Source organism: Martes martes (genome assembly GCF_963455335.1).
Source record: "Martes martes genome assembly, chromosome: 6".
In the NCBI taxonomy this organism is placed as follows: domain Eukaryota; kingdom Metazoa; phylum Chordata; class Mammalia; order Carnivora; family Mustelidae; genus Martes; species Martes martes.
In genome coordinates, this window is record NC_137893.1 from 30,258,322 (window position 1) to 30,835,037 (window position 576,716).

General features: G+C 36.5%; 2 protein-coding genes and 2 pseudogenes across 4 annotated transcripts; 3 read left to right on the forward strand and 1 right to left on the reverse strand.

Moving 5' to 3' along the window:
• The first annotated feature begins 40,648 nt into the window (after positions 1-40,648).
• LOC308344291 (small ribosomal subunit protein eS4-like) lies at positions 40,649-48,501 on the forward strand (annotated as a pseudogene). Its single transcript has 2 exons — positions 40,649-40,665; positions 47,700-48,501. The product of its transcript is annotated as a small ribosomal subunit protein eS4-like (transcript).
• Positions 48,502-115,852: 67,351 nt separating this feature from the next.
• Positions 115,853-457,645, forward strand: ASCC3 (activating signal cointegrator 1 complex subunit 3). Its single transcript, XM_080806019.1, has 43 exons — positions 115,853-116,094; positions 122,920-123,027; positions 133,768-133,898; positions 135,940-136,090; positions 150,165-150,724; positions 176,971-177,091; positions 178,510-178,714; positions 179,434-179,575; positions 180,165-180,290; positions 208,460-208,660; positions 209,115-209,255; positions 250,172-250,336; positions 261,155-261,331; positions 263,914-263,985; positions 297,022-297,156; positions 315,730-315,921; positions 316,222-316,446; positions 322,069-322,188; positions 324,583-324,747; positions 326,465-326,551; positions 327,409-327,585; positions 331,037-331,262; positions 332,722-332,876; positions 335,427-335,525; positions 336,745-336,913; positions 346,563-346,783; positions 348,055-348,140; positions 350,251-350,417; positions 350,527-350,672; positions 350,799-350,919; positions 353,121-353,263; positions 366,106-366,243; positions 366,321-366,441; positions 367,601-367,733; positions 370,876-371,001; positions 384,234-384,345; positions 384,541-384,675; positions 430,250-430,474; positions 448,475-448,626; positions 450,709-450,856; positions 454,247-454,456; positions 456,591-456,766; positions 456,849-457,645. Exons 3-43 carry the CDS (start codon positions 133,809-133,811, stop codon positions 456,994-456,996), a joined length of 6,609 nt encoding a protein of 2,202 aa, XP_080662145.1. The 5' UTR covers positions 115,853-116,094; positions 122,920-123,027; positions 133,768-133,808; the 3' UTR covers positions 456,997-457,645.
• On the reverse strand, positions 204,239-204,844 carry LOC308345162 (sorcin-like; annotated as a pseudogene). The gene has a single exon. The product of its transcript is annotated as a sorcin-like (transcript).
• A 42,367-nt stretch (positions 457,646-500,012) lies between the features above and the next one.
• Positions 500,013-566,834, forward strand: SIM1 (SIM bHLH transcription factor 1; the record flags this gene model as incomplete). Its single annotated transcript, XM_080807106.1, has 11 exons — positions 500,013-500,394; positions 509,895-509,977; positions 513,376-513,465; positions 514,007-514,115; positions 514,271-514,356; positions 515,079-515,278; positions 515,490-515,596; positions 516,264-516,411; positions 539,804-539,972; positions 563,688-564,090; positions 566,104-566,834. The coding sequence occupies exons 1-11, from the start codon at positions 500,220-500,222 to the stop codon at positions 566,832-566,834; spliced, it is 2,301 nt and encodes a 766-aa protein (XP_080663232.1). The 5' UTR covers positions 500,013-500,219.
• Positions 566,835-576,716: the final 9,882 nt, after the last annotated feature.

The following is a 576,716-nucleotide window of genomic DNA, read 5'->3' on the forward strand; positions in this document are numbered from 1 at the left end:
TAACTTTAATGAGTAGGAACAGTATATTGCTTCTCCAGGGAAGGGAGAAGCAGATATTGGTGAAACTTAAGTTTATAATCTATCACACTTCAGAGAGAAAATAAGTGGCCAGAAATGGACAAGGACAAAACTGTGGAATGCGAGAATTCATATCTTTTTAATCCATTTTAATGAGCATCTACTATGTATCAGTGATAATACGTCTCTCATTATCCAGCAAGCCAGCCTGAGCTTGTTCATATGGTAGTGGCAGGGGACCAAGAGGACAAGTTGAAGCATTTAAGACCCCTTGAGGCCTATGCTTGAAATCGGCAGTTTTACCACATTATCTGAAGCAACGCATGAGACCTACCCAGTTTAAAGAGATGAAGACATAGACTCTTATCTCTTGATGTGAGGAGCGAATTCACACACTGCAAATGGCATAAATACAAAGAAGATGAATAACTGTGATCATTTTACAACCAATTTACTGTACATCAAAATGACAAGTGTTACCGAAAATTATCCATATTGAAAACTTTCATTGGAAATGGATGGTTGAGATTCACCCAAGATAATGGTGATTGTAAATTACAGTTTAAAAGGTTAATACTGGTCAAGTCTCAAAAATTCATGCTGTTTTCCGCTGGGGTGAGGTTTCTCCTCCCAGAGACTCCTCTGGTTGTCCCTTCTCCCACGATTCCTCTGAGTCTTAGTCCCATCCTTTGAAACAAAGTGGAAACAGCTTCCTCCCCACCTCCACTGCATCCTGGGCTTGTTGTAGGAGTGACAGCCTCCTACAACAGATATTCAGAATCACCTTTGGGCATCCTTCTTTCCTTGTCTTTAACAATAGCACAGTTCACAACCAAATAATTACAGTCCAGTCCTATAAGGTCCAAGAAGCTCAAATGTCTTCTGTTTTCTCTTTCTTTTGGTCTCAGCCAGCAATGTTTCCACTGACATAATCACATCTCTATTTCTGGCTTTTATTGTGATGGTTCACACCCATACCAATCTCCTTACTCAATGCTTGCTTGGTTTGTTACATCCTTAGTGTTGTCTTCTGAACAGCTTTCTCATTTTTTGTGTGTTGTTGTTGTTGTTGTTGTTGTTTTAATATGGACAGGTTGAGAATTTTCAAATTTTTAAGGATCTGGTTCCTTTTTTGCTTAATAATTTCATCTTCAGTTCATTTCCCTTCTCTTGCATTTTACAATAAGCAGTGAAGAGGAACCAAGCTCCTTCTTTATCATATTTCTTAGGAATTTCCTATGCTAAATATTCAATTTCATCACCTGTAAGTTCTACCTTCCACAAAATACTAAAAAAAAAAAAAAAAGAGAACAATTCAGCCAGGTTCTTTGCCACTTTGTGAAAGTATGCCTCTCTTCCAGTTTCCAGTGTCATATTCTTCATTTCCATTGAGATTTCATCAGAATGTCCCTTATGGTCCATATTTCTACTAATATTCTGCTCATAGTTACCTGGGTTTTCTCTCTAAGAAGATGGAAACTTTCTCTATAGCTCTCCTCTTTTCCCTCTGAGCTCTTACCAAAATCTCCTTTAAAAGTCTGTTTATGGTAATTCAGGCTTTTTCTAACATGCACCTCAACATTCTTTCAGTCTCTACTCATTACCCAGTCCCAAAGTTATTCCACATTTTAGGTATCTGTGATAGCAGCATTCCTAAATCTAAGTATAATTTCTGTTTTAGCCCATTCGGGCTGTTATAACAAAGTACCATAGAGTGGGTGGTTTATAAACAACAGAAATTTATTTCTTACAGTTCTGGACACTGTAAGTCTGAGACCAGGGTTCTGGTGAGAGTCCTCCTTGGGACTACAAACTGCCGACTTCTCATTATATCATCACTTGGCAAAAAGGAAGAAATTTCTGGGGTCTTTTATAAGAGCATGAATTTTATTCATAAGGTTTCTACCTTCATGACCTAATCATCCCCCCAAACCCCCTTCTCCTAATACCATCACACTGGGGATTAGAATTTCAACATATGAATTTCACCTATAACACCACTGAATTGTTTCCTCCCTTTATAGTAATAAAGAAATTTCTGTTATCTCATGAGACCCAGAAATGATCAGTATGGGAACTATGATCAAAATCCCATATGCCAGAGGATTTAAAGTGTGCTTTATTTTTTTTTTTAAATGCAGTATGAAAGCAGTTTGGCTATAGTCTTATTTAAATTTGCAGATTTGTGTGGAATTGCTCAAACTTCAAAATATACCAGAATATAGTCCAATATATTGTGATACAGAGGTACATAATTTCTGGAATATATCATGTGTAAGATTGCGGAAGATTTGACTGGGATCTGAATAAGCTAAAGACTAATTTCTGGTTGGAAAATTTGTCTTCCATTTAGTTTTCCTCCAATAACCGAAAGAAGTTGTCAGCTTGCAACAATCTGTTTGAGATAAATGGGCTAAAATAGAGGATTATCCCAAAGATCTGGAATTAGAAAGACAAAGAGTGATCTGAATGTTACTAGCATTAAGAGCCCAATAATTACTATGTAAGCAAAACATCATTTTAAACTCATCACTTGCTTGTTAAAATACTCTTAAGAATAGTATCGTACACTGGGGCACTTGGGTGGTACAGTCAGTTAAGTGTCCAACTTTTGGTTTCACTCAGGTCATGATCTCAGGGTTGTGAGATCAAATCCCATGTTGGTCTCTGCACCAAGCACTGAGCTTACTTAAGACTCTTTCTCCATCTCCCTCTGCCCCTCCCATGCCCTGCTCTCTCTTTCTCTCAAATAAATAAATCTTTTAAAAAATGAATAGTTTTCTGGGACACCTGGGTGTCAGTGGGTTAAGTCTCTGCCTTCGGCTCAGGTCATGATATCAGGGTCCTGGGATCGAGACCCACTTCGGGCTCTCTGCTCAGCAGGGAGCCTGCTTTCCACCCCACTCCCTGCCAGCCTCTCTGCCTACTTGTGATCTCTCATTCTCTGTCAAATAAATAAATAAGATCTTTAAAAAACAACAACAACAACAGAATAGTTTTCGGCACTACTCATGACTAAACCTACCAGCAAACTACAGGGACCTCCTTTCCCATTACCTCTCACCTATATAGGCACAGTTAGCCACTGATGCTAGACTGAAGAAGACATTTTGGTTTGAAAACTTGTAAGGTGCCATTTTGAGTATCACTTGCATTTAGAAACAGAACAAACTGAAATGAAATCAAATGTCTGAATTTGAAAAATTCACCTTCCATTTTTGATGAAAGAATTATGAGTCATTTGCAAAACAATTACCATGCTAGGCAATTTCAAAATGCATAAATTAATGTTTTACATTAAACTAACTTTATAAATATATATTCAAATATATTTTATATACCTAAAATATATCAAATATATTTTATATATTTTATATACCTATTTATATAAACTGACTTTATAAATATACACTTAAATATATTTTTCATACCTAAAGTCTTGGCAGTTGTTAGCCAAAGAGCTGGGGAAGAGATGTCCACATTAGTGATATCCTGTGATAATGTACGCAGTAAGATGCAAAAAGATACAGCTCCACTTTTCTACTGATTTACTACCACTCAGAAGGCTGACAGAACATTGCACCCAAGGCATCAATATTAATCATCCCACAGCTATTCTCAATTTACCTCTTGAGCTTCCCAAATGTTAATAACATATACTAGTCCAGAATGGCAACAAGTTTTAAGTTAAGATTTAAATATTTATTAGGAAAGCTATAGATGACATTAAAAGTTACAAATTAAAGCAAATAGATGGCCTTATATTTGAAAAAGGGCTTTGAACAACATTTCTGTTTTCAAATTTGTCATAAACTACATATAAGACTACAGGACTATAGTGTTTAAATTGAATTCTTGTATGTTTTGGATGCTGCTTATATGAATTTGTGTGAGCATTTCCAAAAGACAGGAAATTCTTTGACAGTTAGATATCACAAGAACAGGCTTTCCAAACGAGTGTAAGTTTATTATTGTACAGGCTAAGGAAAAAGAGCTTGGTTTGTGGGCTTAGACTTTTCCTATGTATAAGCAGTCAAGTGGAAAGTGGAAAGTTACTTTTTTTTTTTTTTTTTTGAAAATGAGATAATTTGCTCCTATCTCTACTTGTTTGTTGACTTAAATTTCCTTTAGGAATAGTGAGTAAGAGGTTAAAAAAATAATTTTAACATGAATTTCTTTGAATAAAGACTGTGAAAAAAAATTCAACACTGACCTCTGTCTCTCATCTATTGAGAGTTTACAAGGCTCTAAATTAATTTTAGATACAAAATTGATTCTCTTCCAAAGTGGCTTTAAAAAGCCTTAGGGGAAAATAAAACCTTGGGTGGTAGATAACTTACTTAATCTCTCTCTGAACTTTTTGTTTTCCCAGTCTATAAAATAAAAATAGTATCACCTTCCTCATAAGAGTTGCTGTAGGATTAAATAGGATAATTTAATTTTTAAAACCTGGATAAGTAATAGTCAACTTGTCTGGAATAAAAAGTATGGAGTTGGAAATCAGAGTAATTCCGAGGAAGAACGTATACAATGATGGTCTACATTCTTTCCTTGTTGACTAGCTGAATAATTGATGGGAAATAAATACTCCAAGCTCACTCTCTTCACTTCTGATGTCCTGCAAGTCTCCTATTGCCCAACCAGAAGCCAGTGGAAAAACTGTCCATGGAGGTGATTCATATTTGATCAGCCTTGTGCAGAAGAAAAGGATTAAGAATGAATTTGGAAGGGCAAATAGAAGATACCTGGCACACTACATTTTTCATTGATGTTTCTTGAATACCATGAAGGTTGGATATAACCCTTTACAACTTTTATAAAATTCTTTTTTTCTTCTACCATCAACTTCTCACATCACAACTCCTACACCACACTACCTTCTTCCAAAATTATCAGAACCAAACAAAAAATTGCTCTGGAAATCAGCCCTAGCCTTTCCTTCTTCCTATTCATGACAGCCAAGTAATGGCAGAAATCTCCCCAGAGGTGATGGGTAGAGAAGAAAATAAGTCAACAATTTTGATATCCTCTTTTCCTGTTAAGGGATAAAGGAAGGCTTAGAATATTCATATGATATTTTCCCCCAGTACAATTGCATAAGTCTTCTCACAGCTATTTTGCTTTTTGTCTGCCCACTGTTTTTCCCACTGCTGTTAGAGTGATTTTCTTAAATACAAACTTTATCTTATCATTTATTACAAAAAATTTCAATAATTTTTGCCATAAAATAAAACAAGAACAAAAACACACATACATACTCAATTTTCCACCCAGGTCCCCTTTATATGGTGATATTGCTGGTCTGTTATCAAAAAGTATAGTCTTAATTCCTCCTGCTCTTAGGAACCCTGTCACCTGCCATGAATAAGCCGAAATTGCCCTGCTGGGTAATGAGAGACCCTTGGCCTAACAATCTTTGTTTCTCCACCTAATTTAAGTCAGCCAATCACCAGAGGTGTGTAAGGCCATCCCTTCCAGACAACCACATACCATTGAGCAAATCTAGCCAAGTTCAGTGGGGCCTAGAACAGATCAATGTTACTAGCTAGTAAAACCTTTGGCTCATATTAATAAGTGGTTATTTGTCTAAGCCATGAAGTTTTGGGAGTCTCTGTTATGTAACAACTGATAACTGATTAGTCCCCATCATGCATAATATTAAAAACCTGAACTTCTTACATGACAGTAAGACCCTTCACAAAGCTTAGTATAAATGTCCAGCTTTATACTCTGATCTCTAAACCTATCTGTATTATAGTTTAGCCCTTAGAGTCTGATCAGTGTTCTGCAATCAAGGGTACACTTTCATATATCTGTGCTTTGCACATAAACTGGAAAACAGAAAAGAAAACTGGAAGTAACATGTACAGAATGCCTACAATTTCCCAAGATTTTTGCATGTACCTGCTCATTACACCTTATCAATAACCCTGTGAAGTTGTAGGTATCCCCATTTTATAGATTGGAACACTGTGACACAAAAAGGTGAGATTTCTCAAGGCTATACAACTAACAAATAATAAATCTGTAGGATTTCAAAGTCCATGATCTTCCTGTTGCAAAACTGGTTCTCAGTTTGGTAGCCAGATGGGGAATGAGCTAGAATAGAATTCATTTCAGAATTATCTGATGGTCAAAAGAAATGAAATCTTGCCATTTGCGACGACGTGGATGGAACTAGAAGGTATTATGCTTAGCAAAATAAGTCAATCGGAGAGACAACTATCATATGATCTCCCTGATATGAGGAAGTGGAGATGCAACGTGGGAGGTTTGAGGGGTAGGAAAAGAATAAATGAAACAAGATGGGCTTGAGAGGGAGACAAACCATAAGAGACTCTTAATGTCACAAAACAAACTGAGGGTGCCCGGGGGGAGGGGAGTAGGGAGAGGGTGGTGGGGTTATGGACATTGGGGAGGGTATGGCCTATGGTGAGTGCTGTGAAGTGTGTAAACCTGGCAATTCACAGACCTGTACCCCTGGGGCTAATAATACATTATATGTTTATAAATATCTATCTATCTATAGATAGATAGATAGATATAGGTTATTCTTACAGAAAGATTCCTCTAGAACTCTAAATGTGATCCAATGAGCTTTAACTTATTCATCAACTTTCAAACTTACCACACATAAAAAGAAATAAATAAAATAAATCTTAAAAAAAAAAAGAATTACCTGATGGTGCTTTCAAAAATGATTTGTCTACTCTATTTATCCTGTTGGACACAAGAATTTTAGCAGGGAGGGATGGAAAGAAGCTCCTCTAATTCAGCTCTCTCTTTCCACCACACTCCTCTTTTGGAAAACTACCATATTTGCTTTATCTATATTCTTATCTCAGCCTGGAAAAACCCTTTCTTCTTTTCCTTTTTGGATAAATCATACTCACCCTCCAAGGCCCAGCTAAAAATTTAATCTTCTTAATGAAAGTTAAATAGAAATACTGAAATGAATGCCCACTCCTCATAGCTTCAAAACCATTCTGTCAATATCTTTATCATAGCACATTGTAGTTACCTGTCTACCCTTCCTTTCTCCCTTATGGACTAATTGAGGACAAGAACCATGTTTTATTCATTTGCATCCCTGAAACTTAGCACTATATCTAGTGTATAGCAAATGCTCACGAAATATTTGTGGAATTATAGTGACTGGCTTTCCATGTCATTAACAAGAGATGGAGGAAATATGTTGCTTTTTCAAAATTTAAAGTAAGAGAAGTGATGTTGACAAGGAAAGAGATCTTCACTGAAACCCCAAATTCTGCTGCTATTCTTAAATAAGAAAAGTTATTTTTTCCAGAGTCCTTTTACTAGGTAATTTACAGTACAATTAATGCTAATAATTAAATCTTAAGCCCTCCAGAGAAGAAAAAACGACAATAGTGTCTGGCGTAATTGGGAAATGTAATCGTGAATTTACACAATAGACAAATAGAAGTATGGAAGAGATCCATCCTCTTAAACGTAGTAATTAGCAAAGCAGATATTCATCTTCTCATCCCAGATAAAACTTTGTACTTAAACTTTTACCTAGTTGATTTCTTAGCTGACAAAATGGTAATTACGGCTGCAGATTTTAAAAGAAATGTCAAGTTATTGAAGTAGCCTGGTCTAGAATTGTGAAAGTTATTGGTTTGTGTTAAGTCATTTTGTTGGATAATACCCTTTTCAGAGAAAAAGAATGAGAATGAAAAGAGTACATATTATAACTAAATGTTGGGAATCTTGCTAAATTTCCCCCAACCTACATCTAAACTTCCAAAGGAAAGGACCTCTCGAACTAGGCTTTCTAAGCAACTAGGATTCCCTAATGATTTAGTCCCATTCTGACATGGCGATATATATTTCAGATTTCAATGAAATAAACATGTGAGTTGGAAAGGAAATTGCCACTTTGACTAACCATAAAAATCTCCAAAATGTAACCTTCAATTGTCTAGGGTAATGATGGGATCTATAACTGAACTTTTTTTAAAGCAAAAATACAAAAACAACATCATCTTCAAACTTAGTTATTTTGTTAACACTAGTGAAAGCTGTATCATGAGAAATTTCATCCTAAATCATATATTTTTATGTCTCTGATAGCTCGTGGGGAAATATAATTAAAACATAATTTTGAAACATAATTGAAAACTTTGGACTGATTCTACATGTTTTCTTGTATTTTTCCCCACTAAAGATTTTGGTTTGAGTTCTATTTTCCTTGCTACTTTCACCTGCCTGAAGTCATAATCTTCCAATTGTAACATAAAAAACCTTTTCTGTAAAAACCAGCTGAGATACCTCAAACAGAGGACTACACTTTGAGATTCGAAAAAGCAGCAGGAAATGACTGTCAAAAGTTAAAAAAAAAAAAAAAAAATCTCCCAGCAAAGAACTAAGCAAGAGAAGTTCAGAGAACATAATGTAGAAACAGAAATGACCTTCCAGAGACTGTCTAATTTTCCCAGAGAGATTTCATAGATTCTGTTAGGCCCTTTCAGAAAATACAATCAGTCAGGATTCATCTTGGAAATAATGACAAAGCTTCAGAATGCAGAGAATTTAAGGCCCAGGAATTGCTTAAAACTAACAGTTCTAAAGAATCTTACTATCCCAAATAGAAATCTCTTGGAACTAATTTCTTAAAAATGATTGGCTAAATATTACTAAGTCAAACTGTGAGATAAATATTAAAGAAATAGACTACCAACAATAGAAATGTTATAATATTTCAGTAAGTTAATGTTCTGCCACTATTTATTAAAAGAATTTTTAATAATCATAGAATTGGCACACTAGGTTAAAAAAAAAATTGACCTCTATTGAAACATGAAATAATTTTGAAATAAAGAAGCATTTAAATTATGTTCTTTGGAAGACATAATTAAATTATAAAAAGAAAATCCTAAATTAACAACTATGTGACATCTATTGCTCAAAAAAAAAAAAATCACAAGCTATTGAGTGACCTAAAATTACTATAACACTAAAAACAAACCAAAAAAGCACATTAAAAAAAACCCCAAAACTAAATTATTATAGGGATTAAAAGAGATAGTATACATGAAAGTACTTTATAAATATAGTGCATTCAGCATGTGAAATAAATTTTAATAATCATTTTTGGGGGGTTGACATAAATGATCACACATAAAGATTTTGGAATATTTTACACAATCACCGGAATTTTACTCTTTCAATACAAATGTATTATTCTCTTCTTCTGATTTGCTCAGTGAACATTTTCTCTTTATGTTCAGTTCTACATCTCTTCTCTTGGCAATATTTTTTTTAATTTTTTATTTTTTTATAAACATATAATGTATTTTTATCCCCAGGGGTACAGGTCTGTGAATCGCCAGGTTTACACATTTCACAGCACTCATCTTGGTAATATTTTTAGGACATTATACGAGAGGAGGTAAGCATACTACTTGCTTCTGATCTAGCTTATCTAAAGGCTAATAATTAATTCTCAGTTTGGATGTCCCTGTAAACATCTGACGTGAGAACATGTATGGGGGTGAGTTTACTGTGGAAAGAAAGTAAGACTAAGAAGGACAAGCTAACAAAATAGTGAGTTGTTGAGGTTACTGCTGTAGGCATTAGAGGCTTGCTTCTACCAGGACTTCTGTGAAATACATGTAATTGTCTACCTGAAGAGCACTAGACTGGAACTTTTGCTTACTGATTCTAGCCTCCACTGGGTTAGTGGTTCCCCCAGAGTATTAAGACTTTTTTTTTTTTTTAAGATTTTTATTTATTTATTTGACAGGCAGAAATCACAAGTAGGTGGAGAGGCAGGCAGAGAGAGAGGAGGAAGCAGGCTCCCTGCTGAGCAGAGAGCCCGATGCGGGGCTCAATCCCAGGACCCTGGGATCATGACCTGAGCCGAAGGCAGAGGCTTTAACCCACTGAGCCACCCAGACGCCCCAGTACTAAGATTTTTATACTTCCAACCTGTGTTTACACAGAACCAAAGAAGGCCCTGGGGAATAAAAAGGATGGCCGCACCAGGGTTCTCTTGAGATAGGATGCTACCATTGTGAGCTATGTCTGGGCTCACACAGAACTATGTACAGCAGTTAAGGCTATGTTAGTTTTCTATTACTGTGTGTTAAATTACAACCAGCAGCTTAAGAAAATACCCATTCATTAGTCTACAGTTTCTGAAGGTCAGAAGTCCAGGCATAACCAGATTTTCTGCTTAGGGTTTCACTGAACTGAAATCAAGATTGGTTGGGACTGTGGTTCTCCTCGGGACCCTGGGCCCTATTCCAAGCTCACTGGTTATTAGCAGAATCCTCTTCTTTATGGTTGTAGGACCGAAGTTCCTGTTATCCTGCTAGCTGTCAGCTAGAGACTGCTGTTGGCTCCTAAAACCTGCCTGCATTTCCTTGCCATGCGAACCACCCTAGGTAATTCACAAGAGGGATACCTGCTTTCTTCCCAGCCAGTAGGAGTGTATATCTCTCTGTCACCAGGGGAGGAAACTCTAATTTTAAAAGGTTCATGTGATGTGCCAAATAATATCCTTATTTTAAGGTCAACCGATTAAGACTTTAACTGCAATGGCAAAATCCCTTCACAGTAGTATCTATATTAGAGATCGATTGAATAATTGGGAAAAGGTATATGCACCAGGGGCCAGGAACTTGGGAAGCATGTTAGCATTCTGCCTACCCCAGAGTGAAATCACAGATTGGTTGAAGGAATGTGATATGGGACACCAAAAGCATTTGCTGCAGCACTTTTAAAAAAGTGAGTTTGTTTTTTCCTAATATAAGTAAGCAAGAAGCTAGAATCTAGCAAGATGGGTCTGAATTAAGAAGTATCCATTAAGTTTGGTTTAGGGAATTAAGTGGTCATGTTTTTCTGGTACTTAAATAAAGAACCAAATAGAGCAGATCTCAACATGCATCACAACGCGGGCTTTCAATTATTTTCTATGATGTCTTCTACATGGGATGCATAAATAGGTGCGTCTGTTAAATAAGAACTATGCCATAAAATTGATTGCTCTGAGGAGCTGTGCAACTACTGAAAGAGGTAAAATGAGAGATTTTTAAAGATTTACTTCCCATTTATCCTGTATTGTAAGCATTATTTGAGTGAATTACAGCAGACTCAATTAATTTTTTTCATACATAATTGTTACATTTTATCTAGCCTATTAAATCTAACATTTAAATTAAAAAACCTAGTTACTATAAATTAAATATCTGCCAATTTTATGGCTATGAGCACATGCTAATCTTCATGCTGGAAGATGAGCCATGCAGATTGCAAGCATCCAAGCTATATTTAGAAGCACATTACTAGAGCTGGGTATTCAAATTTGAGCTCTGCTTGATCTTGTATGAAGTTCTTCTCCATTTTGTAAAAAGTACGTTCAACCGTGCTTCTAATTGTGTAATTTAACTACTGAAGAGCCTAGGTGGCATTACCTATTGCTATGCAGACAATGGTGTTGTGTTTGTGGTTACTGCCACACAAAAGCAGCACTCTGATTTTTCCGAACGCATTTCCAGTATTATATGGCATCCCTAGTAACCTGTCCTGTTGCTTCCTAAGCAGCTCTCTGAGGTAGTGATGAGCAAGAGAGAAGCAAATAGAAATATAAACCACAGGGGGCACCACCCTGACTCTCAGTGCACTCTGCTCATTCTACTCCCTGCCAGGCTTGAAAGAGGGACTATCACACAATCCTGTGAAGACTTACTATATGCCAAGTGCTATGGTGAAAACTTGATTTATATGCTTTATTCTCATTTAATCTTCATAAAAACTTTAGGAAATAGGCACTAGTGATACCCTTATTTTTTAGATAAGGTTACAGAGGAGCTTATGTGGCTTGCATATAGCTAATAAGATTGCATAGCTAATAATAAGCTAATAAGGATTCAAGCCTAGGCAGCCTAATTCCACAGCCAGTGTTCTGAACCTTTATGTTATAACATCACAGAGGTGGTGAATAAATTTTCTAAAATTAGATATTCTACAATTGAGAGGAAAAACAGGTTTTGACAATGACACCCCCTACCTTTTTAAAGTCTAATCATTGGAAGAAACACCATGTTTCAAAAAGCATTATGAATACATTTTTAAAATTCACTTTCTTTAATGTTTTAAAAATTACAGCATGTGACCTTAAATTTTCTAAAATTGCTACTCAAGGTCTCAAAAAACTAGTAAATTTTCCCTCAGATCCTTAAAACCAAGTTGACTGGAGGATTCAGATTCATGAAGTACTATAAAATGCTGCACATAAATATGCCACCAAATATAACTTGATATGAAGCATTTGAAGATCCCAAGGCTTCTTTTCCCCTTATACAATATACCATTCATTGAGCCACACACAGAACTACTATCAAATGTTAATTTCCCAAAAGAAACATAACAGAATTATTTTCTATTTTAAAATTTTAAGATTTAAAAAATGTGACTACCAGAGCAACTGTCTCACAATTAGAAATTATTTTCTATTCGTTTTTTTCTTAAATGTCAGTCACTTTTGAAAAATAAGGCAAAAAAAAAATCTCATATTCCATATACTCCTACCTGATGAACACTCAGACCTCTCGGTTCTATTTTCTCAAAATCACCAGCCAGTTCTCACTGCCTTCACTCAGGCAGGATGCATGATGGATTTTAAGAGTAATCATTTACAAAGGCAAAAGACATAAAACTACTAACATGCACTTACTATTATTTCTCAGAGAAATTATCCTCTTGAAGGTTGATGCTTATTTAAAGGAACAAAGTGTCTTCAAAAATGAAAAGACTACCAAATGGTGATTCATAGCTCAAATGCCTTGGTTCCATGCTCTAAAAGCAGAATGTTAAGCAAAGTCTTTAAATTGCCCATGTGGATTTTACAGACTAAATGAGGCTAAGAACTGAACCACGGAAATACAGCATGGATAAATTTCACCAAACTGCTTCCAAATTTAGCGTCACAAATTTCCAATCCACATCTTACAGAATTTTGTATAATATTAGAGAACCAAAATGTAAGCTTATGCAGCTCGTCTTTTAAAGAGTCCCGATATTTCTGAGATAAAAAATAATGTTCTACGGGTGAAGAAGATCACCCATATTCCATGTTGATATTAATACATAATCATAATGTAAGAATAAAACTAAGGGTTTTTTTCTAGTTTGCTGAGTAAAACATTTACATATTCAAAATAAGAATTATAGAATCAGTGAAAGAAATACAATATTTTAAGATACTTGCAATTAAATGCTTAGCATAAGTGATCCACACTAACAGAAAACCTTATTATGCACATAATTTGTGAAGTCCCTATTATAGATTCTACAAAGAGACAATGAGTACAAGATACGATCTTTTAAGAGTATAATCTACTAAAAAACAATTAATATAATAGTGCCATGAAAGTTATATATAAGAAAATTATCTCATTAAATGAAGCATAAAAGTTATTTTGTTTTAATTTTTACAGTATTTTTTCTTTAGAGCAGCAATTAATTCCAAAGTACAAACTGCAAAATATTATACTCAGCTATTATAATGATATGACAAATAAGCATATCAAATTTTAAATCATAGAGAGATGCCTAATATATCATAATTTGTTGCATTTTGAGAAAGAGCAAAAGTCTTTTTCTGTGAAAGACAATTGAGGGGTGATTTTCCCATTCAGTTTAATATTTATATATTGGGTATAATTCTAATACCTTTGTTATTTAACGCCATGTTAAGTTTTTTTAAATCATTTTGCTGGAGATACCTGAATCATGAAGGAGTCATACTTCTGATTCAAGCTCCCATCCAGAAACCAAGGAAACAAGCCCAGTAAATCAGTCCAAATCAGAATGTAGAATGAAAAAATTTAAAAAGATAATAAAGTTATATATTACATATATATGTAGACAGAGAGAGACAGAGAGACAGAGAGATGGGGGGGACAGAAATACACATATGTTTAAAGTTGATAAAAAGCAAACACAACAGACATTACATGTCCTTTGCTAGGCAGACAACCCAGGAAGGTGGGAGGGGTAGTGCTTGTGACCCTGGGCTTAGATGACAGGCCTGTGTTCAAAAAAGTGTTTACCAGACCCATGAACCTAACCTCTTTTCCATAAATGGAAGTAATACCGTAACTCACTGGTTTGTTGTGAATTAACATGTATCAATCAGTGAATGGGAGAAAATACACTTTTGAAACCATAATTAAAATAGCAGCACTATTATTTAATCATTACCACAGCCAAACAAATTACTATCCTTATTTTTGAGATAAAGATATTGAGGCTCAGAGAAGCTAAATAACTTGCTCATAGATGCCTACACAGAACATGACAAAGCTAACATTTGAAACAAGAGCTGTCTGATTTTTTACTTACACCACACCGCTAACTGTATTCTACAATTCTCAAAATCCCCCAAGGAAGTTTTTTTATTTTTTTATTGTTCTCACTGTCATTTATAGTATCTGCATTAATTTGCTAGGACTATTGTGGCAAAGTACTAAAACCTGGGTGTCTGAGAATAACAGATACTTACTGTCTCTCAGTTCTGGAGGCTAAGAGCCCAAGGTCAAGGTGTTGGCAGTGTTGGCTCCTTCTGAAGGCTATGAGATAGGTTCTGTTCTATTCTCTTCTTCTAGCTTCTGGTGGTTTTACTGTCAATCTTTGGTGTTCCTTGGCTTCTGTTTCATCACCTTGATCTCCGTCTTCATCTTCATGTGATGTTCTTCCTGTGTGTGTCTGTGTCCAAGTTTGTCTTCTTTGTAAGAACACTAATTATATTGGATTAGGGGTGCACTCCACTCCAGTATGAACTCGTCTTAACTAATTATATCTGCAAGGACCCTATTTCCAAATAAGGCCACATTCTAGGGTTTGGAGCTGGGTTGGGGTTAGGGGGTAGAACTTCAACATATAAATTTTGGAGAGAAATAATTCAACCCATAACAGTTCCCAAAGAGAAAATGAATCTTCCCATGTAGGCAGGTGTGGTCTTGTAACATTGTCCTTCACTAATATGATTTGACCACACAGTAGTTGGTGTGTTGATGAGGTCATTTTGCCACTATGCTGTCAGCTGGCTTGGGCTACTCACTGCGTTCTAATTGTATAGTCAATTGTAACACCCAAGCTAGCTAGCTTACTGACCCGATGTTTTCTCCAAGCCAGCACCTTTTGATCATTCAAATCTCCCACCATCCCTTATAAGTACCTATAGATTCTCCTGGAAAGCTAGGAAGATCTCAGACCGGTGACTGCAGCTCTCCAGCTGCACATGCAGCTCTAGCAATCACCCACTTCTCAGTGTGACGTCTATACCCTATTTCAGAGTTCAATGACTTCTCCATTAGAATTACCTAAAAATTCTTTCTTGAGTGACAAATTCTTCTTATCTTAGGGTTTTTGTCTCCAAAGATTATGCACTCACTTTTCTACTCTCAAGGACTACCTGTCATTACCAAGGTGACATATTCCTGCTTCAGGATGTTTGTGTTTATGCTGCTTTTCACCATATCATCACTGATTGACTCTTGAGCTAGTTAGTCAGTTAACCTATCCTCATCAAAGCCATCCCAAAAGATGATAGTGCATTTTTCCTGCAAATGGCCAAATCTATCTTTTCAGGTACCACCAAACTAACTCAATTTGTTCTTAGTTTCTAAGATCCTTTACAATATAGAAACTATGGGCATGTGTTACTTATGTGTTAAACTTCTCTTGCTATTAAGGGGGCACAATATCTAGACCTGAAATGTTTGTTTTTTTTTTCAGATATGGGAAATTTAAAAATCCAATATTATAGCATTTATAAATATATATATGTATAAAATAACATAATAATAATATGATACAATATAATATATATAAAACACCTGGAGTTCCATGGGTTCTCTCAATGAATAATTCCAGTTAATATAGATTCTCATGGAGAAGCAGGATAAAAGTTTAAGTGTTCAAGGTATAAGGTTTGGCAAGACCTAGTTCAAGTCTTATTTCTGCCACCACCCAGTTCTGGGACCTTGAGCAAATTAATCAACCTCAATAACTTCATGCGTAAAATGAGAAATAAAAATAGCCCCCATACATAAGCTTGTATTTGTGTAAAGCAGTGTTTCCAGAACGTGCTTAGTGATAAAAATCATCTGGAACACATTAAAAACACAAATTCCAAGACCTTCTCCTCCAAGGAATAGAATTCAGAAGATTTGGGTACAGGGCTCCAAAATCAATATTTTCAGGAAGTACCCCAAAATTATCAGTATCATCAGGCAAGTTTAGGAAATATTACTGTTTTGCACAGTTCATATCCTACTCAGTAAATGTTAGTGTTATTTCCATTTGTCAAAATTCATTCCTGAGAGACCCACAGGAAAGAAACTGGCTCCTCCATGTTGAATATGGAGGCCATGTCTCACATTTCCCATCCTGATTCTATAGCCTGTGTAAGCCCAATTCACTCTTTAGATTTTCTGTAAAAACAAAAGAAAATAAAAACCATGCACTCTCTTCATTCTTATAGGTGGAGTCTGTCTTCCTCCTCAGTAAACTAAAAATGAAATTCAACAGCCCCTTTATGTATTTCCAAAAAAGCTATATCAAATTGTTAATGAGAATAGAACACCTAACTAAAGAGCAGGGATCATGAGAAGGAATCGCATTGTACCTCAAAGATCCTTACTAGACATTCCATATATATTTTCTCACCTCAGAGAGAGAAATTCAGTCTTCTGTTCTAAAATTTTCCTCAATTCTCAGGGTCTTGGGTCTCACTTTTTAACACTAAAGCCTAATAAGATATTTTTTCCTAACAAATTTCTCTCTTCTATAAGTCAGGATTCTTTTTGTTGAAAGTTACTAAAGCCAACAAATTAACTTAAATCACAAAGAGGGACTCACTGGCTCGTATAACTGGGAAGTTGGGGATAGATCAAGACTCTCACTGACTGACCTGCTTCTCTCTGGATATTGGCTCTTCTCTCAGACCTATCTGTGTTGTAGGAAGTATGGCAACTGGCAGCCATAAGTAATATTATTAGAACTCACAATTCAATGGAACAAGACTATGTTACTGTCACTTACTATGTTATTGTCATTCTTTAGAAGGAGGATGGATCCTTATCCAAAATTTGGATCAGATGTCAAACTTATGACACAACACACATATACCATGAGAGTATGAAAAAGTCTTATTACTTACATATAAGGTTTTCTGGGGAGACCAGGGCAGACCTGCCAACCTAGTCAAAAAATAGCTTGGGGAGCCTGGATGGCTCTGTCAATTAAGCTGTCTGCCTTCAGGTCAGGTCATGATCCAGGGGTCCCGGGATTGAGCCCCATGTCGGGCTCCCTGCTTGGTAAGGAGCCTGCTTCTTCCTCTTCCTTTGCTGCTCCTTCTGCTTGTGATCTCCCTCTCTCTCTGCCAAATAAATAAATAAAATCTTTAAAAAAAAATTTTTTTTTTTTAATGGCTTGAGAGAGCAGAGAGAGGAGACTGGCTTGAGGCTCTTATTGTGATTAGAAGGTGGGGTCAGAATGAGATTTCCTGTGCCTAGGCAGGAGCTTATGTGGTGTGAATCTCCCACAAGCACCAAAGGAGAAGCACTGGGTTTCTTAGATTGCCCAGGTGTGATGCAGGAGGGAGAAGGGAGAAGTGAGGCCTAAACACTTTTCAGCAGTCAAACACCAAAAGATGAAGCCAGATTCTATTTTAATATCGTGATTTGGGTTACATGTTCGCATGTCAGAATCATCATTGCCTCTAGAAGAATACAATACTATGACAGATGTTGTGTTCATATCCATACCCACAGGGACAAGATCCTGGAATTTGTGCCCCACCAGATCAAATGAAATGGTGGGGAGAAAATAGTGGATCTTCAAGGAAAAAGATGTAATTGCTAGAAGTTGAGGGAGCACACTGAGCAGAAAAATAAATAAATAAACAAACAAACAAACAAATAACATTCATACCATACCTCAATAAAAAGATTATAGAGCTACACAGTAAGATTAAAAAAAAAAAAAGTTTGTACTTTGTCATGTGTGGTTGATAGCACAAGTAATCAGCAGAGGTGTATAATACAACAAGCCCTGGGATTCAAAATAAAGTAGGAAAGAATGTAAGCCCTTTCTCTAGCTCTGGGGACTTGGTAAAAGTAAGGAAAACAAAGGGGAAAAAAAGAAGAAAATAAAGACTTTTAAAGAGTGCCTTACTTAAGTGCTAAATAGCATACTAACTGGTTTACCTGAGTTATCCTATTTAAACTCCCATAAGCATCTTATGGTTTCAGTACAGTAATAACTTCCATTTTATACATATGAAACTGAAGATTAGACAAGTTAAATAACTTCCCTAAATGCTGCCTCTAGAAAGTTATGGATCCTGAATTCAACTCAAGTGCAAAGCCTACATGATTGATCACCATGGCTTAACTTCTATAAACCTAAGTTTATTGCAATGCAAAACCAAGATAATACCTACTGTATAGATTTCTTGTGAAGAGTACATTATACAGACAGCATTCCATCAGCATCTAACACACGGTAAATACTCCACAGCCATGCATAATTTTCATCTCCTCCATATATATATATGATGGTAGTTGAGGTTGAGAGAAACAATATTTGCTAAGGTTGAAGTAAACTGCATACTTAGTTGAATGTCAGATAATGAAGTGTTCATATTTGGCCAAAAACAATTATCACCATGATAGGTTACATTTCTTTGATATAATAATACATGTAAAACATTGTTATAAAATTTTAGATAACGCTTACAAATTTATTATTAAAAATTTTAGCAGCCAAAAATTAAAACTTTGACATTTTTTATAAAATAGCAATCCCTATCAGCTTCCTGATTGCTCCAGAGGTCATTGTGCTGTATATTTTTGATAACTTGAGAGAGGACAAACTTACTTTGTAAGTTGCTCATTTTTTCTCTAAATCTTTCTTCCTTCCTTCATGCTTTTCTACTTTGTCTGATTTTAAAATGATTAGTCAATACTTTGTAGGCTATGTTATGCTGCAGTAAAAAATTAGCTCTGAAATCTCTGCTTCTCAACCAATCTTCCCAACTTCAACTCTAATTTTATTTTCATTATGTTATATAAAGCGTATTCCATCTCCTTTTCATTTATTCCAGCTTTAACCTAGTTCTCAAAGAGCTCATTTTCAGGCCCAAACATTTCTCAAAGTCTTTTCAAATTAAGATAATTCTCTTCCTGAGATGAATTTTTGTGGTAACTGTTAAGGAGATGTAATTTTTCTATCTCTTTAAAAATAAAAATGGTAAAGAACAACAATACCACCATTATTTCACATGTAGCAGTTGAATCAGATAAAGTCAAGATTGCCTTTAAAAGGCCCCTACTTAAGACCAACATTTAATTCATAATTTATTAAGTCCAACAGAGCCAGATCTTCTTCTGGCACTGAAGAATATCACTCTTTGTGACTGAGCCTCATAAAATATTGAACTTGTGTTTAAGAATTTACATGTGAAAAACTTATACCTTTAATCACTAGAATTACATTCAATAAGACAAGAAACTCACACCATAAAAGGTGTAAGAAATTAGGGTTAGTTGTGGTAAGAGTAGAATCAATGTGTTTTAGAATAAACACGAAAGAGACAATATCATATTGGCATTTAAGGGAAATTATTCTTGTTTCAGTGTAGAAAATAACTGAGAAAAAAGAGACCAGCATGAAGACTACTGTAGGACTTCCAAAAGAAAAATAATGGTAGTGAAAACTCAGGTAGTTTCAGTGTGTTGGAAAGAAGGAACTGACTCAAATGTTAGTTATGTAGGTTAGGAGGTAGACATAATAGAAGTTGATATTTGATTGGATGCAGAAGTTGAAGGAAAAGTCAAGAATAAAGACTAGGTATTAAGATGATTTATGTATGATACTAGCAACATGAAAACACTGAAACAACTCCTTTTCATCAAATAGGATACTGTCTTCCCATTAAAGCAGCATAAGATAACTGCTCTTTCAATATCATATTAATCTTTTAGTCAACTAAATTCCCAGGTCTTCTTTTTATATATAAACTTCTGCCAAGGTAATGTTTCCCAATCTTATATTTTGTATACATTTTTCTAACCCACTGTTCCAACTTGGAGCAATTCTCAGTTTTGATGCTTTCATTTGAAAATGTGTGAACTATAATTAAATATGAGAAACATGATTAAATCAGTGGATAAATTAAAAATTGTGCACTCAGTTCTTTCTTCTCTTTTACTATCTGTAAGATATGTCTAGCTGTCATGTGCAAGGTGGAACAGAAATTTTTATGTGATTCCATGGGATAGAAATAATGCTATATAGTTATGACCTTCAGGAAGATAAATTTTAGCTCTATATAAGGAAAGTCTTTCAAGAACTTGTAGTTGTACAATAGTGGAATGAGATAGTAAATGTTCTGTCTCTGATGATGTTTAAGAGGATTCAAGCATTACTAGAATTTGGCCAGATGAGCCCCCTAATAGAAATAATGATGATGATGATGTCAAAAAATACTATACTGAAGATAAAATATATGCTATCATGCATATATTTATATGCATGATGCAAAAAACAAGAAGCCTTTATTTACTATTTATACCCAACTAAAGTTGCCACCCCCTTCTCAACCATCATCACATAATAATTCATAGCAAGTATTGCTATATAAAACTACCTTTCATTTGTTTATTATTTAGTGTCTATATTTATTTTCTAGAATAGGAATTCTATGAAACAATGACCTATATCTCTTGTTCACCTTTGTATTCCAGAGTCTAGGTCAATGCCTGGTACATAACATGAAAAATAGTATTTTGAACTGAGGATAGTTTTGCAGAAAAAGTGAGCAGAGGGCATAAAACTCACTCAGCCATCTTATGAACTGTTTACACAAAGAAAAACTTGATTTTATTTCTTACATATTACACACATTGGAAGGAGAGAGTGGAAGATATTTATATAGATGATTTCAGTCAGAGAAAGAGAGAGCTGAGCACCTATTTGGGTGTGAAGATAACAGTAAGGGAGCTCAGAATTCAATTAACTTGAATCATTGCTGTTGTCATTACTGATATCACACCTCGTGATAGTAATAACTTATGGTGGCAGATTTGGGGACTTCTCTGGTAGTTTATGGTTTGTGTGTGCATCTTTCAGAAGGACCTTTTGTTATTTGTTTCACACAAGTACATTTCATTCCTGATCTGTTATTGCTAGGACTTCTGCCCCTATTGCTCTTATTGATTTTTTTCAAATTAAGATATAAAGTTACCATGACAGACAGCAATGCCTTATATTTGGAGACTAGATGATGCTAAATAATGAGATGTCCTAGTTTCCGACTCATGAACCATGAATTTTGGAGCAAAATATGAGGTCACTAAGCAAAACAAATTAGTGGCATGCCAATGACCACTAAGCAAATATATGAAAGCTCACTGAAACAATAAGTCTACAGGAAATGTTAAAATGTAGTCATAAAATTCTAATAAACTTAGTGTTCTCTTATTGGTATATTTTCAGAGATTATAAAGTATTTTGCTAGCTTTCTTTGCTGAACTTGAGTTCTTATTGATGATACATTATTGTGTCATACAGAATTGAGTTTGAGTCTTGTCTCTTTCATTTACTTATATGACCTTGGTCAAGTTTTTGAACTTTATAATTGTTTGTAGTTGTAAAAGAGGGACTAATAAATTGTTACACTGATGAGTTAAATTAGTAAAGGGCTTACTATAGGACTGAATTAAATGATATTAGCAATCACTTTGAGGATAATATATCTGAAATAGTATTCAATGTTTTTTCTTTCCAACAATCTAATGGAATCCTTACATAGGAAGGTAAATGGCAGCATCAATGTTACCTGTCTCTTCCTGTCAAACAAAAAGAAGAAATAGAGAACTTTTTTTGCTACTGGAAAGAGGTTTATTAGATAATCATTCACATATATTTACCTGCCTCTTCCTCATCTCAGTGGATGGAGTATACATCACTATCTCACGTACATTAGATTTGGCCATGTTACTTGCTTTGCCCTCATAGTACATGGAAAGTACTTGGCCACTGGGAGGCTAACATATGACATAAACACAAGCTTGAATGTGATCATGTCATTGAGCTTGACCTTTTGTACCCCCTAGACCCATGAGGGTAAGAAACAGGAGAAGTTGGTTAGGATCCAAACATCAACTTGGAACTAAGCCAAACAAGACTGCCTGGGTTCATCATTCCCCAACTCCCAACTTCAGATGTATGAATAAAGATATATGATGGTTGTTTTAAGCCACTTAATTTTGGAGTGACTTGTTACACAGCATTACTGTGGCAATAGATGACTGATAAAAAGAAGCAGAAAATGAAATTATAAGAAAAGCAAACAATAAGAGGCAAGGTCTTGGCCATCTTTTTCTTTGGGAGAGAAACCTTGGAAATGAGAAGAGGCAAGTAAAAATATCAGCCCATTGGCCAGAATCAGTCACACAGCTATCAACACCGACCATCCATTGGTACTCTGCCCTTGATGTGTCCTTAAACTTGGTATATAAGGACCATTTTGACTTGAGTACTCCACTGTTCATCTCCCCAACCTCTGCCCCTCTTAAAGCTGTGTGGGGTGTGTTCACTTGATACAGTGGATTCCAAATTCTGAGAAACTCTTCCTGATACCATTTACATCCCTAATTTTCTCTGGGATAATTTATACTTTTGTTTTATAACCCAAGATACTTGCCATCTCCTTCAGAAACTCTTCTGTTATTCCCCAAACCTGGGTTACTCTCCTCTTCTACACTCTTAGACTACCTATACTTAACTCTGTACTTGTCACTACATTACTTATTTCTCTTCCAGGCTCTCCATTACAATGCTGTGGGAATTCACAGTGCCTGAATAGACAACATCTGATTTGTATGTGCCTCCCTGGATGAGACTAACTGAAAACTGAAGGAGAGTGTCTGGAACACAAGAAACTTCCTTTGAAGTTTCTCAGCTGAAAATGGCTAGATTTCTATTGCAGCTCAAGGTTTTCATCTAGGGAGTCAATGTTTAAGTTTTGAAGAAAAACAGGTACCTGTGGTGGTCACGTACTTCACGGACTCCTTGCCTCCTTGCCCTTTTTACACACTGTCCCATATATTATTATCCTGACCATTAAAGTTACATTTTCCCCTTGCTTTGTGTTTGTGCCTAATATATTGCTAAGACCCCAATAAAAGTGGAGACAAAACTTGGCACAGGGCCTTTCACTGCTAGAGGGGCTGGTCCCCAGGCCTCTCCATTCTCCTACTAAGGTGTTTAGAGTGATCTTTTCCTTTACTGTCTCGGGGTTTGCCGGCCAAACCCGACACTCTGCAATTTTATAGAGGGTGTAACTGTGTCCTCTTAAATACTATAAACTGAAATATGTTCTAAAAAACATAAGAGATAGTTAAATATTTGTTGAAAGAAAAATGGGGAGAAAAAGATAAACTAGAAGAAAGATACTGGCTTTTTAAGTGTAGTTGACTAAGAATATAGTAACTTTCATTAAAAAATGGAATCATGAGAACAAGCAGGTTTGATACAAGAAGAAAACTATAATATTTTTGAGCACCTGTAATATGCCAAGTACTGAGCTAGAAGTATAATAGATATTCAGTTAAGGTTTGGACATAATGAATTTGAGATACTATTGGTATGAATACATGTCCAAAAGATAGTTTAGACTGAAGTCCAGTTGTCATGGATGAAAACTCAGATTTGGGTCATCCATATGGGTGATGAATGTTGCATCGTGTGTATCTCCGCATTCTAAACTCTGCATGACAATACTTAATAAAAATGGCGAAGTCAACAGCCAGCAAGCATTGGATAATAGTGAAGAAAAAGCACATCAGACATCCTGAAGATATAGCTGGGAAATATAAAGGGTATATTCTGTGGCAAATGGGAGTTAATGAAAAAGCATGGGGCTCAGGTTAATTCCATTAGGTTTTTTTGGTGTTCAGCTTGATTTTGCTGTCCTAACTATGCACCACATCAATTTTACGTTCCCCACAATTCCATTCTGTATTAAAGGTATCACTATTTCTGAAAACAGTTCAATATCTTTATGATGAAGAGAGAAAGAACCATGAGGATTGAGAGAGACAAGGGAGGAGTGAAAGTGGAGAAGGAAGCAGGCAGGAGAAGAAATTTGGCATGAATCTTAAGGGGAAAATAATATTTCAAAACAGGAGAAAAATAGCCAAAGGGCTAGAGAAGAAACAGTTATGCAGATGTGCAGTATAGTCAGGGAGTATTTCTAGTGATTATTTCCAAATTCATTAAATAAAGGAAGGAGTTTGAGGAAGAGCAAGGAAGAGGAAAAGCCAATAGGAATAAATGTAAATTAGTTATTACTTGCTTAATGATGAAACAAATACTTTTCAATTTACAATTAGCCACTGGGATTTCTCTGAAAAGAAAATTGTTTTATTTACTAGTTGAAATGCTGCTTCCCTGATTTTATTTTTCACATCACTCATCTTCGATGCAATGACTAGTTAAGTATTAACACAAACCTGGGAAATGTAACATATTTGCTGGATCTGCCTGACTGCAGAAGAATCACATGTGACTGGAACAGTTCAGTTTATAGTCTTTCAGTTTGTGATGACAGTCCTTTGAAATCAGTGCTTGAAACCTCTCTGTTTCATGCCATTTGTACAACATATAGTGTGTAATCACCCACAGGCCAGAAATTTTTTGTCCATGTCAACTGAACTTTGTCCTATAAATGCTGCTGTCATGCAGTTGTCCTGTAGGTCTCTTTGCTTTTCATTTCATTCATCCAGAATTTGCAATATATTGACTCATTCCAGGATGAAGTTCATTTTTTTCCTAAAAGTTAATAACTCTCTTGAGTTTACACTTCTAGAAAGTATGTAACCAAATTATCTTTGAAGTACATTCTGCAGAATAGTCAGAGTTTTTGTTTTTCTGTTTGTTTGTTTTTTTTTTAACTCAGGAATAAGCAAACTCAAACAGCTCCATTTTTTAATTTTTTTTATTTATTTTACTTCTTTTCAGTGTTCCAGAATTCATTGTTTATGCACCACACCCAGTGCTCCATGCATTATGTGCCCTCCATAATACCCACCACCAGGTTCATCCAACCCCCCACCCTTCTCCCCTCCAAAACCCTCAGTTTGTTTCTCAGAGTCCACAGTCTCTCATGGTTCATCTCCCCCTCCAATTTCCCCCAACTCACTTCTCTTCATCTCCCAATGTCCTCCATGTTATTCCTTATGCTCCACATACAAGTGAAACCATATGAAACTTGACTCTCTCTGCTTGACTTATTTCACTCAGCATAATCTCTTCCAGTCCTGTCCATGTTCATACAAAAGCTGGGTGTTCATCCTTTCTGATGAAGACATAATACTCCATAGTATATATGGACCAAATCCTCTTTATCCATTCGTCTGTTGAGGGGTATCTTGGTTCTTTCCACAGTTTGGCAATTGTGGCCATTGCTGCTATGAACATTGGGGTACAGATGGCCCTTCTGTTCACTACATCTGTATCTTTGGGGTAAATACCCAGTGGTGCAATTGCAGGATCATAGGGAAGCTCTATTTTTAATTTCTTTAGGAATATCCCCACTGTTTTCCAAAATGACTGCACCAACTTGCATTCCCACCAACAGTGTAAGAAGGTTCCCCTTTCTCTACATCCTCTTCAACACTTGTTTACTGTCCTGTTGATTTTGGCCATTCTCACTGGTATAAGGTGGGTATCTCAATGTGGTTTTGATTTGAAACTCCTTGATGGCTAATGATGACGAACATTTTTCATGTGTCTATTAGCCAATTGTATGTCTTCTTCGGAGGAGTGTCTGTTCATGTCTTCTGCCCATTTTTTGATGTGACTATCTGTTTTGTGTGTGTTGAGTTTGAGGAGTTCTGTATAGATCTTGGATATCAGCCCTTTGTCTGTAGTATCATTTGAGAATGAGTATCTTCTCCCATTCCATGGGTTGCCTCTTTGTTTTGTTGACTGTTTCCTTTGCTGTGCAGAAGCTTTTGATCTTGATGAAGTCCCAAAAGTTCATTTTCTCTTTTGTTTCCTCTGCTTTGGAGACATATCTTGAAAGAAGTTGTTGTGGCTGATGTCGAAGAGGTTATTGCCTATGTTCTCCTCTAGGATTTTGATAGATTCCTGCTCACATTGAGGTCTTTTATCGATTTCAAGTTTATCTTTGTGTACGGTGTAAGAGAATGGTCGAGTTTCATTCTTCTACACATAGCTGTCCAATTTTCCCAGCATCATTTTTTGAAGAAACTCTCTTTTTTCCACTGTATATTTTTTCCTGCTTTGTTGAAAATTATTTGACCATAGAGTTGAGGGTCCATATCTGGGCTCTCTTCCCTGTTTCACTGGTCTATGTGTCTGTTTTTGTGCCAGTACCATGCTGTCTTGGTAATCACAGCTTTGTAGTAAAGCTTGAAATCAGGCAACGTGATGCTCCCAGCTTTGTTTTTCTTTTTCAACATTTCCTTAGCAATTCATGGTCTCTTCTGATTCCATACAAATTTTAGGATTGTTTGTTCCAGCTTTTTGAAAAATGCCGGTGGAATTTTGATTGGGATGGCTTTGAGAGTATACATTGTTCTAGGCAGTATAGACATTTTAACAATGTTTATTCTTCGAATCCATGAGCCTGGAATGGCCTTCCATCTTTTTGTGTTTTCTTCAGTTTCTTTCATAAATGTTCTGTAGTTCCTCAAGTATAGATCCTTTACTTCCTTGGTTAGGTGTATTCCCAGGAATCTTACAGTTCTTGGTGCTATACTAAATGGAATCGATTCTCTAATCCAAACAAGGTTTTCAGGCAGAAGAATAAATGGATGGAAGCAATGGAAATGACAAAAAGAATGAAAACTAATGGGAAGGATAAATGTGTAGGTAAATCTAAATAAAAAATGGCAGAATTAAACAAAAATGATGGCTTGAGGTTATATATATAAACATATAAATATGTATAAACATATGTGTATGTGTGTGTATGTATGTATATGTAAACATAGGGCAAAAATAGTACAAAAATCTAGGGGACTTAAATAAAATGTTCTAAGTTTCTTGCATTATCCAGGAAATGAAAAAATAATAAGTTTATACTACACATTACAATTCAAGAATGCATGTTGTAAAATATATGGTAATTCTAAAGAAAAACAAAAGAGCACATAATTAGGAAGTGGCAAGGAAATACCGAATTGAAATTCTTAATTGAAATTTTGCTTCAATTACATACAGAACTTGCCCAATCACCATAAACAATTAGAAACTGGACAAATTACATGAAACAACAATTTTAAGACATTAGAATAATAGCAACAATATATTATGATCCCTGAGAAAAAGAAAATAAATGAGGTAAGACTTACTAGTCCTAGCATTCCATATGGAGTCGATTTAAGACTACAACACAGAAAGATTTAACCAAACAGCATATGGATGTCTCACTGAATTTGGAACTACAAATCAGAGTTTGAAGTGACTGACATGGCTGACAGTAGGGGACAAACTACTAGAGAAAAGGAAGATATGCAGAAAAAGAGATCCAGAAATCTGAATAGGGATCTCTTGAATTGGTTGCTAAATAACAACCTTTATACAGATAGGGTAAGACTGGCCAAGAACAAGCAAAAAGCTATTAAGAACAAGCTGAGCAATTCCAAAGCTTGGGCAGGCTGGGAGACACACTAGTTCCAACCAGTCAGTGTAAAGAAGCTCTTTTGATTATCCAGAGCATTCAGTAAGATCCCAGAAGGGTCATACCTTAGCAGCAGAACTAAACTGGCCTTAGAATAAAGACTACTCTCAATCTACTTTCTTTTAAAAAGATGAAAAGAAATAAAGGGGAAGAAAAGTGGGAGGAACTTGAAAGGACCAAGACAATATACAAAAGTCAGCACAAGAAAAGACACAAATCTCACTCAGAAAGCTGTGCCAACACCAAGGCTCCCTGCTGAACATGCACTCTGGGTCCTTCTTCTAGGACAAGGTGAAAGCAATATTACTGGTAGGAAAATAAACATTGCTTAGAGCACTACTATCAAATTGAAATTTAATTCACACCACATATGTAATTTTAAACTAAGTGGCTACATAAAAAAAAAAAACATAAAATTAATTTTAATAATATATTTTATTTGACTTAGTATTTCTAAAATATTATCATCTCAGCATGTACCCAATGGAAAATAAATTATTATTGAGGTATTTTACTTTTTTTCATGAAAACTCTATAAAATACAGCATATATTTAGACTTTCAGCAACCTCAATTCAGACTAACTTCCTTTCAAATGCTCTACAGCCATAGTAGTTAATGGCTACTGTTTTGAACAGCACAGACCTAAAGCTGAGAAGTCTGGAATTGTTCACTGTATATAGGAGTTGTTTAGTAAAGCTCATTCCTGGGGACCTTGAGGTCATAGGAAGTTGTAGCCCCTCCATCTGGGGATACAAAATCATGATTCTCTTGGGAAAGTAGCCATAGGAACTGAGTTTGGATGCAGCTTCTTGTGATCTTTCAGGGTTATATCTGGGCAATACTGTTTGTATACCATAAAATAATATTGTTAATATACAAAATATTTAATGTGTCTGTCCTCTTTCATTAAAATAATGTAGCTCTTCCATGAACTTCATTAGACCATGAGATAAACAGGAATAACCCACTGCAAGAATGTTCAGTCTTTCAGAGTCACTGACTACCAGATGTCACCAATGGGAATCACATGCAAACCGATGAAGATCATTTCCATAATGGATCATTTTTAAAAGGCATACTTTTCAGTGGGAAAAATTCACCTATTTTACTACTGTCTATAGTCTGTATGCTATAGACAGTAGTAAAATAGGTGAATTTTTCCCACTGAAAAGTATGCCTTTTAAAAATGATCCATTATAGTCAGTATGCTATAGACAGTAGTAAAATAGTGGTTTAAGGAGGAGTCAAGATGGTGGAGGAGTGGCATACTGAGATGACATCAGGTCGCAGGAGTACAGCTAGATAGTTATCAAACCATTCTGAACACCTACAAACTCAACAGGAGATTGAAGAGAAGAAGAGCAGCAATTCTAGAAACTTTCAAATCAACCACTTTTTGAAAGGTAGGACATGTGGAGAAGGGAATCCAAAGAGATAGAAAGACAGACTGCAGGGGGAGGGGCCGGCTCCTCACAAGCAGTGGAGCAGTGGAGCACTGAATCAGAACTTTTAGAAGTCTGCTCCACTGAGGGACGTCGCTCCAGAGGCTAAGTGGGGGTAGAGCCTTCATGGGGACAGTGTGGTCTCATGTCCTGTGGGGTCACAGAAGGATCGGGGGTGTCTGAGTGTAGCAGAGCTTGCAGGTATCAGAGCAGGGAAGCCAACTACAGAGACAGAGCCGAGGAGTGAGCTCTCAGCTTGGGGTTACCTTAAACTATAATCTGCAGCACCGTCAGGCCACTGCTCTTTGAGCAGGGACCCCAGGTGGCAGACCCAGGGAGACCCACCTTCTTCCACCAAAGACCAGAGCAGCAGGAATCTGCTGGGGTTGGAGACTCCAAACAGGGCAGTGCGCCAGAGACAGAAACACTCAGTCACAGGCCGGGTAAGCTCCGAGTGCTGCCAGAGACCAGGGAGATGGGAGTGATTAAAAGCTTTTCTCCAAGGGTGCACTGAGGAGTGGGGCCCCGAACTCTCGTCTCCTCTGGGCTGGAGATTGGGAGGCCACCATTTTCATTCCTGTCCTCCAGAGCTCTACAGAAAGCGTTCAGGGAACAAAAGTTCCCGAGAGCGAATCAGAGCAGATTACTTAGTCCCCCCACTGGCAAAGACATTTGAGAATCACTACAACAGGCCCCTCCCCAAGAAGAACAGCAAGACCATCCAGCCAAAACCAAGCTCACTGATCAAGGAGAACAGAAGAATTCCAGAGGAGGGGAAAGCAAAGCATGGAATTCATGGCTTTCTCCCCATGATTCTTTACTCTTGCAAAGTTAATTAAATTCTTTTAATTTTATTTTTTTCTTATTCTAATTTTTTTAACTTTTCCTCTTTCTTCTTTCAACGTTCTTTAACTAGTTTATCTTCACAATACCTTTCTTTAAAAAAAAAACAAAACTTTTTGAACCTTCATTATTATAGTCATATTTTATCCTTCATTGTATCTAACTTATTTTTTGTATATGTATAGGATTTTTTTATTCTAAAAAATATTGGGATATCATTTCTTCTAATAGATCAAAATATATCCTAAATCTAGCACAGGGCTTTGTTCTAGTCTCCAGCCTGAGCAAATTCTATCCACCTTCTTTTCCTAACCAACTTATCAATTATGTTTTTAGAATTTTTTAAAAAAAATTTTCATCTTAACAGTCATATTCCATATCTTTATCATGTTTACCCATATATATACACATATATATGTACATATATGTGTATATATATACATATATGTATATAAAGTTTTTCTTTCTTTAAAATTTTGGGAGGTAGTTTCTTCTAAGAGACCAAAATACACCCAGAATCAAGTGGGTGGCTCTGTTCTATTCACCAGTCTAATATATATATATATATATATATATATATATTTTTTTTTTTTTTAAATTTTAAAAAATTGTTTTTTGTTTCTTTTCCCCTCCTTTCTTCTTCCCCTGATTTGGGATCTCTTCTGATTTGGTTAGCATACATTTTTCTGGGGTCTTTGCCACCCTTTTAGTATTTTATTTACTTGGTCATATGTTCTTATCTGGATAAAATGACAAGGTGGAAAAACTCACCACAAAAAAAACAAAAACAAAAACAAAACAAACAAAGAAACAACAACAACAACAACAAAACAAGAGATAGTACCGAAGGCTAGGGACTTAATCAATATAGACATTGGTAATAGGTCAGATCTAGAGTTCAGAATGACGATTCTCAAGGTTCTAGCTGGGCACGAAAAGGCATGGAAGATATTAGAGAAACCCTATCTGGAGAAATAAAAGCCCTTTCTGGAGAAATAAAAGAACTAAACTCTAACCCAGCTGAAATAAAAAAAGCTATTGATGAGGTGCAATCAAAAATGGAGGCTCTTACTGCTAGGATAAATGAGGAAGAGAATTAGTAATATAGAAGAACAAATGATGGAGAATAAAGAAGTTGAGCAAAAGAGAGACAAAAAACTACTGGACCATGAGGAGAGAATTTGAGAGATAACTGATACCATAAGATGAAACAATATTAGAATAATTGGGATTCCAGAAGAAGAAGAAAGAGAGAGGAAGACAGAAGGTATATTGGAGCAAATTATTATAGAGAATTAACCTAATATGGCAAAGGGAACAAGCTTCAAAATCCAGGAGGCACAGAGAACCCCCCTCAAAATAAATAACAATAGGTCTACACCCCATCATCTAATAGTAAAACTTACAGTCTTATGACAAAGAGAAAATCCTGAAAGCAGCTTGGGACAAGAAGTCTGTAACATACAATGGTAAAAATATTATATTGGCAGCAGAGTTATCCACAGAAACCTGGCAGGCCAGAAAGAACTGGCATGATACATTCAGAGCACTAAATGAAAAAACATGCAGCCAAGAATCCTATATCCAGCTAGGTTATCATTGAAAATAGAAGGAGAGATGAAGAGCTTCCAGGACAAACAAACACTAAAAGAATTTGTAAACACCAAACCAGCCCTACAGGAAATATTGAAAGGGGTCCTCTAAGCAAAGAGAGAGCCTAAAAGTAGTAGACCAGAAAGGAGCAGAGACAATATACAGCAATAGTCACCTTGCAGGCAATACAATGGCACTAAATTCCTATCTTTAAATAGTTACCCTGAATGTAAATGGGCTAAATGCCCCAATCAAAAGACATAGGGTATCAGAATGGATAAAAAACAAAACCTATCAATATGCTGTCTACAAGAAACTCATTTTAGACCCGAAGACACCTCCAGATTTAAAGTGAGGGAGTGGAAAACAATGTACCATGCTAATGGACATCAGAAGAAAGCTGGGGTGGCAATCCTTATATCAGATCAATTAGATTTTAAGCCAAAGACTATAATAAGAGATGAGGAAGGACACTATATCCTACTCAAAGGGTCTGTCCAACAAGAAGATCTAACAATTTTAAATATCTATGCCCCTAACATTGGGAGCAGCCAACTATATAAACCAATTAATAACAAAATCAAAGAAACACATCGACAATAATACAATAATAGTAGGGGACTTTAACACCCCCTCACTGAAATGGACAGATCTTCCAAACAAAACATCAACAAGGAAATAAAGGCCTTAAACGACACACTGGAGCAGATGGACATCACAGATATATTCAGAACATTCCATCCCAAAGCAACAGAATACACATTCTTCTCTAGTGCACATGGAACATTCTCCAGAATAGATCACATCCTGGGTCACAAATCAGGTCTCAACTGGTACCAAAGGATTGGGATCATTCCCTGCGTATTTTCAGACCACAAAGCTTTGAAACTAGACCTCAACCACAAGAGGAAAGTTAGAAAGAACTCAAATACATGGAGGCTAAAGAGCATCCTACTAAAGAATGAATGGGTCAATCAGGAAATTAAAGAATTTTAAAAATTAATGGAAACAAATGAAAATGAAAACACAACTGTTCAAAATCTTTGGGACACAGCAAAGGTGTTCCTGAGAGGAAAGTATATAGCAGTACAAGACTTCCTCAAGAATCAAGAAAGGTCTCAAGTATGCAACCTAACCCTACACTTAAAGGAGCTGGAGAAAGAACAATAAAGAAAGCCTCAATGTGGGAGAAGAGAAATAATAAAGATAAGAGCAGAAATCAATGGAATAGAAACCAAAAGAACTGTAGAACAGATCAATGAAACTAGGAGCTTGTTCTTGGAAAGAATTAATAAGATTAATAAACCCCTGGCCAGACTTATCAAAAAGAAAAGAGAAAGGACCCAAATAAATAAAATCATGAATGAAAGAGGAGAGATCAAAACCAACACCAAAGAAATACAAACAATTATGATAACATATTATGGGCAACTATACGCCAGCAAATTTGACAATCTGGAACAAATGGATGCATTCCTAGAGACGTATAAATGACCAAAACTGAACCAGGAAGAAATAGAAAACTTGAACAGACCTATAACCAGTAAGGAGATTGAAGCAGTCATCAAAAATCTCCCAACAAACAAAAGTCCAGGACCAGATGGCTTCCCAGGGGAATTCTACCAAACATTTAAAGAAGAATTAATTCCTATTCTCCTGAAACTGTTCCAAAAAATAGAAATGGAAGGAAAACTTCCAAACTCATTCTATGAGGCCAGCATCACCTTGATCCCAAAACCAGACAAGGATCCCACCAAAAAAGAGAATTACAGACCAATATCCTTGATGAACACAGATGCAAAAATTCTCACCAAAATACTAGCCAATAGGACCCAACAGTACATTAAAAGGATTATTGACCACGACCAAGTGGGATTTATTCCAGGGCTACATGGTTAGTTCAACATCTGCAAATCAATCAATGTCATACAATACATTAATAAAAGAATGAACAAGAACCATATGATATTTTCAATAGATGCTGAAAAAGCATTTGACAAGTACAGCATCCTTTCTTGATCAGAACTCTTCAAAGTGTTGGGATAGAGGGTACATACCTCAATATCATCAAAGCCATCTATGAAAAACCCACAGCGAATATCATTCTCAATGGAGAAAAACTGAGAGCTTTTCCACTAAGGTCAGGAACACGGCAGGGACATCCATTGTCACCACTGCTATTCAACATAGTACTAGAAGTCCTAGCCTCAGCATCAGACAACAAAAAGAAATTAAAGGCATCCAAATCAGCAAAGAAGAAGTCAAACTCTTACTCTTTGCAGATGATATGATACTTTATGTGGAAAAGCCAAAGGACTCCACTCCAAATCTGCTAGAACTTGTACAGGAATTCAGTAAAGTGTCAGGATATAAAATCAATGCACAAAAGTCAGTTGCACTTCTATACACCAACAACAAGACAGAAGAAAAAGAAATTAAGGAGTAAATCCCATTTAAAATTGCACCCAAAAACCATAAGACACCTAGGAATAAACCTAACCAAAGAGGCAAGTTATCTGTACTCAGAAAACTATAAAGCACTCAGGAAAGAAATGGAGGAAGACACAAAGAAATGGAAAAATGTTCCATGCTCATGGATTGGAAGAACAAATATTGTGAAAATGTCTATGCTACCTAAAGCAATCTACACATTTAATGCAATCCCTATCAAAACACCATCAATTTTTTTTCAAAGAAATGGAACCAATAATCCTAAAATTTATATGGAACCAGAAGAGACTTTGAATAGCCAGAGGAATGCTCAAAAAGAAAGCCAACGTTGGTGGCATCACAATTCCAGACTTCAAGCTCTATTGCAAAGCTGTCATCATCAAGACAGTATGGTACTGGCACAAAAACAGACACATAGATCAATGGAACAGAATGGAGAGCCCAGAAATAGACCCTCAACTCTATGGTCAACCAATCTTCGACAAAGCAGGAAAGAATGTCCAATGGAAAAAAGACAGTCTCTTCAACAAATGGTGTTGGGGAAATTGGACAGCCACATGCAGAAAAATGAAACTGGACCACTTTCTTACACCACACATAAAAATAGATGGATGAAATGGATGAAAGACCTCAATGTGAGAAAGGAATCCATCAAAATCCTTGAGGAGAACACAGGCAGCAACCTCTTCGACCTCAACGGCAGCAACTTCTTCCTAAGAACTTGCAAAGGCAAGGGAAGCAAGGGCAAAAATGAACTATTGGGACTTCACCAAGATCCAAAGCTTTTGCACAGCAAAGGAAACAGTTAACAAAACCAAAAGACAACTGACAGAATGCCAGAAGATATTTGCAAATGACATATCAGATAAAGCGCTAGTATCCAAAATCTATAAAGAGCTTATCAAACTCAATACCCAAAGAACAAATAATCCAGTCAAGAAATGGACAGAGGACATGAACAGACATTTCTGCAAAAAAGACATCGGGATGGCCAACAGACACATGAAAAAGTACTCCACATCACTCAGCATCAGGGAAATACAAATGAAAACCACAATGAGATACCACCTCACACCAGTCAGAATGGCTAAAATTAGCAAGTCAGGGAATAACAGATGCTGGCGAGGATGTGGAGAAAGGGGAACCCTCCTACGCTGTTGGTGGGAATGCAAGCTGGTGCAACCACTCTGGAAAACAGCATGGATGTTCCTCAAAAAGTTGAAAATAGAGCTACCCTACAACCCAGCAATTGCACTACTGGGTATTTACCCTAAAGATACAAATGTAGTTATCTGAAGGGGCACGTGCACCCAAACGTTTATAGCAGCAATGTCCACAATAGCCAAACTATGGAAAGAACCAAGATGTCCATCAACTGATGAATGGATAAAGAAGATGTGGTATATATATATATGGATATGGATTTATGGAAGTGGATAAAGAAGATGTGGTGTATACACACACACACACATGCGCACACACACACACACACACAATGGAATACTATGCAGCCATCAAAAGAAATAAAATATTGCCATTTGCAACGACATGGATGGAAGTAGAGGGTATTATGCTTAGCAAAATAAGTCAGTCAGAGAAATACAATTACCATATGATCTCCCTGATATGAGGAAGCTGAGAGGCCACATGGGGGAGGGGGGGTCTTGGGGTGTAGGAAAAGAATAAATGTAAAAAAATGGGATCAGGAGAGAGACAAAACATAAGAGACTCTTAATCTTACAAAACAAACTGAGGGTTGCCAGAGGGAGAGGGGAAAGGGTGGTTGGGTTATGGACACTGGGGAGGGTATGTGCTATGGTGAGTGCTGTGAAGTGTGTAAGCCTGATGATTCACAGACCTGTACCCCTGGGGCAAAAAATACATTATACGTTAATTAAAAATAAATAAATAGAAAAAAGAAAAAAAATGGTTTAAGAACTATAAATAGAAAATGAAAGGGAGTAAGTAACTCTTGGGTATAAAACTGCTTGTTGTAGAAATTCATAGACCTTAGTCACAAAAGGGAGACAGATCTCCTTTGGGTCTCTACTAGCAATTGGCCACATTTCAGCTAAAAGCCACAGAGACAGAAATACTCAGAAGTCTTGTGTGGTCTAGTGAGTACAAGGTGGATATTGTCTGGCTCCGTGATTATAGAGGTCCTGAAGACTATGGTTAAGTCTTACCAGTATATGTGCTTTAATGAGTCTCTGAATTTCTCCTTTCAGTTTGATATTCAGAACTTCATTAGCAATTTCCAGATTCTTTGGAATGCTTCTTTAATCTATCTTAGGAGTATATAAGAAAAATAAAACAGCATTTCTTTAAAATGAGCATCTAAAACTTCCTCAGTAACTCTCACAGCATTCTTCCCTATAGCCAGGATCTCCAATGGAAGGTTTTGGCAAATGCTCCTTTCTAAATGGCTTTCCTGTTGGGAAGTTTATGCCGCTGAGAGCCTAAGCCCACCCTCCAGCTATACCCCCAAATATGACTATGTAACTTTGAGCTAGAGGACTTGATATCTGCACACTTTTGATTTCTATGCAACAGCATCAGAATCTACCTAATGAGGGAATTTCTGCAAAATTATTAACAACAAAGACAACAATAATACTGGTTTCCAGTATCTAGTGAATGCTTATTACAAATAGGCATTGATCTAAATATGTCACATTTTTCCCAATTCCATATGCATAACCACCTTTAAAGGAGGTACTCTAATAACTTTTCCTTGAGGGAATATTAGAGGCAAATATAAATTATTCAAACTCACCACACTAGTAATGGTGGAACTGGGGTTTGGGCCTAGACAGTCTGTTTTTTAGATCTTAGGCCACTTCTTGCTACATATACTATACTTAGTAACACTCACTTGTGAAGATGCTAAATCCTAGTAGACCCTTGAACAATGTCAGGGTTAGGGGCTCTGGCCCCTGTGCCGTGAAAATTGTTTGTATAATTTTTGACTTCCCTAAAACTTAACTACTAGTAGCCTATTGTTGACCAGAAGACTTGACAATAACATAAAGTCAATTAATACACATTTTGTATGTTGTATGTATTATACACTGTGTTCTTACAATAAAGTAAGCTACAGAAAAGAAAATGTTATTATGAAAATGAAAAGGAAGAGAAAATTCAATTATAGTACTACATTGTAAAAACTCTGTGTATAGGCAGTGTTCTCAGTGGTCCCAGGAATCTGCCTCTTGCTTCAACGGTGTTCAAACAGAACAGACTCAAGAATACCCCTTCTTCCAGCCTCCTACCACCCTCCAACCTCTTTCCCAGTTGCAAGTTTTGGAACCATCTTCTCAGCCATCCTCTACCTCAGAACCAGCTAACACCATTTTTTGACCTTAGACCCTTATTGCCAATCAACTGTGAGCTCTCAGAATTATTCCACTGAGGTGAAGACCACCATCAACCAATGATCAGCATGCATCTATGGGCCTCCTACACCTACCTCTCTCTGCGGTTCTATTTCCACAGTGACAGTATGGCTCTGGAGGGCATGGGCCACTTCCCGAGTCAGCTGAAGAGAAGTACAGGGCACCAAGCAAAATCAAAGCAGTAACAGCACCGTTCTTCAGGACATGCAGACACCATCCAAAGATGAGTGGGTAAAACTCCAGAAGCCATGGAATCTACCATGGTCCTGGAGATGACCTCAACTCAGCCTTTTAGGAGCTACACTCCCTGGGTTCTGCTGGCACAGACTCCATCTCTGTGACTTCCTGGAGACCCATTTCGTAGATGAAGACATGAAACTCATCAAGAAGATTGCAACCACTTGATTAATCTCTACCAGGTAGCTGGCTCCCAGGCCGAGCTGGGTATCTCTTCAAAATGCTCACCCTTAAGTACTACTAGGCATCTCCAGAGCCCAGCAAGCCTGTCTGGCATCACCCTGATGCCAAGGCTTCTGCCTAATCCTCGCCCTGCAGCCATTAGGCAGCTTTTTAACCACCTGGAGCCCTCTACCTAGCCCTGGCCAAATGGAAATAAAGCTTTCTGCAGGGGAAAAAAAAAAAAAATCCACATACAAGTAGATTTGCACAGTTCAAATCTGTGTTATATAAGGTTCAAATGTATTTCAAAATGAATCCAGATTTCTCCAGTAACCCTCTCTGTACCCCATTCTGGATCTAAAACAAAGTTAAGTATCCTTCTTTTCTCCCAAAGCATTACCCATTCACTTGTAGTGAATTACCCATACACTTGTAGTATTTAAATTGTCTATTTACTCCTCAGTGTCTCCCACTAGATTTAAATTTCTTTTAAGGCAATGGTTTTAAACTGAAAGTGATTTTTGCCTGCCAGGACACATTTGGTAATATCTGGAGACCCTCTGAGTTCTCACAGCTGGCAAAAGGGTGCTACCACTATGTAGTAAGTAAGGGCCTATGATGCAACTAAACATTTTACACTGCACAGGACAGTTTCCTATTAGAAAGAAATATCTAGCCCAAAATTTCAGCACTGTTGAGGTTAAGAAACCCTTCTTTAAGGCAAGACCAACCACAATCTTTATATTCAGCACCCATGGCAATATCTGGTACATAGTAAGTGTTTAATAGATGCTTATTGAACAGACTCAAAAGATATTGTAGGTTAGAAAATTATGCTCCATTTTCTATTAATTTGAAAATTGCTTCCCTAATCTTCCCAGGTTGAATTTGCTCCTCCATCATCTATGAGCTATATTCCCTTAAGTCATCCACCAGACTGCAGAAAACCTCTCTGCATTAATATGTTTTTTAGATGGTGACCTCTACCAGGCTTAAATATCTTTGCATCTCAGTCAGTTTTTAAAGATTTTAAAAGCGTACATAGAGAAATAACATAATTGGGTGACTTGTTAGGAATGCATAGTTCTTCTTAGCTCCAAATCCTATAAGTCATGTAGCCACAGGGGGACCTATAAGCAGCAAAGTGTAAAATCAGCGGGGGGGTGGGGGGACTGGTCCTGATATACACCACTATTTTTTATTGTCTAGTTTTCTATTAAGTTAGCCTGTAATATTCCATTGTATATAAAATATTATAGCTATTTCTACTCAAGTTTCTCCTAAACTTAGGTTTTCCCATTAAGGTTGTGATTTTATTTTCATCCGTCTTTCACAATTCTAAAGAAGCTTGTTGCCAAAACTGGTGTCAGGACACTCTACTGTAAGGACTTTCTTGCTTTTCTTGCAGAGGTATAAGCAAACAGTCTCCTGTGAACTTGCTTCAGAAAGAGCTGTGATTTTTTTCTCATTGAAAACAGATGAAATAGCATCAAGGGCCATAATTGGTTGCTCACATTCAAGAGCAAGAAAGTGAAAGTCTTCCTCATAAAAGGCATTTAAAAATGTCTGTTAAGTTTTATTAGGTTATTAACAACATAGCTTCTTTTCATTAATATTTTGGTTTTATAGCAGTCTAATACTCTACTACTGATAGAATAATGGTAATCCTCATGTCCCCCCAATTTTTTTTTAAATAAGCAATCTTTTATTTGTGCCTTCATGTCTTTTATCAGTAATGAAGATTTTCATTCTTTTCTATTTTTCTGTGATTCTAGTTAGGTGTTTATTAACTTCTTTCTTTTTTTTAATTTTGTTTTTATCTTAATAAACATATAATGTATTTTTATCCCCAGGGGTCTGTGAATCGCTAGGTTTACACATTTCACAGCACTCATCATAGCACATACCCTCCCCAATGTCCATATATGTCCCCCAAATTTTTGATGAATTGTAACCTGTTGTACTCTTTTCTTAGGTTAGTATCTCAGCCTTTCTTAGACTGCTCAATCCTTCTTTCTAGTTTAAGATTTAAGTAAGATGTTACCCTCACATTTTTTAAGCACTAGATTAATGATCATTTGTCATTAGATCATTCTTTACATAGAAGAAAACATCATTACAACTTCCACTTTTAATGTGGAAAAAGGGGAACCCTCCTACATTGTTGGTGGGAATGCAAGCTGGTTCAGCCACTCTGGAAAACAGCATGGAGATTCTTCAAAAAGTTGAAAAGAGAGTTACCCTATGACCCACCAATTGCACTACGGAGTATTTACCTTAAAGATACAAATGTAGTGATCCAAAGGGGCACGTGCACCTGAATGTTTATAGCAGCAATGTCTACAATAGCCAAACTATGGAAAGATGGAAAGAGCCTAGATGTCCATCAACAGATGAATAGATAAAGAAGATGTGTTTTATACACACACACACACACACACACACACACACACACACACACACGGGAATACTATGCAGCCATCAAAAAATACAAAGTCTTGCCATTTGCAATGATGTGGATGGAACTCGAGGGATTATGCCAAGTGAAATAAGTCAATCAGAGAAAGACAAATATCATATGATCTCACTGATATGAGGAATTTGAGAAACAAGGCAGAGGATCATAGGAGAAGGGAGGGAAAAATGAAACAAGACAAAACCAGAGAGGGAGACAAACCATAAGAGACTCTTAATCTCAGGAAACAAACGGAGGGTTGCTGGAGGGGAGGAGAGTGGCAGGGATGGGGTGATAGGGCGATGGACATTAGGGAAGGGTATGTGCTATGGTGAGCACTGTGAATTGTATAAGACTGATGATTCACAGACCTGTACCTCTGAAACAAATAACACATTATATGTTAATTTTAAAAATGAGCTTAAAAAAAAAAACAACTTCCACCTTTAGCTATGATAGAATAGCTACTAGCAGTTCAAAATTCACACCAAAAACAACTAGAAAAGATAGATATTTTTATTTATTTGACAGAGAGAGAGAGAGAGACAGTGAGAGAGAGAATACAAGCAGGGTAAGCAGGAGAGGGAGAAGCAGGCTTCCTGTGGAGCAGAGAGCCTGATGTGGGCTCCATCCCAGGACGCTGGGATCATGACCTGAGCCAAAGGCAGACGCTTAACCACGAGCCACCCAGGCGGCCCCAGAAAAGATAGATGTTTTTGAAAAATCATTTTAGAGATGTTAGAAAGCTTCAAAGCAGTCAGGATTTGAAAGCCCAAGCACTCAAAGAAACAAAACAGTTATTGGAATGAGCTTGACATCCAATGTTCCAGTTTTCCCCTTTGAGACATTTGCTAAATCTTTAGGATTTGGTCAGTATAGACAAGAGGCTGGTCAGTAAAAGAAGGAGAAATTAGCAGATGAATGGAGCACTCAGTGGTTTCAAATTGCTGGAGAAATAGTTTGAATTCCAACCTGACAGAGGCAGCCAGGAGTTGAGAGACCAAGAACCTGTACTGAAGAAAGGAAATTTTTTAATAAGTGGGTTATATCACATTTGCATGAGGAAAAAAGAAAAAAAATCTTGACTTTTATATCACATCACACACACACAAAAATCCTTTCCAGGTATATTTTAAGTTTTAGAGTAAAGTTCATAAGTGAAAACATCTACAAGATATCAAGGGAAATTATATTAAGGTTGACAAAAAATTTTTTAATAGGATCTCAAAAGCACTAACCATAAAAGAAAAGATTGATCAACTGGGTTACATTAAAATTGAGAATTTTTTCCCAGAGGACATCTTTAAGAGAATTTAAAAAGTAAGCCATTGAGTGAGAGAAAGAAAGCATTTTCAATTCTTATATCCAGCAAAGGACTTGTATCTAGAACATATAAAGAGCTCCTACAAATCAATAATAAAAAAAATAGGCAACCCAATTTACAAAATGAATAAAAGAGGGGCACCTGGGTGGCTCAGTGAATTAAGCCTCTGCCTTCAGCTCTGGTCATGATCTCAGGGTCCTAGGATCAAGCCCCATATCCAGTTTTCTGCTCAGAGGGAAGCCTGCTTGCCCTTCTCTCTCTGCCTGTCTCTCTGCCTGCTTGTGATCTCTCTCTGTGTCAAATAAATAAATAAAATCTTTTAAAAAAGAAAAAGAATAAAATACTTTTACAGGCACTTGATAAAAGATGATATCAAATGGATAGTAAACATGAATATGTGCTAAAAATCATTACTCATCATGGAAATGCAAAGTAAAACTATAATGAAATAATACAATAATGGCTAAAATTAAAGAAGGATAATACCAAGTGTTCATGAGATTTTAGAAAACTCAAACTCCTATAAGGTATTGTGAAAATGGGAATTGGTACAACCATTCGGCAATACTGCTTAGGTTAAATACATGCATAACTTATGATTAAGCTCTTCTATTCCTATGTACCTACACTGCAGAGATACAAAAATATGCTCATCAGAAATACATGCTCATCAAAAGACATTTATAAGAATGTACATTGTAACACTATTTGTAATACCCCCAAACTGTAAACAATACAAATGTCTTTTAACAGTAGAATGGATTAACAAACCATAATACATTTTTATACCAAGAAATATTAACTAGCAATGAGAATGAAGTATTATTACCCAAAACAATATTGATAATCTCAAAGAAGGAAAGCAAACAAAAAGGAATACAGACTATACAACTTCATTTATTTAAAGTTCAAAAACACAGAATTAACTGGTGGCAAAGAAGTCAAGATAGTAGGCAACATCTCCTGCCTTTGGGAAGGGATGTTAAGAAGTAGAAAAGGCATGAAGGAGGATTCTGAGCTTCTGATAATAACCCATTTCTTGATCTGAGTAGTGCCAATGTAACCACTAGTGAAAAAAAATTCTCTGGGCTATATTCTTAGGATTTGGCATAATGTTATATTTTACATATGTATATTTTAGCATAAAGTTTATGCTTTAAAAATTCCATTACAAATCACATGACAAAACACTGTTCATGTCTTGGGAAAAGCCCAGAGAAGTTATATTTAGTAGTCAGATTGCAAAAAGAAGTGTTGATCTCAACATATTATTTGTTTTGATTAAGGTATCCTTTTCTTCTTCTTACCACATATTTTTACCACTTGACATTACATTATATAATAAATTGTTTATTGTTTGTCCTCCCTAACTCGCAAGTTAACTACGTGAAGGCAAAGAGTCTGTCTATTTTATTCACTATTTATTCATACTTAGCATCTAAAATTATACATTCTAAAAATCCTTCTCAATATTTACTGGAGGAAGGAAGGAAGCAAGCAAGCAAGCAAGCAAGCAAGCTAGTTATGGGCATTAGTGGTCATTGATCCTTTCATTCAAATTTTATTTGAACTTCACATACACTGAACCGCATAGAAAGTCCTCAATAATTCCAGATCTTAAGCAACCTGCATGAGGTGGGCAATAAATAATTAAAAATGTTAAAATTCTAGAAGATGACCCCTTTACTCTGCTTAATAGCTACAATGAAGACACATAGGGAGAAAACCAGAAAGCATTATAAGGGATTTTTTTTAATTTGAGGGAATTCCTTGCCAGCCAGATTCCTCTCTACAAAATATTTAGTTTCTCAAAGGGAGAAAATAGTTCTCCCCTATCATTCAGAGAAGAAGAGGGACGAAAATATGGCTCAATGGCTATAGTATAATGACAGGACGAATGTCCAGAGTAATGTGACCATATGCTGATTGGTGTACACCCCTAACTGAACCACAGAGCAATGGTAAAGTACTGTTGCATTATGAGCCCAACCTTATGGGCCTGGTGGCCCCAGAGCATGTGAGCTCTGAGCCCAGATGAGCAGCACAGATGGAAAGCCAGAGAACTCAGGGAAAATCTGTGCAGCCTGCCTGGCATGGGGTGAGACTGTAAATGTGGCCCTGAAAAAGTGGGCAGAGAGAAGAAGCAGCAGTGGCCATTACAGGGCCTTACAGGGAAAGAGAGAGTCAATTAAAACAAAGAATAAAGGAGAGAGAAACTGGAGCAGAAAGAAAAAGCTAACAATTAGAGCATTTTCAGGAGAAAGGGAAAATTAACATGTGTCCATCTGTATCCAGGGAAACAAAGCCGAGTTACATAACTGAGCACTAAGTAAAGATTGAATCACTTTACACAGAAAGATATAGGAAGAGGAAAGAAGAGGATGAGTGATAAAGGCAGTAGATCAAATGCTCAGGTACCTTTCCTCATTCAGAGGGCAAAGCTAAATGCACGTTTGTGGTGCACTCTAACATCACTGATGTTCAATTTAGCTACTTAGTAAATTAAGTTATTATTTCATTTTAAAGCTAATTTTAAAAAAAATTAGTAAGTCTTCAAAAAGAATCCTAAAAGACCATTAGTTTAATACATATTTTTTTTAATTTCCAAATTCCAGAGGACCAATGCCCAGTAAGCCTGTACAGAACAGAGGCATGTAGAGAGGAAATGGGAATGTTATGTGACAAATTCCCTAAGTAAGGGTGATTAGAGGGATGCCCATGGTCAAGATCATATTTGAAAAAGCAGAGTGAAACCTGGTACACAAATCTTCTTCTTTTGTACCCTTATTCTATTCAGTTAGGGTTTGGTCTTTCTTCATAAATATGGCTAAAACTAGTACTGAAATTTTCAGTGGGTCAATAGACACTGCTAAGAATTCAAAATTAAAACTAATATTAGAACCTGTTAGAAGCTTCTTTTTTAAAAATGCAGGCTCACGTAAAACATACCCTAGGTAGGTTATTAAAGCTCTAAGCTGAAATAAGTTTTTTTCCATAGAAGTTAAAATGTTAATGAAATGTCATTACCAGGGGCAAGGGGAAGGAAAGGATTAAACAAACTACTGTTGTGTAACTCCGACTTAAGGGACAATATCCATGATGAACCTATTATCTCTGTTTCCAGGCAAGATATTTACTGAATCTACTTTTTAAACCAGCCAAAATTGCAAAATGCAATTCACTCTTTAAATAATTGGAAATCAGTATTGTGAATGGATTTTGATTGCTAGAAAAAAAATGTTAGCTTTTTCTTATTAGCAAGGCACAGCCGAAAATGAAGATGGAAGACAAAATATGGACTTATTAATGGACCCTGGAAAAATAAATGAGGTTTTCTTAATTTCTTAGTGACTGTGGAGAGAGTATTTATGTCAAAATGAAGAAGACAGTTCTGTCACAGCTCTGAAAAGTAAGTAGGAAGGATATAGAAATGAGTACTGAATTAGGTCTTTTCTTTCCTCCCTAGCAACTTTTTAAAGACTTTAAAAATTTAAAAAAAAAAAAAAACGAAAAACAAAAAACACTAAATACTAAATCACTTATTCAGGATTTATTTTTCTTATATTTGTTGAAGTCTTAAATATCTAAGAAATATGTTGATTCTAGAGGTCAACAGTCTTTTAAGGTATGTAATTTGGTATAAAAAGTTGGGTCTTGGGGTGCCTGGGTGACTCAGTGGGTTAAAGCCTCTGCCTTCGGCTCAGGTCATGATCCCAAGGTCTTGGGATCGAGCCCCGCACCAGGCTCTCTGCTCGGCGGGGAGCCTGCTTCCCCACTTCTCTCTGCCTGCCTCTCTGCCTACTTGTGATCTCTGTCTGTCAAATAAATAAATAAAATCTTAAAAAAAAAAAAGTTGAAAATTAACAAGTCAAGAAATGACAGATGCTGGCGAGGATGCGGAGAAAGGGGAACCCTCCTACACTGCTGGTGGGAATGCAAGCTGGTGCAACCACTCTGGAAAACAGTGTGGAGGTTCCTCAAAAAACTGAAAATAGAGCTACCCTACGACCCAGCAATTGCACTCCTGGGTATATATCCTAAAGATACAAACGTGGTGCTCCAAAGGGGCACGTGCACCCGAATGTTTATAGCAGCAATGTCCACAATAGCCAAACTGTGGAAAGAGCCTAGATGTCCATCAACAGATGAATGGATAAAGAAGATGTGGTATATATACACAATGGAATACTATGCAGCCATCAAAAGACATGAAATCTTGCCATTTGCGACGACGTGGATGGAACTAGAGGGTATCATGCTTAGCGAAATAAGTCAATTGGAGAAAGACAACTATCATATGATCTCTTTGATATGAGGAAGTGGAGATGCAAGGCGGGGGGGGGTTAGGGGGAGGTAGGAAAAGAAAAAATGAAAAGATGGGATTGGGAGGGAGACAAACCATAAAAGACTCAATCTCAAGAAACAGACTGAGGGTTGCGGGGGGGAGGGGGGACGGGAGAGGGTGGTGGGGAAATGGACATTGGGGAGGGTATGGGCTATGATGAGTGCTGTGAAATGTGTAAACCTGACGATTCACAGACCTGTACCCCTGGGGATAAAAATACATTATATGTTTATTAAAATAAAAAAATTAAGAAAAAAAAGTTGAGTTTTAAATCTGGAAATGGAAAAAAAGGCTCTGCTCCAGAATGAACCTATAACTGGTTGGAGTTGTTTGCTTAACTTCTGAGTGTTCATTTACTTATTTGTAAAGGAGAGAAAATATTGAAAGTCATTCTTCCTGTTCCTAGCATCTCATTTCTTGGCTGGACATTTGCTAACTTGTAGATGCTCATATGTCCACTACAGGGCTGCCACTTGAGTAAAGAATGATGAGACAGTGTATCAGGCTTTTCTAGAGAAACAGAACCAATAAGAGATAGATCGATCTATCTATCTATCTATCTATCTATTTATCTATTCGCCCATCTAGAGATTTACTATGAGGAATCAGCTCACACAATTATGGAGGCTAAGTCCCATTATCTGCCATCTGCAAGATGGCACCCAGGAAATTGGGTGGTATAAATTCTGGTCTAAGGACAGAAAAAGATGAGATGTCCCAGCTCAATCAGTGAAGCAGGTAAAAAGGGATAAACATCTCCTTCCTCAGCCCTTTTTTCTAATCAGGCCCTCAACAGTTTGGATGATGCCCTCCCACATTGTGTAGGGAAATCTACAAAGTTTACAACTCAGATACTACTGTCATCAGGAAAAACTCCCACAGATACACACGGAAACAATGGTTAATCTGGGAACCTGTGGCTCACTCAAGTTGACACATAAAATTAACCATCACAGGCTGACATTAAAAGAACTTGGCAATAGTCCTTTAAGAGACGAGGACATACTTAAACAGAGACTAATGCTTACTTCCTGCCTGGAGAACTATGAATACAAAAGTCTGGCTAGAGCACCATAATATCAAGGAAAGAAGAGAAGGTGCAGTGGGCAGCTTCCTGTAAACCAAGTGGATACACAAAGCTCACCAGAATTAAGCTATATTTAAGTTATCCTCTTCCAAGTGGTACCTTGTGTCAAAATGCTATGAAGTATTGCCAAAGGCAAGAGCTTGAGAGTTAAGGAAATGCTTCACAAAAGGTCAGCAAGGGAATTCATTTCAGCTTCAAGGAATGATACTTAGTCCATTTGGGCTTCTGTAACAAAAATACCATAGACTGAGTTGCTTATAAACAACAAGCATTTATTTCTTACATTTCTGGAGGCTAGAAGTCCAAGATCAAGGTGCCAGAAGATTCACCATCTCATATAAGCCCACTTTCTTCTAAGGGCAGGCAGGACTGCCATCATTCTCCAAGTCTAGTGCCAAAACTAAAGCTAAAGGGCCATATGGAAAGGTCCACTGAGAAGCAACACTAGAAGTCCATGGATTGAGAAGCAGGGGTAAATTATAATAGCATATTCTTATTGTCTTGAATTTATTTCCTTTTCAGAGTGTTAGCTAAACCCCATTCCAGTAATTGATCCTATCTAATAAAACTACCTATATGGTCTCTTTTCCTTCCTAGCGCAGCCACGGCTCATGGTCCCAAGAAACATCTGAAGCGTGTAGCAGCTCCAAAGCATTGGAATCTGGATAAACTGACTGGTGTGTTCACTCCTCGCCCATCTACTGGTCCCCATAAGCTGAGAGAGTGTCTTCCTCTCATCATTTTCCTAAGGAACAGACTTAAGTATGCCCTAACAGGAGATGAAGTAAAGAAGATCTGGATGCAGCGTTTTATTAAGATTGATGGCAAGGTCCGAACTGATATAACATACCCTGCTGGTTTTATGGATGTCATCAGCATTGACAAGACCGGAGAGAATTTCCGTCTGATCTATGATACCAAGGGCCACTTTGCTGTTCATCAGATTACACTCAAGGAGGCCAAGTACAAGTTGTGCAAAGTGAGAAAGATCTTTGTGGGGACAAAAGGAATCCCCCATCTGGTGACTCACGATGCTCGCACCATCCGCTATCCTGATCCCCTCATCAAGGTCAATGACACCATTCAGATTGATTTGGAAACTGGAAAGATTACTGATTTCATCAAGTTTGACACTGGTAATCTGTGTATGGTGACTGGGGGTGCTAACCTGGGAAGAATTGGTGTGATCACCAACAGAGAGAGACACCCTGGTTCGTTTGATGTGGTTCACGTGAAAGATGCCAATGGCAACAGCTTTTTGCCACCCGACTCTCCAACACTTTTGTTATGGCAAAGGCAACAAACCATGGATTTTTCTCTTTCCCGTGGAAAGGGTATCCGCTTCACCATTGCTGAAGAGAGAGACAGGAGACTGGCGGCCAAACAGAGCAGCAGGTAGAATGGTCCCTAGGTGACGTGATTGGAAGTCTTTATACCTAATTAAAGGTCATATAGCACGGGGAAAAAAAAAAAAAAAACCAACCTATATGGTGTCAATTTGTTTTGGCATTTTTCAGTGTTCCTACTCACCTAGAATTGGATAAAATATTTTCAAGTGTATCATTTTGTAAAGCTCTCCAGAGTGAAAAATGAGGTTAGTATAAGGTCATAATTTTGAAGATGAAAGTATTAGTCTTACACTTTTGTTCAAAATTTCTATAATGATCTGAGGGGGGAAAAAAACCCCTTGTCATTACAAAATGTGATCAATGAAAAATGTCATCCAAACTTTAAAACTAAATTGATTAGATTGGTTAATTGATAATCTCAATTTTGTTCTCACATGGCTTCTGTTAAATTTTCAAGCCCATCTCTAAAGAAGATCTGTCTGGTACTTACTAGTCAATTTCCCTGTCAGTACACTCTTGTTTTAGGAAATGTGGGCCCCAGAGTCCCTACTGAGTGGGCAGGAAACTATGTGCCCGTGGGTCTAGTTCACTGGATGAGGGCAATTACCTGACCTAAATTGGACCAGTTGTTATTTCTGTCAAAAATAATCCAAGGACTCAAAAACACTTGTCAAACTCTGTTGGAAGTTTGACCCAATACAGTTGCAATACCAAGGTGGGGATAACTATGTTAGGTTTATAAGCAAATGGGGCAGAGGAAGTCTATCTGAAAAAATAGAATTATGAAGCAGACACACACAGAGGTTATCTTAGCAGAGAGATCTCACAGCCTACAAGACAGAGGGGAAAGAGACTGCCTTGATTTCTGTTTTCTCTATTCTGCTTCCAAACCAAGTGACTGACAGCTAATTTATTCCTTTTGATTCTAAAAAGATGTTCTTGCATACTTATAAGTTAGACATTTTAATTATACCAACAAGTGGTATCTAAGAGCAATCATTTTGCAATAAAGAATAGATTTTACCATCTCTAATTCTGTAATTCTATGATGACATTTTGTATACAATCCATATTTAGAAATGAAGTTAAACCAAACCCTCATAAGGATCCTATCATATAGGTACCATTGTAATCACCACTTTATAAATGATAAAATTGAGTAACAAGAACTAACTTGTCCAATGTCATTCAACTAGTGTTTAAGGTCATTCAATTAGGATTCAAACATAGACTTTGCGGCTCCAGGTTTCACACTCCTAAGAAGTATATAATTTACAGCATATTAATTGTTTTTCTATGATCCAAATAATAATATTTTAGAGAAGGCTTGTGGTAACTCATAATCTATCTAGAAATTGCATTAGGCAGAATAAATTTTAAAAAATATAGCCATTAGAACAAGCCTAAGAAAACTATAAGTATTTGGAATTATGAGTTTTATATGCAGATTAAAGTCATAAAACCTTTAACCTTCCTTTACAGAATGCCTCATTGACCAACATTCCTCAGAAGAATTACAAAGAAGACTGATATATGATAAAATCATTATGAAAATTAGATTTATTTTAATTTTCCAGTGAATAAGCAAACATGAACTACTGAGTAATAAGACCAAATATTTATTAAGCACTCAAGAGAGTTTGAGTATAGTTCGTGCATGGCTGAGAATCTCTTTCTCTTAAAATAATTTCTGTATATAGACTTCCTTCCTCTATAACACATATTTACTTAACATGAAACATCTGAAGCTAAGGCTATTGTGTGATTGAACTGATGTTTTAAAGTTTGGGGATTTTTTTGTTCTTGTTTTTATTTTTAGTAAATCAGTACCATCTTAAGATAAAACCAAATATAAATTCTAAAAGTAAGTTTGAAAATGTTAATGACCAAAACATAACAACAATAAGCAATGCTGTGTTTTGGATCATTAAGAATTAGACAGTAATAACCTGCTGTGTTTTCTGAGTCCAAATCTATGAGGCCAGGAAAAATAAAGGGCAAGTTCCTGCCATGAAGAGCATACAATCCAGTCTGGAACATACAAGGGGCCAACATGAAACATGTCAAGTGCACATTGACAAATGAGAATATGTTTTCCCCAACCCATTAAAAAGAGAGAGAGAGAGAAAGAGAGAAATCTGGTCAACTTTAAACAAAGGAAGCAATCCAGCCATACATTATGTGGTACAAAAATAAAAGTCTAGCAGGGAAAGGAGAGTGGTGATGTGCAGCAGGAAGGTAAGTCTTACCTTATCCTTACAAGATGAGAGTATTTCAATAAGCAGAAAAAGGGAGGAGTCCACATTTAGTTCCAGAGAAGCAGCATTAACATAAGCTTGGAGACAAGCAGCATTATATTGTGATTATCTTTCCAACATCCATTCTTGCAACCATGTGGTTTATAAGATAATGGCCCTAGCTCCCCGCAATGAACTGGGTCTCTGGCAATTAGGGTAAATTCATCCTTCTTTCCATAGTCACTGGTCCAAACTTTCCAGGTGTAAGCCAATCAGTAAATGGTATCCACTGGTTTCCATGGTTCAAGGGAGGACTCTTAATTTTGTTGTGGGAAGGGATGCTTTCTCTCACATTGGTTATAATGAAGTTTGTGTTTCTGGTTATCATGGGTATTCTTGAGTATTAAAACACGAAAAGTATGATTCTTCATAATGATGAGAAACAGATGCTTTCTACTAAAGAAATATTGTCATCATGTAATACCACTGATTTGTTATTCTAGTCACATCTTAAAATGGGACATATATAAAGAAGAGTTTGTTTTGATAACATATCAACAATGAAAAAAGTACAGAAAGGATTTGTAAAACATTTCGACTGTCTATAACATTGTCCAATCTACTTGACTTCAGTGATGACCACTTTATTAATAGTGAAACATATTTTTTAAGTCTATCTCACAGAGATATTTTGAGAGCCAGTGTTTATGAAAGGAGTATGTTGTGATGCACAAGTTTTAAGAAGAATATAAGCATAATTGCAGTAAAGGTGGGATCGGGAGGGACACAAACCATAAGAGACTCTTAATCTCACAAAACAAACTGAGGGTTGCTGGAGGGTGGGGTAGGTAGGGATAGGGGTAGGGTTATGGACATTGGGGAGGGTATGGGCTATGGTGAGTGCTGTGAAATGTGTAAGCCTGATGATTCACAGACCTGTATCCCTGGGGCAAATAATACATTATATGTTAATAAAAATAATTTTAAAAAAATGAAAATCACTGCTAAGACAGTCAATGGGCAAATTTATATTTCTTTTCAATAAATAAGTTTTTAAGTGTTCTGGTTCCCAATACACCCAGAATACTAGTATAAAGCTTCTTTAATCAAAAGAAGTTTCTCTGAATCATTTTCTTTTCCTGCATAGTTGAAATATTTGGAATAGCATAACAAGGACAAAGTAAAAATAAAAGACTAACTTTATGTAACTCTTAGTTGCAATAAGGAAAAGTACAATGCAACTAATTTGAAATTTGAAGAAATTCAAATTTCTTTGAAGTCAGTTAAAATATTATTTCAAACAGCTAAATTTCTTATTTTTCTTCTTGATATCTAATGTTCTTTCATTTCTTGCAGTTAGTGATTTTTAATTAGAATTTGGGTCACTTAACTGTCCTCTTTCTTCCCCATCCTGGTTTCCTAATCTCTAGTTTCATCATTTCACTTCCAGTCAGCACAATATATAAATACACAAAATCAATACTCAATTTGATAGATATAGGAATAATTTTAATGAACTTTATATCAATCAAACCTTAAACCTTATTCCAAATGTGACCCGTATTTAAATGTCTTATACTACTTAGTGTCTAAAGTTCTTTGCATTTCACTCTCAATACCTCTCTCTCTTCACACTGTAAATGATAGCTTGTCTACTTTTTTTCTTATTTTTGATTGGGAAATGTATGCCACTGAGTAAGCAGTAGCAATAGATTTTTTTTTACCTCCATTACATCTTTCAAAATGTTTTTAATGTATGGAAGTGCCTTCATACCTACTGAAAAGAATACTAATTAACCCTTATAGACTAACAATTCTGGTTTATTAGACTTTCATAATATGCTCAGTTTTTGAACAGATTTTAAAAGACAAAATTTTATAAGTCAATAATGGTTTTTTAATCTGTAAAAAATAGTTCTTTGAACTCCTAAAATAATCGCTTTTACAAAAACATGAAATCTAAAACTTTGAGAAACAGAAATTCCATTTCTTTCAAAAGGTATTTGTATAATTTTTGCTGAAATCCTCAAAATATTACCCAATAGTTTGTTAATAAAGCTTTATGTGGACTCACTGCGTTGAGAGAGAGTGCCTCCTTGATCGAGTCTTAGCAGTGTCTTAGAAGAATAATGTCAGAAATTAGATATTTATAAGACTTTGAAGTTTGAGCTCAAGTGATTAAAGGTGGGTCTGTCTAACCAGGGAACTGACCAGGATTCAATAAAAATTTGTAATTATAATAGTTTAAGATTGATAGACATAACAAAGCAAGTGTCTTTAAGCAAATCTTGGAAAGTAAATTCCTGTTTGATAAGTAATCAGTATACCCAAGTGAGCAGATTTTTGTCTGCAATAAATTGATCTATAGGAAATACCTACAGGGAATGTAATCAGTGAAGTTATTTATTGGTTTATGGCATTATTTCTCCAAGGCAAAATTTTCTTAAAACAAGCAACTAAGACAGGTTGACATAGTTGATCTAAAATCTTATTGAAATCCTGTTGAAACAGATGGTATACTACTCCATCTTCCCTTTTGGTCACTCTTCAGCCTGATATAGAGTATCAGAGAGATGGTTATAATAAGGGGAAATGATTAAATAGATGTTTGTAGAGTCATCATTACATATCAGAGTTCTGTTGGTGGTCATTTCAACCTTTATATACACCAGGTTTTCTTTTGTTCTTGTTGTTGGACTATCATTTGATATAACAATGCCTATGAAAGGCATTTAAAATTCTAGCGGTTACATATTTGAACATTATAACTCAGTCAAATACTAAGAATACTATGATCAGATTATATTGTCCACATCTAAGCCAAAAACCAAAGGTGGTCTAATTAACTCAAGAGAACAGACTGCATCCACAGTAGAGCCTATAGACTAGATATGGGCATATTATCTAAATTATCTAATCTCATAATTTCCTTTATTTTTTATTATTATTCCTTTATTATTTTATTTTTTCCTGGACCCCCTTAGTAATAATAAAATTTTCAGAAATATCTATCTATCTAAATATATATTATAAATATATATATATTTACTGTAAATATATATTTTTATATATGTAATAGCTCTGAAGTTTGGTTATGTCTAGGTCTTTTTACTTTGTGAACAGAAGGAGCTCTATGGATTTCTGACATTACCTCTCTTTTTAATCTCTGAACCATGGCATGTTAAGATTTCTATGCATCTAGTGAAGAGTGATATAAAGAGGCTAAGGACAGAAGAAAAAATATCCATACTTTCCTTTGAATTCACATCTCTGTAGAGATCTGGTTTTTCCTCCTCCTTGAAACACGCTACATAATAATCTCTTTCTCTGAGTGTAAAATAGTAGACCTGAAGGTAGACTGAGTGATATCAGAGACTACTGAGTACTCTGAAACAGGCATCAATTTACTAAGATAAAAGTACCTGTCCAATTTACTGGCAGTAGTCAGTAGGCTTTTGTGTTAGAAATTTGATATTTATGGTAGGGGGAATCTCCTGACAAGTTCTCGGACAAAATACCCTATGTGGATGACTAGTCTTATTGTATAAAATTTTGTATTTTTCAGGGGTATTTAAGTACTAGGTGGGAGAATATATAGTAAAGATGCCATGAAATAGATGAAATGTTATATCTTATAGGGGATTCCAAAAATTTCCTACATGGTAAACCTTGTTTATAAGGTGTGTAACATAAGATGCATATTCAATAAATTCCACAGGTTTATTTTCTGGGTCTTATGCCTGTGAAAGTTCAGCTATATAGAGGTGTTCTTCTATGAGTGATGTCTGGGTGTTACAGAAACTTTCCTTCCTGTCCTCTAAGTATGACATAAACAGTGATTTTGTTTTTGGTTATCTGTCTGATGTGCCATCTTCCACACACAACAAAAATAAACAAACAGCAACAATAAAACCAAACCACACATTAATAATAAAGGCAAATGACTGATGAAACCAAATGCTTGATCGTAAAGGACTAGAACTAAAAAGAGTTAGTTGACACTCAGAAAAATGGTTGCAAGCCCAGCAATTTGTTCAATTTTATGTTTTACCCAAATCCAAATCCTGAACAAATTGCATCCAGGTGTTCGGCTTATTCTTAGAATTGAATAAGAATACAGAAAAGTGGAGTGCTTGGGTGGCACAGCTGACTGAGTGGCCAACTCTTAGTTTCAACTCAGGGTGGTGAGGTGGAGCCCCACATGGGGCTCCACTCTCAGGGCGGAGTTTGCTTAAGACTTTCTGCCCCTCCTCCTGCCCTCTCTCTCCCTCCCTCCCTCACTTAGTCAATTAATCAATCTTTAAAAGAAGGAAAAGAAGAAGAGGAAGAAGGAGGAGGAGGAGGAGGAAGAGGAGGAGGAGGAGAAGAAGAAGAACACAGAAAGCACACAGTTTAAAGAATGGCAATTTGTTTCTAAGCTCAAGGCTTTGAAAAATTTTCTAACAGTCCCAACAAAATGAGTACCTTTACCACTGGAGATACGGAAACATTAAATCAAGAAATGTGTTTGCTATTGTCAAAACCATAGCTGCCCAGAAAGGAAATGCTTTGATCTACTCTAAGAATAAGCTAACAATGACCAGAATGACATATTCAAAACCCATATGATGAAGGATGTTAGTAGATTTATTGTGGTAACCATTTTAAAATATATAAATATTGAATAATTATGCTGTATATCTGAAACTAATGTAGTGTTACATTTCGATTATATCTCAATTAAAAAAATAAAGAAGGAGGTAATTATATGACCTCCTTTAAAAATGTTCACAGGGACTTTGAGCCTTGGGCTCTTGTCCATGCCCCTTCTACAGAGACATGTGACAAACATGTATCCTTAGTAATCTTAGTAAAAATATCCTCACCAATGTTTATTGACTGTGGTGGTCAATTTGTCTTTATTGTGGTAAGTAGTTTGAAGAGAAATTTTTGGCAAGATTCTAGTTAAGATCCTCTAGTGTCACCAAGTATCCATTCTGAAGTATCAGAGATAATCTTCATGCAATTTACAGCTGTGATTTCTCCAGTTACTCTTCAGATTCTGGAGCCAATCACTGGCATGCTATAAACCTTCCTTCAGCCTCTCGGAAGAGTTAGCTTCTAGTACTATCCTAAGGGCTAGGGCCTTAGTAAGGCCTACCTGCTATATTCATTATCTAGGCATTTCCTTTGGCTTTTATGCTATCTGTTTTTGCATGTCTTCAACATTTACGATAGCCATCCATTTAGGAAGTACAGGAGAATTTAGGAGTCATTTAATCTGTTAACCAGTTTAACTAGGTTAATGGCTGGGGTCAAAAACCTTCATTGTTACCAGTTCACACTCATTAGGATGGCAATTATCAAAAATATGAAAAATAACAAATGTTAGTGAGGATGTGAACAAGTTAGAACAGTAGTGCTTTACACAGTGGTGCTTTTCTGGTAGGAATGTAAAATGATGCAGCCACTGTAGAAAATAGATTTATGTTATATTAATATGTTTACATTTATTATATGATGCTACATGATATAAGCCAGACAGAAAAGGAAAAATATCATATGATTCCACTTACATAAGGTACCTAAAAATTCATAGAGACAGAAACTAGAATAGAGGTTACTAGGGCTAGGGGGAGACAACAGTGAGGAGTTATTGTTTCATGAGAACATAGTTTCTATATGGGATAATAAAAAAGTTCTGGAAATAGGTCATGGTGATGGTTGCACAACACTGGGCATGCACTTAATGCCAATGACTGGTACATTTAAAAATGGTTAAAGTGGTAAATTTTTTGATATATGTATAGAATTTTTGTGTCTCCCACCAAATTTAAATACTGAAATCTTAATCTCTAATGTGATGGTATTATGAGGTGGGGCCTTTAGAAACAGATTAATTCTCTTATAAAAGAGACACCATAGAGTTCCTTACTTGTTCGGCCTGTGAAAACAAAATGAGAGGATGGAAGTCTATAAACCAAGAAGCAGGTCCTCACTAGACACTGAACCCTCTGGCACCTTTACCTGGGACTTCCAGACTCTAGAACTGTGAGAAATAATGTTGTTTAAGCCACCCAGCCTATGGTATTTTTTATACCTTCCCAAATGGACTAAGATATGTGTGTGCGCGTGTGTGTGTGTGCATGTGTGTATTGTAACCATAATTTTTTAAAAAAATCTGTTTTTCTAAAGCATTTCAAAATCATGGATTACTCCAATGGACTACCAGGTATGAGTATACATATATTAACTATTTTCTCTTGTCAATTTGTAAGCTCTGGCAAGTACACAGAATTCTACTATTTGGGCTAAACTTACTTCTGATAACAGGTTATATTCTTTTTTTTTTTTTTTTAAGATTTATTTATTTATTTGAGAGAGAGCGTGCACACCAACAGGAAGAGGGACTGAGGGAGAGGGGCAAGCAGATTCCTCACTGAGTGTGGAGCCTGATGCAGGGCTCTATCCCATGACTCTGAGATCATGACCTGAGCTGAAGACAGACACTTAACTGACTGAGCCACCCAGGCACCCCATGATAACAGGTTATATTCTAAGAGTTAATTGAAATCTGTTATGGCATGCCTTGCCTAAATTTTCCAGTTTCAGAATTAAGAGACAGCCAATCAATAAATGATATTAAATCAAGATTTTCTAGGGATGTTCGTAATAAGTCTGTTCAAGGCATAGTCAGTGTTTGGTACAGGACATTCCTGTACCAATAGGTAGAAAAATTTATAATTAGGAAGACATAGAACATGGGGATTTTGAAGTGTTTGAGTCAGAAAATTGCTGTTAATATTTAGATTCTCAGGAAAGAGTTTCAGCTACCAAGCACTAAGTAAGTCATATAGAGATGTAATGATTTTTTTTTTTTAAGTTGGGAACCCACTGATTGCAGTAACTGGTAAAAACCAGAACACTCTTAGTTATCTCTTAATAATCTGTCTAGGAAAGTTCTGAGTGGCTTGTAATCTATCAAAAGTAAAAATTTATTCCCTTTAAGGTAAATTGTGTTCTCCAGAATAGAGAGCCTGAAAATAAACCCATAGTTACATGGTCAATTAATCTTTGACAAAGGAGGCAAGAATATACAATGGGAAAAGACAGTCTCTTCAACAAATGGTACTGAAAACTGAACAGCTATGTGAAAAAGAATGAAACTGGGCCACTTTCTTACACCATATGCAAAAATAAATTCAAAATGTATTAGGGACCTAAATGTGAGACCTGAAACCCTACAACCCTAGAAGAGAGCACAGGCAGTGACTTCTCTGACATTGGCATAGAAATATTTTTCTAGATATTTGCCTGAGGTAAGGAAAACAAAAGCAAAAATAAACTATTTGGTCTACATCAAAATAAAAAGCTTCTGTGCAGCAAAGGAAACAACCAACAAAACTAAAAGACAACCAGCTGAGTGGGAAAAGATATTTGCAAATGACATATCCAGTAAGAGGTTATTATTAGAAATATATAAAGATCTGTAGAATACAACACCAAAAACAAAAACCAAAAAACAAACAAAAAAACCCCCAAATAATCCAATTTAAAAATGGGCAGAAGGCATGAACAAACACTTCTTCAAAGACATACAGATGGCCAATAGACACATGAAGAGATACTCAACGTCACTCATGATCAGAGAAATACAAATCAATACTGCAATGAAATATCACACCATACCTGTCAGAATGGCTAAATTCAAAAACACAAGAAGCAACAAGTACTGGTAAGGATGTGGAGAAAAAGAACCTTCATGTACTGTTGGTGGGAAAGCAAACTTGAAAACCAGTGTGGAAAATAGTATGGAGGTTCCTCAAAAAATTAAAAATGGAACTACCATATGATCCAGTAATTCCACTACTGGGTATTTATACAAAGAATAAGAAAACACTAATTTGAAAAGGTCTATGTACCCCTATGTTTACTGCAGCATTCTTTACAATAGCTAAATTATGGAGGCTGCCCAAGTGTCCATCCATAGATGCATGGATAAAGAAGATGTGGATACATACTGGAATATTGCTCAGCCATAAAAAAGGAAATCTTGCCACTTGCAACAATATGGTTGGATCCAGAGATATATAATGCTAAATGAAATAAGTCAGTCAGAGAAAGAAAAATATCAGATGATTTCACTCATATGCAGAATTTAAGAAACAAAACAAATGAACGAATCAAAAAATTAAAAAAAGAGACCCTTAACTCTGGAGAACAACCTGATTGTTACCAGAAGGGAGGTGAGTGGGGGGATGGGTAAAATCAGTGAGATTAAGAGTACACTTAATAAAACAAGCGTGGAGTAATATATAGAATTATTGAACCACTATATTGTATACCTAAAACTAATATAACACTCGATGTTGACTACACTGGAATTAAATACAAAATAGAATATTAACCATAAAAGAAGAATGAAATCTTGCCATTTGCAATGACATGGAGGGAGCTAGAGTATTATGCTAAGTGAAATTAGTCAGTCAGAGAAAGACAAATACCATATGATTTTACTCATATGTGGAATTTAAGAAACAAATTAGCAAAGGGAAAAAAAGAGAAAGGCAAACAAAGAAATAAACTATTAACAATAGAGCACAAACTGATGGTTACCAGAGGGGAGGTGGATGGAGGGTTGTGTTACATAGGTGATGGGGATTAAGGAGTACACTTGTGATGAGCACCAGGTGTGGTACAGAAGTGTTGAATCACTATACTGTACATGTAAACTAATATTACACTGTATGTTAACTAAGTGGAACTTATACAAAAACTTTTAAAAGTGAAAAATACTAAGATTAAATTAAATTGTAAAATACAAATTATGTTCTAGATAATGCACTCTGCTCTGGAAAAAAAATTGTATTTTTTTCTTGGGAAATGATAGAACTTTTTAAAACTAAAAGAGTGAGTAAAAATAGGAGTCAATGTTCAAGTTTACCTAATCTTGAGAACACAGCAAAAATCACCTACACATTGTATAAGAAAAATTCAGAATCCTGAAAGTTCTAGTTAAAAACCTGTGGGAAATAAGACAGTGCCTCAGTAAATCTCCGAGGCAGAACTGCCCAATAAATTGTTGAACTTCCCCGGGGTTGAGGGGTGGAGTGCTACCAGGTATTGACAATGTTGATCTAAAGGAGCACCGAAGAAAGCAGAATATGTGATTATAATATTAGTATTGAAGATAAAGTGGTATGGAGATTTGGTACCTAAGGGAAGCAGAGTATTAATATAACTTGTTTATTTGTGCTTAAGGTCCTAAACAAATCTATATCCTCACTCACTATATCCTGGTTTTTTGACTAGGAGAATTGGTGTCACAGGAACCAGTATAAGGTATGATTAATCTTCTTTGTCTGTTTGGTTTTTGATTATTATATTGACTTGAGGTATTTCTTAGCTCCTGGTTTTAGATGATATTATGAAAGTTTAAGATCAACCTGAACCTCAATGAGTTTATTACCCGAAATTCTGCCAATATCAGTAGAATTTTTGTCCACAAAGAACCTGGTGATCTTCTACCTGGGCTTGATTTAGACAAAAAAATACTGGAGAAGTAAAGTTCAGTTTAGCTAGGAAGCTGTATTCTGATTATCAATAAGGACTTTCTAAGATATTGAAGAAAAATACCATTGGGAGAGCTTTTAATTCATCAATTCCGTGGCTTTTCTAAATCCTTCTGGTTTCCTGTGTAATTCAGAGTCCTCTTAAGCAAACCGTATGGTCTTTCCCATCTTTCTTTTTCACCCAATTTTTGTACATAGAATTCCTCTTAAGATATGAACCAACCGATATTGATCCTGGAGCCTGGGTTTTCTGTTCTAAGAACTATCTTAAATTCCTCTGTAAATGTCTGTTTATCTTATCTAAGCTTCTAAAAGTCTTTGGCAATAGCTTTCAGCTTAGACCAGTCTTGATATGACTTGTGGCTTAAAATCAACCATAAAAAGCTTATCTTTTTAAAAAGGGACTTTAACTTTAGAAGACAGCTGAATTTCATAGGTTTCTGGATACCCAGAAGAAACAAAAGAGGAGTAGAGGCAGAAACCAATGAGAGGCAAAAAATAAACAAAAGGAATTAATAAAATAAAAGCCATTAGGCTCAAGTTGTGATTGGGAATATATTAAAAAAAAAAAAAGATAGGTATAAGTTTTTCACATTTTTTTGTCTAAGCAAAGAAATCTTTTTGGAGGGGCACCTGGGTGGCTCAGTGGGTTAAAACCTCTGCCTTTGGCTCAGGTCATGATCCCAGTGTCCTGGGATCTAGCCCCGCATCAGGCTCTCTGCTCAGCGGGGAGCCTGCTTCCCCTCTCTCTCTGCCTACTTGTGATCTCTGTCTATCAAATGAATAAATAAAATCTTAAAAATAAATTTAAAAATAAAAATAATTAATTAATTTTTAAAAAGCAAGTTGGAGTTGGAATTTCTTTTAGAAGCTTCTTCATAACGATAAAATCAATACAAAAGTTGGATATCTGGGATTTTGTTCCCCTTCCATTACAGCATGCTTCTCAAATTAACAATTTCATGTCAAATTTCCTCAAGGTGGCACTATAATCTAAATTATCCTTGGTGAAATTATGAAGGATAGTCACTTGAATTAAAGTGAAAAGACATGTTAGAGACAGAAGAGCTGACCAAGATGGTACACGGGCTTGGTTTTAGAATGAGATAAACCTATGAAAGTCTAACAACAATCCATCTAAATAAAGCATGTAATGCACCTTGTGTCTGACTGGCTTGCATCTGCCACATCTCACAGCCTCTCCATCAGAGTCAGTCAAGTACACAGACCTGAAAATCTGTGACACAGATAAAAGTTCTAGAGAGGAGGTATCTTCCATAATCATGTTCTCATGGGAAAAATAAGTCAAGATTTGCCTTAGTCTTGTAAGATTCTCACTGATAAGTAACATAAGATAATATTTGTTTAAATGAAACTAGCCTGAGTAAAAATTTCCATAGTCCTTAGCCCCTGGGGGAGTGAAATAGGCTTATTGGAGCCTATGCCCTTTCTCTTTCTTCTTACGTCTCTCTCTCTCTCTGTGTATGTCTCTCTCTTTCTGTGTGTATGTGTCTGTCTCTGTCCCTCTCTGTCTCTGTCTCTCTCTCTCACACAAAGACAAAGACAAATAGTAGAGATGTTAGCAACAAAACAGATTTTCAGTAAGGATAAAAGCTTTCAAATCTTATCAGATAATAAAGACATCCATTAAAAAATTCTATTTCCTGGAAGAGAATATAAACTTGGCATTTCTTACAATATGGGGGGCGGGGGGACAAGATTTACCCTTTCCCCACCACAGCAGAGACCACTGAGCTCCAGGGACAGAAGCGCTGTTTCTGGATTTGAGGGCCTTAGCCACAGTGGTAAGACGGGGTCTCAGTTAAATCTCAGTAAAACTGCCAAGATCTATCTTAACCAATATGATAGAATCTAGCCACAGATGGATATTTAATTTTAAGTTTAAAGTAACTGATACTAAAAAGAATTAAAAATTAGTTCCTTAGTCATGCTTAGCTACATTTTAAGTGCACATGTGGTTAGTGACTACTATATTGGGTATTTCTAACATTCTTTGAAACTCTACAGGAAATCACTTTTCCAGATTGTTGAATTTAACAAAATATCACCAAATGACTTGATAATTAAGGAAAAATAAGTTCATTTGAATTCACTATAATAGGGTGAACATCGCCTTTGCAGAATCTTAGCAGTGTGTCAGAAAAGTGACTCAAATCAAGTGGTTTAGAGCAAGGTTTTTGAGGCAGGAAACTGGTTAGGATTGAGCAAAGTTTGTGATATAATAGTTCCAATTTGGTTAAATACAGAAAATGAGGGTCCTCAAATGAATCTTGATAAGTAAATTCTTATTTAATAAGCAAATGGTTGCCCCAGGCAAGCAGACTATCGTCTCTGATGAAACTGATCTATAGGAATATAATACTGAAATTATTTCTGCTTTATAGTATTATCTTTACCAGGCAAGGTAAGCTAAAGCAAGGTTGATTAAGTCATGTTCACACAGTTCTCATGGTGTTTAAACACAAACTAACAAAGATACCATTTTTAACAATATATCAAAATAGGACTTTTTTCTTTCAATAAAATAAAAATAAAATTTTTTTAAATATTAAAAATGTATTCCAAAATATTGTTTGCATTTAATATGTAAAGTTTAATTCATAAAAGCATCAGAAAAAGAAGAAATCTGAAATAAACTTTAAAATAACTACAATAAGGTTATTTAAGTCTTCTATAAGAGGAGGCAATCTGAACTTTCTTTAGACTAATTCTGATGGGTCGCAATTAAGAAAGATTTATATAAAGGGAAATTATGTTTAAGGAAATTCCAACTAACTCAATTTTCCATCACTTAGGAAAACTAAAGGAAGATTTCTTTAAACTAGCATTTCTTTAATAATATTATTATCAGGTTTATCTCTAACTAGGATGCAGTCTGCAGGCAAAAGTCAGATTTTTAAAGAATTTTAAAATAGCATCCCCTAAGATCAAGTCTCCACAGGACAACAAATTAATCCCAATAAAATATGAGGAAAATTTTTTTAAATAATAATGAAATTACCCTACTGAGAAAATTTTCCATTAAAAATAAATAAATCAAGGTAAGAGAAGAAAGCAGAACAAGTAGGGAGTCAGTTTTTCCCCTGGGATAGATGTCCTAGAAGTACAGGAAGATTATCATCTGTTCTCAAGGAGAATTTTTTTGTCATTTGATTTATTGAAGGATTGTAGAATGAAGAAGCAAAAATGAAGAGAAAATTTTAAGTGCGACACCTAGAGGACAAGATCTGATTGAGTACCATACAATATAGTGAGGATACAGAACAGAAAATAAGAGAAGTAATTACAGATATCATATACTATTAAAAAGAAATATTTTGTTTTACAATATGATGTCTTTGGAATTAGTTTATATTTAATGTGAGGGGAAGAGGAATTGTCTTTGGCTGGAGATATAACTGTATTTAGAGGAAGGACTGTTTAAAAAAAAAAAAAGTGGGTTGTTATTAAATGGAAATAAAAACCAGATAAGCATTTAAGCCATGTCCCAGCTATGGAGGATGTGGCCAATGCAGTTACATGAGAATGAAGTTCTGCGAACCAATATACACAGCCTAAGGTTTGTAAATAAATACCCTAACTTGGTTTGTGTCATGCTCTTCTTTGCAATACCCAGAGACCCAGACCGATAGTTTTAGAGTGGGTCTCACTGATATTAGCAACTACTAAATAAGAGTAGAACAGGTTGAATTCTGCAGGAAAACTATTCAAATCAGTAAATGATAGGAATCATTCAATCCTATTGACTGGATAGAAGCAATATATTATTGAAGTGATGTTATGGAATATCTAGATAGTAAAACAAGTGATAACTGAAGGGATCTACATAGAAGAAATTAACAAAGAAAATAAGTACAAATGTGATTCATGAATGAGATAGTATAGTCCAACTTGAGAATTATAAGAATCAAAGATAGAATCAAAGTTACCTAGAAATTGTTTAAAGATGTGTTTATTTATTTTAGAGAGAGAGAGACTGTGGGGGGTGGGGGAAGAGGAGAGGGAGAAAGAATTTCAAACGACTGTTCTGAGCACAGAGCCCAATGCAGGGCTTGACTTCATGACCCTGAGATCACAACTGAGCCAAACCCAAAAGTTGGACGCTTAATTGACTGCACTGCCCAGATATCCCTAGAAAGGTTTTTTAAGTGCCTGAAACCTGAAAGGATTTATAATGCCTTTAAGTAAAAATGAAAAAGCAAGTAGCCATTTTAAGATATAGCCTAGTGAAAGGCTTAAGTATCCAAGAAGAATTCTCTATGCTTCAGAAGCTTCTCCAAAAGAAAAACAGTACCATAACCTGAGTCAAATTTAGGATATTGTCAGATTGCTCAATTATAATAAACCAAATCATAAACTATGTAGTTGTATTTTCAGAATTATCAAACCAGTGTTCTTATCCTGACCATTTTTGTGAATGTATTTGTATGAAAAGATATATATCATGTATTGCATTTGTGCATTTTCTACCCAAAGGGCCCATAGCTTTCATCAGATAAAATCACATACCATTGCCCTTTTCTTATACTTTTTGATGAATACGCATTACGTTCTTTGTGAAAATATCAAAGTGCCATCTTTCCCTGGCCCATAAATGTGCATGTAACTCAACCTAAACCAACCAGTTTTCTTCTCTCCCATCTCTCCTCCCTTCACCTTTCTCTCTCCCCCACTTCACTCTCCTCCCTCTCTCTCCCTTTTAAAATTAAGTCAAGTGATACAAAGCCATCAAATACATTAATGAAGATCTTCAAAAGATGCCAAGAAAATGAAAAGAAAAGCTACAAAATGGGAAAACACTTGCAAATCACATATTTTTTTAAAGATTTTTTTTATTTATTTGATGGAGAGAGACAGAGAGAGAGGGGGAACACAAGCAGGGGAAGCAGGAGAGGGAGAAGGAGGCTTTCCGCCAAGCAGGGAGCCCGATGTGGGCCTCAATCCCAGGACCGTGGGATCATGACCTGAGCCGAAGGCAGCTGCTTAATGACTGAGCCACCCAGGTGCCCGCAAATCACATATTTGATAAAGGATTTGTATTCAGAATATATAAAGAATTCTCAAAATTTAATAATAAAAAAGCAACTGATTTTTCCCAATGAGCAAACATAAAAATACAGCCAAAGAAGTAAAGAATACAATTACAATAAAATAATGTTTTCATCTATCAAGATGACATATTACATGTTCCATATCAAGAACATGTGAGGACAAGCACTCATACTTTTGTAGTAAGTAAACTGGTAAAACTTTTTTGGAAGGATACTTTGATGTTATTTATTCTAGAGCTTAAATACGTTCATATTTTTGACCCATATACTCCCTTTTGTATAGATAAACCAAAGAAACCATTATAAATATAGTCAAAGACATGTATTTGAAAATATTCTTTATAGCTTTTTTTAAGATGGAGGAGAATGGAAATAAACTTAAGACACAACAATAGGGAAAAAATCGTATAAAATATAGTACAGGGATACGATGAATTTGGCAGCCACAAAGAATATTAAGTATATTAAGATAAGAAACATAAGAAAATACTTAAGTTTTCATGTTAAATAAAAATATATATATACACAAATTTTACATATATACATCACACATTTTATATTTATACACACACTATATATATATATTCTCACACACATACACATTAAATATATGTTTAAGTGTGTTACTAACTCTACCTCGGCATAGGAAACCATCAGAACTGAAATGTAGAAAATGTTACCTCTTGTTATTTACAAAACATGGGATTCTGGACAATGTTTTTAGATTATGGATTTTTGTCTTCTTCATACTTTATTCTGTAATGTTTTCTACAATAAATATGTATTTCCTTTATATGGAAATATATGTTTGTTCCATTTATTTTGGGTAGTAGAGCCATCATCCAAGTTGGTGGCCTTCTATCACTGATTCATCACAGGGGAAAACAAAGTTGAAATATAGATCCTGCTTTGTAGTAATCTTTTCAAAACACAGATAAAGAATACTAAACCCCATCAGCATGTTCTTTCAGAAAACTAAATGAAGTGACTCAATTTCTAAAGTTTTACATGAATACATTTTTAAGGTTGAGTTTGGGAGTTGAGGGCAGACAGGCAGAGTGAATCAAATAATCTTTTCTTTGGCGCTGGAGGATGGATGAAAAATATGTAAGGCTCAGTGATGGGTTGACTAATAGATTTTTACCAGAAAAAAAAAAAACAGACCTTATTTTGTTCAATCTTCTCCTTGTATAAATGGAGGATCTAAGAACTTACGATCTCCATGTTTTTAAAAAATCTTAATTTCAGCTCATTACTATTTTCTATCCCTGGATTCAAAATACCTACAACTACTCAGAATTTCATTAAGACTTGGGACACAAGATAGCTTTCCTATTTGTTGTGATAAAAACATAAATAGGGATCAGTGTAACCTGCAGAATAAATGATGGTCACAAATGTGGCCCAAAATACACTGGAATGAACTTCTGCTGGTTTCATTCCTAGAAACCAGCTCCCTTCCAAAATGTGCTTCAGTGAGTTCTGATAATTTTCCACGTGCTACCTCCCATGTGCTCTTGTGTCCTGTCAGCAGTTTCTTCCTCAGACCAGCACTGCTACTTTGATGCTGAGGACCCTCCTAAGGTTATCTTACCATTGATCACAACTGTCCTCACCCAGTGGTGGCCTCTACTACTACCGTTTGACTTCAGAGAAAAACTTTGCTCATTCATCATCTACTTCATTATAAACATTGGTCAGGTACTTCCTGTTAATCCTTCCCAGCACACCATCAACCCCATAGTTACATGGGAAATTGACATTTGTAACATGTCTTTATTTAACGGTCAGGGATAACATAAAGACAATATAAGGGAACCTACAACTACCATAACCATCATTTCAGTGAATCTGACATTAGTAGGATCAAGGGGCTTTCACCACAGAAGAGGCGGGGAAGGAGCTGTTAGGACACAACTCTATTCCCCCTGCAGCATCTATATACTCTTATGAGAAGATAAGCCATGCTTTTTCCAAATGTCCAGAGTCTTACTCTTTTTTGGATGTCCATTTCCTTCTCAATAATTAATCTAAGTCTTAACAATTCCTTAATCTGAGGGGCGCCTGGGTGGCTCAGTGGGTTAAAGCCTCTGCCTCCGGCTCAGGTCATGATCCCAGGGTCCTGGGATCGAGCCCTGCATTGGGCTCTCTGCTCAACAGGGAGCCTGCTTCCTCTTCTCTCTCTGCCTGCCTCTCTGCCTACTTGTGATATCTGTCTGCCAAATAAATAAATTTAAAAAAAAAAAAGTAAAAAAAAAAAAAAAAAAAAACAATTCCTTAATCTGAGATAGGAATACTTTTCCCATGACTAGCTTTTACTACCTTGGCTCACTTTGAGAGTCACCATTTCTGCACTGTTAGAATACTTACCTTTGTAACACTGGAGTATAGGTATTATATTACAAGTTCTTACCTTACATTGATTTCATTTATCTAAATTCTCTCACCACAGCTCGATGGCTAAAATCCCAAAGACAGGAACCAGTATTTCTTTATAATACTTTGCACAATACTGGACACAGAGTAGGCTTTTGATACTCAAAGATTTGAGTGAATTTGACTTATTTGACTAGGATAATTTGATATTTGAGATATGAAGGCAATGGTCTTCTTCAAATGTTTATTACCTCTTTTTGGTGATGTAATGTAAATGCCTTAGCCTTAAATACAAGAGTGAACATAAATCATTCTCAACACTATCAGGAAATAAGAAGGAATGGAATCTAGGATTAGAGAAGAAATAACTAAGTATCCACATGATTAGTTACTTGACATTTGCAATTCTGTGTTTTTTTTCCTTTATGTATTTTGCTTAAGCTTTTAATGACAAAATAGTCTTTGAAAAATTCATTTCATTTTAATATCAGTTCAAGAAAATGCATGGATCAGTAGTATCCTAAGCACATTCACCAGCTGACTAGAGACTATGTTAAAAAACAACAAATCTAACATTCATTCACCGGGACAAGGACAAATAAAATAGAAAAACTGTTCACCTCCAGACTCAGGCAATTAGTTTTAAGTATGTCTAGATGCGTGCTGCCACAAGAAATAAATGCACTGAATAGTAACTATGCGAAAGGATAAATTACAAAAGACACCAAGGTATAAGTAAATATCCTAACAGAAGGCACTTGAAAATCAACCCTCACTACTATTATTGGAGGGTTCAAAATATAAAGATCTATTAAATTTTATTTTTAAACTTTCATACCTGTCCCCATGGTAACAGTCCAGGACAATTTAGATGGAAAATTTAAATTAAGACTTACAGGTTGGGCAGAAAGAACAAATGTCCATAAAATCCTAACCTAATTGAACAGATGAATTCTAGCATTCTTTTTTTTTTCCTTTCCTTTTTTTTTTTTTTTTTTTAATAGTAATAAGCCTTCTGTTACGATCAGGAGACAGAGTAATCTGAAGATAATCAGATAATATTCTGTTTAAGAATGTAAATACAAAAACACAAAACATATTCTGAAGACAATGTTTATCTTTCCCCTGGAGAGCAGAAACTTCTTTATAAATAAAAAGTCTTGGGGCACCTGGGTGGCTCAGTGGGTTAAGGTTAAAGCCTCTGCCTTCAGCTCAGGTCATGATCCCAGGGTCCTGGGATCGAGCCCCGCATTGGGCTCTCTGCTCAGCTGGGAGCCTGCTCCCCGCCCCACCCCTGCCCTCTGCCTGCCTCTCTGCCTACTTGTGATCTCTGTCTCTCAAATAAATAAAATCTTTAAAAAAAATTTTTAAAAAGTCTATTTTATTCTTATCATAAAAGTAATAGATGTACACAAAAACAAAAAGTTTAAAAATATAGAAGGGCTTAAAATAAAAAACAATTTTTCTTCCTGCTTTCCACTCCCAGGTCCACTCCTCACAGACAACAATTATTTTGCACCATTTCTGACTTTACTTTTTCTAGAGGTTACCTTTGTTATAACAAAGATTATCTGGATTCTAGATTATCTTCTGGAGGTCAACAATATAAGCATATAACAATGGGCTTGTGCCTTTACACCTCTGTTTCTTTTTTTTTTTTTTAAAGATTTTATTTATTTATTTGACAGACAGATCACAAGTAGGCATAGAGGCAGGCAGAGAGAGAAGGGAGGAAGCAGGCTCCTTGCTGAGCAGAGAGCCCAATGCGGGGCTCGATCCCAGGACCCTGAGATCATGATCTGAGCTGAAGGCAGTGGCTTAACCGACTGAGCCACCCAGGTGCCCCTCCACCTCTGTTTCTTTTATCAACTGTTCTCTCTTCCAGAAAAGATGAGCTCACTCCCTCTACACATTCCCTTCCCCATCATTTTTATTACATTACTTAACTCCTAACCACCATATATGAAAAAAAACTAGTACTTCTTTCTGTACCTCATTATATTTCCCTTCCTCCTTCCCCTTCCCAAGCTCGGTCAGATGTACCATTATTTTACTGTCAAGTTTTATTGAATTTGCATTTTGTTCTCTAACAGTTATTAGTTCTTTCATTCTTTGTCTATATGTTGATTCTGAAAACTGAAAACAGAAAGCATGTACATTATCATTCATTACAGAATCATTTTGTATGATTGGATTTAGAAAAAGAGAAACATAATCTATATAATTGAGCCTTATGAATAAAATATTCCAAGAATATGGATCAAATGAATTCTCAATGCTTACTTGGCTGCTTCTCAAAGCCTTTGGCTAGAAGGAAACATTTATAGAAATAATGAAGATATATTTTCTAGAATCTTTTTCAAAAAAGGTAAAATATTTCAGGTTGAAAAGACCCATAATGTACTAAAAAGAAGAAAAAAAGTAAAAATCTACCCTGAGACATATTGGGGTAACACTATTCAATATCATAGATGAAGAGAGCATTTTTAAAAGTTTAAAAAGAGGAAGAACAGATAATATACGAAGTAATAAGAATTAAGCTGACTTCAGATTTTTCAGTAGCGACAACGGATGCAAGAAGATGGTGAAGAAATGTCTCTAAAGTGTTAAAGAGCAAGAAGTTAGAATCTAGAATTTTCCATGTAGCTATTAAAATGTGTTTGAAGGCATGATAAAATATTCGCAGATATACAAGACCTCCAAAGCTTTACTGCAATAGAATTTTCCTTCAATTTTCAATTCTTACCACAAAGGCTGACCACAAGGTAGGCACTCTATAAATACACAGTAAAAAAAAAGGAAGGAAGAATGGAAGTGAGAAAGGAAGAAAGCAAGCCTAATGTAAACCCAGTAATCAGTTTCATGAAAACACAGAAACACTTCCATATACGTTTGAATTGTATTTTCTACATAAAGACCTACATTAAAAACAACTTTGAACACTTAAATAAAAGAAGAGGCAAATTAAAAAAAAAAAGTGGCAAGAGAAATAGAGAGTAAAGGTGATAAAATATTTTGGTAAAGCTTATTGTTGCCTTTTTAAAATCGCTGAAACTATTTATTCATCCTTAAAAAAAACTACTACGCTATAACAAAAATGAACCTTAAAGACATTAGCTAAGTGAAAAAAGTCATAGAAAGACAAATCTGCATGGCTCCACTTTTGAGGTATCTAGAGTAGTTAAACTCTTAGAAAGGAGAATGGTAGTTGAAGGGGTCGAGGGAGGCCTGGGGGAAGGAAAAAAGGGAGTTGTTTAATGGGACTGAAGTTCCAGTTACTTCTGAAAGATAAAAATGATTAAAAAAAAAAGATAAAAAAATGTTCTAGAGATCTCCTGTAAAACACTGTGTATATAGTTAACACTACTACACTCTATACATAAAAATGGTTAAGAAATAAAGTTTGTGTTATATATTTTTTTCCCACACTGAAAATTTAGCTGAAACCAGAGCTTTTATATCCGCAAGTAACTAGCAAGACAGACTAGCTGCCTTTCAAGTTCTCCTTAGGAAACACATGGTGACTATTAATGTCTTGTTGTTGTTTTTCAAAATAACTAGCGTTTTTTCTCCTATCTTTTTCTGAGTATCATTTCCTTTTTCCTTACTATTCTGACTTGTGTGACCCTGAGCTGAAACTCAGCTCATGACACTCCCTTTCTCAGTGTTATGGAGTGAACTGTGTCCCTTCCAGGTTCATATATTGAAGCCCGAACTCCCAGCGCCTCAGAATGTGATTATATCTGGAAATAGGGTCTTTAAAAAATAATTAAGTTAAAGTAAGATCATAGTGTTGGGATCCAAATCCAATGTGACTGGTGTTCTCATAGGAGGGATGTGCATACACAGAGAAAAGGCCACATGAGAACACAACAAAAAGGTGGCCATCCTCAAGCCAAGGAGAGAGGCCTCAGGAAAAACCAAACCTGTGGACAACTTGATCTTGGACTGCTAGCCTCCAGAAGACTAAGAATATATTACTTTTTGCTTAAGCCACACAGCCTATGGTATTTGGTTATGACAGCCCTAGCAAAATAATATGCTCAGAAATCTTATTATGAACAAAGCCACTAAACACCAAGGTAGTTGGTGTGATAGAGCAACTAATATTATGGGTATTCGTGGGGTGGGCAGACAGACAATATATACATATAAAATTCAGTGTCAAGAAGCAGTCAGTCCTATGAGGAAAACTACATGAGTAAGAGTATAAAGTAATGGAGGATGAGGAGTTATTTTAAGGTAGTTTGGAAAGTAAGTATTGAGAAATATGTTCATTATGTGATTTTCTACAAAGTGTCAAAAGAAAAACATTCTCTTTAATACCAGCAAAAATTTTATGTGCCTATGAGCAATTGGTTCATTTTTGCCATGTTCAAACCATGACATTTATAACTATTCACATTACCCACATATCATTTGTGATTTGCACTTGTCAACCAGAGAGAAAAGACAAGTTACCAACAAAGGAAAGAAAATTGGGCAGACAGCTGACAGTCTTAACAACAACAATGGAAGACAGAAAAAAGAGGGAAAATACTTTTTAAATGATGAGAGAAAACACAATTACAAGATCGTTTAAAATAGTATTTTAAACTTAATCCCTCTAGTCCTAAAAGCAAGTGTGTCCCTATTATGGAGACAGATGTATTAGGTTACTAACATTGAACGTTTGAATTAGGATAATAGCTAATAAAAATACCATCTCTGCTACCCCCGTAATATATAAATAATCTCTAATCCTCAAAATAATCCTAATAGGAGGCATTATTATCTTTATAAAACAGAACCAATGACTCAGAAAGGTAAATTATGTAAAATCATACAATTAATTAAAAGCAGAGTTAAGACCCAGATCTACTATTACATTTCAAAGCCATTATTGTATGTATACCACTGGGCTTTCCTAATTCTTGACCTAAATTTGTGTTCATCAAGCAAACTTTGTATTATAACTACAAAGAATAATTACAAAGAATAATTACAATTATTCTTATATAAATTTTCTCTTTAGGGAACAAAATTGCACACTGATTTTTCATAGAGTTCATGTAAGAAATATATTTGGAATATTAGAGAGTTTATGTAAATTTTATTTACACAAATCTTTAGAATGTATCTATGATCAGAAAATTAAATGTATTCATAGTTACAGAAGCATGAATCTTATAAAACCTATTTTGTCTAATTATATGACTAAAGTACCATCTTCAATATGTAAAGTACTAACTTATCATCAGAAGAACATAAAACTGGGATTTTTTTTTTCAATAGAGATGAAATGTTAGTACCACTCTACCTTGTTTTCTTACTTTTCTTACTCACCCACACTTCTGTGGCTGTGTTTAACTAGGCCATGGAACATTCTGACCCACAAAAAAATCAAATGCATGTCCTTGGCCTCATTAGAACAGTTTCACTAATCATCATTATCCAAATTTACATTTTAAAAATTCCAATAGCAATTATTGTCTTTAGAATTCTTTTGGTGATTAATCATGTACTGCTTTGTGACAAACCTATTGTTCTCTTGAACTGTTAACTATTTTGTTATTTATCTTTATGCTACAATCCTTCTTTCATATTATCACAAAATTATCTCCCCAAAGCGCAGATACTATGATGATGCTATTGTCCTGCTCAAAAAGTATGAAAGGCACATTCTCACGATTCCCTCTGGCTTCAAGGCTTCCTGCTTCCTCTGAATTGGTTCATTTTAGAGATCATGACACTGTTCCACCTGCACATTCTGTTCTTCCCAACAGGGGCCCTGTGGTAGACAAAGTAACAGGCTCCCAAAGATGTCCACATACTAATTTCCAGAACCTGTGAATATGTAACCTTGCTCTGCAGTTGTAAATAAAGATCTTGAGAGATTAACGTGGATTTTGTAGGTGAGCCCAATGTGGTCATACGAGTCCTTACAATGGAAGAAGGGAAGCAGGAGAGTCTGTCTGAGAAGACTTAAAGACAGAAGCAGAGAACAGAGAGAGAGATTTGAAGATGTGATGCCATTAGTTGGAAATAAAGCCTCTAGAACCTAAAAAAAAGACAAGGAACAAATTACCCCTAGGGCCTTCAGCCCCGCTGACATCTTCATATAACTCTGTAGGACCCATTTATGGATTTCAGAGCTCCAGAATTGTAAGATAATAAATGTGTGTTGTTTCAAGCCACTAGTGGTAGTTTGTCATAGCAGCAATAGGAAACCAATACAAACCCATTTTTGGAAATCAGTCTCTCAACTTGTAAAACAGGATTCTCAGAGCTTTGTTGAGGATTTGGGGACATAGAGCAGGGAGTTTTCATTTCAGAATAATGAACATTAGAGATATCTCTGCTTTTAAAAATGTTTACCTACAATTTTTTCTCTTTCTCTCTGTTATGCTCTTTCTCCTTCCCTCAAATTCTTGTTTATGATAAATAGAAGTTAAACTTTTTCCATTGTTTGTTTGGCTTCTAATAATCCATCCTCTTAGGATCTCATTTCCAAGTCTGGTGATTCTATCAAACCATTTCCTCAATAAAATCAAAAAAACTCTGATACCAGCTGTTAACAGTTTTTTATATCCAACTGTATAAGGAATAATCTGAATCCAACATGTAAATTTTAGTCACAAATGTGGTTATATATAGATTATCTCTTTTAGATTCTCCTTCTGCTGAAGATGCCTGAGATTGTCTTTGAATTTCCTCTCAGGAAGAGGTTAATAGATCCAAACTTGTCAGGGCATTGTTTTTATTTGCTTTCCTTTAGTGGTAATAATTTACATAAAATTATATGCAACATCACCAAATACTCTCTGTGGTTGATAGCATTTATTTTCAAAATGTTTGCCTACATTTTTTTCTTTGCTTTCTTTGTTTTTCTCATAGCCTGAAACTGAGGTCTCTGAAATAAAATTATGACCATAATGTAAGTTTTCAGAGGAGGAGCCATACCAGATTCAAGGGATTATATTGGATTATATCAACCAAAAGTTCTGGGAATACAGACTGCTAGAAAGCCAGCAACAAAGTAGGTGGTGAAAAATCAAACACAAATCTTGACAAAGGAGTACCAGGAACACTATAGGATATTATTAAGCCAATTTCTTGTCCTTATTTCCTAACCCATTAGAAAGTTAAAAGCAAAGTCATGGAATGCAGTCAATATGGGTCAGGTTTAAGCTGCCTAGAGTTTTTCTTTTCTTTTGTACTTAGAAGAAAATTATGTAATTGGTTTGACAGGAAGAAACCAAAACTGTTAACTGTTCTATAAAGGAATTTATTTCATAAATGTCATTCTCCAGCTCAAGGTAAGAAAACTATGGCACATAAGCCAAAGTCTGCATTTGATTTTGTATTACTTGAGTGGAAACCTCCTATATCTAGAAAGCAAGGTTTTCTGGTATTTGATGCTAGCATACACCATTCAAAATGGAGTTGTGTTCTTGACTTTAAAAGACTGGAATAGGATGCCTGGGTGGCTTGGTGGGTTGAGCCTCTGCCTTTGGCTCAAGTCATGATCTCAGGGTCCTGGGATTGAGTCCAGCTTTGGGCTATCTGCTTGGCGGGAGAGCCTGCTTCCTCTTCTCTCTCTCTGCCTGCCTCTGCTTACTTGTGATAGGCAGTAGGCAGGGAGCCTACTTCCTCCTCTCTCTCTCTCTGTCAAATAAATAAATAAATAAATAAATCTTTAAAAAAAATAAAAGACTGGAGTAATTGAACCATGATTAATATTGACTAATTAGGTCATCAAAATTTCAAAGGGCAAAGATAATATTTGATCATTTAAAATCCCATAGCTCAAGTAAATAGACTGTGACACAAATATACATATATATTTATTTCTGATTCACTTCTACCACAGAAGGCTTAAATTATTCACAAAGGGGATTAGTCTTTTATTAGAGTCCTTACCCGAAAAACCAGCATATCTGAACTCTCCACCAAATCCTCAAATCTAAATTCAATGGGCACAATATAGAAACATGATTATTATTAAAAGAAAAGGAGAAAAAAAAAAAAAGAAAGAAAAGGAGAGGTGGCCGGTGGCTTAGTGGTTTAAGCATCTGCCTTCTGCTCAGGTCATGATCTCAGGGTCCTGGGACGGAGCCCCTCATCAGGTTCCCTGCTCAGCAGAAGTCTGCTTCTCCCTCTGCTGCCTCCCCCGACTTGTGCGCTCTCTCTTTTTTTCCGTCTCTTGTTTTGTCAAATAAATAAAATCTTAAAAAAAAAATAACCAGAAGAAAAGGAAAGCCAATAACACAGATAATATCCAGTAGAGATAGCACAGTAAACCAAATGCTCCCAAATGCCACATTTCATTTTGTGTATGAAAGTATGTTACATGGTATGTCCCAGCCTCAGTAACATGGCCCTCCACTGGCACTCTCTACTGAAGTCATTATTCTTGCAACTGTTAACAACCTTTTGTTGCTATAAGCTGCTCTCCAAAGGTTTTGTTTTGTTTTGTTTTGTTTTGTTTCTGAATTGTCTTCTTCTCTAATGTCCCCTATGTTTTCCTCTGCTGGAGAAGCAGATATCACCAAATATAATTCCAAGTGTATTACTGAAGAGTTTATACTATAATACATTCAACAGTTTATTTATCCATTCCCTTTTTTGATAGGCATTTGATCAGTTTCCAGGTTTTAGTTACTGCAAATAATATTGTTACCAACAGTTGCATACAGGTCTTTGTGTGGAGAGCTACTTAATTTCTTTTGGTAAATACCTACAGATGAAATGGTTGGATCGTATGAAAGGTTAGTTCAACTTCATGAGAATTGTCAAGCTCTTGCCAAAAGTGGTTGTACCATTTCATATTCCCATCGACAGTGTATGAGAGTTCCATTTTCCAAATATGTTCTCCCAAATCAATCATTTTAATTTTAGCCATTCTAATAGGTATGTAGTGTTTTAATTTACATTTCTCTAATTACTAATGATGTTGAACATTTTCATGTGCATATTTGCCATTTTTAAATCTTTTTAATTGTTCAAATGTTTTTGCTTATTTTTGTAGGTGGTTTTCATACTATTAAGTTTTGAAAGTTCTTTTGTATTTTGTCTACAGATTATTTATCCAACATATCTTATTTGCAAATATTTTCCACTAGCAAATATAGCTAGTCTTTTATTCTCCAAGTAATGCCTCTTGCAAGGAAAATAGGTTAATTTTGATGAAGTTCAGTTTGCCAATTTATTAATAGATGGTGCTTTTTGTGTCATATCAAGAAAGTTCATGTAACCCAAAGTTTTCTCCTATGCTTTTCCGCATCTATTGAAAAATCCTATGATTTTTCTTGTTTAGTTTTTTAAAGTGGTGAATTACACTGATTGATTTTCAAATGTTAAATCAATTTTCTGTTTCTGGAATAAACACCACTTTCTCATGATGCATTATCTTTTTCACATATTTTTATTGTCTTCACAAAAACTTTTGTTTAAAGGTTTTCATCTACATTTATGAGGAATAGTTATCTGTAGTTTTCTTTTTTTGATAATGTCTTGCTATCAAAGAAAATTTTGCCTCATAAAATGAATTGGGAAGAGCCCCTCCTATTTAGTTTTTTGGAAGAGTTTGCAGAGCATTGGGTCTCTATTTTTTCCTTAAATGTTTGGAGGGATTTCAGTGAAGGCATCTGAGACTGAAGTTTTCATTGTAGGATGGTTGTTAACTATAAGTTCCACTTTTTAGGATAAAAGTCTATTTATTTATTTCTTCCTTATTGAATTTGGTGGTTTGTGTCTCTGAAGGAATCTGTTCATTTCAGCTGTTTCCTAATTTATTGGCATAATGTTGTTTTTAATTGTTAAAAACTGTCAAAGGCCAGATAGTTTATCCTACTTGCAAGCTAACAAGTTTGCCCACCCCAGTATTGATAAAGATGTAGATATAGTTGTGAATATAGATACAGATATAGATATCTAGACAGAAGAAAGAAAATTTTTTTAGGATGAAAGATACCTTTTATTACTTACAGCAAAACAGCTAGAGAGTGTTTTAGCACCAGTTCCCCCACCTGTGTCTGTGTAGCAAAATGAATGAAAGCCAGACGTTACTGCACACGTGGCAGGGATGCAGTACAGGACACATCAAGTCTCAAAATTGTGAAACCTGGAGCTTAGACAGGTGCTGCTGGTACGTATGACCATTCTCCTCTCTGGAGAGAAAAAGGGAATTATATTCTGAAATGTAGACAAATCCCCTCCAAAGAAAAGAGGGAAGCTCTTTATTATCTTAGAATATAAGCAGGGGTGCCTGGATGGCTCAGGAGGTTAAGCCTCTGCCTTCTGCTCCAGTCATGATCTCTAGGTCCTGGGATGGAGCCTCATGTTAGGCTCCCAGCTCAGCTGGAAGTCTGCTTCTCCCTCTCCCTCTGCCTTTCCCCCTGCTTGTGCTCTCTCTGTCTCTGTCTCTCTCTCAAATAAATAAATAAAATCTTAAAAAGAAAAAATAAAGAATATTAGCAAATGTTTCCAGAGGAGACAAGTCTCTATATCTCTGGCTTCCAAGGTCTCTGCAACTCAAACATGCCCCCTGGTTTAAAGATCTGAACCATGCAGACACATGAAAATAATTATAGAGAAATGTATGTATCAAATATTTCACATTCAAATCCTGTCTTCAGGGGGAGGCCATCCCTAAATCCATTCAGTTATTATATCAAGAGCTGATCTCATGAGACCACTGTTACCTAAAGGATGCCCAGACCTCCTCTTCTAATTTGATTAGAGGAATCTGATTCATAGATACATAATCATCCCATCTTGTGGCTCTGCAATCCAGAAGGGGTTGTCACCATCTTTATGTTATAGAATGGGGTTCCATATCTAGTTTCCAGTCAGAATAAGGAAAAGAGAATCTAGGGAAGGTCTAACTTCTTTCTCAAAGGCCTGTTGTAGTCAGCCTCTGAAATAACCCCTAGTGAATTCCATTTTCTAGTTTCCATGTCCTATTGTAGTACTCTCCCACGTTGAATAGAGCTGACCTGTGTAAGTGATATGATATTGTGGCAATGACGATATATGACTTTTAAGGCCAGGTCACAGAGTATATCTCAGCTTCCGTCTTGCTCTCTTGCATCATTTGCTATGGGGAAAGCAAGCTACCAAGTTATAGGGACACTCAAGAGGTTTTTTGGGGAGTTCCATGTGGTGAGGAGCTGAGGAATTCTGCCAAAAGGCCATGTAAATGAATCATCTTGGAAGTAGAAACTCCAGTTCTAGCCAACAATTCAGATGCCTACAGCTCCCACTGCAATCCTGACCCACACTTGCACAAAAGAACTGAGGTCAAGACAGAGGATTAAATTTTACTAGTATGATACCAGCATGGTTGGTACACAAATGGATGTGGAAGGAGCAGTTCACAGAACATGAATGTATGTGTGGGGGGAGGTACTAGGTGGACAATTCCACAGAAAACACTATATTTCTCAATGAGTATCAATTGAATGAATGAATAATTAAATTAGATTTCTCTACAAAAGGATATTTAAAATATAAAACTGTTAATGGGCATGAGATAGATGTACATGTCATGACATGGAAAGAGGTTCATCAAGATCAAAATCTTCTGCACAGCAGAGGAAACAGTCAACAAAACAGAGGCAACCCACAGAATGGGAGAAGATATTCACAAATGACACTACAGACAAAGGGTTAATATCCAAGATCTATAAAGAACTTCTCAAATTCAACCCCCAAAAAACAAATAATAAGGTCAAAAAATGGGCAGAAGGCATGAACAGACACTTCTCAAAAGAAGACACACAAATGGCTAACAGACACATGAAAAAATGTTCATCATCATTCATCATCGAAATTCAAATCAAAACTACAATGAGATACCACCTCACATCAATTAGAATGGCAAAAATTGACAAGGCAAGAAACAACAAATGTTGGAGGAGTTGTGGAGAAAGGGAAACCCTCTTACACTGTTGGTGGGAATGCAAGTTGGTGCAGCCACTTTGGAAAACAGTGTAGAGATTACTTAAGAAATTAAAAATAGAGCTTCCCTATGACCCTGTAATAGCACTACTGGGTATTTATCCCAAAGATACAGATGCAGTATCTGTATCTGTATACAGAAGGGCCACCTATACCCCAATGTTCATAGCAGCAATGGCCACAGTTCCCAAACTGTGGAAAGAACCAAGATGCCCTTCAACGGACGAATGGATAAAGAAGATGGGGTCCATATATACAATGGAGTATTATTATGCCTCCCTCAGAAAGGATGAATACCCAACTTTTATATCAACATGGATGGGACTGGAAGAGATTATGTTGAGTGAAATAAGTCAAGCAGAGAGAGACAAGTATCATATCGTTTCACTTACTTGTGGAGCATAAGGAATAACACGGAGGACATTGGGAGGTGGAGAGAAGTGAGTTGGGGGAAATCGGAGGGGGAGACAAACCATGAGAGACTGTGGACTTTGAGAAACAAACTGAGGGTTTTAGAGGGGAGAAAGGTGGGGGGTTGGGTGAGCCTGGTTGTGGGTATTAAGGAGGGCACATATTGCATGGAGCACTGGGTGTGGTGTCTAAACAATGAATTTTGGAAAACTGAAAAGAAATAAAATAAAATAAAATGGGAAAAAGAAGAAAGTGATAAAAGCAGATTACAGAATAGTCTGTATAAAATGGCTCAACTTAGGGAAGCCCGGGTGGCTCAGTTGGTTAAGCCTCTGCCTTTGGCTCAGGTCACGATCCCAGGGTCCTGAGATTGAGTCCTGCATCAGGCTCCTTGCTCAGGGGAAAGCCTGTTTCTCCCTCTGCCTCTGCCTGCCACTCTGCCTACTTGTGCTCTCTCTCTCTGACAAACAAATAAGTAAATAAAATCTTTTTTTAAAAAATGAAATGGCTCAACTTATAAAAGAAATAAATGAATATGAATAAATGTATATGAATGAAAAAGTTTTTTAAAAGATGTACCTCAAACTCTTAGCAATAATTTCCTCTGAAGACATTCACATTCTCGTTATACATTTTGTTATTTGAAATTTCTTTTACTATCTACTTTATATACACTGCATTATTTAAATTATTTATAGTACATATCTACTACTTTTACAGAGATATGTAATACAAGGCAAAAAGCAATACAAATAAATATATTCTTGGAAAAAAAAATCTCTCTCTAAAATGCTTCACAAATCTGTCTTTCTCTTCCTGGCATACTAGTACTTCCTTAGTACAGTCCTCTGTCATTTACTACCTAGACCAGGATTCAGCAAACTACTCTTATTTTATACCTGTGGGTATATGGTCTCTTCACAACTTCTCAATTCTGCTGTTGTAGTCTGAAAGCAACTAATGATAATACATAAACTATGGGTGTGGCTGTGTTGCAATAAAACTTTATTTACTAAAACAAGTAGTGGGCCAGCCCATGGGCCATACTTTGCTGAACGTTCACTTAGACTACTGAACTAAATTCTCTAACTCTGATCCCTTTCACCATGCTCTCCCATTTCATGCACTGTTTCTATGTATGTTACACAATTTCTTCACATCCTATGTTTTTGTTTAGTTCTCATTTTCCTGGAAAAGTCTTAAATTTCTGGTGACCTCAGATCATTTTTTAAGACCAAGAATAGTCTTCATGATGCCCCCAAAATAAAACTGACTGCTTTGCTCCAGTGCTCACAGATTTTGTACGTAGCTTGATTGGCACCCTGTATTGTGATTTCCATCTGTGCCTCCCAGTCAGACACAGCATACCACGAGGGCAGAGCCTCTGCTTTTGAATTCCTGGAACTTAACAGAAGACAGAGCAGAGAATAGGGACTCAGAGTGTTGGCTGAGTGAATAAAGAGAGAGGGACAGGTGTCTCTTCTACCTCTTAGGCTTTCAAATTAGGTGCAGATAACTGCTCCTTCTAGCAGTACTTTTTCTCTTCACAATCCAAACAATCAATACCTGGCAACTTGGATCTTTCTTTCTTCCTTCTTTCTCATATTTCTGCATGATTAAAAGCCCAGAGAAAGCAAGACCATATAACTAATATCAACTTTATGATTCCAACTTGTTATCTGATCGAAAACAACACTATGCATTTATAAGTAACATCACGCAGGGGATGGTCCGTCTTTGCCCTGTTGTCCTAGTTATAAGGACTTTTCCCCAACCCGCATTCACTAGATGGTGAACTACTTGATTATGAGGAGTATGTTTTTGAAAGGCTAAGAAATATTTAGTGCATATATGAGTGACTCCCTAAGGTACAGCCAGCAAGTTTGGAATGTGTCCCAGGTATGCTTGGGACTTATTCACAGAGCTTGTACACAGGAAAAGTCTTACCTTAGAGACAATAAAACTATCAAAAAGCCCATTTTATTATTCAACTTAACCTCTCTCAGCCCTTTAGATGGCTATCATCACCAATTTGCTGATGAGGAAACTGAGGCTCAGAATTGTTAAGTATCTGACCCAGTGTCATAGTGAACAAGGGGATGGAGCTGCATCTCAAACTCAGCCCTTCAGATTTTAAATCCCGTATTCTTTCTTCATACATGGCTTATCCTCATCTTCCCTTGATTCTCCACATTTATACAAAACTCTTTGCATATAATTTAAAATGAGTAATCCAGTGCTAGAGCTTTTGCAGCTGACTTTCCGCTAAATAATAGTCAATTACACAAACCACTGTTAAAAGGGGTTCAAAATGTTTGTCTGTTGAACATTTTTTAAAGGTTTAAAACTGACAAGACAGTTTTAAGCACCACTATATACCAAACTTTGTTGAGTAGTCCCCGGGTTTTGACTGGCAGTGAGATGGACTAGTCTGAGATGACCCACATCTGAAGACTGAGTAAACATCCATCCATAGGCAGGACAGGTTGGGGGACTGGACCTGAGCTGCCCAGCATGGTCAGAGAAATTTAATGTCATTACAATGATGGGAAAATTCAACAATAGATGGAATCTCCAGTAGATACACAGAACACAAAACAAAAGAACTAGAGATCTACTTGTCATTCAAAAGAACCTGAAGCTGAAAATAGAAGCCATTCATAGGGGTAGAACTGAATCAAGAAAAAAGTACAGGACAAGCTCTGCTCCATAAGAGCTTACATACCCTTCTTAGAAACAAGGCTGGGACTCAGGCACAGGGGGATTAGACAACACAGCAGGGGCAAGAACTCAGGTGTGTAATTAAAATGACAGCTGCTGACTTGATTAGGGGTCCTCCCATTCCCCCTTTCCAAAGGCAGAAATGTTCCAAGCAGTCATACAGGTTGAACTCTAGAGGTGATGCATTGAGAGCTCTAATAGTGAAGAGACAGGAAAAAGGAGACTGTGTCCAGTGTGCCTGTCTCCTTGATATGTCTCTCTAGTTCCCCTACTTGCTTGCCTTTTTTTTTTTCTCCTTGCTCCTCACTGTTCAAAGGGTTTATGTGGCCAAATTATGCTTTGGAGTATTTTCATTAATTCTTAAATGTTTATTCTTCTTATTCTGAATATTTAAAATAATTGAGTAGCTTATATTTTAATAATGTTTAGTCAGTAGCCCTCTGTAGAATTTCTAACACTGCTTTAACCAACTTTTTACTCACTGGACTAGTTGCAATTAATCCAAACTACACAAACTGGATTCAGGCTTTTAAAAAATCTCTACACTACCAAAAAAATTAAGATTATATATGCTTTCTAAATATTCACAAATGATAAAATGGTTAATTATTTTGCATTCATTTGATGACATATTATGCACTAATTAAAATATTTAAAAATCACTTTAAACATTTTTTAAATCTTTTAAAAAATTAAAATCTGAACCCATGGCTAAAACCAGGTAAAATTTTTGTGATTTTAAATGTTAAGAGAACATGGAAAAACAACAACAACAAAACCATGGTTCATAGAGAGACAGAAAGACAGACAAATGGTGAATTATATTTTATTTTTTGGTATTATGTTACTTGGCATTGAATCATATTTCTTAAAATGAGATATATGTCTGTCACCTATACTGTTTTTTAATGTTCAGTTAGCCACTGTATAGTACATGATTAGTTTTTGATGTAGTGTTCAATGATTCATTAGTGAAGTATAACACCCTCTGCTCCTTCCCCTATACTTCTTGAGACAAGTGCACAAGCTCGCATAATATAGTCTGTTTCACAGAATTATTGCCCTAAAAATGTTCAGCTGTTCCACTATGATACTTTTAAAATAAATCATTTTGAAGAATCTAGTGCCTTTGAGAAATGAAGCTGTAACTCATGTATCTAAAAGAAAACAAAACAAAACAAAAAAATATTTCCATGATAGACATGAAAGGAAGGTATCACTCAACATAGATTAGAATGCAGTGAGTTCAGTGAAATCTCTGTCTATGACCTCCTAATCAGCTCTGGTCCCCAACTCTATCCTTCTTCATCCTCCCACAAGAACTAGTTTAATTTGGAATTCAGAATTTGTCTCTAAGCTTCGGTATTCCTGCCAAGAACACCAAAAGACTAACTTTTTGCCCTTCTGCTTTCTGACATGTCATTTTTGACTTCTAATTCGAATACACTTAAATCCTCTACAAAATTAAATTGATTAGGCATTCAGTTACCTCTTATTCCTTAAAAGTAGTTTTCTTTTCTATGACTTTGTAGTAGCAGGCTGATAAAGGCCTGCTTACATGTGTAACTTTATTAAATTAATATACATTCAATGGAACTATTCAGATGTGATTATTTTACTATTCAAAATATGTAATTTGTTTCCTTTGAGGAATCATTTATTCTTCCAACAAATAACTTCAATAAAACACCAAAGCGTAAGATTGAATATATGGATAGACTTTTCATCATGAGAAAATACAAATGCATATTAAAAAATACAGACTTTTCCCATAAGAATTTCTTAAGCATCAGTTCTAAAAAGATGAAGTAAAAGGTATTTTTATAATAGTATTAAAATTTGTGGCAGCTTAAACTGAAATAAGATTCTGATTTGAAAATGTTTACTTTTTATTGTTGATAACTTCAGATTCATTGGATTCATTGCCACTATATTGTTTTGGCTGCTAGCTATGACCCAGTTTTCATTTGTTTTTAGGCTTTATTTATTTATTTTTTAATCCTATGACAAAAAACAAAATACTGAATGTTTTAAATAGCATCAAAGATTTTTATATTGACTATACTAAAAAAAATTAGTATTAGTGAATATAAATTTGGAGTGCTGACCCTGAGGCAGAAGCATGCTTGGCAAATTCAAGGAGACAGGGTAATTGAAGAAAAGAGATTAAGGGATGGGGTGCATAGAGAAGGTAAGGCCAAAAAGTTAGCCAAAGGGCAAGACATAGGGCTACCGAGGTCTTTAGATTTTATTATGCATGCAATAGGAAGTCACTGGTGGGTTATATGCAGGATGGTGACATGATTTTATTTATGTTTTCAAAGGCTTACATTGGCTGCTGTAAGACTACAGGATGTACAAGACTAGAATCAGGGTAATGAGAATGGTAGCTTGGGGTAAGTTGTTTTGTACTGGGTGGTAAGATGTGGTTTGATTCTGGATCTAGAAATCTACTGAGTATACCCTTTACCAAGTTCACTTATTGTTAATATGATTTATCATTTCTTCATTTCTTCATTCTATCATTCTCCTTTCTCTCTCCCCTCTCTCGACTTGTTCAAATCTGAATTATTTGAGGGTGAGTTATATTCATCATACATCACAGCCCCTTACTTCTAAATTCTTCAGTGTGTATTTCCTAAGAACAAGGATCATCCCTTACATAATCACAGTGCAATTATAAACTTCAGTAAATGTAATATTGATACAATATCTAATTTTATCTAATTCACTATTTGTATTCCAATCTTGTCAGTTGACCCAGTAATGTACTTAATAGCATTTGTTCCCCTTCAGTACAAGATCTGGTATTGCATTTAATTGTCATGTCTATTTAGATTCCTTTAATATGAAGCATTTTCATAAACTATCTTTTCTTTTATGCATGTATTTTAACATAGAGATAACTGACAGGACTGAACATTAATACAGATAGATTTGATGTGGACTCTGGGGAAGGTGAGGATGACTCCCAAGATTTCTGGCTTCAGAAACTAAATGGATCTCATTTACTGTGGTAACTAATCCTGCAGAGATGGGAGGCAGGTGGGAATTGAAACCTCTAGAGAGGATCTTCTTGTAAAAGTGACTTCTGGTACTCATCCATATTTCCTCCTCTGGACACACTGGAGAATTACACTTCCCCACCACCTGACAGCCATGTGAAACTATGCGAGCAGTTCTGGCTAACAGGTTGTAAGCTGAGATGATAGTATCAGGTCCCAGGAGAAGCATTCTCTTAGCCTGTTTCAAGAAGGCTGTAGGATGGTGGAGACTCCATCAGTGAGCAATGCAGACTGATGGAGAATAGTCATCCTAGAGAGTTGTTCATTCCCATAGCAGAATTTCCATGACCAAATAAACATTTGTTATGTAAATTCACTGAAATTTTGGGATTTATTAATACCTAGCCTATCTCGACATTGTCACCATTAGACATTCAAGCGAAATGGTAAGTAGATATTTAGATATAAAATTCTGGAATTGGGGTCAGGTCAGTTCTGTGAATGTTTGGGAATCACCAACATTTAAATGATAAGAGGAATGAGATTCCCTCATCTAGTGAGTATAGGTATAGGTAATTGATTGATAGGTGATTGACTTATATATACCAGTTTCTACTCATATACCCATACATACATAATGACCTCCTCCTCAATCAGCTGCTATACACAATCAGTCCAAGAAAAGGCATCTAACCTAAGACAGCCACTCAAAGTCTTTCCACAGGATTTTTCAAACTGGAACTAAAATAGTCAGTCTGTCTTATGTGGTGGGAATCTATGAGGGTCAAGAATTGTCAGAAGTCATACCACAAACTATGTGAATGAAACTTGCAACAAAAGGAGAAAACAATGCGGAAGTAGAGAAAAAAAGAGATGAGAGTTTTGACAACTTTCAATTCCCTGGTTCTCACTGATCTTCAGGCCCTTTCTTTCATGTCTTTCAGATGATTTTTGTCATTTAAGAATACCACTAATTACAAGAGCCAATAATTACCATATTGTCCTAATCTAGTTTGAATTAGATTTCCATAACTCTTACCCCAAAGAATGCCGGATAGTAAATGATTATTACCAAATTAACAAAATATTATACATTTTTAACTTAAAAAAAAAAACTAATCAGGGTGGGGCACATGGCTGCCTCAGTTGGTAGAGCACATGACTCTTGATCTTGGGGTTGTGAATTCAAGCCCTATGTTGAAACAACAACAAAAATAATTCATGGCTTCTCCCATTTTTAGAAGCCATCATTTACTTCCTGTCCTTTCCTCCACTTAGGATCCTAATGATCTATTGGTGCATACCAAACCACTGCAACACAGTAGCTTAAAATGGCAATCAGTTATTTCACTCATCAATCTGCAGTATGGGGAAGGTTCACTTCTGTTGCACATGCTGTCAGCTGGAGACCTGATCAAGAAGGCCCACCCATATGGGTGATAAGTTGGTGCTGGCTGTCAGCTGATCAATCAAGCCTGCGTTGTCTCTCCATATGTGTCTCTCAGTATGACCACAGCATCTTCACAAATGAGACTGGATCCCAAGGGAAAGCATATCAAGAGAGATAGGCAAGCAGAAGTTACATCATCTTTTATAACCTAGCCTCAGAAGTCACACAGTATCACTTCTGCCACACTGTACTAGTCATACTAGTCACAACAATCATAAAGTCTTACCCAAATCCAGTGGAGAAGTACAAAGATGCCACCTTCTAATGTGGGAGTGGCTAGATTCAAGAATAATATGAAGGAAGGGAGAATTATTACAGCTATTGCTGGAAAATTTAATCCACCATAGATGCTTAATGGTTTATAAAAACTAAGGCTACTGAAAAAAACAAACAAACAAAGGCTGCTGTATGTACACTACAAGGATATGTGTTTTAGTTTCATATGAAAAATATTCATTCATTTACTCACTTATCTATTAATTCATTTGTAAAATAAAAACTGAGAGAAAGATTCTAGGTGCTTTGCTAGATTCTGGAACAGGGCCAATAGTCAACCAATGTATACTTAGTATTTTCTACTATTTATTTGCAGCCATTATTCATTCTTATTGGGTATGTGTCCATTCAGATGTCTTGGTGTCCCAGTTGTCAGCTATTTTGAATATCATCCCTTTGCATGGGGAATAGCAAGGAAGACAGAAATCTTTCAGAAGACAGACTACGGGAGATTATGGTCTGGTGTACTGCTACAAACACTGCTAATCTTATGCTGGACTCCTTAGAACTAGAAAATGAGACAGAGATTCTTGTGAAAGTGATTTATTTAGGAAGTGCTCTCAGAAAGGGAGGGAGGAAATCAGGACAGGGCAGCAAATGGAAGCTAAGCATGTGGTCTTGATTGGAGACTCACATTAGCCTGGTCCCAAAAGGAGCTCTGGAATACGACTTATAGCACACAGGGTTTCCTACCTGAGGCAAAGAGGCTAAATTTCAGTACACAAGTGGCCAATGGACATGACTGGTGTGTTGGGGGGGGGGGGTGCATGGGGAGGGCGGAAATAGGTGTAACTCAGGTGTGGCAATTCCACTTAAGAGGAAGCAATTTGCCAAAGATGCAATTATGAGCCTTTAGCATCCAAAATCAATAGCAGCTGGGGATGAATATGCCTATCTAAGAAGGAAGTTCTTTTTTATATATAGTTTCAAGTTATTATTTAAATTCCATTTAGTTTACATACAGTGTAGTATTAGTTTCAAGTGTAGAATTTAGTGATTCACACTTATATACAATACCCAGTGCTCATAAGAAGTGCCCTCCTTGATACCCATCACCCATTTAACCCATCCCCCCATCCGACTCTCTTCTAGAAACCCTCAGTTTGTTCTCTATAGTTACGAATGTCTTCGTTTCCCTCTCTTTTTTCCCCCTATGTTCATCTGTTTCTTAGTTCCACATATGAGTGAAATCTTAGGGTATTTGTCTTTCTCTGACTTATTTCGCTTACTATAATACTCTCTAGTTATATTCACATCATTGCAAACAGCAAGATGTCATTCTGTTTGATGGTAAGTAATATTCTATATCTATATCTAGATCTAGATATATAGATATGCCACCCTTTCTTTATCCATAATCAGTCCACAGACATCTGGGCTCTTTCCATAGTTTGGCTGTTGTTGATAATGTTGCTATAAACATCAGGATACATGTGCCCCTTTGAATCAATATATTTGTGTATCCTTTGGTAACTACCTTGCAGTACAATTGCTGGGTCATAGAGTAGTTATATTTTTAACTTTTTGAAGAACCTCCATACTGTTCTCCAGAGTGGCTACACCCATTTGCATTCTCACCAACAGTGTAAGGGTTCCTCTTTTTCTGCATCCTCACCAACATTTGTTGTTTCCTAAGTTATTCATTTTAGTCATTCTGACCAGTGTGAGGTGGTCTCTTATCATGGTTTTGTTTTGTATTTCCTTGATGATGAGTGATATTGAGAATCTTTCCATGTATCTGTTAGCCATCTGTACATCTTCTTTGGAGAAATGTCTGTTCATGTCTTCTGCCCATTTCTTAACTGGGTTATTTATCTTTTCAGTGTTTAGTTTGATAAGTTCTTTATATATTTTGGATACTAACTCTTTATCAGATATGTCACTTGCAAATATCTTCTCCCATTCCATAGATTGCCTTTTAGTTTTGTTGATTGTTTCCTTCACCGTGCAGAAGTTTTTTGTCTTGATGAAGTCCCAATAGTTCATTTTTGCTTTTATTTCCCTTGCTTCCAACGACGTGTCTAGTAAAAAGTTGCTGCGGTGAGGTCAAAGAGGTTGCTGCCTGTGTTCTTCTCTAGGATTTTGATGGCTTCCTGTCTCACATTTAAGACTTTCATCCATTTTGAATCTTTTTTTGTATATAGTGTAAGAAAGTGGTCCAGTTTCATTCTTCTGCTTGTTGCTCCAGTTTTCCCAATACCATTTGCTTAAGAATCTGTCTTTTTTCTATTGGATAATCTTTCCTGCTTTGTCAAAGATTAGTTGACCATACAGTTGGGGGTTCATTTCAGGGTGTGTATTCTGTTCCACTAATCTATGTGTCTGTTTCTGTGCCAGTACCATCTTTGGTAATAGAATCAAGGTAATATTGGCCTCATAGAACAAATGTGGTGATTTTCCTTCCATTTCTATTTTTTGGAACAGTTTGAGGAGAATAAGTATTAACTCTTCCTTCAATAGCTGGTATAATTCCCCTGGGAGGCCATCTGACCCTGGACTTCTGTTTAAGATTTTTGATTACTGATTCAGTATCTTTGCTAATTATCAGTCTGTGCAAAGTTTTTTACTTCTTCCTGTAGTTCTTCCAGTAGTTTTGTAGTTTACTTCTTCCAGTAGTTTTGGTAGTTTGTATGTTTCTAGGAATTTGCCCATTTCTTCCAGATTGCCCAGGTTGTTGGCATATAATTTTTCATAATATTCTAATTGTTTTTATTTCTATGCTGTTGACTGTGATCTCTCCTCTTTCATTTGTGACTTTGTTTATTTGGGGCATTTCTCTTTTCTTTTTGATAAGTCTGGCTAAGGGTTTAGCAATTTTATTAATTCAAAGAACTGGGTCTTTGTTTCATTGATCTGTTCTACTGGGTTTTTTGGTATCTATATCATTGATTTCTGCTCTAATATTTATTATTTCCTTTCTGCTGCTGGCTTAAGGCTTTATTTGTTGTTCCTTTTCTAGCTTCTTTAGGTGTAAGTTTAGGTTTCTCATCTGATATTTTTCTTGCTTCTTGAGGTAGGCCTATATTGCTATATACTCCTCTCTTATGACCGCTTTTGCTGCATCCTAAAGGTTTTGAACTGTCATGTTTTCATTTTATTTGTTTCTCTGTATTTTTTAAATTTCTTCTTTAACTTTTTGGTTGACCCATTCATTGTTTAGTAGGATGTTCTTTAACCTCCATATATTTGTGGTCTTTCCAGATTTTTTTCACATGGTTAACTTCAAGTTTCATAGCACTGTAATCTGAAAATATTCATGGTACGATCTCAGTCTTTTTGTACTGGATGAGACCTGATTTGTGACTTAGTACACAATCTATACTGTAGAATGTCCCATGTGTACTCAAAACAATAAAATAATTGTTTATTATTATATAGTGCCTTTTTTCATCTCATTAGTCTTTGTTTAAAATCTAGTTTGCCTGAAATAAGTATGGCTTCTTTGGCTTTCTTTTGATACCTGATTGCATGACAAATATTTCTCCATCCCCTCACTTTCAATCTGCAGTGTCTTTAGGTCTAAAATGAGTCTCCTGTAGGCAGCATATAGATGCGTTTTGATTTTTTATCCATTCTGAATAACCTAAGTCTTTTAATTGGAGCATTTAGTCCATTTATATTCAGCATGATTATTGATATAAATTTAGTAACATTTTTTATTTGTTTTGTTGCTGTTTCTGAAGATTTTCTCTCTTCCTTTCTAGTATTTGTCACTTTGGTCTTTCTTTTCCACTCAGAGTTCTCTTTAATATTTCTTGCAGGGCTGGTTTAGTAGTCACAAACTCCTTTTGTTTTTGTTTGTCTGAGAAACTCTTTATCTCTCTTTCTATTCTGAATGATAGCCTTGCTGGATAGAGTATTGGCTACAGATTTTTCCCATTCAGTATATTGAATATATATGCCACTTTCTTCTGGCATGCCAAGTTTCTGTGGAGAAGTCTGCTGCTAACCTTTTTTGTATTCCCTTGTCAATTAGAGACTTCTGTCTTGCTGCTTTTAGGATTTTTTTTAATCTCCATATTTTACAAATTTAACTATGATAAGTCTTGGTATTGGCCTGCTTTTTTTAATTTTGATGGGAATTCTCTGTGCTTCCTGGATTTGGAAGTCTGTTTCCTTCCCCAGATTAGGGAAATTTTCACCTATAATTTCCTGAAGAAAACCCTCTGCCCCCGTTTTCTCTTTTTTTCTGGGACTCCTAGGATTCAAATGTTATTACATTTCATTGGAGTCACTGAGTTCCCTAAGTCTACTTTTGTGATCCAAGATTTTCCTTTCCCTCTTCTGTTCAGTTTATTTTCCATAATTCTATTTTCTATTTCACTTATTCATTCCTCTTATTCTTCCATCCTTGTGGTCATTACATTCAGCTGGTTTTGAATCTCAGTTATTGCATTCTTCATCTTGGCCTACTTAGTTTTAAGTTCCTTTTTCTCTACAGTAAGGGTCTCCTTACTGGGCTTTTATCAAGCCCAGCTAGTATCCTTGTGATTATTGCTTTGAATTCTGGATCAGGCATATTACTTACATCTGTTTTGATTAGATGCCTGGCTGTAAACTTCACTTGTTCTTTCTTTTGGGATGAATTCTTCCATCTTGTCTTTTGTCTAGGTCTGTCTTATTCTGTATATTAGGAAAGCCTGTTATATTTCCTGCTCCTAAGAATAATGGTTTTATGAAGAAGAGGTCATAGAATGTCCAGGGCCTGGCATTTCAGGAAGTTGTCTCTGGTGTGTGCTGTGTGCACTCTGCTGCTGTTATGGCTGCAGAGTTTCTCTTTGCTAGCAGTGGGTAGTGTTTGGTGTAAGCAGGCTAAGCAGCCAGTTGATATTGTCCTATTTACTGAAGTTGGTTCTTGCTGAGGAGTGGGGCAGGAAAATGGTGCCAACCCCATTTCTCTCCAGAAAGGAGAGTTCCTGCTTGCTGCTGTCAGGGAAGCCTCTGGAAGAGTGAATAATTTTCCCTTGAGCATTGTAGGTGTTTTTCAGGCTGCTGTTTTCACAGTGTCTGTGTCTGAGTTGGTTGCCTGCCTGGACCAGCACAGTGCATTTGGGGCTCTATCTTAAGCAGCTAGCTGAGTTTTCAAACTCCAAATTTCAGGGATCTGCTGTTGGGGGGGAACTGCACCGATCTTCTGGGGGGAGGGTTTTGCCACACTGGAACTGATGCAGGTTTGACACAGAAGGGCAGCTGCACCACAGCACAGGAGTGTGGGGTTTGGAGCAAAGCACCCTAAAGAGCCAGTGTCCAGGTCAGCCACCCTCAGCAGGTGTTTCTGCACCTCTGCTGAAAGGCAGGAGAGGGAAATGGCACCTCCCCCCTCTGCCCAGCTCCTTTGATCTCAGTGAGGTAATGCCACCTCTCTCAGATGTGCTCCAAGAAGGGGGAAATGTCTCTCCCAGTGTGTCTCAGGAGATCCTCAGATCACACCATCTGTCCCCAGTTTACCTGTCTGCCTTCTCCACAGGAGCACTACAGTACCTTCAGGGCTCTATACCACCCACAGAGTGGACCTCTAAAACTTGTCTTTTGAGCTCCACTGGTTGTAAAAAGTCACAGAAATTGGCCCCTCTCATTTTCCCAGTCGATGCTTTTGGGAAAGTGTTCTTCCCTGTTCAATCCCCTGTGCACTCCTCCCCCATCTCTCTCATCTCTCTCTGTGACGAGGACTCCTTCCCCTCTGCAGCAGCTACAATCTGTTTCTCCCCAAAACCATGTCTCCACACCACCTACCTCCCCACAATGTGGCCCCCTTTCTCCCTCTGTGCAGTTTATTCTGTCAATCCTCAGACTGATTTCCTAAGAAAGAAGTTCTGACTGGGGCACCAATATATTCAAAACATTATCTCCTTCTGAATGTTTTACTAGAAGTTATGTACCTCAACCTGATATCTAGGCATAAACTGAGAAGTGAATTTGACCAGCACCTAACTAGATACAGAGTAATGGCAAGTCTTACACATTGCCTGTTGACTACAACTCTCTTTGTTTGAAGATGAGGGTAGAAAAAATCAACATAGTGTTTATGAAGGGGGATTTCAGGAAAGAAAAAGAACGTTAAATTGAACAAAAAATGGATCACTGAAAAATTTTTATTACACACCAAAAAACTGGGTGATTTTAATAGTTTTATTGAGATAGAATTTATACATCATAAAATTCATTTATTGAAATAATTGAAATGTTTTATATTTACAGAGATGTACATCACATCTAATTTTAAAACATTTAAATCATTATTAAAAGAAATCACATGCCCATATACAGTTATTTTCCATCCCTACCCCCATCCCCAGAATTAGGCAAGCATGTTGTATCATGTATCCGTGCTTTTCTTTTTTTATTGCTTCTTATTGCTGAAGAGTATTGTACTGTATTTTATTTATCCAGTTGATGTGCACTTGTGTTGCTTCTGTTTCTTAGCTATTGTGAATAATGCTAATATAAACATTTATGTACAAGTCTTTATGTGGACATTTTCACTTTTCATTTCTCTTAGGTAGATTCCAAAAAGTCAAACTGTTGGGTCCTATGTTAAATCAAAGCCCAACTCTCTGAGGAACTGCCAAACTGTTTTACCAAGCAGCTGTGCCATTTTACATTCCCACCAACAGTGTATGAGGGGTCCAATTTCTTCACATCTTCCAACACTTGTTATTATCTGACTTTTTCACTATGTCCATTCTAGTGCATGAGAATCTCACTGTCATTTTGATTTGCATTTCCCTGAGAGCTAATGTTTTTGTTGTTTTATATGTTTATTGGTCATTTGTGCATCTTCTTTGCAGAAATGTCTATTCAGATCTTTTGCCTATTTTTAATTGGATTATCTACCTTTTTGAGTTTTTATTATTGAGATTCTTTAACTATTCTGGATATGTCTATTATTGGATATACAACTTGCATGTATATTCTGCCATTGTTTTTTTTTTAAATTATTATTTTCTTGGGGATAGCTTTTGAAACACAAAAGGTTTTACTTTTAAGCCTAATGTATCATTTTTTTTCTTTTATCACTTGTATTTTGTTATCACATCTAAGAAATCATGAAGATATTCCCCTAAAATTTCTTTTGAAAGTTTTATAGTATTAGCTGTTACATTTATGTCTGTAATCTATTTTTAATTATTTTTTATTGTATTTTTTTTTTAAGAGAAAGAGAGAGAGAGAGCGAGTGCACACAAGTTGGGGGAGGGATCAAGGGAGAGGGAGAGGGAGAAAGAGAATCTTAAGCAAGCTTCACACCTAACAGGGTGCCTAATACCAGCTTGATCTCATCTCACAACCCTGAGATCATGCATGACCTAAGCCAAAATTAAAAGTTGGAAGCTTACTGACTAAGCCACCGAAGACCTCCTAAATTATTTCTTGTGTATGGTGTGGGGTAGGAGTTCAATGTCATCTTTCTGCATGTGGATATTCAACTGTTCTAGTACCATTTGTTGAAAGGGGACTCTTTCCCACTGAATTTTCTTGGGACTTTGATCAAGAAAGCTGAGTGATTTTTTTTTTTTTTTTTTAAAGAAAGCTGAGTGATTTTAGAAAAGCATTTAGCATCCTGTTTGTCAAGTCCCTGACCTATATCAAAGAGCAGATTATTAGGAAAAAACAGGGTGACATTAAAACAACAAAAACAGAGAATGAGATAAAGTGTGTAAAATAAGGAATGAAAGCAAGAAAATAAATAATATAACAGAAATAGTAACATACACAGTGGAATGCAGAGAAACTGTTGGATGGCTAACCTCTTTCAGTGTGTGTGTGTGTGTGTGTGTGTGTGTGTATATATACATATATATATATGTATATATATATATGGAAAAACTGTAAGGTAGACTTTGATAGATATGGAAGACAGGACTAAAAACATAATATAAGAATTTTAGGTGTTTTTCAGTAAGAAATCAGAATAATTAGAAGAAAGATTAAAGATATAGTTGAAGAAAGAATCCCTAAGTAAAGAAAATATGTTAGTATACAGATAAGAAATGCTTAGATCTTTCCTAGGAAAAAATCCAAAAAGAAGTTTGCAGATAGACTTCTTATGGAATGAAATGTATTAAAGAAAATTTCCTATATAAACATCATATAAAAATGTTTTCCATGAAAAAGGCAATTAGACTTAAAGATGATCAAGACTGATCCTTCCAAAATATGCCGCTTTGGCATAAAGATTATTTTGAGTCAAAAGTAATCAAGACCCACTGGATTTAGGAAAAACTCTTTATCTTCCCCACAACTGCCTAAAAGAATTTAGATAAAGGACCTGCTCCAGGAACTATGGTAAGAACCAGGTATGCTAGACAGGAAGGAACCTAGATCAAAGCCTGTTTGATCTTTGTTCCATTTTTCCTGAAGCCCAGAAAACATTTGTTTACCAAACATTTACTCTATTTTTTTCTTTTTCCTGAGGATTGCATTCCTTTTCTTTGAAGACGTGGATCCCTAGCGCTTTCTCCTTAGTTCAGAATGATATACATACCTTATTTTGGCTGACTATCTTCGGAATTTCCTATCTATGTGAGGGTCTCAGTACATAAATTTAATTTTCTCCTGTTAATCTGCCTCATGTCAATTTGATTCCCATTTCAACGAGAAGGACCTTAAAGGGGACAGGGATTTTTGCTCCCCAAAAAACTGCTTCAGTTTTCTTTACTAAAGAACAAATGTCAGTAGAGAGCAGAAAATTTAAAGTTTCAAGTAAACAACAAATTTTTTTTTTTTTAAACTGAAGACCTTAAAACCTGGGCAAGTTGTCTTTCATTTGAAAGCAACTGAAAAAATATCCTGGAAATGCAAAAGTTCAGAAAATACATAATCTATTCATCCTATTTGAGAAAATTTACTTAAAGATTAAACTCCAGCAGCAAAATAATGAATCAAAATAAAGATCTCAAAATGGTGTATCACTGTCTGAGAAGGTGTGATGGATCTTCCTACACTCATTTAGAGAAATATAAACTCCAGAGAAATATAAATTCCATTCAGGCAAATTAGGTTCTGCTAGAGGAAGGAGGTAGAGGTTGGAGAGCTTGAACCCACGATGCTTCATTCAGCTCTGTTTCTTCAGGTCCTTTTCCAATGAAATGTGTTGTTTCTTGATATATTCTGTAAGTTAGAAGGTCTCAGGTGGTAAATTTATTGCTGATTTTTCTCCTGTGGGGGTGGTAATTACTGAGAACTGTTCTTTCTTTACCCAGAACAAGTGACCAGAGTTTTTTCTGCAGACCTATCCCCTAGAGGGTAATTTGCTAATGGGGAAAGATTCAGGAGAATAGGCTGAGTTCCCTTTGGATAAATCTTTTGGAGTCAGGGCTATATAATAGTGTAAGTAGCACGTGGGTCTAAGCTCCGAGGTTGACTGAAGTTTCACTTAGATTTAATACCATGTGAGCACAATGCACTGCTAGGTTTCTAAGTAGTCTAATGATCTCTAAGATTTCTGTTCTGATTCCTTCTAAATCTTACAGCAAAATCTTCACTTGGAAGTTCACTCCCATGTCAGATTCTGAAAGCAGTCTTCACTGAAGACTGTTAGGAGAAGCCCTAAATCAATTTAATGCAACACACTTATTTTTACACTTATTCTAAGTTAGGGACTGTGCAAGTCACTGATGACAAGATAAATAACCACAAAGATAAAGAAACCACAGGCATCTTTCCTGAAGTGGTTGTAGTCTAGCGCAGAGGTCTCTTAAATGCTAATATGCATAAGAATTGCCAGGGAGGCTGTTAAAAATGTAGGACCTGGCCTCAGTCCCAGAGGTTCTGTTTCATTGATTCTTTTAGGTGATCTCCAGTGAGTGATCTCTCTTTGGAAACATTTGTCTAGGGGCCAAGCATTGATGGCTATTTCAATATAACATCAAAGTGCTGCATTTGAATAATGGTAAATCATAGACTTTGGCACTAGAAGATACAGATTTGAATCCAGCACTACTATTCACTACTTGTGTGGCACTGGATAAGTTATTTAATCATTTTGTTTCTACAAAATCATACCTCCTATGGTTGTTATGATGTTTAAAATAAATGAGGTAATTTAAATCTAAAGAAATAAACTAATGCTTACTGCTTACTAATTTTCTTTTACTGTGAAGGTACTGCCACAAATGCCTCATTATAATATAGGACTTGGGAATCAGGATAAGCAAAGGGAGAAATGGAGAGAAGATCTAGAGCCTGTATAGATGCAGAAAGAGATGAACAGAGATATCTGCTGAAGAAGCTTGCTTGAAGTTTGCTCTATTACATGTAAGATAAGTTACTCACTAACATTCTTAACATTTAAGTACTAACCACTGTTTTTGAAGTTGGACTTGTGTTTGCAGAAAATGCCAGAAAAAGGGCTGAGTCTGTTCTGAAAGTGTGCTGGGTGCAAGAAAAGATGCTACTCAGAGGATATAGTCATACTTTTATTACATGAGTAAATGGCTACTGGCACGTAATAAACCTCCAATAAATAGTGGCTGTTATCAGTGCCCTGCTCTTCCTTGCTCCATCCTTACCCCTGATGTCTTCTACCCACTATATTCTTAAGTAGTACTCCACCTAAGTTTTCAAGAAACCCTCTTACACTCTTACTCTTTTCCCAGAACACTCTCCCTTTGCAACTCCGGACAGTAAACCTTAAGAACACCACCTCCTTCATCAGCTTCTCTTACAGGGATCCATTCATTCAACTGGTCATTCATTTAACAAGTACTCAGTGAGCAAATACCCTGTGCTGGGCACTGTGCCAGGTACAAGAAAAGGACAATGGAAAAAAACACATGGTCCCTGCCTTCATGGAGCTTGTAATCTAGGGGAGGGGCAAACACAAACAAATATACAAGGAAGTATCTAATTACAAAACAGTAAGTGCAAAAAAGTTGTTCAGTGTTCTATGTGTATACAAGTACCTATTCCAGTATGGACAATAAGAAAGGCTCCCTGAAGAAAAAAATCTTGATTATATTTGTTGAGCACCTATTATGTCACAGATAGCAGTATCCCTGCTATATATGACATAATATATAAGTACACATGTTAAATAAGACATGAAAGAGAATTAAGATATGTAGTACAGTATGATATCTGATATGTAAAAGATAAGCACAAGGGTATTTGAATAAGTGCTAGGAATCACAGAAAATGTCCTAAAAGAATAATAATAAATAAAATAAATGGTAGCTATTATTCTTATGATGCCGTGTGCTCTAAAAAGAGGCACGTGGTGGGTTAAGTGGTGACCCTCCCCACCAAAGAGCCATGTCCACATCCTAATCCCCAGAACCTGTAAACATTGCCTTATATGACATGAGTGCATATCACCTTATATACAAAAGCTGTGATTAAGATTTCAAGAGGTAGAGTTTTTCCTGGATTATCTGGGTAGGCCCTAAATGAAAATACATACATTCTTATAAATATAAAGCAGAGAGTTTTAAGACTTAAAGGGAGGGGGCAATGTAATCACAGATGAGAGCTATAAACCGAGGGACTCCTGGTGCCAGAAGTGGAAGAGGCAAGCAAGAGATTCTTCCTTAAAGCCACTGGTGGGAGCACAGCTTTGCTGACACCTTGACTTTGGGCACTGGCCTCCAGAACTGTGAGAGAGTACATTTATTTATGTATTCATTTTTCAGTCAGGATAATTTCTATTAGCAGCTACAGGAAACTAATATAAAACTAAGCCAATTTGTGGATGTAGGGAATTGCTTTCTGAGCTAAAGGAAATTTTGAGGGGAGGAAATCTCAGTTACTATTACCATATGTAAAATATCAAAAAACATAAACAATATGAAAAAAAAAAAAACAGTAAAAAGATACCAGACATGAAACAGCATGATTTTCTTTTGGAACCCTAAACTGTAGCTGTGGGGAGAGGTAAGAGATGAAATCAGAGTATAGCTAAGTTCAGTAACGTCTTTAAATGGCACAACTAAGGAGCTAAAACATCTCTAGGCCCTTGGTACTCAAGGAGTAGTCCTTAAAGCAGCAGCTGGAGTTGTAACATTATCATAGAGGTTTTTAGAAATGCAGAACTGGGGCCACATTCCAAACCAAATGCTAATAGAATCTGAATTTTAGTAAGATTTCCGGGTCATTTGAAGGCACCCTAACATTTAAGAAGCTAGCCTCTAGGGCAATGCTATTGGGAGATTTTCAAAGATTTAAAGCAAATAACTGACAAGGTAACTTTTGCATTTTAGGTTAAGCACCTGATGGTATTATGAAGAACACATTTAACTGGGATAAAACCCAAGGCAGAGACAAGTGACTGCAACAATACTGGTAAGAGATTACGAAGTTTTGAATGAAGATGGTGGTAACAGAGATGGAAAAAAGAAGACAATTTTAAGAAATATTTAGATCCTAGTCTGACATGTAGTAAATCTATTCACACCTAGGTTCTATGATGTGTCCCCCTTCTCTGTGCTTCTATTTCTAACAGGATCTTAGAATGGGATTATTCCTGTCATAGTTTCTGTTGAAGCACCAAACAGATGACAGGATGCTCAACTGAGGTGAGCCATTCTCCCTTCTACACACAGGTTGACAAAAGAAATGCATTCTAGATATTTTACATGATTCATTGAGGCTTCAACCAGATCAAGAATATTAAAAAAAAAAAAAAAAAGCATCAGAGAAAGTAAAGGAATAGCTTCTTTAGAGAGCTGTCACTCTGTCGTGAGCACTGCCCGCCCCCCAAAAAAATCCACAGGCCCCAAATGGAGCTATGTATGTTAAGGCTCCACACCAACCGCAGTTTCAATCCCCCCAGGAATGTAAACTTGAACCAGTCAACACGGAATTTCCTTGACAGCACTAGGAAATCTACTGATAGACCCCTCCATGCCCCTTTGGAGGGCAACTTTGCCTAAAACAATGCATTCCTTGCCAATAATTTTCTTTTCTCACTCCCTCTCTGCCTTTAAAAACCTTCCTTTTCTACACTTGGAGGGAGCTCTTTTCTGTTTGCCAGATGGGATGCTCCTTAATCCACGAGTCATTAAAAAAAAAAAAAATCTGATCTCTTAAGTTACTCAGTTGAATGTTTAACAGTACCAATCCTCTGAGGGGAAGAGGCATAGGTGTGTAGGACCTTCTAACTTCAAGCCTAGCGAGGAGTACTGCCAGGGGACTATGGGAGAGCTTTGAAATGTAGCTGGAAATGCAAAGAACTAGTGTTGTACTGCTGCCCCCAAATCTTAAGTGGACTGTGGACTGAGGTGTGACTGATTCTACTACCTCCATCCCAGAAAATGTAGAGGCTGAGGATGACTGGCTGCTTGGCACAGGAGAGTGCTTTTGGTTTAGGACCAGCCTTTATTCTAAAACTTACCAGGGCAAGGAAAGTAAGCCAAGGGAAAAAGAGCTGGCATGGTTCGTCTTGGGTTCTGTCCAAAAAAGCCATCTGGAAGAGTAAAGAGTTCCTCTCAAAAAGAAACTGTAGATGCACTTCAGGCTTTTCAGGACCTGAACCAGGAAAGATGCATCAGCTAATGAACTGCCAGAGTTGGAAAGGTCTAGTTGGGAACCTTCAAGGAGTTCTCAAAGGTGTCTACAAAGAGAAAATATTTGTTTTAATCATTTAGCAGGACCTGCGAGAGGTCTCTGCCTTTAGACACAGAAAGGAAACAACTAGGATTTTCAGTGAAGTAAGAAATGTCCTATATCTCTGACTTGTTGTCATCCTCCCACCTCCTAAGGGCTGGATGTGGCCTTGGAAATGATAGCAATATGATGTTGCGCAATAGAAGCAGGGAGAAGGCCCACTCCACTTCTTGAGTTCAGCTCTAATTAGGCTTAAGCTATTGCAAGAAAGAAGAATTAATACTAAATCCAATTATGAATTTTCATTATTACACAATAACAAATAGTATTTATTTAAGTATTAAATACTTAAGTTACTGAATTGTAATAGTGTCTTTAATTTAAAATGACAATGGAAAGTTATATTATTTAAAACTCAACGAATAACAACAATAAAGCCACAGATCCCACCAAAGTTTTCATCCAGGAATAGGTACTCTACCTCAATAAAATTTAAAGGAACAGTGAGAGAAAAAAAACATTTCATTTTAGCTCTGTCAAAAGCTATGCTTGTTCAATATTAAAATTTTAGTAAATATTGCTCTAACTTAAAATACTGTTCTTTAAGCTTGTAATTCCTGGCAAATTGAGTTGGTTCATTTAGGTTAAAAGACGGCTAAACAGAAAAAGAATTCTGGGATTGATGTCAGCTGTGGGCAGTAGTAACTACGGTTCGTGTCTGTGGGAGGTGGTCTTAACATACAAGCTTGCTATTGCTAGGATACAGTCGTCTACTTCTAGCGTCTCAAGCTATAAGAAGATATTATACTATTTCTGCTTTTATAAAAGGAAACACTATAATTAGTGCTACACACACAATGAAAAAATTTTGCTTAATCTTGTTTTGCTTATATATGTATTTATAATTTCTTGCTGTGTCTTTGTGAAAGCTTAAAAGGAAAAATTCTCCCACAGAGCACATATGTCAGCATTTATTTTTTAAAAATTCACTTTAGCAGTTGTTAAGTAACTAGATCTGTTCAGAGTTGTGTAAATCTGAGACTTTGTGTTCGGGGCAGGACAATTTTTCTCTTTGTTTATTCGTTGAACCCAGATTTAAAAATTTTAAATGTGGAATTAAAAAAAAAACAAGAAAAGGGACACCTGGGTGGCTCAGTGGGTTAAGCAGCTGCCTTCAGCTCAGGTCATGATCCCAGCGTCCTGGGATCGAGTCCCACATCGGGCTCCTTGCTTGGCAGGGAGCCTGCTTCTCTCTCTGCCTCTGCCTGTGCTCGCTCACTCTCTCTCTCTAACAAATAAATAAATAAAATCTTTAAAAAAAAAAATTTAAAAAAATTTTAAATGTGGTATTAATGAAATCAACATCAACATATTTAAGGAAGAAATTATTTGTAAGCAATCTTGAATATGTATCTTAAGTACTAATATACAAAAATTAATTATCTGTCCCTATATTTCTTTCTTCTTCATAATAGCAAAATAAGCACCAACTGACCAAGAGCTGTAACCAAAATAAGTCCCTTCTTCTCGTTTAGAAAACATGATAACCCTAGACAATAACCCATTTAATAAAGAAGAGAACAAGGTAAGCCTTGACTAGTTTGTCATCAGTTCCCTTAAGTCCTCTTTTATGAAATTCCACATCTTGTCAAAAGATGGCGCTCCTGTAACCAGCAAAGAAACTGAAAAGTCCTGGAGAAGATAAAAACACTTCTTCAGATACTGAGAAAATGTCCATTACTACTAGAAAGAGCCTTTGATAGCAAGAAATTTCAGCTTTAGAGGGTGTGCTGAATCTCGGTTAGACATTCCCTTCCAGACAGATTGTCAACCTCCTAAATCTCAATTTCCTTTCCTGTGAAATCTACATAACAAAAGTGAGAATAATAAACACTTTTAGAGTTCCAGGAAGAAATGCCTGGCAAATAGCAGGTACTTGAGCAGTGACAGATAGCTATCATTTGTTAAAAAAAAGCCAACACAGTGTTTGTCTTGTTTGCTACTGAGTCTGCTGACTCAAGGTAGGTGCTCAGTATGTGTATCAATTGAATGTGTTGACCTGACAAGAAAAACAACTGGTTATTTGACCAGCAAAATGTGTTCATTCAACAATAGCAGAGAATTTGCAATTTGGACATGCAAGCTATGCCAAGCTACAGGCAGGTCCACAGGTCAAATGAGAGAAACATTATAAAGAAAAGGAAGAGTTTGGGGGTTGAGGGACTGCTGTGAATGAAAATCCACTGAAGGAAAGTAAGAGTCCAGCAGAGTGATGATTTCTCATTGTCTGAGCTGTGATATTTTCTTACTGACTGGGCTTGTTGTTGGGCCTAGAGAAATTCTTTCTTCTTCCAGCTGCAGTAGTAAGGTAGGCTTCTTCCCATCGGGAATGCAAGATAGTTCTCTTCTTGACAAGAAATAGCAGGGCATGAAAGCTCCCCCTTCTAGCCTCCTGACTCCATTTTAAATGAGGTTTCCTCTACTCAGTTTCACAAATGAATGGATGAATGAACCTTCACATCAATGCATAGAGTTAGCTAAATATAGCTCTCAGTCTGAGTGTCTTGAGCCTATGAAATCCAAATCTTATGCCTGACTTGAACCTTGCCCTTCCTAACCAATGGCTATAATAACTGCCTGTCTGACCTGTGATTTGACTGACTTTAAACTTCCTGGTCTTGCTTAAGCTCCTAGGGTGGAATTTCCATCTCTAGTCTATTTTGTCACTTAAGTCCTATATCTCTACTATATCTTAAAAAGAACAACAAAAAATCATAACTCATGTCTAAACTAGGAAGAGCTAAACCTATCAAAATGCAGTTAAAATTATTTTAACGGAAACTTGATATTAATAAATGGGACCTTAACATTTAAATCTTATAATTTCATTTTAAACTATAATGGTATTACTTCCTTAGTGATGACTCCTCAACACATATATGTCAAGAAAGAATGTTTAAAATATAGGGGCAATTTTTAACAACCTCAGTGTTCCTTACGGAGGTCTTCGGTAGTTTATATTCTTTCTAGGGTGGTCTTGCAAACTTACATAATCCCCAAGCCTCAAAATCATTGCACTGTTACTATACAGCTTCGTTTTTCCTTCATTATCATTTCTGGCATCACAGTCTACTGAAAAACTTTCAATTTTATTTTCTAGCTGTTGTTGAACTTAACATAGAATGCATTACAAGCCCGTAAGCCTGGTAGAATCTTCCTATTTATATATACCGGACAATTAGAGGAAAAAGATAAAGTTAGTAATCCTACTCTAATCTTAATTTTCTTTGTTGAGATCCTTCATAATCATTCAGAATGTTTTAAAATATAAACTTAAAAATTGGTAGTTGAGAAATAATTTTTTTTTCAAAACAATTTAATTTCAGGGGTTGTAAACAACAAATCCTCCAATGAGAAAAGTGGAGATTTAGGGGGTGTATAGTAATGAATTAGAGCCAAAGAGAAGGCCTGGCCTTTGCCTTTACCCTTTTAAGAAGGGGTTATCTGAGGGCCTTGGGTCATAATGAGTAGCCTAACAATTTGATTTAGGTTGGGGACTGGCAACACCCATATCATCTTAGGTTGCATATTAGCCAGTAAAAAAAGACTAACAATAAGATTTTGGGTGGGGCTTTTGGGTCACACAATATCAGCGAACATGGAAACTGAGACCTACATTTGGACACCAAGCTCAGGTGAGCCTCCCTGATTGGTGGTATTCCATGCATATTGTCACATGTTGATGCTAGAACATTAATGTGTCCTGACTTCATGGCTAGAAGACAACTGATTCTCTGCATTTGAAAGTCTCCTTGACTCTGTTTTATGTGTGCTTTCCTTTAATCTTTATTATCTTTTCCTTTTAATAAGCTATAACCATAGTATAATAGCTTTTAGTGGTTTTGTGGGTCTTTCTGAAAATTACTGAAACTGAATTTGGGAGAATCACTCCATCTCCCCCCTCTCCCTCCTGCAAACTTGCAGTTGGTATCACAAGTGAGGGTGGTTTTGTGTGGGGACTGTGCCTCTAACTTTGTAATTGGCCTAAACTTCTCATAGGGCATTTTCAGGTTTGTTAGAATAACAAGGCTATAGCAAGTTAACTTGACCATCACTTTGGAAGTACCAAGCTGTACTACCATGGTTCAGGACGAAGGCTATCCTGACCTTACCCACTTTTAAAGTGAATACAATCTCTCTTTGAAATTTAAAAGTCAGTAACACCTCTAATACATATTATAATAAACACCTTCTACATACTTTTATGGGATTTTCCCATAAGAAAAGACTTTTAAAACAGAGGGTGGAGAATATCTCTTTGAAGTATCAATACAATACATAAATTAAGGCCAGGGTGGCAACAACATGAAAAAAGTACTGAATGACATACTATATGATTTCATGTGTGTGAATTTCAAAACAAGGAATAGTAATCTATGTTGACAGAAGTCAGAATAGTGGCTACTTTGGGGTTGCTGGGGTGGGATGGGGGGCTTAAATGCTGACTGAGAGGGTTAAAAGGGAGAATTAAGACATCCTGGAAATATTCTATATCTTTGTTTGGATAGCAGTCACATGAGGTAGCATATAGCACTGTACACTTAAGATATGTAAACTTTAATATACCTCAATTTTGAAAAAAAGCTGTACCTTAATTAAAAATTAAAGTTCTCCATCACATAATAAAGGAAACACTGAGTATTAAAGGAAAAGTACATTTAATTGACAAACATTTGGTATCCACTATGTATCAAGCTAGTACTTAAGGATACAACATAGAGCAAAAAACAGAAAACCTGTTTATAAACTATCAAGTCAGTATTTTCAAGCTCCCACTAGCAACAGTCTGGACTTCTAAAATTCAACATGCCCCTATTCTCTAGAATCAATCTTACAAATATACCATTCATGATTCTGCATATGAAAGGTTTTATAAATAAATTCTACCTATTCTTATATGCCCAGCTCCATACTTGCTTTTTTTGCAAAGGTGTTTAATCTCCTGCAGCCAATGATGCCCCATCTTTGCTTTGCATTCCTTTTGTACTCATAAAGTATCACACAACTCAGCACTTAATAGTTCTTTAAGAGTCTTGTGTTAAATTTGTCTCCTTTTCAAACTTTAAGTTCCTCTAAATTCCCTGAGAATAGAGATTATATCATACTTTCCTTTGGCAAGTTCACAATGCTTAGCAAAGTGTGGGTTATGTGATATATGCTTAATTACTTGTGGGTAGAATGAATGGAAACTCCATTCTGATCATATTAAAAATCCTTAAGAATAGTCTAAACTTCAGCAAATTTTAATTCTTAAAATAATTAATATCATCATTATATATTGCCATTTTTTACTTGCTCAATTTTTATGTGCATAAAAGAGATAAAAGTTAGTCTTGATATTCTATTCTGTTTCCCGTGGCTCAGTCCTGATAAGTGAAGGGAGGCTATCCTTATCTGTTTAATACCAATACGTTTGCTTTAATTGAGAAGGAAAAGGATTGTGGGAGAAACATTTGTCTCCAAATATGTCTTTATCTCTCATGGCAACAGAACTCCTGAATTTTAACTGCAATATATAACACAGTTGCCTAAAATAAAAACTACTTCTCCCAGCTGCCCTTGAAATTAAGTGTGGCCATGTGACTAAGTGAGGGTGTACTTTCAGCTCATGTTCCCAAAATAGGTCCCTCTGTTCCTCCTCTTCTTTAGACTGTTACATGGAATATAGTCTTGGTTGCAAGTCATCTCATATTATTAGATGAGAACACTACACTAGAAATTGTAGAATAACAAGAAGATACCTGGATCTCTGGATGACTAAATCCTGAATACAACTACACTGTTCCAAGACTGCTCTTGGGGGAGGGTGACTGAAAAGACATCACTGCTGGTTGACCTGTGAGCTGACCCCAGGCAATCAAAGGCACCTCTGCCTACCCCTTATCTTTGGAATGTGAGTTCCACTTGCCTTCCTGCTCCCAGAAGCTACCCCAAGGACATAGCCTTGAGATAATGATGTGGTGCTGAAACTATTTAGACAGTATAAGATAGTATAGGTACTTGAACCTGGCTAAGGCCTCTATATAAACTTTTAGGATTCGACAGGTGCATCTAGAGATCCGCTTGTCTTGTTGTACCCTAAAACAAGCTTGCATAAGTAAGTTTTCTTTGGTTATTAAATCTGCCACTTACCAACCTAGAGTGGGCTTCTTTCTTTGGTCTCTCCCTGTCCTCCAAATACAGGGACCAGTTTTAGATTATACCTGGGACACTCCCAAGGAACTTGCAAACCAATTACTCACCTATCACGTTTCAAGAGAGAAAACTCTATTGCCACTGTTGCTCTGGGTCTCATATACAGTCTAAATGATTCCTTAACTTCTCTGTTGGAAGAAATCACAGAATAGCAACAGTTGGCAAGGAAAGTTTCTTCCATTCCCACACAGTGCTTTAAGTAGTAAATATGTTAGCGCCTCAAACTTCGGGTGGGTGATTTGCTTGCATATGAAAAGCAAACCTAGGGGTGCATGGGTGGCTCAGTTGGTTGAGCGTCTACATTTGGCTCAGAGTCCCAGGGTCCTGGGATCGAGTCCTACATTGCATTCCCTGCTCAATCGGGAATCTGCTTCTCCCTCTGTGCTCTCCTGCTCTCCCTCTCTCTCCCAAACAAATAAATAAATCTTAGAAAGAAAGAAAGGGAGGGAGGGAGAGAGGTAGAAAGAAAGGCAAACCTAGCTCCTGATATGAAAAGGCTAGCTAAAAATTAATCATTTTGAAGCTAACTACCCCTAATCTTCTTTCCCCCCAATCCCATTTATATAAACAAACCTATATTCATATGCATACTCACAATTGTCACTGATTCTCACCTGGCATTTGGGCAACTAAGTAGATCTCAAGTTAAGTTAGTCAATGAGAACTCTCTGACTTGGAGTTTTCATTTCTTAAGTTTAAATTGACTGAGTAGTGTTGCTTTTTAAAACCTAACCTATGGCTGCATGTTTGAATTTTTTTTTCTGTATTTTACAGTAAATTATGAAAGTTCAATATATCTTACTATCTTACAGGAAATAGTTAAGAATATTCATACACTGAACAAGCCATAATTTCAAGGCTGCTAAAAGAAGCATACCACTCATACTGTATATTCAACTTTGAAATTTTTATAGCTAGACATTCTTCCTTCAATACCTTAAACTTTTCCTGTATTTTCAAGCATCCTCTACTTCTTTCATCTTGTCTCATGGGAAAAAGTCCCTCTCCCAAGGTTAGGAACAACTTCACATATGGTCTTGACTATATCCTTGTCTGTCTTCACTTCACCTCACTGTTAATCTTTACTCAACTCAACTCTTATAGGTTTTTTCCTTCTATAAGTATCTTGGACGTCTGCTTGTTTTTCTATCTTAAAAACACACACAGACAAAAGTCTTTCTCTGGACCCTAATATTTCCTCCACTGCTCTGCTTTTTTCATGCATTTGTTAGACAAAAATGATTCTCATCCCTGTCTCCATTATCTCATTTATTCTCTTAATTTGCCATCTGATTTCCATCCCTGTCAAGTTACTAAAACTGTTTCCAATCCATCAATTATATAAATCTCCGAAGACATTAATTCAGTCTCGATTCTCCTTGACTCTGAGCAGGAATTAACCTTGATGACTTTTTCAAAAAATGATTTTAAATGTCTTTGCTAATCTCTTTCCTCTTTGGCTACTCTTTCTCTTTTGCTAGCTCCCTTCCTCCTCTCAGACCTAAGGGTAGTCGTCTGAACTGTTTTGACCCTTTTACTAATGATATTTTTTTCTGAATTTCCTTTACTACCCCTTTACATATTTTATCCCTGTAGTATTTGATTTACTACAGCTTTCACTTTAAAAAAAATTCCCTATTTTACCATTTATCCTATTGGATTTCCCATTTACTTCCATAAAAACCTGTTCCTTGAACTCTTCCTTCTATCATCTACACCGCTTTCTCTCTAGACATGCTGCACAGCCCCTTTTGGGAATGTCTGTTTGCCTCTAAGATTGGCATACCTTTTCCAGAATTACATGTTTTCCTCTTAGTTTTCAGCCTGATTTTTCTGGACTATTTCCCAGAGTTTCTGGCCTTATTTTGCTGGAGTAAAGATCACATGGGAAGAAAATCTCCTGCAGTTCCACATTTGATGGTCTAAAATCTTTATTTTGCTCTAACAGTTAATTGCTAATTTGAATAAATACAGACATCTAGAGTGAATGATATCTACCATTAAGACTTTGAAAATATTCTGTCATTATCTTCTAGGATCCAATGCTGTTAGGTCTAATTTTTTTTTTTTTTTTTTTTTTTTTTTTTTTTCTTTGAAGAGGAGAGAGGGGGTTGGGGAGGCAGAGGGAAAGGGAGAAACTCAAGCAGGCTCCATATCCACAGAGGAGCCCATTGAGGGGCTTGATCACGTGACCCTAAGATCAGGACCCCAGTCAGAATCAAGAGTTGGACGCTTAACTAACTGAGCCGCCCAGGTGCCCCAATAGGTTTGATTTTAATTCTTTTGTTGATAACATGTCCTTTATGTTTATAAACTTTAGGGATTTATTATATTATTATTACTGACTAGTATTCCTAGTTTTTATTCTTTTTTAAAAGAATTTATTTATTTGAGAGAGAGAGAGAATGAGAGAGAGCAAGCAAGCATAAGAAGGGGGAGGGTCAGAGGAAGAAGCAGACTCCCTGTGGAGCAGGGAGTCTGATGGGGGACTCCAAGATTATGACCTGAACCAAAGGCAGTTGCTTAACCAACTGAGCCACCCAGGTGCTCCCCTAGTTTTTATTCCTGGTATTACATGATAATATCTCCAAGTGTGAATCTTTTTTTCTTCTATGTTCTGATACCCTATTTTTTTCTACTCAATCTGAAAACTTATTTCTCTCCACATTCTAAAAAAACCTCTTATAATTAAAATTTTTTTCTCACTTTTTTTTTTCTAAATCTCTTTCTTTTCTAATAGTTGAATGTTAGTCCATTGGATTGGCTCTCCATGACTCTTCATCTTTTCTCATATTTTCTGTTTGTGTCTTTGTATGCTATGTTCTAGATTTCTTTGATTTTTATCTCTAGTACTTCCTTGAATTTCTCATTTAAGTAATCATGTTTTCAGTGTCTCTGAACTATATCATTCTATGGTTGCTCCTTTTTCGGAGTACCTTGTTTATAGTTTATAGGTAAAATATATTCTGAATACTTAAATTTATAAATTGGAGTGTTTTTAAAAAATGTTCCCTTTTATTTTGTGAAATATATATGTTTCCTTTGGAGTTTGTTTTTCTGTTTTCCTTTCTCTCTTTTTCATAATGGTGATTTCCTGATTTGCCTGTTTATTCTTTATTGTACGTTTCTACACACATACACATACAATTTAACACAAATATTTATCTAAATATATATTATATATGTTACATAAGATTTACTTATATTTGCTACTTATGTAATAAATATACATATAAAATGCATATAAATATTCAACAAAATATATAAAATATATAATATGTTTAAAGGATTTAAGTACATTAAATTAAAAAATTAAAAAATTAAATATACATGTATATATAAACTGGTAATTGATTTGTTTGTTTGTTTTTAAGGTTTTATTTATACAGGGGTGCCTGGGTGGCTCTCTCAAGTGAGAGAGCCCATAAGCAGGGGGAGAGTGAGAAGCAGGGAAAGAGGAAGAAGCTGGGAGCCCAATGAGGATCTTGCTCCCAGGACCCTGGGGTCATGACCTGATCTGAAGGCAGACACTTAACCAACTGAGCCACCCAGGTGCCCTTCCTTTGCTTTTAGTAAGCAGGATGTCTTCCAGTTTTCTCTCCTATGTAGTAATTGTGAACAAGTGCCTGGGTTTGATAGGGTAGGACCAAGAATGCTAAATATCAGGTTTTACTTTAGGATGAGAAGGCAAGTAACTAGCTCTCTGGATGCTGGCCCTGAGTACCAGAATGAGAATGGTATTACTCTGTGTTGTCAACATAAAAGCTTTCATTTCCTCTCTACTATTTACACAATTCATTTCAAGACTTTTGGGGTCTTTTTTGTTTCTTTGGTGGCAGGTGTCTTTGTCAGCTCTCAGTATGTACAATGAAGGAGGAAATGTGTGTGGTGCCTGAGTCAAGTGTACCATATTTAGAATGTCAACCCCATTTTCAGCCCTTATTCTTACTTCTGCTCTCTGCCATGCCTCAACCAACTCTTCGGTAGCTTCTCCACTGTATTTTTTGGCAGTGATTTTAGGTGTTATTCCTAGTCAAATCTCTACCATTAGCCTTGTTTCCCAGGAAACTGTTAAAGTTTCATTTACTTTTCTTTTCACTGATCATTCTCCTCTCCACATAAGTACATGCACCAAACACACACTATCTTCACTTTTTTATTTATTTCTCAGTTTTCCTACTTCTAAATTTTTATTTCAGCACTGTATAGGAAAGAACATTAGGCAAATTATATGCCAAGTCTACCATCTTGAACTGTAAGCCAAGAACAATTCTCTATAGACCTTATAAGCATATATTTGCCATTTGGATAAAACTTATTGGTCACATGACCACCTCTACAAAATTCTTATTCAAAAGGAAATAGAATTACTTCCAGGGTAACAGGAAGAGCTCACATTTCTTTAGTTGTTTGATGACCTAACAAATTCATTTTATTAAGGGAGAGGAGAAAAATGGTGACTGCGTAGACAACCAACAGTGTCTGCCATCGTAATTTTTTTTCTGTATCATCATCATTTATTAAAAAGACTAGGGAAAATCATTTTAGAATTGAGTTTTTTATTAATCAGCATCCCCCAGAGGTTAAGTGTCAGTTCCAGGAAAAGAAATGCACTGGGGTCCAGCAGAGATTTAATTTTAAGACCCAATGTTAATTTTAAGTTGGGGTATGCAAAAAGGAGGGGGAACAATGGACTGAGAATAGGTAAAACCAAAAATATCCAGAAGCCAAGGCTGTGGGACACTGGTGAGTTGAACAGACCTAGTGGACACACATACTGAGATACTAAGGGACTCATGGGTTAGACATGAGTCTGGAGTATATCAATCCATTCTGACAACTCATGAGGTGATAAGGGTGAGAGTGAAAGGCTAACATGCTAAGAATGATAGAACATGGAGATGAAAAGAACCAAAAAACATGGATGACTTTGTTGAGCCAATGAAAATATGCTGGAAATACCTTCAACTTGAGATTTTCTGTTTTTGAGGCAATTTTAAGAAAATTAAGGCACTATTAGTCAAATGATCTAGTTACATACACACACATATATAATTTTACACATATGGGTACACGTTGTGTATGTATTATTTTCCAAACTATTTACCCAATTGTACTCCTTGATAAATTTCCATATCAAACAATACAGATTCATGTCATACTTTTTAATGCCTATAAAGTATTCCACTTTAGAGATGTTCTGTACAACAACCCCCTTTCTATTCGAGATACTTCCCAAGACTGCCCCAGTGGATGCCTGAAACCAATGCTAGTACCAAACCCTATATATACTATGTTTTTTCCTACACATACATACTTATGTTAAAGTTCAGTTTATAAATTAGGTGCAGTAAGAGATTAACAACAATGACCAATAATAGAATAACTACAATAATATAATGTAATAAAAGTTATGTGAATGTGGTCTTTTTCTCTTTCTAAATATCTTATTGTAGTGTACTTACCCTTCTTTTGATGTGAGAGGATAAAATGCCTAGTGATGAGATGAAGTGAAGTGAATGACACAGGCATTGTGACATAGCATTAGGCCACTATTATCCCTTTGATGATATATTAGAAGGATCATCTGCTTCCTGATTGTGGTTGACCTCAGGTAACTGAAACAACAGAAAGGGAAACCTTGGACCAGAGCAAAACTACCATAATCAATTTAAATCTATCCCCCACTGTTAGTGGAATAATACATTTTTAAAAAATATTTTATTCATTTATTTGACAGAGAGAGATCACAAGTAGGCAGAGAGGCAGGCATGGGGAGTGGAGGGTGGGGGGAGGAGGAGGCTCCCCACTTAGCAGAGAGCCTGATGCGGGGCTTGATCCCTAGACCCCAAGATCATGACCCCAGCTGAAGGCAGAGGCTTAACCCACTGAGCCACCAAGATGCCCCTGGAATAATACATTTTTAAGTATGAGTTTTAGTTGGTTGCCCAACCACCCATTAATTTCAACCCACCCTACTCAATGTATTTTTTTAAAAGACTGTATTTATTTGTCAGAGAGAGAGTGTGCACAAGCAGGGGGTAGCAGCACACAGAGGCACAAGCAGGCTCCCCACTGAGCAAGGAGCCTGATGCGGGACTCAATCCCAGGACCCTGGTATCATGACCTGAACTGAAGATCATCAGTTCCCTTAATTGACTGAGTCACCTAGGCATCCCCACCCTACTCAATATTGACAAGAGATTCATACAATCCCATTTTCTTTTCTTTTTTTTTAAGTTTATTTATTTGAGAGAGCGAGAGAGAGAGAGCATGAGAGGGGAGAAGCTCAGAGGGAGAAGCAGACTCCCCGAGGAGCTGGCAGCCTGATTTGGGACTTGATCATGATCCTGGGACTCCGGGATTATGAGCCAAAGACAGTCACTTAAAGAACTGAGCCACCCAGGCGCCCACAATCCCATTTTGTAACTGCCAGATCCTAATTGCCTACAGTATTAAATTCCTTAAATTAAAAACTGAGTCTTCCTACAGCTTAGTTTCTGATTTTAACTTTATTGTCACTACCTTCCAATAAGCACCTTCTATTATAAACCAACAGGTTACTCATTAACATAGAGTGCATCTGTAATCTTGTTTCCTTGTCTTTGCTCATGACACACTTTCTAGACAGTCTTTTATCCCTTCATTAGGAATCCTGTCATCAGGCTCTCTCCACTGACATTTTGGAAAACCCTCCAGGGATTACAAAGAGGACAAAGATAGTTCTTAGAGCTCAGTGAAGTGTATTTCCCTCTAGGTCAGAACTGCTTAATAGAAATAAGATGCAAGCCACCTATGTAATTTAAAACTTTCTAGTAGCCACATTTAAAAAAATAAAAATAAACAGGTAAAATTACTTTTAATATACTGACCCTATATCAAATGTTAATATTTCAATAAGTACTCAATATAAGAAGATATTTTACTTTTTTTGTACTATATTTCAAAATCTGGTGTATATTTTGCACTTGCTGCATGTTTCCATTTTCCGCTACATTTCAAGGGTAAAGAGCTGCATTTGGTTTGTTCTAGGGCAGTTCTAGGCAGGGTCCATTTTCAATCTCCTCCTTCTCCCTTAACTCTTGGGAACTGTGATAAGAAAAGAACAATCTGCCATGTGAATTTCTAGCACTTATTGTTAGTACCTCTCAGTATCATGTGGCTTCCTCGGCTTCCTCGCATTCCTTACCTTTTGATGCATTTGTCTTGTCTCATAAGTTAACCTCTAAATTCTTTTAAGTCTGGGACCATGGGCTGATCCAATCTGAAAGCTGGGAACGACTTTAAAAAACCATGAGCTAATTCTTTTCATATATGGCTCCCTTGCACCTCCTACCTATGAAATAAGCCTTCAGAATCTGATTAAGGTGAAATCCAGTAGTTGAGGCCCCCACATATCCTAAGGCAGACAACTTCTCTGACTACTGCTAGAATGATCTCCTTTTCAGGACAGGAAACCTGTTCCTCTCTAGTCTGCATCTCTTGAGACCAAATGAAACGAATATAGTATCACATGACTAGTGTTTATTCGATGTTCCTGTGGCTTTCTCTCTTCTCTGAGAATCCTCCCCAGTTCAATCAGTACTTTTTTTATGTGTTACATTTTGGGGTTCTCATCATCATCTGCTCTCCTGTGAAATAATTCCAGCTTCTCTGAGTTTGCTTTTTTTTTTTTTTTTTTTTTTAAGTACTCAATCTAGATTGAACACAGAACTCCAATTATGGTTTGGCCAGTAAAGAGTATTAACTGGATCACTGTTGACTGCCTTTCTATAAACACAGTTCCATTAGGCATCAAGACACATTCCTTATGAGAAACGGAGATGGAAGAGGAGGAAGCTAGGACACATTAAGTCAGGCCATCATGTCCGACGTTTAGTGTGGAACTGTACACACATACCCAGACAGTTCTTGAAGTTAGTTAATTTTTCTTAATGTCGTCTGTCTTTCCAAATGAACCAGGGAATTTTAAAGACATTTTGTTTGTGGTGGCGGCCGTCCGACCAAAGGACGAGATAGCAGAGATAACTTTAAGATAACTGAGCTGAGAATTGAGAAAGCTTAAGGAAAGCGGACCCGAGACTAGAGAACCGCGTATAAAGCGTCCCATAGTCGGGAGCTCGTGGCTGGTGATGCAGATCGCAATTACCCGGTTCTTCAGACTTCATACTTACTGCTCTTCTCTCCTATGTAGGAATTATTACTTCTTTGTCTTCATCTTAGGGAAAAGAATAGGAGAAAAGATGCGGACAACTCCAGTAATTGCGAGGAAAATTCTCTGGCAGCGAGCTAGAAGCAGCAGGCCTGACCCCGCCGGGACACCCACCTGACCGCGGAGCCCCAGGAAAGCGCGCGTCCGCGTCCGCGTCCGCGCCCGCGCCCGTTTGGGGACGCGCCCTCGGCGCCAGCCCGGCCCCCTTCGCAGCTCAGCTCCGTCGGCGGGAGGCGAGCGGGAGGCCGGCAGCGGCGCGCGCGGACGGGGTGGGGCCCGGGGGAGCCGACGTGCCGACGTTGGCGCCGCTGCGGTCGGGTGACGTGTAGGCCCGCGCCTGCTCCGCCCCCTCCCTTCTTGCCGGGTTTGTAGGTCTGTGTGGTGGTCGGGGCGTTGTACTCTGACTGGGAGCGACCCCGGCGAGCTCCGGGTGGGGTGCGGAGGAAGGCACAGCGGTGCAGCCGCCCACTGGCATCGTCGGCTCTGCCCTCCGTTCTCTACCCGGCGTGGGAAGTAAAAATGAAAACGAAAGGGAGGGAGACTCGAAGGTAGAAGCTGACCGAGTGATGGGACGCGCGTGAGCTGGTGCCGAGAGGTGAGGAGGTGGAGGTGGGAGAAGGAGGAGGGGCGCCGCGGCGAGGGGTAGATGGCGGGGCAGGGAGTTCGGGGTGGGCTACGCGACCGGACAGCCCCTTCGGGACTAGGCGGCAAGCCAAGAGCTGTCATCCCTCTCGGGGCCTGAAGTCGTGTCTGTGGTCTCCGACAGTCTGGTCCCACTCTTGGAATCTCTAGGTGGGGGTAGTGATCAGAAAAATCGACCCAAGCCACATATTGGCCAGGTATTAGGCCACAACGTGGTGACCAGATGGGGTGATTTTTCTTTCCTGTGTGAGGGTAATTTGCTTTCTTTAGGTTTCGTTTGTTTTGTTAAAAGCCGTGGTAACTTTTTCGTTTTCTTCACACAGATTTTGGGAGAAAAGCCTCCTTGATATTTTTTTTACCCCCACACTGAAAAGTAAATAGTCTGGTTAGGGAGTTGGTCATGGTGAATTGTGGGTGAATTTAGCAATCGCCCAGTCTAGAATGTCATATTGAAGTAAGTAGATGTGTGCGCGTTTGAGGCAGGTGTTGTGGGTATGGGGGCAGTTGTATTAAATAACTTTTATATCATAAGTTAATTTATTTATTGAATGCAGTGTGTTTGTGTGTTTTGCTCTTCTTTGGTTTAAAAGAAGCATAATTTTAGCGTTAGCTGAAAGTTTGATATGAATGGTTTCACATGTACACTCAAGCTAGTAAGAATGTTTTAAGTAAGATTGGATTGATTAGCCGGTATCTTCATCACTAGATTTCATGTTTCATGGATGAATTTTTTTTTTCTCATTTTCAGAGTGTTGTGAAAAGTTAAGAATTCAGCTTTTGATTCTACTCTGGATTGAGGTTCCGTGCATGTATTTTGTATTTGTGATGATACTGTAATGGTAGTTTCACATGAGAAAAATGCTCCTTAGAGATGCCAATTAAGTGTAGGCTAAGTGATCTTATTTGAATGAATAATTTTTCATGGTTTAGCCTTCTTGATCCCTACTGAACAGTTTTCTTTTATCATTTCATTCATTCATATCTTCATCTGTGTCAGGCACTGTGCTAGGCCTAGAAAATCAAGAGAGCTACAGTGTCTGTGCTTATGCAACTTTCTATAGTCCCATACTCTTTTAACAGAGAATCTTAACTAAGGTTCCTCTTCATGTCATGGATCTCTCGTGGACCAAAGTGAAGCTTTTCATGAGAGTAAGTTATTGTCAGTATTAATATGTAATGGGCCTCTAAAAAGGAACAGATTATTTTTCTTGAACAGCATGACTTGATTTTGCCTTTGATCAAAAAGTATATGTGCCAATGTTTTGCCAGTTAAGAATAATTTTTTCTTTCTTTCTTTTTTTTTTTTTCAAGATTTATTTATTTGAGAGAGAGAGGGAGAGGGAGCTCAAGTGGGGGGAGGGGTATTGGGAGAAGAAGAGAGAGAATCTCAAGCACACTCCCCACTGATTGGGGAGCCCAATGTGGGGCTCTATCTCAATACCCTGAGATCATGACTTGAGCCAAAATCGAGTTGGCTGCTTAACTGACTGAGCCACCCAGGAGCCCCGAGAATAATTTTTTTTCTTTCTGTAAATTTGACTTAAATACAAAGTTCACAGTTGGAAATCAGTTTCTATCTGAAAAAGACTTTATTTTTCCCGTTTTTACATTGGTTTCATTGGATCTTCTGCGTGTTAATAACTTGTAATTCACAAGAATTATATGCACAAAGCATATTCATCAGAAATATATATGGTACTTATTGACAAGTAAATTTTTTGCCCCGTAGTACCTTCTCTGGGGAAGTAGTTAGCATAAGCCCTTGCAGTGCAAAGTATATTTTTATATAATGTGGCACAGTTTTCAACTCTGAGGAGATAACTACCTGAAGTTGAAATTTTAACAAACATTTATGGAAAGAAAAAGTGCATAATTACCAAGGAGGAAAGAATAAGATATCTTAATGTATTTAGTAATTGTGAGAAGGTGGGCATTATGTGTCTTTTTCCTATGTTATACTGTAAAGTTTCTTAAAGTAGTTACTGGGTCTTATTTCTTACATCTTTTGCCTAGTATCATGCCTCCCTCATAGTAGGCTATATAAATGTTCATTCATTTAGCATATAGCATCTCATTTAAGTCCTCCATTTTGCATATAGATGAGCAAGTATGTTTGAGAATGTTTGTGTTCAGTTTCATTTTCCTGCTGTTAGCTATAATAATCTGCTTTACAGGTTGTCTTATTTCTGAAACTCTGTTATTCAGATTTAATGCAGTTTAATCCATCTTTGAATATTCTGATTTAATCAGATCATTCAACCTGAAAGGAACATTTAAAAATCATCTTGAGGGGTGCCTGGGTAGCTCAGTCAGCTAAACTTCTGTCTTCAGGTCAGGTCATGATCCCAGGGAGCTGAATTGAGCCCCACGTTGGGTTCCCTGTTCAGTAGAGAGCCTGCTTCTCCCTCTCCCTCTGCCGCTCCCCCAGTTTGTACTCTCTCTCTTTCTCTCAAATAAATAAATAAATCTTTAAAAAAAATAATTTTGAAACTTCTCTTTATTTTATGGATCAGAAAGTTGATACCCAGAAAAGTTAGCTGATTTTTTTATCATCAAACAAAAATGGACATCTGAATTCAGTTCTCATTCTTTTTATTTTACTTTCATACTATGTCATTTTGCCTCTCCTCATTGTTACTTGAATAGACTAACTCCTAGGGACCTTTGTAAATTAAGGTAGAATCTTATTTTATCTTTCTGATTTTGGAGTTTGGGGCTTATCTTCCTCTACTTCTATGATCTACTCTTCAAAGAGAATTGTTAGGAAGTTCATTATCAAAGGTTTGAACTGATATGGAAGACATACATAATTTTAAAGCTAGTAATATGTAATAAATTTACAGGTAGCAGTAAGCATTCTCAGTATATGTTTTAATAAAATCATTGCTGAGAAATATTTATATTTGAAGGTGGGAAAGTTCACACCTATTTGTTTAATAATTAAACCAGAGGGGCACCTGGGTGGCTCAATCAGTTAAAGCCTCTGCCTTAGGCTCAGGTCATGATCCCAGGGTCGTGGGATCGAACCCCGCATCGGGCTCTCTGCCTCCTTGTGATCTCTCTCTCTCTCTCTGTCAAATAAATAAATAAATAAAATCTTAAAAAAATAATTAAACCAGGGATTTTTAAACGTACTGAATCAGAATTTCTGTGGGTGGTGTCTAGAAATGTCTGTGTTGGAACAACTCCCCAGTGATCCCAATGCAACCAGTTTATATTGGGGAACTTCTAACTAAACCGTATGAATTCAGAAGCCTCTTAATTTTCTATTGTGGTCTATTAAAGCAGAGCTTCAAAAGGAGGGAATTATCTCAGGATTATGGAGTAGTCAAAGAGGCAGTTGGTAACATTTCCCAGCATTTTTATTTTTATTTATTTTTTTGAAGATTTATTTATTTTAGAGAGAGAGTGGATGTGGCATAGGGGGTGGGGGGAATAGAGAAGGACAGAGGGAAAGGGAGAGAGAATCCCAAGTAGAGCCCAAGGCCTCCATCTCAGGCCTCCATCTCAGGACCCTGAGATCATGACCTGAGCCAAAACCAAGAGTCAGACGCTTTACTGACTGTGCCACCCAGTTGCCCCAGTTTCCCAGCATTTTTAAAGACTTGCTAGGTCATTTTGAAATCAAGTTAGTGACTAGAAAGTTATTCAGTTGTGTGTAGCTTGGAAGCATGGCATGCAAATTTAATAAAGGAAAACATTCCTTTCCAAGAGGGGAAATTCTTATTAATGAGACAATTTTTTTTTTTAATTTCTTTTCTTCTTTTTTTTCATTCTGGGATGGTTGATCTTGAGCCTGCAGGGAGAAGGCTGACCCCAGTCGTCTTCAAGTCAACGTTTCTTTGCTTCCAATTCTTATATGTCCAAAGACAGAAAACCACATGGACATCCCTTTGTTGGAGGGTTCTATTTGTCTTTTTTAGAAAAATTCTTTTACTTACTTTCTTGAGAGTCAATAAATGCCCAACAGGCTAATCAGATAAAACAATCTAAAAATGTTAAATTCTACTTTTAAACATCAATAGAAATAAATATACCTTCATCTTGATTTAAGAAACTTAATTATAAAACCTGACATAAATGATTTATAAGAAGAACTTAATATGAGGATGATACTCATTTTGTAAAAATAATCTCAGTGCCTTTTTTCCCAGTGTGCATGCATTTTCTAAAATAGACCTGATTTAAGCAGGACTTTTAACACCGGCACACTCCTTAAACTGTTTTTATGAGCATTCTTTAAGGAGTGAAGGAAACTTTGCAAAATATTAGCACTGTCTGTACTCTGGGGATGGGGAAACAAGGAATAGCCTAAAGATCACTTTTAGAAAGAGTCACAGATCATTGAACAAGTATTTATTGAGTTTCTTGGTATAGGCCAAGAACCATGGAAGGTACTAGGGAAAAGCAAGACATACACTACCGCAGTCCTGAGGTGCTAGTCAAGATGCTGGCTTTGTGAGACTTTGAATTGACTTGAATCAAGGAAAAATACCCATGAATGCTGCCTGGTCAGTCTGAAGTAAGTAAAGTGGAGGCTTTGTCATTGATTTAAAAAGTGAAAAAGTTGGTATCCTAAGTTACTGATTTTGGCCATTAGCTTGGGGGAAAAATAGTTATTAGGGAGTTTGAAAAATGATTGATTGAACTCGTTTTTCAGAGCTCTTCTCTTTGTATTTATTGGATATAATAGAAATGTTAGTTAAGAAGTAACAAGTGAGTGGAATCTGTTCCTACATTCTTCTGCTGTGGTTTTCCTTCTGAGCCCACTCCTACTCTAGGTTTTCTAGCAACTGTCAACTTTTACCATTGCTTTTTGTTTTCTATTATATTAGGCTGAAATTTAGAAAATACCCAAATATTAACTTTAGGATTAAATTTCTGCATGTATAAGTTCTTGAGTTCTTTGAGAAGAGTGGCATCATGAGTTGAGAAAATCACTTTGGATTTTTATTTCTTTTCTGTTTGGAAAACTTACTAGTTTGTAAAACATCTCCTTAAGGACTAAAATATATTAATCAAATGATTAAATTAACTTATGTGTGTGGGGGGGATATTTTTGAGGTTTTGAAATGAAGATGATGTAAACATTAAAAAAAATTTATGTATGTGTGTACGTATATCCAGACCTATAAATACTGCCTCTTTTTTGTGGCCATTTTGACCTCCTTTTATCTTTCTTTTCAGTCGGTCTATCTGACCATTATACAAATACTTATTGAGAACCTACTAGGCCCAAAATACTGTTTTATTTTAGATAATGTGGATACTACAATGAACAAAGCAAAATTTTCACCCTCATCTGGCTCATATTCTATTAGGTGAAACTGATAAAAAACACAGAAAACGTGTCATGTGATAAGTGCCATGAAATAAAGTGAGTTGAATGCAAGAGAAGGGTCAAGGAAGAGGGTGCTGTTCAGAGAAGGCTCCTCTGGTAAAGAGACATTTAAGCAAAGACCTGAGGAAATGAAGGAGCTACCTATGTGGCATGTTTGAGAAAAGTGTTCATATAGGGAGATCTGCTTGGTACAGTTATATCACTAGAAGGAAGGGCAATATGGATGTCCCAGTATGAGCAAGGAGTAGAGTTAGAGGAGATCAGATCAAAACATAAGAGAAAGCCAAGTTCTTTAAGCCTTTTGAAGTTTACTCAGAGGTATGGGAAACGTTTAAAGGATTTTGAGCAGAGTAGAGCCACAAATGTTACCTGTTTTGGGGAAGAATTATTCTAGTTTGTGTGTGGAAACTAGATTGTTAGTAAGGATGAAAACAGGGAGACTAGATAGGCGATTCTAATAATCTAGGGAAGAGAAAGTGACAGTCAGAAGTAGTCAGATTCTGAATATATTTTGAAGATAGAATTGGGAGAATTTGCTGATGAGTAAAGCATAACTCCAAGTTTATTTTTGGCCTTAGCAACACTCAGAATGGAGTTGTAATTCATTAAAGTGAAGTAGACCACAGGAGATTTGCAGTGGGAGATCAATTTTGATATTCTTAAGTTTGAGTTGGCTATTAGACATGCAAGTGGAGATGTGAAAGAGGTAACGGGTATACAAATCTGGAATACAGGTGAGATGTGCAGCATGGAGATAAGAATTTGGAATTAGCATATAACTGATACTTAAAGCCTTGAGACTGAATGGGATCACCTAAGAAACAAGTGTAGCTAGAGAAGGGGTCTGAGATCTGATCTTGGCACACAGCAATGCTTAAAGGATAGGAGGATGAGGAGGAATCAACAGGAGAAAAAAGTGCCAGTGTTGGAGAAAAAAACGAGATACTGCTATCGTAGGTGCAAAGGGAAGCAACTGTATCTAGAAGGGCTAGGTCAAAAACTGACAGGAATTAAACAAGGACTGAGAAGTAACGTTGAATTTGGCAATGTTGAGGTTATTTGTGACACTGATAGCTGTTTTGATGGAACAGTGGAGGTAAAAGCCTGATCGGAATGGAATTTTTATTGTATAGAAGCTGAAAAATAAGATGTTAATTGAAGAGGGCTGTGGAGTCATTGGGGGTTTTTAAACATGGGAGCCCTTATACCATATTTTTAGGCTTTGGAGTTGATCCAGTACAGAAGAAAATATTACTAATAAAGAGAGGGGACATTTCATGTCAGCAATTTTATCATGTATCCCCACTGAGTAAATTTTTCTTGAATGAACTGATAAAGGGATAGAAAGTGTTTTCACCAGATGCAATATATTTTTTATTGGTGCTGAATAAAAAGTGGGATAAAAAACACTTTAACATACTTTAACATCTTTTTCAGATGATTGTGAAAATTGATCAAGTTTTAGAGTTCCTTGGTTAGATTACCACCTTGAAGTTTTTCACCCCGGTGAACCTGGTGTTTCTCAAGTCTTTACAAGGTCTCAAGGTGTGCTACTGTGATGGGCTTGTCTGATCTTTTACTATGTGTTCATTTTTCCCCTTTAACCTTTTAAAAAGTTGGTACGTATTTCAAAAATTTGGTGACCTATTATGAACTATTACCTTAAAAGGCATTGAGGCACAATGTGTGTGGGAACATTAAATAAGCACCCAGATTCTCCATGTTCAGATGTCCAGTGTCTCATTAACCTGATAATTTTTAGGTAGTAGTTTCAGAACCAGTGATTAGCCATTCAGTTTGTTGCTTTAAAACTGCTCTCTCTCTCGGGAACCTGGGTGGCTCAGTGGGTTAAAGCCTCTGTTTTCGGCTCAGGTCATGATCCCAGGGTCCTGGGATCGAGTCCCGCATCAGCTCTCTGCTCAGCAGGGAGCCTGCTTCCTCCTCTCTCTCTCTCTTGGCCTGCCTCTCTGCCTACTTGTGATCTCTGTCTGTCAAATAAATAAATAAAATCTTTAAAGAAAAAAAAACAACTCTCTCTCTTATTAGCTTCTGTATTTATTGAAACTTAATGAAAACTTTTAATTATGAAATATTTCAAGAATATGGGAAATTTCAGAAAATAATTTAACAAGATTCAACAAGTTTTAATTTTTGCCATATTTGCTTCAGATCTTTCTCTTTTGAAAAATACTGCAATTTAATGTAAACCAAGGCATAATGAGGAGGTTGATGGAAAGAAATGGGATTGATTGACTGATTGACTTGGTGAAGAGAAGGCTTAAAGTAGGATGACTGGTGTGTTCACCTATTTAGAAGTCACTAATGTGGGAAAGAGTGCATAAATTTGATGACTTAAGTACAAATAGCTCTTTTAAAGTATATTTATGATCAGGAAGCAATATCTAGTAATCAGTTATTTTATGGTCTATACTTATATGGAAATTTTTATAAAACATTGAAAAACATCATTGTTCAATCTATACAGATACCATTTTTATTAAGTCAACAGATATCATGATTTTCCTGGTATCTTCACTGTAAAAATTGTTAACCAACAATCTTTAGAGAAATGTCTATATTATTATTTAAAAATTTAAGGTTACATGCAGTAATTTTTAAAACATTAGAGAAAGTGAATTTTAAAAATCTGTTTGTAATGCTTTTTGAAATATGATGTTTCTTTCAGTAATTAGATTTTAAAAAGGTGAAGAGTATCATTTTCAAAACTTGTTTTTCCTCTCAATTGTAGAATATATTATTTATTGCTAAGAAAAGTGGCCTAGAAAGAATATAAGAAAGAATAACAACTAATAGGCCTGATCCTTTCAAACATTTTTTTTAGTTTAGGAAGCTGTGAGCGGCAGGGGATAAAGTCTCTGACTGATATCACAGAAGGCAAAAGAAAGCACTCATTTTTTTTTTATTGGTAGTTAAGTTTTCATAATATTGAAACAATTCGCACCTGGATGTTAAATAATAGCTATGGCAATACATTTTTTTCAGATATAATAAAGCATATATATTAAATGCAGTGTAGTAACAGAACAATTTTTACTCTCTATGTATTTGTACATAGAGAGGCATTCATAATGTCTAGTGAGTAGTAATTTACTTTTCTGTTTTTTATTTTTTGTTTACCACATAAATTCATCGGAGTCCTGATTTTAATGTTTTTCTCTACTTGAGAAAAGGGTGGTGAGTGTGTGCCAACTTCTTTTATATAATGTCATTGTTAGGACTATTTAAGAATTTCCTCTGCTATGCACAGAACAATAAGAAGTAAAGATTAAGGTCATCATACCCTTTGATAATTTTTTTTTTTTTTTTATTCAGAGTGGATAATCCTGTTTGTTTGGGTGTAAAAATTTGAGTCAGAATTCCTAAAGGTACTCATATTCAGGAATGTAGTGGTGCTCCATAAAGTTGTAATACAGAAGAACCAGTGTAAGGTCAGGAAAACCCTTTCTCTCTAGCTAAGGCTTGAGAATCACTAGAGTTTTGGTTTGGTGAATTCAGGTTTTATTAAGGACAGACAGACATTTTTTGGGTCTTCCAGAAGCCGCCCATAGGTTGGGCTGGAATTAGAATTCTGCCTTTCTCAGATAATTTGGCCCGGGACCTTTTCAACTGGACTAGTGTGGAGAGAGTTAAGATACACACTCCTAGTATGTTGTGTATCTGTTCCATGTGTTCTCCAGGAGTAATAAGTGAACTTGTTTGGGTTTGTGAAATGCTTTCTGACTACGCTTCTTGTTCTTAACTGGAGCTGATACATTTTTCTAGACACTTGTTTTTCCAAGGGCATTTAAAAAAAAAGCGTTCTTTATCCTTAAAAAGTAAAATTAATATAATTACGGGGGTCTCTTATAATATGAAAACTTTGGTTTAGAGTTATGAGCCTAATCAGGTCTATTCTTCCTAGGGTGGGAAACCTAGGGTTAATATAAGTAAATAGTTGGGGGAAGTAAATTAAAGAGTATGAACCTTATATAAATTTCATTTTTAATAAACCATTAGATATGTTATTTATATAAAAAGTGTATATTTATGTATTATTTATATTACCCTTGTTTTCTGTGTTGTCGAGGCTCCAGGTGTGTTTTCTAATTTGACTGGAAACTGTTGAAGAGCGGTTGCTTCTTGCTTAGGAATGAGTTAGGATATTAAGTGAACTTCTTGGGTGGAAATTATGAATAGTTAAAAATTGCCCTTGAAAATCCTTCAGCTGGACACAGGTTTGTCAAAACACGCTGTCTTAGTATGTTGTATGCAGTCGTGTCTTTTTTCCAGACTTGGAAAATAATCAGTTTCTTCAAATGAACCAGGTGAAAAGTTGGCTTGTGTTTAAAGGCCATGATGTGTGTGTGTATATATATTTAAAAGATTTTATTTATTTATTTTGAGAGAGTGAGAGAGTGTGCGGGGGCAGGGGGGAGGACAGAGGAAGAAAGAATCCTAAGCAAACTCTAAGCCAAGTGTGGAGCCAGAGGCCAGGCTTGATCTAACAAAAATCAAGAGTCCAACACTCAACCTACTGTGCCACCCAGACGCCCTGTCTATTTTTTTTTTTTTTTAAAGGGAATATAGTTTTAAACATTGCACTGCAGCAGTATACTCACAATTTGAGATGCATATAGTGATTCACACGTGAAGGGAGCATCATATTTTTATTGCTCATCTTCCATTCACTCTGGAGCAAGTAGTCAGTTATTAAATAGTGGCTTCTGCCACTATTGTTTCTGTCTGTCTGTAACTTTATTTGGCCTGTTTTATTTGGTTGATTCAAATAGGTAAATGTGCCTATGATATGACTCTACTGTATTAACTAACTGATGGCAATAATGTACATGTTAGTAATAAAAGGCAAAAATCTTTTTTAGAATTTACTGTGAAAAACGACCCCCCTTTGAAATGGCATACTAGAGGATTATATATGTAATGTGTCTACGAAGGCTGGTGTTTTCTGAATTCTGATCTTGGCTTAACTAACTCTTTTACAACTCACTTTTTAGAAGTAAAAATATAAATATTCCAGTTTATTTTTCAAGATCTGGTTTGTGGGCATATAATTTTATTTTAAGTATTGAAATCTTAAATTCTAATTTTACTCCTTTCACAGCCTACTCCCATTATTCCAGTGTTTTTATCCCTCACCTACATTATATCACTTTGACTTTTCCTCCCAGTAATTTTCTAGTATCCATGATTGCCAAGAGTTAATTGGTGACTTTACATTCGTTAGGAAATATAGTTTGGCTGTTATTTGTTTATAATGAAAAATACAGTAACTATATTTTCCTAAAGTTAGGGTCAAGCAGTCAGACCCCTTTTAGAAAAACTTGCTATGTGGTATTTCAGAATAATGTGTACTAGAATTCTAGTCCACTGGTTATTGGTTAATATCATTTCACAAAGGGAAACATATTCCATTCAGATTTTTTTCTTCCCTAAATCGAATGTTTAGAAGGACAATTAAGTTCTTCAAGACCTTTTCTTTTTTATCTGTACTTATATCTAATCAACATTCTGAAGGTTCATTCAGAAAATCACAGGTAGCTACTGCTGGTCAATAAAAATAGTCTTTTGGGTTTTAGTCTTTTATGAATTATATGCTAAGGTGTTAATATTTATTATTAAAGGATTTTTTCATTTATTCATTTGCCATTTAGTAGGTCATACTAAATATGTAATAAAAGTTACTGAGGTAACTGCTACATAGGACAGTTTATCTTAAAATGTATTCATTGTAGTCTTATAAGCCAGAAATTTTCACCATGAACATTATGAGGTGTCTTTTTTTTTTTTTTTTTTTTTAAGATTCCATTAATTTATTTGACAGAGAGAGAGAGAAAGTGCAAGCAGGGGGAGCAGCAGGCAGAGAGAGAGGGGAGCAGGCCCTCTGCAAAGCAGATAGCAGGATGTGGGACTGGATCCCAGGACCCCAGGATCATGACCTGAGCCAAAGGCAGACACTTAACCTTCTAAGCCATCCAGGGCCCCATGATGTGTCTTTAAGACCTCCAACTTGAACATCATTTCCTTTTGTTTGGACCTCAAATCAGAGCTTGGTCTCATCATTTAGGCTCCACTGTCCTACTATTGTTGCTATGTTATAAAACCTCAACCCTGGATCATACCAATCTTTGTTCCTTTGGCAGATTGTTGCCACTCCAAATTTGTGTTTTTCCAGTATAAACTGAGTATTCATTGCTACCTGAAAAATCTTTTACTGGCTTCTTAATCAGTTTCCTATCTTATCGTTGGTGGTGAAATCAAACTTTTGCTTCTGTCTTCAAAAATTTCTTCTCATTGTCTTTTGAATTGTTTCAGCAGATCTCAAAGATTTTGGTGGAAACTCCCTTTTACCACCACTTTTTCTCTCCCCGTTCAATGCTTCACCATGTTACAATTGTATCTGTACCTCCAGGCACCCATCCTTCCCTGTTCTTCCTTCTAGCAGTTTTATCTCTACCTCATGCTTTTATTCTCATTCACTCCTATATTCTCAGGGACTCTACTCACTTAGTCATAATGTTCTGATTATTCAGTATTTCCCTCTCTCTCTACTGGCTCTCCTCTGATTATGGAATTGTGCTCAGCTCTCTCCTATATTTTCAAAAACTGTTGACCCAATGTATTTTACTATTTCTTGCCTTTCTCCTTTACTTCTCTGCCAGGTTCTTTGAAAAAATAGCTTGTACCCATTTTATTTCCTCATTTTCTCCCTTTCATTTATTCTTCAACCCACTGAAATTTGCTTTCTCCCCCAGTTTTTTTGAAAGTATGTGTGCTAAACTCACCTAAGACCCGAGAGTGGCCAAATACTGTGAACTCTGCAACAGCATTTGTAACATTCTGTTCTCTTGTGGTAACACTTTCTTCATATGATAACTCTTTGCTGATCTATTTCTTAGGACTCTATTCTTGGCCCTTTACTGTCTACTCTCAAGAGGTTTTTAGGGGTTCGTGTAGATGGGTTTCATGGTATTCATGCGGCTTCTGAAATGAATTATAAAATATTTATATGTGTGTATGTCTGTTTCCTTAGGGAGAAAGTCCACAGGTTTATTTACATTTGACTTAAAGCAATGTATTCACTCATGGTTTTAACTGCCTTGAAGTGATAACTCTAAATTCTCTATTTCTAGACCAGACCTTTGATAAGGAATCCAAAACTGGTGTATATCTTACTTGATGGCACATGATCAGAACTTTCCAAAGCAGAATTATTCAGTCATCTTTCCTCTTCCTGTATGGCATCTATTATATGTATATGCCACTATTCTGCCTCTCCTGAATAACAAATTTGGGTGTCCTGCTCCTTTCCCCTTTATCTTCACAGCCTATCCCACCCATTCTCTCTTTCAATTGTAAGTATCTCTCATTCACCTTCTTCTGCTTTTTCTTGCCTTAATTCCACCCTCTTTATCTTACGTCTGGTTTACTGTAATAAATAACTTTCTAACTGGTTTGCTGGTCTCCAGTTTGACCCACATTTAATCTGTTCACCACACTTGGATCTGAGTAATTTTTCTACAGTATGTTAATTTTTTTCAGTGATTCAGATTGTCAGGATAAAAAGTGCTTAAATTGAAACATGGTGTTGGGTCTCTGCTCACATCTTTATTCTTATTACATGAGTCTCCAAATGTACATTATTTAGTTTTCTCCTTCATGCCCTTACCTTTTCTTCTCTACTAGGCAATTCATTCAAGCCCTGTAAATCTCAACTTCGGTCCTTATCTACCTTCCTTCCCATTCTCTTAGATGTTCCACCTCTGTCTTCCTATAGTTATAGCTGCATAATTATTGTAACTCTTCTTAACCATACTGTAAGCTTGTTACTCAGAGCAAGTGTGGTCATAACCCCAATTTTTTTTTTTTAATCTTTAGAGCCTCACAGTGTGTCTAATGTATAACTGGTGATGTATAGATATTTGCTGATTAAATAAATAACCAAGATGTAAAATTTTTTCTCATTTTGACTTTTATGCATTTAGGTATCCTTAAGTGTTAATAATCTTTTTTGCTGGTACAAACTACAGTGAGTTTTGAAGAACAGAATTCTGTAAATCTTATTTATACCCAGTATCTAAAACTGTTCTTCATAAATCAAAGAAACTCAATTATTTGTCAATAAATAATTTAGAGGTGATCATGAACAATGAGCTATTGCATTTTTGAAGTGTTAGTATTCAACCTGAGGAAGAAAACAGAAAACAAATCAGAAAATCAAGTAGTATGGGTTACTTAATTTTCTTGACAACTCTAGTTCATATTGGTCATTTTGATGAGACCTTAGGGAATTTTAAAGTTTCCTATTAGTGTAGGATGTGACAACAGTGTGACCTCATTACCAGGCCCTGCTGTTAGATCTCTTCTTAGAGACTGGGTGTATTATCTTGTTTGTTAGGATTTGTTAGGTTTGTGAATTAGACCTCATCCATCTTTATTCTCATGCCCTGCTGTTTTTAGAGAAGAACAGGGGATTCAGGAGATTATAGTGGGTTATGTCAAAATGATGGAAGTAGTGGTTCCAAATACCTGTTTTATTCATAAAACATACCTGAGGCAGAGTATTCCATGTAGCAGAATATTCCATGTAGCATATGTCTTTTGTTACGATGTTGTATTTTGAAAATACTAATTTATGTGGTAAAAGGCACGTTCTGAGGCAGATTATATTCAGTTTTCTGTCAAGATCTTTAAACTTCTGGGTTAATGTCAATCATTATGAATAGAATGCCTATCTTGATAGTCTCTTAATCTGGACAGCGAATTTAAACCTCAGTGCCCAAAGGTATTGTTGTGTCCTTTACTCCTCCACATGGATAATAGTAACTATATGTTCCATCCTTGGGAGAATTGAGAAAAAAGTCACTCAAGTCACTCTCAGTTAAGATTTGATTCTCTCACAGACCGTGGTCGAGAAAGGCTCCGAGAAAACAGGTTGTGCACTTAAAATTAAGCTCAGGTCACTAAATTCTTAGTAGGTGGAAACTCCTTGATCACTATTGATTTGAGACAAAATTGAATGTGAATTAAGAATGAAAGATAATAAAAAAGAAAAAAAAAGAATGAAAGATAATATCCCTAAAACAATTGTTTTCAAAGTGTGGTCCTTGACCTGAACTTGTTGGAAATGTAAAATTCTTATGCCTCATCTCAGTGCCATCTAATCTACTGAGTCAAAATTGGGGATGAGGAGTAGAGACAGGAGCTTATTAGTTTTAGCTGGGTAACTGATGCATACTAAGATTTGAGAATCCGTTCTGTGCTATTTATCCCTGCTTTCATTTCTTCTTCCATATGCTCCAGACAGTATTTACCAAGTATTAGAAAAATCCAGATGTGATTCCATGAGTCATTCTGTTTTCAGAAATACTCTCCTAAATTCACTCCCAATGAGTAGTTGAAATTTAAAGTCAGCTAGGTAGGGTGTTTATTTGCAAATTAGGTCATTTTACTTTTCTGATTAAAATTCTTTGGTGTGATATAGGGCATCCAAATCTTTTCTCCCCCCAGACATTTTCATACCATTTTCTTACTGATTTGGAATGCAGTCATTTGTGGGTATTTTTTTTTTTTTTTTTTACTTTATCTTTGTTGTTTCTGATTTCTAGTCTATTGTATTTTGCTCAGAAAATAGAATCTGTATTAGGAGTCAGCAAACTAATTTGGTCACCCAGAGCTCAATAATAGTTTTATACTATTAAAGTGTTGTTTAAAACAAAAGCAAAAACAAACCCCCAAATATGTGACAAAGTCTGCATGCGGTCTCCCATATCTAAAGTATTTGTTCTCTCTTTCCGCAGGAAAAGTTTGTTGACCCTGATCTGTGTGGTACTTATTCTTTGAAATTTGTTGAAATTTGCTTTATGGCCTAATATACACAGACTACTTCATTAAACTTTTTTACATGTACTTGTGAAGAGTATATATTTTCTTATCATCAGGTACAGATTTCGGTATATGTTCATTAAATTAAACTTACTAGTTTCACTGCTCAAGTCCCCTATATAACTTTAACTTTACAGAATTTTTGAGGGCGTTGGTTTGACCTCTCAATAATGAAATATTGAACTTTCACTTTGATGTTGCAGTTGTGACTTTTTCTGGAGTTCTGTTTGTTTTAATTTATTTTGAGGCTCTTTCATCAGGGCATGCAAATTGAAAATTTTTATATTTTCTTATGAGATATAATTTTTATTATTATGTAGGGAGGATTTTTTTAATCCTTTATAATACCTTGTGTTTTAGTCTGTTTTGTCTGATTTGATAAATTTTGGTAAAGCCACCAGCTACTTTGATTATAACTTACAGGAAGATCTTATTCAATCCAAGCTTCTTTGTCTTATGTTTTAGGTGTAACTCTGATGTTCACTTGATTGCCATTTAGTAATTCTGTTGATCTTTTGCATGTTAAGTTTAATTATTGTGAATATTGATATATTTGGACTTCTTCTTCATCTTTCTTAATCTCTAATTTGTTTATTTATGACAGCATACTGGGTTACTTCTTCAGATCTTTATTTCAGGTCACTAGTTTTCTCTTTAGCTGCATCTAATCTGTTCTTTAACCCTTACTGATTGTTTTTAAATTTAATAAATATATTTATTTCTAAAAGTCATATTTTCAAATTTGCCTGGTGATTTTTTAGTATTATTCATTGTTAAATTCTCTTATTTTGTTAAACAGTTCAGTTATTTTGTATATAATTATTCTAATATAGGATTCAGAGTTTTTTTAAGTATTAAGCTTTGTGATAACTTTCAAGGATATAAACAATAAAGAAGAAGAGCAGAATCAGGTCATAGTCTGAAATATTCTATATGGTCCCCCTGGTTCTTTCCTTCCCACCTTGAACACATGTTCTTTGACCCAAAATAATCAATGAGGTCTCTTAATTGTGGTTTGTGGGACATTTCAGACTGTAGGAAGTTTCTGGACTATGAAACATCTTTATTTCAGACTCTGGAGTGGGATTTCATAAGCTCTGCATTATTTACATTTTGGACTGGATAATTCTTTGTTGTGGGGAGACTGTCCTGTGCATTGTAGGATGTTTAGCAGCATCATTGGCCTCTCTGACAGAAGACAGTCATACTCCCCACTCTCCAGTTGTGATAACTTGATAACTCAGAATGTCGCCAGATATTGCCAACTGTCCCATGTGAGGCAGAATCATCCCTGAGAACTGTCCTAGAGACTTAAATACCTTTTGTGACATTCTGCAGGGAGCCATGCATGCCTTATGAACCTATAGATTATACTTTTGTTATAATAAGCAATCTTAACCCAGGATGACCCTCCAACAGTGTTTCATAGATAAAGACTCCCCTCTTAGTCAGTATTATTAGTCTGTTTGCCAGAAGGTTTAGTTGTTTAGTTGTCGGCATATAAACAGGGAGATCAGATCATCTGACTTCTTTATTTTCCTGGGAGTGCTCCCCTTCCCCAGCTGCTTTAATTTTTTCCTTCTGTTCTTCAGTCTCTCTGTTACCATTATCTCCCTTTCTCCATTTTTTTTCTTCTACTATTTACCAGATAATTACTGAGTACACACAGAGTATTCCCAGACTATTCCATTTGTTAGGACATACCAGTAAATAAAGGTCTTTTTTTTTTGGTTAAGAAGCAAGACAACAAGTAAACAAACAGGAAAATGTCATATTAATTAGTATAAGGAGAATTGAAATTCTGTGCTTTGAGAGATAGGAAGTGGGTAGCTGTTCTTTCTTAGATTGAGTAGTCAAGAAAATCCCATCTCAGAAGGTGTCTTGTGTCAAGGAGTCTGTTAAATGAACATCAGAAGAAAATTTCAAACAGAGGGAACCTTTAATGCAAATGCATTTAGATAGAAACATGCTTGATACTTCAAGAAGAGAAAAAGCCAGTGAGACTCTGAAAGCCAGGGATAATGTGAGATGAAATCAGTGAGCATAAAACAAAATTGAAGAAAAGATGGGAAAGTGCTTTCATATCTTTCAGTGTGACTGGCATTAGTCGTATAGTATTGGAGTCCTTGGGAATCTGTAAAACTCATTTTGAAGGGATATTGTGGTAGTACCCACAAACAGGTATTTTTGTGTTTCTTTTTCCTTTAGCCATACCCAGTGTAGTTATTAAAAAAACTTCATGGGTTAAAAATGTTTCAGGAGAACTTTTCAGCATTGCGTTTTAACTAATAGGTTTTTCTTTTCTCTTGTACAGGTTAATTTGTTGAGTTTGATTACTTCTCCATCTTCCTCCCAACAGATAAATACCATTTTGTTTTGTTTCAGTTTCAGGTTTCTCCTTGTATGGATCACTGATTGAATAATAGATGGCTTTACCACGTCTCACAGGAGCTTTGCGCTCCTTTTCAAATGTCACCAAGCAAGATAATTATAATGAAGAAGTGGCTGACTTAAAGGTAAACTTTTTAGATGAAAAACATTATAAATGTACAATATGAGCAGATAATTGACACTCTTTTTCTCAGGTCTTTGTACTTAAAATGGTAAGTTTTATTTTGTTTGGTGTGATATCAAGAAGGGGAATGGGTAATGATGTTTCCTATGAGCATACTTATCTTAAGCACTTATGACTGTATTGTCAAAGAGAATAATCAGAACTATGATAGTAAATTATTTGTTAACTTTTGTTGCTAAGATATCTGCCACAGTTAATTTTGTAATTTAATCCAATAATTTAACTCTGGAACATCTGAATAAGTTTATGGGTCTCTGGTAGAACTTTTAGCAAATGGACAGAAATAATGTCTTTATCATAACATGGCAAATATGAATATTAATGTCTTAAAGTCAGTGGCTTGTCTCATAATTGACTTCTATCTGATCCTTATAATGACTTGTGGAATTTATAGGCCTGAAGGTGTATTAACTGTATATATGAACATGTGAGCTATAATATATATATGAAGGAACTGACCCTGTGTTGTTTAAAAAAAAAAAGTTACTTTGATGACTCTTTATTTGACTCTGTTGTAGAATATTAATGTTGTTTTCTAATAGGTTGGAATTTTATTGTTCATAGTCCTTAATCTGGCCGTTTTTAGAATTAATGCCTTCATTTGAAGATTGATAGTAGGAAGAGATTTGTTTGCAGTCTTTAGATAGATTTTTCTTCTAACAGTGATACAGTTTTGCTGCAGAAAACAGTTCACGTTCTTTGTAATGGGAGCTGGTTTGCATTTTCATGGCAATAAAAATAAAGGTATAGTCTATATAGTTAATTTATATTACTCTCTTAAACTTGAATTGTTTTCTCTCATCTAACCAAAGCCTCTTTTAAAAGTTACTTTATATTAGAAATACAACGGGAGATTTTAAAATTTGAAAATATATACCATGTCATTTCATTTATTCTTACAGACTTTTAGACATTTCTTTTTTTCCTAAGGAAAGAAAATGGCAGATCTAATGAGCGTTATTTTGTTATTTTCTATCTGCCTTTTTTTTTTTTTTTTAAAGAAAGAGGGAGGAGGGGATGGGGGTAGGGCAGAAGGAGAGGAAGAAAAAGACTTAAACAGTGGTACCTGAGTGGTGCAGTCTGTTAAGCATCCATCTCTTGGTTTCTGCTCAGGTTGTGATCTCAGGGTCCTGGGATTGAGTGCCACGTTGGGCTCCACACCTAGCAGAGAGTCTTCTTGAGATTGTCCCTCTCCTTCTGCTCCTCCCGCTCATGCTCTCTCCCTCTCTCAAATAAATAAATACATCTTAAAAAAAAAAACAAAAAAAAAAACTTAAGCAGGCTCTATGCCAAGTGCAGAGCCCAGCATGGAGCCCAGTGTGGGCTCAATCTCACAACCTTGAAACCGTGACCTGAGCTGAAACCAAGAGGTGGATGCTCAGCTGACTGACCCATCCAGGCACCCTCTAATGAGCCTCATTTTAATGTAACTTTTTTTAAAATTTTTTAAAATTTTATTTATTTGACAGACAGAGATCACAACTAGGCAGAGAGGCTGACAGAGAGAGAGATTGGGGTGGGGGGAGCAGGCTTCCTGCTGAGCAGAGAGCCCGATGCGGGGCTCCATCCCAAGACCCTGGGATCATGACCTGAGCCGAAGGCAGAGGCTTAATGCACTGAGCCACTCAGGTGCCCCTTAATGTAACTTTTTATCTTGAGTTATAGCCAATAATATAAATGAGAGAATAGTAAGCACCCCTGGATGTTGGACTTTTTCCTTTGTTCCTTTTTCCTTTGCTGTATGAAAATAATTGCATAATGAAAATTCATTGTGATCAAAACTATAAAAAATAAAGTTTTTTTAAACAGACAAGATTTTTAAAAATCACACTTCAACAAAGCTCCTTCTGGGAGCTTAGTTAAAAAGCAATTTTGAATTCTTGTGGGTGGTGCCACGTTGTATAATATAATGCAAAATATATGTGGTAAGTGATGGCTTTGAGGAGACCATTAACCAGTGTCACTGTATTATGCTGTTTCAGGTGAAGCGGTCTAAACTTCATGAACAAATTGTAGATTTGGATGTGATGTGGAAGAAGATAGTAAAATTTTTGAATGAAAACCTGGAGAAGAGTGAAATGCAAAGTGTAAATGAAGACTTAAATGATATATTGCAGGCTGCAAAACAGATAGGTATAGTTTTGTTTTGTTTTGTTCTGTTTTATTTTGTTCACTAGGGTTCGAAAATAGATTCCTTTTAAACTGTATGCTATATAGGGAAAGGCTCAAGTTTCCAGACAAGCATTTATAACTATAAAAGATAGTCTTATCTATCTAGGGGCTCAGGATAGAGTCATGAAGCAGAATTAAATTAGTACTTATTATACAATTAACCGTGAGGGATTCATAAGAATTTAGAGTTTGCAAACCACTATTGTGGTTGAAATAAGGAGAGAGTAATTTTAATGTAGCTTGAAGGAACCTTAAAAGCCATGGGGATCAATTTCTTATAGAGGCCTGCCAGGCCATAGTGAGGGGCAGGACTGAAGCTAAATTTTGCTTCAGTTCCTTTTGCACACTAATATTCTGATCAATTGATGATATTTGAAAGAAATTATAATTAGAGTTTGTGATACCACATATTAATATAATTTACTTTCCCAAAGTTAAAAACAAAAACAAAATAAAACAAATGGTTCTTTGATAAAACATCTGAGTTTGTTCATTGAGATTCATCCTCTTTCTAGACTCTGATAACTAAAAAAGCATAGTTAACACTACTGTAGTTCTAAATTTTCCAGATTCAAGTTTGTACCCAAAAACTTCATGCTGATATTCAGGTCCTGTGAGATCTGGCCTCCACGTTTCTTCTGACCTCAAGTCATCCTTGTCCTCACCAATTGTGCTTCATGAGACACTGGCCTTTTCTCACATCCTCAATCCCAGTTAGTGCAGGTCTTTATACATGTTATTCCCTCTGTTGAGAATGTCCTTCTGTCCTACTCTTAGAATGGGTAGATCCTTTCTTGTTGTTTTGAACCCTGCCAAAAATTTATTTCCTTAATGAGGCCCTGACTGACCATCCAGTCTCAAGTTGTTACCCAGTCATGCTTTTATCTTATAACCTCAGTAGCATTTTTCTCCTTAACGTGTATCATTATCTGATATTTTCCTTGTTTGTTTATTGCCTGTGTTTTGCTGCTAGGATGTAATTTTCATGAGGATAGGATCTTATTTTTCTTGTTCAGTGCTTCAAGCTGGGTGCTTAGAATAGTGTTTGGCATGTTTCGAGCCTTAGGATTCACTTGATAAATAAATGAAAAAGTTTTCTCAGCTGATTTCTTGGTAGAGGGAAAATTTAGATTCTTTGTCATATGCTGGTTGGCAGTGTTCTTCCTTACACCAACTTTGGGGAGGGTTTTCCTATTATATCTCATATACTTGATTTATTTATGATCATCAAATCTTATATTTATTCTTCAAATATTTTGACTTTGATATATTATTTATCATTGGTTTATAATATAGTATAATATTTAAATTTGATGTCCTCATTGTTTTAAGTTGTGAAAGTACAAGGTGAATGTCACGTATACATTATCTTCTGAACTTCAAGTGCTTTATTAAGTAAATGATTTTTTTTGTTGTTTAAGTCTACGGGAAATGAAGTGCACTTTGATGAGATTTGTAATAGCATTTGGCATAATATTTAAAAAATATAGAAGTAGTTAGATTCATTGGAAAATTGTAGTGCAAATGCAGTCTCCAGTTTACCAACAGCAACTTGACTAGGATCTTAACCTTTCTGGACTTCACTGTTTTCATTTCTAAGATGTTGGGGCCATTGCGGGGGTGGTTGTGATCTGACTAAAATACTTTTTCAAAAACTGTAGAAGGTGTCTTTCCTCTTCTTTAGTTCAGTTTTAAAAATAACTCCAAATACTTAGCAAAAAAGTATTAAAATGTTGAGTTTATTCAGTGCCATGACTAAATTATTTCTTTATTTAAATTATGTGGAAATTAAGATTTTTAAGAAATAAGGTACCCTTTGGACTTCTTCCCTGAGTATCTCTGACAAGTCAGAAATCATTGCTTTAAATATCAGTCATCAAATGTAATCCTAGGAGTTTTGCCTCTTGGCAAAACATCTAATTCATACTCAGGGACTAATCTATCCATTGATGTTTTCAAGGATTGATTATTTTGAGATGTAATATCTCAAAAGAATATTTTCACGACAGAGAAACCTTAGGGTTGGATTTAGGCAAATGTTCTATCGTATCTACTTTTTAATCCTGTTTTAAGTTGAGTGATTATTAACTTTATTGATACTAATAGTTGCCTAGTAGTCAGCCATGCTTTCTGAATGACAGCAATGCTGATAATGGAAGTATAATTAAAATAAGCAGCTTTGAAAAAGTTAGTCACATGGGAAAAATGTTTTTATGATTTCTTATATTCCTCTTTCACACAGCTAATTTGGTTAAATTGTATTAAAGAGGTAGAGCAAAAGAATAAAAAAAGAAGAACAATCACTTATATTTCAATTGAATATACTAATAGAAGGTACTTATTTAAGACCATGTATATTGACCAGTCATTATAATGGGTATTTTAAGCTGGTAAGGGACATCAGAGAACATTGGTCCATTCCTTTTACTTACTATGTAAATTAACAGAACCCATAAAGGTTAACTGAATCCCATGATTGATTCATGGTGAAGATAGGCTAGACCCAAATTCTGAAATAGAAACATGATAGAAATACTAGATTCTTTTCTTTATTTGTAGTCAGATGTCATGTTCCATCAAGTCTACTTTTCCCTTATTCTTAAATTCACTCTTTCTGTCTTATTTACCATTGCTTTAATTTAAACTTTTAACATGTCCTCTCTGATTACTGTAGTAGCCTATTGCCTCAGCCTTCCTTTCCTACTTAACTTCTTCACTGTTACTAGACTGATCTTTGTAAAAACCAAAACTCATTTTTTATTCCCATATTACTCTTTAGACCAAATTCCTTAGAATGGACATAAGAAAAGCTTCTTTATGAATTGAAACAATTTACCTTTTCATTTCTTTGCCATTCTGTCATATGTATTCTTTACTACTACTCATATACAATGTTTACTAACTTAATTTCTTTAACAGTGCTTACTGTTTTTTTCTGTCTTTTTCTATGTTAAAATAATTTTCCCCATTGTGTTCACCTGGTGAAATGCTTTTCATCCCTGAAGAAGTGGCTTAGACTTCATTCATGTCATCTGTTACTCTAATCTTAGTAGATGGCATTCCATTAGACTATCATTTATTCCATACTTTATTGTAGTATGGAATACTAATACCTAATATGGTGCAATGGATATAGTAGATGTTCAATAATTAAGTAAACTTTTGAGAACTAAACTAAAAGTACTCTGTGATCTTTATTCTGATGCTAACAGCTTTTTGTTGTTGTTATTTTAAAGTATTTTATTCCTGTACCTTTTTACAATTTTATTCTCCCCTCACGATTATTTTAATAGTAAAACTTAGCTTTAGGCAGGAAACATTATAAATTATTTGAAAGTAGTATTCTTGGCCCTTAATCTTAGTTTATTTAAATACTCATTGTAGACATAGCTATGTCCTCCATGGATTTTAAAAGATATGCATAATCATATTAACCTATATTCTGTTGGAAATGAAACTTTGTCAGTATGTTTTATGTGCTCTAAGTAGAAACATCTTTGAAAATAAAGAGGGCAAGATTAAGAATGGCAATCAAAAAATGCATCATGTATTAGGCATGTGTATCTGTTACTTAATACTCATTTTGGAAGCTGATAAGACCTCCACAGTGTAGATAGAAAAACTAGAGTGGGGGTCAAGAATGGAGGAAAGGTCAGTAGAAGGACCCTGAAGTTCCCTACTCCACTCTGTAACTGAATCTTTCCCAGAGCCAGAACAGAATGATCTCATGATTTTATTCATATTATTTCACCATGCACAGACCTGTTTGTTTTGACTTCTCTGATTTATAACTCCTGCTTTATTTGGGTTTCAACGTTCTTATGCATTTTACCTTTAATAACTTTGCCTTTAAGAAAAGTATGAGTCAAAATGTAGGTTGGACAAAAGTGACTTGCAAAAATGTGGCTTAAGGAATTTGGTAATCCATTACATTTTATGAGTTGTAAAGAAAATAAGGTTTTACTACAAAAAGTGAGGAATTAAAACTGAGGGTAGAAATCAGTTTATGGAAAAGGCTTAAAAAGATATTGGGATCTGGAAATTCTGTCTATGGAAGACAGGCTACACATTTAACATAATAAAGACCTGTTGTGTATTGGAAGTGGCAAGAAATTTTGCAGGAGTATTTGTGGAAAGTAGCTATCTTGAAAATTGCAGATTCCAGAAATGTTTGGAGTTCCATTTCCCATAAATTGGCAGACAGGTTAATTTGGAACAACTCTCTGCTGAGAATAACTAGAAAAACTGTAAAATATAAAATTTGTTTAACTGCATCGGAGTCTACCAAAGTGTTGAAGAATTATGGGGCTGAGATCTGGAAGCAGACATAAACCCAGAAAATGTGATCCTGGCTTTTGGACCACTTTTCCTAGAGGTGACTGTTCATTCCAGAAGAGGAAGCTGAAAGAAGAGGAGGAGAATGAGAAGAAGAGAAAAGCTTTTGACAGATTCAAAGGACTAAGATTACAAAAATGACTAAAATGGCCAAAAGTGGAAATAGAAAATCTGAATACTTGACTTAAAGAAACTGAATCTGTAATTAAAAACCTTCACACGAAGAAATTTGTATGCCTTGATGGCTTTACTGGAGAATGTCATATAATGTCATTTAAAGAGGCATGAGGTCATTATTTGTAGATTAAAGAAGGTTACAGGCATATAATAATTCAATGTACTATCCTTGATTGAATCCTGAATTGGAAAAAAATAATTAAAAAATTGGGGGGACCATTATGGTAGACATTTAAATATATACTCTGGATATCATGAAGTAATATTAGATCTCAAGTGAGTCAGTGGTTTAGTGGCTGTGTAAGTATATCCTGAATCTCAGGAGATGCATACTGCAGTGTTTATAGTGAAGTGTCATGGAGACTGCAATATACTGTCAAATGGATCAATAAAAAATCATATAAAATGTGTGTGTGAGAGGGAACACAAATCCACATGAATGCACAAAATGTTACTGGATTAATAAGTAGGGAAAAATAAGGTGATTCATGAAGGTTTGAAATCACATGATTAGTAGATGAAGAAAAAGCATTTTTTTTAATATCTAAAATCAATTATGATAAAAATTCTTAGCCAACTAAGAATAGAACTTTCTTAATTTGACAAATAGTATATTAAAAAAGCCTGGATCAAATATCATATGTTATGATGCAGTGTTGAAAAAGCTTTTCCCCTGAGGTAGGAAATTAGACAGTGCCCTTCATCACATCTTTTTCTCACTGTACTGAAGGTCTTGCTGAAAAGGCAAGAAAGAGTATAAAGATTCGTTGAAACTCCCATTTTTCACATAACTATCTTTAGAATATGAATTTAGCAAGGTCAATATAAAAATCAATTTTATTTCTGCTTACCAGCACCAAATTTAAAATGCTATTTACAAAGGCATTAAAAATCATCAAATATCTAGAAGTAAATTTAACAAAAGGTGAGAAGAGATTTCCTCATTGAAAACTGAAACATTTGAGAAATTAAAGAAGACCTAAATAAATGCAATAATGTACAAAGGATTAGAAGACTCATTATTTTAAGATACCATTTTTACCCTTATTGATCGAGAGATTCATGCAATCCCAATCAGACTATCAGTGGGTTTGTGTTTGAGGGTGTGCATTTGTGTGTGGAAATTGACAAGATAATCTGAAAATTATATGGAAACTCAAAGGCAAAGAGCAGCCAAGTCAACCTTGAAAAATTAAGAGGGAACATTGATTCTACTGGATATTAAGACTTGTTATAAAGATTAGTAAATTATAAGTGAGATGTTGGTCTAAGGATAGACAAATAGATGAGTGGGATGGCATAGAGTCCAGAAACTGACCTACGAATATTAGAGCTCTTTCTTTACCATGAAGGTCATCAAGTAGTGAAACATGGCTGTTTTTTCAGTACATGATGCTGGGTCAGCTGTATATGCATATGAAAAAATTAAACCTATACAAATAATTCTAAGCAGCCTATAAAATGAATCGTGAAGCTTGAGATAATAAATCCTTTAAAAGATAAGAAGAATATCTTCATGATCTTCATATATGAAAAATTATTAAATAGTAAATAGCATTCATAAAGGAAATGACGGTAAATTGGACTACATGAAAACTGATACTTTTTATTCTTTGAGACTAAAAATACAAGTCACAGAATAGGAGAATATAGCTTCATATATAACCCAAAATAGAGTTTGTATCTATATTAAATATGAACTCCTACAAATTAATAAGAAAAAGTAATCCTATATAAAAAGGAGCAAGAGCCTTGAATAAGCACTTTGCAGAAGACAGTTGAATGTCCAGTAAACATGAAAAGGTGTCCAACCTTTTTAGTAATCAAAGAGATGGCACTACATGCACATCAGAATGATTAAAATTTTAAAAAATGATATACCGGTTGTTGGTCAGGCTCAAGAATGTGAAATAACAATTCTCATCCACTACTCATTGTGTTTTAAATTGGTATGACTGCTTTGAATAACTGTTTGATGGTATCTGCTGTGGTTGGACAGTGTTATTTTAAGTCTTGGTATATATTATCCAGTAATGTACATAAATTTCCAATAAAAATGCCGGCACATGTATGCAAAAGACCAGTGCATGATTTGTAATAGTCTTAAAATGGAAACAGTCCAAGTCACTGTTAAATAATGGCATAGAAAAATATTATATGTAGACTACCTTATAATAATGAACTATAACTACATGTGACATTGTAAATGGATCTTATAATGTTGAATGAAAGCAGCCAAACACAAAAGAACAGATAGGATAATGATTCTGTTTTTATGAAATTGAAAACTAGGCATGACTGATCTCTGATTCAGAAGTCAGGATATTGGCTATTTTTGAGGAAGCAGGTAATGATGGAGTAAATTTGGCAGTTTCTGAGGAGCTGATAATACTTTCTATCTAGAAGTAGCTATCCAGATTAAGTAGGTGCACTCATTTTGTGATAATTCTTTGAGCTGTATGTGTACTGTATATGTTCTTGTTTTATTCAATAAAAAGTAAAAATTATGGCTTTTCATATTATTATTTTTCTTAAAATATTTCAGACTGATAAAAACATAATAAATGCCTGTGTATTCACAGGTCAGCTTAACACTCGGCTAACTATCTTTCCTTCAGTATTTATTTTTTAAGTAATAAAATCTTTTTTTTTAAGATTTTATTTGAAAGAGAGAGAGAGAACATGAGCGGGAGGTGGGCAGGGAGGGACAGAGGGAAAAGAGGAGGGAGATTCCCCACTGAATAGGGAGCCCAGTGTGGGGCTTGATCCCAGTACCCTGGGATCATGACCTAAGCTGAAGGCAGTTGCTTAACCAACTGAGCCACCCAGGTGCCCCTAAGAAAAAAAATCTTAATGATATGGTCAGAACTCCTTATGGACCCTGCTCAGCCTCTGGTACTCAATATCATAAGTATAATAAATAAATTTGTATTATTCTCGTGCTTATTTTTATTACATATATTCATACATGCATAAATAAGCTTTAGGAATGTATTCAGCTCAAATATCAAGCCTGCTATGGTAACAAAGACCAAATGGGTTTATATGTTTCATCTTACAAACTCCCTCTGTAGGATTCAGTAACTTGGTAATGTTAGGACCCAAGGCTGTAATGGCTTGGCTTTTTCTTCTGTTTGTTGCCTTTTGTTCACCATTTGCTCCACTTCTAGCCATCATATTTATGCAAGATGTTTCTTCTTTAATTTTTTGAGAATAGATTATGTCACTAGATTTTCTGATAATCAAACCACCTTTTCATTTTTGAATAAACTCTACTTTCCTATAGTTTACTTTTAGATACATGGATGGATCCATTAAGTTGATACTTTGTTTGGAATATTCACAACTGTATTTTTTATTCCATATATGTTTCTGTTTTGTTTTCATAAAATTACTTTCTTATAGTTTAGGATGATTTAAAGTTATCAGTTAATAGATGTGGTACAAATACAATTCTGTCAATTACTAGTGAGTAGCTAATTAATATCACTAATCCTGTTTCCTCATCTATAACAGTGATGATAATTCTTATTTTGTATAGTTGTGGTGTGAAGCAGTACCAAAAGTGTGTAGAGTAAAGCCTAGTAAATGGCTGTCAGTGAATGATTTTATTATAAACTATAAACAATTTTATTATAAACTATTTGTTTACCAATAGCCTTGGTAAACAAATAGTTCTGTGTAGTTGTTACGATAAATGTATGTGCTTCAGTGATGTGAATGAACTGTGCATAAGGTCAGGAACTGTGCTTGGTGAGTCTGGAAGGAATTCATCAAGAAGAACACTGGGAGAGATTTAGATTTTGTTTTAAATAGTTAGGATCAAAGTTGTTAAATTTATGTCTGTTTCATGGAGGTTTCAGGGAGAAATTACAAAGTAAAAGCTGAATAACTTAATGAAATCATACATGACTGAAGATGTATCAGCTGTATAAACAGGCAGTTTAGATTACTTGAGGATATGGCAAAACAGTAAATTGAATGGACATTATAGCAATGCAATAGTTGGAAATAGGATCCAATCATCACAGTTTATGAAGTTTTAGTTTATCATTATATTATTCTTCATTACAAATGATTATAATTTCCTAAGCAGTTTGCACTGCATTTCTTAGCAGAGGCATTTGTAAGGTTGCAGTTGATTGTCCTTATAGTATTACCAAGTATAACATTACTAAACATCTGATAAGTGGGTACAGAACTGAAGTATATACTTTATATATATACACTTTAAGGTGTTTCTTTGGACAATAAGTTTAAAATGCTAGGTCAATCTCAGTAAGCTTTGTTATTTGTTCAAAGGTACAGTTTCTTTAGTGATGCTCAAAATGATGGTTTTACATAGGAAGCTCTTATATAAAATTGACATTTTTATGTTAGCTGTTCCGTTGCTTGGGAAGTCAAGTTATAATTTGATGAAGGATTTAATAGTACTAGAAATGGCAATATAGTGGCTAGATGCTGACTTGAAGTCTATACTGTAAGATGAGTATTCACATTTTGTAGTGAATATACATAAAATTGAATGGCTGACTAAAACATGGGGAAGTGCTTTGGACTATTTTTAATCTCTTGTACTGCACTTTTTCTCTACTAAGTATGTTTCTCTGTTTGCTTTCCTTTAATAATTTGCTCACCCTGAAGGCAATAATTTCTGTGTAAGTGCAGGAATAATTTAAATGTGTAAGCAACTGCTTTAAGTTACTATATTGAACATTTCTTGAATACTATGCCTACTTAATGTGAGGTTTTGCTGAAGGTGCTTTGATGCAGAGTTACACTCTGAAATAAATGCAGGTCATTATACTAAATTGCATAACTAGGCAATTTTAAGTTTCGATGATATAAATTGTTAAGTTCATCCCCCAACAAAGTCATATGGTAGATGCTGATCTCTGTTACATAAATTTGTTTGACAATTTGGTGATTATTGAAAGATGGTATAATGTAAAAAGAAAACGCCTAATCCTGGCTCTTGTAGTCTTAGTATGTCATTTAATCTCAGTATATCTGAGTTTCTCTGTAACATAAGGAAGATACTTGACAATTCACTTTAGAAAATTTTAGGTACTATTTTATTAAAAAGCACACCAATGATACTGGAGGGAAATATGTAAAGGGAAAGAAATGACTGGGGAACAGAATAGTGTATATTTAAGCAGAATCCTTATTATTATTATTTTTTTAATATCTAATGCTGCCTGGGAAAATTTATTGCACAAGTATTTTACATATTTGTAAAAATATTGTAATTATCAGTTAAATCATTTAGCTAATGTCTGCACATATAGCATAATAATACTTTTATCAAATGCGGTAAACTTCAGTTGACACTGATGCAGGGTTATAATACAGTATTTGCAGATGCAGATCAAGTGTTTGGTAAAATGAACACTTAAAAGTTTCGCAAAACATGAAAAAGTAAATTTGACTGCTTTGAACATTTCAGTATTAAAATATAAATATAAAAGATCTTATGTAATATTTTCTGCTGAACATTAAAGACATAATTTGTTGACAACTTGTAAATTGAATATTAATAGTTAAGATTGCAAGCAGTTGATGGATTTTTTAATTCAATTTTCAATTAAAATTTTTTATTCATTTTTAAGAATCTCCCAACTATAAAGTATAGGTTATTCGTTAAAAGTTACAGTTTACAACCCTTTAATTCTTTAGCATTTTGCTATCAAAGGAAATATAGAAGTAAATTTTTGTGTCAAGAATGATTTAAGATTATATCATCACTGCTCTGATTTTAAAAATGTTTTATGTTACAGTGATCAGTTACCAATTATATAGATTACTGTACACTTCGCATCTCATTTTTTCTTTCAATGTAACTGGGAAGTAGGCAGGGCAAGTATTTATTATTAATATAGAATAGTCTAGTGACCTTCTAAGCGTATGTCTTTATAAATATGTTGCAGTTGAAGTGCCAAGTGGTAAAAGCCAGTTTTCTGATTTACAGTCCACCTTGTTTAGTGTTTTATGGATAGAAAATAGGATATTCAAGTGGTTAGGTATCTAGACTAGCTTTCTTATAGGTTTGGAGATCTTAAGTTTCATTCAAGCTTTGACAATTGATTACTTAGTGTATATCTTATTTTTTACTGATTTTTTTTTTTTTTTTATCTTGAGGACAAAACTAAGCTTCTTAAAATCCGTCCAGAAAGATTAGCACAGGCAGTCGTGTGAAACAGAAAAGGCTTGAAAATTGGGAGCAAATGTTAAGTGGCTGAAGAGCTTTAGCCTGCGAAATAATCATTTGAAAGTTAATCAGTTTTACATTGTACATAAAATATAAACCAGTATTACATTGTACATAAAAATAAAGAGGTTATTTGTGAATAACATCCTCACAGTTAATCTCACAAATTTAATTTTGGGTACAGGGTAAGAAAAGGACTACTTATTACAAATTTCCACTCTAGAAGCACACCACACGCGTTTTCTGAGGTCTCCGCCTCCTCTCGCTGTGGCTCATTATTTATGCTCAGGCTCAGCTAGTCCATGGACCAGCGCCTAGGTTTTCTGGAGGTTTCATTTCCGCTGCCATTGCTGCTGAGGGAAGGTGGGGCCTGCCAGATCTTTGACAGGTCAGACATCAATTACATTCAATCTCTTCAGATGTTCTCTCCGTGTTTTACAAATACCTTTAATATGGTTTAGTCACCGTAAGATCTGCGTGCTACCTTCATGGGTGGGCAAATATTAGTAAACGAGGTGGCTCCTTTGCTGCCGCCCTGCGTGAGGCCAGGATTCTCTGCTCCAATCCTGAGGTGCATTCTCATCGGGATGGTCGACTAACAGCTAGTGTCCTGTGCTGACTACGTCATCACGTGCGGACCGCGCACGCTGGAACGCGTGTCTCGGCTCCGGGCGCGGAAGACACGCGTGTGCGGTTGCCGGAAGGCAGCGTGGCAAAAAGCCAGCATGGCGTGTTTTAGCGCCCCAGAGAACTTTATCGTTTTCAGAATGCTGTAGTCTGTTGGAAAGCCAACAGTGGCCATAAATGATGTTTGTTAATTTTTCTCAAAAATGAACTTCCAGACACCTGAACAGTGTGGTGCTGATTCACCTTTAAGAAACCACTCTGTGATGTGAACATGTGTCCTATTCAAAAATATGTGGAGTAGGTTGAACAGAGTTAATAATTAGGCGAGGGTAGGGTTAATAATTAGGAAAGGGTATTAACATTGATGAGCACCATTATCTAACTTAGTTTAAATAATTTTTTAAAGACTTCGCTTTTTGTTTTCTGGGTTTTTTTGTTTGTTTTTGGGGGGGGGTTGCAAATAGATATGTCGATACTCATTTAAAAATTTGAAACACTGAAAAAATGTTTTTGATCTTTGTGTATGTTTCCAAGAGTCTGTAGTTATTTTTCTTCAAAGGTAGACTCATAACTTCTTTTCCACTACTACAGAGATGATTTTCTGGCAAGATGTTTGGTTCCATTGCATTATATTAGTGAATGCAGTGTATGGCTATAACCTACTTACCAGTGATGTAATAATGGTACTTAAGTTAATTTCACTTTCAGTAAGAAATTAAGACTGTTCTCACAATTAGTACTTTATTTCCTAAAGTGATTTATTATTTATTTAGTACATGAGACTTTGAGATAAATCTACTTTCTGGGAATTTATAGGAGATCAGTGTGGTTTAGTAGAAGCACTTTGTTTAGGAGTTAGAAATCTGCTTTGAATCTCATTTGATAACTAGCTGTTTGATGTCTTCCAAGTTATTTGTCTCTGATTCTCCATTTTAGCATCTGTAAGATAAAGATAATTTTGTTAGGAAAAATTTAGATAGGTTGATTGAAAAGTTCTTAGTAAACTGTTTAAGAAAAATCCAAAGGTGTAAAATATCTTTACAAAAGAATATATGTTTACAATGTTAGATATAAAGTGAGTTTGAAAATGTAAGTTCCATTTTTTTAAAGACCTCAGTAGTCCCAACCTTATTAAATTACTTGTAAAATGATCACAATTCCTAAATTATTGAAAACCAAATTCTCTAAGTGTTATATATAAACTAAGTAAAGTGTACATAAATGTTATTCAGTTAAAGGGTTACTTAATTTATAGAAGTTTTTTGTCATGTATTTTCCTAAATAATAAAAGAATATATGTCCCATACTGCTTTATAAATTCTTTATAATCATGCAAGTAGACTTTATACTTGAGGAAATTAGAAATAAGAGTCATTGTAAAATTATTTTCACTCATATAAATTGTTAGTCTCCTATACACATATGTAAACATCAGATAAAAAATTATAGAGGCAGTGTCATATAGTGTAAAACTGCTAGTCTGGTGTCATTGAGGCCTGGGTTTAGGCTAATTCAACATATTTCTATTGAGGCACCTATTTTGAGCTAGGAACAGTGAGGGAGTACAACACTGTACACAATATTATACTCAACCTGAAAGAGGCAATTAAGCTAGCTTCTGAAACATGGGTAAAATTTGGACAATCAGAGACTTTAGGGAAGGTTGCATAGAAATAGGCATAGCGTGGACGGGACCTAGTTTTTAGATTTAAGAAATCCTTGTTGGCTAGAGTTAAAAATGGATAATGGTCAGTAAGGCTGGAATAAAAGGATGGGGTAGCTCCTAGGGTGACATGAAAACAAAGTATAGGAGTTTGGATTGAATATTAGGCTGTTCTAAGCCACTCAAGACGTGTGATCAGTTCTATGATTGCAGCCATGGTTTCAGGATGATAGTAGCTAGCATTAGTTGTATTACTAACTTTAAAGTTAGTCACATTGCCTTTGGGGCCTTCTGAAAATTAAAATTCTTTTTTTGTTGTTGTTGTTGTTGTTCTAAGGCCATTCTTTGAATTCTATGACACAAATACAGTTTCTTTCTTTTATTTGAGAAAATCAGCAATGAGAAATTTAGTTCCTCCTCTTACTTTAGTAAGAAATTTACATCTTTTAAACTGCAGATTCTTTTAAATGTTTTATAATGTAACTAAGTTTCTTTGACAAGATTCTGTTTATGTCCATCCTTGATGGTATTAAATTTTTTTGAGTAAAAACTGTATAAATCTATTTCTTGCCATTTCAGATTCACAGTACAAATTGGAAAGGAAGTTAGAGATCTCCTGAGTTTTTCTTCTAGCTCCAAGTCTGTAATTCAGATATATTTTTTACACTTTATTTTTGTTTATTTGATTAGCGTATTAAATTAGCTTTTAAAAATCACTTTTAAGTAAGTTTTAGCTAACAGCTCAAACTGTTTTTAGAAATAGGTAAAGAGTTGTTACTAGGTAGTTTCTCCTTTCTATATAGAGAATGATTACTGATAATGATTTATTGACCTAATATGGTTCTTTGGGAATTTGGGAGTAGACTTAAAGGGATTTTTTTCTGTTCCTAAATTGGTTGTCTTTATCAGTATATTTTCACTGCTGGAATTACCCAGAAGTATATTTGTAGTAGTTTTTTTTGAAGAGGTAACTTGAACAGTGATTCACTTGGGCTAATACTGTTTTTTTCATTTTTGAATAGTTGGAATAGGTAATGGGAAAGAAGCAATTGAAAGTGCAGCTGCATTTCTCTTCAAGACATTTCACTTGAAGGACTGTGTTGGTCACAAGGAGACAAAGGCTATCAAACAGATGTTTGGTCCCTTTCCATCGTCATCTGCCACTGCAGCTTGTAATGCTACTAATCGAATTACTTCTCGTTTTCATCAAGACAATCTCACTGCTCTTATCCAGATGACAGAAGAAGAAGATGATGATAGAGTTTTATTTGGTAAAAATTTAGCATTTTCATTTGACATGCATGATTTGGACCACTTTGATGAACTGCCAGTAAATGGTGAACCCCAGAAAACTATAAGCCTTGATTATAAGAAGTTTCTGAATGAACATTTTCGGGAGCATTCTACCCCAGAGCTTAAGCCTGTGGAAAAAACAAACGACTCCTTTTTGTGGTGTGAAGTTGAGAAGTACTTAAATGCAACTCTAAATGAGATGGCTGAAGCAACAAGAATAGAAGATCTTTGCTGTACTTTATATGATATGCTTGCTTCCGTTAAAAGTGGTGATGAACTTCAGAATGAGGTATAGTGGAAATTATTGAAGTTTTATATTAGTATGAATATATGAATAATGTGTTATCTTAATAACCTTTTTAAACATGGATAGTTATCAAAGATAATTTAGGGCCGCCTGGCTGGCTCAGTGGGTTAAAGCCTCTGCCTTTGGCTCAGGTCATGATCCCAGGGTCCTGGGATCGAGCCCCGCGTCGGGCTCTCTGCTCAGCAGGGAGTCTGCTTCCCCCTCTCTCTCTCTGCCTGCCTCTCTGCCTACTTGTGATCTGTCTGTCAAATAAATAAATAAAATCTTTTTTAAAAAAAAAGATAATTTAATATTATGCTGATGTAAAATATGTAGCCAAATGGTTTATATACTATACATGTATATCTTTCCAGTAAGTAGCTGTAGGAGGACTGTGAGCATAATGAATAAGAGAGGACTTAGAGAGCATCCATTTGTCCTGGTTATTGGGATAGTCCTGGTTAAATCTGTTGTTATAATAATTAGTAGGGTTTCTTCTTCAAAATGTGTATAGGTTTAAATGAATCATATGATTACTGTACTAATAAGTGTTAATGCTTGTATAGTGTTTTATATTTCTAAGAGTTATTTGATGAAAATGCAATAAATTTCAAAGTATTAGAAATTTTATCTATATATTGAGTGACCTACTGATTTAGAAAAATATTTTTTAACTAGTTTGTATGTTTGAAAGAACAAACTTTGAAAAACAGACTGATCTGGAAATAACTGGACTAATTTATATTACTTAGTAAAAAACTGTCTTTATAAGCTTTTTATATCACATAAAGGAAAATATAATTTTAATTCCTTTCTATGCCATGATTTACTTATGTTATTTAAAATGATGAATTACTCTTAGAGTTACATGAAAAGTTTATCTTAAAGTTTTTAGTTTTGCTCTCAGTACTAGCATTGTTTTCCTTTCTTGTTATAAATTTAATATAATGTCAACCCAATCTTAATACTGGATAAATTAGGTGAGTAACGTATTTAATGAAGGATTAAGAGAAGTGATATACTGTTGCAGAGTAGGTGTAAGCTTTAAAACCAGACACTCCTTCCTTTCCCTACCAAAGTCTTGGTAGTAAGACTCTAGGTAATTGAATTTCCAGAGGGTGTTTTCTTACTGGACTATCTCACAGGGCTACGAATACAAAGGTAATAGAATTATTATAAGCCTTAAATGATCTGTCAATAATGTGAAATGATAAGTAGCACTTAGTAAATACTCATTACATGGTAGCCATGAGTATTATTTGTTGTTACTATTATTTTAAATCACATCAAGTATCAGTAATACAGGTAATATTAGGGTTTTTTTCAGAGAAAAATTAATTTAGGAAATTAGCTAAACAGATATTGGAGGCCTGACCCCATGGTAATGTTAGGTATTAGGTGATTAGCTTTAGTTTGGAGGTAAGTTACTGTATTGTTAATTCTGTGATCAGTCTCATTTATCTTGACTTCTTTGCAATTTATATCAAGATACGTTCCATATTTGTAAATGGTTTTGCTCTAATATTCTGTAAATAATAATGTTTTAAAAATTGGGATTTATAAAGAAAATTCTACTGATACTTCTTTATCATAATTGAATACATAGTTTTCTTGTTATGATTTTAGTAAACTGAAACTTATAAACATATAACTAATGGAAATTTTATTTTCTGAGTTAGCCGTGAAACTATTCCTTCACTTCTGAATATGTGCAGTGAAGTTTGTATTTCTTACTTCCTTGACACAATTTTTAAGTAGTAACTGAATATGATTGTTGGAGGGAAACTGTTTTTTAGTTCTTAAACTAAAGTTCTCATGTTTTTCATAATCTAGCTCAGTAATCATAATCTAGTTTAGTACAAGGTCAAACTTAATTCATGCATCCATCCATTCATCATATATTTATTGTATGGTTATTATGTGTGACGTACAATGCTAGTTACTGGACATAGAAGGATGAAAAAGGTAGCAGCCTTACTCTGAGGGAATTCATTGTACATTAGGAGGAGGCATAACATTAAGTAAGTGTACTCAAATACCATAGGCATTATAATATTACCGTTGACCCTTAACACAGGTATTAGGGGCATTGGGGCCGATGCACTTCTGCCCCATGCACAGGCAGAAGTCCATCTATAGCTTTAGACTCCCCCCCCAGAACTTAACTACAAATAGCCTACTGTTGACTGGAAGACTTATTGATAATGTAGTTGATTAACAGATATTTTGTATATGTATTGTATACTGTATTCTTACAATAAAGTAAGCTAGAGAAAAGAAAATGTTAAGAAAATCATAAGTAAGAGAAAATACATTTATAGTCATGTACTGTATTTATTGAGAAAAAACCCATATAGAAGTGGATCCACACAGTTCAAACCTGTGTTGTTCCCAGGTTAACTGTATATAGAAACAAAATGGGGGCGTAAAAGAACCAGTCATAGATTGTGTGGAGGGGTTACTGTGGTAGGAATAGTATTCATAGAGGAGGTTAATCTTGAGCCACGTCTTAAAATATGACAAGATTTAAATTCTTCAAGTGGACCAGAAAGGTACGGAACCTATTTTAAATGTGAGCAAGAATGCGGTGTGGTTAAAGAGCTATAATCTGTACAGTGAGGGTGCTAGGTATGTAAGGTGTGTGGCTGAGAGACAAGGATGGGCAGACCGAAGGGCAGATAAAGTAAGGCTTTGTATACCTTGTTGAGTTGTACTGTGAGCCATTCTAAAACCCATCCATACACCCTGTATGGTCTGGTTCAGTCATTTTTCAACCGGTGTTTAATGGACAGTTTAACATGTAAGTGAATATTTCACAATCTACCAGTGGCTTGAATAATGGAGTTTTAAATGATTCATTTAGTGTTTTGGTTTTTCTAACTGTGAATAAAAATAAACAATTATTAGGATAGTTCTTAAAATTTTTACAGTATGTGTTATTCATATTTTATATATTTGACCCCTTTCTGAGCAATTGTAGTTTTACAGCAAATTTTCCTTATAATTTTGAAGTAATTCTTGAATAGAAAATGTTTCATCACAGTTACTCTTCACCATATGATTTTCACTTTAAGGTGTGCTATACCTTGTGTGTTCTTTTGACTTTGAAATTCTTCACTTTTAAGCCTGGAAAAGGTGTAATTAAAAGAGTTATCAGTATATGTGATAGCATGATTAATTTCCATTTCTTTATGAGGTTTTAGTTGACTCTGGAGTAGTAATATTTAAATAAACACACTATGTGCTGTTGCTCCAGAAATTTAGCAGAACCATAGAAATAGATTTTTACATACAATGTAAGAGGAGTATGTCAAAAGCTATGTCTATGATGAAGGCATTTTTTTTCCTCAACACAGGATTTCCCAATTCTGCATTTAATTTCTTGACGTAATGACTGATGATAAAGCTAAGGACTGGCTATTTAAAGGGTTTCCCCTCCCCCCAAAGATCTTTATGTTATTGTTGAAGTAGTGTTGGAAGCATGAGAATAAAAAGTGTGTGCATATGATGACATTTACCACAAAGGTGGTGCAAGAGAGAGTTTCTAGTCTGAAATGTGTGGAGAGAAGTAATCCTAATGACAGTAGTGATAACAGTAATGGCAACTTTTGAGTGTCTACTGTTTGACTTAAGCATTATGTTAAGTGGTATGTGTACGTTACCTCCTTTAATCTTTAAAAGCAATACTTTGAGGTAAGCAGTGTTGGATTAAAAGCTGTTAGAAACTCCTAAGCACTGAAAAGGTTACATTCTGAGGCACTTCACCTCCCCTCCCATAAGTTATTAAAAAAAAAAAAATCATACTAAAGCAAATATAAGAAATTCTAAAAAACTTTCATTTGTACCATTATAGTTAAGTTGAAGTCTTTTTCAAATATCAGATTCTTTAAAAGCGTTTTTCTTATTTTTTGGTACCTCTGCCTTGCTGGTACTTATTTAAGGAACTACTCTGGTGGCTTTATGTATTATTGTTTACTAGGAGGTAAAGCTGTTTTATGGAAATGTTGGGAAATTTCCCCAAGGTTACAGAGTAAGTAGTGAATCCAGGATTTAAATTCAGACATTCTGACTCCACTGTCATGCACTTTTTTTGTCAAAAAAAGTAAATCTGGGGACGCCTGGGTGGCTCAGTTGGTTGAGCGGCTGCCTTCGGCTCAGGTCATGATCCCGGTGTACTGGGATCGAGTCCCACATCGGGCTCCTTGCTCGGCGGGGAGCCTGCTTCTCCCTCTGCCTCTGCCTGCCACTCTGTCTGCCTGTGCTCGCTCACTCTCTCTCTCTAACAAACAAATAAATAAATAAAATTTAAAAAAAAAAAAAAAAAGTAAATCTGTACATTTTGCTGTATTTGGTGCTTTGAAACATAAAACATTTTAAAAATATTGAGGAATCTTTGGCGTTTACTCTAATTCACAATTGCATTAGAAACAATGTTTTGCCCTTTTAGAGAGTTCCAAATATGGAGTTGGCTGAAATAACAGAAAGGATGAAAACTTATTAAGGATGAGTTTCAGTATTTCTGCAGAGAATTAGTTATACTTCAAATACTTTTATATTTTAGTGGCTATTGAACTAATACAACAGCCCACTTCTTAGGTTTCCCAATACCCTCATCTTTACCTGACCTACCTAACAACTCTAAGGGCTTTTCTTCTCACTTCTAGTCCTCTTTCTGTGAAGGCTACACTCATTATGATTAATCCTTAGAATTTGATTGGGGTAGAGATTATTTAAGGTACTTTATGCTCTTGAGGTATATTTACTTTAAAAAAATATTTCTTAGCATTAGAGCATTTTAGCCATCAGAAGCAAGTCAGATTTGAACATCCCATATTATTTTCTTAATCAGGACCTGTCGTGATTAGTACAGACATCTTCCTGTTGCTGGTGTTCCATAACCAGAATTGTAGCAATCAGTTTAGTCCTACTGGGATCATGTAATGAACTTTGAAAACGGACTTCCCCCCTAGAAAGTGGTAAAATTAGTAACAGGAAATATACTATGTTTTCAGTGCCTGTTATGTGTGGACCTGGACCAGGCTGTCTTCCTCGACATAACCAGTTTCTTTTTAGTCCTGCATGGTAAGGATAGAATCCTCTGTATAAAGATAAAAAACAAAACAAAACTGAGGCACATGGGTTTCCTAAAGTGATAAAAGCGAGACTGGTAGAAATTCTGGGACTTTCTTCTGAACTTAGGCCTACTGTTCTATCCAGTATACCATTAGATTCTTTGAAGAAAAGAGCACTGACTAGCAAGACTATTGGAAAGAATTTCTTTTCTTACAAAGCCAGGCCAAATTCTGTTTGCTTATCTGTGGTTGATCACGGGCAAACTACTAAGCCTTTATAAACGTCAGCTCCGTATTTGTAAAATATCTGTGTAGGAATTTTGCTGTTGGGATTTATGAGATAATATATATGAAGTATTTAGCATAATGTTTCACAGACTGTAGGCTTTCAAATGTTCCTTTCTTGCCTTCCATGCTAATGAGCATCATATATTTATACATATCAAAGTTTTATTGGAGTATATACTCTATTATAGATCAGTATATAAAATTTTATCTATGCCTTATATATAAGGCATAAGTAATAAAATGATGCTTAAAGGCTAGGTCTTAATTCAGAGAATTGTTATTTTTCACCACTTTTTCTATTTGCTTTTTAAATCTCACTAATCCTAAAGAAAATCTTTTGAATTTAATTTTTGAAGTGGGCTCTGATTTTAACAGTCTTTGTTAAAATAGAAAAGCTGTTAATAGAAAGACACTTGAGAATATTGGAGATTTATTGAAGATGTATTGGAGTGCACGTATCTCTTGGTACTCTTTCAATATTAAATGCTATTTGCAGAGTTATTAATACTGATATAAATATTGATAGAGTTATTGTGTAATCAGTTCTTAGGAGAAGTGAATTTTGAGTTGTATTGATATGATCATAGTTTGCTTTTGTGTATATGGGGCTTATTCTTTATAGCATTTGTGATTTGACATTTGCTGTTAGCATTATCTCTTGACGCTTTGCAGATGGTGTTACTTGACTCATTCAAGTTCACTTCTGAATTTAACCCTGTTCCAGACATGTGCCTGATCCTAAGAAGTACGAATTATTTGGTTAGATTGTCTTCTGAGGGAAGACTGTATTTTTTTTAGTACTTATTTGCATTATAAATGATTCCAACATTCTTGTGAAATTTTGATATAGAATAATTAGCATGGTTTAATTTGGTGGTTCTTGAACATTTTGTTCTCAAAACTCATTTACACTGTTAAGAATTACTGAGGACCTCCTAGAACTTTTCTTTATGTTGTTTATCAGTATGTTCTATTGATACTGTATTAGAAATTAAAACAAAAAAATTTAATACATTAAATGATTTAGTATTTTAGGATAATACTAAACTCTTAATACTAATATACCTCATTTGTTATATTAATATAAGGAATATTCTTATCAAAAATAACTTTCCTAAAATAAAAAAATATAGTTTGAAGAATGGCATTGTATTCTCTTTTTTCAAATTATTTAAACATCTAGCTTAATAGAAGACAAATAGGTTCCCATATGTGCTTCTTCATTTAGTCGATTCTGATATTTTGCATTATGCCTCTGCAAAACTCAGCTGACTTTACACTCATGGGAGGATGTGAGTGAATGAGGCAAATAATATTTTAATAAAATAAAATATACTAATATTAAATTTATTACATTAAATAATAATGTTATTTATTTTTAATAATAATTTTGACCTCATGGACCTCTTAAAAGGATCTTAGAGATTCCAGACCACACTTTGAAAACCACTGATTTAATGTATATAGTGCAGTCTGACAAGGAGGTTGTAACGATGGTTTTGGTATCTAGAATAGGATATTTAAAATATTATTATGCTGAATGATACCATTAATGTTTTATGAAAAGATTTTTCACCTTTTTGATGTTGTATATTCTTTTTGGTAGATTTAGCACTGATGAACAATACAAAGACACTGACATCAGCCAGGTTAGAATTAAAATAGTGTCCCTTCAACTATGAGGACCAAATGTGTGTTGCCTTTTCTATAGACTTTCCATCAATGATCAGAAGAGACTTTTTTCCAACCAAATCTGAATGGAGAGCTGCCACTGGATAAAATTACACTTTTAAGATGTAGAGAATCTTTGCAGTCATAGAATTTCTCCACCCAGTCTAGTATTTGTGGGTCTAGCATTCTGTCAAAATGGTGGTGCTCCTATAATGAGGTCTACTTATTGTAATGAAGAGGGGTTTTTTTTTTGTTTTTTGTTTTGTTTTGTTTTGTTTTGTTTAGAAGATACCCCATTCCTGGGGCACCTGAGTGGCTCAGTGAGTTAAAGCCTCTGCCTTCAGCTCGGGTTATGGTCTCAGGGTCCTGGGATGGAGCCCCGCATCGGGCTCTCTGCTCGGCAGGGAGCCTGCTTCCTCCTCTCTCTCTGCCTGCCTCTCTGACTACTTGTGATCTGTCTGTCAAATAAATAAATAAAAATAAAAATCTTTAAAAAAAAATAGAAGATATCCCATTCCTTTCTTGAATAGTTCTCTTAAAACTTGTTTGTTGAACTGATACTATTTCTGTTAAGTCTGCCATTTAGTCCTATATTTCTACAGTGAGGCAACAAAGTTGTAGACATCTGCTCTTTTACATGACAATATTTTATGCATATGGTGGTAGTTGTGCTTTTGCTTCCTTACCATTTTATTTCTTTTAAGTGTAAAACTCAGTTTTCTTCTGTGTTGCCTGTTAATCCATTATCAGCACAATTTTGATACAGTTATTCAGTGCTCTGTAGATCTACCAAGATGGACATATACAATGCTTTCATCATCTTGTCTTCAAGGATATTAAACTGTGAGTTACTTTGCAAGTTTAAGAACAATTAACCTAATAATCTCATAGGAAAATTAACTAAGACTATTTTTTCATGACTTTATTTAGCAAATCCTGTTCTTTTTGTTGTTGTTACATTGCTATGTATTAATTCTAAGCTTATAGTTAAGTAGTTTTCACAATCTATCGTTTGTATCTCTTCTGTTTTCTTTTTCAAAATTGAAGAATTTTGCCTTTCTCTGGCACTTGTGTTTTTCTTCATTATTTCTCAGAGATAGCAGTGATTATGCTTAAAATCCTTGCCTGTTTAAAAGAGAGGAAATGGTATCTCACTATTGAATTACATTTTTTTTTTTTACAACTGAGGCTAAGTTTTTTTTTTCATTTATTTGTAGGCCATTTACTGTTTGCTTGTGAGAATTGTCAATTTTTCATTTGATGAAGTTGTTTTTTATTTATGTGATTTATAATGAGATTAAAAAATTTTTGCAGATGTTTTAAGTATTTGAAGTTGGCAAATCTTTCATCTTTTTACATAGGAATCTTCTTTTGGCATTAGATTGCTTAGAAAGGCAATCCCCAAGACATGATTGAATCTACCATGTTTTTTGAACTTTGTTCCCTTTTAGTCTCACGGGTTTTAAATAGAATGTTATTTGGATCAGATGTCTCTTTTCTCTGTATTTGATTAATGGATACATAACTGAGTATGTCCATATTGCATACTCTAAAGTGGTACAGCCATTTTTTCCCAAGGCTCTTGTCACTTCCACATTGTTTACCATTCTAAGTTGTTCATTTCTACATTTACTTGATAAGCAATGAAATTTTCATGAGGAAAATGAAGAATCATTTGTTCTACTTATAGCTAAATGTGAAATTTAGGAAAGGTCAAAACAGGTGAAATATTTCACCTGTTATAATTGGTCTCAAGTTTTATAACCTATAATAGGAAAGCATTAGCTATATTTTGTATTTACCTTCATTGTGTGTTGCTTTTGTTCCTCTTTATATGGCTCCAATTATTAAAATGATAGGTTGAAAGGACGTGATAAAATAAATATAAATTTATGTACTTATAATCAGGAATACTGTTAATTCTGGATAGGAAAATCTGGGTTAGTAGCTACATTTGTTTAAAAAATATATATATTTTTTTTTTTTCAAAGATTTTATTTATTTGACAGACAGAGACCACAAGTAGGCAGAGAGGCAGGCAAAGAGAGAGGAGGAAGCAGGCTCCCTGCTGAGCAGAGAGCCCGACGCGGGGCTCGATCCCAGGACTCCGGGATCATGACCCGAGCCGAAGGCAGAGGCCCAACCCACTGAGCCACCCAGGTGCCCCTAAAAAATATATTTTTAACGAGTCACTATTTCCTGCTTTATTTTTTGGTCACATTTAGGTTTTAAGCATATTTTACTCGTATAAGAAAACAGTGATGTCATACATGATGATAAAATCCATTTTAAAAAAGATTATTTATTTGAGAGAGTGAGCGTACAACTGCGGGAGAAGCGGCAGAGAAGCAGACTCTCCATTGAGCACAGGGCCTGACAGCAAGGGTGGGGATGTGGGGCTTGTTCTCATGATCCTGAGATCATGACCTGAGCTGAAATCAAGAAAAGGACGCTCACCTGATTGATTCATCCAGGTGCCCCCAAACCATTTGTTGTAGTTAAAAAAACCTATTGTAGGTAAATGAGCGTCCATCTGTTGGGCAAAACTCCATCTCCACCTTTTAATAAAACTATAGCTTAAACTCACAATGAAGACTTAAACACTTGCTCTTATTAATCTGTTACTAATCTGTGGCAGTAATGGATTTCAAACCATTTTGCTCTTCATTGAAATGGTTACTCAAAGAGTAGGGCGTTTTGCCGAATTTCGTACTTTTTCTCTTATTTTTCTGTTTGGCTGTTTACTCATTCATTCATTCATTTTCTACTGTGTATCAAATACTCTTAGGTTTTTGGGAACAAAAAGGAAATCCAACAAAGTTTAACTAACCAACTCTCATTACCTTGTTTCTTTGGTTTCTCTTAGAATTTCCCTATGTGTATGTATATACATACCTGTGTGTATACACACACACACACACACACACATATATGTTTACAAGGAGAATGGGAAAGAAAATTGTGTTTGACATAATGAATAATAATATGACTAATTTGGGAGAGCACATGCATTTATATGCTGAGAGATATCTGTAATATATTGATATGTTAAAGAATTAAGATAAATGCATTTTATTAGTAAAATAAAGGATAAATTTCTTGTTTTGTTATGTGAGATTAGTAAAAATATTTTAGGTGTTTCAATTGTCAATTTGTAAACAAGTGACTATTAGATTTAGAAATTGCTCTGAGCATTCATTTAAATATTTAATACATTAATTGTGTTCAGCTTTACACATACATGCACACATATTTATACACATACATGTAATAACTGTAAGTGTATTTACTCCAAGGCAGTTAAAATCAATATATTTTCTAAGAATCAAGGAAACTATCAATTTGCCATGAAAATATAAAGCAAGCTTTTAAATATACAATGGTATCTAGCTGTAACCTTACTTAAATACAACTAATTAATTATAGCATGTGAAGAATGAATAGGTACACATTCCAAGTAGTTTTAATTAGTTGTAAGTGACCTTGGTTTTAGCTTTGTGTTAGATTAAGTACCTGTAAATAATGAACATTAGTTATTCTGAAAATATAATTTATCTAATTTTCTGTAGTGCAACAACAATTTGCATAACACATTTTTCTTGAGAGAAAAATAATTCTAAATAAATGGTGTCCTAATTTTCATGGTCATTTTCTTATGTATTTAAGACTTTATTTTGGAGTGTATGAATATTTAATAATCTTTTATGCCACAAACCAAACTAAGAATAATTTACAATGTTATTAACATACTGTGCTTTATGTAATTATTCTAATACTCAGTTCCACATGGACTGTTAATTCAAAGCTATTTTCGTTTACTTAGCTTTTAACATTTTCTTTTATCATACTTCATTATTTGTAGTTTTCAATATGCATATCTTTTTCATTTGACATGCAAATCTAAAATAGCTTGTTATCTCAAAAGAAGACATTCTCTAAATTGAACATTGTTTTTAGATACTGTGTTTACTATAGTGTATGAGATATGCTGTTTAGTATACACAGTGGAGGAGTAGATACAACTTTAATTTTTACAATGTATATCTCTGTATAATTAAAAAAGAAAATGCATGTATTTGCTTTAATTCACGAGAATCTGAATGCCTCCTTTTTTTCTTGAAGCTTTATTCATTGGGTACTGGTGCATTATATGGTTTTTTGATCCTCCAGGTGTGCTTAGAATCCCAGCCCGAGTAGAGGATTTGTAAATTATCCCGTTTTAATGCCTAAGGTTATTACAACTTCATAAAATAAACTTCTGAAGCTTGCTTTCTTTCTCCTTTTTCAAAAAAGTTTCTATAAGAAAATGATTATGTCTTTCATGAAAGTTTGATACAAGGTCTAGTCTGGTATCTTTTTGGAAGCCAGACTTTAATTATCAATTCAGATTTTACAATAGTTGTTGGCTTATTCAGATTTTTTATTAGTTAAATCAAGTTTAAAAATTATATTTTTAATGAGATTAGCCATTTAATCTGAGTACTCAAGCTTTTTGCTCTAAAGTATTTATAATATCCTCTTATTAAAAAAAGATGTAAACAGTTTTTAGTTGGATTGCTCCTTTCTCTCTGCCTTTTCTCTATTTTCTCTTTAGTGATAGAGGAATTTTTTTTTATTTTCGGAGAACTACTTTTGGTTTTGTTGCTCTCCTGTTTATCTCCTCCCCCCCACACATATGCTTAGGCTCATATTAATATAGCATGTATTAGTTTTAAATAATAAGACATGTGGCAGTTTTCCAACCTTTAGATACGTGAGGATTGGGATAAGCCCAATGGCCTTCTAGTTACACCCAGGTATAACAGATCTATTTGTTTCACAGTGGAGATGGGTTTCTTTACTTGTTTTCTTATGCTATCAACAATAATCATGATAACATTTGGAATACTCTAAAAATATAAGGTGACCTTAAGGACATTTTATTGTATTTGAAAAATAAGAGATCCCAATGAAAATTCCAAGAGATGTGTATTTCATAACCTGATGACTTGTGCTGATAGAAAATGACTTCATATTGATCTTTTCATTACTTACTCATTTCTTCACAAGGATTTATGAAGCATCTTTTTATATATAAGACATTTTATAAGGTAGTTTTTGTTTAAACTACAAGTAGGATAATCATTTAGCTTTGCAAGTATTAATAATAGTGTTATAATTCTTTTTTTTTTGAATCATATATGTCTTTTTAAAAAAAAATTAATGGACTTTTTAAAGACCAGTTTTAAGTTTACAGAAAAATTGAGCAAAAAGAATAGAACATCTCAGTATATCCTCTTTTGTTTCGTAAATTATCTTAATTTAAGCAGCTACTCTGTTGATCTCTTTGATAGTATTATTTTTAAGTCTTTTTCTCCTTGTTCTGTATTACCTTCTTCTGGAGTGACCTCAGGTTCCACTGTTGATTTTGTTAACTATCATTTTTTTAGGATAAGATTTCTTCACATGTGGGGCTCCTGGGTGGTTCAGTGGGTTAAGCATCTGCCTTCAGCTCAGGTCATGATCTCCAGGTCCTGGGATGGAACCATGCATTGGGCTTCCTGCTCAGTGGGGAGACTGCTTTCTGTTTCTCCCTCTGTCCCTCCACACTGCTCATTCTCTCTCTCCAATAAAATCTTAAAAAAAAAAAAAAAAAAAAAAAAGATTTGTTCATATGTTTTGGAATTTTAATTCTTATGCAGATATTAGTTTGTAACTTCTCCTTGCTGCATCTCCCCTATGCGCTGTATTAGATTCTTTTAGTAGTTGTGGCCCCAAGTGTCATTTTTATAGTAGTTCTTTTTTCCCTTTTCTTGAACAACACAGCCCAATTCCCTTGACCTAGCTTCAGCTAAGCCTTGTTCCCACGGGACATGGGACATTTCTCATCTAGGTGAAAGGCTCCCAGGGAGCCAAACCTTAGGACCACGCTGTCCAGAACTGGAGCCCAGCTTGTCTCTTCATGTCTACACAGTGCTTTGCCTTTTTTGCTCAATGTTTGGTCCAGGGAGATATTTTTGTTGTTTTTAAGTTTGAAGTATGTCTTTTAGGTTTTCTCTTTTTCTATTCGACCAGAAGAGATACTTTAAAGCATGAATTTTGTGTCACCATTTCTTCTTCATCTTAATGGCTAATACTTGTCTTTTTTCAGAAGGCAGTCTTCTTCCTATCTTAAGCATAAAGGGGAAGGGATTTTTTCAAAATAATTTCAAGAAGTTTAATAGTAAAATCTCTTTTAGTGTTTGTATTTTTTTTAAAGGAGAAATGACTTGTTATTCTGATAGGATCATCATTTTTTTATTGTGGCAAACTAAGGGTTTAGCTATTTGTTGAATATCGTAAAAACTGAAAATAGTAGAGTAAATTCAGCATGTAGAAGATATATACCAATTGTACTGTCATAATCAGTGACCAATAAACAGTTATTCAACTGTTATTTCTATTTAGAGTTAACATTTAAATCTTGAGTTTGCTCAAGGTAATAGAAAATTAATCATGATAGTTATGTTGATTTAATAAGAATAACAACTATATGTATATAAATATTTTGATGATTCTGGGGGGAAAAAAAAGCCAAAACCAGGAACTTGTTGCTTATAATATTATCAAGCCTTATTTATATTTGCTTTATTTTGGTGCTTTTAGCTGTCTCCAGTTTTATATGAGTACTTTGTTGTACTCATATAACAGGTCAGTAGCTTTGTTGTTTATGCATTTTATATATCAGTTGTTAACTAGGAAAAAGTGATGTGTGATATGCTGTCCTTAGGGATTGAACTTCTGTGTAGAGAATTTAGTGCCTTGCAAATCCCCCAAATAGAAAGGACCCCTAATAAATACTATGATTTTTATTGTCTGTACCAATAAGGAAAGAGGCTAAACATTGCTTGTGTATTACCAGTTTATATGAAATATAATAAATAATTCTCATACAAATATTAAATGTGTATATGAACAATCACATGTATTGCTTTCTACAAAAAATGTTCTTTTTTTTTGATACACAAAGAAATAAACTTACTTGAAGAGTAATATCTCACCCGCTTGCTCCATTTTATAAATTTGGCTATTTAGATGCTCAAACACATTTTTAATTTCTGTGTGTAAGCTGCTATTCTTTTTCTTAACTAGTTAAGAGTACTATATCTCTTCTGCTTAGGAAGACTATAATGGACACCCTGCACTTATTGCCTCTCAAGTTATATGTTAGAATAAGGGGTTTGCTTATGAATCTATATGATTAAGTTGTGAAAACATTTATTGCTGCCATGAAATAATAATAATCAAAAATTACTATAATAATTTTCAGTGGTAAGATTTTTTAGAAAATAGTGTATGTCATCATGATTCCCATGTGGTCAAATTGTCTTTGATTAAAAAAAGATTTTTATCTGAAAAATACAATTTGTTAGAAGAAATAATTTGTCTTATCACTGGTTGTCATATTCTTAGTTATCAGCTAATTTGACACTTGATAAGAGATTTTATTTGTATATTTTCTGGTGTTCATTCCAAATATGGTAAATAAACCTATTTTATTTATTAGTTAAGTGAGTGATGCTTTGTGTCTTTGGCAGACAAAAAGTGAAAAAAATTGATAAATCAGAATCTGGTTTTTTTATTTAAAAATAAGATAAAGATAAAAATAAGATTTGTATTATTTAAAAATCACTTCTTTGATTAAGTATTATATGTTTGTTATAGAAAATTTGAAAAAGATAAAAAAATAATAAAAAATGATAAGGGTACAACTTAATGAAATAAAAAATGAGGACATAATTACCAAAATGTGGAAAGGAATGGATGAATAAACTGGGTTATAACCATATAATGGGAAATTATTTAGTGATAAAAGGAAATGAGCCATCAAGATGTGAAAAAATGTGGAAAAAATGAATAATGCCAAGTGAAACATGTCATTCTGAAAAGGCTACATATTATATGATTGTAACTGTGTGACATGCTGGAAAAAGTGAAACTCTGAAGATAGATCAGTAGTTGCCAGGGGTTAGGAAGGGAGGAAGGGATGAAGTGAGGTTGCACAGGGCAGTGAATTTATCCTGTATGATACTATTAATGGTAAAAACATTCATTATAGTCATTATACATTTGTCAAAACCTGTAGAATATGCAACACACAGAAAATAAACTAATGTAAAACTGTCACTTAAATAAAATCTAATTTGGTAGTCATTATGATACAACTAGACAGATAAATTATGCTCTGCAAATATATGCTATCTAGCTCTTAGCAGACCATTTTACAGTAGAATCAAAATATCTTCCAGGCCACTGATTGCATATTCTGTTTGAAATGAAATATTCTGTTTGTTCTCCAACATTAATACCAACTAGCTACTTGTGTTTGTTGATCTCTTGTAGTGTGGCTAATATGACAGAAAAAATTATATTTTAAATTTATAATTATTTAGAGTATAAATAGGTCATGTACCTAGTGGCTACAATATTAGGGAAGTATCTAAATTAAATAAGATAGAAAAATGTCAGGAGTTAATACAGTTAGGTGGAATTAATAGTTTGTTGAAAAACGTTACCCTAAATATTGGTTCAGTGACAATTTGAGGTCAGTTCTTTCTTTTTTCTTTATTCTTTTCTTATTCTCTATTATTTTTATTTTTTGCCCTGTCCTCATTACTTTATTTTATTTTTTTTAAAGATTTTATTTATTTACTTGTCAGAGAGACAGAGCACAAAAAAGGGGAGTGGCAGGCAGAGGGAGAAGCAGACTCCCCGTTGAGCAAGGAGCCCCACTGGAGATTCAATCCCAGGACCCTGGGATCATGACCTGAGCCTAAGGCAGACACTTAACTGACAGAGCCACCCAGCTGTCCCTGTCCTCAGTATTTTTAATTAATCATTTGCATACAGGTACGGTTATTGAACTTGGATTCAGGACAGATTCACCATTGATAGTGTTTACTGATATAACAGATGCCTAAATCTGGATTTAGAAAGCTCTCAAAAGACTAAAAAGAAGAAACAGGAAGAAAGTGAACCTTATAAGCAATCTATTTGAATTCTGGGCTTACAAACTGTAGAAAATACAGGATATAGGAATCTTGGACTATTAGGAATTCATGTGGAAAAAAACCTAAAACTAAATGTTTTTGCTTGGCTGCACATTCAGTTTGAACCAACAGTGTGATGTTATCGACTTAGGCTATGCTCAGAAAAGTTTAACATCTAATTCAAGATATTTGTGTACTCTCTTGTGATCTGCCCTGATCAAATTATATTTGAAATATTATGTTCAGTTTTGGTTTATGATGTCTTTTTTAAAAAAGGCTCAGTAAAAGGTATATTTGTAAAGGAACTTGGGTGAAGAATTATCTAGAAACCAAGTTATATGACTAATAGTAATGAATTGATTAATGTTTACCTGGGAGGGAAAGGACTTGTGTGTGAAATGTGACTAATACTTTACTTGGCTTTATCTTCAGATATTTGAAGGGCTGTCTAGTAGAAATGTTAACTAAGATCACTCTCTGTAACCTAGAGAGCAGAGATGAAGGTTGTAGTGAGACTGCTGGGCTCAATATAAAGAAAGATTTTTTTTTTAACAATTATTGGCATGAATTACCATGTAAAATAGTTTGCTGCTATGCTAGATGTTCACCAGCCAGGAAAAAAAATTATCAGTAGTAGCAGTATTTATTGAGCACTTAGTGCCAGACACTGTGCTAGTTTCTTTTAACAAATAAGAAAGCTGGGGCTAAGGGAGTTTATGAAAGTTGCCCATTGTCCTATAGCTAGAAATTGGCAGACTGATAATTAAAGTTAGTTCTTTCTGACTCTAAGCCCATGTTCTCAACCATCCTCTTATTCTGTCTTCCCATGGCAGTAATTATTGCTTTTATGAGAGCTTTGTTTAGCTGTTCTCTAAGGTACCTTCCAAATTGAGGGTAGATGACTACATTGTAGTTTTTTGGAAAAGTTTATGTGAAGGGTGACAATGAGGAAGAGTCATCTGGTTCTAGTATGTAGCAGCTTGAAATGCAGACATATTGGTGGATGGCAGGAATACTAAGGAAGCTATGCTGTAACCAATGATTAGTTGAAACATTGTTTCAGTCTTAATGTTGCTACTTACAGAGCACCAGGATATGTTGTATTTAATTTCACCATTGAACAGAGAATAATTTAACAGCAGAAATTAGTTAGAATATGTGTAGGGCGCCTGGGTGGCTCAGTTGGTTAAGCATCTGCCTTCAGCTCAGGTTTATGATCTCCAGGTCCTGGGATGGAGCCCCATGTTGGGCTCCCAGCTCAGCAGGGAGTCTGCTTCTGCTTCTCTCTCTGCCTCTCCCCCTGCTTGTGCTCTGTCTCCCTCTCTCTCAAATGAATAAATAAAATCTTAAAAAAAAAAGAATTTATGTAAGCACATATTACTATCATAAGCATACTTTACTGAAAAAAATGCTAAAAGTAAACAAGTACTCTTGTTACTATTTATTGTGTTCATTTTATTTCCTAACGGTAGTGGATTATTAGATAATTTTGTAGTGTTTTCTTTTAATTTCCATTGTGATTGTTTTAAAGTGATAAATGCATGAGTGTTGTATATAATTAGCAAAGATTCACTAAATATTTCTTCTGATAGAAGACATTTGAATATATGCTTTATATGTAGAGTACTTAATACCTTACCTGGGACATGAGTGGTATACAGGTGTTAGACAATGTTATCATTATTATTGTATTACAAATTATTTTGTGTACTTTACTCCCTTGTTTGATTATGATTTGTCTATTTTCATACTAAACAAAGTTAATTGCTTATTATGTGCAAGGCCTTGTGTCAAATACATTTACATATATTATTTTGTTCATATCACAGCCCTTTGAGTCCTTGCACTATTATTCCTGCTATACTAATGAGAAAATGGGAGGCTTGGAAGGATGTCTATGGCCCTAAAACTCCTGAGCATTTGGCTTTTAAAGATTTGAGCCCTGGATAACTTTCTCCTCTGCTAAACTGCTATGTTATACTAGCATTCATAAATTTGGTAAACTATTGAATTAAGTTGACTGACAAGGGATAATATGAAGAAATGATGGGTTTGCTGACTTAGAATGAACTTAGACAAAAAAAAAGTTTTGAAAATATGAGTAGCGATGGTATCAGTGGATTGTACATATTTTGTATTTTTTAAATTCTTTAAAACACCTGTAATTTTCAGAAACACCATTCATTTAATAACATTTTCAAGAAAAGTATCATATTAAATATAGATAGTAGTTATAAGACATGGCTAGATTAGAAAACTGTTACATTGAGATAAACTTTCATAACAGAATATTTGAAAGCATTGGTCTCCCAAACTTTTTTGATCATACTTTCTAATAACCACTTTGATAATGCACTCCTGATATAAATGTAGTTATTTAATTTTAAATTATAAACATATACTGTTATACCTTATTTTCATCATAAAACATACATAACAATGGAAAATTAAAAAGGATGATGCTGTTTTAAAAACAGTACTTAACTTTATTAATGGTACTAAAATTCTTTCTAGTCAGAGCAATACAATTGAGTATGTGTCCGTATTTTTTTAATTAATTTATTTATTTTAATAAACATATAATGTATTTTTATCCCCAGGGGTACAGGTCTGTGAATCGCCAGGTTTACACATTTCACAGCACTCATCATAGCACATACCCTCCCCAATGTCCATTTCCCCACCACCCTCTCCCATCCCCCTCCCCCCAGCAACCCTCATTCTGTTTTTTGAGATTGAGTCTTTTATGATTTGTCTCCCTCCCAATCCCATCTTCTCATTTTTTCTTTTCCTACCTCCCCCCAACCCCCCAACATTGCATCTCCACTTCCTCGTATCAAAGAGATCATATGACAGTTGTCTTTCTCCGATTGATTTATTTCGCTAAGCATAATACCCTCTAGTTCCATCCACGTCGTCGCAAATGGCAAGAGTTCATTTCTTTTGATGGCTGCATAGTATTCCATTGTATATATACATACCACATCTTCTTTATCCATTCATCTGTTGATGGACATCTAGGTTCTTTCCACAGTTTGGCTATTGTGGACATTGCTGCTATAAACATTTGGGTGCACGTGCCCCTTCGGAGCACCACGTTTGTATCTTTAGGATAAATACCCAGTAGTGCAGTTGCTGGGTCTTAGGGTAGCTCTATTTTCAGTTTTTTGAGGAACCTCCACACTGTTTTCCAGAGTGGTTGCACCAGCTTGCATTCCCACCAACAGTGTAGGAGGGTCCCCCTCTCTCCGCATCCTTGCCAGCATCTGTCATTTCTTGACTGTTAATTTTAGCCATTCTGACTGGTATGAGGTGGTGTCTCATTGTGTCCGTATTTTTAATCATAGTTTAGCATTTGTGATGTTTTGGGATTCTGGTTCTTTGTTCATGTCAATTTAGTACTTCATCTTTGAACAATGGAGAGTCATTGGAGAGTTTTGTTGGCAAGCAGTGGAGGGGAGATGGCTTGTATTTACCAGACCTACATTTCATATAATTTATTGTTGTTGCTATATGGAGAATGGATTAGAGTGTTTTGGATAGATGTGCAGAAACCTTTTAAGAAATCATTTGAGTGGTACAGGCAGTAAATGTTTAGGAACTTAAAATAGACAAGCAGAAAGACTTGACATCTGTTTAGTAGTTGAGATCAGAGATCAAGGGCTGTATGCTCTACCAAATGAGCCCAGGTGGGAGCCCCCCTAAGTGGGATTTTTGAGATATTACTATTAATACACTAAAATTTTTCTAGCCCTCGTTGCATTTTTTATTCATATTGACCTTGTAAGTAACCAACCCCCATCCTTTCAGGAATTTTCTGAGGAATTAATTTGTGGGTCCGGGTTTCCCCGTTTTGTGGAAATTTGCATAAGGGTTTTTTTGTTTGTTTTGTTTTTTTTAATTAACCTACTTGTGGGGTTTTGTATTTGTCTCTATTACTTCTCCTTAGGACTGGCCAGATATATCAGACTATTTAGAAAATTTAAAATCTTGATTTTACCATGCAACTAATTAATACTTTAACAAATTTGATTTAATATGTCTTCTAGTTTATATATCATTGATAAAATTTTGAAAAGGACAGAGCCTTGGGCACTCTTTGAAGAACAACTTTAGTAGCTTAACTCAGTATTGAGATTAATCCCATAATGTACCTAACCATATTGTCATCCAAAAGGATACCTTGCTCACATGAAGATATTGTGCCCACAGTGCTTCACTACATTATTTTTCAGAATGCCCGGTGACTATCTGATACATAGATGGGTTGGTCTCTCTTCTGAAAGAGATCTTTTGGAACTTCTGATAGACTTAGTTTTGACTTTTGATGAATTCTTTAATATTGACTAGTTGGAAACAGAATGGAACAAGGGTGCCTGGGTGGCTCAGTGGGGTAAGCATCTGCCTTCAGCTCAGTTCATGATTGCAGGGTCCTGGGATGGAGCCCCATGTCCCGTTTCCAGCTCCCCGTTCAACAGGGAGCTGCTTGTCCCTCTCCCTCCTCCTCTCTCTCTCTCTCCCCCTCTCTCCTGATCATGCTCTGTCTCAAATAAATAAATAAAATCTTAAAAAAAAAAAAAGAATAGAACTGACAAACCTTTTATAAATGTTGAAACTTTACTTGCTTTAAAGCCCGAGTTAGTGATTAAATACTTTAATTGTTCATTTTTTGACTAACCTGAGAAACAGAGTTTGAATAGGACATTAACATGACCAAAGTTGTGTTTTACTTGGAAATATTTTTTTTTTCTCTAAATGTTTGAGTAAACTGGTAATCCAATATATCTGCCATATTTATTCTGTGGTTTCATAAACACTCAGCATATCTCTGCATACACCAGTTTGAGAACAGATTTATAGTTCTAATTTAAGTTCATTTTCTCTCTCTCTCTCTCTCTCTCACCATTTTCATAGGATTTATAGCATAATTTTCCATGGTATATTATTCAGAGGTTTACTGTATTTTGCTTTTGTGATGATGTGATATTTGTGATTCACTTGATATTGTATTGGGAATATAGCATCCATTATAGCATTGTTCCAATTGGAATAAAAATGATAAAATTCAGAATATGGGATAAAGTGGGGATTACCTTTCCTGAGAGATTCACAAACTACATTTGTCTATTAGAAGTGTTATAAGAAACAAGGACAGAAAGCTGTTTTAAAGTTAGTCTGTACGTGTTTTGAATTTTTTTTTTTTTTACATCTTAGGAATGTAGACTGTTGGTTCATTATTTTGACTCTTTACACTCGTTATTTCAATTTAATGAACTATTTCAATTTGATAATTTAATGATAAAGGATTTATAATAACTAAGAATTCTAAGAACCTTTGTCTTTTGACAGTACCTTAATAATAATATATTGATCATAATAATGGCTTTAACAACCTCTATCAGGGAAAGGATGTTACCTATTCCTCATGTGTCTCCTTTAAATCTCATACCTTTAATTTATAGCCAGGATAGTGAAATTTATCTTTTTCTCTCTCTTCCTCCCCCCGCTGTTTTTCTTTCTTTCTTAACTTTGTAGTTGATGTCTGTTTCTCTACCCACAGCTAACTTTTCCCTCTTTGTTTTTCAACTTTTGATAGCTTCTGGAACTTGTGTCAGTGCATAGAGCAGTGATCCAGACAGCTGTATCTTTACAAATAGTCACACTCATTGCCAAATTAGTTTGTAGTGCAAATCTTGAGTGAGAACTGCACCTGCTCTCAATGTGGATGAAAATGGCAAATGTTAGGGAAAGCGTAATTTGGGGATTACTTTAAAACTGATGACAGCTGATCTCAGAATTCTTCTGGGGATTCTTTATCTTGGAAGTCATGGAAATCCTACTATTCAGAGCAAAACAGCCTTCTTGTCTCTTTTGCTAAGTCTTAGGTGCATTATTTTTAAGAAATAATGGGCTAAAAAAAGAAAGGAGGAAAGAGAAAGAAAGGGCTCTTGGAGCTTCGATCTCTCTCCTGAGGTATTACATTAAAAGTTGTCTTCCAGATATGCTGGTGTTTTCCTTAAAGTTACATTGGACTAAAACTTTGTCAATCTCTAATTTACCATGTGTGAACACTGTATTTCAGATTAAGTAAACTTGAGGAAGTCAAGAATATGTATAAGGGTAACTCTGCCATGATAAATTATTTTCTTATAGAAGAAATGGTCTCAATTTAAGAATTAACACATTCTTTGAGAGTTGATAGAATGTGAAAGACTTTTCATGCTGTATGTAGAGAACATTTCTTGCTGCAATTTGTTTGTATTATGGGGATATCATTTTTTTTTTAATTTGCTGGTTTTAAAATATCATGCTTAACCTTAAGCACAGGACTTACATTGAACTAATAGCAATTCAAAACATTCACTTTAAATTTTTACCGAGAAACTTGTATCCAATCTGTATCTTTCAACCATACGTAATTTTTTTGTTACTTTTGGTATTTTAGTTTAAGCCATTTTGGTTTATAATTAAAAATAAAGCTTCATTGATACATAATTCACAGTTCATCCCTTTAAAGTGTATAAATCACTGGTTTTTGGTATTATCCATAGATATGTGTAGCCATCACCACAGTCGTTTTAGAGCATTTTCTTTACCTCAAAAAGAGATCCTAAATGTTTAACTTCTATCCTTCTATTCCCTCCTTGACTCCCTTCCCAGGCCTAAACAACCACAGATCTACTGTCTTTAGAATTTCTCTATTCCTGGACACTTCTTATAAATGGAATCTTCCAATATGTGGTCTTTTGTGACTTCTTTCACTCATCAAAATGTGTTTAAGGTTTACCATATTATACACTACTACATTCCTTTTTATGGCTTAGTAATATCTGTTGTATGTACATACCATACCTTGTTTATCCATCCTTTAGTTGATAGACATTTGGGTGGTTTCTACCTCTTGGCTATGTGAATATCCATATTTATATACAAGTCTTTGGACACATGGCTGTAAATTCTTTGGGGTATATTCCTAGGAATGGAATTGCTGGGTCACATTATAATTCTGTTTTTAACTCACTGAAGAACCAGAAAACTGTTTTCCACAGTGGCTGCACAATTTTGTATTTCCACAAATAATGTATAAGAGTTCCAGGTTTCTCCATATTCTTGCCAAGATTGTTATTTTCCAGTTTTTTTTTTAATGGCCTTTCCAGTTGTTCTTATGGTTTTGATTTGTGTTTCCCTGATAAATAATGATGTTGAGTATCTTTTTACCCACTTATTGGCCATTTATATTTTTTCCTAGGGTAAATTCAGATCTTCTGCTCAGTTTTTAATTGATATATTCTAATTGGTGGTAAGAGTTCTTTCTATATTCTGGGTGTAGACAGTGATTGTACCAGTCTCTTCCCAGATACGTTATTTTCAAATATTTTCTTCCATTCTGCATTTCCCCCCTATGTTCTTGATATTGTCCCTTGAGGCAGTTTTTTATTTTGCTGAAATCCAAATTATCTATGTTTTCTTCTGTTGCTCATGCTTTTGGTGTCATATTTAAGAATCCTTTGCTAAATCTGAGGCTATGAAGATCTTTTCTGTTTTCTTCTAAGAATTTTATAATATTTAACTCTTACATTTAGATCACTGATCCATTTTGAGTTAATTTTTATATATGGTATAAGGGTCTAACCACATTATTGCATATGACTAGCTAGTTGTCATTTATTGAAAAGACTCATCTTTTCTCACTGAATGGTTTTGTCATGCTTTTAGAAAACTTACTAGTTTGAATAGTATTTGAGTGGAGTCTTTAGTATTTTCCATATAGACGATCTCCTATTGGAAATAGTTTTTCTTTTCCTTTTTGATCTGAGTGCCTTTTATTTCTTTTTCTTGCCTAATTGCTCTCCAATGCAATATTCAGTAGAAGTTACAAATACAGCCTTTCTTGTTCCATTTCTGTTCTTACTATTTCACATTAAGTATGATGTTAACTAAAGATTTTTCATAAATGCCTTTACCAGGTGGTAGAAGTACCTGTCTAATCCTAGTTTTTTGAGTGCTTCTATCATGAAAGGCTTTTGGGTTTTGTCAAATGCTTTTTCTGCATCTGTTGCGCTGATCACGTGGTTTTTGTTTTTTATTTTGTTGGTGTAATACATCAATTGATTTTCTTATGTTGAACCAACCTTATATTCCTGACATAAATCTCACTTTGTCATGGTGTGTAATTCCTTTTGTATATTGCTGGACATGGTTTACTAATACTTTGTTGAGGATTTTTATGTCTCTCTTCCTAAGAGATTGGTCTGTAGTTTTGATGTATTTGTCTGGTTTCAGGGTCAAAGTAGACCTGGGAAATGTTCTCTCTTTTGTTTCTGGATGAGTTTGTGAAGAATTGTCATTAAATGTTTTGAATGAACTTACCACTGTAGTCCTTTGGACCTTCACTTTTCTTTGTGGGTAGTTTTGATTACTGGTTTAATATTTCACTTGTTATAGGTCTGTTCAGATTGTCTGCTATTTGGTAGTTTGTGTCTTTCTAGGAATTTATTTTATTTAATCTACCAGTGCCTGGGTTTATTATTGTTATTTGTTTATTTGTTTAGTGATTAGCTGGATTATTTTAGTGCAGACAATTCCTCTCACCCTTACCCCACAGTATTTAGATTCTAATATATTCCTCAAGGAGGCACACTTTTGGGTATATCCAAAAGTCACCCTGGAATCAAAGTAGTTTTGGCAAGAGCCTCTGCTTTTCTTACCCTGAGGACACCCAACTGTTAAATTTACCAGTTACCAGATAATTGCTCTGTTGTTTGTAGAAATGTCCTGGGGCATAAATTGCTCCATAAACTAATCCAGTAAATTTGGGGCCCCTTTAAGGAGTAATTCCAGAGATGCTGAGCTGTTGTTGGTATTTATTCTCACCCAAAAGGACTCTTCCCACTTGTCCCTCTTTAATTCTCTTTTGTAACCCAGTGTTGAATTTGTGAATCTCTAGTTTATACTTAATCACAATCTGTGCTGTTTTTGAGATGGCCCTAAGGCTTCAACTTTCTGCCACGTTGCAAATGAGGACACACCTTTGGAAGAATTGGGACCTATTTTTTTTTTTCTTTTAATCGCCTAAAATCTTTGATGCAAACCCTGAAGCTAGGAGTGGGGACAATGGAAAGCTTATCTCTTGAGTGACACCCGGGCTTTAGGAGCTAAGTACTTGATGGTAGGGGGGTAGGCAGTAACCTAAGTTCTTGGCTTGCCTCTCCTGATGTGGAATTAGTGCCTTATGAGCCAGGGTGAGAGTGATTGGTTTCTGTGATGTTTAGCCCAGAAGTCAAAGTGTTCCAGGACTGGGAACTGTGGCCTTGTATGCAGATGATGTCTGCAAAATGAACAGCAGAAATAAAATATTTATTAAATATTTAACATTTCATATATACTTATCTTAAATTCCTACTTTATGATTTGTGTGGAGTCTCTGAGAACAGTTAGAATTTGACTAATATAAAATCTTCACATGTAAAATTAGATATAACATCCTCTAATCACATCTGAAGAAATCTAAAAGCTTTCTGGAAGAGTTATTTCGTATAATCATGTGATTGAAAGTCTTTCTAAATCACTAGTTCTCTGATTCTGAAATCAGCTTAATCTTTGGCAATTACTCTGCATAAGATACACATGGAAACTTTTATTAAAAGTTAAAGCACTTGTGGAACTGTGTTTTAGATTTCAGATTTATTGAGCATTAAAAATTATTAATTAAGCATTAAAATATAAATTTAATAAAAATAATAAAATTATTAAGCATTAGAAATTTGCAAGTCGTGAATCATTAAAACATTTTAATGGTTCTTTAACTCTATAATGATAGCTGTTATGTGTAGTAAGTTGTAAGAAAAATGGTACTCAGGACTTTATTTGTGAAAACCAGAACAGTATAGTAAAAAGCAAATTAATTTTGGAATTTCCTTAGGTTATACCAAGAAAAGCCAAGTGTAAGAATTTCTTATTCTGTGATTTAGTTTTATATATAAAACATAATTATTTTGGAAAGTTGAATCATGCGCTTTAGTAATTGCAAGTTGATTTTGTAAAGCTGAAAAATACGTAACAATATGAAGAGTTATTTTTCTTTCGTAAGTTACTGTTTTTTAAAAAATACTTTTTGGGTACTTCTTTCTCTGTTAGTTTGGCACAAGGCTTAATAACTTGAAAATGGTGAGTTTGAGGTAACAGTTGTTTTGATTCTTTTTCTTTTAAGCTGTTTGAACTGCTGGGACCTGATGGACTTGAACTTATTGAGAAACTCCTTCAGAACAGAATTACAATTGTGGATAGATTTCTTAATTCTTCAAATGATCATAAGTTGCAGGCTCTTCAAGGTAAGAAAGTATTCAGTGGTAATTCTAATTTAATGGAAACATTCATTGGTTAGCAAATCTTTTAAAAATAATTATGCTTTTAATATTATTTGGTCTATTATGTAATTTAGTGATACTGCTTTTTAAGGTAGATTTTAAATCTGGCAGATTATGCAGCAAATATTAATGGCTTAAACAGGTCATATTACAGTAGAGATTCTCTTTATGTTTAGGTATGGCATTTTTTCTTGCTGAAGATTTGAGTAGACAATTTTTTTTTAAAGCAAATACGTACAGTATTTACTATGAGCTAAGTAGTGTTTTAATTTCTTCCCAACTTTTTTACCTTGAAAACTTTCAAACCTGTAGTAAATGTGTAAAATTAATTCAGTGAATACTTGTATACCCTTCATCTGGATTTGCTAGTCATTAACATTTTGCTTTCTTTCTCTCTCTTACTCTTTCTTTCAATATTATTCTCTTTATGTATGCACTCACACACATATACATAAAGAAATACCTACTGTTAAAGTTTTTGCTGAACGGTAGCCTGACTGAGGCTTAGATGAATTAGAAAACTGATTTTCCCATCTTGATGCTTCACCTAATTCTTTCCTTGTTCTGTGTTGCATCTTGGAGTTTGATAAGATAACTTGCACTGTGCTCCGTCAGGGTATGGACCAAATCTCAGTCTTCATTGTCTTCCTAGCTTAGTTAGCAACAGTGCCTGGAACTAGTAGGTCTTCAATACAATAAATGTGTATTGGTTTGGACTGCTTCAAGCAACACTTCGAGCAGTTCCTTTAGTGCTGCAGTGAGCCAAGATATGCCACTTGGAAAGATTTAATTAAACATAGAAGGTAATCTGTTGGAAGAAAAAATTTCCTTAATATTGAGTTGACCAAACCACATGTTTAAATTGAAACTTGTGAATATTGAGCTTTCATTGACCTGATTCTTAGTGGTTCTGGCCATCTTTCCATTTTTTAAAAACTCTATTTCCATGAAAAGGTGGATCATGCTCTTTATTTGCCTTGGTCATCTTATAAATATATCCTGAGCTAATGTTAATATGTTTTATTATTATGTTAACAGTAAGTGCTAATTAGTATTTATAATTATTTATTGAAATTGTGTAAACAAATATATTTCAGAATTATAAAACTTAATTTTTAAGTTCCTGATGTTGTATCTAAGAATTTATAACACTATGTAATCTGTATAAAGAAAATATCTGGTGACTTTTCTTAAGCCACTGTGTTAATATTGCTTAGATTTTATATTTTTAAAAACCTCTCCTTAAACCATACAATTGAATGTGGCAGTTTTTAAAAAAAGGAATTAAAGCATTGTGCAATCTTATATTTTGGCAAAGGGAAAAATGGTTTTCATAAAGGTTCAATTTATAAAATATGGTATTTCTTAAATTTGCTTTGTAGACAATTGCAAAAAAATTTTAGGAGAAAATGCTAAACCTAATTATGGTTGTCAAGTTACTATTCAGTCTGAACAAGAAAAACAATTAATGAAACAGTATCGCCGTGAAGAAAAAAGAATTGCCAGACGAGAAAGAAAGGCTGGAGAAGATGGAGAAGCTGCGGAAGGACTTTTGTGCTTTGATCCTAAGGAATTGCGGATACAAAGGTAATAAAAACCAGGAGCTGAAAAATACTTCTGTTGTAATTGCTACCATTATGTATCATCATTTTTTAGTTTAAACAGTTTAGATGATTCTTACTTCTAGTGTTGTTTTCTTATAAGAACAGAATTTTGATACATGAAAACCTAATTTTCTGGGATAAGAAAGCAGTGATCTTAATTAGAATATTCTTGGTTGCATCTATGTAGGTGAGAGGTTTGGATTACAGAGGTAAGCTATTTTTAGGTGCTGTGCACACATCACTAGTAAAATTTGTGAAGCCTACACAGATTTATCTTGAGACTTTTGGGGTTGTTTTTTTTTTTTCCTAGCTTAATAAAAATACTTTTCCTCATGTTATTTAGAATTAGGAAGGAGGAAAAAGAAATGAAGGCATTATGGTACTTGTTCTTTTAAATATTGAATCCTATTTTTAAGAAATTTATACCTTGTTATACATCCGTGGATTATGGTAAACAGAATTATAAATAAGGAACATTAAATTAAACTTATCAGATGATATTATCTAAAAATAGTACCTAAAAAATCTGTTAACTCCTATGTAGTTACGTGGAAAATTTCAGGATTGCTTATATCTTTCTTTGTGTAATTTAGTTTCTTCTACTTTATAATGGAAGGCTACCTGAAATAGTTATCATTGTAACTATTTTAATATATGCAAGATAAAAATTTCAGATTTACCCTGTTATTTTTGTATTTACAGAGAGCAGGCACTTCTGAATGCTAGAAATGTTCCAATTTTGAGCAGACAAAGAGACACGGATGTTGAAAAAATACGTTATCCCCATGTTTATGATTCCCAGGCTGAAGCCATGAGAACATCAGCATTCATTGCTGGTGCAAAGGTATGTTATTGGTATATGACCACTTTGAGATAATATGTCTATTCTGAGGAAATAACACATAGATTTTTCCCTATTTCTTTTGTGACTCTTGTACTTGTTGATATACTATGCTAACTTTTAAAATAGTGGGGAAAATGAGATAATACAGTGTATGTAAAGTTCTTGACACATAGTAGGTATTCAAAACATATTTGTTCTTTTCCCTTCAGTTATTTATGGAACTTGTATTTTTGAGTTTTAGTGATTGCATTACTTTTTGGTCTTTACACTATACATTGCACATTTTTCCTAGCCACACAAGTACATCTGTCTTCAAGAGACCATCTAATAAATAAATACTTAAAATTCATCAGCATTATAGGTGTTTTATATGAGAGATCTGATATATGAATAATTTGTGTATATGTGGGGTTTTTTTGTTTTTGTTTTGTTTAGACTTGTTTTTCTTTAAATTAGCTGTATTTATTTACCAGTGCTACGTCTAAAGCCAGTAGTGTTCTCTCTTTCTCTCTCTCTCTCTGTCTCTCTCTAATTAAAGAATCTTTACCAGAACTATTCTTTAATTGATTTTTATTTTTTACATTTATAGATGATTTTACCAGAAGGAATCCAAAGAGAGAATAACAAGATGTATGAAGAAGTAAAGATTCCCTATAGTGAACCAATGCCAGTTGGCTTTGAGGAAAAACCAGTTTATATCCAAGACTTAGATGAGGTGAGATGATCCTTTTATATATTTATTTATTTTAAAGATTTATTTATTTTTAGGGAGAGAAAGCAAAAGAGAGCATGCACATGAGTGGGGGTGGGTAGAGGGAAAGAACTAAAAGCAGACACCCTGCTGAGTGTGGAGCCTGAGATGGGGCTCAATTTCAGGACCCTGAGATCATGACCTTAGCCAAAATCAAAAGTTGTACACTTAACCGATTGAGCCATCCAGGTGCCCCAAGATGATCATTTTAAAAAGTTGATATTTTTGATGCTTGGTATGTTTTATGAATAGATTTGTAATAAAAAAATTATACACACACACACACACACACACATACACACATATTTTTTTAAAGATTTTATTTATTTAATTGAAAGAGTGAGAAAGTAAGAGTGAGAAAAGTGTAAGCAGGCAGAGAGGTAGGCAGAGGAAGAGGGAGAAGCAGGCTCCCCACTGAGCAGGGAGCCCCATGTGGGACTCTATCCCAGGACCCTGGCACGTGCATGACCTGAGTCGAAGGCTGATGCTTAACAGACTGAGCCACTCTGGTGCCCCTAGAAAAATTATTTTTAAAAGTCAGTAGTTGACTGACATACTAGAGAGGATATATGCGGTTGTTTACTAAAGAGGTACAGGAGGGGAGTTTAAATTTTGTGTTTTGTGTTGTTGTTTTTTTTTTAAAGAATTTATTTATTTATTTGAGTGAGAGAGAGAGGAGTGGGAGCAGGGGAGGAGCAGAGGGAGATGGACAAGCCGACTCCATACTAAGCATGGGGCTGGACTAGGGGCTTGATCCCACAACCCTGAGATCGTGACCTGAGCCAAAACCAAGAGTTGGACACTCAACGGACTAAGCCACCCAGGGGCCCCAGGGGAGTTTAAGTTTTAAAAACTTATTCCTTTAAAAAAAAAAAAAACAAACTTATTCCTTCACACATTAAACATATCTTTGTGTATATATTTCTATAATTTTGTGTTTGTTTTGGTTCTTTCAACTAATATTTGGTTTAACCTATGTAGGCTGGCTTAAACCGTTTAAAAGGATTCAGTTGTTGATGTATCAGATGGTCAACATATAAAACAACAGAATACGATTTGAAGAGGGGATCAAACTCTAAATTGTTTTATTTTTCTCAACTTTTAAATTTTGAATAATTTCAAACCTATGGAAAAGTTGCATGAATAGTATTATCCATATATCCTTTGTCTCCTCCGTGTACCATTTGTTAAAATTTTGCCATGTTTGCTTTATCTCAAAATAAAATATTCCTTAGTTACTTTTATATTTATTTAAATTGACTGTTCAGCTTGTGATTTATTATTTTCCTGAATTTTTGCAGTTTTAATAAATTCGTTTTAGGAAGGGATTATTTATAATTTTTTCTTTTTTTTTTTTTTAAGATTTTATTTATTTATTTGACAGACAGAGATCACAAGTAGGCAGAGAGGCAGGCAGAGAGAGAGGGGGAAAGCAGGCTCCCCGCCGAGCAGAGAGCCCAATGCGAGGCTCGATCCCAGGACCCCAGGATCATGACCTGAGCTGAGGCTTTAACCCACTGAGCCACCCAGGCGCCCCTATTTATAATTTTGACTAATGTTTAAATTGTGAGGATTTGAGGAAGTTTAATTTATAAAGCTGTGTAGAAAAATAATCTTTCCCTTCAATAATCTTACCAAGTAGTGCCAATCTAGAATATACTGAAGACTCTGTATACTCAACAGTACTGCGGTAAACTTGTACGGTCCCTTGAAAGAGTATACAGAAACATAAATTATATTGAATTTTGAACTCTAGTGGTTTTAGAGAACATCAGTATATTGAGGAGAGTGCTAGTCTGATTTGAGTATTTAAAGTTATTTGGATGACTCTAGTAATAGGGCATTTACAACTAACTAAATTGTAATGCCGACTAATGATTAACTTTGAAATCAGGTTTTTCTTGGGATCTGATTTATTGGATTCTTTGTAAATTGAAATAAAAACTGTTCAGATGATTGTTTAAAATGTATTTGGAAACATCTTTTTTTTTTTTTTTTTAAAGATTTTATTTATTTATTTCACAGACAGAGATCACAAGTAGGCAGAGAGGCAGGCAGAGAGAGAGAAGGAACCAGGCCCTCCGCGGAGCAGAGAGCTGACGCGGGGCTTGATCCCAGGACCCTGGGATCATGACCCGAGCCAAAGGCAGAGGCTTTAACCCACTGAGCCACCCAGGCACCCCTGGAAACATCTTAATTAGGGTATATATTTGTCAGAATTTACTTTTGCATATAATTTACTTAGTCAATTTCTTGAAATGTAATTGAGGTCAAATTGAAGTTCTTGGTGATATACATTTAAGGAAGTCAGAATTCATGATTTTGGAGTGTGTGGAGGTTGGGAAGAATTAGGAAAAGAATTGCTATATTGAAACGGACTTCTTAAGTCTATAATCAGAGCAAATATGGAGGATGTAAGGAAGGCACATCATCTTATCCCTTTTTATAAGAGGACAGTTACCCCCCTCATAGATTTTCTTTTTATCAATTTCTAAATACTCACCTATACCAAATGCATCCATATATACCTAAAATATGATCTTTATTTGAAGAAATATGGCAAAGATGTAAGATAGCTGTAGCATATTTATGTAGACAGAGTGATAATGCAGAGTATTTCATAAAGACAGTGTTGATAATGAGTAAGAACCTCTGGTCAGTATCTCATCAGCCTTAGACTTAACACAGTTTCAATCAAATGTACATCATTTAATGGTTGTCAGACAGTTTCAGTCAAATCAGTTGATTATGGAGACTCAAAATATATAATCCAGCACTTTATTTTGGCACTTGTCGGCCACCTAGGTTGTTTATTTTCTGTTGTACTACAGGATCTAATCATCTGGATATTAAACTCACAGAAAAGTCGAAGAAATACATAAGCATGTACTAAATTGAAAAAAAAAAAATTCTTGTAGGGTACATATTACTTAACGTTAGCCTTTTCTTCATGATCCCAGGGTCAAGTCTGCGTCTCCCTCTCCGTCTGCCCCTCCCCTCTGCTCATTGTTTCTCTCTCCCTCTCTGTGTGTCTCTCTCTCAAATAATCAATAAATAAATCTTTAAAAAAATTAGGTTAACCTTTCTGTCATCAAAATGAAGTTCCTTTATATATATATATATATATATATACACACACATATATATATATATATAATATATCGTAGGTAATCATTTAGAAATATCAATAATGGATATATATCACACATATTATTTTTTTGTATTTATATAAATATCTACATACATCTTTCCATGTCAACAAACATATCTGTCAACAAACATATCTGTAGCATCATTTCTAACCATTTCTAACCACCATACTGTATTCCATTTTATACTTCTATTACTTTTAACCAATTTCTTATTATTTTAGTTTTGTTTTCTATAATAAGTTTATATATTAGACTAAATATATAAAATATATATTAGACTAAAGTTGTAATTTTATATTAGTCAGTTTCATCCTGTGCATCAGAATTACCTGTAGATCTTTTTCAAAATCCAAGTGCTTTCTCCCCTATTAAATTATAATGTCTTGGGATGGGCCCAGATACTTATATTTTAAAGACGATTTTTGGAGCACTCTAAGTGATTCTGAAATACAGCAAGGGCTAAAAATCTATGAGAGTAAATAATTTTATACATAATTCTTTTTAAACTTTAGCAGTCATTTTAAGCATTATCATCATTAAGAATTATTTTGTTTAGTGTGTTAAATATTAATATTTTTCATATGAAAACATTATTAACACTCATAATGAATGGATCAGGCTTCTTATTTTTCTTTCATATTTATTTCTAAATAAATAACTTTGTTCATATTAACTTAGATTATGGGAGTAAGAGTTTTCCTTAAATGGGTTAATGCCATCTACAACCTTAATGTCTGTTTGCCATGTAACCTAATATTTTTATGAGTTCCATTGAGTAGGATATGGACATCAGTGGGAATCGTGATATGGATCATCACAGTTTAACTTTTCATCTGTTGAAGGTATCAATGTTGCTTATAGTTTTTTGCTCTTACAAATTGTATAATTCTTCTTAGGCTGCCATAACCACAGACTTGGTGGTTAAACAACAGACATTTATTTTTTCACAGTTCTGGTGGCTAGAAATCCCAGATCAAGGTGCTGACAGATTTACTTTCTGGTGAGGACTCTCTAACTGGTTTACACACCGGCACTTTCTTACTGTGCCCCTTGCCCTCCCATGGCCTCATATGGGCTCTGTGTGGTATCTCTTCCTCTTCTTATAAGAGCAGGAGCTCTATTGGATTACGACCTCACTCAGATGACCTTATTCAACCTTGTTACTTTTCTAAAATCTCTGTTTCCAAATACTGTCACATTGGGAGTTAGGTCTTTAATTTATGAACTTTGGGGGAACTTAATTCCATCCGTAATATGGATAAAGCTGCACTAGACGTTGGTCTACAGGGTTTTGTGTGAATGTAAGTTTTCATTTCTTTGGAGTAAATGCCTGAGCATGCAATTATTGGGTCATATTGTAGCTGCATGTTTAGTTTTTTAAAAAACTGCCACACTGTTTTCTAGAGTAACATTTTATATTCCCACCAGCAATCCAGTATGACTCAATTTCTCCATATACTTGCCAACATTTGATTATCACTATTTTTTTCTTTTTATTTAGCCATTTTAATTTATATTTTTATATTTTATTTATATTTTTATTTTAACCTTTCTAACTGAATGTAGAGCTTTCCCATTGTGTTATTAATTTGCACTTCCATAAGCAATAATAATATTGGAGAATAATGCATTCAAATGCAATGTGTCATTATAAGTACATAATTAAACCATTTGATGTCCTGTCACTTTAGATAATGATCCTACCAGATGTCATTAACATGAATAGTAATTTAAACCTCGGGAAAAAATATAGGTGTTAACAGAATGTTTGTTTAGTGGATGGATGCTTTTGTTGGCTTAGATCTATTTTATACAACATAGGATCTTTATGGATCACAAAAAGTACTCCAGAAGATGGTATCTTTTCTCTTTTCACTGAGTGCATAGTTGCATGCCATTCCTAACAATCCTATGGAACCATAGATAAAATCCTCTTCTGACTGAATGTCACCTCAGATAATTTTGTCCTGGTTGCAATGCAGAGTTGAGGGTTGACAATAGAGCTCCTGGAGTAGTTTAGGACAGAAATGCTAAGCACCTAAATTAAGAAAGTGGCAGCCTATGTGAAAAATGGGATAAGAAAGAATAATTTAGGTACAAGTGTATATAAGTTCTGATAACTGATTTAATGGGAGGGGATGAAGCAGAGAGAAGACTCTAGAATGGCATCTCAGTTTTTGTTTGAATCTAGAATGATGTCTAGGTCATCTTGAGTGAACGATAGTGTCATTTACCAAGGTGAGGAATAGAAAAAAGGAAAGGTTTATACCTGTTCAGTCTAGGAGGCAGAAAACCACTTCGGTTAAGAACAGAGCCTCAGATTCCAGGCTGGCCTACTTTGACTTAGATCCTCCACTTTCTAGCTGTGAGACTTGGGGCAGGTTACTGTCCTCTATGGGATCCAGTGTTTCATTTGTAAAGTTGGAATAATAGTACCTTCCTCATAGTTTAATTGTGAGGATTAAACTTATTAATATATATTAAAAAAACTTTGAATACTATTAAGGACTTAATACATTTTAGCTAAAATGTTAGCTTAAAATGAAAAATGTAATGATGAAAACACTGTGATGTCAAGAGTGTAGATAAAACAAAAAGACTTATTGTTACTTTGGAAATTAGTTAAATAAATTACTCCTGTGTTCATTCATGCTGTTTGGCTATTCTTTCATTCCAAACACATGTGGGAGTAGTATCAGATACTATCCTACAAGATCAGGAAGAACTAAACTTATAGTCACTCTATTAAGACATCTAGAGTACTTTCTAATTATTTGATAGAAACTAAAAAAAAAGTCATTATAATTACTGATATCTGTGGTTATTCAAGAGAGACATTTAGAAAAAAGTGAGATAGGATAAATATAAAAAGTACTACTTTTCCTGTTTTACTTTGTTTTCTAAACCTGATGTGGGGATCCTAAAGCCAAAGAGCTTATTGAGACAGTTGGATTTGATCAAAATTATAAAGACAAGAAAAATAAAGAAGCATCCAGAAAAACACTTCACAATGTGGTTCTTTTTCATGAGACCAATTTGAAATGGGTGAAATATTGCTAAAACCCGGACACGCCCCCAAATAAAAAGCCTTTTCTGAAGTGTCCCACAAGGCTGTTTATTACACTGTCAGGCATATCATCAGTTTCATCAGAACCATAGCCTTGAAAAACTCAATGCCTTTTTAAGAGGTGGTAACAGGAAATACTAACAAAATATAAAGTTGAAAGTTGCAAAGTGAGTTTACAATATTGTTTACACTGATGGGGATCTTAGTAAAGATTACACAAATTTCATGGAGAATGAAAAGGTGTAGCACAAATTAAATTTCTAACCATTTTACCAAATTCTGTTTCCCTTGATAAATGCCTTGCTTCACCTGGAGATTGGAGCTATGAGAATCTTGATTCTGATAGACTTGTTTGCTATATTTGCTGCCAATACCATCAAACAAATGAACAGACATGTAGGTGTAGACTACTTCTACATCCTTATAATCCCTACAATTCATTGTTATTCTTTTTGCTTTAACAGTCTTTTTAAAACATTATGATATCTAGGGGTGCCTGGATGGTGCAATCGGTTAAGCATGAAATGGTTTCAGCCCAGGTCGTGATCTGAGGGTGTGAGATGAAGCCCGATGTTGGGCTCTGTGCTCAGCACAGAGGCAGCTTGACAGTCTCTGCCCCTCTCCCTCTGCCCCTCCTGCTCATGTGCACTCTTTCTCTCTATCTCAAATAAGTAAATCTTTGAAAAAAAACTTAAGACATCTAATAATAATGAACAAAATTTTTATACTTGTGTACCTATCAGGTTACCCTTTTATGCCTTGTGTAGATCCAGATTTCCATTTGGTATTTGTTTCTTACAGTGCAGGTTTGTTGATGAATTCTTCCAGCTTGGTATGTCTGGAAAAAGCCTTCATTTTGTCTTTGTTCTTGACAGATATTTCATTTGATATGGAATTCCAGGCTGACGGTTTTGTTTGTTTGTTTGTTTTGCCAGTCCCTATAGATGTAGCTGTATTTTATTGCTTTCATTGTTTCTAATAATAATGAGCATGCTTTTATTATGCTTTTATTCTTAATCTTCCTTTCTGGGTAATATGCTTTTCTGGTTGATTTTTAAGATTTCTCCTTGTCATTGGTTTTAGGCAATTTGATTATGATGTGACTTTATATTAGCTTTCTGTTATTGTACAAGAAATTACCAAATATTTAGTTACTTAGAACATCCATTTATTATCTCCAAATTCTGGAAGTCTGATTTGGGTGGGCTTAACTGGGATCCTCTGTTCACTGCTTCATAACAGCAAAACTGTTGTTTTGGCCACGCTGATCTCTTATCTGGAAGTTCTGGGGAAGGATTCCCTTAACAAGCACGTTCAGGTTGTTGGCCAAATCCATGTCCTTAGAGTTGTGGAGCTGAGGTTCCTGATTCTTTGCTGTCTATTGTTCTTAGCTCCTCAACAGTATCCACATTCTTTGGCATATGGCCCACCCCATCTTCATAGCCAACAAGACAGTGTCAAATTTCCTTTGTGCTCTAAATCTCTCACCTCTTCTGATGGTGAAAAAACTGACTTTAAAAGATTCGTGGGATTAGGTCAGAGTCACCCAGATAATCTTCCTTTCTAAAGGTCAGCTGTTGCATGTAGCATAACGGAATCGCAGAAGTAACATCCGTCATATTCATAGTTCTGAGGTTTATGCAGGGAGTAAGTACACTGTGGAGTGTGGCAGGGATTGAAGAGGAAGTCGTGAGAGTCAGCTTAGAAATCTGCCTACCACTGCCTTGTTGCAGTTTTCTTCAGGGATTTTGTGCATGCTATTGGTTAAGTATCTTGGATCTGTGGGTTTCTGGTTTTCATCAAATGTGGGAAATTTCCAGCCATTATTTTTTCAAAAGTTTTCTACCCCTTCTTCCCTTTCAGGAAGTCTTATCAAAGATATATGAGGGTTCCTGAAGTTGTCACACAGCTTACTGATGTTCTATTAACTTTTATTTTGTTTTTTGATATTTTTCTCTCCTCATGCTTCATTTTGGGTGGTTTCTGTTGCCTTGTCTTAAAATTCACTGATCTTTTTTCTTTGGTGTCTAAGATACCATTCATACCATTCAGTGTATTTTTCATCTAGCACTGAAGTTTTGTCTCTTAAAGTGTAATTTTTTTTAAATTTGATATTTTCTATGCCTCCATTTGCATAGTCATTTCTGTAGGTTGGGGTCAGCAAACTTTTTCTGTAAAGGGGCAGATAGTAATTATGTTAGGCTTAGTGGACCACATAAGGTCTCTGTTCAACAGTCATTATTCTTTTCTTGTTTATTAAATTACTCATTCAAAATGTAATGACCATTTGTAGTTTATAGGCCATAAAAACCAAACCAAACCAAACCAAACAAAAAAAAAAAGAAAGAAAGAAAGAAAGAAAACCAGGGGCACCTGGGTGGCTCAGTGGGTTAAAGCTTCTGCCTTCGGCTCAGGTCCTGATCCCAGATTCCTGGGATGGAGCCCCGCATTGGGCTGTCTGCTCAGCGGGGAGCCTGCTTCCTCCTCCTCTCTCTCTCTGCCTGCCTCTCTGCCTACTTGTGATCTATGTCTGTCAAATAAATAAATAATTAAAAAAAAAAAAAAAAAAACTTCAGAAAAGAAAGAAAACCAAACCAAAAAAAAACAAAAAAACAACAACAAAAAAAGTACCCAAGATATCTGGCTAGATTTGGCCCATAAGCCATAAGTTGCTGACGTTTGCTCTAGTTAATTTGAAGGATCCGTCATTTGTGTTATTTCTTGATTTGTTTTAGGTGCTAAGATCAGTTTATATTCTTATTATAATTTTTTTCCTGCTTTTTAGCATGCACAGTCATTTTTTGTGAAAACCAGACATTGCGATTTTATCTTGTTGGGTGCCAGATATTTTTGTGTTCTTATAAACATCCTTGAGTTTTTACCTGGAATATAGTTAAGTTTGAGTCAATTTGACCTTTTCAGGTCTTGCTTCTAAAATTTCTTAGGTGGGTCAATGCAGCATTTAAAGGCTAGTTTTGCCTCACTATTGAGACACAGCCCTTCTGAGTAGAGTACTCTACATAATTACCAGTAAAATAAGAGGTTTTCCACTATGGTTGATAAAAAAACAGAGCTGTTCCAAACCCTATAGAGTGAGGTTTGAGTTTACTTCCTCTAATACGTTTAAATGGTTCTTCCCCCTACCTTGGGCGCTTTTCTCATATGCTTGTGCTAGTCAGCTGTCACCAGAGACTTAAAGGAAGCTCTTTGGAGGTCTCTGGAGCTATCAACTCTCTCCTGATTATTATTTATTTTTGACAACAAAAATATCTCCCCCAAATGGAGAAACTCTGCTCTAAAGGGAATGAAGTAGAACCTGAAGCTGATGCATTTGAGAATTATTATTCCATCAAAACTGACAAAATCCCCATGTTTTAACAGAATCTTCAGTGTTTATTTATGGATTTTATTTTTCTTTTTGAACCAAAAACAGGACATAACTCTGAAAATTGGGAGTTTTAGCAAGTTAAAAGAAGGTGTGTTTTCCCCCTTTTTTCTGAGGGAGGCCAATGGTTTATTGCATTCCCAAAGAAGTTGTTATTAAAGAAAGGAAATAATCCTATTTTCAGAATTACAAATTATCCGAAAAGTGAGATTTGTACTCTGAAGTAAGGTCTTAAGTAAAATGAGAAAAGAAAAAGAAGATTCCACCCCATCTTTTCCCATTCTTTACCTACCTTTTCACTGGGCAGCCCTCCTGCCTCATCCTTCCTAAAAAAATATTTGGCAATATCTGAAGGCACTTTTGGTTGTCACACTAGGAGGGTGCTTCTGTCATCTAGCAAATAGAAGCCAGGTTGCTGCTAAACATTCCACAGTGCACATGACAGCCTCTCAGAACAAAGAATTACCAAAATATCAATAATGCCAAGATTGAGAAACCACAATAGCACAGAGCCATCTAGGAATTTTATACCCTCCAGAGTTAGATACCTGCAAACTTGGTCCTTTTTTTTTTTTCTCTTCTAAGTATTGAATACAAATACTACAAAATAAGGTGGTTAAAACTTTTAATCTCTAATCACTCCCTTCCCAAGCTTCTTTGATATTGTTGTCATGTATTTTAGTCTATATTGTTTTAATTTTTCTCAGATATTATTATTACTGTTAATATTGTTTACGGTCAGTAATTGTTTGCTTTTACCTATATAGTTTGCTCACTGTTTTTTAATTCCATCAGTCCATTTATGTTCTGTGACTTTTCCTTGCCTGAATTTTCTTTAGTGAGAATCTGATATTGGCAAAAATCTCTTAATTTCTGTTAATCTAAAATGCCTTTAATTTACCTTGTTCTTGAAAGATATTTTTGCTGGTAATAGAATTCTGAGTTCATGCTTATTTTCTCTTATCGCACTAAAGATACTACTCTATTGCATCCTATCTTAAAACATTAAAGATGTTCTTATAACATCATCTGCTTTTCATTTTTAATTGAGTTCTTTTGTTCGTTTGTTTGTTTTTGAGGTAAGCTTTCTCTCTGGCTGCTTGTAAGAGCTTCCTTTGCCCTTGGGATTTCCAGTTTTATCACGTATCCAAAATAAATCTTTTTTGGTAACTTCTTGTTCATTTTCTTATTTTATTATTTGTTTAATGTCAGCAGCCAGAAGAAGTAAGGAAGGAAGAACAATTTTATATTTTTCATGTACCTATAACTTGAGATTGTTAAAAATGAAAAAAGAAATAGGTGTGTTTCCCCTGTCTTCCTTGAGCTTGCATCATAGCTGGGGACATTAAAAAAAAAAAAAAAAAGACCCCTGTGCTGAGCATGTACAATGTACTGTAGAATACACTAAGTACAAAATCAGTAGTGCAGATTTAATCAATCGTATAGAAGGCAGAGGGATTAGAGCAGGCTGTGCTGCTAATGACAATTTCTTGGAGAGCATGAGGCTTGAGTTGTTTCTTGACTGCTATGTTCAGGGGAAATTGATCTTTATCTGAACAGTGACAATGAATTTAACAATGTTTTTTGTAATAGAGCTAGGTGTAGAATATACAGAGAAAGGAACATTTTTTAATTTTTGTGATGAAAACTTTGTGTGGACCTGGAATAAAATAGTAGAGATTATGTTATGTCCATACTACTATTTCTACAGAAACTTTAAAATGGTGTTTCTATTTTAAAAACTTGATGGCTGACAGATCAGTATTTTATGATTAGAGTATTATGTGAAGTATTATTATGGAAAACTGTAAGGAAAACCCTAAAAATTTCTCAGCTTACTCTCAAAAGTAATTAGGGATTTTGAAGTATTTCTGTCTGTGTGAAAAGGTTGCTTTTGATGGACTGTGTAATGTTTTGGATGTCAGTAGGGGTTCAATGTGTAAAAATGTGATGTATTAGGTTTCTTAGAAAGTTGTAAATAAGATATTTTTATTTACTTGTGACTCCCAGCAGTTATTTAAATTGTGATTAAAATGTAATGTTTACTTGTTGTGAAAGTGCTCTGTAGTTCAAATATATGAAATACCTAGGTCTCATTTGAAGGGAAATTCTATCTATAGTTTTCCTTATAAAGAAGAATTAATTTTGTCTGTATACTGTCAACTTCTTTGAGATTATAGTATCATAAATTCTACTGGGAACACTTGAAAATTGCTAACTAGGAAAAGGACATCAGCTGCTTGAAAAAAAAACCTGCTAAACTAAAGAGAGTTATAACTAACACCTGCTCCTCTAGCTAGGAATAATCTAACAAAAGGACTTTCTTTACAACATACACTTTATTTTATGACAAGAAATTAGAAGAGAGATTAAAAGCCTGAAACATATTGTGCTGTCCCAGAATGATAACTTTAGAACTCAAATGAACTCAGAAATCTGAAAAGTAGATGAATTTAACTTGTAATCTGAGAATTTCAGATTGCTTTAGAAATAGACTCAGTCCATATCTTCTAATATATCTATGTATTGTGGTTACACAGACCTATTATAATAAACAAATATTTGATATGATTGTATTGCTGTGTATAGATTTTCATTATTTTTCTCTGGAAATATGCATGGATTGGTTATCATTCATCAATAATCATTTCTTGAGCTCCTGGTGGATGCAAGGCATTGTACTAGGAGGTATGATGGGTGCAAAACAGTTTAGAATTATGGTCCTGCCTTTAAATGAAATTTATCCAGTTAAGCAAGTAAAACTGAGGTTAAATTCCACCCTTGGCACATTTTGTGTTGTAGATCAGAGTACATAGCACCTCTGAATTTCAGTTATCTCATCAGACTATTTATTTTGAAGATTATATGACTCAACACACAGAAAATGTATAGCTGTGTCTGTGATACATTTTAGGTGATTAGTAAATTCCCAGACTGAGTAATAATTATATAAACTGTTCTCACATGATAGCTGAGTTTTGCTGTTTAATTGGAAAGGGTACACATTGAGTTTATTAAGAGATATTGGTAGGTGAAACTATTTTGGTATAAATAACTTCAGAATTCCTCAAAGATGAATATTGAAGTAGTGTAGAAGACAGTTTTAAATTAATAAAGATAGAGTAAAGTGACTTACGTTTCCTTAGTTAATACTCTGCATTTTATTAGGTACCTTATATTGCATTTTCTAACTTAATTCCCCATTGTAAGCTCTGTAAGCAACTTTAGAGAGGACAAGTTTAAATTTCATCCAATGGTGCAAATATCATGACTAAACATAGGCTACCTTGCTTTTTACACTTTTCTTTTTAAAAAAGATTTATTTATTTTACAGAGAGAGAGTGTGTGTGTGCCATTGTATAGGGAGGGGCAGAGGAAGAGTGGAAGGGGAGGCCGATTCCCTGCTGAGCGGGGAGCCAGATGCAGGGCTCCATCTCAGGACCCTGAGATCATGACCTGAGCGGAAATCAAGAGTCAGACACTTAGCAAGCTGAGCCACCCAGGTGCCCTCTTTTTACATTCTTAATAAGCTGTTACATCGTTGATCAGTTTCAGAGTTATATGAAAATAATAATTATATAAGTTGAGATAATTTAAATATATCAAGGGAAATCATTGTATAAAGGAATCTCAATGTATTCTTAAGTAATCTACCTAATAATCATGTTTTATTACGTAACTGTTATGATTTCTTCCTTTTAATGTTTTGCTTATCCTCTCAAATCTCTGCATACTACTCAAGAGGTTCAAGCAAAACATTTTCCTTTTAGAGACCCCCTTACTAAATGTATGCCTTCAACTTGATACATGTTTCAAACAAAAGTTTTTCTGAGTGAAAAGTACTTTCTTTTTTCCATAATAGGTTGTGTTAAATTATTAAAGAACAGATGACTAAGAAGACCTAGTCACTGTGTTGGGAGGTTAGGTAGGGAAAGTTAGGTTAACATTTTTTAATCTTGCTTGTGCTTGATAATCCTTGGGGTGCTATTAAGAAATGTATGAATTACCATTCCCACCCTAGACAATTGAATGAAAACCTCAAGGGTTCAATTCTGGAAACGTCATTTTTAAAGGTATGCACACTCCCTACCAGGAGTATGAGGAGCCTCTTCTCCAAGCACTGGCCTCCTCGGCACACCTTCATCAGAGCTCCTCTCCAGCAGTCTTCAACCAGATCCTTTCCCTACTCTTTTGAGTGGTGTGTTTAATGTATCTGGAACCCTTCTATGTGAGTCTCAGATCTCATGTGAAGAAACAAGTAGTAAATTTCAGTTTAAGGAAGTAATTTATAAGCCCACCTTATTGCTTGTTTTCCCAATAAATAAATAATTCTCAGATCTTCCATTTTGTAGAAATGAATTAATGATATTACATTGTGTATTTAAAATGTTAGAAATTTTAAAAGGTACCAATTTAAATACGTATTTTAAAATTTCTGATCTTCAGGAAGTCAATACCATGTATGTTCTTAAGCATTGAAATACACACACACACTTGTGTATTAAACTGACCACTCCAAATAAGTCATTAACACTTTTGTTATATGATATATGCTTTTACTGTTGTTATTATTATTTATAGTAAATGAATTATTGACTTGAAATCAAACCAAGTTATTCCAGTATTGTGGCATTAAATGCAAGTGGAAGTAATCTCTTACCAGTCAGAACAATTCATCTGAGGATTCTATTAATGACAAAATTTTCTTGTTTAAGACAATCCAAGTTTAAAGTGACATTCTTGCTTTATTTAATTAGTTTTGGAAAGTTTAAAGTAATATATAGTGTAAGAAAATTTAGATTAATAAATCGCCCATAATTTGATACCTATAACATTTTGAGAGCTTAACTGTTTAAGTGCCAAAATATTTATCCTTCTTCAAGATTTCAAGTAAGCTAGTGGAAGTAACTTAAAGGTTAAACTCAGAGCTAAAACCAGTTATTACCATAAATATCAGCCAAGAATCTGAAAATGACATTTTCTTTGTAGGATTCAACAGAATTTGACAGAGACTGTTGTGCTTCTGTTTTATTACCCTGATTAGAAATGCAGCTGTTGGTTGGAAGGCAGTTCTCACAGTTTGGACCAGAATGAGTATAATACCAAATAAATAATGGTAACTTACATTTTTAAGCTATACTACTTATACTGATATCCTGGAGGGATATTTAGGTACACGTCGGTATGAGTTCATCTCCCTTGTGAAAATAATGTATTAACTAAATAGAAAATACCAGATTCTTAACCTTCAACTTCACTTCTGTTTTTTATGCCTCTGAAGTTTGTGTACTTAATTATGATACTGGTTTTGTGAAATCAGCCCTATCTTATTATGGTAATGAGTTCTAATGACAAGCAAACCAAATCTACCCAAATCAAACCCATAACTGAGTTCTCTTTTCTGTCCTCGTGTGCACTGGAAACGTGACTGTTGGCTCAGCATCTCGGTGTCACTTCAGAGACATATCTGACATGATAAATTATCAGATTTATGTGTGCTGAGAAGACACCCAAATATGCCATTTCAAGAGTTTATCAGTGGAGCTTATGGGCAGCCAGGGTTTTGGGAATTTTAAAATTCCCTCTTGAGAACTTTTTCTTTGGTTCTCCTTAGCATTCAAGCCTTCACTCAACTTAGGAACAAGGAAGCTAACTTCCCCTTCCAAGAAGAGGTGAGTGCACCTCTTTGACTCCCACTGTACCTTAAGTTCTCATTCAGTGTAGTATTACCATTGTTTGTTATTTTGTCCTTGTTATTTTTTTCTCTTCAAGGACATTAATAGCTTCTTATTTATCATTTTGTGATCATGTAGTAGAGTATATTTAGAAGACTCATCTATTTAGTTGGGTTTATTTTTTATTGTTTTTATTATGCTTCTTAGATGGAGTATTTTCAGTATGAATGAAATTTCAGGAATTGATACTAAGAGCGTATTAAGTATTTCCAGTTACTATTTTAGTGATATAAATGCATTCAGTTAAATAACATGGAAGGATTATGAATTATGCATTATAATTTCTGATGGCTTTTTGTCATATGTAATAACTTACCTGATTTTCACAAAATCTTATAATCTCACTTCCTTCAAAGATTTAATAGTAGATTACTCTCCTGAGCCTTTTGTTGTTAAGATTTAATTTCCTCTACCCAGATTGTCTGGTTCAAAATGAATTATTATGAAATATTAAGATGGACGACTCTTCAGTAAAGAGAAACTGGCCAGGGACTGTCATTCTTTTCTCTTTATAATTAGCAGAATTCAGTAATTCTTCAATGTGTTTTCAGGTAGATGTACAAGTTGGAAATTTGGTGTTTGGTAAAGATGTTGGACTCTTTTTATGAGATAATGAAAAAGAGTGACTCAGTTAATTTGTATTAACATAAAAACATTACATATTTCTATCTATAAAGAAACAAATTATGTTATTTTTAATGCATTAAGACAGTACAGAGCTGGAGATGCAATGTGGGGGGGGGGTTGGGGGTAGCTAGGAAAAGAAAAAATGAAAAGATGGGATTGGGAGGGAGACAAACCATAAAAAACTCAATCTCAAAAAACAGACTGACAATTGCTGGGGGGAGGGGGGACGGGAGAGGGTGGTGGGGAAATGGACATTGGGGAGGGTATGTGCTATGATGAGTGCTGTGAAATGTGTAAACCTAGTGATTCACAGACCTGTACCCCTGGGGATAAAAATACATTATATGTTTATTAAAATAAAATTAAAAAAAAATTAGAAGTGACAGTCACAAAAAAAAAAAGACAGTACAGAGCACATCTTCCTTTTTTTGTTTATTGTTAAGATAAATTGCTCTTAAATAAAAGAATTTTTATGGGGCTGAGTATAAAATCTGTTCACTACCAAAAAAAGCAGATTCTAAAATATAATATTAACATTTATAAAACAGAAAGTGAAAGTTCTTTTATAATCCCAACTCCTGTGGAGCAGTTTGATATATATCTTCCTGTAATTTTTTTATATATTAACAAATATTTAATTAAGTTAATGTTCCGTGGTATGCTTTTTTTTCTTTTCTTTTGGATACAGTTTCCTATAAGGACAAATATCTTCTTCATTCAGTTTGACTACTGTAGTTCATGAAGAATGTAACATGAGTTAATTATCCCAATCCATTATTTGTGGACATTCAACTTTTATCTATTTTTTCTTGTAAATGTCATATTAGCAAGTGTCTTTGTGCTTATTTCCTGGCATTTTTGTTCAGTTAGTTTAAGTTGGATAAATTTTTTGAAGTGGGATTTTTAGGTTAAATATATGCAAATTTATTAACATTAATCATTTATAAGTAATATATATAATGCATTTGAAGATATAAACATTACCAAGAATAATCAATTTTTTGAAAATTGTAAACACTTGGTTTAATAAAAGTTCTATTTGCCTTTATTCAGTTATTAGTATGGTCAGTATGTTCATTGAGTTTGCATTTTTATTTTTATAAAATTAGGTTACTTTGTTAAAAATTAGCATAAGAAATAAAAGTGTAAAGTAATGAAATCAGGAAGCCTTATAAGTTTTTAACTCGGATTTTTAAATTTGGATTTTGGTATTAGGTACATGAGTTCCAGTCTTTGCTCTGCCTTCTGCCTACTGGCCATTTATCCTTGGGCAGATTCTTCAAACCTGCTTTGCCCAGTGTCCCCATCTTTAAAATAAGGAGGGCACTTGTAGTGATGAGCACTGTATTTAAGTGATAAGTCACTAAATTCTACACCTGAAACTAATATTACACTGTATGTTAAAAAACTGAAAATCTACTAAAAACTTGAAGAAATTTAAAAAATAAACTAAAATAAGGTCTTTTTATAAAGACCTATGTCATGATGTTTCTTTGGGTATTAAATGAAGTAATCCCCTTAAAGTATTTAAAACAAAGCCTCTTATGTATTATGTGCTCAATAGAAATTCTAGCTATTACTATTATTAAATGGATTAATGAACAATTATCAACTTAAATAATAAAGAATATATTATCTTATGTATTTGTAACCCAAGATCATTGAAGATAACATTTTAGTATTTGTGTTATATCATGTTAGTTTACTGATCTTGACACAGATCATCTAGTTTGGGATTGGCATATTCAGTGAAATAGTATGTCAAGTCTTCTCTCTTTTTTTTTTTTTTAATTTATTTTTTAAAGTTAGGGTATGGAGGTGTGTCATAGTTTAGTTGGGGACCTACTAACAGGTTCCTTGTAGTCCACATTTACCCGGTGCACCATGAGTTGTTGAGGACAGAGAAAAAGTCCTCACAGCTTGAGACTTGGTAGTTAGTGTTCAATATATATTGCATGAATGGGAGATTACGGTTTAGATGATGGCAGGAATATAGTTTAAGTTTTGCATTTAATAACATATCTGATTCTGTGATGAAACCGTAGAGTCTTGGGTGAGGCCACAGTTCTAATGTATCAGGTATTGGAGGTAAGAAGAATCTACCATTCTTCTACTCCTAAACTTTTCAGAGATACCTTTGAGTAGCTAGGTGTATTCAGATCAAACATAGAATGTCAGGGAGGAGAGTGAGTGGAGGAACACATGATTTAAAATAATTTGAAAGGTCTTCAGAAGAGTAACTCAATCTATCTTTTTGTCTCTGGAGGGTAAAATCATAGGAATAATGAGAAGAACTTTTTAATATGAAATGTTTCTGAAATACTTAAGAACTCATTTAGGATTCTCTATTTAATTCGATACTTCTTCGTTTTTTTAAAGAAGTCACTTGTATCTCTTTTTGTGTCTCTTTTGCATAGGTATTATCATGTTTCAAAAACTAGAAACCTATAAATAGTGCAGTCTCCTATTCTATCTCTGTTCTTCATCTGCCCAGATCCCTACTTCCTTCTTTAATAACCAGTATGTTTAGAATTTATGTATTCATCTTGAATCTTTAAAAACAACTAAATATAGATTCTTATTCTCTTCCTCCCACCCCCACCAAATTTGGACAAAAAATAGCATATTAAATGCTGTTCTGCACCTTACTTTTTTCACATAACGAGATATTTCCAGAATAGGAAATGTTCTTGTTCTGCAGAGAGGTTTTCTTTTTTCTTCACAGAGCTTTTTTCTGGCCTCATAGAATTCCATTGTATTGATGTATCATAGTTTATTCACTTTAGTACTCTATTGATGACATTTGGTACCACAGGTAATTTTGTGATGAGTAATCTTACAAGTGCACCCTTTTCTATGTGTACAAGTATGCTTTTTTTTTAAAAAAAAGTGAAACTGCTAACCCCAAGATTATATACATTTGTGAGAGAAAGATTGCTGTGTTCCCAAATGAAATGTCATACTTTGAAAGAATGTGTTTGTGTTTGTTGGAAAGTATTTATCTATAACATTGGGTTTCGAACTATTATTTCTTTTTTCTTTTTTCTTTTTTTTAGTTTTTTTAATTTTATTTATTTATTTGACAGAGAGAGAGAGAGAGAGATTACAAGTAGGCAGAGAGGCAGGCAGAGAGAGAGGGGAAGCAGGCTCCCTTCTGAGCAAAGAGCCCAATGCGGGACTCGATCTCAGGACCCTGAGATCATGACCTGAGCTGAAGGCAGAGGCTTAACCCACTGAGCCACCCAAGTGCCCCTATTATTTCATGTTTTGATTCAGTCACCCAAACACAAAAATTTCATGTAACAGTATTTGCCCTTATATATGATATGCTGCACTATTTTTTTTCTTTTCTATTCGTTCAAAATGCTGATTACCATCCACTAAATTGATTTCATAACCCACTAGTGGAAGGTAACCTCTTGTGTGAAATACACTGACCTGGAGTTTAGTTGACCAACTTTGTTGTATGTGGTAGGAGTCCCTAGTTGCAGTCTCCTAAGAACTCCCTATAATTTTTTTACAGCTAAAATAAAGAAATAAACATAGTTTTTACTGATTTTTAGAGAGTCTCTCAGAAATGATATTTTGTTATCTTTGGACTCAGATGTTATGATATTTTAAAATAATAGCATATATAGCATATGTTGCTGTATCTACATAAAAGATATAAGTATGTAAAAATATAGGTATAGGAATTTATCTTGGATTGGGTATAAATCAGTCAAGCAATTTCTTGAGGATAAATTTATTTCTTGAGGATAAACTGTAAAGATAGAATGTTAAATACTCCTGACCATAATTTTTATGTTCTATGACATGCTAAGTATTTGATTATTTTTAGGGTTTCTAATGCTATCTTAGTGCCAAGAAGGTTTTAAAAATGTAAAAAGTATGTTTCAAAACACTGCCTTTTTTTCCCCCCAGAACAAATGTAACAGGGACTGATGTCCAAGGTAACATCTAGTTTCGCTGCAGTGAATGAATGTAGAAAAAAAACAGTTTGGCTAGGATATATGATATCTGATAGAAAACATGTATCACACTTAAATAATGTTAGCAGAATAATATATACCCAGCTCCTGTTCTGGAGTTAGTCATTGTGCTTAACATGGAGTGTCTTAAGTATTGCTTGATTTATGAAAATTCATCAGTGATGCACCTCACCGATAATTGGTTTAATTAGAATGACTCAGCTGAAGCAAGTACAGGAAAGAAAAATTTTTCTTTGTGCCAAGTACTATGATAGGTATTAGGAGGATGAAGATGAAAAACATAATTCCCAACCCTTAGTACACTCATTTTTTTTTAGAGATTTATTTATCTTTCAGAGAGAGAACACAAGCGGGAGGGGCCGAGGGAGAGAGAGAATCTCAAGCAGATGTCGTGCTGACCTTGGAGCCCAACGCGGGGCTTGGTCTCAAGATCCTGAGATCATGACCTGAGTTAGACACTTAACCTACTGTGCCACCCAAGCACCCTAGTAGTATCATATTCTAAAGGGAAATAACTTCTTATATTTATCATTAGCACTTAAGAGACTGTAAGTAATTTTTGTTTGATCAGGTGAAGTTTTGTCAACCTTTAATAAAGGTGAGTAGTAAGGCTTCAGTTGGGACCAGTTTAGTATATGGTGCATGCTTAGACCTAACTGTTGTACTGTTGTCGACTTTGGGTTGGAATATAGAAATAAGTATTATGTGTATGTATATATGTATATATTTATATATATATAAATATAAAAGAAATAAGTATTAGTGATTTAGTCATTGTTGGAAAAGAAGATTAATTCTAGTCTTTAAGGCATGGAACAAATGATTACTTATTTTTTTGTTTGTTTATTTCTTTGCTTACTGAGGATGACTTTATTAAGAATGAGAGGTCAGATAAAACTAATGTTCTTTCTGTTCCCGGAAGCATCCTCGATATAGTTCATCTGAGTTCCGTGACCCTCAGATTATGGCAGGGCCTTTGAGACCATCTTAAGGATTTTGTATGCTGTCCTAAGAGTCTTTCCCATGATTCATTCTGTTATGTTATGACAATATATTTATCAGATTTAAAATATTATATAAGGTAGCTGGGTGCTTTCTAGAGCTGCACTGTTTTATACAGTAGCCACTAGCTACATGTGCTGTTGAACAATCTTGAAGGAGGTAGGGGTGGAAGGATAAGCAAAATAGGTGAAGGGGATTAAGAGGTACATACTTCTAGTTATATAAAATAAGTAAGTCACAGGGATGAAAAGTACAACATAGGGAACACAGTAAGAGTATAATAATTTGTACGGTGACAGATGGTGACTACACATATCATGGTCAGCATGTTGTAATGTATAGAATTATCAAATCAGTATGTTGTACACCTGAAACTACTAATATGATATGTCAACTATATTTCATTTAAAAAAATTTAAAACAAATAAAAGAAATATGGCTGGTCTGGATTGAGATATGCTTTAAGTGTAAAATACACGTATTGCTCAGATTTGTTATGTAAAAAGAATAATTTTTATTATGTATTAAAAAGAATATTTGGGTCAAATAAAATTTTTATGAAATTGATTTCGATTTTTTAAAACTTTTTTAATGTTTCTTCTAGAAAGTTAAAATTTACATGCATGGTTTACATTTCCTTTTTAATTTTTTTTTAATTTTTTAATTTTTTTTAAATTTTATTATTTATTTAACAGAGATCACAAGCAGGCAGAGAGGCAGGCAGAGAGGGGGAAGCAGGCTCCCTGCTGAGCAGAGAGCCCTATGCGGGGCTGGATCCCAGGACCCCTGGATCATGACCTGAGCCGAAGACAGAGGCTTTAACCCACTGAGCCACCCAGGCGCCCCTTAAATTTTTGTTATGAAGGATAATGTGACATTTTATTTTAGGTCTGCTGCTAATGGGTAACCTTGGGAAAGTCAGTGTAACTCTGTGATAATGAGTTGTGTTTTGTTTTTTTTTAAGATTTTATTTATTTGAAAGAGAGAGAAAACAAAATAAATGGGAAAGAGGGGTAGAGGGGAGGGAGAAGCAGGCTGAGCAGGGAGCCTGACATGGGATTTGATCCGGGAACTCTGGGATCATGGCCTAAGCCAAAGGCAGATGCTTAACCAGCTGAGTCAGCCAGGCGTCCCTTGAAAATGAGTTTCTTAAAAAAAAAAATCCTTGACTTTATCATTGACCTCCAAAGTCAGATGCAATTGACTCTTTGAAATTTCTATTTGGACATATAATAAGTTCTTAAAATGTAGTGTTTTTTTCTTGTCCTCTCTTAGTCTGTCTTTTTAATCTTCCTTATATAGCATCAGTAGAACTGCCATCTATCTACTTAAGGGAAAAAGGTCGTCTTTGATTTATCTCTCTTTTTTTTAACCCACTCTCACAATTAAGTTGTTATCAAATCCTATTAGCTGCACCTCAAAAATGTAGTCTGTATCCTCCTACCTCACTTTCCATTCCAGCATCACCCTCCACCTGTACTACTAGCGTAGTTGTCTACCATTTCCCAATCTGTTCTTCACATAGTAGCCAAGTAGGCCTTTAAAAAATATATTTGTCATTCCTTACTTGAAATCATGCAGAGAACTTCTCTTGTATTACTAATAAAAATCTAAGCTCTTTACCAAGACCTACAGTTTCTCCATGACTCCTATCTCCCTTTCCTGTTAATACCCTCTTCTTCTGTATTACACTGTTCCTTGAAAGGGAAGTATATGTGAAATGACTTCTAAAGGCTGTGGGAGCCCTAAGACTAAAGATAAAGGCTGACAAGTCCAGCTTGACAAGGAATGGCTTATTGAGGGGACTTAGAGGTACAAGTGTATCTTGGGCAGCTGCAAGAGGAGTAGATCTCTACAACCCCATTTCCCTTAACACTTGCTTTTATAGCCCTAGAGACTGGGAGTCCATACTTGGGGGACAATCCAAGAGGAGAATGTTTAAGAATAAGTGTGTGTCATAGTCAGATCTCTGGGGGCATGTCCAGATATTATGTCCCAAAGGCATACTTAACGTTGTGTGGTTAACTAAAAGGAAAAGATGTTGGAGGGGCAGGGGCTGTGCTCTAGAAGTTTTAGGTCATGGAACCCTCATAGTGACAGATTTGTCCAAAATGGCATTAGTTTGGTTCACATTTATACCATGTATTAAAAATTAATATCACTGTTTGAAATAATCTGAATGTGTATTTTCTCTCTACTATCTTTATTATAAGTTGTGTAACTACCTTTTTGACCATTTAAACAATAAATAAATATGATGTAATAAATAAATGTAATAAGTAAATAAATGTAGCACAATAAATATTTGCCAAGTGAGCAGATGATAATCCCAGCATGAATGGAAGGTGAGATTTTCTTTAATATGTCCTATTAAGAAGGCCAGTCTGCATGGTTAGAATACCCCATAATAAAGTTTTCAATACCATGTAAAAGCTCTTCTAGGAGAGGAAAGATACAGCTGTAGTCTGATGAAAGGTTTTTAAATATCTTACAATGAAAAATATATAATGTGCCTTAAATATTTTATACACTGAAATTTTATGTATGAGAGGCTTAACAAGAAAATGAGGCATCACAGACTGGCTGTGATGTTTTGATGTGTGAGTGGTGTAAGAGACCTGATATTGTATTAGTAAAATTCCAAATAATTTATTATCAACACTAAAAACATCATAAAGAGTACATAAAGTGATAAACCTTTACAATAGACATCAAAGAAAAGCAACAGTGCAAGTATACACACGTTACTGAAGGCAAAGAGTAAGAGCAAAAGAGAACTCCAGTTGGAATGTTGAGTTTGTTCCTGCAGTCTCCTCTTGATTTAAACACTTTACAATAGACATCAAAGAAAAGCAACAGTGCAAGTGTACACACGTTACTGAAGGCAAAGAGTAAGAGCAAAAGAGAACTCCAGTTGGAATGTTGAGTTTGTTCCTGCAGTCTCCTCTTGATTTAAACACTCAGGACACAGTGAATGAAATCATCATATAGTGGAAATTCACAACACCTTGTGGAGCAGTATCCCATCTTAGAAAGCTGTCAGTTAGAGCTTGCAGTTTGATGCAGCAGGTGACGTAGTCATTGAAGGTGATCTTGAAATTGGTGCTGTATCAGTTTGCTGTTGAAGTCATGGCTTGGGAACTCATTTGAAATCCCACTGTGGTCAGGGCCTTCTGCAGTTCCTGAAGATCTACTCTTCCACTCCAGTCACTGTCAAAACTGATGACTGATCACAACTGATGTTGTGTCCAGGCATTCAGAACAGCCCAGAGTTCTTTACATTCACTGAAACCCATTGTGCCTGACCTGTCTCTAGCCAGCATTGAAATCGTAAGCCGACAAGTCTCCATGTTAAAAGATTTGTATCCTCCAGCAGTGCCCGTGTCAGGCAGCTCTGCAGTTCAGCAGCATCTATTTGCTCATCTTGTCCAGCTACAGCAGCAAAGTAACATACAGCGGATCCCGAGCTTGTCTGGGAAATGTAGGACCTCTGGGAGCCCCTCCATACCTACCTGGGTAGTACCTGCTGATAGCACCAGAGTGGCCTGGGTACACCATGGTACAAACTCTACCACCTCTCTCACTTGTAACAGTATTTTAAGAATTCTTTTGCAATGTTCTATTGAAATGAATGTAGAGACTTATTAATGGGCAAAATAAATCATCATATAATATTAAACAGTAAATTTGGTGGTTTATTTTTGAAACTAGAGAAACTCTGTTCAGGTCCCATCTTTCCCACTATTTATTAGCAGTGTGGACTGGAGTGAGTTATTTAACTTTTCGGGACCTCAGCTTCCTGTGCTGATTCCTTCACATTGTCTTTCCGATAAAAGACCTTTAGAGGTAAGGGGTTTCTGTGGCAGTCTGGTTTTCATAGTCTGGTTATGGCTTACTTTTTTTTTTTTTTTTTTAAATCTTCATCATCTCTGCTATTCTATCCTTTCCCATCCTTTACACAACTACAGTTGACCATTGTACAATTTGGAGGTTGGGGCACCAACCTCCCATGCAGTCAAATCTGCACATAACTTTTGACTCCCCAAAAACTTAACTACTAAGAGGCTACTATTGACCGGAAGCCTTACTAATGACATAAACAGTTCATTAAAACATATTCTGTATGTTGTATGTATTGTATACTGTATTCATCCAATAAAGTATGCTAGGGAAAAGGAAATGTTAAGAAAATCATGTGAAAGAGAAAATACATTTACAGTACTCTACTATAAAAAAAAATCTGTGTATAAGTGGATCTGTACAGCTCAATCCTATGTTGTTCAAGAGTCATCTGTACTAATTTTTAGCTGGTTCCAGGTGTTTTTCTTTTTTAAGATTTTATTTATTTGAGATAGAGTGCATCCGCCCAAGAGAGAGCAAGTACTCCCTTTTGTATGTACATGTACTTTTTTTCCTCTTGGAAAAAACCGGAAGTGATATGGCCAGATCATATGTTAATTGTATGTTTAACTTTTAAAAAATTACCAAATTATTTTCCAAAGTGATTATACTATTTTTACATTCCTACCAGCCATAGGTATGAGTGCCAGTTTCTCCACATCCTCACCAACACTGGCAGTGGGCAGTTTTTAAAATTTTAGCCATTTTAATAGACATGTAATGTTATCTCATTGTGCTTTTAACTTTCATTCTCCTAATAACTAATAATGTTAAGCATCTTTTCGTTGTGCTGCCATCCAGATATTTTCTTTGGTGAATTGATTGTTAAATCTTTTGCCCATTTTAAAAATTAGATTTTTTGTTTTCTTACTGTTGTGTTCAGAGAATTCTTTATATATTCTGGATATAAGTCCATTACCAGATGTATGCTTGACAAAGATTGTCTTCCATGCTGGCTTCTTTCATTTTCTTAATAATGTCTTAAAGATTATGTTTTTTTCATTTCGCTTAAGTTGAGTTTATCAATTTGTTCATTTATAGGTTATGGTATATTTAAGACATCTTGGCCTAACTTAAGTAACTTTTCATGTCATCTGCATGGTCAAATTTATTGGCATAAAGTGGTTTATTAATATTTACATATTTTTTTAGTATCTGTAGCATCTGTAATGATGTCACTACTCTCATTCTTGATGTTAGTAACTTCTGCCTTCTCTCTTTTATTTCTGATCAGTCTGGCTAGAGATCAATCAGTTTAGTTGGTCATTCTCAAAGAATGAACTTTTGTGTTTTCCATTTTGTTGATATCTACTTCAGTCCTTACTATTTACTTCATTCTGCTTACTTTGGTTTTAATTTTCCTTTTTTTTATTTTGGGAGGTGAAGATATCCACTTAAAACTTTTCTTCTTTTTTGGGGGCGCCTGGGTGGCTCAGAGGGTTAAGCCTCTGCCTTCGGCTCAGGTCATGATCTCAGGGTCCTGGGATCGAGCGCCACATCGGGCTCTCTGCTCAGCAGGGAGCCTGCTTCCCCCTTTCTCTCTGCCTGCCTCTCTGCCTACTTGTGATCTGTCTGTCAAATAAATAAATAAAATCTTTAAAAAAAAAAAAAACTTTTCTTCTTTTTTCATATAAGTGGTTGGTGTTATATATTCCTCCCTAAGTATTTCTTCAGCAGCATCCACATTCTAGTATGTTGAGCTTTCTCTTTCCCTCAGCTAAGAATACTCACTAATTTCCTATTGATTTTTTCTTTCATCCATGGGTTATTTAGCAAGTGTGTTATTTAATTTCAAATATTTGAATATTTCTTGAGGATATTTTTGTTAAGGATTTCTGATTTCATTCCTTTGTGATCAGATGACATACTTTGTATGGATTAGTTTTTAATTTATTGAGACTTGTTTTATGGCCCAGAATATAGTATATTTTTTTAAATGTTTTACAAAGACGTGAAGAGAATTTGTATTCTACTGTTGTTAGATGAATAAATGTTGGTAGGTCAAATTGGTTCATAGTGCTATTCAAGTCTGCTTATAACCTTGTCGATTTTCACGCCTACTTATTCTGTCAAGTGTTGGGAGGGATATTGAATTCATTTGCATGTCTTGAGTTTTTGCTTCATAAATTTTAAAGATCTGTTATAGATATATAAGCATTTAGGACTTTTATGCCTTCTGATTAATTATTCTCTGTCATTATTACTTGACTGTCTTTATTCCTGGTAGTATTCTTGGCTTTGGAATTTATTTTTTCTGACATTAATTTAGCCATTCCAGTTTTCTGCCATTAATCCTATCCAGTTTTTTCTTTACTCTAAGACATTGTAGTTTTCATTTCTCAAGACTTTTCATATGAAAGACCTTAGGAAAAATTATTTAACCACTCAGTTTTCTTCTTTATTAAAAGGGCATAATAAAAGTACCTAGGGGGGCCTGGATGGCTCAGTCAGTTGAGCATCTGACTCTTGATTTTGGCTTAGGTCATGATCTTGGGGTTGTAAAATCAAGCTTTGCTTCTGGCTCCCTGCTCAGCCAGGAGTCTGCTGCTCTCTTTCTCTCCCTCTACCCCTCCTACCCCACGTGTGCATGCATGCGTGCTTTCTCCCTCTACCTTCCTCTCTCTCCAGATAAATGAATGAAATCTCTTAAAAAATAAATAAATATATAAATAAAAGTACCTATACCATGGAATTATTTTGAGAATTAAATAAATATATCAAAGTGCTCACAATTAATATGTATCCCAGTGTAAGTTCTGAATGAATGTAATCTGCAGCTATTGTTCCTACTATTATGGCTGCAATTTAAAAAGATATTTTTGAATCCATAATGTGTTGAAGCAGAGTTTCCTATTCATTTATAGCCCAGGAAATTTCTTGTTTGGACTTTAGTTATCTTCAATTTAACTAAGCTAGAATATCATCATATAAACTCAAAACATACCCATGTTTTATTTTATTGCCTTATGTTATTTATCATTATTTTGTATTTAAGATCATGTACAAAGATACAGATATATAGTGTCATTATCATATTTTTCAAATTTAGTGAGTATGCAACTCCAAAATTCATTAGAATCATATAGTAGTTGTGAGTTCTCAACTGCACACTTTGGTTTAAATATTGGACATATTTAGAGACTGAACAAATTAGTCGTCTTTTTTTTAAAAATCAAAAGAAGTAAATATTTGCATTTAGTATTTTGTATGGGTCCTTCACATTTTCACATTTATAATGAGTCAATTTTTTTCTCTCTTTCTTTCTTTCTTTAGATTGGGCAGCTGGCTTTTAAAGGAATGAGGAGACTCAATAGAATCCAGTCAATTGTGTTTGAGACTGCCTACAACACCAATGAGAACATGCTGATATGTGCCCCTACTGGGGCTGGAAAGACCAACATTGCAATGCTTACAGTTTTGCATGAAATACGCCAGCATTTTCAACAAGGTGTTATCAAAAAGAATGAATTTAAGGTAGGAAATTAACAAGTCAGACCACAACTTTTTAAATTATAAAATTAAAATCATTTGTAGCTATACATGTTAGATGAAATCTGGAAAGTTTTAAGGATATTATTAATGATGTCATGTAAAGATTGCTGCTTGATTTACTCTATTACTAGTAAGGCAGTCCCTATTTGTGTTATGAAAATCCTGTTACCCCTGTGAAACACTGAAAATACATTTAGCTTTGAAGCAGAACCAGTGTTCAAAGTGATGAGGCTATATAAACAAATTCCATTGTCCTTTAAATAGCTGCACACCTACCTAAGAAAGAGAAGTACTTTTCAGATATCACTATTAAGATTTTTTTACTGCTAGAGTCTGCAATTATATTTCACAATAAATTTTGACTTATATTGAATGCTGTGAAACAAATGACTTGTAGTTTTTGCTCGTTCATCAAGGTAATGTTTCTTTGGCACAGATTGTATATGTTGCTCCAATGAAAGCCTTGGCAGCTGAAATGACAAATTACTTCAGCAAACGTCTAGAGCCACTGGGCATTGTTGTGAAAGAATTGACTGGGGATATGCAGTTGTCAAAAAATGAAATTTTACGAACTCAGGTATGTTGTATACTTACGTATTTTTTGTTTAATACCAATCCTTTTTTTTCTCAGATAATCATAATACAAATAAAATGTAATGCTAATACTTTTATTTGTAATCACAATTTACCTCTACAAAAGAGGTTTTTGCTGGTGCTTTGTCCAATTTTATCCTTCTGACTTCTGTGATTCCTGCTGTGTCTTGAATATTGTTACATGCCTGGTATAAATTTTAAGTTCATTGACAGTAAATGTTCTTTTAAAACAGTAGAAAATGAGAATGTGGATAAGACCAGACTTCAGTTTTAAGAGCAGGAAAATATATAGGTACTTAAATGATCCCATTAGTATTCTAAACTATTCTATAAGGTTGCTTAACATATAATAAAAATTATTAGTCATTCTTTATTTCATCAAATAGGAAGTTACCACGTGCTATATAAAGCACTATATTAGGTGAAATGCATGACAACAAAGATACTTAAGATACAGTTCCTGCCTACAAGGATCTTATATTATGACTGAATAGGCAAAAACGATATTAGAGCTACAACTAGATTATCAATAATTGGGTAGAATGTGTAAATAAGGTAATATTCATAATACTTTGAAAAAATCCAGCAATTGATAACTAAATATTAATGGGACAGTTCGGCCTCAGCAGTGGAGTGGAGTATGAATGAGGTAATATGCTGGCTGATCAGCCTGACATCTTTGCCAGTCTCTTTTCTGGCAGACAGTTGCCTGTCCTTACTGGTTATCAAATGTGTGTTTTAAACATTATACCTGATATGTAATTAATACTATTAGAGTTTAAAGTCATGAGTTGGGGAATGGGGAATTGGAGAAAGCTGGTCAAAAGGTATACACTTCCAGTTATAGGATAAATAAGTACTAGAGGTAAAATGTACAACATGATGACTATATCTAACTCTGTATGGTATATAGGAAAGTTCTTAAGAGAGGAGATCCATCATCACTAGCCATCAGGGAGATTCAAATCAAAACCACATTGAAATACCACCTTACACCAGTTAGAATGGCCAAAATTAGCAAGACAGGAAACAACGTGTGTTGGAGAGGATGTGGAGAAAGGGGAACCCTCTTACACTGTTGGTGGGAATGCAAACTGGTGCAGCCACTTTGGAGAACAGTGTGGAGATTCCTCAGGAAATTAAAAATAGATCTTCCCTATGACCCTGCAATTGCACTGCTGGGTATTTACCCCAAAGATACAGATGTAGTGAAAAGAAGGGCCATCTGTACCCCAATGTTTATAGCAGCAATGGCCACGGTCGCCAAACTGTGGAAAGAACCAAGATGCCCTTCAACGGATGAATGGATAAGGAAGATGTGGTCCATATACACTATGGAGTATTATGCCTCCATCAGAAAGGACAAATACCCAACTTTTGTAGCAACATGGACAGGACTGGAAGAGATTATGCTGAGTGAAATAAGTCAAACAGAGAAAGTCAAGTATCATATGGTTTCACTTATTGGTGGAGCATAACAAATAATATAGAGGACAAGGGTAGATGGAGAGGAGAAGGGAGTTGAGGGAAATTGGAAGGGGAGGTGAACCATGAGAGACTATGGACTCTGAAAAACAACCTGAGGGTTTTGAAGGGGCGGGGTGGGAGGGTGGGGGAACCAGGTGGTGGGTATTAGGGAGGGCACAGATTGCATGGAGCACTGGGTGTAGTGAAAAAACAATGAATACTGTTACGCTGAAAATAAATAAAAAATTAAAAAAAAAAAAGAAAGGAAAAAAAAAAAAGAGAGGAGATCCAAAGAGTTCTCATCACAAAGAGAATTTTTTTCTTTATATTGTATTTACATAAGATGATGGATATTAACTAAACCTACTGTGATAATCATTTCACAGTATATGTAAATCAGGTCATCATAGTGCACACCTTAAATTTATTCAGTAATGTCATGTCAGTTATTTCTTAGTGGAACTAGAAAAAACAAAATGGACAGAGGAAGTGAATAGACATTTTTCCAAAGGAGATATACAAATGGACAGTAGTTATATGCAAAGATGGTCGGCATCACTAATCATCGAGGAAATGCAGATCAGAACTATGAGATATCACCTCACACTTGTTAGAATGACTTTTACCAAAAGGAAAGAAATAAGGAGTGCTGGCGAATGTGGAGAAAAGGGAACTCTTGTGCATCGTTAGTGGGAATGTAAATTGGTGCAGTCATTGGAAAACAACATGGAGGTTCCTCAGAAGATTAAAAATAGAATGACCGTATGATCCAGCAATTCTACTCCTGGTATATATCCAAAAGAAATGAAATTAGGGTCTCAAAGATCCTATGTTCATTACAACATTATGAACAACAGCCAAGAAAAAAAAAAATTCTACTTGAGTTTAAAGATTTATTGGTGAAGATCAGATCCCTATTTCAGTTGTAGTTTGATAAAAGGCAGTGATCAGGATGTAACTCTGGTTATTTTTAATATCCTTTTTATTTTATGAAATAATATAGGAGAGTATATTAATGTTCAGACTCTGTCACTGACAGGTTTTTAAAAAGCTATACTTTGACAAATGGTTTTGTATTTCAGAAAGAGGTAGCAGAAGGAAAAATTTAATAGAGCCAACAACATAGTTTTTGTATTTATGATATGTAGAACTTTATCTTTTCCCATTTACATTATAACAGAATCTCAGATTTATTTAAGTTGTTAGCATAAATAGATTTTTAACTGAAGAAAATGATCAGTCGTAGAGAAAACATTATTTGAATTTTTACTACATATTTATAAGTTCAGGTAATGGCTCAGGAGCTTGACCTTTCTTTTCCTTCAGATTTTCAGCTTCAAAATTAATTTTAAAATGTATAATGTACGTCCACTACTGTTAATTTAGGTCTTTTCATTGAAAAATTTTAATTTTGAGATAATGTAAAAGAATTTTTATTTATTTATAAAAAGTACATAATTTTGTTAAATATTTTATCAGTGATAACACTGAGTAGTAAACTAATATTGTTATTATTCTGTCATCATAAATTTTAGCTTATATTGCGTAACTGTGATATATGGTTAGATTTTGAAAACCAGACTAGGGACACCTGGGTGGCTCAGCCACTTAAGCATCTGCCTTCGGCTCGGTTCATGATCCTAGGGTCCTGGAACAGAGTCCCGTGTTGGGCTCCTTGCTCAGGAGGGAGCCTGCTTCTCCCTCTGCCTACCACACCCCCTACTTGTGTGCTCTTGCTCTCTCTCTATCTCTGTCTGACAAATAAATAAATAAAATCTTAAAAAAACAGACTAATGTGTGGGGTCTTCATTAATTACTTTGGCTAAAATTAATGTTAATTTCCAACTTGTGTTTTTTCCCATTGCCTTGAAGGACTATGAGTCTCTTACTGGTGATAGTGTTCTCTTTTGTAGTGATTCTTTTTTTTTTTTTTTTTTTTTGGTAGTGATTCTTTGGGTTAGCATGTCCTAAACTTCATCAACTGACACCCTCAGCTACTCTAGTTACTGCTTTTCAGCCACTAGAGCTGTGCATACTTGGGAAATCCACTCTTTTAGGAAAAGCCTCAAACTTACAGATTTGGTTCTATGTGGCTATATCTTTTTCAAAATAGATTTTTGTTCTGGTGTCAGCCTGCTTTTTTGTGTGGGACTCTTGGGTTTTCTCCCATAAATATATTAGTTTTCACTCAAACGTCTGGGAGGTTTCCACATTGCTGGGCTTTTCATTTTAATTTTCAAGCTGCTTTTTTGGTTCTGAATCCTAGCTCTGAAATCTGATTTCTGGTACATTTTGCCAGTGAGGCTATGGTTTTTTGTAGCTATAGCAGTGAGTGTGGGGTCATACTCTTAGGTCAATAATTTGCAAACTGGTAATTCTTTTTTTTTTTTTGAAATGTATTATTATTATTATTATTTTTAAAGATTCCATTAATTTGACAGAGAGAGATCACTAGTAAGCTGGGGGGGGGGGGGAGGCTCCCTGCCGAGCAGAGAGCCAGTTGTGGGACTTGATCCCAGATCCCTGAGATCATGACCTGAACTGAAGGCAGCGGCTCAACCCACTGAGCCACCCAGGTGCCCTGCAAACTGGTAATTCTTACCCCTTTCATTTGTAGTTTTGACATTGTTTTTCTCTATTTTTACACTTTCTGATGCTGTCCTGTTTCTTACAAGTTGTTTTTATTAATTGTATACAGCCAAGTATTTTATAATTATCTGCAGGGATTCATACTACAGACTTGCTCATCTGCCATTACTGGAAGTAGAATCCAATATCCTAATTTTTTTATTGAATTTATTCATATTTCAAAAGCACTAATTTTCTTTTCCTAACAGTGAAGGTAGGAAACTTATTTTTAAAAATTGAACTTCTCTTTTAAAAGTTAATCCACACCAAAAACCATAAGATACCTAGGAATAAACCTAACCAAGGAGGTAAAAGATCTGTACAGTGAAAACTATAGAACACTTATGAAAGAAATTGTAGAAGACACAATGGAAAAACATTACATGCTTGTGGATTGGAAGAACAAATACTGTTAAAATGTATATACTACCCAAAGCAATCTACACATTTAATGCATCCCTGATAAAAATAACACCAGCATTTTTCACAGAACTAGAACGAGCAATTCTAAAATGTGTATGGAATCAGGAGAAATCCCAAATAACTGAAGTAATACTAAGAAAGAGAATGAAAGCAGGAGACCTCACAATCCCAGACTTCAAACTGCATTATAAAGGTGCAGTCATCAAGACAGTGTGGTACTGGCATAAAAACAGACACATAGATTAATGGAACATAATAGAGAACTCAGAAATGGGCACACAACTATATGGTCAAAGCAGGAAAGAATATCCAATGGAAAAAAGATAGTCTTTTCAACAAATGCTGGGAGAACTGGACTACTTTCTTATACCACACATAAAAATAAATTCAAAATGAATGAAAGACTTAAATATAAGACAGGAAACCATCAAAATCCTAGAGGAGAAAACAGGCAGCAACCTCTTTGACTTCGGCCTCAGCAGCTTCTTACTAGACATGTCTCCAGAGGCGAGGGAAACAAAAGCAAAAATGAACTATTGGGACCTCATGAAGCTGAAAACCTTCTGCATAGCAGAGGGAACAATCAACAAAACTAAAAGGCAACCAATAGAGTAGAAGATATTTGCAAATGAAATATCGAATAAGGGGCTAATATCCAGAACCTATAAAGAACTCATCAAGCTCAACACCCAAAAAATAAATAATTCAGTTAAGAAATGAGCAGAAGACCTGAAGACATTTCTCCAAAGAAGACATACAAATGACCAACAGACACATTAAAAAGTGCTCAACATCACTCATCACCAGGGAAATACAAATCAAATCACAATGAGAAACCAGCTCCCACCTATCAGAATGGCTAAAATTAACAACTTAGGAAACAACAGATGTTGGTAAGGATGGGGAGAAAGGGGAAGTTTTTTCCACTGTTGGTGGGAATGCAAACTGATGCAGCCACTCTGGAAAACAGCATGGAGGTTCCTCAAAAAGTTGAAAATAGAGCTACCTTATGACCCAGCAATCGCACTACTGGATATTTACCCTAAAGATACAAATGTAGTGATCTGAGGGGCACGTGAACCTGAATGTTTATAGCAACAATGTCCACAATAGCCAAACTATGGAAAGAACCTAGATGTCCATCAACAGATGAATGGGTAAAGAAGATGTAGTGTGTGTGTGTGTGTGTGTGTGTGTGTGTGTGTACACACACATATACATACAATGGAATACTATGCAGCCATCGAAAGAAATGAAATCTTGCCATTTGCAACGACGTGGATGGGACTAGAGGATATTATGCTGAGCGAAATAAGTCAATCAGAGAAAGACAATTATCATTGATCTCCCTGATATGAGGAATTTGAGAGGCCACTGGGGGGGGTTGGGGGGTAGGCAAGCAAAAAATGAAACAAGGTGGGATCAGGAGGGAAACAAACCATAAGAGACTCTTAATCTCACAAAACAAACTGAAGGTTGCCGGTGGGAGGGGGTATGGAAAGGGTGGTTGGGTTATGGACATTGAGGAGGGTATGTGCTTTGGTGAGTGCTGTGAACTGTGTAAGCCTGACAATTTTACAGACCTGTACCCCTGGGGCTAATAATACATTATATGTTAATTTTAAAAAAAAGTTAAAAATAGAACTACCCTATGACCCACCAATTGTGCTACTAGACTAGGTATTTATCCAAAGGATACGAAAATAGTGATTTGAAGGGGCACATGCACCCCAATGTTTATAGCAGCAATGTCAACAATAGCCAAGATATAGAAAAAGCCCAGATGTCCACTGATAGATGAATGGATAAAGAAGATGTAGTGTATATATACATAGATACATATGTGCATGTATGTATCTATGTATATACACATAAACATAAACCTGCAGTGGAATATTACTCAACCATCAAAAAGAATGAAATCTTGCCATTTGCAAGAGCATGGATGGAACGAGTGTATTACGCTAAGTGAAATAACTCAGTCAGAGGGAGACAAATTTCGTATGATATCACTCATATGTGAAATTTAAGAAACAAAACAGATGAACATAGGGGAAGGGTAGAAAAATAAGATAGAAACAGAAAGGGTGGCAAACTATATAAACTCTTAACTATAGAAAACATACTGAGTGGTGCTGGAGGGGAGGTGTGGGTGGGAGGATGGGCTAAATGGGTGATGGGGATTAAGGAGGGCGCTTGTTGGAATGAGTACTGCATGTTATATGTAAGTGATGTATTGCTAAATTCTATTCCTGAAACCAATACTACACCATATGTTAAGGAACTTGAATTTTTTTAAAAAAGTACACTATTATGTACATATTCCCGATTTATGGACACATTTGATTCTGAAAGTTTGTTCATATATTCCTAGATGTTGTGTTAGATATGATACCTTCCAAGTCTAGCTCCCTGGTCTGCCTGAGCATATAATGACAAAGATTATATCTCAGAAGTACATAATAAGACACACAGACTGATTTTTTTTTAGTGTGTGATTTTTACTTTCATAATGTTTTATTAAAGGCATATAGAGTAACTCAAAATTTGACTTTTAGCAAATTGTCCTTATTAAAAATAAATTTTTCTGAAATTTGAACCACTCTCGAGTAGTTGGGACCATACCTATGATATACTTACCTAAAGAAATGAATTTTGTATCCTGATGGGTACGGTGAAGTTTAGGGAAGAAATCAAGTCCGTTTGTTCCTCTTTTATTGCTTGCAAGTCTAGCATTAAGAAATTTTCTGCAAATGATAAATTCAGCTTTGGCAGTCTCGTCTCATTGTTGTGCCAAATCCAGGGCTCTTTCTCTGTATATACTTTAGTCTTTCTGCACACCATTAACAGACTTTTAAAAAAATTTTAAACCCTGCACTGATTTGGTTATTATCATTACTATACTGCAGCAACTCTAAAATGTGGTACAGGAACATCCTATTTCCTAAGATCTTTCTGGAGGTCAGCAAGATTAAAACCAATTTTCATAGTAATGTTACTTTTTTTTTTTAAGATTTTATTTATTTATTTGAGAGAAAGAGAGAGAGAGCATCAGCAGGGGGGGTAGGGGCAGAGGGAGAGAGAGAAACAGGCTCCTGGCTGAGCAGGGAGCCCAACATGGGGCTCGATCTCAGGACCCTGAAAATCACGACCTGAGCTGAAGGCTGATGCTTAACTTGACTGAGCCACCCAGCTATCCTTATAGTAACATTATGACGTTCTTTTCACTCTCATTTTCTCATAAGTATATAGTAGAGTTTTCCAGAGTCTGCCTAATGTGTGATGTTATCGACAGCTAATGAAGTGACTACTTTCTATTTTTGTGTTGTAAAGTTTCTCAGTTTCACTTTCTAATATAAGAAATTGAGGGATGGATGGATGGATGGATGGATAGATAGAACAAACCTACAAATACAAGAGCTCTTCTGGGCCTCAATAATTTTAAGAGCACAAAAGAGTTCCAAAGCCAAAACATTTTGAGAACCACTACCTGTGTAAGACAGTGGATTATCTTCACAATCTGGTGAAAACCAAACTTGTTTCAACCTTATGTCCCAACTACTTCCCAATACAAACTACAGTCATACAGAGCATTTTTGCTTTTTCTAAAGTAACATTGCTTGGGTAACACTTTCTTGAATAAACATTGCTATTTTGTAAGTTTCCTCATGCATTTTCTCTTTTTCATAATATGGTTCTTTATTCACTGACATTTGTCCAAATCATTCTTCAAAACTCAGTTCAAACCTAATGAGTACTTTTTTTTGCCTGAATCCTATAGCCCCATTTATTTATATTCATAAAGTGAGACCTACTCCACAAAGTCTGTGGTTTTGGATCTGGTGTGGTCTTAGAAATCTGGACCACTCTTAAATAAAATTTTGATTGCTCCTCTACTGTATCTAGCTGTGTTGTTGCTGTGAATGAAAGAATATTTATGGAAAGACAAGGGAGGTGACATTTGAATTGAAATTATGAACCAGTCACTTTGCTAAGTGCACTATGTGTGTCCTCACTCGTATTATAAGAACATTATTGAGAAGTGTCTCCACTTTACAGTTACAGAAAGTTAAACATCAAAATCTACTTAGATTTATATGTTATATTGTCAAAAGATTTATGAACATCTCCCCACCCTGACCCCGCCCTTTGCTTATTTCTGAACTTTCCTAGATTAGCTCTGTGTCTTGTGTCATGTTTGTTAATTCTGTAAGGGCAGGGACCGTGTACTTGGCCTCAGTAGTAGTTTATAAATTGAACCTCCTCTCTTATCTTTTCTCTTTATTCTGCTCCAGTATAAATATAGCCCTACGATCATTGATGCTAATTTTTTGTAGACCTGAAACTGCGTGGTTACTGACCTCTTCACCTTATCCTACTATCTAGTCTCTTGAATTCTCAAAGATGAATAGACTGTGCCATCACCACTGCATTTGAGATGAGGCTGCAGAGAGCAAAAGCAGGACTGTTGCAGACCATTAGGAGTATAGACATACTAAACTTTTATTTTTGAAGTTTTAATTTTTTGCTTTCCTTACTTTTCGCTTATATAATTTTAATAGCTTTTTAATGGTAAATAAGTTTCCCAGTAATTAATATAATTAAACATAATTTTGAAACTCCTCTGTTGTTTAAAAAAATATTTTCAGTATTGTTAGTTTGTCTTTATTTTTATAATATGGGAAACCAAATTAATCTCATTTGTACATTCTCTGTCATGCTGTTCTGATCATATTATTCTCTTGCTCATAAACTTTCATTGGTTCTTTATTGTTTATTGAATTAAATCCAACTACCTAGCTTGTTAAGAATCTTGTATAAATTAAGTATAATACAAGATGTGATTTGCTTTGTGGTTCACTAGGGACTGTCAGGTCCAGTAGCAGTTATGATTTTATTGAGATTTGAATATAAAATTTCCATTACAAGACAAAATTACATAATTCTCTGATTTATTGTTATGAAAAAATAGTCTATGTAGACAACAAATACCTATCTCTCATCTTCAACTGAAAAGCCACTTTATGCACCTCAAAGAACTCAGTAAATTTGTCATCTGCGAAAACACCAATTTCTCTTTCCAACTTTATTTTCCATTGTTCTTCATCTATGTTTATTTATTTTTTTAATTTTATTTTTTCAGTGTTCCAAGATTCATTGTTTATGCATCAGTCAGTGTTCCATGCAATATTCTTCATCTATATTTAATTTCCGACATATCCCCCTAATTGTATCATTTGCAAAGAGTTATTGTTGTACAGTATTCATTGTTGTTTTTTAATGGTTTCATTTGACAGTTGTGCTTTTCCTTACACCCTTTCCTTCCGCATCTCAGATTATCCTTTCTGCATCCCTTCCTAGTACCATAGATTCAGTGTTCCTTTAAGCCTCAGTGGAAATACTGGTCAGAAATTTTAGAAAACTTTCTCCTGTCCTGGGAGTGTCTTTGTATTAAAGCAGAGCATGAGTCCTGAATTCTGAAATCGTTCTCCTTTTTCTTTTCTATTTGTTTGCTCATCCTTATGCTGGGCTGAGTTTATCTGTGAAACTTTGGGAGTTGGAATGAGCTATTTTAGGTTTTGTTTGTGTTTCTCTTTTGGCTGTGCATGTAGGGAGATTCTGTTCAAATCTCTTAGGTGTAGGCAACAGCAAACAGAACCCTGAATCTGTCATATTATTCTGTTTTCAGAGCTCTGGCAACCTTGTTCGGGAGACTATGTGTGGTGTGCATACGCATGTGCTCATGTCACACTCCCCTGATTTACTCTTCTCTCATGAGGGTTTTTATTGTATTGAGAATATACAGATCTTAGGAGTATAGGGTAGGAAAAAAGAGGAGTTGGAAAAATTGGTCAGAAATTACATCATGTGTTCAGGTTTATCTGGATATCTGTGTGTTACATGTTTAATTTACCATTGCTACTTTCTGTATAAAATCTGAGAATGTCTTTATTTCATCTCAGTTCCTGAAGGATATTTTTGCTGGATACAGACTTGTACATTGTCATTTCTTTCAACGCTTGAAAAATATGCCACCTTTTTCTAGCCTCCAAGGTTTCCAAAGAAATAGCCACTGTCATTCAAATTGTTCTTCCTCTGTAGGTAACATGTTTCTTTTAAGATTCTTTCTCTGTTTCTAGTTTATAGAAATTTGATTATGATATGTCGAGTTGTGGATTTGTTGGGTTCATACTGTTTAGTGTTTGTTTAGCTTCTTGAGTCTGTAGGTTTGTCCAATTTGGGACACTTTGAAATTCTCTTTCTTCAGCCCATCATTCTTTCTCCTCTCCTTGGATGCCATGGATAAGAATGTTAGATCTTTTGTTACAGTCCCACAGGATGCTGAGATCAGTTCATTTTTTTTAACCTATTTTCTCATTGTTGTTCAGATTTGATAAATTCTATTGATCTATCTTTGAGTCCACAGATTTTCATCTGTTGTCTGTACTCTTGCCATTGAGCCCTTGCAGTGAGTTTTTAATATAGGTTGTTACAGTTTTCATTTTTAAACTTTCTGTTTGGTTTTTCTTTTCTGAGACTTTTTTTTTTTTTTTCCAGTGATGTCAAGTAAGTTAGAAACTGCTCCCAGAAGAATTTTTCTGACAGTTGCTTTAAATGTTTTGTCAGGTAATTCTGACAGATGGGAAGGTAAACAGATGTAATATACCAAGTTAAGATTTTCTCAGCAGACAGTTTTGTATCCAAGCACGTCAGAGGACAAAGTAACTTCTAAGAATAGTGAGTTTGGTTTTAAATATGTTGAACATGGGAAGATTATTGAAGTTTATAAACATAACTGAATTGGAAGGGCAGAGCAGTCCAAAAGGACTCCAGAAACATGCCTGGAATTAGAAATATAATGTTACTTAGTAGGTTGTCATTATGTAATTCCTAATGTATCTGGTGAAATGTGTTAAATGCTCTCTATCTAGAGATTAGGATTCCCTGAATCTCATTAACTTTGCCTGCTTTGCTCTGTAAAAGATTTAATTTTTTTATAGGAGCATATTAAAACACACACACACACACACACACACACAAAACAGTAAGATGATATAAACTAAAGGTTAGGTAAGAGAGGTAGTAGGGTAAAGGAAAATAAAGACCAGGTTAAAAAGAGAAGCCAAGAATAAATACTAATGCAATAATACATTTAACAAAGTTGAGGAAGGCTTGACCAATTTTATAAATCACAGTGACCATTTGCTTAGGAGAAGCCATTTTTGAGGGTAATAGACAAAAATATTTCCCAAGGGCCCTTAAAGAGAGAAAATCAGTAATCTAATAAAACAAATCTTTAATAACATCTCCTAATTTGTGGCCTTCCCTTTGTTGCCTATTTGTCAGAAACTTAGAACCCTGGAAAAGGAACTCTCCTAGGATAAAATAGGAAATAATGTAATTGTGGTGCATCCTAAGCCTCGAAATAAACTTATGATAGGCATTTCAGTTTTATTTTCTATAACTAATGCTAAGCAATACAGGAATAAAATGGGCCATTTTACTATTAAAACTGATTTTCAGTTTTTAAAACATATCATTTTATTACAATTTTTTAAAATTCTGCTTTGTTTCATTTTATGTAATTCAAATGAAAAACTGAGGTCAGCAATATTTTTATCGGTCCTATGAATGAGTCATTGACCTTGAGGTAGATTTAATGTGTTAAACCTGGACTTAGAGGTGAGCAGGAGGGAATGGCCTGAAGGGCAGTGTTCTCAGGCATGTTTGGATCATAGACTAGTGAAAATCTGATCACAGGAATTTAAATTGGGGATGCAGATAAACACAAATATATAAAATTTTGCATAGTCTGTTGTAATAGTTCACTCCACTCAGATGAAGCAATCCTAGCCCAAGGTAACCATTCTTTTGAAAGGGGAGGGTATTGTGAATTACAATCCTGGAGTCTCTTTGTTGGATAAATCAGCCATTAAAATCTGTACATACTTGAATTGGCCCTCAATTTTAGTTAGAAGAACACTATAGATTTTAACTGCACTGTGCTGACACTTGCTGGTTGCTTTCCTGTGTTGAAAATCAAATGTTTTATATAAGAGTGATGAAGTATATATTATTAGGCATTCACTTATATATTGAATCGTTATATTGTTAGCTATGATGCAAAACAGCTGAAAGTTTCATAAACTTTATTCAATCAAAAGTATGCAATTATAAAGAGATGAAGATCTGATCAGTGAGATTCTGATTTTGTAGAAATTAAAATGATTCTTGAAGACTCCAGGGTAAATATTTTTCATGAATCTTATGATACAGCGTCCATTTTTCATAGATTATTGACATATAGGCAGAAATATATGATAATTCTGGGAAAACTGGATTAGCTTGGCAGACATAGTTTACAGTTCCTCTAAAACTAAGGTGCCTTGATTGGATAGGGACATCATAATTCAGACACATCAGGTTTCTTCCCCCAAGGCACCTGCAGAAACAAGAATTTCTACATCCTTTTTTGTATTTCTTTTTTGAAATTGTGGATTTATTCTTATCACTTACCTCTGAGATTTTTTAAAAATACCTGCTTAAACAATCTGCTGAATGAAAGCATTCTATGTTAATTTGAATAGTTTCTTGAACAATACCAAATGTTTATGTTTTTCTCCATAATTTGATATGGTGTGACATCAGAAAATACAGGTTTATGAGATCCTAAAAGCTTGATAGGTTAGGGCAATTTGTTCCTTTCAAGTAGTTCTTAATTTGAAAGCCAGTTTTCTGTTGTTTGGGGCAGTTATTTTAGTCAGTATTGCAGGCAATTATTTTCAAAAAGGCTCTTTCTCTTACAAACACTGCATCAGAAGCACAAAGTTGCTGTAAACCAAAAATGCAGCACGCAGCTGGTTAATTTTAGGAATTGTAGGGAGCTGTGGTTTCTGTAATTTCTGTGACTGATCTAAATAGCTTCTTTTGAATTTGTAGTTTATGCATGTCTGTAAAAATTATTTTTATATACCAAAACTGGCATATATGAAATCATATTTTTGTAGAGCTTTGTGCCTCTACAGCCATAAATAGGTTTTATAAAGAAGGCTGAATGTACTTGTAGTCATCATTGATTTGAACCTTGGTTGAAATCATTACATAGAAATATTTACTGCTTGTTTTTCTTGGATTATCATTATCAAAGTCACAAGAACATTAGATGGCATGCCTTAATGTAGTATGATATACATTATGTGAGATACTATAGTTTAGACCATTTTGTATTCCAAATGTCATTTTCCATATGTTTTCTTGCGTGGTTTTATAACTGGAACTCTGTGACACGTTTTTAAGATCAGAGTGAATTAAATGTTAATTTTATTTTGAGAATTTTCATACTTAAGATTTTTTTCTGACTTCAAAAGGATAGCATGCTCATTGTAGAGAAGTGAAAAAATACAGAAAATTACAAAGTTTAGCATATAGCCTCTTAATCTTTTTTCTAGGCAAATATATAAAACTTTAAAAAATGAAAGTTGATTGTGTATTATTTTGTTACACTTTTTCCAGTAAACACATTTGCATATCATTGAGTATTTGTTCATATTGCATAGCATTTGGTAGCTGCACAGTGTTCCCTTTATTGGATACACTAAGTTAACTGTACATTTCTGGTGACTTTTACTTAAGAGTTTATTTACTGTTATTTACTTACATTTATTTACTCATTCACTCACAGTGGATTGGACACTGAGGAGAAAGAAACAAATAGGATATCTCAGAAACTAAGCGGATAGTGTCAAGAACAAAACTTTCTCTTCTGGTGCTTGTGTTGATTCCTCGTGGACTACAAGTTAAGGGATTCCTTTACACTGACATTTATCAAACTATCACAAATGCCTTCTTCAGTTTTTACCATCAACATAGACTTCTATTTCTCTGAGTTCGGAGAGTGATTGGATGTATTCCCCTTAAAAGTCTTCTTTGTCTTATCTGTTGCTATGTGATAGGCATGCATGTGATAATCCCCCCCCTAGAATTACTCGTAGGATGGGCCAGGGGGTATCCAGTTATTAGTATTCTGATTATAACTCTTTTTTTCCTCTTCTCCTCTTCAAAGCAAATCTAAATGCAAGCTAATCTTGGAACTGCTATGTTTAAAAAATAAAATAACCAAAAATTATTTCCTGTGGTATTCTAATTCTCATTATTGTTCAATTTACATGTTGTAAATACTTCTTTTTTTATATTTTAAAGAAGTATTAAGCACCTTATACAGTGTAAGTCATAGTGCTTTGTATTCTGGATTCACCTGTGTTTAAGGTAGGTCTTGGCCTCAAAAGCCAAATCTAAAAGAATATCAATGCCCTCTAGTCTTTCCTGTTTGTGTTAAAAACATTATCATGATATAGTGCTTTGTTCCCTCAAGTTATAGAAAACTAAAACATTCAAAATATTTTACTGTTGTTATTTGAAATAATATGTAAAATTTTTTTAAAATAGTATCTTGCACATAGTTGTCCTTCAGCGAATGTTAGTCCCTTTCTGCTGCTTTATTGGGTTTTTTACACTGCTTCTTACCCACTGTATCTCATGAGTAATAACCCCAGAGTATACGCTTGATGATTTATGCTACATTGACTCTTTAAACTATGCCTGTTAGAATCAAAGAGAAGAGAAAAATTTGATGATTTCCCTCCATGTTAGAAATGACAACATAGTAAGTATAAATAGTATTTATTTGGCTGAAGTGGGATCCTTAGACTTTTCCCTTTGGAAGGACAGTAATCTGTGGAATTGATTCTGGAAGAAGGCCTCTTACAGGCTTGGCTTAAAAGAAGGCTCTTGTATTCAGTTTGACTGTTTTTATTAAAAGATAAAAGCTATGCATTCATTCCTAAATTTGAGATTCATTCCTAAATTTCTTACTAGAAAAGAAAATAAAAATTATATTCAAAGGAAAGCACCAGAGACTACTACATGTTGTTTTTAATGCATGTATACTGGTTGATCTTTAAACATTTTATTTTAGCTTTATTGAGGTATAACTAATGTACAGAAAGCTGTACATTTTTTTTGAAGATTTTATTTATTTATTTAACAGATAGAGATCACAAGTAGGCAGAGAGGCAGGCAGAGAGAGAGAGGAGGAAGCAGGCTCCCTGCTGAGCAGAGAGCCCATGCAGGGCTCCATCCCAGGACCCTGGGATCATGACCTGAGCCGAAGGCAGAGGCTTAACCCACTGAGCCACCCAGGCGCCCCAAAGCTGTACATTTTTAAAGAACACAATTTAAACAGTTTTGACATATGTGTATACCAGTGAAAGCATCAACACAATGAATGAGTATTCATCAGCCCTAAAATTTTCTTCACATTTTGTACTCTTCCTCCACAACTGCCATCCCTAGGCAACCGCTGAAATGCTCTCTGTCGCTATAGCTTTGTTTACATTTTCATGAATTTTATGTATGTGGGTTTACATAGTGTGTACTTTTCTCTCTGGCTTCTTTCACTCAACCTAATTATTTTGATATTTATCCACATTGTTGCATTTACTAATGGTTCATTCCTTGGTACTGCTGTGTTACATGGATATACCACAGATTGTTTATCCATTCAATTCTGATGAATTTTTGCCTTGGTTCTACTTTTCCCTATTACAAATAAAGCTGCTTTGAACATTCTTGTACAACTATTTATGTGGACATATGGCTTTCATTTTGAAGGTAGTACCTAGGAATAGAATTGCTGGGGATATGGTAGATACATGTTTAACTTTTTTAGAAACTATGAAACTGTTTCTAAAATGGCTATACCATTTTACATTTCTAACAGCCGTGTATGAAAATTCCAATTCCTTCACGTCCTCTTTAACACCTGTATGGTTATTCTTTTTAATTTTAGTTGGCCTACTGGGCATGTAGTAACATCTCATTGTTTTTTTAATTTGCATTTCCCTAATGATGTTGAGCATTATTTAATGTGTCTTTTAGCTATCTGTATATCTTCTTTGGTGATGTGTCTTTTCAAATTGTTTGCCTTGTTTGAAGTATTTTAAGTGGGTGGTTTGTCTTATTATTGAGTCACAAGACTTATGTAAGACTCTAAATGCAAATCCTGTGTTGAATATGTGCTTTGCAATATTTTCTTCTAGTTAATGACTTGCCTTCCATGTTTGTAACCATGTCTTTCAAAAAAGCAGATACTTAGTTTTACTAGAGTCCTAATTTATTGACTTTTTCTTTTATAGTTTATGCTTTTTGTGTCCCATTTTAAAAATATTTCCTAAGCCCAAGATAAGTAATTATTTTCTCCTATGATTTCTTCTAGAAATTTCATAGTTTTAGCTCTTAGTTTTAGGCTATGACCCATTTTGAGTTGATTTTTGTGATCGCTTCTCGGCCTTTTGGCTAAGATCAAGTGGAGTTGATTTTTGTGAAAGGTAGAAGTAAGGATTGAGGTTCATTGTTTTTGCATATGGATACTTATTTTGGCACCATTTGTTGAAAAGGGTTATCTTGGGGCGCCTGGGTGGCCCAGTGGGTTGAAAGCCTCTACCTTCAGCTCAGGTCATGGTCTCGGGGTCCTGGGATGGAGCCACGCGTTGGACTCACTGCTCAGCAGGGAGCCTGCTTCTCCCTCTCTCTCTGCCTGTCTCTCTGCCTACTTGTGATCTGTGTCTGTCAAATAAATAAATAAAATCTAAAAAAAAAAAAAAAAAGGAAAAAAAAGAAAAGAGTTATCTTTTCTGTATTGAATTACCATCACACTATTATTGAAAACCAGTTGCCCATATATATGTGGCTCTACTTCCTGGATTCTGTTCTGTTCTGTTGATTTTGTGTGTTTATCTTTAGGCCAATACCACACTGTCTTGATAATTAACTATATCATGTGTCTTGAAATCATGTAGTGTGAGTCCTACTTTGTTTTTTGTTTTTTGTTTTTTCCAGAGTTGTTTTGGTTATTTCAGGTTTTATTTCCATATAAATTCTGTATGTTTTAGTTACCTTTTATAACTTTTCCCATTACTGTGCAACTTTATGTAGTATCCACAGAGTAGAGAGAGAACAGAATATAAAAGTGTTAAGTAGTGGATTATAGCTGTTTATTTTTTATTATTTTGCATAACTTGCAGCCCCTGAAAACATTGCTTTAATGGCAATCGAGACTAGCTGAAGAGAAATTTGAAATGTTTTCAAAAATAGGGGAAAGTTTCTCACAATACCCTAGGATTATAGATCCTATCTATTTAATTTCTTTTTAATACTTTATTTTTTATTGCTTTTATGTCATTTCAACACATATTCTTTCATCACAGGAAATTTAAAAATAAACAAAAATAACATAACATACCAATTAATTTATTACAAGTATATACTTTCCATTTCTCATTTTTGTACTAAGATATATTATATTTGTATATTTAATGAAAGGTAGTATGGCATAATGGTAAGCGAAAGTTAATTGACTTTATATGTGTGGATTGTTTAGAATAGTGCTTGGTGTGTGAATTCTTAATAAGCATTAGCTTTCTTTTAATAAAACCATATAAGTAAATTACTTTATATCTTATTTATTTAGCAACATACCATAAACAGTGATTTGTGTTAGTAGATATATATCTACAACAATTTTAATGACATTAACTGGCCATACTAAGTGGATTACTGATGGTTGTGAAAGGACCACTCATACAGACCTGCTGTATTCATTACAAACCATGTATTCCTCATTTATTAAATTGGGAATATAGAGCACTGCTGTTCAATATGGTAGCCACTGGCCACATGTGACTTTCTAAATTGAAATTAAATAAAATTTTATAAAATTAAAATTTATGTCTCTCATTTGCGCTAGCCTCATTTCAGTGTTCAGTAATCACCAGTGGTTACCAAATTACATAATGCAGACATAGAACATTATTGTCATCATAGTAAGTTCTATTGGACAGTGACAGGGTAGTGCTTAAAGGGAGCGTTGTGGCAGTATAGAGAGTAGAAGCTGAAGTAGTGTATGTGCATGCATGTTTTTTCTTTTGTTACAGGACGGGTGTAGTTCCAGAATACAGAGGGTCCTGCCAAAAAGTCAACAAAACCAATCACTGCTAAGCCACTCCCCTGTCATAGAATTTAGGCTTACAGTCTCTGGGCTTCATTTTAAGGGAGTGTTTACATATGTCGAGCTTTCTTGATTCTGAACCAATTTTGATACAATTCTTAACTGTAAAGTTGAGACATCTCTGTTTCCAGCTTCCCAAGGGTCCTGGAGAGCCCTCTTCTTTAAGTAATATACAACATTGTATGGATATTATGTGGTTTATTTAACTCTTTCTTGGATGTTTATTTATAGTTTCCAAATGTCCTATTAGAAAAATCAAGGACTGTGCATGATTGGCTAGAAATCTGTACTAAAAAATAAAACATATATAATAGAAATAAAATAGCCCACTAAGTTTTGGAAAATTGGTGTCAATGCTTAATGTTGAAAATTGCAAAACAACATTGTAGGGACAAACATTTTACTTTTTAAATTTTTATTTCATCTTGAGGGGGGCCCAACATTTTAGCACATGGTAAAATTTGTAACTAGGAATGGCATTTTCATTGATCTGTCATTTCATAGTTTCTCTTTAAAAAATTAATTTGGTGTTCTCCTTTTTTATCATTATCTATAGTCATATTAGAAACCAGCCTGTCAGTCTCTGTCTCTTTATATTATATATATAGGCACTGAGATTACCATATTGCTGTTACTTATAATTTGCTCTAAAAAACTCAGCATAGTTTTGCAACTCACTTAAAATAATCATCATCTCTCCCCCATCTCCCTCTCTAACCCAATGGCTCTATTTGGTATGAAGACCTAAAAAAATATATAAATTTAAACTGCATGCTAATAAAACATGGAATAAAAAACTAAGAGGAAGTGAAAATGATGCATTTTATCAGCACAAAAGATTTGTTTCAACTTCTGGGTTTTGTAAAGATCTGAACGTATGCCATGTATAACTGACATTCAAGATAAAATCATTTAGCTCACTAAAGTACTGTACCTGCTTCATAAATCAGTGGAGAATGCTAATCATTTGAAATCACTATTCACTAAGCTACTTCAGCATAGATACAATTTTTAAATCAGTTGAAAAACCTAGTCTTAGTGATGAAATCTAAATATTCTGAGATATGGTTTTAGTTTAGAAATTACTGTGGCATTTATATTTGTTATAATGTTGCTTATTTCCCCAGTTGTCTTCATTTGTTTGGTTTTGGGATTTGTTTTTAATAGTACTTATTTCAGAATAAGAATAAAAAACAACCATAATATTCTTTTATATTTTAAAGGTAATTCTTGACTATGTAGGCTTAATTTTTCAAGTGACTGCACAAATATAATTAGTGTGTTTTTGGTGGCAGTAATGATTTCTTCAGTCCTTTATTAACATCTCGCTTTTTCTAGGGTTTTTTTCCTATTTACATGTTCAATTTTGTGTAATTAAGCAACTAACAACCAAAATGATTTTTTTTTTTCCAAGATAGAGAGTGAGTGCAAGCAGAGAAGGGTAGGGGGAGAAGGAGAGAGAGAATCTCAAGTAGGGTCCATGCATAGCACAGAGTACTACATGGCGCTTGATCTCAAGACCTCGAGTTCATGACCTGAGCCGAAATCAAGGGTTGGACGCTTAACCTCCTGAATCACCCAGGTGCAGCTTAAATGAATTAAGCTTCCTTTTAGTTAGAATCTAAAAAATGGAAATAGAACCTAAAGTCTGAAAGCAGCCAATTTTAAGAAGAATGATTAGTTTAAAAAGCTTTAACCCTGTGCTTAAACATAATGGAATTAGAAAGCTTCCACTTTTAAAATCCCGGATGCAATGTAAATATTATTTATCAGGATAACCATTTCCTACATTTGAACGCATGCCATTAAGAAGTAATGAGAGTTCTATTTTGAAGAATGTCTCATTACTTTATTAGTAAGTAAACTATAAATTACTTTGAAGCATCATGGAATTCATAGTGTTGTTGATTATTTTTACTTTTGCAAGGTTTAATAGCTACTCATAAAATATTTTAAAATCCTTTGAGTAAAAAAGTCCTCTGTTTTTTATACACACACACACAAAACACACACATACATATATTTTTCTGTTTTTAACTGTTTTGTTCTTCTTAATGTAGTTGGATTAGAGGAGGTTCTGAGAGAATTATAATTTTTGATGTATAAAAATCTGTTTTGTGAGTGCAAATTATGTATTGAGACTCTTTTCCTAGAGTATAATTTAAAAGCACTCAGCATCTAATTATCTTTGCCTTTAATAAAAAAAAAATTAGAATAACAACTTCCCCTTTTCCAAGAGTATTACTTTGCAGAAAAATAGCTTGTGTCATTGTATTAGTGAAGTGAGGAGTGGGGTCCTATTCTATTAATGGTTTCTGTTTTTCTTTTTGTCTGTTTTATATCAACATTTAGTACTTTTTTCCCCTATTATGGGATTATTTTATATTCTTATGGACATTATGTAAAAACAGTAAAGTATTACAAAATTCATTTTTAAATTACTTCAAGAGCCCTGCTTGCAAAGTTTATCATGCTAACTTATCTAAAGACAGACCAAAAACCAATGAAAAACTTAGTGTTTTCTTCCTCCTAAAGTAAAATAGAATAATGTCTACTATTATAAAATAATGCAATGCATAGCATGCTTAAAAGCAGTCTAGTTTCCCTATAAACAAGAAAGCAAAAATAAATATCCAATATTTCTGATTCTAAGTCTTCTTGTTACATATTAAATTTCAGAAAAAATCCTGCCCACCAGTAAGTTGTAAGATGGGAGTTCGCTAACCACAAACATTAGTATCATTTTGAAAAATTACTTTTATCTTCTTCAGAAATATGACATGTCAAATATTAAAATAGAGTAAATTATCTGTGGTCTTTTATAATTGCAGATCCCTCAAAGTGGGTGTTTTTCTTTAATTTTCAAAGGCTATCTAGACTATTTTGATATCTGCAAAATATTTAAAACTTTTGAAAGACTAATAACGGTTAATAAATAAAGGCCTCAGATTCTAGTATTCCTTTATATTTTGTTTTTTTTTTTTAACCTCCAGTTGTCCTACAACTATTGAGGTAAATCTGTAAAAAAGTAGTTTGTCGCATAAGTAACAGTGTTGGCATTTAATGACCTAGAAAAGATGAAGACGCTAAACAACTCTAATTTTCTTCTATTATATTAACAGGTTTGAAAAATTTTCTCAGGGGGTAGCTTGCAGCTATATTGAGTATTTCTTAATGTTTCATTTGTGATTATTTCATACTGAACCAGAAAGAGAGCAGAAAGATGTAAAATTTATCTGACACGATCTGACACATGGGGAATTTTCTGCAGAATATGTTTATATGTTACTTTTCCTTGGGAAAAATAATACTTAAATATGGTCTATATTTAAATATAAAGTGAATATAGTCAATCCAGCACCAATTCCTATTAACTACGGATTTTATCTCCTATGTTTTTCTCACTTTCATCCATATCCTCTCCATCTTCACTAATCCATCCTCTCTGGGCTTCTGTCGTCTCTCACCTTGATGACTTCTGTAGTATTGTAACAGGGGTACCAGCATCCGATCTGCTCCGTCCTATTCTTCCCCCTTAGGTAGCCAGAAATTCAGCCTGGTTAGTTTTACTCTTTCCCATTTCATTCTCAGACCCTGTCTATGAAAAACAACGACAATCCCAAATGAATGAATGGAATGAATGATTGGATGGGTGGACGGGAAGAAGAAGAGAAGAGAGGAAGAAAGGAAAAGAAAGCCATTCATAGTTTTCCAGGCTCCTCTACAGTGTGAAAAGAATACACCTCCTAGAAGGGGCTGAAAGGCTGTGCATAGTCTGTCCCTGCCCATCTCATTTCCCCCAAACTCCAGTGCTCCCGTCCTCTTTGCGCTAGCCATGCGCTCTGCCTATCTTCACTCTTTCATCCACGTTTCCCCTATCTGTTCTGTGTATATGCTTCGCTTCTGCCTATAACTGTCTTTTTTTCTCCTTCAACTAATTAATGCCTTTTCATCTTTAAGACGTTAAATCAAATTCTGCTTTCTTGATAACACCTTTTCTGATTTCTCTGGTTAGGTCAAATTTTCCTATTATGATTTTTTCCATCACTGGTTGGTTTCTAAGTAGTAAGTTATCCTTACTAGCTTATCAGAAGTAAAATTTTGTATTTTACAGTTTAATTGTATAATGCCTATTGCCACTCCACCCACATTACAATGTAAGCCTTACCAGATCGAGGGTGTTATCTGTCTGCCTTTATCTTTCCTCACCATTGTACAGCACATAGCATAGTGTCTGGTATATTACAGTGAGGAACAAGAGGGTGATGCTGATGATATTAGAAAAACTAATTGATCCCTATTATATATCAGGCATTATTCTAAGTATTTTATGTGAATTATGTGTTTCATTTTCATTATACCCCCCGGTATGTAGGTACTGTTATTTTCGTCATTTTATTATGGAGGAAACTAAGATTGTGGTAGCATATACACGATAAATATTTGATAAGTACATCACTGAAAGATATTGAATGTGTTCTCATTACACATTCACAATGTATCAGAGGTAATGTATTTATAAATGAGACATCCCCATAAGGATACTTAGATTTAGAAGTATCGATAAATTTTCTTTATAGAAGTAAAGGTTTCAGTCCATTAATAGGAATACCTACTCTTCTTCCTTGCTTTGGAGGAAATTAAGTTAAAAAACCTTAGCTATTGCCTTATGGGACAGAAGGAAGAGAAATGCTGGCCTGCTGTCTTGGTAAAGGCCTGGGGTGGCCTTGGTGGAGTTGGGGTGGGAGGACAGGAAAGAAGAATTATAAAAATCTCTGAGTCTTGCTTACAGGATGTTCAAATTATACTCATTCCTCTTTGAGTGGTACTCTGAGATACAATTCTGCTCTTCCCAAAAAGACAAAGATCCAGCCACTTAGTTTAAATTAATCCAGGAAGAGCCATTAAGATCTCATCTTTTCTTTACAACATTCATTTAAGGTAAATAACATGTGGCTACTGCGATTTTCATCCCCCAAGACAGAGGGTAAGCAGTGTGGGTGCTAGTGTCTTCTTTGTCCAGGATTCAGTAAATGGGTCTCCTCCCTTGAATAAGCTTTAAAATTTTTCTGTTTGGTAAATGTCCAAGAACAGATTAGAGAGGAGAGTATTCCTCTGCCTAATTCACAAAATCCGTATGTGACAGTATATTAAACATAACTTTTTAAACCCAATGATCTATATAGAACATAAATTACATAAATCCTACTATTAAATATAGAAATATTTGTTTTTTTTATTAGTCAAGAAGAGTTACCACTAGTGTTATGAGGTTCATAATTACCTGCAAAAAACTAAAATTCATCAATAGTTCTTGAGTATGTACTGTGCACCAGACCGCTTAAGCAAGCAGTATAGTGTAATAAATGTTGAAATAGAAAATATGGGCACAAGAGATGCCAGAGAAGCTTATGAAAGGGAAATATTAGTAGGGCATTTTAGTTTAAGAAAAGCCTCCTAAACATTTCACCTCAAGACCTGGAGAATGTAGAGGAGTGTGTGTGTGTTTGTGTGTGTGTATTTTCTTTTAACATAATAAAAATGGAATCATACTTTATGTATACATTTGTGTGTATCTTTGCATAAAATGCATAATATTTGGGGCTTTTTCACTTAATATCAGTATGCATAGATCTACATTATTGCTTTCTAAGAAAACTTCATGAATGTCTATTTGTGTGTTCAGGCCTTTTTTCGAATTCTGAAAGTGAGACTGCTGAACCTAGGATTTGTGCATTTTAAATTTTGAAAGATGCTGCCAAATTACCTCCAAAATGACAACACTAGTTATATAATAACTCTATTAAAAGTTTAGGTTATGCAACTTGATGATATAAACACCAAATACAAGAAGAGACAATTCCTACAAGGGGAAAATACACAGTTGCAAAAAAAAAAAAAAAAAGATATTAATCATCATTAACAAATAAATACTAATCAAGATGCAGAACTGTGTCTCCATGATGAATTAGTGAAGGTAATGAAAATACCCCAGGGAGGCAAAACTACAGTGTAACTTCAGCTCCCAACCATTGCTGTTAGTGTAATGAAACCATTGTGGCTAGTGCTGTGCTTAAAAGAAATCTGGATAGTTTGGTGAAAACAGTTTAGTTTAACTGAAGAGAGAATGGCTGCTGGAGTCCTGAGGTCCTGGATACTTGGCAGATTTAGCCTTTTTTTTTAATTTCTCAAGGTGCAATACCAGAATCACTTGGGGAGCAGTTTCCTACTATACACGCTGGTAGCTGTTTTGGTAAGAGTCATTCAGACAGGTGTTAGGTGATGACTCATTGCGGTTTTGATTTGCCGTTCTGTGGTGAGTGATGTTGAGCACGTTTGCTTGTACAGTGGGCCAGGGTGCACAGAAGCCTGCTGCTGGCCTGTGGCATGGATGCTTCCTGGGGCTGCGGGAATTGCCGTGGGCTGCCAGACCAGTGGGTGCTGGGGTGTACCAGGGGCCTAGGTTTGCAGGAGCCAGCAGGGAGTACCTAAAGGCCTTGGGAGTTGGCCTGGTGCTGGAGAAGGAGGGCCTGTGATGAAAAGGGACATCTGTTTACTTTCTTTCTCCAATGGGGGAAGGTATCTGTCTCTGCCCTGGGCTGCCTGGGCTTAAAGGTGGGGTGATAGGGGATGACGTGAATCCATCTTTCCTCCTCTCCTTAGTACACATTTTCTTATTTCTGCACTTCACCCACATGCTGATATCCTTCACCTGGAATCTTTAGCTCTTGTGAAGTTATTTTCATGCACAGATAGTTGTTCAAATTGATGTTTCTGAGAGAGGGGACAAACACTACAAGTTCCGATGCTGCCATTTTGCTGATATCACACTCAGTTTTTCTTTTTCAGTTGGGTCTCGGGTAGGCTTACAGTGAGGTTTTATGCTTCATCACAGATACTGTATTTGCTTGGGGCATATTTGTTTTTCTCCTTTAACACTTTTCTAAGCCTCTACTTTAGTGTTTGTGGATTTCTGTCTAAGGCACTTCAAAGCTAGTAACAAGTAACTGTTGTTTGGTCTTTTTTGTTCTGTTCTGTTTTGTTTTGGTGTTCTAACTTTGTAAGATTATAGGAAATGGAGGAAAAATGCAGAAAAATGTATAATTTCATTTGGATCTGCTCCATAGTCATATTGACTCTGTGTATGTCGTTTTTACCTTGAGTGGGCAGAGGCAGCATCAGTTGGTTCAACAGGGTCAGCTGCCCACTCATTGACCATTTCATTTTGTAACATGTAAGAAAGAGTTTGAGCCACATTTCATTTCTTCTTTGCTGTGTTTCTCCTTATCATATAAGCTTCTAAACTTCTTGCCTTTATCTTTGTATTCCTAAACACAGATACCTGTCTGCAGACATTGAGTTATTCACAGACTTCCACAGAGAAGCTCTCCCTTGGATAACCATAAGTTGTGATTAAATAGAACACATGTCCTGCCTTTGTTCTTTTTCTAAATAATATAGAAAGGATTTAAATGACAGAAGTAGGTATACAATAGGGACAGGTAATTTTCTTAATTACAGTAGTTTTCAGCAGCTAAGGTTTTGCCATAATTTGTTGATGTTAGAATCCTTTCTTCATTTGTCTCTCTTGTCCAGTGGTAGACCGCAAACAAACTTTTGATTAATTGTTCTTGAATTGGCAAAATCTCTAAGTAGGGAATGTGTAGTATTAGTTCGAAGAGTTAAAATTGGTAATTTGAATTACTTCAGAATTACTACAGAATACTTTTTTTTGTTCATCGCATTTGAGGTTTTAGTAGTTTGGCGTTGCAATTTATGACATTTTAAAGTGTTTTAGTAAGAAATTGATCTTCAAATTGAGCCTTGCACATGTGGCAGGAAAGAGAAAGAAGAAAAAAAAAAAAAAACTATAGCTAACCAAGGAAACCTGTACTCTATGAGTCATACCCCAACTGTACAGAATAAAACTTACCACAGGACAAGTTTCTACCACAAATTATTCACATGTCAAAAATCTGTCTTTATGAGTAAACTGAAGAGGAATCATTGCAAATTGTTTCAGACCCTTGTTCTATGAGGCTTTAATGGAATGAAATACTGTGGTATTATGGAAAAACACTTATTTTTTATTTTTATTTTTATTTATGTTCAGTTAGCCACTGTATAGTACATCATTAGTTTGTTTTTTTTTTTTTTTTAAGATATTTTCTATTTATTTGACAGAGAGAGAGGTCACAAGTAGGCAGAGAGGCAGGCAGGGAGAGAGGGGGGAAACAGGCTCCCTGCTGAGCAGAGAGCCCGATGCGGGGCTCGATCCTAGGACCCTGGGATCATGACCTGAGCCGAAAGCAGAGGCTTTAACCCACTGAGCCACCCAGGTGCCCCTATCATTAGTTTTTGATGTAGTGCTCAGTGATTCATTAATTGCATATAACACCCATGCTCATCATAACACATGCCTTCCTCTATACCCATCACCTGGCTACGCCATCCCCCCACTGTCCTCCCCTCTGAAACCCCGTTTGTTTCTTGGAGTTCATAGCCTCTCATGATTCATCTCCCTCTCTGATTTCTCCCCCTTCAGTTTTCCCTCCTTTCACCTGTGGTGTTTCGCACTATTCTTATGTTCCATATATGAGTGAAGCCATATGATAGTTTTCTTTCTCTGCTTGATTTATTTCACTTAGCATAATACCCTCCAATTCCATCCATGTCGATGCAAATAGTGGATATTCATCCTTTCTGAGGGCTGAATAATATTCCATTGTATATATGGACCACATTTTCTTTATCCATTCATCTGTTGAAGGGCATCTCCAGAGTATGGCTATTGTGGACATTGCTGCTATGAACACTGAGGTGCATGTACCCCTTCTTTTCACTACATCTGTATGTTTGGGATAAATACATACTGGTATACTTGCTGGGTCATAAGGTAGCTTTATTTTTTTAACATCTTAAAGAACCTCCATACTGTTTTCCAGAGTGGCTGTACTAGCTTGCATTGCCACCAACAGTGTAAGAGGGTTCCCCTTTCTCCATATCCTCCCCAACATTTGTTGTTTCCTGTTTTGTTGATTTTTGCCATTCTAATTGGTATAAAGTGGTATCTCGTTTTGGTTTTGATTTTTATTTCCCTGAAGGCTAGTGATGTTGAACATTTTTTCATGTGTCTGTTAACCATTTGTATGTCTTCTTTGAAGAAGTGTCTGTTCATGTCTTCTGCCCATTTTTTGACTGGATTATTGTTTTTTGAGTGTTGAGTTTGAGAAATTCTTCATAGATCTTGGATACCAGCCCTTTATCTGTAATGACATTTGCAAATACCTTCTCCCATTCTGTGGATTGCCTCTTAGTTTTGTTGACTGTTTCCTTTGCTGTACAGAAGCTTTTTATCTTGATGAAGTCCCAAAAGTTCATTTTTGCTTTTGTTTCCTTTGCCTTTGGAGACGTGTCTTGAAAGAAGTTGCTGTGGCTAATGTTGAAGAGGTTACTTCTTATGTTCTCTTCTATGATTTTGATGAATTCCTCTCTCACATTGAAGTCTTTCATCAATTTTCAGTTTATCTTTGTGTATGGTATAAGAGAACAGTCCAGTTTCATTCTTCTGTAGGTAGTGGTCCAATATTCTCAGCACCAGTTATTGAAGAGACTGTCTTCTTTCCATTGGATATTTTTTCCTAATTTGTCAAATACTAGTTGACCATAGAGTTGAGGGTCCATTTCTGGAGTCTCTTTTCTGTTCCTTTGGTCTATGTGTCTGTTTTTGTGCCAATACCATCCTATCTTGGTGATCACAGCTTTGTAATATAGCTTGGTTTTAGGCAACATGATGCCTGCAGCTTTGTTTTTCTTTTTCAACATTTCCTTGGTGATTTGGCGTCTTTTCTGGTTCCATACAAATTTTAGGATTATTTATTCCAGGTCCTTAAAAAATGCCAGTGGTATTTAAATAAGGATGGCATCGAAGGTGTAGATTGCTCTGGGCAGAGTAGACATTTTAACAATGTTTATTCTTCCAATCCATCAGCATGGACTGCTTTTCCATCTTTTTGTGTCTTCCTCAATTTCTTTCATAAGTGTTCTGTAGTTTCTGGACAATAGATCCTTTACCTCTTTGGTTAGGTTTATTCCTAGGTATCTTACGATTTTTGGTGCTATTGTAAATGGAATCTATTCCTTAATTTCTCCTTCTAGTTACATTGTTAGTATATAGAAAAACAACTGATTTCTGTGCATTGATTTTGTATCCTGCCACATTGCTGAATTGCTCTATGAGTTCTAGTATTTTGGGGGTGGTCTTTTTGGTTTTCCACATAAAAGTATCATGTCATCTGTGAAGAGAGAAAGCTTGATTTCTTCTTTGCAAATCTGAATGCCTTTTATTTCTTTTTGTAGTCTGATTGCTGAAGCTAGGTCTTCCAGTTCTGTGTTGAACAATAGTGGTAAGAGTGGGCATCCCTGTCATGTTCCTAACCTTAAGGAAAAACCTCTCAGCTTTACCCCATTGAGAATGATATTCACTGTGGGCTTTTCATAGATGGTTTTTATAATATTGAGGAATGTTCCCTTTATCCCTACACTCTGAAGAGTTTTAAACAGAAAACAATGTTGTATTTTGTCAAATGCTTTTGCTGAATCAATTGAGAGGATCATATGGTTCTTATCTTTTATTAATGTGCTCTATCATGTTGATTGATTTTGAATGTTGAATCACCTTTGCATCCCAGGAGTAAGTCCCACTTGGTCATGGTGAATAATCCTTCTAATGTACTGTTGGAGTCTTGGCCAGGATCTTGTTGAATATTTTGGCATGCATGTTCATCCAGGATATTGGTCTATAATTCTCCTTTTTGATGTGGTCTTTGCCTGGCTTTGAAATCAGGGTACTGTTGGCTTCATAGAACAAGTTTGGAAGTTTTCCTTCTGTTTCTAATTTTTGAAAGAGCTTCAGTAGAATAGGTATGATTTCTTCTTTAAATGTTTGGTAGAATTCCCCTGGGAAGCCATCTGGCCCTGGACTCTTGTTTTTTGGGAGGTTTTTGATTACTGCTTCAATTTCATTACTGGTTATTGGTCCATTCAGATTGTCTATTTCTTCCTATTTCAATCTGGGTAGTTTATAAATTTCCAGGAAGGCATCCATATCTTCTAGATTGCTTAATTTGTTGACATAGAGTTGCTGGTAATAATTTTTAATAAATTTTTTCTATTTCCTTGGTGTTAGTCATGAACTCTCCCCTTTCATTTATGATTTTATTAATTTGGGTCCTTTCTCTTTTCTTTTTGGGTAAGTCTGTCCATAGGTTTATCGATCTTATTAATTCTTTCAAAGAACTAGCTTCTAGTTTCGTTGATCTGTTCTACTGTTTTTCTGATTTCTATTTCATTCATCTGTGCTCTAATCTTTATTATATCTCTTTGCCTGCTTGGTTTAGGTTTTATTTGCTGTTCTTTTTCCAGTTCCTTTAGGTGTAAGATTAGCTTGTGCATTTGGGATTTTTCTAATTATATGAGAGAGGATTGGATGTCTGTGTATTTCCCTCTTAGGACCACCTTTGCAGTATCCCATAGGTTTTGGACCAATGTGTTTTCATTCTCACTAGTTTCCATGAATTTGTTTAAGTTCTTCTTTAATTTCCTGCTTGACCTATTCATTTTTTAGCAGAATGTTCTTTAACTTCCAAGTGTTTACATTCCTTCCAATTTTTTTCTTGTGATTGAGTTCCAGTTTCAAAGCATTGTGGTCTGATAACAACCAGGGAATAATCTCAGTCTTTTGGTAGCAATTGAGACCTGATTTGAGACCCAGTATGTGGTCTGTTCTGTGTGTACTCAAGAAGAATGAGTATTCTGTTGTCTTAGAGTGGAATGCTCTGTATATTTCTGCGAAGTCCATCTGGTCCAATGTGTCATTCAAAGCTTTTGTTTCTTTGTTAATCTTCTGCTTAGATGATCTGTCCATTGCTGGGAGTGGAGAGTTAAGATCTCCTGCCATTAATGTATTATTGTCAATATGATTATTTTGGTTAACTGCTGGTTTATGTTGGCTGCTCCCATGTTGGTGGCATAGATATTTACAATTGTTAGATTTTCTTGTTGGATAGACCCTTTAAGTATGATATAGTTGGACAAGCATTTAGAGATTAGAGCAAGATCTTTATGACTTGTATGCACAATATAAACAATTTCTGTATTTTTCTATATTATGTGTAATTAGTTATGTTTTAGGGTAACCAGGCACTGTATCCTTCTAGGCTTATTTTGATGAGGGTAGACTTCAGCATTTATGTCCTGAGATTGTTAGAAAGTGTTTTAAAGTGTTTTAAGTGTTTTAAAGTGTTTTCAACAAAAAGAACTACAAAGAGAATTATACTACAGCTGTAAACATGTATAGTCTAACAGGTATTTTAAATGTTTCTTCTTTATTCGCAGCACTCTATGCTCTGTTCCTTCAAAAGTTTTCTAATTTCTTGTTGAATTACCCTTTGTAAATGTTTATTAGTAAATGTTACCTATGAAATATTAACTGAAAATTGTGTGAGAATTTTTCTGCTAACATGAGAATACCAAGATACATTTTAGATTACATTCTTTATGCTTTAGCTTGATCATATCTTTACTTTCAACAAAGAATATGAGGTAAGAATACCTCTCTCCTTGAAGATTTTCCAAATAATTTTTATATTTCTATTTTATAATTAAAAGCTGTGGTCCTTGACATAAATAAATAAAACTAGATACTTCAAAAGACACTGTGCTTTACATGTGTAAGCAGGTACTCAGGCATGTGAATTGATGGAAGAGGAAGGAACATAAAAATGTAGAAAAGGAAATAGTTGGAACTAACTGATTTGTTGTAGTGTCCCCAGGGCAGGTATAATTTGCAAGCTGTCAGATTCCATTATGGGGGCTGTTGCCATCAATCAGAGCTGACATTTGTATAGCAGGGGTTAGTATAACTAATTATATGTATGTTTATTGAATCTAAACCGTGTGACATTTTAGCTTTATTCTTTAAATTAAAACATTCATGTAATCTATAAACTTGTTGGTTGAGTGGGTATGTGATTATGTATTTTAAAAAGGAAGATAGAATTCCTAAATCCTACAAACGGTTGCCTGGTCTAAATCTATAACATTAGAATGTGATTTGTAACAATTACAGAATGACTGTTTTCATCAGAGAAGATGTATTAACGAAGCATTCTTAAATATTGCTCTTTAGTTTAACTAAAAGATCACTTCCATTTTCAACTAAGTGTACCATATTCATTAATTGTAAGACATATTTTAAAAATTTACTTGATAGTGGAAACAGCCATAAAACAAGTAACAAAATGACAATAAATACATATCTATCAATAATTACTTTGAATGTAAATGGACTGAATGCTCTAATCAAAAGCCATAGGGTGCATTGATAAATAAGACCCATTTATTGCTGCCTACAAGAGACTCATTTCACACTGAAAGACACTTGCAGATTGAAAGTAAGAGGATGGAGAAACATTTATCATGCAAATGGATGTTGAAAGAAAGCTGGAATAGCAATACTTATATTGGACAAAAGAGACTTTAAAACAAGACTGTAACAAAAGACAAAGAAGGACACTGTATAAGAATAAAAGGGACAGTCCAACAAGAGGGTATAACAATTGTAAATATTTATACACCCAAAATGGGAGCACCCAAATACATAAAACAATTAATAACAAGAATGAAGTAATCGATAGTAGTACATAATGGTAGAGGATTTTATCATCCCACTTGCATCAATGGACAGATCATCCAAGCAGAAAATGAACGAGGAAATAGTGGCTTTGAAAGGCACGCTAGACCGGATGAACGTAACATACATATTCAGAACATTCCATCCTAAAACAGCATTATATACATTCTTTTCAAGTGCACATGGAACATTCTCCAAAATAGATCACATATTAAGCCACAAAACAAGTCTCACCAAATTCAGAAAAATCAAAGTCGTACTATGCATATTTTCAGACCACAACAGTATGTAAATAGAAATCAACCACAAGAAAAAATCAGGAAAAGAGAACAAATATGTGAAAGTTAAATAATATGCTACTAAATAATGAATAGGTCAACCAAGAAATCAAAGAAGAAATCAAAAATCACTTGGAAACAAATGAAAATAGTGGTCCAAAATCTTTGAAACGCAGCAAAAGTGGTTCATAGCAATACATGCCTACCTCAAGAAGAAAGAAAAATCTCAAATAAACAACCTAACATTACACATAACAGAGCTAGAAAAAGAAAAACAAACCCAAACCCAGCAAAAGGAAATAAATAATAAAGATTAGAGCAGAAATAAATGATGTAGAAACTGAAAAAACAACAGAATAGGTCAAAGAAACAGGAACTGGTTCTTCGAAAAGATCAGCAAATTTGATAAACCTCTAGCCAGACTCATTGGAAAAAAAAAAAAAGAGAGAGAAAATCCAAATAAAATCACTAAAGAAAGAGAAGGAATAACAACCAGCACCACAAAATACAAACAATTGTAAAAGAATATTATGAAAACCTATATTCCAATAAATTGGACAACTTAGAAGAAATTAATAAATTCCTAGAAGCATATAATTTACCAAAACTAAAGCAGGAAGAAAGAACATTTGAACAGACTAATTACCAATAATGAAATTGAATCAGTAATCAAAAAACTCCTAACAAAAAAAAGTCTTGGACCAGACAGCTTCACAAGCAAATTCGATAAAACATTTAAAGAGTTATATACATATTCTTCTCAAACTATTCAAAACAACGAAGTGGAAGAAAAACTTCTAAATTTATTCTCTGAGGCCAGTATCACCTTGATACCAAAACCAGATGAAGGCACCACCAAAACAAAACAAAACAAAACAAAAAACAACAACAACAAAAAACACTATAGGCCAGTATTTCTGAATACAGTTGCAAAAATCCTCAACAAAATATTAGCAAACTGAATAACAATATATTTTAAAAAATCATACACATGATCAATTGGGACATAGACCTGGTGTGAAAGGTGGTTCAGTATTCTCAAAACAATCAATGTGATATGTCACATCCATAAGGGATAGGATAAAAACCATATGATCATTTCAATAGATGCAGCAAAACTATTTGACAATGTGCAACATCCATTCATGATAAAAATCCTCTGCAAAATAGGTCTAAAGGGAACATACTTCAACATAATAAAGGCCTTATATGGAAAACTCACAGCCAGTATCATATTCAGTGGTGAAAAACTGAGAGTGTTTCCGCTAGGGTCAAGAACAAGAGAAGGATGTCCAGTCTCAGCCCTTCTATTCAAAATAGTACTAGAGGTCTTAGCCACAGCAATTAGACAACATAAGGAATGAAGACATCCAGACTGATAAAGAAGGAGTAAAACGATCACTATTTGTAGTTGACATGATACTGTATAGAGAGAAGACTACTAAAAACTTACTGGAACTGATAAGTAAATTCAATAAAGTTGCAGGATGCAAAATGAATGTACAGAAATCTTTTGCATTTCTACATGCTAAAAATGAAGCAGTAGAAAGTAAAATTTAAAAATAATCCTATTTATAATTACATCAAAAACAATAAAATACTTAGGAATAAACTTAACCCAGGAGGTGAAAGACCTGCACTCTGAAAACTATGAGACACTGATGATGGGCATTCTAGATGATGCAAAGAAATAGAAAAGACACTCCATGGTCATGGGTTGGAAGAAAAAATATTGTTAAAATGTCTCTACTGCCCAAAGCAATGTACACATTCAATGCAATCCCTATCAAAATTCCAACAGTATTTTTTACAGAACTAGAATGAACAATCTAAAATTTGTATGGAACCACAAAAGACCCTGAATAGCCAAAGTAGTCTTGAAAAAAGAACAAAACTGGAGGTATCCCTATTCCAGATTTCAAGTAATCTTACAAAGTAGTAGTAATTAAAATAGTATGGTACTGGCATAAGAAGGCACATGGATGAATGGAGCAGAATAGAAAACCCAGAAGTAAACCCACAATTATATGATCAATTAATATTCAACAAAGGAGGCAAGAATTTACAGTGGGAAAAAGTCTTTTCAACAAATTGTGTTGGGAAAACTGGACAGCTACATTCAAAAGAATGAAACTGGAGCACTCTCTTTCACCATACACAAAAATAAATTAAAAATGGATTAAAGACCTAAATATGATACCTGAAACTGTAAAAACGCTTGAAGAGAGCACAGGCAATAATTTCTGACATTGGCCATAGCAAAATTTTTCTGGATATGTCTCCTAAGGAAGGGAAATAAAAGTAAAAATAAATGAACTATTGGGATTATATCAAAATAAATAGTACTGCATGGCAAAGGAAACAACAAAACTAAAAGGTATCCCACCTAATGGGAGATGATATTTGCAAATGACATAACTGATAAGGGGTTAGTATCCAAAATATATTAAAAAAATACAACTCAACATCCAGAAAACAAATAATCCAATTTAGAAATGGGCAGAAGACATGAGCAGACATTTCTTCAAAGAAGACATATAGATGGCCAACAGACACATGAAAGAATGCTCAGCATCACTCATCGTCAGGGATGTGCAAATCACAACCACAATGAGGTATCAACTCACACCTGTCAGAATAGCTAGAATCAAGAAGCAAGTGTTGAAGAGGATGTTGACAAAGTAACCCTTGTGCACTGTTGGTGGGATTGAAAATTGGTGCAGCCACTGTGGGAAACAGTATGGAGGTTTCCCAAAACGTTCCTCAAAAAATTAAAAATATAACTAACCTATTATCCCTTAATCAGGCTATTGGGTATTTATCCCCAAAATACCAAAACACTACTTCAAAGCAATACATGCACCCCTATGTTTAGTGTGGCATCATTTACAAAGCCAAACTATGGAAGCAACCCAAGTGTCTATCAATAAATTAATGGATAAAGAGGAAGTGGTATACATAATGGAATATATTCAGTCTTAAAAAACAATGAAATCTTACCATTTGCAACATGAATAGAGCTAGAGAGTATAATGTTAGTGAAGTAAGTCAGAGATATACAAATACCATGTGCTCTCATTCATCTGTGGAATTTGAAAAACAAAAAGCAAAGGAAAAAAAAAAAAAAAGGACAGAGAAACAAACCAAGAAACAGACTGTTAACTACAGAGAACAAACTGATGATTACTAGAGGGGACCTGGGTGGAAGAATGGATGAATAGGTGATGGGGATTAAAGAGTACACTTATCATGAAGAAAAGAAAAATTTCCTTGATAGTGGGATTTTTGGGTTTTTTTGGTTTTTTTTTTAGCCTTCTTACTGACGCTTACAGTGATGGTGTAGCTTATAATAATGGTTCCTGAGATTTGATGAAATAATAGTAATACAATTATTAATCTATGGGATTTTAATGACTATATTTTGGTACTTTAGCATTGTTTTTTTAAAAAGTCATTTATGTAATAGTTTAAACATTTTCCCCTATTTTTTATAGTCTATAAAATTTCAAAATCAACTAAATTTTATAAAGGCAAGAAAATATGCTTTTATTTTTAAAATTTCTTGTATTTATTTAATATTTTATTTTTATTGCTACAAAATTGGTTTATAACATGTTACTTTCAGGTGTGCAACATAATAATTTATTCTTTGTATACACAACGAAGTGATCACCACAGTGAGTTTGTTTATCGTTCATCACCATATACTGCACCTTCACCCGTTTTACCCACCCCCAACCTCTTCCCTCTGATAACCACTAATCTGTTCTCTGTATCAGTAAGTTGTGTTTGGTCTTGTTTGTTCATTTGTTTCGTTTTTTAGATTCCACATATAAGTGAAATCATTAGAGTACTTGTTGTTCTCTAATTTTATTTTACTTAGCATAATATCCTCAGGGTCTATACATATTATTGCAAATAGTTAAGTTTCCTTCTGTATTTTGTGACTGTTATTCCATTGTGTGTGTACATCTTTCTCCATTCATCCATTGATGAACACTTAGGTTGCTTCCATATCTTGGCTGTCGTAAATAATTTGAAATCAGGGACTATGATGCCTCCCACTTAGTAGTACTTCTTTCTCAAGATTGCTTTGTCTATTCCGGGTCTTCTATGGTTTCATACATATTTTGTATGTATAAAACAAAATATTCTAGTTCTGTGAAAAATGCTGTTAGGATTTTGATATGGATTACATTGAATCTGTAGATTTTTTTTAAAGATTTTATTTATTTATTTGACAGAGAGAGAGAGAGAGATCATAAGTAGGCAGAGAGGCAGGCAGAGAGAGAGGGGAAAGCAGGCTCCCTGCCAAGCAGAGAGCCAGATGGAGGCCTCGATCTCAGGACCCTGAGATCATGACCTGGGCTGAAGGCAGAGGCTTAACCCACTGAGCCACGCAGGTTCCCTGAATCTATAGATTTTTTAACAATACTAATTCTTCCAATCCATGAACACAGAAAATCTTACTAATTATTAGGGTCTCCATCAATTTCTTTCATCAGTGTCTTATAGTTTTCAGTATGTAGATTTTTCAGCTCCTTGGTTAAATTTATTCCCAGGCATTTTATTCATTTTGATGCAATTGTAAATGGGATTGTTTTCTTCATTTCTATTATAGTTTGTTATTAATTTATAGAAATAAAATAGATACCTTTCTCTTCATTTGGTATCTTGTAACTTTACTGAATTGATTTATTAGTTTTTTTTGGGTTTTTTTGTGTGTGTGTTTTTTTTTTGGTGGAGTCCTTAGAGTTTTCTATATATAGTATCATGTCTTCTGATGCTGATATAGTGACAGTTTCACTACTCCCTTTCCAATTTGGATACCATAGAAATAGAGAGGATCATAAGAGACTACTATGAACAATTATATATCAGCAAATTGGACAACCTAGAAAAAATGGATAAATTCCTAGAAACATACAATCTACTGACTCATGGAGAAAGAGAAAATAAAAATAGACCAATACATCATATTAATAGAATGAAAGAGAAAAATCATACCATAATCTTATTAGATGCAGAAAAAAATTTTTGACAAAATTCAGTGTCTTCACATTCCCTCAAGTTCTTTGCAGCATTATCAACAGTAGCCAAGACATGGGAACAACCCAAGTGTCCCCCAGTGGATGAATGGATAAGGAAAAGGTAGAGTATATGTACAATGGAATATTGATCAGCCATAGAAAGGAAGGAAACTCAAACTTTCGACATGGATGGACATTGAGGACATTATGCTAAGTGAAATAAGACAGAGAATGACCAGTACTGTGTGTTCTAACTTAAATGTGGAATATAAAAAAGATGAACTTAAATAGTAGAGTGGTGGTTGCCAAGGGCTGAAGGTTCAGGAAATGAGGAAATACTGGTCAAGGGATATAAACTGTAAGATGAATATGTTCTCAGGATCTAATGTACAGCATGCTAATTGTAATTTGCAATGCTGTATTATGTATTAATAGAATAAACCTTAAATGTTATCACACACAGGTGATACACACACACACATATACAGGTAGTTGTGTGAGGGGATGGGAGGGTTAATTGACCTTTTTATAGTAATCATTTTAAATTATATACCTGTATCAGATCATCATGTGCACCTTAAGTTTACATTTGTTGCATCTCAATATTTCAATAAAGCTGGAAAATAAAAGGAAGGAGAGATAAAGTGACTTCCCATAGGTTTTAGTGTTTTAAAAGGTGAAATAATAATATAAATATTAATATTAATGTTTAAGTGAAGTACCAGATGAATTGGTTCTGCCAGGTCTCAGGTCATTTGGTATTTCTATCAAATGGATAAGCATTTTAAAACTAAACACCAAATTTTTGACACAATCATTGTATATAACATCGCTACTCTGCCATTTTCCCAGTGGACAAGATAAAATTGGAACAGTTTCAAGTAATGATTTTTGTGTTTCTGAGGGAATAAGTACATGTATTGAGAGAAATTTAAGTTGACAGTAAAAATGTTGACGGTTAACCCATGCCCCAATATAAGAGCAGATGGAAATGTCTTGCATGAGTTCCAATTCATTAAGCAAATGTGACACTTCATGTTCTAGACATTTTAAGTTCAGGGAATTGAAGTGATGAAATAGTAATATAAATGAAGCCTCTTCTCACTGTGCTGAAAGTAAAGTATAATAAAATGCTAAAATGGATTTTTAAGGTTTCCTCGGTATAGCTTTCTGATATCTGAAAAATTTGATTTACAATTTGTTGCCACATTATCATCGCTGAAAGTTAATTATAAGACAGTATAAGCATCATATTCTAAGTTCATGGTGAGGTAGGTAGCCAAGCTTTATTATTTAAAAGTGTACCCTGTGTCATTCCTAACATTCATGACTTAATAAGCTTACTTATTTAAATCTTGATATTAAATATACAGTGTATGAGAATTATTGTTTTGAAAGCAGATAGGCTTGTCTTCCAGGATTTTGAATGAAAAGGGTTGTTAATAAGTAATCACTAACATTTTGGATTATTCTAAATTTGTCATTACTCAAAGTAGAAGTTCAATTTAAATTTGTTCCAAGAGATTTTAATTCACAGTGAATGTTTTTACCCATTTTAGATCTCAAAATTTATTATACACCTGTTTATACTTAATTCCAGCAGCATATCTTTTCTGTAAAATTTGTTGTGATCTCAACATTGCCATTCAGCTTTAGCAACTTTGAACTAAGTAACTTTGGATTTATAGTATTTCTTATCTTAGATATGAATTCCTTAATCTGATTCACTATAGTTTGTTAATTTCTCTTCAAGGACAGCTTCTAAATTTTGTCATTGTTACAGTTCATTTCATAATGATAGCAGTGGTATCTCTAATAATGCAACAGGTCATATTGGCATATTATATTTTGGATTTGTTAAGGAGTTTATATATAACTTGTACCAATCTAAAAAATAAAAATAAAAAAAAATCAAGGTAATTATTATCCCCATAGGTGACTTAACCAGATGTGAAACAACAAAAATGTTGAGAGAACACTCTGACCCTCATCTCAGTGAACCCCTTCAAAGCACAGTTCAATTGTGATTATCATCGGTCTCTAATCCTGATCTACTGGCCATGAGAAACTGTAGTTTTGATTTATCTAGTATTCTTTGAATTATCCACATATTGGCTTGTTTCCTAATGTAATATTACTATAGTAGAAGGTATTATTAAACTTGTCATCTTTTTCTCTGCAACAGGATGATTTGAGAGGAGACAAACAATTTTTTTTAATTTTTTTATTTTAATAAACGTATAATGTATTTTTATCCCCAGGGGTACAGGTCTGTGAATCGTCAGGTTTACACATTTCACAGCACTCATCATAGCCCATACCCTCCCCAATGTCCATTTCCCCACCACCCTCTCCCATCCCCCCTCCCCCCCACAACCCTCAGTCTGTTTCTTGAGATTGAGTCTTTTATGGTTTGAGGAGACAAACAATTTAATATGTGAAAAGCAAAGAGAATTATCATTACAGTTTCATGTTAAATGGTCTGCTACTGTGAGGCTCACATAAATGCCTCGGGCTTAACCTCCTGCTCTACACACCCTGGAATCTCCAGTGACTCAGTCTTTGGGTTGCAGTTGTGTGCCAGTTAGGCTGTATTACATGTATTAGTTTTTGGTACAAAATAGTGCATATTCTAGTTGATATTAAAGGGCAATTTTTGGCAACTGTGTGTCCATAGTAAAGTTTCTTTCACATTTGGGTAGGTATAAACAAGTGACCATTCCTGGAGTGGATTCTTGGTTTCCTTCTTATTGCCTTTTAACATTTGGTTCACTTCGTTGTCCCTTTTCAGATAAAGGCCATTATCATTGTATGCAGTTTAAAAGATAGAATCGTTTGTTTTTGTTTTGTTTATTTTTTTTTAAGATTTTATTTACTCGAAACAGGGAGGGGCAGAGGGAGAGGGACAAGCCAACTCCCCATGGAGCAGAGCCCAAAGTAGGTTCAATCCCAGGACTCTGGGATTTTGACCTGAGCCAACCAGGCACCCAGAATCATTTGTTTTTTTTACATCATAAGACACTTTTCAAAAAAGCTTTGTATTTTGTACACTTTACTATAATCTTTTGACAGACTATTATCATTGAGTTTTAAATAACTGCTTAATGTCACAACTTACGTGAAGCTAAATGAGATGAAATATTACTCTTGAAATGACAATGTCTACAGTGAATTACATATCATTCTGGGATATTTTAAACACATTTTATTTGATCTGTATAAAGGTTGCCAATCATAATTCTTTTTGAATGACACATTTATAATTTATATAAACTATGTGACTTTTTCTCTTTTTTAATTTATCTTATCTTACAGATGCTTGTGACTACCCCAGAAAAATGGGATGTAGTGACAAGAAAGAGTGTCGGAGATGTAGCTCTTTCCCAAATTGTAAAGCTCCTTATTCTTGATGAAGTTCATTTGCTGCATGAAGATAGAGGACCAGTCTTAGAAAGCATAGTGGCACGTACTTTACGGCAGGTAAGTGGAAGTTATTTTTAAGCTTGTTTTGGAGGGATGTTTTTATGCTTAAATATAGCATTCAAAAATATTAATATATATTATTCATGGGAATAAAGATAATTTTAGTATGGAGAAAACTTTAGGTATTTTATTTTCATATTGAAAGTAATCTTCCTTCCTTACAAGTCTTATTTTATTGAAGTTTCTAAAAATTAACCAAAGTAAATACAAGAAGACTAAACCGTTGTTGCAAAGCCAAGTGTAATATTGCCTAAGAAGTGTTAAAGATATAACAGAACATAGGCAAATATTAGTGATTTCCTCCATTTCTCTCCCTGCCTTCTAACCTCTGAAAAAATCTGAACATGATTTATAAATTTTCTGGTATACTAGATAAAATAAAATATAAATCACCTCGTATGCATAATCTTGATCATTTTTTTTTTTAAAGACATGTGTGCATAGTCTCTAGTTTTGGAGCTTTGTGGCTATTCGTAAATAGTCCAAACAAAGACTGGTCAATTTACCAGTGTATCATGATTATTTTCTGCCAGCCCCTCTTTTCATTAAGTAAAAAGATAAAGTGTCTTAGAATGCCTATGAGTATTAAAAATGACGTTTGTTGTTAGCTTGTACCTATATAGAAGATAAATGAAAACTAATTTTATCATTTCTTTTATACTTCATATGCTAAACAGCTCTGATCCAGGTCTAGGTATGGGAATTTAATATAAAAAATGGAGTGCAAAATTTTAAGAAGTTAATATTACATTTTAAAAGAGTGTGTTTTCATCTGGTAAATCCACCATAAAATTCTAGATGGTTAATAAGTTAGCTATATCAGGGATGCCTGGTTGGTTGAACGTCTGCCTTTGGCTCCGGTCATGTACCCAGGGTCCTGGGATGGAGTCCAGCATCAGGCTCCCTCCCTGCTCAGTGGGGAGCAAGTTTCTCCCTCTGCCTCTGCCCCTCCCCCAGCTCCTGAGCAAGCACTTTCTCTGTCTCTTTCTCTGTCTCTCAAATAAATAAACAAAACATTTTTTTAAAAATGATAATTTAGCTATATCAAACAAAACTCTCTTAGTACATTAAAGAAGATATGAGAGGATTTTTTCATAACCTTGAGGTAGAGAACCTCTAAGCAAAATGGAAAACTCCAAAGGTTGTAAAGGGAATATGTGGCCAGTAAAGACTCCTCCAAAAAGTTAAAAAATAAGACAAAATAACAAATTATTTATAGCACATAAAATAAATGTCTTTTATATTTAATAGTTATTAGAAATTAATAAGAAATACAAACTTTAAAAATTTGGAAAAATCATTTCACAGTAAAAATAAACATACTGAGCATTATAGAAAAGATGTTTAAAGGGACATGAGAGTTTTATCAGATTGACAAAAGTGAAAAAGAATGTAATTTGAAAGCACCTGCTAAAATCAACTCTGTGGGGGCACCTGGGTGGCTCAGTCAGTTAAATGTCTGCCTTTGGCTCAGGTCATGATCCCAGGGTCCTGGGATCAAGCTCCACATCAGGCTCTCTGCTCAGCGGGGAGCCTGCTTCTCCCTCTCCCTCTGCCTGCTGCTCTGCCTACTTGTGCTCTTCTATCTCTTTGTCAAATAAATAAATAAAATCTTTAAAAACAATAAAATCAACCCTGTGTTTTTACTTCTAGGGAACTAATGTATGGAAATAATAGCACAAACGTATAGATATAATAACACCAGTGTTCACTGTAGCTTTCTTGTTAATGCAAAATATGTTAGAAGCAACCGAGATGTCCAACAAAAGATGAAGTGTTTTAATAAATTATATTCATACCATAAAATGCTACATTACAGCCTTTAAAAAGAATGAGGTAGAGCTGTATGAACTGGACTCAAAAGATAGATTATATTCTCATTGAAATAGGAAGCTATCCTCTATATATAGCACAATCCCATTTATGTAAAGGAAAAAATGTACGATATATTTATTTTCTCATTCATTAAACTAGTGAACGTATGCCAACCACATAGTTCTAGGTGCTATGGATATAGTCAACAGAGTTCTTGCTTATCTTTAGATTTTAGGTTTGGTTAGAGTAGAATGCATATTCACAGAAGGATGTGCTACAAATTATAAATTGTACTTTGGTAACAGAGATGGAATTCGACGGTTGTTTGGGACATGTTCATATTTTACCATATTAATTTAAAAAACACATACATATACACATAAACACACATGCATAAAACGCAAAAGGTTGAAATACTCAAAATGACAAAAATCAGAGATTTTAGCTAATATCCAACTTAAGAATTTCAAGGATACAGGTAGTTGTGAGACACAGGTGAAGCATGGAGAAGCCTGGAACTGCTGTCACTGCTTTCCAGGTCCTTTCTTGCCATTTTGGATTGACTCTGGCCCAGATTTTACATAGGAGGTCTCAGAAAGAAGCATGCAGGTCATCATCTGCAGAAAAGAGAGCTATTTTAATCATTAAATGTTTTATTTTATAGCATGATACTTATATAGCTTAGTGATGTTTTTCAGGGAGCCATGCCATAGGAATCCATACATTCTAGGATTATTTACGTTGAGCCGCCTAGAGAAACCACATCCATCAGCTAAAAGCATTATGAAGATAAGCACTTTCCTGTAACTAGAGAACATTAGGGGCCAAATGAATATCCTTAGTACATTTACCAGGAGGTCTGCAATTAGCAAGTTTACAAGGGGATTTGACTAAGACATCTTTCCCGAGTACCTCCAGTTAAGGGAGCAAATAGATTTCAGACCTGCTGCTAATACTTCTGTATATATGTACACAGACACATGACATTATGTATTTCTCATATATATATATACATATATGCAATATAAATTTATAAATATTTTGTTAACTCTTTATAAAGGTATAATTTTCCATATATAATCTATGTTATAAACCATATAAAGTTAAATGTATATAAACTAAATATATAAAATGTATTACAGGTTTGTTTATTATATATGTAATACGATTATAGAAATGTATATCTTAATATATGATACAGGAATATAGTATATAATATATATAACATCTAAATATATAATATAATGATAATATATCATACACAGTGATATCTCTCATCACATAAAGAAACTCCACTTCTATGGTTTAGCACTGTTATGCTCATAAACTATTGACGGATTGCTCTTTGTTATCTGAAGAAAAACGTTTAAATTCCTTATCTGGACATTAAAGACTATTGTGATCTATTTGTCTAACTTTAACTTCTACATATTCCTTAGCTGTAATAGGTTCCAGCCACACAAAACTATGCATTCCTTCTTCTCTATTTCCTTTCCAATACCATTGACTCTTTTCCAGAGATGAAATTCATCTCACTGGAGACAGAATGTGTTATCAGTTATGAGATTAAAGGTTATAAATACAGAATTACATATCTTCATCACTCCACACATTCATCTGTTGAAAACCTGATATCCTTTTGAATCTGCCAAATATCACTTCTTATTTTAAGTGTTTCCTAGTACAAAATTCAAAATGAATTACACCTTTTCTGGATTCCCTCTCTGCTCCTTTACACAGTTTTAGCCCTTACCACTCTTGTCCTTATAATTTCACAACTTGCTATAATTAATTGTCTTCACTTGTATCCTTTACTAGATTTTAATATCCTTGATAGAAGGATGTATGTGATTCTTATTATTTCTTAATATGCTATGACAAAGCTCATAACTGTGGTTATTAAAAAGCAAAGTTCCTGTTTTTATTTGTTCCTTTTAATTACCAGATGTTCCCAGTAGATGGTAGTGTTTTATATAGCACATCAACATTTGTAACTGCAAGTACCATTAGAAGCTGTTCTAATACAGTGTTGGTTGTGTTCAGGTTCAGGTTCTGTGAGTTGGTATTAGGGACCAAATTCACAACACACTTGGCATGACTGACAGGAATTTGGAAGAGAAAACTGTAATAAAGGCCAAATCTGTTGTATATAACAACACTGAACTAATACTAGTTGTCTTCTTAACTGTCATAACTTCGATTTTATCTAGGGGCAAATATCATTAAAAACTTACTACATAGTTTTGGGCTAATGATACAGAAGAAGCTGTAAAATATTAAAATTTTTATAGTTTTCGGGGTGTCTGGGTGGCTCAGTGGGTTAAGCCTCTGCCTTCAGCTCAGGTCATGGTCTCAGGGTCCTGGGATCGAGCCCCACATCGGGCTCCCTGCTCAACGGGATCCTGCTTCTCCCTCTCCCCCTGCCTGCAGCTCTGCCTACTTATGCTCTCTCTCCATCTCTCTGTCAAATAAATAAATAAAATCTTTAAAAAATTTTTTTGTAGTTTTCAACAATTAATACTTCTTAGGTGGGTGTGTGTACTTTATAGAACTTTGAGATTTGGTTTAACATAAAGTTCCAAGTTAATCTCATTTAAAAGAAAGTAATTCACATATAGGCTATTATATATATTGAGAATAATAGGATTATACTTTTAGATTAAAAAATAGAGTAGTTTTAAATTGGATTTTTCACAGAAAAATATCTGGTGTTTGCAGAGTATCATGTATTTGACATGGAAATACTCTAAAAATATGTTCAGTAACTTTTATTTGTAAATAATTATTTTATTTTATTTTTTTAAGGATTTTATTTATTTATTTGACAGAAATAACAAGTAGGCAGAGAGGCAGGCAGAGATAGAGAGGGGGAAGCAGGCTCCCTGCCGAGCAGAGAGCCAGATGTGGGGCTCGATCCCAGGACCCTGGGATCATGACCTGAACCAAAGGCAGAGGCTTTAACCCACTGAACCACCAAGGTGCCCCTGTAAATAATTATTTTAAAGCCAAAAATTACTTTTATTTCCTTTCAAATCACCACCAGTACTACATAGAACTATTGTGTGTAATTAAAATCCTCATTCTAATCAGTATAAAAGATTCTCATCACAACATGTAAAGGAAGTTTCTTAAGTAATAAGTATATTCATTGTTTCCCCCATAGAGGGTTCTCTTGTTTTTAGTTGGGTTTGTTTGGGATTTTGCTGATATTCCTAAGATTTTTTTAGTGAATGCAAATCTGTGATCAGATGTTGTATATGTATTTATACTGTAATTTTCATCTACCTCTATCATGTTTTAATCCTTTCTCCTTATGTTTTTGCAAACAGTCTCTGTATGTGTAGATCTCTGTCTTATTCATTGTATCCACATTGCCTAAAATTTAGGTCCTAAGCCAGTGTTGATAGATGGCTAATTCTGAAAGTATTCATATTACTCACATTGAAGTACTTTGCTTATACCCACTGAGTCTTTTAGACTGAGCTGACTTATCAGCAGCCTTCTCAGAAACCTGCTATGAAGTTATTGATAGTAACCTCATAGGATCATAATGATATATTCTAATCACTAAGTGAGTAGAAATTTTGGGCCATACCTTGGTTTTATCTTTCTAAGTATGTTACACTGTAACCAGAGAACATGGCCTATATTTTTTTTGTTTTGTTTTGTTTTGGAACTTACTGAGTTTTTTTGTGATTTAATAATATATTTAATTGTTTCAAGGTTCCTATACCTATTTAATGTAAATTCCCATGTGTATTTTTCAGTATGGTGGGTAGAAAGTGCTCTTATGTGTCTATTAAATCAAGGTTGTGAATTACGACCCACAGAGTCAGACATGAAAGGATTCCCGACCTCTAAACTCAGCTCTGTGCACTCTCTCCTCTCATTCATCTGCTTTCTGTTCAGCTTGTTACAGCCCTCCTTTGCACTTACTTTTTCTTCTGTTTGAAGGTTTTTATCCCCTGATCATCCCTCATATTTCTTTTTTTTTTTTAAAGATTTTATTTATTTATTTGATAGACAGAGATCACAAGTAGGCAGAGAGGCAGACAGAGAGAGAGGAGGAAGAAGGCTCCCCTCTGAGCAGAGAGCCTGACGTGGGGCTTGATCCCAGGACCCTGAAATCATGACCCAAGCCGAAGGCAGAGGCTTTAACCCACTGAGCCACCCAGGCGCCCCAATCCCTCATATTTCTTTAGCGATGCTTTTCTTCCTTATCCCACCTAAAGTGGGACCCCTCCCATGCTATTTTTTATGCCATTACCCTGTTTTGTTTCACTCATGGCACTTAGCAATACCTGATATTGCCTAATTTATTTATGAGTTTATGGTTGTCTCACTAAAATGTCAGCTCTTTGATTGTAAAGACCCTGTTATGTTTACTGCACATTGTTATGTTTATTGTTATTTCCTGGTCCATCCTCGCCCTCACTCCAAAATGCATTTAGGTATACAATTGAAATCTGTTGATCAACTAAGGAAATGGCAAAATCTCCTCTGACCTTATTTAAAATGCTGTGCTTGCTCCTCTATAAGGAGTATTTGTTTGTTTGTTTGTTTACTCCCTTTTCTGACTATCTGTTATATATTTTATTATTGAATCCTTTCTAGTAATAATGAACATCAAATTGGAACATACTTTGTCCCCTTTTTATTGTGAAAGCAGGTTTATAAAATCCTCACTAAAAATGAATGAACAGTAATTTAACAAAATATGATTTCCAAGGCTTATTGAGTTGTTTTCCGGTTAATATCACCTAGAGGTAAAACTTTCTGAATTATATTCAAAACCATATTTTGAAAATTCTCTTATTTATCTTTTTTGTTTTATTTTTTATTTTCTTATTTTTTCATTTTCTTTTGTAAATTTAGGTAATTTATACATTTTTAAATAATTTTTACAAATCCACTGATTTGTAAGTTTAATGGAACAAATGGAACTGTTTCTTTAACCAGTCTGTAACTCTGCCAGACAAATGTTTATGTTGATTCAGTACTTGATAAACTCCGTTTAGGACTTTTTGTCCGGGAGATTGTTTTTATATCCGGACAAATACCTTTAATTTGAAAGGAAAGTTGTTTTACAAGTTGTAGTTCTGATTCTCTCACAAAAGTGGTAAGAATCTTTTAAGGAGCTGTACATATCTCATAGGTGATGTTTTGTTTACTCTTCAGATAGGCCCAGATATAACCTCTAAACTCATCTGTAAACTTACAGAAAGAGTTTGGAAGTTACAGGGCCACAATTTCTCTTACACTTATGAGAAACATTTGTGTTGGGGAGTATACCCAGGCATTTGGATTTTTCCCAGCCTGTATGTACATTGTATTACAGCACACAGGGAGAAATCTGGCCTTGGGAATTGCTCACTTAGGTGCAGTAAACTGAGGATACCAGCACGCAAGCAGGTTTTGACCAAAGAAGAAACATAGGAAACTGAAGAAATAATTAAAATATTTACTCAAATGTCCTTCCATAAACGCCCTTATTTTACTTACGATAACAAGAGAGAATGACATATATTCCTAGATTTTAAAAAATAATGATAAGAAATCTTTTTAAATGCATTCTCTCATTGGTCAATTAACTTGCTAAATTCATTCTAAGTCATGTGTACTTTTTCAAATCACATCAGAGGTTTTCAAACCTTTTTTCAGGTAAGAAACCATTTTTCTAAATCAGACTTCTATTTAGAAGGGAAGTATACGGGGCGCCTGGGTGGCTCAGTCGGTTAAAGCCTCTGCCTTCTGCTCAGGTCATGATCCCAGGATCCTGGGATGGAGCCCCACATCAGGCTCTCTGCTCAGCAGGGAGCCTGCTTCCCCTCCCCCCCTCTGCCGGCCTCTCTGCCTGCTTCTGATTTCCGTCTGTCAAATAAATAAATAAAATCTTTAAAAAAAAAGGGGGGGGGAGTATACAAAATATGAAAGCAGAAGAGATACGAAAACACAGACAGAAAGATTATTATAAGGACATGGGCTGCAGAATGCTACCCAGTATTTCTGCAGAACCCCTAGGGATTAGGGATGAATGGTCCTTTACTGTATCATGGTAATGATATAAATTATTCCCCTTAGGAACATTTTGTATCCTAATTCAAAATGGGAAGTTTGCATGTGATTAAAATGATTCTTTCTTTTGGCAAATACTAACATCCTGTATTGCTAACGTGGAGAACTTGAATAATGTAATTATTGTAGTAAAGTGATCAAACATGTTGAATTGCATATCCTATGAATAGGTAAATCTCAGGTCTCCATGCAACATTTTCTCAAAGCAGAAATTGAACGGATCAGAGCCTTTATAAAATACAATAGAAATTTAGAAATAACTTTTTTTTAAAGATTTTTATTTATTTATTTGACAGAGAGAGAGATCACAAGTAGGCAGAGAGGCAGGCAGAGAGAGGGGAAAGCAGGCTCCCTGCTGAGCAGAGAGCCCGATGTGGGGCTTGATCCCAGGACCTTGGGATCATGACCTGAGCCAAAGGCAGAGGCTTTAACCCACTGAGCCACCCAGGCACCCCTAGAAATAACTTTTATATGATAAAATGATATATAGATGTATATGCACACATACATACATACATGCATACATGCATACATTCTACACTTTTATACCTGTTAAAATGAAGATAGAAAACTTAACCAACTGAAAGATTAATCTCCTGCCATTTAGAGGTCAGTAAGTGATCATGGAAGGAAAGGAGAGAAGGAGAGAGGGACAGCACTCTTATATACCCAGAATTATAATTTAGAGTAAGAATTATACTCTAAAATGAAACAGGAATGGAGGGACCATAAATAAATTAATTATTAAATGTTAAATGTTAGTTTTAAATAGAATATTCTAACAAAAACAAATGGGAAAAGTAATAAAGCTGAAAATATTAAATTTATTATGAAATAACACAATAATTTTTTTTAAAAACTAAAATAATTTTTTAAAAAACTAAGTAAAATAAAGAAACCTCACAAGTCTAATCACAAGTAGAAAACCAATGAATCAATAAAATTAGAAATGATAAAGACCTTTTATAGAATGTTTAGAAACTTAACAGGATGACAGTACTATAAACTGTCATAAATTAGACCTGAAAACATAATTGAGAGAGAGAACTGGACATTGCTGAGTGCTTATGAGCAGGTAAATGGACAAACTCCTCTTTCACGGTCATTTCTGCATTTCTTTCTTTTTTTTTTTTTTTTATATTCAGTTAGCCACTGTATAGTACATAATTAGTCCTGATGCAGTGTTCAGTGATTCAGTAGTTAAGTATAACACTCAGTGCTCATCACAGCACGTGCTCTCCTTAGTACCCATCACCCTGTTACCCCCTCCCCCCATTTCTAACCAGATCTTCTGTCACCTCCCTCCTCCAGTTCATACCACCAGTTCTTTGGAAGTGCAGCACCTTAAACTCACCTTCCTTTCTGGCCTCCCTCCCTGTCTGTTCTCTCAGATTAGAACAATTACCTGCACTCAGCATGCCTTCCCTGACTTACCTGGGTTTAATCAGTGATCTCCATTATTCTCACAGGTTTTAGAAAGTGCTGCTATTAATAGGACACATCATAATGTTTGTTGTCATTATTACACATAGACTCCAAGCTCCTGCTCTGTTGGCACTGTGCCGGCCGTTAGGAGCTTAGCAGATAGTTGGTGAACAAATTAAATCAGTGTTACCAGCAATACTCAGAAACAAAAGAGAGTATTACACTACACCAATGAACACAAAATGTGGCTCAATACCTTTTTTGAGTAGTTTGTAATTTTTTCCAAAGTTTTGGCTGTTATTCCCTGCAAACTTTCTGTTATGAATATAAAATTATTTTAATATAAGGTGCTTAATGATAATTTGTTAAGCCAATTTGAAAACTTTTCCTGTGTGGTGATAGAATAATTAGTTGTATTTGTTTCTCAGAAATTCATCTGTTTTACTGATATGCTCAACTGTATGTTGCTATGATATAGCAAAAGGAATATTATATAAAAGGTGGAGAATTATGGACTAAGTAAGCAATCTATAATTAGGGAAGGAAAATGCTGATTTTATAAATGAGTCTTCAAGAATTTTTTTGAAAGGCCAATGGAGAAATACGTAAGTGCCTGAGTTACTTAGGCGTCTGACTTTTGATGTCTGCTCAGATCATGATCTCCAGGTTGTGAGATGGAGCCTGCTTAAGATTCTCTCTCTCCCTTTGCCTCTGCCCCTCGCCACGTCTAAAATAAATAAATAATTAATTAATTAAAAAAATAAATTTTTTAATTGTCCCTGGAAATATTTTTTTGAAGATTTTATTTAATCATCTGACAGAGAGATACAGCGAGAGAGGGAACACAAGCAGGGAAGTGGGAAAGGGAGAAGAAGGATTCCCCCCAAGCAGAGACCCCGATGTGGGGCTCGATCCCAGGACCCTGAGATGATGACCTGAGCCGAAGGCAGACACTTAACAACTGAGCCACCCAGGCGTCCTGGAAATAATTTTTCATTGAATGTATTGAAACACATAGTTTCAGATGTTTCTGTCATGCAATTGTCATGCATTTTAAATTTAAATCTGTAAAACACTAGAAATATTTTACCTTACATATTTTGGACTTTTATGTGTTTAGTTTTTAGCACCTGAAATTATAAATTGGTAAAATTTAGACTAAAATCTAATCCATGTATGTCACTTACCTTGTTATATTTTTAGAAAAAACAAAACAAAAGCCATTTAACTCATAGGATTTTCCAGTTGAGAAAAATCTACTAAAATTACATTTTTAATTAAATTATTCCTGATGCCTGATTTAGGCGAGTTTTCTTTCATTTTATCTGCCGTTTAGAGTATGTGTTGTGTTTAAACTGTGTTTAGACTATGTGTTGGGGGGGGGGAGTCCTGTTTTGTTGTAAATGTTTCATACTCTATATTCATTAAAACATTTCAAACTCTGTAAAAATCCAAATGGGTTGAATTTACATCAGATATTAAATAATATAACCCATGTAGGTGGAATCCACACAGAGTATGATAAGGATTCTTGGGCTCTCTGCGACCTTACCCAACTACTTGGATGTTGCTACATTTTTACACGTTAATCCCTGTATTGGACTTTTCTACTTTGATGGCCGTTTTCGACCAGTTCCTCTTGGACAGACATTTCTGGGGGTTAAAAGTGCAAATAAGGTAAATATTTTTTTAATAATTTACTTTTCTAAAACTGTTTTTGTTGATGTTTTGTTTAATGCTTATTTGGGATTTCTCCAAAAGACCTAATCTGTAGGATTACAAATTGAATGTTTTAGACAAAGTTAAGCACACTTCCTTAACTAGATGTAGTAGAAAAACTCCTTCCAAAAGTTGCTTGTAGTTTGCATTGCTATCATCAATGTACATTTTGTATTTTTAGCTGATAATACATGTTAAATATGAAGTTATATGTTTCAAAAAGTTATTTTGATATGATTAAAGGCTGGTATAAAATAATAAAAGACTCTCATTAAACCAGTAATATACATTTTGATATGATATCGATCTAAAATAAATAGTACATTTTATGCAATTGAAAAATAATTCCTAGTAGCAACTATTAATGGAGGTGTTCTATTTCACTTGTAAATATTTTATAATTATCATATTAACTATATATATGTGGCATATGTTAAATTCTGTATAGTGCTTTTAAAAGTTTGGTTATAGTATTACTGTGTACCATTTACACTATCAGGGTGCTTATTTTAGACTTTTATAATATTGTGAAAGAATATTGTACTTTGCTCAAAATTTATGCATTTAATATTCTGTTTAATGACACTTTTTTTTCTGTAGAAGAAATAGGTTTAAGAGAAGATTCATACACCTTATGACCTCTTCATAAAAGAAAATAAGATGGAATCATGTGTTATTATGTCAGCCTTGGTCTTTAATGTATTGCATTATTTGTCTAAAGAGAATTTTATTAGTAAAGTAGGATCGTTTTACTGTACACTGTTACAAATAAAATACTCAGCTAGGAAATACCAGAAGTGACTGTCACTACAACAGTGACAGTCTCCATCTACATTGCATCAGAGTAAGGTTATCTATACAGCTGTAGAGAGCCGTTTCAGACCTATGGACAAAAGGATAGCTCATGATACGATAATAGTTCTACTGTACATATTTTATCATTAATTGTTTCAAGTGCTTTTCAGTATCACTTGCTTGTTTTTTTTCTTAATATATATTTGATTATTTAGTATATTTTAATGTACCATTAGGACAGGTGTAGAGCTGGGTTTTTATAGCTTTAGATTATTCTTTCAGCTTTATAATTTAAGTGATAGCAGGTGCTTATCACAGAAAGATACGATACAGAGAAGAAAAATTTTTCAGATGTTTTTCAACCATTTTAAACTTTTTTTTAATTCTATCCTACAAAATGGTAAATAACTTAAAGCTAATGAAATTCAAAGTATTTGCACCATAATATGTCAAAATTGTAATCATAAAAAGAATGGCATCCGGTGATTAAACCATCATAATTATTTTGAAAGTTTAGAAGTTTGACCATATTAGAAAGACACTTTTATATATCTTACATACTGTAAATAGTAAATTAAGTATATGTACTAATTATAGATACAGATCTTTTTGTCGCACTAAAAGGTATTATTTTTACACTCAGTGAAATATACAATTGGTAACCATTCAGCATTTCCCCAGGGTGTTGTTTAATATATTTACTAACCAGATATTAATTTGTCATCTTGTATAAAAGGACATCCTTGTAGGTTTCTGAGAGTTTCATTCAGAAACACATGATGTGATTTAGTTATCATGGAAGGACATAGGAAGAGTGTGTGCCTGACGCCTCTAATCTGAAATAATGGCTTTGGCTGGCACTCAGACTGCACTGAAAAAATTGTGAGCAGAAGTTGTTTTTGAATCATTAATGGGGAGTAAATTATCTTCTGATTCTCTCATTTTACTTAGTCATCACAAATCATAAGAGGAACAGAATGATAAAACATTTGCTTTATTAAAGCAAATAATCTAAATCATAGTCATTTCAGATGTGTATGACATTTTCATCCCCTCTACACTCTTAACAAATGTTAAATAGGGAGATACGGGCTGGATTACATGCCTGCTCCTTTGGATTAACTATCTTACCTTTTTGGTTGGAAGTTTTCCTCATCATTAGGGAAAATGAGACCCTTTCTTAACTCATAAATTTGATATTAAATTTTCATTTAATCTGTAAATGTTTCTGTAGAAAAATCTCTGCCTCTCTCCATATATATTACAGAAACAGTATGTTTCCTTCGATTTCAGCTTTATATACCATGGCATTCCACTAGTAGTGTTCTGGTGATTTTGAGAATTCCAGAGAAAAGCTCTATAGTTTACAGAATGAAATAGAAGAAAAACAGCCTGAAGAGTGGGCTTTCCTGGGGAAAGCAGAGAAAAGAACTTTAAAATTATTCTAAAATACCTACAACTACTATATTATCCTTAAAATTGTCTTTAAAAAACTTGGCATACTTAGAAAGTTAGTACTCTGCAAGTATTATATGAGGTATTTTATCTGTACTTTTAAACTATATTGTGTTTATTTCTTATTAGGTTGTTACATGCTACATGTTTATATTGCACTTGTTGCTTCTGCATTCTAGTTAATCTGAAAGGGAAAAAAATGCCTTAAAATCTGCAGGGTTTTTTTTGGTAGTTAGAAAGTTTATAACTGCTTCATTTTATATTATTTGTGTTTTAAAAAAAAACTTAAGGTACAGCAATTGAATAATATGGACGAAGTATGCTATGAAAGTGTTTTGAAGCAAGTAAAGGCTGGACACCAGGTACAGTTACTTTCTTTTATCCTGTTTTTAGAGAATACTAAATGCTTAAAATTATTAATTTTTATGCTCTTAAGATTTTTCTTGAATTCTGAGATGATGACTGAGTTTTTAGTTCTTAATAATTTTTTGGTTCAGTGGTTAGCCATGTAAGTCATAAAATATTAATAGATATCATCCTAATATTGATAGGTCATGCTATCTTGTTTGCCAATTTATTCAGTAGATAAGACAGAAAAGAATTTCATCCTTTACACTTCTGGGTTTTTTTTTTTTAATCTTTTTAAAAAGCACCAATCTTTAATGCCTCAAAAAGTTTAATTTATATTTTTACATAATGTAAAAATTTGAAATTTGAAATGTTGTATTATTCTTACTGTTTTCAACTGAAATATATATAATAAAGTTTTTATATTGTCTTACTGTGCTTGGAAGTTAAGAAGTTTTACTTTTAAACTCCATTGTTCAAAATGCTCCAATCAAGATTGTTAAAGAAAAAGTGGAATGATAATAATTGCTTACATAAAACTTAGTCATTGCCCAATTGTATATGGGTCTTTGGATAATTTTATTTTATTATAGAATTTTTTCTGTTATTAACCTTTTATGGCACATAAAATTAAATGCTTTCTGGTCCTTTGGTTTTTAAATTTGTTTAAAGAGCAGTGAAATCCTTTTTTTCCAGACTAAATCTTGTTTCAAGCCCGAGTATATAAACAAATCAAAGATGAATTAAACTTGAAGGCATGGAACACTGCCCACTGAGAATCTTTAATGCATTGTGCCCCTTTAAGAAATAGTTTTAAAGTCAGGTTTCTAACTAATCTCAAGAAAATATCCTTAGGTTTAAGAATAACTTTTAGGGAAAAGACATCATAATTAAATTATACAATATTAGTGACTTACCTTTCCTAATGATTAGTAAACGTCTGAAACTACTAAAGTTATATTTATTTTCACTGAATTCTCTACCAGCCAATGAGGCAGGTACTATTGTCATCATCTGACAGGTGAAGAAAATGAGGAGCTATACAAAATAAAATAACATGTTTCCATCATTTTACTAGTCCAGTTGTAAATTCAGTCCATGTGAGTATGGAGTCTCCACTAACCATTGTGTCATTATCACTTTCTGTGCCTTTATTTTATATCAGTGTATTTTTTTGGTCCTCATTAGGAAACTGCTTTATGAATTGCATTATTTATTATGTACAAATAAAGAAATGGTAAAGGCCAATATTTTCTCTTTAATCAAAAATATTACCAAACTTCAACTACTAATTCTTAGTCAGAAGCCAGGACACTTCTTGTAAAGGGCTACAAAGTAAGTAATTTAGGCTTTGCGGGCTTTATGTTTTTTGTTGTGGCTACTCAGTTGTGCTATTGTAGCATGAAAGCAGCTAGGGAGAGTATATGAACAATTGGGCACAGCTGTGTTTCAATAAAACTTTATTTACAAAAACAAGCAACAACTGCATGTGGCTTGTTTTTCAACCTTTGTTCTAGATTGCCTCACAAGATTTATTTGTAGTGAATGTCTGATGATCCTAAAATGTTATCTAGGGAAACTTTTGACAGCATTTCAGTGAAAATTCTATAAGAAATATCCTGTATAGCCACCAAAATTTGTGCCTTCTTTGTAAAAGAACAGGACAAATTTGTACTACAGAAAATTTAAGCTGTATTATTAGCTAAGGAATGTAGCTGTGGAATCCATAACATCTATTTGTATACACTATATTAAAATATTAAATAAATATTTAAATGTTTTCTCCATTAAATTTAAAAAAATAGTTATTCTTTTTTAGAGCAGTTTTGGGTTCACAGCAAAATTGAGTGGAAAGTAGAGAGCGTTCTCATACAATGCCTGTGCACACATATGCACAGCTTCCCCCAACTGTCAACATAAATGTACCACAAGAGTGCTACATTTATTTCAATCAGTGAACCTATATTGACATGTCAGTATCACCTACAGTGTCCATAGTTTACCTTAGGGTTCACTCTTGATGTTCATTCTATAGGTTTGGACAAATGTATAATGACATGCTTCCACCATTATAGTGTCGTACAGAATAATTTCATTGCCCTAAAAAACCCTCTGTGTTCAGCCTATTCATCATTCCTTCCCATTTACCACTGCAAACCATTGACCTTTTAAGTCTTTTTAATCTTTCTGTAGTTTTGCCTTTTCTAGAATGTCATACAGTTTGTAGCCTTTTTAGATTGACTTTTTTCACAGTATCTACTTGAGGTTTTTCCATGTCTTTTCATGACTTCATAACTTACTCTTTTTAGTACTGAATAATACTCCACTGTCTGGATATACTATTATTTATTTACATACTGAATGATACCGATTGCTGCCAAGTTTTGGCACTTATGAATAAAGCTGCCGTAAATGCCTGTGTACAGGTTTTGTGTGGACTTAGGTTTATGGCTTCTTTGGATAAATAACAAGGAGTATAGTTGATGGATCATATGGTGAGAGTATGTTGAGTTTTATAAGAAACTGCCATACTATCTTCCAAACTTGTATAGCATTTGGCATCCCTACCATCAATGAATAAGAATTCCTGTTGCTCCATAGCCTCACTAGCATTTGGTGATGTCAGTATTTTGGCCATCTGAGAGGTGTGTATTAGTATCTTGTTCTTGTAATTTGCATTTCCCTAATGACAAGTAATGTTGAACATATTTTCATATACTTATTTTCCATCTGTCTATATTCTTTGCTGAAGTGTCTGCTTAGGTCTTTGACCATTTTAAAATCAGGTTGTTCATTTTCTTATTGTTCAGTTTTAAGAGTTCTTTGTATACATTGGATAAAAGTCATTTATCACATGTGTCTTTTGTAAGTATTTTCTCCCATTCTGTGACTTGGCTTCACATTTTTTCACCAGTGTCTTACAGAGTGGTTTTTAAGTTTAGTGGAATCCAGCTCATCAGTTATCTCATGGATCATGCCTTTGGTGGTGTATCCAAAAAAGTCATCACCATACCTAAAGTCACCTAGATTTTCACCTAAGTTATCTACTAGGAGTTTTATAGTTTCATATTTATATTTGGACTTATGATTGGTTTTGAGTTAAATTCTGGGAAGAGTATAATGTCCATGTCTCGATTTATTTATTTCTGCATGTGGACATCCAGTTGTTCCAGCACCATTTGTTGAGAAGACTATCTTTGCTCCATTTTATCACCTTTGCTCATTTCTCAAAGATTATCTGGTTGTATTTATGGCTTATTTCAGGGTTCCCTACTTTTTCCATTTGTTTGGCTATTCTTTAGCCTATACTAGAGTGTTTTGATTACTGTATCTATATAGTGAAGTCAGGTAGTACTGTTCCTCCAATTTTGTTCTTCAACATTGTGTTGGCTATTCTGGGTCTCCATTTAAGTATGAACTGTGAGCAAACGTTCTTTTTTTCCGTAATTTTTAATTGTGATGGGATTTCTTCTGTCACTGGAGAATTTTTTTCTAATTTATGATAAATTTCATTATAAATGCTAACCTTTAAAGATTTTTTATCTCTTTTAAGATAATGGAAATTAAATTGTAAGTACTTTGCTATGTATGGAACATATAAATAGATAAGTTATATTTGACTCTAGTCAGGAAAACACTTACCACTCCTTTTGTAATTGAATAACCTTGAAAATGTTATAAAAATATTTAAAACACCAGTGGTGGGAATGTTGGTGTTGCTTCTAGAATTAAAAAAAAATTAAAACAGTCATTTTTCTTCCAGTTGTAGTTAGCACTTAATAACCAGATAAGTAGATATTTGTTTCATTACTTTGGAATACAAGATTGCTTCTAATAGAAATAAATCACCTTTTTTAGAATAAAAAAAGGTGTTTTTATGAATTTTTTTCTGGGTGAGACTGATAAATACATATATCCATGTATAAACATACATATAAATGTACATATTTATAAATACTAATAAAAGTAAATGGATTAATAATGTCATTATTGCCAGTACTGTAACTATTTTGGAGCCTTAGGAATCACAGGTCCCTCATCTTTGTAACAGTATTTGCCTTTATCATGCTGTTTATAATTGTTCTTTAAGTATATTTATTATATTGCTCCCACTATTTTTTTCCATTACATTACAAAGTCTTACATTATAATATGTAAGATTTCTTTAAAAAATAAAATGCACCCTATTCCTAAATGTTGGAGAGAATAATAGTTGTATCTTCCATTGTAAGTAAGTAAAAATCCAACTAAATGTTGTAACTTAAAGAATCCTGGGAAGATTATTTTCTCTTCCTCTTCTAGCATAGTTCTTTCACTGTTACAGAGGCTAACATGTCCCTGTAGGAATCATGATTCATAAAGTGCTGGCTGAGGGTGGTTTGGTCAGTACAGATGAGATCTTACTGCCATTCCTTTCATTCTTAGTGTGAAGTTGTTTAGTACATTACTTTTCAGAAAGAAAACTGCCAGAGGGCAGGCACTTGCAGCTATAAATTCTAAAAGGACAAGTTGGGATGGAGGGCTGGGTTCACAACACTGATTTCTGTTTAGAAGGGACAGACTTGGATGGGATACCCCCAGAGAAGGTTTCGTGCTGCTCCACAGAATGAGGAACCTTGTAATAGAGAGTGAGAAAAGCTGAGGCAGAAGTTGGTTACAAGCATGACTTCCCTAACATTTTTGTGCATGTCATGGTATCCACAATTGCCAGCCTTTGAAAGACATGACCTCCAACCTCTCTTCCCCTGTCTGGCTAAAATGCACTGGGGGTGATTGTGTAAAGTATGATTGCAATTTGAGAGCCCATGGGAACATTTAAGCATCAGGATTTGTGTCCAGATCTGTGACTTTTTCCAAACAAGAATTAGAGCAGGACAATTATGGCCCTTCTGGGGCTGTTCAGACTCCTTATGAAGCCAAACTTGGGCTGCAGGTCTCATAATTTCTATTTTTGAATAATTAGTCATGATGTTTATATTCTATAATAAACTATTGTAAAACTTCCTTAAGTTCTGTAGAAATACCCATGCATTTCTTGTACTTTTTTTAATTATAAAAATAAAATAACAACACTAAGGAAAATTTTTATAGTTCCACAGTTATTTTATCATTTTAACATTAGTATTGTAATTTTTATATACATCCCACTACTCACTTTTTATCGAATTGCACATGTAGCTTTTAATTTTGTTCACTAAAACTTTATTATTAGTTATAATTCATTACTAGATTATACTGTATATACAGTTTTATATTCACTGTTTTCTTTAATGAATACTGAACAGTTTTCATTGTTTCTGCATGGTTCTCAGCTTTAATGTCTGGAAAAAGAGGGAGTTTTGATTCAGTTTGTAAGTTTCAAATACCATGTGAGTCTCTTTGGACTTTTATATTAGTCCCAAACATTCTGATATAAGCATTATGGTCTCCTTTTGTTAAAGAGAAAGTGAAACTACAACATTTTAAGCCCCTTCCCGATCTAGTACATACAGCTAGTAAAGGTTTGCGCCAGGACTGAAACACAAGTTTCTGTGTTGATAAAGCCCACGGCATCTTCAGAACTTTACGCTGCTCCTTTGCTGTTAAGCTGACAGCTGTTCCTCTCTTACTGGTTATTCCTACATTAGCGAGCGTTTTCAGTGTTTGCAGTTTTCTGTTATTAAAAATAATGCTACTGTAGTGACCATCTTTCTGCCTGTTATTTTTTCTGTTGAAACATTTACTTGGGATAAATTTCCTAAAATGGAATTATGGCACAAATGGCCACATTTTGTGGGCTTGCCGCATGACCCTATGATATATTCTGAATGGATTGTATCATTTTGTGGTCATAGCAGAAACATGTAGGATTTTAGAAACTTAATGCCATGTTTTTCTGAAAAGCTTATCAGTATAATGTGATGTAAGATTATACTCTGATGTGTTTGCTATTTTGAATTTGTTTCACAATTTTAAAGCATATAAGAAAATGGTATCATTCCAGTGAACTTTTTTCTTTATTAGCAGCTATTACTTTTAAATCATGATTACAAAAACAATTTTGCATACCATATTGTTCATTATTTCCATTGGGTATACACCCACTTTCAATTAGAAAAACGTATTCTTCCCTGTGATTTTGCTTCATGACTGTGACCGTGTGGTCTTTGACCTCCGTAATTGTATTTTTTTTTTTTTAAGAGAGGGAGAGATAGAAATGAAGGGGAGGGGAGAAGGAGAGGGAGAAAGAGAATCATAAGCAGACTCCATGCCCATTCCAGAGCCCAGTTTGGGGCTCGATCTCACAACCCTGAGATCTTTACCTGAACTGAAATCGAGAGTTGGGTGCTTAACTGACTGAGCCACCCAGACACCCCTGAATTTGCATTTTTAAAATATAGTTTAAATATAATTAAGGTGCCTGCATGGCTTAGTTGGTTAAGTGACTGCCTTCGGCTCAGGTCATGATCCCAGAGTCCTGGGATCAAGTCCCTCATCAGGCTCCCAGCTCCATGGGGAGTCTGCTTCTCCCTCTGACCTTCTCCTCTCTTATGTTCTCTCTCTCTGTCTCACTCTCGCTCTCAAATAAATAAAATCTTTAAATATATATATAATTAATATAAAAGAGAATGAGGGGAAGAAAAGAATTTGAACAAATTTAACTTGTGGACAAACCAAAGAGCAAAAATTAGAGGGAATAAATCACTACTAATTCTCCCATCCAGAGTTCTTGTTGGTGTGTGTCCTTTCATGTTTTTTTTTTTTTAAGGCATTTTATTCCTTTAACTTCCTTTTTTTCTCAGATACTTCTATCGTTTCTCTATTATATTTTGTCTATCCAAAAATATGACAGAAACTTAAATAGAAACAATAACATTAAAGTATAAATAAACACTTACATCAAAGATGTCCTATTTAAAAATTTAACCAGTGTGTTCTATGTAATATTGTCCTTTTAGGTTTTGTGCTCCAGTAGGGCAGGTCCTACAAAATAAGACCAGGTTACAAGAACATATTGTTCATTAAGTTCCTAGTGTAGTGTATCTTATGTATGGGGTCTCTGTGGTAACTACAATTTGATTGTGACAAATGGCCTCATCTTCAAAGATTTAGCATCTTTAGTGAGATAAGGATGATGGGAAATATGAAATGCATCAAGACTATGGCTTACTGGTTGATATTTGCTTCTGATTTCGCTAATATTAACAAATGCCTAGGCCAGTGCCTTCAGATTGTAAGTACTGAGTTGTCAAGGCAGACTTATATTAATATAATCATCTCAAGGGCTCTTTCACAACATAATTTGAAAGCAGAGCTCCATCTTTTCATTTCTTTATTACCTCTGTTATGTGTGTGACTTTGGGAAAGTTGCCCAAAACTAAAATCTTTTCCTGTTTCGGTCTTTCCAAAGGGATCATTCTAAGTCTTCTAGTTGCAAGTTGTTCTGCCAAGTATGATTTGGCCTATAAATTCATTTAACTTAATGTGTCGCAGCTTCTACCGTGGTCTTTGTAGTGTGTCCAGAACTGAATTTGCAAGGAAGATACTTAGAAAGGAAGGCTCTTATACATTTTGATTTTGGAAGCTGGGGTAGATACCTATTTCAACAAGGCTAACAATCTTTGAATTAATCCGTCACACAAGAATTCCTCCTTCACAGTTCTCCTTAATTACTGAGGCTTATGTGGAAGTTTTTTTTCAGGGGCTCAGGACTCCCCCCCCCCCCCCGCCCCTCGGCCTTGCTGGAATACCTTTTCGCTTTTTTCTCTCCTTAGAGACATACCTTCACTAAGGTATGGTCCTCTACTTTTATTAGAAGGTTACTGAAGAACTTCCCAATGGATTAAAGTTTCTGAGTTGTGTTTTCCCCCCTCATAATTGAAGTTGACTATAATGTTAACTCAGTTAATGTCTGTCTTCACATAAGGTTCCAAGTAATAAATGTCAACAAATGAATTTGTATCGTCTGTCAGAAAATGAAAAGTATATAATTCCACAGTCTTTTCACCTTATTATCTAAAAAACTGACACCCAAATTAACTCTTCATTTATACTATTCTGCCTGGTCAGGTGACTGAAAGATCTAACTAATAAATGCTTCATTCTGGAGACTCTTCTCTTTAAATGTTTGTTTTATGGCAAATTATATATGTGTTCATGTGTATACATGTGTAAAGAGACAGACCTTTGCTTACAGAATTTGGTTATAGTTATAACTGTGTTAGTGCTTTGCTATCAAATAGCCAACTACATATTCAGTAAATGTGCTTTTCCTTGTTATTAAGGGAACATAAGTTATTTCTTATGGGGCTGTGTACCTAACAAACTTCAGCTTTATTTTGTTGTCTTTTAAATACATCTTAGCAGTTTATATACAGTAGTTAGAAACTGTAAGTGTATTCTACTCCAGGAAAATCAATTAAATTTTCCCCACTACTACCTTATGTACCTTCTCCCTGCCAACTATTAAAAAAAATCCTTCCAGTGACTATTCCTTGATTTTGTTTGTTTTCTTGCCTTGAAGTTGTTTAGTATTTGAGATTTTCTCCCTAATTGTGGTTTTCCTAAATACTTTAATCAGAGCAGCTACTTTTCAGACCATTATTAATAAGACTGACATAAGTGTCCATTTAAAAAAATGAAAAATATAGCTCTCAAGCAAGTGAATAGTTCTTATGATAAAAATTAACACTTTCCTTCTAAATACACAAATGAATTTCTTCTGTTTCCCTCCATTTAGATTAAATTAGAATAGAGCAAATTTCATGTTCAAAAGACATGCTGACAAGTCTCTGGTCATACTATTCCATGGGTTTCAGTATACTAATCATCGAAACTTATTGTGCTCGTGTACTTAATAGATTTTATGTGCAGCTTTGCCTTAAAAGTATTAAAAACAGTAGGAGGCAGTTGTGTTCCACTCAAGCATGTGTGATGACAGATGGAGAAAATCTTTTCATGTTGACTTTTCAACAGTCATACTCTGCAAGACTTCAAGTCTTCTTGGCTATTGGGAAATTAAAAGTTGGCGATTCAGCCTTTAATTTTGATCCATCTGCTCAAACTAATGAGACGTCTCATTTGTAAGCTTCTCTTTGTGTTACCAAATGCAAGTACAGCTTTATCATTCCTGTTAATAATTCCCCTCCTCCTGTGTAACTTGCAGAATGGGAAAATAATTGATGCCTTAACCCTATTGAGATTTTTCTTGTTATACAAACTTTGTTACAGTGATAAAAAAAGAAATTAGAAACTGTCTCAGAGATTATGGCATATTTATAAGTGAGTTAACTTGTTCTGTTTTTACATTATCAAAAAGCTAGCATCCTTATTTAATATCTTACTCAAAATCTACTAACAGTTTCAGGAATAAAAGGCTTTTGTAGTCTTAAAGAGGGAAAAAAAGTTAACTTCAGTCTTGGAGTAATATGTAATATCAGGTCTTCCTTATTCAGATATGTCCTTGTTTTCTCTTTCTTCATTGTTTATAACTTTTTAGTAGATATTTCTGTTTGTAATAAGAAACCACCCTGAAAATTGACTACTAAATATGCATAAATTTAACTTCTGACTATTTGAGGGGAATTATTTCTGTTTCTTATCATTGCTTCTTAGTTTCTATAAAAATAATTATGAACAACTGAAACAAATTTTACTATGCTAACTTTAATAATGGAACTTTCCTATTGGCCTTTTTACCTAAGAAAGTTTTCTTCCTCCAGATATAATCATCTCTAATTCTCAGCACCCATGTTCTGTCATATCAGATTTGTTTAACATACCCTTTATTTGTGAATTATTTGAGTGCTGCCTTCTTTATTTCCTCCTCCCAAATTGAGACATATTCCCAAAAGAATATAAAAGCAAGATTCTTAAGGAGGAGACATTTTAAAAACTATGAGCACAAGAATTAAAGATATTCCTCCTTTAACAACAATGAGCACAAGAATTAAAGATATTCCCCTTCATGTTTGGCATTAAAGACAGTACTATTAAGGGAAAATTTCAGGAGCTTTTCCATATTTTTTTAAGATTTTATTTATTTGGAAAGAGTATGTGCACAGGTTGGGAGGGGAAAGAGGGAGAGAGAGAATCTTGAGCAGACTTCCTGCTGAGCACAGAGCCCCATGCAGGGCTCAGTGTATGACCCTGAGGTCATGACCTGAGCCAAAACCAAGAATCAGAAACTTAACTGAGCCACTTAGGTACCCCCAGTTCAGGATTTTTTTTAACTACAAGAAGCATTCGTGAAATCTCTACTTTTGGGTTTGGACATAATACATTTCAGATACCCAAGAGGAGAGGCTAAGCAGGATAATAATGGGTCTAGAGCTCAGAAAAGAGGTCTGGGTTGTTAACATAATATAATAACATATATAATATAATAACATAAATATAAGAATTCTTTTTTTTTAAATATTTTATTTATTTATTTGACAGAGATCACAAGTAGGTAGAGAGATAGGCGAGAGAGAGAAGGAAACAGGCTTCCGCTAAGCATATAGCCCGATGTGGGCCTCAATCCCAGGACCCTGGGATCATGACCTGAGCCGAAGGCAGAGTCTTTAACCCACTGAGCTACCAGGCACCCCATAAACATAAGAGTTATTTCTGTAAGGGCCATAATTGGAATAGGATGAAATAAGAGAAAGTTCTAAATTTAGAAAAGGTTTGGGAACAAACCAGGTAGAGAAAGAAAAGGCTATAAAGAAAGTAAGAGGATGGCCAAAGAGAAACAAGGAAAATTTTATATCATTAGAGCCAGGAAAAAAAAAAAAGGTCAAAGAGAAATTAGCATTTGAACCTACTTCCACTTCTATAATTTCTCTGAAATCCCTCAATTTTATTCTCAGCTGTGAGCTGCTGCCATCAGGAAATTTTACCTTTAAAGAAAAACTTTTATTAAGAATGCATCAAGCTCTGCTTTACCTTAATATTAGTTAAAACTACCTTTGGCTTTGGACTGTGGAAGGCTGAACAGCAGAATGCCTAGGTCAGCATAATTTTCTATATTCCTAAAGTAGTCATGGCTAATATATATAGTATTGTGATCAAGGATCAGCTTAGCAGCTGATAGTGCTCAGAAATAAGGGCTCCTGATCCATAATGTCCAATTTTAAAATTTTAGCTCCTAAATTTGTAATTTTAACTGATGAATCGTTATTATATTATACCACTGTCATAGAAAGAATTATATCAGTGATATAATATAATGAAAATTTATCAGTTACACATATTAACTTAGGAGTTAAAATTTGAGCCATGCCTACTTTAAGAACATCTGAAATGTAGTATGTCCAGACCCAATTCATAAAATTTTCACCCTAAACCAGTGGTGTGTTCCATCCTTAATTCTTGGATAAGTGAATGGCATAACTATAGATTTAGTTTCATAGCTCAGAAACCTAAAAGTTGTCCTTGTAAACTAACTCTCCCTTGTTCTCCTTCCTAATCCTTCATTAGCACCTACTCATTTTACCTAAGTGTCTTTCAGATTTCATTTCTTTCCATTCCCTCCTTCTCCTGAACCATCACTTCCACTGTCTAATCCAAGTAACCATCATGTCCATCAGCTGCTCTAACCATCTCTTAATTGCTCCACCTGCATCCCTTCTGGTCTTGCTCTAGCTGCTCTGTACATTGCAGCTGACTGGAATGATCTTTTCAAAGTACAGCTCCAGGATGACAGTTGAATGCTTCAAGCTCCTTTAAAGGGGTGTGGGGGCCCCTATGTTGTCTGACTTTTACCTTCCTCTGTCTTCATCACATACCTCTCTCCCTCATTTCCTACCCCTGTCTTCCTGGTCTTCTTTCAGACCCTCATCATGGAGATGCTCTTCTATTTACCTCTGAGCTTTTGCATAACTTAATCCCTCTATCTCACACATCCTTCCTTCATCTCTGCTTAGTTATCCTATATTAAATCCTTCAGATTTTCTGTTTGTTAGAGAAGCCTTTGTATACCTCCCTTCCTCTTTTACCTCCCTATTAGGAATGATGTAGTAGCCTAGCCTATGTCTTCTTCATAAGTCTGACTATAGTTACATTTTTTTCTTGCTGGTTTTGGTTAATGCCACTTTTTATTTTAAGATATCAGTCCCGTGAAGAAGATAGCTAACGATGGTCTTGCTCATCATTATATTGTCATGGCCTCACCAGTAACTGGAGCAGAGTTGGTGCACAGATAATGTTTGATGAATAAGTGAATAGGATATGGTAGTCTTTGCAAGTCTGAAGTAATCCTTAAGGAATTAGGGGACAACTAACCTCAGGGAAAATCAAGAAAATAATCATCCACTCTACAGTAAGCTGAATGTCCAGGCAGAGTATAGAACAATATGGAGATGTTGAATGACATCAAAAGGTGCTTTGATTACCTTCTTGAGGAAATCCTCCCCACCCACCTCCCGGTTGGCTATAAAGATCAGTGAAAGAATGTTGGTATTCTCCTTTAAAATGTTTCATTACATAAATTTATTCTTGATATTATTTCATCTAGTTATAGTCTTTTCTGTTAAGCATATTAAATTATCTCATTTTCTCCTAATTTGAGATATCCATCTGACTTAGCTATTTTTCATGATATAGATATCATTTGTGCCACCAGTTATTTGAAGTTAGTATGTTCTTTCTTTCTTTTATTTCTATTCATTAAGCCCTAGAGAAGTAACTTTTGAACCCTTTTAAAATTTTACATTTTTAAGAGAACAGAGAAAAAATTCATTTTTCTGAAATACAGCTTACCATAAGAGTACTCAGTTACATTCTTGAAATTTTATATATAATAGTTCCTTTATTAACCTTGTAATGTTCTCTTCATTTGTAAAAGGAATGTTTTTTAATGAAGAATATTAGTATTGCATTTTTACTTCATTGTTTTTAACATTTTTTTCCTAATTCTTTGAGGATTTTCATGTTACTGAAATGATACATTCTTGTAACAGGTGAATTAACACAAAGGTGCAAAAAGAAAAGGCTAAAGAATTACTTTCCCCTTACCTCACTTTACCTCCAGTACCTCCTACCCCTGAAATGTATTCAGTTTCTCCTGGTACATACAGATTAATACAAGTATGTACATATCTTTAGGAATTTGAACTTTTTTTTACATTGGTTGTTAGTGGTTTCTGGACTTTACAGCAAAAACTCACAGAGCACAGTAAAACAGTTTGAGAATGATGCTGAGAAATTTTGAGGGTATAAACTAGGTTTAGATCTATCCTTGTACAGATGATAAATACTTAGCCAAAAGATCAAAAGAAAAAAATAATGCTGTCCATAAGCTTGGAAAAAAGTAGAAGCAAAACAAATAATTTTATTTTCCTGAAACTCATTTTGTTTCTATTCGATACATTGTTGAGCACCAGTGAACTCAGAACTGCAAGGTGAAGCTTGTGTTCCATCCCTTTCATCTATTGTGTAGTTGTGTATCATCTCTATTTTTACATGCCTGATCTCAATATAAGTTCCTGATAGAAGTTAGTAACTTTTCTATCCATTTTCTCATTCTTTGCGGCTTCTTTGGTGGCCTTCTACGTTTATAAAGTGGCAAAATGTGAAGGCAGTACAGATTGCTTTGCGCTCTTCCGGATACTATTTTTTTAAACCATATTATTGTGTAATTTTCCTCTCAGTTTCTCTTTCACACCTCTAGAATATCTTACATAAAAACAGCAATAATTGTTGGGCTTTGCATATACGCTTTATGCATGTAACCAATGTATAAATGCATATTTTCTGACATAATTGCATGGTTTACGTAAAAGGTGAAGTTAGTGAAATAATACATAATTTGTTATAAGTTTTGTTACTTAAAGATTCCATGTAGGGGCACCTGGGTGGCTCAGTAGGTTAAGCTGCTACCTTCATTTCAGGTCATGATCTCAGAGGCCTGGGATAGAGCCCCACATAGGGCTCTCTGCTCAGCGGGGAGCCTGCTTCCCCCCCTCTCTCTGCCTGCCTCTCTGCCTACTTGTGTTCTATCTGTCAAATAAATAAAAATCTTTAAAAAAAAGATTCCATGTAGATCTATAGCTCTTTTAAGTAAAATATTCCAGATTTAGGAATTGATTTTATTAGATTATTTAGTAATTTATTGATGTGACTTTTGTAATTATAGTACTAAGTTATAGTAAGTACATAATTATTAGGTTAAATAATACAAAGAAGCTTTTAGTCTGTTTTGTAGTATTCACTTCTGTCAAACACTTTGTATATTCAGTATTTTTAATCTGTTAAAATTAGAACCTAACTTTATACTATTATATTATTATTTTATACTATTACAAATAGTATTTTATACGATTATTATTTTATACTATTATTTGAATTATTTATATTATTATTTAAATAACAGTAATAATACAGGCTTAGAAATTACTAAAACAATGTTTGACTGCGTGTAGTCCTTTTTCTGTCTTTTTATAATATCATAGAAAATTCTCTAGATAGCCATTCAGAATATATCACAATAAATTGTCAGAATTTAATTTGACAGCTGTTTTATTTCATTTTAGAAAATGACATATTGAATCTCTTTATTAACTAGTTTCCAACTGATATTTGGACTTGCAAGTAGTTGGTAGATACGTTTAATAAGTTTAGTTACCTCGATAAGCATTGACTACATTTTTATAGCCCTCTTTTGATAAAATTGGACAGACAATACTTTTTATTAAAGCTGAGTATAAAATTTTGTGTCCCAGGGAAATCTGATAGAGCTATTCATGTATCTACTCAAAGTGCATAAAAGGTAGGTGAATATTCAGATTAATTACCCATTGCAGCTTTTTACTGCCTTGCCTATAGCTGGAGTTTTTATCTTTTTGGTTTGTTATTGTTGTCATGTAGCATATAAGTGAGAAGGGGTGGGAAGAAAGAAATTATGTCTCTACAGATAATATTATAAATCAGGATTGTTTTTAAGGGAATAACACAACAGTCTCATATCTCGTTTTTTTCTTGGTTTTTATAAATGAACAGATAGGAAATACAGCTCTAAGTATATTCTGGCAAATAAAGTGGGCATTTCCAGACTTTATAACATTCAACTTAGTGGCTGCTCCTGAAATATGGTTAAAGACCTGTTAAGTCTTATGGAGGGTGTATACACACACACACACACAAGATCACAAACAGAAATAGGAGACACTTGGAACAGACTTCATGTTTAATCACAGAGCATCCTGTTGGTTGCTTCTCCCTAGCCTCCCACAGAGCAATATGGGTGAGAGCTGGCTGCCTCTATGCACATGGGTTACACCATAGAAGATGAGCTATAAAATTATGAAACTTGAAGCTTATATGTATGGTTGTTGCTGGCACATCTGTCCCCTCTCTGATCGGGGGAGTAGGAAGGGGATGGAGAAAGAGAAAGAAAAGCAGAAGAAGGAAGAAGAGGGAGAAGAACAGTAAGGGAGGAAAGGGAGAGAGATGAGGAAGGAAGAAGAGAAAGTAGACCAAGTGACCCAAGGACCTTATATTTTACTCTAGAATATAAACAGATGACCTCTTGAAGAAGGAAGGGTGAACTTGTACCCTGGGGCATAAGCAGTTCTCTCCTTGAGAGATTAGAAAGGAGCCTCTACACTTTATTACCCTTAAATGGAAGGAAATGGTTCTGGGGGAGTGGAGACATTCTCTGCCATTAAAGGTGGACATAACTGTCTATCTCTCAGATGGCCCTGACCATTTTCCTATACCAGGAACTTCAGGGAGGATTGTTTTCCAGCAAGACCTAGGTTTCTGGAAAGGATATATATTCTACCAAACCAGCCTAGTAGACTCTGCTTACAGAGGATGGGGAGGGGGTTTGGCTGGAGAAAAATCTGGAGAAAGGGGAAAAAAAGCTTTCTAACTTTACCCACATTGCATATTCTCTCCAGTAATATTTTTGTTCTGTTGTCTATAAACTTGGACCTCAATTTTCTGACTATGGCATCTGATTTACTTTGTCTTATAGCTATATTTTTTTAGATTCTATGGTGCAAAGGCCAAAAAAACTTAAATGGCTAAATGGATGGTCAAATGGCAAACTGACTTTTTTAAAATGTGGGCTAATATCTCAACTGTAAGCTTGTAGATATATCATTTTTTTGTTTTTCTTTTTTTTTTTTTTTTCTTAATGAAGAGGGTTCACTGAAGAGTACAGTACAGATTTATGGAGAATTGGGGTGTTTTTCATTTGTGTTTGTGAAAATGGCCTAAAAAAATAGAGACAGTTAAGAACCAATCTAAGACAAATTATAATTTTGTGATTTCTGATTTTTCCTTTATAGCAATACAGTTTTCATCTAGCAAGTAATTTTGATTAAGAATATATTGGTTCAGTATGATTTTTTTGCTGCCCAAGTAAATTTTTTTTTAAGATTTTTATTTATTTTACATACATAGAGAGAAATCACAAGTAGGCAGAGAAGCAGGCAGAGAGAGAGGAGGAAGCAGGCTCCCTGATGAGCAGAGAGCCCAATGCAGGACTCGATCCCAGGACCCTGAGATCATGACCTGAGCCGAAGGCAGAGGCTTAACCCACTGAGCCACCCATGCACCCCCAAGTAAATTTTTAGAAGTATATTCTTTTAGGAAGAATCTCCTCAGTCTAATATCATCTAATATTTGAGAATATTAATGCATAGTTGGGTGTTTAAGAATTATAAATAGTGATTATTGTCTAAGAAAAAAATGAACAATACTTACAGAAGACTTAAAAATACATTTTATGTTGTTATTTTACTAAAATTAGATTCAGTCTGGAACATCTTATAATGTTGAATAATAATAGGTCTTGAAGTCCAGTGGCATCTGTAGAAATGAAATTGTTAGCTTACTAATGAATTTTATTTGCATAGTAATAGACTAGCTAGTCTTCCTTAATTTGCTCTACAGAATAGATGTTGCTATTTTGGGGCTGTCAATAACAAATGTCAATGTAATTTGGACTGTCATGGAGGTCATAAAATATTTTTCTGTGTGTGATACTATAATGTATTGAAGAGACATTCTTTATTCTGTCTTAGCAGCCTTTATTGGATTGACTGGGTCTAGCAATTAATTAAGTTGATCTACATTTGCTCCATGGGAACTAATTAGAAGCAGTGTAGTTTGGGTCACATCATTCAGATTTTAGTCATATTTGAGAACATCTTTGACACAGCATGAAATCAGAGTGCTTGGATTTTTAGAACCTCATCATTATATTATTTTATCATTAAATTAATCATTGCAAGTAGGTAGGCTTCAATATATGTTCCTTATTTTTTTTTTACTTATGTGTGTATGTCTTTATGAACTTTTAAAAATTGATGATACTTATAACCTTTTCATACTTACAATTAGCCTGAAATTTTAAAATGGAAATAGTATTCTAGACTTAAAAACTTTACTGAGAATGGTTCATGATTTGGGATCTCTTTATGTGGTTTATTTGCCTCATTAAGGTAAAAGCTCAGTGGATAAAGAACCCAGTACAGAAACTGCTACACTTTCTTTTAGCATGTGAACTATATCTGAGTCATCAATCTAGATATTGAACAGAATGACTTTTAAAACTAAACCAAGACATTACTGCCAATATTCATCTAATATTTATTGAATATTTGCATGTGTCAGACACTGTGCTGAAGACAGAAATCAGAAGGAGACACTGCATTACTGTTGCTTATAATCTGATGAGGGAAACAAAGGTTAATCAGATGATTATACATAAAATGTAAATGTACAGATTTCATAATTAACTTTCACCCACTCATTTTAGCATGTGTTAATGAGTCTCTAACTCTGCCACTCCTTCCATTCCACTGCATGTAAGGAAGAACTGCTCCTGTCTCCTGTTTATTAATTTATTTTTCTATTGACTTGAATTTTTATTTTACTCAATGGGTTATTATCCATTATTGTATTACTTACTCTGATGATCTTATTAGCCCAAATTTGGCACTTGGGAGTCCCTTCAAGCTTGCTTCTTTGCTCTTTTGACATGCTCCTGTCCCAGAATTGGAATTAATAATTTCTGCAAGCCTGGCTCTCTTTTAGTAGAGAACGGTATTTAGAAACTGGTGAAAGTGTTTTATTTTTTTTCTCCCTTTGTTTTTTTTTTTTACATTTTTTTAAATTAACATACAATGTATTATTAGCCCCAGGGGTACAGGTCTGTGAATTGCCAGGTTTACACACTTCACAGCACTCACCATAGCACATACCCTCCCCAATGTCCATAACCCCACCACCCTCTCCCTAACCCCCTCCCCCCAGCAACCCTCAGTTTGTTTTGTGAGATTAAGAGTCTCTTATGGTTTGTCTCCCTCCCGATCCCATCTTGTTTCACTTATTCTTTTCCTACCCCCCAAACCTCCCACGTTGCAACTCTACTTCCTCGTATCAGGAAGATCATATGATAGTTGTCTTTCTCTGATTGACTTATTTCACTAAGCATAATACCCTCTAGTTCCATCCACATCATCACAAATGGCAAGATTTCATTTCTTTTGATGGCTGGATAGTATTCCATTGTATATATATACCACATCTTCTTTATCCATTCATCTGTTGATGAACATCTAGGTTCTTTCCATAGTTTGCCTCTTGTGGACATTGCTGCTATAAACATTCAGGTGCACATGCCCCTTCAGATCACTACATTTGTATCTTTAGGGTAAATACCCAGTAGTGTGGTTGCTGGGTCGTAGGGTAGCTCTATTTTCAACTTTTTGAGGAACCTCCATGCTGTTTTCCAGAGTGGTTGCACCAGTTTGCATTCCCACCAACAGTGTAGGAGGGTTCCCCTTTCTCCACATCCTCGCCAGCATGTGTCATTTCCTGACTTGTTAATTTTAGCCATTCTGACTGGTGTTTCCACACTTTCCAGTGTTTTATTTTTAAAATGATTATTTTCACTGCTTTCCCAAAATATTGTCCAGAACAATGAAAGAGATGATTGGATTTTAGAATTTTCAAACTTTTAACAAAAAAACAGAATGTTGAACAGAAGAGTTCCTCGTGAAGCTGTCATTTTCAGGCTCCGCCAGGGTGCTCCGAGGTGCCACACAACTTGCTGTCATGACATTAGGAGTAGGAAACGTGTGCTGTTTGGGAGGAAGAAATGAGATCTGGATCTCTGAGGTCCACTTCAGTAGCTTTCATCTTTTTATATACGTATTGAGCTGCAACAATAGAGTTTGTTGGAAGAAAGAATTCCACAGCCAAATAAGTTTTTAAACCACTGTCCTATAGCAGTAGTTTTTCATAATTTGCATAAGGACTACTAGTTTCTGTTCTTGTGATACCAGGTGGACTAATCTCTCAAGTGTGGAATATCAATTCAGCTTTTCTTAGAGAGATGGGAGATTTGGTCTTCTACTTTATCATGTGTGCATTAGACCTACCAAACCCATGGTTTTCCCTTATGTGCCTTGAATGCCATCTTGAATTCTAACTGGATACACTGGCTGAATGCAGTAGCCCGTACGTTTTCTAATGTAATATCTGTTATTCATCAGGCGACTATGACTCCTTCATCACCCGGATTAGGTACAAAGTCACATATTTGCATATAAGACAGGCTCTTAACTGAAAGTGCTGCACCAGCTCTAGAAACTAGGGTTGAGCCAGAAAGTAGAGGGTATACCTTTCCAGAGCACCTTCTCTCCAGTGCTGTGGGTCATCCGTATTAATTGTGAATTCTGCAGAGAGAGTTGCACAGTTCATGCTGTCTTTGCCCTGCTGGCCAAAATTTAACACCCCTCAGTTTGTTGACTTGTGTAAATGAAAATTTTTTACGTAAAAACCCATAACAAAATAAATTTTCAAATTTAAATGCTTTTTTTGCATAAAGAGCAGTTACGGGTGTGTCACAAACTTGTTAACATCATATGTGATACAAAGAATATACTCCATAATCATCCTTAAATGAATTCATACCATGATATAAATATTCTGTCATTACAGTTTGAATCATTGCCAAAACTCCTGTGGAAAGATATTATTTACTTGAAAATTAAGATGGATAATACTCTTAATTTTTTTCTTTAATTATAGTTTGTACTTATTAAAGCATATTTTCATCATCTTCTGATCAGCTCCCAAATAATCTTCTTTTAGGTGGAAAGTATTTTAAAGACATTTGATAGATCATCATTATGTTTACTTTATCACTGAATTTATGAAAACATCATGAAGTTCATTAGTCCACCTTCTTATTACAGATGGTAAAACTAAGGCTAATAATATGGCCAAAGCTGGATATCTAGTAAGCTTTGCAACTGAAACTAACATGGCCTTTTTACTTCCCTTTCAGTGTTTCTAACCCCCTGCGAAACTGACATTTTAATTTAACCTGTTATTGCCCTGCAAAGAGAAGATAATGCAGAGAATGTGAAAAATCTGCCTTGAGGAAATCATCAATAGTACATAAAAAATCTATAGCAACCCAATAATTTTCAGTGATGAATTTTTTTAAAGATTCTTTTAAGGAAGTATATGATCTTTCAATTATTAAAAAACCATTTTTCACATTTTTAAGAAATGGATGTCAGTAGGTGCCTTTTAAATTCTATCAGGTTTCTCAGTAATTATAGTTCGAATTGATACATCTTTGAATATATGATGTAAAGTTAAACTACGTAATCAAGGTGAGAACACTTTAGTCATAAAGCCTATACACATTTAAACAAATCATTTCTTCAACAAATTTTCTTCAGTACATTCCTTTTATATTAAAGAATGAAGAATAAAAATGCAACTGTGGCAAGCCATGATAGCTATCATTTATGGAAAACAGGATGAGAACTGGTGATGTTTAGCTGAGGAAAGTCCAGTCAATACTGAAGATAATGATGGAGTTTTTCAAATCTTTAAAGAATTCTTATGTGTGAAAACAAGTGCATTTGTTTTCTATTGTCTTAGAGAATAATACCGACCTTGGTCCCAGTGAGTGGTATGTATAGGCATCAGATTTAGGAAGAATATAAGGAAGACCTTTGTGGAACAACTAAACTTTTTTACCTACTGAATAGACCACCTCTTATGTGCTAGGCTCTTTTCTGGGACTTCCTAATTATCGTTTGTTGTATCTACACCAGCCTTGTAAGGCAGGTACCATTATCTTCAAATTACAGCTAAAAAAGCGAAGCACGAAACACAGGTAAACTTGCCCAAGCTTTTCTATTATATGGATGCTGAATTATGATTCAAACATGGATCTAAAATTCTGCTGGTATTCGAAATAAGATTATAATATGTTACATAGGTTATTTTGGTGTTATATAGGTTATTTGGTGGTTATTTTGGTTATTTTTTAATTTTCTTAATTTTATTTATTTATTTTTTTAATACAAGAGAGAGCACAAGCAGGAGGAGCAGTGGGCAGCGGAGGCAGCACAGGCAGAGGAAGAAGGAGGCTCCCCATTGAGCAAGGAGCTCCATGTGGGGCTGAATCTCAGGACCCTGGGATCCTGACCTGAGCCAAAGGCAGACACTTAACTGACCAAGCCACCCAGGCATCCTTATAAGAATTTTTTCTTAAACAAAAAAATTAGTTTGAATATATCTTAAGTTTGTTTAAGTAATTATGAACAAGGAAAAATAATATTCTTGATATGTTTACTTTTATATTTTACAAAAAACTAGAAGAAATGTCTAATACTTTCTATGCTTAAAACAATTTTAATGTATAAAATTCACTTTCATCAATAGCATATACACTGTCATTAAGTTACTTAATGTTTATAAACTTAATGTTATAAACTTAAGTTATAAACTTAATATTATAAACTTAAGCTACTTAAGTTTATAAATCTAATGATTGTTTTAAAAATGAATTCAGCGGGGCGCCTGGGTGGCTTAGCAGGTTAAAGCCTCTGCCTTCGGCTCAGGTCATGATCCCAGGGTCCTGGGATCGAGCCCCGCATCGGGCTCTCTGCTCAGCAGGGAGCCTGCTTCCTCCTCTCTCTCTGCCTGCCTCTCTGCCTACTTGTGATTTCTGTCTGTCAAATAAATAAATAAAATCTTTAAAAAAAATTTAAAAAAAAAATGAATTCAGCAGTGCCTGGGTGCTCAGTCGGTTAATTGTCCAACTCTTGATCTCAGCTCAGATCTTGATCTCAGGATCATGAGTTCAAGTCCTGCATTGCGCTCCACATTGGGCATGGAGCCTATGTTAAAAAAATGAATTCAGATTCCAGATTATTGAATGTATGAATGTATATGGTGCACATATGAATAAGATATAAATTAAGAATTTATAGAAAATTTATTCAAGCATCTCTTGGATAACATAAATTGTATTACCTCTAAAATATATACATATGTTTAATGTCTTTTTTTTTTTTTTTAGATTTTATTTATTTATTTGACAGACAGAGATCACAAGTAGGCAGAGAGGCAGGCAGAGAGGAAGGGAAGCAGGCTCCCTGCTGAGCAGAGAGCCAGATGCAGGGCTCAGTCCCAGGACCCTGGGATCATGACCTGAGCTGAAGGCAGAGGCTTTAACCCACTGAGCCACCCAGGTGCCCCTATGTTTAATGTCTTAAGAAAACATTGTTAATCAAAAAGTTTACAGTAAAGAGAAAAAACATTCAAAATATTTACCATTTTGAAATTCTAAAAATACTTTTTTCTCTGTAAGTTTGTGGTCTTAATATTTTAGAGACTATGCTGACTAGAACTGTCTTATGCTTCTAAGTATATTGTACAGTGCCCTGATGTATGGTGAATTGATTGTAAGATTATTTTCTTTGCAGTGGACTTAGCTAGAAAAATGATGTGTATTTTTGGTGTCATGGTATATAGTGTGCACTAAGTCCTCCAAGTTTGTTTTCATTATTACTGTACATTTTGATAACAAGTATCTTTTAGGGTTTAGAAAATGTGAAGTATCATGGATTTCTTTTAACCCAAATATAGCACTTAAAGCTCCCTACCAACTCAAACGTAGAAACTGATAAATATTAAAACTTATTCCTTTAAAGAAATTTGCAAAGAATATATTTCACTTTCAGGGTAATGCCTTAAATATAATTCAGTAATGATAACCTGAATCTATTTATCACTTAAAAGCTTAGGTTTCTTGAGAAGAACTGCAGATTCTCAGCATGAGAGTCCAGAGGTGGCTGTGAATTGCCGAGTGTAGATCTAATTACACAGCTTGGAGCTGCGGAACCAGTTCTCTCTACTCCAGATTACTTTTCTTGGTGTATTTGCATAATTTAATGCATGAAGACTAGTCAGTGAATTATACAGTTTTCTGATATAGGTAGGACAAGGTAAATTAACCCTGTCTCAGGTAGTTTGTATTTTCATGGTCTATCTAATAAACATTTAACCACATCATTTTAAACTAAAAAACTATGTGTTAGTAAATTAGTTGGTTGCCAGGAATATCTGATAATAAATGCTAGTTGTTACACCCATGATTATTAAAATAGATGATTTTAAATTTTATTATTTTAGCCCTATTTTCAGAGCTGAACTATTACTTTTAGTAATAATAGTTTTGTGGATGTAATACAGATAGAGTAGTGTCAGATTTTCTACCATTATTAAACGTAAGAATACTTTCTTTATTCCTGTCCATCAGTAGGACATTGTTTTGCTTAATGAGTTTGATTAATTTGATTCAATGTAAATATAGGTAGCTTTGATTTAGGAACTGTCTTTGACTTCAGAGTCCAGAATTTTTTTTTAAGATGCTCTCAGAATAGCTCATTTTATAAGTAGTTTCTTTTTTAAATCATAAATTTTGAACTTTGCAATGGCCTTAAAATATATACACATATAGCTATACAACAGTATTAGAAGACTAATCAGTAGCAATTTTGGTTTATTAAATATCAGTGAAATGTTTGCTAATACATTTTTTAAAATAATCCAAGAAAATTAACTATCTAGTTGGAAAATTTGAAAGTTAACTTGATACCCCATATTCCCATAAATGTATCAGTGAAAGTATTAACTCGGCCTACATCCTATTATAACTTATAAACTTTTAAATTCAAATTTCTGATCATATTTAAAAAAATAAATGTTTTCTTTGAAAACTGATCATTTTTAACATCGGAATTTCAGCTCTCATTTATTGAGTACCTACTGATTGAATGATAGTTTGGAGAGTGAGTCGGGATGACAAGGAGACCTCAAAATGAGTAAGATGTAAATTTGCCTTTAGGCAACACCCAAGGAGGAAATATAACTTGATGCAAAGAAAGTAGGCTTTCGAATAAGGCTAATTCCCTATTCTGCTCTTGAATGAGTAGCAAGTTATTAAAACTCTGAAATTCAGTTTTCTCATCTGTAAATTACTAATAGTATTACCTATCTAATAGTGTTGTTAATAGTGAAATAGAGAACTGTGTGTGGCACCTAGTACTGGGCCTAGCACATAATAAACATTTAATAAATCATGCCTTTTATTGTTAGTCGTAGTAGTTATTAACAAGTATGAACAAAGTGCTGTGGGAATGATTAATTTCCCTAGAGAAATTGGATAATAACCATTAGAACTGGATTTAAAGGTTTGTAGAATTTCCATGAGAGAATTGGCAAGAGACGTAAGTAAAATAAAACAAGAGCAAATGCATGGAGGTTTTGAACAATAGGAAGAAGAATTTAGAGGGAATTTAGAGAATTTAGAGAGACGACGCCCAAAGACCAATAATGAAGAAACTTGAAATGTCAGGATCTTTAAATCAAGTAGTTTGCTAACTTGAAGAGAGGACTCCAATTAATTTTTCAATTATACTTTTTATTTCTTTTCCTTTTTATTTTTATTTTTGTTGTTCTTATTGTTGCTATTTCCTCCCATAGTTATTCATGTAATAAATAGCAGCTTCTGTGTTCCCCATCTTCTCAGACTCTAATCTTTTGCCATAGTAACTAAATAGAAGCTCCAAAAGCACAGGGAGGAGTGCTGGGCTTGCCCACTCGTTATGTCCCCAGGGCCTATCATGTAATTGCTGGATGATGGCATACTTGTAGAGGAGCTATGTCAAGCATAAAAGTAGCTAAAAATAAAAGGTAGTCAGTGATTAATGCTTAAGGAGCACATGAATTTGTTAGATGCTCAAAAGACTAATTCTATCTGGAAGCATCAGGGAAATTTTTATTATATTAATTTAACCATATTAGTAACATCCATCTCCCCCATGTAGGTAAAAGGGCTTCTTTTCTTTTTCCTAATGAAATTTTATGAACTTGTACTAACTTTTCAAGCAGTTCAGTGGCTGCAAAGCTATATTTTAAAATGTTTAAATCAGAGTTCCCTTTTGTAAGATCTGTCTCCAATAATCATTCTAACTCTCAGGGGTACCTCAGTACTCTCTTGCTCATCTTGACTCCTCATAAAAAAGCACCCCCCTTTTTAAGTTAACCCCACCATTTAAAATTTTTTCCTGTTGATTGTCCTTTCAATTTACAATGATAAAATTGTTTCTCTGGTTTTCCTATGATCTTTCTGTTTTCTTTTATACTTCCTTGAGTCATTTTTTTTTTCATAATGATAGCCTTCTCTCTATTCAGTTTAAAATCTCTAACATAAAAATAATTTCACAAGTATCACCTTTAGTGGTATCATTTTTTCCTGAGTCTTGAATGAATTCTATCTTAATACATATTTTATAATGAGATTATTATTTGCTTTTCCAGATATTACTGCTCCTCTATGTCCATTTCTGTCAAAAATGTATATTTACCACCCTCTGGATTTGCTCTCTTCTCTGTACCTTTGACCTCTGTATACGTTCCCTTGAAATGCTATTTATTTTCTTCTATGAGAACATTTCTCTTTTCTTCTTAAAGAATTTCCAGGTACTCTGAAACAAAATAAATTTGTCACTTAGATCAAAAGTACCACCATCACCCTTACAAGTACATCGTCAAATATATTTCAGGTTTTTACTTTGATACCATAAATTACCTAGCAATAAAATAATCGTATCAAATATACTAGTATAGTAGTATATTATAAAAAGTTTTTATAACCTCATTGTCATCATTGATTATTTTTTCTGTTCAATATAATTTATATATTTTATTGTAAAACTATTAGGGCTTGTTTCAGTGGCTAAGACAAACAATACAAGAAATACAAAGGAAATTTCTTTTTATCCTCTCCCACTCCCGTTTTGTGAGGCATTTTATTTGGTGGGTGTCCGTCCATATCTCTAATCTTAAACACACGCATCCTTTACATATATACTCAGAATAATACTATGGAAATTGTTCTTCAGCTTGATTTTTTTGCACTTAACACCATATTGTGGGTATCTTTCTAGATATCCATTTTTGAGAGCAAAATCCAGTGCTGTTTGTGCCTACTGTTGGATTACCAGAGCCACACAGTGCTTGTGAAGTTCAGCACCTTTTCAGATGTTTATGGCTATTTTTTGCTCGCTTATCTGTAAATTTCTTCACAGCCACAGAGAAAAATGCTGGCAGAGTTAAAGAGAAAATAACTGTTTCCATACTAAACAAGGTACCATAAACAAAGTCCAAAGATAAACTATAGGCTGGAACAAAATATTTGCAATATAGGAAAAGACAAAGCATATTATCTTCCATATACAAAGAACACCTACAAATTGGTAAGAAAAAAAAAATCTCCAATAACAAAACAGACAGTGTTCAGAATAAGGAAATAGTTAAATGAATAGTCATATATTTGACCTAACAATTTCACTTCTATGAAATTATCCAACAAATATATTCACAAAAGTGAAATAAATCTTGTGAACAGTTATTTATTACATTATTGCTTTAAATAATGAGAGATTGGAAACAACATAAATGTACTGGCTAAATTAAGGCATTTCTAAGTAATGGAATACTATGCAAATGTAAAAAATAAAAGAAACTGTACTTATGTGAGAAGATCTTCAGGTGGCTTAAGTGTCTTCAGCTGGCCAGCATTGGCAGGCCTAAAATGAGAATTCTGTACTTACTTGCAATGTCCCACCACAAATGTCTTCTGATTGCACAGCATGCAGAATCAAACCTTTTTTAAAATTGTGTTTACCTGATCACATAGATGTGGTAATATGACCACAGCAATAAAAACTATTTCGTGCTTACGAGCTCTTATGGTATACAAGATATTTGAAATACATCTGTAGTGGCACTCCCCATTCAAACTATATAGAACATAGAAAATGATTTGCCGGTGTTCTCCATCCTCCCAAATACACCAGAATGTTCTAAATGGGGCACAGGGAAGGTTTGGCTTGATGCAGGCTCTCAAATGTTAACATAACATGTGTCAGAACCACCAGGAGAGCTCATTGAACCAGATTGCTGAGCCCCCTTCTTCAGAGTCACTGACTCAGATCTGGTGTTGGACCCTTAGTTTGTAGTCCCTTAGTTTGTAGTTCTCACACATTCCCAGGGGATGCTGATGCTGCTGGTCTGGGGACCACGCAGATTTAGAATCACTCTTTGTTTAGGTCATTAGAGTTAATTCTCTTGAGGAACCTAAGTTAAGAAAGTTGGAAAGAATTGAGAGCAAGACACCTAACAGGACAGTTAGAGTGAAAGCATAAACCACTAGGACATGAAACTCCTCACCCTAAGGCCTCATTCTTTAACCAGTACAAGAGTGAATACCTTACATTAAAGAATGTCATTCTGATCCCGGAGTCCTGGGATTGAGTCCCACACTGGGCTCCCAGCTCCATGGGGAGTCTGCTTCTCCCTCTGACCTTCTCCCCGCTCATGCTCTCTCTCACTGTCTCTCTCTCAAATGAATAAATAAAATCCTTAAAAAAAAAAAAAAAAAAAACAAAAACAGAATGTCATTCCTTAGCGGCATTTTCTGTGGAACATCTATCTGCCATGTTGTCTGTGTTTTTCAGATATTTCTTTTCAGTCTTCCTTCTTAGTGGAAATTTCTAAGGAAAAGTCTTTGACTCAACATTTCACAGTTAATCCTTGCCCTCCTCCCTCCTGTTTTCAAATAATCTCAGGCTTAAATACTCCTTTAATTTTCTTTTTACTTCTCATTCATCTTGCACAGCACCTTTACAAAAGCTGTTAAAGGATAAGTGGCCTTTTAAATTATTTCATGTGGTGTCGATATGTACACATTTGAATCAATGGGGAATAAATATATAGGTATCGATTTATAGCAGTCATTTACTGATCTCACAGTTTAGTCTTTTAGGCCAAATTCATTTTATTGTTTATTACTCTTACAGTGGTGCTGATACTTACCACTTCTGACAGGTTTTCAAAGTTGCTGTACAAAGTGTTAACATCTCCTTAGAACTTGTTAGAAATATAAAATCTTAGGCACCTGGGTGGCTCAGTCAGTTGAGCAACTGCCTTCAGCTGGGGTCCTGATTTCAGGGTTCTGGGATCAAGCCCCACATCTGCATCCGGATTCCGTGCTCAGCAGAGTCTGCTTCTCCCTCTGCCTCCCCACCCCCAACTCCGGCTCTCTCTCTCCCAAATAAATAAATAAATCTTAAAAGAAAAGAAAAAGAAATGCAAAGTCTTGGCTTGCTTCACATCTACTTACTCTGAGAGGGTGGTGGGGGAAAGGAGCAGCAATTGTGTTTTTAGATGATTTTGAAGTGCTCTAAAGTTTGAGAGCTATGACTTTACTAAATCCAATGTTTTCACTTACATTATGTACTTCAAACTTTATATCAAACTTGTGACTCTAGAACCTATTTGTGGAGTGAGGGAAATAAGAATCGGAGAAATTAAATAGTTTGTCCTAAATCACTCCTCTTTAATAATATTTCTTTTTTTTTTTTTAATTTTATTTGTTCATTTGAGAGAGACAGAGATAGTGAGAGAAAGCAAGAGTGGGGAGATGAGGGAGAAGCAGTTTCCCCACTGAGCAGGGAGACCAATGCAGGGCTGAATCCCAGGACTCTGGGATCATGACCCTAGCTGAAGGCAGACACTTAACCCCAAATGAGCCAGCCAGATGCCCCTAATAATGTTTCAAAGTAGAATTTTTGGTATTTTTCAAATAATATGTCCTTCCCTCTGAATACATTGAAACAATATGAGTTACTTAAACCTTCTAGTTTTTAGAATCATTGTTTACCTCGGCTTTCACTCTTTCATTACCTTTAATCAGCATTTCATGTAAGGTACACTGTCTTTGGCACATCAAATAAAAGGACCAAATGTAAATTCACATACTCCCTCTCCTATCCCAGGACTGATTTAATAATAGATTCTTAAACTAAATGGCTTTTTAAACTAAAAACAAGTATATACAATATTTTTAAATGCATTAATCTAACAAACCTCAAGAAAAAATATAAACAGTTTCATAAAACTATTAAAATTTACCAATGTTGTTGACTTGAATCTACTGTTATAATCTTATTTTAATGACCTATGCCTATTTAACTGCTGTTCAGTTACCAGTAGTGTTTCTAAGATTGATTTGGAGTTATTTATGCCAAATAAAACAGTGCTGTCCTCTCTGTTAGTTATAATTTTTATATGTCTATTAAAATTAATTAACCAAATTAACAAACCATAAAATCAAGTATGTTATAGAGACCCAAAACCTTGTAATGGCTTCTGTTGGAGCCTCTAAACAGAAAACTCTTAATAAGAAAAAGAGCTTATTTTACTGAACAAGAAGTGATGGATCATTTAATAAAAAGAAATTGCTATTTTAAGTTGTAACTAATATTTCTCTTGGCTGCAGTAGAAAATAATTTGCAAAATGATAAGTTGACAAGTCAGACTGAAATAATTAATGAAGATTTAGGGTCATATTTTATTTTCCCTTATGTTCTTTGTATCAACAGGATTTACATAATGTGGCATTTGAATTATGGAGAATAGAAATCTGGTTGCATTATAAAAACCCATCTGGGAAATGATCTTGGGGCTATACTGGTTATATGAAATACCTTCATATTCCCTGATATTCCATATATATATATATATATATGTGTGTAAATAAAGATACATTATTAAGGAGTTTTTAAAATCATCTCTTTAGTAGCGGTTTTGTTTATGTTTCCTTTTTTTAACCTTAGGAGAAGAAAACTAAGTTGGTGGTAATTATTAACTAATTTCACACAGTAGTGCATTAGTTATCTCAAAAGTTGTTAATAATTCAAAATTTAGGTCCCACTCCTAAATATTCTTAGTTGGTTTTAGGGAAGGACCCAGAAGTCTATTTTAATGACCCCAGCACTGATTCCCATGAAGAGGTCCCTGGATTTCAGTATGAAAAACTTTGAAAGAGAATGTACTTCTTCAAGCTAACACACTAAAATTATGAAGGATAAGTATTTTATTGTATTTTTTTTATGTTAAGTTAGTCACCATACAGTACATCACTGGTTTTTGATGTAGTGCTCAATGATTCATTAGTTGCATATAACACCCAGTGCTCATCACAACACGTGCCCTCCTTTCAATACTACCGTAGGCTCCTTCTTCCAGCCTGCACCTGATTCTATAGGAGATAGGGCTGATGACTAGTGATTCTTCCTCGCCAGCAGGAGCGGACCCATTCGGAGCCTTGGACTCTATTTCTCACCCTATCCGTGGTGCTCAGCGCATGGTTTGGAATTCAGTAGGGACTGTATAAATACAGCGCGGTGAATGATTGAAGGCAACCCACCAGCTTCATGGTTCGCATTCCTGTGTTATCCATGCTCCGTGTGTAGTTTTTTCTCCTTCCTTAAATTGTACATGGCTTATAGAAGGGACCAGGTCTTCTGCATTTCCATATTTCCTCTTTCAACAGTACTTTACACATCCATGGCTAGAAAATACTTACCAAGTGAAAAATATTTTGTGCTTATTTAGTACATCATACTAGATTGTCATCTCCTTGAGGGCAGAAATGTTGCCTCTCTCTTTCGCAGAATTCTCGGGGCTTGGTAATGATTCTCAGAATTCTCAGAAACATTTGAAAGAATGGATAAATAAAAAATAAATAATTTCATTTTAATTTAGATTTTCTTAGAATTTATTGTTAGGGTTTAGTGAGACTTTGTTTGTAATAAAACTTAATTTTACAGTAAGAGAAAAAAGTCTGCCTTAACTTTCTAAGAAGAAACTCACTGTTGAAGTACCCTTACTTTTTATGAGACAATGTGAGAGATTCTGAACTGGTGAAGCTTCGGCAGGGCATTATAGCTAGCAGAATTTTTCTAACTTTGTATTAAACAGTTTATGTCAATAATGATGAAAATATTACAATGAGCTTAAGTGGTGGACTCCTGACACCCCATGAGATAAAGATGTTTTCCCAGAAAGCTAAGAACCTATCAAAATCAGATTTGGGGTTTTTTTAGTTGAAAATAAGGAAAACAGAAGAATTTTCCAAATAATCATGAAGCTTACTGAAATAACTTTTATTCATATATTCTTAGGGATACTCTGATGATCATATTTCTTTTCAAAACACTTTAGTATCAACAAATTAGTTAGAGCTCTAACCAAGTATGAAAGCTTACACTTTCTATCCTTGATGGCTGTGATTAACTAATGTTAAATCGCTCTACATGACTTGCAATGCTTATTTTATTGTCTCTAAATGCTTTGGGAGTTTTTCATTGAGGAATTTTGGTCTTCTCCAGATTATCTACTCTCCTTGACTTTGAACACTTTCTAAAAGAGTACTAGTAATTCAAGCATTCCAGTTTCTTGAATGTTTATACTATGTGATTTTACTCTCCTCTGGATTATAATTGACATCCCGTACATGGAACAGTTTTTTTGGCAAGTTTATGGGCATAAGATTACTGTGAGTAAATTATGCAGTGTGTATTCTAGACCTGTGTCACTCCATCTCCTTTCCAGTCAACTCCCAGGCCTCCCTCCCCTTTTCACCTTTGTTCGTTTTCAAAATGACCTTCTCTTTTACTTAGGTCAGCTAGCATGAGCTTATCAATTCCTTGACTAAAACCATCAGTGGCGCATTTTTCTAAATGTGTATCATGGAAATAACACTGTTTTAGCTTCTGGGAAAACATAATTAACAGATAAATATGGAGAGAGATTGAGGGAGAGGCAAGAATTAGGACCTCCATGTTGCTGAGGCCTAAGGGGAATACTATGGTAACTCCAGAGAGTCTTAGAGCTCTCAATTTTGTTGCAAACTGGGCCTAGAACTTGTCTTTAAGTCACCCACACTGCTGATTGTCCTTATTTTGTTATGTATCAGATTTTGACTAAAATGCCAAATTACCTAGAGGGGCTTTATTCACATCATATAAAATTGAAAAAGATCGGTTGTCCATATAAAAGAGTAAAAATTAGTGTATTATAGTAATGTCACTTTGGGAAGGCTGGGGTTGAGCTGAATGGGGGTGGGGTGGGGGATTTGGAAGCCAAAGAAGAAAAGACACAAAGGAGAAGGCAGCACTGATGGGCATCAGATTCTGAGTGCTCCTCACTTTCTGATTTCATTCTCTTCAGTTGCACTGACATTCTGACTGTCCCTGAAAATACTTTTTTCCACTTGTCCTTGACAAAGCTTCCAGATACGTGACTTACCCGTAATTCAGATTTCCACAGTCACTTTGTGAGTAATTCCACAGGAAGGTTAAAAAAAAAAAAACCAACAGCAGAAAATTCCAAATGCCCCTCTAGAAGCTTTTTCATCTCCAACAGTTCCCGAAACTCTATTTTAAATGGTTGTTCTTAGACATGATTTTGTCCAAGGAAGAGTGTTTTTATTGTTTTCAATTTCTTTAAACATCTTTATGATACTGGAAATTTCATTGACAGTGGAGAAATAAGACTCTCATATATTTTTATACCCTGTCCCCATAATATATGATTGCACTCATGAATCATGTCTTCAAAAGAGAAAAGCACAAATTAAACTCAACATTTTATATAATACATTAATTTCAGTTCTGATTTCCGCCAATTTATAGGTTAACAGTATATAAAGCCATGTTATTGAATTTTATTTAACTTGCCTTTATCCTATATACACTTTGTTCTAAAATAAGGAAATGTTGGGGAATTCATAAACTGGGGGTTGTATTTTGGAAAATTAATGGTTGTATATATATATATGGTGATTTTCAGACTAGTATTAAGCTTTTAATGAATTTCAGTATTAAATAAACTGCTTTTCTTTCTTTCAGGTGATGGTGTTTGTACATGCTCGAAACGCCACTGTAAGAACAGCTATGTCTCTAATAGAAAGAGCAAAAAACAGTGGTCAGATTTCCTGCTTTTTACCTACACAAGGACCTGAATATGGACATGCAGAAAAGCAGGTAGGGAACAAATGACGGCAAGATATAAGAACTAAAGCATTTAATGTGCCAGATAATACAGATATTTTATATGTGACAGATATATGATCTCTTGTTTCCAAGGAGTTAATTTTACATTTTTATCATGTTATGATCTTTGTTTTTTTTATTTAATGATCTTCCAAAGAATTCCAGTGCATGAGGTGTTCGATTACCACGTCTATCAATATGGTTAGAATTGTGTTTATCCTACTCTTTAAAATATAGTTAAAACATAAAATACAGTTAAGTTCCATAAAATGTGTTAACATTGAATAGATTATTAGACTCTTAAACTAATAGCTAATATTTTTAATTTCTCAGTTTTAATTTCTAAGGTTAATATGGACAGATTAAAGCAGCATAAATAAAAGTTCTTTTCAAGAATGTGAAAGGCTAGGGGCACCTGACTGGCTCTGTCAGTGGACAATGTGACTCTTGATCTTGGGGTTGTAACTTTGGGTATAGTAATTACTTTAAAATAAGATCTTTAAAAAAAAAAAAAAAGGAGTTCGATAACCTTGCTATACAACATATGCTTAAAGGACCTTAAAAGCCTGGGTCACCTTTACAAATGCAGAACCACAGGCCCATACCAGATTTACCAAATCATAATCTGCATTTCGCCTCCATCCCTAGGTGAATTACTGCACATTATAGTTTTGAGAAGCACTTCCCCAAGTAATTTGAGTATTGATAGCATCCTAAGATTTACAGGTTTTATTGAATTATGTGAGATAATGATTTAGATCAAGAATAGGTAGACTACAGCCTGAAGGCCAAAGGTGGCCACCTGTTTTTGTAATGAAGGTTTTATTAGAAAACAGCCAGACTCCTTTGTCAATGGCTGCTTTTTTGTTTTTGCAGCACAAGGGAAGAATGCACAATTGCTACAAGGACTGTGTGGTCCACTAGTAAGCCTTAAATACTATATGGCCCTTCACAGAAAATGTTTGTCCTGATTTAAAGCAATGAAAATACATTTTCAAATGAAAAGTCAGTGGGCATAAAATGATAGTAACTTCAAAGTATTTTATATGCATGAGATTTAACTGATTTTACTGAACAGCTGCTTGCTGTCAGACATTGTGCTATATGCTTTCACATTTATCATCTTGGTAAAATGCATTTAATTGTTTTGACTTCACATTTGACTCCACTATGAATTTTACCGTTTTGTATTGACATTTTAAATTCTAAATATGATAAATGTGATGTCAGTTGTTTTGAACATCTGATTCTTTCAATTTAGAACTATAAAAATTGTTCATTTTCTTCATTTTTCTCCACTTTATAAAATTTCTATTACATAACACTTATTAAACAGCTTTGTAGTCTTCCAGTTATTTATTAACTATGAATTTATGAGGGTCTTTGAAAAGTCAGGTTGGCATTCATAAGCCTTCTTTCATTTCTCAGGAACTATAAAGCAACTCCATTGTATTTAAAAGCCAAGCATTGAGAGCCACCTTGTGGATTTCTGGTTACTTCATACTTCTCAATTCTGAAAGCTATTGCTTATTCCAAATGATGCAGGTTTATTATTTAATTCCTATAATAATAGGGTTTAACATTTATCAGGTGTTTACTGGTACCTGGCATTGCTTTCATTGCTTTATACATAATCTCATTCTGTCCTCACAGAACCTTTGATATAGGTTTGTACTGTTATTATCCCTTGTTATGGTATATGTGTAAGTAATTCAAATACAGCTTGAAATAAAGCATATAGAAATAACTTACATAGAGACATTTTCAAATGACGTTTATTTAAGACATTGTCACCAGATCCATAGATCACTATGGTTAAAAAAAGAGAGGGAGAGAGAGAGAGAAAGAGAGAGAGAGAGACGTGGAGAAATGGAACATTTTAATACAGCTAAGTAGACTTGAAAGTCCCAAGTCTTTTTTATTATACCTTTTTAAAAATATTTTTATTATATTTGATTTTTATCCAGTCTGCCTATTGTTATTGGATTTTTTCAAACAAGAATGGCATTCCCAAACATTTATTAATAAGTACATGTTTTCAAGGAACATTGTCCTGTTCACTATTATATTCCCAGCCTTTCATATAATATCTGGCTGATAATAAGTACCCCCAAATTACTTTCTTTCCCCTTTGTTCCTCTGAGACAAACATTATGAGATGGCCTCACTTTAATTTTCTCATTTGATCTCCACCACTGTTCTGTCCCTTAGAGATTCTTATCCCTATTTTATAGATAAGGAAACTGAAACTGAGAAAATAATTTTCTCAGAGAAGGCCATGTAACAAGTAGTAGAGCCATGATTAGAATAAGTCTGTCTCCAAAGCCCTATTTACCACGCTCTATCCTAAATGTTCAAAACCAAATCTGATCTGCACTTTCTAAAGCTTTCAGGGCTTTGAGTCTTTTTGTTTCTTTTTTGGTTTTTGTTTCTAATAAAATGGAAGAACACTTCTTCAGCCTAACCATATCCCTCATTTCTGCTGTAGAGAGATTCAAAAAACCTGTCCCCTCCATGGTAGATATGATTCTGTACCAAAAGATAAGGGAATCTTTCTGAATGTTTTATTGAAGCTCCAAAATTGTAGATTGTTCTCCTAGTGTTAGTTATACGCTTCTTTAAGTTCCTTTTGAACTTGGATGGTATTAACATTCTAGCAGTTCTGAGGAGCTATTATCATGATGGTAGGAGATACTCCTTACCATGTTTTTGAAAAATGGGAAATTAAGTACTCAAGACATTAAAATGAAATTAGAAGGTAAATTTGCTATGGTAGTACATAGAAATTTAGCCTCATGACTCCTGTTAATGGAAATACAGCTAAATCCCTACCGTGCCTCCCTAACACTTTACCCCTAAGTGTGTAATGTGTAATGTAACCATCTCAATTCCTGATTCACCAATTATGGTTCTTAAAAGCATTTCTTCACAGTTTTATTCAACACTCTACTTTATTTGTATAAATAATAAGTAAAACTCCATTGAGGAAATTCTTTTCTTTCTCTGTGTGTGTGTGTGTGTGTGTGTGTGTGTGTGTGTGTGTGAGAGAGAGAGAGACAGAGAGAGATAAGGCTATTTCTCTGCCTTAGCCACAACCAAAAATGAATCTTTTCTTCCCATTAAGTAACAATATATTTTAGGACTCCTCATATCATTCCCATTTTTCCATTTTTAATATAAAATTTATCCCCATATGAAAACTAGCTATATTTCCAAAGTGTCCACTGAAATAAGAAAATAGGGGAAAGAAAATGAAATACCCCAAGAGTAGCTTTAGCTATAGAAATGGATCTTGCAGTTCTCCATGGGGAAGGGAGTATCTCAGGAATTCCAAATGAGGCCCAAAGCAAGAGGGCACATTAACAAAAAGCTCTAGTTACACTTCACCTCTAGAAGTCCTGTTGCCTTAAACACCTAAATATTTCTGAAACTTAATTTCTGTTCTATCAAATGGAATAATAATAGGGTAAATAATACATATTCTAGTTTTAACTATGAGAAACAATAGAATAATATATGAAATTATTTTGGAAAATGAACAGTGATAAAATATATCATATTTTATAGAAATCTACTTTTAGAAAATATACATTAATAACTAAATTTTTACATGGTGAAAGGGTAATGAACGATATGAATAACTTTTTCTAATTTGCCCTGCATATATTTTTCTCTCCTGCACAAAGTTATTTTCCTAAGAAACCACTATTTTCTGTAAGATAGAGTATACCTTAAAGGAAAAGTAGTAGCAGCTTACATTTATAGCAATATGTCATTAGGGATGCAGGTATTTTCATTATTAAGCTGTTAGTTTCAGTTATGATTTAATTTCAAGTTGAATGAATATTTCAATTAGAATCTTCAGATTCTGTTTCACTTGTAATCTTAGTCAAATAAATTCTTTCCTTTAGGGACAAGTTTTTAACAGGCTTTAAATATTCTAGTAATGGGATGGGTATTTCCACTCACTCCTGAATAGTATTTCTCCCGATTTATGGGTACTGATATGTGGTTTGATTTTCTTACAATTAGTGATATTAAAATTTTGTCTTATAGGTAGAAATGGTCTGTCATGCAATAAGCCTTATGAATATAGTTATTCAAAATATCTATTAAAGGAGAACTCTATAAAAAATCCAATAATAATATGTTCCCTCAAACTACCTTAAAGAATCATTTTTTGACATTTTTATTATTATCTAGATCTACCAATGATTTCGTTGTTTTTTTCATAGGTCAGCCTTAGCCTTTATCTAAATTAAAGTAATTTGACTTTGATTTAAGTTATCAGATACTTAATAGCTTTATTTATTTCTACTCTAGCAGTTTAATAGTCAGTATAGCCAAATAAAATTAGAATTTTCCCTTCCTGGTATAGATGATACTTTTTTAGCCAAAGAAAGTAGCAGGTGCCAAATAGACCCCTTTCTTTTATTTTTTATTTTAAATGTTTGCAAAATGTTTGTTTATTCAGAGTTTGTTCTTTCCTTAGCCATATCAACCTCCTTTCTTTTTGGAGGTTAATATAATAATTCTACTCTTATAGAATTGTTATAACCACATAGAATGTCGAAAATGTATTAAAATTTTAAATAAAATGAAATAAAATTAATACAAAATAGAACTGAATGTTTAATTATGTTTTTGGAGACATGACTTTTCTGTTTTCAAAGGGAAGTAGGCCCTTGTAGAATAAAGGCTTTGGATCCAGGCAAACCTGGATATTTATCTGGATCAGGCATGGTAACATAGCCTTTTTTAATTTCCTTGAACTAGTTTCATCATAAACAAAGTGGCAGTGATACCTATATCTTAAGATTTTTGTATTAAGTTAGGTAACTTGTCTTGGCCTGATACACAGTGGACACTCTATAAATGGTTACATATGTACTTTGAAGGGAAAGAAGGTGACAAATTTAAAGAATGACAGATGTAAAAATATTTAAATTTGATGCTGTTCATGAACAAAAAATAATACATTGAGTCTCAAAAGGCAGTGACAGGTTGGGGGAAATATTAGTAACTACAGCTTTATATGTATCAGTATCTACATTTTTATATGTGTATCTACATCTTTGTGTACTTATTAAGTTTAATAACTAAAACATGAAGTTTTCAGTAAGTAAATGAACAAAGAGAAGAAAAAATAGTAAACTGGAATAAAAAATTAATGAATAAAATTGTACAAATTAATGAACTCTATAATCTTTAACCTAATAAATCTTTAAAAACTGAAAATGATAATGTCCATTTCTAAAGATGATTCGGGGATTTGGTACATTTCTAGTTTCCTGTGGCAATGAATGGTTCAATCCTTTAAAAAAAAAATTTTTTTTTTTTAATAATATATGTTAAGAGCTACACTTTCTTCCAGATCCTTTAGCCATGAAATTCTAAACCTGGGAATCTTTCCAAGAACAGATGAAAAAGAAAAGTAATATATACCGAGAGTTTTATTCCAACACATTGTAATGGTAAAAAATGCAGCATAAATATCCAGCAGTAGGGGAATTTTAAAGTAGGAACAGCAATTCAATTAAATATTATAACCTATTGAGAGCAGATATTTTAGAGTATATAATAAGATATCCAGTTCTAAATTAACTGTCAATTTTAATTCAATTGATCAAATTTCTTGTGCCACAGAAACTAAGTAGCAAAACAGGGTGGTGTTTCTCTACCTTTACGACACAGTCTCACAGAGGATTTCGAGATACATACATAAGGAATGTAAAATATGGTAAATAACATAAAAGAACAAACGGTTCACTGAAGAGAAGTAGATTAATTCAAACCAGTCATCTTGTATCTCAATATGCAGCACCAAAGGTAAAGGGCATTCCAAGGAAAGAAGAAAAGGAACATGAACAAAGGAAACCACGGGATATATTTGGACAATGAGAGTGTTCTCTTTTCACTGGGATGTAATATGCATGAAGGGCCTGGCATTTAGATTTTGGTCAGAATGTGGAGGACCTTAAATCACTTGCTTCAGCACTTGGACTTTATATGCAGTGAGGAGCTATTGAAGATTGTGGAAGAAGAGACAAGTTATATGAACAGAATTCAAGTGCTGAAAAGTAGGACTCTTTTTCCAACATCCAGTGGAAAATCCCTTGGGCCAGGTGTTCATTTTTAGTCAACTCTAATATATGGCCAACTTTGAAAATAGAGGAGACGCTTCATAAGAGACACAGATAATGACGTTGGAATCTTGTTCTTATTTCTTTCATCATCACCTTTAAGTAAATTTTGATTGCAGCAAATTTTTTTCTTATGCTTAAAGATGTATTTTAGAAGCATAGAGTAAAATTTTTATAACAAATGTATGTATCTTTTTAAGGAACCATGCTGTTTTGGAAACTGTGTTAATTGGAATACTGTTGTTCTCTCATATGAAAATACTTTAGAAGCACTTGAAAGACATGCAGATTAAATAAGTACAGTTATTAAATCCCAAGAGATACAGAGATTTATACTGATAAAATTTAAAGATCAAAACTACATTTCACAGTGTGATTTTTTTTAACATTATTTCAGCTTTTATGGCCAAATGGATATAATGGATATAAAGAATGCAATTTTAGATGAGATTTCTCTTTTGCTAATTAAGGTGCTGTCTCTGGAATAGTAAATTCTTTCTCTATAATTGGGTTGTAGTAATATCAGGGTAACCTATGTTACCCTCTTTCAAGGGGTATAATATGGATAGAGCACCTGGTATTTCCTTTCTCCTAAGTTTAAGTGAATAATTAGCACAGCCAGAATGACATATGAAAATTGGTTGTGGGGAATTAGGTTAGTCTGTGTTACTGTGAATTGATTATATACCCATAAGCCTCAGACTATTTTTAGTGATGATCACTCAGTGAATATTTACTGAATGTAAACTAGTTAGCAGTCTCTGTGGTAGATCTCTAGATAACAACTAAGGAACCTCTGCTGTCAGCCTGTTTAGAGTGGATTGAAGAAGACATGTATCAGTCAAGATACAGTAAAGGAAACAAACCACTCTAGGTACATTTTAAATAGAGAAGAATCTTGTAAAGAAATTAGATACTTATTAATGTTGGTAAGATTGAGGAAGTAGAAGTTAGGGGGCTACCACTGGAACTGTTGAATTTAAGACCCAGCTACTTCGATGGTGATCCAACAGTTGAGAAACAATGGCTGCAACTATACATGTCTTTCCAACACTCGTGATCACACTGGCAAGTTAAATTTTGAATGTATGATACTTCTGTTATAACTTCAACCCTCATTTCTCCAAGGTTTTATTTACAACCAAAAGATGATAGCAGAAAGAAGGTTTCCTCTTAACTTCCACTATCCAGATCTTGCGCAAGTGCATGTTGTTAGCAGAATTGATCTTTGCATCCAGTACCCTGCCTACAAGAAATCTTGGAAATATAGTTTTTACTGTCTGGCCTATGCAATATAGGAAGGTTCATAGAAGGAGCTGGGATTTGGGAGTGAGTAATACTCTTTGCTTTAATTGAGAATGGAAATACATTGAGGAAGAAAAAGTATCTGCCCCTTTACTCTTAGGGAGCTTGTTTTCTGAAAGGACAGAATGATTAATCAACTAATTAAATAATTTAATTTCATTTGTAATAAAGAATAAAGAGGGACAAAGTTGCTAAGGGAAAATAAAATTAGAGGATCTGATCTAGACTTATGGTGTTAGAGAAGGCTTAGCAAGGAAAGTGAAATTGAAGCTGAGATTTGAAGGTTAGGAGGTCACAAAGCAAAGAACAGCAGAAGAATGTTCTAGCTAAAGGCTCTGACACCAGAAAAGCAGTAGCACATTGAAGGAAGTGAATAAAAGTCAAAATGACTAAAACGTAGGGGCACCTGGATGGCTCAGTTGGTTAAGCATCCGACTCTTTATTTCAGCTCAGGTCATGATCTCAGGGTTGAGAAATCAGGCTCTGTGCTCAGTGGGAGTCTGCATAAGATTCTCTCTCCCTCTCCCTCTTCCCCTACCCCTGCTTGTGCCTGCTCTCTCTCTCAAATAAATAGATCTTTTTTAAAAAGATAACTAAAACAAAGAAAATGTTTTTTCTCTGTCCTCCATGAGACTGTCAGAAGGAAATTGTTTGTGGCATAAGATGAGTCTAATGTTACAGGCAAAGGCTGGATCTTGAGTACTTTTATATTCATATTATAGATTTGGTATTTATCTTAAAAGCAATGGGCTTTGCTCTTTAAGCGGGAGAAAGAGGAAGAGGAAGGACTGGGCAGAGTAGTAGAAGTGGGTGCTGCTGATGAAGAGAAAGAAAGTAGAGTAATTGTGATCTCAAAATATCATTGATGATAAAGAATGGACTTACAAGAATTGTTTGAGCAAACTTTGATCAGAAATTGAAATGTTTGTACTAGTGATTTTGGAAGTGGTACAGTTGTGAGTTGATGACAAAGCCTAGAAATAATAGTTGATAAGGCTGAAGTGGAAATGAGGGTGTCAGGGAATGGAAGAGGGAGTGTTTTGGATGTCCACATGGAAAATACTGTCACCTGGGATGATGACAGGAATTGGGATGAAGAGACAGACTAGGAGCCATAGGTGTCAAGTTCATCGGATAAGGTTAAATGACAGGTGACGTAGTCAGATGAACTGAACCTTAAAAGAGCTGGAGTTTTTACAAAAAATGACTGCATAATTGACTGGAAATGGTGATGAGGAAGATAGATATCCTCCCTCACCACTGGAAAGGAATTGGATGGGAAACAGGGTCCATACAAGGAGAGTCAAGTTTCAGTTAAGGCGAGGTCATAGAAGAGGTTAATATAGTTCGCTGATCATTGTGTAGCAGTTCCAAAGAGTAGATCAAAGAATTCCCTACCCCATAATAGAGAAGGTAAGGAAATGAGTCAAGAGCAAAGAAATGCCAATAATTATGGGAACTTTGTTATAATAGAGAATTGGTTTCCCATTCCCTGTTCCTATGCCAGGTATCAGAATCAGAATCTGAAACTAAGGCCCTAAAGTTTTTAACATGATCCTCAGAAATTCTGATCATAGTTTTGTTTAGTTGATCTAGTGAAGAGATGACTAATGGACCTTATCCTGAAGAACAGGGATGGGAAGGATGATGGATTTCCTTCTGACAGCCTCATAGAGGACAGAGTATTGCATGCCTTGGTATAGATGTCAGAAAACCAATTTTAGATGTCTCAAAGAATAATGTTTAAAGTGGAATAAGAGCTTTGAAAGAGAGAGAAAGGTGAGGAAAAATTGCATATTATATTCCTTTGATTTCTGAACTCCTTTCCCAAAAGAGAAGCCAGGTATTGGTTTATGTTCTTAAATAAGCAGGTCCACTCTCTCATACTGATTATCATATTAACATTGAATGATAAAAATAGCACTTACCAAAGATGAAGATTTTATAAATTTTTTCTAACATTAATAATGCATACTCACTAATGATTGTGAGAAAGAATGGCATCATTTGGAGAAAGATATTTGCCTCCTGTTTAAATTTTAGTTTTTATAATGGCAGTTAAGTTATTCCTGCCTAATGGATTTGATATTATCCACATTAAAGCATATCTTATCAAGATAAATTACCTCAGAAGGCTTACAAAGGTCACTGTAAATTGGTTATGCAATTTCTGTCATGCTTTTTCATCAAGGGCTTGCATCTAAACTGAGGTTTTTGTGTTGCTTCTGTATACTTTTGGTCTTACTGGAAAAACAAATTTGTTTTCCTTTAATAACCTCAAATGCTTTTTGTTAGTTTTTTTTCCAATTATATTTTTAATTCCTGTATTTGTGTTACTCTGGATGTCAACTTTGGGAAGTGGTTACATTTTAACCTTATTTATTTTTTTACTTTTTTTTTTTTTTAATGTTAGTCACCGTAAGTACATCATTAGTATTGCATGGACCACTGGGTATTATACACAAACAATGAATCATGGGATACTACATCAATAACCTTACTCATTTTTAAAAGTACTCACACTGTTTTTTCCATCTCATGGGTAGGAGAAAGATATGTAAGGTCATGGAAGGAAGTCCTGCTTGTTTTCACTGAGGGAAGAGAATATAGTACCCTCTGTGTCCTAACAGATTACCCTAATAGTTGTCCATTCCATTCTACTCTTACTGACTATAAAGCCCTTTATGGGAAGTTCACTTGTGAAAAGTGGAAATATAAAGTCAGAGGAAACCAAGCTTAAACAATTCTAAATACACACCTGACTTCCTTTACCTTCTCACAGCTCCTGTTCTTTTGTGCTATATCTCCATGTGTAGAAACACTTATCCAGTTAATATAGTATTAGATCTCGAATTGCTTCTTTGAGAATCCAATGCTGCATTCAGAGAATGTGAACAAGATGAATTATATCTCTGCAGTTATTCAGAGGATAGCAAAGCCTGGACTCCAGGTAGTGCTCGCCCTGGGAAACTAGATGGAAACACAGTGATGGTTTTGATACTTCAGAAAGCAGCAGTCACCTGTAGTAATACTTGTAATAAAAAAGTTTAGCGCTGGGGCGCCTGGGTGGCTCAGTGGGTTAAAGCCTCTGCCTTTGGCTCAGGTCGTAATCCCGGGGTCCTGGGATTGAGCCCCGCATCAGGCTCTCTGCTCAGCGGAGAGCCTGCTTCCCATTCTCTCTGCCTGCCTCTCTGCCTACTCGTGATCTCTGTCAAATAAATAAATAAAATCTTAAAAAAAAAAGTTTAGCTCCATAACTCATGATCTTACCCATCTCTTCTCCATTCGTTTCTCTAAAAGAAATACCTGTTTAAAAGCTTTTTTTAAAGGAAAGACTGAATGCAACTACTCATTGTATGTATTTGCATGTATGTTTCAGTGTAAACAGATTTGATCATGTTATACATACTTTCATGTCTCTTGGAATAATACATAGTGGAGATGTTTTCAGATCAGCACAGAAAGTTCTAATTCATTCTTGTAACAACTACATAGTATGCCATAATGTGCATACTGTCTTAATTTGTTTACCCAGTCCCGTCTTGATGGACACTTTTGTTGTTTCCAATTATTTTTATTGTAAACAGTGCTATAGTAAACATTTTTGCTCATACTCTTGGCAGTTGCAGTGAAGTCCATTGGGAAAATCCCTAGCCGTGAAATTTATACATCAACATGGCACCTGCATTTAAAATTTTGGTAAATGGTCTCAAATCGCCCATTAGGGAGTTTGTTCCAATTTACATTTCCTTGAACATGGTTAACTTCCTCCCACATGACTTTATGCTGAGCATTGTGAAAGTTTTTAAGTTTAAAAAAATGATACTTCATTATTTTTTTGACTGGCATTTCTTTGAGCGAAGCTGAGCATTTCCATATTGGCCACTTGAAATCTTTTTCTGTAATTTGCTTATTCATGTCTGTGGCCCATTGTATTTATATTAAATTGCATGTATTCTCATATGTGTTATAAATATTTTTTTCTTAGCTAACTTTTGGATTTTCTTTGTTTATAAATATTTTACCTTGTGTAAATTTTTTATCAATTTATTTGTAGTCTTTGGGCTTTGTCTTACTTAAAAAGACCATACCTGTTTTATCCATAATTTCCTCCAGCCCTTTTTAAATTTAATTTCATTTTTATTATCAAACCTTTGATCTGTCTGGAATCTATTCCATGTAGTAATGGACCCATCATCTTTTCCTGAATATTCCATTTCTTCTATTGATTTTAAATTTTGATATAACACAGAATTCTCATATTTGCCTGAATCAATTTTTGGACTTTCTTATCTTTTCATTGATCTTACTATTTCCTCTTTGGTATCAAACTGTTTTCTTACTCTGTTACTATAATATTTTTAATACTTGATTATTCTTCAATTTTAGAATTTTTCCTGACTAAATATACAGGTTTACTTTTCAGGGTGAACTTGAGTATAACCTCCAAAAAATCATTTTCATATTTTAGTTGAGTTAGTGCTTTGATTAAGTTAGTGAGAACTGGCATTTTTATCAAGTCAAGTTTTCCCATCTCAAAAATCAAAGCATGTCATTTCATTTCTTGAATATATTCATATAAATATAAGTATAATGCCCTTGAATTTTGAGGTTAAATTGTACTTAGTTGTGGTGTATTATTTTAATGCATTGGTGAATTCTGTTTTCTGAAGTTCTTTACTATTTCAATTGATATTCATAAGGGAGGTTTCTCTGATATTCTGTTTTCTGATTCTTTATCAAGTTTTAATATCAGTGCTGTTTCATTGCTTCTGTAAGATTAATTTTGAGGCTTTGCTTCTGTTTCTGTGCTCTAGGGCCTTTAATAGTATTAAAATTAATTTGTCTTTAAAAGTTTGAAAGCCCAGATGTTGGATAGCTTTTAAATTTTCCTCCATTGCTTTTATTATTTTATAACTTCCAACACTTCTAGGATAAATGTTATAGCATATTTTCTATAAAACCATCCATCCCAAACAGTTTTTTAAATGGTATATACTGAATTTTACAAAGTACTCTTTTCTGATTATTTTAAACTCTGATATATTTCTGAACATTTTTTTTTTTTACATTACTGATTTTGAGTCTTTGTGCTTGTGCCATTGAGCTTGTGTGCAACTATCTATGTCCCTTTACTTAAAGGCTACACAGTAAATATTTTAAGCCTGTGGACATATGGTGTCTGTCACAATTACTTAACAGTAGCTCAAAAGCAGCCATAGACAATGTGTAAACAAATTAATATGGCCATGTTCCAATAAAACTTTATGTACAAAACAGACAGTTGGCACATAGTTTGCCAACTCCCGTTCTTGCCAGCAATAGCCATTGGTGATTTTTGTTTAATTTTTTATTTTTAAAGTAAGAGGTTTTGTGTTTACTTATCCATTTCACAAATTTTAAATCATCAGATTCTATTTTAACTTTATTAGGATATCTGCTTTTTCTTTCTTTTTTTTGTTGTTGTTTTATTATACTTTCATTATGGGGTGGCTGGGTGATCGGTATTAAGGAGGGCATGTGCTGTGATGAGCACTGGGTGTTTTATGCAACTAATGAATTGTTGAACGCTACATAAAAAACTAGTGATGTACTATATGCTGGATAACTGAACATAGTAAGAAAATAAATAAAAAACAAAAAACAATAACTCATGAGTTAGATGTTAATTCACTTATTATATTTTTATTTAGTGAAATATTTCAGGTATGATATTTTCTGAGAGTATGCTTTTACTCTGTCCTGTAAGTTTGATGTGTGATGTTTCCATTAGTTTTTAGACTTACGCAGTTTTAGTTTTTATTTTTCCTTTGTTGTTTAAGAAAGTCAAGATAAGAAGGATACATATATAAAGTTGCAGGTGTGTGTTAGTTTAGAGTGATTAATTATTTTATTCAGATGTTTTACACCTGGTTCAGTCTACTGTCACATCTCTCCTGGAACACTGTGCTAGAGTAATAAACCTAACTGGTCACCCCTCTCTCTCTCCTGCTCAGAAACCTGCAGTGCTTTTCCACTTTATTCAGAGTAAAAGCCAAAATCTTTATAATGGGTGTCCTCAGACTCATGTCCCAAACTGAATCTTCTGCTCACCTTCCAAGGCACAAGCATTGGCTCTCCCAATCCTGTTTTCCCCATCACATATTTAGTTCATCAAGGCATCCGTGGGTAAGCTAGAAAGAGCCCTAACTCTTTCCTTCCCTTCATACCTGCCTTCGCAGGCAGTCACCCCGGCTTCCTTACTATATAGCCTACTCTCACCTTGACTATGTGGTATCTCTGTTTCCTGTCTCCATCTTCTCATGGGCCTCTTGATAGCCCCATAGCTGCTCATCCAGCCTCTGGTCTTAGCGCAACGACAAATCTGCTACCGCTTAGGAACTTTACTTGACCCCTTCCCACCTGTGCTTGAGACCACCTAAAGCCTGACCTAATCCTCCTTTCTAGCCCCTGGTCGTCCTTTACAGCATCACTTTATGCATTCACCCAGTACCTTCTAAACATAATGCTCAAACACACTGTATTCTTTGCTGGTTCTGGCCTTTGTGCTTGTTTATCCTGCTGCCTCCTGTCCCTCACTTAACAATATATCACTTGTCCTTCAAGACCCACATTTCACATTTTCTGTAAGGACTTCTTTGATGAGACTAGCAGATCATTGACTCATTCATTCCAGAAATGGGCAGGAAGTACTAGCTGTGCAGAAAGAACTCTGCCACGTGTTAGTGGGACATACACAAACCACAGTGCCATTCCTGCCCTTGTTTCAGCTTTGTCCATTTACCTCTATTAGAAACATATCATGTTATACACAAACAATGAATCATGGAACACTAGATCAAAAACCAATGAAGTACTGTATGGTGACTAACATAACATAATAAAAAAATCATATTTTATAGAAGTCTTTCTTTCCATTCTGCAAATTACTCAAAGCTCAGATTTTGTCTTTAATTTCTGTGTATTTCTAGGATCTACTATATGATAAACAGCTGTTTCTTACTTAAATTATCCTCTCTTTGGCCCTTTATAGTGCCTTTTTAGATCACTGTCATGTGTTCTAAATTTATTAGGAGATATTTTTCTTAGGAGTGTAAATAATTTAGCATAATAATACAAAGTTTTATAGCACTAAATAGAGTTATATGGTCAAATTATACAGCTATCTTGTACATAGATGGATAAAAAAAATCAGTCTGGGTATCTTCCTGTTAAGGAACTGTGGTCCTTAAACTTTTTTTTTTTTTTTTTAAGATTTATTTATTTATTTATTTGACAGATCACAAGTAGGCAGAGAGGCAGGCAGAGAGAGAAGGGGAAGCAGGCTCCCTGCTGAGCAAAGAGCCCATGTGGGGCTCGATCCTAGGACCCTGGGATCATGACCCCAGCCGAAGGCAGAGGCTTTAACCCACTGAGCCACCCAGGTGCCCCCGGTCCTTAAACTTTTGTGTCTATCAGAATAACTTGAGGAGCTGATTAGAAATGTATATCTAAGAACATGAAAACATGTTTCATATCATTAGTCATTAGGAAAATGCAGATTAAAACCACAATGGGATACCACTTCTTATCTCTTACAGTGACTAGAATAAAAAATAATGACAGTCTCAAGTGCAGACAATCATGGGAGGTAACTGGAATTCTGATATATTGGTGATGAAAATGCATATGGTACAGCCATTCTGAAAATAGTCTGGCAGTTTTCACAAAGTTAAAAATGTGTTTACCAGGGTGCCTGGGTGGCTCAGTGGGTTAAGCCTCTGCCTTCAGCTCAGGTCATGATCCCAGGGTCCTGGGATCGAGCCCCTCATCGGACTCTCTGCTTGGCGGGGAGCCTGCTTCCTCCTCTCTCTCTCTCTGCCTGCCTCTCTGCCTACTTGTGATCTCTGTCTGTCAAATAAATAAATATAATCTTTTAAAAAAACGTATTTACCATATGACCCAGCAATCACAGTCCTGGTATCTACTTTAGAGAAATTAAAATATATTCTCTTACACACACACACAGAGAAACTTCACATGGATATCCATAGAGGCTTGTAGTCATGATTGCCCAGAATGGAAACAACTCAAACATCCTTCAGTGGGTGACTGAATTAACAAACTATCCATCCATACCATAGAATTCTACTGAGCAATAAAAAAGAATGAACTATCAGTACAACTTGGGTGAATCTCAGAGTCATGAAACTGAGTAAAAGAAACTAGCCTCAAAGGCTTATATACTGTTTTAATCAATTTCTATCAGTCTTGAAGTCAAGAAACTGTAAGGATGGAGAACAGATCATTGATAGCCAGGGGTCATGGGTGGGGAGGGTTTAACTCTGAAGGAATAAAACAGGAAATTTTTTAGGGTAAAGGAACTATTCCATATCCTGGTTATGGTGGTCATTACACAAATTGAACATGTGTTAAAATTCATAGAACCAAACACAAAAAATGGAAAAACAATAAAAATTTTCTGTATTATTTTTAAAAGAAGATTTTTAAAAGTACGTATCTCTGGGCCTGGTTACTAAGGATTCTAGTTTATTTGTACTATGAACTAGCCTAGACCACAAGCGGCAGACACAGATTCAAAGAAAGTTAAGAATGAGCAACCCAGACTTATTTTAGGATCGTTGTCACTTCAGGTCTCTCCTGAACCAATTAAGCAATGAACAGGATATTAGTAAGAATAGAGATGAAAGAGAAATGACCCCTGGGGCCTCTGTATTCCACACAGAGACCAGAGGGATTACCCAGATGGTGGTCCGGAAGCTGGTTGAACTCACTTGGCCAGAGTGGGAAGTACTATGACACTACTCCAGTATCTGCCTGCCACATTACAGGAATATTCTTCCCCACAGTTGAATATTTCCTGCATTCAGCTCATGTTGTGTCATTGGTGCCACAAACCAAGGCCTTCCCCAGATGGAGCTTGACTAAGGAATCAGTAACAAGCACATCAAGACATTCCCCTGCAGGGGTTCACAGACAGCAGATTCACCTGAAACAAATGGCAATCCAAGCAGTATAATTTGTACAGAGTATATCTTCCAAGCAATATTTTGTTTTATTCTTTTAGCTCTGAGTATCTATTCATGAATATGAGAGAAGAAACTGAGTAGGTGAAATGTTTCTCCTCTCCTTACCCTTGGCCCATGAAGGCCTCTGTTATATACTAGCAAATACCCTCCAGTGGACTTTATCCCAAATCATCACATATTCGTAAGAGCTGCTTTTAGAAGATAGGTAGCAACTCTTGTCTGAAAAGATGGAAGTTTAGGCAAGATGACCCAAGTGTAGTTAATCATAAGGTCTATGCATAAAATGATTTCTAACAGGTTAATCACCCTGCACAAAAATAAAACAGGAATATACTCCCCATGAAACTTGAAGAAAGCCTTTTTTGTTTCTGTATATTTTGTACAGGACTCAAAAAAGGCTTAAAATGTGTAGGTTGTTATTTACTTGGATGGCCACTAGATGGAGTGGTTTGTTAAAGTATTTCCGTTTTATAGATGCAGTAGATTTCACAGAGAACTGTTTTCTTAGATAATTTCCTTAGTTAATTATTATTAACTTAAAAGTTTAAAATTTTAAGTACTTTAGGGATAGTCATTGTGATAAAGTCTGTTCTGGAGCCCCAGACCCCCGAAGCTCCACTCCCTGCCAGTATAGTGCACCTAACAAAAAACAAAAACAAAAACAAAAAAACCTATGGAAAACTCAAAAGAAACTATTGAAATGTTGATAACGAAATTTTTAGAGCAATAGCAAGCAAACACAGGACATGATGTCCAGACAGGAACTTTTTTTTTTTTTTTAAATAGACTTTGTAAAGATTGATTTATTTATTTTAGAGAGAGAGGGAGAGTGTCCACCGGGGCAGGGGGGCATGGAGAAGAGACAGAATCTCAAGCAGACTCCCTGATGAGCACAGATCCACTGGCTCAGTGGATCCCACAACCAAAAAATCTCTACCTGAGCCACCCAGGTGCCCCAAACAGGAGTGTTGACTACCTAAATACTTCATTATGTTAATCTAAAGTCTTTAATTTTGCAGAGAATTTTCTCCATTGTATTAGTGAGTCTCAGTGAATTTTTAAAGATACTCTGCTGTAGCATTTATATGGATTGCAGATAAGTGGATCAAATCCCACATCTGAGTTCAGGCCAGGGCAAAGAAAAGACACCAAAAGTAAAGTTAATATATTCAGGGCATTGTAAAGTTGGAGAATTAAGACAGATGGTCAGTGCTGGTCAGAAATCAGCAAGGACACACCTCTATGTGAACTCAGTTGGGTTTACTGGGCCATTGCAATGAGGAAGAGTGCATGCAGTGGGGAATCATGGGCATCTCTTAAGAGGGGAGAGAAGTCTTCCAGGAAGTATGTTGTGTATAGAGCATGTAAAGACCTTGGTGGAGTGGATGTGGACTTGTCAGAAAAGGAACTTAGTGGGGTGCCTGGGTGGCTTAAGTGGATTAAACCTCTGCCTTCGGCTCAGGTCATGATCTCAGAGTCCTGGGATCGAGCCCCGCATTGGGCTCTCTGCTCATCGGGAGCCTGCTTTCCCCTCTCTCTGCCTGCTTCTCTGCCTACTTGTGATTTCTCTCTCTGTGTCAAATAAATAAATACAATCTTAAAAAAAAGAAAAGAAAAGAAAAAGAAAAGGGACTTAGAGGAAAAGTCAACCCTAGTAGCTAACATTGGTTTGTGAGGTTAGAGGATGAGAATAATTTCTATAGATTCTTGCATTTTAAGAACTGTGGCCTTTATTCTGAATGAGTTGGGAGCAACTTAGATTTATGCTTTTTTAAATAGAGTAGTTTTGGAAGGAAAGGAAACAAGTAATAATGATTGGTTGAAAGTCTGAACGAAAGAGATACTTGCTTTTAACTTCATTCCTCTTGAATTTTATGTCATGTTGTGGATTACCTGTGTTTTAAGATAGGTAGAATATAATTTTTAATAATTTTATACAGAATATTATATACTAAGACTTAGTAAGACCTTAAAACACGAATAAGTTTATGCATTCTTTGATAAACTCATTGAACAAAAATGCTAAATAGCAATTACTTGTAAATGCTAAGTAATACTCTTTTATGTTCTATTAATATCTACTGTAGGTGCAGAAGTCAAGAAATAAGCAAGTACGAGAATTATTTCCAGATGGTTTTAGTATTCATCATGCAGGAATGCTTCGGCAGGACAGAAATTTGGTTGAAAACCTTTTCTCTAATGGGCATATCAAAGTTCTAGTCTGCACAGCGACATTAGCCTGGGGTGTCAATCTTCCTGCTCATGCTGTTATTATTAAGGTAATAGCTTACCTTACGTGGATTTGTGTGTGTCTTAAACCTGGGGGTTGGTTTGTTTAGAAAAATACTGCGATTTGGCTGTCTCATTGACCTCTAATACTATTCATATAAGGTCAGAATTATTTTCTCCAAAAAACTCTAGTTTATATTGCGAAAATTTAACTCTATCACAGATGATGAAAGGATTAGTTAAAGTACACTTTTGAGATCTTGCCATATTTGCCTAATTTTAGTATTCAGCTCATCAGGATTATATTTGTATGTGTTTATGTAAATTCTTATTAACTTTTCCTCATCTAGGGAACACAAATATATGCTGCAAAAAGAGGCTCCTTTGTTGACCTTGGAATTTTAGATGTCATGCAGATATTTGGTCGAGCTGGAAGACCACAGTTTGACAAATTTGGGGAAGGAATCATCATAACAACACATGACAAACTCAGCCATTACCTCACCTTGCTCACTCAACAAAACCCAATTGAGAGTCAGTTTCTGGAAAGCCTTGCGGATAACCTAAATGCAGAGGTAAGATTCAGTGAATAAAAGATTGGAATAGGATCATCAGCTGAAAGAATGACCAAATAAATACAAGGTTGAATTGGTTGCAGTTCTGTAGTATTTAGGAAGACAGCTTATGCCATTCCACAGTCATAAGGCACAACAGGCTGAATGGCAATATTGTTGGTTAATTCAGAACCGTATGGGATGCAGGTGATCACAGATAAGAACTCCTTGCTAAAAGAGTGTACTTTTAAATCGTGAGGTTTTGTTCTAGGCCAGAACCAAAGCTATACAGACTAGAGAAACAGAAATAGCAGTAACCACCACTGTATTTGTATTACACTTTTATAAAGTTTTTCTAAGGTTTTTAAAGCTCTTTTATGTTAGGTCATTTGATTAAACTTGTTATACAGAATATAATTGCTTAAATTGAGCTACAGTATTATAATTTGTTTCCTGTGTGTATAGGCATTTTGTGTTAAGATTTAAATAGCAGACTCTGGAAGTCTAGGTAACATATTAACTGGTAAAGAGGATAAACATTCTTAATTTAAGAATCTGTGTGTCAGACATTCAAATGAAGTTTCACTGTTTTCATGACATTTTTAATTATTGCCCTCGCATTCAACACTTTCCTGCTTCTCTTTCCTTTCTTTAAAATGGACTCAAATAATTTTTTAAAGTAGATGGGATATGTGTTAAATAAATAAATAAGTAAATGCAATGTTAAATAGACAAAGAAATGAAGAAACATTTGTAATCAACTATTACTTGTTGTGTACAAGTCTTATATCAGGTACTTCTTAAAGATCTTATAAAATTTCACCTACATTCTGTTCAGTATTCACAATTCTTTTTAGAGGATCCAAAACACATTTATTTGCAGTCTCCTCTGTTAAAGAGCATATAGTCCAAACGGGGAGCAAAAGGTACAAAAATACAGTGTAATAATGTTGGAAAGTGATAATTTCTATAGAAGCATTCAGTAGAAGGAAGAAAACACTGTTGGTCACAAGCTGTTAGGAAAGGCTTTATTCATGAAGGCAGCAAACCTGATCTGGGATCAGAAGATTAGAGGTTTGGAAGATTTGGTTGAAAGTTAGAAGTCATGAAAGATGCTGGTCTCTAGTAGCATAATTACAAGAAAATAAAAAAGATTAGGAAATAAATTTTGACTCTAAAGAAAATGTTATTTTAGCTCAATTTCAGTCCCCATCACCTGCTATGGTTTCATGGCTTAAATAATTGGATCTTTGGTCTTGGGTCTACAGTATCTCTGATAAAATAGTCTATTGTACATGGTGGTAATAGTAATAATGGACTAAGGACCTTCCAGATGTCCTGCAAGGCAGACGTAATTGTCTCGGAGAGGTATGTGACTGATTACCTTTAGTCCTTCAGCTACTAATTTTTGGTCCTTCAGCTACTAATTTTTGAAACTAGTATTCAAACTCAGATATATTTAACTACGTACCTAGTATTTGTAGCTAGATTTTTTTTTAATTATTTGACAGAGATCACAAGTAGGCAGAGAGGCAGACAGAGAAAGAGGGGGAAGCAGGCTTCCTGCTGAGCAGAGAGCCCGAAGCAGGGCTCGATCCCAGGACCCTGAGACCATGACCTGAGCAGAAGGCAGAGACTTTAACTCACTGAGCCACCCAGGCGCCTCTGTAGCCAGATTTTTGTTGCCTTATATAAACTGTAGTAAGTTAACAGTGAATACATTTCTCGACGTTGATACTCACCATTTACCTTCTTCTAAGACCAAGACTAATTTTCCAAAATGGTCATCATAATTTCTCTGCTTACAATAAAAAGAAAAGCTCCCTTTTGTGCAGTTTTTCTAGAAAACTGTATCAAGGAATACTATCTTCATAAACTTATAATTAGTATCCTTGATAGCTTTTTATAAATGGTCAAGTAAACTCAAGGTGGTGATGTTATGGTGCGGAAGACACCGGATAAGTGTCTTGTCCTCAAGGAGGTCTTTTTTACAGAAGGTAAAACATTATCAATAAAACTATTTGGTCAAGACCTGAAAAATTAAAAATAAATTGTAGTCCGTTGATTTACCTCATATTCATAAAGTACTTATTAGGTAAGTCATCTTCAGAAATGCCAATTAACTATAATTCCATTTAATGGCATAAGATGCATTCAAATAATGAAATATATACATTGAAATTTTTAGCTAACATAGTGAGGTACAGACTATTGGTAAAACTTTCTTCTCATATTTTGGTCTACTTGGAATAGCTCCCAATTAAAGTAAATTTTCTTGTTAAGGAAAACAAACCCCCTTAAATTGTAGTTGAGTATGAAATTAAATTTTGTAATCTGTGGAAATCAAGTGTGAAATTAGTTTATAAAATGAAAGTGTGCTGTGTTCTTAAAGTAATGGAATTTTAAGTCTTTAAACTCCACAGATCTTTGCAAAACTATTCAGTGGCAGTGATCAACATAAAGGTCATGTTAGATTAGGAACTTTGCCTCTGCCAATATCATTTATAACATGAATATCTATCCTGACCATTAGTTTAGAAGAACTGAAGAAAGTATTATATTAAATAATAATTCTAATACAAACATTTTTATGAGACAGATTTGCTGATTGATACCTAATGGGGCTGATTTTCTAATGCTAATGCCAAAAGGTCACAAGTCCCAAACCTGTATAAAGCCATTAATTTTGCACTGAGACAGACACTGAAGCATGTTTGAGGCTTATTAAAATGTCTTCAGCAGACATTACTCGGTACCTACTCTGTGCTGGCCTCCTGTAGTATATACTTTAAAATATGTTAATCTTTCTGTAACCATACACATATTCTATATGGCGTTTTTCTTGTCTCTGCAGGACATAGTATAAACACCTTGTCCTTGGATTTAAGGCTTCCATAGTCTAACCAACCTTCCCAGTGCTGGTTCTGGTTACTCTCCAACACGTGTCATGTGCCCAAGACAGGCTTTCATTCTGCTCCCTTCACTATAAAGTTCTGGTTTTCCCACTTATAAAATAGACAATATCACTGGGTTGTGAAAATTTAATAAGTGCCTGTGCCAAGCTGGTATTTAGTAAATGATTTGTATCACTCACTGTTATCTGATAGTCCCTTGATTCTCAGCCCTCTTCATACTTACTGCCAGCTTGCAAATCCTAGCTGAATAAATACATGAATTTTTTTCATGTATTTACTAACAGATACACACACACATACATACTCATGATTATTTATTTCGTTTTTGTATGATTTTAACCAGTTTAAGAAAACACATACACACAAGTAAGCAATTAAGATAACCTTAAAAACTAAAGTTTAAATAGGTAAATTAGAAACACAGTGATACATTGAGTCTTCTAAAATTACCAAATTTGGGGTTCTTAACAGAACATAAAACTCTTACACTGTTTATTTGATGACCTTTTTGTAAGTTTCATGTATTAGGTGTTTTTAATTAAAATCAGTTTTTAATATAATATACTAGGCACTGTGGATGGTGGTTTCATGTGTGTCATCTTATAATTAGTTACATGTGCCTCACCAGCATGAGTAGACAACTTCTTGAGACCAGGGATCAGGCTCTAATTATTCCCATATCCGCTGTGCTTTACATAATACTGACTCCTTGCTGACTTACTATATGATTATTGAGATGCATGGATATATTGCAGAGATTTGAAAAATACTTGTTTTTATTATAAAAGGCTCCTGTACTAAGTAGCCACTAGGTGACAGCAGATATTTACAAGTAAATTTTTGTCTTTGTCACTAGGTGGCATTCAAAGATTAATCTAGAAATATGATGTGCCATCATGAATTTACATCCATTTTTCAGGGTGGTCTGTTAGTTTCTTTTGGTGATCATTTAGAAGACTCGAATGACTTGATCCATACTCTGATACTTGCTTCCTCCTTTCCTTTATTTTATCATTAGTAGCAATAAGTATTTATTAATGTTAATATACTGAGTCTGATTTTGAAAATAATAGCAAACTATTTTATCCTTTATAAATTTTTCTACTCTTAGGAGGAGTCCTGTGATAGTATTTTAAAATACCTATAGGTCATAAGAGAATCCACGCAGGTTTTGCTGTCAAATAATAGAATCGCAAATGGGAGACACTATCAGATTTTTAGCTGTTTTTAGTTTTCTTTACCTCAAGAAGCTAGAAAATGTTTTAACTGTCTCATTTTTAAATATTTGGGGAGTGTGGCACAACTCCCTTATTAGTTATATTTTAGTATTTATTCTTCATTTTGTAGAAAGTTTTAATTTACATTTAGGGAATGTATATATTTTCCTATATTGAGGATGACATAGTCATTTGTAAGTGCATTAGTAAAAATTTATGAATTTATGTAATTATGGAAATCTAATTGACATATGACACTGTATAAGTTTAAGGTTTACAATGCGATGGTTTGATATGTGTATATAGTTATATAGTAACAATAAAGTAGTAAATGTATTAATAGTCAAATAAAAACGATTTTGTTGTTTTAATGAGAACATTAAAGCTCTACTCCCATAGCAACTTTCAAGTATACAATACAGTATTATTAACTATTAATTAACTATCATTAACTATAGTTACCATACTATACATTAGACAATGGAAATTATTCATCTTTAACTGAAAGTTTGTACCTCTGACCAAAGTCTCCCCAGTCCCTCCACCCTCAACTCCTGGCAACCACCATTCTACTCTGTTTCACTGAGTCTTATGTTTTCAGAATCCATGCGCAAGTGAGACCTTACAGTATTTGTCTTTCTCAGACTTATTTTAAGTTCATGTAAATTTAAAGTGAGTAGTCAGAATCTGCCTCGTCATTTTTTACTTTGGTGATTTTTCTTTTTTAATAACTAATAGTATGATATTTTGTATATCACTAGATCTCATCTTCAACTAGCCCAAGTATCCACATTTATTTCACAAAATTAGTTATACAGAATTAAAAATTATAGGATTTATAGGAATATAACAAACATACAAGTTTTATTTTCTTTAATATTCAGTGTTAACTTTATTCTTCCTTTCTTTCTCCTAATATATATATATAATGATTTAGGTAGAAAACATCTTTCCACCTGTGATTAAAGTATTAAGAAATTTACTTTTTTTCACCCAGATGTTCAGGGAAAATTATACAACTATGAAGTTTCACAACTTGCATGAATTTTCAAATTACGGAATGCTAAGTAAATGATTACCTATAGATCTAGTAGCTAATGAAATGTATTTTTAAGGAAAACTCTCATAATTCTGGTTTAATATCATTTTCTAATAATTCCTTTCTCTTTATTATACAGATCTTATATATTATTATTGTGTTTTTAAATTATTAACCTTTCAGTGCTGTATAGAATTAAACTCTACTTAGGGAAAAATAATCAGATGCTGTAATATTGAGTAAATTCCGTTTTGGAAGATACCATTTCCAGTGTACTGTTCTCAATTAAATGAGGCAGGAATTATTTTTAATTAATTGGAGAAGTGTCATGTCCAGTAATTATACTTACCTTCTTTTAAATAAGGTATGATGATGTATTTTAACTTAACTTTTGACAAAATGGCCTTTGATGTAATGTTTATATCCAACTTTAATGCATTAGTTTAATTTTTGTTTTATTTTTTATTTGTAGATTGCTCTGGGAACAGTTACTAATGTGGAAGAAGCAGTGAAGTGGATAAGTTACACTTATCTTTATGTACGGATGAGAGCAAATCCATTAGTATATGGCATCAGTCACAAGGCTTATCAGGTAGAAAACTCATTTATTAAAAAAAAAATCAAACCTTCTTTTTTGGCTTTGTAATATTTTTTTATGATATGAGGATAAATATTTGCTACTTCTGCCTCATCTGAATAAAGTTAAGTACCTGGAAGAAAAACAAAAAGCTTTAGTCTCTTTTCAGAAAATACGAAGGAAAATTAAATTTGCCTCCTAGTTATATCATTCTATTTTAATAGCTCTTTTCTCACAGATACTAAAAAGTTCATCTTTATATTGTTATTTATTTACTATCCAGGTACATCTCCATTTGATATTAATATTTTGCTGTGATTTTTATTTTACTTTTTTAACATTTTATTTATTAGAGCATAAGCAGGAGGTAGAGGCAGAGTGGGAGAGAGAAGCAGACTCCCCACCCTGACCAGGAAGCCTGATGCAGGACTAGATCCCAGGACCCTGGGATCATGACCTGAGCCAAAGGCAGATGCTTAACTGACTGAGCCACCCAGGTGTCCTTTGCCGTGATTTTTTAAAAACTGTAATAAATTAAAGTTTCAGAGTAAACCAGACAGACATCAGGAGAATTGTAGATCATTTTTAATAATAGGCTTATATTTTTTTAAATATGTTCCTCTTCTCAAGTCCCTTCTAACCCCTTACTGCCAAATTAAAAGATAGTGTTAATGAGTAATTAGCCATTTGGAGGCTTGGATTAGTTCCCCTGAGGACACAGACAAAATCGAATGTATCTTGTAGCACTTGTTCCTATGAACTTTTCAGTTACAGTGGTACACATGGCTTACAGATTCTGTTAGATCTTGGCTTTTCTTTAGAACTCTGCTTTATACAATGTAAATGCTTGCTAATTACAGATAAAATCAGTTGTTTAATGAGAACATTATTTCAGTATCATCATATGGATATTCAGTAGTGTTAAGTCAAAAGTAGCAAAGTTGAATTGAACTCCGAATTAGTTTTCCTCCACTTACTGTCACCTTAGCTTTTGTTTATATTCCATTGTGTTATCAAAGGAGTTGCCAAGCTTTTTTGTCATTTTTCTTTTCCCTGTGCTATAAATTTGACTGTGGAAAATTGAAACTTAAAGACTTAGGAGAGAAAAAAAAAGATCTTGTTACAAATATGGGCTTGTGAAAATAGTCGATGACACTATGAAAGCTTTCTGAAACGGTAGAAGGCAAAGCACAACACATGGTTTTATGGGTTAAGCCATTGCAAATCTTGGGGCCAAATAAACACATGAATTGATTTTAAGTATTAGGTTAATTCCAGAAGTCACTTTTGTATAATTTTCTAACATAAAGTGATTTTTTTTCCTTCTGAGATACATAGTTTTACTCTCTTCAGAGTTCAGAGACTGATCTTTTTAATTTTCTTTTTACTTACATGTTTTTATTTTATTACTCACTAAGAATTTGTAGCCACAAAACCCATGTGAATGGGTTGTCCAACATATTTTAATGGTTTAGAGCATGTAATAAATAAAATGGTTTTGTAAGATGAACTTGATACCTACAGTATATCATTTATAGCAAATATTTAAGACTTTTGTATTTGTTAATGGCTTTTAATTCTGTCTTCCCTACATTTGACTTCCCTTTGCCTCATTTTTCTGATTTTAAAATTTACTTTAGCTATGTTTAGTGTATGAATAAGCTACCATCAAAATGTAAGTTAGAAGAAATAGTAGGAGTATTAATTCATTAAGTGATTTCTAAAGAATTTTTATATTCCTCTCCCCTCCCTTTGAAGGTCATATTTATTGCTCCTGACTAGAGTGTGACCTTCAGGACTTGGTATGTGTGTCTGTATGTATGTATACATACACACACATATTTATACACATATACACATATCACAATATATAAGAATATATAAGAATTTTTGTTAATATTGTGTGTTAAATGTCCTGTTTAGAAAGAAGCTATTTAGGGATTCTTGGGTGGCTCAGTTGGTTAAGCATCTGCCTTTGGCTTGAGTCATGTCCCAGGGTTATGGGATCGAGCCCCTCATCCAGCTCCCTGCTCAGCGGGAAGCCTGTTCTCCGTCTCCCACTCTCCCTGCTTGTGTTCCCTCTCCTGCTGTGTCCCTCTGTGTCAAATAAATAAGTAAAATATTTTTAAAAGTAAGAATTTTAGATTCTAAAATATTACTACCTAAAGATATCATAATAAAGATTGATAATCTTAGTGAATTTTTAAGGCTTACTTTATCGAATGGATTAAAATATTTTCTATTTATGTCCTAAATTTATAAAAATGTACTTCTTTAAAAATTGTAATAAGAAATTTTATTCTAACTAAATATCAACAAAAAATTAATTTCCATAAATAAGTATATGTTTGTAAACGATGACTCTCTAAAGAAATATTCAAATGTTTATATATATTTTTTTTCCTGCAGATTGACCCAACATTAGCAAAGCATCGAGAACAGTTGGTCATTGAAGTTGGTCGAAAATTAGACAAAGCTCGGATGATTCGTTTTGAAGAGAGAACGGGGTATTTTTCCTCCACTGATTTGGGTAGAACTGCCAGCCACTACTATATTAAATACAACACCATTGAGGTATTTATACTGAGTGTAACAAATACAATAATACGTTTGCTCTTAGATGTAAATACTCTCTAGACTTCAAAATTCTGTATTAATGGCAATTTTTTTAAAAAGCACTAATAGAACAAAGTGCATTTAACTTACATGACTTCAATAACATGAATTCAGTAAACAGAAGAGAAAAATAAGACTTTAAGTAATAAGGACCCTTTTGCCATCCATTCAGTGAGTATATCCTAAGCCGTAGGCATACCCAAGGCTAAAACACTGAGCATGTAGGGGTCTATGGAATGAATGCCTGAATGAGTTTAAGCAGGAGATGATGGCTTAATGATATCAGTGAATAAAAGTTGAAAAATTAATTGTAGATTAGAGAGAAATAAAAAGAGTTAGAGAAACTACTGCAATTATCACGTCCACCCAGCTGTACTATTTGGGCAATTTAAGAGTTTTCAAAGATAATTTAGACTACAGTGTAGCCTTAACTTTTTGCTGTTTAATGTAATCTTGAGTAAGATAGGATGCCACTGTAATATTTACATTTTAAGGAACATATGCATGTCTTTATGTGTGTTTACATGCATGTATATATACCTACATATGTTAATAGACGGAAAAACATAACAGGGATTACCTGTGAGGGCAGTCTTAAATTCAAGACCAAGATGGGTTAAAACACATTTTTACTCTCCTTTTTATAGAGAAAGAGTTTGAATCTTTTTTCTTATATTCATTTTTTGGGATACCTAAGTATGTTTTTCGAAGGGAAATATAATAGAAAATCACTAAAGTGAAATTTCTTCAGAAATATGAAAACCTAGGCCAATATGAAGTTTTGTACTTATTTAACACATCCTTATGCATTTTACACGTCTCAGAAAACACCTTTGTGTGCCTACTAGCTTTTCCTCATCTTTCCCCAAATAAATCTTGTATTTGTACAGCACTTTAGGTTTCTTCTTTTAACATGTATCATCCCACAGGTGTGATCTGATCTTCCTCAACCCAGAACATTGCCCCTAGCTCTCTCCTGCTTCTATCACCTGCTCACGTGCTTCCTTGCACTCCTTTTGTCCACTAAGTAACCTTCCTCATTTTCCCGCTAGGTCGTATGTTACTGCCAAACCGTATTTTCTGCCTGTTTGTAGCTCTGCCAAGAACTGTAACCCTTCTTCAGTTTTGTCTTTATTCTGTGTGGTCTTCCACTGATGTTTTTTCTTCCCAGTTTCCTGAATTTGTATATGCCGTCACTAGTAATATTTTGAGGCCTTCACCAGAATTTTCAGGTGGCATAATTTTAGTTATTCCTCACCGAATTTTATATGATATGTTCAGCTTAAAGTTGGCAAATGGTACAGATTTCCACATGCCTATGCTGAAAATTAACCAAGGCCAGACAGTTATGCTGAACATTTTTTTTAGCTATATAATGTAGGTTTTAATAACTGATTTTATTGATCTTTTTTCCTTCTAAAGGTCCTCTCCAGCTAGTTATGTTTAAGGAAATTTTTTAGTCTTTGTTGAATTTGATGATGTTTAAAGCAATGGTCAAGAAGTGTATACTACAGTAAAAAAGAAAAAAAAAGGATAGTATACCACAGACATAATAACTCTGCATTGTGTAGGGCTCAAATATTCTTTAAGAATGTGTGATTTTCTAGTCACTTTTTAATTGAAAATATTTCACTGGATCGTCTATTTTAATCAAATATAACACTTGCTTTGATAGACCTTCAATGAATTCTTTGATGCTCACAAAACAGAAAGTGATATTTTTGCTATCGTCTCCAAAGCTGAAGAATTTGATCAAATCAAGGTAAGATTATTTGAAGCTTGAATCAAATGCATTTTTGGCTTATATACATTCATTCATTTATAAAAGCTTATAATTATTTGTTATTCCCGTTACAATATAAGTGGTATGGCACTTCGCATTTAGAGTGCCAGCAGTGTTCTTCCATTTATCAACAGTGTCCACTATCCTAGATTATGATATTATGTCATTCCTGACACTATTCTTTGCTCTCTACTGCAAATCAAATATAATTTAAATAGGTTTTGCAATAATGAAACTGGCAGAGAATATAGTATGTAGATTTTGGTTTATTTGCAATATAAGGTTCACTGAAGAAAATATAAAGGACATGCATGATTCAAACTTAGATATGAGTATTTCTGTACCCGTATTATAATTTAATCTTATTAACAGTGAAAACTTTAATACTGTGAATCATAGTACTTCACAGCTTTAAGCTATGAATGTGTTATACCATATAAAAATATATGACTATAATGAATGCATTTGAAGATAATTCAAGTTTGCCCTAATCCATTTGGGCAGAGGTTTTACTCTGGTCAAATAAAATATGAAATCTCATCAACTGAAGGATGGTGAGGTCAGAAGATTTAATTTTTGTGGCATATCAAATTTTTATATGTCAATGGCAATTTTAATATTGGTGATGAATAATAAAATGTAATTGCATCAGCCTCAAGATAGTTTCTTATTGTATTTTATTAGCTACCTGTGAAAAATTACTATGTTATTAGTGTAAAAAAGAAAAATGTTGAAAAATGGAAGCCTTAAAAAAACATGCAATGTGATTTTATTTCAATATGTAAAATTTCAGTAAATCAGCCCAAATAATCTTATAAAAACATTGACTCTTCCAGGTCAGAGAAGAGGAAATAGAAGAGCTAGACGCCTTATTAAACAATTTCTGTGAACTCGCAGCTCCTGGAGGTGTAGAGAACAGTTATGGGAAAATAAACATCCTACTTCAAACTTACATCAGCCGAGGAGAGATGGACAGTTTCTCCCTTATATCAGATTCTGCATATGTTGCACAGGTAAGAATATTACTCCCTTCCTGTTTGCTCTTCCTTGTTTAGTTTCAGAGGCTCAAGATATTCATTCATGCTATACTGTGAATGCATTGCACTGTGACATGCTACCAAGTACCATTTTATTGCAGAACTGGTTCTGTTTCATTTGCACATTTTTTATGCCCTCTGTACTATTAGATCAGAAATGAAGGTGGGATTTGGTGGTTGGTTTGGTTCTTGTTGATGTTGCTTAGAGTTTAAAGATACCAAAATTTTTTTTCTGCTTTACACGATCAAGTTCATTTCTTTTATTTACAAAGAGCAAAATACAAGAATATTGCAAGCAGAATAAAAGATTGTGGAACCTTTGTAACTTAACCCAAATGTTAGAAATAAAAACAAGTTTTTTTAACCATTAAATAAGGCTTCATAGCAGTACCTCAGACCATATTTTCAGTCTGATAAGTCTCTAATAAAGAAAGTAATCTTTCTTCCCTACCGATGATATTCCCTAAATTACAGCTCATTAAATGTATTTTTTTAAAATACTGTAGGATAAAAGGCTGTAGTAGTTATGTTTTTATATTCCAACCATTTATGTATTCACTCATGTGAAGTAAAGCAGGTTATTTTTTGCAGTATTTTTCTTTCAAATGAGGCTTTCCTTCTAGATATGTTTTTTAAAAAAATACTTTTTACTTATCAAGTATACCTTTTTCAAGAGAAAAAGGTATTGTTTCATGGCAAACCGTGAGACAGACTCTTAATTATGGAGAACAAACTGATGGTCACCAGAGGGGACGTGGGAGAGGGGGGATGGGTGAAATGGGTGATGGGGACTAAGGAGTGTATTTGTTGTTATGAGCACGGACTGATGTATGGAAGTGTTGAATCACTGTATTGTACACCTGAAACTAATATAACACTGTATGTTAACTATACAGTAATTAAAAGAAAAATAAAAAAGAATCCCTTTTTCATCACTTATCATTGAGTAGTGCCTCCTCTAAGTTAAAGAGAAATAAAAGCTTAATCTTATTTTAAATATAGAAACTGTTCTGCTGTGTATCTTATGTTGGTAATTTTGTTCAAAACTTCATATAGAAAAATATGTTTGTGTTAAATAAATTATTATTAACAGCCATGAGTACTCAGGAGTACTTTGAAATAACTGTAAATGTGAAGTATTTGCAAACATGAACCAAGATATATTGGTAAACAAGTTGAATGAATTCAGTAATTTAATCAAAGTAACCAAGGAACCAGGTGATGATTTTATATACTGTGTAAACCATCTATAGATGTGGCGGAAAAAAAATTTTTTTGGCGTATCTTAGAACACATGTATTTCCTGCCATAGAAAAGTTATATATAATTTATAATCTCTAAACCCTGTGACTTGTATAGGAACCATTGTTTCTAACTTGTTTTATCTGCTTTTGTGAAAAATGATGTTGTCATTTTACATTTTCTAATGATTTTATATTGAAATAGTTAATAGCTTAACTAAAAGTTAAAGCTTTTCTGGGTTCTAGATGAATAATCTGGTCACATTTCTTTTTGATTCAAGATTATGGAGATATTATCAAAGACTGACACATAAATTGCTTTTCAGTGTAGAACTTAGGCAATTATGATTGGTGCCCAGAAAGTCAGTCTTGGAAAATTAAGTTTGTATCTCAAAGCGTCCTTGTTTTCCTTAAATAGCTATTGTGGGTCTATCATCCTTGAATGCATTAGATAAATTACTGTTGAGTTTATATTTTAAACGTAAGCTACCAACAACAGTTCCACAACAACCCTCTCAGCTCTATAAAATAGTCATCCCTTCTCTATTTCTAAAACTTGATTGTCTTAGCCCCTGAGATAAATCCTTAGCTCAAATATTCTATGATGTTATAAAGCCTCTACTTAACTTCTCTAAACTGCATGTATTAGGTACTCTGATCATTATTCCCATTTATATCATTCCAGATTAAAGTGCCTGCCTATATCTCACACGGGATTTCTTCTTCCATTTCTTTTAGCTTTTAGGGAACAACTATAGGATCTAACATAGAAAAATAACATACTTTCAAACACAGTTGGGAAATTTAGCCTGGCATCTTCTTAGAAGAGCAGCTAGGAGTGATGTCGGAAGACCTATTTGGTAGATACAGTAATCAAAATGTTCATTTTATTTATCATTCTCTGGGCCAAATAAGAGTCATCCTGTAATTTTTATTGGGTATCAGAACAGCTGTCATACTTTTAAATACTATTTTTGTTCTTAAATTTCTAATACTGTAAAAAAAAAGTAGTCAAATCTGTCAAGAGACAAATATATATTTTATATAAAATGGAAAACCAAAGCCCTTAACTCTTGTGATCATTTTTTACCTTGTAATTTCAAGCCAGATCACCTATTTGCTATTTAAAATCTCCACTTTTTTATCTCTTTTTTTATGATTTTGACCAGATTTTAATATTCTTCATTTTCAAATAATAGATGTCATTTGAGATTGTGAGGTTATCTCCCAACTTCATGACTTTAAAAAACAATCTTCAGTAAAATAACCTGCAGCATTAGTAATAGAGGGAAGAAGGCAAAACAAAAGGAAACTAACTGTAGAGATGTTAAAAGGGCTTCAGTCCTTTCTGAAGGACTTTCTGAAGGGAAGAAGGCAAAACAAAAGGAAACTAACTGTAGAGATGTTAAAAGGGCTTCAGTCCTTTCTGTATGTCTATTAATGAAGTTTTCCTGACCACCGAATTTACAACCTTGGGGTTAAATTGGTCTTGTTTAGACCTGGCTTTGAATAGATACTCTAACACCAACTATCTGTGTGATCTTGGTCAAATTATTAACCTCACCAAGCTCTGTTATCTTCATGTATAAAATTATAATAACAAGACAAATTGAATGCAGTTGCCATAAAGATTAAAGGAGATAGCATACAAATTAAATGAGATACATAAAGCAGTTAAGGTGTTGCTTGTTTTGTAGGGAGCCGTTAATACAGGTAGCTGAACTCATCAGGATTTCCTTTATCACCCTTCTCACACTAATTTTTCTTTCTTACTGGATCCCAGAGTCTTCTTTATTTCCCTAAGTAGACTTTTTTTTTAATCATCCCCCTAATATACCCAAGGGTATCTTTGGCTGTATCTTATATTCTAGATGGCCTCAACAACCTTCTAAGTCCTACGCATAACTTTTATCTCTTCCTCCTTCGTTTCTGGTTAGGGGGCATAGGGTCAAGCCTCGTAAGAACTTGGATATGAGACTAGCATCTGTGATTTAACAAGATAACATCCACCTATGAAAGATGTGATTATTCTTATGTAGAACTAATGAAGATAACTGAGGTTATATGAGATAGATGTTGCCCACAATTAAAGGCTGCCATTTGGCATACATCTTTTAAAATTGAGCATGAATGACAGATTTAAAAGTACAGTGTACCTAACCACCAACCCCCCTTTTGTTCTTCAGAATGCAGCTAGAATTGTTCGTGCTCTTTTTGAAATTGCTCTGAGGAAACGTTGGCCTGCCATGACCTACAGGCTCCTGAATCTTAGTAAAGTCATTGACAAGAGGCTTTGGGGTTGGGCTAGCCCTTTGAGACAGTTTTCAGTCTTACCACCACACATTCTAACAAGATTAGAAGAAAAAAATCTTACTGTGGATAAACTGAAAGACATGAGGAAAGATGAAATAGGTAAGCAGAAACGTTTTAATATATTGTTCTATACAAATAAAATATTTTATTAGATATAAATGAAAACTGCATTTTCATACTTAAGATAAACTTGTTTACCATTTTAAATCCAGTTGGTATCAGTATGTAAATAGCATTTATTGTTCTCCTTTTATCATATCATGTTGAAAAACTATTCCTACATACATTTCTAGATATCTTAACATTTTATTGGACAAACTTACAATGTATCGATTAGTTAATATTTCAGATTCTGGGGGTGCCTGGGTGGCTCTATGGGTTAAAGCCTCTGCCTTCAGCTCCAGTCATGATCTCAGGGTCCTGGGATGGAGCCCTGCATCTGGCTCTCTGCTCAGCGGGGAGCCTGCTTCCTCCTCTTTCTCTCTCTGCCTGCCTCTCTGCCTACTTGTGATTTCTATCAAATAAATAAATAAAATCTTTTAAAAAAATATTTCGGATTCTGAATAGGATAGACATTACACATGAAGTGAGTCAGGCTGAGAAGAAATAAGAGGGAGGACTACTGCTGGCAAAAGGTCCAATGATGGAAGAGAGGTTGAGATAATTATTTCACTTGTATAGTAAGAATACTTGAAGACAGAATGGTAGAAGGTATCCATAAAAATAGAAATTAAGGATATTAACTAAAGAAATTAAGATTACTTACAATGGAGTAAGATGTAAATATTTTATCAAAATAAGGAAAACCACTTTAGTTTCAAATTCTGGTGAACATAGAACATTTTGATTTGCTCATAAACATACCTTAAAAATTGTATTATGAAGAACCAAGATATTTAAGAAATATTGATACTATTAAATATTGTCTATTTTTACTTAATTGCTTGGACTCAAGTAGGAAAATGTTTATAGTCAGTCACAGTCAGTCTTTGTGACCCCCTCCCCACCTTGGCATTACCATACATAACTACTTCAAAATCTAGTAATTTTTGAAAATGAGCACAAGTGATTAAGTTTGTGCTACATTAACCATATTTTATATTTTAGCTTTATTTTTTTCTGGAAATGAGTTTGGATGGGTGATTTGTTTTTGATTATTAAAGCATTTCCCATCATGGTTATAGAGTTGAGAAGTAGACTTTGAGCAAATTAATAGCTATTTTCACAAAATGCTGAATTTTTTAATGTGTCATGAGCTAACTAGGAGAAAAGTAGGACTGTTTATAGTAGTTTAAACACTGTCAAGTCTCAGTAATTTTAAGAACCCTATTAATAGCTGAAGAAACCCTGATACTGGTTTTCAGAGCTATGAATTGCTAATTCGAGTTAACTATTACAAAATATTCAAACATGCCAGGTCAAGAATGTCAACTATTCTACATAGCAAATCATAAAACAAGCAATAAAACCACCTTCTCTGAAATCCCATTTACAAGTCAGATTATATTGCTTTTTTTCTGTCTGAACACATTTCTTCTGTGTGATGTTTTCCTTACAGGTCACATGCTGCATCATGTGAATATTGGACTCAAGGTCAAACAGTGTGTTCATCAGATTCCTTCTGTTACAATGGAAGCATCCATTCAGCCCATCACACGGACTGTCCTCCGAGTGACACTGAGCATCTGTCCTGATTTTACTTGGAATGATCAGGTAAAAGTGGAAAATATCTATATCAGTGGTCAGCAAAAATGTCTGTACTGCAGGTTCGACTATACCTCCTTACATCTGTCCTTAAGACATAATAGAAAACTCTAAAAAGAATACGTATTGAAGATTCATTTAAGGCATTGTAGTAATATTTACTATCATCCTCAAGAAAAATATGATGTAATATATTAAAATGGCAACCAATGAGACCTCTTCATAACATCTTAGGTACCCTGAAAGTTCAACATTGAACAATAGTTTAGTGAATTCACTTTCATAAAGACTTTGTGTAATTCTGTCTTCTTTAATTTTGTTATCTTCATTTTTGCCAGCTCTACTTACTCTGTCATTTTATCCTTCTAAAAAGTCAAGATTCTTTGTGGTAAAAGAGCCCTTTTAAAATCCTAATATTCCTCAAACTATCAATCTTCTCTTCTATTTACTGTTAGATGTGTAGAAAGAGTATTCTATATTTTCCTCCCGGTCACCAGTTTCTTTCCTGCTGAGACTGCTTTCTCAGTGATCACCAAAACCTAACTGGTTGCCATAATAATGACTTTTTCTGTTATTTTCCTTAGTTCTCTGAATATTCAGCACTATACATTGTCTTTCTTGAAAATGTCCTAACTTGGCACCTATCACGTTCCTGTTTCTCTGTTTGCCCTTTCTATTCTTTCTAAATCTTAGATGTTATGGTAACTATGTTTATAATTAGTCACATCTGGTTGTGACACCCTCCCCACCCTGGTATTCCCATACATAACTATTTCAGAATCTAATCATTTATGAAAATATGTGCAAGGGTTGACCATATTTTATATTTTAGCTTTATTTTTCCATATATCATATATATGAAATCTTAAATATATATATATTTAATGTGTACACACACACACACATGAAGTTCTACTCTGGATCCCCTTTCTATTCTGTCAACATTTTTTAAGGTCTGTCTTTGCAGCAGTTGCTGTACAAAGACTATAGTAGAGCAGTGATTGTAGATACAAAAGTAAGTAAGTCTCAGTCCTTTCTTTCAAGAAGCCAGTGGAGGAAGACAAGGAAATCCGTAACTGTAATAGCAGTACCTTCTTTACATGGTTATTTTAAGTTTCTGATTTAGTATAAGTAAATATCTTCTACATTACCTGTCATTATTAATGTATCTTTAATACAAATTAATTTTATTCATCAACATGCTTAAAAATTAACTAACCATAGTCTTAAATCTACCACTGGTCTTAAACTGTCCTAACCAGTAATTTCTTCAGTTTTCTCATCTGTAAACATGCATAATAATAATAATAATCTTTCTCACAAATTCTGTAAGAGCTAAATGATATAAAATTATATTTAATATTTCTGTAAACATTAAATTTTATATAAAATATAAAATTAGTTAAGCCAATACTCATATATCATTTATATTTATAATAGAGTGTTTTTAAAATCCATAAAAGTTTTATTTCCCTTTCTTCACAGTTTTCTTCTGTCAGTATCCATAAAAAAATCTTCCACAGTTTGATTTAATTCATTAGTAAGATAGAGTACTTAATCGTTTGTGTAAAGTGTTAACTTTAGCTCAGTTAGAATGCTATTGGCTACAAGAATAGAAAACCTGACTTATCTTAAAGTGACTTATGCAAAAAAAAATATATTATCTTCCACAATAAAAGGTCCACTAGTAGAATAGGCCCCAAAGGTGATTGAATCTATTTAATGCCATCATTTAGGGCCCATCTTTTTGCTGTCCTGACACTCTTGGCTACTTTCCAAATGTTTTCTGTGCTTCCTTGTTCACATTTAACAGGGAAAGGTGAACACACCCCCACTTCATCAACCGAGAGCATGAACCATAAGACTTTTCCTCAGTCTGATTGCAATAGGATTGGCCATGTGCCTATCCCTTACCACAAGCTGCTTGTTATAAGGGGGATACTATAAGCTGATTGGCTTGGGCTCTCCAAAATCATTCTGAGAGACAAGGTCACCTTTTCCTGAGTCACATAATAGAGAGATGAACACTTAACAAGACTGGGCTTTGTTAGGAAAAAAAAAAAAAGAGGGAGAAGAATGAGTACACAAAATACAGTATATCTATCTCTCCAATGGAATATTATTTGTTAGTGAAAAAGAATGAAGTACTCTCACATGATAGAACATGAATGAACCTTGAGAACATGGTAAATGAAAAAAGCCAGTCACAGAGGACCACATATTATATGATTCCATTTATATAAAATCTCCACTACAGGCAAACCTTAAAAAGTAGATTATTGTTGTCAAGCTTGGAGGTTGGGACAATGGAGAAAGATAAGTAGTGACCGGAGATGGGTGCAAGGTTTCTTTTGGGGGGTAATTCTTAAATAAGTTTATAGAGATGGTTGTAAAAGCTTTATAAAAACCATTGAAATGTATACTTTAAGTGAGTAAACTTCTTAATGTAAATTATGTATCAGTAAAGTTGTTAGAAACAGAATAGGTGCTGGATTTGCAAACAATATCCCTTACTTGAGTTAAAATATACTTAGTATTAGAATATTATTTTTCCTCTAGGTCCATGGGACAGTAGGAGAACCTTGGTGGATTTGGGTAGAAGATCCTACAAATGATCATATTTATCATTCAGAGTATTTTCTAGTTCTGAAAAAACAGGTAAACATGGGTGTATCTATTATTATGTTGCTATCATAGAAAGGAGAAAATACAAACTAAATAATTTCTGTTTTTATCTATTTCTTTGTAATTTCTTAGTGCCCTTAAAGCTTTATGTTTTTTTTTAATGTTTTTTTTTATGGTTTTTTTTTTTTTATGTTTCTGTTTGGTTTCAAAGGTAACAGGAATTGCATGTTATATTCATATATTCAATGTGATCTTAGGTTGAGAAATTGAACTGTAATCTTTATCATGGTTCAAGGCATGACCTGCACAGGAGTAAAATATGTCAAATGGATGGGATAAATAATGTAATGGATAAATAAAATTAAATAAATAAAAATTAATACTTTAGATGTTACAAAAAATACTACAGAATATTGACTCACATTATGAAAAGAGCATTTTTTAAAATTTTCCATGAATCCTAAAAGAAAGACTCAATTTGATACTAGCATGTCTTTAACTTTGATGTTTCATCCATGATTTCTCTTGTTATCAAAGAGAAAACAAGCTTTAGGCAGGGAACCCTGGGTAGACAGCAGTAGAATTTCACAGCAGTGTTTCTTTTCATGATTACCTTCTATTTATGCTAAGTTCTGTTAGTCCACTTTAGGTCATGGTAAAATTTAAAGAAAAATATTAAGTAAATAATTTGGTAAAAATCATGAAGTTAAGTAAGTTAAGTAATTTAATGAATAGAAATTTAGGAAATTCTGATAGTGAGTCAAACTGGTAATCTGTTAGTACATGATGATATACATATATCAATAATATAAATTGTATATAAATTTTACTTTCTACAATATCAGATATCCTCAGAAGGGAACTACATATAAATTTCTGAAGTGCCTGAATATCTCAGCTATTTATTTATTTAAGATTTTATTTATATTTATTAATTTGACAGAGAGAGACACAGCGAGAGAGGGAACACAAGCAGGGGGAGTGGGAGAGGGAGAAGCAGGCTTCCCACTGAACGGGGAGCCCAATGTGGGGCTCGATCCCAGGACCCAGGACCTTGGGATCATGACCTGAGTCCAAGGAAGCCACTTAATGACTGAGCCATCTAGGCGTGCCTATCTCAGCTATTTAGAAACCCAAGATATTTTCTTGTTTAGTACCTGTTGGTGTAGATAGCATTTTCTTAACACTAGACTAGGAAGGCCTTTATGATATCAGAATATTCATATTCACTTGAGACTTTATTTCACATTAGGTCATTAGTAAAGAAGCTCAACTTCTGGTATTTACAATCCCTATTTTTGAGCCTTTGCCTTCCCAATACTACATCCGAGCAGTGTCTGATAGATGGTTAGGAGCTGAGGCTGTATGTATTATCAACTTTCAACATCTGATTCTACCAGAGAGACATCCTCCCCATACAGGTAACATATTGAATTGTAACTTGAATCATTGATATTGTTGTTGTTGTTTGTTGTTTTATTTGTGTGTTTGTTTTTATTATTTTTTTATTAAAATATAATGTATTATTTGTTTCAGGGGTACAGGTCTGTGATTCATCAGTCTTACACAGTTCACAGTGCTCACCATGGCACATACCCTCCCCAATGTCCGTCACCCAGCCACCGCATCCCTCCCACCCCACCTCCCCTAGAGCAATCTTCAGTTTGTTTCCTGAGACTTAGAGTCTCTTATGGTTTGTCTCCCTCTCTGGTTTCATCTTCTTTCATTTTCCCTCCCTTCCCCTTTGATTCTCTGTATTGTTTCTCAAATGCCTCAAATCAGTGAGATCATATGATAATTGTCTTTCTCCGATTGACTTATTTCACGTAGCATGATACCCTCCAGTTCCATCCACATCGTTGCAAATGCCAAGATTTCAATTTTTGATGACTGCATAATATTCCATTGTGTATATATACCACATCTTCTTTATCCATTCAAATGTTGATGGACATCTAGGCTCTTTCCGTGGATTGGCTATTGTGGACATTGCTGCTATAAACATTAAGGTGCACGTACCACTTCAGATCACTACATTTGTATCTTTGGGGTAAATACCCAGTAGTACAATTGCTTGTAGGGTAGCTCTGTTTTCAGCTTTTTGAGGAACCTCTGTATTGTTTTCCAGAGTGGATGCACCAGCTTGCATTCCCAGTGTAGGAGGGTTCCCCTTTCTCTGCATCCTCACCAACATCTATCATTTCCTGACTTGTTAATTTTAGCCATTCTGACCTCTGTGAAGTGGAATCTCATTGTGGTTTTAATTTGTATTTCCCTGATGCCTAGTGATATAGAGCATTTTTTCATGTGTCTGTTGTCCATCTGAATATCTTCTTTGCAGAAATGTCTGTTCATGGCCTCTGCCCATTTCTTGATTGTATTATTTATTCTTTGGGTGTTGAGTTTGACAAGTTCTTTATAGATTTTGGATACTAGCCCCTTATCTGATATGTCATTTGCAAATATTTTCTCCCATTCTGTCAATTATCTTTTGGTTGTGTTGACTGTTTCCTTTGCTATGCAAAAGCTTTTTATCTTGAAGTCCCAATAGTTCATTTTTGTTCTTGCTTCCCTTGCCTTTGGCAATGTTTCTAGGAAGTTGCTGTGGCTGAGGTTGAACAGGTAGCTGCCTGTGTTCTCCTCAAGGATTTTTGGTGGATTCCTGTCTCACATTCAGATCTTTCATCCATTTGAGTCTATTTTTATGTGTGGTATAAGGAAATGGTCCAGTTTCATTCTTCTGCATGTAGCTTCTGCATGTCCCAACACCATTTGTTGAAGACACTGTCTTTTTTCCATTGGACATTTTTTTCCTGCTTTGTCAAAGATTAGTTGACCATAGCATTGAGGGTCCATTTCTGGGCTCTCTATTCCATTCTCTTCATCAATGAGTCTGTTTTTGTGCCAGTACCATACTGTCTTGATGATTACAGCTTTGTAATAGAGCTTGAAGTCCAGAATTAGAAATAAAGGCTTTAAATGATGGTGATGCCACCAGCTTTGGTTTTCTTTTTCAACATTCCTCTGGCTATTCCGGGTCTTTTCTGGTTCCATACTAATTTTAGGATTATTTGTTCCATTTCTTTGTAAAAAGTTGATGGTATTTTGATAAGGATTGCATTAAATGTGTAGATTGCTTTAGGTGGTGTAGACATTTTCACAATATTTGTTCTTCCAATCCATGAGCATGGAATGTTTTTGCATTTCTCTGTGTCTTCCTCAATTTCTTTCATGAGTATTCTATAGTTTTCTGAGTACAGATTCTTTGCCTCTTTGGTTAGATTTATTCCTAGGTATCTTATGGTTTTCGTGCAATTGTGATTGAGATCAACTCCTTAATTTCTCTTTCTTCTGTCTTCTTGTTGGTGTATAGATTTTATACATTGATTTCTGTGCATTGATTTTATATCCTGACATTTTGTGGAATTCCTGGATGAGTTCTAGCACTTTGGGAGTGGAGTCTTCTGGGTTTTCCACATAAAGTATATCATCTGCAGAGAGTGAGTTTGACTTCTTTGCCAGTTCAGATGCCTTTTATTTCTTTCTGTTGTCTGATTGCTGAGGCTAGGACTTCTAGTTCTGTATGGAATAGCAGTGGTGATAGTGGACATCCCTGCCATGTTCCTGACCTTGGTGGAAAAGCTCTCAGTTTTTCCCCCTTGAGAACAATATTCACTGTGGGTTTTTTGTAGATGGCTTTAATAATATTGAGGTAGGTACCTTCTGTCCCCACACTGTGAAGAGTGTTGATCAAAAAAGGATGCTGTACTTTGTCAAATGCTTTTTCTGCATCTATTGAGAGTATCATATGGTTCTTGTTCTTTCTTTTATTGATGTATTGTATCACATTGATTAATTTGCGTTTGTTGAACTAACCTTGCAGCCCAGGTATAAATCCCACTTGATCGTGGTGAATAATCCTTTTAATATACTGTTAGATCCTCTTGGCTAGTATTTTGGTGAGAATTTTTGCATCTGTGTTCATCAGGGATATTGGTCTGTAATTCTCCTTTCTGATGTGGTCTTTGTCTGGTATTGGGATCAAGATAATGCTGGCCTCGTAAAATGAGTTTAGATGTTTCCCTTCCATTTCTATTTTTTGGAACAGTTTCAGGAGAATGGGTATTAATTCTTCTTTAAACGTTTAGTAAATTCCCCTAGGAAGTCATCTGGCCCTGAGCTCTTATTTTTGGGGAGATCTTTGATTTATGGGTCTGTTCAGGTTTTCTATTTCTTCCTGGTTCAGTTTTGGTAGTTTATACGTCTCTAGGAATGTATTCATTTCTTTCAGATTGTCTAATTTGCTTGCATATAGTTGCTCATAATGTGTTCTTTTAATTGCTTGTATTTCTTTGGTGTTGGTTATGATATCTCCTCTTTCATTCATGATTTTACTAATTTGGGTCCTTTCTCTTTTCTTTTGGATAAGTCTGGCCAGGGGTTTATCAATCTTATTAATTCTTTCAAAGAATCAACTCCTAGTTTCATTGATCTGTTCACCTGTTCTTTTGGTTTCTATTTCATTGATATCTGCTATGATATTTTTATTTCTCTTCTTCTCCTTGGTTTAGGCTTTATTTGCTGTTCTTTCTCCAGCTCCTTTAGGTATAGGGTTAGGTTGTGTATTTGAGACCTTTCTTATTTCTTGAGAAAGGCTGTAGTGCTACATCTCAAAGATTTTGAACAGTTGCGTTTTCATTTTCATTTGTTTCCATGATTTCTTAAAAATTCTTCTTTAATTTCCTGGTTGACCCATTGATTCTTTAGTAGGATGCTCTTTAGCCTCCATGTATTTGCATTCTTTCCAACTTTCTTCTCATGATTGTGTTCTAGTTTCAAAGCATTGTGGTCAAAAATATGCAGGGAATGATCCCAATCATCTGGTACGATTGAGACCTGATTTGTGACCCAGGACATGATCTGTTGTGGAGAATGTTCCCTGTGCGCTAGAGAAGAATGTTGTGTATTCTGTTGCTTTGGGATGGAATGGTCTGAATAAATCTGTGAAATCCATTTGGTCCAGTGTGTCATTTAAAGCCTTTATTTCTTTGTTGATCTTTCACTTAGATGATCTGGCCATTTCAGTGATGGGTTGTTAAAGTCCCCTACTATTATTCTTTTATTGTCGATGTGTTTCTTTGATTTTGTTATTAATTGGCTTATTTAATTGCTGCCCCCATGTTAGGGGCATAGATATTTAAAATTATTTGATCTTCTTGTTGGATAGACCCTTTAAGTATGATATAGTGTCCTTCCTCATCTCTTATTATAGTCTTTGGTTTAAAATCTAATTTGTCTGATATAAGGAGTGTTACCCCAGCTTTCTTTTGATGTCCATTAACATGATAAATGATGTTCCACTCATTCACTTTAAATCTGGAGGTGTATTTGGGTCTAAAATGGGTCCCTTACAGATAGCATATTGATGGGTCTTGTTTTTTTTTTTTATCCAATCTGGTACCCTGTGTCTTTCGATTGGGACATTTAGCCCATTTACATTCAGGGTAACTATTATTATTAAAAGATAATGAATTTAGTGCCATTGTATTGCTTATAAGGTGACTGTTACTGTATATGGTCTCTGTTCCTTTCTGGTCTACGTTCCTTAAGGCTCTCTCTTTTCTTAGAGGACCCCTTTCAATATTTCCTGTAGAGCTGGTTTGGTGTTTGCAAATTCATTTAGTTTTGTTTGTCTAGAAGCTTTTTATCTCTCCTTCTATTTTCAGTGACAGCCTAGCTGGATATAGTATTCTTGGCCGCACATTTTTCTCATTTAGTGCTCTGAATATATCATGCCTGTCATTTCTGGCCTTCCAGGTCTCTGTGGATAGGTCTCCTGCCAATCGAATATTTCTACCATTGTGGGTTACAGACCTCCTGTCCCTGGAGCTGCTTTCAGGATTTTCTTTGTCTCTGAGACTTGTAAGTTTTACTGTTAGATGACAGGGTGTGGACCTATTTTTATTGATTTTGAGGGGACTTCTCTTAGCCTCCTGGATTTTGATGCCTGTTTTCTTCCCCAAATTAAGGAAGTTCTCTCTATGATTTACTCCAATATACCTTTTGCCTTTCTCTTTCTTCTTCTGGGATCCCAATTATTCTAATATTGATTATCTTATGATATCACTTATCTCGAATTCTTCCCTCATGATCCAGTAGTTGTTTATCTCTCTTTTTCTTAGCTTCTTTATTCTCCATCATTTGGTCTTCTATATCACTAATTTTCTCTTTTGCCTCATTTATCCTAGCGGTTAGAGCCTCCATTTTTTATTGCACCTCATTAATAGCCTTTTTGATTTTGACTTGGTTAGATTCTAGTTCTTTTATTTCTCTAGAAAGGAATTCTCTATTATCTTCTATGCTTTTTTCAGGTCCAGCTAGTATCTTTATAATCATCGTTCTGAACTCTAGTTCTGACATCTTACTAATGTCCATATTGATTAGGTCCCTGCCAGGTAGTACTGACTCTTGTTCTTTTTTTGGAGGTGAATTTTTCTGTTTTGTCATTTTGTCCAGAAGGACAGATGAATGAGAGAGCAAAAATGCTAAAAGGGTAACAATGACCCAGAAAAATATACACTAAACAAATCAGGAGAAACCCGAAACTGGGGGAGAAAGAAAGGGGGAAAAAAAAAAAAAAGGACATGATTTGGCTGGTGAATGGAGCAGATCCACACACGAGATTTTAGATGTATTTTGGTCTGTTAGAGGGAACTGCCTCCCAAAATTTTAAAGAAAGAAAAACATATATACAAAAATAAGGGTAAATATGATGAAGGGATGGAATATGACTATAAAGATAAAAATTTAAAAAGATTTTAAAAAAGGAATTGATAAGTTGGTTGAAAAAAGAAAGGAAAAAAATTTAAAAAAGAAAAAGAGAGAAAGAATGTGATCAGGTGGGAGACTGGAACAAGGCCACACACTAGATTTAGGGTACATTTTGGTCTGTTAGAAGAAATTGTATCCCAAAATTTTAAAGAAAGAAAAGCATATATATATATGTGTGTATATATATATATTTTTTAAAAAGAATTTATAAGATAAGATGTTGAAAAAGGAAAGAAGAAAATTTCAAAAAGAATAGAAAAAAAATTGAATTAAATGTTAACTTTGAAAGACTAAAGAATCATTGGAAAAAGGCCATGAATTCTATGTGTTGTATTCCCCTAGTGCTGGAATTTTGCAATTCTCATTGATCAGCAAACTTAGTCTTAGCTGGATGTTTTTGCTGATCTTCTGGGGAGAGGGCCTGTTGCAGTGATTCTCAAATGTCTTTGCCCAAGGCGGAATTGCACCACCCTTGCCAGGAACCTGGCTAAGTAATCTGCTCGGGTTTGCTCTCAGTAGCTTTTGTTCCCTGAAGGCTTTCCCTATAGCTTTGGAGGACGGGAATGAAAATTGTGGTTTCCCTATCTCTGGCCCTGGAGGAGCTGAGAACTCGGGGCCCCACTCCTCAGTGGGCCCTCAGAGAAAAGCAATCACTCCTGTCTCCCTGGTCTCCAGCCTTACTCCGTGAGCACCTAGCCTATGACCGAGCATTTCTGTTTCTGGCATATGATCCTGTTTGGAGTCTCCAAACCTAGTAGATTCCTGTGGTGTGCTCTCATGCTGCTCTTACTAAAGGAGGAAAGGGAGTCTCACCGGATCTGCCACTTGTTGGATCCCTGCTCAAGAGTAGTGGCCCAGCTGTGCTGTAGATCATTGTTTATGGCAACCCCGAGCTGAGAGCCCACTCCTCAGGTCCATCTTTGCAGCTGGCTTCTCCACTCTGATACTTAGGAGCTCTGCCACATTCAGGCATCCCCATTCTTTCTGTGACCCCAAGGGTCCTATGACCACAATGTCCCTGCAAGGGTTCCCCCGGCTCAGCCACTAGAGCAACGTCCCTCTGCAGAGCAGACTTCTAAAAGTTCTGATTTTGTGCTCCACTGCTCTATCACTTGCCAGTAGCCAGCTGACAGAGGCTACTAACCCCCTGCAGTTTGTCTTCCCAAATATCACCTTGAATTCATGTCTCTGCAAGGTGCTACCTTCCAGAAAGTGGTCGTTTTTCTGTTCTCAGAATTGCTGCTAATTCTTTTCTTCGATCTCCTGTTGAGCTTTTAGGTGTTCAGAAGTTTTGATAACTATCTAGCTGAATTCCTGAGACCAGACACAATTAAGGTCTCCTACTCCTCCGCCATCTTGCTCCTCCTCTGATATTGTTGTTTTAATTAAAGTTTCAAGTGTCTGTGCTTTAAAGTTGTCTAAATCCGAATTAGAACCCAACTCATTTAGTCAATATAGTTTGAAAAAAGACCTTCCAAAATCAAATCTATGTATGCATTTGGTAGAACTTAATAGCAGACCTTCATTTTGTTTGAGTTCAAGAAACATTAAGCCTAGTCCAATTCTCATAGCTATAACAAGCTGGAGACTCACTACTTCTGTATTATTATGCCTTCATGATACCTCAAGTCATCCATCCTACAAACAATATATACCCTTTATATTAGTTCTGTTCCCCCATGCTAATATGATAAAAGGGATTATGGTAATCTGCAATATCATGTAACCAGTTTTTCATTGTCAAAACTAACAAAAATTCATTTTTAGATTTTTGTAACATGAGGAAGAATCTTTGACTTATTAAGAAGCAGAATTTCATGAATAAATGTTTATATTGGTACTTTTAAGTGCCCTCCATTCTATTTTTAAAATATCTTTAGATTAAGCTATTAATTTAGTATATTAAGTATATTTCTTGAGAATTCATAATTGATTAATGATTTCAAGAAGTCCTTAATTTAGAGAAACATAAGGCCATTCTTTTCATGTAATTCCTCTAAAGACAAATTATTTTCAAAATAAAAATATTATTCCTTACTACTTTTAATGAATACATTTTTTTAACAGTCCTTTGGGAAATGAAAACACATTAATGTGATTTTAATCTTTGCCATTTTTTGTCAAATGTATACCTTGTTTATTACCTTAGCATATCTTAAAAAGAAATACTTTAGACTACAGCTTAAAACAACTTTGATACCTTGACAGAACTAAAAAGTTTGTCAGCATAGGGAAATAATGAGTTTGCAGTGTCTACCGATACACTCATTAAAGAGGACCTTTCTGTTTTTCATCCATCAAATAGACTTATATGTAATACCTAGAATCTCAAAATATGTAAAAATGTTTGGTGCTTTAATTTTAAAGTATATGGTACCATCATTACTACTAAATCTCGAGTGCATTATTTGATTTTAATATGCATTAACATTGTATATTAATGCTCATTTAATCACTTCTCTGTTGAGAGGCAAAGCACATATCACCCTATTTATATAATTAGTTGGCTTCTGACTACACTTTAAAAAACAGTAAATGTACCACCGTGACATCTTAGTTGATATTAGAAATGCGTGATGTAACCTCAATGATTCCCAGCTCTATTTGGCTGAGGGTGGGAGTGGGTGTGTGTTTATGTGGGTGTGTGTAGGCACCCCGTTGAGCCTAAATCAAACAAGAAAATTCATCACATTTCATAGAAGTAAATCATCATAATTTAGTATTATCAGCATATAGAAAATGTTTATTTTTCCTATTAAGAATATGTCTGTGCTTTGGTTAACGTTGCAAGATGAGACTTCCTCCCTTCTTGATTTTCAGTGCTACAGAAAATTTAGGAGATTATAATCTGCTACAAAAAATTTTTGCAGTCGCCTCTTAATTACCTATGTAATAGAGTAAAGCTGCAGAGCTGAGATAATATTTTTAAAATAGCTTTTCTATCTTTTTTTTTTTAAAGATTTTATTTATTTATTTGACAGACAAAGATTACAAGTAGGCAGAGGCAGGGAGAGAGGGAGGAAGGGAAGCAGGCTCCCCGCCAAGCAGAGAGCCTGATGCGGGCCTCGATCCCAGGACCCTGGGATCATGACCTGAGCTGAAGGCAGAGGCTTTAACCCACTGAGCCACCCAGGCACCCAATAGCTTTTCTATCTTTAAGCACAATTTTTTTTAAGATTTTTATTTATTTATTTGACAGAGGAATCACAAGTAGGCAGAGAGGCAGGCAGAGAGAGAGGGGAAAGCAGGCTCCCCTCTGAGCAGAGAGCCCAGTACGGGGCTTGATCCCGGGACCCTGAGATCATGACCTGAGCTGAAGGTAGAGGCTTAACCCACTGAGATACCCAGGCGCCCCTAAGTACAATTTTTGAGAATTCTCTACACTTTCCATTTTGAAACTGTACTATGAACAGCTCACACAGATACAGACCACCATGTCCTCTTACAGATTTTTTTTTCCTCCTTATTCAAACTTCATATGAAGTTTGAAGATGAAGTAGAATCATCCTCCATGAAAGAATCCTGAGAGTAAAGTTGCCTTCCAGTTTTCTAACTGATAACTTTTCTGTATATGGGAAAATACAGTGTCAAGTTCAAGAATGTGTAACTTCATTTCTCTAAATCATTTTAACTGTCTAATCTCCTAGACCTCTAGTTTATATAATGAGGTACAACTAAATTTGTTTCTTTCCATGTTTTCTCAGTGCAGTTCTTTTTTACCCATTCATTCTCTTATTTGAAACTGCCACCTAAGTTTTTTCCTGTAATTATTTAAGTCTATTTTAGTTTTTATTGACTAAACAAATAGCTCATTCAAGCATTCTGGTTTGGTCATTTTTCTAACAGATCAAAGGAAATTTATTATTGGTAACCATTTTGATACTGTAGTTTGCAGTTGGTTTTCCTTTTTCTACAGATTGGGCTAAATTTAATTTTCTTCTACACCACGCATATTTTCATATACCCATCACTCAAATTAGTTTCCTGATTGGAAAAGAGCCATATAGTGATATTGGTGTTGGTATATGGGGAACTCTGCCAGAAGAGTGTCCAATACATCAATATTATAAATGTGCTAACAGGGAGAAAAAAAGATCTGTAACTGGTATATAAAAATTTATGTTAAGCCTTTTTTCCCCCTTCCAATGAATTAAAGATTGTTATAATTTATCCCTGAGAGACAGTGTTTCGTATTGTCCATTCTTTCCAGTTATGGTTGTACCTGTTTCATCTTTTCAGAATTACTGGATCTTCAGCCTTTACCAATTACAGCCTTGGGATGTGAAGCATATGAAGCCCTGTACAACTTTAGCCACTTTAACCCTGTGCAGACACAAATATTTCATACACTGTATCACACAGACTGTAATGTCCTACTTGGAGCACCCACTGGATCAGGAAAGACTGTTGCTGCCGAATTAGCCATTTTCAGAGTCTTCAACAAGTACCCTACTTCAAAGGTCTGTTTGAAGGAATCACATGCTTACGTTAAATTAGAAAACACAGTCCATCATCTGTAAACTAACCCATTCTAAACACACAGCAAGACTCAATGAGTAGATTTGTCACTCTCTTAGTGAATTTTCTGGGGGAACCAGATCGGCATTAGAATAACTGGCCAGAAAAATTTTGTCTTAGACTTTGAAGTCCTCTAGTTGGGTTTCTAATGTATATGTCAGTTTCCACATGTCCTTTCCTCATTGTAAGGTACCTAATTCATAGCCACATTTATAAGATAAATAATGACTTATAATCAAATCCTTTTACTATAAAAGAAACCCTAATACTTTAACAAATACAGTTTGGTTATATGCATGAAATACAGAGGCAGTTTTTATTCCACATTTCTGCAAATGGCCACATTATTGATGGAAGAGAACATGGTGAGTCAAATAAGTATTGATTTTATGCTTTCTTGAAATAAGAAGTATATACTCATAGTTTAGAAGTGTTATTTTTCAAGAAAGCTAATTCATACATTGTGATTGGAATTATATGGTATTTTCCTTATCATTTATTATTTTAGAAATGTTTTAACTTCTTTTTCAGTGATTTTCAATTAGTTGCTTTTCTTCCCTGCTTAACTTGAAGTTTTCCTACTTCTCAGTCTATTTTGTGGTTATCAGTCCATTATAGGACATGTTAATACAGCAGTAGAACTCTCCTCTAAATTTGAAACATTTTATAAAGGAAAGAATTTTTTCATGAAACAATCTGTATGTCAGTTAGGATTATTAAAGACCAATTGTTGTTGTTATTAAAAAGGTAGAATACCTAAAATGTGTGATTGTCCTCTTCCATAAAATCTGCATTAAAATTTAAATGATATTTATCTCTCTTTAGAATTTCAAAAATAGTAACCTTTTTCATGGAACAGTTAAAATTCACATAATTTTTTATCATAATACCAGGGAAAACTTATTTTCATCAGAATATAAAATACCTAAAGAAAATACCTTCATTGTTTTTTTTTTAATGTTTAAAATTTTCTATGTCTACATTTTTATGACAGTAGACATTTTTATGTCTGCAGAATTATATTTCTGTCCTACTTTGGATACAGGTAGTCTGAGCAAGTAAATGACTTTTTCCATTATTTGAAATTTTAGTCTTTTCAGTAATAAAAGATATATTTTTAAACCACACTGTCATATGTAGATGGAGTTTACCATTATTTGAAAATGATGGCACTATTTTCATGAGGTCTTTTTACCCTCCCCTCCCTTTTCAGGCAGTATATATTGCACCCTTAAAAGCCCTGGTACGTGAAAGAATGGATGATTGGAAAGTTAGAATAGAAGAAAAACTTGGCAAAAAGTAAGTTCTTGCTTATTCAGAAGCTATGCTTTGAATAATCTAAAAGGACCAACAAATAAAAGATTTGCATTGGGGCACCTGGGTGGCTCAGTGGGTTAACCTCTGCTTTCAGCTCGGGTCATAATCTCAGGGTCCTGGGATCGAGCCCCGCATCGGGCTCTCTGCTCCGTGGGGAGCCTGCTTCCTTCTCTCTCTCTCTGCCTACCTCTCTGCCTACTTGTGATCTCTCTCTGTCAAATAAAATAAATAAAATCTTAAAAAAAAAAAGAAAGATTTGCATAAACCTGTTGAATGCTTTTACAGTGATTTTCGTAGTCCTTTATTTCAGGGTGTTGTCATTAGTGTTAAAATGTTAGCAATATTCCCATTGTTTTAATATTGAAAAATGAAAAGTTCTTAAATTATTTAATAGGAATACTTTAATTTGGCAAGATAATTTTCTCAAAATTTTTAAATTCTAAAACAAAAGTAAATTTTATCTCTTTATTTTTCCTTATATCATTCAGAGTAACTCCCAGGAACCATGTAGAGGGCTTTTTGCATGTAAACAATTTGTAGAAAAATAGAAATCCATGTGAAGAACCTGACTTTTCAAAAAGTGTTTTAACATTGCACAAGTTTATTCATTGTGATATTATTTTTAATAACAAGATTGCAGGTAACCTGAGTGCCTAATACAACATGACTGAATTAATTATGGTACCTTTACACAAAGCAAAATATTCTATCATCCTATAAAGAACAAACTTTATATACTGAATGATCTCCAGAGATACTATAGAAAATGTTTTTAAGTACAATATTCTATCACTTATTTTTTTTAATGGTAGGGAATATAAATATGTGGCTGCTTTGGAACAAGAACCAGGTAATTGGAAGATAGACATGTTACAGAGACTGCTCACCACACATTGACCCATACGAATATATTACATATTCAAAATAATGAATATAATGTAAAAATAAAAATGAATAAAAATAAGCAGAAGCTTTGGGAACACTGTACTTGGGAAACTAATCTTGCCCCCTTTTGTTTTTTGAGGATTAAGACAGGTGTAAAAATTATTCAGTGGTTACCTGAAATTTAGAGTTGGCCTCCAGACCCTCTTCCTCTCTGTAAAACTGGGATCTTCTTATTTTTTTTATCATGTTCAGCTAGCCACTCTATAATACATAATTAGTTTTTGATGTAGTGTTCAGTGATTCATTAGTTAAGTATAACAGCCAGTGCCCATCACAGCATGTGCCCTTCTCAATACCCATCACCCTGTTACCCCCCCACCCCCCTCCCCTCTGACATCCGCAGATTTTTTCTCCAGGTTCATAGTCTCTCATGGTTCATCTCCCTCTTGATTTCTCCCCCTTTGGATTTCCAAAAACAAACAAACAAACAAAACTGGGGTCTTCTTAGGAAGAGATAACACATATTTGCCTCAGCATATGTTGTTTATGTCCTATTATGGTTGAATTTGCCTGTAATATCTATAGAAAAAAGAAATGAAGCTTACACATAATTATATTCTTAATGAATATCTCTTTCATCTTAATAAGTTAACACTTTCCTTTATTAGAAAGGTGTTTATTCTAACATACGGACAAGAAAGTATGAGTTCGGGGCGCCTGGGTGTCTCAGTGGGTTGGGCCTCTGCCTTCGGCTCAGGTCATGATTCCAGGGTCCTGGGATCGAGCCCCGCATCGGGCTCTCTGCTCAGCAGGGAGCTTGCTTCCTCCTCTCTCTCTGCCTGCCTCTCAGCTTACTTGTGATCTCTGTCTGTCAAATAAAATAAATAAAATCTTTAAAAAAAAAAAAAAAAAGAAATTATGAGTTCAACTCTATAAAAACTTATAGGGCAGAGACTTTGTAAACATAATCACAGCAATGTTTGACACCTTCACATATCTGATTAAAGTTAGATTATCAGTGATTTAAATTTACACATTCTCTTAGAATTCTTAAGAAACATATTTTGGCCTTGACTCACAGAAACTTTCAGAAATCAAAGGGAGATAAAGTGGTGTTAAGCATTATACAATTTTATTTTAAAGAGTATTTTTGCCTTTCCAAAGTCATGTGTTATCTGAGAAAAGAATCATTTTTCTTCCTTTCCAGAGTTATTGAACTAACCGGGGATGTGACTCCCGATATGAAATCCATTGCTAAGGCTGACCTAATCGTCACTACACCAGAGAAGTGGGATGGAGTCAGTAGAAGCTGGCAGAATAGGAACTATGTGAAGCAAGTCACTATTCTTATCATCGATGAGATCCATCTGCTTGGTGGGTACCATGCTATCTGACACTAGTTTACACATTTTGACTCTCACATGTGCAGCAGCCACCATCAGGACCTGTTAAATGATTAACATGTATTATTCCTATTTCCTAGGGGAGGAAAGAGGCCCTGTTCTAGAAGTCATCGTATCTCGAACAAATTTCATCTCCTCACACACAGAAAAGCCTGTTAGAATAGTTGGACTATCTACCGCATTAGCTAATGCTAGAGACCTTGCTGACTGGCTCAATATTCATCAGGTATGTGGAAGATTGATAAATAAGCCTTTGATACTGTGGCGTAGGTGGCTATATTAAGGAGGCACTATAACATTATAAACTTAAATATAAAAATGGAAAATGATTTCTTTCTCGTTTTCACCGCAGATGGGCTTATTCAACTTCCGGCCATCAGTACGTCCAGTTCCACTGGAAGTTCACATTCAAGGCTTCCCAGGTCAACATTACTGTCCTCGTATGGCTAGTATGAATAAGCCTACATTTCAAGGTAAGCTTCAGACCCTTGGAATGAAATAGCAGCCATTTTGTACGATAGCCTTTAAATGCATTCCAGATAATTTGGGTTTCTTTGAACGGGTAATACTGCTCCAACTTCTACAAATGTAGGTTATGCCTCCATTGTTAAGGCATAAAAATGTATGTTGAATTAAATATTGAAAATTGGAGAGATTTCATATATGATACTATCTTGGAAGTAGAGAAAAAATGTATGTATTTTTTAAAAGTAATTAAATAATTCTTTATTAAGTTATTTTCTTACAGTAGTAGTTCGAACAAATGATAAACAGGAGCTATAAGTGTAAAAAATACCACATAATCTTTACCAGAAAGCATAAAACTTACGAATTTTAGTACTTTTTTTAAACAATGCTTCTGTTTTTGTGTTTTGTTTTATTTTTTTTTTTGGTTTTCCTTTTCTAACAATTTAGGCAAGCAAGAAAGATTTAAGAATAACACTCCTATTTTATTGAAACATGTTTTGTTTAGGCTGCATACGGGATATTTATTATATCAATTAAAAATAACCTCCAAAATAAATTCTCTAATGTGAACTGCTGTTGATTGTGAGGTGACAGTTGTGAGGTGACTTTTTAGCTGCTGTAATTAGCCTTATGACAGAAGCAAAGTATTGATTGTGAACTGGAGACCAATCTTGGCAGTTCGGATTATTTACACCTCCACAGAAGCATTGTATAAAATCACTAATGAACAATAAATCTGCCGTGAGCTGTTCAGCCACACCTGTTCTTGCAGCAGCAAAAATCCATTAAATGTTGAGGTTTAAAAAAGAGATTCATTCATGATTATGTGTACAAATGATACCAATATTGTACTAATATGTATATTTTAAACATTGTATTTCTAATATGATTTATCAGAGCATTACCATTTATATTCTGTAAGATTCGGATAAACTGTGAGTGAGAAATAACATAAATGAATTTATTTTTCATGGTATGTATTGTGATTGCTTGTATTTATTTAAGGAATGGCCAGTTGCATACCAGTGATTGAAACGAAGCATTTTGTGTTCTATAAATCAATAGTAATAACTGAAATACTTACACTTCTCTAGATGTATCAGTACAGTAGCTGTCCTTATAAACTATTTGTTATACTTGTAGCATATCACTATATTTCTTTGAGTTTAGAAATACAATTTAATGAAAACTTCATTTCTCACTCTTAGGGCATATCTATAGTCAAGGTCATGTCAACATTTTTGTTATAAACCTTGTTTCTTAACCCAGAAGAAGAAATTCTGAAACTCACATTTCAAACGAGAAATTATAAGAAGGTTGAACTTTTTATATAAAACTTTTACATATCTCTGTTTTAAGAGACTATGTCCATATAAGGATAAATTTTACTTGTGCCAGCTTATGAGCATTTTGGAGCCAAGGTATAGTAAAGAAATCTTGTTTCCAGTTAGGTCACATGATTTATGTGGCTCTCGAGGTAATTTTTTCTTTCAGTCTTATTACTCAGGTTTCAAACCATTCATTTCCTCTTCTGTGTGTCTACCATCCGTGTGCCATCAGCCACATACAGATTCAGGCATGGTGTTCTCTGCAGCTCTCATCCACATTCTCTTATCTTTCCACTTGAAACCTTACACATGTTTTGGGAAAACAGAAGACCTTCATTTGACATATCTCTGGCTAGTTTATTGACACAAACTCTCAATTATTCCATCGACTGGTAATGACAGCAATAAAAGGAATTTTTGTGGCTTTTCTTAAATTTTCATCACTCTGCAGGACTTGACTCTCTCCCCCAGATGCCAGGACCAATTAACTCTGTAATATCATTGCTTAGGCAGGCAGAAACACAATCCTGAAAACTCAACCTTAGATTGAATATTCGTATACAGCTGTCACTAGATGATAGCAGCTTTTATAAGTGACACCTTCCTCAGCAACTCAAAATAGAACTGAGACCTGACACAGTTAAATTTTCCCTGTCTAGGCAATGTACTCCCCTCAGTGGGTTCAGCTACCTTCTCTTTCCCACCATTTTTTGAATATGCTGTCAGGTCCAGGTAGTACCAGAAACAATGCAGAATTTGATGATCAAATTAAGAATTCACTTAAATCACTTAGTTTCATGCATCCATTTGATATCCCAATGATGTGCATATTATGGTATAAGTAGCTTATCCTTTTATTTTCCACAACTTTTCAATAGCAATTAGAAGCCATTCTCCAGCCAAACCTGTTTTGATATTTGTCTCATCAAGACGTCAGACTCGTCTTACTGCATTGGAATTGATAGCCTTTCTGGCTACTGAAGAAGATCCAAAGCAGTGGTTGAATATGGATGAAAGAGAGGTAAGCAGTCTGTTTTATTTCTCTTTCTTACACATGTCAAAGTAGTTTATATTTAATATAATGGAAATTACATATTTAATGATGTTTAGTTTTAAGCTATACTAAAAATTTAGTATAATGTTACAGAAATTTAGGGAATATATTATAGGTAAGATATTCCTTATTATTTTAATGTACATCTTAATTTGTGTGTGATTGAACTTTTTTTCATATATTTGTTTACTATTAGTTATCTTTTTTCTTTTTTTTTGTCTGTTTATTCCTTTAAACTTTTATATTTTGCAGTACAGCATTTTTCTTATAGATTTGTGACAGCCTTAACAAATTAAAAAACACATACACGCACACCCCTGAAATTTCATATGGTATCATTTTTTCCATATATGTTTATTACTATACACACACACATAATTAATCTCTCATCTGCTTTTATTAATTAATTTTGCTAATTCCTTGGATTTTTTTTTTTTTGTCTTAGTAGCTTTTTACAAATAGAATTTTTGCGTTTTGGGGTACATTGGTGGCACAGTCAGTTAAGCGTCTGACTCTTGGTTTCAGCTCAGGGTCGTGAGACTGAGTCCCACGCCAGGCTCTGCACTCAGCTCAGAGTATACTTGAGTGTCTCTTTCTCTTTCCCTCTGCTCTCCCTCCCAACACTTTCTCTCTCCCTGTCTCTCTCTCTCTCTCACCCTCTAAAGTAAGTAAGTAAATCTTTAAAAAAGAAGAGGAAGTTTTTGCGTTTGGGGATTTTGGGGCACCTGGATGGCTCAGTGGATTGAATGTCTGACTCTTTGGCTCAGTTCATGATCTCGGCTGTGAGATCAAGCCCTGTGTCAGGCCCCCTGCTCAGCACCAAATCTGCTTGAGATTCTCTCCCTCTGGCCCCTCTTCCCTGCTCACACTCTTTTTTTTTTTTTTTTTAAAGAAGAAGAAGTGTTTGCATTTTATGTGATACAGTCAGTTAACAATCGTTCTTTGTGATTCTTTCTACTACTTCTAAAGGTAGATATTCCTCTTCCCCACCATAGATTTATAGTGATTTTCCTTTCTTGTACTTGTCTTGCTTTTTAGAAATATTTTTCTCATTGGAATTTCGATAAAAAAGTAGATGAAATCAGTAATAAATTCGTTGCATTGCTTCCCTTTCTCTCCATATCTTTCCTTTCTCATCTCATGCAGCCTAAAGAATAGTCAAAACAGTGTTTCTAACCCACCAGTGTCCAGTCTCAGTAGTTGGCATATTTTCCCCTTCTACTTCTCATGAGTCCTTTAGGATTAGTAGGCCTGTTGGATGATACTGTATATATTGCAGTTCTGTGTTAACTAATATTAGTTAGCTAATAATTTGAAATGTTCTTGTATAGGCCTGTGGGTAACTTTATTCACTGGTAAGTAGCAGATCCCAATATTGACTTCCTATAAAAGGTGTCACATGACTCCTTTAAGTAGAGTGACCACTATCATGTTACCTTAATGTTGTTTGTGTATACTAAATATTTATTTAAGATAATGGTTTAAGATCAAAATAATTTGTTGAAAGTTTTCTTGTCCTTTTATTCAGTTATTCAGTTAGTATGTTCAAAAGAGTCATCCTGTTGTGTGTAACAGTATCTTGAACTTAGGAAGCAAATGGTGAGAAATAGATGTATGGAATATTGACAGTTTATGTGCAGCATCTGTATAGGCTTAATATATTTTCTCTTGCATCTTATCCCTAAAAATGTTCCAAATGGACGATTTTCTTTGAAGTCAAGGTATAAAGTACATACCTATTGAATACATTTTGAGATGTGTGTTCAAAATGTATGTGTGTGTGTGTTGGCAGTGCATTTTGCATGTGTGTGACTCATCCTAACCTCAAATGTGAACCTCATGTCCTCTTCCAGCTATAGTACACTTACTATTTTTTTTTTATTTAAATGTATGAGACCTAAGAAACTGTGGTCAGCTCAGCCATTGTGTAGAGTTACTTCTCTGTTGTTTTTTTTTTTTCCTCAGCACAAAAATTTATCACCAAGGCTCATTATAAACCATAGAATTTACTTGCATGGCTTCTGCTGTTTTGTAGATTTTTCACTGCTAAAATAAGACAGCTAGAAATTATGTCATTTCCGGACATTGTGTTTCACCAAGTGCATTGCAATAATAAGACAATCCAGGCTTTGTTTTAGTCTTTCCTCTAGAAGTCATCACCTTTAAAATCAAAATGTCAGAGGTTTTGCAACTGATTGCTATGCAAATTCAATCTGATTCTACCAAAAATCTATAAAGCAGGTGTTTCAGTTTTTGATTCCCCTAATTACCTTAAATTTTTTAACATTTTAGTCTTTATGAGAGTTACTTTCCATCATGTTGTGGACTAGAAGTTTAGTGACAATTCCTGTTGCTGCTGCTTGCACAGTTTCAGATTGGTGTTCCGTGGCAGGACCAGTTAGATTAAGTGGGTCAGCAAAGGACAAAAAAAAAAAAAAAAGTTATCCATCGATCTTCTTAGTCTAGTAAATCTTCAAAGTACTAGGAAGCAGGACCACCCCTTCAAGTATATCATTGATGTGATATTATACTGTAGCATGGGGAAACCCCAAAAGTAATACCCTTCCATATTCCTCATCAGAAAGTGATTTCAAAAGTTGGTAGACATATGCCGCCATGTCACTTGGAGTCTCAGTTTGATAACCACCACTTGTACCACTAACTTCAGACTATTGTTGGGTTTTTACATTACTCTCTCAACCTTAAATCCAAGTCAGAAACATTGGAATGCTTGAGCTTCACCCTCAAGCATACAGCAGGAATAGAGAATACCTTACCTCTGACTTCTGTACAAGAGAAGATACTCAGTTGCTGGCTGTCTGTAGGTAGTCTTTCACAGTCCTTTAGCTGGTTATATCCAGTCATTCTGTTCTTTTGCAATCCCATTTCAATATTCTCTAGCCAAGGGGCTAAATTCTAAAGTTACCCACAACCAACACATGCTATATGCAGTGCAGAAGAGGAGGGTAGAGAGAAGAAAGAGGAATGAAATTAGTTAAAATATATAAAATGTGTTAGTTAAAATATGCATAGGGCATATATGAGATAGCAAAGGTAGAGGTCACAGTATTTTTTTCTGCAACACAGGACAAAACGTATTTGGCCAGGGAGCCAGACATTTCTGATTTATTTTCTCTACCGTCCATCACCTGCACACTTCTTCAGTCAGCCCCTAAGCTAATTAAGATTCTTTATCCATTGGAGTATCCAAAACCCACATTCTTGAGACATTAGAAATTGGATTTTTATATATCCTTACTAAATAAGGCTTTAAAATTTTTTTATCAGTTTTTCAAGTGGATACGGTAGTGTGAGATTTCACTAGGATCTATCCAAATTTTTCCGTCCCCTTATTGTGCAGCAATAACCCAATTTCTTTATCAGGATTGGTTACCTAAACTACACTATGACCGCATTTTGCTTATTCACCCATACAATGAGAGATGTAGCTATTTCAGCTTCTAAGTAAATTGTTACATCCCTTGAATGTTAAGTCTCTAAACTAGCACAGCTAGAATTATAAGGAAGGGAAACAAAAATTTTCTAAGTGGTTTATTAGCTATGACTACAAAAGCATTTGCACATATTGACTACTTGATTCCTGGAACTGTATATTCTAGAAATGAGAGATATAGTATCATTTAATAATTACTACTTCAGAGCATACACCTCAGTTTACAAGGGAGTACCCCAGTCTTGCCAAAGCAGTGTCTTTCAGATGCCACTCTGAGTCATTCATCTATAAAGCCAGCTCTTTCTTGGTAATGAGGGAGGCAGTAAGACCAGTGAATACCATGGCATCCATTGTCTTAATCTTTCTGCATAAAGTGAATTCCTCACTCAGGATATCTCCTATCCTGTTTCCTCAGAAACATTATCATAGGAGATATTAGATGTATAAAGTGTTCAGTAGTCCTACTGTTGACTGAGAGCACTCAATAAACAGGAAAAAGAATCAAAATCCAAAGTGTCCATTCTAGACATCATCCCAGATAGATGTCCCCTCTGTGATAGCAAGGATCCAGTATAATCTCCCTACTACCGAGCAAGGTCCTTTATAATGGGCCTAGGGATGTTTGCACTGGTGGTATATTAGGCACAGAGCAGGGGCAGTAACTGGGTCTGCCTGGGGAAATGGTAGTCCATGTTTAGCCTGTGCGTAGTTTTCATCTCGTCTACCACGGCACCATTTAGTACATGAACCCGCTGCACACAACTCTGGGATCTGGAGCGGGGGGGAAACTGCCTGATAGCCTTAGAAGTGATCATTTTGTTCACTGGACTATTAATAGCATTGTCCACCCTGCTGTTAACTTGTCGGTAAACATCTTCATGGGATATAGGTAGCCTGTTCTGGGACCATTCTAAACTTTCATCCCCATAAAGCTTGTGCCCTTCTTACCACCTGCCCTCCAGTAGCACTCTTGTTGAGCTCCTGACCCTTGGACTAATCCAGTAACTACAGAGCAAAGTGTGGATCATCCATTTACATTCTCTCTTCTTTGCAGTAAAGTGAGAGGGAAATACTTGACACTTAGCTGTTTGGAGAGTCATCCCTGAAAGGAGCTGTAACACCGCATCAGTGTACTGCATATGGGGCTGCTATCTTATGCAAAGCCATTTCTAATTTTGTAATTTTTTTTCTCAGTCAGTTTGACATAAGAAATACCCTGTGGGGCCTCAGTGGAGTTGAATTAGGGATAGCATGGAAAGAAAAGGCATACACATGGAGTGTTCATGAATTACCTTTCATGATATTCTTCCATCTGGTCCTTTTATTTCTCCTAATGATGGACTGCTGCCAGGCACACCCCCTGTACAGCTGGGGAGATCGCGTAGCAGTAGTTCATGATCAGTAGCTTCAGTTGCAAAATTACCTGGTATCACATCAAAAATACCCATAAAGAGTAATCCTCTAACTTAAGTCATTAGACAGCTCTTGCCAGAATTTGTAAAGTGTTCATTAACATATGTATTGAATATCTACAACTTTACCAAGCACTATGTTAGCCAAGTGATCCCTATTCTCAAGGAGCTCAACTAGATAGAAATTTAAAAATATATATGAATGCAGCAAATAATATTATAAAAATTGCTATAAAAATGAGAAATGAAATATGATAAGGGGACGTGGGGCTTCTTTAAATAGAATGGTCAGAGAAGACTTCTTTAAGGAGGTAATGTTTAAGCTGAGAACCACAGCATAAGAACAAGTTAACTATACCATGAGAGAAGATAATAGCACTTCAGGTCAAGGGAACAGGATGTTAAAGGAACTGAGATCAGCTCAACTGGAATAGAATAAGCTAGGAGGAAAATGGTAAAAGTTAAATTTCAGAGTAGGCAGTAGCCAGCTCATATAAGGCCTTAGACCCTTGGTTATAGAGCTCGGATCTGGATTATAAGCACTAGGGGAAGACAGTCATTTATTTATTTATTAAAGAAACATCTGTTGAGCTCCTTCTGTGTATTAGGTAAAGTTCCTAGGCTGAGAATTAACATTCTTGTGGAGATAATTAGATAAAAAGCCAATATGTCAAATCGTAATAATTTCTATGGAAAAATAAATAAGCAGGGTAAGGAGAAAAGGAGGTGCTGAGTAGTAAAATATTATACATTGACAGAAGTACAGAATGTCCCTGTGATGAGGGTAGCTTTGAATAGAGAACTGGAAGAAGCAAGGAAACAAACCAAGCAGATAGCTAAGGGAGGGATCTCTCCAGGGAATTAAAAGGTTTTAAGTTAGGCAAATGACACACTCAATTTGCATTTTAAGGTCACTTTTGCTGCTTAGTGGAAAATGGATTGAAGTGGAGGTTAAGCATGGAATTAATGATGGTGGTGACCTACGAGCCACCTAAAGTGGTGACAGTGGAAATGGAAAGATGTTTTGATCTAGATTCAGTAGGACTTTCTGGTAGATGAGAAATGAAGGTTGAGAAGATGAAAAGAGTCAAGAATGACTTTCCAGTTATTAACTCTAACATCTGAGTAAATAATGGTGTCATTTATTAAAATGGGGAGAGCTGAAAGTATAGGATGGAAAGAAAGGAAAAGACAGATTTGAGCCAAGGGGGGAAGAAAAAGAAAAAAGTTTTATTTTGGATGTTAATTTGTATTTCCAAGACTCTCAGGGCAATTAGATATAGGAAGTCTATATAATACACAGGAGATGTGAAATGAATATATGAACTTGGGAGCATCAGCATACAAGCAGCCTTTACACCTAGGTTAGCACATGAGATCCTGAGACAGTGTGTGGAGAACCAGAGGGCCAGGCCTTGAGGGACTCAAGGTAGACCTTGGGTAAAAAAGGAAGAGCTGGCAAAGGTCGCTGAGAAGGTGATGTCAGTAAGGAAAGTCTTAAAACATGGTAGATGAGAGGGTTTTGTGAAGGAAGAAGTGTTTAACTACTTCAAATGTTAATGGGAGCTGAGTGAGATGAGCAGGGAAACGATGGGATTTAGCACTCAGCCCTCCTGGGTGAACGTGGCAAGCAGCAACTTGAACAACTCAAAATCACAAGTTCAGAATTGGTAGTTTCTACTAATAACAGTTTCCTTTCTTTCTTTCTTTCTTTTTTTTTAAGATTTTATTTTTTTATTTGACACAGAGAAAGAGCACAAGCAGGGGGAGCAGGAGAAGGAGAAGCAGGTTCTCTGCTGAGCAGGGAGCCTGATGCAGGGCTTGATCCCAGGACCCTAGCATCATGTCCTGAACCAAAGGCAGACGCTTAACTGACTGAGCCACCCAGGTGTCCCTAATAACAGTTTTCTATTGTTCTTTTGATTCGTTTGGCTTTTTATTCGACATACATATTGATCTCTTCCTTATAGGTAAGCAGTTAGTATCAAACTTTGAAGATGGACTTTGAGATTGTTGAAAATCAGAAATTAAGTTGAGTTTAATATAGGGTAGCCACATTTTCTACTCGAAAATCTGTTTTATTATCAAACCCAAATAGATTTAGCTTGCAATACAAAAGTCCCACCCCAAGTGCTTTCTATTTTAATCAGGCCTCAGACCTCTTAGTGACTGACAAGTAGAGAAATTACTAGGCTAAGAATATCAAAAGTAAGTATCAAAAGCTAAGTTTTAAACAGACATTATCCACAGATTTGCTGAGCATTGGACATTTGAACTTAGTTGGTCCTCATGGAATAGTTGTGTAATTCACAGCAGCTACAAAACATGAAGCTGTTTTATTTTGCCGTAGCTGATATCATGCATGTCTTAATGAAGAAAGAGGCAAAGGTCTTATGCTTAGTAATAATTGACATATTTATAGACTACTTTATAGTCCATTAAAGGCTTATGTTATGTCATTTTATCATGAATTTTAGGAGGATTGTTCTTGTTAATCCCAGTTTTACAGATACAAAAATTGAAACTTGAAAGAAGTCAGTAATTAGCCCAATAGCGTGAAATAAATGGAGTTCAGAAACTCAAAAGCAGGATAGCTGACCCAGTTTTTTCACTCTGCCATACAGTAACTGAAATCTTTGACAACACACTGACTAGACAAGATGGAGAAGTCACAGTGCCCATATGTGTTTTGATAGGGTAGAAATATACAATAAAGACAGAAAAGTCAGTAGCTACAATATCAAACACAGGCAGCCAATAAGAGCTGTGCCATTCTCAGTCATGAGTGGTGATATTTTCATTTATAAAAGAAGATACTTTTAGATATTCTTAATTTTTAGGCATAGGAGTAGAAATACTCAAATACTAAAGAATAATTAGGTCTGCTGATCGTCTGTGTAGTTCCCCAGTTGTGTGAGTGTAGTACACAATTCATTATTTCAAATCTTACCTGGTTTTGCCCACAGTCTAAAACAGTGAGGCCCAGACTTAAGCCAAATGAGTGATTTCATTATTTTAGTATATCACATCCCTGTGGTAATTAGAAGGTGGCATTGTGGTTGAGAGCCAGGCCTCTTGGTTTGAATACCGACTGCCCATTACAAGCTACATGACCTTTGTGGGGTGTTCAGCCTCTGAGCCTTACCCCTTCAACTATAAAAGAATAATAATAATCCTATCCTTACAGGATTAAGTATTAAATGCATTAAGTTATGTAATGTACTTAGAACAAGCCTGGAACAGAAGTAAATGTTCAATAACTGTTTTGTTTGTTTGTTTTAAGATTTTATTTATTTATTTATTTGAGAGAGAGAAAAAGTGAGAGAGATCATGAGAGGGGAGAGGGTCAGAGGGAGAAACAGACTCCCTGCTGAGCGGGCCCCCCCCCCCCAACCCAGTGCAAGACTCGATCCTAGAACTCTGGGATCATGACCTGATTCAAAGGCAGTTGCTTAACCAACTGAGCCACCCAGGCTCCCCTAAATGTTTAATAAGTGTTAACTGTTACTACTGTTATAGTACAGCAACATTGAATACCTTATAAATGGATAAGTTCTTTTTGCTGAAATCTCTGTGGTTAAATTTGCTATTATTTTTATAACATTTTTCTTATGTTCCTCCCTAAATTTAACTCATATTAATGTAGTATTTGTTCACTTAAATTATGAGACCTTAACAAAGTAATTTTATAAAATCCCTTTCATCAGCTTTGTCTGCATTTTAAAAGCTTTTCAAGACATGGAATGCTCTCCAAACATGTGTTAGAATCTGAACTCTCCAAAAGTGGAAAGAAGCATAAAATGTATATTCCAGAATAAATATGAACACTGACTTGGATTTCCTACCAATAGCATAGTGAATTAAGTTAGAAATATTAAGAAGGAAAAATCTTTAATATTTTGCCCTACAAACCAGTTTTTATAATGCCATCATTAAGAATTAGGAAGGAAACACATTAAGAAGGAAACACTGAAAATAGTATTGTGTTTATTTAGCAGACATAGCAAAGATTTACATGTTATTGTTTAGATTTCATTTATATATTTAATTTACATGTAATCTTATATTTAATTACATATATAAATATGTTTATGTATTAATAGTGTGGTAAATCATTTTGAAGGGTCATTGTTGTGTGCTTCAGAGAAGACAGCAAGGAACATATGATAAAGAGTATTGGCAAAGATTGGAAACTTACTTTCTTTAATTAATTAATATTATTTTTAAATCTCTTTTCCCTTAGTAAATCAGCAGGATGTTCTAAAGTGTTTCTTTCATTTTAACTTCTTCCCCTTCAGTCTATGGGGTTTATCATACAGAAGTGTTTTTAAGAAATTAACACTTGGTAATTATAAGGAAATGTTTAACTTTAACATCTGTACCAGATGTGATATATTTAATGATCTTTGTTTTTAAAAAGTTTCGTAACTTTCATTATTCTTCGGTATGCTGCATCTTTATTGAGCATTTGAGACAATTGATAAGCATTATTCAGTGGCATATGGTCTGAGTCTGACGTGCTTTGAAAAGAGTACAGAGTTTTCTGATAATGAGGATTCTGTGAAAATGGGAAAACCAGCACAACAGATATGCTTTGAGAAAGTATGGGTTTTTAGCATCTTGAAACAATATATCACACTCAAAGGGACAGAATTGGGCTGTACAATCTGTTAGCTCATTCTTGTCCAATCTGGTCTCCTCCTTTCTTTTGGAGCCAGCATTGTCATCAACTCACTGAATTATATTCTGACTGGAATGTATTTCGGGCACAGAGTAATGTATCTACTTAAATGGAATCCTATATTTCTACAAAAGCTTTTTGAGTGTAATAAATTTAAAATATAAAAAAATTCTATTAAGTTAAGTAATTGGTTCAACAGTTTACATATGTGTCTCCTCCACCATCACCCTAAAAAAAAAAAGGCACTATTTAGAGGAATATAGATCTGTTTTTGTTTTATTTATAATATTGAATAATTTTTCTTGGTTTAACTATCAGGTAGTCAGTCAGACATTTCCAAGACTGTTGGAAAGATACCTATACATTACAACAAATGTTGGTTGAATAGAAATGAACTGTGGAATTAAAACTTCCTCTGTCAGCGTTTTAATTATCATAATTATTCTAATTAAAATTCTATAGCAGCCTTTCTTAACAAGAATTAAGCCTTAATGTCTTAAGACATCCATTGCATGTAGAAGTGAACTTTTCTCTTAACCATCTAGAATGGTACTATCTATCTTTGGAAAAATTAAAAAGAATGTAATTCAAATATTTTTTTTGTGAGGTTTAATTCTCTTATGGAACTAGGGTCAAAAGAGTCTACTCTATAGTATTCAAGATCACTGGGTCTTTTAATTTGAAATATACTGGAAGGTGTAAATGTTACATTAGAGCTGTACTATTTTATGTAAGGGATTAAATGTGATAATCTTTGTAAAGTGTTAAGCCCAATGCCTGACACATAATAAGTACTCAACAAATAATATGTATTACCATGTTTTAAGCTTTTGCTATCCTGTTTCTCAAAAATTTTGCTTATATTGTGATCAAGATGAAACATTTTAAGTATATAATTTAATCAAAGTTGTGTAGACTTTAACCAATAATTTATATTTTCATACTTAAACAGGCTGTCCTGGTAGTATCTTATGCTTAATGACTGAGTAACATTACTATAAATTTTGCTTTTCTGTGGTGTTCAAATAACTCAGAATTCATGTACAGTAACTATGTAATAAATGAAGTTGTTTTTTGTAATTGTCCTCATGAGGATTTTAGGTCTTTGCCAGTTCAGATAGGCAAATAGTTCTTTTTAATGCACTGATTTATGTGAAAGTGGGGGCAGGGGGAAAGAGAAACAGCCTTCCCTGATGTGAAAGGACAGGATATTAATGCCTCACCAAACCTCCTGCCATAGGATTCTTTAGCTTTCCTATATTAAATGGTATATTTTAGGGGATATGATTGGCATTGCCATGGAACAGTATAAATTATACAAGTTATAAAATTATACTGTTATTAAGTTATGAAACTGAAAAAAATAATTCCTGAAGTTAATTGTCACAGCAAGAATATCAGTGAATTAATTCAATAGTGTAAATTGAAGATATTTATGCAGTGAACTATTGAACAAAAAAAATGGATAATAGGCTGTCACTTGAGAATAGCTAACATAATTTATGAGACAAGACAAGCACCTTTCTTATAGCATACATTATAGCATACAGCTTGCTTATCGTTTGCTGATTTTAAAGGTAAAGTGGATTTATGTTACTACATTTCCATATCCTTGCTTAACAGTTTATAAAATGAGTATTCAAGAATATCAGGTGACTATACTGTGATTGTGAAACAGAATGAACTGTTTATATATTGCATTCAGTTCAGGGAAAGTTGATAAATAACATAATGTGTATACGACTAAAATATTACTTTGTTTCTATGAATGTTTTTTATACATTGAGAACTATTACAAAGCCTAATTTCACCTTCCTATTTTTTGAATTATCAGTGTAAAAACAACTTATTCCCACATTTTAAAAAATTGGAAAAATTTTCTGCCCATTGAAAATAAGATGAGTCTAAAAAGCAATTGGAGTGCTTCATATATGACTATATTGTCTTACGCATTTTTGCTAAACCACAGCAGCCAGTTAAACTTTTGTGAGATTTTTATGAGGTGCTCACTGGTTTCTTCACAACCAGGAGAGTGAATGTATTGCAAGTATATTTGTGTATATTAAGGGAAAAAAAGAAATGAGATCCGAAGACAGGGTCAGTTGTTTATGCTATCTCAGTCTTCAGGCATATAAAAATTATACATGTACCCATTTCCAAGTTTATCCTCCACTGTTTTTCACTGTTGGAGTATGGTAGGGAAGTTACAGATATAACTAAAATATGTCATTCTTTTAACTGTTCATACATTCTCAAATCACTTGATCTCTTCATTACTCCCCTCATCCTCTGCTTTAAGGACCAGTAGAGGTCTGTCATTAAACAGAAAGAGATTGGGCTTTCTATTTAGTTCTTTACAGGGAGTAAGTTTTATAAGAAAATAAGATTTGTTTCTGTTGCCATAAAACCTGCATTGCATTAAGTCTTTTCTAAGTAGAATGGAAAGTGATGGAATACTCAGAGATGATATAAGATAATAAGTTTCAGAAACTCTTTAGATATATGAAAACTTGGCGAGCTAAACTGAGACTGGAAATGAAATAATTTTACTACATATACAGCTTAATAGCTCTAATCAATAAAGAGCCATTACAAACCAGTAAGGGGAAAAAAAAGCTATCATATCCACTTAAAAGACAAAAAGATAATTTACCAAAAAAGCCTAGTAAATATGAAAAGTATTTTACTGCACCACTGGTCAAAGAAATGAGAAGTGAACAAAAATATACCCATTTGATTTTTTAAATGAAGAAGCTGAGGCTGAGAGAGGTTGTATGATTTGCCCTGGGTCATTAAGTTCCGTTGAGAAAGCTTAAATTTGAATGATTCCTGACTATTTGGTGAGATTATGACTGATTTTTTTGCATTAATTTTTTGTCCTTATTTTCTGAATTTTTAGCACTGAGCCAAAAAAATAGAAGGTTTTTCTATTACAGGAATTGAACAAGACCCTGAAACATTTTAGGCAACATTATATCCTTTTTAATAATTTTTACTCATTTAAGGAGTCATTGCATTAATCCACAGATTTTTTTTCCTTGATGCATGAGAATAAAATGGGTACTGTTAAACTTTAATTCATTTAGGGTATATATTCTCACTAACTAGGTATTTTTTGAATTAATTTAATTATAACTGTAGATGAGGCCTATATTTTTTACGTAATATAAGAATCAAAAAACAAAATTAGTCAAATATAAACTTAGTATGAAAATTTTAAAGCTAATGAACCTACATCCTGTCATTGTGCTTTTGTTTGCAGATGGAGAATATCATTGGGACACTAAGAGATTCCAACCTGAAGTTAACACTTGCTTTCGGAATAGGAATGCATCATGCTGGACTACATGAGAGGGACCGAAAAACAGTAGAGGAGCTGTTTGTAAACTGTAAAGTTCAGGTATTTCATTTTTCATAAACAGATATTTAAATGTAACTCAAAAGTTATGGTTTACTTAAATATATTTTATTTTCTAGGTTCTGATTGCTACAAGTACATTAGCCTGGGGTGTAAACTTTCCAGCTCATTTAGTAATCATTAAGGGAACAGAATATTATGATGGAAAAACAAGACGTTATGTGGATTTTCCCATTACAGGTAATTTTTTTTAACTTACAGATATATTAAGCTTCTCTTTTAGCCTTAATAATCTGAATTTGCATGAATTGAATTGTAGAGAGTTGATCGCATTTGAACATACAATGAGCAAATTGTAAATTTTTGTTTCAACTGCAAATACTGTTCAAAGTATTGAGCCATTTTATTTACTTTAACATACCTAATTTGTTAATAAATATCAACTCTAACCAATGGTTTCAAATTCACAAATAGATAAAAAGTACTGATTAGTAGCTATTAGTGACTTAATAAATCATAGTTAAACATTATACTGTTTAATTTTAAATCTTTTTCACTAGAAATACTTCCATGGCACTTCTAGAACCAAAGGGCTTATTGCTTCAATGTGTCCATGAACATTCTATTAACATATTTTAAAACGTGATAAAAGCATTGTCAGTTCTGAAGAGGGAAATTGTATTTCCACACAAGGATTACGTGTAAAAAATGTATTTCTAAATAATTTTTTACCTCAGAGATTCTTGCAGTATAAAACAAAGAACATTTATTCCATAAGTGGGAGGAGGGTGAGGGCAAAATGGACTCATGGGGTCCATTCCTAGGGAAGAATAATCAGATTAATCTGCTGAAGAGATTTGCTCATATATGTCTTACTTTTTCTTGTTCAATTAATTAAAATAGTGATTAACTCTTTTTTTAAGATTTTATTTATTTGAAAGAGAGAGAGAGAGAAGCATACACAAGCAAGGGGAAGGGCAGGGAGAAAGGAGGGAATCTCAAGCAGACTCCGTGCTGAGTGTGGAGCCCAGCGTGGGCCTCAGTCCCACCATGCCAAGATCATGACCTGAACCAAAACCAAGAGTCAGATGCTTAACCAGCCGAGCCACGCAGGGGCCCCAAGTCTTAAATAGCATTTAACTAAAGGAAAGTTAACATTCTTACTTTTACAAACAGTAAGTAAGAGAGACTGTTTTGGGGGCTTCAATTTCCTGTCATAATGAATTAATTATTTAATTATTAGGGAACCCAACAGTAGGCATCAGAGACAATAAGCATACTCTTAAAATATTCTGTATCCTTTGTTATTTTGTTGTGTTGTCAAAACATGCTATCATCACTAAATATACCTTGTGCTATCTGCCATCTTGTTGAAAACCTCTTGTTCTCTTTTTTACAGATGTACTCCAGATGATGGGGCGTGCTGGGAGGCCTCAGTTTGATGACCAAGGCAAAGCTGTAATTCTGGTTCATGACATAAAGAAAGACTTTTACAAAAAATTTCTTTATGAACCTTTCCCAGTAGAGTCAAGGTAAATTTTGCTGTAAATTAATTTAAATGGATTCATTTCATAACAAGTTAATATTTATCTCATGGTATTTTATTAGATAAAAATCAGTAAAAGTTCTAGTTCAAAGAATTATTTGAAATGAAACTGAATTAACACTGTAAGACAGAATTCAATTATAATTTCATTTTTAAAAAACCTTTTAAAAGAAGCAATGTAGTATTGTTTGAATCACATGAACTCTGAAGCCAGATAACCCGGGTTCATATCTGAGCTCCACTACTTACTTCCTTGATCTTCAGCAAGTTATTTGATTCCTCAGTGCCTTAGTGCACCTATCTGTAAAATGGAGATAATAGCGACACTAGCTATCTCATAGGTTACTTGTAATGATCAAATGTATAGTGCTTATAACAGTGCCTATCACATAGTAAGCACTTAATAAATTTTAGTTTAATGTGTGTTTTTGTACCATAGTTAATAAAGAAATCTCCAAAATAAAGGGACTTGTAATGAATAATTTAGGCTACTGCCTTATATCAGAATTATCACATACTTCTTTGTGGCCCAGTAAACTACCCCTTTGACAGAGGCCTCCCTCATTTTCTCAGTGGAAAATAGCCTTTCTTCCTCAGATTTATATATTTTTTATTTATAACATTAATCACTTGCTATCTTTTGTTGTCTTTTCTAATATACTGTATTCTGACTGCAAAAGGTAACACATATTTGTAATTCACAGTGTAAATAGTTACTGAAGTTTTTATTCTAAGTGCTAATGTTCAATTTTTTTAATTTAGAAAATATAAAAATATGGATTCACTTAACACTGTGCTGAGGGAAAATTTATGATCCTGTATATAATATGCATTAATAAGATGTCTATATATGTTATAAAAGAAAGCATGAATAATGATCTAAATATTCATCTCAAAAATTTGGAAAAAAATTAGCAAATTGAACTCAAGAAAATAGAGATAAGAGCAAGAATCAAAGATTTGAAACCAAATACACATTAGAAAAACATCAAAAAGTCAAAGGTTGGTTCTTTGAAAAGAAGAATGAAATCAATAAACCTTTAAGTCTGATCAAAAATATAGAAAGAAAGAATGAACAAAATAATATGAGAAATGAAAATCTCACAGGCATTAAAAAGATATTATGAAAAACATATAAATAATTTTAAAATTTAGATCAAATGGTAAAACTTATTAAAAAAAACTTATCAAACTGACATAAAAGAAATAGAAAATCTAAATGTTCTCTTATTTATGAAAACAGTTGAGGGGCCCCTGAGTGGCTCAGTGGGTTAAAGCCTCTGCCTTTGGTTCAGGTCATGATCTCAGGGTCCTGGGATCAAGCCCCACATTCAGCTCTCTGCTCAGCGGGGAGCCTGCTTCCCCCTCTCTCTGCCTGCCTCTCTGCCTACTTGTGACCTCTGTCCTCAAATAAATAAATAAAAAATCTTTAAAAAAAAAAAAAAAGGAAACAATTGAATCTAATATTTTAAATCTTGCCATAAAGAAATCTTCTCACTCAGATGCTTTACTAGTGAATTTTTCATAACATTAAGGATGAAATAACATCAGTCTTAAATGAACTTTTCCTAATAGTAGAAAAAACAAACAAGACCATTTACCAACTTATTTTATAAGCCATGTTACCAAAACCTGGTGAGAAATTTACCAAAAAGAAACATTAACAAACCTATAACTTTCATGAATATAAATATAGAAATCCTAAACAAAACATTAGTAAATCAAATTATGTATAATTTATCTTATAAATGTGAAGTTGATTTATTATTTGAAAATAAATTACTATAATTTACTACATTAGCAGGAAAAAAATGAGGAAATCATATTATTTATCAAAATATTTATTATTATATTATATATATTATTATTATCAAAAATATTTTTTAAAATTCCACACCAATTCATAATAAAAACTCTTTGCAAACAGGAGAATAAGGAAATGTCCTTAATCTGACAAGGAGTAAATCTGTAAACATCATAATTAATAATGAAATACTGAAAGTTTTCCCTTTGAGATAGAGAATGATATAGGAATATTGTTCTCCCCGCTTCCACCAAACATCGTACTAGAAGCCCAGGCCACTGCAATAGGTAAGGAACAGAGATAAGTCAGAATATTCTTTTGAACAAGGGTAGTGACTAGACAGCACAAAAGGAGGGCTTCCAAGGAACTGGTGATACTTGATCTTAGTGTTGGTTACGCAGGTGTGCTCACATTGTGAAAATTACTTGAGTTGTACATGTATGATTTATGTAATTTTCTGTATGTGTATTTCAGTAGTTAACTAAAAATGTTAATTTTGTACCTTAATACGACTATTATTAATACTTACCTATCATGGAGTATTCCTTAGTTTATACATTAACTTCTCTATTAATGGGCCTTATGAGTTTCCTATTTTTTTTTCCTTATGTATAATGTTGCAGTGAAGTAACTTGCTTCCCTACCCTCGTCTATAAATGTTTCCCTGGCAGGTGATAGTGAAAGTGAAATTGCTGCCCTCCCTATTGAGTATACAGATTTATATTCTGTTACTGGTGAATTGAGAGTAATACAGAAACTTTTCATGTTGTTTTTTTAAATCATATAATTTAATACCATTTTCTCATATTCTTAAAACATCCTTTGCAAAAACTATTTTTAATACTCACATAATGTCCCACATATAATTTATTTAGCCTTTTCTTTTGTTTGGATAATGCTACCCCTTTTTCACATTTTACATAGGAAACTAAAATGAACATTATGTTATGCTAGTCTTTCAACACATCTGATCATCTTTGAATACTCTGTAACACCCAGCACAATTATGTTTCATATGGATAGGAACTTAACACTCACTGGATAAATGAAAGCAGTATATATCTTTGCTCTCTTATAAGTGTCATCCCTTTCCTGGCAGCTCTCCTTTCATCAGCCTCAGTATTATTCCATACTTATTCCAATACCCCATAAGTATACTCTTCCCTGCTCTCTAAGTTACATCTTCTATTGCCCACTCTTTCCTTTCTCCTTTGGCTCACATCTTCTGAGAGTTTCTAGCCCCATTCCATCAGCCTGCTATGTGAGATAAAGTGTGTTTCATTTAATGTTCATGTGTGTTTCCCATGTCTTGTTCACTGTGTAGCTTATTGGGAGTGCTCTCTGACCATTTAAATGCAGAGATTGCTGGTGGTACAATTACATCTAAGCAAGATGCAATGGATTATATCACCTGGACCTACTTTTTCCGACGTCTTATCATGAACCCCAGGTAAGTGCAGGGCAACTATATATCGTTCTGTTTCATACTGAAAGAAATTATGTCTGAAATTTCATACATAACAAAAATCAGAACCTTAGGCATTCTAGGTATGTGAATTTTCCCAGAGAATCACATGATATCTCTGATATCACAATATATTGTGATATATTTGAAAATGAATAATGGTTGCATTTATTGCTTAGCTTATTTTAGTTAACTTAGGATGTCCTTGAGGAGTTTGCTCTATAGTAAAGGAGATAGGACACCTGAATTCATGAAGAAATGTGCCAAACCAGACAGTAGTTATTGCCTTAGGTGCAGTCAGAGAAGAGTGAGGCTTGTGCAGTTACAGAGGGAAGACTTTGTGAGGCATCTGTAGAGGTTAACAAGAACCCTGCAGGAGGAAGTAAAATGAGAGGAGTTGAGGTGGATCTTCTTCACTGAGCACCTATTTGTCAAATGGTATGTAGATAGTGAGGGAAAAATTAGTGTACATTATCCCCTGTCTTCAATGGCTGATCTTTTAATGTGGGAAAAAGATAAATGATTACCATGTAAATCGTAATAGAATAATATAGCTCTAATAGAACTGTATTAAGCCTGTAAGAGTAAAATCTTCACAGAGGGGATACTTCAACCAATTTTGAATTTGGAAGAGGAGTAGAAGAGGTAAGAGGCACAAAAGTACTATGTGGACATAGGCCCTTGTGACTTGAAAGGGCATTTTGTAGAGTGTCAAGAAGTTTGATGTAGCCAGAGCTTAAGAGTAAGAAAACCAAAAGATTGTCTTGACCAGAAAGTGGACCACTCACCAGAGAGTAAATGACCTGTGTGTCATGCAAAGGAGCTAACATCTGATCCTTTTGGCAGGGGTGAGTGTTCAAACATGGTTTAACATCCCCAAATTGGATTTGGTTTTGTTTCAGTCCTAATGACACTATGACACTGTGGTAGGGAAAGAGCTGGAATGGAAGATATTGAAAGCAGGAAGACCAGTTAGGAAGCTCTTGAGTAAGAGAGGTGAATAGGACCTTAACAGTTGCAGAAGGAATAGAAGGTGGACCATGGGTGGGGAACATATCTGATATATTGGTAAATATCAAGGCATTGTAAGGTCTTGAACGGAGAGATCATGATGAAAATATCATTACCAAATCTTACCTGTTCGTGTCTTAAAAAGTTTGTATCTCATTTCAGCCATCATTTCCACTCACATAGATCAGACTTTGAAAATATGGTGACAGTTTTCTGTTTCCTCAGTTCTTCAGGCCTCTGGATTAGATACAGAATATCATTTGGGAACATGACTATGGGATTAATGAGGTGTAGTCATCCAGCACTGCAAGTGTACCATAGCAAATAGATCGCAGGATTAGAACTGTGGAAAGTGTACCGGGATGGACTTTACCTGCACACCGGTCCAGCCTTCTTGTTTGATACTGAAGAAAGGGAGGTTGGAAACTTGAAGTGACTTGCTCTGGATCCCAGAACTACTTGAATATAAAGCCAGAACTTGACACCATTAAGTTTTCTGACTCAACTCTTTTTTTAGAAGAACTAGTGGCTTGGTATAACTGTAGATGTATTTCTTTTTTTCTTATGTCATAAAAGATAGAGGTGCTTAATATTGCGGAAGGAGATTTGAACATGGAATCAGAACACTAATTCCTGGTTTAGTTAATACCCTTTACTGTTTGACCATGAGTCACTTCACCTCTCAGCTTCCCTTTCTTCATCTGGAAAGTGAGTAATAGCCTCTCTCCCTCACAGGATCATGTTGAGAATCAAATACATGCATTAAAGTCTTCCTAAGTCTTGTATTAATTATGAAGAACTTAATTAATGTTGATTAGTGAGCTGTTATTCTTGTACAGCCTTTCAGTTGCTTTACTGGTCCATACCATCCTGAAGAATCTAGTTTAGAGACTAAGAGCCTAATCATTTGTCAGTTTCTCTGATTAGCAAACAGGGAATAATTCTCTGAGTTCTTTAAACTGGTTCAAACTGAGTTCAAATTTAAATTGAGTTCTTTAACAAATTAGAGTTCTTTACTGAACTCTGTGTGTGCATGTACTCTTCTTAAATTTAAAAAAAAAATTTTAACTTTCAATTAGAAACAATTTGGGACTTTAAAAAAAAAAAATGGGAAAATAGTACAGACACTGTATATAGCCTGCATCCAGCTTCCTCAAATGTTAACATCTTACATGACCATAGCACGTTTGTCCAAACCAGGAAATTAACATTTATGTCATACTATTAACTAATCTATAAACTTTATTCAGGTTTTGTCAGTTCTCCCATTCATGTCCTTTACTGTCCAAAATCCAGTTTAGTATCCTGCATTACATTTAGTTTTGTCTCTCTAATTCACTCTAACGTGCGACATTTCTTCAGTATTTGTCTACTCTAACTTTGACATGTTAGAAGAATACTGGCCAGTTATTTTGTAGAATGTCCTTCATTTTGGGTCCTACAAAGAGGGAACTGGAACAGACATCACTCCCTATTGTTCTGGTTGCAAACTACCTTCTATTAATATTAATATGGTGAGAAAAATCCAACATGCAACTATAATAAAGAGTGTTAATTAAGGACAGAAGAAGATTATGTTTGGGAGAGGTTAGCACAGTGGACAAAGATGAAATCTTGGGATGTACTTGGCTTACAACTTAAATTATATTGAGCCTCTGAGCCTGGGGACTTCTTGGGTGTTGACAGTTTAGGGTATCTCCTGCTCATATGATTGTAGTGCATGTAAATAGTGAGTATTCTGTAGTTCATATTGCCTCCCCTACTTTTACCTGAGGGCTATCTTTGCTAGGGGGAAATTCTAGCACGGGGAATCAAAGGATGCATTAGCTTAGGGCACTTGGTTTTTGTGGCAACTGCTTTTCCTGCCCTCTTCCTGACCCAAATAAAAGCTAAGTATCCCCTACTACCACCATCAACACCACCAAAGGAAACATTAACCCATTCCATCTCTAGGTAAGAGTCTGTTCCTCTCACCTTCTTGGTTTTGCTGTCACTCTTCTGCCTTCCTCAGTGCCCTCTCCAGCCCCTATAGCCATCCAAGTTCTAACAGTCTTAAAAATCCAGTCATATATTGATAAATGCACTTAAATCAATTTCCAGGAGGTGATGATCTATACACTCTCAACTATCCTCATCAAAGTTGCTAATTCCTTTAGAGTAGTCACCTGAACATATTTTGATATACCTAGCTAGGTTAAGACTCTGACTATTATTATTATCCTGAAGTAGAAACCTGTGCCCAAGCTGTTGCCATGTGAATTAATCAGTCCAGAATAGGTACAGCAATAAATTTTTTTTGAATGGCTATGGTGACATTTTTCAAAGAAAGGGAACAAGCAATCCTAAAATTTGTATGGAACCACAGAAGACTCAAACAGCCACAGCAAACCTAAGAAAGAACAGAGCTAGAGGCATCACGATCCCTGAAGTCAAATTATATTACAAAGCTATAGTAATCAAAACAGTAAGATACTGACATTTAAAAAGACACATAAATCAATGGAATAGAGCAGAGAACCCAATAGTAAGCCCACACATATATGGGCAGTTAATGTACTCAAAGGAGCCCAGAATGTATGATGGAGAAAGTACCATCTCTTTAATAAATGGTATTGAGAAAACTGGATACCCACCCATATATCTCACCATGGACAAACATCAACTCAAGTGGATTAAAGACTTGAAGGTAAGACCTGAAACTGTAAAACTGCTAGAAGACATAGAAGGTAATGTCCTTGACATTGGTCTTAGTGATGATTTTTTGGATTCTACAGCAAAAACAAAGGCAGTAAAAGCAAAAATAAACAAGTAGGACCACATCAAACTAAAATAATTCTGTGCAGTAAAGGAAACTAGCAAAATGAAAAGGCAGCCTACCAAGTGGGAGAAAATATTTGCAAATCATATATCTGTTTAGAGGTTAATATCCAAAATATATAAAGAATTCATACAAATGAATAGAAAAATAACAATCTGATTTAAAAATGAGCCAAGGATTTGAATAGACATTTTTCTAAAGAAGATGTACAGTTGGTCAGTAGGTACATGAAAAGGTGCTCAGCGTTACTAATCATGAAGGAAATGCAAATCAAAACCATAAGATATCATCTCACACCTGTTAGAATGGCTATTATCAAAAAGACAAGAAATAAGTGTTTGTGAGTATGTGGAGAAAAGGAAACGCTTATGCACTGTTGGTGAGAATGAAAATTGGTGTGGCCACTATGAAAAATAGTATGGAGTTTCCTCAAAAAATGAAAAATGGAACTACCACATGACCCAGCAATTCCACTGCTGGGTATGTATCCAAAGAATGCGAAATCACTGTCTCAAAAAGGTATCTGCACTCCCATGTTCATTGCAGTATTATTATAGCGAACACTTAGAAACAACCTGTGTCCATCAGTGGATGAACAGATAAAGACATGACACACACACGTACACACACACACACACACACACACACACAGAAATATTGATTATTCACAAAAAAAAAAAATGCCTTATAGAGAACAGATCATGGGGGAGGGAGGCAAAATGGGTGAAGGAGGTCAGAAGGTACAAACATCCAGTTATAAGTTAAATAATCCTGCAAATCTAATGTATAGAATGATTATAGTTAATACCGTATTGTGTATTTGAAAGTTAATGAGAGAATAGATCTTAAAAGTTCTCATCAGTTTATAACTATGTAAGATGATTAATGTTAACTAGACAAATTGGGGTAATCATTTAACAATACAAACATATATCAAATCATTATATTATATAACTAAAACTAATACATTGTTGCATGTCAGTTATGTCTCAATAAGGAAAAAAACTGTGATTAGCAACTGTATTGGGTTCTGTTGGGAGGTAGCAGCAACATAAATAATGATCTCTAGTCTCAAAAATCATAGACCTACCTTAAAATGGTGAGGTAGAAACAATTAAAAAATTAAATCTATATTCCTTAATTCAGTAAACATTTATTGAGTGCCTGCTTTATGTTAGGTACTATTCTAGGCATTTTGAAGATGTAAATAAAAAACTTCTTGCTTTCATGGCAGTCTTACTCTTTTAGCAGAGACGATGAGTTTAAAAGTTATGCTGATAGAAATCCAAACTCCAATGAGATATCATCTCACACCTGCCAAAGTGGCTAAAATTAACAACGGAGGTAATAACAAATTTTGGTGGGGCTGTGAAGAAAGAGGAACCCTCTTGTACTGTTGGTGGGAATGCAAACTGTTGCAGCCACTCTGAAAAACAGTATGGAGGTTCCTCAAAAAAGTTAAAAATAGAACTAGCCAACAATCCAGTAATTGCACTGCAACATTATAACATATTTACCCAAAGGAAACAAAAATATTGATTTGAAGGGTTTCATGCACCTCATTATTTATAGCAGCATTATCAACAGTAGCCAAATTGTGGAAAGAACCCAAATGTCCATCAACTGATGAACGGCTAAAGAAGAAGTGGTGTGTACACACACACACGCACATGCGCGCACGCGTGTGTGCACACAGAGGAATGTTGCTTACCTGTCAAAAAGAATGAAATTTCGCCATTTGCAATGACATGAATGGAGCTACTGTACTATGCCAAACAAAATAAGTCATAGAAAAACAAATACTATATGATTTCACTCATGTGGAATTTAAGAAATGAAACAGATGAACATAGGGGGAAAAAGGAAAAAAGAGGGGCAAACTATGAAACAGACTCTTAACCATAGAGAACAAACAGAGGGTTGCTGAAGGAGAGATGGGCGGTGGGGGCAGGGGGCAAGGTCTAAATGGGTGAAGGGTATTAAGGAGGGCACTTGTTTTAATGATCACTAGATGTTGTATATAAATGATGACTCACTGAATTCTATACCTGAAACTAATATTACATTGTATGTTAACTAACTGGAATTCAAATAAAAACTTGAAAAGGAAAAAAAGAATGTTAGGTTAGAAGGTTATGAGTGCTTTGAAAAAAAGAATGTAGTACTGAAGACTAGGAGGCCAAGTGGGCAGAGAGGGAGGGTTATGGTATTAAATATGGAGACAGGGTGGGCCTAATTAAAGGTGCTAAAGAGGGAAATGGGAAGATGTTGGTCAAAAGGTACAAATTTCCAGTTATAAGATAAATGCTGTAATCTACAGCATGGTGACTGTAGTTAATAATACTGTATATTTTCTTTTTTAAGTGCTGACTTTTGAATAAAAACTTGAAAGGGATGAGAAGTTTGACCACATTATATCTAGGGAAAACATTTCAGACAAGAGAACAGGAGAGGTACTAAGGCATGCATGTCTGGTGTTCAAGGTATGGAAAACAGAAGTTGTAGCTGATGAGAAAAAAAAAAAAAAAAAGGAGAAGTTGTAGCTGATGCAGAATGAATGAGGGGTAAACAGTAGCAGGAGATGAGATTAGGGACTTGGGGGATTGGTGGTTGTACCAGTCATGTGAGACTTGAGAGACCATGGGAAAGACTTTGACTTTCATTATCCATGATATAAGAACCATTATGGGGTTTTGAGTAGAGGACTGACAGGATCTATTCATTACATAAGTCTGGTCGATTATAATCATAAATGTTAAAAATAATTTAAGCTAAACTGTTGAAAGACAAATTCTCAGATTCAATTATTTTAAATCCAGGTAAACATGATTTGTAAGAAACATCAAATCACAGTGATATTAAAAAGTTGAAAGTTAAGGATTGAAAGAAGATATGAAGGACAATAACAAAGAGAAAGCAACAGTTGTAGAATTAAAATCAGAGGAAATGAAATTCAAGGCAAAGAAACACTTTTTAAAAAGGACAAAGAAGAATGGTTCATATTGATAGCAAGCACAATCACTAATAAGTATAGTAGTTTATAGTAGTTTACAAATTTTTAGGTAACTAAAAACATAGCATCAAAATACAGAAAGCAAAAACTGATAGAAATTCAAGATGTTAACTAAATTACAATCCGGAGGAAATCAGCATTCCAAAGAGAGATAAAAAGTACTTCATAAAACAGGATTTGAATAACAGTATCTTTGAAAATATGTATGTATCTTTATAATTCTCCTCCTACAAAGAATAAGTGTTCTTCTAAACACTCATCAAAATTTATTTATAAAAATGTAACATGCACCAGACCACACAGAAGAACTCAGTGTATTTCAAAACGTAGTGATCAAAAGGCTACATTCCCTGAGTATAATGCAATAATAGCAGAAATAAACAAGAAAATGATGGCAAAGGCAATCTACCTACTTGGGATTTAACTATTCTTATTCTAGTGGAAGGTGAAAATTTATTTTAAAGGTATAGACTAGAGCTATAAGAAAATAAAAGTAATACATAACAAAGTCAGTGAATTTCAGACACAGCACAATTCCAAGGAGTATTCATATCTTTAGACCATCTACAAGATAGCATGAATGCTTGAAAACAAAATAAGCATTCATCTCTAGGAACTAGATGAACATTAGCAAAATACAACTATGAGAAAGGAATTTATAAAGGTAAAAATTGAAATTAATAACATGAGAAACAAAAACATATACTATCATTATTTATAATTTATTATACTTGAGTTACTGTTTTAAGAGCCTAACTCATTTAGTATCATTATAATCCTCATTTTATAGTTGAAGGGACTGAAGCACAGGGAGACTGAGCAACTTGCCCATCACCACAAAGCTCCTGAGTAGCAGAGGCAGCACTGGAATTCTTCCGGCACTCTAGCTCCAGAGGCCACAATCTCCATCCCAGGCTCATTATCAGGTCCAGAACCCAAATAGCCACACTCCCTCTCCACTTCTTCCAGTGCTATGCTGGAAAATGTGTTCTTTATGGAAACCATACCATACAGACTTTGTCCATGTAATGCAAAAAAAAAAAAAAAAAAAAATCAGTTTTAATATCTATACCTTTACATCTGGACAAAAATGAGAACATGTGCCTAAAACAATTTTAATGATTTATGTATTTTACTTAAAACTTCTGTTATAGTGAAGCTCTACAATTTTCTTTCTGATTGGCCCATGATTTTATCTTTTTCTGTGTTAAAAATCACCTGTTCCATAATCCGGAAGCAAAGAAAAGCACAAGAGTTCAGGAAATTGGTAAATTTTTCCTACTTATTTTTAAATCTATTAGAAGTTTCAAGGAAGCTAAAATCATTGTCTCAAATGAAGGGTAGTTTTAATTTATATATTTAATTTTATTTATTAAATTTATTATAATTTTTTTTTAATTTTGATGTGTACTTTTAATTTATCTTTAACACTCCATATTATTCAGTGTCACAAATTGAGATGTGACTTTTGTTTGGGTGGGACAGGCTTATATACATGCATGTGTGTGTTACAACGAGAAATTGAGGTTTATTTAAAATAGAAAAAGATAAACACCACTTTCAAAATACAGTCACACCTAGATAGTAAATATGACCAAATTCTCCAGCCCCCTTCATTTAATCATACTACTACTGTAAAGTACCCCCAGCACACCACTGCCAAAAGTAGAACTTATGTTGACAAAGATTCTGCCACTGTTCCTGCATTGTTCTCTGTGTGTCTGCTTATAGTCTCCTGCATGTGTGATATGTATATATATGCAAATATATGCACATGCATATAAAGATATTTATTTATATGCATAAATACATATGTAGACACACATTACATTAGTGTGTTCAAATGTATATAAACACATGTACTGGTGCATCATGAAATATAATATATTCCAAATTGAGTTCTGGATTCAATTTGTATGTTCAATTTTGCTCTCTGTTTTCCCCTGAGAAAGCTTATAAACATTTCTGGGACAAAAAATGTTGTGGTAGTTTCAGCTGTCCCTGCAACCACTTTCATTATTTGTGTCATTATTACTGCTGCATAATCTGAACATAAAAAAACATGGTGCTGTAACAAATGACTTCCCAGTACTGACAGTTATAGCTGCAGCATTTCAAGACTGATGAAAAATTTCCCAGCAAGATCTCCGGCCAGGTTTACAATAACGAAGCAGGAAATGGCTGCCACTATTCACATTAAATCCAGACTGTTTGGTGTAACTTTATCTATGTTTTCGATTACAATAAAATCTCTTTCATTCCCAACCAGCAAAATTTCATCCTTATTAACGTTGCCAAAAGATAACTTGAAGTTTCATGTGTGGTTTTCCTGTTTGTCCTTTGATAAGATCTTTTAAAGATAATTTTTTTAAAGTTGTTTTACCTTTTGGATTGTTTAAATTTAATGAACTTTGTAAATTTTTACGAGAGGGAGAGGTTTGTTATGACTTTTTCCCAATGGACTGCTAATAGAAGTTAGCTTGTCTAGCCCATGTGCTAGATGCTGTCAGTATCAAACTGCCTTTGACTTTCACACCTCCCAGGGGACTAGTAATTGTTGTGTTCAAACAGCCTGTAATTGTGATCCCGCTGGCTTTCTCAGTACGCTTCTGGCTATTAGAATCATTAAACAACTCAGCACCTGTTAACAGCATTGTAAATATTCAACCCTGCTTGTGTGCAGGTTGAGTCCAATATAGAGAAATCTTACAGAGCTCAGCCTCATAAATTAGAGCTTCTGACAAGTCAATTATTGTGAAACTGGGTTTCTCTGTGAAATAAATGAAATAGCATGCTGACAAAAAGGTAGGCTGTCTGTTTATGGCAGAGAGAAGATAATGACTTGATGATCCAATGCAGTGAGCATGAAACTACATTGTATCCTTTGTCTGTAATTAAACAGTTGTGTAATATTTCTGTTTTAATAACCAGTAAATTGTAAATTTTGTACTGTGGAGAGTGCAACATGAAAACAGACCTTTTTACTTAGCTGCTGCTTGCTTTTTCAAGTTAGTGAAGTGATTATTGAAATTAATGATATATAATGTTTTAAGCTAAATACTTATAATTATTTAGGCCAGAAATTACCCAGTGACTGAAGAGTTCATGCAGTAGAAGCAAAGGCCATATAATGCTAATGAAGATCATGTAAATATAAACTCCATTGTTTATTTACAGAAAACTGTCAGAATATATTATCTCTCAAAATTTGATGTGACCTAGACAGTAATTCCATTTACATTTAGTTTATCTTACAGTGTCTTAGAAATTATATATCTAATTAAGACATAGCAAAGCTAACTTTTATAAGAATTTGGAAATGTAAGTAAACTTAGGTCAAATATTAGCAAAGAATAGTAGTATAAATCAGTAAAGTTACATCACAACCAAAATTATGCATTTTAGTGTTTGTGTAGGGTGTATAGAAGACAAGTCTTTTAATGACTGAGATTTTCCTATTCTTGAATGTAATATTCTACCTAGCATTTTCTATTTTTAAAAGTTATCACTTTCTAAAAATAAATAAAAGTTATCATTTACATATGCCAGGATACCTGAAGTGAAAAATTTTAGGATTTTTTTTTTAAGATTCTGGATTACCCCCAGATTCCATAAGGATAAAACTATTGATACTGAGTTAATTGAATGTCAATCCAATTACTTAAATTGAATTTTTGCATTTCTTCTCTTAGGCAAGTCAAGTGTGGGAGTGTTGGTGAGCACATTAGAAAAGAACAACCATATTAAGAGGAAATACCTGGAAATTTTTTAAGTTATTTTGAAAAAACTGTGTTAATTTTTAGCAAGTTAGAGTATGTGTAACGTAGTCATCAAATAATTTGTTGTAATCTCAGAGACATTAACTTTAATTGCTTTTTTTTTTCATTTTTGCAACTTACTTTAAATGTTTAAGAAATGTTTATCCTGACTGTGCTTTATCTGAATAAAAGCTACAAATTAATCTTAAAAACTTCCCAATAAACTTAGATAACATTAGAAAGGGTATTAGCCCATCAGAATATTCCTTGTAAATATTTTAAAAATTCATAATTTTTGAAGGGGAGTTTTTATCACAGATGGTTTTAAATATTATTTGTAAGTATACTAAATTTGTTAAAGTAAAAAATGGTAAAGTTGTCATTCAGTTATATTTATAGGGTAAAGGCTTATGGTAATCAGTAGCAGCACCCATGAGATCTTTTTCTTTTCAAATGGCCTTGTAAATTTTTAGGCAAAAATGGTATTTTAACTTTTTGTTTTTCATGGTAAATTATTTTCAAAGTGTTTTCCTTCTGTAATTTTAATTGCATGAAGAATTATTTGATTCTTGCTGTAGAAATTCTACTTACTCAATTCCTGAGCACATTTTCAGTTGTTTTTTTTTTTTCAATTTAGGAATAATTTTATCAACTGTGTATTAATCCAGACAGCTGAAAATAGTGTTGGAAAATTTATAGATTTAGCAAGCCAAAAGAATGTGAAATATAAACACTTCTGTTGTAGAACGTTTGGCTGATAAATTCCATTTGTTGGAAAAAAATGAAAGACAACAAGTATCACTATTAATTTGGAATGGCTTTAGAGATCTCTGATGGGGTGTTGAATGTCCAGAATTTTTAGTTTCACCTTTGATAACAGAATACATTATTCTAACTAATACTTATTTTACTCATTTTTCAGGAAAAAGGAAATATTTTCTAATGGTTTCTAATGCTGGTTTTTTCACTTTATATTCCTGGTTAGATAAAAGTTTGTACATTTTGTTTAAATTAACAACAGCACTGGTTTCAGTACTTATTTATCTGTTCATTGATAAATACTGCTTTATTTTGGTCTGTGACAATTTTTCCAGGAAAAGCAATAATTTCTCAGCAGATAAAAATGAAAAATATTTCTCTTTTGTGAAAATTAAAATCATCAGCATGTAATTATGATTTACAGTTACTTTCCCAAGTAAATAGTGTGTTATTAATCCTTACTCAGTGGAGGCTGTCATATCAGTATACCTAGCCATTTGTGCAAACATCTTTTTCTATTGAAAGTATATTATCTCTTTCTATTGAAAGCATATTATGTCATCATTTAAGTCCTATTTTGTGTATTTTTATTTTTTTAAGATTTTATTTATTTATTTGACAGAGAGAGAGATCACAAGTAAGCAGAGAGGCAGCAGAGAGAGGGGGGGAAGCAGACTCCCCACTGAGCAGAGAGCCTGATGCAGGACTCGATCCCAGGACCTTGAGATCATGACCTGAGCCGAAGACAGAGGCCTAACCCACTGAGCCACCCAAGTGCCCCATCCTATTTTGTGTATTTTTAAATAAATTTTTGCAGTATACTGACCCCAAATCTTTCCCTTTGAAGAAAGAAAAAAAAAAGTCACCATACTTGGCCTGTTGTGTTTCCTTTAGGCTTCTCCCACTGAGATTGTTAGCACTTGCTTCCCAGACCAGGGCTATCTCCTTGCTAGTCCTGTGCAGAAGTACAACCCTTGTGCTGGGGTTTCAGGGATGAGTCTGTTCTGAGGTCACTTTACATTCGTGTTACTTGATTTGGATGGAAATAGAACATATAATTCTCTATGCTGACCAAGGTATAGGATTCACCACCAGGAATTAGAGAGCTGCCATGACGTGGGATTATTCTGTCACCCTTTGGATCAGTTCCCAGACACAGATCCCTAGCAATCTTAGATATTTGGCAAGACATTTTTGGACTTAGAGGGAGGAGCATTCAGGTGAATTGCATGTCCTTCAGCTTTTACTCAGAAAATATACAGAGCTGAACCTGTGTGTTTTTTGTATATAGAAGCTTAGTTCAAATGCTTTATTGTTAGTGTGATGATGTCCCTTCCATATATATTTAGGGTGACATGTACTTATTAAGCATTTGGAGAACAATAAATGACTAAATGTCCTAAAAGAACTCATCTACTACCCAAGTCAATAGTTCTTTGAGTTTTACTAAAGTTACTGAGGATGGATTTTTGTATATAGAAGGGAATTATATATAATATATAATATGCTTCTATTTCTAAATCTAGTGTGTAAGTTTAGTTTGCTGTAGAGGTATAAAGTGAAATCATGCCAGTTTTAACACTGGAAAGTTAGTATCCTTTTAATGTGATGCTGAATTTTATCTGCTTATCTTACATATTTTAATGTATTATCATTGTTCATTGGTGTCCACAAATCTTAGTATGGGAATTTTGATCTGTACAGTGAAACTGGCATTTGGCAGTTGTTTTACTTCTTTGATTTGCCATAAGTGTAATTGTTCTTTGAAATCCTGAACAAAATAGAATGATAAAAAATTGAAATGCTAATTTTAATAGAAACAATCTTGAAACAAATAATGGCCTTCCTTATTTTCTAGTTACTACAATTTGAGTGATGTGAGCCATGATTCTGTGAACAAATTTCTGTCTAGTCTGGTTGAGAAGTCTCTGGTTGAATTGGAACATTCCTACTGTATTGAAATTGGAGAGGTATGACTTAGTCCTATACATTCCAAGTGAAAAGATTGTCCAGCTTTTTAACAGTAGGGCTTTTGTTCTAATGATAACTGAAAATTTGAACAAAATTGTTGGAATAGCAACCCTCAGTAAGAACTATTAATTTTATGAATGAATGTGCTTCTATTGTACTTTTTATTTGTCATTTTATCTTTCTTTTTGAATTAGGATAATCGGAGCATTGAACCTCTGACATATGGCCGAATTGCCTCTTACTACTATTTGAAGCACCAAACAGTTAAAATGTTCAAAGAGCGTTTGAAACCTGAATGCGGTACTGAAGAATTGCTTTCAATTTTGAGTGTGAGTTTCATGATATTATTGCATTGCTTTTTAACATAAAGAGATTATATCCTATATATTTCATACCTTCTCTTTTAATTTGTGTCTTAAATTGCTGCCAGCCAGTGCGTCTAGAAATTTGGCAGAAACTGTTTATAAAGTCGTTTCCTCTGCCAAACAAGATCACTACAGAGGAACGTATTTGGACCAAGTTTCCCACATAATTTATTATCCAAACTTGGGTACTTCTGAGAATGGAATGGATCACTATTAATATTTAAGTTAGGATAATAGGTATAAACTGGGCTATCTTTCAGCAGCCAGATGATCACCCTATCCTTCAATATCCTTCAATATAATAACTTCTGTGAATTATAATTGAAAGCTTTCTTACTGCTTCTTTTGAGTCATTCTTCTTGAATCCATGATGTGTGTCCATAAGGACACACAATTAAGATCACTTAGATTTACTTATTGGCAAAAAAGCTGTTCAACTCCCACCCTTTTCCCCCTTCGAAAATTTGTATTTTTACAACCGTATTTATTACAGGGTAAAAACAAAAACAATTTAAATTTAATTAGTACAAAACCTTGTTAGCACATTAGTCAATACATGTGTTATAAATGAACACTACATGTTATCTTATTCCTCAGGCTCATTGGCATTATTTTAAAGAGTTAAGAACCATTGGACTTATAATGTCTTTAAGGTCCTTCTCTTACACATTCATTGATTTTGAGATAGTTCACTTACTTACTAGCTTTTTTCTTACCTCCTTTGTTTATCATGCTCAATGGCTTCAATATCCCATTCACAGTTTCCAATTTTTCGTGTTTTTCCTTTGAGAAGCTGGTTTGTGGATTTTGTATGCAACATAAGGCCAAGTACATTATAGTGAGTCAGAAAATAATTTGTTAATGAATTGGTGGATGGATCCTGTTGTAGTCGTCAGTTCTGTTATTTGCTTTAAAGAAAAGAGTAGAGAATTAAAGTATATGATGCCACTATCAAAAACTTTTTTATAAAATTAAAAATTCATTTCTGAAATAACAAGTGTAAAAAAATAAGAATTTTTAGTTCCCTAAGAATGAGGTTTTTAGTATTTCTTAGTTGGAGAGTCATAAAAATAGGATTTATCTGGGTGGGAGACAGTAAAATCATAGTTAATTAATTTGGGCAAGTATTTTAAACTAGTATTTTAAACTAGATTTAAGAATATAATTTTCCTTTCATATTTACCTACCTTGATATATTTGTCTAATCTAATATTTTAAAATATAGCCTACCTTGGGAACACACGTAATAAAAGCTAACACCTTTGAGCACTTTTCATGTGCTAAGCACTATTCTAGGAACTTTACATCAATAAACTCATTTAATTCTAGCAATAACCACTCATTTTACATTGATAACATCCCATTATTATTCCCCTTTTACAGGTTAACTAACCTAAGATTGCACATTAAGTCAATACTTAATGGCTGCAGTCTAGCAGCCCAAGTATGGGTGGGGTTTTTTGGTTGTTTTTTATTTTGTTTTGTTTTTTATTGTTATGTTAGTCACCCTGCAGTACATCATTAGTTTTTGTTGTAGTGTTCCATGATTCATTGTTTGCATATAACACCCAGTGCTCCATGCAATCGGTGCCCTCCTTAATACCCATCACCAGGCTCACCCATCCCCCACGCCCCCTTCCTTCTAAAACCCCTTCCTTCTAAAACTTCCTTCTAAAACCCTCAGTTTGCTTCCCGGAGTCCATGGGTTCTTAACCACACTGTCCTGTGCTGCCTCTCATGTCACACACACACACACACACACACACACAAACTGAAGTGGAAGATATTAAGGTAGGAGGTACATGTTAAGACTAGATGCTGGACGCACATTTTGGATACTAACCCAAGATCATATTTGCAGATATCTTCCATTCCGTGGGTTGCCTTTTAGTTTGGTTGATTGTTTCCTTTGCTGTGCAGAAGATTTTTATCTTGTTGAAGTCCCAGTAATTCTTGCTTTTGTTTCCTTTGGCTCTGGAGATGTGTCTAGTAAGGAGTTGCATAGTCTAGTGTGTCAGTGTGTCAGAGAGGCTGCTGCCTATGTTCTCCTCTAGAATTTTGATGGTTCCCGCATCACATTTAGGTCTTTCATCCATTTTTAATTTATTTTTGTGTGTGGTGTAAAAAAAAAAAATGGTCCAGTTTCATTCTTCAGCATGTTGCTATCCAGTTTTCCCAACAGCATTTGTTGAAGAGACCATCTTTTTTCCATTGAATATTTTTTCCTGATTTGTCTAAAATTACTTGATCATAGAGTTGTGGGTCCATTTCTAGGTTTTCTATTCTGTTCCATTGATCTGTGTGTCTGTTTTGTGCCAGTTCCATACTGTCTTGAAGATTACAGCTTTGTAATAGAGCTTTGCCTCCAGCTTTGCTCTTCTTTTTCAAGATTGCTTTGGCTATTCGGGGTTTTGTGTGGTTCCACACAAATTTTAGGACTTTGTTTTAGCTCTTTTTTTGCAAAAAATGCTAGTGCTATTTTGGTAGGAATTGCATTAAGTACGCATATTGCTTTGGGTAGTATAGACATTTTAGCAATATTTGTCCTTCTAGTCCATGGGGGGGAAAAAAAAGACTGGATGCACATTGTTTGTAAAGGTTTGTGAAAACCGTATGCCTATTACACTCCATATCCCTCTACATCCCCCTAAAAAAAGACCCAAAAATATATCCGGTATCAAGTGAATTAGGCTGTTATCCTCTTCAGTCTTCTCTGAAAAGGCATTGGTCAGAACAAGAGGTCTGCCCGTTTCTTTTCAGCAGCCTGCTTCTTTCCACCATTACACCATAAAACCAGTTACACTGATCTCATGGTTTATTTTTATTAAAATAAAGTCAGTTCTTGTGATAAAAAAAATCATCTGCGAATACATGTAAGATAAACTCAACAGTGTATTTATATGGATATGATTTGGGGTACCCGTAATAATTTTCACAGCAACAATGATGTCATCTCTTCATCCTATGTGTTTAGTCTAGGAAACTCACCCTGTGCTACCTAGCATCTAAGTCTGTAATATCTCAGTGACACTGGTTTTTGAATGAGGATATTGGGGTTTTAGAACTGTGGGACACATATTGACAAGAAGATCTGCAGGTACCACTGTTTTATTAATTTCTTGTGTAGAAATTACTTTCCATTCACTAGAGAACATATGTGTATAAGTAACAAAGAAATATTCAATCGTAAAGCAAGATTGAATTTGAAGTAATTACAGTGCAATTTCTAGAATTCATTCTGTTGCTGAAAAGTATTGTTTTTTAATGTTCACTGTTACCACCCTAAATATTCCTAAATGATTCACATAGCCTCATTATCTTTACTCTCACCTCCAAAAATGGGTATTAATCTGCTTGTGGTTTTGAAACAAGGAGAAAAAAGCAGCCAGACAGGAGCTATGGAGAACAGATGATAAACAAAACAGGGCAAAGATAACCAAAAGGAGTGTCATTAGTTTCAAAGGCCTATTTTCATTATTATTGTTTTGTTATTATAATGCTTAATAATGTCACATTATAGTTTTGAAAAATTCAGTATTAGAACCCATTCACTGCCAGCATCTCCTTTTATAAAGATAGTCATTGATGTTTCTAAAGCCATCTTTAAACTTTTTATTAATATATTATTTTTTAATGAATTTTTAGTATTCATGAGATCACAACGGAAAAGCTTCTATTCTCTTGAGTATTGCTTTGAACTTACTCTAATATTTCCATCAGTTTAGTTTTGGCAGTGAATGAAGTTTTCTTATTTTATCTTAGGTTACATATTTAACTTTGTTTTCTTTCTTTTGGTATTAATGATGGTATAGAAAGTGTGTTCATTAAGATTTTCTTTGAGGTTCTCAGTGTTGCAATGGGATTGATTATACCTGGCATAGAGGAAAAAAACTAGAAGGTAACCAGTCATAAAAGGAAAAAAGAATATTAAGACATTGATTTCATTTTCACCATAACCAACCATAGAAGAAAAAAGAATGTTAAGACATTAATTCACTTTCACCAGACCAGACATTTAAAAATACATAAATATATTATTTCTCTGCATTTAACATCAAACATAGTTTCAAGTGATAATCTCTTGATTTTATGTATTCATAACTGATAACTAATAACTGTTTTTAGATCTTTTTCCCTTTAGAAAAGATATGTATTTAAAATCTCATAGTTAGCCATAGAGTTGTTTTTCCTTTACTTAAATGAATTAGAATTCCTATTTATTTGGTCATTTTGCATATCACTGTCAACTTTTCTGAATTTCTTTTTAAGTAAGGATACAGTTTTAGTGCCTTTATAATATTTACCAGACAGTTTATTTTCTTTCAAAAATAAAAGAGAAAGCATTTATTTAATCAGGTCATTTCATGACATGCTTCCTTGTACAGTGTTTTTTGGCACTATACACTTCCCTCTTCCAGTGTATGAAGAAGGTTGTCAGGTTTGAGTTAAAAAAAAAAAAAAAAAAGTTAAGTTCATGTATACCGTCTTCTGAATTCTTTTCTTTTTCTTCTATCAGTAGAATGGTTGGAGTCAGACTGGTATTTTGCAGAATGATGTTATATTGACGGTAATCATCCTTTTGACCAAAGGATGGACAAACAGGAAATTTCTGAGTTTAAAGTTGAAAACTAAACTCTTCCCAATAAGGAGCTAAGCTAAGTGAAATTGTCTTAAGAAATAAATATCTTTAAAAAAAGAAAAAGAAATATCTTATGCATAAAATGAAGTATGCATAATGTATATATTTTATCCTTAATATGTTATGCTCTACATTGGTCTATATTAAATTCTGTCAGTCATATTTCTACCCACAGACCATATACTAATTCTTGCAAAAAATATTTATTTTGTACCTATGATGTGTGAGGCTCTTTTAGGGGCAGGAGATAGAATAGTGAACATTACTAACAAACATGCAAGAGAGAGAGTGTGTGTGTATAAGCATACACACACGCAAACACACACACACACACACACACACACACGCCAAATATATAGATTCAGAAAGGGCTGTAATGAATTTATTAATGATAAAACTACTGAAGAACTGAAAGACAAGGTGAAACTGTCAGATTCAGTGGGATAGATGGTGATCATTCCTTTACAGACCAAAAAAGGTAGGGATTAGGATTAGACCTGTGTGGCATTTACGTGAGTTTTCTCTTGGCCCACTGGATACTTGGAATGTTTTCATCCTTCCGAGTAATATGAGGAGTTTTGCCTGTTTTTTTTAAACATGGCAGTGTGTTAAACTTCCAGGAACTAATTTTTGTTGGTTGTTACTCCATTATATATAAATTTTTATTTCAGTCAAACTGAAAAAGAAAATACAGGTCCACTATTTTTTTTTTTTAGTAATACCTCTTTTGAGATTTCATTTCTCTTCATTTGTCTTCTACCTAATAAATTGAATTGTTTCTAGCTTACATCTTCAGCTGTCATTACCTTTAAATGATAGTGAAAAGCTCCAAGGCCAAAGACTGTACTGAGACTACTTCTGTTCACCAATCTTACTCTATGATAGCAACCCATTTGTTTAAATTTTGTCTTTCCAATGCATGTATTAAAAATACTGCTATCTTTTATTGAGCACCTACTACATGCCAGGCATTTTATATACATTATTTGTAATCATCAAACAGTGCTTCATGGTAAACATTAATATACACATAATGAAATTGAAATTTAATGAGGTTACATTTTCCAGGTGCATAGAGAGTAGTTCTTTAGAATTCCTTCTCTCTACCTCACTTCCTCTCCGAGACGTAGTTGATCCTTATCCAGTGTTTTAATTCCAAGTGTAAAAAATTTTTAAAGCACGGAAGAATAAGGGTATATATTTTCAAAAAGTTAATTTAAAAACAAAATTACTTTTAAAATCATTGTGGCCTTGTAACTTAGAATTATAGATGTTAAATGCAGATGTTAATTACTGTGACAAAATAATTATTGCACTATTTCTTAGTGAAAACATGTATTTTAAGTTTTAAACGATATGATGCTATTTGGAAAGTTTAGCTATTTTATAAGAACTCTTGCCAAGTTTTTTTTAACACCATGAATTAATAAGCTTCATAATTAAGGCAGCTGCTTCACACTTCTATTGTTAACCAGTGACATTACATCTGTCTTGCTCCATTGATGCCCTCCTCCTACTTATTGAAGCATTTAGCAGTTTTGGCAACAGGGATTACATGGCATAGAGTAAGTAGTCTAATTAGATATAAGTGAAAATCCTGAGGGAAAAGGACATTTAAAAAGTAATTTAAAGAATCTCTTAATGATGTTGGCACTGAAAGCCCACATCTAGAGTAGAAAGTGCCTGTCGTCATGGCAAACAAGGATCATGATTTGATATGTTCAGTGAACTTTTAGAAGGTAACCTATTTTAAAACCATAATAGAAATAAAAAGATTTCAAAGGTAGGGAAAATTTATTTGAACAGATTTAGGAATATGTTTGCTATCGTATTAATAGCTTTGAAAGAAAGCGGAATATGCCCCAAATGTATTCTGTCTCTAGAATTTTCAATAAATATTTTTAAAAGATATACTCAGTTGTTATGGTTCTTGTGACTACACAGAAACATGAGATTATATATCAAATATCCAATCTGAAAAGTTGTGAAATTCTTATTTTTTCACAAAGCCTTGGATATTGACTAAAAGTATGGGTTTCATATGTTAATATAAAATAGAACCATTCCAAATTTAGAAAGTACCAGAGCAATAAGATTTTTATATGTCCATAAATTTCCAGGTTTGGCAGTTCTCTGTACTGCTTTCTTTAAAGGCATACAGATTCTTCGCTCTGCCCATGTGTAGAACATTTTCAGTAAAAGAGCATTTTTAATGCTTGAAGTTTGTCCTGTTTGGGCACAACTACAAATCTTTTGATAGAAAATTACAAATACATCTTCCTCAAACATGAGATTGGAAAAATAAGCAATATTGTTTTAAAAAGAGAAATTTAAAACAAAACAAATAAAAAGGACAAGGCAGATATGAATAGCATCAGTAGGGGACCCAGCATGCAAAATTAAAGAGTTCATTAAAGGAAGAATGAAAGGAAGGAGAGGTTAACTGAGTAACAGTGAACACCACGAACCTCGTGGCCTTCCATTTCCAAATAACCTCCTGACAATTGCAGGATCCCATCTGCTACTCTTTATCTTCCTGGTGGGGAAACCTAATGGGATATCTTCCAGGGTTTGTGAGAAGAGCTTCCCTAACCCTCAGGCTGGGGAGCTGCCTGGCATCTTTTAGAGAGGCACAGATGGCAAATGTCTTGAAAAAAAGTTATCTTTCTACTTCTCTTGGTCTCTTTCCCTTGAGACTTTTCCTCTTCTCCATTATTTCTCAGCTTCTTCCTAGCTTTCTGTACATACAAGCTCTCCTCAGCACAGAAGAAAGTGAAATATTTTCCTGGTAAAAGACCTCAGTGCTAGACATATCCTTTGTGCATCAATAGATTACTTTAAGATTTTTAAGCTGATTGTGTTCTGATGAGCATAAAACGTATTTATGATGTTACCTGAAATTTGTGCTGTTTTAAATTTTTTATTTTGTTCTTACTTCTCCCACAGAAGGACAACTGGCAATTATTAGGCATCTAATGGTTTGTGATTAAGTAGAGCTGTTAATTAAGAAATGATTTTATATATCAAAATATGAATAACTTTGGTATTTCTTTCTTTATCACCTAATATAACTTCCTCATTTTGTCGAAGACCAAAGACCCATTCTTGCTCAAGATGACACAGTCAGTATGGAAAAATAATATTAAAAACTCAGCTGTCAATAGAGAAAGGGCAAAGTTGGAATCAGAATTTGTATTTTCCAGCAAACTTTTAAATGCCTTGTTTCTCCCTTTGCCGTTTTATACTTTTCTTTGTCCTCTTCTTCCATCTTATGTTGCCCTTTTATTTAAACTTACAAAGCACAAGGTGCATAAAATATACCATTAGCCTTCTCAGCCTAAGCTATCTATAAAAAATACTTTTGGCTTCTCAGCATTTATTAAAATTTGCTAAGTGCTCTATCCAATACTCAGTGTACTTTGGGGAATACAAAAGAAATAGAAGACCCATATCTTTTAAGGAAATTTGTCCTGGAGCCCAAAGGTTCTAATAAAAACAAGCTTGTGCTGAATACCTATCTCTTGGCTATTGCTGCTTAATATAGCATCACCTATGCATGAGAAGTGTTTAGTCCTACTTATGGCATTCAGAGCAGAAGAGTTGCTGATATTGCTCTCCCCAAAAAGTCAGAATACCAGCCTGGCCTATAGGCAGGAGGTGTGTAAGTCATGATCTCAGATAGTGTTGTATAAATTATGTTTATAAAACTCCAGGGTAGTTTGGCTTTCAGGGAACCCTATCACAAATCCTTTGGCAAAGGAAATCATCATTAATTTAGTTTTGAAAATAATTTATCATTGGTATCCCTGCCTAACCGAATGATATCAGATATCATAACTATTTAGAATTGTTAATACGAGGGTGCCTGGGTGGTTCAATCAGGTAAGCATCCAACTCTTGATTTTGGCTCTGGTCATGATCTCAGGATCCTAGCATCGAGCCCCCCATCAGGCTCCACTCAACGGGGAGTCTGCTTGAGATTCTCTCTCCCTCTCCTTCTCTCCCCGTGCACATACATAAGCTATTTCTCTCCAAAATAAATAAATAAATCTTTAATTTAAAAAAAAATTATTGGAATGCCTGGGTAGCTCAAGTGGTTAAGCGTCTGCCTTCCGCTCAGATCATGATCCCAGGGTGCTGGGATCGAGTCCCACTTTGGGCTCCTTGCTCAGCAGGGAGCCTGCTTCTCCCTCTGCCTACTACTCTCCCTGCTCGTGCTCACTTTCTCTCCCTCTGTCAAATAAATAAATAAAATCTTTTTTAAAAAATTATTGATACACATACCATCACATTGGGGAAATAAAAGTAACATCAAAGATTATGCTATTGCTGGAATAAAATCTCTTCCCTATAAATTTTAGCCATTTGTCAATTCATTCTGTGAGTAAGTAGAGCATTGTTTAAACTTTAAAAATAAGTAAAGAATAAATGGAAACTTGAACATTGGATAAAATATTTTAAAATGCAGTTTTCGTATGCCAGAAATTGGTTTCTGCTCAAAATGTTTCTAATATAATCCCAATTAAGTTAAGTGCTCTAAAATTATTGTTAGGATTCTATTGGTTCAATAGGTAGAACGTTTCAGAAATCAGTGCTAGCTCCTTCCTCACAATAATGGTGATCAGAAATTTTCCAAAAGGCTCATGGTTCCTGTTCTAAGTATCTTCCAAATACAAATAATGCCAAAACGTTGTTTAAGATAAAAATATATCCTGCCTTTTATTCTCACAGAGCTGCCAAGTAGGTAAATAAGTGTGATTATTTCCAGTATTTAAAGCCAACTCAATGTATTTCAGTATTACTTGTGTATAATAGAGCAAAAGAAAAACTAAACATCCAATTTCTTTTCCAACCCCCAGTTGGTGTAAGTGGAGTCCACAATATTACATTATTTTAGAGACAAACCATAACAGACTCTTAATTTCAGGATTGCTGGGTGGAAGGGGGGGAGTATGGGGAGCTGGTTGATGGGCATTGGGGAGGGTATGTCCTATGGTAAGCACTGTGAATTGTGTAAGACTGATACTCACAGACCTGTACCCCTGAAACAAATAATACATTATATGTTAATTAAAAAATGAATGATTAAAAAATAGAAACATGGAATTTTAAAAAGAAAAAATAATCATAGACATGCTCCTTGGTGTGGAGGGATATAATAGCCTTCTATATTAACTAACATGCCAGGCTTGTTCTCTATGTAATAATGTAGAAAAATAATAGAATCACTGTGTACTTAAAAATACATATTTTTTTTAAAAAACTGTGTTAACAGTTTGAGATTAAACTTTTGTGAATTCTCTGTTGTAAAGTATATTAAAGTATATCTTAATATATGTTTAAAAATAAGTTGTATGTAGCCATCTCCCTGGTTTATTGAATTTTATTCTACAAATAATACCACTTTACAAGCTTAGGGGACTTTTAGTGGAAACAGCATAATTACCCTTCCTCAATTTCTTATTTGGCTATATTTCCTTATACTTAATAAATAGTATTTTTCACTCACTTTTTGGTTATCAAACCACCACTATTCCTCGTACATTTAGCCATTATTTAGTCTATATAGAGATTTATATCTTCTGATTATTTTCTCACAAGTAAGTTTCTTGTCAGTTAATCCTTCTGAGTAATTCTTTTCATAGTCCTATTTTAAAGGAAACAGTCAATAGTCCAAATACAGAATGATTCATAAATATGACTTTTGTGATATCACCACTATAAGCACCTCCTGGAGTTACTGGGAAGATTAAATTAGTTGATATAGGTAAAGCACAGAACAGTCTTTTGCTCATTTACAGTAAACTCAGTAAACAGAAGCTATTATTATATTTAATAATAATATTTTTTACATACAGACTGTGTTCCACACGTGGAGAATATAGCAGCAGACTAGTTTGATGAAGTGCCAGTACGCGTGGACCTTATATTCATAGTGGGCTGGTAAATAAACAAGTAAACAAACATGTAATATAACAAAGTAGATATAAATGAGATTTTTTAAAAATCAAGCAAGTGTCTACAGATACCTAGAGGAGACTGTTCTAGATATAGGACAGTTAAAGAAAGCTTTTCACAGGAGATATCTGAATAGAGAACTGAGGAACATGAGCAACCAACTCATAAGAAAGCCTTGGGGAAGAATTTCTAGGCAGAAGGAAAAGCATATGCAAAGGCCACCAAGCAGGAAATACTTGTCAGGTTCAAAGAATAGCAGGGAAGCCAGTGTGGTTAGAATAAGCACTGGGCGGGCATGATATGTGAGAGGTAGGTCATCTGTCCTCTCTCTAGGGAGTCTGGATTTTGTCCTCTTAAGTGTTCAGAGAAGCCATTGGAGGGATTTTGATCAAAAGAGTGATGTAATATTATTTGTTCTGAAAAAACCACTCTGACTCCTCAGTAGAGAAATGGTTGTGAGTCAAGTAGTAGAGAAATGATTGAAAGTCAAGGTGAGAGAATATGGCTTGGATAGAGTGGTCAGAAGTTGAAATGATGAGTATTAGTTAGACTCAGGATGTTTTGAAAATAGAACCAACAGGAATTGATGGGTTAATTATAAGTAAACAGAGGAAATAAAGACAATGCTAGGTTTTTGGCCTGAACAACTTGATAAAGAGAAAACCATTTACTGAAGTAGGGAAGACTGGATAAAAAAGGGCAGGGTCTGTGTTTACGTGGGGGGTGGCTGGTAACTGGCATAGGGATGGTATTCAAAATTTTAGTCCTGAGGTTAGGTGAGATTGGGCGAAATGAGTATTGAAAAAAAGTCTGTGGAGCTAGAGAGTATAATGCTAAGCAAAGTAAATCAAAATAAGTCAGTCAGAGAAAGACAATACCATATGATCCCACTCATATGTGAAATTTAAGAAACAAAACAAAGGGAGAAAAAAAGAGACAAACCAAGAAATAGACTCTTAACTATAGAGAACAAACTGATGAGGACAGGGGGGTGGGAGGATGATGGGATTAAGGAGGGCTCTTGCAATGAGCACCAGTGTTGTATGGAAGTGTTGAATCACTATATTTATACCTGAAACTAACATAACACTGTATGTTAACTATACTAGAATTAAAATTAAAAACAAAAGAAAAGTGATCTGAGGATTGAGCTCTGGATCATGTTGAGGTTGCAGAGAGAGAGGAGATGATAGGTCAGCAAAGAAGACTGAAAATGAAGGATGACAAATGGAAGGAAAACCTCTAGGAGAGTGAATGGTCCTAGAAGCCAAGGGGGGAAAAATATCTCAAGGGGATGGTGATTAACTGAGTTAGAGATTGTTGATACGGAGTGGGTGAGAGCTATGATTGTTCTTTGACTTGATAAGATTAAGATCCTAGATGTCTTTAGTGAGTAATTTCAGCAGAGTAATAGAAGAGAAAAGCCTTATTTTATTTGAAAGGATTCAGAGACTGAGTTATAAGAAAGCAGAGACAGTAAATATAGCTAATTCTTACTTGGAGCTTGGGGGGGGGGAGATGTAAACTCAATTTCCTTTTTTAATTTAAGATATAGAATATTTGTGTGCAGATAAAAATGATCCTATAGCAAGGTAAAAAATGGTGTTATAGGAAAGCGTAGAGTCCTTAAGAAAACAAAAGGGAAGTAGGAATCAATGCGGAAGTGGAAAAATTGGCCTTAGATAGCAGAGCAAATTAATCCATTGTAATGGGAGAAAAGGAGTATTTTTCTCCAGTGGGAGATGGAGTATTGGGGTATAGGTTAGCAGGTGGTAAGAAAATGTGGAAATCCCCTTGTGTTTGCTTAATTTTTTTTATAAGCTAAGAAGCAAGGTCCTCAGCTGAAACTGAGGAAGTGGGGAAAGACCTGTGAATGTGGACAAAAGCCATTAATAAACCAAGAGGCCACAGTGTGGTAGAATGAATATGGCATTTGCATCTAGGAAACATGGGTTCAAATCTCAGCACGGCCATTTTAACTTCTTTGTGTAAGTGGCAGGTCATTTAATTTCTTAATCTCGGTTTCCTCCTTCATTGAAAAATGGGGAGTTATACCTGCCCTACTTATCATCACAAGATTAGTGTGAAGATCTGATAAGGTAAAAGACACATGTTCAAACATAAGTGACCTTGATCAAGGTAGATTTTTTTTTGTGCAGCGCTGTGTTTTAGTTTATGTTTTTTATTTGTGTTTTGCTTTTGTTTCGCCTTCAAAACTGTCATACTCTAGGTACTTTTACATGTTTTAAGGGTTCAGAACACTTAGTCTCTCTCTCTGTCAAAAGGGCTGGCCTTATTGGATTCACTAAGAAACTTATTTCATTTATTAATGTTTGGAGGAGTATAGAAGAATACAGAATCTTATTTCTCTTAGGATCCCAAGTACAGCGTTGCCCTTACCCTACCATGTAGTTAGTAAGTTTTATCATTGCTTTTTCAAAATAACATATGGTAACTTCATTTATGAGATGTTGGTTTCCTTGACGGCAGTGTCATTTTCTGAGTTTTCTCCTGCCTCTACTCCCCTAATCCCTTGTTCCTTCTTCCTTTCTCTCCGAGGTTAATATTTTACTAGAAGCCACGGCTCTGGGTTTTAGTGTACCACAGGGGAGTGACAAAGTCTGTAAAAGTAATGATTCCCCACTGCCACATCATCCTACCTCCAGATAAAAAAGCACTACGATTCTTTAATGAGACATTACCCTGGCTTCCAGACCAATGTCTGTGTTGCTAAGCGTGCTCATCTATTTGTAGTTGTTAAAAACCCCTTAGTAATTAAAAGAATTCATAAAGTAATTATGACTTGTAATAGTGATTATGGCTGGGTGATTACTCCCTCACTAAGATGTTTTGCAAATGGATTAGCACTTCTTTGAATTAGGAACTTGGGCTTGAATCTATGAGGAAGCTATATTAGTAAGAAAAATGTTCTTTCTTTTGGGACTAAGCAGAAAGCTGTAAAACAGCCAGGAAGCCTTTTGGATCCTGGCTGAGAGAAAAATCAGGCAAATCAAATTGGTCATATTATTAGGCATATGTTCATCTGGAAAAATTCTCTTCATTCAGTTGCAGTTAAAGCTCTGGTCAATTTAATCTAGTTCATTAGTAATGCCAACTCTAAAATGGGCTGGGATTTTACTAGTTTCTCTTCCTGAATAAGTAGGCAAATATTACATTATTTAATCAGATATTTGAAGAAGGAGAACCATATTTAGAGTCCAGGTATTTCTAAAATATAGGTTTTCAAAAATTAAAATTTGTGATATTTATATATCTACCTCATTTTATTTTCTAGTGAGGAAATAAATGTCCATTCTTTCTATTGCTCTGCACTTTTTAAATCTCTTCCTTCTTTCACTGCTGTTTCTTCTTTGCCTCCCTTATTGGTTGCCTTTCTCTTGTCCTTCATTTTCTCTTTTTCGATACTTATGTGTTCTGTATCTACTACTGTCCCACAGATAGTCTTAAACATATATCTTCAGCAGTAACCAGCAAGTATTTATTTAGCACCTACCATGTTAGGTACAAGAGGAGAGTAATAATTAATATATGGTCCCTCCCTTTAGGAAGGGAATAGCCCTATGTCTAAGAAGTAATTATAGTTTGGTATTATCTGTTTTGAAAGTGTAAGTTGTACTAGTATGTCTGGAGTATGATGAAAGTCTAGTCATTTAGAATATGGACTTCAGAGTCACACAAACATGACTCCACCATTTTCTAAATATGTGATCTTGGGTTAGTTAATTAATCTGTCCAAGTTTCATGCTCCTCTTTAAAATAAAGGAGAAGGTTAAATAAAATAATGTGTGTTAAACCTTAATACATTGCCTACCATATGATATTTGAATTCTTTGAATTAGGAACTTTAGTCATTCACATCTGTTACTGCTAGTTTTCATTAATATTTTGATACAACAAGCACTAGTAGTTGATGAATTATCATTTATATAAATCATATCTACATATGACAAACACCATTGACCTCGTCTATTCAAAAGATAAAGATGACTAGATAAACTCAGATTCATTACTATGCCATGCAATATTGTTCTGAGTCTGGCTGCAGAGTAGGTTGGAATACAGATAGCCTCTAATCTTCAACTGCTCTTTTCCTTTATGGAGCTCATGCTATTCCATATGCCAACAATACCTCCTTCCCCAGCTAGGCCAGAACAATTTTCACACATTGGCCAAGACTCATTTATTTGTGTGAAGCTCTATCCAAATAAAAAGAAAACATCATAAAAGCATTGGTTGAGGGATGATTTATTCAACAAGTACTGTTTGGGCAAATTGTATAACATTTTAGAAAAATTGGGGCGCCTGGGTGGCTCAGTGGGTTGAAGCCTCTGCCTTCGGCTCTGGTCACGATCCCAGGGTCCTGGGATCGAGCCCCACATCGGGCTCTCTGCTCAGCGGGGAGCCTGCTTCCTCCTCTGTCTCTCTCTGCCTGCCTCTCTGCCTACTTGTGATCTCTGTCTGTCAAATAAATAAATAAAATCTTTAAAAAAAAAAAAAAACAAAGAAAGAAAAATATTCAAGTTAGATTCTAATTTCATAGCGTATATTAGAATAAGTTTCAGTCAGATTAAGGTTTAAAGCCAAAATTAATGTTAAAATTTCAAAGAGATACAGGGGAAGAAACCCAAAAAAGCATAAAGGAATTGAAGAAATTGCAAAAGGGAATGGATGGATTTGCCTACATAAATGTATAAAATATATGAATGTCTCTATAAAATTTTTGAAGTCTTAGTATTTGTTATAGTTATGATAAAGAAGTAATATATTTTAATTTTTTAATTAAAATTTTAAAAAGAAAACCGTGGCGCCAATGATAAAATGAAAAGAGGACAGTGATACACAGTTTTCATTGACCCAGTCTTTCTAGAAAGAAATTTGATAGTATCTGTCAAAGTGAAAAAAAAGAAAGCCTTCAAGAATTTTCTGCTCCCTGGTATTGTGATTCCATCTGTGGGAATCTATCCTAAAGAAACAAGTATGTTGATAAGTTACATATACAGAGATGTTCATCACAGTGTTATTTATAATGGCAAAAAAGTAAGAAAGAGAAAGAGAGAGAAAACTGGAAAACTTTTCTGAAAAGACCAAAACTGTCTCTTTAGAAATAAATAATTTACAATACTTAAATATAAACTTCAGTTTTCTGAAAGTGAATCAGTGAACAAGTGTTTTTGTTTTGATTTGTCATACACAGCCCTGTATGTACCTTCTAGTACTGAGATATTCTTGCTTGCCTTGTCATATGATAGAGGATCACGTACTAACTAGCTCAAGAGTTTCAAAAAGATCTTGCCAAGAAAAAGATCTGACTAGTGATTAATAATTCTTAGAAAACTTTAGTCTTCCCACTGTGAGAAAGATTAAAATGAATATTTTTATGCTGAACTATTATACATATGGCAGAAGCCTAGAAGATTTTTTTTCCGGCGATGCATTGTAAGCTGCATATCTTTCGATTTCTTAACCCAAAGAAATGATGAAAAAATATTTCATGCTTACATGTATTCTGAAAAATTTTGTTGTTACTACCAAATAAAATGCCACAGATATGGTCTTTATTACAGTAGTAGCAGTCGTACCATCTGCATTTTATTTTAACATTACATTATCCTAAAAAAGCACTCCACTTGCTTTACAATGTTTTCCAGCTGATAGTCCAATAGAATATAAGCATGTCTCAGAAATTTGATTATGTCAGAAAGTTAGAACTCACTTTTCTTAAAAAAAAAACACAAAATAAAAAACTGGGAGTTAAGGGGGATTTCCAAGTGTCATGCTCCTCGCATACATAAAATTCTACATGTTCTTATGTTCTATTCATTATTTTGTATGTAATTCAGAGGAATAATGCAGTTTGGCAGAAGCATGATCGTCTCAGTTGTGAAGTATTTCCATTGGCAAAGGAGAATTTTCCATATATACAGCTTCAACATCTTAGATTTAGGTCCTTAATACCATCTTTGTAGGTATTTTCTGTTATTTATTAAACAGTGTCAGCAAATTTGTAAGACAAATGCCAAACAGGTGTCTTCTACTGACAGATGAACAAACTGTCTTGGAGAAACATTGACCAAGCTGGCAGCGTATTTCTCTGCTGTGCTGAAAAGCACAGAGGTGTTGTAACCTTGAACTACTTTACTGTTTTAATCAGTGAAGGAGGAAGGAAAGTGAGAGAGGAAGGAATCAGTAAGACATTGAAGTAACCAGTGAAAGCAACTGAAATAGGAGGAAAAGTGATGTGGGTAATACCGGACTAGAGCTTAAAAGCTAAGTGGATTGTTGTTGTTGACTGGAAATATGGTGTAATGATTACTTGAAATATATTTTTAAATAAAATCTCTAAATAGATGTCATGAACTTCAGTATTCAAAGAACTGAAATGCTGTAAAAATACTCTTAGAACTTGGCTAAAAAAAATTTTTTCTTTGATGATTGAGAAGACCCATAAAGATCTTTTAGAGACCTAGAGCTGTCGTTGTAAACATCAGTCATCATTACATTATGGACATGTTGAAGTGCTGGGAGGTTCATTAATAAAGAGCTAATAAGAATCCAGTCAAACTCAAAACTGCTCTTGGTAAACCATAAGCAGTGGGTCTTTCCTTTTTGGAGAAGGTAGAGGTCCACAGATATTTATTACATCAGTATATCAGTAAAATAAAGCTAAGTGAAATTAAAAGCCACAGATCCTTTATGTAACACTTGCTTAGAAACTGATTAAACAGGCTTACTTTTTGAAATAAGTAGTTGGTTGCTCTATTTGAGATTCTGGGAATGTGTGTATGCCTAATGTAATGTCATGCTGCACTCTAGAAGTTTAATTTAGAGTTAATTGCCCCATATGAATATCATATTTAAAAGCTTAAAGTTTTCTTGCCATTTGCAACAACATAGATGGACCTAGAGGGCATTATGCTAAGTGAAATAAGACAGAAAAACAAATACCATATGATTTCACTTACATGTAGAATCTAAAAAACAAAAATAAACAAAACAGAAGCAAACTCATAGATGTGGGGAAACTGTTGGTTAACAGCAGGCAGAAGAAGGTTAGGGGGTCAGGCAAAATAGGTGAAGGGGATTAAGTGGTACAAACTTCTAGTTACAAAATAAAGAAGTCATGGGGATGTAACGTACAGCATTGGGAATGTAGTCAGTGATATTGTGATAACTTTGTATGGTGACAGATGGTAGCTAGACTTACCATGGGGATCATTTCATAATGTATGAAAATATCAAATCACTATGATGTACATCTGAGACTAATAGGATATTGTATGTCAATTATACTTCAATTAAGAAAAAGAGCTATACTTTATAACCTCTGAACATGTTCTTTGTTTTCCGATGTTTAAAGCACCAGGAAATGCAAACTAAATCGAGGAATTCGGTTAATTTAGCTGACAGTATGTGATTGCCTATTATTGAAGAGATAGGTAGATAAATAGAGATATAGATACAAATAGATATACATACATATATGTGTGTTCCTATAAGATATTATGGGGTTTGAATATGACTTTAGCCGTAAGAATGCTTGTTTGCTTTCTCTTGATTCACACAGAGCAGATGGATGCTTGACTGCCTGCTAATCCACAGCTGGAATGGTTTCAGCAGTTTCCACGTTGCTGGGTTAGAGTGGCTTTTCTAGTGGACTGAGAGGGCAGCAAAAGAGGGATATCATTATTCATCAGTATCCCAGTGGGAGCGCTGCCAGCAGAGATTAATTTTTTCTGTTATGCTTGTAAAACAAGCTCAGGTGGAGTCTCTAATCCTCAGGGCACGGGTGGCAGATCAAGGAAGATGCTACAAAGCTAGTTAATTTTCTGATTCTGGGGGAAACAGAAGCTCTGTTAGATGTATAAATACATGATTGCAAATTTAAGTAGCTCAAATCCAAATGGGATCTTCCCAGACATCTGGTACTGAAAATTTCTATTTTTCTTTGTTGCCTTTAAATATAACTTCTTAAAAGTTTGCCCTGGAGCCAAAATATTGGTAACGCTAAACAGGGGGAAGTAATTAATTTTATGAGTTAATAACAAAACATTTAATTTTTATAAACACAAACAAAAGAAAAGCTTTCTGCCTAAACGGGCTCAAACTTAGATACATAAAGTACCCACTTAAGCATATTACCAAAAAGACATATTAGCTATCTGATTGGCAGGGTTGTTTTGTTTTGTTTTATGTATATCCAGGCTATTTTTTAATGGTTTATTTTTATTCTCCCATCTTATAACTGCTATATGACACCTGTTTCCTGTATCTTATTGTGTGATCCATCTGTGTAGTCATATTTTTGAGCATTTCGTACAGCCTTCAAACTAAAGTTAAGTGACTTTTTTAAAATCAACAGGACAGAACTAATACATTCTATTGTCTTAGGATTATCTTTAAAAGCTGTTGACTAAGTTCATTACAAAAAATATTAACTTCATTCAGGCCCATGGCACTTTCTTTTTTTTTTTTTTTTAAGATTTTATTTATTTATTTGACAGACAGAGATCACAAGCAGGCAGAGAGGCAGGCAGAGAGAGAGGGAGAAGCAGGCTCCCCGCTGAGCAGAGAGCCCGATGTGGGGCTCAATCCCAGGACCCTGGATCATGACCTGAGCCGAAGGCAGAGGCTTTAACCCACTGAGCCACCCAGGTGCCCCCATGGCACTTTCTTTTGATTATTTTGGGCACAAAATGTTCTCCATTAATGGTACTTTTCTGTTTGGACATTTGCTCTTGTTTTGAGAAAATGATAGGAAATTATTTGAAGCCAAGTCAGAAGACTAAATTTGTTGATTAAGTGAGGCAGTATGATTTTTGGTTGTCAAATTGGTTATAACTACAAGATAAGTGTATTTCCTAAAGTCATTCTGACTTAAAACATTCTGAAAGTGTTGAAAAACACTTTCAAAATGTTTTGAGTGATGCAAGCTCTATTGAAATGAATTTATGACCTCTCATGGTGTTTATTTTGAATAGCGAGACATATGTTCTGGGATATTTATTTAAAATCAGACCCTCCTGTGACAGTAGTCACCTCTATACATCTTCCTTTTGGCTAAGTTTTGATTTTTACTAATAATAAGTCCAAGTCTTGTTGTTCTACCAAGAACATTTTGTAAGTCAAGATAAGCATTTTAAAGCACTAAGTAGAAACCAAAAGCTAACAGTTCCTAGAAGATTCTCCTACAATATGGAATATTTAGTGAGAATGAGGAAGACTTTCCAGTTATGGGAAATAGAGGATAATACATGGACTAGGGCAAACAAGTTTCAGAGGGACTAGAGAACTGACTAAGGAGTAAGGATGAAGTCTAAAGCTATTTGTTAAATAATTTTTGAAGTAGTAATGACTGCTAATAAATTTGAGTAATCGTTCCCTAAACCTGTGCTAAATAAACCAGCTCTCGTTGTCAGTTTCCTGTCACTCAGGAAGAAAATCAGGTATCTTTAAATTTTGTACCTAGCCTAAGTAAGACATGAAAAAACCCACAAATCTGTAGTCTCTTCATTTTTTAAAAGTTTTTATTTCAATCCAGTTAACGTACAGTATAATATTAGTTTTTCAGTGTACAATAAGTGATTCAACACTTCCATACAATACAGCTGCACAAGTGCTCTCCTTAATCCCCTTCACCTGTTTAATCCATCCTTCCACTCACCTCCCTTCTGGTAACCACCAGTTTGTTCTCCCTGGTTTATTCTCTGTAGTTTAAAGAGTCTATCTCTTATTTTGTGTGTGTGTCTCTCTCTGTCCCTTTGTTTATTTGTTTTGTTAAATTCCACATATGAAATTATATGGTATTTGTCTTTCTCTGACTGACTTATTTCGCTTAGCATAATACTCAGTAGCTCCATCCATGTTGCAAATGACAAGATTTTGTTCTTTTTTATGGCTAATTTTCCTGTGTGTGTGTGTGCGCGCACGCACACACATACACACACCTTCTTTATCCATTCATCAGTAAATGGACACTTGGGCTCTTTCCATAATTTAGCTATTGTAGATAAAGCTGCTATAAACTTCGGGAGCATGTATTCTCTTAATTTTACATGTCCACCATAACTTATTCAAACTTGTCTTTTCAGATGGGCCTTACAAATCATGTGATTAATTCTATAGCGGTATTCTTATTTTTTTTTTATTTTTTTTAAGATTTTTATTTATTTATTTGACAGAGAGATCACAAGTAGGCAGAGAGAGAGGGGGAGGGGGAAGCAGGTTCCCTGCTGAGCAGAGAGCCTGATGCGGGGCTCGATCCCAGGACCCTGAGATCATGACCTGAGCCAAAGGCAGAGGTTTAACCTACTGAGCCACCCAGGCGCCCCATATAGCAGTATTCTATAGGAAACCTTGTTTCAAGAGCAAATAGAAATTGTTTGTTTTATCACTCCTTAATTTTAAACAATACATTTCCAAATTAAAATAAAAAACTAGAGTATGTATCAGAATTCTTCAGAAATTTTAAGGATACCTACATTTTTCTTCCTAATGTAGACTTTGCTTCATAACAGAATAGTTTATATATACTCTCACATATGCAAGCTACCATTTCTTAGTTTTCCCTGAGAACCTAGATTTTTGCATTTCAGATAAATCAGAAATTCCTTAGGATATTTAAATAAAGTTTAGAGAAGAAACTTTCTACTTAGTGAATAAGAGCAAAACAAATTGAATACATTTTGGAAACTATCCTGAGCTATTTCTCCATATTGCCATCCTTTCAGTTTGGCTGACTTTCAGTATGGCTGGTTGCTCTAGGAGCTCTGGTCCTGTCTCATATTCTGAAGTCTGGGCATCAAAGATGTGTTTGTGGGTTTGATATCTAGGAATAGAATTTTTAAAACTTAGGAGGTTTTATGTGTAAGCACCGACCTATTTGATAAGTTTTACAGTATTATGTTACATGTATTCTTTATAGTTTTTGATTTATTAATTTTGGTAAACTATCCTGAGGAAAAACCATTTATAAAAATTAAAGTTTACATTTATATTAATAATGATAAGGCTGTTCAGATAGAATTCTGAGATACATTTGAATATAGGCAATATATATTCAAATATGCAGATTCATATAACGCACTATAGCTTGAATTTCAGAATTTTACCAGTGGTGTCATATTCTCTCTCCTGGAAAGCTGCATTAAAACTTTCGGGTCGTTGGGCACCTGAGTGGCTCAGTCAGTTAAGCATCTGCCTTCAGCTTGGGTCATGATCCCAAGGTCCTGGGATCGTGTTCCATTTCTGGCTCCCTGCTCTGTGGGGAGTCTGCTTCTCCCTCTACCCCTCCCCCCTGCTTGTGCTCTCACTCTTTCTCTCAAATAAATAAAATCTTAAAAAAAAAAAAAAAAAAAAAAAAAGATTTCCAGGTCGTTGAAACAGATTTACAATAGCATTTTCATACAGGTCTATAGAGTTATTCACCTGCTTATACTTCAGGAGCTTTTAGATAACCATATTTTTGTTAAGGTATAGAATTTGTGTCACATTCAGACCTAATTAATTGGGAGCTCTTTTGTCACCACACTACATAAGTTTTGGAGAGTCAAAAAAGAAGCAGTGCTAGAGAACTAAGAATACTGGTCCCTAGAAAAATCTACTTAAATTAATCTACTTAAAAGAGAGTCTAATATTTTATAGTAAGTGAGGAGAAAGAGGAAAGTTTTATTGAAGATTTTATCTTAAAAATTTAAAAAGCTATAAGGAAAGTTCATTTACTTTTTTTTATATTCAACAAAATTTGAACTTCTAAAAAAAAAAAAAAAAAAAAAAAAAAAAAAAAAAAAAAAAAAAAAAAAAAAAAAAAATTTGAACTTCTATCTCAGTTATTTTCTAACTTTTAAAGACTATCAATTGATCGTGTGATGATTTTTTGAGGGAACACATTTTTTCTAATATAATTATATATAACAAGGTATAACACTTTTTACTTTGGGCTTAACTTTCAGTGCATAAATATTAAGAAAATAACTTTTCCTGAAATATACTTGAGGACATTAATTTTTATAATAACCTATCTCAGTACTTAGATATTTAAAACATTTGCTTCTAAGCACTTAACAGTGTCATCATTCTTACTTATTTTTCTTGTTCAGTTGTTCATCAGTCTAACTCTGCCGGATTCTCTTTTGCCAATGGATTTGCATGTTATTCAAGCATCACTTTCATTGATTGATGAATTAATGCATCTTTTCTAAGATGTTTAGTTTCACCTTGCAATCATTTTTCTATTGTTTTACATTGTATTGTTTAATTAATTTTGTACAGTTAGTTAGACTGACATGTTGACTAATGACAAGGGATCTGTCTTCTTGACTCATGATAGTTTACTTCCTGGTAAGCCCATTGTAAGTTGAAAATATCCTAAGTAAACAATGCATTTAATACATCTACCCTATAGCTTTTTTCATATCATATCATATTTCATATTTCATATCATAGCTTTTTTCAATATCATAGCTTAGACAGCCTAACCTATCTTAAACATGCTCAAAACACTTAGGTTAGCCTACGGTTGGGCAAAATCACCTAACACAAAGCCCATTTTATAATAAAGTATTAAATATCTCATGTAATTCATTGAATACTATATTAAAAGTGAAAGCCAGAATAGTTGTATGGGCACAAAAAGGTTCTTCATGTGCCATTTGTTTACCTTCATGATCTCATGGCTAACTGAATCATCTTCTCAATGTACATCTGTCCTAGGCCTGAAAAGTAAGCCCTTTCCATTATTAAGTGATCTGCTTCATCTCCCCAGAAGTAGTTCAAACTTCAGATGGTAGGCAGCACCCATTTTCTTTTTTCTCTCTCAAATTTTTTTTAAATTTTAGTTAGTTAAGATACAGTGAAGCACTGGCTTCAGGAATAGAAAATTCAGTGATTTATCACTTACATACAATACCCAGTGCTCATCACAGTTGCCCTCTTTAATGCCCATCACCCATCTAGCCATCCACTCCACCTACTTCCATCAACCCTCAGTTTATTCTCTATCATTAAGAGTCTCTTATGATTTATTTCCCTCCCTTTTTCTTCTTTCCCATATGTTCATCTGTTTGCTTCTTACATTCCACATATAAGTGAAATCATATGATATTGGCCTTTCTCTGACTGACTTATTTCACTTAGCATGATATACTCTAGGTCTATCCATGTCGTTGCAGATGGCAAGATTTCATTCTTTTTGGTGGCTAATAGTCCATTACACACACACATGCACACATACATACATGCATACATACATACCACATCTTATTTATCCATTCACCAGTCAAGGGACGTTTAAGTTCTCTCCATAGTTTAGCTATTGTTGATAATATTGCTATAAACATTGAGGTGCATGTGCCCCTTTGAATCTGTATTTTTGTACCTTTAGATAAATACCAAAGGTATTTGGATCGTAAGGTAGTTCTATTTTTAACTTTTTGAGGAACCTCCATACTGATTTCTGGAGTGGCTGCACCAGTTTGCTTTCCCACCAGCAATGCAAGAAGGTTCCCTTTTCTCTGTACCCTTGCCAATACCTGTTGTTTCTGTGTGGTTAATTTTAGCCATTCGGACAGGTGTCAGAATGGTATCTCATCATGGTTTTGATTTGTACTTCCCTGATGATGAGTGATGTTGGGTATCTTTTCATGTATCTGTTAGCCATCTGGATGTCTTCTTTGGTAAAGTGTCTATTCATATCTTCTGTCCATTTCTTAACTGGATTATTTGTTCTTGGGATGTTAAGTTTGATAAGTTCTTTTTTTTTTTTTTTTTAAGTAGGCTTTACGCCCAATAGAGAGCCCACCACAGAGCTTGAACTCACAAACCTGAGATCAAGATCTGAGCTGAGAGCAAAAGTTGGATGTTTAACCAACTGAGCCACCCAGGCACCCTTTAATAAGTTCTTTATAGATTTTGCATACTAACCCTTTATCACATAAGTCATTTGCACATATCTTCTCCCATTCTGTAGGCTGCCTTTTAGTTTTGGTGATTGTTTCCTTTGCTGTACAGAAGCTTTTTATCCTGATGAAGTCTCAGTAGTTCATGTTTGCTTTTGTTTCCCTTCCCTCTGGTGACATCTCTAGTAAGAAGTTACTACAGCTGAGGGGCGCCTGGGTTGCTCAGTAGGTTAAGTCCCTGCCTATGGCTCAGGTCATGATCTCAGCGTCCTGGGATCCAGCTCCACATGAGGCTCTCTGCTCAGTAGGGAGCCTGCTTCCCCCTCTCTTTCTCTGCCTGCTGCTCTGCCTACTTGTAATCTCTCTCTGTATGTGTCAAATAAATAAATAAAATCTTTTAAAAAAAGAAGAAGAAAAAGAAGTTGCTACAGCTGAGGTCAGAGAGGGTGCTGCCTGTGGTCTCCTCTAGGATTTTGATGGTTTCCTGTCTCACATTAAGGTCTTTCATTTTAAATTTATTTTCATGTATGGCGTAAAAAAGTGGTCCAGTTTCATTGTTCTGCATGTTGCTGTCCAGTTTTCCCAATAGCATTTGTTAAAGAGACTGTCTTTTTTCCATTGAATATTCTTTCTGCTTTGTCAAAGAGTAGGTGACTATATAAGCGGCACTCATTTTCACTCAAAAAAATTTTAAAAATGCCTGCAATCTACCAGGTACTGTGCCATATGTATATATCTTATTTCATTTTCTTCTCAAAATACAACAGAACTCTTTGGAGTAGGTATTATCCTGTTTTGTAGAGAAATTTGAAGATTTCAAACTTCAAGAAAGTCTACAAGAATAAGTGGTAGAAGCAGGATTCATCCCAATTCTAATTCCAAAATTGGAGTACTTTTAAGTACACCTTATTGTCTCTGTAAGCAAAATAGGAGGAAATACTAAATAACCCAACTCTTTTTTCGAAAATGACATCTTTTAGGTGTGTGGTTTATATTTTGGTTTATTGTAGTAGAGAAGACCAGATATCAGTCTAAGAGGTGCAGCAGACCCTCTCCACAAGGAAACCCATTTAACTGCCAGAGTGTTACTCTCTTTTTACAAAATCCAAAAGTTCTCCTAAGGGCATACAGCAAATGGAGAAACACCTATTCAGGAAAATCTACTAAATCTCAAAAAAGAGTGAAAGGCTGTGGATTTGAACTGTTCATGTACCTGCCACAGTACAAAATATGACAGAAGCTTTGTTGAAGGCATTTGCAGTCAAAAATACCTCTCCATTGTAGGCTATATTCTCATCCCAAAATGGACTGGCTACTGGCATCTCTCAGTTTCTCCCCACCCCCCAAATTTGTATTGCAGAAACTCTTTTCCAAGCAGTTTTGGCCAAGAGGGACAAGTCTGGTTTTTTCTCCCTCCCAGCCCCCAATTATAGGGTAGAGCTGTACTTCAGATATGACAAACTAAGAGGAGGCTGATCTCCCCTGTCCAGTTCATATATAGATTAGAGATTCCAGGCTGAGAGACCCAAACTGAGAAGACCAGGGACCTATTATCATTGCCCAGAACCCCATTCATAGAGCACAGATGTCAATCTGGAAGAAGTGGGTCACAAACCCCACCCACAAGTTTTCTCTCTGTTGTAGCACATAAGTTCTACCTAGGAGACAAGGCAGACCTTACGAAGAAAGAATTCCACAACTCTGGTTAAGGGGACTCACTTTCTTTGGAACAGGTATAAGGAAGTTCATGCTTAAGAACATTAATATAACAAACTTGTGTAAGTTATTATTGCTCTTCTTTATTCTGTTAACTTCTACAACAAAATGAAATTAATGTAAAGTAATAGTTACAATATTGCTTTTAGTTTGTAACCTATATAGATATAATATGTATAAGAATAATAATAAAAAGAGAGAAGGAGAAAATAGTGCTATATAGGAATAATGTCTCTGTATCTCATTGAAATTTAGTGCAAATCTGGATCAAATTCTAATAAGTTAAGATGCATATTTTAAACCCTAGAGCAACTACTAAGAAAATAAAAAATAAGAAAGTATACAAAATCATTAAAAGAATTAAAATGTTATATTAGAAAATACTTACCTAATGTAAAAGAAGGCAATAAAAGAGGAAGAGAGGAACAAGAAAAACATGAGATACAAATAAAAAGAAAGAAGACAGATGTGATCCAACCATGTCAATAATAATATTAAATATGAATGGAGTAAATAATAGAATCAAAAAGCAGAGATTGTCAAACTGGACAACATAACAAGACTCAACTACACACTATCTACTAGAGACATACTTTATAATTAAAAATACAAATAGATTAGGCCTCCTGGCTGGCTCAGTTGGTTAAACAGCTGCCTTCAACTCAGGTCATGATCCCAGGGGCCTGGGATTGAGTCCCACATCAGGCTCCCTGCTCAGTGGGGAGCCTGCTTCTCCCTGTCTGCCCTGCCGCCACTCCCCTTGCTTGTGCTCTCTCTCTCTCTGACAAATAAATAAAATATTTTAAAAAAAATAAAAATAGGGGCTAATAATACATTATATGTTTATAAAAAATGTAAAAATTAAAAAAAAATAAAAATAGGTTAAAAGTAGGATGGAAAAAGATATACCATGCAAACAATAACCATAAAAGAGCTGGACTATAATACACTAAGGTTAATGGTTATATTAGTATCAGACAAAAAGACTTTAAAACAAAAAAGTTCAGTAGAGGCGAAGGGGAGCATTTTATAATAATAAGCTTTATTATTATAACTTCTCATAATAATTTGACAACAAAAGAGTCAGTTCAGAACTTGTAAATTCATTCTGTGAGGTCAGTATTACCAAAACCAAAGGCACTACAAAAAAAGAAAACTACAAGCCAATATCTCTGATAAACATAGATGCAAAAATTCACAACAAAATATTAGTAAACTTAATCTAACAATATATTTTAAAAATCATTTACCACAATCAAGTGAGATTTATTCCTGGGATGCAGGGGAGTTTCAATATTTGCTAATCAATCAATGCAATACATCACATTAACAAAAGAAACAATAAAAATCATATCACGTCAATAAACGCAGAAAACGCATTTGACAAAGTACAACATTCATGATAAAAACTCTCAATAAAGTAGGTTTAGAGGGAACATACTTAACATAATAAAAGCCAGATATTAAAAAACCCATATACTATCAAGCTGTAGTAATTAAAACAGCATGGTACTGGCATAAAAGTAGACACACAGATAAATGGAACAGAATAGGGAACCCAGAAATAAGCCAGTGTTTCCATGATCAATCTACAACAAAGGAGGCAAGAATATGAAGTGGGGAAAGTGGGGAGAAGTCTCTTCAACAAATGATGCTGGGAAAACTGGACCACTTCCTTACACCATACACACAAATATACTCAAAATGGGTTAAAGACCTAAATGTGAGACCTAAAACCATAAAATTCCTAGAAGAAATCATACACAGTAATTTCTTTGATATTGGTCATGGAAACATTTTTTTAGTTATGTCTCCTCAGGTAAGGGATAAAGCAAAAATAAACTATTGGGACCACACCAAGATAAAAAGCTTTTGCACACTGAAGGAAACTATCAACAAAATGACAAGGCAACCAACTGAATGGGCAAAGATATTTTCTAATGTTATATCTGATAAGGAGTTAATATCCAAAATATATAAAGAGCTTACAACTCAACCTAAAAAGCAAATAATCCAATTTTAAAATGGGTAGAGGACCTGAATAAACATTTTTCCAAAGAAGACAAACAAATGGCCAACAGAAACATGAAAAAAGCTCAACATCACTAAACATCAGAGAAATGCAAATCAAAACCACAAGGAGGTATCACCTTACATTTGTCAGAATAGATAGAATCAAAAAGACAAATAATAAGTGTTAGCCAGGACATAGACAAAAATGAAACCTCATGCACTGTTGATGGGAGTGCAAACTGGTGTAGCCATTGTGGAAAATAGTACAGACATTCCTTAAAAAATTAAAAATAGAATTACCATGTGATACAATAATTCCAGTACTGGGTATTTACCCAAAGAAAACAGAAACACTAATTTGAAAATACATATGCACCCCTACATTTATCGCAGCATTCTTTACAATACCCAAGGTATGGAAGCAGCCCAATTGTCCACTGATAGATGAATGGATAAAGAAGATGTGGTGTGTATATATATGTATGTATATATTCCATTGTGTGTATATATGTGTGTATACACGTGTGTGTGCACACACACAATGGAATATTAATCAGCCACAAAAACAACATGGATGGACCGAGACAGTATAATGTTACATGAAATAAGTCAGACAGAAAGGGACGCCTGGGTGGCTCAGTTGGTTGGGCAGCTGCCTTCGGCTCAGGTCATGATCCCAGCGTCCTGGGATTGAGTCCCACATCGGGCTCCTTGCTCGGCGGGGAGCCTGCTTCTCCCTCTGCCTCCGTCTGCCAGTGCTCGCTCTCTGTCTCTCTCTCTCTCTCTCTCTGACAAATAAAATCTTTAATTAAAAAAAAGTCAGACAGAAAGACAAATACTATTTGATTTTACTCATGTAGAATTTAAGAAACAAAATGAACAAACAAAAAACAGACTTAAATACAAAGAACAAACTAGTGTTTGCTAGAGGGGTGATTGGTGGGTGATGGGTGAAATAGATAAAAGGGATTAAGGGTACATTTATCATGAAGAGCACTGAATAATGTATAGAATTATTGACTCATTGTGCACCTGCAACCAATATTACACTGTTAATTCTACTTCAATAAAGAGTCAATTCATCAGGAACATGTAACAATTATAAACATGCTTAAAATCAATGACTCAAAAGCTGGCGGAATTAGAGAGAGAAATAGATCGTAGGTGTTCAACACTCATAAGTGGAGACTTCAAAGTTGCACTTTTAATAATGGTAGAACAGCTAGACAGAAAATTAATAAAGATAAGGGACACATGAACAGCACTATAGACCAACTAAACCTAATAGACATCTATAGACTATTTCACTCAACAATAGCAAAATACACATTCTTCTCTGGTGCACTTGAACATTCTCCTAAATAGACCATATAATGGTCCTTAAAACAAACCTCAGTAAATTTAAAACAACTGAAATTATTAAACATATATTCTTTAACCACAGTAGAATGAAAGTATAAATAACAACAGGAAATTTATGAGATTTACAAATGTAGAAAGTAAACAACATACTTCTAGATAACCAGTGGGTCAAAGAAGAAATCACAGCAAAAATTAGAAAATGCATTCAAATGAATGAAAAGAGAAACACACTATACCAATATTTATGGGCTGCAGCAAAAGCAGTTCTTAGAAATTCATAATTCTTAATACCTATATTAAGGAAAATCTCAAATCAGTAACCTAACTTTCCACTTTAAGAAGATAGAGAAACGCAGGCAGAAGGAAACATAGAATAAAGGTTAGCATTAAAATGAAAAAGGGAATGTAGAAATAGTAGAGAAGATCAGTAAAACCAAACCTGGCTCTTTGCAAAGATTAACAAAATTGACAAATCTTTAGCTAAACTAGTAAAGAAAAAGAGGATATTCAAGTCACTGAAATCACTACTGGTGACCAAAAATGTATAAGGGAATACTATAAATAACCACATGCCAAAAAATTATATAATATAATGAAATGGACAGATTCCAAAAAAGACACCAAATTATCAAAATTGAACCAAGAAGGAACACACACACATACACACCCCTATAACAAGGAAAGAATTTGAATTAGTAATTTTAAAACTTCCCACTAAGAAAAGCCCAGGCTCAGATGTCTTTAATGAATTCTACCAAATGTTTTAAGACTTATTACCAATCTTATACTATTTCTTTCAAAAATATAAGAGCAAGAACACCTCCCAGGTCATTCTATAAGGTCAATATTACCCTGACACCAAAATCAGATGAAGACATCACCAGAAAACTACAGACTAATGTTCCTTGTGAATATAAATGCAAAAATTCCTCAACAAAATGCAAACCAAATCTAGCAGCAAGTAAAAGGATTATACACCATGACCAAGTGGAATCTATCCTGGAAATGCAAGGTTGATTTAACATCCAAAAGGCAATTAATGTAATTCACATATTAATAAAATAAAGGCCAAAAACAGCACGATCTTCTTAATGGACACAGGAAAATATTTGTCAAAATCCAACACCCTGTCATCATGAAAACACTCCACAGAGTAAGAAGAAAAAAGAACTTCCTCAATCTGACAAAGGGCATTCACAAAAAATCCATAGCTAACATCATGCTAAATAATGAAAAACTGTATACTTTCTCTCCATGGTCAGAAACAAGGCAAAAATGTCCATACTGGAGACTCAAACTAGGACAATTATAGAAGAAAAAATATTAAACACATCCAATTTGGGGAAAAAAGCAAAACTATTTCCAATTGCAGATGACATGACTATGTATGTAGAAGAGCCTAAGAATTCACCAAAATACTAGTAGAGTTAATAAGTTTAGCAAGGTTTCAGGATACAGGATCAATATGCAAAAATCACTTGTATTGTTATACACTAGAAATGAACAATATGGAGTAAACTCAAACAAGGAAGTGCAAGATTTGTACACTAAAAACTGCAAAATGCTGTTGAAGGAAATTAAAGATCTAAATAAATGGAGAGATTTCTCATGTTTGTGAATTGGAAGACTTACTGCTAGATGGCAATACTTTCCATATCCATCTACAGATTCAACACAATCCCAGAAGCCCGACAGAAATTGAGATGCTCATACTGTAATTCATATGATAGTGCAAGTGACCCATAATAGCCATAACAATCTTGAAAAAGAAGCAAAGTTGGAGGACTCACATTTCTTGACTTAAAAACTTCCTACAAAGTGAATATAATCAGAATAGTGTGGTAGTGACCACAGTATAGACAGATAGATGGATGAAATAGAACTGAAAGTCAGGAAATAGACGTTTATATGTATGGTCAATTAATACAAGGGTGCCAGGACAGTAAAATAGAGAAAAAACAGTCTTTTCAATAAATGCTACCGAGATAATTGGATATGTACATATAAAAGAATAAAGTTGGACTCCTTCCTCACACCATACACAAAAATTAACTCTAAGTTGATCGGAAACCTAAATGTAAAAGCTAAAATTGTAATACTCTTAGAAGAAAGCGTAGATATAAATTTTACCCACCTTGGGTTATGTGATAGCATTTGTGCCGGAAGTGTAAGCAACAAAATTTGTGAACAAATTGGACTTTATTAATAAAGCTCTTGTGCTGCAAATGATACCATCAAGAAAGTGAAAAAATAACCTATTGAATGAAAGATAGTATTTGCAAATCATATATCTGATAAGGACTCAATTCCAGAGTATATAAAGAACTTTTAATCTCAATAATAGGTGGCTCCATTAAAAAACGGGCAAATGATCTGAATAGCCATTTCACCAAAGAAGATGTACAATGGCCAATAAGCACATAAAAACGTTCTTGCCATCATTAGTTTTTAGGGAAACACAAATCAAAACCACTTCATACCCACGAGGGTGGTTATAATGAAAAGGACAGACCATAGCAAATGTTGGTCAGGGTATGGAGAATTTGGAACACTCATACATTGCTAGTGAAAATGTAAAATGGTGTGACCACTTTAGGTAAAAAGTTTGGCTGTTCCTCAAAATGTCAAGTAGAATTACCATGTGACACACCGGTTTCACTCCTATGTATATGCCCAAAAGACTGAAAAATTTCAGACAAAAACCTGTACACAGATATTCCTAGCAGCATTATTCATAATAGCCAAAAAGTGGAAATGAGTAAACGTCCATTAACCAATGAATACATAAACAAAATGTGATAAATCCACAGAATGGATAACGTTGATTCTCACAAACTAGCTCTACTACTCACTGGTCACCCTTCCACCACTACCACCACTGTTGCTTTTTTTGTGTAGAATTTTCTCAGTAGTTTTCTTGATATTGTTTCTTGTAAACTTTAAAATAACTTTTTCAGCTTAAGAAAAAAAAAATGCACTCCTGTACACGTATAGGTTACCCATAGTGTGGGGAGAATAAACCTCTTTATTGGGTTTTACCATCCTTCTCAAATTACCATCTTACTTCCTTTCTCCCGGTCACTGACAAAATAAAAAAGTGAGATCTCAACCTGCTGTTTCCATTCTTTCTCCTCCATTCATTCTTAACTCCCTATAATCTGGATTACTATTGTTTAGAATCTTCGGAGGTCCAAGAGGGCCTAATTACCCAGTGCTTTGATATCCTTGATGTCTTTAATTTTACAGCATTTGACAACATCATTTACTTCTTTTTTAATAGTCTCTCTATTTTTAAAAATGCATGTTCACATCTTACCCAGTGCTTTTTCTTAATGGTTTGACACTGGCTGCTCTTCCTGTGCCTACCTCTGGTTGTTTTCCAGACTCCGTATGAGATCAAATTGCCCTCCTTAATGCCAACCATAAATTATTTGTATATCAAAATATACTGGTATCTTTTAATATTTATTATGCGGTTTGAAAATTTTAAAAACTACAGTAACAGAATATTCTCAGTATTTTCTCCTTTTAACCTGTAATCATTGATAACAGAGTTACTATTTTAAAGAGTTTAATATCTTTTTTTTTTTTTTTTTTTTTTTTTTAGATTTTATTTATTTATTTGACAGACAGATCACAAGTAGGCAGAGAGGCAGGCAGAGAGAGAAGGGAGGAAGCAGACTCCCTGCTGAGCAGAGAGCCCGATGCGGGGCTCGATCCCAGGACGCCGGGATCATGACCTGAGCCGAAGGCAGCGGCTTTAACCCACTGAGCCACCCAGGCGCCCCAAGAGTTTAATATCTTTATTTGAAGTATAATCAATATATAATAATCATTCAGATATACAACATAATAATTCGATATTTGTATATATTGTGAAATGATCACCACAGTAACTCTAGTTAACATCTGTCACCATACGTAGTTACACAATTTTTTCTTATGACAGACTTTTAAGGTCTACCTTTAACTTTCAAATATACAATACGCTGTTACTAAGTATAGTCGTCGTGCTGCTAAATGTTACATCCCCACAACCAGCTCCTGTCTGGATTCCTATCACCCCATTCCTAAATAGTCTCCTAAGCAATCTTCCTACTTTAGTTTCTCTCTCTTCTGTAATTCACCCAACTCATCCCTCCAGTTTATCTCTTTTAAAGGAACATTTCTGCTTTTAAAATCTAAGCTTATATAAATAATAAAGCACTGTTTCCTTAACCTAGCTATCAAGGCCTTCGTTTTTACCAACACCATCCATTAGACTTTTACAGATCCACCTTCCCCTTTCTCCTGATGAACCTTCTTATTCTCACCTTTCAACATGCTGGATATATACTCAACACCTTTGCTTATGATTCCCACCTGAAATGTATGTCTAACATTCATCCATCCATCTTGATTCAGCTCCCCCTTAAAATATTCCCTAATTCAGAATTAGTAGTTATTACTGTTTTTTCTAAATTCGTGACACAGCATGTGTTTCATTCATTTGTCAATCACTCCTACCTTATGATTATTTCTTGTATACTGGCCTATTTTGATATTTCATTTGTAGATATGTTTAACTTTTTGTATATGTATTGCTGAACTCCTGGAAGAATATTCCATAGACATTAAATAGAACTGTTTTAATGTTTCCACCTTAGGTTATATATATGTATTTTTAGTGTTTTCATATGTTTGTTTTATGTTTGATATACTCTCATAGCCTATAGAAACACAAATTATAAAGGAAGTCACTAGAATAAATATATGAAGTTTTAAAGGCAGAAACAAGGTAATAAGAAAGTTTGTTTAGCTTTTAAAGATAGATTACAAAGTGTGACATTTAACTAAACACAATTATTACATTTTGCTACTAATCTCACTTACTCTCTAGGATTCAAACAGGATAGCCTCAAGATTTTTATTTTTTAAAAGAAAAGTATCTAAACATTGTTAAGCTATAAGACATTTTTATTACATCCTCCAAAACTGAGGAATTTTTTTTCAAGTTTCATCAAAGAGCAATTTTTTAAGGACTTAGCTATAAATCCTGGGAAATAGAAGTTTCTGATGGAATTCTTACCACTGAAATTAATTTAAGTACAACAAAGTTACTGGTACCCACTATTGAAAGATCCCTTAAAATCCAGCTGTCAACGGGTTGTCATTTTTACAATGGAAGGAATAAGGTGTTGTTTCTTGTTCATATTTATTTTTGGCAAGTGATTCCATGCTTGCCTTAATTGGTTGAAGGCCAAACATAGTCCATAAGTTTCAGACCTTGATACAAATCAGACACATATACTCACATAAGCCCTGAAAGGAGACATACATCGACCCATAAGTATTAACAATTATATCTACCAGTATTTACATTTTTGCTACCTACATACAGTAAAATTATTTTATACTTTATCTGAGTGAACCAAATCGTGTACATACTGGATATTTCATTATTGCTTAATTAACTAGATCTTAATTTTATCATTTTCCAATAACTTTTATAACCAAGGGCTTTTTTTTACTTTCTTCTTTAACAAAGAATGTTTTTAAGTTCATTCCTAGTATACATTTTACTGAATTTTGAGGTCTTTATAAATTCCAGATAAGTCTAGCTTATAGCAGTCTTTTAATTTAGAGATTTATTTAATGTAGTAGTAAATGATTTATTCAGTTTGAATAATTTTAATAAAAGTACAGATCACAAGTATTAGAAACTAATTATATATATTTGATTTTCAAAAACAAGTTATATCACACATAGTTTTTTAGTGTATTAATGATTGAAGAATAGGTAATCTGATGTAATAAAGATAAAAATATGAGGCATGTTTTCTTATCCCTTAATATATCTGGACCTGGCTGGATAAATGCCAGATAATTTTTCAAATATTGTTATAAAATGTATAATATACAATTAACTAATATTTCAGAAGGGCCCAGAAATTAAATTGGGTTCCTATGAGGGAAATTTACTGAAATGCTTTTCCTACAGCTTCAGTGGCCAAAAGACAGCACTGGAATGTGAGAAACTAATTTTGGTTTGTTTTAACGCCTCAGAATGTTACAAATTAATCAAGTGCTACTTAAAGTCTAGAACTCATTAACTTTATAAGTTTTACTGTTCCCATGACAGAGATTAAGTTACAGCATAAAGCTTCTTTAGTCTCTCACATTGATCAGGTTGCCATCCCCACTTATCTGCTAGTTAGTGGATTCAGTGTAGGCAGCGATGTGTGCAATGACATAAAAGTACTAGTTTAGTCTTACAAACACTTGTACAAGCCAAACATGAACCCATTCTGGCTGTTTCTTACCTCTGCAATTTGCTTAAGTACAGCAAAAAAATATATATCTGTAAACACACACCCACACAAACAATATCCACTTACACGCTCACTAAATAAAAAGCCAAAGTAGATTGTAATAAGCTTCTTATATTAACAAATCTAAAACATAAGCTGTACAGCCAATGTACTTAAGAGCCACAAGGATATGTAAGACTTACATATTGAATTAAACTACCAGAACCCTAACTAAACCCAGGTGCCGGCCAATCACTGAAAGACATTTCTCAGCAGTATAGATATGCCATGTTCTTAGGAGAACAAGCAAAGTAGTTAGGGATAAGATGGTGTGAACAAACCATTATGTAAGAGTATATATCCTCAGTAAACTTAAACGAGTGCAAATATATAAGCAAAATGTGGTAGCTTTACATACTTTTTAAAAAATTTTTTACTTTACGTGGAGTAGGTGAGTTTATGGCATTTGTAGAACAGATTGAGATTTGTGGTGACAAGGCAAACAAAATAAAAACTATTGAGTGAACAACAGCAGGGCCCATTTGATGTGATTATGAAAGATGTTTCTTTATTCTGTTTTTTTCTTTTGCAATCTAAAAACAGTAGCAGGGGGTTGCAAGCAGAGTTCATCATAGGTTGTCAATCACTGTCATTTAACATTTGCAGGGGAAGATGTCTTTATACAAGGACAGCTGGGCAAATCAGAGACATAGATTTGCAGTTAGGAGCCTGTCCAGCCTCCACTAAACAAACAAGGACAGGGCAGACAGACCAGCCTCTCACATAAAAATATAATGGACTCCACTGACCTCGCTGCCCTCCATTCAGCTTCAATCCCAGTTGCATAAAAGCTTCACTGCCCACTTTCAATTTCCTTTAATTACCTACATGATGTAGATAAGAAAATGAACCTCACTTGTAGTCAGTGATCACACACAGGAAATTAACTAGACAAGTTGTTTAAAATTAGAGGAGTAATTTGGAGGTAAATAGAGTGTCCTACTGAGGAAAAAGAGGCTAGAAAAGGGTTTTTGTGTGCTTGTTTGTTTTTAAGCAGGGATTTTGATTATTTTACTAGCTCTCTCTGCTGATCCTGGGATTGCTGCTTTTCTAATCAATCTAAACTAAGTACAAAATCTCTTTTCTAAGTATTCTGAAACATCTAAAATAAAATACTTGAAGGAGCTAAGAGCCAAGTAAAGTGGTGAGACAAACATGCCACCACATTCTAAAGAGCTTAGAAAAATTGTGAACTGGAATTACAGGAATAAATGAGGATGGTTTTTACAGGAGGGTCTGGCAGAGAAAATGAGGATTAAGTAGCAGTTGTCTTCAGTCAGTCTTCATTTCAGATTGCTTGTCCAGTCCATAATCAAAACACACATGCACACAGAATTATATACCAAGAATATTCTTTATTTATTCTAACAAATTTGAAATCCATGTTTTCAGTTTTATTCTTGGAATTCATAGCACTCAAGTTTTTTTTTTAATTAACATATAATGTATTATTTGCCCCAGGGATACAGGTCTGTGAATCCTCAGTCTTACACAATTCACAACACTCACCATAGCACATACTCCCCGATGTCCATCACCCAGCCACCATATCCCTACTTGAATTTCAACTAGAAAATACTATAGGGTTTCAGAGTAATATAACTGTAGTACTTCTTTGGAAAAGTTGCACCAGGTGTGTAATATATGTCATTCATTCCTTTTCCCTGTCTTTCCACAATATTTTGAGTTAGCTCACCAGGTACACTGAAAAGAGCATATTTCCTTATCACACACTGATGTGATTTTGTGAACATTTAATTAATATGGATTTAAAGGAAACCTAATTGGAGACTGGAGATTAAAGCCTGCAATATCAAATCTATGGTTCAAGAGGATACAATTCCTGAATATTTTATCTTTAATTTGACTGTCTCTTGTATTATGAGAACATTGTCTTTCAAAGAACCAGTGTTTTCTGTAACACAATTACATAAAAATTGTGTGATTATTTGGATGAAATGAAGGTGCCACTACTAGGAGAGCATCACTTTAAAAAAAAAACAATTTTGTTTCCTTGAATCATATTTAAGAATCATGATATCTTTAAAAGCGAGTTAATTAAATGTTATTTTAGTTAGTGAAGTATATTTACATAATTGTAAACAAAGATTTACAACTGAAAACTTGTAGAATAAAACTCAAATAATGGGATCTTCAACTTCAGCTAACATCCTGTGTGGTATCAGATGTGGCGATCATTATTATCATAGCTCCTAACATTTATACCAAGACATATAGTGTTTGAGTGTTTCATGAACACTATCACACGGAATCTTCCCACCAAATCCCAATTTAAGGTAAGGGATTTGGGTTTAGGTAGGTTTAGTTACTTTCAGAGGGTCACATAGCTTGTAAATGGCAGAGCTGAAAATCCACCTGTTGTATCAGTTCCCAGATGCAGTGTTTTCTCTACCTTGTCACACCATCCCATCCCACCCTCACAACCTACAGCATTTCTAAGGGGATTAATTACTTACTACATTTTTCAGGTTCCCCTTTAATTCAAACACTGGAAGTAGGAAAGGAGAGGATCCTCAAAGGAAGTAATTACTTTTGATGAGATGTCAGTTAGTTATGGATAATTTTTAACTACAGAAACTGTTATTGGTTATGAAATATTTATAAATCAAATACCACCTCCTTTGAAGATCTCAAAAATATTGCATGTGTCAAATTTTTTTTAACTTTATTTTTTCAGTGTTCCAAGATCATTGTTCATGCATCACACCCAGTGCTCCTTTCAATACATGCCCTCCTTAATACCCACCACCAGGCTTACCCACCCTCCCACCCCCCTCCTCTCCAAAACCCTCAGTTTGTTTCTCAGAGTCCACAGTCTCTCATGGTTTGTCTCCCCCTCCAATTTCCCCCAACTCACTTCTCCTCTCCATCTCCCCATGTCCTCCATGTTATTCCTTATGCTCCACAGATAAGTGAAACCATATGATATTTGACTCTCTCTGCTTGACTTATTTCACTCAGCATAATCTCCTCCAGTCCCGTCTGTGTTGATACAAAAGTTGGTCATTCATCCTTTCTGATGGAGGCATAATATTCCATTGTATATATGAACTATATCTTCTTTATCCATTTGTCTGTTGAAGGGCATCTTGGCTCTTTCCACAGTTTGGCAACTGTGGCCATTGCTGCTATAAACATTGGGGTACAGATGGCCCTTCTTTTCACTACATCTGTATCCTTGGGGTAAATACCCAGTAGTGCAATTGCAGGATCATAGGGTAGCTCTATTTTTAATTTCTTAAGGAATCTCCACACTGTTTTCCAAAGTGGCTGCACCAACTTGCATTCCCACCAACAGTGTAAGAGGGTTCCCTTTTCTCCACATCCTCTCCAACACTTGTTGTTTACTGTCTTGTTAATTTTGGCCGTTCTAACTGGTGGTATCTCAATGTGGTTTTGATTTGAATCTCCCTGATAGCTAGTGATGATGAACATTTTTTCATGTGTCTGTTAGCCATTTTTATGTGTTCTTTGGAGAAGTGTCTGTTCATGTCTTCTGCCCATTTTTTGATGTGATTATCTGTTTTTTGAGTGTTGAGTTTGAGGAGTTCTTTATAGATCTTGGATATCAGCCCAGTCTGTAGTGTTATTTGCGAATATCTTCTCCCATTCCATGGGTTGTCTCTTTGTTTTGTTGACTGTTTCCTTTGCTGTGCAGAAGCTTTTGATCTTGATGAAGTCCCAAAAGTTCAGAGACTTCATCAAGATCAAAAGCATGTGTCAAATTTAATAATGAAAAATACACTGCTTATCAAAAGCATATATTAAATAATAAATTCTGTGTAAGCATTCTAGCTTGTGTTTTCCTCTAATAAGAGTCAGTGTCCCTTTTTGCAATCCACATTTGAACCTTATCAGTCATATTTCTTTATCTAAAAAACAGATTTTTTTTACTTTCTTTCAGTCCAGTCTTCTAAACTCCTCAAAGATACCTTACCTGCCCTACTGTCATTTGAACCTCCTCTTCCTTATACTTGTCAGTTGTCATTTTACATTATCTGTGGTCAATTTTGATTAAGATCAGGCTCCCTCACTGGACTATAAAGCTTTGTGAAAGTAGGTGGTCATGCCCCTGGTTTTATTTACCATTGTATACCCAATTATAAAGTATGCTGAATAAAAATTGGGTAAACAAATGACTCAGCATATTAAGACCATGTCCATCGTGGTAATATATTATTTACTTTAGTAAAAATGAAAGTGAATAGTTTTTTGCAAAGAAATTAAAGAATCCTGAGTTAAGAAAGATTGCTTCATGCACTGAGAAATTCAGCACCTGGGTGGCTCATTTGGTTAAGCATCTGCCTTCAGCTGAGGTCATGATCTCAGGGTCCTGAGATCAAGTCCCACATCTGTCTCCTTGCTCTGTGGGGAGTCTGCTTCTTCTCCCTCTGCTGTTTCCCTCACTTGTCTCTCTGGCCCTCTCTCTCTCTGCATCAAATAAATAAATAAAATCTTTTAAACAAAATAGAAAAGGTATTCCCGAATTTTTTCATGAGGTCACTGTCTTTGGGTAGTCTACAGTAAAGATCCGATGGTCCCCTTATTAGACTTAGAAAGATCTCTCTTCTGCACGACATTTTTTCCAGCCTAAAATGTACTCAGCTGTTAGCAGACTCATGTGATACTGATACTGCTGGCAGTGAGCAAATTCACAATCCTACTGAAGCAGAGGATTAAAGCAATAAATCGGGTAATTCAAGCAGAATTGGCATGGTTTGGAGAACAGTGGAATCACGTCTTACATGGAGTTTAGATTCTAAAGAAAGCAAATATAACAAAAAGCACTGATGATCAAATTTACCTGAAAATGACCCCAAAAGTACAATAAGCATGACTGTAAGTAGTCAGTCCTATTTAGATATACTCCTTCTCAGTGAGTTCAACGCCACTAATTTTTCCTTTAGCATTGGGGCAGATCATTGTTTCTTTAGTTTAGCACCAAATGAAGGAGTTGGTTTCATTAGAAGTCATGCTTTATGAAGGTGTGTATCATGTGCTTCTTCCGATGCTGGAACCACGGAATACAGAAAGATGTTCACACTTACAGAGGTATTTGAGGCTGGGAAATGCCCAGTTTATATTTTTATTAATCGGTCAGTCTCCCTCTGTCTCTCTCTCCCTGTTTCTCTCTCCCTCCCTACCTCTGTGTGTGTGCTGGGGATTGGTGGGTAAAGCGTATAATCAAATTTGAATAATATTGTACTGAGGGGAGTAGATTACTTAGATAATACTACAGTTAGTGCTTTTAGGCCAAATTCTTACTTTCCATATAATTTTTCTTTAATTGAACTTTTCATATAATTTGTAAGCCTAATCCTGTTTCTTACCTATCCAAAGCCTAGAGAGCGAATTCAGTTTGCAGTATTAAAATAACTATTTGATTTTCTTCTGCTAGAAGATCAGAAGTTGTATTTAATGAACAGTAGAAAGAAATCTAAATATGAATAAAATGTTAGACCATGAAACGGATTTAAAGCTTATTTCTCTCCCTCCACCTCCACCAACTATCCAGATTATTGCCCTCTCTTTAAGTGTATTTTGCGTGCTTGACAGAAAGCTCCAACTCACTGAGTGTTCCCAACTTCTCTGCTATTAATAGCATCATCATTCTCTTCATCCCTGGGGCTTAAACCTCAGACCCCTCCTTATCTGTTTTATAGATCTGCTCATACTATTTTCTCTGCATGGAATGCAAGGAATCTCTCTCCCTCTGTGCTCTTCTACAAATTGTTCTAAGCCTAGAACAAACACTGTCTTTTTTGGGAAACTTTCCAGCACACCCAATTCACTCCAGTGCTCTTCCCTAAATAATATTTTATTCTACACTTAACGTAATTATTTATATAAATTTTCCCCCAATATAATTTTAATTTCCTGGAAGGAAAAGGTCACATTTTAGATTTCTGAACCATCTTCGTTCTTACCTGCTGTTCATTTTTTCTTAACCATTTGGCAAGCCTGGAATAGGTGGATAGTCACTGATAGGGATTTGGATGGAACTCAGATACTATGTTGAGATGGATCAGCCATTACATGATGATGCTTCGGTCCTAAAATTCACCTGAAACCAAAAATAATAAAACTCATGTACAACTGGTCCTTCTTTAGATGACTTCAGAGAGAACAGACAGGAAAGAACTGAAATGACATATGAAAGGAAAACCAACATGACACATAGGGGCAAAAAATGATTAATTGCTAATATGTCAGCATACACATCTTTACACAAAGCAGTCAAAAAGGTGAAAATAGCATTTAAAATAGTGTAGAATAGCTGTAATATTTTTGACTAAGGCAAAACAAAATAAGATGAAACATAATTTTAAAATATTATCTAGTTCAGTCAAACAGAATATTTCAGCTTTTCATTTAAAATATTTTTTCAGAGGCGCCTGGGTGGCTCAGTGGGTTAAAGCCTCTGCCTTCGGCTCCGGTCATGATCTCAGATTCCTGGGATCGAGCCCCACATCGGGCTCTCTGCTCCACAGGGAGCCTGCTCCCTCCTCTCTCTCTCTCTGCCTGCCTCTCTGCCTACTTGTGATCTCTGTCTGTCAAATAAATAAATAAAATCTTTAAGAAAAATAAAATAAAATAAATAAAATATTTTTTCAGCATACTGTATTGAATCAATTGAAGTTATTTTAAGACCTATTTTTTAGTCTCTTGAACTCATGATTTTCCTTCCCACTCTAGGGTTTTTGTGTATATACTGTTCCTAGAACACTTCATTTCTCTCTTCATCTAGTTAATATCTGCTGATCTTTGTATCTTATCTGCCTTTTTCTTCAGGAATCCTTTATGACCTTCCTAACTCAGTCAAATTCCTTGGCTAGATTCTGTCATGCTTCTCTATGTTTCTTCTTCGTAGCACTTGTCACCTTATTAAATTTGCATTTATTTACATGATCGGTTGAATAATGTATGTCTTTCTCATAAGGCAGATAATCAAAGAATATTTGTTTAAATGAATTTATTCCATTTGGTTTTTGAAATAAGAATTTACCTATTAATATAGTCTGAATTTTCATCGTAAAGATGTAATTATGTTTTTAGTAGTCTTGTAGTATACTCAACATACAGTAAAGGCACAGGTTTCTGAAATTGTAGGTCAAGCAAGGAAAGATGAAAACATATATAGGTATAGAATACTCTAATTGTTTCATATAATTGAATTCCAAATTATACAGTCTAAAGGGATTCCATCACACAGTTTTATTTCCTAGGCAGGAATTCTGTACCTATCAAAAGCAAATCAAAAGTTATCTCATTCCCCTCTGTGAGCTTTAACTCCCTCCCCTTCCACCCTAACCCCTACCTAGACAACCACCAATCTGCTTTCTGTCTCTGTAGATTAGTTTGCAAATCCTTAGTGTATGTACTCTGTTTTTGGTCTGATTTCTTTCATCATAATTACTCTGAGATTCATCCATATTTTGGTGAGTATCAATAGTGCCTTTTATTGCTGAGTAAAATTCCATTGCATGGATCCATTGTATGGATGAATGGATATAATTTATTCCTTCATCTGTTGATGGATGTTTAGGTTTTTTCCTTTTTCCTTTTTTTTTTTTTTTTTTTTTTTGCTATATAAGTAAAACTGCTATCAACTACTGTGTACGATTTTTGTGTGGACATATGCTCTTTTTTCTCTTAGGTAAATCACTAGGAACATGGTAGTTATATGTTTAAATTTTAAGAAAATATGAAACTGTTTACCTAAGCAATTTAAACGTTTTAAATTCCTGCCAACTGTGTAGGAAAAGTTTCAATTTTTCTTCATTCTTGCTAGTACATGATATGTTAGTCATTTAAATTTTGGCCATTCTAATTTTTATTTTCCTGATAACTAATGATACTCCATATAGATACATACATAAATAGATATGTAAAGCATCTATTAAAATCTTTCCTGTTTTTCACTGGGACGTTTGCATTCCCGCTTTGAGTTTTGAGAGTTTATACATTCTGTGTGTAAGTCCTGTATTAGATCTATGCTTTGCAGATGTTTTTAGTCTATGGCCTATGTTTTAATTTTCTTAATGTCTTTTTTTTTAAGAACAGATATTTTTAATTTGATGCTCAATTTATCACTTTTTTTTAAAGATCATGCTTTAAGTTATCCTATCAAAGAAATATTTTCCTAACCCTAGGTAGCAGAATTGTCCTCCTGTTTTTCTTCTGGAAGTTTTATAGGTTTAGATTTTATATTTAGGTCTATCATACATTTTGAGTGAACTTTTATATACAGGATGAAGTAGAGATTGAATGGTTTCATTTGCTTTGTTTTGGGGCGTTTTGTATGTAGATTCCCAATGATTCTACTACCATTTCTTGAAAAGACTACTCTTTCACACTTTGTCAAAAATTTGTTGTCCATATAGGTATGTATTTATTTCTGGATCTATTCCCTAGAACACTTTGTTGATTAGATAAGCTTTATAATTAAAGTCTTGAAATCAGGTCTTGTTTAACTCCCACTTTGTTACTTTTCAGAGTTCTCAAAGTTGTCCTAGGTCTTTTACATTTCCATATGAATTTTAGAATCAATTATCTTATAATTAGAATCATTACTTTCTTCTGTTAGCTATGACTCCCGATATTGGCCTGTGTCTCCAGTCTTGGGGGCAGCAGTTTGCTCCATGTCCTCTCTTCTTTTACGGATCCAAAAAGAGTTGTTGAGCTTTCAATTTGTTCAGCTTTTTACTTGTTGTTAGGATAGAATGGTGACTTCCAAGCTCCTTACATATGGTACTGGAAACTCGATTTCAAATCATTTTATTTTAATCTAACTTATTACAGTAAATTTTAAGTTAAGGATTCTTCTCTTCATCCTTTTCTTACCTCACCAATCTTATCCTCCACCTCCCTGCCTCAGCCCTGCCATACTCCTTCCATTCATCCTATACTCTTAAATGTCATTGTTTCCAAGAAATTTTCCCTGACTCTCTAAAATAAGTACGTCCCCAAACTGAATGTCCCTTCAGCACTCTGTACTTACCATATAATAAGATTCATTGTACTTTGTAGAACTTGTCTGTCCCTGAGGAACTCTCAGTTTCTGGTTCATTGCTGTGGTCCCGGTGTTAAACATATTGTATGATGCCCAGCAGGTCCTCTGTTATTTTTGTGGATTGTAAAAATAAGAAGATCATTCATGCATTTCAGATATATTGTACATTACTAGCTTGTGCTTACATATTTTTTTCCATTTTATTTTATTGTATTTTTCAGTGTTCCAGCATTCATTGTTTATGCACCACACCCAGTGCTCCATGCAATACGTGCCCTCCTTAATACCCACCACCGGGTTCACCCAACTGCCCACCCCCTCTCCTCCAAAATCCTCAGCTTGTGCATACATATTAATAACAGTATTGAATTAAGTAAAGTTCTAAAAGGGCATGATTAGTTACATTATGGTTTTTCTAAACTACGTTTTAAATGTCACTAGTTCAGCTAAGAAGTATGTTAATTATACCTTTGATCCAACATTATTTTATTTATATATATATATATATATATGTGTGTGTGTGTGTGTGTGTGTGTGTTTGTGTGTTTTCCAGGATGCAGAAGAATACACAGATTTGCCTGTAAGACATAATGAAGATCACATGAATAGTGAACTGGCAAAATGTCTTCCCTTTGAATCAAATCCTCATTCATTTGATAGCCCTCACACCAAAGCACATCTCCTACTACAGGCACATCTCAGCAGAACCATGCTGCCCTGCCCAGACTATGACACGGATACCAAAACAGTCTTGGACCAAGCGCTCAGAGTATGTCAGGTATGAAAGTCTAATAGCTATATTTTCTCCCGTCGTTTTTGCTTTTCTCCCCCCGTATTAGGATAAAATATACTTGCGTTTGACTTATTTTATCATTGCATTGTTGAGAAAAATCTGATGAATCAAATCAAGAACTTTCAAAGGAAAAGGCAAATATAAATGCAGTAAGATTACAATTTCAGTTATCCATTAGGTGAAAATTGAAAATAAAAGTAGATGCCAGCTACTTTTCTAAGTACTGAGCATATAGCAGTGAACAAACAAAAGACTGCCTGCTCCATCAAAAGAAACAAAATCTTGCTGGATGGAACTAGGAGGTATTAAGCTGAGCAAAATAAGTCACTCAGAGAAAGACAGTTATCATACGATCTCTCTGAAGGAGGAATTTGAGAGGCAAGGGAGGGATCGTGGGGGTAGGGAGGGAAAAATGAAACAAGATGGGATTGGGATGAAGACAAACCTTAAGAGGGTCTTAATCTCAGGAAACAAACTGAGCGTTGCTGGAGGGTGAGAGGTAGGGATAGGGTGGCTGGGTTATGGACATGGGGGTGGGGTATGTGCTATGGTAAGTACTGTGAGATGTGTAAGACTGATGAATCACAGACCTGTACCTCTGGGGCAAATAATACATTATAGGTCAAAAAATAAATAAATAAAAGACTGCCTGCTGTTATGGGCTTTCACTTGAGATGGAAAAGACAATTAAAAATATAAGTCGGAGTGATAACTGTGTTGGGTTGTTTTTTTTTTTAAGTAATAAAGTATAATAAAGGAAATAGAAAGATGGAAAGTATTGTTCTGCACTACTTTAAATGTGTTCCAGGACTATCTTGCTTATAAGGTAACATTAAAGAAAGAATTGAAAGAAGAGAGTGAGCCATAGGATTATCTGAGGGAGTATACTCCAAAAACTATGGAAAGCTAGTACTATGGAAAGCTAGTACCAAGTTTCTCATGTAGGAACTTACTTGGTGTAGTCGAAGAAAAATAAAGGAGACCATTGTAAAGAAGATGGACAGGGGCACTAGAAATGAAGTCAAAAAGAAGTGGAGGCGCCTGGGTGGCTCAGTGGGTTAAGTCTCTGCTTTCAGCTCAGGTCATGATCTCAGGGTCCTGGGATTGAGCCCCACATCAGGCTCTGCTCAGCGGGGAGCCTGCTTCCCCTTCTCTCTCTGCCTGCCTCTCTGCCTACTTGTGATCTCTCTGTGTCAAATAAATAAATAAAGTCTTTAAAAAAAAAAAAAAGTGGATGTGGAGATTATTTTCTCAGAGAAAATGGGGTCAGGTCAGGGTAGGGAGTTTGTAAACCACTAAGGATTTGGGATTTTACTCTGAGAGGGAAGCTGCTAAAGCAGTGATTCTGTTCGTTATATCTATGAATATTTACCATGTTAATTAAAACTGAAAAAGTCGCAAGTATTTATTGTGTTATTTAAAACTAATAATAGGGGCGCCTGGGTGGCTCAGTGGGTTAAAGCCGCTGCCTTCGGCTCAGGTCATGATCCCAGCGTCCTGGGATCGAGCCCCGCATCAGGCTCTCTGCCCAGCAGGGAGCCTGCTTCCTCCCTTCTCTCTCTGCCTGCCTCTCTGCCTACTTGTGATCTGTCTGTCAAATAAATAAATAAAATCTTAAAAAATAAATAAATAAATAAATAAATAAAACTAATAATAATGGACACATTATGTGTTAATAGAAATAACATGATTTTTCAAGAAAAGTAACTATTTTCCAAGACAATAAAGAAAACTAATGAAAAGTATAGAATTATTTTACATGTTTGCAAATATCTTTAATATCTAGCTTAATAGAAGTCAGCAAGATTCATATATCTCCTTTTGCAATCAGTCTGTTACAGTGTTATGAAAAAAAGTATGAAGTATATGAAAAAAAGTCAGCCTCACAAGGACATGTAGTTTGAAAAGGGAAGAGTGTTTTTATAGCCTTTTCAGGTAATTGTGGATGTTCTTTTTTGACACTACATGGAAATGACATGCGGTTTTTCTTGAAGGTTAGTTGCAATGTGGAATCTGAAACCCTATCAATGAAACTTTTCATACTTTGAATGCTTTAGGGCTAAGCATGAAGTGATGGTGGCTGGACCATGTTGATATGTGTGAGACTGGTTAGAATTGACTGGTTTCCTGTATGTATGTATTTATTTATTTATTTATTTATTTTCAGAATTAACAGAATCTGCTAATGAATTTGAAAAGAGTTTTTAGGGAAAGTGAGGAGCCAGAGAAGTTTCCAGGGATAGTCTCCTGAGCAAATGGAGGGATGGAGCTGCCATTTACTAAGAGATGATTGGGAGAGAAGCAGTGTTGGGGAAGTACTCCCAAGGGAGTGACATAATGAGAGATTTAATTTTTCTACATTTTACCTTTATTTGACACTTGGGTAATGAAAAACAATTTTAAAATTTTCCCAAAAACTTAGGGTGTTTTTAAGGTAGAGAAAATAGGTCTCTGTACATGGAGGTACATTATGGCATCATTTAAAAATTAAAGAACCTAAGTATCTTGTAAAAAACCTAAGTATCTTTCCATTTATAGAATGCTGTAAAGTTTACGATTTCATCTGTAAATTCTGCATGTATGTAAAACATCTATATCTATATGTACAAATATATCTAGAGAGAAGATGCTGAATAGTGTCCACCAAAAGGTGAACAGTAACCATCTCTCTAGAAGGATTGTGGGTGGTTTTTAATTTCTTCTTTATGCTTTTCTAAAATGTTTAAATGTTTTAAAATTAGCTTCTAACATTTTTATTATCATAAAAAATTAGATTATACCGTTTAAAAGATAGGAATATTTCATAAAATAAAGTACAAACTTTCAGAAATTAGGGAGGTAAAGCTATACTAAACACAGATATTTTTAGACATCCTTTTGTAACCAGCACATGGTTTTCCTCTCTAGGAAGACATGGACACACATACCCCACAATTTCTTTGTCCATTCAATTATGAGTGGACATTTGGGTGACTTCCATGTCTTGCTATTGTAAATAATGGTGCTATAAACATAGGGGTACATGCATCCTTTGAATTAGTGTTTTTTGTATTCTTTGGGTAAATACTCAGTAGTGTGATTGCTGGATTATAGGGTAGTTCTATTTTTAACATTTTGAGGAACCTCCATACTGTTTTCCACAGTGGCTCCATCGGTTTGCATTCCCACGTCAATGGTGCCAGAGGGTTACTTTTTCTCCACAACTTCACCAACATCTGTTGTTCCTTGTGTTGTTGATTTTAGCCATTCTAAAGGTGTAAGGTGATATTGCATTGTAGTTTTTATTTGAATTTTCATGATGATAAGTGATGATGAGCATCTTTTTATGTGTTTCTTGGCCATTTCTGTTTTATTTGAAAAAATGTCTCTTTATGTCTTCTGCCCATTTTAATTGGATTATTTGTTTTGGGGGTATTGGTTTATATAAGTTCTTTATATATTTTGGATACTAATCCTTTATCAAATATGCTTGTAACTATCTTCTCTCATTCTGTAGATTGCCTTTTTGATTTATTGATTATTTCCTTCACTGTACAGAAGCTTTTTACTTTTATACAGTCCCAATAGTTTATTTTTGCTTTTGCTTTTCTTTGCCTTGGGGAACCTATCTAGAAAAAAGTTACTGTGGTCAATGTCAGAGAAGTTATTGGCTATGCAGGAATTTTATGGTTTCAGGTTTTACATTTAGGTCTTTAATCCATTTTGAATTTATTTGTGTGTATGGTGTAAGAAAGTGGTCAAGTTTCATTCCTTTGCATATTGCTCTCAATGTTTCCCAGCACCATTTGTTGAAGTTACTGTCTTTTGCCCATTGGAAAATATTTCCTGCTTTGTGGAAGAAACCACCATTGCATTTAGTAGTCATTTCTCCTTAGTCTCTTGACTTTCATGATCTTGGCCCTTTTCAAGAGTACTGACCAGTTATTTTATAGAACTGTCTCTCAATTTGAGTTTGCCTAGTGTTTCTTCATAATTAGATTGAATATGTATATATAGTCACTGTAGTTACATTACTCCACTGTAGTTACTTCTTTGCCTTTTCTTTTACAATTAATACGTATTTTGTGGGGAGATGCTTTGAGATTTGAGATTATACAAATATCCTATTTCTTATCATACTTTCCCACATTTTGTCTGGAGACGTTGTTGCTATTCTGATTTTCTGTTTCCACTTTTCCTGGAATTCTAGAAGGAAAAACCTGTTCTTCCCTATTTATTTATTTTATTCACGTATTTATTTATATAAGTATAGACTCATGAATGTTTGTTTTATTCTGTTGGGTAAAATCCTTTGCTATTTTGCTGCACAGATTGTCTCAGCATCAACCACTGGGGCCTCTCACACTGGCTTTATACCCCTTTGACATGCCCACATTATTATTTTAACATCACCTTTCAATCTTCTGTCTTGTACCTTTCCCTGCCCTAGCCCTGGAATCAGCAATGTTTCCAAAGAGCCCTGGTTCTTTTTATTAGAGAATAGTTTAGAGAACTCATTTGCAGGCTTGTTGACTCCATCACTCCCTGGGTATCTTTGCCTCTTAGGCCTACTCACTGGACAAAGCTAGGAAATGTAAGTGTGCATAGACAGACATCTATATTCATTTGCATATCTACTTATCTCAGTGCATATGTATATCTGTGTGTGAGAATATTTGTATTTACAAAACTGTGAGTTCATTTCTAATACCTCCAATTTCACTCCAATACCAAAAAGTTCATTTCACTCTTTTTAAACTTGTAACTCCTTTCTCTACCTGTGAAAAACCTCACTCTCATTAATCAAAACATATTTACCATTTCCTCAATCATAGCATATTCCTGATGTCATTTTAGAGTCACTAACCCTTTTTCCTACAAAATCAAATTTACTAGCTAGAGTACAATAATTGTGTTTTGTTCTTTTTTGTCCATGGAAGCTCAAAAAGCTCTTTTGTACATTTATACCTATACATACTTGCTCCCTCACTTTTTTCTTTTGCAGAGTTTTATCGTTATTTCATAAACGTCTTAACCTAATAATTTATAACATTAAATATTTTTTAACACTAAATGTTTTTTTCAACATCATTTCTAATGGCTGCATAGTTTGTTTAATGACTCCTCTATAGTCAGACATTGGTGGTGGAATTTTATGTATTATAAATTTTTAGTTATGATCATCTTAAATGTTGAGTTGACTTTTTACCAGAAGCCACCTGGTAAAAAGTTTTATTGTAAAGAGATGGCAACCAGCTTTGTATCCTAAATCCTCTCATTCCTGCAATTTATAAGATTGTGATAAAAATAAACAAGCCAGGAAGAGAAAAGAATATGAGGGTTGCCAATGGAAATTTTGGGGAGAAAATCAAGAGTTGATAAAATTTTCTGTGGCTGATTGAGTTTATAATTGTACCCTATTTCTCTCATTTGATAACGTGGATATTGTTGGCCTTAAAAAAATATTGGTTCAAGCAGTTTGCCAAGCTGCAGCCCTGCTGGCTGATTGAAAATTATACTACTGCCCTCATGGGACATGAGCCTGACCTTGTGTCTATGTGTGGGACTCAGTACCACCATCTCTTGCCATAAATCCAGCTCTGCTCTTGTTTTAGTATAAGGTGCTAGGCAAGTCGCTTAAAGTAAAAGTGTCTGAATAAAAATAACACCTTACAAGAACAGGGCATTAGTTACTGTTTATAAAGTAAACAACAATTTGAGGACTCAAGGAAATAGGTCTGTTCCTTGCTTTATCATAGTCATTTACTCTAAAGCTTTTTTATGCCCCTTATTTTATAGAAACGTACCATTATATGAGCCATCATTTAAATTATGGAAACACTGTAGTCTTGACTACCCATGTCCTAGGGAATCTTTCACAGAAGAAAGGCATAGTTGTGTAACCCTTTTCCCTGCTTGAAGTCAAAATATACTCTCCTTTCTTTTGTACCCATTTGAAATTATATATCAAGATAATTTCAGTCATTTTTTTTAGTTTGAGATATTTTTGTAATGGTTCCTTTTAATATGTCACTGTTACTAGTATTTCCATTTCCATCCTACTGAACAAAAATACAAGTAAAAATTACTGCGCATATCTCAGTTTTTAAAATCTGCTTTAAAAATTCTAATTTGTAAATTGAATAATTACAGAATTGATTATTCTTGCCATTCACCTTTGAAACCCTCTTCTTGATTGTGTTAACTGTAATATATATTTGTAAAATGTTGTCAGTGAAATGACATACTTTCTGTGCTGGATGTGCCAAAGGAAAACTTAATTTTTTTTAGCTTTTATGAGAATATTACAAATAAGAAGTATCAAAAATTAAACTGACTTGCCTAAATTTTCCAAATTTTACAGCAAAGCCAGAACTGCTATTTTCTGGTGTTTTGATTATAGCTCTCTGCTGCTTTTTTAAAAAGAGACAAAGAAATTGATGCTCAGAGAAGTTAAATAACTTTGTTAAGGGTGATTTGCCAAGGCAGTCCATCCTGAAACCATTGGAATTACCAGGATTTTAAATCCTACTCTATTATCTCTGATCTTTTCTGAGAAGGGCTGTAAGTCTTTACATTAAAATCATCTTCATTTTTACTTAAAACTAAAATCTTTAAAATCATCTTCATTTAAATGAAAATTATCTAAATACAGTAGTGAGCCAGATAGCATAAGGGTATAGTCACTCCCACTACCTTCTGTTTGGTATTTATAGCAAAACTTGCCAGTAACTGAATGCTTTCAGGTGTTTCATGGAAAAAGGAAAACCAGGGCTGGAGGAGCTGACTCAGTGAGCTGAGAGCCAGAGGGCTGTGTGCTTCGATGTGTGCTTCTGTGGTCAGGTTGCTGGGTTATTTAGGAAAGCTTCTTTAAAATGTGGTAGAAGATAGATGGACTTGTTGGCTAATGGTGCTGCAGCCTAAATTTAATAGATCAAAATATCTGTGTGTTTTTAATGTTTATTTTAAAAGACTTTAGCATCAGTGCCTTTAAAGACTATAAGATGATTCTGTTATCTCGTGAAAGAAGAACACACACAGAGAGAGAGAGACATGTGATGGCAGGTTGATTAGAAAGGGATCTGGAGACCTTTGCTTCCAAATTTATTTTTTATTTTATTTTTTTTAAGATTTTATTTATTTGCCAGAGAGAGCGAGAGTACACACAAGCAGGCAGAGAGGCAGGCAGAGGCAGCAAGAGAAGCAGGCTCCCTGCCGAGCAAGGAGCCCAATGCGGGACTCGATCGCAGGACCCTGGGATCATGACCCGAGCCAAAGGCAGCGGCTTAACCAACTGAGCCACCCAGGCGTCCCTGCTTCCAAATTTAAATTGGAATTTATGTATGTAAATATCAAATTTGACCAGAATTATTTGGAGAATTGTACACTATTCCTGCACCCCACACCAAAAAATCACTATATCATGATGGCCCATAAGGCAGACCGTCATTAACAATGATAGTCCTGAACAGTTTTTGAGAACTTTTCTTTGTACCAGGATCTGTTCTACTTGCTTGGCATTGCATTTGTTATACTAGCCTAATGAAGTAGTATAATTATCCTCATTTTACAGATGAACACTAAGTAATTTTCCCAAGATCACATCCAAAAGAAAGAGTTTTCAGCATAGGTTGGTATATGTAATAAAGATATATCTCACCAGGTTCCCTTTGTCCTATAAGGATGAATTTAAAAATTGTACTCATGGTCTAGTCAGAATTTGTTTTAAAATAAGAGAACTTCTTAGGAATTTCCACTTTTTTTAAACCAAGAATTCCCACTAGACTATGAATAATATTTTTAATTCATCACTCCCTTTTAATGTATAATCAAATCCCCTCCTCCTTATTTATTCTTGTTCCCTTCAACAATCTATAGTTACTTTAACCGGTTTCTAAGAACAACCTGCTAATATGGTTGATATTTGTAATAGCTTTATTATATCACACTACAGTGTGTAGTAGATAGGCTGTTTGCCTTTTTTATATCAACTACTTATGCTCTTTCTCAAGGTTTTTATATTATTTTAGATACACACCTGAATTAACCATTTACTTCCTCACATTCTCCCCTAAAACTTCAAAAATTGAAAATAATGGTGGAAAGACCAGATTGCTGCTACAATTGCCAAGGGAAAGAGAAATGCCAGCATAATTACAAAACAACCCTGTAATGTAGTATAGGTGTACTAGGGTAACCTATACATAGATTTACTATTAAAACACACGTACATACATTTTGTTTCTCTTTCATTCTTCAAATTTGCCTACACTGCTTTGGTTAGGTTCTTGGCTTCTTTCACTGGTTAATCACCATCACCTAATGGGGTTCCCATGAAGGCAGCCTTTGTCCATCACACCAGTTCTTTTTGAAAAACTTCAAAAGTTCTAGCAGCAATAGGCAATCTCAGCGATTCCTTGCCCCAAGATACAGAGCTACCAACACCCCCAAAAGATAGCAGACATCTCCTCTTTACTATTGAGGAAGAGTGTAAGGTTCTGTATTTTGTATATTCTGCATACCAAGCAAGGCATGTGTTTATATAGATTGAATTCTTTTTCTATTGTCCTAATGGAAATAGGGAAAGGTAAACCAGGGGATCTGCTTTGGTAATAATAATCTAGGTGATTGAGTGCCTAAAAGCTGTGTTCTGGCAGGTAAGTTTCCATGGTTTTGTAAATTCTTGCATCTAACTTAAATATAAGAGCTGCCATTTCACATTATTTTCCTTAATGCCCAGGTCTTTGGAACTACTGTTTTCAGCCTTTCTTCCCTTGCACACAGGAAACAATATGTCGCTCTTATGCCCCTCAAATTAATGTTAACACGCTTTTTGTTCTTTGGGTCTTTTTAGTACCGAAGCAGGGAGAATTTTTTTCTAATTGTGATATAATTGACATACAGTATTTTATTAGTTTCAGGTGTACAAAACAGAGATTTGACATTTGTATACATTGCAGAATGATCACCACGATAGTCTAGTTACCATCTAACATGTTCTAATAAGCCTTATCTATTGTCATAAATGGCGTTACTCAAAAATAAAGGGTAGGAAGTATATGAATTGAGTAGGTATTTATACTTCTCTTCAGTCAGAGAACCTTGGTAAATTTGCAGAAACTAAATACTAATAGTTTACTGGTGAAACTGTTGTTTAGCCCAGATTTCAAATAATAATTTGACGTCTTTGTAAACCATGTCTGATAAAGTGTGTTACATTTCAAATAATCCATGTCATATTTTTCTGTAACCCACAGCTATTCTGAAAACATATTGCATTTTCAATCTATGTTTAAGAGACTTGAACTGATAAACTTAAGATATGTATGTATGCACCTGTTGGAGTTAAGAACAGAAAAGAATAGGATAAGAGAGAAGGTGATGCAATGATATGAATATTTTTTCATTGACTTAATTCTTTTTTTTTTTAAGATTTTATTTATTTATTTGACAGACAGAGATCACAAGTAGGCAAAGAGGCAGGCAGAGAGAGAAAAGGAGAAGCAGGCTCCCCGCTGAGCAGAGAGCCCGATATGGGGCTCAATCCCAGGACTCTGAGATCATGACCTGAGCTGAAGGCAGAGGCTTTAACCCACTGAGCCACCCAGGCGCCCCGACTTAATTCTTTTTAACAGAGAAGTACTAGGACAGTGGCTGGGTCTGTATTTCCATTTGTAGTAGATTAAAAAGCATAGAAATATTTGATGATGCCAGTAGATAAAACTGTCATGGAGCAAGACTAATGTAACCTTTGAGGAGTATTTACCTATGGGTGCCCTAAGCACATGCTCAGTCGCTCGTCAATGTATTGAAGAATGTCAGTGTCAATTAACTGAACAAGTTTTAGAATCGTAGAGTCAAATACAGCTAGCAGAGAAAATAGGCCGGGTACTGCTCTGATTAGCAAAAGAAGTACTTGGTCAAATCCTTAACCCAATACTTTTAAGAAATGTTTTGATATAGCAAATGGTAGATAAAATCTTCCATATATTCTTAGAATCCTTTCACACTTTTAAATGCTTATAATTAGACCAAATGAAAAGATTATCTTTAAGTGGACAGTATAGCACAATAGACTTGAGATCTTTTTGAGAAAAAGATGGGTGGATTATAACTAAATAATTTCTATGCTTCCAAAATTGAATTATATGTATTTAGCAATCTGTAATCTAAAGAACTTAAAAAAAAATAATTAATTGCTGCAACTCGTCTTTAAAGGATCCTAAAATGAAAATTACACTATTGAGTTTTAAATATTGGATATGTTTCAAGGAATATTAATACTATGAGCATATATTTGGAGGATTTTGCATCATCCAAAGTAGGCTGGAACCTTATCAATAACTATTTATAATCTCACTGACAAAGATGACTTGGACATAATTCTTGGCATGTAGTACATTTCAATATATCATGGTGAATGGAATGCATAAATATTTCACTTTTTCCTTTCTGGTTCTTTATTAGGAGAGGATTAAAAGGGAGATTTATTATGTGTGGATTCTCACAATGTTTTTGAGATTATCTGCCAAATCTGTATTGTCTACCAACAAATGTAGTCTGTTTATTATAAACATTAGTGTGACCTTATCAAATTCATGGAGACAGGGAAGTCTAATTCAGGCTGCTTTCCTGGCAAAACTACCAGGAGCTCAGATCTTGCCATGGAAGCCTCATGAAGTTTTGTTAATGGATGACTATTTAAAAGCAAATAATTCTAAATGAACTTAATCCTGAATGATTATTTTTCCAAATGCAGAGATCCACACAATGGTTCAGAATTACCATCCAGTTGAATCACTGTATTGTACATCTGAAACTAATATAACACCATATGTTAGCCATACTGGAATCAAAATAAAAACTTAATAAATATAAAATCATTATCCAGTTGGTAGTTATTTTTTCATGTATCAAAGATACATTTTAATTCCTCAGTAGAACACGGGAAACAACCCTTAAAACAAGGTACCATTACCCCCTCCCCAAGAAGCAACACAGAGCTGATGCGTGTAGTATTTCCAAAACTAACACAAATGTGTGTGGATTTTGAGGTCTTAAACAACTTTACTTATTCTTGTGGATTTATAGGCAATCTCCCCTCAAGGACTGTAATATAATTTGGAAGGCCATTTCCCCCAGGGTGACTCTACCTGAAAGCTTTTGTATGACAATTTGGTGATGGTTTATTGATGATGTGATGCTATTATGAAGGATCCTTCTACCCCTAGCTCCTCTCCTCATAGCCACATAACAACCCTTTTCCCGGTTGGGGCTATAGGAAATGAGTAATGCTTAACCCATTTGTGTGATCAACTCACTTAAGCAGCTACTGTGAAATGTTAATCACAACTTTAATTTGTACTGCATTAGCATTTTGATTAACTTGTAGGCTTGCTAGCACACTTGAAGCGCTTTTACTCATAGTTACAGCTCGGAAATGACTTTTTGATTAATTAAGTTTGTTAGACAGCAGCTGAGCTTCCTGAATGCTAACCTTCTGGGGGTAAAAGTTCAGGAGAAAGTTACAGTGAACAACTGTTGCTATTGAAAAAGAGTCTTATAAATGTACTTATAGCATTTTAATTATTGACAAAATACTGTATCATTACTTGCAACTGACCTGAACCTTTAAAGGAGTATGCCTTTCTGTCAAGAAAGCCTTTTTTTTTTTTTTTTTTTTTCAGGCTTTCCCATCATTGTAAAACTTCTGGGAGCCCTTGAACCACATAGTGCATTTTCTAGCAGATGTCTAACAACAAATGTTTTAACAAGCTGCTTTGGATGAATTTCCATAGTTTTTTTTTTTTAATAACCTTTACATTTTATAATAGTTTCAGATTTACAGAAAAGTTGCAAAGATAGTTCAGAGAGGGCCTACTCTTCCCACAGGCAGTTTTCCTCTAATATAGCTTCTTACATTAATAAAGTACATTGTCACAATCAATGTACCAATATTGATACATTATTATTAACAAAAGTCCATACTTAGAATGCTTTAGTGTACTTAATGTCCTTTTCCTTTTCTAGGATCCCATTCAAGGTACCACTTCACACTTAGTTGTCATGTCCTTAGACTCCTCTTGGCTGTGAGTTTCACAGACTGTTTCTAACGGTCTTTCCATAGTATTTTGCAATTCTCATGACATTCTATAAGTAGTCACTTGACTTCTATAAATTAATGAAAATCCTTTTCTCTCACTCTAGACTAAATAAATCTTTCTCTTAAACTGTCAATTTATTATCTTTATGTTATCTAATTTTAACAGAAGTAGCAACATGATCTAGCCATTTCAGCCTTTGTCATAATCTTAGTTTCATGTGGTTGCTGCAGTCCCTATGCTACCACTAGGTACACAAGGAGGACTAGCAGGAGATGTGAGGAAGAAGAGAAAAAGTTCCTTAAAGAGAGGAAAGGATAAAAGGAGGGAGAAGGGAGAGAATAAGTCAGAACGCTAAGGGGGCTGTGGGTGGAGGAGCTGGTGGTCATCTGTCTCGCACCATGTGTACACTCTACAGCCCCAAAGCCTTGATGACACCAAGGACTAATTCACAGACTTTTCATACTAAATGCAGAAATTTTTAAATAATGGGCCTTAGAGCTTCATCATATCATCTTCCTCTCAGTAACTCCTAATGTATATCGAATGATAGTTTTTCTTTTGCTGGTCAGCAATTATGTTTCCTTCCAATGAAGTTGACTTTAATTCAGTCACAGTACTCAAAGTTCCTGTGTTACCCTTGAATTGCTTAAATCCGGAATTCAGTTGGATTCCAAAAGATATGTAGTGCCTACCTATAAAATATTAAGATGTACTCATTACCAAATGATGGATTCAAATTAATTTTAAATTTTAAAATTTTAACTTTTTGATAATTGTATTAACAAAATTCATACAGAGACAGTAATTGATGCCTAATTATTTTGTCTGGAATTTGTGTTTTTCTGTTATGTAGGGGAAAAAGGTTAGGTTAAATCCTTCTTGAAATAAGACAGGGTAGGGGTGCCTGGCTGGCTTAGTCGGTAGAGCAAGTGACTTCAAATCTCAGGGTCATGGGTTCAAGCCTCACATTGGGTGTAGAGCCTACTTAAAATTAAAAAAATAATAATAATAATTTTTAAAAAACAGCCATAGTCAATGTAAATCATTCAACAGTAATGGAATATGGTGTAATGAACACAGGTAATTAATTGGAAAACCAAGATCAAGTCTTAATTTCATTTTGACTGGTGTGATTACATAGCCACTGAACACCTGTAAGCTGCTATTTCTTCATCTGTGAAAGGAGGATGGTATGGATGCCTTTCCTCATACTTGGTACTGTTATGGGTTAAGGGTGAGCTATTTACGAAAGTGTATTATAGTCTGTGCGTTCTTACCCAAATATTTTACTCACACCATATATGCATACGGTCATTACAGCTTGACTTTAACATGTAATTCAGTGTTTGGGACTTTTATTATTGAATGAAATTTTATCTGCCATAATACAGAGAGAGATATGTTGTCAAGCTTGCATTTTAAGTATAGTATAGTAGCAGAAGACAAGAAAATAGACTAGATTTGATAAATATGTCTTTTGCCAAAGTAGTAACACCACAATGAAAATGTGGTTGAATTTAAATGCTAAGACCAAGCCTGATATGCTTAGAGAATTCTTGAAATTGATTCAAAATAAATGTTCAAGACATGAGTTAGATTCAAGTCATAAAGCATGCATTTGGCTCCAAGACTCCTAGAGCCTAAAAAATTTTTCCAGAAAGCATCCATTTTCTAAACACTTAATTTTTTTATTGTTTTAGGAGTGAGGGGTGGGGTTGATTTTTATAGTTTGTGGTGGTGGTTGTTTTACCGTGGCATAAAGCCAAGTACTTCAGAAGGTCTTTTACCTGGACTTCTCACCTGGCTTCCCAGCGGCATCTCAGTTAAAATGTGTTAAAAACCAAGCTCATCACCTGCTCTCCTATAAGTAAATGACAGCTCCACAGTTTCTGTTAATTATGATAAGGTTTTAATTGTATCATAACTTGATAAATGAATACAGTGCTAGAAATTCTATTTCCATCTTATCACCGCTGGAAATGGCAAAGAATTCTCAATCATCAATCAACTGAAGTTCATTTCAACTTAGTAGAAGAAAGTTTCGTACACAGAGTCAGTGCCCATCCATTTTTCCCCTATACTTAGAATCATCCTAGTTTTGCCCTGCAAGTAGCATGCCGAGTAGAAAGTGGATGTGAAGTAAAGGGGGATTAAGTATTTGTCTAACGTTAATGCTAAACTGGTAAAGAATCTCCAGAGTTCTATCTCCTCCATGTACTAAAAACTACCTTTGTTGTTGAGCATTAGATCTCTGTAAGAGACTTTAAGGTGATTTGGGGAACTGAGCCATGATCTCCAGCTGCTACCAAAGTCAGCCCCACTCTGGCGGGGAGCAGATACCTTATTAGCCTTTACCTATGAGGAAGATTGCTCTCAAAGACAGTGAGACACAGGGAATCCATCCTGGGCTCAGGCATGCAAAGGTATGTCAGTACAGGCTTTCAGGACCCTCAGATCCATTTACCTGGACCATTGCCTGGCCTTAGCTTCTTTAGGTATGTACCTCTGAACAGTAACACAGGCTTACCTACTCACACTGAGATCCAAGCCCACATCCTCCAGCTCGGCCTGAGCCCCAGGGACTGTCGTTAGCCCTTTCCTCTGGCTCTCTTGTATTTGGACGCCTGTCCTGATGAACTGTTTTTGTCCATTCCATACATCTGCTCCTGACCTTGCATGCCCTGCCCCTCAAAGCCCTATACTACTGAGTCCAGAAATCAACACCAAAAGGCCGAAAGGAAATCTGTTAGAAAGAATGGACTATTTTAGGGTGTTCTTTTCATATCACAGGAAAACTTTAAAAATAGAGACCTGTTTGTGAAGATTTACTGTGTTCCAGGTGGTATATTAGATACCTTACATAGTACATTTTCTCACTGTACCCTCATAACACCCCTACAAGGAGGTATAATAAGGCATAATGCCCCCTTCTGTAAATGAGAAGCCTAGCAGAGTAGGGTTAAGAAATTTCCCCAGATTCACATAGTAAGTGGGGCAAAATTAGGACTGAAATCTATGTCTGTTTGACACTAAAACCTTGGAACTTTTTTCTTTGGCAAGTGTGCAATAACTTAGGCAGAATGTTGTTATCATCGTTGTAATTGGATTTTTACCAACATTTCTCAGACAAAAGATATTACCTTGAGTGCACTAGGCTTGAGTTAACAGAATATTTCTAGATTCCTGCCATCAAGAAATCTGTAGTTTAGGGGCGCCTGGGTGGCTCAGTGGGTTAAAGCCTCTGCCTTTGGCTCAGGTCATGATCCCAGGGTCCTGGGATCAAGCCTCACATCGGGCTCTCTGCTCAGCAGGAAGCCTGCTTTCTGTCCTCTCTCTCTCTCTGCCTGCCTCTCTGCCTACTTGTGATCTCTGTCAAATAAATAAATAAAATCTTAAAAAAAAAAAAAAAGAAAAGAAATCTGTAGTTCAAAGAGTACATGTGTAAACAAAGAATCACAATAGGATAACAGTGACACGTGTCAAGAGCAGAAGACTCACGGGAGAAGAAAGAAATATCTGCAGTCCATCTGGAAGAATCAGGGAGACTCCACAGTAAGAAGTAGACTTTGAGCTAGACATGAAGGATGAATTGGAATTTCCCAGGTAAACAAGTAGAGCAGGATTTGCAGAAAGAGAACGGAAGGAATAAGGGTAAATTTGGAGAAATAGCAGTAATGTAGTAATGCTATATTAGGAGTACAGGGAGGGAGGGGCTGGAGTGAAAATCTAGGACCAGCTAGATCACAGACCAGAACTGTCATGCAGAGAAGTGCTGGCTTTGTCCTCTACATGGTGTAAAGCCATTGAGGAAACCTGAGCAGACGAATGTTAGGATCCCTGTCTCCTCTCTGATCATCGGTAACCATATAAAATATGGATTGAAGAAAAATTAGATGAGAATGAAGATAAAGGGGCAGTTATATTATTCCAGGTGATTGTTGTTGAAGGTCTGCACTTAAGACGGTGATGGGGGCAGGAGGTAGGGAGCAGAGAAAATAGACCCAACTAGGGAATGATTGAGCAGAGAGCAACATTCATTCACCACATTTGGGTAATTGCAAAACCTTTTTTCATCCCAGATTCTTGGTCTGTCTACCTGCTTTTCTCAAAATTAAAACAAGAGAAATAATAGTTTTCAATTCATGGCGTGGCTTTTCATTTACTTCATGTAAGCAATCACTTTGCATGATTTTTTACGTTTTCACATCTGGATCATACAATGAAAAATTGTGGGGAACGCTCATAAATTTTATGAAATCTTTCAACTTCATCATGAAAACTTCAAAGTTAAAAACATATGGTCGATCCATCCAGCTCTTCTTGTATGTGAGCTTTTGATCTGGAATTTATTTCCAGTCAAGTTATAATGTAAAATCACAAGTAAAATTGCCATAGTTACCCCACATTACAACTTCTAACACCATCATGATACCACATTAGATATGATTATTCATTTCTTTTTTCTTTTCTGTTGCCTTACAGAACTCAAGAGTTGTGACTTATGAACTAATGCTTTTTTTTAAATCATGATCTTTTGTCTCATATACTTCAGAAAAAGGCAAAGCATTTTAATCAGCTCTGCAGAGAAATGAGAAGAATGGAAGTAGATTTTCCCTAGACTGATGAATATGTACACTCATACATGTATACACATTGATATGCACACATATAAATATGTCTATTATACCATTATGAGGCTTTATCATATATGGTAGACTCACGGGTGCTAAAACCCACTTTGACCATTTTATCACATTAGTCATGAAAGCCAGAGATGTTGATGAATTTCCCTGTAATGTATATAAAAAGACAACAGATTAGTTTAGCCAGACGTTTTTAAACAATTTTACTGTTTAAGTTAGAGGACACAGAATAGGAAATTCAAAATTTAGAAGGAAAATGTGGCTGCCTCTGTTGTATTAAGTGGTATAACAAATTAATTTTGCTAGCATAGTATGCCTTAACTATTTCTGAAAATGTTCTAATAGTTTAATACAACATTTTATAAGTATTTTGCTGGTGATGAGTCATTTACCATTTATATTATCATTTTCAGCATTTACTAGGTACATTTCTTTTCTCTTATCTTCATGTCTTCATTTTCCTAAAATAAGAGAATACACTCCTCAAACTGTATAAAGTAGCTGCCTCAGATCATGATATTAACTTATGTGTCTTTAAGTCAGCATTCTCCAGAATCTAATTTAATTGAAATAGCTTTGCCTGTGTAAACTTCTCCTTTGTTTAAATAAGATTTCACTGTTTAGTTTTGCCTTAAGCAAATGCAGCCATTTGTTTGTCCATAAAACATTAGATTAAATGTATAGACTAATATGAATAGCTTCTCATCATTCCACTTGGACCACTGGCAGTTGCCCCATTTGTAAGTACGTAGTATATTATTTTTATTGAAAACTAGGGCTCTGTCTTCAGCCTGCTTTTGGGGGAAAGTAAATTTTTGGCAAGAAAACCTATTGCTTTACCATTATCGATATTAAATTTGGAAAAGACCTCCTGAGATTTACTCTTTAGGTGCAGTTTCTAATGCTTTTCATACAGTGAATTATAGAGATATTTGTTCGTAAAGTACACTGAGTCTTTCTCTTTGTTTTATTACTGGTTTCCAGTATAACCTGGCTATATTTGCTACCCTTAGAAAAGCTAAATATTTGGCACTTTATAAGAAGTAATGTGCAACAGATGCTACTGGGAGTTCTGGTTCGTTCTTTCCAATCCAACTGTGGTTTACTTTCTGGTTTTCATTTTGATTATAGCAATTTAGAGGTATAATGCTTATTTTGTGTTTGTTTGTTTTCTGTTAAGGTTAACATGAGATCCCCAATGGAGAAGGCAAGTGCCATGGTATTCTTTTAATATGTGAATTTTTTTCCCCCCTGTTCAGGCAATGCTGGATGTGGCTGCAAACCAGGGCTGGCTGGTGACAGCCCTAAATATCACCAATCTGGTTCAGATGGTGATCCAGGGTCGGTGGTTAAAGGATTCTTCTCTTCTTTCAGTACCAAACATAGAACACCACCATCTTCATGTTTTCAGGTAATAGTGTAATTTCAATTTAATTGGCTTTTTTAATTTCAAAAATAATATTTTCTTTACATGTGTGGTCACTGGAATTTCATGTTGTGCCTAGGATATTGATTCTTTACAGCGAAAATGCCTGTTTCCCAGAGGGAGACAGGGCCCAGTGATCTCAGCTGGAATTTGATCATCTACCACAAGCTGAATCACAATTCATTTTAACCTTCCCTTGTTTTCTATTTGCAACATTACATTCATTTCTATGTTAACTGCATTTATTCCTTTACAATATCAGCTTTTATTTTGAAAGAAGTTATGAAAGTGCTCTGTGATCTAAACCAAAGTAAATGACCAATTTCTCGTATTGCACCATAGATTTGAGGGATCTGAAATCCTCTGTCAGAGGTAAATTGTACATCTACAAAATGTCCAAAACTGGGTAGTTATATATACTAGCAGCCTGAGATAGAACCTGTACTAAAAAGAAGGGTTTCTTTTATCATCAGATTACTTAACCTGTAGGTCCTGTGTACATTGCTACAAATATTTTAGCAAGAAAAAGAACAGTACAATTTACAAGTGTTTAAATGAAAGTGTTGGTTTCATACCATTGTTTCACTTCGGTTGAGAGATACCTTGCAGCAAAATGTTGGTTCACAGTCATGTAGACAAACAGAACAGTGTGGCTGTAGGTTGCCATCGTGTACCCATTTCCTCCTGTCAGCTGGACTAAGGGGTGCGCTCGTTTGAGGCATGCCAACCAGAACCTCACACACACATGGGGGTCCCCTCAGAAAGTCCCTCAGTTGGACTCAAGTGAACTGGATTCCAAAGCAGTTATTTCCATGGTGCTTCAGTCCCCACCACGGGACGTCCTAGACACTAAAACGAACATTCAGAGAGTGAGCCACACCAGCAGCAGGTGACATAGGAGAAAAGTAGACACCACATGTCTGCAGCTCAGTTTCAGGAACCCTTCCAATATGGTACTAAAAGTTATGGGAGTTGGGTTTCAACAGTAAAGTAGGTACATAAGGGTACTACTGTAACACAGCACGCAGATCTGTTATGGAAAGCTGCTTGGGGTCTAGGAGATTTGATCCAGTTCTTTGCTGTCACCCTGAAAACCACTATATTTATATGATTTCAATTGTATTTTTCTTCTTGCTATATAAACAGGAAATAGAGAGTAAAATTTAGGTGGACTGTGTTCTTGGGGCTCTGCCACTATTGTGCTATAGAAATGTCAAAGATTCCCAAAATGTGCTTTTTTTTTTTTTTAAAGATTTTATTTATTTATTTGACAGACAGAGATCACAAGTAGGCAGAGAGGCAGGCAGAGAGAGAGGAGGAAGCAGGCTCCCCGCCGAGCAGAAAGCCCGATGCGGGGCTCGATCCCAGGACCCTGGGATCATGACCTGAGCTGAAGGCAGAGGCTTAACCCACTGAGCCACCCAGGCGCCCCCCAAAATGTGCTTTTTTTTTTTTTTAAGATTTTATTTATTTATTTGACAGAGATCACAAGTAGGTGGAGAGGCAGGCAGAGAGAGAGGAGGAAGCAGGCTCCCTGCTGAGCGGAAAGCCCGATGTGGGGCTTGATCCCAGGACCCTGAGATCATGACCTGAGCTGAAGGCAGAGGCTTTAACCCACTGAGCCACTCAGGCACCCCACAAAAATGTGCTTTTAACTGTATGTTCCCAACAACTTAAAATGAAAACTTTATTCAAGTAATTGCGTTAGAGACACTTGCCTGAATCCGTTAAAGAGACCTCCCAGGGCTCCAGTTCAGCGCTTGAACCACATAGAAGCACTGGTATACATTAGTGCCTTCCTATAGACACGCACCCCCTCCCTGTAAACCCTACGTGTTACTGAGCTCACATTTGATTTACGCATCTTATGTCATAATAGCCATACTGCCTTGGGTTGATATATTAGACAATCTGGCTGATTTTAGAACTTAATGATAATGGCCTTTAAAAAGTTGCATAGTAGTCTTAGTTTTAAAAAACTGTCCTCATTAAGTAAATGACCAATGTCAGGAATTCTCATTTGCTCTATGAAAGAATTCATTGGTTAATGCTGGTATTATTTCCCAGGAAATGGAGCCCAGGTATAAAGGGCGGACGTGGTGGGGGCCATGGTGTCATCGATTGCCTTCCGGAACTGATCCATGCCTGCGGAGGGAAAGACCATGTATTCAGCTCCATGATGGAAAATGAGCTGCCAGCTGTGAAAATGAAGCAGGTCAGGCCATTGTTTCTGTGTTTCAAAGCTTCCTTATTCTGTCTGGGAAATTACACCAAGAGTTTTCTAACTTAAAGCGTTGGTTTTGAGATCATACTCACCGGGTTTAAATTCTGTATGCCATTTACTGTGATTATGAAAATGGACACATCATACCTGTCTCATGAAGCTTTGTGAAAATGAAGCAGGATATTAGTATTTCAGCTGCCTTATGCGGTTCCTAATATAGAACAGAATTTAATAATAATATTAAAAATAATTACAATAACGATAATTAGTAGGAGCATTGGCATTATTGGAAATTAATTCAGTATAATGCTATTAGACCAGCTTAGAAAGGCCTACAATAGCTTGTCTATCACTAACTAGGCTGCATTACCCACTTGGTATAAATTTCAGTTGGGTAGACTTTCATGCAGTTCCCTCAGTTACGTTCTTATACCCTCCCCTTTTATTTTAATCACTTTATTGTTTCTAGATTCTAAAGTATTTCTTTAAGTAAACTTCTTATTTGTACACCATATAACTTAGATAGAAAGCTAAATCTATGTTGTAAAAGACAACATAGGTCATGTCTCCAAACTGTCTTTGGAAAGGCCAAAAATATGAATGAACAATGCCAGAAATATTTGGCATATATAGACTTTTAAGTCTTAAGCAGTTTTACCCTAAACGTGTCAAACATTCAGGATTTATAACATAATTAACATATTGACTTGCAAATGCAGGTATTAAAGAAACTTCCAAACCTTGTTCTTTTTTTTCCAATGGAACTTAGTTTTGAGTAACTTAGAAATAAGTATTACAGGCATTAAAGTCTGATTGTTCAATTTCTGTTGAACTCAAAATTGGCACAAGAAACAACTTAAATATTCATAATAAGTGCCTACCTTTCTAACTAAATTACCATCAAAATTATGAATAAAAACAATATATTTAAACCAAAACAAGGCTTCTGTTAGCAACAACAGATTTCTAACCTAACATACACTGATTTCAAGCCAAGTTTTAGATGTGATGAAAAATTAGAACATTGTTATAATTAGTTCAGGGAGAACTCAGAAGTAAACTTACTTAATTTATTTGCATAAATTGCCATTCTGTTATCTTTAAAACCAAATGCAAATTGGCTCAGTCTGATATGATGATGGTTATTTGGCTCAAAAGTGCTTCAATTTGCAGAGCAATCTGGTGTCGGCTCTGCAGTGAGGCGATCCCAGGTAACATACAAATCCTGAATTATTCCAGAAATTAGTATGTTTAAAGCATCAATTTAAGTGCTAATTGCAGTAGTAATGAGAAAAAGCAGTACGACTGTGAGATTTGCATCTTCTACCCCATCAGTATGCCTGGAACGGCTGCTGACTGGCAGAGGATTTGGCTGCTAATTAAATAATTGTATGCATGGCAGTGCTCTTGCCTGATTCAATAGATGAAGATTAATCCTCAGATAAATATGTTTGGCTGGTATTGAAATGTCTTAGCAGTTTCCTTAAAAATAGCTTATGTTTTTTTATATGTGTGTGTGTGTGTGTGTGTGTGTGTGTGTGTGTGTGTATACATACACACACCCAACAAATATATGTGTACACAACAAGGATGAATAATAATAATATCGTGCTACAAAAAAGATCACATTTACATAAAAACCAGATCTGATTTTTGGGAGCCTTGTAAAGTAAAATCCCAACAAGTTGCTAATAACTGAAAACACCTTTGGTAACTAATTTAATAGTACAAGTAAAGAAACATGGTCATGCTTCGTGCAGTCAATATTACTTGTGTTGTCTCACCAAGTTAAATGCTTTACAAAAATTGTGTATTTAAGTATCCCCTTCATCGCTCTCCCACTCTGGCCAGGCTTAGAACATCAAGTGGTATAGCTTCTATACTCAGTGACTCTTGATTCTAGCAGGGGATAGGCCATCTGTTACCTTGAAGCACAGTGTAGGCCATTCTGTAGCTTGGCTATTTCAAGATCTATTCCAGACATAATTTCAGATTCACAAGACAAGTTATAGGATTGTAGATGGATTGAAAATTTGCATTAGATTTACATTTTTTGAATTCCTAAGGGGTAGTTTGATTCATCAAGGCTACTTCATTTCAATTAGGTACACTAGGTAGCACTGAAGTCTTAGCAAACAGAACATCAAAGCCTATGAGGAAATCTATGGTATAGAGTTAAGAAAGAAAAGAAAATACAAAATTAAAGTATTTGTGTACTTTTAAAAACTTAGAAGCTAACAACTGATAAAACCAACCAATATATTGAGAAGTTTTCTAGACTGATAGTAATATTCTAAATAATTATAAGTGTTAGGAAAAGGTAACAGTGTTATCGGATAACATTAAGTTTATTTTGTTACATCCTTTCTGTAGACTTAGAAATTCATTTGTTAAAGATGAGCGCTTGCTATAGGCATACTGATTTCTCAAAATGCCTTTCAATTTAAAGAGCAAGAATAAAATTGGTAAAATATTTTCTATCCCTTTAATATGCATCATTTTAATTGGTATTCTCAATATAATGCCAAAAGCACATATTTATTTCTAGAAGGACCCTTACAGGGTTCCTTGTGATATACAAACAGGTGGAAATGTTTTCCTCTCAGAATAAATTTGGAATCTGAACAAACAAATCATTTTGTACAGTCAATGGTCAATGAGTGATGCTGAGTGACATCAACAATTGCATCACAACGTTTTTTTTTTTTCAAATTGTATATCCCCCAGTAAAGCCCTCTGCCTTAGAAGTCATGTATATGTTACAGCAGATGTTCCTCTAAAGCAGACCTGCTGAAAACAAACATTTTTTGTTAAACTTATTGTTGAGTGTAGTCAGTAGCCACTCAATATCTAGGCGGGATTTATAGTGAGGGAGTCACATGACACGTTTAGTGAATGGTTAATAATTTTTTAGTTGCTTTTAAAAGGACTTAAAACTACAGAGATTAAAAGCACACTATTTTTACCCACCAACAAATGAGTATAAGAAAAACTCGGAAACCTGAGTAAGAACTGTGGATTGTGTCAGTGTCGATATCCCATATCAATATTGTACGTTAGGGACGCCTGGGTGGCTCAGTTGGTTAAGCGGCTGCCTTCGGCTCAGGTCATGATCCTAGCGTCCTGGGATCGAGTCCCACATCGGGCTCCTTGCTCGGCAGGGAGCCTGTTTCTCCCAATATTGTACGTTAGTTTTGAAAAATGCTACCATTGGGGAAACGGGAAACAGTGCACAGGATCTCTCTGTATTATTTCTTACAACTGCAGTGGATCTGGATGAATCTCCAGACAAAGAGGTTGATTTTTTTCAAAGCACAGTTTCTTGATCACTGCATTTCCCATTAACCCTTCCTTATTATTTTTCTTCTGTTTTTTATTCAGGCGTGGAATTTCTTATCCCACTTGCCCGTGATAGATGTTGGCTTAAGTGTTAAAGGCTGGTGGGGTGACTCAGTGGAGGGACACGGTGAACTCTTTATCACAACCCTGACTTCAGACAAACGAAATGACAACAGGTGGATCACATTGCACGCTGATCAAGAGTATGTGCTTCAAGTCAGCCTGCAGCGAGTGCACTTCGGGTTCCACAAGGTATGGTGTTTGGTTTCCATTCTCAAATGCTTCACACCAGATCCCGGCATGCGCCACCACACATATCTTTTATATTACTAATGTGTCCGTGTCACTGACGAATCCTGCTTTCTCAACTGGTCTTAAGCAGCGAGAGTCAGTCTTCTGGAACCAGTCAGTCCTCATGGGCCACTTGTCAGCCCCAGAATATACACCTTACATAATACTATCTTGCCTGGAGTCCTGTGTTCATGGGATCTGTCTACTCAGGCCAGCTGAATTTCCTGGGATTTGGAGTACAGATTCTCTGGCCCTACTCATCAGACTGGCTGCATCAGAATCTCGGGGGGAGAAATCTCAAAATCTGCCCTTGTACCCAGCACCCCAAAAGATTTTTAAGGACATTAAGGTTAGAGAAGCACTGCCCACGGGTACTTTGAGACATAGAAACCACAGCTAGCTAGGTGCACAGGAGAGCAGAGCTTTCCCACTCAATGCTTTGAGTTTGAATAAGACACAAAAGTGTCTTATTCTGTGCCTCAGTTGCCACATCTTCCTGCTTCCTTCACTAGAACGCACACGAGAGAGCTTTGCCAGTGTTCATACAGGCAACAATTCTACAACATGCTTATTTTAAATTACTCTGGTCTTTTCTGTTACCTATGACACAGAAACTTAAACATTTGGCCGCCTAAGAATATTAGTACAGAGCATGTGAGCAGATTGGTTTTTAGTACCATAATAATTGAAATAAGAAAGAATTTGTCTTCTGTGTCACCCCGTGCCATCAGGGGCATTCCCATATCTAAAATAAGTCCTCAGATGAAGGAGGGCACATGATGTGATGAGCACTAGATGTTATATGCAGCTAATGAATCATTGAACACTACACCAAAAACTAAGGATATACTATATGTTTGCTAATTGAATTTAAATTTTAAAAATAAAATAAAATAAGCCCTCAAGAATGAGGCTGTTGTTAATGAGTACTGTCTGCTCTGTTTCAAATACAGAGCGGGCAGGAGCTGTCTGTCATTACATCTTTTTAGCACTGTGCCTTTGGGTCCCATCTCATTTAATTTCTAATTCTAAAAACCAGTCAGTGTAAGTATGAACTGATTGGCCTCTGATAGTCCAGAGGCTTTAAAATGAGCATTTTTAGATGACCTAATTTATCCCAGCTTACAAAAAAAGATAGTAATAATCATACAGATAAAATCATGGGAAAACAACTAAGATTTTTCTACCTTACCATTACTACTTAAAAATTAGACTTAATCATACTAGACTTAATCATACTAGAAAAACTCTCAATTTGTTCTAAATGCTGTAAAAATGCATTGCTCTCAGACTCTTTTAAAATGTCTTAAGTGCAGTATCTCCCTCTAGAATATTTAATGATGTGTGATTGAGAGCATGTCATTATTAGTAAATTTTATGCCATAATGGCATTGTCTTAAAAGAATCACTAAAATAATCTCGTATTTCGTAAAATCCATCTAAAGTAAAGACTTCAAGTGCTGCCATTATGGTGATGTAGGTTCTTGGATTGTGGTGATTAATGTATTTTACAAATCACTTGGCTTACAATTTCCCATTCCTCGAAGAAAGGATTTTTTAATATTGCCATATTAGAATATGTGCTTTTTTATGTGAGTTTTATTCTTGGGTTGAGGGAAAGTATTTATATTACATAGTCCTTATTATCTTGAGGTCCAGGGTCTAGTCTTGATGTCTTTTTCCCCTAGGTATCAGTTTCTTTTGAATAAGGCTTTGGAAGATTTAGTTAGCATGATTATATCTCAGTTCGTTCATCTGCAATTGGGGTATTAATATCACTTATAAGAATGATGTGAGAATTTACTAATTTGGTAATAAGATTCAGGGCTTTCTGTTCTAACTGAGCTAAATATTCTGGTGGTTATAGCCACAAAGTAGTATCTATAATGTGCTTCAAGATGCCTGAAAAATAGTAGGTGATAGCATATCAAAGACACCAAGCCAGAAAATTTAAAACATCCCAGATAGATACACTGAACAATGTAGATTTATGGCCGTCAAGGAAAACAACTTAGCCTTTTAACCACAACCAAGGGGCATAAAAAGTCTAGACAGTATTAATGGTTTATCTTTTTTTTTTTTTTCTGGTTTACAGGGAAAGCAAGACAGCCATGCAGTTACCCCCCGATTTCCCAAATTAAAAGATGAAGGATGGTTTTTGATACTAGGAGAAGTGGATAAGAGAGAACTTATCGCTTTGAAAAGAGTAGGATATGTTCGAAATCATCACGTTGTTTCCATTTCTTTTTATACGCCTGAACTACCTGGAAGGTAAGCAGAACCTCACCACCAGAGTTCTACAAGAATTAAAGGTGTCTGTGGTTTTACGTTTTGCTCTGTTTTCATGTTTTAGGTATATCTACACACTCTATCTCATGAGCGACTGCTACCTCGGCCTGGACCAGCAGTATGACATTCATCTCAATGTCACACCCGCGAGCATTTCCGCCCAGGTCAACGAGGAGGTCTCTGAGGCCTTGACTGACCTGGAAGTGAAGTAATCTGACCCGAACAATCCATCGGAGAGAAGTGGTTAAGAAGTCTGGCTGGTCATTCATCTAGACGAAGTCGAATTACTTGATGTTTGCCTTGGTGGAATCAACTTCTGACCTCAAGACACCCAGGAAATCGACAGCGGCCGCAGTATTGACTCCAGCGACACAAGGCTAGCTGCGGTGCCTTTTCACAATTGTTGCCTTTTATAATGTTGTCTTCATGGGTTTCTTGATATGTGAAATGAACACACATGTAGGAGAAACTTCGTGTCTATTGAGATGATATTTAACAATTACCCATCCAGTTTTGCATCTCACAGTGTAATGTTTACAAGAATGTTGGTTCATTTTTTTTCTAAGGGAAGCTACACTGAGGCGTGACAGTGTTAGGGTCTGTTGTTAGAGATTTCTAACCCTGCAGCATAAGACACATTAAGATAAATCTGCATGGAGGCACATTATTGTCGGTCGTTAGCAAAATTTATACTTGGATCACATGTAGTTTCAGAATTTCTTATAGTCAAAAGTGTTAATAATATATGATGTAAAATTATATTGCAGAGCCCAATGATGATAAAGAAAACCAAATATACTGATCTTAGAAAATGTAGATACTGTAACTGGTGGAAATAAAATGTTGAGAGTGCCACTTCAACACAGACTGATTCAATTATCTCTCTTGCTTCCTTCCCATTTATTCCCCCTTACTCTTCTCTTCCTTTCATGACCTATACTTCAAGACTTCACTTCCATTCTCTTTCTTATATATTTATTTACACAAGGAGAGAAGTACAGTCTAATTCGTGTTGTAACATGGACAGACCGCACAGTACTCTTCTTCATCTTTATACTTTCCAAGACAAGTCTGGGCAAACACAGAACATTTCCAACCCCTACAGGTAGGTTTTCACTTGCAATAAAGGAAGGGTCTCTATGTCCATACAGTTTCCATCATGAAAGATACCTTTTTCACACTAAAATGTTTTTAGAATCCCATGTCCATGTAAGATACAGTCTAGTAGAATTATATTCTATCCTTGGAAAGTAATTTCAGTTGTTCCTGGTCCTGCAACGAATCATTGTAAAATACTTCCCAATGTAACCACCTCAAGTACTAGAATTTAAAAGTTTTTCATAAACTAGAATATATTGCTTTTGTTTTCCTTTTCCATGCTGCAAAATAAGAATGAATAAAAGTGGGGTGGGGAGACCAGGCATGCACTTTACAGAATTAAATCCGAATGACTAGTAGGAAGACATTGAAGTACAGTGGGTATGAGGTGTCTGAAGGGTTCTTGTCTCAGTTTACGTCACATATGTAATATGTGCTTCTCCTAGGGTGGTTTATTTGCTAATGGAAGTTCATACCTTAACCTCTGTTTTAGTAGAATGAAATGAAAATGAAAAGTTATAGACAAATGGTCACCAATCTATGCAGGAAGCTGAGGAGGAAAATTCTCCTGGTCTTCATGTTCATCAGCATCATTCCTTTTTGTTGAAAGACCATGCAGTTGTGGGGAGGTAGGAGGTCTGTTTCACTGGGCCTGTGACACAGGACATAGGAGCAATAAGAAAGAATTTCTGTTCTGTCCCCCAGAGAGAAGGAAAAATGTGACCGATTAAATTCTAACATTAAAAGTGATCAGTTTGCAATAAGGTGCAGAAAACACTAGTGAGGCAAGGTGTGCTTGGATGGAAACATTCTATCCCAGTAAGTGATGAATGCTATTTGTCTCTGACTTTATTCTCGCTCATTACTCAACCAAAATGTTAGTGTTAAGTGTGCATTCTAACAGGACATGTGCCAACATAATCAGACTAATTTCATATTCCATTTTATATTCCCCTGGATTTCATCAAGTTCAAATAATTGAAATGCCAGTCAGATACTCATTCTAGGTAGTATGTTGAGTACTCTGATACCTACGTGAATCAGAAACATATCCTGCCCTTAAGGCAGCCTGGTGATGAAAAGACGTAGATAGTTATAATAAAAAGTAATTGCAGCAGTGAGATTTTAAAAATCACGAAAGGACATGTAGGCTGGGATTTGAAGATGGTTAGAATTGTGAAGGCAGAGATGAAGGAACATTTCAGGTAGATCAGCATTAACAAAGGCTCTGAGATAGCCCCGCATAGGATGTCTAGTTGGGCTGCCCTTTCAGAAACATGAAAGGAATCAATAGGCAAGAAGGATGGAAAAATCTGGAATGACCTTGAGTTAGAGGGTAAGGATGACAAGTCTTGTGTGTATATAGTATAATTCCTTGGCAGGTCACCACAGAAGATTATGACAAGATGAAGTGGAGGCAAGCTAGCTGGGAGCCTGGGAAGGGATGCATCTGCGCCTTTGGTGGGTAATGTGTACCGAATACTGACGAGAAGCCCAAGAAGTGAGAACCAAATCAAGGGTTCTGGTTCTGTGGATAGTAGGTCATTAATGATTGTTAAGAGAGTAATTTCAGCAAAATGGGGAAGGAGAAAGCTTAGATTGCATAAGGTAAGGCCTGAGTGGGCAATCAGAAAGGAGAGACACTCAGTTCATAGACTTCACTCTGCAAAGGTCTAATGAGATGACGCGTGTGGTGATAGGAAAGATGTTAGTTGGTAAAAATCAGAAAGCCTGTTTCCTTCCATCATTTTCTCCTGCAACTCCCACTCCTTACATATACATTACCACCACTGAACTGAAGCTAAAATTCCTCACCCAAGTTCCCAAAACTACTTGGGTTGTTCCTCAGACTTATCCCTGTTCTCCCTCAGGGCAACATGGACTCCAGTTCTCTCGTAAACAGGTTCTCCTATTTCTTGCTATATTTAGGAACAATTAAAATTCAAGTGTCAGAAACAATCCCACATCCCTACAACCCCAACGCAAGAATGCAGGACCTTCAAGCCCAACAATGAGTTGACATGGATAAGGAACCGTCCTCTGCCTATACTTCCCAAATTCCATGGTCAGCTTTTGGATGAGAAGGATACAGTGACAGGATATTTAATCACCAAAAATGATCTGTTTCCTCTTAACCTTCACACACACAGATGATGCAACAGAGTGAAAATCTACAAGATAGACCCTCGTCCTCAAGTTTTGACGTTCCCTTCTAGTATACTAATTCAGTTGCGTTTGAAAGCTGCACATCACTCCCCAAGCATGCTCTTCACACACACACACCTCTGGTTACCTTGGAATCATTCTGACTCCCCTTTTCTCCCAACTCACACCTAATTTTCCCAGAGACCCTTTCAGCTTTTAATCTATCCAGAATCCAGCCGTCTTTATTGCTACCACCCTCAACCACACTACATCCTCCTGCCTGGCCTCCATGCTGCTACTCTTGCCCCTTATAATAACATTTTCTGTCCACAACAAACATCCTTTTGAAAGGTTTAAGTCTGATGATCAGCCTGCTCTGCCCAAATCTTACAACACCATTCCATCAGAAGAAAAGCCAGATTCTTCATCGTGCCTACAGGGTACTGTGTGGTCTGCACCTCCTCCCCTAACTGCCCCTGACCTCATCTCATCACTCTCCCTCCTGCTCACTCCTCACCAACCACAGTGGTCACCTTACTACTGGTGAACATCATGCACGACCTTTGCTCTTGCTACTCCCTCAGTCTCGACTGCTGTTTCCCCAGATACCCACAGGTCTAACCATCTTAGCTTAAATGGCAACAGCGCCCAAGCCCACCAGTCTTCCCCATCTTCCTTTGTTTTTCTCCATTGTTCTTATCACCACAGAAATATTTGGTTTTTGTTAGTCTCTCCTGACTAAGCTTTAGGAAGGCTGGGATTTGTGTTCCTCCAATGCCTGGTTACATTATCAGGACCTAGAACATGACCTGGCACATGGTAGCTGTTCAATAAATACTTGCTGAATGACTAAATGAACATGAAGACACAAGAATTCTAAAACACAGCACATCATACTCTTCCGTTGACTCTTCTAGGATTGCAACTACTCTCACAGATTCACCAAGAGCAGGGTACTTACCTGGACTTCTTATAACATGCCCACAGAGGAAAGGGATACTTAGGTTAGTTGGTAGTTTTATTGTCACGATGACTCATTATGGAAAAGAAGAATGAAATATTTTTGTGTAACAATGGATCTTGGATATTAGAGTTATTTTAAGACTTCAAATTATCATAAAACCTTTCCGGCCTGAGGTTGTACTCTCTGTCTTCTCTCACCAGGTAGCTTTCTTTCCACCATCACTACTGCTAACTATTCACAGTGAAAGGATCCCCAAACAGGAACTCCATATGCTTGAAGAATATGAACTGATAATAACTGTGGGCCTTCTCTCTTTCAGAAATAATCCAAACTGAGTAGGTAAAGATTATTTCATGACCCAGCTTCTTTAAAGAGGAAAATCTAGGGGCATCTTGGTAGCTCAGTTGGTTAAGTGTCTGACTCTTAATTTTGGCTCAGGTTATAATCTCAGGTGAGATAGAATCCTGCATCTCCCTCTGCTCCTTCCCCACCCCCCACTCGTGCTTGCTCTCTCTCTCTCTAAAATAAATAACTAAATCTCTTTAAAAAAATGAAAAAGAAAGACCTGAAAGAAGCTTTAAATCTTCAGACTGAGTATTAGTAAATGCAAAAATATTTGGCTTCCAAGATATGTATTGAGCCCTTAGGTTAGCTTTCTTTATCTGCTTTCAGAAATCTAAATTCTAAATCTAAGCAAAGCAAGGAGATAAAAATTTGTAGTTTAATGAGTTCTAGTTATATTATTTTAGGGTCCTCAAAAATTCTGAGAATGATTATTGATTCCAGGTTGTCCAGGAAGCCTGATTTTAACTAATGGAGAACAGTTGCAGTGACTTCTAAAAAGTTATTCCCACAATTTCAGCCCTGGCTTTTTCACTTTTCATCATGAGCATTCTGTATTACCCCTGGAAAATAAAATTCTTCAAATTTGAGGCTTTTAAAGGAGATTTCAGGGATTCCACTTTGCTTGAAAATTCTTCCCAAGTCTTTTGCATGTCAATTTGAGAAGGATCTTGGGGTACTATTCTGAGGTTGGATCCAGTCTTACCCAGGGTTAAGATTTAGGCCCAGACAGCTGCATCTGAATGGATATTTAAATTTTTATTTTTATTCTTCAACTAGCCTGTGATTTGGAAAATATTTCTAAAATGCATATGATTAAAGTTTCATAAGTAATACTGTATCTGTAAATTAATATTAATCAGTTCTTTATAGAGAGGCCCTGGAGGAGATGATGGACTGCAAATCCATATTTGGTTGAGCAGAATCTCAGCACCTCCTTGTCATTAAAGCTTCTTTGAATCCCCAAACCCATGTTTCCTTACTAGTGATCTCGATTTTATTTGGATTTCTTAAACTACATAGATGCCCACCATGCCTGTCCATTGAAAACAAATACAGTTACCTTGAATGATTGCACCCTTTGATTCCAAGTCATATTGAAAGCAGTGTTTATGATTTGAGGATTGCAGTACTGATATAAGATGAATTTCATTCCAGAACTTTCAACGCTGATGGATCCTGGAATCAGAAGACTGTACTTTGTAGGGTGTGGTGGGCTGATCTAGAGTGGTTTTAGATCTCCCCAGAGCTAGTCGGGCCCATATTTCCCAGTGGCCTCAAAAGTACCAACCATTCAGGAGGAAATGGAGCTTCTGAAATAATCACATAATTCCTGCAAGTGAAAAGGCTAAAACTGAGTAATGCTGGCTGCCATAAAAATGAAACTGCTTTTCTCATGGCTTGTAAATCAACACCAAAGACAATTAGAAAAGAGAGATTCCAAAAATGTTCTTCATGGCAATACATCAATATTGGTGCATATTTTCCAAAAATAATAGTCTAAAAGGACAAACTGTATTTGGACGTGTAAGTCTAGGTTTGTGGCTGCTTTTTAGTCAAATTGATGCAGGGTTATTAAAAACAAAATACCACAGTAGACCAGCAAAAAATAAAATGGGTGTGAATCACAGAAGAGAAAGTTTGGATTGGGACAAAATAAACTTCACAACACAATCATAAAATAATGAATAAGCAGGCTACCACCAGAGATTTCCATTAATCAAACATTATCTGCTCCAACATTACGTTGTCTTTCCACCAAACACCAGATCACACTTGAAACAAGTCATTGCATGGTTCTTCAAATGTCTGAAATTGATACTACATGAGAGTGTCTAATAGCCATTCAACGGAATACTAATGATGTCAGTGAAACTTTAAACAAGCTCATCTAATTACAATACCAAAACAAATGGGTGGTATACCAGGAATGTGCATCTTGACAGTGTTACTTCAGCTGGGTATTACCAGAAAATATGCTCTATTTCCTATTACAACAGTTTCACCAGGAATCTGGAAGGAATAGGTATGGATTAAAAAGAAAAACTGGGCTTGTACTATTAAGAGACGCAGTTTGTGTTCTTTGGGTTTCAGTTTGGGTTTGGTTTTTTGCGTTTTTTGGTTGGTTTTTTTTTTGTTTGTTTGTTTTAATTAAGTTTCTGTAATGCCACCTTATGCCGTGTTGTATTTGGTGACCCAAGCATATATTGGAAGATTTAGGACAATATATCTGATCAACTCTTCTGTTTGCATTTCTCACCTACAAAACAGAGGAAATACCTGCCTAGGCTTCCTCTCATAGTGGTTGGCTCCATGGTGATGAGAAGGGCAGTAAACTTCATTGTTGTGTACACAGTGTCTGGTACAGCAAGTATTTTATCAATTTCACTTAATGAATCATTTATATGAAAATGCTTAGAAAATGATAAAGAGCTGTCAAGAATAAATAAAAGGTAAATGAAAGTCTAAGGTGATAAGCTGTAAATAAACTCATCTTCAGCATTGATTTTATGTCAGTGGGCACTAGGCTAAGAGCCCACCCCACCATTGCTACCCCACCCAAAACAATAAAATCTCTGTACTCAGGTATTCACTTGTGTTCCATCCCTTTGTGCTACAATATTTCCACCTCTTCAAATTCAAATGCATGCACCATTTCAGTTGTAGCTCAGCATACATGGGAATGGGGATTCATTCCTTCAGTGGACCTTTTCTGAAAATGCTTTCTGGGAACATGTTTTGATGGGATGGTGAATGATACATAGAGGCCCGAGACAATGAAAGAGAGGTCTGACTGCCTCTTTTCTACCCCCTCTGGTTTTTTGAAGATAAACATCACCCCTTCAGAATCTTGCCAAGAGTCGTATCTGATGTCCAAGTCAGCAGAGATGGACGATTCTGGAAGCAGAACAGGTTTTGAGAGCAGCAGTGTGGGTCCGCCTCACACACTGACCAAGCATTTGGGTGCAAGGTACAATTGCACCCAGAGCGAGACATTTTAAAGCAAGCTCTAAAATTTCCTTAAAAACATTTGTGTACTTTCCCTAACATTGCAAAGCAATACCCACTCTGCCCGATCTCCCTGGGAGTTGGGTTGCTCCCATGCTTGTATAAGCGTGAAAATCAATTTGAGGATATTCAGTAAAAACCTAAACCCTTTCCTTTTAAAAGCAAATATTTGGTTTTTCTTTCAGAAGTAACTATTTTTACACCATTTTATCCAACTTCTGAAACCTAATTCTGGCCAAAAATCAGGAGGAAAAAAACATGCCACTGGCTTCAAATAGTGCTGTTTTTAGCAGAAGCCATAAGAATAATATAGACATCTTAGTAAAACCTCAATCTTATTTTCTGATACTTTAGAAAAATGCATTCCTCTAAAAACACATTACCCTTCAAGTGGCCTTTGGAGAAACTGAAACATTGAAGAAATCCTTGGATTGTAGCAAAGAACATTCTCCGTGGACAATTCCAATCAATTATAGAAACATAACTGTACCCAGATCATATAATATACCACAGTGATGATCCTGGCTTCTGTCCATCTTGCAAAATGCTGCATCTCATAAACATTGGTCCTGCTGCTATTTGTAGCTCTCCAGCCCAGAAAGATTTACTTTCAATTGATACTTTTCGTGCTAAAAATGGTTTTACATTTGCATCTTCTATTTCAGTTTTTTCATTTCGTTATCTTTGCCCACGGTGTTAATTATTTTTGGATGCTTCATCCTATCCCCAAACAATATATCTGAAACACTCATGAGGATGCATTGCATAAATATTGAATGTGTTAAAGACAGAGTCTGAGGTAATTCAGAATGAATTTAAGTAAATTGATTGGAATCAGCTTTTATTTAGGAAATCTTCTAGGGACAATTCTGACATATTTAAAATAACTAACTGTTCACAGAGATGCAATCTGCTTGTGCATTCCAACAAATCCATGAATCAGCAATCAGAACAGAAATACATCCCTTTAATATGCTAGAGAACAGCTAAAAAGAGATTCAGGAAGATGATACCAATTACAGTAATAAAATACCTGGGAAAATTCTTCAGAACAAAAATGTTTTTAATAAAATCAGATAAAGATAATGTAACAATGATGAGGTGTTAAAATGAAAAAGGGAAATGGAAAGTACACCCAGGCTGTAATTACATACATGTTTTATAAGTTCGGAAGACAGAAAAATGAGATCTGTTCCACCCTGGTGAACAGTGAGGGAAAGAGAAGTGGCAACTGTAATTAAAAGTCAAATGTCTTGCATTGGATTTGGCAGTGATTTCTTGGGTATGACACAAAAGGCATAGGCAACAAAAGAAAAAATAGACAAATTGGACTTCATAAAAATTAAAAACTTGTGCTTCAAAGGACACTATTAGCAGAATAAAAAGGCAACCCACAGAATGGTAGAAAATATTTACAAATCATATATCTGATGAGGGATCGATATCCACAAAATAGAGACAACTCCTAAAACTCATCAAAAAAACAACCTGATTCAAAAAGTCCACAAAGAAACAGACATTTCCCGCATGAGATACATAAGTAGCCAATAAACACACGGAAAGATGCTCAACATCACTAATCACTAGAGAAATGCAAATCAAACCCACAGTGAGATACCATCTCACGCCAATTAGATTAAAATAACAGAAACTAATAAGTGTTGGTGAGAATGTGGAGAAATTGGAATCTTTATGCACTGTTGGTGGGAATGCAAAATGGAGGAAAAAATAGTAGAGTAGTTCTCCAAAATGATAAAAACGGAATTACCATTTAATCAAGTAATTCCACTTCTGGGTATATACCCAAAAGAATTGAAAACAGGGCCTCTAAGAAATATTTGTATGTCTGTGTTCATAGCAGCATTATTCACAGTAGCTAAAACATGGAAGCAACCCAAGTGTCCTAGAACAGATGAATGGATAAGCAAAATGTGTGTGTACCTATAATGAAATATTACTCAGCCTTAAAAAGGAAGGAAATTCTGACATATACTACAACAAGGATCAACCTTATTAAGGACATAATACAAAGTTAAATAAGACATTACAAAAAGACAAAGACTATATGATTCCACTTATATGAGATACCTAGAGTAGTCAAATTTATAGAGACAGAAAGCAAAATGGTGATTGACAAGGACTGGGGGATTGGGATAGTGCAGAGTTAATAGGTATAGAGCTCCAGTTTTGCAAAATAAAACAAACTTAGGAGATGGACAGTGGTGCTGGTTGCACAACTATATGAACGTACTTAATAACCTTGAACTGTATACTTAAAAATGGTTAGATAGTAAATGTTAAGTGCTTTTTGCTGCAACTAAAAAAGGTTTTATTTCTGCAAAGTCAAATATTCTGGATCAAAGATGAAAAATTACAAGAAAACCAAATGATACTCAAAATGTTTATTAAAAACTCAGGGCAATACACTATGGAGTCAGAATACTATAGAGTTTACTAAGTAAACATTCAAAATAGAAAACTTATCAGATCTTCTTTTTTTTAAGATTTTATTTATTTATTTGACAGAGAGAGAGAGAATACAAGCAGGCAGAGAGGTAGGCGAGGGGTAGAGAGAGGTAGGCAGAGAGAGAGAGTGGGAAGCAGGCTCCCTGCTGAGCAGAGAGCCCAATGCAGGGCTTGATCCCAGGACCCTGAGATCATGACCGGAGCCGAAGGCAGAGTCCTAACCCACTGAGCCACCCAGGCGCCCCTTATCAGATCATCTTATCAATTTATTTTATGGAAAATATTTTGAAAAACTATTAAATGCTGGATCTGGAAATCTTTGTTTCTAGATTTTTTTTTTTTTTCAAAAATTGGAGTAGACGCAACTAATTTCCATTCACTCATCCTTCACTACTACTTTTCTTACCAGAATCCATACTCCTAAATTAGGTCAGAGTCAGGCCTTCTCCAAGTGAGAAGGTGAGTAAACACCCCCAAAACTCAGCCCAAGACTTTGCACCTACAACACACAAAAAGTTTTTAGTAGGTTGATTAATGGTCCCTTTGTGACACCCAAGGTGACACCTTCTTGGTACCAAGAAGTCAGGCCTCCTCTTTCCCCCATCTCCCACATCTATGTTTGTGAAGTACCTGAACCCCACTCTTTGAGCCCAGAGGAAATAGTACTAAAGGATTTTTCTTATTTATATTTAGCTCATTCTTTTTTATTACAGAACGTTTCAAACATATCAAAAACACAGAAACTAACAAGATGGATAGCCCTGCACTGTCTCCCAAATTTACTGAATTATAACATTTTCCATACTTACTTTTTCAAAGAGAAATAAAACATTAAAGGTATAGTTGATATTCTGGTACCTGTTTTCCCCGATCCTGTTTCCTCCCCTATACCCTGGAACTAGTCCTGACCTTGAACTATTACCATTTGTGTATGTGTTTTCATACTATTACTGACATAACCATATAATTTTGGTCGTGCTTTTACATGATTTTCACATATACCTAAAAACAATATATAGCAGTCGTTGTGGGGAGCCTCCAAGATAGCTCCCAACAACCCCTGCCTCCTGGGATTCACACCCTGGGCGACTGCCTCCCCTTGAAAGATATTGACCAGACTTCAAGGTTCACGTCTAATGAACAGAATACAGCCCAAGTGATGGGCTATCACTTCCAAAATTTGGTGATAAGAAGACTCCATATTGGCTTGTTTTGTGTGTGTGTGTTTTTTTAAGATTTTTATTTATTTATTTGAAGACAGAGATCACAAGTAGGCAGAGAGGCAGGCAGAGAGAGGGGGGGAAGCAGGCTCCCTGCTGAGCAGAGAGCCCCATGCGGGGCTCGATCCCAGGACCCTGGGATCATGACCTGAGCCAAAGGCAGAGGCTTAACCCACTGAGTCACCCAGGTGCCCCGACTCCATATTGTTCTTGAGATTTGTCCAGGCTGACATAATTTATTACACTGGATGACCATGTCACAGTTTATTTATTCATTTTTATGTTGATGGGCTTTGATATTTGTTCCTAATAGATGCTACTACAAATAATGACTGCCACAAATATTTCCTACTTCTCATCGAATTATCTTTAATTTCATAAAAATGCACATAGCTAAATAACGTGCAAATTCAGATTTTAGTTCAAGAAGCAGAAGAAATCGAGCACAAAGAATTTATGATCTGCCTAGACTACCACAACATGTTTATGTATTTTTAGGGCAAAATTTGACCTGCCAGGGTGAAACCATGGATTTCTCCACAGAAACATATCCAAATAGGTAATGTTGAAATTATAGACTAGAATAAAGTCATCCGTGAAACCATACTCCAGGCCAGGCTGAGGAACGCGCGCTGTAGATTCCCATGCTTTCCTGGTTATGTACAAAAGGAGCTCAGTCAGCACGGTTTTCCCTTTTCTGCTCTCTTTTAAGCTTAGATTTGATGGCAGCATTTCCCAGTGGATGCTTCTTTGTGCCTCAGTAGGAGATCCCTTCACCGGTGGCTTCTCTAGGAGTCACCTGAAGAAAAAAGTCGTGAAGCAGCGTCCCCCATTTTCACTGCTCTGCAGAGCCTCCCCCCTCCGGATGGAGCTGCTAGGCGGGCAGTTACCCTTCCCCCACTGTGGGAATTCAGCTGAAGTTATAAAACTCCTAAGAAATGGGAATATGCCCTGTCATTATCTCTCCTGCCAAAATAGGACTGGTTAAAATGTCATCACGATTAGCAAGCATGCCTGCATGCTTTGTGGTGTGACAAAAGTCTTAAAAAGTTCCCTTCTATTTTTGATTTGCAGACTTTTAAAACTCACATGCAAAACTGTTTCTCCCCACCAAAAAAAATTATTTCTGCCATATAGCATATTTGGTCAAATGTATCACTTTTTTAGACAGGCTGGGTTATTTGTATCAAACATGTTTGTATTTCCTACCGCATTCTGATACAAAAGAATTCTGCAGACGACACCTCCCAGTTTTAGCTGTAGCCACAGGAGCAAAGTGCCACCAGTACAACCACCTCCCCCACAGAGACATAAAAGCACTAAATAGAGAAAAGCCAGTTTTGATGAGAGAGGCAAATCTAGTAACACCCCTTGAAGAACTGCCCCGGACGGCTGTTGTTTAATGTACACTGAACGGGGGATCTGTTTAAAGGGATGCCAGACTTTTCAAAGAACCTGAGTTACCATTTCATCACAATTTAGGATTTACTCAAGAAAACCCCCAAAAGATCACATATAAAATTCCTTCATTATTTGCATCATTTCAGAAGCAATCTGTAGCTCTCTGAGAATATATAGATTTTATCTATAAAATCATGTGCATCAACCAAAGAAATACATACTAAACAAAACTTTCGACCAAAATCAAGCTAGGCAGATGTTTTGGAACCCAAGAGGTGATAAAAATCAGCCCCTGAGGGGGCGGTCTCCCTGGCTTTCTGGTCCCATGTTTTTTTCCATCCAGCCTGAAACGCTGCCTCCCCCTTCACTGCTTACCCCCCAGCTCATCAGCCTCTCTCCTGGGACACTGGTTCACCGCACATCCCCTCCCCCTCTGCATAGCACAGGGCCTCATACATTAGGGGTGTTCGAGAAATACCTGTGGAACACATACAAATTTAAAAAAAAACAGATTAAAGAGTTGTCTGATATGGACAATGATACTAACAGAGGGAAGGGAACTTCATAAAGGCTCCTCGAGCACCCACCTATGGTCATTGTCCTGTCTTCTCTTACAGAGACTGGTAGAGGCGTCTCCAGGGAAGGTCGGCAGAACAAAGTGAGGTTGCCAACATCCTTCCTGTTTGCAGGTCATTAGGCCGACAAATGCCTTCCCCCGGTGGGAAAGATGATCTGAAAGAGAGCAAAGCAAGAGCAAAATCTAGGAAATAAAAGGTATTTTTCGAAAAGGCAGTGGGTTCGGTGGTAAAAAGTCCCTGACATCTAACAGATCCTGCTGCAGAATGTTTTACAGTTTCCACCATTTAACAACGTGTCCCTGACTAAATGTGTATTGTCTGAAAAAACAAAAAACAAAAAACAAAACAAAACAAAACAAAAACGCTCAAGGCTCTCCATAGAATAATTCTGGAAGGCTAGACAAGGAATTTATGAGCAGTGACTTGGAGGAGGGAACAGAAGGAGTGACTTACTTAATGTTTAGTATTTGGTACCATTTGATTTTTTTTTTTTTTTTGACCTGGTGCTTACACAGTACTTTTCCATTGAAAAAAAGGGTGTATTAACATGTTTGACAAAGGAAGAAATCTCAAAATTATCAACGGCTTCAGAGGAACAAACCCAAACGGTTGCACTCTGTACTCCCTTTACAAACTGATCCGACAGCTGTGTCTGAGGAGACGGGTTCCACGGAAGGTTAAGGAAGAACCTCTCTGTCAAGGACAACTCTGGGAGAAACAGGGCACTTTCCCATTGGTGCCCGTGAAAAACCCTCCTCAGGGCAGCAGAGACTCTGCAGTATTTGCAGGATGGGGAAATGTCACGGCCGGGTCCACAGCCCTCGATTCTTCCCTGAAGCACCATGAACCTGAGTGGATGGTCACAGGGATGATTCTTCATTAAAAGATGATTAAAACAAGGGCAGAGTCAGGGTTTTATTTAGGTTGGAATGAGAGATTTACTTAGGGAAGGGATTTTATTGTCATGCTTTTTGTACTTTAAAAAAAAAAAAATCTCAAGGTGATTTCTCTCCTTTCATTCCTCTTGGGTTGAATTGTGTTTCCTCCTAAAAGATATGTTGAAGTTCTAATTCCCAGTACCTGGGAATGTAACTGTGTTTGGAAATAGGGTCTTTACAGAGGTAATTAAGTTAAAATTAAGGCCTTTGGGTGGGCCCTAATCCATTATGACTGCTGTTCTTATTAAAATGGAAATTCGAAGTCAGAGACATGCACAGAGGGAAGACAATGTGAGGAGACACAGGAAGGATGCCATGCATAGAAAGAGGCAGAGACTGAAGTCAAGAACATGTTGTAAGGGCCTACTTAGCCAGAGCAGGCCCACCTCGGTAGCACAGCCATTTTGTTGTTTATGCAGTGAACTTAGATTGACCCTGCCCCCCAGAGGAACTCACTTAGAAACGGGTCTGGGAGGGGCGCCTGGGTGGCTCAGTGGATTAAGCCGCTGCCTTCGGCTCAGGTCATGATCTCAGGGTCCTGGGATCGAGCCCCGCATCGGGCTCTCTGCTCAGCGGGGAGCCTGCTTCTCCCTCTCTCTCTGCCTGCCTCTCTGCCTACTTGTGATCTCTCTCTCTGTCAAATAAATAAATAAAATCTTAAAAAAAAAAAAAAAAAAAGAAACGGGTCTGGGAAACCAGTAAAATATGGCCAACCAGCCCCTGATAACAGAGCCCAGGTACCAGGACGTGTCAGGCCAGGTAGAGACGTCCAATCAGTAAAGCGCACCTACTACCTCCCTAAACACTAAAGAATGAAAACCCCGCCTTCTGGGCGCCAAACTAAGGTACCAATTCTGACCAAAGTGATAGGCTAGTTCAAACAGCTAGTATAGAGTAAATTGCAATCCTACTGGTCACCCGTATGTAACCTAACATGACTGTCCAACTTTCTCTGTGTGCTACAATCTCATTGGCCAGGCTCAAACACATAGCCTTTGTTCTATAAAACTGGTCCATAAGGTTGGGAGGGGTTGCATTCTCTGTAAGAAGTGACCCCGGCCAGTCGGTTTGGTTCTCCATGCTTGGTGCGAAATAAAGCTTTGCTTTACATTCGCTTTGTATCGGTCTCGTCCTTTTGTCCATGGACCCTTCAGTGTGAGGCTTCCAGAAGCAGGAAAGGATCCTTGCCCTACAGGTTTCAGAGGGATCATGGCCCTGCAGACATCCGGCTTTCAGACTTCTGGCCAACAGAACTGTGAGGCAAGGAATGTCTGTTCTAAGTCACCTTGTTCTTGGCACTTTGTTATGGCAGCCCTAGGAAACTCATACAAACCTTCCCTGGATCTTCTGGGCTTAGGGACACTCAGCAACCCCTGCCAGGTCTCACTACCCCCGGCCTCTGGTCTCAAATCTGACACCTTGCTTTCTGCCTCATGTTGCTCTCACCTCCACACCTTGGCTCACCTGGTCTCCACACTGGGCAAGCCTCTCCTTCCTCCTCAAGTCTCAGCTGGGAGGCTTCCCCTTGAATTGGCAAAGCACCCCCTCCCACCCCTCTTCCTCCCTGGGGGCATCCCAGCCCCTCCTCTGTTGCTATGCCTGCCTGTGATGCTGAGAGTACTTGTGGGTCCATCCCACCCGGTGGAGAATCACTCCCTCCAGGGCAGACACCACGTCACCTTCATCTTTACTGCCAAGTGTACCACCTTCCCTGCCACAACTCTATGAGTTTTCCTGGGCTGGACTAGCCTCTTAGTACCATTGGTAGAACACTGTCAGGAGAAGCACGTTGTTTCCAACCACCTCCAAAGTGAGAGCCAGCCCCCAGAATCTAAGCAGCCTTGCGGTGGACTAGGAAGGAGAGACATCCTGGCAAGGAGAAACAAGGACATCTGGTCCCCTTCTAGCACTTTTTTTTTTTTTAAAGATTTTATTTATTTACTTGAAAGAGAGCATGAGAGGGGAGAGGGTCAGAGGGAGAAGCAGACTCCCCGCTGAGCAGGGAGCCCGAAGCGGGACTCGATCCTGGGACTCCAGGATCATGACCTGAGCCGAAGGCAGTCGCTTAACCAACTGAGCCACCCAGGCGCCCCCCCTTCTAGCACTTTCTATAACTGTTATTCAGCCCTGTTCAGAGACCTCATAAGACAAAAGAGCCCAGAACAACAAATGGGACCCCAGGAACGGCATCAGGCCTGAGTTATAAATCTACACTGTCTGGGGTATTTTTACCCCCATTATCTCTCATTTGGCTACAAGTGCATCTGCCTTGATTGCATTTGGTCACAAGTTTCTTTGGGCTGTCACCTCCATTTCAGACAGTGTCATTCAGTGTCCTCTGGGATCTGAATAAACAAAAGCCGAATTGAAGTCGTAAATCTGTGAGACTGAACAATTGGGTAGATGTGAAAGAAATTTCTGGAAGAAGTAGGTGGTCTCATTCCCCCACTCCTTTATTATAAGACCAAAAGAACATGTTTAAAGGACTAATGATTTCGAAGGAATAAAAAAAAGAAAAGTAGGAAATAAAAGCCCTATTTTTCTAACTAAAGAACATTTTCTCTTGATCATCCACAAATTATAAGATGACATACATTAGCATGCTATTTCATTAACAAATTACAGTCCATTCTCCACAGTGAAGGAATAAAGAAAAAGTTCACCTAATAAGAGAGGTTAGCTCCTAATTAGGATCAGGCTGCAGAATTTGCCGGGTGTAATTTTCCACTGCAAATTGTTCTCAGGTTGACCTTGGCTGGTATTAAGGACATGGGTTTGAAAACACATCTTTCCTTTGCCAGCACGTCCCTACAAAGCACCAGTGCCTTCCACAGACCATTACTGAGTCTGTCTCTATCCCCCAGCCTCTTGCTCCCCCATTGCCCTGCCATTTCCTCTAGCTTTAAGGAATCGTCCAGAAGAGAAATTAACATTTACTGAGTACTGCAGAGTAGCTGCAAAGGCTCAGGGCTTGGACTCAGGCAGGCCCGGGAGTGAACCACGTCTTCACTCCTTATTTAATACCTGTGTGGCTTAACTGAATCTCGCTCGGTTCCCAGCTACGTGATGAGCTGTTGTGGGGATTCGATATCGGGGGTGTGTTGGTATAAAGCAAGTGCTCACACATGCTATTTTCCTTCTGTTTCAAGTACCGTCAGCGATTCCGTGAGGCTGGCATTCCTCCTCACTCAGCAGTTAAAACACCCCGAGATGCTAAGTCTCTCAAGGACATGCAACCAATACATAGTGAAGGCAAGATTTGAACCTCTGACCCTAAAGCATTCAGTTCGGCCACACTGTCCATCCAAGCACACTGACTTTGAAGATTGGCAGCTTCAAGCTCACATGTGGAATACAGACCAGCAGAAAGTTCTGGTGCTGAGCACAGTGGCCGCCCATGTCTTCTGCCCTTTGGGCCTCAAAAAGTGAGACTAGGGGGGAGGACAGAGTAACGAAGGCAACCCTGGGCATAAATCTCCTCTCTGCCTGGAATCCTATCCCCATCATCGTGCTGTCATGGAGGATGGCCCTGTTACCCCCATGGCTTCTAAAAGATATTAAGTAGAAGCCTTGAGAGACAAAAGCTCTTTATTTCAATGAAATCACCACCACCGACCCTCCCACTCCGTCCCACCTCCTCCTCACAAATACCCTGTGAGGTCCCAGGTGTGCTTGATCTGTGTGTAGCTGAGGTGGTGATTTCATAATGAGGCCAGGATCAGAGTTTGTACAATAACTCCATCCATATTGATTGCTCCACCACATGAATAGGAAACCTGTGGAAAAGTTCTAGAAATGCACACCAAGCAATCCAACTTCCTAAGTCAGCACTTTGGAAAACTTTGGGGCTTTGAAAATTTTCCAGTGGTTCCAGAGATGTCAATGTGACTTTCAGAGACAGGACAATGGAGAAAGTGTAGGGAAAGGATGAGGAGAGAGGTCAGGCCACTGTTGTTCTGGATTACTACAGTTCATAGATATCTGGCCAATTTTATTTGAAAATAGAATTAATAGTATCTCATAGGAATTTGGACATGCCTTAATTCCTTTTAGGGTTTGTTATCTTTTTTTTGCCCGAAATGGGCTGCACTGTCCTGGCTGCCTGAGAACTCTCAGCGAGAATGGCATTTTAAGAAAATCAAACTCAGTTAAAATCTCTAAAATTTAGAGATCAAAGATTGCGATAGGTTGTGGAAGATAGAGAAACAGAGTGAAAAATGCGAATGGGTTTTCTTAGCCAGTACTTGCACATAGGCAAGTGATATAAAGTCTTTTCAAAAACACTAGGGACTTCAAAAAGCAGAGTTTTTTAATATGCCAGTGTGTTTTAAAGGGGAGGAGAAAAGATTTTCTTTCTTATATTTTACAAAAAATTGTACAAATTTCAACAATCTTTCTTGGTTAAAAATGATTTCCATGAATCTGGTTTTATAAATACTCAAATTTATAAAGAATGAGTATAGAGTAATCTGTCCTTTAGCTAATACCCAAAATTGCACTTGAATGAAATATTATTTCCTTCAGTAATCATCTTGGTAGTAATCAGACTCCCTCTCAGAATTCCTTTCAGAACCTGAGGGAACCTTTCTCCTCCATGGTGGGAAACATTTGTTCTCTGAGAGAGAATTTGGTGTTTGGAAATGGCCCAAAATTAACCCAATCAGTCTAGGCAAAAAAGAGCTTTTGTCAAAAAAGGATGAGTTTATGATTCCAGAGTAAAGGTTTTGAAACTAGTTCCCAAAGAGGCATTTGAAAGGTTGTTCTACACAATGGTAGCCTGTCGAAATAGGAGTTTGCCTTCCCCAAGATGGATGTTCACTCAGCTATCTGAAAAGACTTCCTCTTTTCTTTTTGAGCCTATATCACGGTATTCTGTTTTTGCTAGCTGCTTTTCACAGTGGTTTTTTGCTTTTTGTTTTTTTAAGATTTTATGTTTTAAATCATCTCTACACCCACCATGGAGCTCAAACTCACAACCCCAAGAGCCGCGCGTTCCACTGAGCCAGGCAGGCACCCCCACCGTTTCCATGAGACATTTACAACTTGATGGTGCTATTTCTCCTTCCGCCTGGGATCGGTCGTTCTTTTTATTTCTGATGTAGAAGTTTGGTTCTCTGGAACCCATATTAACTAATTAGCTAGTAGAAGGGCCACTGTGGATTTCCTTGATAGACTTATTCTTTTGTTTACAACATTCTCTGGCATTCGCCAACTGTTAAGATTAGTGCTAAATTGAAGCTTTACCATGTTTCTGATGCCAATAGCATGTGGGGGTTAGCCAGGTCTCCTCTCCTCTCTCGTTTAAAAGCTCATTAAGAAGACATTTCCCTACCTCAAAAGTGCATGACCACCAAGGTTATCAAGTGCTAATCTCTGCCATCCCATTACAAGGGCTGAGGAACAAAATCTCTCTATACCCCCAATGTTTGTAAGCGTTTTTGGCTCAGTTCCTGTAGCACTTCTCCATATTCTGGAAAAAGATCAAGGCTGGTACATAAGGGAAGAGAAATGAGGCTCTCTGGAGACTTGCTTGGGGCATCAGCACACCTCCCATGGTCCATGCTGTCCCTTTCAAAAAGAAAGCAGGTGGGCATCTTTCCTGGTCTATGGAACGCTGAGGCTCCAGACACAGCAGGCGGAGATGGGATCCCGGTGTTTGGGAACACAGTGAAGTCACCCAGGCTACAGGGGTGCCTGTTGGACAGAGGTCAGCTGTCACGAGCCCATTTAAAGTTGGCATGAGGCTATAACAGGGTGTGTGCTCCCTCGGGCCATGCTGGAGGAGAGCGCTTAGAGGAGGAGCCTCAGGCATCTTAGAAAACTCCAAGTGAAGAGGTACAGGGACCTGCTTCCAAAGAGCCTTTCAGATGGCAGCTCCTAAGGGCTTGTGTTCTGCTTATTGACCCAACCCAGTATTCGGGAACCGGGGGGTCCAGGTTTTCCCTCCCCTGGACAAGAAGGAGGATGGAGGACTTCACGCTGCCCTACTGTTAATGTGAGTGCTGACCTCTGTCACTGATGTTTACTTGGGGATTTTTATTTGATTCATATGTCTTTGTAATTAACGTCCTATGTGCAAGCAGAGCTCTGGTGTATATATTCTTTTATTCCTAGTATCAAAGTTTTGTGCCTCTAGATGAGAAAAAGATATCATATTTATCCCTTTTAAGTGGTTTCTTGGAATTACTAAACACTCAGGATAGTTTACCAAAATGGAAGGTAAAGACAGGTTATTCTTTCTAACTAGTATCAAGTGCATTCTCGGCTCAGGAAGATGAAGACGGTAAAGTCCGATTCTCAGCTGAATCCCGTAGTTCAAAATGATGATTGTATATGGTGCATTCCACCCAATAAGGTGCTGCCAGTCTGAAACACATGGCATCTGCCTCGGAAAATGGGTTTTACCTGGAGTCAGTATTTTCCTGCAGCATCATGCGGCCTGTCTCTGGTGGTCGGCTGCATACGAGGTAAAGAAAGAGAAAGTACCGGGGCGCCTGGGTGGCTCAGGGGGTTAAAGCCTCTGCCTTCTGCTCAGGTGATGATCCCAGGGTCCTGGGATCGAGCCCCACATCGGGCTCTCTGCTCAGCAGGGAGCCTGCTTCTTCCTCTCTCTCTCTCCGCCTGCCTCTCTGACTACTTGTGATCTCAGTCTGTCAAATAAATAAATAAAAATCTAAAAAAAAAAAAAAAGAGGAAAGTACCAAAGAAAATTAAGGATGAACTAGAAGGTTATATCCTATGGTCCTTCCCTCCTCTGCCCCCTGTTGGCTTTAGTTCTCAGTCCTCACCTGTGCAGCCGGCACTAACTGAAATAGACATTGTTTGTATAGATAACTCTAATAATTTGTCCCAGTATTGCCAGCAAATTTTATGGAAAGAAATCTACTTGTAAAACACCTCTCCTCCCACTCCACCACACATCTAAATACCCTGTTTCTGACATGTAAAAATGTGACTTTAATCAGGTAATAAAATATAGATTCGGCAAACATTGCTGCATCCTTCCTTTTCCTTCTTTCCCGAGTCTCTCTGTCTCTCTGTCTCTGTCCTTTTCTGTCTCCGTCTCCATCGATCCTCTCCACTTTTTATTTTTGAGTTGGCTGGTTTGTTGGGGAAGAGTAGGTGAGTTGTTGGGGTGAGTAGTATGTCTTCGGTGGAGACAGTGGTGATGAAAATCTCCAACTCCTGAGCAACCCAGGTCAAATTTCTCTGTACGCTGGCAGAGAAACCCACGGTCACTGCCAAAACCACAGAGTAAAGTCTTTCAAAAATCCCCTCAGACAGTGAAGTTTTAGAGTTAAGCCTCTTCATTTATATTTGGGCAACCACCTGTTGACTTCTAGTGGTGCTAGTCAAGGGCGGATAGATGGTGGGAACCTGGAGCCGAATTAGCTCGTTCAAAGGGCTTGAGATTCCCCTTTGAAGAGGTTGCCATTGTTTTCGGTGGAGCCTAGTCAAAGCTCACCAGATCAAAATTTGAAAAACAAAAAGGAAAGCGTTTCCTTGGGGCAGGGTCTTTCTCTCCTCTTGTGATTATCACAGCATTCTCAGGCCATCCTTTTTAATCCAGGAATCGATTAGGGCAGTCTTTACAATGCATTTCCTAGTCCTGAAATGCAGGTTGAGAGCCAGAAAACACACAAGGGAGAAGGGAGGGAAAACCAGGACCAACGAGCAGGCCAGGGTGTCGGGCTGGTTCCATGGCTTCCGCTGTGCCCGCAGAGATTCCCTGGCAAGCTCCACTTCTGCCACGGGGAAGGAGGAAGCCAAAGGAAAGGAAATGAAGGGCAAAGCATCCTTCACGCAGGAAAGTTGCATTTAAATCAAGTTTCGGGCGCCTGGGTGGCTCAGTTGGTTGGATGGTGGTTCTTGATTTCAGCTCAGGTCGTGATGTCAGGGTTCTGGGTTGGAGCCCCACATCAGGGAGTCTGCCTGAAGATTCTCTCCCTCCCTCTGCCCCTCCCCCTACGTATGTGCACGTTCTCTCTCTCTCTCTCTCTCTGTCATTAAAAAATTTTTTTGAAAAAAATTTAAATCAAATCTCAGATTTGTGATGGGAAAGTTAGCCATTATATGGTGGACTATCTGGTGAGATGTGGATAGTTCTAGGCACTGAGACGCTGTGTAATTTTCCAGCCTACCCAGATCAAGCCACTTCACAAGTATTTTCTATCTACTATACCCTCGACCCTACAGAAACTCAACGACAAAGTCATCATAGACCCTGCCCAAATGAAAGCGCATGTTGTCAATTATCCTTAACAGTCTCTGAAAGAGACAAGAAGACAAAACTCAAAATGGTATGTCTGGTTTTGATGAATAAAATATTCCAATGTCCCTCTTTGGAAGTAATTTCTTGGCCAATTCAACAGCATGAACGTGTCCTTTATTTACCAACATGACATTTACTGTGTACCTCTACAGAGGCAGAATTGCGTGAAAGAGTGAGACACAGAGGCAGTTTGGGTAAGAAAGCCAGTCCTCCCCTCTTCCCAGGTGCACTGTGACTTCTCACCGAACTCCACCACTTGCCCCTATAGCTCCTCTCCCCGCTCCCACAAGCCATTTGCTTCAAAGCCATTTCTGCCATGGACCCTGCATGGACTCTGCCAGCTTAGAATTTAGCACCCTTGACTTTCATCTACACCCATCCCAGCCAGCTCCCCAACCCAGGCACCCAACTGGGCTTCCTCAGAGCTAGGGCAGGGTAAGCAGGCTGTGGATTGGGGACTAGGGAATGAAAGCCAAACCCAGATGGTTTGCCTTGCCCTCAAAGTCAACACAGTCAGCCCTATATTTGGGGTCTGTGAACTGCTGTGGAAACAGGGAGGGTATGTATTTGATCTTGCTGGGAAAGAAACAAAGACTTACATGGTCCCAATTAAATACAGCATCAGCTGGCACTAGACGTGAGGCAGAGCTAGAGCGGACGAAACAGAATTAGGGCTTCAGTGGCTCTGTGGTTGACAATTAGATGCTCAGTTCTTTAGATTTACCTCTCATTCCCCAATTCTAAAAGCGGCATTTGCTTCCCAAGCGGACAATGAACATACATGTCATCTCGAAATACAACCAAGAGCAGAGGTAGGCGTACCACACAGCAGAAGAGAGTGTACTCCCTACTGCCCTCCGTTCCAGCCACACTTCACTGCCTCTTCTAGCCCAGGGTCTCATCTATGCCTTCTCTTAGATGGAGTCCAACTCTCTGTCTACCCTGAGGGCCAATGCCAGGTTGCCCCTTCCAAAAGGCTATGTGCACCTTGACCCAGGCAGACTCTGATAGAAACAGACAGGCACACTCACGGCGTTTGCTGAGAAGAATGTAATGAAGGGAATGTGCAGGGCGCTAGGCGTCCACCTTCAGCTCAGGTCATGATCCCAGGGTCCTAGGATTGAGCCCCACATTGGGCTCCCTACTCAGCAGGAAGCCTGCTTTTCCCTCTCCCACTCCCCCTGCTTGTGTTCCTGCTCTCGCTGTCTCTCTCTGTGTGTCAATAAATAAATAAAATCATAAAAAAAAAAAAAGAAGGGAACGTGCTGAAGAAGGACAGGGTTACACTCACCACCAAAGAATGATGAAGCACCTCAGGAAGAGGAAGAGTGAGAAGCTCTTACCACCTCCAGATCTGCAAGGGCAAGGAGAGAGAGAGAGGTGGTCTCTAAGCTGGTAAGAGCCACAGCCATAGAGGAGGGGCTGCCCCCCCGAGCTGGGGCCCAGGGGAACCGGGCCACACTGAAGCCATGCCAGGGCAAGGACAAGGCGATGAACAGTCTAACCTTTCTCTCTTTGTTCCCCAATGACTGTCTGCTGGTTGAACTCAACCAGAAGCTGGAGGGCGCCCAGCTTCCTTCCAGGGCACTCTGTGGAGATTCAGCACCTGGGCACAGAGCAGGGTTAGAAGGGCAGAGAACGGATCTGTGGAAGGGAAGGTACAAACAGAAAATAACCAGCATACAGCTACCATGAGATTGTTCAGAGAACTTCAATCCAATGGACGTTTGTTGACTACTGAAGATTCACGTTGCCATAATAGCTCCTGATTCATAGCAGACCCTGAGCCAGGGTCTGTTACATACACTAGCTCATTTACCCATTTTACACATGTTGGAAATGAGGTTCCGGTAGATTATGTGTCTTGGCCCAGGCCTCACAGCTAATAATGACAGAGTCAGGATTTGATCTCAAGTCTTTCTGAACACCCCCCCTCCCTAGCCTGTGTACTTTTCTTGTGGAAGATGTACCTGCGACAGGTGACTGGTGGGATCCAGCAAAGGGGGAAGAGGAAAGATCTGAGTACACCCTTTAGAGGTTAACCCTATTGGCTTCAAGCATGTTGAGGCCATAAACTGAAATAGGGACACCCAGGAGGGACAGATAAGTTTCATGGGCACATGCCACGTCGGAGGCCCCTAAAGTCCGCAACCCCTAGGGGAAGGTGTCAGCGCACAGTGTGGATTCAGATCTGGAGAATCTGGAGGTGGCAAATCTAGAAAGAATTGTTGGTAGCCATGGGAACAGGGTAGTGGCTGGTGCCTTGGGGGCAAAAGATAATCACCTAGGGAGGTTGCTGGTCAAAGACCAGATAAGGACCCAGGCAGAGCCTTCCAATACCCCCCCACCCCCCGCCCGGAGCAGTTCCTTCTTCCTGGAGGGGAATTTTATATTGCCTAGTGAGGCACAAAATCCCCTCCCCTACTAGGCCCCACACACTTCAACATTCCTTCTCGCTGATTCCAAAGACACACCAGCCTCTCTGGTTCAGCCTGCCTGCACTTCCCCTGCTCTTTCTCCTTGCCCACACTCAAAGCCTTGTCTTCCCCATGCCCCACTCCTCCTCTGCCAGGGCTTTGGCCTGGCTGATAGCTCCCTTTCTTCACCCCCGGTGGTCCTTACAGCTCTACCAACCAGCACATGCTGTCTCAGAGGGCTTGTGTCTTTGACTCCTGCCCGTGTGGTTAGAATTTATATGCTCCATGTAGGTGGGATGGAGACAGAGCTTAACACCTCTGTTTGGGAGGTGGCCAAATGTGGGTGAGGCCAACTTTTCTTGTTTGATTCAAATTAGCCCAACTAGTTTGTTGAACTAGTTTGTTATTTCTTCTTCTTCTTTTTTTAAGATTTTATTTATTTATTTATTTAACAGATAGAGATCACAAGTAGGCAGACAGACAGGCAGAGATAGAGAGAGGAGGAAGCAGGATCCCTGCTGAGCAGAGAACCTGATGTGGGGCTCGATCCCAGGACCCTGGGATCAGGGCCTGAGCCAAAGGCAGAGGCTTTAACCCACTGAGCTACCCAGGCACCCCAAGTTTCTTATTTCTAAATCAGCTCTCCAAACATAGTAGTGGCAGTATGATTGCAATGTATGGTTAGACTTCCAAAGGGGTGATATGAAAAGGGACAACACTTATTTGGATATGTATTACTGTGGCTAAAGGCATGGTGGGCTTGGGAGTCAGGTTGTCCATGTTCAAATTCTGGGCTGACCACTTCCTTCATTGTAATTTCCAGGGCAAGACATTTAATTTTTCTAAGTCTCAATTTTCTTGCTTGTGATATAAGAAGAATATCTCAATATTCTTTTTTTTTTTAAGATTTATTTATTTGACAGACAGAGATCACAAGTAGGCAGAGAGGCAGCCAGAGAGAGAGAGGAGGAAGCAGGCTCCCTGCTGAGCAGAGAGCCCGATGCAGGGCTCAATTCCAGGACCCTGAGATCATGACCCGAGCGGAAGGCAGAGGCTTTAACCCACTGAGCCACCCAGGCGCCCCAATATTCTTGCTTCTGGTACCTATTTCATAGGCTTGTCACACAGATCAAATGAGATAGTGCTTTAGCCCAGGGTCTGACAGGTAGTATAGGCCTTGAAAAATGTTCAATATCACTGTTATAATTACTTTTAGCCCATAGAGTCTAGCTTATTAGACCTAGAAGAAACTGCACAGGAAATCCAGTCCAATCACTTCGCTCATGGATGTAGAAATGGATGCTCAGAGATCAGGCCATGATTTGGTGGAGATCAGACACCACAAAACAAGACTATGTTCTTTCCTCCACTTCCCGGATTATTGAAGTGTATATACGATGGTTTATAACTGTACAGACCCATGCTTTTACTTGTATTACAAGCAATGGGACAGAGGGACCTAAATCTGTTCTTTTTTTAAAAATTTTCTAAAGAAATAAAACATTTATATTATCAAATCTAAACTACCTTGATCAGATGGAAAAAATACAATGAAGTATTTAAGACAAATTTTCATAAAGCAAAAGTTAGATTGGTCTGTAGTCACAAAAATCATTGCGATCCTGATTAATATCGATACTTATGAGAATAATGAAAGCAAGTATGTGGAGAGTAGTACACTTGGAGTAGAAGTCATGGAGGTGTTTTGTGCCTGGCAGCATTTTGGTTTGGTTTTGGTTTTGGTTTGGTTTTGAGACCATTATCTAGGTCACAGGAAAATAATTGTAATGAAAATGTCCGCCTATAGGTGGCAAACTTACACTGCTCCCATTCTGTCCTTGAATGTCCTTGCAAACAAATGTCACCGGGGATGGAGATGCAAGTGAAATCTAAAGAAGGAAAACAAGAAACCCAAATGGATTCAGCAATAACACTCTTACCCAGGCTTACAATTAAACAACAACAACAACAACACATGATTTCACAAAACACTTAGTCTGATTTGTCTGTGAAAGCCCCTCATGGAATTGTGCCAAACCCATTCATTTAATGAATGAATGTAGGCAGATCCCTACCTGGGGAGCCCTGATAGCCGGTGGCCCATCTGGAGACCTTCCAGCGACAGCTCTCATTTTCCCAGAGCTGTCGTCCCTGATTTCACAGATGAGGAAACAAGCTCAGAGACACTGGGCAAGTGGCACTGGAGACTGGAGCCCAGCTCCTGGCATTCCAAGTCCCGTCTTTCTCTTAACTTCCTGCTGTCCCCATCATAAGGCAGAAAGTGACAAAATGATCCTGGATTTGGGATAGAACTAATTCTGTTCAGGTTTATCTCTCAAAATGGGTGACAGCGGGTCCCTTCCAGAACCTTTTATACTGGAATGGTCTTAGATGCTCCAGACCTGCTCTTTGCTCTGGCTAACCTCGACTCAGTCCCTCACCATAGAGGGTAGGGCTGTTTCCCACACTGTGTGTCTGGATTTCCTGAGACCTCTAAGGAAGATAATAAAGAATCTAACTTACTAACAAGAAAAAAATCCTTCTACTCTACTTAAAAAAAACAAACAAGCAAACAAATCTTTGAATAAAGTTCAATCTTTTTAAGTGTGTTTAATTAGAACAGTATTTTTTTTAAATATTTTATTTATTTATTTGACAGACAGAGATCACAAGTAGGCAGAGAGGCAGGCGGGGGCGGGGGGGGGGCGCGGAGCAGGCTCCCTGCTGAGCAGAGAGCCTGATGCAGGGACCCTGGGATCATGATCTGAGCTGAAGGCAGAGGCTTTAACCCACTGAGCCACCCAGGCATCCCTAATTAGAACAGTATTAAATGTCTTTTTAAACATATAAAGAGAATAAACTCCTTGCTCCTTTCAGAAGCTTCCTCCATACCATTCCAGAACTACTCCTGCGTATTTACACGTATGTGGGTGTGTAAGTGTACATCTGGAAGGTTTTCTTTTCCCACTTCCTGTATCATTCCGCACCTTGCTTTTTTCACTTAACAGAGGCCTTTGGAGAGCTTTATGTAGATAGGTCGCTTGATTTCATGTGGCACAGACATTTAGAGTTTAGATGGACCGTGGTCTAGAACCCATTCCCCTACAGGTGGGTATTTGGGTTAGTTCCATCTTTCACTATTACAGTTCTGTGGTGAAATCCCTTTACACACAACCACACACATGAGCAAGTATCTCCAGAGGGTAAATTGCTAAAAATGAAACATTGTTGGAACAAAACATTTATACATTTACAATTTTTATGAACGATGTTAAATCATTCCCCTCCCCTTATCCCTCCCCCCCGCCCCCATGAAGGCTGAACTGACTTTTTTGTCGATTCTTCCATCTTCTTTTCTCTTTCTCTCTTGTTAACTTTCGGTTCTCATCCTATACTCTGGGTCACTTTTACCCGATGTGCTAACTTCAACCCTGAAGGCTTCCTTCTCCCTCTTTCTCTCACACTTAACTCATCAGAAAGGCCCATTGGACTGACCTTCAACTATGTCCACAACTCAGCCGCTTCTACCACCGTCTCCACTGCGGTCGCCTGGTGGAAGGCACCGGCAGCTCTGCCCTGGATCCCTGCAGTAGCCACCCACACATCTCCCCTCTGCTCCTGCCTCCTTCAAACTGTCTTCAGCACAGCAAGCAGAGTGATCCCGTTAAAACCAAGTCAGATCTTTGCGCCCCACTGTTCCACAGCCCGCCATAGCTTCTTACTTCACTCAGAGTGAAGTCCTCACCGTGGCCCTGGAGCCCCCCATGATCTGCCCCTCTTGTCTCTTCTCCTCTATTCTCTCTCCCTGCTCCGCTCTGCTCCAGACAGAGCCTCCTGCTATTCCATGAACACGGCAGGTGTCCCCTACCTTGGGGTCTCTGCTCTGGCAGTCCCCTCCCCCCAGACGTCCGCTTGAATAACTCCTTCTTCAAGTGGGCTTCTGTTGCACCTTTGCCACGAAGCCAGCTGCACTCTTATTTAATACTGCTAAGGTCCCCTCCCAGTGCTCTGCACCCTTTGCTCCTTTTTATTTTCCTACAGCACTTAGAATCCTCTTACCTACAAAGTAACTTTTTTATTATGTTCATTGTCGGTCTCCCCTCATCTGCATGTGCCACATGGACGGGGATCTTTGCTGTTTTGCTCATCGAAAAATCCAGAGTACACAGAGCAGTGCCTGGGACACAAGAGATGCTAAATAAATATCAGTGGAATTGGAATTACCATTCTTTCTCCTGTTGCAGTTATGAAACAGCTTACAGAGCTGTGGTTTCAACATGGAGACATTCCCTCGTGGGTGATGTTGTCCTTACAGCTTTTTGAAAATACATTTCAAAAAGGAAAAATGGAAAAATTGGACATCATCAAATTTTAAAACTTTTGCTATGTGGAAGATCCTGGGAAAGGGATGAAAAGACAATTTCAGAAAAAAATGTATTTGCAAATCATATATACAAGAAAGGGCTTACATATAGAGAGTACATTAAAAAACTCTCAAAGCACCACAGGAAAAAAAAAACCATCCAGTTGGAAAATGCACAGAGGACATGAACAAACATTTCATCAAAGATAGTGCATAGCATATGATAAGCTGTTCACCATCATTAACCACTGGGGAGATGCAAATTAACAGCATAAAGATATCAGACCTCTCATAACGGCTAAAGTAGAACATAATGATAACACCCAGTGCTGGCAAGGATCTGGAGAAACTGTATCACTCACAGACTGTTGGTGGGAAGGTAAAATAGTACATTCACTCTAGAGAACAGTTTGGCAGTTTCTTCTAAAACCTAAAAGCAGGCTTCAACACAACTCAGCAATTGTATCCTTGACCATCTGTCTGTGAAAAATAAAAACATATAACTATAGGAAACAAACCAAGGGTTGCTAGAGTGGAGGTGGGTGGGGAATGGGGTTACTGGGTGATGGGCATGTAGGAGGGCACTTGATGGAATGAACACTGAGTATTATACGCAACTGATGAATCACTAAATTCTACCCCTGAAAGTAGTAATACACTATATGTTAACTAAATTGAATTTAAATAAATAAATAAATGCTTAAAAATTTTAAAGACCCATAGGGTTACATAAAAATTTATATGCAAATGTTCACAATGGCTTTATACATGTATCCAAAAAACTGGAAGCCACCAAAATGTCCTTCAGCAGATGAATGGTTAAATAAACTATGGTATCTCCATACCACAGAATATTATTCAACAATAAGAAGGAATGAACTAGTGAAGTATATAACCACTTGGATGAACCTTAAGCATCTTATGTGGAGTCAAAGTGCCAGTCTCAAAGGTTACATATTATATGAGTCTCTGTATAAAACATTCTGAAATAAAATAATAGAGACAGAAAGGTTAGTAGTTGCCAAGGTTTAGTCATGGGGCAGGGAATAAAGGATAGGTGTGGTTGTAAAAGGTAACATGAGGAAGGCTTGTTGTGATGTTCTAACTTTGTATCTTAATTGTGGTGATGGTTACACTAAGCTACGGCGTGTAACAAAACTGCAAATAGACACGCACGCACGCACGCATGCGAGGGTGTATGTAACGGCAGAAGCCTGTGTAAGTTCTGTGGATTGTACCCATGTTAATTTCCTGGCATCGGTATGTACTATAGTTAGTTATACAAGATGTTAGCACTGGAGCAGGCTGCGTCACAAGCACACCAGACTTCCTTGTACATTTCTTTGCAACTTCCTATAAATCTGTAATTATTAAGAAAAGTTTCAAGAAGAAATCCAGGCTCACTCGTAAGCACCCCTTCTTTCTGCCCAGAGATGTTTCTGCTTCCTTGAATTCACGGAGATATTTGCCCCCTGGGTTACTCTTTTTATTTTCAATATGCATTTTTACTTGGTCGTTTTCGAAAAGTTGGAATCACTTTTCAAGTCAAGTCTGGAAATAGTTAATTGTGGGAACAATAACCTTGTGTGATTCTGGGGAAGCACTCAGCTCTCTGTTCTTCAGCCTTCCCTTTGGAAACTTGGAGAAATGTCACCTGTCTCCTTCCTCACAGAATGCTTAGGATTACAAATTCACAGAGGCTCCAATGAACTCCTTCCATGCAGAAATAGAGCAAGTGAGTATTGGGTGAGCGTCCCCTCTACTGAGCGCCTTCTACATTCTACTCACCGCACAGGTGCTTCCAGCACCCCATCTCACTGGTCAGATTTCAGTTCATTCTAGAAAGATATTAAGGTCCTCTGAAAGCTACGGCATCACTGACCACTGGATCACTGGTAGTTAATACTATTATTAAATGGTATGGACCTAGGATGTTTATATTCTTCCTCAAACTCCCAATTAGTCAGGGGAGCCTAGGTGGCTCAGTCCATTAGTATCTGCCTTTGATCTCTGGGTCCTGGGATCGAGCCCATATCAGGCTTCCTGCTCAGCAGGGAGTCTGCTTCTCCCTCTCTCTCTGTGCCTCTCCCTCCCCTGTTTATGCTCTTCCCCTCTCAAATAAATAAGTAAAATCTTTTTTAAAATGTTTTACTTATTCGAGAAAGAGCAAGCAAGAGAGAGAGCACAAGTTGGTGGCGAAGAGAGAGGGAGAAGCAGACACCCTGCTGAGAAGGGAGCCAGCCACAGGGCTTGATCCCAGGACCCTAGAATCATGACCGGAGTCAAAGGCAGGTGCTTAACTGACTGAGTCACCCATGTGCCCTAATAAATAAAAACTTTAAAAAAAAATTTCCTATTAGTCAAAACAATTGTGATATTTTGAAAGTCACTTTAAAAAAATGCATGAATTGATTAGTAAATACAGTTTTAAAATAAATAAATTCAGCTATTTTAAAGTATTTCCCCCAGAATTTGGTGGATAGATTTTTCAAACCATTTTGTGCATGCTGATGTCAACTTTTTGGTCAAATTCTCCCTTCCGTGCATCCTGCCTGGATATATTCCTCTCTTTCTTTATCCCAGTTACAGTCTTGTTTTACTCTCCCACTTTCTCTGGAACATGCCCGCACTAAACAAATTTGCTGTGTCACTTCTGGTCCCCTGGGATAAAGTGTTACTTGCCGGTCCCTCACTAACCACTCAAGCCCCTACATGATTATTTATAATGTATCATGATAAACCTTCCTTGACGTGTGTCGCACAAGCCTAGAACCCACAAGGAGGGGAGTGTGGGCAGGGTGAATTCTCCACCATAGAGTGCTCTTGTGCAACTTAGGAAAAGGTACCATCCGTGGGTAGGACAGGGGACTGCATGCTGGCTCAATTTCAGTCCTGTCCTCCCTGGGCACGGCACAGCAGCCTAGCTGGACCCAGAAGCTTTGGAGCAAGTTCAAGAGCACTGGCTCGGCTTCTCCTCACCTCTGTACTGACTCCATCATTGACTGTCAGTGTTTCTAAGAGCAATCTTTTGACACTTTTGTGACACATTTCTCCCTGGGTCCCAGCAGAAATTATAAAACCTTTCATCATGAGGTTTTACCAACCCATCCTGTTTGGGGATAGCGGTGCCAATACTCTTTGGGAAGTCAACAGATCACACAGTTCCAGGACAAGCTCTGACTATTCTGATTTTCTTTAACGAGGAAGGGGACCCTCTGGCTACACTTGTCCCCAGTTAGTTTTCCTTCCTCCAGAGCAGTGGTCTGTGACCCACAGCCCAACAAGCCCGACCCGCCTTCCTCGGGCCTGATACGCATGGTATCTGGAATTGAATGAGAACATCTAACTCTCAGTGTCAATTTGCGGTGGGACACTCTTCCCCCATTCTCTACACTATGTGAGATCAGCTCTGGACACTTCTCACTTGGTGTTCATCTCTGTCAGCTAGTCTGAAAATTGGAACCCGGAACATTTAACAAGTCCCTGGCCACATCATGGTTACAGGTGGTGACATATTGCTGCTGCTGCTGCTTATTCATGAAACTGGAGGTTAAGGCTCCGTGTCTGAGATGTAAACTAGGGAAAACCCCACATAAAGCACCAGTGTTGGACAGAATATCACATAGACAATTTCCAACCGAAATGCCAGTTATTAGAAGTCATGTGGAGTCAGGAGTTGCCATGGAATCCATTTGTTTCTAAACCAGCTCCTCCTGCTGGAATAGTTTCTGATTATCATGTCTTATGGTAGGAAAAGGGGCACAGGGAGAGACGGAAGGCGAGAGGGAGTCATCTGATATCAAACTCTGTGTTATCATTCTAATACATTCAAGCCCTAAAAGGAGTAAGAAATTAAAATGTGTAAGGAGACTTAACACCAGTTGGGACACACACATATGCTGCTGTCTGGTTTGGAATGAAAGAAAAAAAATCACATTGCCATCATAGTTTCGTTTCTGGGACTTGCAATTATTCAGGGAGAATACACAATGGCTTGTCATATAACATTTATCTTCACAAGCAAGTTATCAGATCTCCAGGAGTGAAAATAAATATCAAAGCAGATCTAAACCACCACAGGCTGCACATTTGCAGTACACTTGTTTTCTCCTACGTATGACTTTATTTAGATTCTTAACTAGACCATTAGAGCTTTTCCTCTTGTGAAACTGCTGCCAGGACAAATCTATCCCCTATTTCCTCCGAGTTATTTGTTTAAATCATGAGAAGTGATTGGCTGGCCTATGTTAATGCTTGAGTTGTTTTTTGTGGGAAAGTCCCCGTGTGTTTGTAGGTAAAACACAAAAACAGGTTGATCCCATATCAACTTGGGACGACTGAATTTCAAAACATACAGAATCCATAAATTAACCACTATTTTAACATATGTACAATGTAATTGATTATAATTAGTCAGGAGATCTGTTAGATGAAGACACATTAAAATTATATTTGCATATTTATCTTCTGTGTTTTGCATTAAAGAGTACTAAATGTTTCATAGGAGGGAAAAAAAAAAATGTTGGTAGATGATGCTAGAAGCTTGAGCCTGTATATCTCTGCCAGGGGTTCAAGAAACAATCTTCATTAAGGGTCAAGTCCCAGCTTTTCCTCCTGCCCCAGGACCTCGACTTACTCTAGAGCCAAGAGGGTCCCACCTTCAAATGTTTCTGGACAATTCACAGGAGGGAAACTCAAAAGGCCCTCTGGGTATGAAAAGATATTCAACTTCCATAATTAGAGAAGAACAAAAGTAGACTGATTTTTTTCACCTATCAGATAGGCCAAGAAAAAAAAAAGAGAGAAAGAGAGAGAGAGAGAAAAGTTACAATGTACTTCATTCACTGCAAGGCTGGCAACCAGTCACCCTCTCATATTGCTAGTGGGAGAGTCAACTGCACAGCTCCTGCGGAGGGCAGTTTGTCCCTGTCTGCTAGGGCTACCAATCTACCTACCCTTGATCTAGCAACTCCACTTTTGGGAATCTTCCCTGTGGTTGTGTTTGTACACAGGTAAATGACACCTGTGCAGTTTATTTGTTGCTCCATTGTTTGCAATAGCAACGATGGGAAATGATCAAAATGCCCTCAATGAATGACAGGTTAAAGAAATTATACAGATATGGGGCGCCTGGGTGGCTCAGTGGGTTAAAGCCTCTGCCTTTGGCTCAGGTCATGATCTCAGGGTCCTGGGATCGAGCCCCGCATCGGGCTCTCTGCTCAGTGGGGACCCTGCTTCCCCTCTCTCTCTGCCTGCCTCTCTGCCTACTTATGATCTCTGTCTGTCAAATAAATAAATAAAATCTTTAAAGAAAAAAAAAAGAAATTATACGGATATAATATATTCTTAAAATGGACAACCATACAGATGTTTAAGAAAGGGAGATATAAGTAAGTTTTATGGAAGTTGAAAATATCTAGGTATAGAACGATATATAAAAGATCGATCTTAATGTTTGCTTAAATATGCATAAGCAACTCTAGAAGATAATAAAAAACTAAAGAGCTGTATAGCAGCAGACACCGACTGATAGCCCAAAGGTGCACTCACTTGGTTTGCATAACATTTTAAAATTGGATTTCATTTAATCTGATATCCAAGTAAGGGTAAAAGTGAAGCTGGCCAGGTGTTAAGAAATGGTGCTGAGAGGCGCCTGGGTGGCTCAGTGGGTTAAGCCTCTGCCTTCGGCTCAGTTCATGATCTCAGGTCCTGGGATCGAGCCCTGCATCGGGCTCTTTGCTCAGCAGGGAGTCTGCATCTCTCTCTCTCTCTCTCTGTCTGCCTCTCTGCCTACTTGTGATCTTTCTCTGTCAAATAAATAAATAAAATATTAAAAAAAAAAAAAGAAATGGTGCTGATAACCTGTTCGTTTTTCCCACTCAGTTTTTTAGGATACTACCTTGTACATAACTAAAGCAAAGTGGAGGGACTCTGCCGTGGGAGCACGGATGAGCCAACCAGTTTCATAGTAGGAGTAGAGCGGTGGCTCATAGAGAGAAAGCCTCATCCCAAACCTCTCTCTAGGTTTCCTAAAGAGGCTTAGGAACCACAGCTGGGAAGAGGCACATGCAGCCTCCTTATCCTCCCCAATGTGCCCAAGAACAGCAACTGACTTATCCCTTTGTCACAGTTGGCACAATGCATGGCGCCCATGATAGTTTTAGAAGTTCATGGGATATTTTAATGTTAATTTCATTTACAATCAGAAAAAGAGATAAATATGAGAATAATGAATATATGATAATGAAATCAGCCTGAATGACACAGTTTGTAAAATATAATCTTGAATTTTGTTAAGAAGAAAAGGACCCATTAAAAACATGACAGAAGGGGCACCTGGGTGGCTCAGTGGGTTAAGCCACTGCCTTCGGCTCAGGTCATGATCCAAGAGTCCTGGGATCGAGCCCTGCATCGGGTTCTCTGCTCGGCAGGGGGCCTGCTTCTCTCTCTCTCTGCCTGCCTCTCTGCCTACTTGTGATCTCTGTCTGTCAAATAAATAAGTAAAATCTAAAAAACAAAACAAAACATGACAGAAGTGCCCAGGGGCTGACAAGTCATAATGTCCTAATGGGGCCCTGAACAGGAGGGAGCACTTGCCACTTGGGGCGAGGCCTAGACCTCACAGACCCAATGGGTATTTGCAGGGCCTGCTCCTGCAGGGACAGCCCTCTGTACCAATGCTACACACGTCTTGGGCCCTTTATGTTTAAAGTACTCTGGCACAATTAGGGAATGGTTTCTGTGCCAAAAGGAGAACCAAAGCTTATCTGCTGTTTTTCCAATATGCCCTACTCCTGGTTGATTGACCCAAACTCTTTGGATTTCTTCTCCGTAGCCCAGCTAGAACCCTGGAACCCTGGAACCTTCTGGGGATGCCCTGAGCATTTCCCTGCCCTTCTGAGGCCAAACTCCCCACTGAAGTGTGGCCTGGCTGGGTTCCTAGGCCTCCTTGCCTTCATCTTGAGGCCACTATCTCAGGATCTTTCCTAAGGAGGCATCCTAATGACCTGTCTTCAGGGACCCCATTCTATCACAGCTATGAGCCTGACACCTAGACCTCAAAAGACAGTCATATCATTTTACACCATATGCCCAAGTTCCCACTTGGCACAAGTCTATCACTTTCCCTTCCAGTCTTCTCCTCCAAAAACAAGCTAAGAAAAAGCAAACCGAGGCCATGGTTCTCACCTGTGAACTTGTTAGAAAAGCAAATTATTGGGTCCCAGCCCAGCTTTGCTGAATCGTAAACTCTGAGAGTAGGGACCAGCAATATGTATTTTAACAGGCCCTCCTGGCAATTCCCATGCTGGCTGAAGTTCCGAAACCACGGAGTTAGGAGCAAGGGTGCCCAGATTTTTGAGGGTAGATTTCCATGTCCCTGGGGCCCAGAGACAATGATGAGGACGCTGGGTCTCAGGAACATGCCCCAAATGCCAAAGGCACTTGGTCCAGGGCCCAGGCGAGCACCAGTGTACTTCCCTCGGATCCTGGGATGACGTCAGAAGGAGGATAGGCACAGGCAGCACTTTTTTGAGACTCCAGACCTGGAGACTCAGCGACTTCTGTGGGGCGGTGCCCCGGCCGGCCGAGTTAAGCCCAGGCGTCCCTGAGCCGGCCCGCCACTCTCACTGCACGGTGGGAGGGGGAAGACCGAGCCCCTCCCTCTGAGGTCGTTCTCATCCCGGCTCCTTCAGCTCTCAGAGCTGCTTTGTCTTTGGGCCACCCTCTCTCCCCTCCTGCAATTTACGGAATGTCAACTCCAGGGTCCAACAGGGATTTCCAGTTTCCAGTTTCTATATCGGAGCGGGGTCCAAAAGTCCTTATTTTCAAGCCACATTCTGCCACCACCTCCCACCCGCAGGTGACCCTGACGCTCCGCCCCCGCTGGAAACTGGTCATTTGTTATAGAGATCAGTCTCACGAGAATGCCTTGCCCACTCGTCCTAGACCGTGCAGGGCTAAGGGTTCCTCTCTAGGCGTTCCTGGTGTAGTCCCGGGGTTCATAGGTGCCAGGGAATAGACACAAAGTTGGGGCTCGGAGAAGGGGAAAACTCTCCAGAAGCCTAATTCAAAAGCTCTCAAAGCCAGACGAGGGTGAAACACATGTCCTCTAGGTCCACACAGTTCCAATGCCCCTCACCCTTTTGGAGGCCACTGACCCCATTCCGTCCCCTTGCGGCCACCTGCTCTCCAGCCCGGCCTGGAATCCACTCCTGAGGTGCAAGAGAGTACATTTTGGTCTGAAAATCAGAAACTGATTTAGGAATCAAAGTGTCTCTCAACCCAAAGTCACAAACCAATGTTCAACTTCAGCTTTTGAACATTTTGGTCGGGCTCTCGTGCCCAGCTATGCTGAAACATACACACACACACACACACACACACACACACCATCCCCAGCTAAAAATAACAACAACAACAAAGTAAAAAATGCTGGCACCCTTAGAGACAGACAGCCCCCTGCTCCGGTCCACAGAATGCACATCATCAGCGCTTTCCGGCTACTGTTAATGTTTGAATAATTCATTTCTTTTAAAGTGTGCACAGTTTAAGAAGTACTCTTGTTTCTCTGTGATCAATTCAAGATTGTATTAGACTATGGTTTCAAAATCTGGTTACAAAATATTATCCAGATTACTTGGGAAAGCTACGTAAAATTCACCACTCTCATTTTTCAGGTTGGTGCCTTTCTTCTTCTTTCTTTCTTCCCCTCTTCCTTCCTTTCTCTCTCTTTCTCCCTTATATTCCCTCCCTTCCTCCTTTTCTTTCTTTCTTTTCCTTCCTTCCTCTCTCTTTCTCTTTCTTTCTTTATTTTCCTTTCCTTTTTTTTCCTTTCTTTTTTAATGTGTACTCATTGAAGCTAATTTTTTGGACATATCAATGGTCAATTCAGTTAGGCAACCTCAGAAGTAGTGTCTCATAAAGGACTGTTTTGTTTTGCATAAAATTTCACACTTTACAAAACATCCTGATCAAACAAGTGATAGATACCATAAATTTAAAAAAAATAAATATGGCTATTTTTTGGAGTTTCCTTCTATTCTTTGTTTTCTAGCCGACTTGTCCCATCAGGTCAAAGTTTTAAGGAGCCCTTGTTTGCTCCCCAACGTCAGACTGTCTAAATGTGATAATAGAATGAGGCTACAGCAGGATTCACTTATGTACACGGAAGAAGAAAAATGTTAGTATTTCCTTAGACATCAATATTTCCCTAGATAAATTCTTCTCAGTGGTAGAGAGTGAACATCTGGGTATAACATACTGAGATATTCAGGTGACCATCTTCGGATGTTGCATCTTGATTACTAATAAGTGTATCATTCATCCTGACCTTGGCCACTGAGCAAAATCCGTGCCTGTGTGCTTTGTACAAACGTGTACATGTGATGTGGAAGCGAGCAAAAGCGCACGTATGCGTTCCTAGTAGTCTATAAATACAAAACAAAACAAAAAGTGTGTTATGGGAGCGAGGAAGGGGAGACAGAAATCACTCTAGTTTTGCTAAGATGCTCAAGCAGCTGGGCACAGAGAGGAGTTAACCAGAAGGTAGGAGAGAAGTCTGTGCCCGAGCACGGTCAGCATCACAGTGCGCGTAGGTCGGGACCGACATGCTGAAACCCAACCCCGTAGTGTGCACCCGAATTCCGCTGAGCGTTCTGGTTCTTCCCCAACCCAGAGGTTTAGCTTCTTCAGTCTGGACTTTGCCTGGTGTTGGGAGGGGTCCGGCGCCCTCAGAGCCCCCTCCTTTTAGTTCCGGGAGCGCGCCGCGCGCGGGACTCCGCACGCACAGGAGCGTTGGTTCTCAGATCCGCCGCAGCGGGCACGCCTTGCCCCCTAGTCTAGAGCCTTGGGAGCCCGCACGTCGTGGTGTCCGAACGGGCTAAAGGAGGGCTCCATGCGGGCAGCCTCTGGGGTCGCCTCCGTGGTAGAAGCGACTCCCAGGGGTACAATTTTGCTGTTTGCCCTCCTGGGCCTAGGAAAGGAGGAAGGTATTTGTTTACAAACAGGCTCCGGTTTCTTCCCGCTTTAGGAAATCGTTCCTGGGTTGCACGGACAGTGCCCCAAGGCCAGAGGTACTCGCAAAGGAGGCAGCGGCCTAGACGCTCTTAGGATTCTGCTTTGGTGTTGGTGGGTCGCATGCACCCATTTCTTTCTTTCCTGGGCTTTCCCTCCTACTTTTTGTCAAAGAGGTGGGTAGGACTAGCTTCTTAAACAAGAAATAAATTTAAAATTTCTCACGCTAGAGGGGAACGCAAATTCTCAGAACACGTGGGAGGCACCTGAGGTTGTGGTTCACGCCCCTCGCCGGCCTGATGCTCTGGCGGGGCCCGCGGGCGGGGTCGCCGGAAGGGTGCGAGGCCGGGTCCCTGCACCCGGGCGGGGGAGGGCATGTAGGAGCCGCATTCCGGCTTCAGCCTAGGTTCAAAGATTAGAAAAACAGGTGTTACGTCTCCATGCTAATTCACTCACTCGGTAAACGCGGCTCAGACAGTTGTGTGCGGAGGACTTAGCGAGGGGGCCGTCCCCACAAGGCCGTGCATTCACTTTGTTTATTAAACAGCTACTCGGTTCATCGACTACTGAGCTTCACTGGGACGCAGGAACAGCACGCTGGGCCCCCCAGGATGTCATCTTTGGTGTGAAGACGTACCTACTCATTTTGCCCATTTTCTTTCCGAAAAGGAAAATACTGCCTTTCTTCCGGTGAAACGCTCTGTTGTATGGGGAGCAGGGCACCTCCTGACGCCCCAGGGTGTCTCTGCCATGGGCAAGGGTTTCGGACCCTAATGAAGCACTAACACACCTGCACGTCGTTGAAGGAGAGGTAGGGTTTAAGGAACCACTGAGTCAACCGAAATTCTTTCCAAAGCAAAGTCGGAATAGAAAACTGCTTAACTCTTAAGTGCCTTGCTGCGCCCGGCCGCTCCATTTACTCATAAGATCTGTCCAGATTGGGGGTAGTGGGAGGGTGGGGGAGAAGGGTCAGGGAAGGTTTTTTCACCTTCCCCAAACACACACCCTCTGTCTTTAAATGCAGTAGTTAACTTGATCTTATCTGGTCTTCCTGGAGTGTCGTGTATAAGAGAGCAGCACCACATCTGTGTCTTTACTCCTTTGGAGTGTAGCATTTGGAGGTTGGAACCCTCCCAGAGCCAGGTCTCTAAGCGGCCACAGACTCTGGGGAAAGGACTCCTAGATTAGAGCCCATTAGCCAGATTCCAGTTTTGAAACACCTATAAAATCTATATGTTCCATTTTGTCTTATTCTTTCTATCCAGACCGTTCACCTCTTCTTGCCAGGTGCTTCCCAGATGTGTAAATATCCCCGAAAAGCTCCCGTTGTCGTTCTGCGAGCTTACTGCCATCGGGCGGCAAGGAGGTGGCAGATGTCTGCATTTTTGAACAAACACTCTTAAAGTTGTTCGGAATATCAGAAAAATGGCACAACCCCTCCTCAGAGTTTGTTTTCTCGGCGGCAATTATCGCCACAAAGGACAGGATGAGTGCAACATCACTGGCGTTCTTCCCGTCTTTTACCGCCGCTGAAACACCTGCCTCCCAGTGTAGGTCCAGAAGAATCGTGGTCACCAGCAGCACCAAAAAACAAGCGGGGAATCGCCTTTGTAGGGAGTGATTCCAAGTAGTAGTAATTATTTTGGGGGCAAGTCAGCTTTCCCCCGTTGCTAGCTGTTGTCTTTCTCCAGATGACAGAAAAAAAGCAATTCAAATCAGAGGGTGTCTTAATTTGTCAGCGAGAGTACTTAAAAGCGTTTGTTTAAGTGGGTCCTGTTGGGGGAACTGTGAATGTTGTAAATTTATTGATGCACAATGTATCCTTTCGTAAGGATATTACGCTGGACTTGGGTTTCCGGAAACAAAACCCAACAAAAAAGTCTTCACTCACCTTTAAGCTGACAGATTGTTGTGAGGTATCTATGTATCAATCACTCTAACTCTATTTTGTGCTGAAATGTTAACGTCTTTTCCTCTAGAATCCCCTATCTGCCCCCCTCCATAAGACAACCCCTAGGCTGAGCTTTCCACGGTGAACAAATCAGCCCCCAAACTCGAGCCATTTCGAAAAAGACTCTCCTCTTTGGGATTAATTTAAAGACGGGTATATATATATAGATATATATCTTCTCCGGCGATGAATTCAGTGTCGCTGTGGTTTCAGAGAAACGTGAAAGAGAAAGCGCAACACCGGCCGGTGCAAGCAGTGGGCCCCGCCACTTGCCAATGGGAATGGCGCGGCCGCGAACTCGGCCTTTGGGCCACTCGCTCCCGCAGTTTGGGCGACTCCAGCCTCGTCGCCAGGAGCCCCAGTCCCCCGGCACGACCTCTGCGGCCTCAGGCCGCAGCCCGCGGCTTTCGGACGCGCGGGCACAACAGGGCCAGCGCTCGGGACTGGGTGCATAGCCACTCGACCCCAGGGAAAGCGGGCAAGCGAGGGTCCTGCACATCACCCGCGAGGCCCCTGGAGGCCGGGAGCAGCGGCCGCTGCCGGGCATTGCCGACACCCGTGCCCAGGGCTCGTCAGGAGCGCTGCAGCCACGCGGGTAGCGGAGAGGCGAGCCAGGAGCCCAGGCGCGCAGGGGGTGGTTCGGGTCGTGCTCGCGTCACTCAGCCCGGCCGGCCAATGAGCACCTCTTCCCGCGGCAGGCCGAGCCAATTGGACGCGCGGAAGTTTGTGAGTGGCATTAAGGGAGGGCGGGAGAGAGGGAGCCCGGGAGTGAAGTTGAAGCTAAACCCCGTGAGCTATAAAGAAGTTACAGGGGGGCGTTTTCGGCTTCCAATTAGGAATAATACTGGCTTCGTAGCAACTACCGAGGAGGAGGATTCTAAAACCACCTCACCCGTCCCAAAGCCTGCATCCCCCCCTCCTTCTCCCACGCACCCCTCCCCCAATTCATGACCGAGAAAAGAAAAGGGAGCCAGGACGCGCTCCGCTCCTCTCTGCCGGTGGGAAGCCGAGAGGCCGGCGGAGTTGGATGGTAGGCATGAGTACAATTAAGAGGTGGGCGCCTCTGCACCCTTTGCCGCCGGCGGGGACTGAAGGTAGGTGAAGCGAAGACACCTTGCGCCCGCCCAGAGGCACCCGCAGCTCTGCGGCGGACCGGGAGAGGCCGGTACGCCTCCCACCGCCCCCCTCCCCGTGCCTGAGAGGGGCTGTCATGAATGTGCCACCTGTTAACCTGGCGCTGCCGTGCCCGGCGTGTTGCCGCCCCCGCTGGGCAGGGAGAGCCCCGGGTCGCCTTGGGAGTCCCGAGGGACTTGATGCATAAGTGCCACTTTTTGTGGAATCCCTGAGAGTTGAGACCCAAGTTAGAGAGATAGCCAAATTCCAGATCTGCCCGACTGGGGGGCCTGAAAGGCGGCCTGAGCACTGTGGAGGAATTCTGATTTGTGGAACCCTGATTTCTGGGACGTGCGACTGGCTTGGGCGCGGGCACCGGGACTGGCGACTGAGGGTCTTCTAAGTGTCTTCAAAAATATGCATTTTGTTATTTGGGCAACTTCCCAGGGGGCTGGAGAATGTGGTTGGCATGGATGAGGGAATGCTAGCATTATTTGCAGGGGGCTCAGTCTCGTCGCTGATTCCTCCATATCTTAAACAAACAAACAAACAAACAAACATACGCACAAACAAACACGGAGCCTGGAGAGGCGCGCTGAGGCCCTTTCCAGCCGTTTTTCGGAATTCGGGGAGTGTATGGGTGATTGCGGAGCTGCAGGTCCCTTACGCTCTGATGCTGTTGTCTTCACAGTGGCCTGAAAGAGTTGTCCGGCGTTCCTGTTCTGCCCAAGTTCTTCCCAAAGGAGCTCGGAGCCGCCTCAAATGCCTCGGGACTGAAGGGCAAACGTCGGGGATTATTATGTCGATTTTTTGGGGACCGGGTTTTGCCGCGCCGAACAGAAGAAAAGGCTGGCTTCTCAGGGGTCCCGCCGGCATTTGATACCCAGACACTCCTAGGATTGTAAAGATTGCCGTGGATCAACAACCTTCCTACATTCGCGTCCTGTATTTTTAAAGAAAATAATTTTCTCTTCGCTGCGCTGGTCTTTCACTGACATCAGTACACTGAAGCAAAGACTTCCGCCTCTTCATTCAAAGTAGGCTTTCTGTTTTTGCCAATATGATCTCTAACTGAGAGTTTATTTTTGCTTTTGGATGAATCTGTGGAGCTTACGTTGTAAGAAGAAAGGGAGCACGAGACACAATGAAAGAGAAGTCCAAAAATGCTGCCCGGACTAGGAGGGAGAAGGAAAACAGTGAGTTTTATGAACTGGCTAAATTACTGCCTTTGCCCTCTGCTATCACCTCGCAGCTGGACAAAGCATCCATAATCAGGCTCACCACCAGCTATCTCAAAATGAGAGTTGTGTTCCCAGAAGGTAAGTGACTCTGCCCAGATGGAATTTCAAAGGCAGAAGGGGTAGAGGTTTGCCAGTGAGTGAGCCTACACCACTGAACAGAGGAGTGCATTCACACATACGTACACACTCTCTGCAAAGGGAAGTTTAGCATGGCTGCTTGACTCGGGACCTCTCTGAACTTAGATTCCTGTTGCCTTTTTGTGGTCCTTTCTACTTCCCCATTAATACTTTCTCTCCCATCCATCGGATATGTTTGGTTGGGATGCAGCCCAACAGTGCTTTTGTCAACACTTCAGATACTGAGCTCAACTGAAAGTACAAGTAATCCAAACATGACTGGCTGACTTTCTTTCTTCCTTTCTTTCTTTTTTCCTTTCTTTCTTTAATTCCTCTTGTTAGAATTGTATCTGGCAGAAGGCAGGAACATTGCCAAATTCTTGTATTTTTGCTACATATAGATAGATCCATGTACATGGAGCTAGCTAAGCTAGATAATAATTTCTAAGTTTATAATTCTACAGAAGAGAAGCAGGCGTATTTAGGAACAAATCTGTCCTGGATTTACCCAGTCTCTTGATTGCTTATAGCAAATTTATTCTGAGTTTTTGAGACACTCACAGATTCTGAAACTAACTCTGGGGCTTCATGATTTGCATCTCTGAGTTTGGTATTATCTCTGAGATAATAGGCTAGGATCCAAATACTTAAGGTTGAATCAAGAAGACTAGCCCGCTTGGAAACTATCTTCTACGAGGCAGGTTGGCAAATGGGTCCTGGGAAAATTGTCTTTTAAGGCCTAGAAGGAAGAACAGCTGAGCTGGTCATGATTTAAAACATGTATTTAGATGATCAAGATTCACTGTGTGAGGACAGAGCAGCATTCAAAGAACACTGTCCTGTATAAAATCATATATATTCACTAGGAAAAGAATACTTCTCTCTTCCATCTCCCCATCCTTTCCTTTACCCACATTCAAATAATATATACAGATTTTAAAAAGTGTTTTAGATGTATCTTTGCTTGTGGAGAGAGATTGGGAAATATAAAGGAGAGAATACAAAACAAACAAAAAATTCCAACAGAAAGAACCCTGTTTATTTACAAACCAGAATGTCTTATTTGAACCACAGAGGTTTATGTTATTGTTGATTTGGGGTGTTTGGGGTCTATTGTTTTCTTTTAAGGAAATGGGAAGGAAATAGCCATTATCGGGCTCGGAGTTTCACTTTGTTTGATCTTGACTAGAAGTTATTATCTGAATCAAAATCTCACAAAGCATGTCGACAAATTAGTCAGGGGCACTGAAGGAAAACTTTCAAATTATAGTTCGATTTTACCAGAGAACTACAAGTAGTGTTATAGTTGTTTTGTCTTAAAGCAGTTCTTTGAACAGTCTCACTTGACCCTGGAAACCACAAGAGGAGAGGAATCAAATCCTAAAGTTACTGAAAAGTTTAAAAAAAAAGAAAGAAAGAAAGAGAAAGAAAGAGGGCACTTATATAGTAAAAACCATATTTCCCATTCAAACTGTGCTGAGAATTGCTGGTGGGAAAAGTACTATTATGCTACACCGCCTTCTGTTTTTTTTGTTTTGTTTTGTTTTGTTTTGTTTTGTTTTAAAGAGATCTCGTTGTCTTTTATACTGTCAGCGCCTACTTTATAAAAATAAAGCTATTGCGAACTCGGCTGGCCGCCCTGTTCCTAACAGGATTATTAGCAGTGATTTGTCAGCCCCTGTGGTCTCAGTGGGCTCCCTTTCTGCGTGATTTCTAGCGGGTCTCGTCAATTATCAGTGCCGATGTCGCTCGCTGTTTGATCAGAAGAAGCATATGGTGCTGCTTGTGGGGCTCCGGGTAATCGCGGGAGGAAAAGAATAGGGGATCGGCGTTCCCGGGCGGGCTCAGAAAGAGGGCTGGGGGCGCCCAGGGAGTTGCCGGGCTGGGGGCGCTCGTCTTTGTCGCGCAGATCCCCGGCTGGCGCGGCCGGGAGGGTTTCGGGCTGGTTTTTGTTGTTTTGGTTTTGTTTTCTAAGAGCGCAAGCTGTCTTAAGTGCTAACTCCACAAATTATAAATCGCGTGATAAATAGGAGGAACAGAAAGTAAACTCTCTTAGCCAACTTCTTATTTTTAAAGAGAGCACTGGCGAAGACTCCCTCTGGGGTCCCCTTGGTGGCCGGGCGGATCCCCTGTGGCTACTTTAAGGCGACTGTGCTTTCTGCAGCTCCCTCACCTTCTTCCGGAGCCCGGGGCCCCTCCCCTCTCCCTTCTCCTGTGGACTAGTGTGAGTTTATGGGGAGGAGGGGATGGACGATGTGTGAACTCTGGGCACATCATTTATTTCTCCAGCTACTGTTGAGCTCATAACTCACTGGCAGTCTCCACCGGTGAGTTGGACAGGGTCATCCGAAACAGCTGGCTCCTAGGGATAAGGTTTTAATTTTGAGGATAGATCAGCTTCAAAAATCCAAAACCCAGACACAGCCCTTTAAAATATCAAACGATAACAACACCCCCCCACCACCATCCCAACATCTTTCAAAGGAGTGGAATAATCACAAGCGGCAAAACCAGGCACAACCTGCAGAGGGTGCTAGATTTGGGTTTAGCTGTACAGTGAAGACAGGGAGTAGACAAGACTGGGTCCATGGCAGTGGGGGAAACTGGGTGCTTTCTGTGGAAGTAACCCTTTTTAGTAACGAGAAATGGAAAGAATTTGAAGATGTAGTTCATGTTTACATCTATCTTGATCCCATTCCAGAACAGATAGGTCTTACATTTTGTTCTAAGGATGGAGTAAAAGATAGCTATTTCATCATGGTAAGCATTCTGTCACGTATAACATAGGGATTTTGCAAGGTATATAATCTAAAATAGTTATAAATCTGATGACATCTCAGTTACAGGCAGAACAATGACTATAAAACTCCACTACTTTTTGGTTCAGATTACATTTCATCTACAGTACTTATTGATATCAAAAGACTTAAATCAACAAACAGAAATCTTTCCATACTCATATTTGAAAAAATAAACAAATTCTTAAAATATAGCTAATCCCCCATCATTAAGTATAGTTCCTACCTCCCCCAGGTTCCTGTAGATTCCTTGTCTAGGGGCAAACTTCAGCTCTCACTTATCTGAGTAGATAAAATTGAGCTCTTGAAAGAAAAACGAGAGATTGAGAACATAGGAACAGGATATGGGTTGGCTGGAATAACTAAGAATAAAGCAATAGATCGGGGGCTTCATACTTTAAAAAAAAAACGCAGGAAAGATTACTGTGAAATCATTAAAACTGCGTATCTCCCATTGGCAGCATATTCCATTCTGAAATAACCTTGCAAAGAAAAAACTTGAGAAATGTATATTTTTAGTGTTACCAAAGCTAGAAAAGCAGGATAAAAAAGAGATTGTGTGCTTTTGTGTGCAAAATAAGACAAATTCAGCTAAAAAGACATATCTATTTGTTATCCACATATAATACAGTTTTGGCTGGGGGTGTAGTGGCTTGGTGAACAACCTTTGAAAGGATCAGACATGTTTCAAATCTTTAACCATTGGGAATCTTGGTAACATCACACTACCATTTCATTGTAAAGATGTCTTGGGAAAATAAAAATAATCACAGAATTGAAATTAGTAACTGTGCAGGATAGAGAGTCTCTACAACGGCTGGAAGAACAAGGATGATTAAACAAACCTCCACAGACCCTTTCTATAATATTCACCTCAAGATTGAAATCCTTAATCGCCTTATATTTTTTTGAGGCCCAGAACTGAAAGAGAAAAAGAGGCCCCATTTCCCACGTGGATGGGTGATTTAAGGCTGTTTTTCTTGCTGCTCGGGGAAATGATTGAGCATTAGGTTTCCATGTTTATTTTCTTACAGAAGTTTTTCTCATTTAAAAGCCTTTAAGCCCAGTTTACGCTCCACGCTGGTTTTCTCTGTTTAATTCCAGTTTTGATGTTGACTTAAAATGTAGAGTGCAGAACTAAACTCCGTACAGAGCATTTGCAAGGCAGATTTATGTGCTAGAAATTGTAGATCAGATCAATGAAAAATATACTTTTTTTTTTCTTTAAAGGGAGCGGTCACTAATAAAAACAATCACAACAGCAAAACAGGGCATTATAAGCTATAGCAAGTTGCTTTTAAGCAGGGTACAATCACACACCTGAAGCTAAAATCACACTAAATTTCCAGAGGGCAAATATGATTTCTAAGGGAGTTATTTTTCAAACCTGGGGGAAATCTCGGCAGCTTGGAGCTTTTGCAGACACATAAGTGGACACAATTCGAGCCCACGGATTCTGGCTGCATTTCTCTACGTCGGCCCAGGTATTTCTCAAGAGAATGAGGTTTGGAGTCAACATGTTAGCTGTCCACCCATTGCCGGTCTCTGATTCATGGTTTTAAATTTTGCGTGGGGGGAGGACAACCCTCAAGTATTTAGCAAGGGGGCTGCTACTTAGTACTAAAACATTGTTCGAGAAGTGCCAAGCAAACTTTCTGCATGGAGTCCCCATCCGGGGGGTGGTCCGGCGCAGAGTCGCTCTACCTCGGTGGCTCGGGACAGACCGGAGACAGAGACCTTGTAGAAACCTCTGCCGCGCTCGGGTACGCAACGAAGCACGCAGCGGGGAGAAGCCTGTATGCTGCTACTCGCAGGCCAGGTTGGCGCGGTGAGGCCCATTCTGTCCCGGGCCGCGGGGCGCCGCAGCCGAGGGGGCGCCGCAGCCGAGGGGGCGCCAGCTGGAATCTCCGCACGGTCCAGACCAGGTCTCTGCCCTCCAAGGTTCGAGGACGTTCCAGCTCGCCTGCCCTAGCAGAGGCCGGGCCGGTGCGGGCGTGCTCCCTCCGTCATTCGTGCTGCCCGGGCCACTGCCCCAAGGTCGGTCTGTTGTTTAAACCTGAAGTCGAGATCCTGCCGGAGCGGACCGTAGTGCGGCGGTAGAGTCCGGCCGCAAAATGGAACACAAGCCGGACACGCCTGAACAGCGGGGCAACCCCGTCCGCCCACCCGCGCCTGCCTTTGGGGGAGATGGCATTGCCCCTCCTGGCCACTTTTGAAGACCTAGAGCCCTGGGTCGACACCACTTGACGTTTTTCAGTGTCACGCAGGCATTGTTGTCAACTCCGCGTGCATTTTCGTCCCACAGTTTAGTTGGGACTAGGCTGAAACCCTTTAGCTCCTGTTCTCTTCGCCGCAGCCTATGACGCCGAAGGCCAGCTTTGCTGGCCTGCTCCATCCCAACTGGGAAGCCCTAGCTCCAGGGCCAGAGAGCAGCAAGGGTGCAGAGACAATCAATGCTGTGACCGTCAGTCTCCACCCCAGATTTATAACTAACATTAGTGGATTCCCGGGGCGCGGTCAGGGGTCTCAGAGACGCGCAGGGGAGAGCAGGGCACTCACTGCCGTTGCGGATTGCAGAACACACAGGGGAGTTCGGGACACACACGGTAGGGTCCAGGCTGCTGCGTGGGACAGAGCCCGGCCTGGCGCTGCTATCCTCGCCCTCAGGAGGTGGGCCACACCCACCAGGTGGCCGGAGGGGGCCTCGACCGGGGAGGGTCACAGTGCCCGAGGCTTCAGGGTGGGTATGCCTAGACGCAGGAAGCAGCCTTCTATCCAGTGACTGCTCCTGGCGGTCTAAGGGCTTGTCTAAGGGCCCCCAATTTCCGTCCCTCTCCCAGGGACAGGAGCAGCTGTGCTGCTCCCAGAGAGCACAGCTTCTGAGGCGCCTGGAAGCCCTAACAGGAAGACCACTAAGTTGCTGGACAGGGGTGGTGGAAGGAGCCCTGGTAGCTGAGACAAGTCCCTCCAGGACCCCACGTTAGGAGCAGTGTCTGGGAGGGCTTTTCCCACTTCAGTCACCAAGTTGGGGTCAGATCCTGGGACATCTCTTCCAGTCCCCTTCCCAGTCCCATATTGCCTAAAAGGTATATCGGGATCTGTCAGTCAGATGAAGCTTTCTGGGAACTACTATAAGGAGGACACATTTCTATTGAGATACAGTTTATTTATTAAAGAAAAGGGGGACAGAACAGTAGGCCAAGCGCTTCTCTTCCTTCTCTTCCTGTCTGAGTGAAGGAGGCAATGATGCCAGGTCTGTAATCTATATTTTGTCAAGGGTATGAAATTCATTCCGAAGGAAAAGCTCGATCAATTTATTTTTGCTGCTTGTAATAACACAGCTGGATGATGCTTTGAGCTCACGCTAGACTGGGGCTCATCATTCATTCGCCAAGAACGGGCCTAAATTGTGCCTGTGGGATTAGGTCAATTTTAGTGGATCTACTTCGCCTCATTTGGTTACTAATTGGTTTCTTGTTTTATAAATCGAAATCTCATTTTCAGGAAATTACAAAACCCGTGCAGTCAGTCCATTGAGGTAATCCTTGGGTCAGGGGGTATTTAAATGGAAATGCCTCAACCGAGCACCGAGGGTAAGAGTGAAACTTCGCCCGGGGTTTTCACATGAAATGTGAGCTAGCCCTTTAGATCCATAATAGATACATCCCTTCTAATACTACTTATGTAAATATGATAAACCAGACTTTAAGGAAAGAACGGGGAGGGGAGAAGCAAAATTTATCTGCTAAGGTTAATGTGGCATATCTTGGAAATCTTCCAAAATAGATTATGTTTTCCTTTGTCTTCGGCCACTTTAGCTGGGGAAAATCCTTTTGTCTAAAACCCGATTTAGTTATCGCCTCCCTCACAGAGCTCCTTTTCTCCTTTGCAAAACCCCGTTCCCTCGGCCTCACCGAATTACAAGAGAATCTTTAGATCTTGTTCCCACTGTAATCCTGCCGCAAAGGGAGCTGGTTTCCTCCTCATTTTAAACAGACAATCAAAGGATTTGTGAATTTTCTGCGGTAGGTCAAGTGCAGAAACGAAATCTCAGCTTACCCCCCTCGCCAACTGAAATTGGGTGCGGGAGCGCGTCACCGCCGGCAGGAGGTGAGGGGGTCCGGGGAGAGGGGTCTCTGGCCCACTGCAGGATTTTCAGGAGGCCGAACCCTTGACCCGGGGCTTCAGAAGGTGTCCTGGGAAGGCTGAAGGGCGAGCTCAGCCCTAGGATTAGGTCAGGAAAGCCTGGCAGGTAGAGGAGGGTAGCCAGTGCCTTATAAAACATTAACCCAGACAAAACCGTGTGGCGGTGATTTCAACCGCAAACATCGAGGAGGCAATGCTCCGTGAAAGCAAAAGCTTCCCTAAAAGGTGTGGGGGTAGGGGCAGGAGAGGGCGAGAGAGGCCCCTGTTAACCTGCGCCGGGCCGGCTGTTTAGTAACCTGCGGGCAAGTCTTATTTTCCCCTCGTCGGCGCATACTAATGAGGCCGCAACCCGAGACAACAAACAGCAGAGGCTGGCGCTGGGGTTCGGAACCAGTACTTAACCCCGAGCCCAGCTCAGGGATTTTCAAATGATTCGGGTCGGGAGGCCGTTCCCAGGCTGTTTCCAGCCGATTTGGGAGAACTTCACAATTTTAGAATAAAGACGTTTGCTGGCCCCAAGCGCAGGCTTCGCACCCTTCCGGAAGACCAGATTCCAGACGCGAGGAGGCCTCTGCCTGCTCCCAGGGCGCCGGGAGCGCCCCGGCCCTTCGCCCCACACAGCTTGGCTCTTCCAGGCCTCCGCCGGGCCCTGGCGCCCACCGGCCAGCTCCACCCGAGTCCCCGGCTCTCCCAGCAGGTTCCTTCCCCTTTTCCCCAGTTTGGCCTCCTCAACCAACAACCCCCACCTCCCTTTCCGCCACTTTTGGGTGTGTGTGAGCAACGATGAGAAAAATGAACGCGTCGTGCCGGAAACCAGGCAGGATAGCTTGGCCGAGACCCAAGGAGCGAAGGGAAGGTGACACGGCGAAGGGGTGGGTACAGGTGGCTGTGGCGGAGGCTCTCCTAAACAATCCAGGAGGACCAAAGCATCTGGGCAGTGGTGTCACTCCAGGGAGAGAAACTGGGGCGGGCTAAAGAGGCAGGAGGGATTGACGAGAGGCGAGGGAGGGAGAGGAGTCCGGCGGCAGGCGGGGAGCATCAGTGTTTGCAGAGCGGTGGGGAAATCGTTAGATTTATTTAGATGTGCAAACACCCAGAAAGACCCGATTCGAGCTTAAGGGGCGCTCATGGTTACTCGTTACCAGGGTTTTGATCGCTTGCTTAGGAAGCAGCTCCTGGCCAACACATTTTAAGAGTCCAACTCCATGTTTTATTCCGAAAGATCCGCCCTCACCCCCATATTAGAATGTGAGTGGGTCTGTCACTGTGTACTTCATGGTGATTTGTACTTTAATGCAGTAAATCAGTAAATCACCCCTCTTTTTGTCATGTTAAACCTTGTTTATTGGTGGAAGAATAAAAGAGTTTAACTACCTAGTTAAATTAATTTCAGCAGCAACACTGTTAAAAAAAAATTACCTGTAAGTAGTTACAGGTAGTATAAACTCTGTCTCAAGTTTCCTCTGCCTTATTTTTTTTTTCGTTTTCTTTCTGCAAACAGGTACTATAGCAGATTCCGTATTAATTTTTTAAAACATCAGCCATGGGTATCCAGAGAATTGTATTTTTTTTTTTCAGAGAATTGTATTTTTTTAGGCATCATTGGAGAAATGATTTCTGGCAAAGCCAGGAAAGATCTTAACGTGGTAGCATCCAGGAGAGAAAGGGACTGTCTTTGTTAATAGATGGTGCCTGGAAAGTAGAGAAACTGAATGATTGTCTATATCCAATAGGGAACAGGAAATATTGCTTAAGACGGTATAAGCACTTGAAAGTAACTTCAAAAAAGCGTATACTTTTTTTTTTTTTTTTTTGAAAGGCAAGGTTAGGATGTGTAACTCGAGGGCTGGCGTAGGGTGGGGAGGTGGGGAAGCAGAGGAAGAAGGATTGTTCAGGGATATTGGTGCTGGAAAGCATCCGCAAGCAAACGGATTTCTACGGAGGGAATCGAAGTCAGAGGGCTAGGGGAGGAAAATGGCTGGAGAGCCTGGCAGCCAATGAGAAAGCCCACCAAGGACCAGCTGGACCTGGCTCGAAGCCTCAGGTATTCGCTCCGGGCACTAGCTGGATATACGGACACCCTCGGCCTCCTGATAAGGAAGATGATGACACTTCGGGAGAGAAATAGTATCCCTCACCCCTCTAGCCACATTAGTGAACCTATTGCAAAAGTTAACTGCGGGGGTTCGGTGTCAGCCCCTTCTGGACACACGCGGTCCTCAAATTCAGCCATTTGGGGTACTGCCAGGAGGGGCGCTCAGGAAGGGCTCTGCCCTCCCTGAGAAACCGGCGCCGGTCCGGGAGGGGGAGTCTGACCGCTACGCAGTCCTTTGTAAGTGGAGAGGGCGGGGCCAAAATTTACCCGCTTGCGTCCTGGGCTGTCCTGGTGCGGGCAATCTCCGAGGGTATCCGGTCCTGCGTGCGAACTTGGGGGTGTGACAATAACTGAGAGATGAGACTCAAATTGCTAGCCAGGTCGGAGTCCCATGGCTAAAGGTTGTCTCTTTGTCTCTACAGGGCTCGGCGAGGCGTGGGGCCACTCGAGTCGCACCAGCCCTTTGGACAACGTGGGCAGAGAACTGGGCTCCCATTTGCTCCAGGTAGCGGCGCGTCAGCACATAGGCTTTGAGGGCTCAGGTGCCTGGCCCTGCACCGGGCTTCTTGATCTTTAGGGAAATGGGATGGGTCCCAGACGTGGCCTTCTTGCAGTCCCTACAGCTCCTTCCAAAATTAAAACGTTGAGCTCTTAACCTTATTGGGTGAGGATGGCACCTCTCCAGGCAGAGAGGGAGGCAAGGTGACAATGAGCATGCTAGGTTTAGAAGGGAGTCCCTCAAGGTCCCAAACCAGAATGGCTGAACTGAGGGAGGTGGCCATTTGACACCATTTGGCCGAAAGAACCGAGCACGCTGGGCCAACCTGCAAAACCACCAGAAATGAAGGATTTACACAGGAATAATGGGAATCTGGTAGAAATGCCCACCAATGCTTTTGGTCCACACATTCCAGATCCAGCTGCGTCTGCAACTCTTTTGCCTCCTCCCTGTAGCTTGCGGGCTCCCTCCTCTCTCTCCATGAGCTCTCACCCCAGGCCAGCCCAACCCGAGTACAGACCCAAGCCTACACACATACAGCTCCCCAGGTAATGAGTTTACCCAATGTGGAGGCGCCCATTACAGCGTTGTTTGCAGTGTACACCGTTTTAAATTGCCCGTTGCCCGTTTAAGTCGCATAGCAAATATTTAAAATAGCAAAACTCCCGGTGGCATTTTTAGGCTTGACACTTGTCTCCCACCCTCCATCCCCTTATCATTATCCATGTCCACTGCCAGCTCCTCATGTGGGAGCCTCAGACCCAAATAGCACGGTGAGACTCTGAGCGGCTTCTTCCCCCTGGGCTGGGCAGGACCAGCATGTCATGTCTTCCCCTGTCCCGCTGCTACTCTGTCCCCCCCTCAGTCCTGGAGTCCAAAGAGATTCTAGTGCCACAGAGCACAGAAAGGCCAGTGTAAGCATTCCCTCATAGGCCTGGCCTCCAAACCTTTGAATTAAACAGAAAGGCGTTGTCCGTCTCCTTTCTCAGAGACACCTTCGTCCGTCCTTGCTCAACAACACACTCCCGCCATCTTTCCATGCTCCCCTCTAATGTCCCTCATCAAAATAAAAGAGAGAACAAAACCCAAACAATCTTCCACTCCTTCCAGTTCTTGCCCAGTCTCTTCCCTCTCCATCCCACACTTCTGGAAGAACTTAATTATCCTCTCAGTTTCCATCACTCACCCCATTCCCCCTCACTTCCACACCCCTGCAGTCTGGCACCTCTCCTAACTGTTGTGCTCTGTCAGGCTCTATCACATTTTGATATCAGCATAAAGATGCTCATCTCTTAACCTGCCTGACTTTGTTCATTCCACAAATATAGGAGGCCAATGTGGGCCAGACAGAAAGTCCTGCCCACATGGAGTTTACATTCTAAGGCGAGCAGCCTTGCCAACCCAGACAGGGACATTACATAGTATAACAGGTGGTGTAGGTGCTGTGGAGAAAAGTAAGAAGGGGGAGGGAGGGGGCTGTGTTTGAGTAGTGCCACTTAAAATGGGGACATTACAGAGGACCTCACTGAAAAGAGAACATCTGGGGAAATCCCTGACAGAGGTGACACTGCTTACTCGACATTCACTCTCTCCCTTGGCTTCTAAAGTAGCACAATTTCCCAGATTCTTCTCCCTCTCTACTTGCTCCTCTGGTTTCCCCACTGCTATCTGGCTACAAATGCTGGCATTTCTCCAAAGTTCCACCTCTGTTTCTACTCTCACAGCTTCAAGGCCTCAGGGTAATCTCAGCCAATACCATCACCTCAACTTCTTTCCCACATTTGCATGACTCCAGCTGGTTTTCAGTCTAGACACCCTTCTGGAGCTCCAGACCTTTCTCTCTTACTGCCAACTGGAAATCTGCATAAACCTGAAGTTTAGCATCTCCAAGACAAGAATTCATTACTTCCCTCCTCCAGTCTTCCACTCATAGAAAAACTCACCATGCTTCCCTAAATTTTCACTCTGGGCTTATGGTGTTACCCTCTATTCAATGACCTTGAAGTCACTCTAAGCTTCTCTCTCTGCCACTATAAATTCCACAACTAGAACCATCTTTGACTTAAACTCTCCCTCTTCCTCATCTGCCCATGACCACCCAATTTTAGGGTCAACCACTTCTGAATTTTTCATCCCCACTTTATCCTCCTGTAGGTCACAGTCCACATTCTGCCATTAAAAAACAAAACAAAATGAAATATAGACACTAGCGTGTGCATGTACACACCCCTAAGCATACTATTTCCCTGCTTGCCTGCTTAGAAACTGCTGGAAACCTGATGCCTACAGGAACATCTCTGAATTCCTCTGATTGATATCTCAAACTCTCTGAAAACCCGGCACTGGTGTACTTTCTTAGCCCATCTCTGGCACACCAAGTCCATCACGCCTGAGTACACCAGATACCCCCTCCTGCCCCCCAATCTCTGCCATTCCCATGTCATTCCTTCTACCTAGGATACCCTTCCTCTCATCTCCAGTTCAAACTTCCACTTCAAGGCTCTGCTCAAAGAGTTCCCCTGAGGCCTCTCTGATTCTCCCCCAGGCCTCTGGCCACTCAGCCTCTGGGCCCCTACAGCCCTGTCTCTTCAGCTGTGCTGTCATTATGTCTGTCTTTAGCTGGTCACTGCTGCTGGACTTCCAGCAACTTGAGAGCAGAATCTGATGCATCCTTATGTCCCCACTGCCTGGACTAAAGCCTCATTCACAGAGATGGGGGGATAGGGAAAGTCTAGGATAGGAGTTTCTTTCATGGAAAGTCTGTCAGTTTGATGCATCAATGTAAACACACATATGTGAACACTATACCGCTACTCTTACAGACTTGCTGCCTGGAAAGCCTCTCATTTCCTAAATCCCCTTTCCCAGATTCTTTCTGGAGCTACTAGGCAGCTGCCTTCTTTCTGTCTACAAACTTTTCAGACTACCAGTCCTTCCATATGGTTCAGTGCCCATTTCCCAAGCCCTGCTGGTATTCTTTCCATTATAGGATGCTGCCACTATGGAGTCCTCCAAGACTGACACAGGAAACCTTTCATTCTTTCAGTGATCATCACCCTAAGAACCTACCCACCTCTTATTGCAGGCTGTGATCCCTGTCCCCTATATTTGTGTGTGTGTGTGTGTGTGTGTGTGTGTGTGTTATAGATCCATTTTGGTGGATCCTGAGTCTTAGAGGGCAGTAGTCTTGCCAGCTACTTCCTCCGGGCATCTCCCAGTGTGCTACATGTCCCAGATGCCCACATATTTGGATGAACAAGAGAGGGACTCTTGCGGCAGGTATTCTATGCCCTATGTCCTACCAGCCTCTCTACCCTCTCTGTCCACTCTTCGGCTGAACATCTCTCATGTTCAGCCCCATGGCCCAGGGGGCTGTCTATTCAACTCTGTTTCTGTCTCCCTAGACCTTGGATGGCTTCATCTTTGTGGTGGCCCCAGATGGGAAGATCATGTACATCTCAGAGACAGCCTCAGTCCACCTGGGTCTTTCTCAGGTAGGTGAGTGGTCCACACCTCCAGTCTTTCATGTTTACACTGAGAGCTGGAGACCCACAGTAAGGGTCGGGGTGCATTCCCAAAGCTCTTACATGTGCATTTCTGGGACTGGAAACATCTCAGCTGGCAGGTCTGCGTCTCCCTTTTCCTCTACTTCCCTATTCTCACCCCTTATCCTGCTACCTTTTAGAGTCCCTACCATAAGTCAAACACCATGGGTGGCGGTTGCTTACTAAAGTCTAAAAATGTCTAAAAAAGTCTAAAGGTGTGTTCACCTGAACATTGCCAGAGAACTGCTACTGCTAGTACTACTACTATTGTAATTACTATTATATTATTATTATTTCCTTTCGTAGATGAGGAAGCTGAGGCTTAGATAGCCTGCAATAGGTAGCTAACCGCACAACTGAGTTAAAACTCAGGGCTGACCTTGAAGCCTTCGCTCCTGTACTCACAGCCCTGTAGACACCCTGCTCCAATCTTCTAGCCCTGCCTGGGCATTCCTCCACCTCGGAGAAGCTGATACCCCCCTCTTTACAGGTAGAGCTGACTGGGAACAGCATTTACGAATACATCCACCCCGCGGACCACGACGAGATGACCGCGGTGCTCACGGCCCATCAGCCCTACCACTCTCACTTCGTCCAGGGTAAGCAGTGCGAGCCTCTGACCCTTGGGCCCATCTCCCTTGGCTTGTGGCTTTCCCCCCCTTAGGCAGGGCAAGGGCGGGGGCAGGGACTGGGTTGCGGCACCACCCATCTCCCTGGCTCACGGCCTGCCCCTCCCTCCGCTCCTCTCTCCCAGAGTATGAGATCGAGCGCTCCTTCTTCCTGAGGATGAAGTGCGTCTTGGCCAAGAGGAACGCGGGCCTCACGTGCGGTGGCTACAAAGTGCGTGGCTGAGAGGGACGGTCCGACCCGACCCGCGTGTAGGGGAAAAGGGCAGGACAAGAGGAGCTTGCGGCGTGGCAGGGACATTGCTGCGTCCCGGATTGCCCCGACGGCATCCCCTCCCCCACCCCCGCACGCGTCGCAGCGCTGCCTGCCCGGGAGCACCTCGAGAGTTGTTGTAATTTGTGAACACTTGGGGGCTACTAAGTTTTAAGACTTAGTTTCACTGTGTCCGGTTAAGGCCGGGCCGCTGGGACTCTTAATCTGGGGCTCATAATGGGCTTTAGGGGTGTGCAAAGAGTCTGAAATAGTGGGTCATTTTGGCGGATTCTAGAGTTTACGCACAGCGTCAGATTCCGACCCCAGAGGGGTTACGAACCAGAGCTTTAGCTCGAATCCATGGTTCTCGGGTTCAGTGAGATGAAGCACGATTAGAATGCAGGTTCCAGGGCCCCACTTTCCGATTTTGAGGAGTTCGGGTCGGCAGGTGTTGCCAGGCCTCTGCATTTTTACACGCTCTCAGGTGAGTTCTGTGTGACAGGACAGCCGTTCCCTTGAGACGCTGGAGCTCCAATAACTTTGGACCTCAGTGCGGGAGCGAGGCCCACACGGCCTTTGTGGCCCCGGGGAGTCGCAAAGTATTTCAATCCCTTACCCGCCTTTTTGGAGATGTTTCCCGGTTGGGGCTGAGTCTCCCTCCCACCTTTCACCCTCCCCTGCAGGTCATTCACTGCAGCGGCTACCTGAAGATCCGCCAGTACAGCCTGGACATGTCCCCCTTCGATGGCTGCTACCAGAACGTGGGCCTGGTGGCCGTGGGCCACTCGCTGCCTCCCAGCGCCGTCACGGAGATCAAGCTGCACAGCAATATGTTCATGTTCCGCGCCAGCCTGGACATGAAACTTATCTTCCTGGACTCCAGGTGGGGGGCCGAGGCGGGAAAGGATCACCCTAGCGGGAGAGGGGTCTTGCTCAGTGACTGAGAGCTCTTCCTCGACCTTCTGAGCCCATTTTGCAGACGGGGCGACTCACGCGGCCCTGCGAAGGGGGGCGGGCGCCCAGGTCTGAGATGGCTGTCGGGGTGGGGGGCACCCCGGCACTCTGAGCTCATCCGCGAGAATTGCTCTCCGCAGAGTGGCCGAGCTGACGGGGTACGAACCTCAGGACCTCATCGAGAAGACTCTGTACCACCACGTGCACGGCTGCGATACCTTCCACCTGCGCTGCGCCCATCACCTGCGTAAGGCACCGCTCTTGCCCGCACGGGACTAAGCCCCGCGCGTCGCGGAGAGGGAAGAGGGCGTGATTTAAGTCCGCAGTAAGCGGAAGGGTGGGAGCCCTGCTAGCCGGGTGGTGGTGCGAGGCCCTTGCCAGGGAGCGGCTGCTCCAAAGCTGAGCCCAACCTTGTGTCTCTCATGCCCGCGGGAAGAGTTTCCGAGTTTCTGGGTAAATTCCCCCCAGGAGGGGTTTTATGCTTCCCCTCCTGCCCGCTGCAAATGTCACTGAAGACAGGAATAAAAACTGAAGCTAGGCCACTTGGCTCACGTGCACCGACCTGCTTCGGCTTTTGATAGAGCTTTGCTTTGAACTTAATCTCGAGGAACAGGGACCCTGAGCCTCGGAGTTCAGCTGCCCAGACACCACCTTCCTTAGTTAGAAAGCTGAAAGGGGAAATCCCCCAATTTTAAGCGTCCCCCACCCCTTTGCCAATCACAAGGGACTGGAGGACGTGATGCAAAGTAACAGAACAATCTATTCCTTTGGGAATGTAGGGGTTGTCTTCCCTCCTGCCTGAGCACGGTTATTAGGGCCCATAGGGACCCGCACTCCCACCATCACGGTTTGCATTTGGGCCGGATTAGCACCTGGATTCTTCACTCCCAGCAGCCTTCTGTCTCTCCCATCAGTGCTCGTGAAGGGGCAGGTGACCACCAAGTACTACAGGTTCCTGGCGAAGCACGGCGGCTGGGTATGGGTGCAGAGCTATGCGACCATCGTCCACAACAGCCGCTCCTCCAGGCCACACTGTATCGTCAGCGTCAACTATGTCCTCACGTGAGTGCAAGTCTGGAACACTTTGCCCACTCCAGGCAACCCTGGTCTCCAAGAGGGTGCAGGTGGTGGGCACTGCGGGTTAGAGGAGACTGGGGTCCACTGGGGCGCAGGCAGGTTCTGACCCCAAGGTAGGCTGTGCTGGGAAGCGGCAGCTTGAGCACGTTCATCTTTATAAAGTTATATTCCAGGGAAAGGTTTAGGAGTTTTTCTATCTACAGTCTATATTTGCTTTCTGCTCCCTCTCTCTCTTTTAACCTTTTAAGCGAACTCTGCATCAAATAAAACTTAATGCGGCAGAAAGAAAAAAGGGAGAGAGAGAGGAAAGGGTCCGACGTACGGAGCCATTTATGGTTAACAAACAGGACATCTGTTTCACTTTTTCAAATCTGGGTTTGAAGTTCTTAATTTTAACCAGAGTCTCCAAAGTTAAGAGTTCTGAAGGAATGATTCTTCCGTTGAACTGCAATGGGGGTATAAGTGACCAGGCGGGTGTGAATTAAACCTCCAGAAAGCAAAGGGACCCAGGCTAATGCCACGAGTCTTGGCGGGTGCCCAGGCCCCACGCGTCCCGGGGACCGCCTCACGAGGTGAGGAGCTGGCCTCAGGGTGCCAGCAACGGGCACAGCTGGCTGGACTGGACGGCCTTGGTAGCGGCATTGAAGCCTTATTCTTTCTAGAAACAATAATCGTTTCTGGTCCACAGTGTGGTCGGGCAGGCTGATCACGTGGCCTGGTGTGCGGCTGGTGAAGAAAGCGCCTTCTGTATAATGTTTGTGAAGTTGAATTGCTCAGGTTTGAAGCCTTTATGAAGAGCCCTTTTGTGTGCACAGTTTCTGGGTTTTTTTGGGTAGTCACTGAAATTCTTCTGATTTTAGGGGACCTCGGGAGTTATTTACTTTGGAAGCATTGACACGCCCAGTGCTTAGTAGAAATGCCATTTTCTCATTGGGAAGTTAGTTAAGGGTTACTATTTGGAATCAGACTATACTACTAGGCCACGAGGACTCGATTCATTCCACCTCGTTTTAAATCACCAAATTAAAAATGTAGTGCTTGAAAATATGGTGCTTGGCAATAGACTATTTATTCTGTGCCCTGTTTAATAAGAAAATTTAATTCAATAGACTTCAGAAATGACTTTGGTTTAAATGAGGATTCAGTATTCAAGAATAATAGCTGGTTATTAAGAAGAATCTTTTTATTCCTTTCATTTAATAAATGGCATTAAAATAAATACTGTTAGGTTTTTGTAGTAGCAAGAAAGCTGTGGATTTTAATACAGAGCAGAAAACATACCAATATTTTGGGTATCATGAAATAAAACCGTCTATTTTATGAATGCATTTTTTATATTATCAAAGTACACATAAGGGAAAATGGCAAAACATAATTCATAAAATAAGCCACTCTGTGAAGCAGAAGTATTAAGGAGTGAAAAATTATGTCTGCTTACCATGGAAAGGAAATGGACATTCTTTAAGAAGGTGCTTTGTATGTCTGAGACATCACAAGCCTTATACATACACTCTGTTCTCTGGTGGGTGCCTGTGGTTAGTAATCATTTTTTATCAAACAGCAGGGTATATAGTCACACAGACCCATATAAATGATCAGAATGCAAGTTAGACCTCCCAGTGGGTAAGCTTAATTTATGTTTGGAGTCATTTTGAAATATTCTGTTTTGTTTTCCAGTGGATAAGTGTACTTCCTTCCTTCTGTTGACTCTGTCGTTCTTCACTTCACACACTTCTCCAGAGCTGTAGGATTAGGCTACCAACTTTATATCAGATTAAAAAGATGTAATGAGGATAAATGATTTTCAGAAGGGAAAATAGCATGGCTCATATTTTTCTCAATGTTTTATACCTCGGAATGAAAATGGAAATAAACACACAGAAGCACGCAAGATGAAAAGCTGAAATTGATTACCCTTTTATGAGTCTCAACTCCAATCCTTTGTATAAAAATTCTTAAGACAATTTTTATAGCTGCAAATGTGGAAACTGCCTTAGACGAAATGTCATCAAGTGGCTCTGTGTGTGTTGACAGGATTTTCATAATGAACAGGTTGCAGTTTGTTTGATGTGTATATCACACATCTGGCTGGAAGTTACTAATTTACATTGTCTTAGCAAATTAAATAGATGGCTATTGATTCTCTATGGTAGCAGTGAACTACCACATACGTTTGTTTTCAAGGCTAGTTCTCTTTGCAGCTTGAGAATGATAAGTGAATTCTCTCCAAATATACTACCTCAAACAATGTACTTAAAACCACAATTGGGCAGGCCAGATGTTTTCCTAATTTAGACATGTTAGTAGCATACATTTTTCAGGGGTTGTCGTATCATGAAAGTAGAGAGAATTTTAAATAAGCGTTGGTTAAATGAAGGAGTGACTTTGATGGAAGCTGCATTCATAAGAAACTCATTTTTCAAATTTCCTGACGGCCAATTTATTGTCGAAGTTAAAATATGCCTAGAAATACCCATCATTATTATCTGACAAAAGTGATGATGAATAGAAATATTCAGTAACCTTCTTCTAATAAGCAGCCGCAACTGCGAATACAGGCATTTTAGAGGCTGAGGTAACCGTCTTTGTACGACCGTCACACATGTGTTGGTGTTCTGAAAATCTACAGAGGAGAGGGAGAGGACACTATGATTCAATTTTTAAAAACTCTCTTAGTTTTTCTCTGGGTGCTTGAGGGTCCCTAAAGCTTATACAGCTCTTCATTAAAACTCAGAAACAAAAACAAAAACAAAGCAAAAGACTTCTCTCAAACCAAAAGACTGACCAGTTCGTGATTTTCTGTAAGACACACATACCTGTTAGCTTTATGTTCCACATTAAAAAAAATCATTCTTATAGGTCTTGAGTGCCCATAGGCTTTGAAATAAGTGTTCAGTATGACAGGCCACTCTCCCTGATTATTTTCAGGAGGATAGATGAATGGAGATACTGTTAGTAACACTGAATGCTGGGTAAAGTCCAGACAAGTATGGAGAGTATAAGGAATTCTGTGTAAAAACTGAGTAATTTTCTTGAATTCATATTTCCTTGGGTTTGTTTAGTTAGTAGTACTAATTATTCATAGCCAGTTCAGATGGAAAACATTAGTACTCAATGTGAAGAGAATTGAAATTGTGGAACACCCAATAAACTACGAAAAGTAATTTCTAGAAAAGTTAAGAAGAATCTTGATTCTTTTTAGGTTGTTAAACTTCATCTGTTATAAAAATAAAACTTTTAAAAGCTACCTTTAAGGATAAATCACGGAAGTATAAAAATCCCATTTTAAAATGTTTAAGAACATCAATTTTTCAAACATACAGAAAGATTCAAAGACGAGTACAGTGAATACCCACACATCGTCTATAATACAAGCCATTTTTGTTTTATCTCCTTTTCTATCTATATGTATGTCTATCTGTATGTGCATTTTTTTCCACTAAATTATTTCAAAGTAAGCCACAGATATCATGATTCGTCATCTTAAATAACATTCTCTTACATAGTCACTGTACCATTTTTAGCGGCACATTTAAAGGGTTCGCAATTACTGTGTGTAGGAGGTTACAAAAATGTTCATGAGATCTAGTTTACTGATGCCATTAAAAACAATCTGTCACTGACATTCATCAAGTACTCACTGATATATGACCTCAGTAGGTTGACTGATAGTTGGTGTTTTGTGAGGGGACTTCTGTGGGATATAGTTGTAAGTGCTAGTGTATTTTAAATTAGACTTCTAGTAAGAATTGTAAGTTAATACAATTCTGACATTGTTCTCTGGAAAGTAAAAGAGAGAGATTTTGAGACTTATTTTGGTAACTTTGGAATCACAGACTTAATATCTTTAACCATTTTTTGTTGGTGAGGGAGGCTTCTCTGCTTACATCCTAAGTTTAGGATTGAATGTTGTTTTAGTGGGAAATCTCACACACTGCTTTAGAGTGATTCATTGAACACATAGGAATTTTCTATGTTAAAATTTCTATTTCAGTGTTACAAAAAGCAGAACAAATAGACAATTTGAATTAGTGATCTAAGTAACACTATCTACTAAGTAATCCTTTGCATTTATAGAAAAGTTTGGGCAAAATGCCAAAGGAGACATAACTTCCTTCATGTAAAAGAAAAAAAAAGGGTCTCTACATTGTACTTATTGCAGGTCCAATATTTTTGCTTTTCTTTTTATAAAACCTCTGTAGTTCCCACATTTATTCATTTATTTTTAAAATATTTTATCTTTTTAGTTCCCATATTGAAAAATGGTCTTTAAGTATTAACATATTCTGTGAATATAAAGCCTTATGTATAAACTTATCACAAAGCAGCAGATGTTAAAATATGTTCATGTTAATTTGCTCTTTCAAGTGTATTAATAGTGCTGAGTTAAGTTCGGCATTTAAATTAAAAATTATTTTTTATTAATTTAAATTATTATTACTACTAGGAAAGTTTAGAAAATGCTTTTTAAAAACTTGACCAATAATATATAAAGTTATAGAAATAGATTTTATTTCTTTGGCTAACAAAGCCATTTTTTTATATTATAAAAATGTCAAATGAAGTGCCTTTTGACTTAACAAGCCATAGCAAAATATAAAATAATTTACTCTCATGCCTTGGATTTGTGGAGCACTTGTTGCTTAGATTTAATTTTTTGATCATTAAAAATAATAATCATGCTCTAATGTATACCCATAAATTAGATTGATCCTTAATTGTGTTTAATCTTTATTATAATAATATTGAACATCAAAGCCCCAGTTGTCCTTTTCAAATGATCTTTTAAGTAAGTGACTGATTATAGAAATGAATTGAAGACGCATTTGTATGAATGGCAATTTATAACAGTGAAAACTATTAATAGTAATTAATAGTGATTTTATAACTACTAAAACACTTTATTAAAAGAAAGAGCTCGGGGATTTAGCCTGTTTTATAGTTCATACCACCAGTACTCACTTAAATAATGTTATCCTTCATATCCTTTTTACTTATTGTAATTTTTTTATCAAAATGATCTGTATTTAGTTTTGAATTCATCATTTATTTACAAATTTTGTATTATTATTATTATTATTACAAATGCAGAATATAGCATCATTACAAAAGCTGAATATTTCTTTCAAAGAGCTGTCACATTCATTACCTAGTTTGCTCCTTTGATAGCTCTGTATGAGGGTGAGGGCAGGGATTTTCTAGGTGAGGAAACTGACATCAGATATGCCAATAAGTGGGGAAGCCAGGATTAAAGCCTGGGGTATTGACTCCTACTGTATGCCACGTTTCTCTGTATGAAGGTGCTGGTCAGAGGTAATTGCAGGGGAGAAAACATCTGGTAGAGAGGGATGGATTTAAATGGGTGAGGCCTGTGTTTAGCCCACCCACCTTCTGGATAAGCTTTCGTCTGATCTCATGATGGAAAATTAAAAAGTTGTTTCTGTGTTGCTTCTTCATAAGTATGTACAGATATTGACAATGTAGTGGTTTAAATTTAGCAATGCTCTCTTCTCAGTCACATTCAATTAAAAATATATCTTTTCCCCCTGTCTCACTAAGGACATTTTGATTTTGTAAGAAAAAATGTGGCCTGCAAACATTTCAGCTTCTCCCTGAGTTCCTTGCCTTTAGTTTACATAGATACATTATTGCTAGTCCTAATTGTTTCATTTCTGCAACCAGACTTTAATATTTTATGTTTTTGTTAAATGTGTTAAAACAAACGTCAGTGGATTGGCAAGCTGAATCATCCTTTTCATCAGACGAGGCACAAATGACCTCCCATGGCAATGGGGTATTTCCTAAATAGTGTTCTGCTTTTGAGGCTCCTGGGTGGCTCAGTGGGTTAAAGCCTCTGCCTTAACTCAGGTCATGATCCCAGCGTCCTGGGATTGAGCCCCACATCAGACTCTCTGCTCTGCGGGGAGCCTGTTCCTCACACACACACCCCCACCTACTTGTGATCTCTGTCAAATAAATAAAAAAATATTTTTTTAAATGAGTAGTGTTCTGCTTTTGAGGGAAAATGGCAGAAAATCTTGTCTCCTGGGGATTCTGTTGGTGGAGGGAGGCTTGGGATGCAGAGCCTCCCAGCATAAGTGAGTCATTCTTGGCCCTTTGGCAATGCTGCTACTGGGCGGCTTCCCTCTCCCCAGGCTTCTCTGGCCTCCATTCCTTTCTTTGTTCTTGCCCTGACCTGGAGGGCACTGAGTCACAGGACCTCTTCTTTAAAAGATTCCTATGGGGAGGCCACTTGGTATGTACTAAATGACCAGCCTGACCACTCTTCTCTGGCTCTTGGGGCAGAAAGCGTTCTGATCTTTGCTTCTTACCCTGGAACAACATGGTCATTAACTTCCTGAAGGCAGGGATATACATGTGATTGCGAATGGACAAATGCAAATGAAGCTTTACTGGAACTCCTGAGAAGTATGTTTTCATCTTCTGACTTCATCTATCTGACTTCACAGTTTGTTTCGTGAACACTGTTATGTTGATTCAAGGTGTTCGTATGTGTGTGTGTGGGTGGGTGGGTGGATTATGCATGTCTTGATGATTTAGTAAGAGGTTGTTACTTATTTCCATGTATCCAGTGCTTTCCTGTTTGTTCTCACTGGCTTGTGGCATCTTTCCAGGTGAGCAGGTAAGGATAGAAAATTCATCTGGGTTGAAGTGCCAGTGTCTATGCCTCAGTAGTCCTACAGAAAGGATTGGTTGGAGTTTAGATGAAACCTGAAAATGTCTGAGTGCTTATCGGTAGAGGAATTTCATTCTGGAATTCCGTTCTGTCTTGTTTGAGGGGGTAACTTCGCCACTTCTTTCTCCTGCCTCAGGCATTCTGAGGTCTAGGGAGCTGGCAGGGATGAGAAAGGTGGTCCATGGTGATGGCAGGGCTAAGGGGGGGTGAGAAGAGAACTTACTTTTATGGGGCATTGACAATGCTTAGGGTCTGGCCGAGGCCGGACCATCTGTTTACCATCTGTGACTTTTACTCTGGGAGGTTATGTTGCCGTTGGATTGTGATTTTGTTTTTATAAAATCCCACAGTATCATTGGAAGCAACCTGCAAGGAAAAGGCATGGGCTTTGGTGTCAGATGGATCTGGGCTTGAATATGCTTTGTTGCATACGAGAGCTACGAGACTCTGAGCACAGCTCTACTTCTTTGAGCCTCGTTTTCCCCATTCGTGCAATGGGGATATTTTTACTCACCTTTTAAGGACTGAGAAGGATTAAATAAAATAATGTATATATAGCACAGAACCTGGTTGAAAGCAGATGCTCGAAATAACTGTTGTTATCAGCTCTTGCCAATTATGTGATGTCAGCTGAAATAGTTTGGAAAGGGAGGAGTAGTTCCCTTTTTAACTTGAATTGCTAAATCTTTAAATTCACAAATTTAAGTGTTTCTCTTCCTTCCCCTCCCCAGTTCCTCAACACACACATCTCCAAGTGTTGTGCTCTTTGTGGGTGGTGGTTTCTATAGTTTGGTTAAACTCACCCTGTTTTTCATTGCTGTCGTTATGTATTCTACAGGGAGCTGAGCTTTGTGCTTGGAGGGAAGGAAGCCAATATTTATTGAGCACCTTATTTGTCCCAGGCAAAGCGGAAGGTGCATTACAGGGACAGAGAGGTTCTAGGAAACCTAGCTTTTATCAAATTTCTGAAGTTAATTTAGTTGGAACCAATGTTTGCCAACTTTACCAATGTCAGTAATTATAATTTAAGGTGAATAAAACATGCAGTACTGGCCTTTTTGATGGTGTCCAGTGGAATGTTTGTATATTTCCTTTAATCTGTGTGGACTGGGTATGGATAAATCAAGTGTTTCAGAGAGTATGGCAATGATTTGTGGCATGAATACACGAAGCAGAGGTCTTAGCATCTCTTGAGGAGTTTACAATTTAGTTGGAAAAGTAGAGGAGTTCCATTTAAGTATTTAAGAACTCAGATTAGTACAGTTGGAAATGATACGCTTGGGCTATTTGTTGAGACCTCAGAATTCAGAGAAGCTTGAATGGTGGAGCTATTAGGGAAGGAGTAGAATATAGGGGTGGAAGGAGACGTAGGGTTTTGAGATGGAATGGAGACGTAAGCACATGTGTCTCATTGTTCTTTTTTCCATGAACATTATAGCACAATTAGTACTATTACTCTTCAAATTAGCTTCAGTGCTTGTCTCACTGTTCTTACCTGTGCTGGGTTTTCTTTCCTCCTCTTACCTTTTTGCCCTCAACTTTTTTGTTGAAACTGAATATGTTTCATCTGGGTTGGAAACTATTTCTCTAAGCCTCTTACTTTTCTCAAATTAGTGCTGGCATATATCTTGAACATGTTCACCCAGCCTTAGTAATACTGTATGTGTGTGTAGACACATACACTGTCTAGCATATATATATGTGTGTGTGTGTCTAGCATATATATACATATATATATATATATATATATCTAGCATATGTATATATATGCCTGTATATATATATATGGGCATATAACACAGTTTTTAACATTTTAAGGGATGTCAGTATTCTGAATGGAAAGTGAAATCTTATTGAGACAAATACACAGTATTGCCACATGTATAATGGTCGTATTTTAAAAATCATTTGTAGAAGCAAATGTGAGGTATACATTAGGACAATGAACATCAGCAGAATGGATGAGAGAGAGGTGCAAAGACCCTGATTCTTTGGTTCCAGATTTGCAGGGCCAGAAGGCCTCCCAGGTCCTGTGTTTGACATCATAATCATAATGTTATTAGAATATGATGCAGTCTAAACCCTAGGCTTTTTAGAATGTTTTAACCCTGATAACCGTAGAGATGTTTACAAGGTACTTGTAATACGTTTTACAAGGTACTTACAAAACGTATTATGAAATGAGCTATCACTACTTTATTATGCAACATAGCTTAATAGTTAAGAGCTTGGGTTATGGGTCTATTGCTTATTCAAATTCCAGTGCTGCTATTGGCTATCTCTATGACTGTAAGCAAATTGCTTAACTTTTTTGTCTTGTTAATTTTTTAATGTGTAAAATGTGGGTAATAAAAATAATATCTAGTTCATAGAGTCATTGTGAACATTAAATGAGAAAATGTGTGAGGTTCTTGGCTCTGCGCCCGACACAAAGTAACATCAAGTAAATATGAATTATTAGGGTGGTTGCTTCAGCGAAATTAAATAAAATAATTTTTGGCTTGCCAGTAAACACAAAATAAATGTCTGTGACTCTTTGGGCTGAAGGAGGGAAAGCACGAGTCTTAGGAAGGCAGAGTGTTGCCCAAGAATGAGAAATCACCAATCATGCTGATCCATCTGGAATGGATTGTTAGATCCTACTTCAGATGATTAGGACTAGTAAGCGTTTAAGCATTCATAAATGTTTTCTTGAGCACCTATTATGTGTCAGGCACTGTGCCAAGTTCTGGGGATATCAAAATGAATGAGACAGTACCTGCTGTTAAAAGAAATAAGCACAAGTACAAGCTCTATCCCAGCTTGATTTCCCTATAGGCTTGCTGAGGGCTCGAAGCGCTTCCATCCACAATTAGAAGAAAGCCCCAAATGCCTTGGCACTGTTAAGGTCACCTGGGGAGTAAGCTTGCAGGTGTGGTCAGAGTCCCCTTGGTTAGATGGTGGGGAGGGCGTGGAGGCAGTGAGAGGGGCTGATCCCCTGGGGAGGGCTGTGCATGTGTGCCTTGGAGGGAGATCTTGATTGGCTGCAGGGTAAGGAGACCATCTCAACTCTGACAAAAACACTGTTGCCTAAGGTGGGTCCTGAGTATCTCATTATGTCAGCCGAAGAGAGCAGTTGTATGTGCCAAGCTGATTTTTATCCTGTTGCAATGATATTGAGCTGCTTTTTGTTCTGTTTTGAATGGATTTTTTCAGTATTTTATGGGATTGACTGCTAATAGGATTAGGAATCTTACTGAGTTTTAAATGGAAGAATCACATTAGAGTCAAAATAGTCTTTGCAGATTTATTACATTAAAAAAAGTTTCTAATGATTTTAGGTCTTTGTAATATTTTTAACTTTTCTTTTGTAAGGGGTAATTCCCAGGCATTGCTGCCCTGCCCTGGAAAGACTGTGTGATTGTCAGCTGCAAGTGAAGGAGGGGTGGGAAGGTGCTCTGTTTGTTGTCATACTTAGAAAGGTCACGGGTAAGAAGGACTTACATTTAGGAGGCTGCTGCTTTGTGCCAGAGGCTCAGAGAAGCCAAGTAACTTAGCCAACACAACACAGCTACTGAGTCGACATGCTAACCCAGAGACAGGACTCCAGGGCCCACCTGATTTCCTCTTTGGCATGCTGTCTTTAAGTTGGTAACCTCGTACTAAGTTGAGCCATATGTAATTGCCATTTCTGTACATTTAAAGCAGTCTAATATTGGCAATTTCATATGATCCCACCTAATATTTGGGAAGTAATATGACCCTTTGAAGAGATTTTGCAAAAGTCTGTGTATAATTCACTAAAAGAGTTCAATATAGGGTCTCCACCAAGTGACCTAATAGCTTCACAGAAGTTTTGGTGTACTCAGAACCTAGTCAGCTGCCACACCATGTGCTTAACCCCTGGGTCTGACCCCACGTCCCCTTCGCCAGTTTAGGCACCAATAGTTATGACCTTTCCACAGAACAGCAATACATACCCAGAGAACACTATTTTATTTGGAACATCTAATATTTTACCAGGATTCAAATGGGCCTTGCTGTCGTTACTGGAAGGATATTTCCCCTTTGATTGATTGTTAAATGGATAGAGACCGTGAAAGGATCTCTCTCTCTCTTTCTCTTTTTCCTGGGGATTTCTTGTTCAAACAGAATTTGTTGTATCCACATCAGTAAAGCCGTGCTAATATGGGCTGCTGGCCAGATCGTGGAAATAGCCTCATTATATTGAACTGGATGTCATAATGGTCCCCATTAAGGTGGGATTCTCTCTATGTTTGTACTTTTAAACCCAAGTCCCTTGCCACTTTTTACATCTTTCTGAGAATAGCAACATTCTCTGGTAACACAATCTGAGAATGTGCTGTCTCTTGCCTCCTCCTACTGAAAACCATTACAAAAATAGAATCCCTGGTTCTGAGCATTTTTTAGGGGGTTGTAGCTTGGTGCTGTTCTTCAGTCATTCATTTTACTGTCTGCACTCGTGATGACTATAATGTGTTCCGGTGGCTGAAGGTAAGAACCCGTGAGATTTACTTCTTTCGACACTCCCATTAATTGATATTGGTGTCCAAATACATGACAGGAAAAGAGCAGCTTTTTTTTTTTTTTTTGACACAAACCAAATGAAACACAAGGTTTTTCATTTTAATTTTTATAAGCCGTTCAGAGACTAAGACTGTTGAAAGTGATAGCATTTCTATTAGCTGTTGAAATCTTACTATAGTCCTGGCAAAGTGAAGCATTTGTTGTGCTGGATTTGGGTAATGGAACCCTGCAGGATTCCAGCTCAGGAATGCTGGAAGGATGAAGCCCACAAAGCAGAGGGCAGAGTGAGTGTCAATTTCATTCCTCCAATTACAGCAGTTAAAGAAATAACAAATGCAGGGTAACATTTTATTGTGAGGGCTAATTGAAAATCAGGGGGAAATATTTAGGTATGCTATGTTATCATCTCTTTTCTATTTGTGTCTCTTCCCAGTTGACTCAATAGGACCTTCATTATGAACAAATCTCTATCATTAGAATTAGCTGAATTTTTGTTGTTATGATTAAGAGGATGGTAAGAAGTGTTGTAGAGTGTAGTCCTTCCTTTAGCAAATGGGACAGTTCTTGCATTCACTCAGCAAGTCTATGGATGCCAAGGTCTTTAGGAGGGTTGTAATGTGACCAAGACTGACACGGTCCCTACCCTCATGGAGGATAAATTTTAGTAGGAAGAAACAGATAGTACTTATAAACAAATAAATATGTCCTATAATGTCAGGAAATGAAAGAATGAGGCAGGACAAGGAGATGGTGGTGGTAGAGGAGGCCTCTCTGAAGACTCCTGAAAGAAGGGAAAGAGGTAGCTATGCTGAGACCAGCAAGAAGAGCATTCTAAGCAGTGGGAAGCAAATGCAAAAGCCCTGGGGTAGAAACCAGCTAGGTGAGTAAGTTAATGAATGAGGTCACTGTAGCTGGAGCAGAGAAAGGGAGGGGAGGGGCAAAAGAAGTTGCTGTTAGAATAGGCAGGGTCAGACCATGCTGGGTCTTAAAGGCTTTGGGAAGTCACCGGAGTTTTGAGCAGAGGCATGGCGTGAACTAATTTAAACTATGAAAAGGTCATCTGGCTGATGTAGCAAATAAGCTTTGGGAAAAGTGGAGGGTAGAGAGAGGGAGACCAGTTAGGAAATGATTGCCATTGCCTTGGTAAGGGAAGATGATGGCTTGAAAGAGGGAGGTAGTGATGGAGGGTCAGATTTAAGATGTGTTGAAGGTAGACAAATGGGATTTGCAGATGGACTATATAGAAGTTGTGAAAAAATGAGGAGTCAAGGACAGCATCTAAGTTTTTAGCCTGAGCAGCTTGGGTGAATGGTGGGAAGGAACAGATTCATGGACAGGGGCAACAAGCAAGAGTTGTGTGTGGGCCTATTTAGAGATGCCTGTCATTCATTTGAGTGGAAATGTCAGGCAGGCAGTTGGATCTGGGTGTCGTGGAGTGGGGAGGTCTGGCTGGAGATGGGGGTTGGTCATCAATGTATAAGATTTAAAGCCAGCAAGAGAGCATGAGATCCCTGGAGAGAGAGCTGTAACTGAGATGCAGCCTGAAGTCCAAGCCCTGTAGCTCTCCAGTGTTGTGGGATCTGCAGGAGCAGGTAGTGTCCCCAGAGGAGGCTGAAAGAAAGCGAACAGGGATGGGATGGGAATAGTCTGGGGAGATGCGCAGTAAGGCTGGGCCCTGGGGAAGGTGTGAAGTTTGTCTTTGGAATGTCCCCTCCCTTTACAGTGGTTTTCCATCTTCTTTGTGGGAATTTTATCTGATTTCTTTAGTTTTTCATATCCCATATAACGACTGCCCCAGTTTTCCAAGTATGGTCCCCTGACTGGCAGCATTGGCACCCCCCAGGGGCTTGTTAAAAATGCAGATTGCGGGCTCCACCCTAGACCTACAAATAAGAAACTCTAAGGGGTGGGGCTCAGCAAGCTGAGGGTTTTTTTTTGTTTTTTTGGTTTCTTTCTTTCTTTCTTTTTTTTTTTTTAAAGATTTTATTTATTTACTTGACAGACAGAGATCACAAGTAGGCAGAGAGGCAGGAGAGAGAGGGGGAAGCAGGCTCCCTGCTGAGCAGAGAGCCAGATGCGGGGCTCGATCCCAGGACCCTGGGATCATGACCTGAGCCAAAGGCAGCGGCTTTAACCCACTGAGCCACCCAGGTGCCCCAGCAAGCTGAGTTTTAATTGACTCTTCAGGGGCTTCTGATGCATGAAGTTTGAGAATCACTGCTCTAAAGAAAGTAGTCGATAAACTGAACCAATGAAAAAGAACAGATGAGACTTGACTCTTTTAACCTTTTCTGAGCTCTCTGTCTAAAGGCAAAGAGATAAATATCTAACAGTAGATTTTAGGCATAAAGCAGTGGGCCATTCTTGAGACATCTTTGTGGCGGCCAAGGAAACTTCTCAAGCCCTACAAGTCACAAATGGAGGCAGATGCCTATTGTATCTCTGGTAATGAACTCTATGGATAACTATATAGTCTGTGTAGTATTATATAAGCTCTCTGAGTCCAAATATGAAGGCAATGAAAATTTGGGCATTTTGGTGAGCAATCCAAAATCTCTAGAGATAATTCAGAACTTATTTTGTTTGAACACTTATTTTGTTTAAAGTTGTTTATTTTTTAAAGATTTATTTATTTATTTAAATTATTTTTATTAACATTATTTGCCCCAGGGGTACAGGTCTGTGAATCAGCAGGCTTACACATTTCACAGCACTCACCATAGCACATACCCTCCCCAAAGTAAGATTTATTTATTTTATATATAGAGAGAGAATGTACAAGAAGGGGGGAGGGGTAAGGAGAGAGGGAGACAGAATCCTCAAGCAGACTCCCCACAGAGATTGGAGCCCCTTGCAGGGCTGCTCCTGGGGCTGGACTTGGGACCCTGAGATCATGACCTGAGTTGAAATCAAGAGTCAACTGCTCAACGAACTGAGCCACCCAGGTGTCCCTGATTAAAGTTGTTTAAACACTACCAGACAATTTTAAATAATGTCTCATCAGCAAGACATACAATAATAATAATAATAATAATAATAATAATGGCAGAACATTCATTGAATTGTGAATTTTTATTCATAAAATACATCTCAAATTTATTTTAGCAATTTAAATAATAGAGTTTTATGTATATTTAGTCAAGCATTACAGTAGTAAGGGCTTAAGGAGATTAGAAATAAATGAATCCAATTAAAGAACACGTCTGTGAGATTTGATATGTCATAGGTATGAATGAACTGTTTGCACAGCAACTGTAAAGAAACCGTTAATGATTAACTACCTAGAAGAGGTTTAATCAAGAATAAATGCTATAGGACATATTTTAAAATATTTAAGTTAAACAAATGAAGATTTGTGCATTTGAAAACATCGCATCATGCCATCATTTTTGCTGTCTTTTCCTGGGGAGTTCAAAGCCTAAGGTTCTGCTTTTCTTTTATCTACAGAAATGCCAGTTCCTTTGTGCTGTGCAGAAAAGGGCAGAGCTCTCAATGGTGCCATGAGGTTTAGCCTTGTGGGGTCTCTCCACAAAGTGTGGGGAGTTTGGGACCCTCTGGTCTTGAATATAGAATGCAAATTTCCCAGTGTTGTGGAAGATTATTTCTTTGTGATCTGTTCCAGGAGTTGTGTGAAGTTGAAAATAGGAGGTGTGCTCTTTTCACTCTCTCTGCCAGGGGGTTAGTTATAGGGTTTAAGAAGGACCTTTGTAAGGGTCAGAAGTGGGTGAGAAAGCTATTCCTGTGGAGAATAGAACCTCAACAAAATATAAGTTGTTAGGTGGTGGGTTCCCCTATTACTTCTCTATCTTAGGTATTGACAAAATTCTAAAGGAAACACACACTTGGAAAGCGTCAGCTTGGTAAAATGACAATGAAGGTGAGAGGGATGGGCACAGAGGGTGGGAAGGTGAGAACGAATGGAAAGACATGGAAAGCCGGGGCCAGAATAACTTGTATGCATTTTATTTTCTGTTTGTGAACATTTTTCAAAGTAAGAAAAACTCAGCTGATATTAGTATTTTCTCTCTTTGTATTTGACCCCCCCCACCCTGCCGAAGAGGGCTAAAATTAGTGGTGTTGATTGTAGAAAAGGAGACTGGCATTTTTAAATTTATGCCTTTGGTGAAAAAGACAGCACATTTTGCACTGAATTTGTTTGGATCTAACTTTTAAAGACCAATACCTCCCTAACTGTCCCCAACCCTGGCCCAACTTGGAGAAAATAAGCTATAATAGCTATAGCTATAAGCTATAAAAAAAGCTATAAGATCAATAGAATTTGGAACTTAGATCTGTAGGATATAGTACACCTAAACTTCACTAGCTCTAGATGTAGAATAGATTTCTGAGCATAAAAAATTAAGTTTTTCAGAACAAAAAATGTGGCCCCCCAAAGTAGGGTTTACTCCACTTAAACCATGATGAATACGCCATCTATAACTCACAGGAGGCTGAACTGTTGTAAGAAACTACATGGCAAGACTTTCTTTTTTTTCAATTATAAGCAATAATTTAGGTTATATTCTCCAAAGAAGGAAACATAGAGTCATAGAGTTCACATGAAGGTCTTCAGAGACAGATAATTCTGTAAGGTAGGAAGGGTGGAAAATAGATCAGAAAGTAAGTGAAATGTATAGGCACTGAGAGAGCGTATGGACATTTGGATGTTTTAAAATTATAAATGGTGTTCATGAGAAGTTGAACCTGTGGGAGGAGAAGTTTCGTGGTGTTGTCCCTTCCATAATTTAATATTACTCACAAAGAAGAAATCCTGGAAATACAAAGAAAAAAAATTGGGGAACCATTTCAATACCAGGTGGGAATGGCTGGTTTGCCTCAATTAGAGTTTCTTTTTCATGAACTATTTTTTTCTGAGTATGAAAGTGATACATATTTATTATAGAAAGAATGAAGATAATACGGAGAGGTATAAAGGGAAGGTAAATAACATCTTTAATCTATTTTCCAGATAGTCACTGTTAACATTTTGATTTTTTGTTTCACCCTACGTGTATCTACAAGTACATGCATATATGGTACATGTTAACTTAAAAAGAGAAAATTTTCACTTTATCATTAGTATTTTTCACATCGTTAGAATAAAAAAAATTGATGCCTGCGTAATATTTTATCACATGGGTATATCATAATTAGGTAATGGTTCTATTGTTGCTTTTTATTTACTTATTTACAATTAAATATAAGAAATTATGCTAAGTACCCTTGTATATAGACTTTTGATGCTTATCTCTGACTATTTTCATAAGATATATTCCTAGAAGTGGAATTACTGGATTTAAGAAATGAACATTCTTAAGACTCTTTTTTTTTTTTTTTAGGATTTTATTTATTTATTTGACAAAGAGATAGAGACACAGTAAGAGAGGGAACACAAGCAGGGGGAGTGGCAGATGGTGAAGCAGGCTTCTCATGGAGCAGGGAGCCCAATACAGGGCTGGATCCCAGAGCCCTGGGATCATGACCTGAGCTAAAGGCAGACGTTTAACAACTGAGCCACCCAGGGGCCCTATTCTTAAGATTCTTGATAAACACTGATGGTTTGCTCTTTTTAGCATTAGTATATAAGAATGCTCATTTACTTCACCTTGTCTTCATTGAGATTTTAGTGTCATTAAAATAAAATCTTTGTCGATTTGAGAGATAGACGTGACAAAAAATCTGATAGCTGCCTTAATTTTTACAAGTGGGCTAAAATTTTAAAAAAATTGTTCCTCAGCAATTTGTAGATTGTTTACATCCTTTTCATATTTTTCTGTTTCAGAGATATTGTATTATCGATTTGTAGAAGTTATTTCTCTGGGGGTTTAAAGTACTATTCCTCCTCACTCCTTCAGTACAGTTGTAATAGTTCCAAATAAATGGTTGAAGATAAAACCAATTTAGTATTCTAGTTTAAGTATCACATATGCCATGCCTGAATCGTAACTTGACGAAAAAATCAGTGCATTTTCTTAATATGCATAATGCTAAAACAATAGCATGATTTGTTTCTTTAATTTAGGATCTCACAGAATACCAGAATGATCATTATTATTTATAATCTTGGAGTTTAAAAATCCCTCACATAAACTTGCTTACTTATTAGGTATTTTTTTCTTGCTTATGTAGAAAGGTTTGCCAGTTTTTTAAAATTTTGGTCATTTGGATTTAAGATAAATAAAAGTTTATTGCATTGAGAATTATTTTGCTAATCAGTTGCGAGGGAGCATCTGCTCTCTGTAAGATATGGTACTAGACAGTAAACGGAGACTATCATAAGAGAAGCAATTTAGGAGATTATTGTCTGATACACTATTTGCCACACTGTGTGACAGGAACTAGATGTGCTAAGTGAGTGTTAGAGACCGTGGCCGGCATAGGCGCTGAGGGAGGAAGCAGGAAATCACTGTGGCCTCTGTAGGTAAAGAAACAATGTTTATTCTTCTGATCCATGAGCGTGGAATGGTACAGATGTATGTATGTTGTGGCGGGTCTGGACTTAGCTATATTTCAACTTGTGTCATGGGTTTGTGCAGAGGTTTTCCATAATCTCTGTTGTGAGGATGGTTGACTTTGCTACATCTTACCAAACTATTACAGTTTTTTACTTGCTTTTTAGTTATTATTTGCCTCTTATTTACACCCCCTGTCTTTCCTTCTTGAAATTACAGTGTGATGGTAGACTTTGTGCCTAAGCCATCCCTCCCCCTTGTCGTGCCATCCTCTCCATAGCATGTTGGAGGAGACCTACAAAATAGAGGAGAAAGATGTTTCTAGGCAGAGGCAGTGTTTATGTAAAACCAAAGACTTTTGGGGGAACTACTGAAATCACCAGAGCAAATGGAGAAAACCACAAGGAGCAAACACAAATCCACTTATTAGTATGAGACTATTATATTTCCAAGGGTGCCTTAGCCTAATTTCCCAGCAGATGTCTTCGTTTGTGAGCCTCTCACAGTATGGAATCCTCCTTATCAGCTCTCTCTGCTGGGCTCCATGGGAGCCTGAAAATGAAACATAAACTAGGTCTCTCTGCTGCAGAGGTTTACCCAGTGGCCGGGCAGTAACTCTGCCAGAATATAAAGAAGGTCATGCACTTCGTGTGACAGTGATTCGAGAATCCAATTAAAAAGTTTAGTGTAAGATGCTGTCGTTCCTGCTTAATCCGATCACACTTTAATGCAATCCTCTGCTAATTGTAGTCAGCGCCTTCGGAGCCAAATCAATTGTATGTCTCTGTTTCCACGTTTTCCTCTGTAATTTGATCACCTTCAGCTGGGTTTTTTTGTTTTGTTTTGTTTTGTTTTAAATAGCTCAATTGGGAAATCTGGCAACATCTTTTAAGAATTGCCACATAACATAAAGCCAGCAAAGACACTTCAGAATGTCCAGCTTCAAAAGTGACATGACAGCAGCAAAAAGTCACTTGTCTACAATGGAAGTGCACTAGGAGATGGCAGAGTTGAAGAGGAAAGGTTCTTGGGAAGAATCTTGACTCACCACGAACTGAGAAAATGCTGCTGATTGCTTATCCGTACAATCATTGCAACTCACTTGAAGTTTGCAAATATAGTCATGCTGCTGTTGGCGTCATGGACACCAGTCTCCCAGTCGAAATGATAGAAACTATATTAATGCATTTCTCTGAAGCTAAAAGTACCTCTTAATGGTGAAGAGAGACCTCTTGTTTGCTTTGCAAGGGCATCACACTGAGGTCCCCTATGGCAAGTTGGCACTTATCTCATGAGTGGTCATGGCATATCGCTGAAGGCCAGGAAGGCCAATGATGCAAAAATGGCCCCTTTTATTCTATTGGAATTTGAGTAATTCCAAATATGTACATGGCTATTATAAAGTTTAGAGTAGACTCAGATGGTTGATTCTGCAAATTGAATGATTTCTGACTGTCCATAATGGAATAAGAGGATTACTTTGGTCTGTGCAAATATGAGTGAGATTGACAAGCTGCAAGTCCTAGTGATTGCAAATTACCCATTTCACATTGCTTTAGGAGCCAGGGTATCTGAGGATGTCTGCAGCTCTAGTACAAGTCACTCAACGGAAGAAAAAAAATGTAAATTGATATCAATAGCCATTTTGAAAAAATATACCAAAGGGCATACGCCCACAGTTCCTCTTTTGATATGCCCATTGTATCCTGGAGAACAGTGTGAGCTGCCCTAGTGAGGGGAGCCTGGGGAGTCCTGAATATGGTCTATGTGGCACTTTTCAGGAAAGCTTTACAAGTAGAGTAGGACTGTGTCCTGTCCCTCCTTTACTAAAGTCGGCTAAGTCTAATTCCTCACTGTACTCATTCCAGAGTCCCAGGGCTGTGCACCCAAGTATTTTATTTTGTCTTGCTCCACAGGGGAACATTGAACGGCTTTGCTAACTGTGGTGTGTGTGTGTGTGTGTGTGTGTGTGTGTGTGTGTGTGTGAAAGAGAGAGAGAGAGAGAGAGATACCAGAATGTGCCTCACTGCTGAGAAGGGAGGGAGTGTCTGGGTTTGGAGGAGGGAAATGGAACTCATAATGTGATTCCCATCAGCATCTAGACCTTTAATCTATACAAATGAAATGCTCCAATTTAATAGAATTCTAAAAGTAAAACAAATGCTTTGTTCTTAGTGAATCTGTCATTCAGAGCTGCTCTTGGCAGCACATCAACTGTACTTGAAATGTCTTTAAGTGGGTATTTTTTTATTGTGCTTTTCATCTTAACACATCTTTGAGTTGTTAGAGGAGTAGGAAGGCTGAGCTCCTCTCAGCGTATCAGGTCTGTGCTACTCTCAAGTCCCCATTTGCTTACTCAGCAGCAAAGAGCTTACCTTAGTGAGTATTTTGGCCATACTGCAATAGAACTTAGAGACTAAGAAGCAACAGAACAAATTAATATGAGTTAGTGGTAGAGAGGAAAGAAATACGGCATAAGGAGATGTTTGTAATAAAGTGTATTATAATCACTACCAAAGCAGAACTATTGTTTTGGGGAAGTCAGTTGCCAAAAAGCACCACAAAGTATGGAAGTAAAGAAATAATACTTACTATTTGTTGAGCATTTACTATGTTCTAGCCACTGTGCTATGAGCTTTCCATATAATATTTTTCTAAACCTTAGCACATCCATTGCTATGAGTTATAAAGAGGAAACTGAGGTCTAGATGGGTTGTTACACAGTAAGTGGCTCAAACCATGGTCTTCCTGACCTCATGATCTTTTTGTTATTTTTGGTGGATTCTTTATGGTCTTTTTAGATGGACAGCAAAATATTAATATTTTTATTTATCAAAAGTATTTGCATAACTCTTCTTATATTTTTTAGCATTTTCATGTGACTCTGTAGAATTTCAAATCCTTTATTTGTTTTGAATTTTTATTTAAGCCTATTTGGAGTATTTCTATCATTGGAAACTAGGCAAAAACTTAGGGAAGACTTCTTCAGTAGTTGAGATGCATACCCCTGGTGCCTGACAGTATACGTGAGAGAAATGAATCCTTGTTTACTCTCTGCTTATTGCCATGAAGTCTCTGTGCTGAAATGTTGCATTAAGAGTGTGTTTTAAAAATCATGTGGCCAGATTTTCAGGGGTGCAGAGTTTTTGCTATCAGTCTAGGTCCTGTCAGGCAGAGACTGAATGGATATACCAACACTCACTTGACACAGGAGATGCCCAAGCATGGGAGCTCTACCTCCTGTCAGAGCCCACCTTGCTCACTGTCACATGCATGTGATCTCAGGGAAGATGGTTAGAGACTCATAGCCCAGAAGGCTCTTTTCCAACAGAGAAATATTGTTGGGCTGCTGTTTATTAACAGTCACTGAGGAAAAGAGTCCTTTCTGAGTTGCATCTTTATCTTCTTCCTCTTCCCGATGTGTGAAATATTACGCAGTTGACATTGGAACATAACAAAATGTCTCTTGACTCTTGCCCTCTAGGAACTTGGAACCCCGAGGAATGGTTAGATATTATCGCTTGAAAAATAAGGTTGGAGGAGGAAAAGGGTTATTTTCTGGTGCCCTCCCTACTTCCTGCAGGAACTGGCCTTGGTGTCTTCTTCTTGAGCACAGCAACTTAGTCCTTCTGTTCATTGATATCTCCCCAGGACCTCTACAGAGATACTCAGTAAACATGTATTGAAGAAATGAATGGGGTTAGCAGTTGGGAAGGGCTTCAGAGGCAAGTAGGATTTCAGATAGTTCTTTATTAGAGGAGTTCTATAGGTATGTGTTGGAGGAGGAAGAGAGGAAAGTATAAGGTTAGTTTGGGGAGAACAATTTTGGGCGAAGTGAGGAGCTGATGAGGGAAAATTTTCATATATTGTCAGAAAAACAGGTGGGAACCACATCTCTAAATTTCAGTTTAGAAACTGAATTTCTGACCAAGAAGTGCAAAGGGTCTGTGTTGTGTGTTTTCCTTGGGAGATGATTAGAGTAGTAAAGCACATCAGTCATATGATTCAACTTCCCAAGCCTGGAATACATATTGCATGCTCACCTTCTAAATTATTTTGCTTGCATAGGATAATTTTTTTTAACTTGCCCTGAGTAGATGGACTATTTGATACAAAGTCATTGTAATTGCTGACATATACCACTATACTGTAGTTTGTGGCCATGCTGTTATTGAACCTGTTTTAGCTGATTTCTATCAGCTATTATAGATAGATATTTCTATCTATATATTTCTATATATGTATATTCTATATATTTCTATCCCTTGTCACTTGTCACTTGCTTGAATTTTCCTTTGCCTGTGCCTGATCTCTCTGTAGAAGAACAGAGAAAAGGAAGAGAAGGTAAACGAGTATTTGCTGATCTCTGGAAATCTACCAATCACTTTAACATTTTGAACTTTATTAGTTTATTACATTGAATATACCTACCTTAATCCAAAGAGTATTAAAAATGCATGTAAATTTTTTTTTTTTTTTTTTTTTAGAAAAGTAAACCCATTAGATAAAAGGAAAAATAAAAGAAGTCAGTGTTGCACAAAAATGGCTGCCCTGAGGTCTTTGTATACTTGTTAGAGGTGGTTACAAATCAGATTTGGGGTTCAGAGCTTTTTGACTTCCAGTGGAATGGGGGAAACATGATGGGTTGTATGCTTCACGGTGTCTGTGAGATAAATCAATTACCCAGGAGCAGTCCAACTAGTTCTGGAACCTGAAAGGGAATTCTCCCACGGGGCCTCACAAAGAAGACTATGAAACATTGTATTTTGGCTGCCAGGGGGAAGGGTTGATAATCTTCTTATGGAAACTGAGGAGTCAGTCAAGATCCTCTCTCCTGAAGCGGTCTGAGGTGATAGCTGTGAGCAGGGCCCAACCTATCATCTTCAGTCCCTAAATACCTCAAGCCATACCTTTGTAATAAGCTCTCCAAGATGTACTCTATATCCTCTTCACATCACAGTCTGCAGTTATTATGTTTCATATTTGTTTACCGTGTCTTCTTGGAAATAGATTGTAATCTGTGGAAGGGCAAGGACTCTAGGCTGCTTACTCATTCTTCCATCTCCACATAGCACAAAGCCTGGTATATATTAGGAGCTTAATAGATATTTATTGAAGATGGAATGGAAAGAACTGGTGGTAAAATGTACCCAAATGTAACTGAATTAGTTAGCCTGTTAAAAGGGAATTTTAACTACTTATAAGCCTAGTTTCACTGGTTTGCTAGCTATAAAAATACTAGGAATGTTTACCACAATGATTGATCTTGGAACAGCTGACATTCTTCTTGCCAATAATCAGATAGCATCAGATGGTCAGTTGTCTGTTGAATTCACGTTACACAGAAAATCTGTTAGAGTAGATTTTATAATCTATACCTCACCGATGAGGGCACAATAGCTCAGAGAAGTTGAATTATGGATTTATTTTCTACTTATAATCAAAAATGTATTTTAAAATCTAGACATTTTCATGAGTGTATCATGTAATTTGGCTGTCGTATATGGGGCAGCTACCTCTGTATACATTAATTAAATGTTAGACATTTCTAAAATAATCAAGGTGTTTGTGGCGACCAGTTATATGGCTAACTTTTGCTGGCTTTCTTTTCAAATATGGATTACTGCCATTCCTGGTGAGAGAACACATGCACCCATTTCCTGTGGTGGCAGATTAAGGGCTGTGTCCTCTCACCCTACAGGGACACAGAATACAAAGGATTGCAGCTCTCCCTGGATCAGATCTCAGCCTCTAAACCAGCCTTCTCCTACACGAGCAGTTCCACTCCCACCATGACTGACAGCAGGAAGGGGGCCAAGTCCAGGCTCTCCAGCTCAAAGTCAAAATCCAGGACTTCCCCATATCCTCAGGTAGGTGCACTGCCATTTTGCAACTTTCTTTTCTTGTTTGTGTGTGGGGGTGACTTGGTTTGGTCTCAACGTTGAGGAAGTATTAACACAGTTTGGAATTCATTATCTGGTTGTAATAAATTTAAAACTTCTATGTAAAGCTTTCTAAAACTATCTTCTTCCGCTCTTCTCCTTTTAAAATAACTATGCTAGTAAAAATTTGAAATGATCTTGTGGTTTGCTGCTTTTATACGGAGATCGTGAGAGTCTCAGTTGCAGTTGGAGCCATAACTTTGTTTTTTCAAGGAGATTGATCCCGACCGAAAAGATGTAGCCGGCATAGCAAAATGTGGAAAACAAGAGCTCAACATGGTACAATCGATTCTTAGGATAGGCACTGAAGTAGAGGGAAATGATGAGGTGGAGGCCAAGAATCAAGGCTGCGTCTTGTCATGAGATGTGTGCATGCGAGGACTATCTGGGGAAGGAGGGAAATAGAATCTACCAGATGGCAGGAATGGTAGGAAAAGCGACTCTGTTCTCATCTTGACAAAGTGGTGAGCTGATGAGACCCAGATGAGGTACTCTAGTAATGCTGCAAGGCGCAGGATGAGTCTGTGCTCTTGGAAAGAAAAATATTATTTTTCTGATCAGTCACTCTTAGAAACTAGACTGTATCAAGATACATGCCCAACTGTCTCCTGGCCTGAAAGAAGTGGGACAGAATTGGGGATTCTCTACGTAGGATCTTGGGACCATCTCACCTATATCCTTTTCCTTAAGGTGCCACATCACTCGAGTAACTCAGGAGAAGATTCCTAGGCTTATATAAAGCCAAACTGGATTTGGAGTTATTTTGTCAAAGTGGTCTTTATCGTTTATGTTTTAAATATAGTTTTTAAACTAAACATGGCCATCTACTGGTTACAGAAACTGTTATTTCCTTACTTATCAGAGCAATATTACTATATTGATTTCTACAAATGTGTATACTATTTGGGGAAATGTCATTCGTTGAACTCATGCTTACTAAGAAGCTACTATTTGCTAGATTATTTTAGCAGTTTGGTATATAAAGATGAGAAGATCATGGCCCCAAGAGATTTATGTCACACAATTTAAAATCTCCCACAGAAGGCTAGATCTCTTTGCTCTGACAAAGGGGAGGGAGTTGATATGTGACGCCTAGACAGTTTTTAGTGTACACCCTCTGTTATGAGGACTGAGCACTTTACTTAAAAAATACATTTTAGGGACGCCTGGGTGGCTCAGTCGGTTAAGCAGCTGCCTTCGGCTCAGGTCATGATCCCAGGGTCTTGGGATCAAGTCCCACATCGGACTCCTTGCTCAGCGGGGAGCCTGCTTCTCCCTCTGCCTCTGCCTGCCTCTCTGTCTGCCTGTGTTCACTCTCTCTGACAAATGAATAAATAAAAATCTTTAAAAAAATACATTTTAGTTAAAGTCACCATGGAGGAGGACTTGCTTCTTTTTATTGAACATCTGAGAAGCTTTTCTTATTACAATCTTGTAACTTGGGGAAAATTTTTACTGTCTCTCTTTAATACGTGAAAGGATCGATTACGCCTTTGGGTAATTTTATCCTTAAATAAACAGGAATGTTGAACACATAGATGAAAGAAGAATTTAAATTAGGAAATACTATGTTAAGAAGCCATTTATCTGTCGTTATACAGAAATTAAGCCATAAAATATTTCCCCATTGGACTTCCCAAAACTCACTAATTCTGTTTTCTTTCATTCACAGCTCTAACATTTAAAATTTCTATTAGTTTGCTCTAATGGTGGACTGCTGATTTTTTAAAGATTGATTGATTGATCTATTTCAGAGAAAAAGAGAGAGAACATGCATGAGTAGGGGGGGAGGCAGAGGGAGAGAGAATCTTAAGCGTGCTCCATGCCCAGCATGGACCCCAGTGTGGGGTCGATCTCACGACCCTGAGATCATGACCTGAGCTGAAATCACAAGTTGGACATTTAACCAACTGAGCCACCCAGGTACCCCTAGATGACTCATTTTTTAAAAAATGTTGTAACTGCCATTAGACTGCTCTTTGTACATGTGGTCATATACGTAGGAGTAGTTAATTTCAAAGTTATACATGTTTCCTAGTTTATTTTAATTTTTTAGAAGATTTTGTTTATTTGAGAGAGAGAGAGCGCTTGCAGGAGCAGAGGGGAGTGGCAGAGGGAGAGGGAGAAGCAGGCTCCCTGCTGAGCAGGGAGCTCGATGTGGGACTCAATCCCAGGACCCTGGGATCATGACCTGAGCTGAAGGCAGATGTTCAACCAACTGAGCCACCCAGATGCCCCACATGTTCCCTAGTTAAAAAAAAAATACAGAAGATTGTTTACCTTGGACTGGCTGCCTCTGCCTTTGGTAACTCCTCTATATAAATTCTCCAACCTACCAATGTTGACCCATAGATAGGGACATCTCTATGCCCCTATTTAGCAGGAACAAGGTACAAAGATAAGACCTTCCATCCTAGAGAACCTTAAAGATTTAAGGTCAAAATTGTTTAGGGGGGAATGATGTGGAGAACAAAGGCAAGGAAAAAAATGTAGATTAAATTAAATTTCCTTAAAACCTGCAACCCACAGACAAATACTTGAGGCTGGTAGAATAGACCTTGCTCTAGGACGCTCCACTCTTACTGTTTATGCTTTGCTAGAGGGAAAAACAACCTTAGCTTGACAATAGTAAGGCCTCCAGGATCCTGTGCATCTTCTTTAGCTTATGAATGTTCTTTTGGAAACTTCCCTCTTTCTTTACCTTCCTCAACTCCAACGTATATTATCCATTGCTCCTCATGACCCCAGTGCCCACGAGTCCTATCCCCATGCTATAATAAAAACATCTTTTGTACCAGAAAAAATTAATAATACAGAAGAGTGAAACATAGACAAAAAAACCACCTCTATTCCCTTATTTTCCCTCTCTGATATCGTGATTTCTTCTGGAAATATTCTAGGGTGTATAAAAATAATGCACATGCCCACACATATGTCCATATAGGATTTCTTTTGCTGTTTGTGTGTCCATTTTTGTGGTTAGTACTTACATATATGTAGTCCTTAGAACTTTGGCTGTATGTCTCATTTGAAATCACACAGGTGGCACATGGGTGGCTCAGTGGGTTAAAGCCTCTGCCTTTGGCTCAGGTCGTGATCCCAGGGTCTTGGGATCGAGCCCTGCATCAGTCTCTCTGCTCAGCTGGGAGCCTGTTTCCTCCTCCTGTCTCTCTTTCTCTGCCTGCCTCTCTGCCTACTTGTGATCTGTCTGTCAAATAAATAAATAATAATAAAAAAAAATCTTTGAAATCACAAAGGCACGAATTAAGTTTACTTAACATTTATGTGCCTAGTAAAGATTATTTTTTAATTGTGTTTACTTTAGACAATCATGGTACTAAGTCAATCATTGACTGAGTTCCTACAATTTGGGCTACTAACATGCAGAGATCAGAAATGGAACACACTGCCTTTGCTTTCAAGAAGCCACTCCTATAGACAGATGAGGAAACAGGTGTTTGTAGTGAATTGTCATGGTGTGAGCAGAAGGCCCTCTGGCAAAGTATGAAATCTAGGGCAAACTCCTCACTGTATCTTCTGGAAGAAAGCAATTGGGTAGCATCATCTTGGATTCCAAACCCTTAGAAATGTTAAAGAAAAAAAATTAGCTACTCAGAAGTCCCATTTGTTTCAAATTGTCCTTATATTATACTTAACCTTTAATTTTCGTGCATCACCGCTATTATGTGTCCTTGTCTCAGTAGATGCTCACTGATCCCCTGCATTGGAAAGATGCTTTGCTGGCCATTGTGGTGAATGAGGGTGGGGGTTGGGTGAAAGGTGCTAGAATATAAAGAAGTGGTATAAGAAATGTCCTTAAGCTTTACCGGACAGCTGAAATGATAATTTACACTTTAGAATCAGTACTGCATAGGAGAGAGATGGTGTACACAAAGGGCTTTATGAGTGGGGTCAGCTGCAGGGATGGTAGCCTGGATGACTGGGGAAGGCATTGTGCCTGACCTGGCTTTGAGAGTTGGGTTCAGGCGTACAGGCATAAGGGAAAGGATGAGGACATTTCAGAAGACCAAGATTATGAAGAAATGGCAGAGATGCGTTGTGATTGGAACTGGAGTCAAGTGGGGAAGATTTTCATCCCTGTGGTTGAGGACTAGGGATGATACATTGGGAAACGTTGGTTGGTGCCAAGAATCAGCCAGGCCAAGGAATTTCGAATTTGTTCTGTGGAGAGCCAGTAGGGGCTTTTGAACAGGAAATGAGGGCATTAAGGTGGCTGAAGCAAGGCAGACTCCTCATGTGAAGAGTCCTGGCATGCATCTGTGAAGGTCTGAACTAAAGTTCTCTACAGAAGTAAAAGACCTTAGAGAAGAAGAATGGATGAAATCCTTTTTATCCTTGGCTGCTTGCACCAATTCTCCTTATAGAGTTATTTTGATCATTAAAGATTTATCTTGAAATTATTTGACAGACAGAGATCACAAGTAGGCAGAGAGGCAGCCAGAGAGAGAGAGGAGGAAGCAGGCTCCCTGCTGAGCAGAGAGCCCGATGCAGGGCTCGATTCCAGGACCCTGAGATCATGACCTGAGCCGAAGGCAGAGGCTTTAACCCACTGAGCCACCCAGGGGCCCCAAGCTTTTATGTTTAGTTTTGAATACTTCTGCCCCTTTTCTCAAAAATAAAAAGAAAATCTTGTCTGTTATTTGCATGGTTACATGCTTTCAGCGTGCAAATTCTTCTCATTAGAATTTTCAAGAGGCAGTTTCCAGAGCAAAGCTGAGCTCACATGGTACATCTTGCTCCTCTTATTAGTTATGTAAATGGTGATTTAATGATTCTATCAATGTTATTTATTAGGCTCTTTGCTCTATGATACGTTGGGCATATCTAGAAATCTCTCAAAGATGTCTGCTGAATGGCACATAGTAACACTGCTTTTTGGAATTATTTAGGCACCCTTCTTTGAACATGTGAGACATGCACAAATTGTAATTTGCTGTCACACCCAGTTTGCAGTAATAGATGAACCTTCAGGTCCCCTCCTGATATGAGATGCTCTTGGGAATGATTTTAGACTTGATTATATTATAGCCACTTAATGAATGACTCGATCACCTTTGTACCTCTTTGTATTACTCAGGACAAGAAAGGTCAGAACAGAATTGTTTTTGAATGGTTTTGGAAAAATTGTCATAGGCACTATTATAGTTGATTTCCGAAGACTCTGCACAGAGCTATTGTGCTTTTCTATATTACGGCAAAACTGTTAAGGCCTGGGGATACATTATGACAGTTGTATTTTATTGTTCCTGGGTTTATGTTCATGAAAATAGCAACTTGTTTTTATCGTTCTGTTGAATCAGAAATGTTGAGTTTGTAGAATTTATTTTGCAGACCTTATCTATTAACGATTGCTACAATATTTTTCACCTGTCTTTATGGAGGGAGTCGTGGCTATTTTAATATAGTCGGATGTTATCTTGCTATGGTTTAATCATGTCAATCATGAATAATTTGCCTTCCTATTCCAGAGCCCCCACCCCCCATCTCACCTCCTGATTCCAGTTTCCTTTTAAACTTCTCATTATGGCATGTTTATAGTTGTTAGGTTTATTATAGACAGTGCGTGCCCTCTTACTTTATTGCATCATCCTGCCCTCCTCTTGCTTTTTCCCTAGTCAGTAATAACCAATACACCATGTAATTCTGTTATAACAGCGCATGCATAAGCCTGCTTGTGCTTCTGAAATCTGAAAGTATTTAATCACTTGCTACAGACACACTGTACAACTTGCAGGTTTTACTCCACATCTGTTACCTTAAATAATCCTACAGAACCCTCTTAATTTTCACTGCCAGCAATCTGGCTTGCTTTTGGTGAAGGTAAAATCTCTGTTTCCACAAAGGTTCTTTCTGGCCTCAAAAGCATACCAGTGACTGCTATGCTAAGAGCCTAACATCTGAAGTTCCAGAGAAGAGAAGGACTGAGGATTTTTCAAGTATTGTACCTTCATGACTATCAGGATAGACATCCTCTCATTTCATGTTTATATGTGGTATGAGAACCTGTAATCCTTGATCACTAACCACAAGAAAAGTTTTTATTTTTTTTAAATTTTTTTTTTAAAGATTTTGTTTATGTATTTGACAGACAGAAATCACAAGTAGGCAGAGAGGCAGGCAGAGAGAGAGAGATGGGAAGCAGGCTCCCTGCTGGGCAGAGAGCCCGATGCGGGGCTTGATCCCAGGACCCTGGGATCATGACCTGAGCTGAAGGCGGAGGCTTTAGCTCACTGAGCCACCCAGGTGCCCCTCACAAGAAAAGTTTTTAATGCATCTTTCAAATAAATGAGGTTATCTTTTCAGAAATTTCTGTGCTATATAGGCATGCTTATATTTTCTGGCCATGTATAACTTGAGATTAGTCTCCTTGTCCTACAGAAACGTCAGAAGATTATTCGAATGGTCCTTTATGTTCTTTTAAAACCATCTTCATAAATGAAACTCTGAGTATTATTTTAGAAAAGATTCTGCTCAGTAAGAAGAGACCTCTGTGTTATGGGTTTGTTCATTGGTTTTTACTAACTCTTATATTATTAGATTATATTACTATAATCTTATATTTAGGTAAATAACTATTATGTCCACCACAATGCTAAAGGTGGGTCCTTAAGGAACCACGTGCATGGTCTTGTTGGGGAGGCAAGGCAACATTTTAGAGAGGAATTGTAAGATGTGTTCAGTCGTGGGACCTCAAGGCCACAGCTTCGGCCTTTTAGTTCTCTTGGCACATGGTTGAGTCAGGGGTACCATGTGTCCAGGATTAATGGATGGATGAGCCATGTAGGGGAGGTAGAGAAAGAAATAGGGCAAAGATGAGATGTATTAAGTTCTGGGATATATTCTTTGCTCCAGAGGGCTTACAGATTCATTGGGGGAGATAAAAATGTAATGATAATTTTTTTAAAGAAAAAAAAATAAGGCATAACATGGAGGACATTAGGACAAGGAAGGGAAAAATGAAGGGGGAGAAATCAGAGTGGGAGACAAACTGTAAGAGACTATGGATTCTGGGAAACAAAGTGAGAGTTTTAGAAGGGAGAGGGTGGGGGATGGGTTAGTCCTGTGATGGCTATTAAGAAAGGCAGGGATTGCATGGAGCACTGGGTGTTATACAGAAACAATGAATCATGGAACACTACATCAAAAACTAATGACGTATTATATGCTGACTAACATAACAATAAAAAAAAAGAAACAAAGCAAGAGATGAACATAGGGGAAGGGAAGGAAAAATAAAATAAGATGAAAATGGATAGGGAGGGGTGCCTGGGTGGCTCAGTGGGTTAAAGCCTCTGCTTCGGCTCAGGTCATGATCCCAGTGTCCTGGTATCAAGCCCTGTATCAGGCTCTCTGCTCAGCAGGGAGCCTGCTTCCCCCCTCTCTATCTGCCTATCTCTCTGCCTACTTGTGATCTCTGTCTGTCAAATAAATAAATAAAATCTTAAAAAAAAATAAAAGAAAATGGATAGGGAGGCAAACCATATGAGATGCTGAGCTCTAGGAAGCAAACTGAGGGTTGCTGGAGGGGAGGTGAAGGCAGGATAGGGTTTTTGGGTGATGGGCGTTAAGGAGGGCATTTGATGGAATGAGCACTGGGTATTATATACAACTGATGAATCACTAAATTCTACCCCTGAAACTAATAATATAGAATGTGTTAATGACTTCAATTTAAATAGAGAACTTTTAAAAAATAAATAATTTTTTAAAAAATTTTATTTATTTATTTGACAGAGAGAGAGAGATCACAAGTAGGCAGAGAGACAGGCAGAGAGAGAGGGGAAGCAGGCTCCCTGCCGAGCAAAGAGCCTGATACGGGACTCGATCCCAGGACCCTGAGATCATGACCTGAGCCGAAGGCAGAGGCTTAACCCGCTGAGCCACCCCGGTGCCCCCCAAAATAAATAATTTTTAAAAAGGATTTTAAAAAACTGTAAAAAGAAAATCGAAACCCAGTGTAATATATGTGTGATCAAGGCCTGTGGTGGCCAGTGTGGTGGCATGTGCTGGGGGCTGACCTGCCCTTCCAGCAGTGGATTAGAGGTTGGAGTTGGGGACTGACAGTGAGAGAACCAATGGCCTCGAGGCCTAGAGACCTCACACATCAGGGGGTGTTATCAGCAAGTGCAAATTTGTCCCTGTGTGCAAAGTTGCAGTGGGGCTATGGAATGACAGTCAATAAAGCCCATTAGTTCGTGGATGCTCCCTCAAGGACCAGACCCCATGCTTGACCTAGCAGCTGTGCTTTTTTATCTTCCTGCCCACTTACCTTTTCCCATTGCCGGTGTCCTAGAAGTTCTCTCACTCTGGAGGATTGCAGTGGTATCTTAATTTTCCCTCTACTCTGGGACATTTTCCTCTACAGCTTGCCTGTTTCCCAGACTGACCTTAAAAGAACACCAATCAAGTCAGTGCATGGAGACCTGCCTGGGCTCTAGCTGTTACTCTAGGTCACCTCTAATTGGGTCCTAAATGGCCTGAACCCCGTGATGCAGCCAGATCAGTCTGCTCATAGTTTGCTGAATCCCTTGTTCTTCCCTGTTTCCGTACTCGTGTTTGTGCATTTATTTCTGCCTGCATTGCCTTTATTTTTCAAAATTCTGCCTATCTTCCAAGGTCTGGATTGAATGATACTTCTTTCATGAAATATAACTGGATTATATTTCCCTTTCGGGTCTCTATTTGGAATAACCTACCTTCTACTGCCTCCTAGATGTGTTGTGTCTCCTCTCTTGGATTATAATCTCTTTGGAAGCAGTAACCATGTCTATTTCATATCCATCCCAACCCCACCTCAGCATCTAGGATGGTGTCTTCCACATGTTTACTCACCAAATGTTAAAGGAATGAATGAATGAATGAATGATTACATTAAAAAGTGTGAGAATACTTTGTTGGTTGCCTTTAGAAATATAAAAACTCCAAGGAGGGAAAACATTCTACAAAAGAATTTATAACCTTTGTAGAGAGGCAGAAGACACACACCCAAAACAACTTGGGAATGGGTTTCACGGGTGCAGAATCCTGCAGCACAAATCAGACACCCAGGTGCTGAGGAGGAATTAGATGTGTTGTAAGAGTAAAACTTTGAATAAACCTCCTCTGTCTCTGACTCTAGGGGCAGGAAACCATTCACATCTCAAGTGCGCTTTCTGTTCTCCGTGTCCCCACTGCATCTTCAGTGCAACAATGGAGAGATGTGACAGCTGATATTTGTGTGCACACATGTGCGTGTATGTGTGTGTGTGTGTGTAATTACAAAATAATTGCATTGATATTTGAGTGTCTGTGCATGAAAGGCCATTTGGCCTGTCTTCCATCTCAGAGACCCGTCTTTGTTTATAGATCCAGCCCTAGTTCTAGGGCTCAGTTCCCCTGACCTGTGGATACTTTCTAGAGCACTCTGATTTCCCTTTTAATAATCTATATGCACTTTTTGTATTATACCTTCAGTACTATTATGCTCTATGTGGGGTAGATTGCTTCTATAAGAAAGGGGAAATTCTCTTAAAGCAGTTTTTTTTGTTTGTTTGTTTGCTGGTTTGGTTTGGTTTTTGATCCTTTGAACATAAAGGGTTTTGTGAGGGTCTTGTTGCTTCATGGTTCTTGGTGCTTGGTCCTTCTCCTCCTATTCCTCCTGTCTTTGTGTGGTTCCAGGCTTTATGGAATAGGACATCACATTTAGACTACCTCCCTTGCCTCCTTATTACTCTTTCAGTTTCTGATCATTCCTGCCAGAGCAAATCATTTTTGGCATATATCCACCTCATATATTACCCTCTGCCTCTGGCCCTACTTAAAAACCTACAAGGGGTGCCTGGATGGCTCAGTTGGTTAAGCATCTGCCTTCAGCTCAAGTCATGATCCCTGGGTCCTGGGATTGAGTCCCATGTCATGCTCCCTGCTCAGGGAGCAGCACCTTCCTACCACTCCCCTCCCCACCACCCATACTCACTCTCTCTCTCTCTCTCTCTCTATCTCTCAAATAAATAAATAAAATCTTAAACCCAAAAACCTACAGAGGCTCCTTGTTGGTTATAGTATTAGGTCCAATCTGTAAATGTGGTCTAGGCTACATCTCCGCTCCTGCCTGCCTTCCCCATACCGGAGCCCATTGTGTCCTCGCGGACACCTCGCTTGTGGAGCCCCTCAAATCCCGTCTACCCGTAAAATCACAGCTTCAGACTGCCTCTCATCCCCAGAGATTCTGGGTTATAAGGCATAATTCATGTTACACATATCTGTGCCAAAACATAGGATAGTGTTAGGGTTAGGGTTAGGGTTAGGGTTAGGGTTAGTGTCAAAAAAAAAAAAAAAAAAAAGGGCACCAGGTAAAGCAGTGGTGCTAAATCAAGTGGAAAGCCTCTGCTTTTGGCTTAGTGGAAGTGATAGCTGGAGTGAGCAATTCTGCTCCCCAGCTGAACAGAAAGAGGGAATGGCTGAATCTACCATCAAAATGTATCCAGGGGAATTTATTTGAACAAAAAATTTGTTTAATTAAAATTTATTAAAACTAAAGAGTGAAATTAAAGACAGCCATGCCTTATTTGACAGTTCATGGTGGGATTTGACCCACTCATAATGGGAAACTTCTAGAGTTAAGAGTTAGATCGGATATCTTTAAGAAATTTAGATTTAACTCTTCCTTCTTTCACAATTTTTAGGAAACTCCTGTTGCATATTATTCTGCATTGGATTGCTATGATTTTCCAGAGAAGTCAAGGTTCTGGCATATAGTGTTAATAGTTAATGTTATTTTAATTTTTCTCATTATTTTACTGTGTTTGACTTAGCTGAAGAAGAGGTGGAACCATTTTTCCCTTTACAGATTCCACTTGGAAACTGATTAACTTCTTAGAGGGCCTTTGAGCTCCAATTTCTTTTCAAAAAATTACAAATCTGATAGATCTTCTCTTTCAGCAGGCAGAAAGCAGGTAATACAGCTGCCAATCTATAGGCCTAGTTCTAGAACACTGCCAAGAGTAGCCTGGGCAGCCAGTCCCTTGTCCAGACCAGACGAGGCCAGTAGAAGACCCAACAACACTGCAATAAGGAGCTGGGGTGGGTGGCACCACCTGTATCCATATAATTCATACCCATCTAATCAGCCACTTCTATGTGAAAAATCAGAGCGTGAGTTAGAGCATTGAGGAAAGGATGGAAAAGGTTCTGGCTCATGCCTGAAGCCCATCATGGAAGAACATCACCATCAAAACTAATGTTACTGGTCCTAGAAACCCATGATTTTCCCAATGGGCCAGAGTTCTTTCTGATTGTCTCTGCAAGTTGGGATATTCCTGATCATTACAGCTGCAAATGCCATGACATCAGGGGCTGAATTAAATGCTCCTTCTGTGTTCATTACCTGTTCAGAATCTTTGGTGCAATGAAAATGCCTGCAAACCTTTAGAACCTTACCTTTGGATTTATGAAAGGATGTGAATTATGGATTTCATGGTTTGGGAACAGCTCTCTCCGATTGGAACCCTATAGGAGATACCTTATAGAATTCCAAGGGAGGAAAGCTTGCCTCAGGCCCTGGGTGCTGATTCCCTTCCAGCTGCATATCACCCTGACAGCTAATGAGATGTCAAGTATGGTTACCTTTCTGTGAGAAAAATGAGTGAAACAGATCCCAGGAACATTTCTTTAACTCTGGGGGGTGGATTAAGAGAAGACCTATGACATTCCAAACTATACTTAAGGCACATTAATAAACTTCCCATGTTTCTACTTCATGAAATATATCAGGTAACGTAGAGGTATGCAGGACTTCTCACCAGAATATTCTTTGAGCTAAAAATAACTAAAATGTAGATTAAAGTGAAAAACAATGTCACAATAAATAATAGTTGTAAGTGGAGCAAACCATAAAAATAATGAGAGAAATCTTGTGAACACATTTTTAAACAATTATTATGAGAAGCTGACAATTAATACCATTTTCTAGATGAGAGAGGAAATGGCCAAAATATTTAAAATTGCCAAGAGCTGAATTTTGAGTCTATATTTGCTTTCTAATTGTTTATGGTATAAATGGACATATTTATTGCTCAGTTCTTTTGGTAAAACCATCCTTGACTCTGGGATGTGACTCAGTTTTTTTTTCTTTTAAAATGCATTCTCTAATTTTTCTTGAGGAATTTTTAAAAAAGCTTAACTCCTTAAAACCTATATGTAATTCAACTGGATTTCATAAAAAAAAAACTCATGAGGATTCTTTTCCAATGCTAAATATTTTGCTACTTGTATATAAAGTATATTATAGTTAGCTTCTCTTAATGTGTACTCTGTACAGAATTATCCTTGGTGTTGATTAATAAGTTAATAAGTTAGAAATAAGTGATGCAAGAAATCTCTACCTACAATTAACAGGAGTTCAGGAATGTAGAAAATAATGTCTCCTTGATGCCTTCTTTGCAGTTTCAGTTACTGATGACTTCTAGGTAGTATAATTTTTCAAGTTAGAAATGGACTCTTATTTCACTGCTGTTCTGTTACATTATCACAGGCATGTGTTTTCACTCAGATTCTCAGATTAGCAAAATTAACCTGCATAATTGTTTTTTTAAAATGCATTTGATTTTGATGTTGATTTTTCTCTTACCCTTCTGTTATCCTTGAGAAAACCCCTGGCAATCTCCAATTTGTGTGAGCCAAAGTCGTTCTTCATCGTAAACACAACTCCCGTTTGAGGGAAGCATCCCCGGCAGTGGGGGTTATTTTAATGGACATGCTGTATTACTTTAATCTAACCCTTTTACCATCTGTTCTTCCCGTAACAGTGAATGAAAAAAAAAAGAACATATTTTATGTTTCAGGGTTACATTAGTAAAAAGTAAGATAAAAGTGATTTAAAAGCATGCATATGTTCTTAGTCCAATGCAGTCTGCATCTGTGATGTTTTTTCTCATGGTTCAGACACAAATCAAGACGAAAGCTGCTCATGCCTGATAGAGTGAAAGTTTTTCATGGAAAACAGGACTTTGCCGTAAGAGGGTCTCTCTCTATGTTTTACAGCTAAAAGTGATAAAAACTTCAATGAGCTGCCAGAATAAAAATAGATAACTGTAACTTCTATTGTTGGAACATCTGGCATTTGTCTTGAGCAGGGTGGTTGCTGCCACCTCCAGAGGAGTGCGGAGCACCTGCCTGGAGCATTCTGTTGAGGCAGGAATGAACCTCGTGACTGTTGCTGAAGGCAGACTATCTGTGAGTGCAGTCGTGGTGGAAGAACGTTTCTGCGATGGGAGAACATCACCCAAGCGTGTGGGGAGATAGTTTACTGTAGTGTAGGGCTTGGAGAAAGCCTTCTTTGCGAAAACACGCTTGGGGACCTGGCATCCATTACTGCCTAGAGAGTAGGACGCTGTTGTCCTTGGTATCTAAGTACATATGTCTAGGTGAGTCTGGGGAACCGGAAGGAGCAAGGGCTCTGGAATTGAATCTCTCCTCCGAAACTTCAGTCATGTGACCTCGGGGTAATTTGTTTGTTTGTTTGTTGAGCTTCACTTGCTGCATCTGTAAAGGGATTAATAATACTTTTTAAAACTTTAATTTTTAAAAAAGATTTTATTAATTTATTTGACAGAGAGACAACGAGAGAGGGAGCACAAGCAGAGGGAGTGGGGAGAGGGAGAAACAGGCTTCCCACTGAGCAGGGAGCCTGATGAGGGGCTTGATCCCAGGACCCTGGGATCATGACCTGAGCTGAAGGCAGAAGCTTAACGACTGAGCCACCCAGGTGCCCCCAATAATACTTTAAAGATGCTGACACTTAATAAGATGGTGTCTGTGGGCTCTCAGCGTAGTGATTAGCACATAGCAAGTATTTGGTAATGGTAGATATTGTGGTTGTTATGGGTGTTAGTTAGCATATGCCAGTCATATAGTCAATTGCCTCTTAATCAAGTCATAAAGTCCTGTTTACCTTCCCAAGCAACTACAGTGTTTAGAGAGAGGGAGAAATGGCTCCGTTCTTTGAACTCCTAAACTATATGGGTTTTCTCTCTGTTCAGGCCAATGCCATTTTCTAACTTGTATTATTAAAGTTATGTTCTGTGCACTGTTTATGTTCTGTTCACTGGTGTGAAGGTGAAGCTGTGTTTCTCAGATCACCAGGTATACTGCTCTGCAAATAGTAGCCACTCAATAAACATTAGATTGAATCGCAGGATGAATTATTACAAAAAGTTCCCTTTGGATGCATATTAGGCCCCTGCTGATGGTTGAGACCTGTAAACAGATGAGGCAGCAGTGCCTCCTAGAAGGGATGATGCTTTTGTGAACTGAATCCTGAAGGGAAGCTGGGGGATGTGGATGTCGGTGACATCTATTTCTGGCAGTCATCCAAGCTCTTTGCCTGCCAGCTTTAGCCCACCTTTGGTGGGTGGCATTTGGTTTCATATTTCGTGAGAACAAGGGCATCTTTCATCTGACTTATTTTTTAATTTGCCAACATGAATGCCTGTTTTGAAAATTAAATTTTAAATAAGAAATAGGGATAAATTAAGGTGCAGAATATTCAGGATGACAACGTATTTTCTATGGAAGAGAAACAGAGGTTTCAGCAAAATAAACCAAAAATTAATTTTCAGTGAACTTTCTTTGATGGATGTAACCTAATTAAACTAGGGAATTAAATCGTTCAGTTTCTTAGCATTAAATACAGGAGAAAGCACCCTTACCTTTTCAAAGAATAGCAGATTTTCTATAGATCCTAAAACATTATTTTGTTTTCCTTGAAATCAGTATGGATGTCAACAGGTGCTGGAAGAATCATCTCGAGGGCTTACATGTATTCCAGTCTATCACGATTCCCATTCTCTCTCCACCCTCAAAACACACCTTTGAGGCTTTTTAAAAAAAATTATTCTATTCAGTTAGCCAGCATATATAGTACATCACTAGTTTTTAAAAAATATTTTATTTATGTATTTGACAGACAGAGATCACAAGTAGGCAGAGAGGCAGGCAGAGAGAGAGGGGGAAGCAAGCTCCCCGCTGAGCAGAGAGCCCAATGTTGGGGCTCGATCCCAGGACCCTGAGATCATGACCTGAGCCGAAAGCAGAGGCTTAACCCACTGAGCCACCCAGGCGCCCTACATCACTAGTTTTTGATGTAATGTTCAATGATTCATTAGTTCTGCATAACACCCGGTGCTCATCAATTAAATCTTAAGCATTAAGAACCAGTGGTATCGAAGTGCATTTCAGCTTTGAAAATCAGAGTATTTGGAAGAAAAGGCCCTAGTATTCAGATGATCGGCCAGTGGCCTGATTTCTTTTTGCAGTCGGAAGGCTAATTTCTTTATCCTTTAACATGTATGTTTTATCTCTTTCATACCTGTAGGGTGGGACTGAAAAATATGACCTCTAGATAATACAGTCTGGGGAAAAAATAGTTTTTACAAGATGGTGATATGAACCATTCCTGCTTTACTTTAACCAAGTAAAAGTTATTAATTAAGGGCATTTACTTCATACATATGTATCTGTAACATGTTTGCCTTTTTAAGAGTGCTTTGCTGTATATTATTTATTTGCTCCTCGTTGCAATCCCACAATGCTGATAGTCTGTTCCTGTGCTGCAGATGGGAAAATCAAGACCCAAGGAAAGTGGTCTTCTGTACAAGTCACAAAGTAGTGCAGAGGTTTACTACTGCATAATCGCATGAGAGTAAACCAGGGTCCTCCCGTATTTGAGTCCAATGTTGTTTCTACTGGAATCCCTAATGGATAAATTAAAATTACATTTTTATGGATAAAATATTAATAATCAGGAATAAAAACAAAGATATTTATATAACTAAGTTACAGTTTTTTGGGTCAAGTTCCCCTTTCTTCAGAAAAATATTTTCATTTAATGGCTTTGTCTCTATTCTACAAATAAGGTATCAGTGTACTCTATGGTTTTTTTGATTTTAAAATATTTTGAAATGTCTTCATACATAAAGGAAGGTAGCAAGAATAGGAAATTATTCCTGTATACTAAACCTAGGCTCACCAGGACTTAACATTTTGCTGTATTTGCTTTATCATTTTCATTCTCTCTTTTCCTCGCCATCTTCCGCATTATTTTTTTCTAAATCATCTCATAATAGGTTCCATATATGATGTCTCTTTACATCAGCCTTAATACTGTAATGTGTATTGCTTGGTCTAATGATTCTTTAGAATAAGGAACTTGCAGGGTTTAAAAAAAAATTTAAGATTTATTTATTTATTTTAGAGAAAGAGAGTGAGTGGAGGAGAGGGGCAGAAGGAGAAGGGGAGAGAATTGTCACACAGATTCCCCACTGAATGAGGAGCCCCACTCAGTACCAGGACCCTGAGATCATGACCTAGGCCACAATCAAGAGTTAGTCGCTCAACTGACTGAGCTACCCCGGTGCCGTGGAAGTTTGCAGTTTTTGTTAAGAATTGCCAAATTATCCTCTGTGGAGGTTGTATCCATTTGTATTCCTGCCAGCAATATGGCAGGAGCATGCCTGCTTCCCCACACTCTGCCAGACAGTGTATAGCCAAGCTTCTGAAATTTTGCTAATCTGATGGCTCGGATGGAATGTCAGTGCTGCTTTAATTTGCATTTGCTTTATTAAGAAATTAACTATCTTTTCATAGGAGTTATTTTAGGAGTTAGTTTAGGACTTATTTTTAAATTTTTTGTGGATAGTCAATGTATATTTTTTGATCATTTTTCATTGTGCTTTTTTTTTTGTCTTTCTAGCTTTTGAATTGAGAATTGAACTTTTTATTCTTTCATTTTTATTATTTTAAGTGTCTAAAGCTGTGTATCCTATAAATCCAGACATGTAATATCTTCATTATATTTTCCCAGAAAATCTATAGTTTATGTTTACATTTACTTATTTTCCCCAAGAGTTGTTTAATAGTTTGGGGGTTTATTTTCAGTGAAAGAGTCTTATAAAAATTGTTTTTAATTTCTGTTTTTTATTCATTGTTGTCAGAGTATCAGTTATAATATTTATACTTTGTGAAGTTACCTGAGGCTCTCTTTGTGACCTACTATTTGATTAATTTTGATTAGTCATGTATATACTAAGGTTCATCCTTTATTACCAATATGCAAAGTTTGATGGATAGCCCTAAAATTTAACTGTTTTTTTTAAAGTCTTCTGTGGTCTTTTTTTTTTTTAATTGACTTTACTTATTTTATACTGAGAGTGGTTTTTTAGTCTCCTATTTCTCCTTGCATCCTCTCTAGTTTTTCTATGCGTAGGTGGTATTGATGTGTTATATGAGTCATAGACAGAAAGATATAAAAAAAGAGTGGTTTTAAGCAGGAGAGTGGCATGATTGGATAAGAGTGTCAGAAAGATCTGTGAGGTGGCTAGGTTCCGGGAATACCTAGTGTAAGGGAAGTCCAGGGATTCCTGGGATTCGTTTATTTTTCCTTTGACAGAAAGTTGAGTGGTGGTTTCCAGGGGCTTGAGGGAGGGGAGAATGGGGGGTAATTGTTTGATGGGTATAGAGTTTTAGTTTTGCAGGACATGGTGGATGGTGCTGATGGTTGCACAGGAATGTGAATGTGTTAACTGTCACTGAAATGTACGCTTAAAAATGGGTAAGACTAAAAATTTTATGTGCATTTTACCACAGTTAAAAATTTAAAAAGAAAGAGCACAGTAACAAAGAGGACCAGAGGGGCCTCTGGGTGGATCAGGCTGTTAAGCCTCCAACTCTTGGTTTTGGCGCTGGTCATGAGCTCAGGGTCGTGGGATCCAGCCCTGAGCTCAGCTCTGAGTCTGCTTGAGACTCTCTCTTTCCTTCTGCCATTCCTGCTTGCGCTTTCTTTCTCTCTCTCTCTCAAATAAATAAATAAATCTTGGGGGAAAAAAAAGAACTAGTAAAAAAAGGTACTGTTCTAGACATTTGTATATAGGTTTTTGTGTGAATATAATTTTCCTTTATCTGAAAAATGTCCAGGATTGCATATGGCAGTTGTATGTTTACTTTTGGTGTTTTTTGTCTTTTGTTTTTTTTTTAGAAACTACCAGACTATTTTCCAAGGCAGATGTACAATTTAACATTCCCATCAGCAATGTATGGGTGACCCAATTTTCCTACATTCTTGTCAGCATAAAATAAAAGCATTAAAAAAACTATTTTTTTAATTTAAATTTTTATTTTTTTTAACTTTTAAAAAAAGATTTTGTTTATTTATTTGAGAGAGAGAATGAGAGAGATAGTATGCGAAGAGGGAGTGTCAGAGTGAGAAGTAGACTCCCTGCCAAGCAGGGAGCCTGATGAGGGACTCGATCCCGGGACTCCAGGATCATGACCTGAGCTGAAGGCAGTCGCTTAACCAACTGAGCCACCCAGGAGCCCAGTTGTTGTCACTATTTTTAATTTTAGCCAGGCTAATATGTATATAGTGATATTTCATTGTGGTTTAAATTTGCATCTCCCTAATTGCTAATGATATTGAACATCTTTTCATGTGATTGTCATCTTATTATCTACTTGGTGAAATGTTTCTTCATGTCTTTTGCCCCCTTTTTTAAAATTATTGAGTTTTGAGAGTTCTTTATATTCTAGATTCCAGTCCTTTTGTTGGGTATGTGGTTTTGAAATGTTTTCTCCTAGTCTACAGCTTTTCTTTTCATCCTCTTAACAAAATCTTTTACAAAGCAAAAGTTTTCAATTTTGATCAAGTCCAATTTACCAAAAAGTTTCTTAATGCATGTGTTTTGGTATCAAGTCTAAAAAATCTTTACCTAGTCCCAGATTTTAAAGATTTTCTTTTGTTTGTTATTTTCTAAAAGTTTTACAATTTTATATTTCTATTTTTAAGTTTTTTTATGTATTTATATTTTATATTTAAGTCTGTGACCCACTGGAGTTAATTTTTATATAAGGTATGAGACCTGGATTGAGGTTCATTTTATTTTTGCCTGTAGATGTCCAATTATTTCAGCAACCATTTGTTGAGAAGTCTTTCCTCTGTTGAATTGTTTTTGCACCTTTGTAAAAAATCGGTTGGGCGTATTTGTCTGGTTTCCTTTATGGGTTCTGTATTCTGTTTTATTGATCTGTACATGTATTTCTCAATCAATACCACAGTTATGATGGTAAGTCTTGAAGTTGATTTTCTCTTTCACTATATTCTTCTTTTTCAAATTGTTCTGACAATTCTAGTTACTTTGTCTTCTACATAAACACTATGTATGTATTGAACCTTTTCTATCTTCTTTCAACTACTTTGACCTTTTAATTTTCTCTATCCAATTTTTGTATCCTTACATGTTTTCCAACTTATCTTCAATCTCCCTCATTAAATGTTGATTCAAATCTATACTTTTCTTCACAACTTGTAACTTATTCTTCACTTATTCAGTTTCTGTGTGTTTGGTCAGTTTTTGTTGCCTTTTTTCCTCTTTTGTTGTTGTTGTTGTTGTTGTTAGGTGGGGTTTTGGGGTCCATCGCTCAGTTTTAACATTTCTGGTTCTGAGCATGTGCGCCCAAGTACTTTGCGTGTGCTTGTTAAAGGTAGTTATTTTAGGTTGGTGTGTTGTCTTACAACTTTTCTTTGTGACATAGTTGGTTATTTGATGAGAATTTTTATCAGCTGAGATGATTGTGTTTCCATTTCATGTTTTGTTTTCCTACAGAAGTTTTATAGAGAGTTTAATTTTTTCCCCTACTCCTTAGCATTTCATGGGTTGAGTTACTATTTAAAGAGCACCCTAGGGGCGCCTGGGTGGCTCAGTGGGTTAAAGCCTCTGCCTTCAGCTCAGGTCAGGATCCCAGGGTCCTGGGATCGAGCCCCACATCGGGCTCTCTGCTCAGCAGGGAGCCTGCTTCCTACTCTCTCTCTCTGCCTGCTTCTCTGCCTACTTGTGATCTCTGTCTGTCAAATAAGTAAATAAAATCTTTAAAAAAAAAAATAAAGAGCACCCTATCTTATCAATGTTGTGAAATACAGTTGTGTAAATGGATGACGACAGTGGTAGAGAGGAAAGAAGGGATTCACCTTTTTTTTTCTTTTCTATTTTCTGGATCCCTAGTTTCCCCCTTTCCTCCTTTCCTTTCACTGCTATCTCCTTTCGGACACAACGCATTCTCAATTTACATTTTTCTCTTATGAAAATGACACTTGTCCCAGGCTGCTACCTTAGATTTTGTTTGATTTTGAGCCCTTTCCCTGTGGCCAGAATGGTGAACTACCAGATACTGACTTGTGTTCTTATTTTGGCACTTACTTGTGATGTATTTTTTCTTTCTGTGGACAATTTTGTCTGTTTCACCTTTGTCCTAAACTCACTCTCTCTCTCTCTCTCTCTTTCTCTCTTCTCTGGTTGACGTCTCTCTCTTGGAGTTTCTTATACCTGCCCTTACCCTGCTCTCTGGACCCACGGGTTCATAGTGTTTGCTATTTGACTTTTTATTTTTATTTTTTATAAATTGAAATTTAGCATTCTCTCTGCCTCTCAGTAATGCCGATAGCATGGGTCATGGGTGATTCCATTTGTGCTCTTTGTTCTAGGGGTAGTATTTGTGAAGAGGTATACATTCAAATGGCTGCCATCATCCTGCCAGAAGCCTCTAGAATATAATAATTTATTGACCAAAAGGCATCATGTAGTCCCTATAAAACTTGTGCTTTAAGGGGACACTTGGGGGAAAATTTACATAATAGTAAAATAAAACTTACATAACAACTTTCTTTTTATAACCATGACAATAAAAATTCCTGGACTTGGATTATAGTTCTAAATAATTTATCTCCTTTAAATCAGTGAAATATAAGGACAGGCACAGGAATCCTATGTTTTAACACTAGAAAGGATACTGAATAATGATTCTATCATGTAGAATGTTAAAGCTGAAAGAAAAGTTAGAGAGCATCTAATCTAATCCAATATATCATTTATGGGGGAGTCTAAGAAAGGTAAAGTAATTTGTCCAAGGTTACCCTGAGAGTTACTAGCAGGGGTGGACCTGGAATCAGGTTCTCTTGGTTCCCTGTCCCTATTTCCTCTTCCGTTAAATGGCCCCCATTCTGGTTTTGCCTTTGATAAGTTAAGTATCTTCATGAGTCTTTTCCTGTTGGGACAAAAGAAATTAAATTACTTGCCCAAGGTTGTATACGTAGTGAGCAGCAAAGGTAGGTGTGAGGAAGACCTCACACCTTAGGCAGCACCCTCTGATTGTATGGCACCTTCTGCATGTACTGGCCGCCTGCCTTCCTTGCTGCTCTCGCTCTTCCCTCCAAGACTTGACAAACACCTGAAATTTTTCAGATCAATGTGCGGGTCTCTAGGGTTCTCAACAGAGTTTACATCCAGTGCCATTCATTTTAAAGGGGTGAAGGTGGCTCAGAGGATTGATGATACACACAGGTGCAGGTTTACAGGTCTTGAAAAACAAAGGTTTGCATCTAGGCTTTTGCTCTGTACCGATCTTGGCCTAACTCAACCACCCAACTTCCGCCTGCTTCAAGGACAGTGTACTTGCTGTCATAGTTTCCTGACTATTGACAAGAGGCTTATCCATCAAATTCTTCTTTGGGTGCTCTTGAAACATGTACCTCATGTATGTCAGGGTTGCCTTGTGTTGAATTTTCTTTGTCAGTGAAGGACAGAATGTTCTTCTGTGCTGCGCCAATAGCACTTTCCCATACACACTCAGGGAAAGCTTTTTCCCCTCTCAACAAGGCTCAAAAGTCTTGACTGGAGTACTTCAGAAATAGGCCCGGTTTATACTTTTATCAAAACAAGAAGAGTCAGGGCAATTCCTAGCTTGGAAAAGCACTGATGATCTGAAATTTTCCTAGGCAGGTGCACAAATGGTGTTACCAAAGGGCAAATGTATGGCACTCTGATTCCCCTCAATAAGCAAAGGGGTACCAACATTCCCTCGGTGAAAGTGAAGGTGGTGTCTCATAAAATGAGAGCCCAGTGTTCATGGGGAGAAAAGGCTGATGGCATATGGAAGTGTGATGTAGGGAAATGGCACTTCAGATGACTTGTGGTTCTTCAGGGAAAGAAGTTACATTTACTATTTTTTTTTCTTGGTAGCATATGCTGATAGTCCATATGTACCCTTGGAAAATATTTAAAGTAATAAAGAGGTATGGCAACAGAAAGATCTCGAGCTCGGAATTAGTGTAGAACTCCTTCCTGATCATGCTATGTTATTAGCAGACTTCGGGGTTCCCCCAGAACCTCTGTACCTCATCTCTCTGGCTCCAAGAGCCCCCAGCCAGAGCTGCCTGAATTTCTCCTGGGCCCCCCACAACACCACACATCCATTCCTCTTTCTCCTGGGATAAGAGAAAAAATGTAATGGACTCATATTTTGGTTCCAGAGACTGTATTTTGGTTCCTGCTTCTTTTCTGGAAATATCTCTAACACTGGATCCTTTTCTCTCTTCTCTCTTCCTTAACAGTGTTTTCTCTTGAGCATAAAACATGGTTGGAGGGCAGGCTTTGAGCCAGATGGACCGCAGGTAGCCATTCCATCTTATTAGAACACTCAGTGATTCAGTCTTCCCATCTGTAAAATGGAGCCTTGTTACTGCCCAGGGAGTTGTGAGGATTTAATGCTAGAATGTATGTACCATGATTAGCAACCGCCACTGTAAATTCTCAATAAATGGCACCTATGATTATCAGAGCAGGTAACCTCTGTATGGGACCTAGACCTGTGTTTAGCTTTGGGTAACTAAAAACTGGTAGAAACTATATTACGAATTTGAGTGGCTCATGAGGAGCTTCCAACTGAGCATATCTCCTAGGGAGGTCTGCCAAACCTCTGGCATTTTCTTTCAATGCCAGATCAGATAACTGACAGCAGATGAGCAGTATGACTCCAACGAGGCACAGTATTGTGCGGCTCTTTTATCCTGAGGATCCCATGCATACTTGGAGTTTTACCTAGGAAAGCAAGAAATGCCTCCTGACGACTGGGTTCAGCTCATATGCGCCAGTCCTTTTAAAAGTTATATTGCCATAGAATTAGTTAAGCCTTCATTAGCTGTCCTAGCATGTATCCAGCATGGCCCTCGGGGAGTTCACAGGCCAGTGTGAAGAGTGAAGGTACAGCACTTCAGGCCTTACGCCTTATTTTTCTTTTGTTTTTAAATTAAGAAAAAAAAAATCTGAACAGCGAATGGGAATAAACTATGGAGCTTTCTTGGGCTCTTCCTCTGGCAATACCATGTGGGAAGGGATGGGGAACCTGGGTTTGAATTTTGACTCTGCCAGCTGCTCACCTGTGGCCTTGAGCAAATCATTTTCTCTCTTGGGCCTTAGTTTCTCTATTCATGGGTTACTAATACCTTCGTTAACGGGTTGATAGAAGAACGAGCTGAGGTCACTCCCGTGAAGCCCTTCTGCTGTGCCTGGTGTTTAGTTCCTCCATCCCTGTCATTACCACGTTTACCTCCTTTCCGCAGCCAACAGGATTTCCTCTTGAGGCAGCGTGACTAATTAAGTGATTCCCAGTGCCCAGCGTGGGGCTAGAGTTTGTAGAGTTTATTTTGGTGCCTTTAAGCCCAACATGACCTTCGTGGTGTATGGCTGAGTAAAAAGGCTTTCTTTCCCTTTTTTTTTTTTTTTTTTTGAAATGTCCTTTTTTTCACTCTCTTGGTTTCAGTATTCAGGATTTCACACGGAAAGATCTGAGTCTGATCACGACAGCCAGTGGGGTGGAAGTCCCCTGACCGACACGGCCTCTCCTCAGCTCCTGGACCCCGCGGAGAGACCAGGCTCTCAGCACGACGCGTCGTGCGCCTACAGACAGTTCTCTGACCGCGGCTCTCTCTGCTACGGCTTTGCGCTGGACCATTCCAGGCTGGTGGAGGAGAGGCATTTCCACACGCAGGCCTGTGAGGGAGGCCGGTGTGAGGCAGGCAGGTACTTCCTGGGAACGCCGCAGGCCGGGAGGGAGCCCTGGTGGGGCTCTCGCGCAGCCTTGCCCCTGACCAAGTCTTCCCCAGAAAGCAGAGAAGCCTATGAAAACAGCATGCCTCACATCGCTTCCATCCACAGGATCCACGGTAAGGGCAGCTGAAATGAGTCCTGAGCTGGCAGCATTGGGGCCCTGGGCAGGTTTCTGAGATTCTAGGTTTGACGCCGCAGGGACTGACCCAGTAGTTTTCTCCTTTGAACTGATAAATCAGGAAGTGGCATCAGTGGGGTTTTACAAAGGGCAGCCACTCTTTTTAAGTGTATTAATCTTGCTCATGCTTGCTAGGTGCATTTACTTTTGACATGTGAGTAAAAATGATTCCCACTGTCAACATCATAAAAACTGTAGAAATTAAGTGAAAGTCAAATATGGAGTAAGTCTGTTGAACATGGAATATGCATGCGTTTAAATTTCTTGCGTATGATTTTCTTCTGCATTCTGATGCTTCAAAAGTAGACCTCTGTAGTTTTGGGGCTCATCAGCAGTGCTTCTCAATGAGGCCGCCACTGACCTCTTGGGGAGTCCAGGCTTTGCTGTACAGTCTGTCGCTCACTTCACAGGTGGTTGAACCCTCCGCTGGGCATTAAATACTGGTAACCACCCCCTCCTGCATTATTATGAAAACCCATAATGTCTTCTGTGGGTGAAAGACAGAGTGATATACAGAACCCATGGAAATTTTCACCCTGGGATTATTGTACAGTTTTACGACCACGTAGAAACGGGCACTGTGGTGGAAGCTCTTAGGGTCAGTAATGTTCTTCTTTGTTCATTTCAAAGTAAACTGGTGAGGGAGAGCCCGTTCTGTCCATTCCAGTCTTGGGCCCGGACAGGTCCCCGACACCCTCCCTGTTTCATTAAAAGTCAGTGACATTAAGGTTGATCGAACAGGGTACTGTTACCCTTCTGGCTGGGTCTTTAGGGTGGGAAACGTGCTGAACAATGTCGTATTCACCTGTAGTCTCTGTCCAGCACCACCCAGGCACTGACTGCCTTCCACGAAGGATTTTCATTTGTTTCTGCTTTTGCTTCGAGTTTCTCTAGTGTGGTAGACTAGTAGTGGAAACCCAGGGCAAAGGGCAATTGCTTGCCAAAGAATGGAGTGAAGCGAAAATCCTGGCTTAACCTACATGGTCTGGAAGAAAATATTAGAAATAAAATAAGGAGAAAGAGGAGAAGAAAAGCAGTGAGCAGTGAGCAGTGTGATCCAGGGCTTCTCTTCTGCATTAAGCAGTTTACAGCTTTCATATGTCCCTTGACTTCACACTGCTTTAAGAATAATGTAGCTTATGGAATATATTTTGGATGCATTGTTCCTCTGTATTAGATCTCTCTCTGGGGTTCAGAACAGATTGCTATTAACATTTTAAATATTTATTTATTATTTACCTTACTTCAGAAACTAAGATACCAGAGTTACTGTATGAGTATAGGTGAAACTGAGATTTTTCTCTCTAGATTTGAAGAGACAATACTTATATTTTTGATTGGGACAAGATATCTATATCCATGCATGCATATACACACATATGTATTTATGAATATATATGTATCTATCTAACCCTCGAATGGTTTTAAAACTAACATTAGAGCTTTATTGTAATTCTACTTATGATCCACTTAATGATTTTAACATTTTAGATGATTTATTTGGAATTGGGAAGGTAGACCAGTCTCTATCATTGTCTTCCTCAAACTCAATGGAAAGCATTTTCTAAGCATAACATTTCTCTAGAAAGTCTCATCAACCAAATGTTATGCATTTTTCTTTTATTATTTGCAGTCAGACAGGTCCAATGATATGCATACATGGAGAAGTATAAACACTCTTATTATTTTGTTAATTGGCCTCTAGGACCCATGGGCAAAGTTTACTTTCTAAAAAACTTGTGATAAACTTCATCTGCACTTAAAAGCCACTGAAAACTATGAATGCCAGTACAATACATTGACGCTTTGTCATGTGAGCCCATGTCTGTTTCAAATATTGGTGCATATATTTAAAATGAAAGATGGAGTTTTCTTTTAATAGGAAAAAGAAACACACAGGTTTGGGGGTCAATTTTGAGACCACTTACTTTTTCCTTTTTCTAATTTCTAGGGCGAGGTCATTGGGATGAAGATAGTGTGGTCAGTTCTCCAGACCCTGGGTCTGCCAGCGAATCAGGTGACCGATACCGCACTGAGCAGTATCAAAGTAGCCCACACGAACCTAGCAAAATTGAAACTCTGATAAGAGCCACCCAGCAAATGATTAAAGAAGAAGAGAACAGATTGCAGCTAAGGAAGCCCCCCCCAGACCCACTGGCTTCCATTAATGGAGCTGGGAAAAAACACTCCCTCTGTTTTGCAAACTACCAGCAGCCCCCGCCAGCGGGGGAAGTCTGCCACAGCTCGGCTCTTGCCAACACTTCACCGTGTGACCACATCCAGCAGAGAGAGGGAAAGATGCTGAGCCCCCACGAAAATGACTATGACAACAGTCCCACCGCACTGTCTCGAATAAGTAGTCCCAATTCGGATCGCATTTCAAAATCCAGTTTGATCCTAGCTAAAGACTATCTACATTCGGATATGTCTCCACACCAGACAGCAGGAGACCATCCTGCCGTCTCTCCAAACTGCTTTGGTTCTCACCGGCAGTATTTTGATAAGCATGCTTACACATTAACTGGATATGCCCTGGAGCACTTATATGACAGTGAAACCATTAGAAACTATTCCTTGGGCTGTAATGGCTCACACTTTGATGTAACTTCCCATCTAAGGATGCAGCCAGACCCGGCACAAGGACACAAGGGAACATCTGTTATAATAACCAATGGAAGCTGATGTTTTTCTAAAATATTTTGTTCTTTAAGGCTCTCTGAAACATATTTATAGTTTAATGCCCCATTACCAGCATTTACTATGCCACAGATGGTTAGAGAAGATAATTTAAGTTACTGGATATTTGACATGTGTTCCTGCGAAATCAAAGAGCACTAGCATTCAGGGTTACACGCAGATAATGGAGTTAAATGAATACATAAATTGCCCCTCTAATTATATGGGAACCAGAATAGATAAATTTTGATTTGAGAAGTACTCGTGTAGATTAAATGAGCCTATATACCACATTAAAGGACTGGTAGAAGACAGCATTGCACTGTGATGCTCCAGCAAACCTCACACACACAGACCACCATCCACACACTGCTGTGTACACTTTACATGCAGAAATGTTGACTGTATACCTTAAATACAACCCACATGGGTAAGTTTTCTTAACCCTAGCACATTAAGCTTATTAAAGAAATTTCCATTCCTAAAATAACTGAGAGAAAGAGAAAGAGCTACATCTTGTAAACTGGTTTCTTGGTTGTGGTTTCAACCAGTCAGCCCCTTTGGTTCAGGCATAAATTAGGGAAATGGTTCTGGGTATGGTACAAGAATGAGTTTCCACCTGGTATCCATTATAAGCAATCAGGAAGTGGTGATTTTTCACCTTACTTTTGAGTTAGACGAGGAACAGGATCACGCTGACATAGCAGTAAGGGTTTTCTAAGTAAAAGGACTAAGATGTTGGGGCGCACATCAAAAACCTGATGCGCCCAATTGGAAATAGTTTAGGAAAGATGGAAAGGCCAGAGACAGAGAGAAATGAAATGATATCTCAACACAAAAATTTAAGCCTCTAAATACATAATCAATATATTTGAGGCTATAAAACCAACCAAATAAAAGACTCAAACCAATTCACCACGCAAAAAAAGGCTGATAAGTGCAAAAAAGAACTAAGGAAAGCCAGTGGAGGGCTACATGGCAGCAGTGTGAACGAGAACATTTCAGAGCACAGATGTGCAAATGCGACAACATGTGGAAAGCCTCAGGGAGAGCCCAAGATAAAAGCTTGGGCTGATGGACAGGTGGCCAAAAGGTTAAGAGTCACTTCCAATGAAGGAACATGCAAAGCGCTTGTTTCCTCTATTGTCTGTGAACGATGGAAACAACAAACTTGGTCTTAAGTTCGTGCGGTATGGTAGAAAACCCAGCAGACTTGAATACAAGATCTCTGGGTTCCAGTCCTGGCCCTGCCTGTGAGTTAGTTTGGGAATATCGATATATTACTCACTGTGCCTGGGCCCTACTTTCTTTGTCTATATGGCCCTTCTAACGTGCCCTGGTTCTATGGATCATTGGTGCGGCAGAATTACAGTTGTTAACCTGTTAGCTCTCCACTGTCAGTTGTCAAGGCCATCATTCTGGCTTGTCTGCACTCCTGCAGAGGTCCAGGTTCTTTGTAACTTTTGCAGGTGCATGGGTTCTTTTAGGCATGTGTAGTTATAGTCAACTTTCTGGTCCAGCCAGAATGTAGATGGTAACTGGTGAGGGAATAGGAAAACAAGGACGATTTATTTCATGCACTAGTCTCTAGTAATCAAAGCAAAGTTAAATCACGTGAGTGATTAGAGAAGTTTCTTAGGCAGTATTTCCTAGGCGTCCCATGCCTGCAACCCTTGCCATCTGCAAGGAGGGGAATGTATTGGAAGAAATGGACTCATGATTTTGAAGACAGAACATGACACTGACCACTCAGGGATTAGTACTCTAGTTTCATCATTTAACACAGTTATTTGGCAGTTTATAGGTAGGTGACAATCTGAATGATGATAATCTGAGAGATGAAGAGGGGGTCATTTGTATATGACAACAGAGGTGACATGAAATTAAATAAGTATTTCTTGGGTATGACATAGCAACATTTGTGTCATAAAGGGAAAAAGTATAAGTGAGGAAGTTAGTGGTTATCATATATACTTTCAAAAAAGTTCAAAGAACAAGAAAAACTACATATTAAACTACGGAAGCAAAAAGTGTGTAGTGATTTTGAGAGGAATATTCATGAAAAACCTCTGGAATACTTAAAATAGATTTTTGATCAATTTGAAACATGAAGTAAGGTTTTAGGAATGCTAAAGTTTTGGGGGAATTCTGTAGGTAGGTAAGTGGTTCAAAGGCACAAATATTGGAAGAATATGGTGTATTTTGGAAAGGAAATCTATACAGATGGGTTTTACTGATGGATATACATTCTACCAAAAATGTCAGGGACAGATGCTATAAAATAAATAGAGTCCTCAGAATCAAGGAAAAGGAACTGATATGAAAGAAAAGAACACCATTGAAGAGACTTCAGTGAAATCCTAAAATGGCAGATAGTTAATTGGTGAAAAATAGATTATGAACTCTACCAATAGGGGATAATCAGAAGAAATAATGCTCTTTAAAATGGTATGACCAATATTTTTAAGTGAAGACAAAAATATCCATGTTACATCCTAATTAAAAATTTTGGTAGGTGACTCGGTTTTAAATACAAACAATTTCTTAAATTTACATGTCAATAATTTTATAGTGGCAGATTTATTACATTACATATAATGCCTTCCAGGTCCACAGTATTATAAGCTTACAATTTTTGCAATGTGGCATGATTATTACAAAATGACCCCAAAATAAGATGAGATAGTTTATGACAAAGAACCTTTTTAATATACACAATGTGTTAAAATGTATTTATAATCTACATTATCTTGTTCTGTCCAGGAACATATTTCCTCATAATGAAGATGTCATCTGTGTCTTTTTAAAATACGGGATGTAAAATGCATATGTTCCCAAAAACTTACTTAGTTAAAGTTAAATTGGCTTTAGTTTTAATCCTTGAGTTCCATAACTTTGCTAAATGTTGAGAATCATGATACTCAATAGAAATAGAGAAGTATGATTCTTATATCAAATCCGGATTCATAAAAATGTGCTATATCCAACTGCTAGTGTAATATGTAGCAATTCATTAGATGATACAAAGTTCATGCTTTCTAGTAATAGTAAGAATATCCTTATTGCCCATTTTACCTGCCTGTCAGACCTAATTTAACAATTTGGATGACCAAAGAAATAAATATTTCCCCAATGTTCCTTGAGAAAATTCTATTAAAACTATTGAGAATATACAGATTTGATATATTATTTTTGGATGCATAATTTTAATGTCATAAACACTACAGATGGACATTTAGGTGTTCTTCAGTTTCACAAATCTTTTGACCTACTATGCTGAATATAATGGGCTAGCTTTTCTAAACCATAATTGCCTGATCTAGGATAATATGATAGAGTGCTGATGTGACATTTAAAATGAGACAGGATGCAATAAGTAATTAACTTTCAGTGTTTATACAGAAAACCCACTCATTTTCTCTTGATTATATTTTATAGGGCTAGAATATTTCCATCGGGTACTATTCTTAATTCTCTCTACACCCTGCTGCCACATGCTGCCTTTGGGCAGAGAATCCCACTTAAAATAAGCTTTAATGGGATCTTCCAGAAAAGGATAATATGATCCATTTTCTTTTCTTTTTTAAATGAGGGATAAGGATCTATTCAATAAAAGGTCATTTGGAAAATATGCATAGTTATCTTAAAATAAAATGAAAGGCTTTTTACCATCCAAGATCCAGACCTTGGTTCAGACAAGTTTGATAGAAGACACCACAGCTAAAGAGACATTCTGAATACAGTTATATTTTTTTATAGCTTACTCTCCCTTTCAAGAGCAGGACATTACTAAGATATTCAGTGCAATTCTATTAGTACTAGTAGTGTTTGGAAGTGACAGAGTGAATGCTGATACTTGGAAAAGTGACGATTTGGTTATTTGGGGGTTACTTACCTTGCCCAGTGGACTAGCTTACACTTTAATATACTTTCTTTGCTTTAAACAAGTTTGAATGCCCAGCTTTGGTTCCTCAGTTCATTCAAACCATAGAACATAGATATACATTTTATTTTCTGTATGATTTAAAGAATGTAAATCCTATGGCTCTCCAAATAAGTGATTCAATTTTCATGTAAATGTCAGTTTTTGTGAATAGGGATTTGACTCTAAGAGAGCAGAACCTACTGGTTAGTTCTTACTGGGACATGTATTGTGGATAAACGATCATTCTAAACTTTAAATGAATGACAGGACAACTATGGGCACATGCAAAGGGTATCTTACAAAGAAAAGGTTCTTGGGGGAAATGACCATGTGGTGCTCATTTCTTGTGCACAGGAGTTGTACGGGTAGTGCTTAACTCAAAATGTGATATTGTGCTCATATTAAATAGGGGTTTGTTCAGAGTTCCTTCTCTAGGACTGTATGCAGAAAGGCTACACATGTGTGTATGTGTGTGTGAGTATCTCTATACACACATATTTATGTGTATATACATGTGTATATATACATATGTGTGTATATATGTATGTTTATATACATATATGTGTATATATATACACACACACAGTTGTAAAGCAAGTAACAAGATTCTGGTCTGCTGTGCTCTTTAAAAACTGATGGTTCACACAAGAAATCCTAAAACTTTTGAACCACTTACAATTTAATTTATTGCAAAAATTTCGCTGCATGGGACTTTGCTTTCATATACCTATATGGAGAGTTTGTCCTAATTTGCTGATCTGGAACACATTTAATCACGGTTGAATTTACACCAACAACCCTGGTGTGTTTACATTTCAAAAGAAATGAAATTGGCGTGGAAAAATTTTTAGAGGTACTGTAACTTTTTTCTGTTTTTTTTCCAAAGGGAAATATTTCAAAAAGTGAAACTTATGAGTAGGCACTTCAAAAAAGATAAAAATATTTTATGTTTGTTTTTTGACTGACATGCTATAAAAAGGATTATATTTGTGAAAGAAGATACTGATTGCCAATATTTCAAATACCATCTTGCAATGTATAGTTTTTAGTGGTATCATAGTATAAATCTGTAATTTGAACTTTTACTTTGGAATGTAAAGTAGAAGATATTAGCTATGTCAATGATATCTTGCAAAGTGTTCCCATTTATAATTATTTATATTGTAAATAGCTTTCTGAAGTAAATTTGAAGTTAATGTGCATAAAATGTATTTATTATGTGAGGAATTTTTTTGGTTTAAAATATAGTTACCAATATGCAGTTTGAGTCTGAATTATTCATTGAATGAAAGGTCTCGATAGGACAAAACAGACTGTCCACTAGAAGACTAGAACTGTAAAGAAATAAGAACAATTTTAGTTCTAGATTCTGTTGGAATAGGTAACACATCACACATACACACACACTTTAAAGGACCTAGCAATAGAAGCTTACACATATACACAATAACTATCAAGTAATGGGTCTGATTTTCACTAGATACTAGAAAATGGTTTTCTCAATTTAGAACATCTTAGGAAAGACTCCTGTGATCGCCTCTTTGCTAAAATAAAGCAAGAAATTTAAAAGTACATATTATATTTTTAATGCCCAAGGGAAAAGAAAACGTATAATATGATATTTTTTAATTTGCTGTCAATCAAATACATGTTAAAAATCACATCTTGGATTATTTGTTTTTTTATTTTTTTATTTTTTAAAGATTTTTTATTTATTTTCAGAGAGAGAGAGAGAGCAGAAGCAACGGGGAGGAGCAGAGGGAGACGGAGAAGCAGACTCCCCGCTGAGCAGGGAGTCTGACCCTAGGTTAGATTCCAGGACCCCAGGATCATAACCTGAGCCAAAGGCAGACCCTCCATCCACTGAGCCACCCAGGTGCCCCATGTCTTGAATAATTAAGATTTTGGAATCCAAAGTAGTTTCTAAATCTAGAATTAGTAATTTAGGTCAAACAGAAATAGATTTTCAGGTAGTTCATAGCACCAAGCATGTTTCCTTTTCTTCCTCTGGGGTTTTTTGATATACCTTCATGTATTCTAGAAATTGTCAACCATTAGCTAATTTGACAAACTTATACAACATATTTTTAATTCAATGGAAATGTTTGTATTTCATAAAGCTTTTTTGATAAAGCTGTCCCAAATATCATCACATTAATATTATAACATTTATCAGATATTTTTAAAACGATTCTGTAAATAATTGTTTTAGCGCTTTAGTTTCTGAAAGTAAAATTGTTTTCACCACTTCATACTTCAAAATAACTGTGTTTTCAGTTTGATCTATAGCATTTATGGGATACATACCTATGCCTCAAAAGGCATAGAAACCAAGGATCTTTTTTTTTTTCTTAAGATTTTATTTAGTTATTTGACAGACAGAGATCACAAGTAGGCAGAAAGGCAGGCAGAGAGAGAGGGGGAAGCAGGCTCCCCGCTGAGCAGAGAGCCCGATGTGGGACTCTATCCCAGGACCCCGAGATCGTGACCCGAGGTGAAGGCAGAGGCCCAACCCACTGAGCCACCCAGGTGCCCAAGAATCTTCTTCATTGTAGGACATTCTAAGAAAGCACATAGAGACGGTTCTTGATTTCCCTTTTGTGCTTTGAAAGTGTAAATTCTTGAGATAATCATAAAAACGACAAGCATGTATTGAGTTGCATGTCACAGGCACTGAACCAAGCTTAGATTGTCACTGAAGTCTGAATAGACCATCACTGAAGGGAACACCAATGTGCTCCGTTTCACTGAGGAAAGGGAAACTCAGAGTCGGTATGTGACTTAGTGACGCAGCCAGCAATGGCGGAGAAGAAATTTGAACCCACGCAGGTTTACTGCAAAACTTTACCTTACTTCATTCTGCTTTCTTTATGTAATTAAAAAAGTAAAATAAAAGAGTGTCTGCACGGCGTTTACATAAAACAGATCACTCCATTCAGTCAAGCCGCTCCAACAGCCCCATGTACGGTCTCAGGGCTAGAGATGCTGTTTCTCCATTATTCCACTGACACATGATGACCTGCCTGAGTGAGACAGAGGCCAGGTCTGCCACCCCCTTACATAATGTTTTGCTTCCTGCCAAATGAATGTTCTGATGTTTCTTTTATGAACACGATACCAAGGAATGTCCAGGGCACAATTAATTACAGGTAATAGTGTCTTAACAGGATCCCTATTATTTGAAAAAAATTTTTGAGGCTTTCTCAATAAAATACAAGTGGTCTAAAGTGTAACTGAAAACTACACTTTAAAAAAAAAGAAAAGCTATACATTTTTACCCAACGTTTTCAGGATATGCACCCAAACCAACTATTGCTCTTTCGTTGTTGTCGTTAAGTACTGTGCTTTATTTCATGGAAAACTTCCTTTCCTCTTTGCAGAAAGCCCGATCAAAGCCCACCCCACCGAGAACAGATGTGTCAGCACTGCCTATATTATTCAAGGGCCTGGTTTCAAGGTTACTTTGAGGGTAGAGCTTACTGGACTGTTGCAAACTCTACCACATTATGTGTCTTCCTCACGTGAAGGAAACTGCTCAAAAGTTATCTGACAGGCAATGTGCCCCCCAGAACATAGATGATTCCTATAAGATGTCTTCAAGCAACAGCAGGAGCCTGCTGGGATCTCGCTGGCCTGGGGAGTGTGGTAACTTGTGGGTGCCACCAACGTGGGCAGCCTGTGCCGCCATCCCTGGCCCTTGGTCTCTGCCTCACAGTATCAGGAAGGCCGATCCTTTGTAGCACTTCTCGGCCTTTTCATAATTATGCTTTATAACTTAACATGTGCTGTATTTACCGATGGAATTAGATCCAGGGTGGGAGAAATGTAAAACAGCCCCTGCTTTGGGAGTTTGTAAATAATCTTTGCTTTGTTCAACTTCCCCCAGGTCAGGCTCCTGTGTGGGGAGTAATTCCATATGGGAATCTTACTGGAGTGCCATCTAAGTAAACCTTAAAGGAAATCTTGGCAGTATCTCCTGAGCCATAAGGAAATCATTCTCAGTTTCTGGTGAGGATTTTCTGATAGCTTTGTGTAGTATATATATTTTTTAAAAAGCTGAACCCACGGAGTCTTTGTATGGGTAAAGTCTCCGGAGTTGACTTGGGAAAGTGTAATTGGGATCTAATGCAAGAAAAATCATCCAGGCAGTAATTGGGGTTCATTATTCAGTGTATTTCTACATTTCTTTTTTTAAAAGATTATTTATTTATTTATTTTTTTATTGGACAGACAGAGATCACAAGTAGGCAGGGAGGGAGGCAGAGAAAGAGAGGAGGAAGCAGGCTCCCTGCGGAGCAGAGAGCCCAATGGGGGGCTCGATCCCAAGACCCTGGGATCCTGACCTGAGCCGAAGGCAGAGGCTTAACCAACTGAGCCACTCAGGTGCCCCTGTTTCTACATTTCTAATTCCTAATTTCAGGCCTTGTGTTAGTCATATGCCCCATTAGTTAGGCTAGGCAGGTTTATCTATGATGGGATGCTAAACCTTTTTCCATTTAAAAGGTCAGAGACACATTTTTAATAAAGATTTGCAATTCTGTTACATAACTAAAAGTTACCAATAGCTGAGAAATTTTTTCAGGGTGGTGAGGAGAAGAAATGGAAAAACTAGCAAGTTTTTATATTCCTTAAAAACTTTCAGTCACCTGTGTACCTTGCTTAAATACTTAACCCTGGTGGGGTGTTTTTGTTTTTTGTTAAAGATTTTATTTATTTATTTGACAGACAGAGATCACAAGTAGGCAGAGAGGCAGACAGAGAGAGGGGAAGGGAAGCAGGCTCCCTGCTGAGGGGGGGGGGGGGGCTCGATCCCAGGACCCTGGGATCATGACCTGAGCCACCCAGGCACCCCACCCCGGTGTTTTTTTCTGAAAAAGTATGTAGAAGATGTCTTTTTAAAAAAATTTATTTATGTTCTTGAGAGAGAGGGAGAGCAGAAGCAGGGGGAGGGGCAAGCACGGAGCCCAATGTGGGACTTGATCCTAGGACCCCAGGATCATGACCTGAGCCAAAGGCAGACAATTAACCAACTGAGCCACACAGGTCCCTCTGTAGGAAGTGTGTTTTAATGTAAGACATAGGCTGTTTTATTTTTGAAATTCATTTTTCTTTCATGGGCATTGCTATTGTTCCACTTAACGGCCTCAAAAGGAAATAAGAAGCTGAAAAATTCTAGCAGTCTTTCCTATTCCCTTTGGTGGGTTTACGGCCAGGTCTCCTTCTTTGGAGACTTCCTGTCCTACTGTATTACTCCAAAATGTTCACCTTTTTTCTCCAGTCCCTCTCACCTTGCAGACATGGTATTCTATTTCAGTGACCATCTCTAAATGAGAACGACTTTTAAAAATATGCGTCTATAGCCATTATGTCACTGTCACACCTACAAAAATTAACGATAACTTCTTACGTGACACTTTTTAAAAGGAGGAGATGGAGATCAGGCATGAAGTTCTGTCCTTATGTCTTACGGTCCTGATGCCTCTCAGGACCCTTCTTTCACCTGTCGGCAGCTCTCTTCATCGACCTGCCCTTCTCTCCTTCCTTTCCTTTTTGGCTCTCCCCAGCTCCTCCCCCACGTTTTCACACGTACTAGTGTTCTTCGGACGCATACTTAGGCCTATAAACACATATACGCACACACAGGTGCGCGCACACACACACTCCCAGACGAACCCGGACTTCTGTGTGTCAGGCCTCATTCCCGCTCAGCCACTCTTGGCTCCGTTCTCCCAACTTCCGTTTTAAGTCCTGAGAGCAACCTGAATCCTATCCTGAGTTGAAGACCGAGGGCTCTGGGGTCCTTGCTTTCCTGGAATATCTTGATTTCTCTTTCCAGCATCTCAAAATACCACCAGATCTTTGCACGTCTTTCCTATGTCTCATGAACCAGGAGACTCCGACCTGGCAAACGAGGGTGTTGTGTGACGGTTTCCTATCCCCCAAAGCCTTCGTGAACGTCCGAG

Coding starts and splice junctions, on each gene's coding strand:
- ASCC3 (XM_080806019.1), top strand. CDS start 133,809: ATGGCTTTACCACGTCTCACAGGAGCTTTGCGCTCCTTTTCAAATGTC. Junction 384,676..430,249: donor AATTGCTTTCAATTTTGAGT/GTGAGTTTCATG, acceptor TGTGTTTTCCAG/GATGCAGAAGAATACACAGA. Junction 450,857..454,246: donor CAGCTGTGAAAATGAAGCAG/GTCAGGCCATTG, acceptor TTTTTTATTCAG/GCGTGGAATTTCTTATCCCA.